We start from the raw sequence: 576,716 nt of genomic DNA on the forward strand, positions 1-576,716 counted from the left end.
AGGCCACTTTCATATGTAGAGATTTTTCCAACACAACGGTCAGGTCTCATTCTATCCGACCTTTACGTCATCAAAATGCAATAACATTTAACGTCATCGGGGAGTTAAATTACAAGCCCAGCGTGATTAGGGACGCTGGGCTTGTAATCGGAGGGTCGCCAGTTCAAGTCTCACCCGGGCCAACACTGTGGGCTCTTGAGGAAGTCCGTTAACCCTCAACTTCTCCCCGGGCGCCGCACTGTGTGGCCGCGCACTGCTCCTCAGGGATGGGTCATATGTACCTGTATGTATGACAATAAAGGCTAATTATTTGTTAATTCTGCATCCCAGAAGTAGCAACAGGGGAGGGGGGAAACCCTCGTGGAGGACAGAGTCAAAAGTAGACAGTGAGTTTTTAAAATAATAGATTTATTATTTATTATATTATACATATTATCAGTGCCGCACACACGCTGAGACGAGATGCCTTCATATTTACTTCCGTAAACACACTCAGGACCTCTTTTGTTCATGTGTGTCACTTCAGGGTAGAGTTCCCTTCATACTCAAAACTGATAGAAGACGCATTAAATGTGTATCAAATCAATTCTTCTTCTTTTTTTTTTTAATCCAAAGTGAGCATTAAGACCTGCAGTGTTAACATATCCTATGTTAAATAAAGTGTTAATGCCACCTGGTTTAGTTCTCCTTTCTTTTTGAGGGATTGCTTGGCAAAAATACAAAATAATTCAACTACTAACAAGACAAGAAAACAAAGGAGAAAAGGTTGAATGAACCCCGTTCTCCACCAATCAGGATGAAAGAAGCAAGGTAGAATTATCACAGAAAAGTTCAATCAAATCTAAAAGGGCTTAAATAAGTTAAAACTATTAGTTTAAGTTGTAAATAAGGTGTTACAAGGTCCTTATTTCAATTAAAGGTTATCTAAATTATATAAAGTTGCTATTTCCTCTTCTTTTCTAACAATTCGGATGGAATTTATTTATTTTAAAATGTAATATACCTCCAGCATTATGATCATGACAAAACTAAATGAAAATCTATGTTGTCAACAAAGAAGTAGTTAAATACATTGTTAAAGTGGTTGATCATATTTTCCGCACGTCTTCAGGGTTTTCTAGATTATTCGTCTCATTTATTGTCACTCAGCTCTGTCAATGACTGAAACAGTTAGACAGCCAGCGATGGCATTGTCACCTTCACATAAATCCCTGACAAGGCTGTCTGGATATATTTACAGATGGAAAAGGTCTCAGGGGACAGCAAAGTGCTGAGATAAACCTCGCTCCCCATTTTTATATCTGAACTCGACAAATGTGTTTATTCTTGTCCAGAATATACATTGGTATTTGCCGAATCAGTATGGTTGGGGGATGCATGTCTGGCGACAGGAGAAGTGAAAATAATCCATCATGCTCGGGAACCCTAAACCTCTGAGGACATCCCACAATGTATATTTTGCCTCAGAATTCGGACCTGTCGGAACCTCAAGCAGCTCAAAGACTTCAGGATGAGGAGAGAAGAGAAGAAACGCCCAGTTTGACTCTTCCCTCCACAGGGCTGAGGTTCTTTTTGCCAACTGTATCCATTACAGCCTCCCTCTACTGCCCTTGCATCAATATGGTCTGCAGCAAAGCTGGCATGGCGGCACCTTCCATTGATAAAAGCATGTCTGGGTAGGTCGATAGAGTATTAATATGGGACAATGGTGCCAGCCATGTGTGGCTCGCATCACTAAGCCATATCCAAGTCTCCAGCACGCCCAGAGGGTCTGTGAATAGCCCCGAGCTTTACTGGGCTAGTGGATGCTTCATATTGGTGTGGGAATATGTGCACGTGTGCCAAGACCTTTTTCAACCCACAAGTCCCAATAACTGACAACCAACCAGCAGATAAGGAATGAGAATGAGGATGAGAGAGTAATAATAGAGACAGGTCTACTGCTTGGCCACAAAGAATACAGTGAGAAAGTTGAAGAGGAAAACTGATCCATCAGTTGATTGTTGGTAGATTTGCAGGTAAGTAATGGACATGAATGTGTTTGTTAGATGATAAAGACGTGACGGTTTAGACGTTTAACACTTGATCAAGAATGACTGAACTGAGTCCTGGAGGACTACATCCCTGCTTGAGTTCAAACCCATTCAGTACCAGCTTCCAGAGTCTGAACCAGACCATTAAAATAAAAACAATAAGAGCACTCAGAGTGCAAACTTTTGCAAAATGCCAAATATCTGGATCAATGATACTGATGTTGATCATTTACACTTGGAAGACATTTCTATCCCCATTAACAACGATACAGTAGGTCCAAAGGTTTGGGCACCCCCATTATTTCAAAAAATTGTGAAGAAAAGCTCTTGTAATTGAGTAATTGAAGAACCAACCCAACATAACAGAGTCAAATTCCATAAAGATCCATCAATTACGAACCAAGATATACATTTTGCCAATGATTTTCCAAACTGATCCAGAACCCTTCCTAAATTAGCATAAGGTCTATCTTTAGGTAAAATGTTTGCTCAAAATCTATCTGTAATTCATCAATAAGTAATTTTATGATATAAGTAATCTGGTAACAGACAAAAAAATCCTGCCTCCTTGGCAGAGCTAATAACTTTTTTTTTACTTCCCCTGAAAAAATTGGGATTTAATATTTTAATTAATTTCTGAATGGAAAAGATTTGGCTTCATATTATTCATGTTTGACACATTCAGTGGTGAGAAAACAATATGGTAGCTATGCTGGAACAGGGAAACATAAATACAGTATGTACGATGGTTTGTAGGTTCAGTCATTGTTAATCGCTTTTTTTGGCCTCACATGCTTTTCTGTAAAGTTCATTTTTTATATACTGTTGCTTTTATATCAACTCAATATTTGAAAATAAACCCAGAGGTTTTGGCCTTTGTGCATCTAGGCTTGAAATAAAAAAAAAAAAATGCCTTGATTATGGGCGGGGCTCCTTAAACAGTTCAGACATCTATACTATACAGTAAAATCTCCAAGAACAATATGCTCAGCTAACTACCTATTCAATACACACTAAACCTCTTCATTCACTATTCTTTCAATCCAACCGATTCGCCACGGATTGCACAGGTGATAGTTTTTATAGGAGGGGCGGGGCCAATAGTGGCAGTTTGTGATGTAAGAAGCCACCTAAACATCCCCAACCACCATTCTCAGCCAACAGCAAAAATCCATTGTAATAAGCAGGTTTCAACCCATAAAGGGCAGTCACTCTTACCTATTTACAGCTAAACAATGCTAATTTGAAATGCTTTGACTAAAACATGAAGAGCTGGATAAGCATCATTCTAAGGCTGCACAAGTAATCGATATAAAATCGAAATCAAATTATTTTTTAAGGAGGATTTTTGAAAAGTCAAAATTAGAAAATTGACTTTCCCGTTTAATCATGTGTATACACGGCAACAGTCTCTCCCTTTACAAACTGTTGAAAAAGAATATTCAAACACGTTTAACGAGATAGACCCTGCTACAACCCCTTTTTTTTTTTAAATGTGAATTTTGTGTGAGGTTTTTTAGGCCAGGCTACCGGATTCAAAATGCCACTCACTTTGTTCTTGTTGTTCTTGTTGTGTACAATAGTTAAAATCGCTACTCCTCTGTTATTCATGAAGGGATCGGGCTGAAATTTAGTAGGTATAATCTATGGATGCGTACGCATTGACAATTAAAACCCGATTTTTTGATTTGGAGCCCCCCACAAAAAAGAAAGTTGATTTCTCATGTATTTGTGAGCTAAATATTACGACGGTTGGTGGTACCGAATCATTGGCACATACCACTATATAAATGGCACCCATTACCCCGCCGTACAAGTCACGGGGGCGCCAGGGGCCCTTTTTTTTTTTTTTTATTTAGGGCTTTTCTGTTAATTTCCAAATTTTTGGAAACATAGCCATGTGATATATTGTTTCAACATAGATTATGATTATGCCTCACACAATTTGATTATGGACCTGGGGCTCCACTCACCTTTTTTAGGCAATTTCCATTAAAGTAATTTTCTCATTTATTTTTAAGTCAAATGTTGCGACAGTTGGTCGTATCAAATCACTGACACATACCAATACAGTATATGAATGGGGCCCATTATTACTCCGTATGTGCCACGGGGGCGCCAGGCCATTTTTCAAATGACTGCTCCTCCGTTAATGCTTGTTGAATTGGGCTGTAACCCCTTTTCCGGTAAATTCTAAATTTATCGAAACATAGTCGAGTGATATATCGTTTAAAAGGCAATTCAAAATAGATTATGATTTTATGTTGCACAACTTCATTAGTTTGACTCGGTGGAACCAAGTTATTTTACTGAATTCTCTGGAATGTGGTACGTGCTATTCGGCACGGAGACGTTCCGCGAGCCCGGCCGTAGTTCATCAGAGCTTGTTTTCTCATGCAAGGTTCTCTTTTTAAAAATGCTGAGGGATTCATTTTTGGTTAGGCAGGTTGATAATTTTTTTTAACACATGAGATTTAACATCCTTTGTTAAAGCTTTGCAGTTGCACTTTATTCCCAATACGGAAATTTGTTTTCACTTTTTCAATTAAAAAAAAAATACATGCAATAATTAAATAGTCTTTTTTTTTTTTTTTTTTTTTAAGTAAAAAATCAGAATTTTGTTTTGAGGTAAAATTGTGCAGCCTTACATCAATCAGCAAAACTTCAAACCCAAATACATTTGTCTCCAGGAGAAAAAAAATGGTTTTGGGGTTAAGTTATTATTAAAAAGTTTGGGCAAATTCTGAAAAATCTTGAATCATATTTTGCATATTTAGTATATCTGTTAAAGGCACTTTTCTTTAGGTTAATATTCATGCAAAAACCAAAAAAGGACAATAAACTTAACTCAAAGCCAAAAGCAATGTATAGCAGATATCTTTAAGCACAACTGATTTGCTAAACTATAAACACATGTTCAATCACACATTACATGTCCTGTCTTGTGCATGTTGGAAAACACGAGTGCACAGACACACACACACACACACACACACACAGTCGACCACACATACACACAGACACACACACACAGATTGGTGATTTACTGGTACAGATGAGGCCCTGGGAGTACCTCTGCCTCCACAGCACTCAAATCAAAACTGTCAACGGGGACCCTGGAGGAAGGGAGGAATCAGAAAATATCTCCTTGCTTTTTTTTCCTCCTCACCATGACCTGTGTGTGAAGATGCAATGGTGTGGGTGCATATATCTTTTTTGTGCCCATGTGCAGGTATGAGAAATATTTCAAAAGGGCCCCCCAAACCTATCAGGTGGTAATGTGTGTGTGTGTGTGTGTGTGGGGAGCCTGAGTCTTCTCCTCTCCTCCGCCTGGCCATTATACCTTGGGAAATATACGCCTTTGGATGCACAGTGGCCAGAAGACTGTTTACTTGCGAAACAACCTTGGTAGCTGAGTGGCATTTTCAGTGAGGCGCTGAAGAAGATTGACTGTCTGCCAACGCTGGGTGGGTGTCCGTAGTCACCAATGCTTGCTTTCTTTACTATCTCTGCCACCTTGCTTGCCTCCCATTACACACACCAGCCCAGCACGCACACGCACACACACACACACACACACATTGCCATTTGTGTACTGATCTGAGAGCCTATATACACATATGCAAATACGTACACACACACACCTCATACTCACTGGCTGCTCCACACATGCATGGTATCTATCCCCACCCCTGAATCCAATTTCCATGTTGATGAAACTGAATTTGCAGTTTAAATGCATCTAAACACACTGACGTGCAAAGGTGTCTATTACAATACAACTGATGAGTGATTGGACAGGTTTCGCTGTGCCATTATCATAGTAATCACTGTAATCATTTGGCCCTCTTTTGACTATTTCAGTAAAACGTGCAACCTTCATACCTGGCAGTATCTCGGCGTGAAACGATGCAGGAATGACTTAGGGAACCGTGCAAATTGATTTAGGGAGGCATGGGGGGAGAAATGCCTGCCAGTTTGCTATCAAAGTTCATGTATTGTATTTACCCCGAGCCCGATTACCTTAACAAGGCACATATATCACATAATTAATCCAGAAGATTACCATCAAAAATCCATAAACCAGTAACATGCTTCCCTGCACGCTGCCATTAATTATATTTGCGGCACCGAAAAGAAGAGATTGAAAACACAGACGAGAAAAAAAAAAAAAAAAAAGAAAGAGGGATACACAGGATAGAAACACACACATACACAAACATGTGGTGATTTCATTAAACAGTCACATTACACCCTAATACATCATAATAAAATGATTTTGCCATATTGGTATATTTTATTACATCGCAAGATGGCCATGAGAGGCAATAATACACATGCGTTTATATTATAAGAGGTGACGTGAATAAGATGCCTCACTGGGCTATAAGAATTGTCTAAATTATGGAACAACTGTTTCTGATTACGTCACTACTCATTATTGTTGAATTGAATCAAATTCATATGAACAGATGTAGGTTTCGAGGCACAAGGGTCGATTTCTCAAGCCGATTATTTTCTGACTGATGGATATGAGCAATGTCAGCTAGACATTTCAGCCTTCAGGCGTAGCTGGAGGAAGATACTGGGACCCCGTTGCCTGACTTTGATTCCCCTGCAGCCAACTTGCTCCCTCTGCTAAGATATGCCTCTCACTTTCTACCCCCTTTTTCTTCTGTCCATTGATCGAGTTCATTGCCATTTTTTTTTTTCGCTTTCCAGATGGGAGTACTTGAGTGTAATCATACGTCTTTCATAAAGATCCTGCCAGTGTGTATAACATCTTTATCAGTCTTGGTGTTTGGGATGGTTTTTGCCAGTCTTGCCTCTGGCATGTTTGACAAAAGAGGGAGAGTCCTGTCAAAAGGTCACAGCCTTGAGCGCAAACAAGAATACTCGAAATTTCCAATAGTTCCTTGTAAGTTTTCAGACACTGGATCATTGTCGAGCGTTGAATGATGGGAAATTATTCCCAAATTCCAATTGGAAAATGCTGAAGTCTGCACGTGGCCAACATTGTGTCCCATTGCTCCAAAAGTTCTTTCTTTATTGCCATCTCAATTTTTCTACCATCATTCTTCTGCATCCTGTCTTTTCTCAATGTCTGACTCCTCCCTCCGTCTTTTTTTCCCCCATGATGGTGATGGATGGTTTCTATGGATGATAGGGCTGTGATGAAGGCTGGCCTTGAAGGAAGAGAAAGTGAAATTAAGAATGTGGGTGGGGCTACACGACTGGAAGAGAAAGCAAGATATGCATAAAGGCATGCAAGGAGAATGGAAAACAGTGGGAGATGAGAGATAGAAGCTGGGAGAAGACTGAAGAAGAAGAAGTAGTAGTGAATGCAGATGGGGACTAGGGTAGGCCTGGGGGATTTGCTGTGAAAGGTTGTCGTCAGTTGACCTGCGCTTGTACCTTTGGTTTTACTTTGACAGGAAATCTTATCCTGTACAATGTGACCAGGAGTGTTTAATGAAAGCAATTGATGCCTCACAGAACGACAACATCCTTTCGTCCACTTAACTGTCAGGAGACGCAAGACTGTAGCAAGGCTGGGTTTGTCCACAACGTAAGTGTTTTGATGAAAGTTAACACACTATTTTGAAATTTTAGATTTTCATTTCCACTGTCATATGTTTGTATTACCCAAAACTGTCTGCAACTAATTTGTCATTAATGTTGTTCATATTTCAGTTCACTGAGCAACTGTTTACTTGATGGCGCGATACACCAAAGACAAAATATGCCAAATTGATGACACAATAAGACAGTGATTCCCAAACTGGGGGCGTGCCCACTAGATCAAGGGTTCTCAACTGGTTTCAAGACTGGGGCCCACATTTTGCCACAGTCATTAAATCGCAACCCATATGTTTATTTTTTTTTTAGAATTTTACAAAAATAGATGTTGAAAACACAGATATAATCTTTTTTTTTTTTTTTAAATACAAATCTACATATTTTCCTGTGCAACATGCATTTTGCAGCATGGCAGTCAAAATAAACGTTTCTTTAAAATAAAAGACAAGTCCAACATGTTTCCTCTTGAACTTTTACTGTTTTAATTTTATTTTGACTATTTTAGTGTTTGTTGCTGCTGTCTCTGGTACATACTGGTGTATTTTTGCACAAACATTTCATTGTGGTTTCTTTTCACCGCAAATGGCAAATAAATTGAACTTGAAACAAAGTATTTATTTTAGAGTCTCGACCCACCAGTTGAGAATCGCAGCCCTGGAGGGTTCACCACGTCATGACAAGAGTGGGGGGGTCTGAACATTTTGCCTTGCTTAACATTAAACATAATTCTTTCTTTGCACTGAAAAAAACTATATTATGACTGTCGTAAAATATGTAATTGCACATTTTATCTTGTTTTTATGAGTTTCAAAGATGACAATTTTGTGGGGCCTTGGAATTTTTTATTTCAGAAGGGGGCGCAAAACAGGAAAAGTTTGAGAACCACTGCTATAACTTATGGCAGGGGTTGTCAATTGGTGAGTCGTGACTCAAAATGTGCATCCAGGACCTGTTTTTATTGGGTCGCCAACATTTTGGTGGGCACAATTTTTCAAATGGTTCTTCGCTTTAATATTTTAAGGATGACTTTTTTTTTATTTGAGGGGGCGTCATCAAAGTCAACAGTAATTTAGAACTTTTTACAGGTTGTGTGAAACGACACTTTTTGAATGATTTGTTTGAATGTTTCCAAAGAACAAGACGCATGAGTTAGTTACTTTTAATGGATTCTAATGCTAATGTCCTGTAACACCTGAAGCTTTGGATGCAAAGCTATTCTGACACTAAAAAGGTTTAATCTCGTTTATACTATGCACTTTTAACTGTGAAGAAAACTTCAATATAAAGTGCAGTTCATCTTCATATATCTTTATATCTAACTGCATTCGACAAGTGACAAAGATCTTCATAATTGTAAAAGGCCTACACATTTTTGCTAGCATCATAAAAATGCCACATCCTATGCTGTCAGCAACAAGGCCCATCCATTCGACTTCTTCCTCTTATTATAAGATAGGAAATGAAGGATCCACAAGGGAGCCTGAAGGAGATCCATTTAGAGAGGAGGGGACTGAAGCACTGGGAGATTTTTTGACCCCTTTCACCTTACAGCCTGTAGGGACTTCAGGAGCTCTCATAGATCTGTCACTGACAGGGCCCGGGGGTCCTGACACTTGCACAGATGGGCAATGTGACAACGAGAGACAGAAGAGGCCATGCGCAGGTTCCTGATGACAGATCTCCTCAAGTCCCTCAGAACCAGGACAGGTGAAAGGGGTCAAAAACATGTTAGATGAAGGAAAAAAAAATACAACTGATAGTTTGGAAATTAGCAATATTTTAGAGTATTTGTGTTGTGTGACGTTCAAATAATTATCATTGTGTCCGTTAACTATTCCTGCTTTGACTTTAAGTCCAATAAAATGACAACAATGCAAATATCAACCAATTAAGTGGTAAAAAAAAAAAAAAAAAAAAAGAGGTTTTGATGCTAGCCTCAGTTCTGTGCGTTATGATATTATTATTATGCACAGTGGACAAAGGAACCTGAAGATCTCTGGAATGGTCTTGTATCCATGAGATTGTTCATATTTTTCCACAATTTTGCTTCTTAAGTCCTCAGACAGTTCTCGGCTCTTCTTTCTATTCTCCATGCTTGGTGAGTCACACGTGACACTTTTTTTTTTGAATACATTATAACTGGCTAAAGCCTGTTACTTGCTACAGGTGAGTTTAAACAAGCATCACATGCTTGAAATAAAATAATTTATCCAGTTTTAAAAGAGTGCCAACAAGTTTTTTTAAGTAAGTTTGAGTAAAATTATGTATTTTAGCCTTTTTGCATTTTTTTCAATGAACATAAAGGAAATAAACACATAAAATAATTTGTAACTGCAACTATTTCTGCGAGAAATTGTGTATTTTCTGGAGAAATTGCAAGGGTGGCAATACTTTCATCCATGACATGAAAATAATAGGTTGAATTTCCTTTTTTAGAACGTTGACAATTGATAATCTGAATATAGTGGCTTTGATGTAAGAAAAACAAACCTTCCTGTTACATATACAGCATGTGACTGGTGTAAAACTCTAAAAATAATCCTTATAGAATGGATGATCAGCGTGAAGCCGAGTAAACATCTTGCCTGGCTTGTTATAGTAGAGATTAAATGTTTTTCGCATTGGTAGTCGAAGAATTTATCTAATTACATTTAAATTTACAGGTATTCTTTTGCTTTTTCTTTGTGTTTTTACATTAGTTTTTTTTTTTTTTTACTGGCTAAATGATTTTCTTTTTGTCGTCAGCTTTAGTGCACAAATGTTCAGTTTTCACATTCTCCACCTATCATTTACTAACCACCTCCATTATTCACGGATCACCTCGTCCAGACACATTATAATGGCGTTAGGACAGCTTGATTGTTGCCGTAAGAATAGGGATATAGTTTAATGACTGACAAGATAATCATTATACACAGCTCATTCTGTGGGATTTTATTTTGAGAACTTTGACATAATCTTCAGTAATCTGTGGCGCAAAGCTAAATATTAGACAAAAAGTAGAATAGACACCTTCTGTATAGTTTATAATGTTGGTTGGAAGATTGGATATTTGAACCTGCAGCGATGTATGGGTTTTAGATTGAGAAAAAAAAAAAAAAGAAAAGAAAAATTAATTAGCATTGTGAAGTACATTGAAAGCTTGTTTGCACGTAACCTTGCGAGTCATTTCATGTCTGATTGCACGCTAAACAAAGAAATCAGCTCATTGAATATGCAAAGAGCAGCTGTATAAACAAACAAGAAACTAAGGGTGCAATGAAAAAATTACATGACGAACAACGACCACTGGATGTTAAAAGGAAACACTGAGCCAACCTTAAAAATTCAGAAGTCAGCTTTAAAAAAAAAAAAAAACCTCCAATAAGGCAGTGACGGTGTCGTTTTTATGATGACCAAATTTTGAACTCTTTCCTGAAAACCTTTTCTGACAGGTGATAATTCATAACTAAGCCAATGAATGCAACCATATGTCTTTCCTTGTGCACTCACCAGAAGGGGACATTAGTCAGTCCTTTTGGCTCAGATTCAGCTTGATTTTCCATAATAAACTTCTAAGTATGATAAAAGGCAGGGTGCTCAGAGACTTAACATCAGAACTATGAGTGTGTGTCTTCATTGGGTGAAGCAGGTTGTAAGGCATCGCAGCAAATATACTTTTAACATTTATTTTTGGAAATAATACACTTGTGAAAGTAGTTTTAAAGCTGAAGAACACAACTTTTATACTGCACCCTTGGGCAGTCAGTATTACAGGACTGTAATTTGTAACTACACGAACGAATATTGTAAAGTTGAAACAAGTAAGTGGAAGTTTCTTTTTATCAATTAAAACCAAAAACTTTTGAATTCAATACAATCCAGTTTTTTTTTTTAACCTCCAGCTTCAGTTGGTATTATCACCTCATCTTTGGAAAATCTTTCATCAATTTTCCAGTAACGCAGTTTGCTTTTTATCTATTTTTTTACTTGTTAATTCTCCCAGAAACCTAACATATATTTGAAGTCGCATTAACAACAAGAAAGGACGCCAACATGTAGCATTAAAAAAAAAATTCCACGCGGGACATGAATTTCAAAGTAAATGTGTTTTGATTTGAAGCTATTTTGTGCAATTGCAACACTTCATTCCGAGTTTGGGTTATGGATAGGGAAAGGGGTTATGGTAAAGGTGATAACTGCCATTAAAATGCATTTCATTGCAAACATTTTGCGACGCACGAAAACAAAAAATGTGTCAATGAGCACAATATGATTTTGTGGGATGAAATGGCATGATTATATATATATAAGTACATGTCCAAGAATAGAAAAACATTGGGAGTTTGAATATGGCTTTGATATCAACCTATAGCATTTTTCAGTTAAGAGAGAATCTTTCAATGTTTTTCTTTACTCATTTCTTTTAAGTTAAACAAGATCTTTCAGCCAAAATATCAAATAAAAAACATTGATATAGAACCCAACATAAATCTAACAGCATCTTGTTACGGACAGCACAAAACTTTTGGTTTATCTGCAGTGTCTCCATGTCAACCATGCTACAGCAGACTTTATTCTGCAAAAATTAATTGGTAAAATATAAATACAATACAGCTAGGCCTTCCTGCTCATCCATTAAGAGTAAAAATTAATTTGAAAACTCTTACATTAAAGCTATATAATTGACAGTATTTAAGATACTCATGGGTTCTTGGGACCTTAAAACTGCCAGTTTCTCCTTCTGGTGCCTCCCTATGGAGCACCCCATTCATGATCACCCACCTCTACAGTCAGCCCCCCCCCCCCCCCCCCCCCACCATGTCAAATAGAGTCGTCTGGTTGCAAAACACAAAGCACAAGAATTGCCTCCATTTCCACACATGCAGGGCAACTTTGTACACTGCATAGTCAGATTCATTCTAGAAAGGGACAACATTGGTCTGCATTGGTCTGAGTACATCAGGAGAAGGGAAAAAAAAGGACTTTATTGTACGTGGAAACTTCCTTTCTTTCAAATGTTGGATACACTTCCTTTCGTCGGCAGTGACCATAAGAGTGCAGCTGGACGGCCCGAGGCCATTGGCGGTCCTGTGCTATTACTCTACACTGTCTATGTTTCCATTCACACACACTACTGCATGCCACAGGGAATGGCTACCATTCTTCTAATTACTAGTGGAGAAATAGCAGTCGTCCACCAGGGTCCCATCCTGCCATCTTTACAACACAGCATGTCTCTCATATTGTTAAAATGCTATGTAAAATTTGTATTTTAAAATAAATGTGATTTAAAAAAAACAACAACAAAAAAAAATACCTTTATTATTTTGTTATTTTTTTTGTTTTTTTTACCAAGTGTGTACAGTGTAACAGTACACACAGCAAATTATAGATTAACCACCTTTAACAAGGTCTTGAGTGGCATGCCTCCAAAAACAACTGCTTTAATCCATGAATTTGGGCCAAATCATGCGGTTCAAACATCTGTGGCACAGTGTGCGATTGAAGCATTTTAAATTAGACTTTTTTAAAAAAAAATTATTTACTGTTTCTATTTTTTTTAAATGAATCACTTTGCCAGCTTTAGAAATAAAAAAATATTGGGGAAAAGGCAACCAGCTTAAAGTATAAGGATTTTTTTTTTTAAATTCAAAATAAAAATAATGAACATTGACATTTTTTTTTCACTCAGGATTGGCAAAACATGTGATTCATAATGTATTGCAGATTTGAATTATATCACAATATCTCTGACAGTGGTGATCCACAATGGTTGGCATTTAACTTGTGACATAAAAGGCAGATGTTGAATGGCAGGTCATTAGTAGAGCACCTGTTCTACCATGCAAGGAAAATGTCAGCACTTTAAGAGATCAGATGATGAACATGAATGTACAGATTCCATTTAAATGACGCCCCACTCCTTCGCACAAAGCTCAATCTCGCTTAAAGTTTCTTTGACAGTAAAGCAAATGTTAAAGGAATTTCAGAAAATTATGCTTTTTAATGAAAAAGTCACAACCTTTCTTTGCTGAGGAGAATTAATGGTGGGCTTTCAACACTTTCCACATATTAAGAGAATAAGAACCACAATTATTCTACATTAGGTATGAATGAATAATTGATTTTGATTTGAAATTCAAATCAGCCAGCGTGCTCCCGCTTGGATGCCTTGGTACAACAAAAACCTTGTCAGGGCAAAGATGTATGTTAACTAATATTACAGGGGAGACCAGTACAATCCCAGTGGGGAGCAACAGCACACATTAGCAGCCCAAACTCCTGTACTTTTGTCAGAAACCATTCATGTCAAATGAATAAGACAATTTTTAAAGAGTGTGACGAGCAAAATGTGTATATTATACAGTATATCATATGGGTACAACCAGCACCTTCTCGTAACTTAGTCACATTGTGGCATAAAAATGTCTTTCACACAGTTTTCTGAAGATAAGTCTCATTATAAAGAGTAGAAAACCCTTTAGAACATGAAGATAAATGTTTAGCCCACATGTAACAAAGTGCCTTACAGAAACCATTATTCATTCATATCAGACAAACAGGTGGTAAGCTACGTTGTAGCCACAGCTGCCCAGGGGCATACTGATAGCGTGGCTGCCATTTGGCTGCCCACCACCAACATTCAGTCATACGAAGGCCTTTGCCTCTTTAAGGCACTTGTCAAACTAAATCCGGCCCTTTAGACCATCAAATTCATCCCGCAGGAGAAAGTTAAAAAGACAGAAACAATTACTGTCCAAATACCAAAATTTACTTTTCTAGATAAATCAGCTCATACATCAAAATACACATTCAACGAAACTCAACATTTGTCGGATCTCAATTTTCCCATGCTTTTTTCACATGATTGCAGTCATTTCAAATTTTCAAATTGTTCAAAGAATTCAAGTTTTCTGAAATTATTTCAAATAATTTCCGCAATTTAAACGAAAAATGGTCATAAAATCAATGAAATTTAGACTTTATCTGGCACATTGCTTGGATATTGTTGGCACTTTACATACTTTATGTATGATTCATACGTTGCATAAAGTTTGTGTAAACTTGGGGGCGGTAATGTTGAAATTGTTCATTTTCCTGCCAAAAATCTGCGGCCCACTAACAACCTCCTTTGTATTTGGCCCCTGAACTAAACACCCCTGCTTCAGCATTCACTCCTGAGGTTGTGGTGTAATTGGTTGAGACCTCTGGCCTTATGCAGATCATTATGGATTTCTCAAACTTTGTTTGTTTGTATTATTGTGTATTATTTTGTCTAACTTTCCGGTCCCCCACATCACTATGAATGTTTAAAAAAATGGGTAGAAAATGTTACCTTTGTTGAAAAATGTAGAAAATGTGACTATTCGTCTTCAAAGCTACTTCAAAGTACTACAAATATTCGCTACTATTAATATTTTTCTATTTTTCACACTCAATGTTCAGCAAGGCAGTTCTCTCCATCGCCCCCGAGGTTGTTTTATAATCAAAACAGGCATAACTGATTCTGATTCTGTAAAAGTGAAAATGATTATTCAGAAAGAATAATCTGGCTTCTTCCTCTATGCCATTATCTAGTTTCAGACAAATGAGTCTATTTTTACAAGGACAGTGGTCAGTATGGGACACCCTGATTGGTCTGACTACAAATACGCAACCCTCTGCCAAACATTTGAGCACAATAGTAATGTGCGCTGTTAATGCATTTAAAAGTCTTTGTAACCCACGAGTCTATCGTCATACAGCGCCTTTCATTTGTGGAACACTTTTTTAATAGAAAATCACTTCTATTGCTGAAGAACAACCCGGAAAATGCTCTGAACATGTCATTAAGCCGTCAAAAATATTGCAGTCACTGAAATCCTTCTCCTTCCGTCACACCAACTTATTGACAATTTGTTAACTTGCTTCCTGAGATGGAACGTTCACTAACGAGGAATCATTATTGTCACAGACTTAGCTTGTCACTGATCTGAATCTTGTGCCTGCCAGTTTATACGTTTATATCCCAGTTAGTTGTAACACGTTGTTCAAGGAGTCAAACGTTCGAGCTCAGAGTATTTTACTTTAAAGGTAGGTAAAGGTTTTCTTATCTAAATGTAGAAGCGTAAAATAGTCAGAGGGGTTTTAATTCTTGACTGCACGTTTCTACTTTAAAATGCTTTTCAGGAAATTTGGAGGGTAAAATCAATCACGAACATATCTGTGCGACATAATAGCAAGTAAAAGACGCTTTCTATTTTAGGACCAAATGGTTGCCGCGTTGCACGACGACCTCTTGACAGCGAGCAATCACAGCGGTCAACATTTGAAAGTCATGCTCTGGGCTTAGCTTGCAAACACAGCTGACAAGTTTCACTCGATAAGACGGTAATATGGAGGAAATAACCTTGCTAGGTTACAATTGTACACTATCACTCAACTTTCACAACAGCAAAAAAGAAGAAAAAAAAGGACAAAGACATTGAAAACGGGACATTTTTTCATTTCTTGTGTCCTTTAGATGGAGAAATGGTACTTCTCTTTCTTTGCTGTTCTCAGCGCAACACTTTCCTCCTGCTTTTACAATTTAATAACTCGCTCCATTTCTTATCTGGGGTTTTTGTTAGAGGTTGCTCGTCAGATAAGAGCCAGGGATGTCACCGAACTTCTTTTGTGGGACTCACAAAAAGTGTGTTTACTTTTTCAGTCTTGGCCGCACTCCGTCAGCTCTTTAAAGAGGGGGGGGGGGTTTCTTTGCTCCTCTCGTTTCCCCATTTACTTACTTTAATCCACTTTGACTAGTTAAGTGCTCATTGATATTCTGTTGGTCAACATGACAACCAATAGACCCGTCTCCCGCTGGGATTTGAAAGTGTCTGCTTGCAGATTGTTCCTGACAAGGGCTGATGATAATAAAGTACAGCACTGATGAAACGGCTTACAGCTTCGAATTTCAAACTTCTCTCATATTTTATCATCAGATTGACATTGATCAATAAGTAGAACTCGTGCAAAGACACTAAGCAGTACAAAAGGTTAAAAGTCTCTGAAGGGATACAATATCATTTATGTGCATGCAGAAAAGTTTGTTATGTGCATATGATGAAAGTTTTATGCAAGCGTGTAATTACTAGTTGGTTACAATGATGCCGGTGTTGTTGATGCTTGATGTTGACCAGGTACACATCGACAAGGTGAAAAGTCAGCACCGGCAATCACTGAATGTGATAGGTAGCAGGTTCAGATCAGGAACAAATAAGTTTGGTTGAACACCATCATGACTTCGTTCTAACATGCTCTGTGTGTTTTCATGCTTGTGTAAAACTTAAAGCGTCTGAGAAATCTATGTTTATGTATCATTCTTTTGAAATGTGAAAAAAATACCTCACTGGTCTTTTACTGTGGTCTACTGCCGGTGGTCGTTCATGTACATGAATGTATAGAAGTCCCTCCTTCCTCCTATAGACCACTATACAAATGGAAACGATCACCGTGTGCGCCCGGCCAATAGGCTTCGACTTCCTGTTTTTGAGACTGTCAATCAAAGTGAATGCGAAACTGTGCACCGAAACAAGGCCGCGCGTCACAACAGCAAACAGGTAAACATGATTTTGGCTCTTAACTGACGCATAAACTTATATCAATGTGACCCGATGCGACCTTGTTATGTTCCGTGATACGCGTACAGAAAAGTAGAGGCGTGGCTTCTGGTAGAAGGGAGGAAGTGAGGCTGTTTAGAGTGGGACATCGAAACGTTCTCTCAAACACAGGATAGCAGCTTTAAGCACTCACATGAAATGGTTTACATGCTGACGTAGAGGTTTTACAAGAGCATGGTGTATTTCATTTTCAAAAACTCCTGTCCCTTTAGGCGCTCGGTATAAAAAAAAAAAACATTACCCCATTTTTAATCCAAACCACTCAGAGCGCAAACCTCCGCCTCGCGCCAAGAATCCGTTTTGCTAGATATTGGCAGTTATCTGGATCAGTGTTCCTGATCATGGTACCTTGACCATTCACACTTTAAATGCTTGGACGAAATTTCTGTCCCCATTAATAATGATACAGTATGTCCAAATGTATGGGCACGCCCTTTTTTGTTGTTAAAAAACTGCGATGAAAAGCACAATCCAAATGAACTTCAGTAGGGTACATTAGAAACCAACCCGATATAACTAAGTCAAAACAAGACATGAGTTTTTGAATTTTCACCAATGATGAGAGATGAGGATTTTTGAAACTGAACCATTATATTGATCCGGATCTCCTGTAGAATTTAATGGATTTCTTCATGGTGTAAGGCAGTGGTTCTCAAACTTTTTTGGCTCAAGTACCCCCCTTTCTCTTATTTCTGAATCCATGTACCCCCCTTTGTCAGACTGCAACATTTTGCTTTGAAAACTTAAAAAAAATAAAAAACTATAGAGCGTAAGGATGGAATGAACGAGTGATAACACATTTTAAAAGAATATCATTTTGTAAATAAGTGGAAGGAAAGAAACACTCTTTAGTGCAGTAATTCTGGTGACCCCAAAAACATTTTTTTCTAAAATTAGGTTTTGATCATGTTTAAGCTCAGATATATATATATATATATATATTTTTTTTTTTACTGCATTTCAGCTCAACTAGATCCACAAAGTGAAAGTATAGAATTACAGATGGTGTGTGTGTGTGTGTGTGTATTTTTTTTTTAAGAATAATAATTTTGAAATGTAAAAAATCCCTTCCAATTTTTCAGGCGACCCCACATGGGATCCCAACCCCAAGGTTGAAAAACACTGATTTAGTCATTCCTGAATAAATTAAATTCTATAGTTTTTATCATTTTCGGTCATATCACACCTGTGGTGGGACCAAGACTGACACTTTGTTAATTTTCCACTCTCCCTCTTTCTCAAATACCCCCCGTAGTACCATCGCGTACCCCCATTTGAGAAACACTGGTGTAAGGTATATCTGTGGTTAAAAGTTTGTCAAAATCTGTTTCATACTTTTGAGATAAACTTGCTAGCAGACAAACAATCCAATGCTGGTGAAAATATTATCCCAGAGGTGAATGAGTGCTTTATCATTCCTGATGAAGGGAATTATCAAACTGTTATAAATGACACACGTGTGTGTTTGTATTGGACTGCTCATCCTTTTTAGTAAAGCGAGTATAGACAAATGATGGATGTACCACATGAACCAGCCAACTTTTACCACAAGATCGGCATTGGATACATTTGTGGAAGTTTTATTATTATGAAAGTAACTATGACTAAAAACGTGAATCTTCATTCATCATTGATTATAAAATTCTGCCGATCTTGATCTGCGTTCATTCAAATCCAAAGGTTTCCCCGACTCCCATTTACCAACCCGCTTCCCCATTTGCACACAACTTTTCAAGAGCATAGAAGTCCTGTATTAGATGTTGACCTGACCTGAATTCGAGGAGTTTTGAAACAGCGGCATCTGTGTAGGTAGCCATGAACACTTTGTCCCAGTTTGAAGAACGCTGCAGAAGAGCTACAGAATTGGTAAAAACCAGTGGAAAAAGTCTGTAATATCAGGGCAATCCCCAATGTCCTTACCTCCTCTGTCAATCAATAGGCTTTTTCATTGGCAGGGGTTGAGCCATCATTAATAATAGCTGACATGTTCCTATAGTGGTAATAAACTGGGGGAATTTGGTATGTAATGGTACAGTAATGGCACCTGGGCAGACTGTTACACACTCGACAGCTGCTGATGGATAAACCCTAGGTAAATGGATTTGGGCTCATCCAGGGGAGAGGGGTGCTGCTTTTGAACAGACTCTGTTTTTCAAGAGTTATAGTGGGTGTGGAGGATTGTCTGAATAAAGGTGGTCTGAATAGGGCCGTTGGAAGCAGGGCTATGTCTGAATGCTATAGATCCACATGTAGATTCCACTTTTATCAGACTAGATATTTTTCTGAGAGTTAACTGGGGCAAATTGTAGCAATTGTCATTCCCAATTCCCCTTGTGTGATTTTGTCTTCCAAGTAATAGACAAATATAGACCCAGTGATTGTTAAAGGAAGCAAACTCCTCTCCTTTCACAAGCCTGAAGAACATAAAATTGGAATGATGGATTTTTTTAAGAGATGATGCGCTGTCACTTCTGACGGTGGGAAAAGACGAAAAAGTTTAGCGAGAGATGAGAGGTATTTTCACTCTTCTAACTGACAAGCTTGAAATATGGTCTATTCTGGTTAACCAAAGGGAACACATACATTTCTACATTAGAAAGAATTCCCATTATTTTTCCCTCAGCCATGAAAATCAATTCTAAAATGATTGCTTTCAGTGACGATGGAGAGAGGGGTAGAGAAAATAGTTGATGTGCCTTTGGCTGGTCCAATAGATAGAAATAGACGGACTTTTTCGTCCTATTCTATTTGCCAAGAAGTAGGGATTGCCTCAGTGTTTGATGTTTTCTAATCTTTCAATGGTGTGCTTTAATTTCAAAACACATAGTAACATGAATTATCTATTATTATAAACCAAAGTTTTTCTCTTATCAATGAAATATTTTCATGTGTTTTTTTTTCTCCTCCCACTACCAAAGAAACGCAAAAAATGTAACGTACCAGCTTTACAAAATAAGGTTTTAAAGTTCAATCCTTGATCCAAAGCTTTTTTTCCTGCTTCCTCCTACTATTGTTCACAATATTAAAGTTGAAAAAAGCACCTATACTTGTAGTTACTCTGACCATTAATTAAAAAGGAATTATGGCACTTAATGCTTTACAATATAATTTTTGATGATTTTAAAAGATAACCTATGAGGATCACATCCAACTGTAGCTTCACTTTCCTTTACAAGCACAATACTATTTAGTAAAGTTCACAATAATCACATTTTTCTTCTCATGTCTGCATGTGTTATCTAAGGTTAACACTATAAGAAGTGAAACCTTTTTGCGATATCAAATGTCTTGTTCTTGTAAAAAAAGAAAATAAGTAATATTCTTTTGCTTTTCTGTGAGCATCACCAACCATTCCTTCGGAAAGGTAAACCGGACTTCAGTAGGAGAAAAAACATGAAAAGGGAGGACAGTGTTACATCCGAGTGATGTCGGAAGTACAATGGAAAAGGAGTTTGGTTTATTAAGAATAAGAATAAAGCCAATTTTGGTGCATGGTTGGTTTAAAGTGATGCTGCTAAAAGTGAAAGCGGTGGTATTGTAGTGGTGAGAGTATCAGAAGGAGAACATTCCACTGCTCATCAGGCAGGCAACTACCAAAGGCACCAGGAGGCACAAACCACCCGCCACCCCCAGAAGCTCCACAGAACCCAGGCCACACAGAGGCACCAACCCATCATTCCCAATGCAACTGAGCAGGCTTGCAGAGCCAAGGGCACAGCGCAAACCTCTCACCACGGCGCTCGCCGCCAACGCCCGCCCCTTATCTGCCCTAAAAGTCATAGTTCCAGCGAGATTACTTTTGTCCTCTTTTTGAATCGTATGTTAAGTTGAGGTTTTGTTTAATCAGACAAGGTTTTTCAGGAAATGTTTTATCTCCTGACATGTTTTGACTTTCAACTGCCAGTCTTTTTCAGAGGAGTTCTGCTATTAGCCTTTGATGATTCCTTTGAAGTTTCACTTGACTTCCATGTAATAGTTCCAGCGAGATTCATATGGTCTTATTTTTGACTAGTATGTTAAGTTAAGACAAGCAAACTATTAGTAGGAGTACTAATTATTACTTGCTGGAACAATAAGATGGAAGTTAAGTGAAACTTTAAAGTAACCATCAATAGTGATCAACAGAACTCCTCTGATGAAGACTGGTAATTGACAGTTGAAACATGTCAGGTGATAAAAATTTCCTGAATAAATCTTGTTTGAATAAATAAAACCTCAACTTAACAAGCCCTAAAAGTTATTGTGTTACCGAACCTCCATCCAGTACAGGCGCCATGTCAGCTGAGGTCCCTTTTGTGAAACTTGCTCAAATCCTTAACCTTTTCAAAATGCTAAATGTGTCTATACACACAGTTGTCCTGGTCAAGAGATGGTCACTGATATTCACTTCACATGTCATGAGACAAAATGTTTTGGTTGCCTGTAGCAGAAACCTTGTCAGAAATAGATCAACTTACAATGCAGGAAAGACTTTCACACTTAATCCAATGTTGCGTTTTGACCCTTGTTTTAGCGCTACGATCTCCTACATTGTGTTTAACCGGTACCCTATACAGTTCTCCATGCCAAAAGCTTTTACCCAAGCCTGAATCACTAACCCTGAAAAAAGCAAAGAAGGCCAAAGACGTCAATTCACTTAACTGCATTTTTATTTCATGAGTGCTGGATAGAATTTCATGGCTTGGACCTCCATGTAAAGTGACCCTGCCTTGTGCTGTAGAGGCAAGCCGCATCTAAAATAAGCAATGGTGGAAGTGCCTTCAGAAATCCACAGGGGACTTGACTCCCCTTGGTGATGTTTTCACATTGATAGGAACTCCAGCACAGAGAGCCAAAGGTAAGAGTGAGTTCACTGAGGGAGATGTGCAGAGGGTAATGGATTGGGCGAGTCCGCGTTGACTCTGTATGCGGGATATCATAGAAATCACTTGAACATGAAAGGGTTCTGCAATTTAGATCGAGGTACACTCACAACATTGGAACCACCTGGCCAATTGTGAATACCCCTCTTTGGGTCACAATACATTTGTTCTGTTAATCTGAAAATTATCTCTCTTGGCCAATGCACTCCTTATGTCTACTACCATGTGAATATTTACCAAACCATTGTCTAGTTTTTCACTTATACTGGAATAGTTAAAATGGTCATTCCAGGTAGCTACATGGTTTTTATAGGGTACTTACAGAAGCAATATCCAAGCAAGTATAAAAAGGTGGAACAAGTGTGAAACATGGGTAAAAAAAAATTCCTCAACAGAAAGGCCAGGACTGTACATCTTCTGGCAGTTTGCATGGAGTAATCTGTTGACAGATGACTTTAAGAGAATCTTTCTGTTATCTCCTCAACCTGGCTCTAAACACAATGAACACAGATGATTCATCAGATCTTTCCACTGTGGTAAACTACTGATCCTCATCTTAATTTCTATGTTCATTAAGATCATAACTTCTGTTAATGGGTGTTCTTTCTTGGAATGAACCCCATTCTCGCTAATATTTCAAATTCCGACACAAATTCAAAGAACTTTGCACTTACAACCTAATAAATCTCACACTTTGGCATGACACCATAAGATGTGATCTAGCTAGAGAACTTGACTGATGTTTCACTTTTGTGTCTTTCTCATAAACATCTACTCAATTGCCACAAAAGGTGTAAAGAGTACTGAAATATTCTACTCAAGTAGAAGTAGTGTTACTTGATTGAAATTATACTCAAATACATGAAAGTAATACATAAAATACTCAAGTACAAGTAAAAATTAAATAGTACTCAAAGTAAAAGTTACTCGTTACTTTCACCCCTCACTTTTATTTTTGTTGGTAAATCTTGCATACAGTAAATATCTCATAAATAAACTTAAAAAGGAAGAGACAAAATCTTGCACAATGGAACTTAACTTATTTTTCACAAAAGCATCCGTATAAAATGAAAGATTTGTCAAAATGTATAGATCTTTTTAAAATAAAACACCAATAAATTCAATTCAAAATTTAAAAAAAAATGTCAGGCTTTGAGTATAGCTAACTTTATGAACAGTGTCATGCCAAATGTACCATGTGGGTAGCAACATAATTGGTAGAAACCCCATCTTGATCCTGAATAATCAGCTGATGTAAACAAATAAATTAAAAAAAAATGACAAAAACTAATAATTTACTCAGTAACGGTTGGGTGTAGAAATGTAACAAATTACTTTACTTCTTTTAAAACGTACTCAAGTACCCATAAAAGCAACTCAATTACAGTAATGTTAGTACTTGTAATCCATTACTGTCACATCTGATTGTCGCTATAGTTTTGATACCCCAATTGCCACAAACTACTTATTGAGATCTTTGCTGAACATCCATGCCAATCTGAGAAAAGTGTAAAAGTATTTCATCAGGATGGGAAGAATATTAAGTCTGAAACAATCCATGTAAATGTGAGTGCATTTAAATGATCCTTTACGTCTCTTTTTATCACCTACTTAGGAGTTTATGAAACATAACTTAGTCTTTATGTTCACTTTTCTCAACTGAAATATCCTTTGAGAAAAATGTGAGCATAACATTCACAGGCCAATACTCGGCCAATTCATTGCGAAAATGCCATTGTTTAAAAACTCTTGTTTGCATGCACACTTATGTGCAAGGGGTGATGGAAGATTTGTCAAATGCTAAAGCCACATTTTTTTTCTGTGTGGCCCTGGGTCCTTTGTTCATTTCATATATGCCCATCTATTAAAGTCAGAGCCATGCTAACACCCTTGTGGAGTCATTGCAGTCTCACCAAGGGGTAACTAAATAAAAGAGGCCCTGTCAGAGAGCGAAGAATAAAAGGTTGTAGCCTCCATCAGTGCGCTAATAACCATGTGAAGGAAAGGAGGGTGAATGAAGGAAGGGAGAACTTTCAAACACAGAAGAGCACAACGTTTAGAGATATAAAGACAAATACAAGGTGAGTGATGTGCCCACAAGTATAGGTTTAACTCTTCTGCAGATGGTTCATGCCTTCCCAGTGTTGCCAACTCCTCAGTAAGGAAAGTAGCTATTGGCTGTCCCAGAAGGCACTAGAAGTCACTAAATTACGTCATTGCCTAATTTGCATGATTGGCCATTTGCATGTAACTGTAATGGACGCTGCAGGAGTAGAATAAAAGAGAGACGAAAAGTTTGTAAAAAGCACCCAACATATGTTTAAAACTACAAATGAACATTCTTCTGTTGATTCTTGTTTTTTTTATTTTGCCATTGAAAGAGGCCATTACGTTTCAAAATAACTTCATGAATCAATCAATCTGTTTTTTTTTTGTTTATTTTTCTTAATTTTGATTGACTTTCTAACGTTATGCTCCACAAAGGCGTCTACAATAAGTCACAGTACGCGGAGTGGTGTGGGTCAGGGTCTCCTCTGCTCTGACTGTAGCTGGGAGTACTGCGTGATGCTCTGGAGAGACTGACAGCCTGTGAGTGTTTTGGAACGGGGGAGGGGCTCTTGGAACGGTCCTTGTTAAGGACAGTAACTGCAGAGCGATATGTGCTTTCACGTCACGTCAGAGTCTCATAAACATCAGAAAAGTCTCAAATAACACCGGGAAAAGTAGCGAGATTTCTACCTAGTAGCTTTTGACAAAAACAGTCGCCAAGAATATCTGAAAAGTCGCCAAATTTAGCGAGAAAGTCACCAAGTTGGCAACACTGTGCAGTCTTCTTTTTGTTCATAATATTTCTTTCAGTTTCCAAAGCTTAGTGACCTGCCTAAACTGAACCCAGAGCTTCAGTTTGACTTCTCATCCATGTGAGTATTAAACATAAATGAGATGGGGGCTCAATATCATACTCATGGCTTCTCTGACACTGAGCAACTTCACCACCACGGTTCACTCTTCTGAGCCCCTTCAGCCTTATTCCTTGCCCTGCTCAGGGTTTTTCATTCCTCTCAAAGAATATTCAAGGTTATTACTGTCTCCAAAAGGCCACTTAGAATGCACTATGGGAATATGTTGACGGTCTTCGATTTCTGAAGAGGTATGAGTGTGTTTCTAATTCACTGGTGGGATGGTTCAGTATATATGAAGCTCCAGTGTGGCTTTCTATGAACCTTAGGGGAACACGCACATAAAATGAAACGGGAATCAATGGGAATGGTAGGGAACTATTAACTTTCAGAAGCATTAAAGTGGGGGGGAACACCATATCCTGTACTATATTATACATTAAAAATTGAGATGGGGTGGCTTTGCTCTGTAACTGACCTCTGTCAATAATTGATGCCAGTGAACAGCAACGGGTAAACAATGGAGAGAGAAAGGTGGTGCTTCGAAGGAAAAGGTGAAGGTCAGGACACAAAGTCCAAAGAAAGGCACACTTAGAAAAATGCTTGTGCTACACACTGTCACATGACAGTCAAGCATTTGAGAGATTGGATCAGAGAGCATTTATTTTCAGCAAGTCAAGATAAGGAATCAGTGAAGAGGAATTATTTACGCCAACTCAACAGATGGAAAATTTGAGATTGTTGTTTTTGGTACACATACTTAAATGTTTCAAAATGTGTTTAAAATAATACTTTACTTAACTATAATCAATAAACTTTGTTTTTTTTAATGGAAAAAAGCTGAAAGATCTATTCACTTGTCACACTGTATATAAGCTATATATACAGTACATGGTGGAAAATACTGAGCAAGTATGAAGCACTTGAGCAGTATTTTGGGGTTAAAGAACCTCCAATGGGTCAGGTGACTCAAACAAGGGATACTGACACGATTTGTTCACTATACTAGTATTTCTTTTCCCCTAAAACCTATCCAGACAAGTAATAATAAAGGGGGGCATTTGCATCCAACCACATGAACTATACTGTGATCATGATGTTGGATGTAGAGGCCTCACTATGAAGCAGGTATGGGGCGCCAATTGTAAAGTTGTGCATGCTAAAATAAAAAGCTACTTTTTGTAACATTTAGCAACAAACCACGTTTAAATGTATGTGAATGTTACTTTTCCACAAGTTTTTGAAATTTTTTTCCTCTAGTAAAAATACAATGTCAATGTTAAATGTAAATCTTAAATCTAAATCTAAATGTTAAATATCAAATATAAATGTTAAATCTAAACGTGAAATGTTTATTCTAAAGCTAAATGTTTATTCTAAAGCTAAATGTTTATTCTAAAGCTAAATGTTTATTCTAAATCTAAATGTTAAATCTAAATGCTAAATTGTAATTCTAAATTTAAATGTTAAATCTAAATTTTAAGCGTTAAATCTAAGCATTAAATCTAAATGTCACGGGTGAAACTAAATGTTTAGCGAATATGCAAATTCAGCAGAATGAGCATTTGCATATTAGCTAAATATTTAGTTTTACCTGTGACATTTAGATTCAACATTTAGATTTAACACTTAGCTTTAGATTTTTTATGTAACATTGGATTAATTTTTTTACAAGAAAATAAATATCACAAATTTCACAAATATTGATGTATTATTTAAATCTTTTTAAATGTGGTTTTCAAATGTGGTTTGTCGCTAAATGGTGCAAAAAGCTGCTGTTTATTTTAGCATACACAACTTTACAATCGGTGCCCCATGGGCAGGTGTTCATTTTGTTAAGCACATTGCAAATTTTGGAAGGACTAAGGCCAGAAAATACATCGCAGTCAAAAGATGTCATTGAAATACAAAATACCTGATTGCTAAACTGTCTTCTGGGTTAATGTTGGTGAAAAGTAGCTACACTTCCCATATTTCATGCTTGCAGGTACGCTCAGGGTGTGTCTTTGACTTTGATAATCTGATCAATGTTCATTGTCATTGTTTTCGACGACCATCACACACAAAATTCAGCCTAAGGATATTTAGTCATTGAAAGGAATGAAGTCTCACCAATGGCACATCGCACTTGCATCAATATATGTGACTTAAGATTCTGGGTAGTCCATGGTGAGAAGGGAACTGAGGAATGGAGGAAAAGTTAATCATTTCCGGATAGATTCTCCCATCAACTGGCATTGACGTTAATCAAGTTGTGACCTTGTAAAGGATGCACTTGTCATTTGGGACCCTAATCTCTTTCCTAATGACTAATTAGCCCTTTCACCTGTTTCTCTAAGCTTCCATTACACCCCAACAAAGCTTGGGGATGCTTACATCAACGACATAGGGGGAACAAAGATTTCTGCACCATGCAAAAGAAGAGAAATGGAGCAGACGCGTACCAATCAACATTTTTGAGACTGATTGGAATTAGATAAAGGAATACCATTTTTTCTTCCAGTTGATGTGAAAAAGAACTCATCTTTTCTCTAGAGGACAATCAGGACACACAATACAATTAGCAATAATTAATCGAAAACAGTGCCAAACAATTGTAGAGAATGATTTTTGCACTGCAAGTATTTTGCATTAGTTTGAATCACACACGGAGGTTTTGTAAAACTGATCCTGTAGCTTTGCGTCACCTACCCCTTTGTTTTTGTATCTCGTTCTCTTCATTCTAAAAGACACACATGTGCACCATACTAAATTCATCTGTAATGGGTGGGAAGGGGCTTTTGTTTGTGTCACCAGGCGCCTGTGCAGCTGCACACAAACAGGCGTCTCCCATTCATTAGGCTTTTTTTTTTTTTTTATACATCAGAGATACTTAACTTCTGGAAGCCCAAAGCATCTTCCTTCACATCAGTAAATGAAGAAGTGAGGGGGAGTGCAGTGAGTGAGCAGGGAAACTAGAAAACAGAGAAAACTGATACTTCTACCAGGAAGATAAAAGGCACACAATAGAGCTGGGAAAAATCAGATGAAAACTCATTCCAAAGTGGAGAAGTTTTGCCGTAATTGAGAGAAAACAGAAAAAAAAATGACAATTTGGATGCAGCTATAGCCTAATTTGGATTTTTCTACAATTTTCCTCCTCCCTCATCCTCCACTCACACGAACATCTGGCTCTGAAGAATACTGCAAGACTTGGAATCGGTGTTCATGAGGCTGACGCACATAAACACAAGCCATCCAATGAGGATACTGCAGCAGTCAGCAGCACACGGGGGTTGTGTGCAGCTGCGAGCAATAGTACCACTTTTAACAGAGCCATTACTTTTTTCTTTCTCTTTTTTTTTTTTTTTTTACTGATATCTCCGATGGTGACACACCAACCCATTTCAAAAATACAAGAGAACTATTAAGCTATAAATAAATAAATGCAAAACTTAAACCGCAGTGCTGTGAAAGCTGCCTGTATTACAGAGATTGTGGCCTTGGGTTCTTTTACCTTATAGTGATGAATGAGGCATGTCACACCCCAAATGAAGATACCGCACAGGCCGCCACCACTGCTGTAATGAAGCTTTTCAAAATTATATGACCAACACCAATAGAGGCTGTTTTTAAATTTTATCTGACTGCATTTCATTAAAGTATATCCCAGCAGGTGCAAGGACAGTGGCTGACTGACTTCTTCTTGTTTTTGTTCAGCATGGGTAAATGATGACACCCAGGGGGTAGCTGCAGGTTGTCTCCGAGGGTAAAAATAAATAAAACATCTCTTTTATCTTCATGCATATCATCTCTGACTAGAAGTAACAGGGGGACGCGTGGCAGATGTAGCTGAACCTGTCAGCTCAGGCTGTCCCAGGCTTCCTTCTTGGTAGACTTTGAAAACAATACATTAAAAATATTCTGTAACATTACTTGAAGTTTTATACATACGGCTGACATTACGCTGTCATTATCATGGATAAGGTGTCATTAAGGCTTTCATTAAGCTGTCATTAAGTGTTGTTCACTAAATTACAACACCTTTGGAGCTATGTTGGCATTTTTTGGGTTGTGTGGAGGGATCTAGTTGGGTTAGGTAAATTTAGGGTTAGGTAGGTTTGGAGACTGAGGGTGAAGGCACGAGCAACAGAATATCACCCCCCTGTAGGCCTCTGATTACAAATAGAAATAAGAGAGATATAATTCATAATGCAAAAAAGAGCCATCAGGATATAGAGAACACACACATGGAGATTTAAAACGCCCAGATCTCATCCAACTCAAAACTGTCCAAATGATTTATAAACCAAGTAAAGGTGCACTTCCAAAAGGGTTGCAGATAAGATTTTTAGAGAGAGAAGGGGAATATAATTTAAGAGGAAAACTACATTTCAAGATCCAATATGCTCGAACAACATTGAAAAAGATGAGTATAACAATAGCAGGGATTAAATTATGGAACTGCCTAAAGGATCAAATAAAACAAAGCACCAACAGAAACCAGTTTAAAAAGCTTTTCAAATCATATATCGTTAGTAAGTATAAGAAATATATATATATATATATATATAATATAAAATAGTATAATATTAATATTATGTACATGTCATATACATTCATGTGTATGTATGTATGTATATACAATGTGAATGTTTAAACTGTATATATAAAACTCGTGCAGAAAATATATTGAATGCATATTGTGAAATAGTGATATAAAATAAATAATTTTTGTGTGATATGTAGAAAACCTTGTTTTGCTTTGTAGTGATGGGGTATTTGCTTATAAGCTCTGCTTCAACCTACACCCTTTCAGCTGAAGAATTGGACAATTGAGTGTTTGTTCGTGAAGACCGCCGAAAAAATGATATATATACATATATAAAAATATATAAAAATCAATATATATTAAAAATCAAAATACACATTAAAACCTAACATTGGACTTGTCCTGATAAGGTCTCCCATTCAGGTTTTTGACCTGACTTAGCTCTGTTAGGCATTGGTTGTCCTACAGTTCTTATCATTTTGAGCTGAGAGGGAGTTGTTTGTTGGTGCTAATTTTGCTTTAAAGGTAGGGTAGGTAATTTTCTCCAGATAGACTCTAAGTTTTTGGTTGAAATTTTCTTGCTGTCCTGACAGAATTTAAGATCTTATGTGCTTTGAACAAGGAACAAAGAAAATCCGTCACATGTAGCAGCTGTAAACCTGTAAAACTTCGACCAATGAAAAAAGACGGTTCTTTTTTTTTTTTTTAACCAATCCCTGTCTCCCTGCTTGTTCTTGAGTCCTTGTGTTCACTTACCCACACTCACCGGGGACAAAGTTAAAACTGAGTTTTTAGTCACATTTTTTAACATACATAATGATAAAGTTTAGTGTTTCTTTACCGCTGAATGAGACAACGTAGTTTCTGCACAATACAAGCGATTAGCTGAGGTCCGCTATTGGAAGACCGGTGCTCGTGCATGTGGGTGAGGATAAAAGCGGAGCACTCGGTGGATGCTACTTTAAAAATCATGCTAGTTTTCAAAAAATACCTACCTCGCCTTTAATGTGGGATGGTTAGGGATAGGGATTAGGGTGGAGCTGGACCTTAAGATGGTTAGGGTTAGGAGAAGAAGTTTTGGGTGAGATTAAAAAAAAATAGGATATTATTAAATAATTTCATAAAAGCCCTTATTACTTCACGTTTAAGGGTTGTTAAAATATACACAATAAAACAATAAATAATACTCTTAAAATACCTTAAAAACCTAAAATTGGGGTCAGTGTGATCTAAAACAACTTGCCGCTCCAATGCCAACATAAAACAAGAGTTATGAACAACAACAAAAAATCACCTAAAACCAGAGATTTTAAAATAAGTGCTGACACCTTATTCATGCTAATGAGAGGTGTCATGTCATAATAATGACAGCCTTTATGTATAAAAATTCAAGTAAAGTGTTACCAAATATTCCAAATTCAGAAGAAAGATTTGCGTGAACCTATTATTTTATTTTTACAATTAATTGAAGAAAAAACCTAAATTTTTGACTGTACTTTTGGCCTCAAGGAAATTGAAAAGCTGCAGAAATACAGTAGCACCTAACAGTGGACTGTATTTAAAGATAAATCATTAAAACCCATCATGGATAGAAAATGAGCCTCATCAAAGCTTTAATACACGAGTAATAACATCCACAGTTAACCTTTTCCTAATCTGGACAATACACCTCTGGCCAGGTCAAACAACCGGCTTGAATGACATTTAATGATAACATAAAAAGGAAAGCGAGCAAGGACCAGCGATATGTTGAAAATACTGCAATGGATGGAAAAACCTTAACTGGTTGAACCGAAAGAATTAGGGCTGTTAACAAAAGGGAAGGACTCAATCACTGTAACATAACAAAATGGGCGGAGCTATTAATTGCAACACAGTAAAAGGGGTGGAGCTAATTACTGGAACGTAACAAAAGGGGCGGCGCACATAACTACACCGCAAACAAAATGGGCGGAGCTAATTACTGTAACATATCATAAGGGGCGGGGATAATTAATGTAATGTAACAAAATGAGCGGAGCTAATTACTGTAACATAACAAAAAATGTGGATCTTATAATTGTAACGTAACAAAAGGGGCGGAGCTAATTACTTTAACGTAACAAAAAGGGCGGAGCTATTAATTGTGACGTAACAAAGGGGACTGAGCTGATTTCTGTAATATAACACAATGGGCGGAGCTAATAACTGTACCGTAACACAAGGGGCGGAGCACATAACTGTAACATAACAAAAGGGGCGGAGCTATTGTAACATAACAAAAGGGGCGAGGCTATTAATTGTAAAGTAACAAAAGGGAAAGTGCTGATTTCTGTAACGTAATACAAGGGGCAGTGCTAATTACTGTAATGTAACAAAGGGGAGGAGTCAAGCACTGTAACGTAACAAAGGGGGCAGAGCTAATTACTGTAACGTAACAAAAGGGGCAGAGTACATAACTGTACCACAACAAAAGGGGTGGAGCTAATTACAGTAACATAACAAAAGGGTGGAGCTTATAATTGTAACGTAACAAAAGGGGCAGATCAATTAATTGTAACATAACAAAAGGGGTGGAGCTAATTACTTGAACGTAACAAAAGGGGCGAGGCTATTAATTGTAAAGTAACAAAAGGGACGGAGCTGATTTCTGTAACGTAATACAAGGGGCAGTACTAAATACTGTAATGTAACAAAGGGGAGGAGTCATGCACTGTAACGTAACACAAGGGCGGAGCTAATTACTGTAACATAAAACTCTACAAACTCTTTCTTGCACAATTTGCACACAACTGGGCTTTTGTTTTCCATTCGGTGTATTTGCGGTTACAAAAAATAATGTGACTAACAGAGGAAAAAATAATACACTAAAGAAATGTATGTTAAAGTGACAGTCCTAAAGAGAATACAGATACAGACCATGATGTCAGCAAACAAAATGATTAGACATTTTAGAGCTATTTCCAGGTCCTTTGGTCATAATCATTGTGTCGATAGCCTTACAGTGTGCAGGTGCGCTGAAACAGATGGTTTTATGAAGAGCCATTAAAAATAATTTTGCTTACGGGTGGGCCCAGGAGGGACCAAGCTCGTCAAGTGGGAGAAAAACCCAGATGCCTGCTTAGGTTAGCGCTCCCACACACCCGGTCCTCATGTCACGTGTCAAACACAAGGCCCGCGGGCCAAATATGGCCCTCCAGAGAAATTTGAGAAAGTCATTCAGGGGTTTTGGTTTTTGTTGCCAGAACGCAAATAAAATAAAATAAAAATAAATAAACGTAACATTCGGAGCGTCGTGGCGGTGTATTTTGCTTAAGTGGTGACCATTTTACTTGATGATTTATGAGCTTATCTTTTAAAAGTTTCCACATTTTCTATTTGACAGCTTGGAATGTACACTTTCACAATTTGTGGGAAAAACCTATGAAAAAAAATCACTGAGGACGAATTGGAAGAGTTTTAAGCAGCTTTGATATTACCAGTGAACAGGTCAGTAAAGGTGGAACACACACGTGTAAATAAAACGCTAAATATTGTTGAAAGTATTTTATTACAATTTATTTTTTTTTTTTTTTCTAAACCATGGTGAAAAATAAATGCGGTAAATATACTAAAATTGTGCATACTTGTGTACTTGAAGCCATCTAATCATCAATACATTTCAAGTGCGCCTATGATTAGTTAACTTAAAGCATACTATTTTGGAACAACTAATTTTGTACTATTTAATGTATTTTTACGTGCTAAAATGGAACAACTTAGAGGGTATTTAGTTTAATACTTAATTAGACTAAAATGTAACTTAAATTACGTTCAGACCTAATATCAGAGTATTGATATTAAAATGTGTACTTATGAAATATGCTCTCAGTGAATGATAAAATGACAATTTGAAGCATCAATTTTAAATTATGTAAAAAAATGTGTGTAAAAACGATTTTTAACTAAGTACACTTTAAAAATTTAATTTAAAAATTAATTTAAAAATATATTTATTTTTTATACAGTGTAATAGAGTACAATTGTTTTGACATGTTTTAGTATAGTTTTTATATATTTACAAAAAGTGCAGTTTGTATAAACACATTTTCAATATACTTGTGAAAATTAGAATATACTTAAAATACAATAAAGTCCTTTTTTCACTGGGGTAAAAGTGTTGTAAAAGTAAATATTTTAATAAATGTCAACATCTTCATAATGTAGAAATACTTCTTTGCAGTAAAACCAAGACATGAATTTAGAGTTCTATTAATTTATTCATTTGTTAATTCATTATTTTATGGGTGTGGCCCCACTTTACATCAAATTTTGCTTTATTTGGCCCTGAGGCAAAATTAGTTTCACACCCCTGCCTTATGTGGACTGACGTGTCACCGTGAAAATGTGGAGGAATGGTATAAATGTGCATATTTAAGAAAACAAAAGTAGAAATATGTAAATTTAGGAGTGGGGAAACTTCCCTAGAGAAAGTTGTGCAATAAGTGTGACAGCCATTAGATTAGGATTTCTCAAGGAATGCAAATGTAAAGAAGAAGAAAGAAGAGGAGAAAAAAAAAAAGAAATCAAGGTTTGACTGTCACTGTAGGCTACTACAACAACACAAATACTTTTTTTCTAAAGCTTCAAATCAAGGCGGTGAGTGAGCAAGGGAAGCTTTGGATGTGCACGTCCTTGGTGGCAAACATTTGATGTGTTTTGATTAGACACTAGTGGGGGGGGGGGGGGGAGATTATCAGAGGCTAAGAGAAATCAATGTTTTTTTTAATAAAGAGGACTTGGGTGGGAGGGAGACAGACAGTTCTGTTCATGACGGGGCCGATCGCTGCCTTATCTCTTGCTTCTCAGATCCTCTAGACAGGCAAATATTTTAACTGTAAACACCCGTGGCTCGACAGCCTGCGTGGGCTCTCCTGTCAGGCATTTCCTTACTTCCCACTAACTCACCTAGTCTCTCACAGAACTATGAATGCAGACGCACAAAGACAAATCTACATACAAAAGACTCACACAGGCATCACAAAATGTAAAAAAAAAAAAAAAAAGAAGAAGAAGAAGAAGAAGAAGAAAAAACCCTGCCACAATCATCCCACAGGTTCCTTTTCAAGTTGGAAATGGTGTCACATGTACTAAGTGATACCTCCAGCTGACACTCAAATCCTCTGTCATCCAGATTAGCCTGGACACCGCCAGATGCCTCGTAGCAGCCAAAAAAAAAAAAAAAAAAATGGCTCGACGAGGTGTTGTGATTTGCAGTAATTAATCCCAGATTACATTCTCTGCCTCTCCATCAAGCCAGTTAACTATCCAGCGTGCAGAGGGGGCTGGCTGCTTTGTGAGGAACACAGCGAGGCAAGGCCCACGTCGGCACACTCCAGTAGTCTCGGGGTTATGAGGCGGTGTGCAATGCAAGTAATGATCTGCTAGAGATCCATGTGCTCCAGAATGAAGAGCTGGCTCTTCATTTATTAAAAAAAAAGCTCTTCACAAAAGACAAGGGAGAGATCTGCTTAGTAAATGTGAGGTATTTGAAGGTCAGTGTTGCGTTCGTTTCCGACATGTCTGAAATGTCTTTCAGTGAAGCATGTATACGCACAGACCATCAGTACACACCAGATAACTATGTTCTCTTTTAAATTTCTATCAGCTTAAACTTAGATGGATGGTAACACTTTACGTACACTTTACACTTTGACCGTGCAGCTTTATGCTAAGATAGCAATATGATGTTTTGACAAACACTCAATGCCTCCGCAGTCAACCATTTGCTTGCGATCAATGTATTGGGCACCCCTGCTCTAAACCAATTATTTAGTAATTCTGTACATTTAAAAGCTGTAACCATATGGAAGTGTATTGCATTTACTGTTTACAGTTGTGTTTCAGGCTATTTGCCTTATGTTTTTTTGGACTCATTCTTTTTTCTTCTGATAAGTGATTTTTTCCAGTTTTTTGGATTAATTTGTTTGTTTTTTGTGTTATCTTTTTCCCCCTGTTTTTTGGACTATTTTTTTCTGAGGGCGTTTGAAACAACAGATGCATTCATTTCTTTATTGAGAAAAAAATAGAAACCAAAAAATTCAATATTTCAGAATTTTTTAATGCAATACGCTTCTGTATTTCCCATGATATTTCATTAGAAAAAATGAGAGGTGTCACGATCCGATATCAGCCAGAAAACAAATATTGTTTTTTATCGGACTGTATCTGAAATCACCGATATAAGCTCTCCGATAAAATGTTCCGCTCCAGCACTTCTATGCATAGGTGACTGTGTTTCACACTAACACAGTCACCTACTGTTGCTGACTATTGTTCTCTGTTTGAGTAACATCACTTGATCAAGCCTTTTCTAACATTCCACACTACAAAATAAGTAATAAAAGTATGTATGATTCGTGCTGATATTGTATCGGATCAATATTGTATCAGGCTGCAATATCGGCATCATATCGAAAGTGAAAAAGTTGTATTGGGACATCTCAAAAAAAAAAAAAATCATAAAGCATGCCTCACAGATCAATGAATCAAACATTATTTACTCAAAAAAGAAAGGAAGAGGGTCCAAATTGCCACTTGAATGTTTGTTTTCATTTCCACCGTCTGTAAACACTGACATTTTTGTGCATTGCATTGTGGGATGTGGAGTCCCATAATGCAAATGCATAAAAGTCTTTTTACTTCATTCTTGTATTTCTTTGCTAGCAGGCCAGGGATGTGTTTGACACCATTTTTGATGTTCTTCGTTTCTGGAAGTCCCCATGATATTGTAATAAAGTAAAAAAAAAAAAAAAAAAAAAAAACTTCTTTTCACACGTTTCCACAACTCCACATCCCACAATGCAATGCGCAAAAAGATTTACAAACGGTAGCAATGGAAACAAACCTCCGAGTGGCAATTTCTACCTTTTTCCCTTTTTGTTGAAGTAAATGATGTTTGATTTGGTGATCAATGAGGTAACTAGGGTGATTTTCAAAATTAATGTAAATTTCCCATATTGCCTTTTGCCTTGTTCCAATTGACGTTGTAAATATCTGTACCAAAATTGAGTCAATTGCTGCACATTTAGGGGAGGCACACTTTTTCACAATGTTGATGTTTTTTCTATAATCGGGAATAGTGTTTGAACTAATATAAATACAGGGGAGATAATATTAATTATAATACCCTTTACTGACGTTATATTGGCTCAATTTTTGGCATAGATGTCAATAGGAACAAGGCAAAATTCAAGTTGGCAAAATTTGGAAAACTTGTTTTATGTGATGAAAAATAATCATGGTTGCTGTTTCAACTGTTTGGTCATACTAAATGGTTGTGTTACTTTTAGCTGCATATTTTTTTTTTTTTAATTTTTTGGCTTCTAAAGCTAATTGGATACATGGAGTTCATCATAAGAAAAAATCTTTTTTTTTTTAAATAAATAAAAAAAAAATCTGATTTTTGAGTCCTCTCCTTGGAACAGTGATATGGTTGTCTTAAAAAAAAAAAAAAAAAAAACACACAAAATGTATCATTTTGTGTGATGCTGTATAACACTTCTTTGTCACAAATTGTTCTAACCTATGTGTATTTTCTTTGAGTAGAAAGAACCTTGAAGGCGTCGGTATAGCACACAATCCCCACCCACTTCAAAGACAAGCCAAGAGCCCTTGAGTTAAGTCAGTCATTTAGTCGTGACAAATTAATTAAAAGAATAATTAAATAATTTCTATATTAAATGTGGCAATTAGAAATCATGTCCTACATGAATGAATTTGAGCGATTTTAATGGGTAAGTAAATGGATCAATGGGGTGTGCCAAAAATAACATCTTTACGCCTTTTTATCACAACAGGCAATTTGGAATAACTCTCCAGAAGACATGGTTGACTAATGGTTCTGCAAATGTTTGAGGAAAATTTAACAAAGTGGGCTTGACTGATCTCTATGAGGGTTTGAACAGGAGACAATGCAAGATAACTGATGGTATATGATATGAAAATGAAGGATATTGCTTTGATATTAACCAGGAAAGCCACAACTGGCCTGGATTTGGCTGCTGTCCCTCCCCATCCTTGTTGCCTAGTAACTGTGGCTTTGCCTTAAGGAGGCAGCATGGGGGGAAAAATGGGGTCAGGAGGCCCGCAAGTAAAAAAAAAAAAAAAAAAAAAAAGGTTTCTCAACTCAAACTGCCTCCTGGCTTATGAAGCTCCACAGGAAAGATGGCTCGGCCAGAGCCGTGACCCTGATAGCAAGCTAAGTCCTAAGCAATGTTGTGGGGCTAGTTAATTCCACGCTGTAATCCCTTCCATATATCCCCTGTCAACAGACATGATCTGTAAGTTTCCTGCATGCGTGCTGATGGGAACACATTTTACTTACATCGCAATATAATGTTAGACATGAGGGTGGAGTTTAAATGTTGAAATCAGATGAATAGGGCCTTGTTTTCCTCACGGCAAACTCCATTTTCAAACATTTAATAAACTGTTGACTTTAATTAAGGGTCCATGACGTGACACCTAAATATTCTGTCCAACAGCATTTCTTTTAGTTAAAGGTTTAAATGTATAAAAATATACTGAAATATGTAGTAACTTAGTATATGCACACTTTGATTATTTTATTTTACTTAATAAATTACCTTTAAACAGTTGACTCTTCCCCACCCCTTCCATTGTCCTACCCGGACTCCCTCTTCCCTGTTCCCTTCCCCCTCACCGAGATGTAACACTGCCCTTTCTTTTTAAATTTTCCCTTTAATAAAGTGTTTCTTACCTTTCCTTATGAAGGGCTGGTGATGGTCACAATTATGCAATAAAATAAATTAATGTATTTAATTGCAATGATAAAACATGCATTGCTGTCGTGAAAAGATTTCACTACGTGTAGTGTTTACCTTCGACAGCATGTGCAGACAAGGCATTTTTTTTTTATTTACTTCTGTAATTCATCCTATTATTCAAAGTGTCAAAATATGTGACTGCCATTTTGAAAAAGACTTAAAAATTACCCTAAATCTATTGAAAAAAGCAATTATGCCTTATTTTAGTTATATATATAAAGTCCTGTATGAGATTACACATTATATTGTAATATTTATGCAAACCTTGCCCGATGATACCCATTTTATAAAATATCATGCGGTGAAATTCTTACACAGTACGTGATTTACCCATAAACAGCATTTCATCTCGGAAAAAAATAGCAAAATAACCTATTTTATTGGTACTTTAAAAAATGTAAGCTTGATTGTATACAAATATGGACATTTTGGCTGACTGTGACTTACACATGAATTTTAATGTCATGGCATTCCTAATATATTAGGCGTTAAGACAGGGTTGACCCACCATTTGTAGCTATAACACCTTTGACTCTTTACAGGCTTTCCATAAAACTTAAGAGTGAATTTATGGGGTATTTTCATCATTGCTTGAGAATTTAAGGTCAGGATTGTGCAGGTCATCGATGTATTTTGAAGCATGCTTTCTCAAGCTTGTTTTTGATAGCTAGCATAATGCCACAAGGTAAGAACAGAAAATTATCCAATGTTTTGGTAAGCAAAATTATTGAGAGTTGTGGTTATGAAGATGTCAAAGTGTGTGGTTTCTCATATTTTATCAGCATGTGCATGTGCACTTCCAAACATAAATAAAATCAGATCTAAAAGGAGAAACACTTTTGGTATCAACAGCCACGTTTGTACACCGGGCAGATTTAAGCCTATATTTGAAGATAAAAAATATATAACCTACTTCAAAACTGGAACAACAATGTAGAATTAATGGCAGATTTTTCATCACACCACCACAATTACAAGGCATCATTTTTGGCCCTACACGCCTGAGCTACATCTCCGCTGTGAATGTCTGCCACTGAATAAATGTTGGTGAGTTTTCAAATTCAAAGCCCATCAAACTACACAGACCACGTCCTGTAAAAGAGGGAGATTTTTTTTGTTCAAAGAGGGAGTCCTGATGCTCGCAGGTCATCAACCCCATCAACACACACAAAGAGCTTGTTCACAGATTACCTCTGTAAGTAATCATGATGTTTTTCAGATAAAGAATATAAAAAAAAACATCCCAAAACCAAAAAAAAAACAAACATCTGAAAGCGTAATGCTTTGAACAGTCAAGCAAATCAAAAAGAAACGTGTCCTTTTCTGTTGAGCTTTCATGCAGAACGAACAAGAAAGTTCAAACAGTGTTTCAGTTTAAAGCATTGTTTTACATGCAAAGTTAATTTGTGTTGTTCTCGTCATTTTCGATAAATCCCTGCTACTTTATCTTTAGTCGCAATGCTACAAGCTCGCTGGTGAACTCCATAGAGGCTTGTAGAAGTTGTTCAGACATCTGATTACAGCATGTATTGAGTTTCTTTCATTGGACAATGACAAATGTTGGGAGATCCTCGAGGCCGCCCTCCCACTCACACAAGAGAATTGATATATCTCACCGGGCAAGGGAAGAAAACGCTTAGGGATCCCCTCATGAGAAAATGAACATTCAGCTAAGAGGAAGGACATGTTGACTGTTTTGTTAATGCCTCTCATCACATTTCTACTTGGGCTAAGGTAGTTGTTCTCAACCTTTTCAGTCCACGACCCTAAAAATAAAGGTGTCATAAACCCTCACTGTACCTGAAGGTGGTTGAACACAGACATGAACATTGAAGAACAGTCATGTGGAGACAGGGTCATCTATAAGGGGGAATAAAGGGGAGAGATTTTTAGGGTCCATCCATAAAGTCAGCATAATGATGGTCCTGTGTTCTATGAATCTGTGATAACCACATAATATCCACTGTTATACAGGAAGTGTAATATTATGTGCGCCATAGTATATAGTCATAATGTAAATTATTATTTTATTCAGAAATAAAATTGGTTAAAAGTGACCAAAAATGGTGGAAAAGTTGGCAAAATGGGATTAAAAAAAAAACAAAAAAACACAGAAATTGGTTAAAAGTTGCAAATTAGAGTAGCAAAAAACTGACAAAAAAAGGATTGAAAGTGTCAATATTGACTGAAAAGTGGCAGAAAAAAGGAGGAACAACCAGTTTAAACTGACAAATAATGTGCATGACCAATCGTGAATGTGGGTAAATTGTTGGCAAAAAATTTGCAAGAAATATGGTGAAAAGAGGTTAAAATTGACAATATTGGGTCAAAATATGAAACATTAGGTGGAAAGTGTCGAGAATGTCTTGAAAAAGTGCAGAAAAGGCGTTGAAATTTGATGGAAAAATGGGAGTGATGTAGCAAAAATGCATTAAAAGGAGCAAAAATATGGCGAGAAAAAGTGATGAAAATAGGTTAAAATATGGCAAGTTGCAAAACATTGTTAAAAAAAAAATAATCAAAATTGGGCTCAAATTGGTCAAAAAATATTCCTAGTTCCTTGAAGCCATCTGGCGACCCCAAGGTTGAGAACCCCTAGGCTAAAGGGGAATAAAAGGAACTTAATTCTAACCGGATCCTCTACTATTCAATGACCAAGAATTGTCTACATTTGCCCATTTGCTCTGATGTTTATTTGCGCTGAACTGAGCTGAAATGAAACGTACCTGTTATACTTGACTTTCTATCATTGCTCTAGAACACATCATGGCCTGCTGGGCCCATACATTCACATAGCCACGCTGTGTTTTATCGCTTTTTAATTCACCATTGATAGAATAATGAGTCCAGGGGGAGCACTGGTAGACACATTGCGACACTACGCTGCTGTTTGTGTGTGATGCAGAAAGAGACAGCAGGAGCAACAAATATAGCTGCACAACGTCGAACACTGGCCATTATCACATTAGGTCCATATTGAGCACCAGTGAACATTACTTGAGGTGGTTTTAAAACCACAGGAGCAGCACCAATTGTCTCACGTAACTTGACTTTCATCTATTTAATGTACATTTGGAAACTGTGTACTTGTGTACATTTTCCGGATCCTTAAACTCTGCTTTAGAAGCGAGAATTTAGCATATAACTAAAGGGCAGGAGAATGCAAAAAAGAGAGAACTGTCATTCAAACATGCAGTTTCAGTAAAAACATATTAACATTGCTTAAAGCACATTTCTAGCATGGCCTGTGCTGCCTCAGCCAAAGCCTGAGGTTTTATATTCTGAGGCAAACTGTATCTTTAAACATGGCAATAGTTCCCAAACTTTTTCTGCTGCGCCACTTATGAAGAATTAACTTTTAAAAAAAAAAAAAAAAAAAAAAATAGGTCAAAAAAGTGTCACCTTTTTGAAAAAAAATAGATAAATTGGACTATTTTTGAAAATTCATCAAAATAACATAAAATTTCCAATCACATTTTAGAACAGTAATAAAATTCTTTATTATGACAGCGTATTAGGGCCACTTTAGAATAAAACAAAAAATCTGGGAACTACAGGATTAAAGTCGGAATATACTACGGGATTAAAGTCGAAATATTTTGAAAATAAAGTTGTAGATGTATTCAAATAAAGTCCGATTTTAATAAAATCATAATTTCACAAGGTGTAAGTAATAATCATTTAAGATTAAAGTCTTAATATTTTGAGACTACAGTCGCAATACTTCAAGATTAAAGTCGTAATTTTATAAGAATAAAAAAGAAATACAAACAGGTCACTCGTGCGTTATGGAGAATGGAGCATTGAGTGAGATTATACTTCTCTTTCGGTTTCACACGTGGTGAAATACTGAGCCTTTTGGCCCATCATCCCCACACCGTTACCAGTTACCATGTCGGAAATGAACTGAATAAATAAATAAATAAAAATAAATAAAGCCACTTTGCAGATGTTTGCATTTGTTTCCGACAAAAGAACCAAACTGATTTGGAGTTAATAGCCTCTTTTGTGGAAGAGGAACTGGTTGGAAATGGTCGACTTCAGGGTTATCGGTGTTACGTTACGTTCACTTCAACCGGGAATTCTGAGCGCTATATAATGACAAGTTTTTAAGATACAGCTTTATTCTCATAAAATTCCGACTATTTTCAAAATATGACTTTAATCTCAAAATATTACAACTATTCTCATAAAATTACGACTTTATTCTCGAACTATTTTAACCTCGTAGTGCTCAGATTTCTTTTTATAATTAATTAATGTGGCCCTAATACGCCATCATACTTTAATTAAGTAAAAAAAAAAAAAACATTTTCTACTTTTCATACTCAAGTTTCAGCAAGGCCACCACTCCCCTATAACTCCCTCCCTGCCATGTCGTCGGGGCGTGCCCCCCAGTTGGGGAGCCACTGCATTATGGGATGTAAAACCACCTCGACTGGAGAGGTAAGCAGCATTATTCAGACATCCAGTGAAGAGAATCCCCTAGACAGCAAGGCCACACATTCCACACAGCCCTCAGGGCACTCAATACCATCAACGGTCTATTTGTGTATACATAGAGTATGGGAACGTTCCCTTACATTGATCTCCTGTAGTATAAATATTTTTAGAAAAGCCATTGATTATATTGGCTGACATGTTCTGGGAAGTCTGCATCAGAATAACAATCCCCAACAAAAGACAATCAGAAAGCCAAGTCAGTATAATTTGAAAGGGTCATTTAATCATTGACAATCATGTGAGGTCATTAAAAAGTGTTGCACAAATTACCATGGTTGGGGTAAATTACAATTGTAATCTTGTAATTGATCATCAATTACAACATAAAATCTGTTGCTGTTGTAATCTTAAATAAATTGTAACTGAGTTCCGATAAGTGACTTTGTAATTGTAATTGACATGGATATTCTATACAAGCTGTCAATTACAATTTCAGTTTAACTGTTCTACGGCTTACACATACATAGTTATTAAAATATGTTTCATATCAAGGTTACCGGTCAGTTCTGTTAAGGATCATTTTACCATTTAAAAAATATATTGAAAATTAATCAAAATTATGGTGTAATTATAATTGTAATCTAAAAAATCTGTTGCCGCCGTAATTGTGATTAAATTGTAATTGAGTTTAGATAGTTGACTCTGTAATTGCAATTGCCATAACAATTCTTTAAAAATTGTCAATTATAATTTATGCAAAACTAGGGAACCATGTTACAGTTCTATGTACAGTTCTACACATATGTAGTTAACAATTAATAAAATATGTCCCATATGAAGCTTTTCCACATTTTATCATTTAAAAAAAATGTAAATCTAGGGGTATACTGACACAAAAAAGGCGCCGGCATTAAAAATAAAACCTATATTTTCATTGATTAGGAAGCCTAACAAGGAAACCAACAGATAAAAAAGAAATTAGATGATAGATATTTGTTTTAAGTGTATTTTACAGAATATTTAGGACATGCTATCATTAGCGATGCTATCAGAAAGCTAACACAAGAGGAAGGCTAACTTTTATTAAGTTATTTAATTCAGGCTCAGTAATTGTAATTTAACTTTAGTAATTGAGAACGTATTTGTAATTGACTTTCTGAGGATAAAAAACTATTCTAATTTAATTGTAATTGGAAAAAATACTGGATGATGTCATAGTAATTGAATAGTATTTGAACATGGGTTGAAAATTGAAAACTTTATTGTACCTTAAAAATGTAATTGATCTCAACCCAGCTAACAAGGTCACCAAGAGATGAAAAACCAATGAGATGAAGCCGATTGGTGACATGGGTAAAACCTACCCGTTGTCATGAGAGATGCTAACAGAAAGCTAACACAAGAGGAAGGATACGTTTTATGGGCTTACTTATTAAAGGCTCAGTAATTATGATTAATTGTAATTGAATTGTAGCAATTGAGAACATGATGTCAGGAAATGTGTTAAAGGAGGACGTGCGGTGTTACAGCGGTAAAGTTTATCTGTCATGCCGTGTGTGAAGTAATAAAGGAAGCCGACTCGACACAACTGTCCGTCTTATCTCTCACGGCTTCCACAATGGTGATCCTGATATTTGAATGAGTCTGTCGAGAGCACACAAGCAGGTGTTGTGTAAAATAACCCGAACGTGAAAGTTTCCTACGTTCAACAATGGGCATGCACACCTGGCAAACTGCGCATACACGTCCTTCATGTTGAAAAAAGGTAAGAATTTTTCCTTTCATTTTTAGGGTTGGGGTTCATCATAGTAGGAAATTTAAGGTAGCAAAATATTGTACGTATACATGTAAATATTCGCTACGTTATTTGTGTGCACGCTCCCGAAGGAATCTTGCATGCGTATGATTATTTTACACTCCACCGACGGGGCCACAATGTTCCCCGTTACGGTGAAGTTACCAGAGTTTCACCCGAAGCCCAGTTCCTATGCATGACTGCGGACGACACAAAATATTACCATCATCGCAGTGTTGGATTCATCCTCCACCCGCTGAGTGATGGGATTGCTGCAAGACCCACCGGTGCACATCAAATACACCGCTCTCAAACAGCAGCTCCTTCGTCTGTTCCAGCTGTCCGAAACGGAATGAGCGAATCGCCTGCTGTCACTCAAAGGTTTGGGGGACAGTAAACCCACAGAGGTGATGGAAAATATGCTTGCGCAACTGGGATCAGTTTCATCAATTTCATCCAGAAATTTCTACGCCAGCTCCTGCCGCAAGTGCGCACGGCTCTGGCCATTTCATTTCTGGTGCAGGCTCAGGACTACCGGGGTTTGGCGGAGGAAGCCGATTTGGATTCTGCTGGCATCACGGCCGTACGGAGAGATTGTCGTGTGGTCGGCGCAGCCTCAACACGAGTCAGAGGACGACGCACCCGCTGCCATCATAGCGGTGAGGGAGCGACGCAAGGATGAAAGCCAGCTGTGCTTTTTCCTCCGACGTTTCGGAAAAACAAAGTTAGCTCGCTAACATACCTCTGACGAAGAGGTCGCTACAGACACGGGCATCAGCAGACTCTGCTCCTCTTGACCGCAGTTGTTCTGTTTGCTTTTTACAATTCTCACCTTTGTGAACGACTGTATATAATCTTTTCCTTTTCTCGGTTAAAACGATTGGAGCAGCCGTAAAACTCCACAAAACATGGACATTTTTATTATTTCAGACGGCAGATTCTCAAGCTACTTCACTTCCTGCCCTCCATCTGAATTTTGCGCCCTCGCAATGGTAAATGGACTTGATTTTATATTGATGTATAGTGTGGTACAGTTTTTATCCAATCATAGTTCAGCTAGCTTGTGTTGTTGTCAGGGTCTATGAAATCTAAGGCCTTCAGAATCAACAGAGCAGGCTCAGTGAATGGACACAGTCAGTTGCAATAGCAAAAAAAGTTAGTAGGTAGAGTGGGGTGGGGGGGGGGGGCACAGTAGGTCATCGGGGGGCACAGCCCGCGAATGCCTCCCCCCCCAATGACGCAGACACTGCATGGTTACCTTAAACAGCAGCAAGCCAAATCAAAAAGCCAGCAGTCATCACATCCCAATTTCCACACACTGCAAGGGATGTTGAACACCACCACAACACACAAGGCCTGAAGTTTCAAATAACCCCTTCCCACACTAAACAAATGACGAGAAGCTGGCAAATGTGAGCGCACGCAGAGACAGCAACAGCCTCCAGTTTTTCCTCAGTCGCACAAATGAATGTTTTGAGTCATTGATTGCTCTTTGCATTTAATCAATTGTTGCCTCTTTAATGAAAACTAGAGCAAATTAGTATTCCAAAACATTACAATGGTCTAATAATGGATTCACGTCTGGGAGCTTCCGTAGAGGCAATCCCCAGGTTTAAATTGCACAGATGTAAATGGGTGTACATCTTATGTGTAATGTTTCTTGTTAAAGAAAAAAATGCTGAATGCAGATTTTTGCCAGTGTGCCAAGGTTTATTACACTGGAGGCGGAAATATTTATTTATTTTATTTTTTTACCTATTTTTAAAGTGGTTTGCATTTATTAGCTTTTAAAACATGCAAGTGTAACAGTTATTTTTATTCTACTGTAGATATAGGACTATCTGTGTATGCAGCAACACTCGTGGGCTCAGAGGTAGAAGCAGTAACAATGACAATGCCCCATTTTTTTTTTTTTTTAACTCCATACATTACTGGTGCATATATGCACATACATCCCACAAATTGACTTGGAACTGTAATTAACAACTAAACTAAGGCTTTTTTTTTTGCAGCTACAAGCAATAAAAAGCCATGCAGTATAATGCAACACAGAACAATGGCTTCAGCATATAAATATTGCAAATTTTCTTATCCCTGGCTTTATACCATTTACAATGGCACGCAGCAGCTCATTGTTTGATTGTGCCTCAATGACTGGAAGCCATTTGTGTGGCAAAACGCTATTAATATGCTTATGAAGGGCCAAAAGGGATCAACTTAAATAATACCGCCTAAAACGAATGCATCCTGCATCTTTGAAGTGTGCAAGCTATACAAAGCTGCTTAGATAAGAGTTTTCTCTCTCTCACTCACTCTCTCTCTCTCTCCTGAGTTCAGGATAAACAATTTATAAATGCTGCTTCAGTTGAATTTGGTTCTGGGCTTGGAACTTTACAGTGGGTTGTTTTTATTAGATAATATGATAAATGAGCCTGTGCTATCAGTATGTTATATGCAACACAGGGAAAAACTCCGTTTTTGTAATACCTCAAAAATTAAACATTGGTCCAGATTTTAAGGTATGATGGATAGCGTCAGAAAAGACAGTACATCAAGCTGGATTATGCAAGTATCCACCAAGAAAATTGGACCCTTTAAAGCTCTCCCACTAATGCAAGACAGAGTGATTGAACAAGGGTTCACCAGGGGTCGCTAAAATGAAATGAAACTTTTATTTAACTAATTTCGACTTCTAATGGACATGAGATATTTCAAAGGACCTATATCATCATTTGCATGTGGTGCGTAGGTCAAGGCTAACGTTAGCTTACAGAATTTCCCTGTGTTAGCTTCCAGGTACAGGTAAAATCAGAGACAAAATGTCATTTTTTGTTGTACTTCAGTCAATTTAGATAATAAAACATGAATCTGGAAACCTTTTAAACATCACCTTAGAGTAATATCATACCATACCATATGTGGTGCGTAGGTTAAGGCTAATGTTAGCTTACAGTTAGCTTCCTGATACAGGTAGAATCTGAGATAAAGGCTGTGTTTGAAATGGGATACTCAGTAGATACTTAAATTCAAGTTTGTAGTGCATAGAACAGTCTATATACTATCATCATGGTTAGGATGATGACCGTTCCCAATGAAGTATACTGTCAAGTTTCCCAAGATGCATTTCAAACCTACAACGACAAAAAGCTGAAGCGAAATATCACAGTTGATTTTCCACCTTTGAAAGTTCTGAAAACATTTTAAGCGAGAAAGTGACCAAGTAGAATATCAACGTGTGGTTTTTTTTAATCCATAACACTAACGGAAACACATTTTGGAGATTTTCAGAGACCCGCCATTGTGCCACTGACAAAACTTAGGGTTAAATTCAAAACAAGAGCCCTATTTACAAAAGTGTTAAAAACTAATGAATAAGAGATGCTTTTGTTTTGATTTTAGCTTGAAGCCAGTCCCGGGACAATTTTGCATTCCACTCGTAATGCATCATGGGGCGGTTGAGTATGACTCGTGCACCCAACGTGCATACTTAAAAAATGTCCCAATATAATATACGTCTGGGTATTTCTCACATACTCAATCCTACCATACCATCTAATGTGAACGCACTACATACCAATTTTGTGTATGCAGACTTAGTACTTAATTTAAACAATAAGACATTAATCTGGAATCCTTTTAAAAAATCACCTTAGCTTGATTAAAATGAGGAGGAACTGAAATAAAGACTTTTCCTTTTGCGCAACTTCAATATTATGTGCAGTAGCCTGAAAATCAATTTAAGGGGATATCTGATGGGTCCCCCTCTATATCATCCCCACCCTAGAGGTTCCCCCCTTCTGAAAAATGCATGAAATGTATATACATGTTGACTGTCAAGGCTCAAATCTTAAGGTGAAAGTAGAACGTTAGCCTTAATTTCTATCTGGACAAGCAGCAAGAGGTGCAATTAGATATGCTTGGAAAAAATAATTCAATTATGAACTCTTTAAACCTGAATAAGAGTTTAGACTCTAAAAGCAAAGTTTTAGAGCTAAATCAGTTATTTTTCATCAAAAGATGGAAATGCTCTCCGATTTAAAAGTGATTTATACTCGAAATTTGATGCAGGGCTTTGTAAATGACCACTTTATTTTATTAGTGCCGACCTTTGAGAGAATGAACAGAATCCAGATAGGAGACATTTTCATATTAGCGGTGAGATAACATTTTCCGTGATAGAACTCCGGCTCTAATGATGGAGATATCATTCCAAAACAAGTTTATTTTTAGCCGGGGTGCAAGTGGTCATTGTGTGCCGGTAATCACACTTTCAGGGCAAGGATGAGAATTCTCCCTTGTGTATTTTTATTTGCCTGTAATGAACCCAACTCAAGGGAATGCATGAAGAGGCAAGTTTAAAGCAGAATACTAATGAATTCTACTGTCTGAGCTGCATTAAAAGATACACCCTAAACAGGTCACGCATCCTAATCTAGAGCCGACATCTCAAGTTTTGGATAATTTACTTCACCTAATCTTACATTCAACCGTGCAAAGCTTTGCACATTCATTTGAACAGTCCCACAACCAAATATCAGCTAAAAAACACAGGATTTATGTAAATGTTTAAACACGTATGTCAACATGTACACAATATATATGTGAGGGGAAAAGCATTTCAACATAGTTTCTTGTAATTAATACTGCAATCCAAAATAATTAGATAAAAATGATCTTTCAGGAACATGTCTAACTAACACGTTTTTTACTGTAGTTATCAAACATATCATTTACTGGCACGATCTAATGAGAGGAAATCGAAAAGCCTGATTTAGAGGCAGATATTCATGGAAATGGTTTCAGTCGACTGCTGTAAGTTTGATTCGAGCCATGCACACGCACCCAAGAGATGGCTGTGTACATCTCCTAGCAGACCATCAATGGCTGTAAAACAGTAAAGTCGTAACATTCCCCAGCCTTGGGGGCTTATTAGGAGGTATAAAAACGGCACGCTACCTTCATTCATATTCTCCATAAACACCCTGGCACATTGCAGCTTTCCCCTGCCTTCTTTACTGCTTCTAACTCTGGGCAGTTGGAAAATATAAGCCTCGACGCCACTATTTTGTGCCGCATGATTGATTTGCAAAATAGGACTGTACTGGAAATGTATCTGAATAAGGCCGGGATTTGCCTCTGTGTGTAAGTGCAAATTGCTGTGTCAGATCTCCGCGTGGATGTTGTTTGTCAGGCGTAAACTCAGCATGATGGCAATTTTTATTCCTCTTTTTACACCCATGTCTGTATAATCTGCAAAAATAGTAGCCGTCGTTGATTATAGTTGACGAGAGAGAAAAAGGACTAGGCAAATTGACATTTCCAACTTGGAAAATCTTGTGACCGTAAAAATAAAAGCACAGTGTGTCAGAAATAGTTTTCTGTTATGGGAGCAGAATTATTCATTCCCTTACACTGTGCAAAAGTTCAGTTTGGGAGAAATCCACCACAGCTTAAGTGTAGAAAATGACAGGGGCCAGCGTACTGTTGTGGGAATCTGATTTGAAGAGCATTATCTGGGGCTAAAACTTTGGCCAGCCCACAATGATCACACCTCTTATCTACTGTGAACCTAAACCACACCAAGGGGGCACTCGTCTGCCTTGAACATGCTAAAACCTGGTTATTCTGGTGAGTTTCTTCAAATATTCACAGGCCTGCCTCAGCTCTCTGCTTTCCATCTGCATATACAAGCAACTTATATTGTTTTATGTTGGTTTTTTAACTTTATTTGTGCTGTCAACTCTACGTCAAAGCTGTGAATTCGATCGGAAACGCTCCAGGTTTGGCCAAAACCAATGTTCTAGAACAGGGGTCAGTGTCACCAACACAGTGATAATGCGAGGTGTCCTTTGGAGATCTAGTTACCAATGAGCTCCATCTAAAATCTGATTTACTTTCCGGGATTCAAACTCACAAAGTTATTATGTGAAATGTAGTTCGTACTTAAAGTTCAATACTGCTGATAAAGATATGTATTGAATTATAGAGTAACAATACCCCAAAGTCATTGTCTTTTTCCTGCTGAAAAGAATTGTATTTGGTATTAAGTAGCGCTGTTGATTGATCCTGGTCTCATTCTGAAAATTTTTGTTAAATTATCAATCTGTTGTGAGTACAGGTTGGATTGAGATAATTGTGAATACAGAGGTATATTAAGTAGCTAGTTAGCATAGCTAGCATATATTAATTAGTATAATTAGCAGTAAATAGCAACTAGGGACAAATATTTGTGTGTAGATCTGGTGTATGGTCAGTGATATGTTATATAAATATGTAATATGAAAACACAAGGTGGATTTTTTAGAAAATCTAATGAAAATGAAACAATTGCATAAATTAGGAGAAATAAAGTGTTTCATTCTTAAAACCTCAACATTTCCTACCTTTTTAAGTTACTGCCAGCCTTCCTTATTATCTTACCGAAGTGAAACCATGAAAATGTAGTATTTAAGAAGTGCTATTCTAACTGGTGGCCCTTCGGACTACGCGGGACCTGTGAAGTAGCTCACGGTTTCAGAAAGGTTGGTGACCCCTGCTCGAGAACTTGCTTGCCTGATCCAGTCTAGACTTTATTTATGACAATACACAGGCTCAAACAAAGCAAACTTTCCAGGCAAATAAATCCTAGAGTGGTTAAAACGCTCCAGGATTTGCCGGTGTAAACACGTCCTTAGAACTAAGACGCTTGCTTTGCATGACAAGAAAAAAAAAAGCAAGAAAATCTTCCGAGTGTGTGTGCAGCGAGTTGATAATAGGAACAGGATCCTGGTGGAGTAATGGGGAGGGAAATGAAAAGAGGTAAAAATGACAATACACGAAAAAGTTTTTTGGGCAAAGTTGGGAGAAGAGTTTGCAAAATTCTCGGTTGTGTAGAAAATGAGCCTCTGTGAAGCTACTACGAGTCATTTTGGCGGCCTCTCCTCTTTGTCACTCTTCCTGTGCTGTCACCAACATTCATCCACGGAGCACGGGAACATCCAGCTTTAAAGCAGCCCAATAAAAAGAGCCGCTGGGAGGTGAGGAGTGAAAATGTGTGAGCGTACGTGTGAAGGATAGATGGATAGATAGATAGCGCATCGATGTAGAGATACAGAGGCAGCGGGAAAGACAGTGAGACTGTGTAAGAGAGAGCTCGGGGCTGTCATAACTGCAGAACCGGGCCCCTTCAAAATGACATCCTTCACCAAATCATATTTCACACGTGGCTACAAAGGCCACACCACATTTAGAGCACTGTGTTCCCTGCAGGAGCAGCAACAGCACTCTCTGATCTACCTTTATAAGGAAAATCATATATATTTCGGTATAGCTGTGTGTCTATATTTACAGTGTGCAATAAAAGACAGCAACCGACAGCAGCGTGCTACAGTACACATCAGAGATTGCTGAAATAAAATGCCTTAATTTATTGAATAAAAACACCTCCGCAATCCCACCTGTAGACCCCGGTGTGTACAAATGCAAATACCTGACGCCAAGATGGAGTGTTGTACTCGAGCCACACTGTCACCATTATTACTTACATCGCTGGGCACATTTACATAACTGTTCCTTGGCAACCCAATAAACTGCTCACAGGAAATCAACGTGAAATTAAAACGCATGCAATCAATAGGTTTTCCAACACAACCCGGAGGAAAAAAAAAAGAACTACAAAAAAAGAATGTGCGTGATTAGAATGTATATAGAAAAACACATTAACAGAAAGCTGTGGGAATGTAAAGGCACTCATCAACCACAACCGCTGTGGTAAGGGCTGTTTTAACCAGCGTGTTTTAAAGTAAGGCACTGTTGTAAAAAAATTTTTTACAAAAATGCTTAGCACGAAATCTAATTAAAAAAAATGATCCCAAAAGGTAAAACAGTTTTGGGAACCAAAACAACCATGTAAGAACTTGTTGTAACATGTCACAACTTTTCACATTTTGGGTTCATTATGGGTCAGTGCAATATTTCTATTTCATCAGAATGAGTCAGTGATTTATGGATTAAAGCGCTTATTATTGCTTTAATGTAGAGAGTATCATACACACACACACACACACATATATATATATATATAGAACCTTGACATTTTTGTTAACTTTTTTTTGTGCTTTCATATCAGTCAGAACATTAGAACGTTGATACATTTGTCTGACCTCTACAGTGATGATGTCATCAGTCCTACCTCAACAGTGACTGTTGCTTGCGGAACGTTTGCATGGCTGCTGCTTGGTTCACGGGTGTGCAGCGTAGGATTTGTTTGGACTGCAATGATGCCGTTAACAAATTATCTCTCCATTAAAGCAAGGAAATTCATAAATGCTTTATAAATTCTGTGTGCATCTAAACTGACTGTTGTGGATTAATGACACTAAACGAGTCTGTTCCGGTCTGAGGAGATCTGGATCCTCGTGGACAACAATCTGGAATTGTAATTGATGGGGTTCAACTCCCTACAGTGTCCTTGCTAAAAGCCGAAATATATGAAAACACAATAGTTATCACTCTACACATTTTATAACAAACCTACTTAACCTCCCACTTTTCTATAGCAACACATACTTCCTACGGGCACTGCACTAGTATATATAAATAAAGGCAAAGGTTTTTTTTTTACGTTTTGTTACATTTTTGACCAGTTTTATGAAATTATTGTTTAATTACATTTCGGGCTCAGTACCTTTGTCACATTATTGACCAGTCATTACATTTCGGCCTTTATTACATTTGTTTTTACAATAATTCCGGTCTCGTTACATTCTGGGATCGTTGTTACATATCGGGCTCTAACAGACGTGCCATATTTTTATGGGAAATTTTAAGATTCAAATTACTATGAACGGCTGTTTGCCGACCTAAAAACATCCTTTTTTTATCTAACAGAATGGAAGCACAATCTGTTCCACGCTTTGATTCTTGGCCCTTCAGTGAATCCCAGCACTACTATAGGTCAGCAGGGATAGACGTACAAGAAATTACAGCAAAAGGTGAGAGCCCTCACTGTCTCAGAGGAGAACTCTGCTTTTGTTCTTCTCAGTTGCTACAACTCCAAAATGTGCTGCATCAGCATTCTTAAAAACCATGGGCATGGTGCCAGTGCATATGTAGCTCTCAGATGTAGTGCCGAGACGCTCGGCAGCCGATGTGATTTTTTTTTTTTTTCCTTTCTCCAAGACAATAGCAGATATACTCGCACATGGTGAATATGCAGAGTTTTGTTGGGAGGCAGTCAGGCTGAAATTGTAATGATGTTAGTGTGTGACGGGGGCTGTGCTGCAAACACTGAGTGTGCTCCTATAGCCTCATCCTTTTTCATCCGTGTGTTTTCCCAACCCCGAAAAGCGAGTCAAAAACAAAGTCATTCCTTTGGGGCTTGTGTGGCTTTGAGCAAAGTGCACTTCATCTACAAGAGTATAAGCCGGGGTACCGTATATCACCTCCACACAGTCCTCACAAACACACCGACAGCAGCACATCCTTCTCTCCTCACACACTGCCTTTGAGCCCCACCACATCCTCACGTGTGCGCTCTGTCTTTGTTTGAACAGTGCATGTGATGTCCAGACCCGGGACTCATGCACAGCTAAAAGTCTCTGCTGTCCAGATGATTAACGCAACTCAATACATGTCTGAGATGTGTCCAAAAAAACTCTGGCCTCCTTCAGTCTTACCTTCTGCCTTTAAATCACTCCTGGGCTCTGGGTTAGAATTACATCTCCACTTTAGAGCAGCTCCACCTCCAATGGGACGCCACACCTGAAGATATATGAATTATTGAGTAACAAAAATATTAGATATGTCTTCAAGTTCAAAGCCCTCCACACGTGTGGGATTTAAAGGAACACGTTGTCATAAAGATATCGTAAAGACTGAGAATGTGCATATACAGTGTGGATTAAATCCATATTATAACTCACAGTAGTTTTTAATTTAATATACTTAGTGTCACAAATACAGTCATTACAAGTAGAAGTTGTGTGAGCTTTAAAGTTTAGCCTAGGTTTTCTTGTTATTTTCAATAATTCTATATTTTATTTTATTAATGTTTCCACCGGCATTTATTTGTCTGTTAGTTAATGGATTTTGATGATTTTTTTTTTTTTACATAGACCTTATTTTGGAGGGGATTTGGATCAATGAACTGATTCTAGATGAGTTTCCAAAGTAAAATAAAACAAACCTTATCTCATCATTGGTAAAATTACAAAAATTCATATCTTGGTTCGTAATTTACTGATCTTTATTAAATCTAAAGTTGGTCCCTCATAGAGTTGAATTATCTGGATTGCAGATCTCATCGCAATTTACACCAGGACCAAGTGCAGTGGTTTTTTGGATTGTGTCATAATCCCATTTTTTTTTTTTTTTTTTTTTAAAATCACAAATTTATGGCGACCGCAAATTATTTTTTCTATAATTTACTTGTTGATCATGTTTGTTATAGTGTGTAATAAATAGAACAGAGTTAGTGAACAAAGTGATAAGATGCACTCGCTCAGATATTTTTGTCATTTTTTTAATTTATTTTTTTCCTCTTTCTTCCTTTTTTAATAATGCATTTTATTTGAACTAGATTTATACTTGAGAAAGTAAAAGTATAGAACACAGTTGTTTAAGATTGTGTGTTCTTTAAATTTGGATATATATATATATATTTTTATATATGAAAATAAATGTATTTTCAATCAGTAATACATTTTAACACATTCTCGGTGACCACATTTAAATTTCAGGCTACCCCACATGGGTTCACGACCCCATTGAAAAACTTCTTCTGAATGCTCTTGTTTGTATATTATTCTGCTATATATATATATATATATAGAATAATAAAGTTATGATGTTCTGTAGGAAAAGCAGAATAAACGTATATAGTGGCTATTGTATTATTAAACTCAACTGTTTTGAACTAGTTATTAAAGCATCCATCTAATGATGGTGTTAAATTCAGTTTACATCATTTAATTTTAATATTTTCGGACCCCATTTAACAGTATTAACATCTGTAATTTCTGGCTAGACCAAGTGTCATCCAGTCCAACATAGTAAACATCTCTTCCTGGAGATTTTTTGTTGCTTATCAACAGAAGTGGTATATTCATGAAAAAGTTAAGTCAAATGTTTAGTCCCCCACCCCTTGATTTGTATTCAAGTTTCACATACCCTTAATTTAGAGTTTCCATTGGATTATTACCAATAATGATCAAAACCTCGACATATCTCACTGTAATGAATCCTTTTTGTGTTTCCACTTTCAAACTGAATCACAAAAATAAACAACCTTTTCTGACATTCAAATTGCTTTTAGATGCACCGGAGTTGAATTAAGCTGGCGCAATTACAACATTTTTATGTTCCGTTAGTCAAGTGTAAATGAAGCTGGAATTGTCTGCACTCGTCTCAGAAATATAATGAGGCTGGGGTTTTAATCACAGGCATTTGTCAGCTTGTATAGATCACCGCTTGTATAGTTTGAGCAGAGGTTGCGCACACAGAGCATAACAAAGGTCACGTATCGAACCGTCACCCACCCATGAACGCATGTTAAAGTAATACCGAACTACAAACTACAAGACATGATTCGGATTGGTGCTTTTTAAGCTTCTGATGCTAAAAAAAGAAAAAAAAAAAAAATGTGCCTAAACTGAAAACTGGCTTTTGGATTTTATGAGGTATGTCCAGACTCTTAACATCTGCTCTGTGCAGCTGTTTTTATACTCTTGCAGCTCAATATGAAACACTGCGGGGAAGAACAAATGAGGAGTGTTTGTTCTCAAAAGGTTACATTTGAAGGATCCGCCTCCCGGTTGACAAATTGAGCCTCGAGTGAGCCTCTCCTGAACTTTCGCAAGCATTTTAACATTTGTAGCTTTTATCCGTCTGTGTCTGTTCTTACAAGTCGCTTTAGGAGGGAACTGCATCAGTATTACTGATGTTAACACGTATTTATAACTGCGGGAGATTTTTCCCCATTGACTAAAACATTTAAACTCGCACCTAAACACACGAGGATTGAAAAAAAAAAAAAAACAGGCTCAAAAACTTGTTTTTTAAAAATGTTTTGACAAGAGGGACGTGTACTGAGTGAGTGGGTACTGTCAGATGTTCAATGGGATCTTGGCTCTAGCCAACATTCTATTGAACATCCCAGCGTAAAAAACGTCCAATGTTTGAAGTGTATCACACACATTTGTTATGATGTTAGCCCTGAGCACAAGATACGTTGATATAAATCAAAGCTTTTCCCTTTCTTGCATATTTTGGAATCTTCTATCCAAGTCGTCACAGCACATCACTTGTCACGAAATTAAAACAAATGCGCCACAAATCACCTTTTTTTTTTTTTTTTCCTTTCTCTTCACAAAAGATGATGCTAAACAACTTTGGGAAGGTTTCCAGGATCCTGTTTGCCACATCTGAGATAGGACTGGATGTGAAGTGGTTGCCCGTGGGCAGGGTGCACTGCACACATTAGAAGTGAGCGGAAACACTGTAGCGTGGCACTCTGTAGAAAGGCTGTGGCATGTGTCCAAAGCGTTGACACGATACTGAAGCATTTTCCGACAAGACCCAGTATTTCAAGTGGAGTCCACTGCAATCGAAGGGTGGAAAATAAATGGTTAAAATGACTGTTTGTTTAACAGATTTGAGATTGTTTTGGATTTATCTCTGTAAATAATGGTTTAGCCTTTTTGGAAAGGTTTTAGTGGAGTTATTCCCTGTGCATGTGTGCTTCTGCCACTCCCAGTCTTGCAGGCAGCTTGCATATTAAGCATTCAGGTCAGCCATTCTCTCCACTCAGGTGTTCCACTAACTATCGGCACTATGTAGTAAAGTGTGGCTGCTCGGTTGCTGTTGTTGGTTGGCTACTTTTCTACCCTCATTAGTCTAGGTTTGTTTTGATTTGTTTATTCGTTGAAGGGACAATGCATATTAAAAACTAAAATATGTACCTGTGAATATGCAGGATTGTACCGAAAGCAAATTTCCATTCTCAATCCCTTGCTGGACCAAAATCCTGCCACATTTCGCACACAGTACATTTAATTCAATACATCACTAACATCCAAGCTCACTGTCATATTCTTAAAGGTGCAGTCCGCAACGTTCAGATCCCTTCTTCCCCGCTGCTCTCTTGCCCTGCCTCCAAACTTTCCAAAGTCCCTCCTTCAGAGGAGCTAACAAGCTAACGTTAGTCTGACATCACAGTAATATAACATGCTCTGCTAAAAGCATAGTAGTGCAGCACTTCTCTCTCTCAATGTGCACACAGTACTTTTCTGCTTGAAAGATAATTACTGCTGTTTGATTTACATTATGTTTGATTTGTAATTGTTACACTAGAACTCTGTCGTGAATGTGTTGTTAATGTGCGCGCAGCAGCCTCCGTGTAAGCTGCTGTAAGTGATACTGTGTTGCTGCTGCTGCTAGGTTGGTGTTACCAATTCCATCTTCTACTTCTCCAGACCATACACTGTAAAAAAGATGGCGCTACAGCCCCAAGGAAAGGGGTGGGGCCTGTGAGCAACAGCTGTCAGACAGCCCATCAAACACAGTCCTGACTTTGATTGGTTCTTTTTGCTCGGTCGCGGTGCATTCTGGCAATCTGACCAAGGCAGCAGCAGAGGGGACTCAATGAGCCTGTTTTTTTCACACAAACTACTAGTTTCATGTAAAGCTGTCATTACATTGTGACTGCTTTAGCAAATATGACAAAAAGTCACTTTTAGTAGAGTTGCAGACTGCACTTTTAAGCAATGACATTCAACTTTAAAATGACAAGCAAATGTACTGTATATTCCCTCACACTACCCAACACTGCATACTCACAATATAAAATACATTTATTTACACATCTTTATACGAATTAGGGATGTGAATTGCATCTTACGATACGATTTGTATTCCGATAGATACGATACATCCCGATATTAAAGTATAAGGCGATTATTGCGATTTTAAAAAAAAATATGACTAATCTGTAAAATTGTAAACATTCATGGGAACATTATGTATGAAATATATTTTATTGGCATATTTTACACTCAAAACATTGGCTTTAACATGTCATGTGCAAATAACTTAAAATAAAAAAAAATAACGTACAATCTGCCTGTGGCTTTTCAACCAAAATGCTATGCCTAGAACAACAAATAAATGCATAAAGTTAGTACTTTCTTTTTAGATTTCATTGAATAAACACAAACTGGTCATCATGCCCAGGTTTCAGCGCACTTATTTGTGCAGTTACAATGTCTCCTGCAGTGACTTTCCTGGTTAAATTAGGGTAAAAAAAAAAAAAAAAAATCCATCAATCCGAGAATCGCGAGCCGTAATATCGCGATATATTGCCAAATTGATTTTTTTCCAACACCTTGCAGTTCCTGGCTCCTGTGCAAAAGCGCAGTCACATGTTTGTGCGTGGTTTTGTTGAGTTGTGTGGCTAGTTTTGAGTTGGTTGGAAAATGAGCGAAGAGTTTAGAGCCCCCGTATTGTTGTTGGTCCAAAGCGTTTTTTTTCTTTAGTCTTGGTTGATCATCATCTGTTACCATCTCTAATAAAACAATCATCTGTTCGTGGATACTACTTTGGATATATGCCACTATAACTTAAAAATTGACTGAATTCAGAAAATTTAATTCAAAAACAGAGCCGCAGGAGACACACATGATTGTCTGTCGTTTGTTTGACTGTTGAGTTACTGTTTTCACAACGTTTTACACCCTTTGTATGTCAACAAATTAAATGGCGAAAACACTTTTCGAAAAGAAATACCTTGGTTTTTTGGTGCAACTTCCTCATCAGGACTGAACTGTTCTTCCCATCAGCTGCTCTGTCTGCAGTTGGGAGCCGTGCCACTCTCCAATCACCGCTGATTGTGTCCAGGTGCAGGATTGTCCTTCCAACTCAATCGATACCAATTCAGAAACCAAATTTGCTAGTGGAACGCCAAGCTGTGTTTTATATGGGAACGTGCAGAATTCGTACATACAATGCGCCATTTTGAGCCTATAGTTTAAATCCTGCTGTGTTTCTTCAGAAATAATCATCACTTCCTGTTGTCCTTGCATTGTGTGTTGGAGCTAAATGTGTGTGCTTGGCTATGCTGGTCTTATTCTACGTCTTAGAGCAGCGTTTCTCAAATGGGGGTATGTGTACCCCTCGAGGTACGCCATGACACTACAGGGGGGCACTTGAGAGAGGAAAATTAACAAATGAAAGGATTAAAAATATGGGGGTTTTTTAATGTTAATTTTCACAAAAAACATGATAATCATACTAAATATGACCAGCAACTCACAAAACAACAGCAAAGACACATTAGGTGAGAGAAAAATACACCAGATCACTTCAAAATACACAAAGAATAACATACAAAGCAACATGAGAAAAACAACCAAACAACACGATAAGCACACACACTGAGAGTAATAATTTAAATCATACCAACAACACAAAAATGTCAACAAAAACACACAAAATAAGGAAGAAATATACTGAATAATAAAAAGAACAAACAAACAACAACAAAATAGACAAAATGACACCAAAAACACACACACCGAGTGAAAAATACATAATATTACCAACAACACACAAGACGACAACAAAGACACACTAAATGAGAGAAGAATGCACAAGATCGCTACAAAATAACCCCCCCCCAAAAAAAAAAAAAAAAAAACAGAAAAACAGACAAAATGAATTAAGAAACAACCAAACAACACAAAAACACACACTTAGGGAGAGAATAATTTAAATAAGACACAAAAATGACAACAAAAACACACAAAATAAGAGAAAAATAGAGTGAATGACAAAAAGAACAGACAAACAACAATAAAAATACAGAAAATGACACAAAAACACACAAAATGATGATAGAAAGTATCTTGATTAAAACGTGAACTGAAAATACAAGGGTCAGCTTTGGTCACACACCAGGCGGGAGATGACAGGAAATTATTAAAACTATAAAAATAAATCTATTCAGGAGGCACTAAATACAGTTTCATTCCACTTATTTACAAAGTTACATTCTTTAAAATGTGTGTTATCACTCATTAATTCCATCATTATGCTCTAAAGATATTTTTTCACGGAATTCTGTGCAAAATGTTCTCGTCGGACAAAGGGGGTACTTGGACTCAAAAGTTCAAGAAAGGTGGTACTTGAGCCAAAAAAAAAAGAGTAAGAATAAGAATTCAAAGCCCTCTTTACATACATAATAAATCAAGTTTAACTTAGTATTGCCAAATATATTAGCATCACAGACAGCTATAGCAACAATTTCTTTCTCTTTAGCTGTGCAAACAGGCTCTGCCACTTTTCTTTAAATGAGCGTCAATGAGCTGCGGGGACATCCCGCAAACTTTTGTCCTGCAACTTATTGCCCTGTCTCATTTTAACTAGAAGCAGGCGTGCTTGTACGGAACAATAGCTCTGTCCTTCACACTGTCTGATTTGCTTAGGAAAGGCGCTCACATTTAATACTAATCTGAACGACAGCAGAGGAAAAATCTTGGCTCACTTTCAGAGGCTAGATTGGTCCTGGCCCAATGACCTTCCCAGGGAAAACATAGAAAGTTTGTCATAGGCTGCATGAGCGTAGATAGAGAACGAGAAAAAAGTGATTCATTGAGTTAGATTCATGGCTGTCTTCGGTAAGATGTCAGGAGAAGTGCAGCCCTGTGAATATTACAAACTATATCTTACTGAAGCCCTCTAATTTTGGACCAAGCCAACTTTACTTAACCTTGCCTGCAAGATGGATTCTCCTGGTGTTCACAAACACCAGAATCCATCTTGTGCTGCTCCAGCCCTTACCTTCCGGAAGCAAACCGAAACGGTTCAAACCAATCATGAGGCAGTGTTGTGGTTTAGGGCGGGATATTCGGGTGTGCCAAAGGCAGAATCGTTTAAGCAAAACTGGCGCATGCACAGTTGCGAGGAGAGGAACTAGCTGGGCTACTGCTATTAGCAGAAATCGAAAGATGTTGACGCAGGAGGAGGATGAACATGTGGAAGCTGCTATAAACTCAGTTTTAGAAGAATCTAGCATTTCCTTTTTGAAACAGCAACAGCGAGAGGCGTTTTGTGCATTTTTGGAGACTTGTTGTTGTTGTAGCCATAGCAGCGTCTCTGGCGTGTGATTGGGTAAAACACATCATGGTGGACAAGCACTTTGCCCAATCAACTTCAAGCATTCTGTTCATGTTTTGCAAAAGGATTCACCTGACACGGACCCAGATCAATGTGGAGAACTTGAGTTAGAGGGAGGGCGACACATCAATCTGGCTCTTGCCAAGTTAAACGTTACTGAGAAGAATTGAAAAACCTTTTACAATAACTTCTAATAATGTTCTCATTTTAAAGATCTGGCATCATGTTACGTTCCGTGCCTAATATGTGCCATAAACGGTGATTGAACAAATGGAAAGGCTTTAAATTCCAAGCAATAATCAGATGAGGAAGTTGAAGAACAGTATTTTGAAAAAAGGATTAATTAAATTAGAAACCTTGTCAAAGAATATGACCAAATATGAGAAATAACACTTAATTTGCTCTTAAACTGGGGATTAAGATGTTATATTTTGCCAAAAAGATATTCCAATGGATTTTAATACACTTTGCTCAAATTGTTATTAGTTTTTAAGACAGGGTAGAGCTTTTATTCAATGCTGGACAATAGATCTATCAAGAGATGGCTTTGATACATGTGTCCTGTTCTTTCTCAAGACCTTTCAGGAATGTATGTAATTATATTTAGTCTTTATTGCATTTTATTTGTACTATGTTTATGTCGACTGTATTAATTCAGTTTGTTTCATCATTGTTTAAATGTAAATATGTAGTCACTTCTGTGCAGGTTTAAATGTCTATGAATTAGTTTTCGGAACATTCTGAATGAAGAAAAAATGAAAAAAGATATATCAATGCGTAAAGTATTTTTGGCACATTTTCTTGTGACTATTTGATACATACTCTTATACAATAACACTGTCCAAGTTGCACTTGAACACACTCTAAAGTCCACAAAAAGGATAGTTGGGATAAACACAAATCGTAAATTTAGTTACAATTCCATGAGTTCATTCTAAACCCTTAAACAGTGACAACACTCCCATTGCTGCTTTGGTTTTTCTTGCTTTTAGCTGTTGACAGGGAAGCCAAAGTCTTTAGATGGAGTGTTAATATCACTGAAGGTGAAACTACATTTTGAAGCATCCAACCTATTTTTTTTAATACTGTATTGATCTTCTGCTGCACTTTTCACAGCCTATATATTGTTGAGATTGCACGAACAGTCACTCTGTAGCTTATTCCGAGCGGCTGTGAGATATACTTTAGAGCAAATATTTGATCTATTTTTTTTTTATATATATATATATATATATATATATATATATATGATCGCTGACCTCTGAATAAGCCATGGTGTCCATACTTTCTTCTACTTCTCACATTGGTGGTTTTAACAACCAGAGAGTCTGGGATGGTTACGGAATGTCATTAGCCTAATGGACGAGAGAGCAGGATAGCAAGAATGAATGATTGTATTATGGTACCATTTGCTGCAGACTGTGCATTGACATAAATAGTGCAAACAAACAATAACTGTCCATGTGCCCATTCTGCTGTATTGTGATGCCGAGCTGTGTGATACATGGGTTCAACGTGGGGTCTGAGAGAGAGAGAGGGAGAGATTATCTTATGCGCCCTTGTGTGTGAGAAAGAGTAGGACGGTGGGGGCTAAGTAGCTGGGAACTGGATTTAGACACGACTCCCCGATCCACCAGGGCCACTCTGCAAAAAAAAAAAAGGAAAATACAAGAGGCAGATGGGGGGGTTGGGAAACAGGACTGGACAGACGAAAAGAGGAGAGCACTCAGCTTTTTGGTCTTTCCAAGCCATCATAACAAGAATGCTTGAATGGAGCTATTATGAGACCCGCATCCAACAAGAATGGGACAGTTTAAGTAACACGAATTAATACAAGAGTGGTGGACTCAGCCTTCCTGAAATGGTGGTTCTGGTAAACAGTGGTCAGACATCTTGTGTATGTTGTGAAAACACAGATTTCTTTGATTGTTTGTAGTCCCACGATCCAGAAAACGATCCCGTTCAGTTGATTGGAAGTGCTGAAGTTCCTTGATGAAGCTTTTGGTCACACTTTACCAGAAGTTTAATACATAAGGCTGACATTACGCTGTTATTATTATGAGATGACACCTGTCATTAGCATGAATAAGGTGTCATGAAGGCTGTCATTAAGGCAGGCAAGGCAAGGCAAATTTATTTGTATAGCGCATTTCATACTCAAGGCAACTCAATGTGCTTTACATGATAAAACATTCAATTGTTTAAAATCAATAAGAACATTTAAAATCATCAGTAAAATCAATTAAAATCATCAGTAAAATCAATTAAAATCATCAGTAAAATCAATTAAAATCATCAGTAAAATCATCATGACATCAACAACATGACTAAAAATCTCTCTCTCAATCATATGCAGTAGAGAAAAAAGTGCCTTTAACTTTGATTTAAAAATGTTCACATTAGATGCTGACTTCAGCTCTGCTGGCAGTTTGTTCCACTTTTTTGCAGCATAACAACTAAAAGCAGCATCACCATGTTTACTGTGAACTCTGGGCTCCACTATCTGACCTGTGTCCATAGATCTGAGAGACCTGCTGGGTTCATACCTGACTAACTTGTCACTGATGTATTCTGGACCAAACCCATTCACAGATTTATACACCAGCAGCAGAACTTTAAAGTCTATTCTGAGGCTGACTGGGAGCCAGTGTAAAGACTTTAAAACTGGAGTAATGTGCTCTGACCTCTTTGTTCTGGTTAAGACCCGAGCTGCAGCGTTCTGAACCAGCTGTAGCTGTTTGATGCTCTTTTGGGGGATTCCTGTCAGAAGACCATTACAATAGTCCAGTCTGCTGGAGATAAAAGCATGGACCAGTTTCTCCTGATCTTTCTGAGCCATTAAAACTTTCACTCTGGAGATGTTCTTTAGGTGGTAGAAGGCTGTTTTTGTGATAGATTTGATCTGACTGCTGAATGTAAGATCTGAGTCAATCAGAACACCGAGGTTTTAAGTGTTGTTCGTTACCCTGATCCAAACCCTTCTACACTGATACGCCTTCACAAACTCTTTGAAGAACGGTGTATGGAACAGAGAAACCAAAGTAAATGTGTCAGCCCATGCACTGTCTTTGACTCCCCATATCAAACTGAACGGTTCAGAACCATTCAGGGGGTTTTATCGAGAAAAAAAATGATCAATGCACCTAACTCTAACCCTACTTAACCCCACTAGATCCCTCCACCTAAACCAAAAAATGCCAACATAGCTCCAAAGGTGTCATAAATTAGTGAACGACACTTAATGACAGCTTTCATGACATCTTATTCATGCTAATGACAGATAATGACAGCTTAATGTCAGCATTATGTATAAAACTTAGGGCTGTCACTTTAACGCATTGATTACGATTAATTATTTAGAGGAAAAAATAACGCCGTTAATTGCTTTTTTTTTTTTTAGTGGCTAGCATGGACAGCGAGCACGGACACTCGGACAATGTTAACTGCAACACGCTGTGACTGACAAATGAGCAAAGTCACTGGATAAATATTCTTATCTGAAGGAGAGAGAAAAAGCAACAGGTTCGGTGTCAGAAAATTGTTGTTACTGTTTATGTTATGCTAACTATGTTTTATTTCATTTGTATTTTTTATTGTTTGGAGATTGACAAAAGTACACAGCAATATGACAAGGAATGTAAATGTCTACGCCTGCATCTGATCTAGTCTGTTAAAAACAAACAATAACTTTATAAAGCCACTTCGTTACATATCAATATTTTGATCTGCCACAGTAATGTAATTGAAATTAAAATACCTCAAGTTGAGGGCATTTCTCAGCAATTTTAAGGTGCGATTAAAAAAAGAGATTAATTCATTACAAAGCATGATTAATTAATTGCACAATTGTTTCCATCTCTTGACAGCACTAATAAAACTTCAAGTAAAGAAATCAGGAATCAGAAAATCAGAAATCAGAAAGTGTTTTCAAACTTTCTGACAGTCTGGTGTCCTGCATTTGGTGCTAATTAGAAAAAGCTCCAACCGTTCACCTGTGATAAATGTGAAATCCTCTCCCACAACTGAGGCAGTGCTTATTTTTACACGAGATGATGTGTTTTCGAACATCCAAGGATCTACTAATTACTCAATGGCGCCGTACAACATCTTAAGTCATTTCCTAATGACTTTGCATTGCCTAATGTTGTTAATCCAGTCAGCAACAGACTGCAAACGACCTATTGGATGAAGGAAATGAGCATATTTGATTTGTCACTATTTTGAATGAAGTCATTACGAAGTGTAGTCATGGAAATTATCCTAATTGTTATTGATGCCACTCTATGATTGCCAAATAATTACTGATGATATGATGCTCATATCATCAAATTTACATGCTGCTCTGTACTCCAGCTCGTTAGCGAAAGCGCTAGGATGCCGAGCTTATCAGGAGCCACTTATGGCATCTGCACACTTGGTAGTATTAGAGAAAAGGGACGAAGTATCTGCAGGATGCCACTGGTGCTTTAAACCTGAAGAAGCCCCATTACTGCAATGTCACTTTGACTCCTGAGCCCTCTCTCTTCTTCTCTTCTTTCTCATCCGTTTTCGGTCAGCTGATGGTTGCAGAGGCCTAGCCGTCTGAATCCGGAGAGCTAACGCTCGCTGTCAGCTGACTGTCCCTGCAGTCGCAGAGGGGGATTCATATTTCTCTTGATGTCCCTTCTATGTGTCAGAGGACTCGGCAGTCTCAAAGGCCCTCCGTGCACTAAAATAAGCATGGAAACACTAGAATAGTTAACAGTGATTTGTTGCTGGATGATCAATTGGCGAAGTCATCCAATGCCTGTCTCCAATCTGCTTCCGAATTGTATACTTTTTCAACTTAATCTATACAAATACACACATCATTGCTTTTCTCTAAAAAACTGGGATCTTTTACATTTCCTTTTTTTGTTTTTCTAATTAATACGCTAACGTCTTGGGCACACTCGAGGTAATTAACATTGTTTTTTGCCAGCAACACACAGCAGATGGTGATTGAAAATAGAGGGATGAGTCGCTCAATCAACCACCATTTGTCTGTTGCCATTAATTATCTTGCGAAGAATACATTCGGTCCCCAAAGTTGATGGTTTAGGGGAAAGAAGAATACTGTCCTTCTGTTCCTCATTACTCTTTAACAGCAGAAACTGCTGAAACTAGAACGCCGGATAGGGAGATTGTGGTTTTAATAGCGTTGTCATTATCGCCTCCCATAAGGTGGCATACGATAGAAAGCTGGTAGGGGAAAATTCAGTCTTAACATGGAAAACAATTTGATAAATGAAAGCTGAGCAACATCTTGTGGTTTGTTCTGTTTGGATTCATGAAGGCCACTTTCCGGAATGGGTTTGAACAAAATGAGCAGCTTCATCTATCACGATGGGTCCAGAGTGTGCCGTGGGAAGTGTTTGTTTTCCTGATGATCAAATTAGTACCAATGGGGGTCACGTGATCGCTGCAAAGAATACCACGGGCCATGTGACTTAACCAATTATCCTTGGTTTGTGCATGCTATCTGATTTGAGTAACATCTTTGTGCCAGAAGCTAGTGCAGCCATGATATCATGATGCTTCAGAACGCAGCTCCTTACACTTCTGCCAGTCTTGTTTGTTTTGTATCACTCGGCAACTCCAACAGTGCCTGCCAACAGATGAATATTACTACATATTATGATCATTTGAAATCCTTGAAATATAAAAGACCACAAGAAGGACGGAAATATCGGGGAGAGAGCAAGAGAGAACGGACGTTTGCATTTGCGATGGGGGGCTTGGACGAAGCTTGAAGGGACACTGGAGGCAAAGAACTCCGAAACACAGCAGCAGAGCTTGGCATTTATTTCTTTGATGTCCTTTTTCAAAGCGATTGCCAACAGCTCGCTATAATCCCATGTCTTTGGCACACTTTAATCTTGTCATTATTCTCTCTCAGCCTTTTAGTCAGCTCTAATCAGTGTCAGCTAACTTTAATCATTGCGATAGATATTGTGATTAATGTTGCTTCGATATCTGTTCAAGTTTATTTCAGCAAAATCTGGGCTCTTGCCACAGCTTGTTATAGACTACTTAAGAAAAGGTCAAAACAGTAAATCACCAGTGAGATTGTAGTCAAATCGTATTAAATGAGAATACTCTGAACCTCACATTGACGTCCGGACACGACAACAAGGAAGCTACGTTAAACAAGCCTGCGTATATCAGTGAAACGCAAAGTTTCCTTATTCAACTGCTTTGGTCTCTGTCCATCAAAACCCCGAAATATTCATACATCATTCTATTGTAAGTGCCATTTTCCGGTAGTAGCTCGACAATCTTTTAAATGTTGGAGGCTTGTCATTAAAATTCTACGTTTTACGGTGCAGCATATGCATATATATTTACATTTTCTCTAAAATGAACAAAAACCTAACAGGGATAACCTTTAGCGGCTAATCCTTTAGTGATTATAAAACACTTGAATCTAACTGGAAAGTGTGATGTTTCTTTTGACAATCCACAATAGCTCTGTGATGATCATATTTTTTTCATCCTTGGCAGCTAAACACCAAAACTTGAGGCTGCGTCCGAACAGTCCCTCCTATCTCTTTTCCTATCCACTTTTCCATAACCCCGTGGATGACGCCACAGGGTTAAGGAAAGCTGTTAGGAGAGGAGTTAGGGAAAGGCGTTCACGTTTGTTTTGACAATCAGACGCACTTCAACTAGGTGACGTAATAATCTGACGGCCGCAAAGGTTAGTGACGTCTGCCGTGGTGAAAAAACTACACATTTCCGAAAATGGACTAAAAGCTCATTTATAACACTTTCTGCTGATATAATCTCAAAAATCACAAGGTTTGAATGTAAATCAAAGGAAAAGAGGCTACCAGGCGATGAGGAACAAAAGCGAAAATAAAAGAACGTCACGTTGAGAATGGTTGCTCACGCTCACCTTCCACTCACAAATATGAATTATGTTGAATAAAACATAATGTGGATAAAAATGTCTTTGATTCTTTTTCTTAGCTTAAAGAGAATTCTGACGTTCTTTATCATGGCCACCACTTAAACACCTCACCACACCTAAACGCTAGCTAGCTGTCAATGGCTACGTTTACATGACAGCTTTAATTCCCATTTAATTCAGAATTTAAAAAAATACATCCTCTTTAAAAAGACCTTGTAAACACCTAATTTCGAATGAAAATTGACATTCCGAATTAAACTTAAATCTAAATTAAGTATCTGGTTTATTCTGATTTCAACCCCAAATGGAATAATTCCCCGATTTTAGGGTTAGGGGTCCAAATAACGTGTTTATTGTTTGAACTGCTATTTCCTCATCATGGGGGGCAACTTCCTGTGTGATGAATCTAATGAAAGTACAGAGGCTTTATTCGGTTTAACAGACAGTTGTAGGAAGCCCTCAGGCTCTCAATTATATCTAAAGATCACCTATTTTACAGTTACACGACTGCAAAACAATGAAGAATTTTAAACGAAACAAGCAAAAACTAAACTTTTTTTGATGAAAAAAAACCAAGCAGAAAACAAACTGCTATCACACAGCTGTGACTAATATCTATATTCGTCCCTTGGACTAGGTAGATAGATAGGAGTTTATCTATCTATTAGTCTTTATCTTTCTGGTTGAATATTTACTTAATTTATTTGTTTATGAATGGGACTTTAGAAACAGTTTGGTGATGCAATACTTAATCCTAAAATGAAAAAATGTGTTATTGTGTATTTAAAGTGGCTCAACAACAACACAGTTTAGATAGACGATGAGTAGTCAACATTAAAACAGCTCCACTGGATTTCATCGCATCTGCCGCAGCAGTCTGCCAGATGCCAAAAACAACAACAACAAACAAATGAATTAAGATTAGTCATAAAGTGTTGTAAAACTTTAAGATTTGGTTGTCCCACAACAACCATCACACTCCATTATCTCCAAGGCCTATATACCATTTACTTCCACTTCAGTAAAGATAGCTGCTTCTTATCTCCTGGTAAATAATAATAAAACAGAGACACGTGACAGAGTTTAAAAAGGAGCCATCGTCTGCAGATGGAAGGAGAGATGTGTGAAAAGAAGAACGACATGGAAGCGGAGGCACTTCCAGCGTCAGTTTCATTCTGTGAAAAGGGCAAGCAGAAGGAGACCTCCCACTGTAAAACGGCAGCAGAGCCAAAATGAAAGCTAGCCGCTCTGTTCTCTGCGGCGAAACAGCAGCCTTAATAAAAAACACAATTAGACCCCCAACCTGAAAGTTTAATGCACATTTTTCCCATATTTCTCTTCACTTGGGTAGAAAAAAAAGGACAGAGATGAAGCTCCTGGTGTGATCCCAAATCTTAAGATCTTAAAGAGCGTTTGTGTGTGTGTGGGGTAGTGTATTAAAAAGTTAAAAAAAAAGTGACCTTTAGTTATAACCAGAGGGGTAAGCAGTACTGATAAATCCTGCTCAAGTAGAAGTACTGTTACTTGATTGAAATTACAAGTAAGTCATACATAAACTACTCGAGTACAAGTAAAAAGTAGCTCAATTAAATAGTACTTTAAGTTAAAGTTACTAGTTAGTTTCACCCCCCACAATTATTGTTGGTAATAAATCTTGCCACGGTTCCCTTACATACATACAGTAAACATCTCATGTATAAACTTAAAAAGGAAAAGACAATTGGAAGTTCATTTGTTTTCCACAAAGACATCTGTATAAAATAAAAGGTATGAATAAATTCAATTCAGAATAAAAAAAAAAAAACTCAGGCTGAAGTAGCTGATAAATAATAATATAAATATACAAACAATAATAATGAATAATATATAAAATAATAACTAATAAATGCTCTGAAAAAATAGTCGGTGTCACGTACTGAGTATACCTCCGTACTGAGATTACAACCCTAACCCTAACATACTCCGATGAACAAATAAAACACGTGTTCGTCCACTTTGAAAACAAAAAGAAATTACTTTTTTTTTTTTTAGCAAAAATTCACTTTTCGGTAGTGAGCATGTGCATGCATGCGCATATACAATCTCAGTACTTTGTGAACCCAGTAGGTGACACGTAAAAATTTTTTTACTATGTAACAGTTGGGTGTAGAAATGTAACAAATTATTTTACTTTTTTTTTAAAAATGTACTTAAGTACAAGTAAAATGACTAATTGAGAAATATACTCCAAAAAAGTACAAGTACCCATAAAAGCAACTCAATTACAGTATCGTGTGTACTTGTAATCTGTTACTTTCACCTCTGGTTATAACCCTTGCTGAGTATCAAGCGCCTGAACTTACTGCAATTACCATTCACTTTCAGAACATTGTTCCTCCATAACTTTTTTAATTAACTCGCAAACTTGGTGGTGTTGAGTGAAGTCGTGGACACGCACAGAATGCAGCGTTTTCCTTGCGAAAAACCAGGTGAATTTCAAAGAGAAAATGTAAGAAAACTTCAGAGAGGCAGTTGTTCAGAGGGAGTATAGGCTGGATGGAGTCATCGCTCCTACATCTGTCAGCTTTCATTGAACATTTTGATATGCACACGCGCGCGTGAATAAGAAGGATGATATTTTCACTGGGAATTCACATTAACAGGACGCAGTGTTTTCATAACTTTTTAATCTTCCTTTTTTTTTTTTTTCTTTTAGGAACTTCAAGGATGTCTCCTTGATAGTAATCCGAAAAGAGCACAAATCATAATCATTTGTCAGCGCTGAGTGAAAGTGGTACAACGGGGGACATTTGTCACGAAAGAATGGAAGATAAAAAGCAAGTCATAAAGCTAAAAAAAAGAAGAAGAAAAAAAAAAAGGTAAGGTTTATTTCAAACACAGTTCCCTTTATTGGCATGGTGAGGCTGATGAGAATTGCACATAAACATAAAAGTCACAAGAAAAGTCGTACAATAGGTAGAACCACAAAGGCATTGGTAAGGACTTGGCAAGAAAGGCAACGTGGATAGGACACAAACAGGTAACAACCAAGAACCCATTCTTTAAACCCCTCACACACACACACACACACACTCGCACACAAACATGCACACATATTGTCCTTCAAAAATAAAAAGATAAACATGATTTCCCGACAAAACGTTGAAAGCAGTGGCAAAGTCCTCATTGGGGTCATATTGAAAAATTTGAACCGTTAAGGTGTTATAATATATTGCTACTCTAGGCAATTTACAAAGCAATTCTTTGTTACAATGATTAAAGCCACATCTATATCAAATGGGACACGACACCATTACCCAAATGCTATACAGACAGCAAAAAAAAAAGAAAAAGAGTGAAAGTGTCTGATAAACACAGGTAAAGGTATTCATTTGATTCACTTTCATTTAACAAATTTTCACCTCGCTGCGTTGTAGAAATTTGCAGTTTTTTTTTTTCCAGATACACGAGGAAGTCTGTGATTAGCAAAGATTTTCATTTCAAGCATTTTTTTTCTTTTCTTTTTTTACTCCCACCCTTGATGGAAACTTGTTCTCTCATTACTTGGCTCGCACTGGAAACGGGATATTAATTGAACTAGAAACCGCAAGGTTACCTTTTATGTCATGTTGATGGTGCTGTGATATCCGGGCTTTGAATGGGATGTGTGCGTGTGTGTGTGTGGTGGGAGAAGTGTGTCTGTTGGTGCATGTGTGTGTGTGATAGAAAGTGGTGCTGCATGCGTTAGGCTTAGGCTTTACAGAATGTCATTTAAAAACCTGCCAAGTTAAGACGGCTGAGAGGCAGATATTTAAAAGTGGTGGCACGCTGTACCGACTTGTCATCCTGGATGAGCCATGCACTACACACAACAAACAGGTTTCGAACTCGACACGTTTTTTTCTTTTTTCTTTTTTTTTTTACACACACGGTGGAGGTTAAAGTCGGTCACATTTTTTTTTCTTTTTTTTCTTTTTGCACAGATGTCACAATTTAATGCGTGCATTACAATCACAGAGATTTCAGTTACATCTTTAAAGGGAAGAGCAGGTGGGGTTGGGAGAAACTCAAGTCTTTTTACCGCACAGGTGATGAAAACGCCAAGATTCTGGAATGGAGACATCCTATAGTAGGGGTGTCGAACTCAGTTTAGTTTAAGGGCCAAATACGGACCAGTTTTAGGTGGAAAAACTCACAATTTTAACATTAATGTGCCCAAGTTTGCACTTCCCGTTACAAATTAAATAGTATAGAAGGCATCAACAATATCTTAGCAATAAGTGACAGAAAACAGTAAATTATTTTCAATTTTTTGACAAATTTTAGTTTAATTTGGGGAGATTTTGTGGAATAATTTGAGAAAAATTGCAGAAAAAAATGTGTTTCAATTTACAACTGAATTAATTAGTAATTTACAAAATGATTCATGTTTTTTTCTCTGTCATTTTCACTTTCTCATGCGGGCCGAATCAAATGCTCTGAAGGGCCGGATTTGGCCCCCGGGCCTCGAGTTTGACACTCATCCTATAGAGCAACCAGTGACTGGGTAATGGGTCTAAGTCCAAGAATCACACAATAGGAGCTAAAATACAACTCTGAAAAATAATTTATTGCTTTTTTTTAATATAGTTTTTCCATCCCTTTTTATTTATATTATCATCATTAGAATTATTAATCATCTTGTAATTATTGTGAACAATATTAGTAGTATATATATTTTGTACATCAAATACAAGATCTTTTAAAAAATTCAGGGGAAAGAAAAAAAGGAAATTGTAAACTTTCATTTGGCATTCACATAATCAAAGCGTGAGTGAGTGAAACAGTAGCGTGAGTGGTATACAGTGGTTCAACAAAAAAAACTCCAGCAAAATTCTTCTTTTTATTGCTCCATGTTCAGTGTTTCTACCTAGAAACACAATCCGATGGACACGAAAGGACAAAATGGCTCAAAAGACGAGGGTGTGACGGGATCAGATGAATGTTTTTGATTGTTTCAGAAAGGCATAAAAGGTCACATTAACCCCACTGAACCATCGACTGTACACCCTGTCGAGTGAGTTACAGAAGAAAATAAATAGAAAATGAATTCCTTAATGTGAGCTGAGAAAAAAACTAAACAAAAACAAACAAAAAAAAAAGCTCATAAATATTTGATTCAGAATAAATACATAAATATGTGGTGATTAAAAAGGTGTGAATGCATTTGTCTCTGTTATGGAGGGGGGTAATCAAAAATAACCAAAACAATTAGAAAAGATCAAATCAAATGAGCGTTTATATATATATGTATAATATATCTATCTGTAGAGATAAATATATCCATATTAAATGTGGTGATTTTTGTCAGAAACAATAAAAATGGGTTCACTTCTTACGATCATGAAAAAACACTTTTAAAAATGCACTTTACACCGGTTGTACAAGCGAAAACACTGATTGAGAAAACTTTATAAACAGAGAAATCTATACATGGTTGACTGCTTTCACCCCTACAACCCCCCCCCACCCCCCACCCCCCAACCCGAAAAATAACTTAAAAAAAAGACATTTGTTCACATGCTCCCGCAAAATGAGCACTCACACACATCTTTTTTTCTTCTTTTCTCCTCTTTACAATCATGTCATGTCCTCTACACTTCCTGTAGCTTTACAATATGTTTCACAAGTATTGTAATCACTACAGATAGACATTCTGAATTAAGAAATTTTCTCCCCACATTTTAAAAAAAGGCTGCATTTTACAGTGCATAGCTGTAACAAATAAAGAACCTTAATATGTACAGAAAATAAAAAATATTCCTTTTTTTTCATAGTATTTGTAAATACATTTCTACATTACGCTTAAAAATGTAGACAGTGATGTTACGTTGAGAATTTTATCTTCAAGATAAAATTCCCAATGCTTCTTGTTTGCAATGTAACATCAGATCCTAAAACCAGATTTGATTGAAAAAAAAAAAAAGAAAACAGCCAAGAAAAAATAAAAATAAAAATCTGGCCAACAAGCTGCATGTTTTCACCCCCAAAGAATTGTGGGTCTTGTAGTGCTAGGAGAAAAAAATAAAGTATTTTCTTTTTTCTTCCTTCCACTGATGCTCGCACCACAGCAGTCGTAGTAGTAGTAGTCGAGCACATCAAAACCCGTACACCAGATTCTGAGGATTCACCGGCTTTCCCAGAATGCACTGTCTCTTTCCCAGCTCTTTCAGCAGCTATGTTCATGTAAACTTCATTTTTGATATATTCATTTATATTTGATAGGTCTATAGACTTATTCTTCTTTTACTCTATGACAAGAGTATAGTAAAATGTAGTCTCGTTGTCTCGTCGTCAAAGGGTCGCGAGAAACAACATTGAGGTATCATCAGGAGTCCCTCATTTGTGCCACGTAGCTGGTTACCTTCTCAGGCTGCGCTGGGCCTCCCTCAGCAAGCTGTCAAAATCCATGGAGTCATACTTGCTTTTTGTGGAGGCTGGATCAAAGTCGTCCGAATGCGAGTCTAAGAAAAAATATCAGAAATCAAAAAGTTAATCTTTAGTTTCAACAGTGTCGGGCAAGTTACTCTAAAATTGTAACATTTTATAATACTAGAGATATTTTACACAAATGCACAGAGACAGAGGTTACTTGCTTTATAGATAGATACGTAGATAGATAGATAGATAGGTTTTTCAGGGAATGTTTTATCTCCTGACATTCCTTTGAAGTGTCAATTTCAAAGGAACCATCAAAGGCGATCAGCAGAACTCCTCTGACAAAGACTGGCAGTTGGATAAAAAAAATCCTGAAAAGCCTTGTCTGAATAAACAAAACCTCAGCCTAACATACTATTATAAAAGAAGACAAAATTAATCTCACTGGAACTATCACATGGAAGACAAATGAAACTTCAAAGGAACCATCAAAGGCGATCAGCAGAACTACTCTGACGAAGACCGGCAGTTGACAGTCGAAACATGTCGGGAGATAAAAATTTCCTGAAAACCTTGTCTGAACAAATGAAACCTCAACTTAACATTTTATAATACTAGCTACAGGCATACAAATGTAAAATATTTGTATTACAATTACACTTCTTTAAGTAAAAAGGCGATATACCAAATAAAAGTCTGTAGAACTTAAACAAAAAACTGTCTAAATAATAAAATAACTTGTGATTTGAGCATAGCCAAATTGATATTATATCACAATGACCAGTTTCTTCTTCTACACCACAAAAAGGGGTATAATTTACAGGGGTGTCAACAGTTTTTTGACTCCTTTTTATGTTTTCATAGGAATATCAGTGGAATTCATTAATGTCTCAATGTAACTTGCATTACTGAGATTGCAACGAGTAATATATTGCTGATTTTTGTTTCAGTAATATATTGCAGTAACTAAAGTTGTGTAATGTCTTACTCCCAACACTGAGTTTCAATGCACAAAGAACGCCTCAACCATCAAGTGTAGCTTTCTAGTGTGTGCATCTTAAACCTGTTATGTCATTAACCTTGAGAGTTTACAAATACGCAACTTGCTGAAAGGCAAAGGTCACTACAGTAAGTGCACTGTTGCCACAACAGCACAAGAAAAGTCAGACAATGGAAAAATACTATGAGTTAATGAGCAACCACAAGCATTGGCCAAGTTTAATGTAAAGGTAAAATATTACAAAAGGTTACATAGTAGGTTATTCCCAGAGGTGATGTATCCTACTCAAGTATAAGTACTGTTACTTGATCGAAATTGTACTCAAGTACAAGTAAATCATACATAAAATACTCAAGTACAAGTAAAAAGTAGCTCATTTAAATAGGACTCAAAGTACAAGTTACTACCGGTAGTTTTTTTTGCCTGGGGTTCAAATCCAGCCATTTAGACCATTCAATTTGGCCGGAAAAAACACAAATTATTGTGTACAAATATTTCAGTTTTAGATATATCAGCCTTTTTAAATACACCAATTCAATGAATATCCACAATATTTGGAGGATCACAATTTTCCAATGCTTTTATCACATGACTGCAGTCATTTTAAATCTCAAGTTGTCCAAAAGACTGGTCACTATGAACTTTGCATATTTAACACGTTGACACTTGCACTGTTTACAGTATTTGATTCTGTATTCTATGTTTGCGCATTCATATAACATTTAATTTTTTTGCATTGTGTTATATATATATATATATTTTTTTTTTTTTCTGCATTTATGTGTATTACTAATTTGAGTGTTTGTTGTTGTTGCTGCATGGCCTTGCTGGACAGTCTTTTACATTTCACTGCACATTTGTATGAGCATGTGACAAATCAAAATCTGGAATCTTGAGAAGACTCAATTTTCCTGAAAATATATCTCATAATTTCCCGAAATTAAATAAAAATGAGTCACAATCAATCAATGAAATTTAAAAGAGAAAATCCTGCAGGGACTGATATCTGTAACTTATTGCTTGTATATTGTCGGTGCCTAACTTACTTTATGTATCATTTATACGTGGACGTGCAAATATGGTGAAGTTATTGTTGAAATTGCTCAGAATCTGCGTCCCACTTAAGATCAAACAACTTAATATTTGGCCCCTGAGCTAAAATGAGTTTGACACCCCTGTTGTAATCCGTTACTTTCACCTCTGGTTATTCCACAGCTTTCTGCAAACGTGCCTCACTAGTTTGTGACTCTGTGAGCTAAATGTCAAAGTAGAATTACACAACAACATGACAACTTTTGGTCAGTTATAAGTCTTGAAAGTGTGTCGTTAAACAAATAGACGGTCAAAAGAAGAAAAACTTGAGAAATGTGATTCTTCCGCCCTTCGGACTCAACAATTCTGTCCCTCCAAAGGTGCCTTTCTCTCGATCAGCCTGATAATACAAAAAGAGGATCTTATCTGTGCAGACAGACAGACAGCTTCACAAGTGGGGCACCAAAAAGCCCCGAGCCAGCCCACGCCGTGAGCTTTGAGAAATGGGATTGACCGTGGCAGCGGTTGTGATCTAAAACAGTGGCCGAGGGCTGGATTGTGTCACGCTGCACACCTTGAGAGATGAAAAATACTTGGGTGCTCTGCTTAAAACTAATGGCCAGTGTCTGTGAGAGAAACGAGTCGAGGATGGGAAGAGGTTTGGCTAGAACACTATTTGAAGATTTACCCTTGTTCCCCTCAATCTCTTCTCTTTTTTTCCCCTGTGCCATCAATATATGGACGACCAAAATAGCCTGTTCTTGACAAAGAGGCGGTCGAATGAAGGCATTTCCATTTCAGTAGACTGATTAGTCAAACTCAGTCAATGCTCAAGGCTTTCGGATTAGCAACTCCTTCTCTTGCATCATGTCCTTCCCTCAAAGCACGATGGCTTTAAGTATTCGCTTTGAATTTGTATAGTAACTACTCCATTTGCCGCGAAAGGTGCTCTTTTTCTCCTGACTGACCTCTTGAACCCCACGGAGCAGAGCATTTCACATTTCTGACCACAGTCAATAGCTTTCCTACAATTCTAATAGATGGGATGCTCTTTGTGCATGGCTTATATAATGGAGCCCATCTCACAAAAGTTTCATTGAGGTTTTCTCCAATCATCACCATTGGTTTGACCTCAACACTCATCATCTATTGTTGGGCCAAATAGAGGAATTGTTAAACTTTCCTATTGAAAAGTCGGTGCTTTCTCTTTGAATTCACGACAGCTTTAAAATAATAAGCAGCTTTACAGTGAAAAATAGAGTACAACACTTCAAAATAAAAGCAGGGGAACAGATTACAAGTACTCGAGTTACTGGAATTCAGTTGCTTTTATGGGTTCTTGCAGTTTTTTAAGTATATTTCTAAATCAGTAACTTTACTTGTGCGTTTTAAAAGAAATAAAGTAGCTTGTTATAGTTCTACACCCAACTGTTATTAAGTAAATTATAATTTTTTCTTTTAAAATGAACAACAGACATTGTGAAACTACAAATGACCAGACAACAATCGCAGCCGACCAACCAGAATAAACGTAATGCAGGGCGCCAAAACAGAATTGAATGCTGGTTATTTAAGTTCATAAATGTAGCTATACTTTAAAAAGAATTGTACATTTTGAAAAACCTTTTATTTTATACAGATTATTTTATTTATTTATTTATTCAGTTCATTTCCGACATGGTTGCAATCACAGAAATTCATTTTGACATTCAGAGCAAAATCACATCATTGTTTTTTTTTTTTTTTTGTCCTTTTGTATTTGATGTGTTCTCGTCTGCAGTCATTGTTCCTGTTGTTACACCTCCTCACTGTCCTTTTTTTGCCTTTGTGGAAAATAAATTAAGTTTCAACTGTGCAAGTATTTGTTGAGATATTTATTTATTACCAAAAAATAAATGTGTGTGTGTGTGGGGGGGGTGTGAAATGCATCAAATTTGACTAAAATACAAACTACCGTACATTCCAAGGAATCACTTAAAGAATAACTAAACCTTGAGGTTTTGGCTGATGTGCGTCTCGGCTGGAAATCATGGGCGTGGCTCCTGAAGCAGTTAAGATACACCCAGTCTATTCTATAAAATCTCCAAAGAACAATCTATGCTAATGCTAACTACCTATTCGATACTCACTATACCGTTCTAATCACAATTCTCTCAATCCAATTTTTATAGGAGGGGCGGGGCCAACAGTGGTGGTTCGTGATGTAAAAAGCCACCAAAACATCAAAAACCACAATTCTCAGCCAATAGCTAAATTCCGTTGTAATAGCCAGATTTCAACCCTAGAGGGCACTTAGTCTTACATTTTTACAACAAAATATGCCAAATTGAAATTTTTTGACTAAAATGTCAAGGATTGGACAACAATCTATCTACAACCCTACTTCATACCCAAATACATGTGTCTTCAGCAGAAAAAAAGAGGTTTTGTGTTTTTTTTCGTGACTCTTTAATGCAGACGAATGAAGCAATTCTGTGATCCTTTTTCCTACTTCAGCCCCTGTGCACAAGCATCCCTCCCTACATGTTCATAGATGTCCCATGACACATCAAATCAGGACTCTTTCCTTGTTCCATAGCTTAACAGCTGGCAACAGATGGAAGCGCTGGTGAGGAAAAGGAGAGGTTGCTGGGAGTTAACTTACTCCCCCTTTTCTTTTCTTTTCTCCTTCTGTCATCTCCATCCCTTCTTTTTATTCACGTCTTTTACGGGATTTCACATCTGCGTATGCAGCAGCACATGAAAACGTGCCATGCACACATGCTTTTAAGCTGGGTTGAGGTCAATTATAATTGTAATTGCATCATCGATAATTAATTACAATTATGTCCTAATTGTTGTAAATTGTAATTGAGCTTATATAATTCACTTTGTAATTGTAATTGCCATGAAAATTCTATAAAAAAATAATAATTTAACGCAAAACTATGGAACCATGTTACAGTTCTATGTGCAGTTCTACACACATGTAGTTAACAATTATTAAAATGTGTTTCATATCAAGCTTTCCCATATTTTAACAATTTTATAAAAATTGAAATTGAGAGGTATACTTACAAAAAAAGGCTCAGATGTTCACACCAAAACTATTAAAACTTATATTTTCATTGATTAGGAAGCCTAACAACATAACCGATAGATTGGAAAGAAATTAGATGATAGATATTTGCTTTTAGTGTATTTTACAGCTGAGTTAGGACCTGTTGTCATAAGAGATGCTAACAGAAAGCTAACACAAGACACATGTCATGTTTTATGGGCTCACGTATTAAAGGCTCAGTAATCGTGATTAACTGTAATTGAACTTTAGTAATGGAGAATGTAATCGTAATTGACTTTCTGAGGATGAAAAAAATATTGTAATTTATTTATAATTGGAAAAAATGCTGGTCACGGAATAGGTAATTGAATCGTAGTTTAACATGGGAAATTGAAGACGTAATTGCAACCCTGCTTTTAAGTATATCTTTCCTCACACACGCCATCCTCCTTTTGTTTTATATGTATATATTAACTGTATAACTAATCTGCTTCCGTCCTGTACTTTTTTAAATCATGGTTTTGTGTAAACTTGTATTGTTTGTCTTGCAATAAAAATAAAAATAAGTATATCATTCCTCCTATAATGTTGTTTATTGAAATAGGATCCCCTGGTGAAGACTATTCTTCCTGGGGTCTCACCAAAAATCACAAGAAAATTAACAAAAATCACAAGAAAATTAACAAAAATTACAAGAAAATTAACAAAAACCACAAAAAAATTGAAACAATGTCCTTCATAAAATAAAAAAAGTGAAATATTTCACCTATTAAGCATCAACTAAAACAGAACATCATTCAAACATCCGAACAGCATGTCGTACTAACTGAATAAATAAAAATAAATAAAGATCTGCGTTCATATAAATCCATCTGTTTACAATATGTTTTTAAATCTAAGTGTGGTTTAGCAACTGCAATTGTTGTGCTTTCCACGCCAACAAAGTAGACGCGAATCTCTCGTGTCCCATGTGAGTAATGGAGTCCACTCAGTTATTTTTCTACTTAAGATACCAAAGAAGCGTCTTGCAGGGAGTAAATGGAGCTCTATTCTTGGCTTGTTCACTGATTGACCTCTGAACTCTGCTCACCCTTTTAAGCCCTAAGGACAAACTCCAGGCTAGTGGGATTGTTATCAGCTCAGAGATGGGGAATGGTTTAATCTGGAAGCATCACTCAAGGCTTTTTTGTTGTTGTTGTTGTTGTTGTTGTTTGTTGTTGCCAGCCCTCCTCCTCCTCATCCTCCACTCTTCCTTTTCCCCCTCTTTTCACTGACAGCTACGTAAACATACCGCATGACTGCAGGGGGCTGATGGTAGAGAACAACAAAGCTGCACTTACCCAAGTCTGTGTAATGTGATTTGTAGAACTGCTTTTGTCCACCAAAGCACAGCTCGAACTGGGGCTCGTTTGACCTGCGTAGGGTGTGCCCGTTGTCAAGGGCGGCGAAGGCGTCACAAGTGTAGCGATACGTGATGAAGCCAAAATTGTCCCTGGTCAGGAATAGAAAATGATGCGTCAAAAGCACCGCTGTGAGGCAACAATTACTGAACTGAGGAGGGGGGGGGCTATCTAAGATGATGCTTCTGCTATTTATATGCAAAGGAGAATCAATAAAGGTGTATCTTTGGGGCTTTGGAGGCCTAGACTGGAAGATGAGTCAGGAGACACTTTAGAATTGCAAAAGCTTTGTCTTTGTCATTTAGTTTAACTTAAAGTTTAGTTTTCAAAAGGAGAAGTGATGTGTCCTTTACGTGGGGGAAAACAGGTGGCTAAAGATAAAGAGTAACTGAACCGGTGCTTTCTCTTGATCTGCCACGGGGAGGGAAATTAAAAAAAAATGCATTGATTGTGGGCGGGGCTGCTGGAGCAGTTAAGAAACACCTAGTCTATACTATAAAATCTCCAATGAACAATCTATGCTATGTTAACTAGCTACTCATTACTCAATATACTGTACCTCTATACACTCTTCTCTCAATCCAACCAATAGGTGCTAGTTTTAAGAAAAGGGGTGGGGCTAACAGTGCTCGTTCACGGGCCTGATTCTTTCGGATCCTTTCAACGCATGCGCGTAGACTGTCACTTCCTTCACTCGCAACCTTTATGACAGAGCTCCTGGGACTTGATATTTGAATGTAAACCGACCATTGTTGTTAAATGTTTTAATAATACACATGCAAATATGTGACTGTTTTGTGGTGTTTTTTTAAAAAAAAGACAAAAAGGAAGAACCTCCACAAAACAATATATACAAAAACGGATAAAAACACGACAACACTGAACATCAAAAACCAAACAGAAAATAAAATAAAAACCAAAAATAAATCGGAATTCACTCAAAACATACATTTGTAGTTCTTCAGGCCCACGTCACATGACCTTGTTCTCAGTCAATAGGAAAAAAACTATTGTATTAGCCTGGTTTTAACTCATAGAGGGCAATAACTGACATTGTACAACAAAATATGCCAAATTGAAATACTTTGACTAAAATGTTGAGATCAATAAACATCACTACTTAATACCAAAATACATTTGTATTCAGCAGAAAAAAGTGCTTTTGGGGTTCAGTTACTCTTTAAAGTCCTTGTTCTCATGCATGATTTCTCCACCAGAAGACGGATTCATAAAAAGTTCTGCAGGCCTCACCCGTCATCCTTCAAGTTTACTGCACAATCTTCTATTTCGCCGAAGACCTGAAAGCGGCGCTTCAACTCAGTGCGGGTGCAGTCGGACCTCAGTCGCCCCACATACAGCACCCGTCTCTCCTCCTGATTGTTCAAGTGAAAGACAGAGAGGAGGAAAAGAGATTAAAAAGGGGAATGTGTCCTTTTTTCTTTCCCTTTCACGGCGCTCTAATGAATTGGTCCTGATTACTCCTGTGGATACTGCCTGTGACTTAGGGGCACCCGGTTTTGTCCCTAGCACTCTGTCTGCCTGTTGTGTTCCTCTGTGATTGGTTCGACTCACTTCCTCTTATCTGATTGAAGCGCTGTTTGAAAGTGCCTTCAGTCTGCCTTGCACACAACAATTCCTCTTTCTCTCTGCAACTCATCAGCTTGGAGTGGAGTGATTTTTATCAAATGATGCCATGTCTGAAGTTAGGGGCTCGCTTCTTCTTTTGTGCAGTCTAAAAATAAAGAAGTGGGGGTGACTCAGCCACACGTCAAAACAAGCCTGCTCGTGTCTATGACCAGAGGTCGAAAGTAACGGATTACAAGTACTCACGTTCCTGTATTTGAGTTGCATTTATGGGTACTTATACTGTTTTGAGTATGTGTCCGAATCAGTCATTTTACTTGTACTTAAAGCTGGGGTATGTAGAATCGTGAGGCGCTCCATGTTCCCCCCTCCCCTCCTGAATGAAACTCTTATGTGCACACGCACACAGTGGAACTCTTTGCGACTGTTTTCTCCATAGAGACTAGTAACAAATGTAGGAATTTTTTCTTGTGCTATTTCAGAGTTTCCTGATGTTTTAGAGACATGAAAGCACGTATCACTTGCTGCTGTGAAGACAGTAAGAGGCTCAGAGTCACAGCTGCTCCTCAAACACAAGCAGCTGAGCTGCAGCCGATCTCAGCTTATCAGAGCAGACACAGTCCGTCCACACTGCAGATGAATTGGGTCTGTTCTTTCCACCTTAGATCATTTTTAACAAGCTATTTATTCCGACTGTTCTCACTCTCTCTCTCTCTGACTCAGAGCGGACTGCGCACACCGTTCCTCCTGAACACCTTTGTGCCTTTATTCTGTTGCTTCTCGACCTCGGTTTTCCTTTTTCCTCTTGCTTTGCAGTGTAACCAATGTCCCAAAAGCCGCATTAGAGACTTCAGCTCGAACATAATGGCATGGAACTGTTCCTGCTCTCAGATCCAGAACGCGCATCAACTTTTGACGAGCAGCTCAAGCAGCCAATAGTAATGCTTAAAACAGCTCATGGATCGCCCTGTCGGTAGAAAGATCTCTGATTGGCTGAAGTCCAGTATCCTGTATTTCTAAAGCTCATTTACAGAGCCAGGAAAAGGAGACGAGATAAACAATATACAATACAATATAAAATGATTTTGGATATTTGACCAAATAAAATGAAAAAAAAAAATAACCAAACTTATATACCCCAGCTTTAAGAAAAGTAAAGTAATTTGTTACATTTCTAAACCCAAAAGTTACTGAGTAAATTATAAGTTTTTGTTTTAAAATGATCAGCGGACATTGTGAAACTACAAAAAATGAAACAATCAAATTCAACTAGATTAAACGTAATGTATTGTGCCAAAACAGCATTGAATGCTGATTATTTTCTTAGTTTTAGAGTTCATAAAATTAGCTACTGTATACTTAGAGCCTGAGAATTTTTTTTTTTTTTATTATTTTGAATTGAATTCATTGGTGTTATTATATATATATATATATATATATATATATATATATATATATATATATATATATATATATAAATGTACATTACTACAAACCTTTTATTTTATACAGATGCCTTCGTGGCAAGATTTATTACCAAAAATAAACATGGGGGTGAAAGTAATGAGTAACTTTTATTTTGAGTACTATTTAATTGAGCAACTTTTTACTTTTACTTGAGTATTTTATGTATGACTTAGTTGTACTTGTACTCCAGTACAATTTAAATCAAGCGACAGTACTTCTACTTGAGTAGGATACATCAATACTCTTTACACCTTTGTCTATGAGAAGTCATAATGTACAGAAAACCTGGTGCGATAGTTACCAGTAAATGAAAACTTTGGTAAAAAAGAATTGTATCCAACGGAGAGGCAAGAGTATAAAAGCAGCAGTTGTGAGCCACGGGGCAAAAAAAACAAGACAAACAAAAAAAAAACACGGATTTCCTTGAAACTCAAGAGGACACAAGGGTCACAGTGGAATAATTCAGGACTAAACTCCACTGGGCTGCAATTATAGCTTTAGCGTAGTTTAATTGCATCTGCTAATCATAGAATACGGTTAAAGCCTCGAGCTATAGAGTATCATTGGCATTTATTTATTTATTTATTCATTCATTTACTTTGCCACTACTGGGCCGAGTCTACAGAGGCCTGTTAAAATCCTCAATGCTGTCTTGAGGGTGCTAGTAACACATATGTAAATCAGTTGCTTCCTGCGGAAATAAAAGTTCACCTTTGCCCGGTTGACTTATAGCGAAAAAATACAGATTAACTACAGATGACTGCTTTATGCTCTCCCCTCTTTCCTAACTGCTTACGCTTGGGACAAAGAAAGTTTTGCTGAATGTGGGTTTTAGTTGCTGACAGTTAATAAATAGGTGGTCTTTTCTTGATGGCACCCTGAGGGGTTATGCGTGTACACGTGACTGAGAGGACAGAGGGACAGACAGGCAGATAGACCGGCCACCAAAGCCGTGTTTGACAGTTTGAGCTCCACTGCTCGTAATTGTTTGTCTCTCCATCTTGGAAAATGTATGCGTGCCAAGCCACATCTGCATTACGGCATCATTTAATGTGTGCTTTATCAACGGGTGGTAGCGGCGCCGCTCGGCTGGAGACCAGAGTAATTTCACACTGAGACAGGAAGAGTTGAGATAAGTAGGAAATGTGATCTGTACTGAATCAGATTGAATTTTGAAACTGATAACGGAAACAAGGACAGAATCAGTGACCATTTCAGTTTTTTGAAGCTTCGGCTCCACTTGCCCCCCCCCCCAGTTTGTGGCCCTTTATAACATTTTAGCCCTATGGTGTGATTAATAAGAGTTGACAGTGTTTCCAGACGACAGAGATGTTAAAAATACACAACCCAGAGATAAAGAGGAAGGGCCTGTCGCCTGAATCATTCAGGAACTCACTTTGTATGAATCCTTTCTGAGGAGAGACGCTGTGGCACTTGGCAGTGGGCTAAAGGCAGTCTCATCCCAAGTCTGTGTGTGTGTGTGAGTGCGTCTGTGGGAGGACTGTGCATTGTGCCAAAACAGTGATTGCATGTTTCTTTTTTATCAGCATTGTTGCAGAAAGAAGAAACGTCAAAGATCTCAAAAATAACTTTAATATTAGACAACACAAAGCGACGGAGGAAAAATGACGCAGAGCCGTGACTCACGATTGCTTTTTCTCTTTGTCTCTCTCTTTGCTCGGCCCGCTCAAACTCGCGCTTCTCATAGTCCTGGTGGTACTCCTCCCTCTTCAGCTTCTCGTGTTGATATTCCTCGTAGCTGTCATACCTGAGAAGAACAATCACCCGTTACATCACTCCTTTCTTTACACTTAAAATTTCTTTCAGTGCTAATAATTGGAAAGGAATAGTGTTGTACTCAGGACCACACTATCCGAGACTAAGACTTGCTCGAGACTAGATTGTACCAAGACCAAGGCTTTTGAGAGTCAAGACCGAGTCAAGAGAAAAAAAAAAATTCACAAAAAAGAAAATATGAAATGGTTTAACATTTTAAGATAATTCTCTCTTTATTTTAGTTTTCTTTTTAAATACATTTGACAGTCAAAAACAAGGATTGAAAAACCCTGACAAATCTTTTGTTAACAATGTACTTGAAGTATTATGACATGATACCTGTCATTAGCATGAACAAGGTGTCATGAAGGCTGTCATTAAGTGTTGTTCGTTACCCTAACCCTACCTAACCCCACTAGATTCCTCCACCTAACCCAAAAAAGGCCAACATAGCTCTAAAGGTGTCATAATTTTGCGAGCGACACTTAATGACAGCCTTAATGACACCGTATTCATGCTGATGGCAGATAATGACAGCGTAATGTCAGCATTATGTATTATTTCAACTAAATTCTTCCAAAAAATAAATCCATTGATAAGTGCAGAACTAATTTAAAGAATGAAAAAAATGAAAATAAAGATGTTTATTTCCAATTAGAAATCAGATTGGACTGATGTCTGAGTTTTTGCAGGTATCCGACACACAAGGCACTGGAATAGATTACCAATGTGGCAGAACAATTAGTGGGCTAACGGTTAATGTTATTCTCAAAGAAAAACAAATTAGAGATCAGTGTTGGTCTCGACTGGTCTTGACCGAAAATCCAGAGCCCGGCCAGGCCGAGATCTAGACAGGACAGAGTAAAAATGCCCTTGAATCCGATACAAGACCAATAATGCCAAGTTCTCCAACACTAGAAAGGAGTACCAAAAAGGGATGACGCTAGACATGTTAATAAGATGTATTTTCACTACTGCTAAGATCACAGAGGCTGCAGGAAAAGCCCGTGGGAGCCCTGGTGAGCAGCGTTGTTTGGAAGCTCAGCAGCTGCAACTGTCAGCACTACTTCACATGTCATTACTTTTTGCTTAGTTGGGGCTTCATCAAGAAGAAAGTGCAACTTTCGCCCCCACCCGACACCAGCACAAGACGTATCCGTTAAGTTTTCAACTGATGAGCGTCTCTCCGCCTTGTCGGGTGTCATTAGGCACGTGGGTGCCAAATCTGCTTGGAGTGCTGAGATGGTGTCAGTTGCTCTCTCGTTCTTTCTCTCTCTCTGGCTGCACTCGGCCAGTACTGTTCTGCATATGAAATAGTTCTTTTAGCACTAGCTCACGGAAGACCAAATAATTTTATAAGCATCTTTATTCAGCTGGGAGCGTCTGCTCATGAAAGCACTTTTAATGTGCATCAGTGTGATTGAAAATCGGTTATAAAAATTAAAACATGATTAAATAAACATATCTTCCCAGGATGTTTGTCACAGTGCACATGCACAAAGTGAGTGTCACAACTTGGGCACTGTTTGAGTGCAGGAACTCCTTTAGTCATTGACTAGTCTTCAGAATGCTAGCGAGCAGTGGCTATGATTAAGCATCAGGCCTGCACGCAACGTGCAGGTTGACAAAGGTTAATAACACATAACAAAGTGGAGGTTAACTCATTTGTTTAAAACAATCACCTTGGCCTGCGGCTGAGAGGAGAACGAGACTGAGGGTTGGGGCTCTTGTGAGTCCTGGAACGCAAAGCATTTGATTCTGTGTTGTGACGAGACCTGTGTGGAAGAAGAAAACTGTGCTTAGTATAAAAGAACTAGTATTGTTTATGTACAGACATATTCAAATAAAGAAATAAATAAATCTAACCTGATCTAACCTTTTGCAAGTTAGCAAGAGTGCATGATTTTTCTCCAGACCTTCTTTTTGCACACCTAAGTTAGCATATACATGCACCTACAATCTATTTTGTATGAAGACGTGGTCAATAGTTTAGGCTCCAGTGGCCTGACTGTAGCGCTTGTACCCCTACACTCCTTCAGCTTCTTGTGCTTAATTATTGAAATGCTGCTGAAGAAGGAAGGCCTGAATAATGGAAGGAAAGAAGTTTGGAAAGCTCAGTGAACCAAAAGAAAGACAGTTTGGAAAGATGAAAGATCTTGCATTGCAAAACTTGAAAACGAAAGAAGACTTAGAAATATTTTGCTGAAATTCAGGTGATATATAAGATAAAAAGCTTGTTGGAGAAAGACTTTAATAGCACTGATAGCACAGCTCACTGTAATTTCTAGAGCTCTGTGGGCTAGACTGACTTTTTGTGACTATAGAAGCAAACTTGCTGAGTCACTCTGACACTTCGTGACCAATAACACACAACCCAGATATGTTTCAACCCTCTCGTCATAACCTACGATTTTGCCTCACTTTTGACAAAGGAAAAAAAAACACAACTCCCACTTGAATTCGATCTTAGAGAAGCATGGGAACTGTAGTTCTCACAGTAAGCAAGGATGATAGAGATGGCATTCCCACAGCCTGGATTTGGCTTTCATCACTGGGGATGTATAAGAAGAGCGTTTACCATACTGTAAAAACAACATCTGCTGCCTAAAACAATAGCCCCAGCATCAAACAGAAAATGGCACAGCGCAAAGGAGAGGGTTAGAAGTGGGTGTGCTTCAAAACAACACTCAAATCTCCCTGCAAGGAGATGAAAACTCTTTCTGCTCTAAAGTCCAGTGCCTCTGGCACCTTTCATGTTCTGAGCTTTTTTCTTTTTGCCAATTGTCTGTCATTCATGTTGGATACACCATTTGATCTTTTTCCTCTCGATCGTCAGGTTTTTTTAGTTTGGAGTAATAGTACAATTGAGTATGCTAGTCCCTGTAGGTCTATAATGGCTCTGACCACTAACGAATCCTCCTTTAAATTTGTCTGATGGAACTTAAAGCTTGCAATCTTTGAGAGCAGCGGAAGTTTGAACATAAAAGGTTTGTATTTGAGATAAACACAAAAAGAAAAGCTACATATCTTACCAGGAAGAGCGGCGCCGGTCAGGTGAGCTGGAGAGGGAGCGCCTTCGGTATCTAGAGGAGGAGCTGCGGGAACCAGAATGAGATCGAGAACGAGATCGGGGCCCACTGTTGGTCCAGCAGAATGTTCTGCTGGGTGACTGGAGAAGGGAGGAAGGAGGGGAAACAGAGGCTCGGGAAGGGGAGCAGCTGGATGGTGGGGAAGAAGTGGGAGAGCAGGGGGTGGTGCAGTCAAAGAGTAGGTCCAGAGGGGTGCCCTCCCATGGGTAGAGAAAACGATTCTCACGGCCCTCACCCAGCTCCAGCTCATCATGGAATGGCAGAAACCCAGGGTGAAGGAAGCTGGAACTGGACTTCTGCGGGTAGTGTTCTTCCTTTTCCTTTTCTTGAAACTGAGCGGCTGTAGTTTTGTCTGTTTTGCTGCCCTGGTCTCGCTCTTGGCCACCCTGATTAAAGAAGGCTTGTAATGGGTGGCCAAAGTGTTTGTTGAGTTCTGCTCTAATTTCCTGGTCACACAAAAGCTTCCGGCTGGTGGCAGAATGATGCTGTTGGTCCCTGTCATTTGTGGATTCTTGTGAGGGGATATGAGAGGTTTGTGGTTGCTTCCCTGACTCCTTGATTAAGGGTGCCTTTTTGTCCACAGAGACAAATTCCTTTTTTGCCAAAAGGCCAGGTGATGCACTAGATGAAGAACAAGAGCGGGAGGATGAGGACAGTATCATGGCTGAGTCCTTACATTCGACATGCGTTTTCTCCAATTGGCCTGAAGTAGACAGTGAAGCAGCAGTGGCACCTGAGGTTAATGTCATTTCTGCAACTTCAGTCATGGTAACAGAGACTGTTCCCCCATTCTTCTTACTGTTAGCCAATCCCTGGCAATAGTCATGGTCACTGTAGCCCTGGGGCGTGGCCCGCTTGTTTTTGTCAGCACTGCGATGCTCCTCAAGGCTGCCCTTAACTGCATTTCGAGTGACGGAGTAAGGGAGGGCACTTGACGATTTGCTCAGCTGGGCATAAAGCTCAGTCTGTTCAGGATCCTTCCTGGTGGGGCCCCCGCCTGAGGCACCTGAAGCTGGGGCCAGAGAGCTGGGGCCCAACTCACTCAGCCTGGCTCTTTTGCATGTCAAGGCCGCGGAGGAACATGAAGACAACTTGGATTTGAGAGATGCTTTGAAAGGATTCTCTTGACTGGCTTTGTGCGGGGGCGTGGTTGGTGGTGTCAAACCTGCACAGGGAGAAATAATATCGTATAATAATACATTAAAAAGAGAATCCAAATCATCTTTTTCCTTCTTACTTTGCACGTATAAATGATCAGTTAAGTTTATAGAAAGTGAACTCAGATACATGCCTGTTTAAAATATTCCCATTCACTTTAGCTAATCTTGATTCCTATTTTGTCGCTTTCTTGACAGATTAATGTAATGCTTGATGTAACTTAATATGGCAGTGCTCTAATACGGGTGTCTTGTCTTTCTCTCACTCCTTGTCCTTGAAAAGATCACTTTTCATGTAAGAAACTAAACCAAGATCAGTAATGCATCCGATGAATAAAAAAAAAAAAAAAAAAAAACACTGACTTACAGACAATACGTATTAAAAAACAAAGCCACATTTAAACATTTGCAGAGGCAATACATGCTTTGAGATCACCCCAACATAATAAAAATATTTAGGATATCTAAAGATACTGTACTTAGTTAAGTAAGCACTGGCTAAATGTAAACTACTTATTCAAAAAAGCGTATATCGTACATAAGTGGAAACCTAACCACAAGAGACAATGCCCTGAACACTGATACTCTCTATCCTGTTTTGTTCTCTTCTTTCTGTCCACTAACCCCAACCAGACGAGGCTGATGGCTGCTTTTCTGAGCCTGGTTCTGCTGGAGGTTTCTTCCTATTAAAAGGGAAATGTTCTTCCCTATCGTCACTGATGCTTGTTCATGTGGAATTGTTGCTGTTGTTTTTTTTTCTTAACAATTTCATATTTTGTCACAAGTGCTACGAGATGACTTATTGTTATAATTGGCACTATACTGCATAAATAAAGTTGAATTGAATTAAAGTAGTTTTTGTCAGATGTCATACCTCTATCACTCTAACCCCACCTTCCACCCCCCTCCCCCACATCTCTGCTGTCATTTCTACTGATTTACAGCCAGACAGATGGCAGTTATATGGGTAGACATTGGATGAGCCCACTTTATAGCATTGTTAATGCACACACACAAAGAGCCGCCACCATTACGCGCATTCTCTATTCCTTCTTAGTTCTGTTGTCTCTTCACTTTTGTTTTGTTTACCGTTTTCTTTTCCCATATGCTGAATTCCCTCGATCAATCTCTTACTTTTGACGACTTGTATCTTTTCGTGTCTCTGTGCCCACACACAGGTGTACTCATTGCGAAGAACTTCTCACTAGAGTCAAACTGTGGCATGTTACCACACCTACACATTACCCTCCTCATTGCCCTTTCTTAAATGCACATGATTCATCCCTTGCCAGTGAATTGTAAATCACAATTCTTGGTATCCAATCTCTGTTCTGTTAGAGTTTGCACCAGAATGACAGCTTAAGAAAGAAAGAGCAGAAGTCTGATAAATAAAAAAAAAATGGTAAAGTTAGGGAAATCATGAGCAGTTTTAGGGGATGTCTAATCGATCCCAGCTACTTCTCTTGTTATCTTGATGTGTCATTTTTTATCACATTGTGTCTCGTCTTTCTCAAAGCTTTGAGAGGAATGCAAACATAAATAAATAATGTCTATTACAACTGTTTTAATGAGAGAGGAAGAGGAAGTAAAGGTGATGCTACACAATGCCGGAATTACTTCTGTTTCACAAATGAAGGGCCATCTGTGCCAAGCAGCATGCATAGGGTCATAAACAAGACTTCATTAGCAAGAAGGGTGAAGTAAATCAGAATTAGACAAATTTGTTCCTTTTAGTCGAACATGCAGATGAACGATAATTTGCAGAAGCAATCGTTAATCACACAGACGCCGTAGGGGAAGCAACGGAGTAAGTGAGTGGGACTGAAAGTCAGTTATTCTCCTTTACCAGTGTCCTTAATGTGCATTTATGAGATGGCAGCCAACCAGTTGTAACACTGCATTGCAAAAAAAGGTTCAGACATAGTAGCCCTAGCCACAGCTACTACAACGCTTCATAAATGCATTAATTGGAACTATTTTGGCACCAATTTATGGGAAATTCTCTTAAAATTGGGTGATGGATCCACCTACCAGGGGAATTTTATCTCATTACAAGCACAATCACTATAAACTCTATTGTTTTGAAAGTCACTCAAACCTAATGGGTTGCACCATTGCATCCTGGTACACAAGGCCAAACAACAACTGAGCTCCAATCTTATCGCTCTGTGTGAAAAAGGCTCAGTAACCCAGTACTTTTGAATCAAATGACTTTCTTGCTAATATGTAATCCTAAACGGACCTGCATTGCAGAAGACCGTATAGTCAGATAAAAGTCCATGTTTAACCGTGCTTGTAAAGGGCACTCAGTGAATCAGAACGGACACTGAATGTGGTCACAGGTCGAAAATTCACCCCACGAGCAGTTAAACCGGAGGAATATTAACTATTTCTAATCACTCTAGAGCTTAAGAACCACCAGACTTTAGGTTTCAGCCACCCTCCTTTTCCCCTTGAAGTGTACACACAAGGGTTAACCGCAATACAACACTCATTAGAAGAAATAAAATCTGTGCGTGTAAACATTTCCCTTGTATAAATATTCTACTTTAAAAAGAAAATATTTTCAGTGACAACTGACACTGGAACAATTACAAAGCTAACTTACAGACAACGTCTTGTAGTGCAACTTCAAAAGTACATAATTTTTCCTTTCATTAAAAATGACGTTTAAAGACAATTGTGCTATGAAGACTTGAAGAGACTATGTTTGAAATCCCTTGAGCAAAAACATATTGCACGGTAAAGCTTAATGTAACAACCGTTCAATTTCAATTTTCCTATAACATCTGCGCTAAGTGAGCAGTCAGTCATCTAAGTGTTAAGATCTAGCAGAGAGTTAAAGGCATATTAAGTCCTCAGTGGGGGAAATAGAGCAGGGGGAGTGGTGAATGATGGGAAAACCCTGAGAAGATTGGAAAGCCCTGATCAATACTAGAACACATAAAAGTGGATCTTCCATTTCCTCACCTTGAAGTTTTGAACTGTGAGTGAACAATCAAGCTGTTAACCCATTACTAACAGCATTACTAACAGACAGGTGAGACGTAAAAGCAGGTTTTGGGATTATCAATTACCTTTGAACATCTTAGAGACTGGTCTTACCTGGTGTTCCAGCAATCTCCACGCTTAATGTGCGTTCAATGGTTTTGTTCTCAAAAGGTGATCCCTTGTGGTCACTGAAAGACAAAAACATAACAGCCCATTATTTAACAACTATAAATAAAATGTAAAAAGCTTTAATGAAATAAGAAATGGAAATGAGTCACAAAAATGCCTCAACTCGAATTCAAGTCTAATGTTTGCTCAGTTTTTGTCTTTTTCTCTAGTTTGAAGTTGCTTTTCTTGCCTAGAATATTGGTGAGAAACTTCTTGCACTTACTTTGGAGACTCTGGGGTCAAAGGAAGTGGCAAGGTGGTTGGTTTGGCTGCAGAACACAAAGGAGCATGGGTAATTATTGATCTGGGTATAACACTCAGGGCAGAAGAGAACAGGTCCATATTCTGCAACAGTTAATCTTAAATTGTGTGAAAAGATGCAATTATTTTTACAAAAACACCCATTCCTGGTTAGAAAGTCTCTCTACGGACAGTTTTGTACAAACATTGTTTTTATTTTATTGACCCCATTTTAACAATTTATTCTTTTATGATAGACTGTTCACTCTGTGAGGCAAAATGAAGGGATGGTATATGTTTCACAGACCGATCTTAAGACAACAACAAATACAATGGCAAAAAGACAACGAGAGACGATGCTGCAAACAAGACACATGACAATGGGTGAGTCCCTTCCTGGAAAAAAAGGTCATATTTGCATGCACCAACACCAGAGCAGGGGGGAAACAGAAAGAAGAAAGGAGAGTCAAGGAAGCTTGTGCAGTTGCCCGAGGCTCTGGCCAACTTGTGTTCTAGCTGAGAGAACGGGACTTTAGTAGCACGACGCTTAAGAGCAACACCCAAGCTCTGAGTCAAAAATGTACAGATTCAGCACATTCAGCTTAATCAGCCAAATAGAGTTCAAAGGTCGTCTTTATGAATACAAGATGTGAGGTTGTAAGACAAGGCTCGGCCCCTTTTCCCACCCCTCCATTTTCATTGGAATTCATTATTTTTGAATTTTAAAGAATGCCTCGAGGACCAAAAAGCATTGGCGAGCAGGCTGTTTGCTGTCACTGTGTTTATGCCCTCAGAATGACTGTTAGATTCACATTAGATTCAGGGGTTAGTGAAATCAAACTTGGAATTGGTTAGCGCAGGAAAGGGAGAAGAGAGAGCAGAGATAAGGCCAGTGGGGGGATGCAGTCATGATTACCTAACAATGGGTGGCCCTGGTCATCGGGGTGCTCGCTGAGTGCCTGTCTGTGTGGGGGCCCTTTCCCTTGTATGATGCAGGGAGGAGTGGGCTCTGCAAAGCTAGTGTCTGGGATGAGTGGGCTTGGAAGGCCCTTAAAGAGCCCAGCTGCAGGGCTTCCCATGACATGGTCATCATCATCGTCAACAACACCATCACAAGCATCATCATGGACAAAATCCTCCCCATAGACACCCTGGGGGGGCCACCCTAGCACTAGTCCAAAGCCCAGGTCTAGCCCAGGATCTGAGTGGTGACCCCAATTCCCTAAGTCTAAGGTGAGAGGTGACAACAGGGGCGGTGAATCAAAGATCACATCCTGGTGTCTATGATTAGTGGTCTCTCTGAACTCCTTCTCTTCAACCTTAGAAACAGCCATGGCTGGTGTTTCTGATCTTTTTCTTGCCAAATGAGTGCTATGTGAAGGCTTGGGAGGCAATGGTTTGGCCTTATACTGGCTTGGTTTCTGTTTGGAGGTGAGCAGTTGGCTTAGCAATGGATGCCCTGCCTTCTCATCTCTTTTCTTTATAGTCACTGTGATGTGCCTATGTGGTGTGCGGCTAACATTGCCCCGATTGCTACGGCCCTGTCTGCCAAAGCCCTCACAAGCCTGAGTGGCACCCGCAGCCTCCCGGCAATGCTCACAGCTGTGACTCACCTCTCGGGGAGGGAGGGAATAAGAGTGCATATACCTAATGAACCTAGCGGCAGCCAGGCGGCCCATTTCGCCTGGCAGCCTTCCTTCTTCACTGGGCGACCTGTGCTCCGGTTTGGGGTGGGAATGGCCGCAGGTGGAGGTTCTGTGGCCAACTGGGATAGAGGCACGCTCCGATTCCTCAACCCCGTCATCGTGAGTGCAATGCTGCCACTTCCCAGCCCCAAGACCAGCCATACTACACTCGCCTGCAGCCCTGCCCTCACCTCGCTGGTGATGCTGCTGCTGCGGCGGGTGCTGTTGTTGTTGCTGCTGCTGTTGTTGTTGTTGTTGTTGTGGTGATGACACAGCCGACTTCTTCTTTGTGGTGGTAGAGGACGAGGAAGACGAGTTGGAAGACAAGGAGGAAAACGAGGAAGTGGATGATGAGGATGGTGAAGAGGAGGAAGAAGAGGCACCAAGACCAAGGCCACTCTTGTCCCTGGTACTGGGAACCCCCCAGGTGCTCTTGGCTTCACTGGCTTTGGTGTGGAGCAGGATGTCATCAGTGGCTGTTAGGTATTTCAGCAGCTCAGTGCAAGGCCGCCTCACCAGACGGTTCTGTTGACTGGAACCCCCTCTTGTTTTGCCATTCCAAGGGTTCTCTGCCTGTCCAGGAAAAAAAACAGACTGGTTTAAAGCTTGCTTAGGGTAAGAATTTCCCTTTCTATGTGTTGGGCAGTGCAGCTGATCTAATTTGCAAACTGTCAAGTACAGAATTTTGCACAGAAATAAAAGTACAAAAGAAAGAAAAGCCACAGAGAGGCTAAAAAAAGTGACTTAAACAGCCTGAGCACTGGACTTGCTCAGCTGTCTGGGAGGCGATGGTGGGAGTGCCGTACGCCCATCATCTTAATTGCGTGGCCCCCCGAGCGCAACCGTGCCTCTTTGCAAGCACACCGTGTCCTCTGGGAGTCCTCATTCTCCCTGCTCTAGAAATGGATGACTCAAAGGCACAGTATGAAAATAGATGCAGCGAGTAAGGTTAAGGCACTGCATTGGTTGCGGAGCACATGCGCGTCTGTCTGTGATGCGTTTACCTCACAATCCAATCAGATACAGACGACTTTTTACCTTAAAGTGAAAGTGTTTCCAGAAGAAAAACAAAACAAGTCCTCTATGCGTGCAGCCCTATAATCAAACATTATTTGCAAACAAACTCAATTTACATACAGTATAGTCATAATCAGGGTTGGGGGCAGTTACATTTTTCAGTTACAATTATGTTTTTGATTACCCATCTTCAATTATAATTCAATTACGATTACAGTGAACAGCATTTTTTTAAATTACATTTTTTATCATCGGAAAGTCAATTACAATTACATTTTCAATTACTAAAGCCTGAAATAAATAACCTAATGAAAGTTAACCTTCCTCTTGTGTTAGCTTTCTGTTAGCATCTCTTATGATAACGGGTCCTAAATCAGCTGTGAAATACACTTTTTGTGTCAGCATACCCTTCGATTAAATGGTAAAATGTAAAATTGTTAACTACATACAGTATGTGTAGAACTGTACACAGAACTGTAAGTTTTGCATTAAATTATAATTGACCATTTTTATAGAATTTTCATGGCAAATACAATTACAAAGTAAATTACCTCAACTCAATTACAATTCCATTACAATACGACAGCAACAGATTTTTAAAATTTCAATTACAATCATAAATATACCATTATTGTAATTAATTATCAATTACGAGATTACAATTAAAATTGACCCTAACCCTGGTCATAATCAAACCTCCACTCTTTAAGAAAAAATAAATAAAAACGTTTCTTTTTCCTGACAGATGAAAACTTTAGATCAAAGGTTTTGATCTTGTCTCAAGACATTAATCTCACTACAAGAGAGCCGAACGTATTTTCTTTCCAAAACAGGCTCCATACCATGGCGGATAAGTGGTTGAGCTAATGAGACAACATTCCCTATGCCTCGACTAGAAAGCCCAACAGCAATCAGCCTGTTTTCATTACGGGATAGCCCCCTGGGATAGTGACTGCTTGAGCAGTAGTCTAACGTCTTCTGAAGGCGGCCACCAAAACAAGAAAAATGTGGCAAGGAGGGTGGAAAAACTAGAAACAAGACAGAGGGAGCGAGATAAACAGACGCTCTGGTGTACAGGAGCACAAAACTCAATGTGTGTGTGTGCATGTGTGTGTGTGTATGCGTCTGTGTGTGTCCCTACCTTGACGACGGCAGGTGGTGGTCTGATCCGGTGGTTGCTGCTGGCTGCATGGTTCTGTGCCTTGCCACCTGTGTATTGAATATAGCTGAGGTGGGAGTTTGTGGGCGCCAGCAGGAGTTTCTTCAGCTGCAATTGGACCCAAACAGAGTCGAAAAGGGAAAAGCAAGGAGACATAGGGGAACAATTGTTTTGAATATGAACATTGTTTTTTACACTTGATTATATGCAATGTGTACTAAAATAATAGACCTGCTAAAACCTTTATAGCAATAAATGTGTACCACAATAGCAAAACTTTCTTCAATGCGGTGCCACAAAAATGTTTTTTGATCCACTCATTCAACGTCCATGTCAGCATTTAAAATATTGACCAATGTGAGCATTAATACAGGGAAGAACAATGACAACACAAATTCATTGTCATTCATGTCTTTTTGGTTATTTTGAGTATTTCTCTCTTTGTTTTTATTGTTGCTTTGTCTGTTTTTGAAGTCATAAAGCATATTTACCTCTCATTTCATTTGTTTTTTGTTGTTGCTTAGTGTGTTATGAGCCAATATATGTATTTTTGTGGTCATTTTGTGATTTTGGGGACTTTTTTTGTGTATTCGTTTTTGTGTTTTTGTTGTCAATTGGTATCTAATTTTATGTTTTTTTTGTTTTGTTGACATTTTGTGTGTTTTGGAAGTCATTGTGCATATTTTCCTCTCATTTGTTTGTTTTTTTTGTGTGTTATGAGTCAATTTGTATATTTTGTGGTCATTTTGCAGACTTTTTTTGTGTATTGTTTTTCTGTGTTTTTGTTGTCGTTTGGTAATTGTATCTAATGTTATTTTGTTTTGTTGCCTTTTTGTGTGTTTTTGAAATCATTTCGCATATTTTCCTCTCATTTGGTTTTTTTTTTTTTTGTTGTTGCTGTTGTTTTGTGTGTTGCGAGTCAATTTATCTGTCTGTTTATTTGTCTCCACCTCCCAGTGATGTCGGTGTGTTTGGGTTGTGAGTGATAAGCTGTCTCATGTTTAAAAAAAAGACACGCACTCTTTAGCTGCGTGCTTGGACACAGAATGATTGCGGTTCATTGTTAATGTCAACCTCCTCATGTCCCGCTGCCTTTTGTACCCTGCTCCCTGGTTTTCCTCGGGCCTTTTTGGATTTTTGCTTTTGGCTTTTTTCTTTAAAATGGACTGATTATGAACTTTACACCTGCTTGCTGCCTGATTCTGTCATTTTGTGCATTTCGTGAGAGGGCCACATGTAGACCCCAGGCCGCCAGTTTTCCATGTCTGCTATACACCAGCAACAATACCATTAATATTAACGGGGCCACATGCATCCTTCAAAGTAAATGCACAAAATAATCACAAATACACCCAAAATTACAGAAAAAATGCACAAAGGGAAACCAAAAACACACAAAACTACTCCAAAAAATATGCAAGATCACTGCAACTATCTGCAAAATAACTGAAAAATGAACAAAATGACAACGAAAACACAAAACAACAGCAAAAATACACAAAATGTCTCCAAACACACACAAAATTACAACAAAATAACAAATTGAAAAATATTTCTAACACATCCAAAATGAAAAAAAGACAACAAAAAAAACACACTACTCCAAAGAAATACACAAGATCGCTATACCCAAACCAACAAAAAAATTAAAAAAACACACGAAACAAAAACAAAAACACATTAAATGAGAGTGAAATACACAAAATGACTCCAAACACACACAAAATAAAATAAATACACAAAATTACTACAAAACAACAACAAATATACACCAAACTATTTCAAACACACTCAAAGTGACAATAAAAATGTAAAAAGCTACAACAAAAATACACAATACAAATATAAAATTGCAAAAACAAAAACAAAAATAGCCAAAACAACAACTAAGTTACACAAACCTATGTTAACGCTCAGATTGGTCATGAATCTACATGCTGGCATGAATGTTTACAATGTGGCCCAAACATGCAGGTTTAGTCTGGGATAATGCATCGTCTAGCAGACTACGGTTCCGTTTCCAAGACGCCTGGAGGTCATGCTACAGTACGAGCTTGTGAATTGACTATGATGATGGTTGCAGTAGGGGCAGGAATCACAACAACAATAACAACAAAAGCTAGTGATGTTACCAAGGAAGGCTCCTCGGGCTCTGGGGTGTTTGGTGAGCCGTCAGGAGAAGAGGGACAGCTCTGGTCACTGGCATTGGTCACGTCCCCATCTGCCAGGGCCTCAAACGATGGCAATCCGTCCTCATCCACCGGGATGCTATCCAGGGTCTCTGTAAGCACTGCCAGCAAGTTGGCCTCATTTTCTTCATCTATCTTCTTAGGAGAGGAAAAAAAAAGGGAAGACAGACACAAAAAAAGGGAGGAAAAATAGGATATTTGAGTAAGGAGAAGTTTCAGCTTTTTTTTCAATTTCATGTAAGTAAAGGTGGTGGGTGGCTGTATTGAAGACTCAGATTCTGAATATAGTGGGTACATTTTTTGGAGCAGCAGAGCTCAATCTATTCCGACAGCCAGAGTCAAGCCTGTCACTCATATTTTAAGCAGGCAGCTTACTGGACCAAAATAATATCGCTCCCCAAAAACCCATTACCAGGACTGACAAGAAGCAAGTATTTACGAAAGCCTGGAATGGCATGCAGTGTGTTGGGATGTAGTGGCTGTTTGTGAGTAGGAACAATTGCAATGAAGTGGACTCTAGTCACCTCAAGAATTTATGATTACATTGTTGACAAGATGTTGGAAAGCAACCTCCTCAAGACAAGGAGAACAAACTAATGCAAAAAAAATACTTCATATGCTGGCATTACAGCTGATACCATTAACATTTCATAATGAATATGGCTTGTTCTGGCCCCTCAGCTCCATTTGTGATATATTAGATAAGTTGTGTGCCTACTACAGTTGTATGTGTAATGGCTGAGATTATAACTACAGTGGAGAAATAAAAAGAATGAGAGATTAGTAAACAGATACAGGTTAGAACAAATTAAAGTTTATGGGAATAACTGTACGTGTCAACAAAGGAAAATAATATAGTATCCAAATATATTGTGAAATGAAGTGAACGTTTTGTTTTGGGGTTTTTTTTCCATAAAAGCTCGGTGGATTTTAAGACAACAGAGAGATAAACTGTATTGTCACCCTAGGATGTTTTGCAGTCATATGAACAAATCCCTTTACGCACACAGTGGGATTATCATCAATGTATATCTATTATTAGGCCTGTGTGGACATCAAAGTCAGGGTTTATCATAAAAAATTTTAAAAAAAGTGCCACTTTCTCTAGTTAGCAATTATGCCTCACTGCAAGAAGACATTGGGTTCGAATCCCATGTGTAGCTGGTACTTCTTGGTTTGGAGTTATCCTACGTGCAAAGGTAACTTCTCCCACCAAGTAGGAGTAGAGCAGCGATTTTAAAAGTGAGTTTATTACATTTAGTTTATTACATTAATTTACTAAAACCATAATAAAGCTGTTATTAAGTCAGTGATACTCAACATATGGCTATTTGTCTTAATTTTAATTATTATTCCTACTGAAAACCATAAAAGGGGAAACCCCCCCCCCCCATTTTTTTTTTTACCTTTTTCTTTCGCTAATTTGCAACTTTCTTTCTTCCATTTTTGTCCCTTTTTTAAAAAATGTGACCATTTTTTGTTTTCTCAGATTTTAGCTTCCTTTTGCCATTAAATATAATTTTTTCCTAAATTTTCAATTTTTGCAAGTTCTTTTTGCCACTTATATCAAATTGTTGTTGATTCTTTAATCATTTAGTTTTTTTTGCCACTTTTCATCCAAATAAGCTACCTTTTGCCCAATAAATACCACTTGTTTCATTTTTTTCCCTATATTTTCCTTCTTTTTGTTCCAAATTTTTGCCCTTTTTACTATTGTTTGCTACATGTTGGCCATTTAAGCTACCTTTTGCCATTACGTACCACCCATTTCCTCTTTTTTGTAAATTTTTTTGCCTCTCTTGACTGCTTTTAGCCCATTTTAGTCACTTTGCCAGTTATGGACTTTTTTGGCCACCTGTTACTCATTGTTCGTCACTTTACTTACACTTTACTCATTGCTGTTAACTCTTTGTTTACCTTCTCGGAACGGCGGATTCGTCAATTGGCTTCACCATTCAATCAATCTACCTGCACCAATGCGTTTTCAACAATGAATCCCTCTGTAAAACGTGAGGGGGATGAATTTGTGTTCCTCACGGGTGAGACGCGCCTCCAAACAAAAAATTCAACCCACTAGTCTGATCTGCAAATTTGATTTTCAACAAATGACTGAATTAATGACTCATTGTTTTTGGTGTTTCTGCGGGGAAGCTTTGGAGAACCAATGAGATAGTGTCTATTTTTAAAGCTTTAGTTTATGACACGTATCTTCACGTTGTTAGCTAATAGTGAGGATGAAGGTAATCTGATTGCAAGCTGAATAGATTTTGGTCTACATGAGAACACTTGGTAATTATTATAAATGATAAAGGGAACATATTTCTCAAAGATAACAGTGTAGATTGGGGCCATGCCACACTGGCATGCAAATACCTTGCAGGAAATTGCTTTGTATGAGGTGGGCCTGCTGTTTAATTATGTGTGGGGGGCTTTAAAATCCATTGTGCTGGAACCTGGTGCTGTAGAAATGCTCGCTATGTTATTTCCAGCATTTCATGTTATTACCCAGAGTCCTGAGCAGGTAAGATGATGGCTTCAACCAAACATAGCCTTCATCCCAGCATAGCACACATACAAAGTCAGCAGAGTTTCCAATCATTGCAAATAAGCTTTTAAAGAAAAGAGCTCTACTTAAGGTCCAAAACAAATTAGCTTCTATTCTGAAAGAGACTATTGCGAAATCTCTCTTTGTGATGAGCGAGCTTGAGAGTTGGGATTCACATAATTAATTTTACACACAGGGAGGAGAGCAATGCCTCAGTGACTCCATCCACCTTGGAAAGCCAAAGTGATCAAATATCCAAGCCTGAATGACGACATATCTTGACGTTTCGAAACCAAATGCAATCTGTAGTCAACAACTCTGGTGATTTCACTTGTGTACTTCCAAACAAAAACCCTCATCTGAATTGACGTCAAAACGGTGAAAAAACAGCGAAACCTGGCAACCTATTGATGGCCAAATCCACTTCCACTGATAAATACAGCAAACCGTCGAGGGAAAGAGAGAACCACAGGAACAAAGACAAGAGAAGAAAAACTGTCTCGGCAGGAACACTTTCTTGCCCGTCTCGCTTAATGGACCTCACCGAATTAAAGAGATCTTAACAATCCTGGGCTAATTGTGGGATCACAATATATTAACCCTGCTCCAATTCTAAAGGGTGCCATTTTGCTGCCGTTTTATTCCAAACGCTTCAATTAGCCATAAAACATGCTGGCAAGTGCTCCCCCACTCTTTCACCCAAGCTTCTCCCACACTGGAGAAAAGAAAGCCAACTTCAGTCGTTTGTTATTTGGTGAGGTTCTTTGTTATCAGGCAGACTGTCTTTGCGATTGTCCTTTGCCTTTAACGCTTTTATTGGCTTCTACAGAGTAGCATTGTGTTCCAGGAGATACTATTCATGAGACTGATACAAGGTGAAGGTGGTGCTTTAAAACAAACAGTCACTTGTGAATACGAAGGCCAATAGCCAAATTAAAACTGCTAATTGTTTTTTTGATTTTTGCAAATTTCATGATGTGGGACGTATCAAAAATCAAACGTTAATAACAAGATGTTTTAGAGCAGGTGATCATAGCATTTAAATGTGAAGATGATGGACCGGTTCATTAGATTAGACCAAATTCTTACAACTGAGTAAATCATTGAATTGTTTTATTTATAGCTGCTACCCACAACACTTATTAGATAAAGACTTGGTGTAGGGCTCATATATCAATAAATCAAAGAGGCTTTGCTCTTCGATTCAAGCATTTCTTTATGGCATCAATGTCAAACTCAAGGCCCGGGGTCCAAATGTGGCCCTTATAGAGCATAAAATTTGGCCCACGTGGAGAAAGTAAAAACAACAAAGAAAACAATCATAAATGTGCAAAATACCAAATATAGAAGTTTTTGATTTCTCAACCCATCTAATTTCATTAATGAAACTACACAATATTTGCAGGTGCTCACATATTTCCCGTGCCTATATCACACAAGCAGAGTCATATATAATCGCAAATTGTGGGAAGAACTGACAAATTTTTGGAAATCTTGCAACTTCCTATACAATAATTTGTAACAAAATCACAGTTTGGAAGTGGAGATTCTGCAGGGATCATTTACTGGTTGGATATTGACGGTGCCTTACACTCTTTATATATCATTTATACGCTCAATCTCAACATTAATGTTGAGATTGAGCTTTTTCCCACCTAAAATCTGTGGCCCACTTGAGATAAACTGCTCTGTATTTGGCCCGTGAACGATATTGACTTTGACACCCCTGCTTTATGGGCTGTGGAGGCGCCGAGATGGATGCATAGAAGTATTTTTACTTTTTTCTGATATCACGGAGAATGGCGGGAACAGACTGGAACAAAAATGGTGTCAAGACAAACATTGCTCTCCTTGTCTGACGAAAAACGGTGAAGGTCCGTTCAAACCGAACACAACTTCAGCGACTATAGTTGCCTAAATCACCCGTGATGAGTCCCTTGAACGTAGTCACACATTTTGCTCGTTTAATTGCTTCATCTACCCCGCTACTGGGGAAGTGACGTCAGTTAAAAACACATTGCCAATTGGATTACGCAACACAGCGTCACTGGAAGTCGCTTAAATGGTCCAAATTTTTAACTTTGAGCGACTTCCAGTGACTCAGATAGTGTGATTGAGTCGCTGGAATTGCGATTGTCGCGTCGCTTGAAGGGAGGTTGCTTGACGTTGCGTCATTTACATTGATTTTGAATGCAATCGAGTCGCTGAAGTCGCTTCCAGTGTGAACGCATCTTAAGAATCTGTTTACGTGAGTCCACATCCCACAATGCAATGCGTGAAAATGTCAACAAATGGATTGTTCACGTTTAAGCAGTCATTTCAACCATTTTCCATTTTTTGGGGGGGATGAAATGGTGTTTGATTTATTGATCGATGAGGCATATAGTATGATTTTGTCTCATAAAAGATTATTGTGGATAGCAGCTTTAAATCATCAACCTGTTTCTTCTCCGCTTCCTGCTTTGTCAACATTTCAAAAAGCATCCTCTTGGATGAGCTTAAGTTACGTGCCAGACTTTCTAATCAAAGCCCGATCATAAATTGAGTAGGAGTGTGCTTGTTTGGCGAGTAAACTGCTGCTATCACGTCTCAAGTCGGCGAAGAAAAGCAGGCATGAATTTGATAAACAAATAATGTCATTCTGTGTTATTATCCTCGGCCTCTAGATTTCAGAGGAAATAAATCAAAGTCAGCCTCGCTGCTAAGGCGTTAGTCAGGCCTGACACGTTGGACGGTCACACAGGCGCAGCATATGGCAGCGAGGAAAAGGGGGGTCGAGGAGGGGAAAGGAGGGAGGGAATGTGAGGTATAACGTGATGCACAGCAGAAAGACAAATCATAGCAGCCACCAGAGAGGTCTGGTCATTTAGCATGAGCTCACTGAGATGGAGAGAGGGTGATTATGGCCTATACGCAGCAATGGAACTATACATAACACTGTTAACTTCCTCTGTGTGTAGTCTGTGGATGTGAGGCAAGCGCTTGGCACCACCTGATGTTGTTCCAAGTCATAAAAGTTAGCGGCAAACCTCAACGGTGGTCAGGGGGAGTCAATGGCTCACATGTAACTACAGTTTTCTACCATTTTCCATGTGACTAGGAAGCAAAAAAGTGATTCTTGTTATACCATGAATCATAAATACTGCTTGAGGAAGTATCTGATGCTGAATATCGGAGTCAGTTTTGAAGCTTTGTGAGTTTTAAGTAGTGGGAAAACAATTCAGGCCGTGAATTAGTCATTTTACATCAACCTGCCCATTTTTGAACCAGTTGAAGCAGAAACAAAGTACAAAGATGTGTCTTCACTTTTATACTGACAAGCTTTAATACTGTCAGGTATTTGCTTCTATCTGACAATCAAGCATCGATGTTTGGAAGATGTAGCGGATGAAAGAGATGACTACTGTATGTTATGTTATGAATATTTTACAAAATCGATATCCAAGATCGACTAAACTCCAACAGTGATAACATTCTGCGTGTTGACACAACCCGTTTCAATTAAGATCTGACTTTTCAGGATCCAAACAGATTACCTTTTTGTTCAGTATGAGACACTGGTTTCAAAATGACAGTAATTAGAGTAAAAACTCTGCCAAAATGTCAAACATCTACCCACAATGCTAGTTTGCCAAAAAAGGCTTTAACCTAAAACCTTTGTTGACCATGTAACAAAAAATGTGAACATATTCCCCACTTTGTAATATAAAAGTAACTATGCAATTAGAGAAATTATTTGATTCGTGAAAATAAAATAAACCATTACCTCAGTGGTTCCATACTTTTTTGTATCGTGACCTCTTTTTAATATATAAAAAAAATTATCTAGTAGTTTTTGATCATATTAATAGATTAATATTTTAAAAAATGAAAGTATGGAACAGTATACAACAGTGTTTTTCAACCTCGGGGTCGGGATCTCATGTGTGGTCGCCTGAAATGTCTAGTAATTGCTAAAAAAATAACTGATGACTGATTAAAAATATTTTTTTTTAACATTTTGAATTATTATTCTTTTTCAAATTATAACAACAAAACTTTCCCTTTTTCAAATATACATCTAAAAGAGAGAAAGGAATGAAAGTAAATAAAATGCAGTATAAATCTTGTCACTAATCCTGGCTACTCTGTATTTATTACACATCATAACAAATACAATCAAAAAACGATTTATAGAATAAAAAAAAAAAAAATCTGTGATATTTTGATATTAATTCCGACAAGTTGAAGATGCTTTGATGCTCTCCTTATGAAAGAGCTCGTAGGAATACATCAAAGCAATCACCTCTGAGGAAGACTGGCGATTGACAGCTGAAACATGTCAGATCAAATTTCCTGAAAAACCAAAACCTTGACATATATTTTGACACGAGTGATATCAAAATAGGGTCACTGTGCAAAAAAAGGTTGGAAACCACTGGTATAGAAAGATTGTGTGTGGTTTTAATTTGAAAAATTCCGTTAAATATATCTTTTTCTTTTTTTTTATCATTTACTAAACATTTAAGGTGTCCTCATTTAAATTCCAGGTGACCCTACGTGAGGTCACGACCCCAATGTTAAAAAATGCTGTATTACCTAAATAAACGCCAACAATCTATATACTTAACTCTATCTTTAGCTCCCACACAGTTACAGTGCTCTTTGATTTCAGGCTGTTTTTAGAACATCCTGGAGCATCCTCTTCCCCACCTCTAGGCTTTTCCCAAAGCTGCTGCTGCTGTTTTCCTTCTCCTACCGTCCAACAGATGGTTCGAACCAACCATTTGCTAACATCACCAAATCACACACACCATCATTATGATTGGACACTCACACTTTTTGTTTTGGCAGCTACTTCCCAATCGGCGTTGGCACGAGGCTACACTGATTGCTGTGATTGCTCCTACTGTGCCGTGTACTGACAGTCTCAGTAGGAGGGAGAGGAAAACAAGAGATCTGGAGCCTCAAAATGAAGAATATTCAGCTGGATGCTGAGAGATGGAATGAAGAATGGTGCTTCCTTCTGCTTTTTTTTTTTTTTTTCCTCCTCTCCTAATGGCATGCAAATAGCTATTTGCTTAAGTCTGCAGCTCTGAATGTGCACAACTAAGCAAGGGGCCTTTGAACCTGCTGTTACACTGCTGATAATGTGCTGGAGGAACACAGGGAGTGGGACAGACTGAGTACACAGCTTTTTTTTTTCTCCAACACTGTCCATCTTGCTGCCATATTTCCCAGCTGGAGTGCAAGGTTGACATCTGCAGTCAAGTATTTCTTTCACATAAAACAATTACACTCACAAAGTGGACTGGTCACTTCAGCTTTGACATTTACATAGATTGGTGAGGCGAGGAAAATGGACTAGAATCGGTTGTTTTTCCGCACTGAGATCACTTCTTATTCACACACACACACACACACACACACACACACACACACACACACACACACACACACACACACAGGCGCGCACCTGCACCCGAGCAGCTACCTGACCTTTCAGGCACTGCCAAGCCCATCGAAGGGTTTGTGGCGTTTCATTTGTCATAGTAATGTCATCCTCGGAGTGATGCCAAGGCAAAAGAGGAGCCATTAGAGTGGACAAGATCAAGTGTTCCATAGCACCTCAAACAACAGAGCAGGGGTTCTCAACCTTGGGGTCGGGACCCCATTTTTGCTTATTTTTACCCTTTTTCTGCAACTACGCCAAACTTGCCATATTTTAACCTATTTCCGTCATTTTTTCTTGCCATATTTTTGTTCCTTTAATGCATTTTTGCTACATTACTCCCATTTCTGCCTCTTTTCACCATATTTCATGATTATTTTTTTGCGAATTTAACCACATTCACAATTTGTCATGCCCATTATTTGCCAGTTTAAACTAATTGTTCCTACTATTTGTTCCAATATTGGACACTTTGAACACTTTTTCTCTCTGTTTTTAGCTACTCTAATTTGCAACTTTTAACCTATTTCTGTGGTTTTTAAAATCCCATTTCACCACCTTTTCCACCATTTTTGGTCACTTTTAACTAATTTTAATTCTAATAAAGACAAGGATTTGTACAGTATGTCAAAATGATCAATTAACAATAAATTCATACAGCTGAAGTGGTGCTAAAAAAAAAAAGTGTATCAAACAAGGAAAGCTAACCCCTTTTTATGGTAAGATATAAATCAAAAGTAGTCAAAAACAGCCAGTGACACCCTGGACACCAAGAGGGTTAATCCAATATTAAGTTTGAACCTTTTCTTTTTTACCACTTTTTCGGTTTGTTTTTAATTTGCAACTTTAACCAGTTTCTGTGGTTTTAATAATTTCACCACCTTTTCCACTATTTTTGGTCACTTTTAACCTATTTTGTTTCTGATTAAAACAAAGACTCACATCAATTATATACTATGTTGCAAATAATATTAAACTAGCTCAATAACAGTGGATATTATTCAGATAAATAAATAAATGTGGTTATCACAGAGTCATAGAACAATGGACCATCATTTTTCTGACTTTATAGATGGACCCCAAAAATCTCTCCCCTTTATTCCCCCTAATAGATGGCCTTGTCTCCACATGACTGTTCTTCAATGTTCATGTCTGTGTTCAACCACCTTCAGGTATAATGGGGGTCCCTGGTCTCTTGGGCCTTTATTTTGGGGGTCGCGAGCAGGAAAGGGTGAGAACCACTGCAATAGAGAACCTTTTTTGTATCGTACTAATATTGAACATCTCTCTGCATTCACATTTAGGTAGATATAACTCGTGGGCCAAGAGTAGGGATTTATGATAATTGAAACGGGTAGAATCTTTCTGGAAAATGCAGTCAATTTGATTCTGCTGCTAAAAAGGTCACCCTATTCAATTTGCACTCAGTGGCGTACGCGGTGAGACAGGAAAACACCTGAGAGCAAACGATCCTATCGCGGCCTCACAGGCTTCGCCACTTAGTCGCTGCATAAAAGCTATTTGCTGATTACAAAATAAATGCATTATCTTTTACCTCGATTTTTCTGTGCGTGCATGCCAGTGTGTGTTTGGGAGTTTGCAAACTAGGTAGAGGGCTGGCCCTGCCACTGCAGTGTTGAGTCATGACTTTGTGATCATGCTCTAAAAACTTTTTCTCCCCCAAGAAATAAAGACACAGGACTGCAGAAGTGGCAAAATGTTGCATGAAAAGCAATGTGTTAGAAATTTAAAACACATTAACCCTCTTAACACATTTTACCCTTGGGGTCAATCTGACCACCATCAGGCCAAACTTTGATATTAGAATTAATTTATCTTGAATGGTTCTCATCCAAATCTTCTCAAATTTCCTGACATCATTAATGACCACAAGAGTATGAACCCTATTGGTTGTGATATGACCTTTCCTGTAGCACCACCATCAGAACAAACTTTCAGTTTTAGAGTTAGTGTATCTTGAAAATATTTTATCCAATTCTTTTCTAATTTGGGGTGCAAATTCATGACATGCACAAAGGACCATAATTGATTAATGTTGAGAACCCCCCTTTCCTCTCATAAACATATTTATTTACTTAATTTTATGTTGCATATTTGGAATTGGTAAGTATAAAGTCCTCTATGTCACTTTCGCTGTGAAAGAGCTGTTCCAAAATGAGGTTATTGTCTTCCCCCACATGTCATGTATCAACTAAAAAAGTATTAACTCTGCACCTGCAGGTGTGGGGATGTAAGGTCACACATGGATCACACACAGACAAGTTTTACACAGCTAAAAGAGATTTGGGTCAAACTGACCCCAGAGGAACACCAATATGTGCAATATGTGTTCAGAAATATGAAGCGAAAACAACAAATGTTTTGAATGACAAACACTGAATGACACATGGATACTAGGAGTTAAAAGGTTTGAGCACCAAAGTCGATACAATTCCAACTCATTGAGCATCTAAGTGGAAATTATGAGCAAATACGAGACATGAAAGCCCTACATCTACGTTTGTAGCAGCCCAGCTTAATGTTTAGCCAAGTTTCATCTTAATCTTGGCTTTATTCCCTGTGGAGTGTGGATTACATTTCCTTTTAGCAGTGAATGGGGTTCCCATTACCTTGTTATATTTATTTTAGCATACCCACCCCACCTGCACACACGGACCAACTGTGCAGCATCTGCCAAGTCCAGAATGATCAATGCTTGTTGACCACTCGATGACGTGTCTGATACTCCCCTTCCCTATCTGCCCATCAGGTTATTACACAACAAAGCCCACAGCAATATGAAGGAAAAAAAGGCTTGGCAAGCTGCATCACACTGTGGAAAGAGCTGATCAGCTGGCTGACAGTTTTAGAGCTGTTGAATTCCTGAGATTAAAAGGACTGTCATGGCAGAAGAATCCAGTGTGATGCAACACTTATGCAGTCACAATTGATGAAGAAGAAAAAAAATGTTTTCAAAGTATTTACGCAGGAATATGATATTTACTAACTCTGCATAATTCTGTATTATGAACTTGTGTGAGGATTAGGAATAATAAACTTGTCTATAAATAGAAACAATCCTAAGACGTTCTGTTTTTTGTTTTGCTACAACGCTGAATGTCTAAATGTTTCTCTGCAGTGTGTGTGTATGCTTGTGTGTGTGTGTTTGTGTGTGTGTGTGTGCACTCAGGAGCTACTGATTGGCCATCAAGTGAACTATCCAAGCATCGTTGCCACTCATGCATTTGTGGAGACTGAAAGTGCCTCTTGAACTATTTAAGGCCTCAACAGACTAACATGCTTCGGGAAAAATGCGCTGGAGAAGCAAACAGGTATAGGGTGCCTTATTCTGCTTCACTTTCATCAACTTAGTATTTGTCATCATGATTGTTTTTTTTTTTTTAATTATGGACGAAATAATGATCTAAAAAGATAAATACAACAAATGAACCAAAAGATTAATATATTTTCCTACCCATAAAATTGCCGACACTCCAACGTAATATATTATTAAAAAAAAGTTTTTTAATGCAATCATTTATAGAGATGGGCAATATTATATTATAATAGCCACAAATGTGGTATCGGATGACAAGGGTATATTTTTTCACAGATTTTGAAAAAAATATTTGCTGTTGTTTGAGATATAATATTAAAAGTGAATAATCTACATTTTCCATTACATAAGTTGAATAAGTATTCCTATTTTGCAAAGATGATGTTCTAATGTGGAATACATCCAGTGAAACGTCATTTGTTTTAGTTTTTTTAGCTTATAGGACTAGATAGTACAATCCCTTAGATAATCGGTCTAGAGGTGGGGTTAAATTAAATATATTTAATATAGTAGCCTTAACCTGTTATTAGCATGGAGATACAGTATAAAATGTGACCTCAAAATATGGTCAGAGTGTAAATATCGGTGTGGGTTAATATCAGGAATTTAGTGGTGGACAATATCGGCAAAAAGCAAATATCAAACATCCCTAAAATGTCCATTATTAGCATTGTGAATCTCTGCTGTTCTACTAATATCAGTTTAAATATTTAAGTGCTATTCAAACTTAGGTAATAGTCCCTCCAGACTACAGGACTAAATAACAAATAATAAAGTTAACAGTTGGGTTTTTATAATACAATATATATTCCCCAAAAAATAGAATCAAGCAACAGGTAAACTAAAGCAAAAGTCGGTCTGTCTCTTACAGCTTAGGGAAATTATACTTGCTTCTAGCTCCACTGAAAACTACAGAAACCTGAAATTATTTAAAGTGTAAAACTTCTTTGACATTCATAAGATAGCAATTATTGTGTTTACTGTCCAAGAGTTTGTTGAAGGTCTTGGAGTGATTAAAAGTCTAGAACAAACACCATCAAAGTGAAACTGCTGAAAGCTGCTGCCACCACTGGGCATGGTGTCTTTGAATACACATTACACACACCTAAGATTAATTGGTCTTTGCTGGCAAGGGGAAGCAGTGTATCGTCCAAGATTGACAGGGCTTCACTATGAATCAGGATCCATGCTGACTTAGGACCAGGTTCCATCCGGGTTTTTTTTTTCAATTCTCTCACTGTCTGCTCTCTTTATTCACACCGTTTCCTCACTACTGGGCCTTTGGGTTTTACGCTTGGCACACCTCTTCCTGTCATTCTTTGATCAGTTCATCTCCATGCTTACAGCAGCCTACACATCCTGCACCTTTCCAACACATTAGGCACGGAGTATAAAAGCATTCAAGGAATCGTCCATTTATACCATGCCCTCCAGCTGAAGTGTACACTGATTAATAATAAAGGAAGGGTTGGTCTTATCGCATGGCATGGCTGCAACGTGTTGCTGTGTGTGAGAGAGTATGAGTCGAAGAAGGGAGGGGAGGCTTGGATTATTGGCTTAATGTTTTGTCCAGGTTGAAGAGAAGCAGCGCTGAAAGGCTCTTAGGGGAGATTACCCATGGAGCTAAAAATGCTTATTTCCACCCAATAAACACAATAGAAAAAAGACAGTCTTTTTATATCTATAGACAAAAACAACCATCTGATCTTTGTATAGGATGTCTCAATTATCCGATGACACAAACACACAAATGCAGTAGCAAAAGTCGACACGTTGTGTTGTGATGAGAGAGAAGGCTATCCACCAAAGGCAAGGGATCAGCTGGAGCGGGAACACCGAACCGCCTCAATCAGCAGCCGTGTACCACTGGGAACTTACTCTGTGTGTGCGAGTGCATGCAACACACACAGACACACAAGGGAAGAGAGACAAGCAGCCAAGCAGACACCACTATAAGCCCAAAGTGTTTTCATCCAAACAATCACAGAGGGGACGTTTTCGGAGCCTGTCGACCCACTCTCGTACCTATCTTTTTTTTTCTTTTTTTTAATCAAGTTCCTCTTGCTTTTTTCCTTTTCGTCCACCATTCTATCTGAACTACTGCAGCCTAGAATATTTTAGTTCCTCCCGCTTTTTCTCATCAGCTGGGAACAAATACCTTGCCTTGGAAGAGAGAACAAAGACGGGAGTTTCAGAGTTCTTGGCCTGAACAATCTCGGTCTGCATCCCTATACTCTACATCTGTAATCAATTGTCTACACTTACTTTTCATTTTGTAACTTGTACGTGTATCGCAGCTGGTTGCAAAGCGCAGTTCTCTCTCTGTTGGAACGTGATAGAAGATTTGTACCATTGAAAACATAATAAAAAAACATTCTCTCACCACAGGAAGACTGAAGGTACCTTGAAGTGGAAGAAATATTCTAATAAGACTCACTTGAGATAATGATATTATACAGTGGAATATGATAATTCATACACTGTGCTGAAGCAGTGAACTAGTGCGGGTGGTGTACTCTCAAATGTCAGCATAAATTTGCAAAATAAACGCAAACCGACATTCAGTCGGGAGAAGGAACAGGGACAATAAGGGTACCAGGTGTGTGCATGTGTGTGTGTGTGTATGGAAAAGGGCTGAAGACTCCTCCTTGTTTCTTCCTGTTTCAACTCACAAGCGCTGTGTCTCCGACATGTGCTAGAGCTAATCTATGCTTAGACATGTTTGTGGGAGACAGCAAAGCCGCTCAAGGCACACATTTCATTACAACTTGTTTCATCAAAGCCGTCTAAAGATGACCCAATCGATCTAATCTGTCTTTGCTTCGGAATAAACGCCGGAGCATCTGGCCAATGAAGTACAAACAAGCAAAGCAAAGCACTGTAATGCCTTTTGAGGGGCTGATGCCATCGCACAGAACAGCCTGTTGCGGTGACATAAAAAACTTCTCCTAAGTGGCCCTGCGTGCTTGCGTCTGCTCACACGCGCGTGCCTCCACCATGTGCCTGTGCAATATCAGAATAATGTTTTAAGCCTCGGAATCTTATTTTTACTACCTTCTAAGCTCACAACCTTTTACTTCCAATCCATGGGCTTTGTTTAGTGTTGGCACGAGTCCACACTTCCACTCTTCTATACATTTCTACACATCTGTCCTTTTGCCACTATGTCACGTCATCTGCTGCACTGATCTATTTCCCCTCCTTGTTTTACATCCCTTTCCCCTGGCCCACCTGTCCATCCATCATCTACGATCCTTATGGGGTACATCATGAAAACATGTCAAAGGGTAAACTCAGTGCCAATATTTCTTTCATAATCCTGTAAACTGAGTCGTAGCCCACGGCGGCTACAGAGGCCTTCATCTAAATGTGCCACGGGCCAAACCACATCCCAATGTGTCCAACAACTGGACTCTCACATCGGAATCCAAAAAAGCCAATACCCCACGAGACACCTTTCCATCAATCAAAGGACAGGAACATGACGTGAAACCTGAGCAGGGGGACCTATGGTTAAAAACACACTGGATCACACTTGTATGGTGTTATTTTTGGCAGTACATCGGGAACTTATTGGAGTAGCTGCTCCTTAACAACTGCAGCCTAAAATAGACGGTGGACTTTTGCAGTCGGCCCTTTTTGAAGAGGTGTCAAACACGTTGCGCAGCAAGCCAGCGCTGATGGTGTGTGTGTGTGTTAAAAAGAGGTTGCTGTGTGGTCTGTCATTCTCAACATTTTGTGTCAGGGACAGTTGAGACAGTGGCATGGAATGGAGCTAAAGGCCAACCAGGGGACAGCATGTGATCAAGGACCACATGATTATTACACACATACTGTATATATATATAGAAACCTAATAAACATGCTTGCCGATGTACACCGTTCTATGACAATCTTGGGTGTAATGATCAAATTGAAGTTTTCTGCATATTTAACAGCACTGTAACCAAATAAAGCTCTTAACTAATTTGCATATAAAAGACATTAAAAGCCACATTATTATAATCAGTTTAAAAGATCCAGTGGATGTTTTTGTCTGGACAAAGAGTGGACTTTGATTAATATAAGACCTGATCTTAACTGCCACATCTTTTCCTGCCTCTGTGTACAAAAGAAACATTGCCTTGATGGGTAAGGCAAGAAAAAGGAGGAGGAAAACATGGAAGAAAGCAAGGATAGCCTTTCAGGCTTTAAATATCTACAGCTAATAACACTGTCTCTAATCTTTCGCTTTTGATTGGATGTTTCTCTGTGCTGAATAGAGGCCAATCAGGGGGCGCAGAAAGTACAGCTCCAGCCTGAGTTTTTCTGATCCTTCCCGAGAAGCAAACTTTCCTCTGTCAGATTAAGAAGGATTAACCGGGTCCTGCTGTATGATGAGCTGAGTTTTTCATATGTTGACTTGAAACTTTCCAAAGAAGGTAAAAGAAAATGTCAGGGAAATGCTTTCGTTGCAGTAACACGCCACTTCGCACTGCCTAATTAGAAGCCTTTCCATAACCTTAGCGTATTACAATAGCTACTGGCTCGGAGAGTGGGTGAAGACATCATCCACTTGCTGTGTGGAACATTAGTGCATCATACACTTGCACCTAAAAGTTTAGACACATATTGGGACTGATACGTCCTGGTTTTGAGCCAGTTCCCCCAATTCGGATTGTTAGCGTTTGCTACGTTCCATTGTGATTTAAAATGACACGCGTGCAAAGGAACATGCAAACACTCTGATCTGTATTTTTATCCATCCCTGGAGCAACTCAGTGGCTGCAAGCCATATCACTCTCAGACGACAGAGGAGCCACGGTCACACCAGCTTGTACTTAACCCAGCCCCTCCTCCCCCATCTCCACCCCCCACTGCGTGTGAGTGTGTGTTCCTCTGGACCACGGAGGTACAATGTCCATGATATAAAGCCACTCTGAAAAGTGGTGATGGTAGTTAGAAGGTCAAACATGGAAAGAATTTAGTCTGTTATCAATAGTTGCCCGCAAGACTGCAGAGTATGCACACACACACACACACACGACACACGACACACAACAGAAGCCCTGGCGTTGTGAGCGCATGACTGGTCTATATGCTCACACATGGAGCGTCTCCTCACACAGGGTTTTTCTCTCTTGAGGGCGAGGATAAAGCATCCAATCTCAGTCTTTCTTGTCTATCTCACTGGTGCTGATAAAGGCTTATAATGAACAGGGGACTGGTTCTCAGTCCCAAGAGCCAAGACCGATGGCTTTATGGCCCTGGCCAGATCATCAACCTCTGGTGGACTTCGTTTGTCAGCGGGTGAGAACAGAAAGAGAAAAAGTCAGGTGGGGAAAGAACCGATTAGGATGTATAGAGAGCCAGGACTCTAGGAAAAGGGCAAAGATTACATTCTTGCACTCCAACCTTTGAGAAGAATTTTGCAACCGTGCTACTTTGCTGGCATTGTTCTACAGATCAGTTCTTTTTGATGTGTGTTGCGTTGATGACTGGGAGGTGGAATAAACTCTGAAAGTTTTGATAAGACAACACTACTGTCGGAATCCAAAAAGGGGGACAAAAGTCCACCTGGGCTTATCATTCCTAACCTTATCTGTGCTTTTGAACTTCGGAGCAGCGTAAAACACCCGTTTGCAAACTGCATGGTATTAGTTGCACATTTTGTTTGGCTTCCATCCAGACCTCGAACACGCTGTTTTATTATCTTAAGCCTGTTTTTATGAGATCCCTACACTGACACTTTGGAAAGCGGATTAAAGAAAAAATTTTTGCACCTACAAGATCGTTGTAAGCATACATTTTCACTGGGTTTTGTTAAATGGGTGTAAACTTACCTCAAAAAGATTGGACGCTTCGTTTCCATATTGAGAGGATATGATTTCTGATTGGTCACTGTACCATTTGAGACCACCCAGGAAGCTGTCTGCATCTAAGTCACTAACATCCAGCTCTGATAGGTCAAGTTCGGGGAGGTCTGGGCAGAGGGGCTGGTCTTCACCAACCAAGGCAGCACACTGGGAGAAATGGGAACAAAAAAGATTCATGATTAGACAGAAATCACATCTTTTTTATATGCTTATCGCACATTTAAATACAGTCAAGCAGAAAAACAATGGAGGAAGTCTTTGAAACTGAACAAAGGAAATGTTATACAAAACTCTTCGAAAAAGTTACTAAATAACTTTCAGACATCCTAATTAGTCCATTACGAACAGTTTTTTACCCCCACTTTTATGTGCGGCACAGCCCTGTCCATGATTTATTTATCACTTGTTTCACTATCACTCCATGGATTATTAACAGACCAAGCTTTAGAACGGGCTGCAGGTCAGATCATTTTACACAACAATGTGCAAAGCTGCAACCTGTTTCCACTGAGCTTGTGTCCAATCCCTGGTACACTCTGTTCACCGACAGCAAATGCTCCTTGTTGACATTCTGTCATTCAACTGCAACTTTTTGTGTGACACTGACAATGTGCTGCAAGCAGCTGCTGTTCCTGCTTCCTGAGTGGAACCAGAAAAAAAGAAGGTGGCCGTGGCAGCAAAGAGGAGGCAACACGTCTACGGTTTTATGGGTTCATTTGGTTTTGCAGCTTGCACCCCTCCACGGACAGGAAAACAACAGGTGAAATGTGCAAAAAAAAAAAAAAAAAAAAAAAAAAAGGGGGGAATGGGGTTGGGGGGTTGGGGGTTACAGAAACACCACGTTTCCTCTTGACAATGAAGCCAAACTTTGAGCTTCATTTTCATTGATTTTTAAAAGGCACCAAACACCCCATACTTTCAGCACACAGTGGGTGGGCACATCCAAGCCTTTAAAAAAAGTGTTTTGCGGAAGGAAAAACTCTCCTGATTTAAGTATAGGCAAAGGCTTCAGTTGTTGTATATGCACAACACGGGGTATGCCTTAAGACAGATACACACCCCCTTGGGGTGCAGCCATGAGGTGATTTGCCTGGAGAAAAAAAAAAAAAAAAAAACATGGGGTGAGAGTGGAGTTCGGCCCAGGGCATGAGCTGGGGGGACAGATGCTGTGCCAAGTAGAAAAAACCGCCTCGACACCGGTGTCACAGTTCATCACACAAACACGAATGCACACCGACTTGGACTGTGATGAGACAAATACGTTCTGTTTGCAGCAGCAGCAGAGGAGCGCACAGGAAAGGGATCCACTGCGTCTCTCCCTGAGATGATTCAGGCAGACAATTCACGTCATGCACGGAAGAAAGGGGGGGAAAGGAAAACTACCACAAAGATGCGTGCCTGCCTATCCCTCCTGTGTATACTCAATTATCGTATACACTTCCTAGTGAACTAATGAAATAGCGCCGCCAGACAGAACCCCGGGGCGCACCGGTGATTTACGCACGCAGCGCACATAAAACACCTGCAAGGTAGATTATTAGGGGTAGGACTGGGTGTGCATATAAAAAGCAAGGAATGCATATGATAGATTTATAGATGGAAAACACGTTTATAGAACACAATCAAAGAGCAAATACGCAGAACCCTCCTATGGGTTGCGAGGGTGAAAATATCTTCCAAATCAGCAGGAAAGGAAGAATATTTCAATAAATGTGCGGTTCTTTCGCAACACGATCAAGACTGCAGGCATATCATGCACTGTAGTACAGTGTGAAACCCCGTGTTTAGGTCTCACTAATTCACCCAAAAAGCTATAAATATGCATGACAAACTGAGGAAGATTAGGGGAATACAATTGACGAATAAGTATCCTTTTGATGTGCATATAGTTAAAGTGGCTAGTTTCCACATATATGACAGTTATTTGCATTGGTTGCGTGAAGGTAAATCGCATTTCACCAACTCTGGCTGGGAGGCGAGGGCATCAGTCCAGCCGGTGCCGGGATGTTGGCACGCACAGCGGCGGCCGGTCCCGTTTATATGGCGATGCTGCTGCTGCGCAACGCTCGCCATAACAAGCACTATCCCTACACAGCACATCAAAGGGATTATTATCGTCAGTGGATGTCGTGCATCAGCCAAATACCTGACTTTGAGACATTTCAGTCATTTCGCCTTAAGAGAGAGAGAGAGGAAAAAAAAAAAAACCGTCTCCCGGAGCGCGTACAGTCCGCGTTTGGAAAGATATCCACCGAATAGTGATCCTATGAGGAGAGCAATAATGGTCCTCAGCCTGGATACAACTACATCTTTAACTGTGATCAAACGAGAGAGTCCGCACATTCCCTCCAATAGTCATACATCCCCCGTGTGGTACAATCCCTCGCATCCTCAACTGCGTCCAGACGCACACTGCGCCGGTGTGCCACGGACGGCACCGGTAGAGGAGGAAGAAGAGGAGGAGGAGGAAGAGGAGGAGGAGGAGGAAGAAGAAGAAGAAGAGGAAGAAGAGGAGGAGAGCGTAGACTTGTGTGGAGGAAATCACTGCCTCGGGTTGTCAGTGCTGTCCATCATTCCACGGTGGGGAAAAATAAATAAAACAAAGTCCAGAGGATTTTACAGGAAATATAGATTTTTTTTTTTTTCTCTCTCTCTCTTTTTTAAGACGCGCTCACCTCAAATTCTCTCCACACCGAGTCCTGGTTACACCTGTCCCACGCCATCCAGCCACTGAATGACGGTCCACACCAAAATTTAGAAACAAAAATCAAAATAAATCAAGCAAAAAAAAAAAGAAGAAAAAAAAAAGAAAAAAAAGAAAAAGAAAGAAAAGAAAAGGAAGAAATCCACACACGCTCCCCACTCGCTCTCGCACAGGCAACTGCTGCCCCTCGCCGAGAATGAACCGAGGGCACCTGTCTTACAACTGCTTTCCATCACATGACAAAGCTATTAAAAGTAGGCAGGGGAGTGACTCCGCGTCCACACACTACTCGCCAATGACGCGCAGAGAGCGGGCGGGGCCTGACTGCGCACATGGTGTAGAATCATCTGCGCGCACTGCAAAAAAAAAAAAAAAAAAAAAAGAAAAACATCTACACAGCACGCGCTCACAAATTATTCCATCCACACACGTGATAGATTTAATACATTAAAGGAAACCAATGGGTTCATCCTTATTTCTGAGATTGAGACTCATAACTTATACAAAAAGTAAATAAAAGTAAAATTACCTAACTATCCTGTTACTTTATAAAATAAAATAAATCAGGATCTTTTTTTTTTCCTGTTTTGCTGTATTTTTTATTTTTTAAATGTAATTATGTTTGGCTTGTGTCCAATACATTTTCCCCAATAAAATATTTATTAAATAATTTAAATTCCTTTTTTTGTTAAAATTATGTGATGGTGGACTACAGGGGGTTCAGCCAACTTAAATAAAAAATATATAAACTATCTGCTTAAAAAGTGTAGGAACGACTTGTTCATGTAAGCTTGAACTCTTATTGTGAAAGACCAGAAACAAGACATGGGCTGTGTACGAAATGGCACACAATATACAGTAGTGTTTCTCAGACGGGAGTACGTGAACCCCTAGGAGTACGCGATGGCACTACAGGGGGTACTTGAGAGAGAGAGAGAGCAAAATTAACAAATGACAGCATTAATAATATGGAGTTAAGAATTGTTTAATTTTAGTTCAAAATGATAATGGACATGATCTTGTTTAGAACATGAACTGAACAGTCTTAGCTAAATATCACAGGTGATTCTCCACCTTTGAAGGTTCTGAAAGCATTATAAGTGAGAAAGTGACCAAGTAGAATATCAGCATATGGTCATTTGATCCATAAAACCCACAAAAACATTTCATGGTGATCTTTCGGAGATTTTCGGAGACCCGCCATTGTGCTACTGACGAAACTGGTTAACTTCAAAACAACAGCGCTAATTACAAAAGTGTTAAAAAAAAACTAATGCTAAGACAAAAAGAGATGCTTTTGTTTTGAAAAGAGGGTGTTTGATTGTATATCCACCGTGCATACTTAAAAATGTCCCGATATAGTATACATCCGGGTATTTCTTTCATACTCAATCTTTTCACACTATCTAATGTGAACGCACTACATACTAACTTTGACATCAGAGTAGGTACGAGTACATACGTTAGTATGCCATTTCAAACAGCCATTGTCTCTGTATTCAGCAGTAATAAGTAATGAATATCAATCGTATAATTACAAAGGAAGTTGCACCCATAAGTAGGAGGTTTTGGACCGTGGAATAAATATAATTTGTTACTCATAAAAGAAACCTTTGGTGTTTTCAAGAATCTTTTTTTTTCTTTTTAAAGTATCTTTAAAAGTCATGATACAATAGATACAATAATGAAATAGTGTTACATTTTGGCTTGGAGCGTGGACTAATGTCACTTGTGTGCAGTAGATCGCAGTTGTAAAGGAAGTGGTCAAAAATTCATACGAGTAGAGAAGAAAATGTAGCGTGATTCGCTCGACTGGTTTTTTGCTCTAGTTTTCTCTCAGTATTCCCAGTGATATAGACACGAAGTTAAAACCCTTTCACGTGTCCGTCTCTGTGACTCCACATCCCACAATGCAATGGTCCACAAATGGAGAGTTTAGGGTTTAGATAAAGAGTGGAAAATTTCACCCATTATCCTTTCTTTTTGGAGCAAATGATGTTTGATTAATTTAACTATGAGTCATACACTGATTTTATCTAATAATAAAATAATAAAAATATCATGGGTAGGGAATTTAATTAGACTGTCTTTGTGTACGATAAAGTATAAACCACTCCATAGACAAGTAGTGTTTATCATGTACTTCCCAATGTGATAATGATTATGATTTCCATTGTTCTTACATTTCTTACTGGTTCACCTTTGCTATTGGTAACCCAAACTACCCATGTTTGGCATTTTGAATATCAAAGCAGGCTTTTGGAAAGCATTTATTAGTCTATACAGAGGCAATGAAAGAGGCAGGTGGCAGTATCAACCATGTATACAGTGTCAACAGGACATGTATATGCAACACTATCTCTGTAAAATAAAAACAACTCCTCTGTGGACATTTCAAACAGTGTCGTAGAGACAGGCCTGCTGCAGGAGAACTTCTCTTTCAGACCCCAATGCTATTGTCTCCTTTTTTTTCCAACACATCACACTGTGCTTCTATCCTCGTAGGCCCTTTGTGTTGTGATTTAACGGCAGCAAAACACCTGAACTCTGGAACCTGTAGATCTTGCATGGACATTATTTTAAAGAAAAGAAAAAAAAAAAACAGTTAATATCCAACAATACGATTCAATAATGAGAAACTCACTCTAGATAAAACACACAAAGACACTCGTGAACCCTCGAAACCTGTTTCTATATACCATGAGTTCCCCTTAGTTTTAGTTATGTGTATAGGTGGACAATATTATAAGCTCACTGTTATTATCAGCCAAGATTTATGTTGTTTTTGGAGTTGTATTGTATACTTTTCCAGTTATTTTACGTGTTTTTGTTGTTTCTCAGTATTTTTCAGCTATTTTTGTTGTCATTTTGTTTTGTGTGTTTTTGTTGTTTTATGGGTTTTTACGAGTGACTTTTGTGCATTTCTGTTGTCTTTCTTTTGTAATTTTTTCTATTTTCTTCCTGTTTTTGTTGTTTAATGGGTTTATGGAGATACTTTTTTGTATTTAAGTTGCCTTTTTGTTGACATTTTGTTGTTGTTTTTTCTTTTTTTCCAGTTTTTGTTGTTTTATGAGTTTTGGAGAGACTTTTGTGTATTTCTGTTGTCTTTTTACTGTCATTTTGTCTCTTTTTCTTCAGTTTTGTGAGTTTTTGTTGTTCAATGGGTTTTTGGAGTATTTCCGTTGTCTTTTTGCATATTTTGTATTCAATTTTTTTGACTTCTAAGCTCTTTAAGTCCACCTGAGCTTGCAAGGCCATTGTCTTTCTAAATGAGTAAATCACACACACACAATAAGTCTCATTAAAACCAAAATCATACAGAAACCCATAAAAAGGTTCTGGGCTGGAAATGTAAATTGTGCCGATTGTGTGAACCACACAACATCCTTGTAGGTGCAATTGTGTATAATGAGAGTTTTTCTTTTACCATGACTATGAGTATTTAGGGGAATTGTATGACTCAATCTGTAAATCTATACATCTGCCACAACGCGGTGCCCGGAAATTCTTTGCTGAAGCCAAGGCGAATCCAGATCGGAGCAGGTGGCGTGTGCAGTGACCTCACAGAGCCCAGATGGACCAGCACCAAGCCGGGACTATAATACAGTGGTAACATGTAAAAATGACACGGTGGCTCAGAGACTGGACAAAACTTCAGAGCAGACATCAACCAAAAACTGTACAACATCTTCACACAATGACAACATCAACAACAACCATAGATACAGGAGCTGCCAGTTAGATAGAGATATATCATATAGAGGAGAACAACAACCTGCCAAATAAGGATGCCATCTTGGCAAAGTACACACACTAGTAAATGTTAATTTTTCTCCTCCTGGAGCGGCATGTGAGTCACTGCGTAAGGCCTATCTGATTGTACTCTTCATGCCAATTAGGAAACAGAAACCAAAAATAGATAAAAATTTTATGGTTTCTTTTCTAGAACATGCTTCAAGTCTTTTTCTCTTTTTGCAAACAGTTACTTGCTTGAGGCTGGATAGTTATGATTGTTGATATGAGGAAGAATGGGGGGGGGGGGGTTAAAGTGTTCTGCTTTGTCATGTTTACATGGAAATAGTAATTCCGAATTGAGGTTTATATGGAAAACCAATTTATTTGGCTTTATTCAACTCCTCTTTAGGTCTGGGGGTTGGGAAGGGTTCTGATTGGACAGGGGGAGAATCTGACGCATCACGTCTATCGAGAAAAAACACAGAACAAACCTTTTATTGTGGGCAACAACATAGAAGACCACATGAGGACTGTTTTCACTTTTATTTTGATTGTAGTTTTGAAGCATCAGCTCGACAACAACACACGGTTTCACTTTGGTCCGCGGAGCAGGGGAAGGAGATCGGAACTAATCGCAGGTAAATAAAGCCCAGCAAAACTCCAGAAAACAATGACCAAGAATAAATATTAGCTCGCTGCTAAATATAGTAGCTTTAACAACTGGTCTAATGATAAACTTGGTGATATTACAGCCTGTGCATGTAGTACATGGACCCCATTTTGGATTATGTCATCGTCGCACGTCATCAAAACTTGCCGAGCATGCGCAGAATGACCGGAATTAAATTAAAGCAGAATTAAACATTGACAAGATCGAATAATTATTTAATTTGGAATAACCTAGCCTTCTACTTCGCCTTAAGTTTAATTTGGAATTACATTTTCATTCGGAATCAAGTGTTTACAAAGTCCGTTTAAAGAGGATTTAGAGAAATTCAAGCTCCCATGTAAACGTGGACAGCCAATAATGAATGGATAAGCGGAGGTCGACTTATCAAAAAACTGATACCTGGTGAGAAATGGGCATTGTTTTATGGTTTATGCTCGGAAATGATAGCCACAACCAAAAGCACCGCAAGCCAGAGGAGCAACATCAGTGCATCTTCAATCATTCTGCTCCCAAAAGAATGGCCTTGGGTCCTGCTTTCACACTGCCCGTGCATTTATCCACTCTTATAGATATCACCTCTCAAAAGAGCCGAATCTATAGGATAGAGTGTGAAAAGTTGTTCACACATATTTGATGCGTAACATGTTGACATGTGATGGACTAGGCTTCTGCTAAAGAAGACAGGTCGTTTGCAACAACAAAAAAAACAAAAAAAGGGGAATCCTTTTTATTTTTTATTTGACTTAACATTAATCTTAGAAACTTCTGAGTCAAAACACACATTTGAAAACCCTTGCAAAGTCCTTCTGGGGTTTGAATAAAAACTTAAATTATAATGTCAATGCCGTTTGACAACCCGAGGGTCGATTAATGACTAAGCTCTCGCACTAAGGAGTCAGTTGACAAGTCGAGTTCTCAAAGCTGAAACAAGGCTAATCCACAGATAATTATCTTTGTTTGAATATTGGTCTGACTCATGGTCCACAGCCTCCCATTTGCAGCCTGAAACCGAATCTGGCAGAGTTCATCTACTTATCCATCATTTGATATATGCTTTACTTCTTTAGGGCCAGAAGCCACCTTCTGGTAGAATTTGTTTCTATTTATTTTATTTTTTTTTTTACGACGGTTAAATGGTACATAAAAGGTTCTGTGTGTTAAACTGGTTTCATCTTTTTTACTCAGTTTTGACAGTCCATCGATATAAAGTATTTGCGTCTTGTTTTGCTTTCTCTAAATTGTGTCACCAGCCCTTAGAGAGTGTGCTGCAGCACCATGTGTTTGGTGCGTGGGGGGATGATTCATATCACTTTGTTGCATGTCATTGCTCCCAACAGAATCCATCCTAGCATCTGGCCATTCTAATACACGGAGGCTGGATCATACAAATTAATTGAGGGCAGGGGTAACACTGAGTGATACATCTATTTTGCCCAGGACTGTAATAAGACAGATTATTGTCCGTTTGCCAAATTTTCTCATTTGATGTGCTTTCAGATCTTTGGTGCATGGGTCATTTGTTAACTTGATATTTTATATTGGTTTTGTTTTTCTTCAGTTTGATAAAAAAACGAGGAAGTGGTCACATCTAATCTAAATAATCAGACACACTCCTTTAACATATATTGCCACACAGAACTGGTTACTGAAAAATAAATGGATGTTTATATAAGGTATGGCTTTCTGACATTCCAGAATCTGTCGTTGGGTTTGGTTTTGGTAGTACGGTAGTAAATCTATTATTACACAGAGAAAAAAAGAACCTTTAGCCAATTTTTGTGTGATTTTTATGATTGTTTTAATAATAACAGGCCTTGATGAGTTTCATTGCTTTTCTTTTGCAAAATAATGAAATCTTACAAGGAGAGCTCTCTAACTCTTCTCTCTGAGTTAAAGCTACGGTAGGCAATTTTCTCCAGATACACTTTTTAAGTTTTTGGTTGAAATTTTCTTTATGTCCTGACAGAAATGAAGATCTTATGTGCTCCGAAAAAAGGAACGAAGAAAATCTGTCATCTGTAGCAGCTGTAAACCCGTAATAACTGTTTTTTTTTATATATAAACCTATCACGTCTCCCTGTCTCCCTGCTCGTTCTCGATCCCTCGCATGCACGAGCTCACGCTGAAACAAACACAAGAAATCACAGTATAAATGAAGTAAAAACACTTTTATGCGTCAGCGTACGGGACTCCACATACCACAATGCAATGCACAAAACTTGTCTGACAATGTTTATGTGTTTACAGTGGAGATTAAAAAACTTTCAAGTGGCAATTTCAAGCTTTTACATTGAGCGAATGGTCTTTGATTTATTGATCTATGAGGGCTACACCATGGATTTATATGACGAAAATAGTTATCTCAAGCAACTTTAAGAACAAGAGAAGTTATAAGAGCTTTGTACCACACACAGTCGCAAAGCACTCTATGCTGATAGTCGCATTCACCCATTCACAAACACATTCATACACCAGTGGCGACGGAGCAGCCATAAACGGTGTTCACCCTCCATTGGCAGCAACTTTTGGTTCAGTTTAATTCAATTCAACTTTATTTATATTGTGCAAATTACAACAATAGTCATCTCGAAGCGTTTTCAAAATATGAAAGGGTCAAGGATGCTTAGCCACACGTACAGCTTGGGACAGTCTGGGATTAAACTGATAACCGTTCGATTAGAAGGCAGGCCGCTCTAACATCATAGCCACTGCCTCCACACATTTGAGAAATAAAAAGTCATCTGTCTTGTTAGAAAAGTTGAGGGTGTCCATCTACTTCTTGTATGTCTGTGTAATCTTCAATCCTCAACATTTCAATAAAGACTAATTACTTTCCCAGCAGAACTATTTGCTCTTAGGCCACAGGCTTACAAGAAATCTCTAAAATGTCCCAAACTGTAATGCAAACCAGAGCTTTTAGATTGTCAAAGTAAGTCAAGTATTAGATTTTTTATAATTGTACTCTCTTTAGTACTTTAAACATTAGACCTAAAATTGTGTAATTTAATTTGATGATTCTCTGCAATTTTTTTTCTTGTCATGCTGCTCAAGGTCTCGACAGGAAGGATATGTTTTTGGGATCTCAACTCTAATCTGATGGTCTTTAAGCTATTTTTCTTTTTTGATTAACTCCTTCCTAGTCAAAGATGGCCACCATTACTGAGTCTTTTTTTTTTGGGTGAGAAAAAAAAAAACAAACAAGCATGTGACTACAAGTGCCTTCTCATGTGGGATTGTTTGTGTTTCTTACTGGTTATAGCTATTCTAAAATCTATCTTGTGAAGTGCTATGGGATATATGTTTTTTTTTTTTTTTTTTTTTTTTTTTTTTTGCTAATAGATTGAAAATAGTCCATAAATGTCTATATATTAGGTGTTTCTCTCTTGGGAATTAAGGGGACAGTTAACCTGCTAAAAACGGCCCTGTATTGTTTAAATTTCCTTGCTTGTCTCTGGTTTTATGGAGAATACTTTGGCTTCCTCCACTGGACAGGTCATGGCTAAAAAAATGTATGATTGTGGTTGGCTTTCGCTTCATTAGATTAGTTTGGCAGCATGTGTATAGTGCTCCTTCTGTGCATTTTCAGGCTAGACAAGCTCTACCCCAATGCTGCATTATTTTTTTAAAATTGTGGGTATCGATGATCATTTCACATATAGTAAATCTTCTCACTACACAGTGATCCGATATGTTTATCTTCAATAGACTTCCATCTCATGCAAGATCAACAGTGTGATGCCACAAATTAGGCCCATTGCTCGCCCCTTGACGTACAGTAAACCAGTGCAATATCCCTTTGTGTAGATCTTACATCGCCTCCCCTCATGGAGCCCTGTAGAGACCCATGTTGACTTGCCGCCCTGTGTGCAACCGTGTAATCCTTTCCATCAATAAACTCCACTGTGTCATTTAGCTACTCTCAGGATGAGGGCGACTCTCCCTGCAGACGGTCCGGCCAACATTATTGAGGCAAATGGCATGAGGAGGCGTGGGCCTGTTTGCCACGGCTGAGCAGTGGAATTGGAAATGACATCAATCCATACAGAGACTAGTAAACACTAAAAAGGTGCCTAAGGCGCAACACAACTACGATCACCCCCCACCCCCCCACAAAATACACATCCCCCACATGCTCCATCTGTACCTCAGACCACTGTTGTGAAAACACTGAGACCCCCCCCTTCCCACGTCTCTTTTTTTCACAAACGGAGAATAATACTATTGTCACATGAAAGCACAAGTCGCAGAATCCCGTTGGACGACGGTTCCTGGTCTAGCTTAAAAGTCTTTAGCGGGTCATGCAAGATGCATGTGAAACCTGATAATGGTAACTGAGTGCAGGCCCGGTGTGTAATGCATCTTGGTGGTGAATGCTGCTAAACGAGTGCTCTGAGCTGGGAGGCGCTTTGTGTTTTTCTTGAGAATGGTACACACACGGAATATAAATATTTATGGACCACGAGGGTCCAGGTTGCAAACACAAAAACATAAACAAGGCTGGCACTTTCCCCATGCTCAAAGAGCAACAAACCAAACTTTGAATTTGTTTGATGAATCCAACCACTAATACAAGCTCAGAAGAGTAAGCAGTAGAAATGAGATGCTGGAGAAAAAGAAACAAAAAATCTTGCTCTACTCAGGAAGGCACGTGAAATTGTTGAATGTCCAATAAAGGTAGCATTCTGTTTATTATGTTAACATAAATAATGATACAAGACCTTGAAAACTCCATTCTCCTGTCATAATCAAGGGTTATAAATGGTGATGCACCGAAATTCCTGCCACTGAAGGTTTTCGCCCGAAACACTTTTCTCACCGAAAAAAGCTCAGTCAGAGCATGCGCGGGCCAACTTGTCCGCAGACTCACAGAGCGGCTGTATTTCAATACATATGAGCACTAAAGTGTCTTCTGAGCAGAGTTGACGGCGCACGTAAGTGTGATTTATGTTTCTGTGTCACTTAGACACTGTAGTTACGCGTAGCCCTCCGTTAACACGGACAGCTAGCAGCCGATAGCATCTGGTTTCAGAGTCTGTCAACCCATGCCTCTAAAAGATCCTCTGGACTTCATCAAAACTGTACTTGGTCCGCGGTATGAAGATCATTACTTGGATGGGATTTAATTTAAATCAGCGCGCACAAGCAATGATCCACGCCGCAATCGAAGCACACGCACACGCTCTGTGTGCGTGTCCAAGAACATGCGTGGATAATGAATAAAGCTAAGAAGCTGATTTTCATCACGAACTTCAATGTACTCCTTGTTTTAATGAGAGAACATATTTAATTTGACTATATTCCAACAACCCAGTCAGTTATAGGCCTGTACAACATTATTTAATGTGTGAGTGGGGTTTTTATTTTATATTGTGCATTGTTGGAATGCCAGTGCTAAATCAATATTTAATTTTTTTTAATTGATTTATTTTTTTGCAGCATTAATATGAACTTATCCAATTGCAATGTTTTCATTTTAGTGAGGTGAGTACACATTCAGAGCCATAAATGCTATAGGACTAATCATTTATTTTTTTTATTTTATTTGTTTTGATTTTCAGCCAAGTATTTTCATTTTGGTGCATCCCTAATTATAAATTCTGGTCATTACATAAAAAAAAACCTGAAGTCATTGATCTGCACCTTGTCAACTGTCTTCTCTTCAATCTCACAGGAAGTTGTGCCTACAGTCTTATCCACAGTAGCACCTTCAGGAATATGGTTGATACATTTCAAATGTAAGCCGCTGGATCACAACAGTAGACTATAAATAAACTAATTGATGATTTTACGATTAAAGTAACTGATTCGGCAGAAGCAAAACAAAAACAGAAAGCAAACAAAGCAGCTCTAATCACTGGCCATGAGCAAAATGAGATGCACGAGTCAGAAAAACTCAGCAAAGACCCATGTGCCCAAAGCACAACAGATGTTGCTTGATTTCTAAAATAATAGCGGGGCAGGGATGAACACCTTGACGACTCAGTTCTTGTGTGCTCTTAGCACTGGAAGAGTGCCAGGGAAGAATTAGGTCAGCGAAAGTGCATTGTGCCTTGTGGAACTCCAGGTTAAAACACCATCAGGGGGATAGAGGGAAGGTGGAAGTGGTAAATGTTGGTGACAAAAAGGTAGAAAAACAATTCCAGAGTGGCTCAAAAAGGCTTTTTCCTGTTTTTTCTTTAAATGTGAGCAGAAAAGGTGCATCCCTGAGTCCAAAAAGATGCCTAACTATTGTCAGCAATGAAAAGACGAAAAAAGGGAAATGAAAAATAGGGGAAAATGCATGTGAACTGCAATTCTTTCATACGGGATGTATAACCACAGGCCTGGAAAAAAAAAATCCTTACGGCACAATAAAATTGATTGTATCATCACCTTTTTTTTTCCCCTTACAGAGTGCGTTTCGACTACTCTTCACATCACCTTCTAAAAGCAGCGTGTACTGCTGGTGTATACAGCCATAGAGGAGAAAAAAAAAATGCAGAGCAGGGATGAGAGAAAAGTGACAGCGCAGTCAATACCCATTTTTGCCAAGGCATTTTGAGTAAAAAAAAAAAAAAAAAAAAAAAAAGAGCAAAGAGACAAAAGGAGCAGATGGATGGAGATGGAGCTAATGCTGAAAGAGAGAGTGACAAGAGTAACAAAAGCACGAGCGAGCTGCAGAGAGTGATGGAAAGAGTTGGACAAAGACAGGGCATGAATTAGAGGCAGATTTGGAGGGAAGGAAAAGAGGATGGCGGCGACGTACAGGAAGGATTTATTGGGGGACAGGAAGTGTCAACATTAACAATGGGTTCAAACTACAGGTTTGGTCAATTCCCATTTTTCAGTTCCAATTGTGTTTTCAATCAACCATGTTCAATTACAATTCAATTACGATTACAGTGACCAACGCTTTTTTTTTTCCAAAATTCAATTACAATGATTTTTTTATCCTTAAAAAGTCAATTACAAGTACGTTCTCAATGACTAAAGTTCAATTCAAATTAATCACCATTACCTGAATTGCCTGAAATAAATAACCTAATAAAAGTGAACCTTCCTCTTGTGTTAGCTTTCTGTTAGCATCTCTTATGATAACGGGTCAGCTGTAAAATGCACTAAAAACAAATATCTATTTTTTTCCTTATCTTTTGGTTTCCCTGTTAGGCTTCCTAATCAATAAAAATATAGATTTTAATATTTTTGGTGTGGGCGTCTGAGCCTTTTTATTGTCAGCTTGATTAAAAAAAAAAAAAAAAAAAAAAGGTAAAATGCGGGAAAACTTGATGGGAAACATTATAGCTAGCTACATATTTGTAGAACTGTACATATAAAATTGTAACATGGTTCCCCAGTTTAGCGTTTACTTAAAACTGACAATATTTACTGAATTTTCATGGGAATTATAATTGCAAAGTCAATAATCTGAACTAAATTCGAGTTAAATTACGATGATGACAGCAACACATTTTTAAAAGTACAATTATAACTAGAATATTTGCATTTCCTGCAAGTGAGGATGCAGGTTCTCGCCCACGTCGCACTGCATTAGCTTAGCATTAGCCTGGCATTAATATTAGCATTAGCTTAGCATTAGCCTGGCATTAATATTAGCATTAGCTTAGCATTAGCCTGGCATTAATATTAGCATTAGCTTAGCATTAGCTTAGCATTAGCTTAGCATTAGCTTAGCATTAGCTTAGCATTAGCTTAGCATTAACTTTAACATTAACCTAGCATTAACATTAGCATTAGCCTAGTGTTAGCAATAGCATTAGCAATAGCCTAACAATGGCATTAGCGCTAACCTAGCATTAGCATTAACGAAACATTAGAAATAAGGCTGAAAAAGGTTGAAATGGGTTGAAGGTACCTCCTACATCCTCACTAATTACACATTACCTGTAATTCATTACGAATTGCACAATTACAATTATAATTGAACCCATACCTGTCAAGTCTCCCGTTTTGGCCGGTAAACTCCCATATTTTACCCCTCTTTTCCGCCATCGTCCCATATTAGTATTTTCGCACAAATATTCTGTATTTCAATGTAATAATAATAATATGTTGCTTTTACTTCTCAGAACAACATGTAAAGCTCAGTTAGATGGATTCCAGAGTGATAAGAACATTAAAATCAGCAGGAAAAACATTTCAAATCATCAACAAACACATTATATCAACCACAATGTGACCAAAAATCTCCCTCTCACTCATTAATTGTATTTAGTAAGTGGTTGACAAGTGGCTATTTTAAATTCCCTGTACATGTCTTAAAATATAAGGGTTACTGGAGCTTAGTTGGGGAAAATTACCATATTTTCAAGTCTAAAACTTAACAGGTATGATTGAACCCAACCTTGCTTCCAACTGCCTCACCTGAAGAGAAACCATCTCATGACTAACATCACAAAAGAAACTCCAGTGTCCCCAGTAAATTCCAGTAAGTGCTCAGACACATCCACTATCTTGGTGTTAATCTAATGGTTACCACCTTTCCATCCCCCGCATGTTTTCGGTCACGGTCCTGAAATGTACCTGCGTATGATGGCTATCCGGTTTACGTTGGCCTGTATTCATTTACAGGAAAGTCTAGATTTTCACACACATTCCCATCCAGTGCCAGCATGACCTCATTGGCCCCCCCTTGACTACCACGTTTCAGAAAATAGGATAGAGTTGCAAATGTGCGCTCTCTCTCTCTCTTTCTTCCTTCCCTCGTTAGCACCAACAATAACTGCGAGAGATCATAAAATTTGAAGACGACAGAAAGTGATTGGTTTTGATGTACGTGAAATCGTGATTTTAACTGGACATGATATTCAAATGACTTGGCAGCCATCCATCAGTCGAAAGCGTACGTAAGCATATTGGAGATTGTGCTGAGCAAAAAAAAAAAATGGAAAAATGCTGGCTTTTCCTTGTGAGTCGGCAGCTTCATTGTTTTTGGCAACTGAAGGTTTTTTTTGTGTGTGTGTGTGTGTGTTTGATTTTGTTTGTCCTTTAGTCAGACGTTGTTATGCCTTAAAGCTATTCCCACTGTCTGGAAATAAAATGATTTCCATTGCTTATTCTTAAGATATCTGATGATCAGCATTTGAAATCAAGAGGGAGATTAACTGTCAGACAGCCATTCAATCAGTCCAACCTTTAGCCCTCCCATTTTTTCCTTTCCTTCCAAGTGCCTTTTCTAATCCCTTGTTGTGTGTCTTGTGGTGATCGGTGTCCACTGGGACAGCCATCACAGCCACAATAAACAGGATTAATCAGTGCTGGCATTGGGCACTTTGGTCCAGATGACGCGTGTAATTAAGGAGTAATTGGCATGTCATCTGTACATGAGGAAATATGACATGCACGAGCTAGATAAAGTCATTTTGCCGCCCCTGCAACAAGCGGTGCATACACAACTGTGTCGTCAAAGGCTTTTTTTTTTTTTGAAGAGGAATAACTTCACTCCGTGGGGGATGCGACACCCCCACTTTCATAAAAACAATAATTCATCCCCCTCACTTTTTACAGAGGGATTCATTGTTGAAAATGTATTGGTGCAGGTAGATTGATTGAATGGTGATCAAGCCATTTGGCGAAGCTTCCGTTCCGAGAAGGTAAACAAAGAGTTAACAGTAAAGTGACAAGAAAATAGTAATAGGTGGCAAGAAAAAAGTGAAAAAAGTGACTAAAATGGGCCAAAAACAGTCTCTACTGGCAAAAAAATGGACAAAAAAGAGGAAACAAGTGGTATGTGATTACAAAAGGTAGCTTAAATGAGGAAAATGTGGCAAACAATACAACAAAAAGGCAAAATGTGAGCCAAAAAGAAGCAAAATGTAGGGAAAAGGGAAACAAGTGGTATTTATTGGGCCAAACGTAGCTTATTTGGATGAAAAGTGGCAAAAATTGGATGAAGGTGTCTGAAAAAACATAAAAAAGTGTCAAATGTTTGGAAAAAGGCGCAAAAATGGGACGAAAGAAGTTGCAAAATGGCCAAAGAAAAGGTTATTTTTTTTTTACAAAGTTTTTTGGGGGAATAATAATTAAAATTAATACATAAAGAGCCACATGTTGAGTATCACTGACGTAATAACAGCTTTATCATGGTTTTAGTCAATTAATTTAATAAACTAAATAGGGAGTGGACAGTTGCCCTACCCTTAGAACACCCTGTAGCATCCTATGCAGTGTTGACACTACCCCTTCTTTTTATTCAGCCTGCACAACTTTCCCATAGTAACTCACTTGCTTATTCATTTATTTACATAGTAACACACTCAAACACTAATTTGCCAACTTATTCACTTATTTACATGCTAACCCACTTACCGCTGCTTGCATTCGGCAACTTATTAATTTATCTACATTTGAGATGGCACACTTAGTTTATTGACTATTCATTTATGCACATAGAAAGTCACTTGCATTCTTCTTTGGTTGATTAGAAGGCCACTATTTACCCCCCCGCCCTCATTCAATGAGAGGGTTTTGCGGCTCAATATTTACCAGAATTTCACACAATGGCAAGATGGCCAAGATGCCCTTTCATGTGTAGAGGTCGTGAGGGGTCGTCAGACAATAGGTCTGAACTGGCCTTATCTTTTCTTGTAAACGCCAAAGCCCTGGGTTAAGTCAGAGCCTCACTTCATGACTCATATGGGAGATGTTAGGTTGAACATAACGGAGGGGTGACATTTTTCCCCCCCATTGTGCGAGAGAAAAACATCAGCAAACTTCAGTTTCAGTTTGTTTCAGTCTAACAAAAAATATTCAAACATATATATACACAATGAGACTGAAACAGGCACAAGCAAAAATGCTTACATGCCCAACAAATCATAACATACAAGTTACCTTTCTCGAATAATACACACACAAAAAAAGTACATTTGCCGTTTTCAAATAATGCAAAAAAAAAAAAAAAACACATATACTTTCTTTTATACACAACATTTAACAAAGAACACTTTATACTCTTACAAAACATATTTCTACTGCTTTACATAACTCTAAAATATATTGTGACATTTTCTTTTTGATAAAAAATAGTGTGTCACTCATTTTTCTTTCTTTATCAACAATATTCCACAATTCAACCCCTATAACAGACACATATCTTTGTTTTACTTCAAATCTTGCTTTTTGTATAAATAAACTCTTAGGCTGTATTTGCTGGTGTGTAGTGAAAACGCCTTCTGGAAGAGCTTATATTTTAGCTTTGGACATTATCTGTGTGATTTTATGATAAACCACATCTTTTTCATTTAACAAATAATGGATGTGTATGGTCATAATATCCTGCTTTGTTTATCGTAAGGCCTTTTTTTTTATTTTATTGTTGGTTGATGTTCCATCTCAGAGAGAGAACATTAATTGTAATTATTTTTTGTTTACATAAAACTTGTTTTTAAACTATATTAACATAAAAAGCAACATTGGGTATTCCGGACTCATTGCTTCTGCTGCACAAACTCAGTTACAGCTACATTATGAAACATCCTTATAAAGAATGGATATCATTAATCCTTTATTATGGAGACTGAGTTCTTAAAAAATGGAAAGCCCAGCTTCACTGAATCCAAAGTTGGGGAGTGGTGATGGTTACGGAAGGGTTAGTGCTTGGCAGGGAGGGAGGTCAGTCAAGCATTTGGCTGCTAACCTCAGATAGCTGCTGGCTAATTTGCAGTATGCCCTCAATTGCAACAAAAGGCTGAGAGCCAGGCTGAAGGGAGAGAGGGTGGTCATAACAGCAAAGCAAATGGCTCATAGAGATATCCCAGTTGTTTTTCATCACGACAATTTCACGCCTGTGCAGCCAGTTTTTTTTTCCCCCCAAAATGGGACAATATGGAGACGGGGAGGCGGTGTGGGTGGGGGACGGGGTCGAAAGGGATGGAGGAGATAGACACGAGTAGGAAAACAAACGAGCTGGGAGAAGCAGAAAGCTGGCAATGTTAATCTCTGCGTTGGTTCCTGGTGCGAGTGATTGCTGTCAGAGCTGTCTCATGAACAAACAGCCCCCCCACCACCCTCACCCCCCCCAAAAAAAAACTATTCAACTGGAATCTTTTCTGACATTATTGTGATGCAACACCGAAGGTCTGGTGACAAATTCAATCTCCTCACTCCGCTTATGTTTACATAGACTTTAGACTCATTTAATGAGGACTTGCTTTTTCTGGTACATCCTTAAATTATTCTGTGCAAGGGTGTGTCTGAGTAGTCCCTCCTATCTCCTTTCCTATCTACTTTTCCTTGAACCCCAAAAGTGTTTAAGTGGCAGCCATGATAAGGAGTGTTCTAATTGTTTTAAAGCTAAGGAAAGGAGGCTCAATGCTTCCTTTATAACCAGTAGCCGCTTTTCCATTACTCTTGGAAATGCGCAAAATCTTAATACTGCAATAAAAACTGGTAATCAGTGTTGGGAACGTTACTTTAAAAAAGTAATTAGTTATAATAACTCACTACTTGTTCAAAAAAGTAACTGCGTTAGTAACTGAATGACTCTATAATAAAAGTAACTCATTACCAAGGAAAGTGACTATTTGCATTACTGTTAAAAAAAAAAAAGTTTCTATATGTCAAAAAATTCACATTTTTTAGACGCGTGTGTCGTGAGGTGCTTCATTAAATTTGAGTTGCTTACAACGGATGTCGACAAAGTCTTCACTCCTGGATATAATGAACACTTCACATGTACGTTCTTGCCTTTGACTACAATTAATTTAAAGTAGTGTTTGTATCGTCACCTTAAAAATGACAAGTTTTGCCGTTACATAACGCCGTTATTTTAAACGCCGTTATTCCAAACACTGCTGGTAATGTAAACATCTGAATTTCTAAAAACAACACTCAATCATCGCTTAACAGTTTTTAAGCTTTCATGAGGAGGTATTTCAGACGTTTCGATATTGAAATATGTGCAAACTACAGGCGCTCTATGGAAACAGTGGAAACACTATCAAAGTGGAAACACTATCAAAGTGCAATTATACTTTGTCGACATTTAGATATATCGCTTTTATTTTGCAAAAATCTGTAATGCAAACCCAGCTACTGATGCATCCTTTACCATTGGAGACCAGATAATGCTGACCCACAATTCCTTGTGGTGACAACATTAAAAGGAACACGCTCATCTGAGCGTTCACGGAAACTTACAGAGACTGAAAAGGGATGCATATCATGTAAGTCACCAATGCGATAATATGCCCTGAACAACTGTAAATAATCTAAAACCCATATTGTCAGATTATAACTGACATAAAACACAACGCTGTCATTCAAGAGACATTTTTAGCCACATTATTCAACATAATTCATATATCTGAGTGAAAGGTGAGTGTGAGCAACCTCGTAGGCTCGTTTCCTTCGATTTCAATTCAAACCTTGTGATATTTGAGATTATATCAGTGGTTAGAGGCACAGGGGAAAGTGTTATAAATGTGCTTTTAATAGTCCATTTTCAGAAATGTGTAGTTTTTTTCTCCTTTTGTCTCCCAACACCTTTCCTTAACCCGGCGACGTCATCCACAGGGTTAAGGAAAAGTGGATCGGAAAGGAGATAGGAGGGACTATTGGGACACAGCCACGTTTTTTTTAGCTTCCTGTGCCTGTGGACGCGTATACCAGAAAACATTGTGTTCTGCTCCTAATCGTACATATGAGCAATACCATTGACATCTGTGCGAGTGAAAATTTTACCCTGACGTCATCGTGAATCAGGAAAGCAATAAAAGTCTCCGGCAAGAAAAACAAACCAAACCCCCAAAAAACTTCCACTACTTCCCAACAGAAGAGCAGCTATTACAACCGTCCCAGAGCAAAGGTGTTTGTACAAACTGAACTAGCAAATATTTAACTTGTGAATTACTTTATGGCTTCTTCACCAAACACACTTTATGGATGTTTTTATAATTCTCTTCTTTCCTTCGTCTGAAGCTTAAATACACCAGGTCAAGGGTGTCAAACTCATTTAGTTTAGAGGTCAAATACAGAGCATTTTGACCTCAAGTTGGCCACAGATTTTTGGTCGGAATAAGAACAAATTAATTAATGTCCCCTGTTTAGCACTTCCATGTATAAATGATATATAACTGATAAAGTATGTGAGTATATCAGTCCCTGCAGGAACTTCACTTAAATTTTCCTGATTTTGGGAATTTTGTGCAATAATTTGAGGAGAATTTTCCAGCTTTTGGAAAAAATGAGAGTTCTTTCAACAATTTGAGATCAAAAATGCTCTGCAAATATTGTGGATTTGAATTGAATGTATGTATTTGGAGGTGCTGAGATTAGTTGGTAAAAAAAAACCAAAACAATTTCGATCATTTTTACTTTCTCGAGTCGGTCGAATTTGATGCACCATCCACGATATCTTCAACTGTACGTTTTAAAATGACAAAACAGCACATAATGAAATCAGTTATATATTGATGTATGCACCGGCTAAATATTTCTAAGTTATGTGTGGGTATAAAACCAAAGCCAGATAAAATCTGTTAAAGCTTGATGGAGACCTTGCTTGGCAAGGAAAGAGTCAATAACTCATTGGACAACCCTCCATCTGATATAATTAATGACAGAGCATTTTTAATTACCCCTGTGCGGCAGTAGGCGCTACAGCTTTTGTTTATTGAGCCCCACTGATAGCCATATTAACAAAGTTAGGTTAATGATAGAGGTATTTTACTTAATAGCATTTTTATTACTCCCTCTAAGAATGAAGCAATTAATTAACAATGGGGAAAATTAAGTTCCTCTCCTGTAATGGCGTACCAACACAGGACATCATTACCAATCGTCAAAATAATTCATAAAGCGATGACTCAGGTGGCAGGACGGTGATGGGAAAAATGAATATTCCCTGGCATACGTTTGATTTTTCATTTTAGAACAGAATAAATTATGGATACAATCTGTCACTGGACATTATTGTGGCACTGCATACAGAGTGAGCCTTGGGATCAGAGATGTAGCACGTTAAATCCAAGATGTGACACAGATTTACTGGGGAAGAGAAAACGAATGTACATGTGGAAAATATTAGCAGGTGAGCGTAATGTATTGTTTTATGAAATGCGTGGCAAATGAAAGTAAACATGAGAGAATATGGGATGACAATAAAGTGAGAAAGAACACTGAATGTTCAAGAATCGACATTGAATAATGGACCCCAAAGACATATATGAAAGCACATAATCTTTTAAGCTTGCATTTGAAGGTAATCTCCCATTAAACAACACTAGCTATTTCTTTGTGGAGGAGAAATGCAAAGACAGCAGAACTGATGGGGACTATTGGTGTGACTTTGAATAGAAGAGAAGAAGAAGAATAAAGGCAAAAAAAAAGGTGCATTTTCTCAGCCACTGGACTTATTTGGAAAAAATGTCTTCTTTTCAAAGAAAAATACTAAAACAGTGACTGCTGAGAAATATAATCCCCTACACCCAACTGCCCAAAGCATGCACACGCACACACAAACACACGCTGAGCCCAAGTACACATGCAACAATGAGGGAGAGATTAAAGCATTAATTCAGTGAGAGGGAATGGGATCCTGGCATAAATTTGGAGTGAATGTTTTGGGGTTATCTTCCCTCGCTGACTGCCGTTTCTGCTCTCTGTACTCCATTGCACTCCATATACAAATGTAAATCAGGGTCGCACCCTGTTTCCTGTAACATACGAAGCTGTAAACTCTTGTTTTTCTTTGATAAGCCTTGCATTTGTGTGTGTGTGTGTGTGTGTCTGAGTGTGTGTGTGGAGTGGCAACAGGTGCACTCCTGTGTATGAACGTGGAAAAATACCAAACCGACCATGTGTATGTGTACGAGGAAGGGTGCGCCGGGGAATGTGTGTGTATTTACATCTCACTATGAGCATTTCAAGCTGCACTGCTCATCCGGAAAAACAAAAATAAAATAAATAAAAAAACTGAACCAAACAGACAATCTTGTTTGTTTGCGTGTTGTCGGTGCAGGGTGAGATGTTGCTTTTACCAGAGACACCAGCTCTCTCATGGCTTCACACTGGATACCAGCTGGCAGCCACCGAGGCGCCACTATACACATCCGTGCCAGTGTCACAAAACTGACGGGGAAGTGCGCCTCATCATATAGGAAACTATTCTGGCATCCTCCAGTTCTCATTAAAAATGCACTAACACTGAACGCTTCGATTAATTTAAGCATGCTGTATTTAGCGAGGGTAGCCTCGTGTAGAGTCTATAAAACATGGCAATTAAAGCAGGTACTTTTGGCCTCATCAAGGACCAGCCAAGCGTAATGGGCCAGAAATGAGAAAGGAAAGAAAAAAAAAAAAAAAAATCCTCTAGCATCAGCCAAAGCCTGACGTGAGAAGAGCCTGAACGGGGCCCAAAGCAAAAAAATAAAAGAAAAAAGACAGATATGGAAACAGAAGATGGTATGATTCCATCTTGCTTCTGGCTGATAATAGTAAGAAAAGCTGTTAATGTTCGAGCTGGGGTGTAGATAATAATCTCACTGGTATCAATTCTTATTTGAGGACGTCAGTCATCGTAATACGGGAGAGAAAATGAGGTATAAGCGTATTATGAAGGAAGAAGAACTTTAATGTAATACTGATATGTGAAAGCCTTCCTGTATTCATGCCATTTTAGAACAATGTGGTTTTTATGAGGTTATTTGCATTGGCAACGTGCTTGTAGGCTCAGTAACAGTGTCAACTGTTCATTTTGTGAACTAAAAATATTAGTAATTAGATTATATTAACATGTTACAGGGAAATAAACAAAAATAAATTAATTAATTATAGATATTCTGCCAATATAACAGTGCAGAAAATATATATCATAGTTTTTGCTGAGTACATTTGTTTTAATGACTAATTTTATCAAAACCTGTGAACGAAAACTCAGAATATATTGATATTTTCTTTAACTAATAAGAAGGAAACTATCATTTTGTCACGTGGGACGAAATCCAATCAAGATCTCATGTGACCATGGGATCTTACTCATTGATCACATAAAATCTGTCTGTGTGTATTGACTAATACCATCCCATATTATCGTAGGTTTATCAATGGTAATTGAATCTGTAAAAAAAAAGAAAGCATAAACTCTAATGTTTTATATTCTAGTCGACTATAAATGTTATTTCATTTCCATTTATTTGTTTTTTTTTTTTTGAGCAGGGACAAGAAATCAAAAAAACAAAACAAAAGAAACAAAAAAAACTCTGTACAAGTAAATTCCAACAGAGAGAAACAATCAGAGATGTTCAAAATAATATATACAATCTATGTCTTATAATTGCAATAATATGTTTGCTCAAAACGATGTGGGGAGAAGATAGACTTATCAAATCCCACCCCCTTTTCTTAATCATACAATTTTCACCATATTGCTTCCGTCTGCTTGGACTTCTAGAAATACACAATAAGTACTACACAGAATAGGAAAAGAAGAAGAATACATTGAAAAATACCAACAATGGTAATAAAAGTATATTCAATTCAATCCGCATATAAAGATATTAATGTCATTTAGTTATTTACTTTAGTCATGATGACCTAAATTCGACTAAAACTAAGTTGCATTTTAGTCAAAGGACTCGGACTAAAACTAAATCAAAATTAACACTGCTGAGTAAAAGGCGACAAACATTTCAAACATCTCCTGCCATGACATCATCACGAGTGCTGGACGGACACCATCCTACGTGGTGGTGGGAGGGGTTGAAGGAGAAGTGTGAAGACCCAAACCCATCGGAGCGAACTGTCAACTGCAACCTGAGTAGGTTACTATGTGGTCACATGCAGACGCTTTAAGACTTTGATGATGGCCCAAAGGGACAGACGGAATAGCTCACATCACATCTTATCCCATAGCAACACATTATTTTTCCCCCTGTGGTCTGTACAAACATAAATGCACCTGATCCATTGTCTGCAGACCACATCTGTGACGCACACATGGCTTAATTTGGATTTTTTGAGATGTTGCTTGATCTTAAATGCGAGTCAGACGATTGTAACAGCACGTGGCGGATTCCTGACTGGAGCTTTTAACAATGAAGAGTGCAGTGCACAACTCTATTGTATTGTTTAACTTTTTCTGGGCAGCGGGACAGATCTTGCTCATGCTCTCTGAAAGTAGGAGGAGATTAATTCTGGCTGTGCAGGAGTGTTGCCATAGCAGTGGTCCCATACCAATTACCCTTTCATGCATATGCCAAATCACAAGGAACACTATTAACCATATCCATTCATTAAAAAAGATTAGTTTGTTTGTAAAGTAGCACCGTAATGCAAGGAAGTGAAGGATTAGATGTTCAGGAGAAGCAAATCCCTCCAATAAGTGAGACCCTTCCACGCTGGAACTATTTGTGTATAAAATATGAGTAGGTTAGTGTGTCACCTTGTGTTCATGTGAGTCTATTCACGAGTCTGGCAGGCTTAGTAATTGGAATCCATCTGCTGTTCGATACCCTTATAATAATTACCCTCAATTTAGCCTCTGCCCCACTGGTAGGGGCAACGATTTATGTTTTTGCTTGTGGGTGCTCACTAGAGGTGTGCGGAAAACTGCGGATCAAAATTAAAATATTGATCGTATCGATACCAATGTTGGGATTAGTATTGAATCAGTGCTGCTCAAGTTTCAGTTGTGTAAAAGATTGTAAGAAAACAATGGTAATACTTAGGGCTGTCACTTTAACGCGTTATTTGCGATTAATTAATTACAGGAAAAAAATAACGCGCTAAAAATGTATGCCGTTAATCACTTCTTTTTTTTGCACCCCAAACAGCACATCTTTTCTCATTGCACACGTTCCCGGTATACCCATAAATACTCACGGACCGGCTACAACCCGAGGAGATGTGTTTGTGCGTGTTAATTTTAGTTTATAAAAAAAAAAAAAAAAAAAAACACCTGATGGAAAACTAAAGCTCAGTTGTGTGCAAATTGTGCAAGAAAATTTGTGGATCAGAGGAGCTCTTTCACCTCAATGCTAACTATGTAGCAGCTAGCACGGACAGTGGTCGTTCAAACGCTGCACTTGTCCGAGTGCCCAATCCACACTGAAGATGACAGGGTTCAGAGCCAAAATAAACAAGTCAATGAGTGAAAAAGTCAGTGGATGAATGATTGTAGTGAACAGTCAACCACTCTCGGTTGTAGAGAATGTGGGCGGGGCTACTATTACCACTACTCGATGTTATTACAGGACTTTGTGATGAACAATGTTATTTTTGATGTGCTAATTTACAGCACTGTGATTGATGGGTCTGTTTTATTTATGATATAATATCTGAAAGAGAGAAAAAAACAACAAGTTTGGTCTTCAATATTTGTTTTGATCATAAAAGTGTTCTTACTGTTTTTGATGTGCTAACTTATAGCACTACATATGGACCTGATGTTGTATTTAATTTGTATTTTCTATTATTTGGAGATTGACAAAAGTACACATCAACATTCCCCTGATGGTCTAAACTAAAGGTGTCAGCAGCCCTTGGGACTATTCTGAAATACAGAGGAACGTAAATGGATCAAGTCTGTTAAAAACAATACGTGACTTTATAAAGCCACTTTGTCATACTTCATGGTTTCAACCTGCCACAATAATGTAATTTAAATGAAAATACCTCAAGTTAGGCAGCAATTTTTAGGTGAGATTAAAAAAGAGATTAATTCGATTAATTAATCACAGAGCATAATCAATTAATTGCACAATATTTTAATCTATTGACAGCACTAGTAATACTACAAATGTATAAGCATTAAAAAAAATCATGCTTAACAAAGCCCGAGATACAGAAATGGAGAGAGGAGGAAATTTGTATAATCCAGGTTGATTATTCCAAGTAAAGCTCAAGTAAAAAATAAAATACTTTTACATGCATTTTAAAATCATAAAAACTAGCAACATAAAGTGAATATTGTATATTATTTTCTAAAGTTTTTGGTATTAAAAGGCTTTTAATCACTGTTTTACCAACAACATGTGGCTCTGCATGGATACCATTGTTGTTATGAGACGTCAGACAAATTATTTTTAGAGGAAGTTTTCCAGGTAGCGAATCCCGGTAGATAAACCCAGAGTTCAGAGTTGCGTTGAACGCTAGCGACGATACTGCCTGTGGGCGGGGCTTACGAGTCTTTACGTGGGATGCAAGCCACTGACTGGCTGAAATCCTTTCACTCAAAGCTTTCCTTGGGCTTGTTATTGGATGAATAGCACCTGGGAGGTCCTTCATTAAAATGGGTGGCCATTTTCCAGACAAATGCGCGCGCATCACAACATTCTGATTTGGTCAGCTTTTTTTCGTTAGAAAGTGTTTCAACCGAAAATCAAAAATACACTTTTGGGCCATTTTCGGTGACCGGAATTTCACTGCATCACTAGTGTTCAGCCATCTCCGTGGGTGCTTGGCAATCTCCGTAGGTGCTTGGACCCGAAAGCACCCATGGAATCTGCGCCTATATGCCCACTGGCATTGCTTGTAAACAGGCCTAGAATAAGACCCAGATCCATACACATCAAGTGTTCTACCCAAAGTAAGAAAAATATAAAAACTTTTTCAATTGTTCATAGGGCTGCTTCTCCATAAATTTTATTCAATGTGGATCATAGCCTTGAATATGTTTTGTAAGTTAATAATATGAATTTACTAAATTACAGGCACTGACAAAACCTCACAGCAGAATTGTTTCACAACAAATACTTCCCATGGATAATGAAACCAGGGCGTGATTATGTCCAACAGTAAAGCTGTAATGTCTAACTACTGTAAAATGAATAATAGCAGTGTGATTTTAATGACTGCTCCTGCTGCTGCCATGCACTAATTCAAAAATGATTAGTGGCTTCTTTTCTCTTTCCTGAATAGAAAATATGCAGAGAGGGCACTACAGCGGCTGGTTTTGTGCACTTTGTCCATGATGGTTGTTGATGTTCAAACAGTCTTTGAATTATTATCGAGGGACAGTTAAACATCTTTTGTGGTTTGAACATAAATTGACATTTAGTCTTTCTTTTTGCTTTAAACCTCAGTTAAATTTCCACGTAAGGCTGAAACTTTAAAGTAATTTCCAAATGCAGTCAAAGGATGATCTTGTGATTACTTATCTGTTATATATCGTATTTGTCTTGTTTTGTGAACTGTCTTTGGGTGTCTGTTATTAACTTCACTTTAGGTGCCATTGGGAAAGGGTGATGTGCCACTGAATATAATGAGACGGTATACAGACATAAACTCATAACATAAATTGGCTGGCTTTTTGAACAGCTTTTCCACCAGTGTGCCAGATTTCCCAAATATGAAAACTCATTTCCCACTTTTCTGTTGTTAAAAGTTCAAGGTTTGGGAGTTGAGGTCTGGAAACCTTTGTTATTGTGGAAAAAGACCCCAGTACATCTGTGTTATGTGTTTTTCCAGTTATGTTCCGAGTGCTACGTCTACCTTGGGAGTGCCAAGCCCGAACCACAACGGTTCCCCTACCACTTCCACATTCAGTTGGCCCAGAGCAGGGCAAAGCAATTTGGCTCTCGAGCCATCTATACAGTGCCTTTTTCTGGGAATGGATTTAGTGATTTGGATCTTTTCTTTGTGCCCAAGCTCTTTGTCTCTATTGTGAAGATTCAGTAAGGAAAAGGAGGGGAGGAGGATGGCGGCGGTGGGGGGAGAACAAGTTTGACCGAAGCACAGTCAATTATCTCCCAGGTGTTTGACTGAAGTGATTGTAAGCGATCTCGGCAGTTCCCACGAGCCATGGACTGAGATGGGCTAGAATTAGCCAGGAACAAAACCCAATTCAGCAGAAGTGAAGAAACAGCAGTTTTGAATAAAACCAGACAGAGAATGCAAAAGAAAGGGTTCTGTGCAGAAGATAAAGTCGAAACTGGGCACCTTTTTCCCTTCTTCCTCCATTCCCCTGCTACACACAGCCTATCACATAGCGCAGTCTTTTAAACAAACTGCGGGTCTGGAATAGTGTCTGTCGTGCTTCCAATACCTTATTGTGTGGAGGTTAATTACTGGCAGGCCATGAGAAAATTACATTCTGAAAATACAGTATTATGATTGGCCCTTCTGCTGGCTAGTTTAAATCGTGCGTGGTCTTCCTCCGAGATAGCTGGGAAACCAGATTTTTTTAGACTTGTTCAATATCAAGTAACCTCGTTTCAAGTCCACTATTAATGCCAGTATTTTGACTTGCAAATTACCTCTTCTTTCTCAGGCCCCAAACACCATTTCCTCACGAAGATTAAGTTATAGCCTGTACATGAGTGCACACAGTGTTGTAATAACACAGAACACATTTCCATTGATAGCAGAGAATTTCCCTTTGTCTTCTCACATCTTTTCCTGAGAGAATTCAGTCATGCTGAAGGGCAGCATTTCTGTATGAGGAAGATACAGTGGGGATTGACATTTAGAAATAGAGGGGTAGGGAAAAGGCTGGATACTCAATCACGGTCTACAGTTTTTTTTTTTGAGCCAATGTATCTGGCTCTAGATTAGGCTAGCTTCTGCTGGGACTTGCTACATTCCTCAAGTCAATTCTTAACTGCTCGAGAATGGTTAACAGAGCAAAGAGTTACTCAAGCTCAGAGAATAGTCCAACTAGGCGCTTTGCTCAGGGTATGCATAAATCCCAGGACGGGAGGCTGTGGTTTCCCAAGCAATGATTGTGCATTTTCCTTCCCTGCTCGAATCTTATTTACGCTCGCCTTCCACATGAGATGACCGCGTCAAGCATGGTTTGCATCTGCTGCATTTGCGCTTGGGTGCTCATGCTGCACGCCAGCTCAGACTCATCAGGACTAATAATAATGAAACCTTGGGAAACTGACTTCTTCTGATGCATAAAGGCTGGAAGTATTAGCTGGACTTGCAACCCCGAGTCCAAGACTACATCACGTAGTAGTACAAGTACAAGACTAAAGACAAAACTATGACTCTGCAGGCTGTAAACTAGTGTTGTGCCACATTATCCGAGACCAAGACTTGCCCGAGACCAGAATGCACCGAGACCAGGACAAGACCAAGACTTTTGGGGGTCGAGACAGAGTCAAGACCAAGACCAAAACCAAGACAACCCAAGACCGAGGCCATAAAAATATATTTCAAAAACCATGACGATGTTGAACAGTTAAAGAAGATTCTCCCTTTAGTTTTAATTTCTTTAAAATATATTTGACAAACAAACGAAAAATTGGCAATGCATTTATCAAAAATATTTATAATTTTACCAAGTTCTTCTCTTCATTATCACATTAGTGAAGTTGAAGAAAAGCAATAGTTCGAGCACTCCAAGATCAAAACAAGCCCAAGATGCTTTCAAGTCCGAGACAAGACCAAGACCTTTATAATGTGGTCTCGAGACCGGTCTCGAGTACTACAGCACTACTGAACACTATTGCTATAACAAATCCCATTAATGCATCCATTAACAACCAAAGAAAGCATTCATTGTAATTTCAATAAATAGAAAAGAGACCATAGTGTCCAAATATCCCAGGCAAACACTTTCACACCATAAATGTGGTTTGATAGTGGTTTCTCCCTGAAGCCATGATTGCAATGGACAGGCAACACCTTGAGCTGTTGATGGAGTGTGACATCCTGCAAGAAACCAAGCTCCTTTTTTTTATAATGACCAGCTCATATTTAATCGAGTCTCTTCAATCAAGATTATTTGTTATGTCACCTCCTGCCCTCCCCAAGTATCACCCCATGCCCTCACTTTTCACACATTAGGAAAGAACCTAAATTAATGCTGTGATTTCATTAATGTCTAATGTAATAAACAACGCATACTATTACTAATCATCAGGATTTAGGCAAGTTGGGGAAAATTTAACTGAGAATCATCATAATACAAAAAAGGAATGCACAATTAATTTTTCTACTATTGTGTTGCATGACAACAAATGTTTTGTTCAGTACAAAACAAGACCAGAAGCCTCAGATGCTGCCATACAGGTTTTAAAGCCAGCTTTCCGTGAAGAAAACTATGCTGGCTCAGTGGGAACATACAAACTCCTCGTAAAAAGATGATAGGAGGTATCATGCACATTCCTCTGCCCATGTTTGTGAAAGGTTGCACAAATAATCAGACAGTAGGAGCTTTGTGAATAAGGTGCATAAGAAGTAATGACTTAGAACATGTGTCAAACTCATGGCCCGGGGGCCAAATCCAGCTCTTTGGAACATCCAAATCAGCCCGCAGGAGAAAGTAAAAATGACAGAGAAAACATGAATCATTGTGTAAATGAAACTCAACAATATTTGCAGGTGCTCACAGTTTTCTCTGTGCTTATATCACAACATTTCAGTCATTTTTAATGTGAAACTGTTGAAAAAAACCTCAAAATTCTAACAAAGTCCTTCAATTTCCCTCAAATTATTTCCCTTAATTGAATAGAAATTGGCCACAAAATCAAGGAAATTTAAAGTGAAGATCCTGTTAGGGTTGAAATTTTTCACTCATTGGTTGGATGTTGTCAGTTTCTTACATATTTGGTATTCTATGTACATGTACAAGTGTAAACTAGGGCACAATAATGTTGATATTACTTGTTTTCTTGCATAAAATATGTGGCCCACTAGAGATTAAACTCTGTATTTTGGCCCCTGAACTGAGATTATTTTGACACCACTGACTTCGAAAGATAGGTGACAATGTCTAACTTACTACTGATTTTAAAGCCAATAACTGTGACATAAAACACCACCTATATGGTTTTATACAAAGTAGAAGATAAAGGCAAAATATTTCACCAGGTCTTGCCAAAAAACTTATATATAATGTTTTATTTCCACCACGTACCCAGGGGCCACTTCTGTGAGCCTTATAAAGACACGCTTTGCAGCCACACTGGTGTTAACCCCCTGATGGCAGGGAGAGCCTCTGATCTCACTGCTCACACTCCAGCCCACACCCTGGGAATCAAGGATAAAAGACCTCCTTCTCCTCCACCTCTCCCCCTCTGTCCTTCTCCCATTTAACAACCATCCTCAAGCAACATTTGTTTCAGTCATTCAACTCCTGTTTTTAACTCTACCATCGTCTGCATCCACGGTTGTGTTTCCTCCCCTTTTTTTCCGAGCGGCTTCGTGTCTTTGAGAGCAGCCAAGGCGATTGTGTGCTGAGTGGCTCTTTATTGAGTGTTACGCTGGCCAATAATCTCTGTTTAGTGGTTATCGCCCCTCCACACCAGGCCCATTAATTAGGAGTAATAGTTGAAGAGGCAACTTTTAAGGATGCACTTGTACAGCATGGAGGCAATATGAGCTGCCACTTGTTTGCGTGTGACTCCTGAGTGCCTTCTCATTAATGTTCGGTTCCACCGCGACATTATTATTATTTGTGTGTGAGTCGGCTTGGATAATCAAGGAAAAGACGGTTGTAAGTGACATGTCTGTGGTTTATCTAGCCGATGATGTGGCAGGGGAAACAATGGTTCTAACTGCAATGAATAGGGGAGCAGTGTCAACTGAGATTACAAACATCTTGAAGCAGCAAGAGCCCTTGGGGATGTCAGATCACCATATTTTCGGGCTAATGAGAAGGCAAGACACTGTACACAAAAAGGTGTTGTAGAATTTCTCACTGTGACGGCTCGCTCGCTGTGACATTTCATCAGGGGTCATAATAACGTGACATATAAAGGCATGTTCTTTCACGTTAACGTGACTCCAGGAGATGGTCGGGCAGCATTGTGTTCAGACGCAATCTCATTCGTTGGTTATTCCGTTTTAAAACCAAATCAAAATGACAAATAAAGGCCGTGGTTGTTTTAATTTACTGGCTTAAAACCAAAACAGAAATACAGAAAAATCAAAAACCAGATGAGCAGCGCTTTTCTTTTTAAATAAAAAAGTCCTGTTTATGAGATACTTAGATATTTACGAGGAAATTAGACACTTTTGCAAAAACAAATACATAGCTTTTTTGAGGGCAGTAAATATATTTATTTTGCACGTTATACCACCATAATAGAGTGAGCCACTAACGGCAGCCGTCAACACACAGAAGTTGATCACAAGAAACGAGGAGCACCAGTACATTCATTACACCACCTCTGGTTCCTTTTATCACATATCATATTTATGCATTAATAATGTTTCTATTCACCAGTTCATCAGTAATGTGACTTGTGCGTTGCTCTTTTTTTGTCCAAGCGTTAAAGCCCCATCCAAATAACCACACTGTTCGATTGTTATTTTGATTTGGTTTTAAAATGGAATAACCAAAGAACAAAGGGTACACGGATCTGACGCAAATACAAGAGGTATGTTTAATTTTACTAGATAAAACAATAGCATTGTCAAGTTTAGGGACATCACATCTCTTTTGTTGCTATTTCTAGTCTGTATAATCTAAGCATAAACATGTCAGCATCTCAGCGTACAAATGATTTGTTTTGAACAAATTCACAAGCCTATTAAAAGCCACCGACTCCTTTTTTCTATGAGAAGCGCCAGTGAAATCAACTCCAAATATTTACACATGGCATCAAAAAGGAGCTTACATCATAGACAACACGTCCAAATATTGGCAAAAATGTTTGGGAGGGATTCCGTTAATTGATGTTGTCCTCTTCCCCTTTTAATCACATAAGCCCTGGATGAATCCTAGTTTAATTCGCTGATAGGAATGCCTGTTTTTTGCAGCCTTCCGCCGGCTTGTGCTGAAAGCTAAAAGGATCATGGTCTAATCCGAACCTCTCTCCCCTCCTCAATGTTCTGGGGCTGGTCAAGTCTGGGCAAACTCTGGAGAACAGAGGGTGGAACAGGAGAACTGGCAGGCGGAGGTGGGGGACCATTTGTCGGACCTGGTTATTCCGCTCCGTGGATCCCATCAGGCGAGTCATGACATGTCTCGTCTGAGGCCACGTCCCACCTGAGCTCCATGAAGAAGCTTGGACTCGGCGAAGGGGAAGAATGTCTCATCTGGTCACATTTAGTTTGTATCTTAAGAACAGATTGTTCTGTAAAGTATGGCAGTGGCAAAACATGTTTTTCTGTAAATGGAAGGTTTAACCTAACAACATCAATCAGATGTTTTTTGAATACACGTCAATGTTTAAAACAAAATTGGTTTCTTAAGATGTTTGTAGTTTACAGCAGTGGTTCTGAAACTTTTTTGGCTCAAGTACCCTCTTTCTCTTCTTTCTGAATCCAAGTACCCCTTCAACATTTTGCTTAGAAAACTATTAACAAATCAACTATAGAGCATAATGATGGAATGAATGAGTGATAACACACATTTTAAAGAATGTCATTTTGTAAATAAGTGGAAAGAAATTGTATTTAGTACGCGGGTTCCCAACCTTTATTGGATCGTGACCCCATTTTAATATCAAGAATTTCTGACGACTTCATAGACATTTTTTCTAGAATTAGTGTTTGATCATGTTTGAACACAGATATGTATTCTTTTTTTTTACTGCATTTAGTTGATTTAGATTTATATTTCACTAAGTGAAAGTATGGACACAGTTCTTTAAGATTGTGTGTCGTTTTAATAAAAAAATAAAAAAATCTATTTTCATTTTTCAGGAATTTCAGGCGACCCTTTTTAAACTCCAGGCGACCCCACATGGGTTCCCAACCCCAAGGTTGAAAAACACTGATTTATTGGCTTCTGAATAGATTTCTTTCTATAGTTTTTATCATTTCCGGTCATCTCGCACCTAAGGTGGGACTAACACTGACAACGTATTTGCTGATTTTCCACTCTCTCACTTTTAGTGTCATCGCATACCCCTAGGGGTATACATACCCACATTTGAGAAACACTCAGTCCTACCACTTAAGCTAGGTCGGGTATGAATATGAGTGAGCTGCATTAGCTGCTTCGTGATTAACGCATCCATGATTAAAAAAATCCATCCTCCACCAGCAAGAAACATTTGGCCACCTCAAGCCTGTTGATGGTAGTAGCCACGGTTGGGGTCAATTATAATTGTAATCACGTAAATGCACTAGCTTCTCCTCCAGCTTCGCAGTTGCTAGTTTGTGTCTTTTTTACGTTGTGACGTCATCTTCGAAGGTCTTAAAAGTAACAAGCTCATTTTTAAGATGTAAGGAGTAGAAAGTACAGATATTTAAGAGAGTAAGGAGTAAAAGCAAAGTGTCGCCAAAAAAATGAATACTCATAAATACTGCTTCACTACTTGTCACCTCTGAACTTCAGTAATTGAGAACTTAATTGTAATTGGCTTTCTGAGGATAAAAAAATAATTGTAATTGAATTGTTCTTGGGAAAAAATGCTGGTCGCTGTAATCATAATTGAATTGTATGCTTGTAAGCTCCAAACGGGCGAGTTGGATTTTGCCCACGATGGGAGGCGACGTCACCTAACACGCCTCCTAGAATGTGAGCTCCTCCCTCTCCAACAATTTAACAGCTGAAACAAACACTGCGGTTTAATACATAATATATACTATACTTTATTGCCATATATATAAATACAAACTGCACCACTGGACGCCCAAACTGCACTACTTTTTCTGCTGCCAATCGTGTTGGGACTCACTGCTTGGAACCACGGACCCATTGTTTACACACATCAGCTGTTAGCACTCTGTGCTAATGCTACACCAGCCTATGCAACGAGACCCGACATCGCTTATGAACTGAGGAGGAAACGATGGGGATGTTTACGGATTTGTGGCTCACAGCGCTAACAACGGACTAGGTTGTGGAATTGGACGGCTTCCAACTATTACGCGGTGACGGACGACGGAGAGCGGTAAGTGGAAAGGAGAGAGTATGGCTGTGTTTGTGTGCAGAAAGGAGGAGATCCTGCTGGTTCTGCAGCAATGACACACTTTTCTGACGCAAAATTACTGCACGTTGTTTGATTGCGTCATTGCGTCACACGCTACTATTCGGCCTTGCTTTTAACTCACTAAACCAAAGGCCGAAAGTTGCTTTTTTTACAATAATCAGTTAAATATATTCGGTGGCTGATTATTCGGTGCATCCCTAGTAATTGTATACATAATTGTAATTGAAAAATATAATTAACCCCAACCGTGGAAGTAGCACATGATCTCTGAGGGAAGCTCCATCAAACCTGTACAATAAGTGTACACGCAGCACAACTTTAAAGTATTTATCTCTGTCCAACATACACGTGTTGGCACATGGGCTCTCATTTAAACCGTATTCTTTATGCGCACTTGTCATTTCTGTGACATCCGGACTGTAGCCGGTGTGCAGCTGATTTCAACCACAGCTAAACCTGCATCCTGCCCATAATTCCCAACACTAGGCGGGTTTGCTCCCCCGGGTGTCACATTCTGTGACCCCCCACGTTTGACCTGGCTACAGCTGTCCGCCTCATAAACTATATTCAACAAAAGCTCTCTTGTTCTTGAAGCTGTTGAATGACCTTCCTTTAAGATTGTGGAGAAACTATTTTTAAATTTACTATGAAATATGAAATTACCTCTAATCTTCTGTCGGACAAATGGTGCCTATATGAAAGAAAAATAGAACGTCTCAGCATTTGAAAGAAAAGAAGAAGGTTTGTGTGATAAATTAACAATTACACTATTTCTCTGAAGCTATTCTTGCACTATAATTTGTTTTGCTACTATTACAATAGGCTTTAATACCTTCCAGGTATGCGTTTGAAATGAAACCATTTATGTGATCACAATGAAGGAGAAAAGAGTGATCTTTAAAAAAAAAAAAAAAAAAACAGCTTGATGACAAAAGTAAAACACTATAAAGGTTTGAAATGAAAGCTTGTAACGAGGCTTTTGTTCAAATAACAAAGCTTTCAAAACAAATAGACAGAAGTGCACGATAAAGGTGAGAAAAATGCATTTGGCAGTACATTCTACATGCATATTTCACATTTTATGAGGGTATGAACTGGCAATGATAATGAAGCATTAGCTGTTAAATAATTTTTTCCTCTCAGGCTTTGTTGGAGAACAGAAACAAAGCGATGTGAGAAGGCAGGTGACAATAATGTAAGTTACTACTACATCGTGTCCATCATATTTTTCGCCCCTTGTGATTCCTTTCACATATTTCCCTTGTTTTGATGGGTGCTATATCCTGTGTGATAAATAGATAAAATACAAATCACAAAACAGGCTTAGTTTGGTCACTTTCTGACCCCATAAGACTTTCATTAAAACAGTTGTTAATAACGATAATACACACAAATGTTCTGTATGTTAATAATCATTATAAAATAACTTACATTTGTTTAAAATGAACAACAAATAACTTCATTTATTTATGTCATTAAAAAAATCATTATCGCTTGCTACATCTTCAAACATACAGGAAGTTGGGAACATACATATATTTATAGCTGTGCCTTTAATACTGAGGAAGATACATTGTGATTAGGGATGTACCAATATTAATATTGAGTTAACTGTATTAATAATATTGACTCAGAGAGGTTATACTAACTCCGAGGCATTTGACTGACTTAAAGATATAATTAAAACTCTGAGGGGTTATAACAAAATTTATACTTACTCCGGGGAGTTATACTGACTCCGAGGGGTTCAGTTTATGTGTCACTTACATTTTCTACGAGAAATGCTGTTTGCTTTGTTACCGTTGTAATAACCAATAGTAATTTTTAAAGCATAACATATTTAACATAAGCTATGAATACATGTAAAAGTGAAAATACAAACTGTTTTTTTATTTTTTTATTTTATTTTTTTTTATTCACTAAGTCCGGATACAGATGATCTACAGCAGACATGGGCAACTGGTGGCGGCCCCCAAAGCAAATCCCCAAAAAGTGTAACTCAAGAAGTAGGAAGGAATTATAAAGCCCAACATAAGGATAAAAAAACTCTCAAAACGCACAAATCGACAGCAAAATGCACAAAGTACACAAAAAATGACTCATAAAACAGAAAACAAAGACAGACACAGCAACCACTAACACAAAATTACTACAAAAACATCAACAAATTACAGAATAGCTCCAAAGATGAGCAAACTGTCAACAAAATTACACAAAAATACAAAAAACAACTCCCAAAAATGCAGAAAGCGATGCCAAAAACGGACATATTGACAGCTAAAATGACAGAAAAATACACAAAATGTCAACAAAAACACAAAAAAAATAACACAATGACAAACAACCAAAAAAGACAAATCCCTTTTTTTCCCCCCTTGTTAATGATCTGATTAGTCATTATTCTAATGCTGACATAAATGTTGATAATGAGGCCCTCAGATCAGATACAATTACGTTTGTGGCCCCCCGCTGTGATCAAGATGCCCATCCCTTATCTACAGTATATTCATCGTAATCGTATAAGTAGGAGCTGGTCAGTTAACGTTAAAGTTGCGTATACTCGTGTGTGGCACTACTGGTAATTAGTAGCACTGATGTGTTGTTCACTCAGACTGTGTGCGACCACACGTGTGCATTAGACGCTTTTTTCCAGACATTAAGTGTAAGAGTAGATGTTGCTCTTTACCTTTTCTTTTTGCTGTGTGCATTGTTTGCTAACAGACGTCAATGTCAGGAGACGGGTTTGTATTTGGAGACTTTGATAGTGCTATCGCAAAGTCCATATTTGTGTACCCACATGACTGCAGACAAATTAAAGTAGGCATGTGACTGCCTGTGTCCTATATATAAAGGCTACATCAGAGTTGGTGTGTACGTGTGTGTGAATGTGTGATAGAAGAGAAAGGGTTGAAGTTGACAAACTGCCGACGCCAACACCACAAGGGTGAAAAAGAAAGAGTGGGTGCATGGCAGGGTAAGCAGTGAGGGTAGATGGGAGGAGAAAGTGGTGTTGAAGCAGAGGGAGGGAGGGAGGAAGGGGAGGGAGGGGGGGTTAAATCTGTGAGAAAATGTCTAATCCCTGGATTGCTGAAGCTTCGGAAATCCTGGAAATAGATTAGGAGCTTCGCTGGCCCAGCCGCCTTTAATAAGAGCGCCCGTTTGGCTCCAAAGTCATGGCACAGCACTTGCATATTGTGCAGAGGCGCCACTTCTTGTAATTATCGCTTTCCCTATTTGGAAAATGATTCAATAAACACTGATCCATTGTGTTCCGTGCATACTGACAAGCTTCAGATGGAACACGCAGAAGCCCCGGTCCATGTGCGACACCCGCTGCGGTCCGGCCACTAATCCAAATACAGCAGGGGGATGAGGGCTGCACTAATCGAATGAGAACTGACCGTATCGACGGGAGAATCTGTGCAGTTTCTCCGGCTCTGGGCAGCCACTGAGCCGAGAAGGCCCCAGATACATTTAGAAAGGTTTAGAAAGGTTTGCTATCAGATAAGGGGAAAGTTGCCGCACTGCTCCCCGACTTTATCTGCTTTCACACATCAGCAAACTTTTGTTCTTTTTTTTTTCATCATCTTTTGCAAACTCTTTGCCACCAAGATGTAGGATTTGACATCTCTTTTGATGTTCAGAATGGAGGAGAAAAGGTGTTTTCATTTAGAGTCATTTGTTCTTTTCTTTTGGTTCTACTTAAATGATTGAAAGATCAGTGTGGTGTTAAGATCAAGACGCTAAAGGGCTTTTTTTTTGAAGACAAAATGTGACAAAAACACCAGTGCAACAAAACCAGCGTACTAACAAAGGTAGAAAGAGCAGTGTTTCTCAAATAGGGGTACGTGTACCCCTTGGGGTATGCAAGGGCCCGACAGGGAGTACTTGAGAGAGAGAGAGAGCGAGAGAGAGAGAGTAAAAAATTAACTAATAAAGTGTCCACCTGGGGGTGAGATGACCGGATATAATAAAAACTTTAGCAATAAATCTATTCAGCCACTAAATCAGTGTTTTTCATCCTTGGGGTCGGGACCCCATGTGTGGTCGCCTGAAAATCTTTGAAAAATTGAAATAGATTTCCTTTTGTTTTTTAATTATTATTAAAACAACACATAAAACAACTGTATTTCTATAATTTCACTTTGTGAAATTTAAATGAAAACTAAAATGCAGCAACAAAATAAAAATAAAAATAAAATCTGAGCTCAAAGATGATCAAAAACTAATTCTAGAAAAAAAAATGTCTTTTGGTTTGCCAAAAATTCTTGATATCAAAAATGGAGGATGAAAAAAACTACTCAAGTACTTAGTAACCAGTGAGTAATCTGATTATTTATTTTCTAATCGCAGCGAGAACGTCAAATAGACAAAAATATGAACGAGGATTGTGCAAATTCAGACATTGCCCAATAATATCACTTGAACTAAAACAATAGTAAAAATAAATATAATTAAAATTAAAAAAAAAATTATGGCAAATTCAGCCACAATAAGCGGTGTTAGATTGTAGACTGTAAGGTAATAATGGATTAAATGTGATCCAGGGTTGTTTTGCCTCTTTTGGCTGCGAGTCGCACGCGTTTCTTCCGTTGTTTTCAAAATATTTCACGTAAACGAGTCCCTTTATTTCTGTGTGTAGGTCCGCGGGGATTTTGTGAGCAGTCACGTGACTGCCTGGCTCCGTTTGACTGGTGAAATGAGTCCGACGTCACCGCTCGTGACGACAAAACAGAGTCATGTGATTACGGCCGAGGCAAAAGTCTCCCTGACAAACCAAAACAAATCAGTCGTGCAAGCAATAATAGATGGATAAAAATAAATGTAGTGGTAACTCAATGTAATGGAGTAAAAGTAGAATTTCCTCTTCACAAAAACACTCAAGTAAAAGTAAGAAGCAGGATTGGGGTCAATTATAATTGTAATTGCGTACCTTATAATTAATTACAATTATAGATTAATCATAAATGTAATTTTAAAAATCGGCAGCTGTCATAATTGTAAATGAATTGTAATTGAGTTTAGATAATTGACTTTGGAATTGTAATTGCCATGAAAATTCTAGAACAATTGTCAACTATAATTTAACGCAAAACTGAAGAACCATGTTACACTTTATGTACAGTTCCTCACATATGTTGTTAACAGTTCATAAAATATGTTTCATTTCAAGCTTTCACACATTTTACCATTTAAAAAAAACCTTAAGGGATATGCTGACACACAAAAGGCTCAAACACCCACACGAAAAATATTAAAACCGACATTTACATTGATTAGGAAGCCTGACAAGGTAACCAATACATAGGAAATAAATTAGAAGATAGATGTTTGTTTTTTTTAGTATATTTTCTAGCTGATTTAGGACCCGTTATCATAAGAGATGCTAACAGAAAGCTAACACAAGAGGAGCGTTAACTTTCATTAGGTTAATTATTTCTGGCTCAGCAATTGCGATTAATTATTTGAATTAATTGAACTTTAGTAAGTATGTACTGTAAATGTTATTTCTACAGCACTTTTCACAGTGATTAGTAATTGAGAACGTAATCGTAATCGACTTTCAGCAGGTAAAAAATAATTGTATTTGGAAAAAAATGCTGGTCACTGTTATCTTAATTAAATTGTAATTGAACATGAGTAAATGAAAACATAATTGTAACTGAAAAATGTAATTGACCCCAAACCTGGTAAGAAGTATAGTCCATTAAAACTACTCTGACAAGTAAAATTCAACCAAAAAGTAACTCAACTAAATGTAGCTTGTTACTGTCCACCTCTGGGTACTAATATATATATATATACATACATAGATATAGATATAATAGGAGGTTTTTAAATAGAGATGACTAGGACACCTGGTGAACCTATTCAAATGACATTCTCAACCAGGCTTCAAAGAGTCCCGGGCCAATAAAAACCTTCATCTTTGACGCAATACCATGAGTGATTGTTTGAACTTGTCCAAGGGGCCATAAAAAAAGAACAAATGGCACAATCAGAGAACTGTTTTTAGTTGAAACACATTAGTACACACGCAGACACACAATACCGCATGTACCACACACACACACGCAGTCTTCCTTATTTGAGTGTATACCCATTATAACATGGGCTTACAATCTAAATGTAGATGGTGATTTGTCCCATGCTAGCCGTTCAGAAGTTTCCTATTGCATTAATTTAATCTCATCTATTGGCACATTTGCAGCTCTTTTGGACAAGGCTCCTAGTGTCATCATGAACTTGTCAAAGTGACAACTACATCTCAGTTTCTTTCCCTCAATTAGGAAATGATCTCAAGGAGCAAGTAGCAATGATGAAATCCTTAATCTGGGATCTTCTGAAGAATCAACAGATTTGGTGCCAATGGAACAAACAGCTTTCCAACCTTTTTTTTTTTGTTTTCCTTCTCCTGGCTTGTCTTCCTGTTTTTTGCCAAAATGAGGGTAATGTGCTATGAAAGGTATCCCAGATCTCACACCTTCTGGGGCCCCTTGGAGATGAGGCGACCAGCTGTCCATATCACAGCACCCGTGTTCCTGGCTTTCCCCCGGCCAGAGACGGAGAAGCAGAGTGGAAAGGACAGTAAAAGTGGTGGTGAGCCAGAGAAATAAAGGTGCCAACTAGATTTTACCTAATAGAAATAAAGACTCTTTAAAAGTTTGTGGAGTATGAGCCGTTTCATCATGTGTGTGTGTGTGTGTGTGTGTTGATTTAATGCAAAAATTTACATTTTACCACAAAATTTGAAAACTGAGAAGAGCCGAGCTTGCACAGCAGTGCCAGAAAAAAAAAGTGTGTGACCTCAGCATTTTAGCAAATAGTGTTAAATCTGGCAATATCATGGATCACAAAAAGCCAGTGCCCAGCTTTCACCCGTTCACTGACATTATCCTCTTTCAAAAAATGCCATCTAAAGCGAGATACTGTTTCACTTTCTTTGTGAAACTACCCATAAAGTTCAGCCTTTACCCACGCCTAAACACCAATAGTAAGTGCGCGTGCCCATAAGAAAGTGTGGTGTACGGCTCGAGGGCACAATTTTCCATAGACTTGCTTTATATTGCCATCTGAGGGAGCCGGATCCAAACGGCTTCAGCTAGGGAGCTGGAATATCATTGTAGCAATGATGACAGCAGGGCTTTGGTTTCAGTCCAAAATTGCATTCATATCACATTGTTATATTACTCCAAATACAATCTATTTGTAAAGTTTGTATATCAAAGAATGCCCATTACCAAGGATGAGGAAGGATGTTCTTTCTTCTCTTGTTGTTCTCTTGGCGGATATAATAATTTTAAAAGCGTTTATTTATTCGTCTGTTAGCAGGATTACGTAAAAAGTACTAACTACAAAGAGACCTTGGGCCATGGAAAATGTTGGTAATCCAATATCCTGATTCTGGATCAGTTTGAAAAATCCCTATCGCTCATTATTTGTGAAATCATATCTAGTTTGTAATTGAACAATCTTCTTTTAAATTTGTCTCATTTATGTCTACCATTTATATCCACCAAGTTTCATCCAGATCACATCCGGATTGCACATTTTATCGCAATTAAAAAAAAATAAAAAATTGCGATGCCCATACATTTCAACCCTCTGTATAGTTATTTATCTGGACTATTGATCCAGATAACTATGAATATATGGCAATGGAGAAATTTGGCACTTGGCGGTGGTTTTGCACTCTCGGGGTGCTCTTGTTTATTCAGAAACATTTCTGTTGAGGTGTTTTGTTAAGGTTAGGATGTCGTCGTAGTTAGGTTAGTATGTATTTTTAAGCTTTGAGGTTTTTTTTTTTTTTCCCTACTTTTTCAAATCTCTTGGCACTGATTATTGGTTTGTTTAAGTTTGTATTGTTTGACTTTTTCTTTTACTCCATTTTTCCACGAGCTGTCCGAGTTGCTTTCCGAGTCATAAGCTACTTTTAGCTCTGATATCTGCAACTGAATTACAGCTTCCCCTAAGGACATCCCGATCCGATCGGGCCCGATTTCCGATCACGTGGTTTCAGACTTGATTGGGATCGGACGTTATCTCCCTATCAGGACTCGGATATAAATGTATATTTATTACCATTATATGGGTGCGCGGTATACCGGTTCATACCAAATACCGGTATATAGTTTTGTTATGATATACATTTTTAATATACCGCCGTACCGGTATATTGATTACACAATGTTTGGAACGCTACGCTGCGCCGCGTCAGACCGGAGCCTTTTCAATGTTGCACTGCGAAGGTAAACAGTAGCGCTCTGGTTACCCTGGTTACGGTGTAAATGGATAAGAAAGCTCTGAAGCTGCAGAACTAGTAGAACATGATGACACAGAAGAACTTGTGTCAAAAAGACGAGCCCTGTCTATTGTTTGATCGGCAGAACAAACATTTGTTCTGTTTGGAACAGCCCAAACGTATCGGTAGCCTCTCTGGTAACTAGCCTGATGCTAATGTTTGTGCGCACTGCGCACATGTGTTTGAGGGCGTTTGAGGGTTTGTCTGCTCTGCACAAGTGTTTGTTTGCGCGTACATGCGTGTTTGTGTGCGCGCACTCACGCCAGTGTCTGTGTGTGAGAATAGACCATCTTAAGTCAATCTACTGCAGTATTTCCTATATCAAGCGCCAACAACAGGATGTGCAGGTGTGTTCTAAATCAACCTCTATCTGCAGACCTCACATACTTTATTCAGTAAGCAGCTAATACTTTACATGCTCTGCACCTGCAATGCCAACAAAATTAAGTTGTCATACTTCTCATCAAGAAAAACATACATTTAAAACTGTGAAAGTAAATGAGGACAGTAAGCATTATTAAGAGTGCAGTTCTTAAAAGCACATTACTGGCCTTACTTTACAGCACTGTGGGACTTTTATTTTCTTATTTGTTAACATGCCTGTTGGGTATTTTAAGATGAGGCGCTATTCATTTTATATTATATTTTTATTTAATATTATTTAATCTTGCACCAAAGTCTAACATGATTTTTTTTTTAATGTATTGCTTGAGTGACCAAGCTTTAGGGTGAATGTTAAAATAAGGTTAATAAAAAAAAAAGAAACATCCTGGATCTGTTTTTTTGCTCTTCTTTATCTTTTTAGTGTAGTATAGAAGTATCCGATCTGGACTCGGGATTGGCCAGTTCTCAAAATCAAAGCAAAAAACCTGATTGGGACATCCCTAGTTTCCACCCTTATTACCAGTGTTTGGAATAACGGCGTTTAAAATAACGGCGTTTGTTTTTCAGTAACGGGGTAATCTAACTAATTACTTTTTACGCCGTTACAACGCCGTTATTGTTACTGAACGTTAAATGCGGTGCGTTACATGCATTGATTGAATGAACTGCTATCCAAAAGCAACCCTGGCTTCTTACTCAGCTGTAGTGAGGAGGTGGGATAAAAACAAGGTCAGAGATTATGATTGGCTAAGGCGGCATCATGTTTCATGGTAGCCAATCAGAGCCAGTGTTTTTACACATGTGCCAGCACACGTGCCCCACACACAACACACACACACACACACGCTACAGTTTTGATGAAGCAGCAGAGATGGCGAGCGTGGAGCAGTCTGATGAAAAGTTGTCATTTTTAAGGTGACGATACAAACAGTAATTTAAATGAATTGTAGTCAAAGGCAAGAACGTACATGTGAAGAGTTCATTATATCCAGGAGTGAAGACTTTGTCCACATCCATCGTAAGCAGCTCACGACACACGCATCTAAAAAATCTGAATTCTTTGACAAATAGAAACTTTTTCTTTTTTAACAGTAATGCAAATAGATACTTTACTTGGTAATGAGTTACTTTTATTATAGAGTAATTCAGTTTCTAACTTTTTAGAACAAGTAGTGAGTTACTATAACTAATTACTTTTTTAAAGTAACGTTCCCAACACTGATTATTACCCATCTGACAGACCAGGAAGGATCTAATAAAGCCTAAATTAACATTAAAAAACAAAATCTTCCTAGATAATAGGTTACTTAATCTGAAATAAATTTGATTCTGTTGTGGAGTTGGTTTTAAAACTTTTCATATAGAATATAAAACAGGTATACTTTAGGGATAGATAATTGAAATCCTCTTGTGTTGTTTAGAGATGAATATTAATAAAACAGCAAAAGATCTGCTTTTTGTGAGGTGAACTTATTTAAATAGGGTCACTAAAGGTAGTACCCCTAAAGGTTTTCACCTGAAGGCAGCGAGCCCGTTTATTGATTGAGGAGTGCTCATTGGACTATATCAGTGAATGATTGACTGCACGCTAATCCCGCCCACGAGTGTGGTTCAGGAGCTTCATTTTACCCCTCAATGCTTTTTGCTGGCGATCACTTATGCTTCATTTCTGACAAAACATTTTCTATATGAGAAAATTTGATAAAAAAAATTAAAAAAAAAAAAAACAAAGAGGGAAAAAAACCTATTTTCTCTACTTTAAACCACAAGGATTAAGTGTGTAAGTGAGAGAGTGCGCGGAGTACTATTGCAATCACGAGTGCCAGAAATACAGAGCAAATAAGCCACAGCAATTTATTCCAAAACAAAACAAATCTTGTTCCTTTGTTCAAACGAACACTGTGGTTTTCAATCTGGCGAGAAAGAAATCTATACAACAAACAGTTAGAAGACTGGGAAGCAATGCCAACGTCCCTGATTATATGCAATTCATGTTCTCTCTCGTCACTTTGTTACGAAAACTTGAGTTGATGAAGCCGTTTTTTTTTTTTTTTTTTGTGGATGCCTAATTGTTGAAGGCTACACTGTGTGCTCGCTGCCAATGTGGGAGTAACTCTCAGAAGCCATGGCTCTGTGATGAAGAACAGAAAATCCACACGAGGATTAAAGGAGCCTGGTAAACAGTTAGCATTACTGCCACAGTAGCTCATTAGCACTCGCTCTGTAGCACATGGGTCTCCGCGGTTTCACACACCTGCAGTGCCTCGCCTTTTGTCTTCAACCTGATTGTGAGAGCTATTTTGATTCTCTGTTTGCTCAGGGGCAGACAACCTGCTGCTCATTCTAGTCACACATTCACCCCAAGCCTGATAGACGTGGAAGACATTCTTTTAAAAAGGTGGTCAGTCTCAGTGGAATAAGAAGTTTCCGGTGACTCCGGACATTGTGTTTTTGTTCTCCAAAAACATACACTTTTCAATTGGGAGAACATGTTAAAGTGGCAGTATGATGGGAAAAAAAAGCGCTTTATATAGGTTTTGCTACAGTGATATACATTCCTTTAGCCTCATTCAGATGGCCAAAGTTGAAAAAGTTCAGTTTCCTCCCTCCCTTGTTAGTCCACATTTTGTAAAGAGTTGGATTTTTCCCCACTAATATGTCATAAGGTGGAAACTCCTCCTCCTGACAATCCTGGCCCCTCCTACCCTATAAGAATGTGAGCTCCTCTCTCTCAAACTGCCTCACAGGTAAAACAAACATAGCAAAAGCAGATTAATATTATAGTTATTACCACAGTTAATATCTTCACATTAATTATATAGATAATCCAGTATATAAATAAACCGATCAGCACTCACAATCAGTTTCACTTTTAGTAGCCGTTACACCACCTCGTATCGCCTTTATGGGATGATATGATGTGTTTGTGACCCAATGCAACGCAGCGGTCGGACAAAACAATGGACTATTGTCTTAAATGGACTATTTCTGTGGTCGGAAATGGTGAAGATGACAAGAAAGCAATGTAGCAGCTCATGTGAGTGTTTGAAACAGAGTTTACTTCCCTGCGGCGCAGAGCGAGTGCTCACAATCAGTTCCATTTTTAGTAGCCGTTACACCACCTCGTATTGCCTTTATGGCATGATCTGACGTGTTTGTGACCCAATGCGATGCAGTAGTCGGACAAAACAATGGACTATCATGTAAAATGGAACATTTTGGTGGTCAGAAGGGGTGAGGAGGAGAAGGAAGACTGTTAATAATTTACTGCTGCTGTTGCTGTGATAAATACACTCGCTGCATATGCATGAAGGCCCGAAAAACGGCCCGTTTTTCGGAGCGTTCTGAAAGTGACTTTTCATAGGGCTAAAACTCCAGAAAACAGGCAAGTTTGGGAAAATAAACCTCAAATACAATGTTGAAGGGGTTCTTAGAACAATCGGAGATGGGTGAAAAAAAGAATAATAGTGGACCTTTAAAGTATGTAAATCTGTCTTTTTTTTTTCCAAAATCACCCATGGTATGTCCTCTCCTCCACTTAATCGATTTGTAAATATTAGAAATGTGACTCAGCGTAACACAAGGGGTGTAGTGAGGGGAGACTGCACAATTCCAATGAGAAAGAGTGCATTTGGCCAGTCGTCCTTTGCATTTCAAGATGCCCATTACTGGGATGTATTACCTGTAAATATTAGGTACACTTAATTAATTTAAAACCCAGAAAATGGCTTTTGAGTAATCAGATCTGCCATTATCAGCCCTGACAGTCATGAGTTTTCTTGCATTTTATTTTATATTTAGATTTAAAATATATTTATCAAAACAGAATTATACATTTTTAGTAAGGTGAACAATAATGTTTTTGTGCTGTTTTAGAATGTGACATTTTTAATTGAACTAATGTGGATAGATTTTGTTTTTAGGGTGACTTTTAATAGCAGTCCAGGGACAGCCGATGAAAAATAGCTTCTGGGATAACGTGGCTACATTTACTGTAATTTTGATGAATGTACATTGTCCCTGTTAAATAAACAAAACTATAAAAATAAAATAAACCCACATTAACTGATGTCTATGTGTCTGTCTTGCCATGGTCCTTTAGCCCCTGTTTTTGCTGAAGAATATGTGACATCACAGATAGTTGTGAAGCCACCAAGAGAAGTGTATCTCTGAAGTCGACGTGGCCCTCAGGCTGTCTCAGTGGCCCCCGCCGAGTAATGGGGCAAGGGGGTCCTGGATCTTGACCCAGGACTGCCTGAGTATTTAAGTGGCTTTAAGATGGTAGAAGTGATAGAGGCTAAGCCCTTAATAGCCATTTCTCTGTAATCTTTCCTATGAAAGGCTAAACTATGGGGGTATTGATTTGTTTGAAGGTAGGGTGGGAGAAAAGTACTCCATCAGGACGGGACATCTTGAAATGTGACAAAGCTGTTCAGCGGCCAAGGAGATAAGCTCAGATTGAGCCAATTTTATCCGATGAAGGCTGCCGAGTATTCTCCAAGAAAGCAAAACAAAGGAGAACTCGTCAAATTCAAGTTGACAACACTAGCAAACAGCGGTTCTCTTAACCTCCATACACTAATACTGAGGTCGCCACATCAAAACCTTTTTTTCTTTTCCGTGTTGGCTCCAAGCTGAAGTCAGCAACGACGATTACGGCTCACTCATCGTCATAAAAACTGCATGCAAATCCTCAGAGGACACTGAGAAGTCAATATCCCACTGGTGTATGTGCAGGGAATGTCCAAGTATCACTGGGCTGTTTGTTCCGATGTTATTTAGATTGCTTATGTGGACTACTTTACAAGCAATGCTTTATGTTATATTTCAGTGCACAACACAAGCACACATTCTCCCAAAGATAGAGCCCTGAAGGATATGGTAATTGAGCTATTATTAGATACGGCACCAACTGAATTGTTCTCTTTGTAGTTCCAAAGAAAACATATTTCACCGTTTGATGTTTTAAGGAAAAGACCTTTAGACTTTCTAGCTTGAGTATACAGGATTATAAAGTAATGTACACAGTGTAATCCTGTCATATGCGGCTTGAACATTCTACTACAGAATTTCAACAGCCAAAATTAGTGAAGGCTCCGACAATGGAGACGTTTCCTTGCAGTGTTGGTTCATCTGTTGCCTGAGGGAGGGCAGGTGGTCCTGGCAACAGTGTTGTGAAGCTTTGTGGTGGTGTTGTTGTTCACTTCACCTGGTGCTCCTCCCTTTGATTTGTGTTCTGGAAAAATCCCACTTCACTCTATTTTATGTCTGACCCTGTTATATCCCTGTTATTCCCGTTTCTTTTTGTTTCCAGCGGTCATTAACCCTCTCATGTTGACTGAACTTCCACATACAAGGTTCTTGACCTCTTGACCGGCAAAGGTTACTCAGTACAGCGTGTGAATGTGTTTGTCAGGAAGCAATTGTCTAAGTCAGTGGTTCTCAAACTTTTTTTGGCTCAAGTACCCACTTTTTTCTGATCTAGGGTTTTAGTCAATTTAAATTCAAGACTTTTTAAGACTTTTTATTGCCATTTGAAATTAAATTTAAGACCAACTTCACAGTAAACATAATTAGGGGAATAAAACGCGACAATTACAGAGGGTTAGGGTTTGTTTTTTTTCTAGTGTCTAGTACAGACATGCAACTGGTTTCCCAAAGTAAACGCACAAAATACATACAAAATAATATTAAAAACACTTCAAAAACACAAGATAACTAGTACAAAAATCGCCGGAAATCTGTAAAACAACAAAAAATACAAATAAATAAAATGTATTAAGAAAAAATATTTGTTGGACAGGCAATTTTCATTAAATTTACATTGTCCCATGTTGTTTATACATTTTAAAAAAAAGAAAAGAATGTTAGTGAAATGTGAGACTAATTACACTCATAAAATCACATTTATTATGACTTTAGAAACATTGATTTAAGACATTTTAATGACAATTAAGGCCTTATTTTTAGATTTAAGAATGTAATGCCTTTTAAGACTTTTTAAGGATCTGCGGGAACCCTGTTATTTTTTAATCAAAGTACCCCCTTTGTCTGATTACAACGTTTTACTCATAATTCAGTGATGAATAGAGCATAGTGACGGAATGAATGAGTAATAACACACATTTTAAAGAATCCCATTTAGTAAAAAAGTGGAATGAACCCACCTGGTGTGGGACCAAGACTGATCCTTGGATTTTTAATTCATGTTCTAATTTAAATAATTTCTATAATCTTTTTTGTGTAATTTTGCGTGTTTTTTGTGTTATTTTGTGTATTTTGTCGTTGTTTGTGTGTTATTTTTATTATTCTGTATATTTTTTGGTATTATTTAAATCATTCTGTCTCAGTGTGTTTTTGGGGTCATTTGGTTATTTCTTATGTCGTTTTGTATGTTTCTCTGTTATTTCATAGTGATCTTGTGTGTATTTTTCTCTCATTTATTGTGTCTTTGTTGTCGTTTTGTGTGTTGCTGGTTATACTATGAAGTATTTTTCTCTCTTAGTGTGTGTGTGTTTTTGGTGTCATTTTGTTTACTTTCTTGTTGTTTGTCTGTTTTTTTTATTATTCATATATTTCTCTTTTTTTGTGTGTTTTTGCTGTCGTTTTGTGAGTTGCTGGTAATATTTAGTATTATTATCATTGGTAACTAAAAGTAAACACGATAAAACACCATATTTTTAATGCTTTCATTGATTAATTTTCCTCTCTCTCTCTCAAGTACCCCCTGTAGTGCCATCGCATACCCATAGGGGTACACGCACCCCCATTTGAGAAACCCTGGTCAAAATAAACTCAGACCAGACCAGTTAATGGGTTAAAATGAGCACCAGTGAGAAGCACTGAGGAGCTGATCAGCAATTTGTCATTTATCATTTGCTGCTCATTCACTCGTACCGTGCAAACAAGCTGCACTGAAACGACACCATTACTAATGGAAGGTTTAGAGAATAAAATGGTGTAAAAAATGTGTGCTTAATTTGAGGATTTTGTCGCTATTTAAGGCACCCTACGACTTAAAGGAGCTTAAATATTCATAAGATCAAAAAAAGGCATCACTATTTATTTTTAATAATCCCAATATGTGTCTCTAGTGCAGTCATACCCAAAAGAAAAGAATAAAGGAAAGAAAAAAAAAAACAAGGCCGGAGATTTGGGGAGTTGTTATCCTCATTTATGCATAGTCATGTGTGCGAGCTCCAGGGTGGTCAGAGGGTTGAGTGTCCCACTGGTAAAAGTCCACAATAATCCAGTGTGTGTCGGAGTTATTGGCTAACAGGGCTGTTTGGCATTGTGAACTATCTAACCTCCCACTGACGTCACTGAGCACATGGCTTTAGCAAACGTTGTAGTGGACTGATGAGCACACACACACACACACACACACACAAAGACACACACGTACAGTGGACTCATACCTGGGAAAAGGAGGAATCCCGTGCAATTACACAACACACTAGACGTGAGAAGGAAGAGAATAGGTCTGCCTCACACACACACACACACACACACACACACACACACACACACACACACACACACACACACACACACACACGGGTAGCAGAATGATCAATACTGATCAAAGCTGCCAGCTGTTCTTGGCCATATCGCTTCATTGTGATGCCGAACGTGAGGTGATTCATGACAGGCCACACTTTTCCACTCCCACGCCTCAGAGTACGACTGACAAATTTTTCTTCTTCCTGTAGTCTCTCCATTCCCTTACCCCTTCCTCACCCTCGCTAAGTCTCTATCAGCACTCGCTCTCTCTCTTTCTCACGCAGGGTCCGAGGTGATGAGAATGACACTGCACAGAAAGGGGTCTTTATGCAAATCAGATCAGACCCAACCACACCCCCCTCCCTTTCGCCGCACTGCCACCCGTCCCTTCTCTCATTTGCAAATCCACGCGTCATGGATAAAGCGCAGCGATCGCAAGCCCCAACCACGAGGCTGGTGGGCCGTAAAGACATGCATAAAGCCAGGTGAGAGAGAAAATAGATGATTCTGCACCCACCCCACCCTTTTCTCCACCTCATTCCATGCCTGGTCCATCAAAATCAAGCAATAAGCCATGAGAAGCAATTTCAAATACATTTTACATCCCTCCTTTGTGGCTTACAGCTCCTATAAAAGTAACAAAGAGAATGTAATGACATATTAAAAAAAAAGGGCTTTATCTTTTATTTTTCATTGGTAACATTGGTACAAAAATGAAACGCCACTCTACCAAAACGCAATATAGTTTACCCTTTAAAGGGGCAGTAATATGAAAAAAATCACTTCATAACGGTTTTGCTGATATACAGTACATCCCTTTAGCCTTATTCAGAGGTCCCTCCCTTGCTATTCCACATTTTGTAAACAGTGAGCTCCAAACGGGCGAGTTGGATTTTTCCCCACTAATACGTCATAAGGTGGAAACTCCTGAAAATCCTGGCTCCTCCTACCCTATATAAGAATGTGAGCTCCTTGCTCTCAAACTACCTCAGAGGTAAAACAAACATGGCAAAGGCAGGTTGATATTACATTTAAAATCACAGTTATCTTTACGTTCAGTATATAGAACTGAAGAGCGCTCACAATCAGTTTCACTTTTAGTAACCATTATACAACGTTCTATCGCATTTATGGGATAATCTGATGTGTTTGTGACCCAATGCGACGCAGCGGTCGGACAAAACAATAGACTATTGTCTTAAATGGACTAGTTCTGTGGTCAGTAGAGGTGAGGAGGAGAAAGCAACGTAGCAGCTCATGTGAATGTTTGAAACAGATGATAGTTGAGAGTTTACTTCTCTGCGGAGCTGAGCAAGCGCTCACAATCAGTTCCACTTTTAGTAACCGTTATACCAACTCGTATCGCCTTTATGGGATGATTTGACGTGTTTGTGACCCAATGTGACGCAAGTGTTGTCTTAAATGAACTATTTCTGTGGTCAGAAGAGGTAAAGAGGAGAAGGAAGACTGATTTACTGCTGCTGTTGCTGTGATAAATAAACACACGCTGAAGCCGACTCATTCATATGCAATGAAGGCCCAAAAAACGGCATGTTTTTAGGAGCGCTCTGAAATAAACCTCAAATAGTATGTTTTTAGGGTTCTTAGAACAATTAGAGATGAGGTCCACGCAGATATCCATGACATTCCCAAATTGGAATCATAACTGTGTTTGAACCCTTTGGTGCACATGCACGGGGATGGTCTCTTTTGGAAGATAACATTCTGAAGTTTTTCTCGAAGAATTTTGAACATTGTAGAAATCATCACAACTGGGTTATTATTTGTACATGAAAGTACAAATATTTCATAAACAGTTCAAATTAAGTTATGTGTATTGGCTTGAAAACAGGATGAGAACCCATGTCATTAAAAAATATAATTATTTGAGGACTCTACAGTTGTTTTTAGTTGGGCAATGTGCCATGTGGAGTCTTCTTGGCACGAAAAACCAAAACATTCTGGCCAGTGCATTAATATTTAAATCAAGTGTTATGTGGTCAAAGGTGAGTGTATATTAGATTTTTTTTTTTACAACAGATCTAAACGTGACTGGCTCATCTGATGAAGCTTGGAAGAGACTTGGAAAAAATTCCCTCCCTTTTACCTGTGCTTTTGTTATTGTGCATTAGAATGTCAATGAGCCGATGTCTTGTTACCCATACAAAGCAGCAGCTCTGTAACATAAATACAGGCCCCCGAGGTACGCTGGAGAAAATGTCATGATATGGCAAAAATATCACTTAAGAAGAAAAAGAAGCGAGCATTTGTGTTGCTTGCCAAGAAACCGGCAAATAAACAAGTACGAAATATACACACTACCTAAATCGCCTCAAAATGATCCACACAAACAATAATAACGGTTGTGTTGAGAGTGTTTTTTTTTGTTGTTGTTGCTCGAGTGAGAGACAGACACACATTCGCACACTTGACATTTGGTAATTGTTTGTTTTGGTCGACTTCAGGCAGTTACCCTACCTGTGGCGATGACTCTGTTTTGGGTTCCTGACTTGTCACACTGGGTGAGAGGCATCAGGAGAAAAAGCCTGAGGCAAAAACTGGCCCTGTTTAGCCCTGCAGTATGCCCGTTTGTAATTGGCCAAAACACCAGGCGGCCCGTGGCCATTTGTCACATTGAATAATTGATGGAGGGAACAGCCACGCGACGCGAGCAAACACACGGACTCCTTCAGCTCATATCCACAAGCTTTTTTTTTTTTTTTTTTTTTAGCTCAGTTGTCATGTTCGTGTGCAAATTTCCTAATGGATGTTAGAAATTATTTATACAAGTTTCGTTCCGATTAAAATCTAAAAAAAAAAAAAAAAAAAAACACAGCAGCACGTACCATTAGTCCAACTAATTAATTATGAGATGTGTGGAAATGAGTGAGGATACAAGCAAATGGAGATTAAATTGGGGAGATAGCAAGTTAAATTAACTGCTTCTTGTTAGGGGGGAGGAGGAGGAGATGAGATTCTTGTCGGCTGCTTTCTTGTTACAGTAATACAGGCTTTGTTAATGACATGCTCACTTTTCATACGGTCACTATTTACAGAATTATGAGGTATTTAAAACGTAAATACATAAAGAAACAACTTCCCACTTCAGAGATGGCTAGATAGTTATATTAATATTTATTTGTTTTTGGCTGTCTTCCAACATATACAATACAATGCAGAAGAATAAACATTCATTTTAACAACCAAAAATGGAATGGGTTGAAGCAGTAACTGCTTATCGGAGCCCATCCAACAGAAACAACTCAATAACAGCGGTAATCATCAGCTTATCAATTATATAGATTAGATTATACTTTATTTTATCCCACAAAAAATAAAATAATAGTTATTGGTCAAGATAACAGTACAGAAAAAAAAACATATATAAATAAGCGGTAAGTATTATCTTATGATACAGTAGGAGCAAAATATTTAGCTTTTTAAATCATTTTTGAACATAGACAGTGAATCTCAAGATCATTCCAAACTTTACCACCTTAAACAGAAACGCATATTCTTTTAACATTTGTTTTGCATTAAATTTTTTTCAAAAAATATATCTCTCTTCAATTATAGTTTAAAAAGTGATATAATATCCAAAGAAAGGCTTTTATTTCTTACTTAAAATAAAATCTCTCACACTTTTAACCTTATTATACCCATTAGTTTTATTGTTCTAGATTTTGTATACACTTAATGCTCTTTTGTGTATGTTTGATTAAGGTTTCTACATATGTTTTACATGTATTACCCCAGCTTTCTGATCAATGGGCCAGGTAAGACAATATAAGAAATGAATAAAGCAATTTCAGACAGTTTCTGTTTAATGTACTTTTTGTTCTATGTAGAATACCAATAGTTTGAGATTTTTTTTTCTTCCCCAGCCAAGCTCGTCAATCTGCGATGATGCCCATAAGCGAGTCAAAAGAGCAGAAAGAACGTAATCAGTGAAAAATCTGTATCTCCTTGGCTTTTTGTTCTCTGACATAACCTTTTCACGCTGCATCGTCAAAGGAAGTGATAGCTCTGATGTGTGCCTTTTGTTTTAACCACATTTCCTCCATTTGTGTTTCCCAAACGGCCTAACTAACTGCCTTTTTTGTTTCATTGTGTTTCCTAAATGAGTGCTGTGATTCTCTATCTGTGTTATTTTTTGCCACTAATAAATGAAGGCTGAGCATTGCGCTGCCTTGTAATTAGCTCGAGGAACAATGCAACAAATCCTGGCTCGGATTTGTTTTTGGTGCGGTTCACAGGAGTGGAGGAGGGAGAAAACAGACAGACAGACATAGATAGGAAGACAAAAAAAAAAAAAAAGAGGGAACGTGGAGCCAGGACCCCTGTTGAGAGAACATAAGCTGTGTTGCAGGACTGTACAATATGATGCCTGCTTTCTAATGCCAGATTAGCAATGGCAAACCATTGCATTGCGTGCCATGGCACCAGCATGGGATCAGTGTACATCTATAGAGCATAATGAATCTGTCATTAAGTTTGAGGTGGTTGGTAATGTCCTAGAAATGAAATTATGATCCACAGAGTTGAAGGTCACATCCTTTTTTTTTCACATAAACATGACCCCACGTATTACTGTGTGATTAATTCTTTAATCCGCAAAGCATGATCCAGAAGCTTAACAGTAGACACTGGAAAAAAATACAGCAATAATATACACTGTGCTTTGAAACTGTGTCAGATTCTAGAAGTAATTCAGTTCACATCAGTCAAATTGTTATTCTTGTTATTGGTGGTAGTGTGTTTGTGTGTTTGGTGGACTGAAAACCTGTTTATTAGTCGTTATTATTATTACAGCATGGTAGAATAGATCATATATATTTACATAACAGACATTTTTACTGTATTTTATGTCTGCTCTCAGCACTTTAGTGATGTATACATCTATTAAAATAAAAATCTAAGTGAAAATACACATTACCGAGACCAGCGATTCTCAACTGGTGGGTCGGGACCCAAAAGTGGGTCGCAGACCTGTGTTGGGTGGGTCGTGGACAGCGGGTCAAAAATGAACTAATACTTAAAGTCTCTCATGTTGGACTCGTCTTTTATTTTAAAAGAACCTTTTCTTCTGACAAGCATATGGCTTTATGCTTTAAAACATATTATATACAGTACATGTGGATGTTTTCAACAGCTATTTTCGAAAAAACTAAATTTAATTGGTTGAATTCTAGAAAGAATAAATAAATGGGTCGTGATTTAATGACCGTGGAAAAATGTGGGTCCCAGGGTGAGACCAGATGGGAACCCCTGACCTAGACAACACTACAGCTACCAAATAGCAAAAAATTAAATAATACATTTAAAAAATAATTTAAATGTTTAATGACAAAATGCATGTGGTATTTTGAATTTTTCTTATGTTAACATATCAGGCTCTCTCTCTCTCTCTCTCTCTCTCTCTCTCTCTCTCTCTCTCTCTCTCTCTCTCTCTCTCTCTCTCTCTCTCTCTCTCTCTCTCTCTCTCTCTCTCTCTCTCTCTCTCTCTCTCTAGTGCCCCCTGTTGCCCCATTTGAGAAATACTGAACGGACATATTATTTTACTACAGGACGCAGTCATAAAGAAAGACAACGGACCAGATTTAAACTCATGACTCTTGAGTTTTTTGGAATAATTGTATAATTGTTACCAATCAGCACAAAGTGATTATTAAATCAAAATATTTAAATAACATGATGAATAATGAGCACAAAAGGATACTGTGTAGAACAGGGGTGCCCAATGCGTCGATCGCGATATACCGCAGAGGTATTTTGTGTAGATTGCGCACGAGAATAAAACGAAAGCGTATGGCACAGTCACGTATACGAGAAATGAAACCTAACAATGCAGCTTCAGCCCTCAGTTTGAGGGGAAGCTGGAGCACCAATCTGTTCATTTACAACCTCTGATAATAAGTAGAGGAAGATCCTCCGTCAGCCCAAAGCTGCTCACAGCAGTCCCACCAGGCATATCTAGCAGCAGCGTTGTCAGACAACCTAAGAGTGTGTGGAAGTCATTGAAGTTCTTCTGAAGAACAATGTGAGCTAGGAACACTGAAACGCTCTGTGTGCTACTGACTAGCACCAATGGGCAGCTGTGTTTGGAGCTGCTGTGGAGATGATCTGAGATGCTGCTCGAAACAAACTGCTGACCATCATACTGTCAGAGGTTTGGTTCTGCCATGATGATTTATTTTCAAAATATTTTTTTTCTTTTTTTATATATATATATATATATATATATATATATATATATATATATATATATATATATATATATATACATATTTTAAAGTGTTGCTGCTTCAATATTATTGCGTTTTTGTTTCATACAATATTGAATAGTTATTTTATAATTATAATTGTGTAAATATTCAAATCTAATTATTTATAATTATAACCCCCAACACAGTAGATCGTGGTCGAAGTAGCTTGGGACCTGAAAAAGTGTGGGCACCCCTGCTGTAAACCATACGGTTGTATTAAGAACTCCTGAAAGAGCATGTAATTTGTTTCTGCTGAGTCTCCAATCACATAGGAAGTTATGCCAATAATCATTTCTGGAATCGAGCCTACAAGAAAAACAACTGTGTGTTTGAATAAATGTCAGAAATTTAAAACAACAAACAGCAAAAAATAAATAAATAAATAAACAGCTAGAGGAATACAATCTTTGCTTATTGCTGACTGGACTTTGGAGGAATAATTCTGAAAATCTGCACAAACGGGACATAGGCGGATGCTAATGAAAATGCATTCATTTTCATTTCAGCTTATATAGTTGTTTTGCATCACTTTGTGTTTGTGTGCCTCTCTGTGATTCACGTGCGTCTCAGCATTCCAGTTTGCATTTGCAATTCACAGCAGCCTCCCTGGTGTATTGTCCTATTCTCTGCCTACTTACACTTCTTTTTTTGTGTGTGTGTGTGTGTGTGTGTGTGTGTGTGTGTGTGTGTGTGTGTGTGTGTGTGTGTGTGTGTGTGTGTGTGTGTTTCCCTCTGTGCATTGTTTTGGCCTGCAGCTATTGTATCTGTTTAGATTGACTGGTGGTTCGGTTTTACCCCTTGGCTTCAGGATAAGGAGAGAGAATATGATAACAAAGACAGACGAGGTCCTGATCCACGCACTAATACCTCCCCTTCCCCAAAATATTACCCTCCCCTCCAAAAAAAAAAAAAAAAAAAAATCCCCAAAACACAACAACAACCACAAATACATGTTCATTTCCTTTTCCCTTTATCTTCCCTGTCTCATCCAATCCTCTGCTACTTCTTTGCAAGTGTTTCCTGACACTCAGCCCTCACGTTCCACCTCTTTTTTTAATCTCATTCCATACTCCCAGGTTCTCATTCAATACTCCCAGGTTCTCATTCCATACTCCTTCTGTCTCTCCTCATTCCTCCCTTCTCAGGTTTAGCACAGAGGAGGAGTGCCAGTGATTAGGAGGCGTTAGAAAGAATGGACGTGCTGTTCCCATAAACTGCTTTGTGCTGTCAACACCAGCTTTGGTGGAATGGAATCAGATAAAATAAAAAAAAAAAATAAAAAAGCCTGTGTGTGTGTGTGGGTGCAGTAAGGGGGAGGGGTCAATTAAGAGTGTAGCTTGCCAGCACCAGTAAGACACATGACTCTCTTGCCTGCTACTGTAAAGTCAGTTTGCCCTTCAGCTGAACTTTGCCTCACTTGAGCTCAGCAGAGTGAGGCCAGACAGATACTAGAGTTTGGGGGGGAAAAGTGAGAGAGAGAAAAGAAACACAGCTAAGGGTTGTCTCATAGTGGTCGAGATAATAACCCCGACACACACAAACACACCCTTTCTTGTCAACGCTCGCAAATAAATACTTTGCGACATGCAGACAGAGCGAAGCGACACCATGATATGGCAGAGCCTGGTGAAGAAAAACATAGTTTCGATAGCATCATTAGCTACCAACTGTGATTTCACAACTTGGGAATGATTTGAAATGAGGTCAAATTTATTTACACTCTTGAACTCTTGGCTTTTTTGTTTTATTGTCAAAATACGAGCACGAAGAGAGAACAAACCTCTGTCAAGCGTAAAATATCCTCTTTGAAAGATCTTGGCACTTATCATGGTACCATTCACACTTTAATTACACACTTTAAAAAACATCTATAGAAGTTTTTTTCAATAAGAAATTGATTTGGTTGGTTGTAAATAATGTACAGTATATATTATGTCCATGTCTGTATCTTTTTTTGTCATTGTCTTAAATGTATGAGGACTACGGATGGAAAGTAGCTCATGGCTAAATCTGGCAAATTTACACAAAGTATTGTACTGGTGGTCATTAATGTGCACTGTCCTCTCCAAATGAACAAATAAAGTAAAGTAAGTAATGTAGCAAAACAACTGCAATATGAAATTCAAAGGTGCACAAAAAAAAATCAAGTAAAAAAAGTTTTAAGAACTTGAAAAGGCGCAGTGACATTTGACCCTCTTATAGTGTTTACAAGATGGACAACAATGAGATAGTAGATGCTCCATTGATCATGAGTCAGTTGTGTGTAGTGATGCACTGATAAAAAACAACCCGGCCTAAACAGCAAACAAGCAAACACCGCGGTCAGCGCACGCTTCTCTGGAAACTGACCTAAGTGTCCATTGAGCGACCATGTTTCAACACATCTAAAGCTTGCAACAATTATGCTGCGTTCACACCGGATGCGTCACGAAATGTCCGTACGTCTCGATTACATACAAAGTCAATGGATAGATGCGTCCCAGGTGCAAAATCTTTCCAGTGCGGTGCAATCCGCATGCCAAGTGCGTTGCCCGTGCGAGCGCGCTCTCGATTTTATGCATATCCGCACACCAGCATATTCGCAAGAGTTGAAAATATTTAACTCCCGCGGCTGTTTTGCATGACGAAAGCCAATCAGAGTCTTTGTTGACGATGACGTCAGGCCGTCAACATGGACACCGGTCTGTTCACCCATTCAACCATGGAGTAGAAGCTGTGTGTGACCACCTGGAGGTGTATGACACTGCCTTTATAACCGGGACTAGACAAGGAAGGATTAGACGTGGAGGAGAATCAGCGAGGAGGTGGTAGTAGCAGGTAAAAGTTCTCTCTGTAGCACTGAGCTAGAATAGCATTAGCCTCTAATCACACCGGCTTTTTTCACTGGTGGTTTATGTTTTTGAGAGGAGCTCCTCGCTTCAGCAGGCAGTGAAACTCACCGAGTTGGATGTGTCGCTGATGGGCGGGGCTTCACTGCAGACATGCATATGAAGTGAATGGGGACATTTTTTGATCCTGCGGACCCTGCGGTACGTTTCGTGTGGCAGATGCCTCCGATGCCGCAGAAGACGCATGTGAACGCAGCATCACTCATTCTCACAATTGAAAGCCGGACTCAAAACCCACTTATTCACAACAGCATTTCCTACCTGACCACCCCTGCCCTGTCTCTGTGTTTTAGCTTCACTTTTACTGTTGTTTTACACTGCTTTAGCTTCACTTTTATTGTGGTTTTATAATGTGCACTGCTGTGGTTTTATTATGCACTGTAAAGTGACCTTGGGGGACCTTAAAAGGCACTAATCTTCAAATAAAATGTATTATTATTTTTACCTCCACCAAGTGCAGAGCGAAAAGTTATGTTTTACCCTGTGTTTGTCTGTCTGTCTGTCTTTTAGCAAGATAACTTTATAGGGTTATGAACGGATTTAGATGTTGAAATGTTGATCATGGGACAAGGAACAGGTGATTCAAATTTGGTGATGTTCTGGATTACCGAAAATGAGAAAATACAAAAAATATAGGAAAATAGGAGCTGTGACTGGGTGGCTTATGGGTAATGTGCGGTGGATTATGGGTAATGTAGTAGTGGTAGGAAAGTGCATTGTGCGTATGTCTGTCTCGCCCGGTACATGTGCTGTACTTGGCAGAGGTCTGCGCTCTCCCAGTGCTTTTATAGTTTTTATTATTATTATTAACTCATTCAGTGCCAGCCATTTTCACCCCCCTCAGTTCTAGCCATTTTAGAATTTTTTGACTGATTTTTAAAGACCCACAGAACATTATGTACTATGACACATCGCCAGTTTCAGAGCAAAAAACTGGCTTTATTGAAAACTATAACATCTGAACATTGGTTTCCTTCCAAAAAAGGAAATAACACAGAAAGGCTTTTGATGGCAAAATTATTGTTATTTTCCTATATGGCTCACAGTTGAATGTTTTGCTTACTATATTTTGTATCTGTCCCACCGTCAATCACACAGACGTAACTTTCTCTTCCTCCCGACACACAGAGATGACCCGTTTGGCCTGGTTAGGTGATGGTTGTATCTCACGATCACAACATTATCGATAATCTACTCAGGTCCACACATGTTCTGTGTTAGTATGTGGTGCTGTGAGCTGCTGGATACTTCACAATATCACTCCGTAGCGCCATGATCTTCTTCGTCCCTGCTTCTTCCTCGTTAGCTAATGGTAGCATCAGTGGCTAATCTCACATCTTCAGGGCACCAGTTGGTCACTACATCACACTACAGCATAGATATTGATGAGGGATCTCTGCCAGGGTGTTTTCTAGTAAAACGCAATTGACGAGTTTTCTCGTCAATGGCACTGAGGGTTTGGATTTGAAATGACAAATTATCTCGTCAATGGCACTGAATGAGTGCAGGTGATATCTTATATATCTGAAATTTTTTTGGCATGGCACATTTGTTGATTTTTGATGTACGTTTCTACTTTTAGTGTAGATTTTACTCAATGTTTTATAAATGAGGCCCCTGAGCACTAAATAGTCTTTTACGCAGAGATTGAGACAAGCATGGAGTGAAAACAGTGAAAAGTTGACTCTCGGGTGTGATTTATGTTTCTGTCATGTCGACGTGTAGCCCCGTGTCGACAGACGGATCCCTGCACAACAGCACACGTTTCACAGAGATCCTCTGCACTTCATCAAGACTGTACTTGGTTCGCTAAATTAAAAGACACCATGGAGAAGGCTGAGAGAGTAGCAATAACACAGGTGGCTGGACCTCATATGCTACTTGAAGGTACATAACAGTAACAGCCTACACCCCAGTCCTGGCCCTTAAGGGCCACTATCCAGCATGTTTTAGATGTTTCCCTCTTCCAACACACCTGATTCAAATGATGAACTCATCATCAAGCTCTGCAGAAGCCTGATAACGATCCTGGTCATTTCAATCAGGTGTGTTGGAAGAGGAAAACATCTAAAACATGCTGGATAGTGGCCCTTGAGGACCAGGATTAGGGACCCCTGGCCTACGCTATTGAGAACAATGATTTGGAAATGAAAAGCTATGTACTCCAAACATGAGCGATATTTAAATCACACACATGCCAAAACATTTGTGCAGTGCTGAAGAGGAGTGAATAAATGGAAAGTTTAAAGTATCTTTTATATCGTACCGTGAGTATTTTGTATTGTGAAACCGATATCATATTTCTTATTGTATCGTGAGTTGACTATATTGTTCCACCTCTAACTTTAAAGGCTTTAAGAAGAATCAGGATTTAATGCACAATCTGGATTAGATTTTCCAAACTGATCCATAATCAGTTTATTGATCCAAAAATGTAATGGAACTTTCCAAGGCGTAAGGTCCATCTTTGGTTAAAATTATGTCAATCAGTTAACTAGTTTTAGTGTAATCCTGCTAACAGACAAACAAACAAATAAATAAACGCTGGTTAAAACATTACCTCTGCCAAGGAGGTAAAAAAAAGTGAGGATGATTTAATAACTAAAAACTTCCTTTTAGCGTGAAACAACAAAATAGATCAATAAAACCTTTATTGGTACATCTCGTGACTTTTTAAACTGTTTTGTGTTTTGTATGTTGTTTTTTCTTTTTTTTACATATTCTCATCTGCAGTGCCCGTGCAACATCTGCTCAGCAAAATCAGGATGAACCCTCAGAATATCAAAGAGGATGACATTTACTTGGAACGTTGTCACGTGAACGTCTTTAATGTCTGCTTAATAATAGCGTTTACCACGTCTTTTTATTCTCGGTTTCCTTCTCCCTTCTTTTTTCCTCTGGCACACCAACAGATCCGAGAGCAGAGCACCTATTTGTGGCACATTCTGAACTGCCTGTGCTCGCGTCGGATTCGCTGTGACAGAGAGAGATGGAGGGATTGGAAGAAGGGAAGCGAGAAAAGAGAGAACAAAGAAGGGATGACAGAGAGAGTGAGTGGCTATTCTCTCATGGTGAGTGAGTGAAGTGTCAAAACAGGAGTGAAGTGCAGCAGTGCCATGAAAGATTGAACGCTCAGCAAGACTCCATGTTCCATATAGCATGTAGAGACAGAAGGATAGAGACAGAAAGACAAGGCAGTCACAGGGATAATGTAGTTGGGACAACGGCAAGGAAGCACAAAGGGATAAAATAAAAAAAAGCAACCTCACAGTCAGAATCCAGCAATGGATAATGAAGCAATATAATATAGTTATGGGTCTAACTTTGGCATCTTCAGTAAAAGCTGAGCCATCATGCATTGCTAAGTCATTCCTCGACTCGGCCCTGTTCCCTGTTGCTTTACAGAACTGCCCAATAAAGCAGCAATGGCAGAAAAATTCTCTTAAAAAAAGATCATCAAATAGTTATAGATCCAGGATTCACTGAAATTCTGAAGATACCGTATGCACCACAAATCTAACGCAAACATTTTCAAAAGAAATGCACTTGTTCTTGTGTGGTCAGCCTCTAATTGACACTTATGGGGAAAACCTCCCACATACGACACCTCCATTCCTCTATCGCTCTTTACCTGCTCTCGCATACACACCTAAGAAATGTCTTGACCTCATTTGCAGGGCACAAGGGGCTTACATTAAAGGTTCTCTCACTTCGTCTGTGGCAGAATGTCAAAAAATGCTGGTGGTCAGTATAAGTGAGAATCATGCCCTAGTTTGGCTAGGCTCTGTTGGGAACCAAGTGGTCCTTTGACAAGGCTTTTAATGGATAGGAGTGTTGTGTGCGGATCAGGACCTTTGCATTACTCCAAACCTTTAGCATGGTGGACATTCTCTTACCAGGTTGAGGGAAAAACCCATTATGTCAAGACTGGAATCTTGTGATTTGTGGGAGCACGAAGTATTGAGCCTTTCGAGAATGCTCCACTTCCTTTAATACCTGATCAAACCATCTCCTTGTTCCCTTTGAGGTTTCACTCTTATTATAATGTGTCAATATCAATATTTGACTCATCTCCAGCTTACTATGCACCACCGTTTCTTGAGGAAAAAAATGCAGCAGTTAACATGCATGAAACGACGCCAGAACCCACAAATGCACATACAGATATCCACACACACAAAGAGCACGCAGCCATAAATCATTTAAACTACTAGTCTTCACTGAGAAATGCTTTGGATAAAAACAGCCAACCTGCGTCCAGAAGTACAGATCAATCATATATCCCAAGAAAGTCAAAGGAAGAGTGGGATAACAGAAAAAATGAGCAGTATTGCTAAAAAAAAAAAAAAAAAAAAAAAAAAAAAAAAAAAAAAAAAAAAAAGGCGTTCTTAGTTTTGATGCTTCAACTGGAGTCAGTTTGAGATAGTACATTTATTTATATATACTGTATAAGAGGTCCCCAGCTATCTATGCACACAATACATTATGCATCGGACATTCAACCTCGTATGCAGTTAGCCGCACTTACACGCAACTGGCACATGCACAAAACCCTGTTTGGGCCAGCGTTTAAAGCAGAAGAACTCATCGCCCTCCCCCCACTAGGAATGTTCTGTATTTTTCTTCTTGTCGTCAGAGAGCGGGGGGAATGAGGATAAGATAAGGCCAGGCTATCTGTTTGGGCTGCCCACCATTTGAAAGGGGCAGTGTGGCAGCATGTAGAGCAGCAAAGAACAAAAAAGGAGGCCTATCATAAAACAAAGCCGTTTCAGGCTGCTGAAGGGCAATCACAGACTACAAGCAGTAATCCCTTTCTCAAACCAAGAGGGAATAAAGCTAGAGGACAATGATTTGCATACCTGAACTGACCAAAAGGAAAAAAGATTTCTCAAGTTATGCCTTTTCTGCTTGACTTCCTTTTTATTGAGGCAAACACTTATTAATAACCCCCTCAAAAAAACATCTACACAGTAGTTGTTTAATTAATTGAGGTTTCAAAATACCTGAAGAACGAGCAACTATTTTTGACATTTTAGAATTACAATTACGTCTTCAATTACAACTCAATTGCGATTATGATGACCAGCTTTTTTTTCCAATTCAAATTACAATTAAATCAAATAGAAATCTGTTCTCAGTTACTTGAGTTCTATTACAATTAATCACCATTTATAAATAACATAAAAAGTAACCTTGCTCTTGTGTTAGCTTTCTGTCAGCATCTCTAATAATAACGGATCAGTTTTGACCCATTATCTATCATCAAATTTGTTTTTCATCCCTTGGACCTTGATAGGCTTCCTTATCCATGAAAATATTGGCATTAATGTTTTTTCTGTCAGAATACGCCTAGATTTCAAGTTCTTTATTAAATTGTATAATGATCCTGAAGAGAACTAACAGGTAAACTTGATATGAAACATATCTGAATTACAATTCCAATTATAGTTACATCACAATTGTAATACATTACCAACTACAATTATAATTTGACCCAAACCCTGACTAGACATCACTTTTCCGTCAAATGCCAATGACTAGAGCTTCTCTATCAGCGTTGTCTTTGTTTCTGGCCATACTCAAGTCAGAGTTGTGTTCTTACAAAAAAGACGGTTATTTACTGGATGCAATCAATAAAATTGCTGGCAAGGATCAATTTATACCAAAAGATGGTCCTGGAGTTACTCGTCCCCGAAGTAGCCAGGCAATATGTGACCTTATCCCTGATGGATGTGGAGAGGGCTAGCTTTAATCCTGGACTAACAGGCAGTTCTCTAGCCCGTGATTGCAGCGCAGCAGAGAAAAACAGCCCAAGGGGCCAAATATAGTCTTTCTTTGATTCGATGGGACCATGCTAAGATTTATATTTGTGGGATTTATTACACGTGTTAACATACATGAGATAGAGAAAGGATTGGATTTAGTAGCTGTTTTTATTTGTAGGTATTGGGTTGGTTTTCACGCCGAAATGTGACCATCAATATGAACCCTGCTCAGGTTTAAGGATGTTTGCGCTGAAATTATAAAGGCCAGTACATACATTATAGCAAAATAATTGCCTTTGCTGCTGGAAAACTGTGAATACAAAATGAGATTTTTGAATCCTATTGCAATGATGATTAAAATGTACTCCAGAGTCGACTGTATTTGTTTGTCTTCATTTATTTGTTTCATTAAACCAAATGGGAAAATATGGGTGAGCATTCCTCTCTGATTGAATAATATAAGGGTTGGGGTCAAATATAATTGTAATTGCATAATTGATTGTTAATTACGGTTATTGTGCAATCATAATTGTAATTGTGATTTAAAAAATCCGTTTCTGTCGTGACCGAATTAAATTGTCATGGAGTTCAGATAATTGACTTTGTAATTGTAATGAAACACAAAACTAGGGAACCATGTTACAGTTCTATGTACAGTTCTACACATATGTTAACAACAAAATATGTTTCATATCAAGTTTTCCCACATTTTACCATTTAAAAAAAAAAATCTAGGGGTAACACTGACACAAGAAAGGCTCAGATGCCCTCATTAAAAATATGTGTTTTGGAGAAATATGCAAAGGACATTTGACGTAATATTTGGAATTAATACAAATGCTATATCATAAACACCAATAGAATGTATGTATCAATGTGTGTAGTTTGCAATAATTCTGCGTGATGTCAAAATGCACTAAAATGCTTTCCTCTTCTTTTCTCTTGTAATAATAATTGTATATGGGGTAGGTACATATAAGCTTTCTTGCTTCAGCCAACTCATTTTTGTGTTTTGCAAAAAATATGAATGTGAATTGCTCAAATAAACTAAACTATATTTTAATTGATTAGGAAGCCTAACAAGGCAAAAAAAAAAAGAAATAAACGATAGATATTTGGTTTTAGTGTATATGACTGCTGATTTAGGACCTGTTACCATAAGAGATGCTAACAGAAAGCTAACACAAAAGGAAGGTTAACTTTTATTAGGTTATTTATTTCACGCTAAGTAATTGTGATTAATTGTAATTGAACTTTAGTAAGCGAGAACGTGATTGTAACTGACTTTCTGAGGATAAAAAAATAATTGTAATTTAATTGTAATTGGAAAAAATAATGAAATCAAATTGTAATTAAACATTAAGCGTAATTTTAAATGAAAAATATAATCGACCCAAACCCAGAATAATATCCTGTGTAAAATATTAAAATAAGAATTGCACATTATTGGTTCTGTTATGATTTTGACATCATACTCTCAGGAAAAGTCTTTCAAGCAATTTGAAAGGTTAAAAGGTTGATAAACATAAAATCCTACATAATAACACCTACCTGATAATAACCTATTGCTATTATCAGGTAGCAATAGCTTCCCACTACCTGGGGAGCTATTTATTAATCAATGATATCTGATTGTCTATTGCAAATGACTGTGTCCATTCACTGACAGCGGATGGGAGTCTGCTCCATAGATGTAATATACTGTGGTGTAATTGTTTTACATTTGTGCTACTGAACATACCCATGAGCTGTTGTTAGGATCAACCAATAGAATGTGTATATGTCTATGGCCTGCTCTGTTGATTCACGTGACGTCACTCACATTGCTGCATCGCGAGAAAGCGAGAGCGCAAAATTCCGATTTAGGGCAGGAAGTGAAGCTTGAGAATCTGAATTAATCAAAATGCCCATGTTTTGTGGAGTTTACAGCTGCTCAAATCGTATGTGCGACTTTTGTGCCCCCTGAAGTTTTCTTAATACCCTCCGTTTAATACTGCCTGGCACCGACTCTGGTTTAAAAGTAAAACAAAAAAATGTTAAATATTTAAACAATTTGTCAATTATACAAATAGATATAGTTATATTTAACAAAGAACATCGCCTAAAAAAACTTTGATTGGATTGAGTGAGTGATTTATTTATTTAACCATTTATTTCTGGTTCATTTCGATGTTTCACAGATGACACGCTGGTTTACACTTGGAATGATGTCCTCATACCACTGAGCTGAATACCCATTATAGACACTTATTTGCATCCACTCTTCAGGGTCACAGGTTGAAGGGTTGATTGATGATCAGTGTGCGCTCACACAGCATCAAGTTCAATTTTCACACCATGTTCCCTGAGAGGGAATGCATGTGTAAACCAGCACAGAGACAGGCAGTATAAATCTTCTGCAATAGTGTATTATTGTGCATGGGCCTACACAGTACTCCGCGTCAGAGCCCTCTGTCCCTTAAAATAAGGAATTCCTACATGTGTAGTCTGGTGGTGTGGGGACCTTGAAGCTTGAGTGTGAATATTTATGACCATCCTCAGCTGTTTGGACTGGTGTCCTTCTTGACATGTAGAATGGCAAGCTTCTGTTCGTTTATAAAGACACGAGGTGCAAAAACACACACATGGTCATTAGTTTTGTGGACAGACAACGACAGGTTAGGGTTCTGGATTAGATGTAAGCATCAACTCATGAAAGCTCTCTGAACAAGAGATATTCTCAAAACTTCATTTGGGTTATCCAAATGCAGAGGTGTAAAGAGTACTGATATATCCTACTCAAGTAGAAGTACTGTTAATTTATTGTAATTATACTCAAGTACAAGTACAAGTAACTCATACATAAAATACTAAAGTACAAGTAAAAAGTAGCTAAAATTAATACTTAAAGTAAAAGTTACTAGTTACTTTCAACCCCCACGTTTATTGTTTGTATTAAATCTTGCCACGGGTCCCTTGCATACAGTAAACATCTCATGTATAAAATTAAAAAGGAAGAGACCAAACATTGGACAATTGGAAATTAATTTAGTTTCCAATAAAGGCATCTATATATAATAAAAAGGTTTGTCAAAAACTACAATTGTTTGTTAAATAAAATAACACCAATGAATTCAATTCAAAGTAAAAAAAAAAAAAAAAAAAAATTTCAGGCTCTAAGTATAGCTACAATGATGAACTCTAAAACGGAGAAAAAAAAAACCTCAATCCAATGCTGCTTTGACTCTATGCATTACGTTTAATCTGATTGGTCGGCAATGGTGTGATGCATTTAATCGTTGTCTGGTCATTTAATTTTTTGTAGTTTCACAATGTCGGTTGATCATAATAAAACAAAAAATATATAAGATACTCAGTGGGTGTAGAAATGTGACGAGTTACGTTACTTTCACCAATGAATTCAATTCAAAGTAAAAAAAATATTCTCAGTATAGGTACATTATGAACACTAAAACAGTGCCATGCCAAATGTACCATGTGGGTAACAACATAATAGGTAGAAACCACAACCTGAACATGAAGAAAGTGGCTGGGCATTGATAGAAATGACACGACTAAAAACATATGGATTATGTTCAATGAGAAAAAAATAATCGCAAGAATAATAATTTACTTAGTAACGGTTGGGTGTAGAAATTTAATTAATTACTTCACTTATTTTAAAATGTACTTAAGTTCAAGTAAAATGACTGATTTAGAAATATCCTAAAAAAGATGTTTCGCTTCAAGCTAAATAAGTTGTAGAACCTCAATAGCATGTCCTTACAAGACAATCGCTCATCTCACAAATTCAATGTGTGCCACAGTTTCTGAAGCATTCATTCATATTATCTTGTTTCAAGGGGTCAACACAGCAAGTCAAGCACAACGTTCATTTCTCCTGCTCTCATGGGTGAGTAGGAGAAAAATAAAATGTTTTAATTTGGCTCCTTATGTCCTTGGCCAGGCTAAATGATTGTAAGTTCTACACACACACGGAGTACAGTGTTCCGGATCATCCATCTCGGCTGCCAAGAGAACTACCTTGCCAAAGGGTGCAGCGTCGCACTCCACTGCTTTCCTATGGGGGCCAGGGCCACTGACACTTCCAGTCACCTTTTTCAGTTCTATTTCTACTTTCCTCCCCTCTCTTCTTGCTCTCAAAAACGTACCTCCCACCTTCATGCTTCTGCAAATAAACAGCAAAAAAAAGGGCTTAAGGGGCTCCAAGTGGTTGATTTCTTTTTTTCTCCACGCTCTCTTCCATTTCCTCTCAAGTTATGGTCCCCAAAAATGGGTTTTATTGGGAAACTGAGGACAAGGTAAATGGAGACTTTATCTGGCCATCAGTTTGGCAGTTAGAACTGCTGTCGAATGGGCTTTGAAATCTCCTTAAGGCGACTGTGAGGTGGGGGAGAGGAACAGAGACGGCAAGGTGGGGTCAGAAGGAGAGGCGAACAGGTGAGGGGGAGATAATGGTTGCCCACGGAATGGAGGGAGAATGTTGAGAAGAAGATTGCAAGTGATGGGAGACAAGGATGGCTGAAAACTGCACGAGTCAGTGTGAAAGGCAGAAAGAAAGAAAGAAGGAGAAGGAGATATGATCGGTCAGTGAGGACTAGAGGGGGTCAGAGTTGGATTAACCTGCATAAGGATTAGACAGCACTGTGAAGGGAGCCGCGGGCCTACAGCAGCTGTTGCCTGGGTGCCCCTCAAATTTCAGTGCAAAGTGTTTCAGCATGGTCAGGGTCACAACTTTTTCAACAGAAGAGACATGTTAGCTGTGAGTTGGAGAACACAGCTCCAAACACATCAAGGTTTAACGTTGTTACGCTAATGGCTGTACAACGTCTCATCCTCCGAAGCCAAAGTTCAATCACTTTTATCCACTGTTGCACGCCTTGTAAAAGCCAGACTACTGACATTTTCCTTTAATACTAAGCTATACAAAATTCAATGACCAAAAATATCATCTGTCAGTGCTATCTCCTGGCATACATTTCTCTTGGAGCTGTTTCTCTATACTTCAGTTGTGCAGATATACAGTAAGTAAAGGAAACTGTTACATGGATATCCAGACAAAGGTAGATGATGACCATTTTTTTGTTAGGTGGAGGGATCTAGTGGGGTTAGGTAGGGTTCATGACACCTTATTCAATGACAAGTGTCATGTCATAATAATGACAGCGTAATGTCAGCCTTTATGTATAAAACTTCAAGTAAAGTTTTACCAAAAAACTTTATTTGGCATGTATATGTGCATCTAAATATGATTAACATTCAAAAAGGTTTATTAGGCCGCATTTAAGTATTTGTTCATTCAAGGTGTACAGGGTTAGGGTTAGTGGTACAGTGATTTTCCGTGATTACAGAAAACAGACGGGAATGTTATATGACACGACTACTGAAGCATTGAAAAATACAAATATTTACATGACTTAACTGAAACAATTCCTTTTTAAGTTTTGTTTTTATAGCCTAATGTTTAGTATGGCTGAAATTACATCAAGTAAGGGAATGCCAATATAGTATACGTGGGAAAAGAATTTCAGAAAATTGGAAACTTGATCGAGTATGCCAGAGAAACAGAACTTTTTCTCACACTCCCATATAGGATGACGAAACAAAGTTCCATCAGCTTGTGCTTGTAACCCATTGTTAGTGCCCATGCATGTGTTTTAACACTAACATGTGCACATGCCACACATGTGACTAATCATCACCTCTTCACGTCATCAGGCTCCTTCTGCAGCTGTTTGTTTAACAGACTGCAGTTGTTCACCTAAACACAATCCTATATCCCTATATACTATCTATCATATATATTAGAGGTGGGGGAAAAAAATCGATTCACATAAGAATCACGATTCTAATCATCCACAATCGACTGAATCGATTCATAAACTTCAAAAATCATTTTTTTTTTTTAATTTTGTTTTCCCGGTTAAACAATACAAGTAGAAACACAAAACCAAAACAATAACAAAAAAAAAAGCAAAAAAACAGAAAGTACAGAACAATTATTATACAGTTATACAAGTCTTATAATCACTGAGAGTTGAGTTATTTCTTGTACAGTAAGTACATTTTTATTTGTTTAGCATGAGGAAATATAACCTTTTGTCTTAAGTTTGCCTTTGTGTGATTACATTATTGGAATCAGTTTATTCAAAAATGATCTTATACGAACTGTATTGTTTTGACGACATGATTTGCCTTAAAACACGATGCATTGTATCAATTTTTGAATCGAGAACCATTTGAATCAAGAATTGATTTTGATTCAAATCGTGACCCTAAGAATCGGAATCGAATCATGACACACCCAAAGATTCACATCCCTAACACATATATATCCTCTCGCCTTCTTGGGATGGTATGTTCCTAAACATGGTCCTCTAATAAAGGCCAAGGAGTTTGAGGGTTCTTCAGTATTTTTGCTGTTCCTATACTGCACACTTCTAGACTGAGGCTTCAGATGTTTCTGGAATGTGTTAGAGCCACTCTCCCAGTTTGGGGTTCACTGCCCTGAATGCTCCTACTACTATGGGGACAGTGGGCTTTGACCTTTAACATCTGCTTCAATTGTTCTTTAAGCCCTTGGTACATTTCTGCTTACTCATGGTCAGGAATGGCCTTACTCGCTGTAGGTACTAGGTTGTGGTTGACTTTCTTAGGGCCTCCATGTCATTTGCATTATTAGCCTGTGGGGCCAAGGTACTTGTAGCTGTTCTATTTATCTCCCTATGTTTCCCTCTAGTAGGCCAACTCCCTCAGTCCAGATCACCTTGCCTCTCTTGAATAGCATCTGGCCACAGTCTTGCTCATTCTTAGCATATTATTTATTATATTATTAGTCTTTAACACACAATTCATTCCTGTTACTAACAAGGTAACGTCTAACGTTATTTGTATTTTTGGACCAATCTAGGAATAAAATAGGCATGAATGCCAAATTGTACTTACACGGGAAAACTAGAACTACTAAAACTTGGGGGCAGGATGACGTGAAGAAGTAGCTGATGAAAAAGATATACACAATTTTAACCACTGTCTCAACTCATCCAATTACATAAACAGAGTTTATGTAATGTGGCTAGGGGAGTGATCTTGTAGGGTTAGGTAGGGTTCGGGTAAGGTTTAGGGGTTAGGGTAACAAATGGTTAAAGTTATGGTAACAAACGACACTTAATGACAGCCTTCATGACACCTTATTCATGCTAATGACAGGTGTCATGTCATAATAATGACAGCGTAATGTCAGTCTTTATGTGTAAAACTTCAAGTGTTACCAAAGACCATTACCACTTCCTAATATTAAGCTACAACTACATCAACCCAGATACTGTAAAAACTATCAAATCAGGAGCAGCACCACAAAGAATACGCTTCATCCCATATCGAACAAGTAACTTCACCCTAATGTAAAGTCAGCCTTAAGTAACTCTGTAAACATCTTACCAAGTGTCAACGTTTACACAAGTTTCATCAGAACCCTCCACCATCCATGGAGCTGCCCATTTCTCTTTCGCTCTTATCATTTTTACCTGCAGAGGGGCTCTGGGCTTTGTCATCTATGTCTGTAAACACACACACACACAGACACAGACACACCACGATCTTTCCTCCCTCACAGTAGGAGACAGTGGGCTTGGCTACAGCTCTGATCTCCCCATGCAGCCTCCAAGTCTCTGAGATAGGGTCAACCTCAGCGTATGATGGCCTTCCAATCTGTGTCTGATACAAACAATACACACACACACACACACACACTCACACAAAGCTCTAAACATACACAGTCTCAGAATCAGTTTTGGAAAACTCACACACCACACACAGCACGGGTCAATAACTAGGGTATACCAACAGCAATCACAGGGCTGCTGGACATGAGGGGGGCTGTGTATTTGCGTGACATTCGATCGAAAAGGAGTCGCCTTGTTCTCTGCCTATAGTGTCCCGAGGGGAGAAGACGAGAGAGGGGAAGCGATCTGTGACATTCTTTCAGGGAGGATTTTCTCTTCTGATTCTCTGATGATGGTATAGCTTTGTCTCATGATGGTTACACAGCAGGTTTCTCACTGAAACAATTGCTCCTCCATGGACTCCTGGTTTTCTCTGGTTACCCAGGAGGGCTCATGAAATCAGTGGTTTTTGTTGCGTCTAGGCACGTGGGGAGATGTAAAGTCAGTATGTCATCAATGGGTGTATCTTTAGGTAATGTGTTAAGAAAAAGGAGAGAGAGGGGGAGAGCGCGGGTGAGTGAGCTTTTATCTGTATTGTCAGGGGATAATCACGCAGCACAGCCTTGAATATCCCGTGTGATAGAATCTGATGTGACACAGTGGGATAACAGGGATGATTGAACTTTTGTCTTGAAGAAATCAAGCAAATCCACCATCGCTCTGCTTGAAATGGATACAATCCAACAAGGTGGAATGACTGGGAGTGTTGGGGCAATCAGGGGAAAGTTGCAAAGGCAGGCCAACAAGGCTTTACCTCACAAACATGAGACTATGCTTACACTGGGGAGGATTTATCTCTTCAATTCTTGAGTGAATTGGATCTCAAAGACAAATAATGCTATTGCTTTATCTCTCTCCCTCCTGGTGCAATCTGGGATCAAACAAATAAAATGCACCAAAGGCATCAAACTAGCTAAAAAAAAAAAAAAAGTAATTCAATGAGGAAAACAACTTTCTAAACTTCAAAGAATCTTTTGCACCGGTTTAATATTTGTACATTTAAAAAAAAAAAAAACATTTCAAGATACTGAGCATTAAAAAAGATGTTCACAATAATGAGATGAAATGCTTGTTTACTTGGAAATTTGTGTTTTCCCTGAATACGCGTTGACAAATGTGCTGCTTTGTAATCATTCAAGCTTTAGGAGCAAAGGAGTCAATAAGTAAAGCAAACATATCAGGCTGAATTGGAGTTTTGTTCCTTCCACACACTCTTTAAAATTAGCTTTAGCGAGCAACAAACCTATTGATTATAGAGCCAAAGTTAAGTGACATGAAGGCCAGAACATACAGTAGCCTACCATTAAAAAGCTAAAAACTTAAAACATAAAATTCTGCTTGCTTTCATTGAAATTCATAAGATTTTTCTGCGTATACATAAAACCAACAAGTTTTCATTCTGACACCACAGTCGAAAGCAAAAATGGATCTATGAGCATAGAAAAGGAACCACAAAGCAAAGTGAGAGAGTTATCCTCGAGTAGTTAATCGACGAAAGTCCAAACTATTCATCAAGAAGAAAACCCAACTCCAAAACTATAAGATTAAATAGATATTCTGCATATTCTTAGGTATCTATTGATATTGCAATTTGCACTTATTTGGAAAAGCACATGGATCTAAACAGCAGTATTTGATTATATGATTGATTTAGATTTACTACTTGCTTCTAAAGCTATCTATGAATTGAAATCAATTAGGAAACCAACAATAAACCCAGATGTAAGATCATATAAAACCAATACTACGGACATAACTCTTTGCATTGATACTGAGGAATCTATGAAAAGAAACAACCGTTATCTTACTGAAGGAAACAGGTAAGCTACAGTAACGAATGGCAACCCCAGCGGCCATTAGCATGCAATCTGTAGGGCATAGAGATGTGAAAGAAGCCGAGCTTATAACATCTCAGAGTGAAATTCTCCACGCTTGACCTTACGAATAATACTTCCGCTAGATTTTGGAGTGCTTAATAAGTAATACTCTCCTAAAGGCCAGCAGGTATTTGGAGCAGAGAATCATTATTGAATGAGTCTCAGACCAGGTTTATAGTCCCAATTATGCTCGGCTATAAAAGTCTTGTACCAGCCGAGCAAAAAGTTTCACTGAGTTATCAAGTTGCTGAGGGGAAACTCCAGATGAGTAATTCATTTCAGAATTATAACGTATAATGATCATGAAATGAAGGAAGAAGTTGCATCATACTCGCTGCAGCTTTTATCTCTGGTCATATCAAGGCTAATAACTGTTTGAAAATGCAGTTTTTTAGCACTGAAAGGCACTGGAATGAGAACATGATGGCACGATTCTTACAGAAATCTGTGTAGACTTTACACTTTAAAGGTAATCCCCTGAACAGGCCTGAGTAGTATCTCTATATAGATGTGTGGGATTACATTCCACTCAGTGTGTACAGAGGAGATGAGCTGTGAATATTTTATTCAAAAGCTAAAAATGTGGTTATAATATTGATGAAGGGATTATTGTAAAATGGATATAAGTTGAAGGTTCATCACTAACACACAACACCTTGACAAAGTTCATTCTTCCTCCGTCTGACTATATAATATCACCTTTTCCCTTCATTTCCTCCACTATCATCTCTATTCCTCTCCGTTGGCCCCGAACCCACGAACCCACACTTGCACCTTCCCTCATTTCTCTTTCCCTTTCATAGCCTCATTTGTCTGTCTGCCAGTCTGTCATGCTTTCACCTGCCCCTCATCTCTCCATTCCCCCACCACCTCCATCCCTGGAAACAGAGTCAGGTAAGCCAATTTCATCTTGGTCATGCCTCTTGTTTGCAACAGTCAATTCAACTTCTTGGGAAAATGGCCTTCTCTCTTCATCGAGGGCCTTTTCATTTGGACAACTTGGCCTTTTTTTTTTTGCCCTAACCCTGAAATTACTTTTGGAAGGTTGTGAGAGCGGTGATGCCTTGGTGTGATACGGTTCTGTCTCTTCTACCCAAACTGATCTCACTGACCATCGGCAAAGATTTTTCTTTCATTCTTAGGGTAAAAGTGTAACACCACAAGAATGATTATTAAATCACAATGTACGGAGACCCAAACATGAAGACCTAATTTTGACATGGGAACCAAACACTTTAGCAGTGTGTAAAACATCACTGTAAACTTGAAAAGTGACATTTGATTTAAGGACAATATAAAACGTAATTAGTATACACACTCCTTACATTATCTTTGGCCCCTCCATGTGCCATTACACTTCTTTGCTGGCAATATTAATGACAGATGTGTTTTTTTATGCATACGTTCAATAGGAACACATTCAAAAACAATGGCACATTTAAAATGAATGTACATTTTACCCGTTTAGTTGTTTTCATAGATCAACACTTCAAAATTGGACAATTTTTTAATTGTATTTTGTGTATTTCAAATTGTCTACATGCGAAAGACTGTGGGTTGTTGATAAATTTGACATACTTTAATACTTAATATTATTATTTAGTTAATGCAGTTTGGATTTTTTGAGTTGGAGCATTTTTCATTAACTTAATAAGAATTGCTGATTGGACATTTATCATCAGCAAAACATATGTTACGATGCACATTGCTTTTTGTCAGATAATAACCTTAAGTTTAGGCTGTTATACAAATCAAACTTTGGGTTTTGGGTTCAAAATTTCTAATATGAGTGTATCAAATGATAAACCTAAATGTCTGTCACTAAACATGAGTAGTTTCCTAATTTGGACAATTTTGAATAGGTTTGCCACTACTACTGTCTAAATTAGATGTTCTGCTCAGTGATTCTGGTGTGCACAATACCCAAATGCTGTTTTTATTAAATGGAAATCACTACAAAAAAATTTGCTTTGTCAAAGCTTACGAACCACAAACAAATTACATCCGCTTTTTTTATTTTTTCTATCATTTGTAAACAAAACTAGGGTCTTGACAAACTGACACTCACCATAACAGAAAACAAAGTGAGATTAGATAATATCCCATTGACACAATGCTTTAAAATGAGTATAATGTTATCAGCAGATCTGATGCTTTGTTACTATCTTTCTGTGATGAGAAATAAATTTGGCAACCCTTCTTAGAAATACACTTTCACCTGTTTGTAGGACTTGACAATTTCATAATGAGGCAGTCAAGTATCACATAAGGCAGACATGGGCAAATAGTGGCCCTCAATCTAATTTTTTGCGGCCCCAAAAGCAAATCCCCAAAAATTGAAATTCAAGAAGTTGGAAGGAATATAAATCCCAACATAATACACAAAAACAGCAAAATGCATTAAGTACACAAAAAATGCCCAAAAAAACACAAAATGACTCACAAAACACAAAATTACAACAAAGACAGACATCACAACCACGTAAAAAAACTAAATTACTACAAAAACACACAAAAAATCATCACCACAAGGCAGGTAAATACAGAAAATGCTTGCTTTGAAACAACAATAAAAATACAAAAAGTGACCCCAAAAACACACAAATCAACAACAAAAATGCAGAAAATTAGACAAAGTTACAACAGCAACAACAAAAAAATAACAAAAACCACACATAATGAGTGAAAACTGACGAAACCACAGACAAAGACAAAAAAAAAACATCCCTTTATTCCGCCAGTTATAATGCTCTGATTGGTCATTATTCTAAATGGTGACATGAATGTTGATAATGTGGCCCTTGAATCAGACAATCCCATTTTTGTGGCCCCCGCTGAGAGAGAGTTGCTTATTTAGCTGCTTTGCTTTTGCTCTTTTTCAAATCTTCCCTCTACAAGATCACTCTCCATCTACATGCACCGGCCCTTAGCTAATAATTCCTCCTGATCATGAGTCGTTTACTTCACTCACTCGAGCACCGCCGCGCTCATCTGACGGTAATGACCTGGGTATGTGTGCAAGTTTTAAGAAACTTTTTGGAGTGCGTGCACCCGCGTGCATATCTTTAAACATCACCCTGTTACCTGAGCCGCCTTCACGTGTCATTGGCTGTGGGAAATGAGAAGCCTTAACGTCTCCGACTCCCATGGAATAGATGTGCGAATGGTGCACGGCTCTGACCGCGGGCAATCAGAGTTAGCTTTAACGGTTGGAGCTAATGAGAGAGGGCGATCGCTGTGGCTGTGTAAAGTGGGTGCGGAGCCACGGCTAAAGCAAACATGCTCAGTTAATTTTGACGCATTGCACACACACACACACACACACACACACACACAAGCTGGGAACAGATGAGCTATTTGGATTGTATTGGCATTTAGGTGAAGAAACAGTGATGGGGGAACATAAAGTGTTCCATAAAATACTCAAGTACCCTTAACGACAACTCAAATACTTAAACAGTTCTCTTTTTATGGTGACATATCTTCCAAATGCTAATAATTGTGACTGCTGGCCACACCCTGACACACTCATCTGTTTAGAATGCAGCAGACGAACCACCCATTCTCCCCTTTAATATTTCTGCATACACATAGGCATGTCCATTACAATTGTACACTCAAGGGAAATCAGGCCATTCCAAGGATTGCATATGTCATACGGTGACATTATATTATTATCATTATTTGATGCACAGGAGCAAAATTAATGCAATTACCTCTGAACATTAGATGCGGGCTTTAGGAAATGTTAGATAAAACAAACGTTTACAAATTGGAATGATGATAACAACATGGGCCAGGCAGAGGATGAGAACATCCAAACACTCCACCACTCTCAGCCCCAAGATAGGATCACAGTCAGATAACATACACACATGCACACACCTATACGTTTGTCCACTCTGCCTCGTCCAATCCTTTTCTGAGAGGAATGAGACAGAGTGGAAGAGGAGAGGGGATGGGGGTGGGTGGGGGGGGAGGAATAGCAATATGTTTATCGGTGTGCATAATTGAATGTTGGAGCGTTTTTCTCCAAGCCTTTGTTGTCCAATCAATACAGCGCTTCCCCTGGGAGCTAATCTGTATTAGCAGAATTAGCCTACGAGCTAACTCAGATGTCTCAACAGAAAAAACCAGCCTGATGGTAAGATACAGGGTCATGCACAGCGTCTAAATAGCAAAAAGACATACACATATCTGATCATGTAAGTCAAAGTTTAGGTTCATATAGGGTGAACGTACGTCCAGTTTTACACATTCATCTCTTCTTTTCACGTCTGCCCGGATTTTACAAACACATCAAAATATCTGGGTTTCCCAGGGACCATGAACGCATCTCGGGGGGAACACGTTATTTTAAATGACCGTAACTCTGCTAATATTTGCTCTATCGGAGAAAGCAGCAGTTTCTGAAAGGTAAGGAGATGCTCTTTACAAAAGGTAAGTAATGAATTAAAAGGACTGACGTTACTGTAATAGTGTTGGTTTCATGGGTGCTTGTACTTTTTTGAGTATATTTTTAAATCAGTGATTTTACTTGTACATAAGTAAGTTTTAGAAGAGGTCAAGTAATTCATTACATTTCTACACCCAACATTTTCTGAGTAAATTAATATATATATATATATATAGATATTTTTTTTTTTTTTTTTGATTATCAACATACACTGTGAAACTACAAAAAATGAAATTACCATGCTACAATAAAATGCATCACATCATAGCCGACCTATCAGATTAAACGCTGGTTATTTTCTCAGTTTTAGAGTTCATAAATATAGCTATACTTATATATATTTTGAATTGAGTTCATTGGTGTTATTTTATCTAAAAAATAATTGTACATTTTGACAAACCTTTTATTTTATACAGATGCCTTTGTGCAAAATAAATTAAGTTCTAATTGTGGTAGATTTGGTCTCTTCCTTTTTAAGTTTCTACATGAGATGTTTACTGTATGCAAGGGAACCGTGGCGACGATTTATTACCAACAATAAACAAAAGTAACTCGTAACTTTTACTTTGAGTACTACTGTACACCAAATACTGGTGTATTAATTAAAACATTACCAGCAGGAAGAACATAGTGAGAGTGATTTGAGCCACTGGGGGGAATTTAAGGTAAAGTTTCTATCATCTGGTCTACAGCTCATCACATCATCACTTCCCCATCTCCACAGACAACGCTTAGTCAGCATGGGACCATGGGATGTAAACTTTCATAGTTATTTGTTGAAGTGTATATTTAATGATTATTTACTGTTCTGTATGCCTTGAGTATTTTTTTTTTGTTTGTTTTGTTGTTTTCGAGGAGGAGATGATTCTCATTGTTTCAATCATTGAGAGCTGTTAAGAAGGTATACATAATATTTTTCAAGGACAGATTGTATATAATGCCTAATACATGTGATTGTCATTTTTCAAAGTCTTTGTTATAAAGACAGAAATTAATATTTAAATCATACCTACAATAACCACTTATTTATCTACTATATTGTATTTTGCCATTACAAGGTAGATAAATAAAAAAAAAAAATAAAAAGTTGAGCAATTTGAGTAAGAGGTCAGCCCAAATATCCTCTTTTTTGGAAACCAAAATATGGTCACCCAAGTTCATATCATGTGTCTAAATTTGCTAACTACAAACAAAATTGGACAAAAAAATGTAAAGGTATTTTGGACGACGTTATTTTGACTTCAACTTCCGGGTGGATCATCTTAACTAATGGTCCTCCTAATTGTCAATCATTCTGCTCGTGCTCGGTGCGCATCGGGTCCTTTGAAAATTGATTTTCACTTGAGTCTGACATAGTGCAAACCTTTTTTTGGAAGGTAACCCTGTATGACCGATGCCGACTCCAACTTGTAAACAGAGCTGTGCACGAGGAAACCTAGGCTCGTGCACGCTCTCTCGCACACATAGGCGTTCCCTCTGGAGCAGGTCGAGTTTTACACAAGTGCAAAATTTCGGGATACCTTTAAGTCTCTCAGATAAACACAATTAATATTACAACTATTAGATTATCACGACCATGCAATTATAGAATATTTTTGATTACCTTACAATTTTACAAGAACAGCCTGAAATGGTATAATATTGACCAGTTGTCACCCTCAGCTGTTGAGCCTCAACGATTTATGAGATTAAAGTACAAACAATGTGCACTACACTGCTGTATTTCATCATTTTGCTGAAGTGAAACATCGGCCAGTGATAATTAACACCATCAATCATGCAAAGTGCTGACCCGTTAGAGGTAAAATGCTTTAAATTTGATAGAAATTGATGAAAATGAGTGGTGCAAAGTAGCCTCACGTGCGTTTACCGGAAGAACTTTCCACGCGAGGTAAGCTACTCACTGAAGCACTGCGATTACGAAGCTCAACAAGCTCATCGTTTATTTCACCGTGTTCCACTCGAGTTCAAACGTGTGCTTCTCTTCATATTTGTGTCTGTAGTTGAGCATGTGTGTAAGCATTGAGGGTTAGCGGCCAGCTAGTACTAATGAGAGGTGAAGGGAGACAATAATTGAAACCCTGGGGAGAGAGAGAGGAATAGTGTGTGTGTGTGTGTGTGTGTGCGCACGCACGTGTGTGTGAATACAAATGGGGAAAAAAAAAAAAACACACTTCTTTGTACACACCTATATTTTCACACTCATCATGGGAAGCAGGTTTTCCCAAGTGACACAGCAGGAAGGAAGAGTGCTTCCCTCTCCTCTCTCTCCTTTCACAAGTTTTGTGCTGTGCAGCTTCGCAGCAAAACACATTGTCAGAAAAAGCTCAGAATGATGAGCATAAAACTTTATTAGTAACTTTGTGTTGTTCCAAATTTCCCAGTTGGGAGCAAACACTTGACAAAGCAGGGTCCATTTCAGCATTGGAAATGTTAAGTAAAATCCATTGTTCTCTAAATAATAGTGCAATATTTCCGAGTATGTAAAATGAAAAAATAGTTGCTTTGTTCATTTGTTTTGATCCATGAACATAGCAAAATATCCACAGTTTTTCCATTGTTAACAACAACCCTATACAAACACAGTTTGATTGATTTCTTAGAACCGCCATTTTTAAGAGTGCAGTTCTTGAACAAGACCAAGCTCCTCTGTTTTAACAAATGTGGCCTAAATCCTCATTAGAAGATCTATGCCTAACAAAACACATTATTTTCCACCGAATTCGTTTTGTTAACTTTTAAAAATAAGACTACCTTACTGTTTTAAAACCTGTATTCCACTATCTGGAAATCACCATAAATAGTGCACGGCTGATGCTCTGGTGGCTGAAGTTAGCGAGTAAATCACGGACTGTTGAAGACGCACAAACCCTGAGAATAGAATTCCTTTAGGGTCCGGGATAACTCCCTAACTTCAGCCATCAAAGCATCACTGTTTAAGGGAGAGCAAAGGTCCCTTAGGAGAGCTCTTCTTCTCTGCTTCATTGTCTACTACCAAATCGCAGAGTTGGAACTGTCGCCTCCTGCGGTCATAGATAGATTATTTTTCGGGTGACAACTGTTTTTATCCTATTTCCGTAAACACAAGAGGTTTACATCGGCATCTTTAACTTTTCCTGATTATTTAGAGCAACCAAATGCAGCACAAATTGGTATTTTCACTGAAAAAGCTGCTAATGGACCTAAAAAGCAGGCTGAATGTTTCACACCAATAAAAAAAACAATACGATGTTTACAGGCAAATGGGGCTGTGTGACGTCTTCAATAACGTGATTTCAAGATGGAGGAACAAAGGCTCTAAAACAGTAAAGTAGTCCCATTTTTAAATGTTAATAAAACAAATATGATGGAAAACAACACGTTTTGTTAGGCATAAATCTTCTAATACGGACATTTAAAAGGTTTAAGGCCACATTTGCAAAAACAGTGGAGGATCCCTTTTCATGACTGGGGTTTGAATCCACTAGTTTCAATCTGTCTTTGAAGGGTTGAATATTTTGACCTTGTACTGGTTACTTTTTTATAACTGATAAAATAAACATCTTGCATATCTTTACGATCACCTCTTTTACGGTTCAAGGGTTGACGATTGACCAGAAAGGAACCCAGTATGAGTCGATTAGACGTTGTCACTTTCAACAGATGATCTATATTGAATGCAATTGAGGAACAATCTGCAAAACTGGTTTCAATTTTAGCTTGAACTGAACAGGAGCAATCCATTTTCCAACATGTTTTAAATGTATTAGTTGCTCCATTAACACCTCAGCAGTAGTTGTTCAGTTAACTAGCAATGCTATTTAGCAGGTAGCACAAGCAAATCCTCAGAGGTTTGACATTCTTGATATTCTAATCGCGTGCTAATTGATATTTTATTGACACATTTAACTGGGCTTGTAGAAATCCCATGTTGAGTGTGTACTCTAGGGGCACCAAGCATTTATTTGCTACCCCCCTCACACCAGTTCTCAATCCAATATGCACAGCATGTCCTGGCCTATGGAACAAATTGTGTCTATGTACTATTTCAACTTGGCTGTGATAAGCCACAGCATGGGTTTATTTGACCCTGGCCATATCAGGACACTGTGCTGCCTTCTACAGGGGGCCGAGGTGCTGTAACTTTGTCACCATGTAATAACTCATGGTCTTGCACGATGACATCCAAGTTGCTTCACACACTCACACATAGGACTACCTCGGCACGGCCTTGGAAAGCACATGAGATTACTATGCAGTCCTTTTGAACTGCTAATTATATTCCTTTTTTTTTTGTGTAACTGAATGTTACATACTTGGAACTGATAAAATGTAGCCCATGTAGGAAAAAGTTTAAAAGAAAACGAGTGAGGTCTTTAATCAACCAACCGTCCGACACAGTGGAGAGGCAGAGACACAGTGTGTATGCATTAGCACAACCAGGCACGCACACACACACACACACACACCTGGAACTCTTCCCGGGAAGCTCCAGTTGATACTATCCCCTCTGGCCTAATAGCCTACAAAAACACCCCTGGTCTCTCAGACACAGAAAAACACCAACAAACAGACAAAGTACATTCACCTCGGCGGCAGAAAGTGATGTGAAATAATAGTGAGAGATGATAACAATGGTAATTCTTTTTTTCTGTATACAGCACAAATTCCAAACTGTTGTAGCCAACTTTAAATGACTTTTTAAAATGGCCGCCTTTATTGTAAGCTACTATTTCTATAAAAATGCTTTATCTTGAAATTTCAATGCTTGCGACTGGTCAACCTAGTTTTTAAATAGAAAGAAGTATTTAAGGGGGAAAAAGTAAAAATAAAAATGACCGTGCCGAGTAATGGTACAGAGCCAGCGTAAAAAAAAACTAAAATGGTATTTATTGTTGGAATTGTTTATAATGTGTAAAATATCGTGCATTTTATCATGGTACACTCAAGGTTAATGATAAAACACGTTATATGTGCCTAGCTCATATGATGGCGTGCCTCAACAAAGTTTCCTGGATGTCATCCAGAAAACTGCTATTGAAACCAGGGACATTGCAGATTGCATGCATCATGTGAGTGTCGTAAATCAGATGCTGGTTAGAGACTGACACCAACATGAAACCATCACAGCACACGAGGAATGTTACAAAATGGGTCTGCATGTCCAACTGGAATAATGGTAATGCTCTTGTCACAACATTGTACATCTTAGAACAGAACTTGTAATGTCCCTGAGTAGTGTAAAGTGTGAACAAACCCACCATGTCCACATGAGGGCAAAGTGACAAGGTAAAATACGACATGTCATCAGTAACAAGACCTTTTGTTTCAGCTACGTTAGCCAAGGACATTGCCTGACTTGTCATCTAGACTTTTGCTGGCAACTGCACACCAACTGCCACGTTCTATGAAAAGAGACTCATAAAATGCTGACACAGCAATCAAAGTAGAGGTGTGACAACACATCAAGGGTCTTATGTTCAGAGGACACATCAAGAGTCATAATTCTCAAATTATTTTAGGGCAATTGGGTGGTAGGCCAAGTTATTTTGTTGCACGTGATGTCCTACTTTAGATCACAAGCTCTTATACAAGCTAACTTGTATTTCACCACAAGAACATGTAAACAGTGGTTTCTAAACTTTCATCTTGCACGCCATGGCAATTGGGATAGGTCGATGTACAAAGTTCACGAGACGCTGGGCTCAACATTACGATATAAGACGATTTTGGAGAGGGAATAAAGACCAAAAATAATGCTGTAAATGACCCTGCTTTTATTGGACTAACTCTGGGCAGACTAACATACCTATCTTAATCTGGGTATAACCAGTGGAAGTACATGTTTGTCAGCCAGCTCGCTTCCTGATTGGCTTCATTCCGTTTCACATCACAAATCTCAGGGACATGAGTTGTTTGACATTGACAGTTGAGGTAGACATTTACGATTGTCGGCCCCGATCCTTTTGGCGAGCCGATTATCGAGACAAATCCACTCTGAACACACCTCAGACCTCAGGATTGGATAATGTGTTAAAATAAAATAATCTGGTACTTTCTGTCCTTGGTTGGGAAGTGGGAAAATCGGGACACTGCCTTAGTGACAATGTATGAACACTCCAGCTGATGACTATCATGTATCTTTCCACAAAAACATGTTTTTTTAAATTAAAAGACTCACAAAGATGGTTGTAAGCTTGTGGATAAATGTTATAAGGACAGTGAATAGATATGCGCACCTCCTCCTGGTCTTCTCTTCCGCTCTCCATCCTTTCACACCTCCGAAGAATGGATGAAAGGCTTAATCCTTGGTGCTACCTCATCAGTCCAATAATCTAATTAGGGGGAAAGGGAGGGTGTCGGGATGGATTCATATGTTGGGCTACACCACGCCTCTTTACCTGCCCCTGCTGCCATTGCTGAGCACATTAATCACTGTGGGAACCTCCTCTTCTTCTCTTCGTGAGAGGGATGGCGAAGAAGAGGTGAAAGGGTAGGTATGAAAAGGACACACTTTCCAAAACGCCTGACTTACATATTTCATGGTACATTATGGATGCCTTGCCTCATCTCCACAGACAACTCATTAGGACCTTTATGAAGGCGGGAGCTGAGAAAGGAAAGGGAAAAGGGGAGGGCAAATGTATATATGTCTTTCTTTCACGTCTTTATTTCAAAGTTCTCAAGTTAAAATGAATTACTCAGGCGTGGTTTTAAGTGTAAGTTCTTCCAGAGTTTAGGTTGTCCCAAAGGCCAGTGCCTTTACAGTTAAAGTTACTGTAGCTTTTAGAGGAAATCTGTGCCTACAGAGTTCAAGGTGGTGAAAGAACTATATTCCCTTGATAAACCTAACCAACATTAAAACAAACACCTTTCTCTGTTTGTTCAACTGTTACATTTGCTGTTTTGCCAACACTTCAATTATTTCTTTCTTCAACTAAAGCATTGTTTTGCTGCAGCAGAATAAATATGTCTCCCAAGACATAATCGGTACAAAACTTTTGGAAGTTGTGGCATAACATGACATGAAAAACACCGCTGTTCTTATCTTATCCTTCACTATAAAAGATGTGTTAAAGCTTCTTCCCACGATAATTATTTATTAGATAAAATTATAGTGTATGCCTCATAGATCAATGAATCAAACATCATTTAATCCAAAAATGAAAGGAAAAACATGCAGCTCTGTTTTGATCTCCAGTGCACACACTCTCTTGTTGACATTTTCGGAAAAGATTCGCGCATTGCAGACGAGGTCGACAGTTATACGTTTGACACCCTCTTTGTTCTCGGTATTCCTTGCGATATCACCTCATCATGCAAGTCATTCAATTTCGGCCAGATTAAGGAACTTTCCGCGTAAAGCCAAAAAGAAACATCTGCCATTGATCTTTCAGTCCATGAAAACACGAGAAATGTGTTGGGAAGTCACATTGGCAGAATTTTAGGGTCAATGACAAGAAATCACAGTAAGAATAGTAAAAAACACTTCTATGCATCCATCACAAGAACTCCACATCCCACTATGCAATGCTCAGAGGTGCCCTCAGGTGTATTAACCAATGAGCTTTGTCTAAAGTCTGGTTTACTTGCCTTAGTAGAGAGTTACTGTATATAATACTTGCCTTGATAAGTTTTTGTATTAAATTAACCATCTTTAAATGTATATTTTCACTGAAACATTGAGAAAAATATCAGTGTTGCAAATAGAATTTTATTTAAGAAGCTGCAGATTTTTACAAGACGTTTAAAAAAAAAATGCAAAGTGGATTTTTGCAAAACATTACAAAATTGTACAATTGTTTAATGAGTTAAAAAGTTGTTAGTAGCTATTAAATAGGGACAACGATTTCCTATGAAATAAACAATTTCTTGAATTAAGAACAAAAAGTGTTGTGCATGTTGAAATATTCCCTCCCTTTTTAAGTTACTACTAGTATTCCTTATTATCTAAACTTTAAGTAAAGAAAAACCGTGAAAATTTTGTATTTACAAAATGTATATCAAACCGATGGTTCTTCAGATAATCCAGTACGTTTGAGGTATCTCGCGGTTTCAGAAAGGTTAGCGACCCCTGCTCTAATAATAAAAAATAAAAAAAACTGTGGGTAGCAGCAAATACAAACACAAACAGTTTAGTTGAAGATGGAAATCTATTTGCACAAGTATTACTACACATGGATCTTCGCCCCCAGGGGTGTACATCATCTAAACTTACAGGGCTACAGGTCTGCAGTCCAAATAATGGAAGAGGTCGGTGATGCACAAAGAGAGGGAGAGACAGAACCCCAGCTGATGGTTTGTTGGTGGCCTGATTGCTCCGGCCTAGCAGCCCACTGAGCAGTGATTGCCACAGCTGGGGCCTCCGGGACAGATTCCTGCACTACTCCCATAGCTCAAAGCTGACACCTTCCACTAAGCACTGTCTGCCCACACCAACCTCTCACCATGCCATTTGTCCTGACAGATGGAAAGACAGAGGTTTCAAACTAACCTATATCTTCTTCCACTGATACGTCCTTTTTTGCCTTCCTTGACTCACCCATCAATCATTTTCGCCCACACACGTTCACTTTTCTATCTCCTTTGTCTTGACGTATACCATCCTTTCTTCACTTTGTTTTCATCCACCTTTACCACAGTGCACATCTACCTCTCCGACACCCTTTTTTCAACTTGTCTTCCAACCATTTTCCTCCTTTGCATTCATTCGTTTGGATTTTTATCCACCTCAGAGGGAATAATCTGCTCACTAGTCCATTCATACTGATGACATCATCAAATCCCCTTGTTGCCGACGGCTGGATTAATCCTGTTCATTGTCTTCCACTGACTGAGTTTATTATGACAGAAATCTAGTCTGTTTAAATGGAGGAAAGGGTTGAGGCTTCCACTGAAGATACTTCAGGGGAAGTTAGTGACTTAGATAGTGAGGAAGAAATAAAAAAAAAAAAGGAGAAAAGCACTGTTACTTGAGGCCATGGTCAAAGCAGTGTTAAACAAAAACAATGGATTTTTTTTCTTCTTTTTAACTCGACTTGCACAAGGCTGATGCTATTCCAGTCATAAACTATATCGCTTTAAAGCAGATTGCAAGGACAGGGTGTGAAGTGACACATTTATGAGTCTGGAAGCGCTGCATAAAAGCACAACATAACTTTTACCCTTTTAAATAAGGAACCGTTGCCAAGTATTCATTTAGCTACACATTAGTAAAAAATCTATTTGAGGTGATTTGAAAACAAGACCACACTGAATTTAAATACAGCTTTATCTTCAATCCAGGGTTTCTTATGATCCAGACTACAACAAAGACAAGTAGATGCGCCAAAGCAGGGGTTCTTAACTGGTCTCGCCCAGGGACCCACATTTTGCCGTAGTCATTAAATCCCTTTTTTTTTTTTTTTAGAATTCAACCAACCAAATTTAGTTTTATTTTTTAAATAGTTGTTGAAAACACACATACTGTATGTAATGTTTTTTAAAACATACATACATCTGTATATTTTTCAGTGCAACATGCATTTCACAGCCTGCCTGTCTAAAGAAAAAAATGTCTTTCAAAATAAAAGTCAAGTCGAACATGAGAAACATTAAGCACTTATTGATTTTTGACCAACTGTCCGCGACCCACCAGTTGAGAATCTTTTCTTCTTCACAGAGACGTACCATATTTTTCGGACTATAAGGCACACTTAAAATCCTTTAATTTTCTCAAAAATCGACAGTGCGCCTTATAATCAGGTGCGCCTTATGTATGAAATTAATATGTCAAAATGTTTTAGTACAACTTTGGTAAACTATGAAGCTGCACCTCTTGATTAATTTTTGGCACTTCAGGGCTACTGTAGTCAGACACCTCGTGGAGTGATATGTACCAGTACTGTGCTTCAACATACTGAATGGAAAAAGTGAGTGTAATGTTCTATATTTTATGTGTTAAACCTGAACAATGTTGAGAGTTATTGTTAATGAGTTGAATAAAGTTTGACTTATCTGACTATTTTGTTTTGCTTAATGAGCCATAATAATAATAATAATAATAATAATAATAATAATAATAATAATAATAACAAAACTGTGCGCCTTATAGTCCTTATGTATGAAAATAGACCCAGTCAGACCCATTCATTGATAGTGCGCCTTATAATCTGGTGCGCCTTATAGTCCGAAAAATACTGTAATTATAACTTAATATATTATAAACAATTGACCGTGTTACATAGTGTCAATTTTGACAGGAACCTTAGATTTCAGTCTTATTTGACAATACTGAAATGTATTGACTAATTTCTTGGTTCAATCTTCATATTTATTAGTTTTAGCAGACAGCAGTTTCAGTCAAATGAATTTGTCTCCATTCTAGTTAACTAAAACAAGAACACAAAAACAGAAAAATTAAGTTAAATATCAAACTACCTTCTTGAATTGATATCAATAGATTTTAACGAATGGGCCAGAGGTTTGCAAGTACTTCAGAGGTGGAAAATTAGCGACACTACAGACACTTTATGATCTAAACAGGTATAATGTGTATAAGTACTTTTTCAGGGGGGTAAAAAAAAATGTAATTGCTGATAATTAAGAGGAAATACAACAACAAACAAGGAGAGGTGGCTCAGTATGCCAGGAGGGCAGCGGTGTGATTGGGGTCTTTGACCCCTTTGCTCTTTCCTGACATAACTGATAGTATTGCTTTGACTAACAGCCATTTAATTGCTAGTGTGACCCAGTGGCAGATCAGGAGGTTAAAGATGAGACTGAGCCGGTCGGCCACGCCGCAGCCAATAACGGGATAAATAAGCTCTGACATTTCACATAAGCATTATGCAGAAGTGTCTGTGTGCATTTACATAGCGTGTGCACTTTGGGATGTGCGTGCAAACACTCACTGATTGGGTTGTAATGTTGTATTTATGCAACATAAAAGTTCCCACGGTGAAAATATATGTGTAATTTGAAAGGAAGAATAGGAACTTTGTCAATAGTTGACTTGTGGCTTTGATGGGAAGACGATTTATTGATTCTGATGAATAACTGTATGAAAATAGGCACAAAATTCTACGCTTAAAAAAAAAAAAAAAAAATGAAATGGTGTGTAGTCATCCACTTAGTCATCAGGAGAAGAAGGTTATGTGGTACATTTTGAAAGGTTTATGCAATTCAAACATTGTACAAAGTTCACTAGCTTGTTTTTCAAGTGTAATCGTTTGTTTAGCTTTTTTTTTTTTAAATTGATTTCATTATATCAATCAAGAGAGAATTTTAAAATGTGAAAAAATTGAGTCAAGATATTTGTTTTTTACTTGAATTGACTGGTCTGTAAGAACGGCCTTGCTTGACATTAAGCACGAAGAATAGAATAGAATAGAATATAGTTTATTGCCATATGTACAGGTTCAAAAGAACAGGTACAATGGAATTCTTGTGCATGTCAATATAGAAAAATGTATATTTTATTTTATTTATATTTTGTATAATGAGACTTTTCTGGTTAAATAGAGGTGAAAATACATATATACAGTATGTGTGTGTGTGATTGCACATTTGTTGTTTTATGGGTCTGAAGACGAATAGTCACAATTTTTACGATTTTCGAGGTTACATTTTGTTGAAATTTGTTGCAACCTAAAAATGCTGTATTCTTCACATGAGGGCCCTGGACACACCCACTCACTCTTGTCTATAAACCAATAAACTTTAATAATAATATTTAATCAAGTGCGTTTTTGATGATCTTGTACTTTTTTTTTCGTGCGTTTTGTTTTAATTAATTTGTGGGTTGTTGTAGAAGTGATACGTTCCTGAGTTTTTGTCAATCACTATAATCAATCAACCTCACGTAATTAGTTTTCTTCAGCACAACTAACTAGCCAAAAATACATCGACGAAACGTCATTAACGCTCCCTCTGAATATTGCTGATTTCACAAATACGAGGAGACATTTTGACTGGCCAGTTGTAAACGATGGGAGTGGATGATCATCCCCGTCGTCTGCTCTCTCTCTCTCTTTCTTTCTTTCTTTCTCTCTCTTTCTTTCCAGATGACACACTTTGTGGCTGATCTGTCAGTGCCCTGGCATCATCAGAGCAGGACATGCATGATGTGTCAGAGATAGAATGTCACGCTAGGGGCTTCTCGGTGGAGAGAGAGGGATGAAGAAGGGGAAGAGATGACAGATGAAGCGAGATCAACAAAAAGGGAGTGGTGCACAAAAGGAGGATGGAGGGAAAACAGGTGGATTGAAGGTGTTAGGAAGAAAGGGAGACATGGATGGGAAGGTGGGATCAAGTGAAGGAGGGAGGGAGGGGGGTAAGCGCATGAAGACAGATTGAAAGGGATTGTGTTTGAATGCCAATGCCACACGAGCAGCACAAGGTGGCTGTAATACACACAGGCAGGCGCGTCTCACCCGAGGGGATTCATTGTTGAAAAAGTATTGGTCCAGGTAGATTGATCGAATGGTGATCAAGCCAATCACAGCCAGCCGTTTGACGAAGCCGCCGTTCCGTTCCGCAACGAGTAAAGTGTAGTTAAAGTGACAAAAAAATTAGTAACAGGTGGCCAAAAATGGTTCGAAAGTGGCAAACATTTTGCAAGAAAGGAGCAAAAAGTGACTGAAATCGCCCAAAAGCAGCCAAGAGTGGCAAAAAAATGACAAAAAAGAGGAAACAGGTGGCTTGTAATGGCAAAAGTAGCTTGAATTAACAAAATGTGACAAACAATACTGAAAAGGGGCAAAAATGTGGAACAAAAAAATGCAAAATGTTAGGAAAAAAAGGAAACAAGTGTTATTTATTGGGCCAAAGGTAGCTTATTTGGATGAAAAGTGGCAAAAAATGGTTAACGAATTGACAAAAATTCAGAAAAAGGCTCGTTTATTGGAAAAAGGAAGCTGAAATCTGAAAAATAACTAAAAAGTGTCACATTTGTAGGAAAAGGGTCAAAAATGGGACAAAGGAAGTTGCAAAATGGTCAAAGAAAAAGGTAAAAAGGGGTTAAAAAGTTTCTACCTTTTAAGGTTTTCTGGGGGAATAATAATTAAAAATAAGACCTAAAGAGCCACATGTTGAGTATCACTGACTTAATAACAGCTTTATCATGATTATAGTGAATTAATTTAATAAACTAGATTGGAAGTCGACACCCTCACTTTTAAATTCGCTGCTCCACCGCTGCACACACACGAGACATGTTATCAAAAAGCCTTTATGGGTACATATTAAAATTAAAATTTAAAAAAAAACAGTAGACATCATATCCTAACACTTGGGTAGGGAATAAGAGGAGAGCTGCAGCTCTGCATCACACAGGGTAGTGGGATTAGTATCAGAACAGAACAGCAGTAATTTATGGCCAGTCTGTGTCTGTGTGTGTGTGCCTGTGTGTGTGTGTGGGCTGGTGTGTGTCCAGCTAATGTGTGTTAGCAGAAGAAGTGTGTTAAAGCAAGACAGAGAGAGAATGTGCGTGTGGTTTGGTTTGTGTGTGTTCCGGAAGTTTTATGTGTGCTAGCGAGGTTTTAATGGGATTTCCAGTTCAGCAGAATACACCGGCCCGACTCACACACCTCAAGTTGTTCTGGCAAAACACACACATGCACGCACACACGCTTCTCTTATTGATCCGACCGCCAGCCGCAGGGTCATTCATCAGATGGCTGGACACACCCAGGTGTGTTTTACTGTTGGCTAATGCTCAGCAGCGCAATCAAAGAGCAGACAACCGACATCAGAAACACCCTAGAGGAGAGAGAAAGAAACACAAAGAGGTGCAGAAAGGAGGAGAAATTCTACAACTACAATAAAAGAATAGGAAATAAAAAAGGCTCAGTTTCAACGATCAACAATTTAACAATCACGGGTTGTTTTTACAGAGAAAGACAAGCCATAACAGCTTGATGAGCTTGTGTCGGTTACATCAGGGGTTCTCAACCTTGGGGTCGGGACCCCATTTGCTTATTTTTACCCTTTTTCAGCGACTACAAACCTTGCCATATTTTAACCTATTTTCATCACTTTTTCTCGCCATATTTTTGTTCCTTTTAATACATTTTTGCAACATTACTCCCATTTCTGCCACTTGTCTATCAAATTTAAATGCCTTTTCTGCACTTTTTTTTCCACTTTCAAGACATTTTTGGCACTTATAAACCCTTTCCACCTAATGCCGCATATGTTGACGCATTATTGTCACTTTTCACCTTTTTTCTTCATATTTCATGCTTATTTATTTTTTCCAACCACATTCCCGACATTAGCCAACAGTTTAAACTATTTGTTCCTACTTTTTTCTGCCACTTTTAAGCCACCCTTTTCTGTTTTTTTTTTAATTTTTTTTTTTACACTTTTTCTGTCTGTTTTTGGCTACTCTAATTTGCAACTTTTAACCAATTTCTGTGGTTTTCAAAATCCCATTTAACCAACTTTTCCACCACTTTTAACCCATTTCATTTCTGATTAAAACAACGATTTACATTTTTAAGATGACTATATATTATGGCACTAATAATAATAATAATAATAATAATAATAAACTTCCTGGATAACAGTGGATATTATTCAGATAAATAAATAAATGTGGTTATCACAGATTCATAAAACAATGGACCATCATTTCGCTGACTTTATGGATGGACCCAAAAAATCTCTCCCCTTTATTCCCCCTAATAGATGACCCTGTCTCCACATGACTGTTATTCAATGTTCATGTCTGTGTTCAACCACCTTCAGGTACAGTGGGGGTCCCCTCTGGTACCTTTATTTTGGGGGTCGTGGGCTGAAAAGGTTGAGAACCACTAAGTTACATGATGCGACACTTGTTAGAATGAGGGCATCTTGGTCGTGTTATGTAAGATCAAGTCTTGGGATCCGGTCAACGCTTTTCTCATCTAAGTTGGGAAACTTAATTGTCCCATGCAGAGTTAAGGTGAGCCACACCATCAGAAAACAGACATGTTTCCTTTTTTTCTCTTTGCATTCACCCTCCAAATCACTTCATCTTTAAATCACTCAGAACGCTTGTGGCAAGCCTTTAAGGAATTACTGTGTGGCAGTTGAGATATACTAATTTAACGAGAATGGGACAGAAAACAGATGAACAAGCCATAAACATGATACAGCCTGCAACTACACCCTGACAGAAGCTATAGTCTTTTTTTCTTCTTTTATCACCTTTCCCTCTATTACTTCAATTTGAATTACAAACGGCAGAAAGATAAAAAATGAATGTGCATTCTCCTCACGCTACTCCATCATCCCTGATGTTTTACATTTCATGCAAGCTTTCTGCAAGTTTGTGTCAGCCATCATTCAAATTTACTCCACCCAACTGTCAAGGCCAAGAATTGCCCAACAAGCCGCTTGAAAGTGATGAGGACGACTGTAAACAACAGAACCTGAGGCCCAGCAGTCATAACCTCCACTCTGAAAGCTGAGTAACAGTTGCCCTCAGTGCCATGGCAACAATGCTGCGGCCATGTGATCACTGTACCTCTAATTTAATTACCTTGACCTTGGCAGGTGCCTAGGCCGCGCTCCCAGTTTTGCGCTTGTAGCCAAAGAGGGGTAATTGAAATGTAGTGCAACATTAATTTCCTTAATAATCAGTGCAGGTGACTGGCCACTAACTGTAGGAGAGGGTGACCTCAATGACTTTTATTTATTTTTCCCAACTTTCCCCTGATTGGAGAAGTGCCACAAGACACATGATAAACTAAGTAACCTATCTGAATGTGGATATCTATGTTTAGCATCTTAATGTTTGTATGTTGGCCTTTGGGAGAAGTCATTAACAACTTTTAACATCCAACTGCCATTTCATGAAGACAAACCGTAAGCCAACTAAATGTATTTTGAACTCGTATGATATATGATAATGAAAACCACACCAAGACATGCAAACACCTCAAATGCACTTTTGTCCTGATGTATGAGCCCATCTGTCTTTGAACTCTGTAACATTCTTACATTACAAACTACTCACGCTCATGCTTGGTATTTTATTGCTGTGTATTAATAGTATCCATGGTCAAAATATTATCTATCAGTGTTAGGTTTTAAATAGCTGTTTTATTCTGATCTGTTATTGTGGCCACACCAGCCCGATCTCGTTAGATCTCGGAAGCTAAGCAGGTCTGGGCCTGGGAGACCACTGAGAATTCCAGGTGCCACAGTGGGGTGACAGTCACCCCAGTGGTATCTGTCATTGTGCCCTTGGGCAAGGCACTTCACCTACATTGCCTTGTATTAATGTAGTGTGTGAGTGAGTGTTGGTGGTGGTCGGAGGGGCCGATGACGCACTATGGCAGCCTCGCTTCCGTCAGTCTGCCCCAGGGCAGCTGTGGCTACAATAGTAGTTTACCACCACTAAGTGTGGAGTGAAAGAATAATGCCTTAATTCTGTAAAGCGACTTTGAGTGTCTATGATAAAGCGCTATATAAAACTGATGCATTATTATTATTATTATTATTGTTTCACCACATAAAACCAAATAATTTGTAAAAAAAAAAAAAACAATAATAACAAAATGTCCCCCAACCTTCTGAAAAAGATATAAATCATCCATCCATCCATCCATCCATCTTCTTCCGCTTTTATCCGGGGCCGGGTCGTGGAGGCAGCAGTCTCAGCAGAGATGCCCAGACCTCCCGATCCACGCACACCTCCTCCAGCTGTTCTGGGGGGACCCCGAGGCGACACCAGGCCAGCTCAGAGACATAGTCCCTCCAGCATGTCCCGGGCCTTCCACAAGGCCTCTTCCCAATAGGACATGCCTGAAACACCTCCCGAGGGAGGCGACCAGGAGGCATCCGAAACAGATGCCCGAGCCACCTCAGCTGGCTCCTTTCGACGCGAAGGAGCAGCAACTCTCCTCCGAGCTCCACCCGAGTGACTGAGCTTCTCACCCTATCTCGAAGGGTGCGCCCAGCCACCCTGCGAAAGAAAACTCATTTCGACCACCTGTATCCGCGATCTTGTCCTTTCGGTCATTACCCAAATCTCATGACCATAGGTGAGGGTAGGAACGTAGATTGATATTTTTCGTATGGCAACACAATTTCCTCCTATTTTATGTGCTGCGTGACACTTTTTTTTTTTTTACTCGTGCTGTGTGTCACAAAATGTTGGAGCATTTCCTGGTGGGAACTGCAAAGCAGTGCTTTTTAATAGGAGTTATCATCTGAACCCTTACCCTGAATGAAGTAATAAGATGCAATTTGAACTAAATAACACGTTGAGCTTAAAAGTCATATCGCACAACATGAAAAAGATGCAGCACGCACAAAAAGTGAAACTATTATTTTCGTGACAGAGAGACGTTTCCGTTTGGGATTGTGTTGAAACATCAGAATGTTGTTTGTTTTTATTTTTTTTTATATTTCTATTGAGTGGATTAGGTCATACCTAGGGTAAGTATGTCCAGAGGTAAAGTAAAATAAAATCATGTTTTTTTTTCCACCAGCAATTTCTTTTGTCTTCTTTGATTTACAAATACATTTGTATCATTATTTAGTACTGTACAATGAACTAAGTGTATTGTCCCACCCCTAGAGGATAGTACTTCAAGCTAATATGTTTGAACCTTGAACCTTCAAGAACTGTCTACTCCAAATACGGAAATGTTGTATAGACTTTTTTGGATCAACACTGACAAAGACATGCCTTTAAAAAAGCATGCCTTATGCCTTTTTCTTCAAGCGCCAGAATCAAGTGTTTCTCACTTGTTGACAATAAAATGTCTGTGAAAACTTTGCCTTGAGCCAAACTTATTTCTCTGCACTTTTGAGATGCAACAATGCTTCACTTTAAATGTGTGCATCCGATTGCCTAACGCTCCTCATCTGTCAAAACATGATAAGATAGGGTTCTGCTGTGACACGAACAAGCAGCATCCTCTCCAATCTCCTTAAGCAAATACCAGGCAAATAAATGAATTTTTAGCAGCCACTGCTGCTCTTATCACAGGCCCGGTATCTGCTTTATGTCGTTCCAGCACCTTCACACAGTCTTCTGGAGGATTCAGCAACTAGTTCTCTACCAATACATCTCTACGCGCTCTTTTGTCGCGTCTACCAATTAAACTCAACTTCCTTGTTTAATCACAGAGTCTATTAAAAAGGCAATTAAACATCATGCAGGTAATATTTATAATCCACTGAACAAATACTGGATCAAGTATGCAAATAGCTATAAAGGAATGTTGATTAGTGTGCCATTTTGCCTGCACTATTGATTCAGTTAAAGCTTGTGCCTTGTGTATTCAAGTGGCATGTTGCCTGGTTTTTACATTCTGGTGAAAAGTGCACATTATTTGCCTTTGTGCTTCATTTATGCAAAGAATAAATTGAAGGGAATTCCCTATTTTTTGCTCAAAGGCTCTTGGGGACTGTGTTTGCACATTTGGCAAGGACAGGAGTTTTTCTAAGTGCAAAGAGTCAGCAGGAAGTCTTGTAGTATTTAGCCCCCTAAGGCAAAAGTCCCCTAAGCTACATGAACACACAGGCACACGACATTTTAAGGAAATTGTGCAGCAGCGGAGTGAAAGAAAGAAAGAAAAAAAAAAAAAAAGGAAAATCTGCAGTGGGAGATTTAGGGACATTGGGAAGTTATCGTCTAGTTCTGTCTGCAGGGTGTGCAGAACACCTGTTTTTTTTTGCGAGTCAACTCTTTTTAAAGAAACCAACACATTCCCCGTGCATTTGTGTTTGTTCATACAAAATTATTGTCTTGCTGCAATTCACCATCTAAGCTTATTTCCTCTGTAGATACAGTAATTAAAGTTGTATCCACATGATTTATACTTGGTTTAACGTGCCATTTTCACGCTCCTATTTAAAAGCGAGAAACAAAACACTGTTCACCGTCATAAAAGGAAAAATCGGGAACTGAAGTGCAATCAAAGTAAGAATCACACAAGATGGCATTTAGAAAGAATGCGCATGTGATGAAGTTGCGGCAGAAAAAGATCAACAAGTTACACGAGATGCTTGAAATGTGGAAATAATTGCATCTTCCTAACCTGTGAGCTTTATCACTTTCTCAATTTGATGTTGTTTCTCTTAGACAGCTTTGGTGCTTTGTTTTGTGAGATTAAAAGTGGAGGAGTAGAAGCCGGAGGGAACTAACGTGTATAGCGGTGGAGGGGAGGTGCAGCTGTTTGGCGACAGAGGATGGAAGGAGGGACGGGAGGACAGTGGTGTTTGCGTTATTGATGTGCAGCACTGGCTCAGATAAAGGATTGTTGGGAGCCTACCAGCTCCTATCTAGCTTTACCAGCCAAAGGCCTGTTTGCTTTCTACGAGGTGCCGTTGTGCAAAGTTTGCGTGTGTGCATGCACAAGTGTGTATGTGTGTGTGTCGGAACGCTGGAGAATGAAAAGAAAGATAGCTGGGAGGGGTGTGCTTGTAGATGCTTTTTTGGAATTAGATTCAGCTTCTCTAACAGCACAATTAAGGTCGGACTGAGGAGAGATTGGAAGGGGGAGAGAGAGAGAGAAATCCTGTGGCCTAAGCAAGCATAGCATACAGTAATGGACCAAGCACAGTGTCACAGATGGAATATGATTACCATAGATCCATTTCTGTCATGCTTTTTCTTTTTTTTTTTAAACAAAGAAAAAAAAATTGAAACGTACATGTGGCTGAAAATAATCTCAGGACGAATCAATATGGTTAGTAACGGAGCGTCAAAAGACCTTGATGAAGAGGCAGCTTCATCAAAAAGATATGTTTCATAGATGGGGCTCCTGATTTATATGGACAGGGAGCATATGATGCAATGTGAATTACTGGCTGCTTAGAATACAGGATGGAAAATGGGAGGATAAATGAAGCAATGGAATGGGGGGATGGGCTAAAACGAAAGGATGTCTTCGCTCTATCAACATTTCAGTGTCATCACGAAGAGAGCTGAACATGTTGAGCCACATTTGATTGGAAAAAAAAGAAAAAAACAGAAATGCAATGAAACATCTGAAGTGCAAAGAATGTGTCACAGAGATCTCATTAATGTCTAAAGGAGGAGTAATCTTAAATTGAATTGCTTAACATTAACCACAGAAATGCTCAAAGTGGTTCATCAGAGATACGTACTTTTTCGTTCTGTGTTTTGCAGCAGACAACAAGCAACGCTGCCACACTCAAGTTGGAGACCCAATGCGAGTTTTAACCTACCAGCAGAATCACAAACAGAAATCTGACCCCTCACATTTTTGTTTTCCCAGTTGTGTGTGATTAACAAAACATTGTATCAAGATAAACGAATAGGCCTTGAATGCTTGATCAAAGAAATCACAGGTAACAGCTGATCAGATGTCATCTGAGGGTCAGTAAAACTCATCATGGCGGAAGGTTTTAAGTATTCTAAACATTCTCAGGGCTATGTTTTTAGATGAATTTAGCCCCTGGTAGGGTCACTCAAGGCAAATTGGTGAAGAAAAAGACAAAGAATGTTTCAAAGACCATGATGACAGAAAACATGGAAAGCTTGTGTATCTGGCCCAGAGGGTTACTAGGGAACTTTTGCCTATGGGATCCGGCCAGGCCCAGCCCAAACCGGTGATATGGACTGATCCCCCCATGGACTCACAACCATAAAGGGGGAGTCAAAAAGGTCTGTGTCTATGTAGTTTGGGCAGGCAACAGCAGGGATCGATGTGGCCTCATCCCTGGACAATAAAAATGGCATTTCTGTGTGGGGAAGGAGCAAGAACTGGTTGAGGAGGTTGTGGTTTACCGAGTCAGGCTACCAGTCAGCCTCACTTCCGCAAACATCGACCTTGATTATTTGTCAGGAGAGGGTGGATTGAGAACTCCAGGTCACGGGAAAGTTCTGAACCCAAATGGAGGAGTTCCAGTATCTCAGGATCTTGTTCTTATGAGTTTATTAAGGGGCAAGGTATCGACAACAGATTGGGTTGGTGTAGTAAGAAGAAGTTGAGCCAGAAGGCAAAGCACTATGTTTACTGGTTGATCTAGACATTAATCCTTAAATATGGTCATGGACTTTGAATAATGACCGAAAGAATAATACTACCAGTATATTTGGAGTCTCAGGGTTCCCACAGTCATGAAATTCCTGGAAAAGTTATGGAATTAAAAAAAACAATTTTCCAGTCTTGGAAAGTCATAGAATTAATTCAACTGTTTTGGAAAAGTTTTGGAGATATAGCCTACTGTTTTAATGTTGAGAATATATTAAACCCCAAAAATGTGAAGCGATGCTATTCTATAGATAAATGATAAACACAACTTGCATTCCCTGTGCCACATTTTAGCTACTAACCGTGGCACACTCCCAGACCTCTGTTACACTAGTACACTAGAAAAGCGCGCTCATTTTTGGTAGAATAGAACTTAACGGTTCAGAACTAAGTCATTATATTTGGTAAAGTATTTTGGAAAAGTGTGGGAACCCTGGAGTCTTCTCTGCAGGGTGGCCAGGCTCAGCCTTAAAAATAGGGTGAGAAGCTTGTAAATCTAGAGGAACTCAAGAGTTGAGCTACTTTCTTCTCCATGTTGCGATAGTTTGACTATGCGGAGACCCTGCAGCTGACCCAGGACAAGTTGGAGGGATTATATCTCTTGGAATACCTTGGGATCCCCCCAAGGAGTTGGTGGAAGTGGGTGTTGAAAGGACTGTTTTGGCTGTGTTGCTGAGGATGGCGGCGCCCACGCGATCCGGATAAGTGGAGCACAACACAACCTAGTCTTAAATGTCTGCTCTGATGTTATTACTCTACGTTGTCTTAATAGGCTCCATTATGCTAATTTTAACTCACACAAAGAAAATGTGTTGGTATCCATAATGGAGTCACTTAAACAACATACACGCAATATCTTTTACGTATTCAGAGTTATAGATTACTGGAGAATGAACAATATTTTCACATTCATTCAAGTATAATAATAAATCCTCTCTATGTTAGCCCTCTAATAGACTACTGAATTGCCCAGTCTGTACTACACCCAAGAGAGAAAACAAAAAGGTTCCAACACCCAAGAAACGTGATCAGGATAAGTGAATAAGGAAGACAGACGCGTGGATAAACACATCTTTAAAATTACAATGCAACTTAAGATGAAAAATGAACTTGAAGAAAACTTTACACAACTACTTTTTCACCCTAATGGATTTTATCACACCTACTGAATTAACAAAGATTACTTTAAGCACCCTAATAAATAAGTGGTGAAGGTGGCACATCATAAAAAGCAGATATTTTTTGGTGCCTGGGATATTAGGATTAATCTAGATGTTTTTATCAGAGATGTTTTGCAGAATTAATCTTTGCTTCTGCCCTAGGGAGATCATTTATTTACTGGCTAGATGGCAATTTAAGAATTACAGCTGAAGATAAATAACATTTCTACATTTGCACCTACAATTTCAAGTGCAATATATAAACAGACAACACAATTATTACTTGACTAAGCTCCATATTGTAAGTATATCGAGCTGCTGCTGATTATTATTGCTAAGTAATTCACATTACTCTTTGGGGATGGCTGTTTTGGTTTAATGGAAGATATTGCTTGTCTGATAAAATAATGTTTATGAATGAGGATTGTGCTGTGATGGGAGAACATTGTATTAGATAAAAGGAGGCGCCTTTTCCATCTAAGTCACACAATCATACAAGCACAGGTAGCTCTGACAACTAGAACTGGATCCGTCTTACATCTCAGCACCTAAAATAAATGATCACATCAAAAAAGAAAGTTTGACATGCCAAGTAAATCCATCACATGGCAAAAGGTATCAGTCTTATACCTTAATTGAAATAAAAAGGGCCCTGACATAATTTAATGTTAATTTATGTTGCTGTACGCTACTAAACAGACACAAACATTTAACACAGCTGAGGCTCTGAGACACACTTCTTTCAAAGAAAAGGTTGTGAAGTAAAGTGCCAGTGATGAACCAAAAACACACATATGTACATACAGTACATTTCACAAGGCCATGTAGCTAATAATATAGGCAAGAAGAATATCTATTTCCTTAACTGAGCAAAGTTTTACATTATTTATAGACTTTCAACACATTTGGAATAACTAATCCTAATGCTTTTGTGTCATTGTGTTTCACATTTAGTTGTTTATGCATATAGTTGTCAGAATAGTCGGTAATACTTTACTTGAAGTTTTATACATAAAGGTTGATATTACGCTGTCATTAATATGACCCGGCACCTGTCATTAGCATGAATAAGGTCATGAAGGCTGTCATTAAATGCTGTACGTTACCCGAACCCTAAATTACCCTCACCGCACTAGATCCCTCCACCTAACCCAAAAAATGCCAACATAGCTCCACAGGTGTCATTATTTAGCAAAAGGAGTCATAATTTAGCGAACAACATTTAATAACAGCGTAATGTCAGCCTTCATAAAACTTCAAGTAAAATGTTACCGAATAATCAAACGGTGAAGAACTCCAGGGTGCCCAAGCTAGGCCTTTGGGGTCCTGCATGTTTTTTTAATCCTCCAATCTCCAACACAACTGGTTGCAAAAAGAGGTTTGGTAGAATGCTTGAAACAAAGCAGCGTGATGCCAACTTTGTCAGATCCATGTATGTTGTAGCAGGAAGACATCTAAAACCTTCAAGACCCTCCAGGCCCAAACTTGGTCACCATTGATAAACATATTAAATTAATTTGGTAATAGAAAAAACGAAAGTTTGCCAATGGCCTAAAAGACTGTAAAGGGTGTTGTTTGCATCTCTGTAGACAGTCATCAGCGTATAAAGAAGCTGTGTAAAGATTTAAAGATTTTTCATACATATTGCAATACAAACTTTGCAAAAGAACTGCGATGATGTTTCAACGATATAGGCTCTATATTGGACTTGTAACTTGTCCGTGATGTGACCTGCTGTATTGCCTTGACTATTAAGCTGGATTAGGATGAGTTTGTGCATCGTAGTATGAAATGCTTGACTGAGGTCAAGGCTGTAGTTTTTCTCACTGTCAAGCGGAAGATTTTGTATTGCACCACACAATAATAATTAACTACTGTGAATCAGTGTGTAACAGGCAGGGGAAATTTTTTTCCTTTTTATGAATTACACTTTACATACAGAGGAACAGCTGTAACAAGAACTATGACGAATGAGTAGTTAGAACAGTGGTTCCCAAACTGGCGTCATGACAGTCATGACACCCCCACCCCCCGCATGGGGGAGGGGTGGGGGGATTGCGTACACTGAATTAATAAAGAGCTTTACTAATGTTCTTGAACATGTCATTGAAAATGTTATGTTATTCTTACGAGATCTGAAGAACAATAGTCCAAATTTTATTTTGTTTTCAAAAAAAAAGTCATGCTTTTTTGAGAGTTTTTCATTCATCGAAGGGGGCTCGGCACAAAAAGTTTGGCAACCACTGAGTTAGAATAAGTTGAGACAGAGATATATTTATTAAAAAAAATTATGTGAACCCCAAGAAGATATTAAATCAAATACTATGAAGTGAATATCTCATTATTTCCATTAACTCTACACTAACAGCCTTGGTTTACAAATATTCAACATCCAGTCACTTTATGATAAAATGTGTGAATAACTTGAGTTTCGGAAACAAAACAAAAAAAAGATACCTCTTCTCTCCACCTTTTCCTGCTTACTTTATAATAAGTGATGTAGTCCCTGTGCTAGCCTCCATTTGTTTGACCCTGCAGGAGGGGAACTGATGTGCTGATCCATCAGAACCGAACGACTCCATTTACAGGATGGACCCCTGCCTCCAAAGCAGCTCCTCCAGCCGGCACCAACAGCTGCCCGCCTGTCTTAAACACAAGTCCACCAAGGGCAAGGGCAAATCCCTAATGCTAACAATAAAGCTTTCTCAGCTCCTACACTGTTGACTTCTGCAGCCTTTTGGAAGCTCTCTGTCAAAAACAATGGAGAGCAACACATCTCACAACACATCTCAATGTCAATCACAGGAACATACCCCAACACGTTAGCTTTCCTTCCTATTGAGCTTTGGTTTGACACTAACTCATGGGCACTTTAAACCATGCAATCAATCACAGAGCTGTCAAAAAAACATGCAGTGTCAAAAGTTTGTGCTGAATCCTGCGTTAAAAATTAAGATAGGAGAACCTTTATTGATCCCCAAGGGAGAAATTCTGGAGATACAGCAGCCAAGGCAGAATAAATGTAATATATGATTGAATATATATATATATATATATATATATATATATATATATATATATATATATATATATATACACACAATGGTGGAGATACATTAATGGTGTACCCTTTCCGTGGAAAAAAAATCAAGAACTTTTTATGTTTCCTTTCACTTAGATCAGAGATGGGCAATTTCTATGAGAGCGGGACCCACAAAAATGTGATTGTCTGATCCAAGAGCCACATTGTCAACATTTATGTTAGCATTTTGAATAAAGACCAATCGGAAAAAAAAAACAAAGGGTTTGGTCTGTGTAGTCTTTTGTGTGGGTTTTCTTGGTGTTTTGAGTTTTTAGACATTTCGTGTTTTTTAGGAATTCATTTTGTCTATTTTCTTGACACTATGGCCAAATTTTGTTGCCTTTTTGTGTGTTTTTCGAGTCATTATGTGTGTTTTTGTTTTTGATGTCTTTGTACATTTTGCTGTCATTTTCTGTGTTTCTGAAGTTTGTGTGTTATGTTGAGCTTCCAATTTCTTGAATTACAATTTTGATTTGGGGGCCGCACAAAATTTGACCAATGGCCGATTGTGGCCCCCGGGCTGTCAGTTACCAATGCCTGACTTAGATACTTGATCTTAGCAACACAAAAAGCCCCATCGAGCTTCCTTTTTTCTGAATACGTCACACTTGTGAGGAGGCCCCACTTTTCCAGCCCATTCACGGTCTCGCTTTGCAGGGGCAAAGTAGGACATAACATTAGAAAGCAGACGGGGGGTTGGCGTGTGCCCCCAATATGTGTGTGAGTGAAAAACAAGAGGCGTCTGGTGTGTCTACACGCACAGCAGAGCGAGAAATGATCCCCGTGCACAAAGGCAAATGCACCAGTGAGGGCAGCTGAGAGAGAGAGAGACTCAACCGGTGTTAGCTGCCTTTCCAATTTCGCTCTGGCAGCTAAGTCATAGGACTGAAACTCCATCCGCTCAGTGGAAACACACGAGTGAACAGTCTGTTTCAGAAGGGGCTTCTGAAAGGAGAAAGGAATCCAAGCCTTAGCCAAGTGCTAACGCAGCACAATAACTTATGTATTTGAAAGGAATCATCATGGAAGTGAAAAGTTATGTCAGTCAGCCTTTGAATAGGTGTAAAAACCAAATTAAATAACTATAGAAGTAACTGCTTCTGTTCTCTTTAAAGGCTTTTTTTTTTTTCCGCTTTGCAGAAAAAGTGTGGCGGGTGCTATAAGATACGTAGCAACGTTCACCGTTTGTGTACAAGACAACATAATTGATTTCCCTGAAGTAATGGCCCTGGTAACAGTTTTAACACTCAGCAGCTTTTAGTGTTGAACATTAACAGCTCTTTTACACTGAGTAATTCATCCACAGATACTTTAGACCCAAGTGTCCCCATTTTCCACTCACATTATGCATTATTACCAAAGGTAGACGGAGAATGGGTCACTTTCCCAGGCTCACCAGCCCCATGGCAACCCCTGAGCCCCTATCCAGCAGACTGTAACTGGAGCTTCAACTTGAGGAGTGTAGTCTCTTTCATGTTCCTGTCTTACTCCAACATAGTCTAATCTAACTTATACCCCCAACTGCTTGAGGTTTGACATGGAATACCTCAGGTCACGGCTGTGGCAACCTAATGTAGGACGGTGGGTGCTGTCAGATGGTAGGTTTCCATGGCGGCATAGATACGCAATTGATTATTGTTTTTAGAAGGCTTACATCCACAGCGCCCCCCCCCCCTCCTCTCTGCTTCGATATTACTCCCTGTGTCCACATTTGGCTCTCTTGCAGACTGTGTCACGAGTTGCACTAGCAGCAGTTACAGTTTGGCCCACAGAGAGCACTCGTCATGGGCAGAGGATTGGGTAAGAATCTTCCATTGAGGTTAGTCATGCAGTAAGCACAGTAGCACATAATTTAAAGAACATGACATAACAAACAGAGGTGAAAGTAACATACTACAAGTACTTTTTAACTTCATCTGCACTCTGTTTATATTATTAATACTGTAATTTATCTATATTCTACCTCATAGTAATTTATCCACATTCTACCTCATTGTTGTTCGTTATTTGTTATTTGTTGTCCGTATGTCTTTAGTTAAGTTATTTGTTGTATAGTATTGTTAGTTGTTTTTTTGTGTGTTTGTTGTGTGTTTTTGTGTTTTAAGTGCTCTTTTTATGCACTGCAGGTTTGCACTGGGGGTTGGGGGGGATTGCAATTTCATCTGTGCTGTATGTTTAACATGGGGCATATTTGACAATAAAGAACCTTGAATCCTTGAATCCTTGAATCCTTGAATCAAGTTACTGTAATTGATTTGCTTTTACGGGTACATGTGCTTTTTTTGAGTATATTTCTAAATCAGTAAATGTACTTGTACTTAAGTACTTTTTAAAAGAAGTAAAGTAATTTGTTACTTCAGCATTTACATTGTGAAGAACAATTGCACAACAGAAGAAGAACCAACCTAAATTCTCAAAAGTTTGGGACCATTTCACTGGAAACGTATCCCGATATATTTTTTTTAAATATATATTTTGTACAGTCACTGTGTTTTATGGCACTTAAAATAGTTGTACAATATGCACATTTTATTTAGAATTGTATGCAATGCTACACCACGTGTATAAACTGTAGTGCCATCACGCACCCCCATTTGAGAAAAACTGCTTTAAACAAATGTAAAATTTTATCCAGCATGGCTGAAAAAAAATAACAGCGGTGAAAGTAATGGGTTGCAAGTACTCACGTTACTGTAATTGATTTGCTTTTACAGGTACAGAAGAACCAACCTAAAGTCTCAAAAGTTAGGCACCAACAATCAAATGCATCACATCATCCGACCAACCAAATTAAATGTAATGCACCGTGCCATAACAGCATTGAAAGCCTGTTATTTTCACAGAGCATCTCCAGAAGATTCTACAAGCACAGCAATGTGACCCGTAATGGGAAAGCCTCTGTTATTGGTGTTGTTTCATTTTTTTTTTTTATTTGTACATTTTGAAAAACCTTTCAGTTTAATACAGATGCCTTTGTGGAAAATAAATTCAGTTCCAATTTTGCTTCGATTTGGTGTCTTCCCTTTTAAGTTTATACATGAGATGTTTACTGTATGCAAGTGAACCGTGGCAAGATTTATTACCAACAATAAATGTGGGGAGTTAAAGTAATTAGAATTCTTTACTACGAGTACTATTTAATTGAGCTACTTTTAACTTGTACTTGAGTATTTTATGTATGACTTTATTGAGTACAATTTCAAAAAAGTTAGCAGTACATCTACTTGAGAATATTCAGTATCAGTACTCTTTACACCTCTGTTAACAAGACACAACTGTAAATGAAAAACACACAAATTTTCTATACTTAAAATTGCAACTTTGATGAGGGGAAAAAGCAAATCCATCCTGCTGGAAATTATATAATATATAATATTAATAATATATAATATTAATATCTATTTAACACTGCAGCAGGTCAGAATGACGTCCAGAAACATGCAGACACCACACTGACGAAACAGTCTTCCTGCTGTTGGTCTGTCATAGAGGTGTCAGCTGTCAGTGATGTGGAGCTAAAAGGCTCGCGGTGGAATTTTGAGCTATTGCTAGCCGTGATGTCATCCTCTGGCTCATTTCGTTAACTAAGCAAGTCTCCTGGGGACTGTCTGCATAACGAGCTAGGAAGCCAACATTTATTGTAACAATAGTCCATGAATCTACGTCTGAAAACCACACCTCATTTAGAGCCCCTGTCAGTTATTACAATATTACACAGTTATCAAACGCTGTAACCATGTTCAATCTGCATTTCTGTCGTTTCACATGAAACAGACTCCATAAACTGTGGTGTATAAAACAAACACCCAATTTCATTTCATCCACTTGATTCCTCCCTCTACTTCCCATCACTCTTCAAAGGCGAAGGTTGACTCTCACAGCTCCGGGGTGTGCTTGTTCTTCTCCGCGTCTATATCCCTTGCCTCGTTACTGAGCTTCACAGACGGTATAATTTCAGACTGACATTGCCTTGAATGCGCCGCCGCCAAAGCCAGAGCACGGCAGTGTGAGCTGAGGGATGCAAGCTCAAAAAATGTCACTTTCATTCTCAACAAGATCAGAGGGAGAGGGAGGAAAAGAAAAAAGAGCAAAGGAAGTGGTTTCAGATGGTTGGATGGGTGGCTGGAACAGGCCTTGGAACAAATGTTTAAATCATGACAGGAAAATGACCAGAGCAACAAGATGTTGGAGTTTATTTGTTTATTTGTTTAGTTTTGTTGAGTTAGTTTGAGTGGAGAGAGGGAAAGCTTTTGTGAGTGTTTTTGGAGTGGGTTTTTTACTATTTTCATTATTGAATTATGATTATGAAAAGTTTGACAGTACCTCTAATTCCCTGTTTGCAAGATAAATACATACGTAAATAAAATACAATTATTATGTTGCATAATTGCGACCATCACCGGCCCTTCCTTAAGGAAGGATGAGACCAGACATAGGCAAATAGGCAATGTACCCCTTAGTCTAATTTTCCCAAAACAAATACCCAAAAATTATATTTCAAGAAGTTGGAAGGAATATAAAGTCCAACATAACACAGGAAATAACTCCCAAAATACACAATCGACAGCAAATTGCACACAATGACAACTTAAACAAAATGACTACAAAAACTCAAAATACAGCACCACATTACAGAATAGCTCCAAAGACACATAAACTGTCATCAAAAATACACAAAATGACAGGAAAATACAGAAAACTACAAAAATACAGAAAATGACACGGAAAACGCACAAATCGACAACATAAATGCAGAAAATGACAGAATAATACACAAAATTAAAACAAGAACACAAAAAATAACAAAAACACTCAATAACTCCAAAAACACACAAAACGACTAAAAACTGACAAAAACAACAAATCCACAGACAAAGACAAAAAAAAGACACGAAGTCAAAAGGCAGCCCAATGCAGACCAGCCAGGCTGGACAACACAAGCCACGACCCTGAACAGCCACTCAGTGCAAAAACAATGCCCCACTACACCATGCCCTTCTGCCCCAACGCCGCTCCAGCACATACAGTATTGGTAGCACAGCAGCATGCAAATCCCCCAGCACCAACCTGTATGACTACCAAAGGCGCCCAGGCAGGCAACCAAGAGGCCTCAGAGGGCGCACCCAAGCCCACATTGGGACCCAACCCACTACACTGGGATGCAAAAAGGAAGTCAGTCTTCCTGTTCGCATGTTTTCATTGAAAATTAGTAACAGGACGATCCAACACTTTTGACCTCTTCAGGTCATTAATCCCAAAAAAGATGTCTTTGAGCTCCCATCCTTTGCTTATGAACAGTAACTTCTGTAAAAAATCTTCAGGGATTCTCCTGAAAATTTTAATTTAAATGAAATTACTGCGCACACAACGAAAAACCCTTCGATAAACTCTTTAAGGTCCTCCACTCTGACAGGTTGTATAGCGTGTGGTCGACATCCGTCTATTGATGAGCGTTTGACGGTAGAGAATAAATATACTGTTAGTTTAATAGACTGTGGGGCGTCGCCATATTAGAAACACAGAATCTCACTGTAACACGAGACTCTCAAAGCATCTCACATGATCTCTCCTGCCTGCTCTCTGATCTCAACATAGCCACTTTGTTGTTAACATGAGCTCCATCCCAAAGCCTTGTCAAACAAACGACTCCTGGCGACTTTCTCCTGGGCATGTGTCATGGCTGCTGCCGGGCAGATCTGGGCTTGTCGAGCCCTAGTTCCTGGCACTATCAGAGGCACAGCAAAGCATTAACGGAAGGCCCCTCTGTCCCCATTTACATTCATAAAAATGGTAGCTTTGGGCTTTCCCAGAGCTTTGGGAGGTAACGCCAGGCCTGCTGCAGCCGATAAACTGGGCCTCACTGCCCACTTGCTTTGCTCTCTTCTGAATTTCCTCCGTTTTTTTACACTCCGTCTGTAATGGCGCCCAATAGCACACCTCTGCAAGCACAGGGCTCTGGTTCCTTGGCAGGATGTATTTATCAGTTTTGGTCTTGGCTCATTTTCTCTTTGTTGTTGGTCGAGTTATAATAGAGCTCTGTTGTCACTGTTCCAAGTCATAAAGGGAATTATCTGAAAATGTATTTATACTCCTTTCTTGTGTATTTTAGCCATTGCGTAAGAGTTCAAAAAAGCACTCACAAAACGCAGTATGTATATTTTTTACTGTTAATTTCAAAAACACGGTATTTGTAGGAAATAAGCCTTACAATGTGAAGGGAAGTAATGGAATTGAGGAAGAATACTTTGTAATTGATTCAGACTTACAGCTTTAATTATTGCCCAACACATTTTATCTTGTGGTCTTGAAAACCTTGCATGCCATTAATTTTTACAGCTCTTCTTGATTGTAAGTTTAATCATGTGGCATACTTGATTAGCATTTTCTTTCATGTTTATGACTTAATAACCTGTTGTGTTGTTGTTGAATTGTTTCACTGATGCATGTTAATGTCTATACATCCCTTAAATTTAAAGCAAGGTCTTTTTGGCATCACCTTTTGTCTGCTTTTCTTTAAAACAATGATCAATACGGAGTCAAGTGTCTGAACCCTTTCTTCCTGTGTGGTATCATGTTTGGCTTGAAACAAGACAATAAGATACCCAAGCAACTGGTTGTTTCAGCTCTTTAAAAAAAAAAATCTCCTTGTGTTAGATATTTTATACCTGCTATGTTTAGAGGCATTATGCAAACGTCATTGCATTTGGGAACAACGGTTAGCCTACATTGTTAAAATGGTTAAATTACTCAATCAAACACAAAATGAACCTGAATTATTAAAGGGCAGATACTGTTGGTAGAGGATGCGAAAAACGGAAAAAGAACACTTAAAAAGTTTTCTCCATTACCGATTGGCCAAAGTACGTGACCTGGAAATGACGCGTTACACATTCGAGATATCTTTAGGTTCTGTGCCCAACACCAGCTAAAGCGAAAAGGACACGTTTCAGATGCACAGTTGGAAGCAGCGATCTTGTCATGCCGATCTGCCGTTAGCGTCGGATGAGAGTACACTTCCGGGTCACGTACTTTGACCAATCGGTGAATTTGAAAAACAAGGTGTTTTTTTCATTTTGGTTTTGGAAACAAATTTTTTTTTTAGGTTTTTCATGTTTTTGTTACATAATGAAAAACAAATGAATGAATGATACACAGCTTGATAAAGTAGCCCAATGCTGTTTCTGTGGAAAATCGTAGTAAAAAATATTAGCAGCACATCAGCAGTTAGCGTGGCAAGTAGCAGCACCTGAAGCAACGACACTAATGCAGGAGAACCTGCCTCCAATAGACAGGACACAGGAGGAGAACTATCCAGGCACATGAAGAGGACTCAGGGACAGAGAGAAGAGAAGGAGAAAGTTCTGATATGAACATTAAGACCTGGAAAGTTTGGACAAAGGCTCAGTTTAAAGCCAAGATGAGCTGCTACTCTTGGCTTATGAAAGACAAGGCCGGCATTGTCTGTGAAATATATGTAAAACAAAAAAGGTTGTGAGGATACAAAGAGCTTCTTGGCTATTTTTTAATTGTTTTGGACAAATAAAAGGTAAGCACACATGTTATATTTTCAGTTATGGGTGTAAAAGTTTGTAAATATTTTGCATTTGTGGGTTTTTGTGTTCTGAAAGTTTAGTGACCTTTGTGGCTAAATTAGTGGTGATTGCGCGCTGTCCTTGGTGCTGAAACATGGCAGATTTGACAGCTGTCACTCAGAGAGAGAGTGAGAGACTGATGTGCTAACAGTTGATTGCCTGTGCTTTTTTAAAGCCGATTCATCATTATTTTATAAAACATTTAATTAGTGAATTGGTTGTGTTCACATGATATTATTAGCCAAATTTAGTAAGCAAAAGGCGCTTTAAAAAAAGGTATTTGTCTCTCTCGTAGTGCCGGAAACAACGGCCAGCATTTGTTCCAGGACCTGATGATATACAAATTAAGCACTGTAGTCATGGTATATTTTTTGGTTTTGTACGTTAATGTTCCCGCATCACATGAATTGCTAATATACTATAATGTTGATACTGGCATTCCAGGAATAACACAACATTTAAAAATAATCTCTGCAATAATGGCAATGAAACTTAAAATGTGTAAACTGATTTGTTTTTAGGATTTAAAATAGAATATAAAAATGAAACATAAATTCCCATTGGAGTAGCACTGCTCTAGGGTACAACCGCAATTGGGAAGTGAGTCCATGTGTTTGACTCATGCTGTTGTACCAAATGATGGCTTCCCTGTCAGTGTGTGTGTGTGTGTGTGTCTGTGTGTGTGTGTGTGTGATGGATAAATGCATTTGCAGAGGGCATGGTGAGTTGAGGTAAACATCAGGAAGTGAGGAATTCATTTGTGAATGTTGGCTGAGGGAGAGACAGCAGGCAGAGCTGACGGAATGGCTAACCAGAGAGATGAGGGAGGCAAGTGTTAATTACAAACAGCAAGCAGAAATAAGAAGAGGGAATTAGGTCAACCATGGAGCGTCAAATTAGAGGAAGCAAAGGAATAAAATAGACGACTTTAATTAGCTTTGTTGGACAGTTTTGTGTTTTTTGCTAACCCCAAAGAGCTAAAGCTAGTTTCCATTAGCATTCTGATAACGAGTGCTCAGAACAACCAGGCCACGTTGTTAGCAATTACTCTGGCCTGGCTAGTGTTTACATGCTGGGACACTAAACATAAAGATAGTCACTTGTGCTGCAGGGGACGAAAGAGGCCAAGGGAGTGAGTGATTGAAGAAAAGCGACTGGATATTCACTCCAACCAGCCGTAGCATGTCATTAACTTCCTTCCCATCTTTGCATTCTGACCCCCCCTCCGACTGGACTTTATGAGCTTATCACATAAAGCAAAAGGGAATAATTACCCAAATACTATCCACCGCAGCCATCTTTAATCAGAAGAGTGTGTAATTACTGCCACACAAATGACTTTAGTTCATTATGAGGCTGTCGTAACATGTCCGACGATGGATTGTTGATCATTCCGGAGTGTATTATTTACCAACGCCACAGTGAACCAGGGACAAATAAATACACAGTTGTCATTAGCGTGAAAAGGAAAAATTAATGTGGTGGTCAGACGAACATTTTTCAAAGATGTGCATTAAAAGCCTAAAGTGGTGAGAGACATTAGAGGGCAAGTAAGACAAAAGCGTATGCCAGGCCGAGTGATGGCGTGTTTTACAAGCAACTTCCACTTGATTAACTTCCTGTTCCTGCAGAGATCTAATTTCTGAATATTTACATTTACATTAGCATTCATTTTCCGACATAGGCTAATTTGGTTATGACAGGGATTTTTTCCCTACTACCAACACACTTGGTAGGGAAAGCATTCATTTTTTTTTTTAGGTGGCTTTTTGTTTTTACGATCCTTTCAGTACACGTGATGTGCATTTTCCCGTGGTCCAGCAGTGCACTAATCTTCTAAAGCCAGATGTGCTGGTGAAAGGCAAGCCTCAAAGCCTCCACCACTAGAAGTCTCTGCATTGCTCCTGGCCAGATATGATGCTGCATCCCTGGGGGCATTAGCTGAGAGCTTTGCTCGGATCCAAATAGAACTGTGCTCTTGCTCTGGAGACGGAAGCATAATGGAACAGTCGAAGGGATGAGAAACAGTCAAACTTGAGGTTTGTTGTGAGGAAACCACTCAAACAGCACTTTTAAAAGAGCTGAACATGTGTTATGAGATGATGACAGATGAAATGTTAAGTGTAGCAACTTCAAATAAAGATTTAATGTGTCACAGTAACTCAAATTGCATTACCTAATTACTATTTATTTAGTTGAATTTATACTGTAGTTTGTTTTCCTTAAAAAAAAACATCTGGTAATCTGGAGGATAGATGGTCGGATGGATAGTCGGACAGACGGGTGGATCTGCTTCAATATGTGACAAGACATTTAAAGCTTTCCAATCCAAATACGTTGCTTGAAAAAGCAATCCAGCAACAACATTGGCGACTGCGGTATTTCCATCCCAACTGAGTGGCAGTAATTGTTAAGTTGTCAAGCACAGTTTTTTGTGAATGCACAAATTACTGAGAAAAAGAACAATCAGTTTCTCCTCTGTTGCCTGAAAAGAAAAGAGATGCCCAACAACAGGAGGATCCAAGCCGTGATGAAACCCTCCCAAACCATGACTGCTAACCTCACGGTTTCTGTCTAGAGCGGGAAACGTGAACAAAAAAAAACAACCTGAAAATCAACTTCAGCCACCATTGCTCAGTCTTCAAACATCTGACAACAAATCATTATCCCGTCACTACAGTCACCCGGTAATTGATATCAACAAAGAATGGGTTGTTTTTATTTCAGGGTCCCTGCACAAATAGATATCCTTTTGCCATTAAAACATTTTACTTTTCCTGTTTGGTAATCGTTGTCTTAGAGATGAGAAATAATCCAAATTATCCACTATTGTGGGAAAATGGAATAAAACCTATATTACTGTTCAAACAAATTCACCTTTAACAACCAAGACACATTTTGTTCAATTATTTAAGGCAGTGGCTATTCGTACGGATGCCGTGTCAATAAACCGACATTCTATTTGTACGCAGCACCCCTATTTGGCCAATTTAGGTCACGTGATAGGTTAGTCATTGGCCTGTTTAGATCGCGTGACTAAGACTAAACCTTACCCTAAACCTAACTAACCCTAACACTAACCCAAAACCTAACCCTAAGATGCTACGTACGTGTACTTCGGTAACCGTACCAATAGCACCGGTGGTTGTAGACACTTCATTCTTTAACTAACCACTGATTTAAACAACACCAAAAATCAAGGCTGCTTGGGGACGATAATTACAATTTCTTAAAATGGACGTGTATGTCATCCAAAAGTTCTTCTCATACACTGCTGATGCCAATTTTGAGTTTTCTCCCCAGAAAAAATGCCAAAATGAGATTGCTTGTGTTTTTATTTTGTGAAAACAATGACTAAACAATGGCAAATGTTGATAATTTGGCTTTCCACAAACTCAAAATGAACTGAAATCGGACTGACGTGTCGTCAAGGGGGAAAACCATGAAAAAGAAATTGCGTCAAGTGAATCACTGTCTCGTCTTGTGACGAATGAAGTAAAAACACTCCTTAAAGAAGCTTTTCTGCTTTGATGCCATCTTTGCATTTTTCTACAAGGCTCCAAATCCCACAATGCAATGCGGAAAACCTTTCCTTAGTTCCTAGTCACATGACTATTTGTCAACAAACCAATAGTTCATGATAGGTCAACACCAATCTTTTGAGTGGAAATCTATTTCAACTTCTATGAGGAAATGAGTTTTAAGGAAGAAACACTTTACCTATGAACACTGTCTCTATCGATGTTATTAAAAATATATAAATGATCGTCCCTATTTCTTTCTTCAATATGTTTATTCATTTTCATTCTCAATGGAATAGATGAACATTATAATACTTTAAAAGTTTTACTTCCAAATCATTTGCAATTTCTTTTTTTTTTTTTTTTTTGCATACTCCACAATTATATGAGCAGGTCAGCTTGGAATGACATAGGGCTAAAGAGAATGTTCCTCTAATAGGAACTGGGTGAGTGGGTGGGTGAGTGAGTATCTTAATCAACACCAATTGCTTTTATCAGATCAATATTAAACAACCTTTTCATTACTTGCCATCACTCTACCAATTCCCAGATTATGCGGACAGAAAAACAGCAAAGAAAGGTTTGAATGTCCATCTTTTGTTCAGTCCCCATCATCCCTCCCAGGGCTATAGTATGGAAACTATCCACTGTGGTGAGCAGAATGGAGTCCACCACAGGGGCTCCACAAATAACACTAGCTCTTACATATGAGGTTGTTTTCTTCCACAAGCAGATAACAGTTTGAGTTGAGTAAAAAGTGAGGAAAAAAAAAAAAGGTATTGCAAATAAATATTCATGGGTTCCCACATTGTGTGGCTATTTTGTTAGCTTGCGTGCACAATGGAAACAACATTGACTACTACTCTTATATGTCTTTAGTGACTTATTTTTGATTCAGAATTTCTAAAACGCTCTGATACAATAGAAGTCAAGGCAGTTGCAATGATCATGCTTAAGGGCTTAAAGTTCATTCATGTTTTACAGAAGCCGTGTATCCTCTATTCCAGTGGTTCCCAAACAGGGGTATGTGTACCCCAAGGGGTACAGGAGCACATTGCGGGGGCACTCGGAAAGATTTAACGATTCATTGAAAAAAATAATTTGGAAATGTTCCTAGTTCCTTATTAATAATTAGTAATTTCTTTGGGACAAATTCACCACAAACTAACAGTATTATTTAATTCAATTCAACTTTATTTATATAGCGCAAATTACAACAGTCATCTCAAAGCACTATTACTTAATAAAACACTATATTTTCTTGTAATTTATTAAAACAGGATTGTTTTATGCTGTAGAGGCCATTTTATCACACTTCTGACAATAGGAGACAATAATTAGCTACATTTTTAAATAAATTCCACTTTAAATTCCACCCATTGTTTTGAAGTTGTAGATTAAACTTTAGGGAACCAATGTTCGAGAGACAGTTTGGGGTTTGGGAGAGCCCTCTGTTCCACATGTGAAAAAGCATATGACATTATAGAGAGGGTACTTATGATTTGAAGAGAAGGTACACATGATTTGACAATAATAATAAGAATAACACACACAATTAAAAACATGAACAATTAAAAGCCTTCTTAAAAAAGTATGTTTTCAATGTAGCTTTAAAAGAATCCAGGTTTTTTAATTCTCTCAGCTCCATGGGGAGGCTGTTCCAAAGCTCTAAGACTGGATGGGCGCTTCGTGGTATAGGAACATGAAGGTGAAGGCTACTGGATGACCTGAGGGTGCAGGTGGAGGGTTGCCGTGATATGAGTTCCTGCAGGTATAATGGAGCGTGACCAGTGATGCATTTGTGAGTGAGTAGCAGGATTTTGTACTCAATCCTAGCAGAAACCGGAAGCCAGTGCAGTGAAAACAGAATGGGTGTGATGTGCTGCAAAGGGTGTACACAGGACAAAGAAAAAGATTGAGAACCACTGCTCTATTCTTCAAAAAAGAGACGTATTAGGACAACATTCACATGGCAAACCAAGACTGAAGAAAAACAAAGGCTCAATGGAAACATCTGGAGTATTCAATGGCACCTCTCCACATAACTGGCTACTTAACCAATAGCCGAACAACCATCAGCTGTTCCACACATCTCCCAACCCGTCACTGTCATTGTCCAATCCCATCATCTCCCTGATGGACACTCAAGCCAAGCAGTAACCCCACAGCCCCCAATAAAGTCGTCCGTTGCTAGGGAACAAAGTGACTTGAAATCCCTGTGTGTTTGTCATCAAGCTTGTTCCTTGGGATAGGAATCGCCTCTCGAGGTAGTAACATCAAAGGGCACAGGCATTCAGCTGGGATCTGAGGCAAAAAGGAAACATCAGTTTCCTTCAGTGCGCTGATAGTGGAATGAGATGAATAGAGTAAGAGAGACAGATATAGACAGAGAGAGAACACAAAGACGCTTTGGGCCATGTCTTAGCCCGGCTTATTGGGTGCAAATATATGCCTTTTCACAAAATGCAGTGAAGAATGAAAGTCCTTTGATGTGTATATTTTATTTAGGCTGGCAGGTTTTTTTTTTTTTTTTTTTTTGTCTTTTGCTGAATTTGAGAAGTGGATCTGTGTGTTTAAGCTAACACCAGACAGACACATACACATAACCAGAGCTAGGGCACAATCCCTTTGCCTGTGTGTTACATCAAGTGTAAAATGTGGTGTTCATTGGGAGCAACATGTCAAAAGGGTTTAAAGCCAATATCTGGCTTCTTTTCTATAGCTGGTGCTGAAAAATCAATACCTCTGCATCCCCCTTTGAGAGGGTTTGGAGCAAAGCACATTCATATCCACACACAATACCTTTGCTCTCACACAGTCGTTCCAGGACAAGGCCTTGCCCCAGGGCAAAACTATACCTGTCCAACTGTAGCTATAAGCTTACAAATATGTTTGATTACGAGTGACAGGGTCGTCACCTTTGTTTTTAGTGTAAGTAAACTGGAACCGTTTTATGTGGCATAGCTGGTGATCTCCCATTGCACAGTATAGTGTGTACTAGAAAACACTGCTGTAGCACAAATATATGGGCTTAGGTCTTTTTTTGTTATTTATTTATTTTTAATTTTACCTTTGGACAGTAGTTTTTTTAGATGATTTGTACTGTACTTGAGTTGTTTGTTTTTTTTTTTTTTACTGCCTTGTTACCGATTATAAAATAAAATATGAAAATAATTCATCTGGAATGGGCATGTCTGAGAGCACAAAAAGAACAACTTCCGGTTCGCGGACAGCTCTTATTTTCATTGTCCGAACCATATGACCAGATTTTAAAAACTCATCAAAATGGTTTCCCAGGGACCCTGAACGCATCTAGGTTACACGTTAATTTAAAAGAGCGTAACTCCGCTAGGGGTTGAATGACTTCATAATTTTAAAGTTCGACTTTATGTGCACCCTAGTCGACGACGTCACCAAGCCGGGCAGAGTGGCAGCCGAGTGCTGGTGTCGTGCCAAAATCTGTGACCCAAAAAAATCTGTGATCGCAGGTGGCGACAGTTCCAACCGCCGCGGCTTCTCGGCGGACATTTACTCCCCCTTAAACACGTCTGTAATTCTTATCCAGTCTGCATTTACATCACTGATGACTGCTGCAATGTTTGTAGGTATTGTTTTCTTTATTTTTGGAATTCCAAAACAAATATTTATCCAGTTCAGTAGTTGTTGTCAATGGTGTTGAATTGATGTTGACTTCTTATGACCAAAGTCTAAAAAATTTGACAAATACAGTAGGTATATGGAACCATTAATGCTGCAGTTAAAGATTAAAAACTCTAATGACTTTCTTTCAAAACAAAATGTATCCCCTCGCCAAAAACCTCCAGATTCTAGAAAGTGTTTGACTTTGCCAACAGAGAAAAACAGTCTTTACACTTCGTCTTCAGCCACTCTCCTGTTTCAAAAGGTTAGTGCAATTTTACTCCATCAACCAAAAGCTTCATCACATCCAACAAAAAAAACAAACAAGTGCTGTGCGGTCATCCTACTGTAAGTGCTTCTAATTACCTCTTTAAAATTCTGCCAACAAGCTATTAAATCTGCACTCAAATCTCAATTTTTTTTTTTTCCCCTCATTCTCTTCAATGCTGCCTCATATCTTAAAACACTGCAAGCAATTAGTCCGAGTGACTTTATTCATTAGGGGATCCATCCTAATGATTATTAAACTGCACACAACCTCGGGGCTGCGTGGCAGGAGGGAGGCGAGGGGAAAGATGGGAACGAGCGGCGCGGGGAGGAGAAGGGCTGTGGGAGGTGGAGGGAGAAAAAAGAAAGGGGAAGACAAAAGGAGAAAGTGTCAAAGTAAGGATGGGAATTAGATGAAAAATGAAGCAGAGTTGAAAGTTTGTTACCGCCGTGACTTTCTAAAGCAGAGATGGGCAGCTTCTATCTGAGCGGCGCCCACAAAAATGCGATTGTCTGATCCGAGGGTCACATGATCAACATTCATGTTTTAGAATAATAACCAATCTGAGCATTAATACAGGAAAGGACAAAGGGTTTTGTCTCTGTAGTCCCTTTGCGTGGGTTTTCTTGGTGCTTTTTTGTTTTTAGATCTTTCGTGTATTTTTGAATTCATTTTTTAATGTTATTGTTGTCTTTTTGTGTATTTTTCTGTTATTTTGTGCATTTTGCACAATTGTGTTGGCATTCCGTGTGTCTTTGAAGTCCTTTTGTGTTTAAATGGTTGTTTAGAGTTTCTTTGTTATTATTTTGTGTCCTTTTGTTGACATGTTGTGCATTTTGCTGTCGTTTCCTGTGTTTCTGGACTTGGGCTTAATATAACTTCCAATTTCCTAAATTACAATTTTGTTTTGGGGGTCGCACATGCGGCCCCCGAGCTGCCAGTTGCTTATGTTCTGTTTGTCTGTTCTATCCCTGATAGCACACATACATCTCGCCGACACTGGCGAGACGTGTTATGGAGAGCGTTTGCTCATTGGGCAGACGTTGTGGAGACATCGGCGTTTGGACGATGGATTAAAGATGCTCAGTGTGGCTTTATTTAGCTCGGATCATTCAATTAATATAAATATCTCCAAATCCATAGTCGAGTATTTACTTAAATCTGATAGGAATATGACAATATCACAATATCACAACAACAACAAACAAACACAATACTACCATTAAATAGCACAGCAGCATAGCCAAAAGAGCCCCTGCACAAAAACAGCTTCATGCATGTGACATTTTCCAGTTCTACAATTGTATAAGTAATATTACCAATTTTGGGGGGAAAAACACACAAAATGACGTATTAGGAGTAGAATGCCGACACACGATCTGAGGCCGACATCGACGAGACGTGTGTGTGCAGTTCAGCCCAAGATGTCAACTCAGACTCTGGAATTCTGGCAAGTAAATAATCACCCTTTAAAACTAATCCCATAAATTCCTACAAAGCCAGCAGACATATGCATGATGTAGAAAATTAAAAAAAACCAAACAACAGACAACAGATGCACCATAGCAGCAAAAAAAAGCATATGTTAAATATTCCCAAGTGCTTAGCAAATGTGTACAGACACAGAGAGACCTGTGCCCGCAGTGCAAACACGCATATAGACTTTATTAGGTCCCTGCTGCTCTCCAGCTCTCGTCAATCCACACCTGATGTTATCTATAAGAAAGATTTATGCACTCACTGAAGTGAATTTATGACAGACGGCCCCTTCAGTCAGAGAGACGCCAGCTAAGAAATTGCTTTGTTGGATAAAAAAAAAAGAAGAAAAAAAAAAAGAAAAAGCAAATTTGGAAGATTTATTTCCATCCACACCAAAGAGTGCATGATATATTCAATCCGTTCATTTAAGTGAAACAATCATTTGAGGGAGGGAAGCCAACGAGACATGATAAGGCTGGATTGTGTTTAGTATAGGGCCAGCCCTCCCATCTTCGGCTTAAGAAATGGCAAGAATGCATTTTCTCAAATCCATTTGGCTGTCATTGTTTTTTGTTTCGCTGCAACCGTAGGGAGGCAGCAGCAGCATCATTTTCTGCCTTTTGTTTGTTTCGCTTTTTATTGATAGATTCATTGTTACCTTGGACATGAGTGTTGTGATGGAGGATCTTAGGTTTGTAGGTGGGGGGGGAATCCACAAATGGCAGCGCTCAACCAGTCAGACTGGTGAGCTCATAAAACATGATCAATATTGCCCCTTCCCCCTCTATTCATTTATCTATTCATGTCTTTCACTCTGTCTCTATAGATCTGGCTAAAAAAAAGATAATAATAATCCTCCTGTCAAGAACACAAAAGCGGTTCTCATACCTCATAAACTTCAAATGTAACTGAAAGCTATTTTTTATATTTTGGTTCATTACTGAGCATTTGTCATTCCCCCAAAAAAGAAAAAACAACAACTGCCATTATCCACTAAAAATGGATAACTATGGTGAAACGCTATATTGTTCCACCTCGAGAAAAAACTCATGCACTTGATGATCTTGACGTTGCATGTCAGAGGAAATAAAAAGGTCAGCCTTTGATTGAGTAGCCAGCTGCTGTTTAAACAAAGTCTCAGAGGATGCAGAGGACAGGCAGGAGTTGGCATTGCAGCTCTTTTGGGTTGCTGAGCGTTTCTTGCCACTTCTATCGCTATAGTGATGAATAATTAAAGACAGAGTACAAGGCAACGGGGCACTTAGACCTTTCTCTACTGATTTACTGATTTCCACTTATGTTTTAAAAAGAAAACAACCAAATGATCGTAAGATCACAATAAAGTCTGCTGGAGCCTTTAACAGCTGGTCAACACAGAGACAGTGGACCCAAATCACACCCATTCACTCCTACAGCTTATCCGCACCGCCCGCCCCAAGCTGCTGCCTCTATTTTCAGAAGCGAACCCAACCCAACCCAACGGCGTCACGCTTTACGTCCAACGTGTGTAGAGAAAAAAGTTAATGTGGTGCACGATGCATTCACGGACAGCCGTAAAATAGCAGATACATATACTTTCAGTTCAAAAAATTACCCGCCCCTACCTGAACCGAGATTAATTGATAATTTCTTTACTCGCAGGTAGCCCGCTGACCTGCGCAACACTAGTGAGCATGTATATATGTACGCGCATCACTAGTGTGCTAGTGACAGGTATATATGTACGAGCATCACTATGTGCATGTATATATGTAGGCGCATCACTAGTGTGCATGTATATATGTACGGGCATCACATAGTGTGCATGTATATATGTACGCGCATCACTAGTGTGATGTATATATGTACGCGCATCACTAGTGTGCATGTATATATGTACGAGCATCACTAGTGTGCATGTATATATGTACGCGCATCACTAGTGTGCATGTATATATGTACGCGCATCACTAGTGTGCATGTATATATGTACGCGCATCACTAGTGTGCATGTATATATGTACGCGCATCACTAGTGTGCATGTATATGTTACTCGCATCACAGTGTGCATGTATATATGTACGCGCATCACTAGTGTGCATGTATATATGTACGCGCATCACTAGTGTGCATGTATATATGTACGAGCATCACTAGTGTGCATGTATATATGTACGAGCATCACTAGTGTGCATGTATATATGTAGGCGCATCACTAGTGTGCATGCATATATGTACGCGCATCACTAGTGTGCATGCATATATGTACGCGCATCACTAGTGAGCATGTATATATGTACAAGCATCACTAGTGTGCAATTTTTTTTCCCTCAAAATTGCAATTGCCGTAACCGTTACCGTGGCCCAAAAACCGTGATGCATATCGAACCGTGGGAAAACTATCGTTGCATCCCTAATACTGCACTATCTATACCTCTCTATTCACAATTCTCCCAGAGTCGATAGGTGCTAATTTTTTTTAGGAGGGGCGGGGCTAACAGTGGTTGTTCATGATGTAAAAAGCCACCAAATTGTCAAAAACAGCGACATTTGATCATGATAGCCAAGTTTCAACACATAGAGGTCAGTCACCATTACATTTTTACTACAAAACATGACACATTTGAATACTCTAACTAGGCTAAAATAAGTTGGACAAGAATAAATCAACAAAACTACTTCACACTCGAAAACATTTGTTTTCAGCAGACAAAAAATTGGCTTTGTGCTTTAGTTATCAAAACGGGATCCAAACAAATGTTTCCCAAATCCAAGCAGTTCACAATAGTACCATATGGAGTAAAAACATATTGCTTTGTTCCAGAGAAAATAACAATAATAATACAGTATCTCTTCTAATGTTAAAATTCATCATTTTTTATTTATGGCTTTAAAAAAAAAAGGATGTGGACTGGTGCCATTATACTGTATTACCAGAAATTCACTTGAGAAATTCAAATTCAATTCAACTTTATTCATGTAGCGCAAATTACGACAAAGTCATCTCAAAGCGCTGAACAAAAAAAAATAGTCCATAGTAAGAAAGAAAGAACCCAACAAGAAATAAACACTCTCCTGTGTTCAGGTAAATTCTTCACACAATTATCTTAATGGCACTAAATACCACAGATTTTGAGATTTAGGTTTAATATATCAGGATCAACAGTGCAAGTTCATCTCATTGTTTCTAAGCGCTAGCTTTATTATGTGACTATATAACATTAGAATAGAAACCAGCATAAAGCCTTTAATACCCACGGGAATAAAGCAAAGTGTAAACTTGTGTGTGTGTGTGTTGGGCTGTTTGTGTGACAGATGCCTCTGGTGTCTATCTAAAGTACTGAGGCACAAATTGTCCCTTGTAGAAAGAGAATACTGGTCTCTTCTGCCATCTAGGACCAGGTTTGTGGACCTATGGCAGTAAAAACTTGGTCCTGGAGGAAAGGGTCTTGCCTTTATTAGATGTCTCCATCCTTCTAAAGACTAAATATATCATAGTTAGATCTTTAGATATCCTGATAGTTAGCGTGAAAGGAAATCCCTGCTTGGTTCGTTCATTTAATCAAATTCTAATTCTCAGAAAGGTTGTGGATGCTGAAACAAACTGCTGCTGTTAATTGCTCCCTGTAAGGTGTATAACACTCATTTATGTGTTACTTTTGTAGCCTCAGTTCTCATCTAAATAACATTCTCGCACAAAAAATTATGACAGCATTTATTCCTAGTTTGGGTACTTGGTAAATAAATATTCCTCACTAAAAGAGGCATTCAAATTAAAACCTAATTTTAACCTATAGACCAGACATTGGCAACTGCCGGCCCAGGGGCTACATGCGGTCCTCGCTCGAATTTTGTGCGCCCCCCAAAAGTACACTCCCATATAGACTTACTGTAAAAAACAAAACAAAATGACAGAAAAATACCCAATATTTATGCCGAAAAAAATCACACAAAATAAGAAAAACTCATACAAAAAACGGCAACAAAAGTGAACAGAATAACAGTGTTTATTCAGTGTTTAATAGCAGTCTTTTTCTGTTCTTCGCACCAACTGCCAAGTTAAATTCCTTGTGCTCTTTTTAAACTGTACTTGACGAATAAAAAAAACCTTTCTGATGCTGATTCTGATTCAGAAAATTATACAAAACGACGACAAATGACATAAAATGACTCCAAAAACACAAAACAACAACAAAAATACACAAATTAACTCACAAAACACACAACACAAGAACATAACACACAATATCAAATATACACAAATACAAGACTCAAAATCATCAAACAACTAAAATACACAAAAAGACTCCAAAAACACACAAACCCTGAGTCTTTTCTAGTATTAATGTTCATATTAGTCATTATTAAATGCTGACATGAATGTTCAGAACTTGGCCGTGATCTGACAGTCACATATTTGTGGCATCGCTGTGATATAAACTTGCCCATCTCTGCTACACACTTGTAAAAACTGTCATTTAACATATTTAGCTTTGTTTTTGACACTGTATCTTTAAGATTAAGTTAGTTGAGCTTCTTGGTAACAGATAAAACCCATCTAAGCAATTTAGCTCATGAAAACCCCGTGAATAACAATGCGTATATGCTTCCGCAGGTCAATGCAAATTGTTCTCACATTAAAGTTGCATTAAGATCTTGACAGGTTGCTTTAAATGAATAGACATCACTTTCTATGCATCACTTCGTAGCAATCAAATGACTTGCTTTAGTCCACGTAAAAATCCTAGGTGAGCAGTATTCCCTTCCTGCTCCATGTTCTTTCCACTAATCTCCTGGTCGGGTCAGCACGAGAACAATTAAATGAGGAGAGCCAAGCGGCAGTTCTGGGACCCCAGGGCCCTGTCGCATGGCTGGTAGGTGAGCTTAAACTCACTGGTGGAAAAGGGTGCATCATTAATGGATCAGGAAGTAGAGACTAAGCTTCTCGACACCCCAGTAAACTCTATTAGACCACACCCCATTGGCTTTCACTAATGAATAATGTATGACGCCCTGCTGGCTCCAGGTGTGCCTTGACACAGCAGTTAAAAAAGGTGTATGAATATTCAGTGGTGGGTGGTAATGAAATCAAAACGTTCAGTATGGGAGTCGCTTTTAAGATTGAGAGAATCTCTGTGTGGAACTGGTAGAGTGTGCTGATGGAGAGAAATGAGAAGCTTTATATGCAGTGACAGGACTGAAATTTTGCCCTGCTCTTTTAATGGTTTGTCTGACAGCAGATGGAGATGTCACTGTGCTTGCAATGATGGAGGCCATTTTGTTGTGCCAAAGCAACTGTGATCGGTTTGTCTGGGAGATTAGCGGGAGCGTGGAGAAATGACCAAGTAGTGAAAAACAACACAGGCTCATTAGGATGCTGTTTTTCAGGGTCTCAACGTTGCCATTATGAAAAAAAAAATGTAGTTTTCTGGCCATGCAGATCTTTCTGTATGTAAAATGTACGGTGGCCCTAAAGGCTCACAACACAACGCAGGATGCCACAACGCAACATAAAAAGAAAGTCCATACATTTGCAAACCCCACAACACCATACGAAAGTGAAAATCGTGGATTTTTGCCAGGCTGCTTTAGTGTTGCGTTGTGGACTTTTGTGTTGTGTTGTGAGCTTTCGTGTTATGAACTTTTGTGTTGTGTGCTGTTGTGTTGTTTTGTATGTGTGTGCGTTGTGTTGTGGTGTTCTTCAATTTGTGTTGTGTTGTGAGGGTCTTCATGTTGTGTTGTGAGGGTCTTCATGTTGTGTTGTGAGGTTCTTCATGTTGTGTTGTGTTGTGAGGTTATTCATGTTGTGTTGTGTTGTGTTGTTCTTCATGTTGCGTTGTGTTGTGGGGTTCTTCATGTTGCGTTGTGTTGTGTTGTTCTTCATGTTGCGTTGTGTTGTGGGGTTCTTCATGTTGCGTTGTGTTGTGAGGTTCTTCATGTTGCGTTGTGTTGTGAGGTTCTTCATGTTGTGTTGTGGGGTTCTTCATTTCGTGTTTGTTGTGTTGTGAGGTTCTTCATTTCGTGTTTGTTGTGTTGTGAGGTTCTTCATGTTGTGTTGTGTTGTGGGGTTCTTCATGTTTCGTTGTGTTGTGAGGTTCTTCATGTTGTGTTGTGGGGTTCTTCATTTCGTGTTTGTTGTGTTGTGAGGTTCTTCATGTTGTGTTGTGGGGTTCTTCATGTTGCGTTGTGTTGTGGGGTTCTTCATGTTGCATTGTGATGTGAGGTTCTTCATGTTGTGTTTTTTTTTTTTTACCTATTTCATAAAATGTTCTTAGCAAATGGGATTTGAAGAAAACTATTTTAATAATTTAAAATCAAATTCTGTCAAAACACTCCAAAATGTTCTTCACTGCTTTCTTCTGAAGGCCAGCCACTCCCATTCCAGATAACCGGGCAGCTGTGCCGTTTACCAGCACCATCCAACTGCAGAGATACAGGGGGTAACTCAGTGAATAAGAGGCAAACATCTCGTCATAGACAAATGAGCAAGCCTCAGAAGGTTAATGCCCACCATGTGTGAAACAGGGGGCCACAGAGGACTGTGGGAGGCCAACGTGTTTGAAAAAAGCAAGTCTCCCAAAAAACCCCGGCAGGCGCAAGGGGCTCTAGCTGTTGATTAATGCCATACTTTGGCTAATTACCTCCTCAGCGGACGTTAGCTTTAATGACACGAGTCATCAGAATACGTCAGTGTGGATGGATGGCCAGGGAGGGAGGGGGTCGTTGAATATCAGTGCAGCAGAGCACCCGAGAAAGCCATCGACTGCGCCTTCCCACCCCATTAGGTCGATACCACCGTGCTCGCCATGGTGCCGTCCATATCTGAATAATAACTCTCACTTAGTTTCAAACCTACCGCCCCACTGCCCTTCCCTCAGTCCACCAGACCAGTATAAACTTGGTCCATTTGGTATCCTGTGATGCTTTCAGACACACTCTGATGATCTTCTAAAAAATAAAGGGCTTTCATTATAACCTGGACTTAGATGCACCAAGATTAAATCCCCATTTCCCCAACACTTGAGCAAGAAATAAACAACAGTTTCAGGTGCTGATCTACCGAGATGATGAGTTTCAAGTAGCTGATTGACCCGGTGTGCCATGTTAAAGTGTGGTCATTTAAGCCCCCAGTGAAACGAGCAAATTCTGATGGCAAAGCTAATTTGGATATTCCCTCAACCATGAAATATGGAAAAGAGTTTGCAGATGAGCAATTAATCCCACCGAGATATGTACCTGCAGAAACTTGGACAGAAGAAGCAAAAAGAGTAGAGAAGGGAAAGTGCCCTTTTAAGTGTAGAAAGATATCAAAGATTCAAGGGAGTTTGATTGATTTTCTATTGTATATTAAGCATTTTAGGACTCAGGTAGAATGTGTTAAGGTACACCAGTTTTTGTCTTTAGAATACTCCTGATCATTGGCTTTGTGGTACTTAGGATCTTATGCTGCGTTCACACCGAATGCGTTACAAAATGTCCGTACGTCCAGATTACATACAAAGTCAATGAATAGATGCGTCCCAGATCGAAATCTGTACGGCGGTGCGGTCCGATCCGCAAGTCAAGAGCGTTGGCCGTGCGAGCGCACTCCCGATTTTACGCAAATTCGCAAGAGTTGAAAATACTGAAATCCTGCGACTGTTTTGCATGACGAAAGCCAATTAAAGTCTTTGTTGATGATGATGTCAGGCCGTCAACATGGACTTTGGTCTGTTCACCCATTCAACCGTGAAGTAGAAGCTGTGTGTGACCACCTGGAGCTGTATGACACGGCCTTTATAACCGGGACCAGACTAGGAAGGATAAGCGTGGAGGAGGATCAGCGAGGAGGTGGTAGTAGCAGGTAAAAGTTCTCTCTGTAGCACTGAGCTAGGATAGCATTAGCCGCTAATCACACTGGCTTTTTTCACTGGTGGTTTATGTTTATGAGAGGAGAAAAAGGAGCACAGCTCCTCACTTCAACAGGGAGTGAAACTCACCGAGTTGGATGTGTCGCTGGTGGGCGGTGCTTTATTTCAAATGCGCATATGAAGCGAATGGGGACATTTTTTGATCCTGCGGACCCTGCGGCACGTTTCATGCAGCAGATGCGTCCGGTGCTGCAGAAGATGCATTCGGTGTGAACGCAGCATCTCAATCTCTAAGAAGATAATTCTGAGGGAATGTCAAGATGTTTTTATCAGTCTGTTAAATACAGCTGATACCGCTGTCAGAAAAAATAGAAAATGCCACTATAGAGGCAACTCCATGGACAAGAAAAGCAAAGAGGGACCTTGAGTTGAAGCCAAGAAGTGGTCTTAAGTGCAACACTGATGCTGATTCGTGGCTGAAAGAAGGCGACGAAAAGAGGATGAAATGAAAAGGGGGTGGCCCTTGTCATCTTGATCTCTTTACGATGCCAGAGGATAAGGTTCATCCCTGGGCTGCCAACAGCAAGCACAAGGCTTAAGTATCTGCTCTACTGACATGTCGCTGAAGAAATGGGTTTACATCCCTTGTCTTGTGTCTCTTTCAGGGAGACGGATACAAGTGCCTGGGTGGTGTCCAATCCTCCCTTTCTCTGACAAAGCATTGGTCTGAAGGTAAATGTTAAGCACTTTTACTTTGCAATTATGCTTTAAGACGGTACTGACAGGACACACATACTGTATACACACACACACAATAATTCTGTATTCACTCCCAGCTAATGCATTCCATTTTTGTCCTTGGAGTTAAGTTAGACTGATATTAAAACTATTTCAATAACAATTTGCACAAGACTGCCTCTGTCTTTTTTATTCAAACGGAAAGCCTCCGGATAATCTCTCTCATCCCCCATGCATGTGTGTGCTTGTGTGCGTGAAATCCTCAGCCACAAATATACACTCACTCACACACTAATAACTAACAATCATGATAATCTATAACTGCACTCCAGCCGTGTCCCCGGACAGGCATTACAGTCACGTTGCGGGCCAATAAATAACGGCACAAATAAAGCGCCTGTCCGTTCTCGCACCCCGTGTGTATGCAAAATAGGTCAAAAACACTATCCTGGAGGTCATTGCCAGACCGTTCCGCTCCTTTATCGACTGTACTGCAATTCCAAAGGAATTAGGCTATGTCACAATTCATCGTGGCTGCAGCCTCTGGGTCTTTGACAAAAAGGGAGCCTTCTGTGGGGATGACAAAACCCATTTGTCTTACAAGGTTGCGCGTTTCTTTTTTGGCTTTGCCTTTAGTGACCTGAATCAAAATAGAAAAGGGGAATTTTCAGTGTCTTTTTTTCTGCATTTTTGCAGGTATATTTCTCTATGTGTATCACATCACAGCTGCCTTCCATGTCGCCCACTTTGCAGCTTACTTTATTTGAGGTAAACACCGTATTTGATCCTAACCTCATAACTTCCGCCGCTTCGTAGGTAAACCCCACATTCAATTGGTTTACTCAGTTCCTCACGTGAAATATTTGAAAATCGGATCCTATCAAGTTCCTCCACCTGCCAGGAGACAGAACTATTTCCAGGACTCATTGTCCACTCGCACATGCGTCACACCTTTCCCTTTGTTGCAGATTTTTGAGATGCCCTTGCCCAAACATCTCCTGGACATTGTAATCTCACTGATCGTCTCAGAGCAGCATGATAAAAAGGACAAACCTATGAATGCATTCCGAAGTTTTGCATCGTCATTGACAGCTCTCTTTAGAGGGAAAGGTTGAAACGCTTGGCTGAATGCCCAGTTTAATAACATGTCCTAGCTCTTTTTAGCCTCTGACATTACTAATCAGGAGTGATGGAAAGATTGAGAGATCAACCAAGACAACTGACAGCGTCTATTACATTGTGAAGCACAATTGTTGTCTGAAGTTAATATTCTCACGCCAATTTCAGTCTTTGTGGTAATATTTTCCATCAAATTAAAAGTATGGGATAGAAGCAGGGTTGGGGGTCAATTACAATTACATTTTCAATTACCCATGTTCAATTACAATTCAATTGCGATTACAGTAACCAGCAATTTTCCCAATTACAATTAAATTACAATTATTTTTAATCCTCAGCAAGTCAATTATTACACTCTCAATTACTAAAATTGAATTACAATTAATCACACATACTGAAATAAATAACCTAATAAAAGGTAACCTTCCTTTTCTGTTAGCTTTCTGTTAGCATCTCTTATGACAACGAGTCCTAAATCAGCTGTAAAATACACTAAAAACATTTCATTTCTTTCCTATCTATTGGTTACCTTGTTAGGCCTCCTAATCAATGAAAATACAGGTTTTATTAGGTCAGTATACCCCTAGATTTGTTTTTTTTTTAAACGGTAAAATGTGGGAAAGTTTGATATGAAACTTATTTTAATAATTAATAACATATGCGTAGAACTGTACATAGAACTGTAACATGGTTCCCCAGTTTTGCGTTAAATTATAATTATATATTATTATTATATAATAACAATTTGTATACTATTTTCATGGCAGTAACAATGACAAATTATCTAATTATCTAAACTCAATTCAAATTCCAATTACTATTACGACTGCAACAGATTTTTAAAATTACAATTACACAATAACTGTAATTATTTCTCAATTACACAATTACAATTATAATTGACCCCAACCCTGGATAGAAGACGTTTAGATCACTTTTACACTGAATATCATTCTTGCTTATTATTGGTGAAGGATAAGCACACCCTGTTCAAGTTGGTAATCAATCAACAAAGACTGACATACATAGACTCCCATAGAACATGTAGGAATTGAAATGAAACCAACTATCTTTTAGGGGAAAAACACCATACTAAACCTATGCATGAAGAAGAACAACCTCAACTTTAAATTTCCTAGATTCTGTGACAAATTTCTATTTAATCAAGGAAAATGCTATTTTTGTATACATTTATTTCACACTCCAAATAAACCATACAAACATACACAGAAACACAAATTGTGTAATAATTTGAGGACATTTGAAGGATTGTGTAAGAATTTTGAGTTTTTTCAACAATTTAACTCTAAAAATGACTGCAATCGTGCGATATAAGCACCGGGAAACTGTGAGCACCAGCAAATACACAATGGCTCATGTTTTCTGTCATTTTTACTTTCTCCTGCGGGTTGAACTGGATGCTCCGAAGGACTGGGGCCATGAGTTTGACACGTGTTGTAGATTGTACAGGAGGATGTAGATCTTCTAAAGAAGAACGTTTCTTGTTCCGCCTTTAGAGGTTTTGCAAAGTTGGCTGTTTATGTATTAAGTTAAGCAATGCTCAGCTCTTGTATAGGTCCCTTACTGTGGATCAGTGGTTCCCAAACCTCGTACCCCTTCACACCTTTAACTTGAATCCATGTACCCCCTGCTCCTGCACACTTAAAAAACATAATAATGTAATGCAGATTTTTTCAACCTCGGGATGGAGACCCCATGTGGGGTCACCTGGAATTCAAATGCGGTCCCCTGAAATGTCTAGTAATTAATAATTAAAAAAAAATACTGATTAAAAATGTGTTTTTCAAATTACAACATCACACACAAATAAATCTTAAAAAACTGCATTTTATAGTTTCTTAAATATAAATGTAGTTTAAAAAAAAAATATTATGTCACTTTGGCACTAATCCTGGTAAAAACAAACTTTATCAAAAGCTAATTCTAGAAAGAAAGAAAAAAAGTCTCGAGAGACGACACAAATTTGTGACAATAAAATTGGGTCACGACCCAAAAAAAGGTTGGGAATCACTGATGTAATGTCACATACAATGGAGCCCTCAGTTACATTTGTATCCTGTTGAGGAATAATGTATAATAATTAAAATAATAATAAGAAGAAGACAGTCATCAGCATCCCCCGCCAAAAAAAAAACAAAAACAAAAACAAGGGCAATAACGCTGGAAAAGATAATTGTGCACTTCTCATTTTCGAACTCCATCACAGTATTAAGACCCTGAAGCCACATATCAAATTTGGTTATCCTATCTTAAACAGTTTCTGAGAAAAGCTGTCCAATTTAACTCGGACGGACGGACACAGGGACAGAGCTCAAACCTATCCCCCTTCCACACTTTGTGGCGGGGGAAAATAATCTGTAAGGAATGGAAATCGGTAAAGCAATGTAGCTCTCGTCATATTTGCGCTTTTGTGATGATAGCTTTATCTCTGTAACCATGGGTAGTCTCACATCGGCTTAGGTGTAATTTGTGGCAGTGCATGGAGGCTCCTGATTGAGGTTTGATTTATATTCCATCCATCCATCCATTTTCTTACCCGCTTATTCCCGTTTAACAGGGTCGCGGGGGTCTGCCGGTGCCAATATCCGGCTCTCATAGGGCGCTGGGCGGGGGTACACCCTGGACAGGGCGCCAATCCATCACAGGGCAACACAGACACAGACAACCATTCACTCTCTCATTCACTCCTATGGGCAATTTAGAGACTCCAATCAACCAGTCATGTTTTTGGATTGTGGGAGGAAGCCGGAGGATCCGGAGGAAACCCACGCAGCACGGGGAGAACATGCAAACTCCACACAGAAAGGACCCACATCCACCCCAGGGCTTGAACCCAGGACCTTCTTGCTGTGAGGCGGACGTGCTAACCACTAATCCACCGTGCGCCCTTTGATTTATATTCTAGTTTCCAATTTTTATTTTGTATTTATATACCCTATCAGACTTTATATACTGCTGTTAGCTGATGGTGTCACCAGTGAGCGAGTGGTGAACCCCTTTAACAAAAACTAATAGACAGACTGTTGAGGAGTGTCTGGTGGGTTTTGATAGTGTCACAAGACATCTCTCCATTCCTCTTTTTTTTTTTGCAATTCTTCTTTGTCCATTGCTTTGCTCACTCCTCTCCCAGTCACATCATGATGGCCTGAGAATGAAGGAGCCATCTGTCACTCCGTGCTCATTTCTGAAAGCGTCCTGAGATCCCGCCACTCGCCTCTCAGCCGCCTGGGCTGTCATGTCTGCTGGGCTGACGGTAAAAGTGACGAGCGTCGACAAACATCCCCAGCTTGACTGTCAGGAACCCCACGTCTTGTTGTCCCACCCCCATCTCTGCACACTTTACATGCACCCCCCCCCCAGTCTGCACACGCACAATCGTGAACAGACTTCTGACCATATCTATTCTTGAAAAATATGCTTAATGTATCTATAGAGACAGCGTTCAGAGAGCTCACGTTCAATTGATTTTCTCCATTTTCCAATGGCATCACATCCTGACAGGGGAGACGATGAACACGGAGGAGATGGAAGGAGACAGCCAGAGCAGGGTTGGGGTCAATTACAATTCTAATTGAGTAATTGATCATTTTTTACAATTATGGAGTAATTATAATTGGAAAATTATGTTGCTGTTGTGATTGAATTGTAATTGAGTTCAGATAATTGACTTTTTCATTGTAATTGGCATGAAAATTATCTAAAAACTGTCATTTATTTTTTTATTCGATATTGATTTGATGGCGATTCAATTTTACGAAATGCGATACGATGCAAGTTTGTGCAATACAATGCGATGCGATTCAACATGATGCAAAGACATTATACCAAAAATGTAAATAGTAAATAAGTAGCTGCTATTCAGTGGTACTCGAGGCAGATGATTAATTGTATTCCCTATAAGCAGCAAATTTAACAAAAAAAAAAGTGCACATTTTGCTTATAATCTCTACTACTACTATTCATCACTTTATGCAACTTCTTTTTGGCCTCTTAAAAAAACACAACAACAAAAAAGGCCTTTCCACAAGTAGCGTTGAGATTTGGAACCAGATTCAACATTCTTTACAAACTATATGTGTCTTGTCAACTTTACCATCTTTCTACGCCTCTTTAGTTTTTAGGTGCGTTATCAATCCCATCTATAGCTACTGCTGCTGTTGCCCTCACCGACCTCCGCGTTGTTGTTGCGGTAGAAATGTGCTGCTTCCCGGCTTCAGTCCATGTTCAAAACAAAACGCGAAGCAGGAATGGTGCATTCAATGTGCATCGGAAACACAGGATACAATGAACTTCAACAAGCGGGTCAGAAAATGAATGGATGGATGGAAAAAAACGATGCAACCGTGGATTTTACCGATGCAAGCACGCATTGACTGAAGCGTCACGATTTCACCCGTAAACTGTACCGCTGCACACTGAATGAATTGATACACTCACATCGATACCGATTCGTATCGATTAATCTCCACATCTTAAACATAGATAGAAATGGCAAATTGGTTAAAAAAAAAAAAAAAAAGAGTCGTAGTCAGAGGAGAAGAAAAACTCTGCATAGATAATGATAGGCTGGGAACGAGGAAGAGTATAAAGAATAATGAGGCGAGACAGAATGAAAAGCGGGGAAAGAGTCCTTCTTTTACAACCTTCCATTGATCGGGTACGGTGAGGTTGGCTGTGCTGGCTTTACTTTCTCCCTGCAATCTATAGGCCCCCAATAACACCTCCAGACTGTTGAGCCCCCCCCCCCCCCGTAGGGTCCAAAGTGATAGAACCTAGTGATAGCGTTTGATTGTCAGCTGAAGTGGCAGCCATGAATTTACTCCAGCTGAATTTACAGTGACGGTTTTGGCGTATTGAGCCAGTTGGGTTCATTGAAGAACGTGATAGAGAGGTTCATCTAGGGAGGGGCATCTGCTCTGATCTCTTGCTCCCATCATACTTTGCTAGTTTATTGGGGCCACCAACAGACAGAGAAAAGCCGCCGACACATAAAACCATCAGAAACCAACAAATGGATGCTTTCTCAATGTGGGCATTGCTTGGTTTCTAGGTGGCTCAAAAAGGAAGGGGCTTTCCACAGGGGGAAAGAAATGACCTCTGCTTCACGTGTTTTATTGGAGCATCTGTCATTGTTTACAATCCGTTTTTTGATATTTGGAAGCAGGGGGCTTCTGCTGTGCAGCCATTTCACGGTATTCCTCCAGCAATCAACACCACAACCCCTTCCCACCCCCCCACCCGCTATTCCTGTTAGATTATTCCTTCAATTTCTTAAAAGCCGAAGCCTCCATCATAGAATGGTCCAATCGCAGAAGAGGGATGAAGCCGGGAAAAGAGTGTTGGAGTGGGGGGAAAGGGAGCAGTTGGCATTTACAAATGCTGTGGGCGCAGTGAAATATGGCAGCCATATTTCAACATGCGTGAAACTGTATGATGCGCACACACACACACGCACGCACACATGCATGTCGACACCTCCGCACACAATCCAGGAGGCACATGTTGTCATCGTCTGCTGGAGTCAGGTACATATAAGTGTGTTTGTCTGAGGGTTTTTATTTTATTTTTTATTTTTTTGTGCACGTGGGTTGATGGCTGCTGGTTGGGTGGTTGGGGGGGGGTGCTTGCATGGGTGGGTTTGTGCACACCTTTGACACTGGCTTGACAGTCACTTAATTGCATCCGGGGCTCCATGATGCCACTTTGTTTTCGCAGATAGTGACACAATACACGTTGGCCAACACACACTTACACCCAATGCAGCATGTAGCCAAAACATGAATTTTCTCTACAAAAAGACCTGATAATGAATTCAACCCTTCCTGTAACACCTACTGGCCTCAGTAAAAATAACACCTTTTTCATTCACAAGTTATGCAATTTTGGATGAAACCTCAGAATCTTAGCAGACGTTTGCGATTATATCTATAATACAATCAGCAGAAGCACACAAACAGGAAGATAGGATGCTACATGCTAGTCTAGACACATCAACAACTAAAGGCACAAGGTCTGTGTTTTAGGTGAGTGGGTGTCAGATTGGAAAGTTCTATTTTTGTTGTTACCGGGTTCACCGGGTAAACTTGTTCCCCTGCTGTGTTCCCTTGTTATCAAGTCTTTCCCTTCTTAAGAAAAATCGCGTTTTATCTTCTTTCCATACTCGGAGCTTGTGAAAATTTGCATCACGTTGCATTTTTGGGTGAGGCTATTAAAATCATTTGATCTCTAGAGATAAGTTTAGAAGCTCCAAACTTGGTTAGATCTCTTACAGGGAATGTGATGACCTATTTTGTTATTTCCTTGTCGCAAGTTTGGTCAGAAATTTGTGTTTATTCCAGGTTTGAGTCCATGTTTCTTTAATGACCTGCAATGTAAGCAACTACCTGGTCTCAAACACACCCAGCATTCAGTTTTTTTGCATATTCAAGCGAGAAAATGGGGGAAAAACACAAAGACACACATTCTGGAATAGCTCTTTCTGTCAGAAGTCATTGTATGTAGAAGTGCAAACAGAGAAAGGCATCCTGGCAGAGAAACTGAGGTGCAGGACAGGTGCAGCCACTGCAGATAGATAACACAATGTAATTACAGTAGGCGACAGTTTTAGTACGTAAGCCAGTCATACGCATTCATACTTGCTTCGATTCACTCACCTGTAACTGACACAGGCGCGGCTGTTCGCATTTACGCCAGATGAAATTCAGACAAAAGCTTTTTCTTTTTTTTTTTTTCTTGTCTTTCATGTGGAGCAGAATATACACCAGAATACACATCACATTAGCACTGTTGGTGTAATAGTGTGTGGGTCACCAAATACAAGAAAAAATGGATTTTAAATCAATCAAATGCAAATGTGAATCCCCACCACCCACCCACCAATAGGGGAAGCATGTTCTGATCAGCATCCAAACCCTATCTATTCTATTCTATTGTTCCCTATTGCACCTTTTTAAGCGCCTGTAAGCCAAAGCAAATTCCTAGTTGTGAATTCTGTTCAACAACGGCAATAAAACATTCTGATTCTTAAATGTTTTCTTTGCTGTTAATAACCAACAACCTCGTGTTAAAATATTCCAGGGATATATTTACGAGTTGCTGAAATGAAAATGTCATTGTGATTCTGCAGTGACTTAGTAATAAACGTTTAACTAAACCCAGAAGATTATGACGCCCAGTCTATAATATAAAATCTGCAAAAATCTATGCTATGCTAACTACCTACTCAATACTCAATATACCTCTCTATTCGCGATTCTCTAAATCCAACCTACTCACCACAGATTACAGAGTTCACAGGTGCTAGTTTTTAATATAGAAGGGGAGGGGCTAACAGTGGTGGTTCATGATGTAAGTAGGGACCAAAAACCACTAACTACCATTTTTAGCCAATAGCAAGATTTGGTTGTAATAACAAGGTTTCAACCTATAGAGCAGTGGTTCCCAAACAGGGGTACATTTACACGTAGGGGCACATGAGCACATTGCAGGGGGTAATTCATTTAACAATTGATTTAAAAATAATCTGGAAATGTTCTTAATACTAGCACCCTGTCCAGGATGTACCAACACTTAACACCCAATGATAGGCACCAACACACCCAACCACCCTAAAAAAAAAGGAACAAGTGAGTCAGGAAATGGAAAGATGGATGTTCCTAGTTCCTTTTTAGGCTATTTTTTGGATAAAATCACCACAAACTAACAGTACCTTTGCTCAATAAAACACTATTTTCTTGTAATTTAATGAAACAGGATTATTTTGTGCTGTAGAGGCCATTTTATCACACTTCTGACAATAGGAGACAATAATTAGCTACATTTTACGAAAGAGACCATATTTAAATAATATTGAAGTAATCCCATAAAAGCTGCATGGTGTTTTTTGAATAAATTACACTTTAAATTCAACTCATTGTTTTGAATTTGTAGATAAAGAACCAATGTTGGAGGCACAGTTAGGGGTTTAGGAGAGCTTGCTGTTTCAAAAATGGAAAAAAAAGCATATGAAATTATGGAGGGGGTACATATGATTTGACAAAAACACAAAGAGGTTACAGGGATAAAAAAATATATTGGGAAGGACGGTCTACATACACTTACATTTTTATAACAAAATATGACAAACTGCCAGAATTAAAAGGTCAAGTTTTGGACAGGAATCAATCAACAACACTACTTTATAGCCAAATACAAATGCTTTCAGCAGGAAAACAATCATTTTAGCGTTTAGTTACTCTTTAAAATTTAGGAGAGCTACACATTTATTCTTTTAGTCAGTAAACATTTTGTCTGATATACACTTCATTTGTAGCAGACCAAAGATAATGTTAAAGACCAAACAGAGGGGTAACACAAATACCACACACTTTGACAACACGTCTAGCCTTTTTAAGACTACTGTGCTAACATTGGGCTTCTCTGATAACACCCATTTTATGGCCGTGAAGACTGAGGCTGCAGCATGGTGGGGAATTTGTCAAATCTGCTGACAAAAAAAAAAAAAAGAGCTGTCAAATGTCATTAGGCACACTATTCATTGGTTTAATGATGTTAGCTTCAAACACTGAATGTCAGCGTAGAAATAATAGAGTGGAGTTGTGTGGCAGGTTGTTTTAAAGGTGACCGGGTCCTTTGGACAAACAGAGAGAGCTACAGAGGACACACTACGTACAAAAGACTCCCAGTCCAACAGTCAAGGGGAATATTTAAACAGTGGGTGACATCCAGACTATGTTAGCTAAAATGTACCAAAGATAAAAACCAAGTTGGCAATTTGCGTGTTATTAATCACCCAGCATCTTCAAAACTACTGAGAAAACTAAAGGCCAGCTATAGGCGAACTCTAACACGGCCTCAATTTAACCTTCTTTAGTCCATTCACCATATAAAAGAACACTTCAACCCTGCAGCGACTTTGTCTTTTCTATTATTTTTATATTTCCAGTGCTGGACCTTTGTGACGAAAAACTTGATGGGGGTTAGGGTGTTATAGATCTATAACTTTGGTGGGTATCCAACTTTTTGATGTATTACAGTCATCTTGTAAACCCTGGACCATTGCCCAGATGTCCCACAGGACTGTAGAATATCCAGACATGGCCATAATCTCTGTGGAATAAATCCACATCACCACAAATCATTTGGCATACCCATTTTAATGAAACAGAAATATTGCTTTTTTATTTAACTCATTTTACAGTAAGCAGTGCAAAAAAAATACGACAACAAGAATATTGGTAAGCTTAATCTAATAGATTGTGGAAAACTCTTTTGGGATTGCAGTTGGTTATATTTGCAGCCGTTAGAGGTCTAAGTCCAAGCTTGTTGTATAAATTTCAAATAAGAGACTCCCATGGCAGGACTTACTGGGAAGAGAGTTACAAGTTACAACAGGTGAATTCAAGGCCAAAAACACTTTAAAATGCATCAAACTGCACCCAAAACACCACCACTTTAGGGTTGTAAAGGTAAGGATAAATACCAATTTTGCAACAGTGATTGCGGCAACGCCAAACTGGATCAAGTTTAACACTGAGAAAGCAATGCTTTGGTAATCATCTGATTACGTTGGTGCTATAAGCATCAAAGCAACCTTCTTCATCTTTCACAGCAGGGATATTGTCTTCCTCAAAAAGCTGGTGTACGCTTAACAAAAAAAAAAAAAAAAAGATGTGAGCTGATTATTAAGGAGCCTCATGGAGTGACAATGTTAATTTCAGGGAGCGCCAATGGTTTACTTAATTTTTCTTATTGAAACGTCAGCTCATCATCAATTGGACCACATTTCACGAGAGTCACGATACAACTTCGTCATCTCCGATACGATACCGGTATTGTTGATCTGATATCGGCACAAATCGTACATTTATTACTTATATTGTAGTGTAAAAATGTTAGAAAAGGCTTGATCAAGTGATGCTACTCAGAAAGAGAACAATTGTAAGCAACAGTAGGTTTGGAAAGACTGACCTGTTTATTATTAAACAACGAGTCACATTCATTTTAACCTTAAACACATGGACATTCTACAATTGAATAAAATACATTTAGAAAACCCTGAAAAATAACTTCCATAAATCTACTAAAATGGATCTATATTATTCCGGTAATTTTAGAAGCAGGGATTTTTTTTTTTTTTTTTTTTGCTGATGTTAGAATATCTGATATATATCCGACCCCGACTCCCTCTTCCCTGTTCCCTTCCCCCTCACCTAGGTGTAACACTGCCCTCTCTTTTTATATTCTCCCTTTAATAAAGTGTTTCTTACCCTTCCTTAGAGAGTGCTGGTGATGGTCAGAAAATAACAAAACATGCATTGCACTTCATGTAGTGTTGACCTTCGACAGCATGTGCAGACAAGGAAAAAAAAGAAAAAATATCACTTTTGAATTGGTACACCCTAACCTTTTTTTTATCAAAGTCTAGGTTTGTCCTGAAAATCAGGTGATTGAAAATTCCTGTAGTTATTAGATACTATGTTCAGAGAGACTTTTTTTTTTCTTTTTTTTAAACAATTTAGTTCATTGTCTTTACCTCGACTATAATCTCCAAATTACTTTCTGCTTTATCTCCTCTGACAGCCCTATTCTTTGGATCTTTTGTCTGTGTTCAATGTGGTGCAGGCCATTATAATTAACAGCAGTATAATCCTCTATTTAGCTCGGGAAAATGACAAGACCGAAGACACTTGTGATACAAGACAGAAATCTGCTTATAATATCACAACAATCCACATGTTAACTAGTTCTTCAAAAGGATCGGAAAGATTATAAGAACTATTTTAATCAATATAGTAACATTTCTTTATTTTTTTACTTTAGAGGCAAAAAATACAAGCAGCAATAACTGGAGCTTTTTTCCCCCCCATCTCCGCTGTGTTTTGTGTGAACATTTACTGCAGCGGATCTGTGTGTGTGTGTTTGTTTCCTGTGCTCAAACAATCACCGCAAACAGTTCCAAGTTTGATGAATTGCATTGCGCCCAATGCATTAATTTATTTGCATGTCCTTCCATTTTTTGCTCCCCTTGTGAGCTCGGCCAATTATACATATTCTTTAGAGGGAACGTGCTAAATGGATTGAGGGCGCACTGCGACATGCAGTAGCCGCGCACTCCCGATGGGAACACACCCCCCCCTAAACCTTTAGTGAACAAATGATAACTACTTTTTTATTGTTCCTCACACTTAACAAGGTTGTTTAGAGTACTTTGGAACGGCACCAAGTACCAGCCAAAAAAAATTAAAAAAACATATTGCATCAAAACATTTTTCGGATACAGTTTCATTATTTTTGTTTTCTTATTAGTGAAACTAAAAACTGCAGAAGGACTCATCTTTTTTTTTTTTTTTTTCCTCCTCACCAACTAGGTGCTTAAAAGCTGCATCGGTGGTGCACTCTGTTTTAAAAGCATTGTTCAATGAGTAATAAAGTAAAACATTTAAAGTTCCAGTCGGAACTATTTTGTATCGCAACTGATGGAACATGCTCAGATCCCTAAGTCAGTGGTTCTCAACCTTTTCAGCCCGCGAACCCCAAAATAAAGGTGCCAGTGAGCAGAGACCCCCACTGTACCTGTAGGTGGTTGAACACAGACATGAACATTGAAGAACAGTCATGTGGAGACATCTGTAAGGTGGAATAAAGGGTAGAGCTTTTTGGGGCCCACCATAAATATAGCCCATTGTTCTATGAATCTGTGATAACCACATTTATTTATTTATCCGAATAATATCCAATAAGCAATTTCCCCCTGGGATTAAAAAAGGAATTCTGATTCTGATTCTGTTATCCAGGAAGTTTATTATTATTTGTGCCATATAGTGTATTGTCATCTTAAAGATGTAAATCCTTGTTTTAATCAGAAGTAAAATGGATTAAAAGTGACCAAAAATGGTGGAAAAGTTGGTGAAATGTGATTTTAAAAACAACATAATTTGGTTAAAAGTTGCAAATTAGAGTGGCCAAAAACAGACAGAAACAGTGGTTAAAAGGGTTCAAAGTGTCAATATTGGCTTAAAAGTTGCAGGAAAAAAGTATAAACAATTAGTTTAAACTGGTAAATAATGGGCATGACAGGACATGAATGTGGTTAAATTGTCAAAAATAAGTATGAAATATGGTGAAAAGAGGTTAAAAGTGAGAATAATGGATCAACATATGCGACATTAGGTTGGAAAAAATGTGCATTGAAATTTGATGACAAAGTGGCAGAAATAGGAGTAATGCAGCAAAAAATGCATTAAAAGAAACAAATATAAGAAGAAAAAGTGATGAAAATGTGTTCAAATACAAGTTTGGTGTGGTTGCAGAAAAGGGCTAAAAATAAGCTCAAATTGTTTAAAAAAATATAAATATAATATTTCTTATGGTGTCCTGACACAAAGATTGAGAACCTCTGCCCTAAGTAACAATTAGAATTAAACGTTAGATGCATTGTCTTTGCAGAGTGTATTTTTTGTCCACTGTGTGTTTGTACGAGGCAGAGGACAGGAGCGATGGTGATGTCTGCTGGAGGGGAAACACTTTATTTATTATGGATTCAGGCAGTGGCGCCGTACGGACCTGCCCACTGTGGGCCTCTAAGACCTCATTGTAATTTCATTAGCTACTGCAGTGACAATGAGCGTGGCGTCCAAACCTTTAAGCCAGCGCACGAGTATACGCAAAAGAGTGGCATCTGTCTGCGTGTGTGCGTAAAAGGAATTCTCAATAACATTTGAATCGTTCGGTATGGCATCCACGGTTCAATACTTACTGTGTTTTTTACGGTTTGGCGTATAGGCGACGCGCATTGTATGTCTCTAATTGGCTTTGCCTGTGGTGCCTGTTTATTATTACTTTATTTTTGAATTAATATTTCCCTAGTTCGCATATGGGCTGCCAGGGTTAAGCACTTGTCGTTTGGAAGTGTTAATTTATAAGTATTTTATAAAGTTTTGTTTGAAGCAAAACAAACATGGATTATTCTATGATATAAAGTAAAATAAAAAATATTTAAAACGCAAAAAAAAAGTAGCTCTCTTTCTAATCCCTTGCTGTTCTTTAAAATTTACTTAAAACACTTAATACTGGAAACACTTTAACGGCCCGGGCCATCAGAACCGAATCATGTCCAAAAACCCGAGGTAGGTATTCAGGGGTGGACTGGCCCATAACGGGCATCGTGATATGGTAACAGGTGGCCAAAAATGGTTCAAAAGTGGCAAAAACGTGGCAAAAAAAAAGTAAAGTGACTAAAATGTGCCAAAAGCAGTCAAGAGTGGCCAAAAAATGGGCAAAAAATAGGAACCAGGTGGTATCTAATGGCAAAGGGTAGATTAAATGAAGAAAATGTGGCAAACAATAGTGAAAATGTGCAAAATGTGGCAAGCAATAATTAAAAAGGGCAAAAATGTAGGGATTTATTGGGCAAACATTCAAAAGTAGCCAAAAATATTTAAAGAGAGGACAAAAGTTGGATAAAAGTGTCAAAAAAAGTGAATGACAGGGCTGAATTTTTATCCCAGCCCTCCCCTGTACGTATAGAACCGTGGAGCTATTGTTGCATCCCTAGTGCGTAAACAAATACATGTGCTCTCTCACGTTTCACACCATCGCTTACGGAGTCGTACACATGCCTTCACCCATTTCTTCACTCTTCTCCCACTTGTAGGTCTCTGGTGGGCAGAGGAACTAGCTTTCTTCTGGGGCTTCCCCCTTTCCCTTCAGCTTTAGAAAAAGCTGAGAAGGAGGACATGGTGAAGGGAGACGAGCGGAGACGAGCGGCTCGGCTTTGATATATGGAACCGGCTTTGATGGTCTCTCTCTTCTTCTCACTATAAATAGTAAAGCTACAGCTTTGGGGCGTGGAGACTCAAATGCCAGGAGGAGAAGGGGGAGGAACGGCGAATGAAGGAAGAAAAGATCCCTGGAGGTTTGGTACGTTCACAGGTACACATACATTTACAACAAGCTGACATGTAAGAACAAAAAGTTGGGAATATCAGTCTGAAAGGAAGACAAAAAGATGTTTATGTTCTCAGAGAATGGCAGGATTTGGCATGGAAACATTTATATATATGCACACATTCACACAAACACTCAGGGGAGATGGGTTTGAAGCCTGGGGCTGTTTCTTAGTAAAGAGGTCTGGTTCCTTATGGTGGTATAGGAAGTACAAGAGTGCAAATGGAAGGCAAAGTGAGAAACAGCACCACGTCATTCAACACGTAAAGAGCTTTTAAAAATGGACTGCGTGCGATGGTACACACGATGGACTATAGCGGGTCACTTTCCAAATGCAAAACTATGCCTACGTGAGCTAGAGTAACAACAGAAAGCCTAGCCATTGCTCTCAAGTGAGTGTGCAATGAATGCCAAAATGAAACATCAAAGCAACTCCGAGCAGAAATGTTAATGTTTGCGTTTTTTTAAACAGCAGGAAGTGTACAGTTTTCATACTGTTGGTGTTTAGCTCTGTGAAACTTGCTGTAGCAACAATATTCTAAGTTCGGACATCTCAGTCAAAGCAAAACGTCACAATAATAGTAAATAGCTTGCGATTCTTGAGTCATGGTCACCGACTGGTACAGTATGTATATTCCTCCCTCAATCAGAAGCTTGTGTCTACCGCAGCGTGTTGTGAATGTTGCTGATGCAATGTGAGGAGAAACCAACATGTCATTCAAAACATGAACTCATTACTGGAAGACCGCAGCGACCGAGCTGTGGCTGCCTTAATGAAGGCGTGTGGTGTTTACCTCACCACTGGCAGTTGTATTGCAACCCAGACATGGATTTCAAGATATTTAAAAAAAAAAAAAAAAAAGAGGAGTACACATGTTAATCCATTCGGACAAACAAGAAACAAGGAGGAAGACAAACTAGACCATATGTGTCAAACTCATGGCCCAGGGGCCAAATCCGGCCCTTTGGAGCATCCAATTCGGCTCACAAGAGAAAGTTTTCACCCATGATTGCAGTCATTTTAAAAGTTAAACAGACTCCTCTTGAATATTGTCAGTTTCTTACATATTTTTGTATTTTCCATATGTAGAAGTGCAAACTAGGGCCTGATAATGTTGAAATTACTCATTTTCCTGCATAAAATCTTTGGCCCACTTGAGATTAAACTGCTCCGTCTTTAGCCCCTGAACTAGACTAAAGAAAAGTGAAACAAGTTGAAGGCCAAGTTGGACAGAGTTTGGTTGTATTCAAGGAAGTTTTTGTTTCTTTACAACCGTTGCTATTGCATGTTGAATGACAGACAAAGTAGTGGCGTTTTTTACTCTTCTTTCTGCATTGACGTTTTGTTAGGAAGCATGTTACATTTAGAATTATCCATAATGGTTTATATTCAAAGTAAATATCTTTGAAAATGTGGCTTTCTTTGACATCAGGATGTGTCTTCTTGATAGTGCTTGAACTGAAAACGAATCAACCTAAATTTGACTGAAAAACCACGTGCTGCAAACAAACTTTTTGAGACATTTGAACATTGAGGCCAGAGAAGTTTTGGAGTTTAAAGCTAAGATGAGCTGCCACTCTTGGCTTATGAAAGACAAGGCAGGCCTCGGCTGTGAAATACGTTAAAAAGTTGCTCCATGCCATTTTCTGCTGTGCTGCTGATTCATTAGTTATGGCCTTATGGGTGTAAAATGTAAAGATTATGTATTTGTGGGTTTTTGTGTTCTGAAAGTTTACCGACCCTTGTGATGAGAGTGGCTAAATTAGAGGTGATCTTGCGCTGTCCTTGGTGCTGAAACATGGCAGATTTGACAGAGACAGATGCGCTCCGTAACGGGCAATTGTCTTTGCTTCTTTAAGGGCTGATTCATCATTCTTTTATTAAACATTTAGATTAATTGGTTGTTTGTGTTCATGTGATATTATTAGCTCATTTAGTTTGCAAAATGTTTTTTATTCCATGACATTTTTGTCTCTCTCTTACGGCCTGTGTTCCGGGACCTGATGTATTACAAATGAAGCACTGGTGATAACACACGTTTCAAAGAATCCAACTTTGTAAATAAGTGGAACAAAACAGTATTTAGTGCCTCCTGAATAGATTTATTTCCACCCTTTTTATAATTTCAGGTCAACAAGACTCACACTTGTATTTTCAGTACATGTACTAATCAAGATCATTTTCATAATCATTATTGTGATGATCATTTTAACCAAAATACACATTTTAATTCATTTGGTCAGTCTGCCTTCATTTACAAAAGTGCTAAGCTGTGGAACCCACTACCAACTGAACTCAAGACCATATCGGATTTTAAAATGTTGACCAGAAGGTCTAAGTCCTGGCAGAAAAAAAACCCATTTGTAAATAGCTGTGCATATGTGAATGTTTTATAATCTTTGTATTGTGGGTGGGTGCGTATTTCTCTGTAGCGTAGAAAGGCACAAACAGGGAGAGGACTTGTAAATTAGCACTAGCTACAGTATGTACTCTTCTGTGCATCACATCAGCTGCAAACTTGTTTTGTATTTATGTTGAAATACATTTACCATGTCAAATAAATACATAAATAAACTAAAAGCAATAATTTGAAAACTTTTATTTGTTCATTTCCCACTCACTCTCTCAAGTACACCCCTGTAGTGCAATCGTGTACCCCTAGGGGTAAGGCTGAAAATTTGATTACAATTTCGATAAAACAATTAGTTTTTTGTTTTTTTTAATTATACATATGTTTTATTTGCTAAATAAAAGAAACTTCCACGATTTAGGATATCTACAAAGAATAAAGCGTGGGACACACGACATAAAACGATTAATAATACTAACTGAGTTGTTTGATGCCCGTGCATGCATACTCCTCTGCCCTGCCCCACTCAAAGCTAAAGCTAAAGCTAAAGCTAGCCTGCAGGCCAACACGGGGAAAGTTATTGCTAACGGACAGCAGGAGAAACGTAAACATGAAAGGCAAGTCAAATGTTCTTATATGGAAACACTTTGAGTTGTATGATGACCTCGAGCAAAGACATCACGTGCAAGAAGTGTTTTGTTTTGTGCAAAAGTGAACATACTGGATTTTAGTTTCAACAATCGTGATTTCAATTATGACTAAAATAATGGTGATTATAATCGAGCAGCCCGAGTACGCGTACCCCCGTTTGAGAAAAACTGCTTCAAACAAACATTGAATTTTATCCAGCGTGGCTGAAAAACTACCCAGCATTCAACATCCATCCTTTCTCACTGTAGTTTTACAACAACCTGAACAATGTCGACGGCGGCGGCAGCAAAGTGATTCAATTTAAGACCTGCTCTACCTCACTTCCATCGCAGCGAGACTTCACCTCCGTCTCCTCACTTTCTCTCCAACGCCCGGCGACGCGCATGCACACAAATCAAATGTAAACATTGCCGACTGCGTGTCTCCATCAGCCATGGGGGACAGGTGGTGGTGGTGGTGGGGGTGGCTTTGCTACGCACCGCCTCATTTTTACCTCTTGGAAACAAATGACCAGTCCTTTCATTTCCCCGCCCCGCCACAACACTGTCCCACCTAATCACTTGTCGTCGGCGAACATGACAGAGCTTCGCCTCAGGTTATGATCCAGGATGATGACACACTTAGAGGCTGGCGAGGAGGGAAGTTAGCAGCCAGATAGATTGATACATTTGTAGTCGACGAGTCTCAACCCCCCCCCCCCCCCCCCCCTTCTCACTTCCACCACCAATAAATGACAAATGAGTTTAACTGCCAGCGTTAAAGGCATTTATAATATTGATCTGGCGAGAGTCAATAGCCGAGCTCTATGCTCAGGCACTCATATTATTACTTTGAGAAGCACGCGTGCATAAATACATACAGAGGGCTGCATGCATACATTCTCTTACAGTCTCTGAAAAACAAAGGGTGAAAAATCAATGGACATCGGCGCTGCGAGAGGAAAGACTAATGTCCTTAACTAATGAAAATAAACACATTAGGAATGTACGGCGTTCACCGACCTTTATGTTGACCTCACTCCATCTTGACACAATTAATCCCTCATTAAGAGGGTAATTGTTTGCCACTGCTCATATTTATTGTTGATCATAGTGGCGAAGGTGCCCGCTGTGTCTCAGGTCACGCACACACACACACACACACAGGTGTTACAACATATGCGTTGAAAATAGCGCTGGTGGTCCTGAGGAGCCTGTGCCCTACGTTGCCAGGGGCAGCGATCGATAAGGAGACGGAGAAAGCTGGCGGAGCCTCTAATTGAAATAAATTTGTCGTCAGATAGATAAACGATTGGACATGTACGGGGAGCGTGAGGATGAAACGATAGTGTTGGTTGGAGGGGAGGAAAAGAGACGGGGTTTGTTTTTGTTTTTTTCTCCTCACCTTTTTGCTAATGACTCGGGAGTCCTGGAATTAAAAATACATTTACTTTATCATTGGCAGCAACCCGTAGGATGTTCAGGGCTTAATCAATCACCTTGGCCTTTATTATGGAGAGTGATCAAAGCAATATTTCAACGTAGTTTGTATCTCCCAAACAGAACTTACGCTACACTTTTACATTGTCTGTTATTTTGACTGACGGGGTCCTAAATATCCCATCATAATATAATTAGTGAGGAAGCAGGAGGTGTTTGACCATTAAGATACCAAAACGTGTCAAAGAATTCAGCACATTTTTGCTTGCACTTTTGTGATTTGTAACTTTTGTCAAAAAAAAAATGTGTATTATTCATTTAAATTTGGAAAGCCCCGTTTTTTTTTTACTTTTTTCCCCTCAGCTTTGAACGTCAGCTGTTCGGCCATTCTTCAACCGATTTCAACCATTCCACTTTTAGAATATTCAGTAGTTTATTGTCTTTCAAGCGCTATCTTCAACTTTAGTGACTTTTCAGCTCAGATCCCATTTTTAAAGTGGAATGGATGGATGGATCTTCTGAATTCCCTCATACAGCACACTGCGACGCGGGGCAGCAGCTACTTCCTCACTTGCATTTACTTCAGGAAATGCAAATATTCAATTATTATTAATTCATATTCAGTTCGTACAAGCTGAACAGAAAATCCATGTACATAGTCAGTACAGCGAATTAAAGTCCCTATGCCACGATTTGACATCTTGTGTTTTTAACATCTTATTTCATGAAAACAATCATTCTGATATCTGGTAATAAAAGTGCCAAACAATGCTCAGTTTGTCCATAATCTATAATTAGGTATTATGACTTTTTTTGTGGCCGTCAAAATGTTGGCCCCCTGTAAATAAGGAAACTTAATTCTCAGAAGTCTTCTAATAGTTAGCTGCTACACAGTGTCAAGGCATCTTTGAGAGTAGTAATGATAATAATGATGATGCTATCTAAAATTAAATTTTGCAATTTCTCAAAAAAATTGCTCTAAATTACACAAAAATGAAGTTACTGCAGAGACTGACACCTATCACTCAATTCTTGTATATCTTCGTCGCTTTACACATTTCACATATGTAAAGTATATGTAATGTTAAAAATGCTTCTTTTTTTGGGCCTAAAATCTGCGGGCCACTTATGATCAAAGTGGTCCTTATTTGGGCCCCTGAACTAAAATGAGTTTGACACCCATGGATTAACACAACTGCTGCTCCAGTCCGATTGGTTCCTCCAGCTCAGCTTCTTGCATGACCCATAAGAAGGCAAGAAATGATGTTTTTGCCATTCTGTTTTCTTTTAACCATCATGATTATTTAAAATCCCCAATGGCAGCATCAAACAGAATGCCCCGCGTACAGTCAGATGACTGACAGCTCAGCCTTCTGTGAGGATAACCGGCGTGTTGTTTGAGGTCAGCCACATCGCTGTATGCTTTTGTTTCCTCTATGGAGTCTGGCACTGGGGTTCACCCCTGACAAACAAGTGATCTTAACCTCCCTGACAGAGGGAATGTCCCTGCATGTCTGTGTGCAGAGGAATCAATGTGCACAACGCCGCTCCTCTGACTTCATGCAGAGGCGAGGGGGGCAGTGCAAGGAAGGAGGAGGAGCAAGGCAGTGCAGAGGTAAAGGAAGCAGACAAGGTGAGTGGGTACACAGCAGGTGTCCAGCGCTGTTTTTGTCAGTTAGACAGATGGGTCATCAACCTGAGGAGGGGGGGGGTGAAATCGACGGTCCACGTCCTGCAACTCTCCTCATCAAATACAAAAAGCGGAAACACTGCATATACGCTGCAAAAAGGAAATGCATACCGATGATAAATAGGGAATCTAATAATGCATCTGCTAGCATTTACTCACCTTGTTTGGCTATTTGCTTACTTTGTGTATTGGAGGATGGTGATTTCAAGGAGGTCAAATGTTAAGAGAGGGTAATGACGAGGAACAATACGCTCCTCACTGCATTTGCAATTGCGCAACACACCTCATTGTGTAGACCACAAAGTGTGAAGAGGGTAAAAAACAAGTGCCTCATTGGGTTTCACAACATAAAACTTGCAGTTAACAGACAATTAACAGTGAATGGTGTGAAAAAAATAAGAAAAATAGAACAGGTAAAGCATTTTGTTTAAGCAACACAATTCTACCAAGAGCTGGGCAATATATCGAGATTCAAGATATGAGTTTTCTATTTTGGCGATATAGGAAATTACAATATCACCTATATTGATACATATATATTGTATTGTATAGCTTATATTGTATTAAAATATTCATTTGAGGAGCCGCTGCTATTGCTACTTCTCAGAACAAAATGAAAATTGTATTTTTGTTATCCCCTTGTGCATTTTTTTTCCTCTTTTTGTGTCCTTTTGTGTATTTTTGTTGTTTTTGTTTTTTTCTACTTTTGTATATTTGGTTGTCCTATTAAGTATTTGTGTTATTCTTTTGTGTATTTCTCTGTTAATTAGTGTTTTTGTAGTATTTTTGCTGTCATTTTGTGCATCTACTTTTGGGGCCATGTTTGTGATACACACACAAGTTATGTTGTTTATCTTAAAGCATCGTGATATTATTTTAGCTTGAGTTGCATTTCGCATCAGCCAATTTAACCCTGATTTGTCCGCCAGGTAAGACTTTATTTGATTTAAAATTATCGAGATTTATATCGTCTATCGCCATTTTGAGAAAAAATATTGAAATATGGATTTTGGTCCAAATTGCCCAGGCCTAATTCTACCACCTTCTTTTGAAAATAGGAAAATTAGTTACTCTTACCTAATAATGGACGGAAAAGTCCAGTCAAGAGATCCAATAAACATCAGGAACAGCATGAAAAAGAAGCAAAAAACAGAAGAACGACTCAGTGACAATAAGAATGATACAAAAGTGAGTGCAAACAGAAATTCTCCAACAGAAATACATTTCAGGTGCATAACCACAATGAGCTTAGGGAAAAGGTCTGCAACCGATGTGGCTCTTTCATTTCTCTGCTGTGGTGCCATGTGAAAAAATAAAAAAATAAATCAGGCAGGTGTGTATTTATTCATCAAGGAGGATTCAGAGTATATGTAGTCTATATCTATATCTGGCAGGACTTGAACATATAACCTAAACCTCACTGAATCACCTTTTGGGGATTACCCTGCGGCCATACCTCATGAAGGAGCTTTGACTACATTTTTTATACTCAACCTAAAGTATGTCATAAAACGTTGAAGAAAAGTCCCTGTAAATTATAAATGGACTTGATTTATATGGCGCTTTATGCCTACACTTAAGTAGTCTTAAAATATCAGCTCATTCACCCATTCACACACCAATGGAACAGAGCTGCCATGCAAGGTGATGGTCAACTACTGGGAGCAACTTTGGGTTCAGTGTCTTGCCCAAGGACACTTCAACACATAGACAGGTGTAGACTGGGATCAAACCCCCAACCTCTCAATCTGAAGACGACCCGTCTAGCTCCTGAGTCATGAGTTACAACAGCAGAAATAGACCATTGATATGATCCACAAACACTAAAGCTTATTTCATCCCACCCCTTTAATCACTACCGATTTTTCATTTTTAAGTACAACTAATAATACAATTAATTACCCATATATCGTTAAACAAAAATAATCCATAGCTAATTATCAAAACAGAAAAAAAACAACAATAAACAACTGGTGACTCGTGATCAGATTCATTCCTGTACCTATTTATACCTGTTATCAAAGTGAATTATGTGTATACATTGTTTTAGCTCCACGCTCATCCTGTTCCATAATTTTAATCCACAAGTTGACATACAAAAACTTTTCAAAGTTGTGTTTAAACAACTTTGAAATGTTTTCTGGCAGTAGATTATTTGTGGTTTTCTATAAAATATGTGAAGTTCTGAATTCCACAAGGTCACCAAATTTTAAAGTTTTAGACTGTAGGAATAAGGAATGTGTGTGTTCTCAAAAACCAACATTATGAATTAATCTGATGGCTCTTCTCTGCATTGTTACTAGTGGATGTATTGAACTTGTGTTTCCCCAAACCCCTGAACAATATAATAATAATATTAATATTTAGCTTTAAATATCACTATTTCCCTTTTTTGCTGGAGGAATTACTGCATTTATTCAAATAATTTTTTCCTTATTCTTATGCCAAAAAAATCGAACTGTCCATTAAATCAGTAAGTCAATCAACTGCCCGTGTTGACAGCTGTGTTTGACTGGTCACAGGCCCTGACTGACCCGTACCACCATGTCTACACCACGGTGGGTACGGCTGAGAGGATGACCACTTTATTCAGGGGCAGCTATAATTAAAACATGCTGTGCTTTAAGTCCACTGCAAAACGAAGCAAATCAACCGTCATAAAATGAATTACCATGAAGGTCCAATGAGAGGGATGATGGATGACAGCTGTCCGCCACTCCTGACAGTCTTTTTTTTTTTTTTTTTACATTTGACTTTCTAATTAACGTGGGGATTTAATGTGTTTGTTAATTCTGTCAATAGCAATTATGTCTCTTTTTTTGGCCATAGCTTCTCTCCACATGCGTGTGCTTGACGTTATGCTAATGTGCTGTTTTGTATGTTGTCGCAGTCATGGCTGCCAAATGAGCCCAGCCAGCCAATGGGCTTTTTGGCTCGCCTCAGAGAAAGTACGATGCTGAATATACATGGAGCAGCATATACAGTATAAACTCCTGGAAGGATCTGTGCCAGTGTGTACTTGAGGAAATTGGCAAGTGACTCGGGGGGGGGAGGGTGTGGTGGGGGTGGAGTGCAGTGAAAATTGTCTTTAGGATGAACTTTTGAAAATGAATTACATTTACAGAACAACTGTGAATATCTGACAGAGATATCAAATAGGAAAACAGAGACGGATGCAGCAGCATTGTCCTATATTACCAAAGGCAGACTTTGGCTCACGCAATTTTTTAAAGCTAAGGGAAAAAGGCAAGGATAGATTAGACTAATCTGCATTTTCATTTTGAATTTCCTTGATGGTATTTCAGAGTAAAGTCTAAATAATAAAAAAAAAAAAAAAGAAAAACTAAGTTTCTTATGAATGCCAAGACCTTGAGCAAACTTTTGTAATAAGGTTGCAGTCTTTGTACTTTCAGGAAGAGGGGACAGAGACAAACCGTGCTGAGTCAGCACTCCCTGCCCAAGGACAGAGGGACTGTGGTTCCTAGAAGTGAGGGAGATAGATTTAACTCGCTGCAGGACAAGTTCCCAGCTGCCGCCCAACACTCTTATACTCTTTCACCTGTCCCGCCTCATCTCTGGTACAATATCAATCCTTTGTATGCCCTCTGCCTTTCATTCATTCATTCCGATACCTGCCTTGCCCACACACATCTTCACTCTATCCACACATAAACATGGACATGACATCAATCACACAGCTGCTCTTACTTTTGGTGATGGGTTTAAAGCGTGGCTACTGGTTTCAAAGGGCAGCAACTTCCCTTAGAAGATGTTGTCAATCATTCAGCATCATGTATCTAATAATGGTTTAATTCAACTTTTTCGGGGTCTGCTGGTGCCTATCTCCAGCTCTAAATGGGTGTTAGGCAGGGGTACACCACAGACAGGGCGCCAGTCCATCGCAGAGTAAGACAGACACACAACCACTCACATTTACTCCTACGGTCCAATCAACCTAACAATCATATCTTTTGATTGTGGGAGGAAGCCGGAGTACACAGAGGAAACCAATGCAGCACAGGGAGAACATGCAAACTCCACACAGAAAACACCAAAGTGTCCAATCCAGGGCTTGAAACCAGGACCTTCTTGCTGTAAGGCTGAAATGTTAACTTCTAGGCCACCATGCTTTAAAAAATCATTCTTGTACGCTTTGTGGTGGAATGGCAACCCATCAATAGTGTATCATGCTGTTGACGCTGTCACTTGTAGTGTTAACAACATTATCTGAGCCAATATGAAAGCCATTTTTTTAAAGATACTGTAGCTACACACTTAGTCACCAGATAACATTATCACTATTTGGTAAATACCAAAAGTAGAAAATGGCACGAAAGTTTATTTGTATCTCCACTGTAATCACTGTTTGTTGACAATGTCAGAAAAGTTTTCAACATTGCATTATGGGTTGTGGAGTGATGCATAGAAGTGTTTTTATATCTTGTGTTTGCTCTAAAAACACTGCCAAAGTGACTTCCTGACACATTTCTGGCGTTTCACGGACTGAAAGTTGCAGCAAAACAATAGTTTTTTTTTTTTTGGGTTTACATGGAAACATCAGAATCTGGCCGAAATTAAAAGTTGCATGAATGGTGTCAAACAAATCACTGTCACTTCATATCCAGCAAAGAAACACAAGAAATCATAGTAAAAACCCTTCTGTATTTCCCAGACTCTACATCCCACAAAGCAATGCATGATGGGTTGCTATGGGTTTATCTGATGTAAAAATATTGTCTTCAGCAGCTTTGAAGGAGACAAAAAACATTTAAATGGTGAGGAAAAGAAAAGTGCATTTTGGATTTCTACATATGTCTCTTTCAAACTGTTTTTTTGGCATTTCCAACTTCTGTTCCTATTTATTGTCAGAGTTTGTGCAAAACTATTTTTTAAATCAACTTGAATCATCAAAGACAACATGTCAACAAACTATTGACCTTTTATTATGATAAATGGTTTGTACCTCAAATCAAGCTACTTAATGAAGTATTTTATTCATTATCATGTGAACTGGGTTTCCAAGGGGATTGTTTTTGCTAGTGCTGTTTTTAACTTAAAGATGTCCCAGTTTGGCTTGAGAAATTTGCTTTTTTTTTTTCCTCCACGAAGAAGCGGAAAAGTTAGCCGTACCTTTGCAGACACAGTACACTACTTTTTCATCGGGACATGCCGTCCCCTAAGCCTTGGTCTGTGGGGGTGTGCCTATTGAATCACAAAGAAGGGAGAGCACTGAGTAACTCATATGTGTCGCTACGCCCCAAAGATGCAGACAAACACCACCGACAGACCCAAACAGAGGAAGCGCATACTCTACAAAAAACCAAATCAAGCTGGATGCACAAATTGGGGATCGAAATTTGCCACTATGAGGTTTTTCATCATGTCAAAAGGAACTAATGTAAGATCAATAAACCTAAATGAGAAAGGAACAAGTTGGCCCAAACAATGACGCAAGTGTTGTATGGTGGATACAACCAAACGATCTGCACTGTATGGTAATATTTGCAACTCAAAACTTAATGTCCTTGACAAAGTTACCAGTGTTACTGCTTACGTACTCTTTATTACATATCGGGCTTCTCTGATGAGTCCCATAGAGCCTCCCCCCTATGTGTGACATCATCGTATAGCTGTTTAAATCTGCAATAATAACCTCATAGTCCTGGTATGATTATAGGAGGTAATTTGTTGTAGATATTTTTTCTGGTTTCCTATAGCCTGGAGAAATGCTTTCAGGCTAGATATGAGAATGTCCATTATTTCTACTTAAGAGACTGGAGGAAAGGAGCTCGGAGGAGAGCAGGGAAGCAGAGAAGAAGTCAATCAAGACAGGAAGGATGTTCATTCTCTCTCTCTTCATCCTTAGTGGGCCATAAAAGCTAACGGGCCCAGAACAGCGCTCACCTCGGAATCGCCCAATTGCTTTTTTTTTTTCTCTCTTCCCGTCTCCCTCCTGCCTTCCTTCCTTCTCTCAGCCCCTCAGACAAATTGGCATCCCGAGCCGAGGTGAGGGTCGTAAATAAGGAAAAGGGTAGTCATTGTCCCGTGAGCATGTTTGCATTTACGCATACTCGCAGTCTCATATGCGTGCATTCCTCTTGGCACTTTTTTCCCCTCCTTCCTCGCTGTATTCAGGCGGACAACTTGGCACAGCATGTGTCAGCAGAGGACCTCCCCACAAATGGCCATCATTCTATTTCCATACCCCCTTTGCTCCGCCTTGTCGTGTAACCACAGGTGGATGGAGAACAAAACTTCTAAAAATACAGTCCTGCCGAGCCGTTGGTACCACCACAGAGGTTAAACAATCCAAGAGCTGCAGGCAATCATTCAATTTAAAATGCCCCAGGAGCCCTTGGGGCGCAAAGGGAGCAGGACGCATAAAGAAATTTAACAACTCAATGTTTTACGGCCCACGAAAATGAGATCCTGGTACAGAAGCCGGTTGGTAGGAGTGTAGTGGGGAGGGGTTGTCCATCTCTTACTGTGTGCACTCAACACACATGGGCAGAAAATTGCCGGACAAAAAAATAAAACCGATCGGTTCGTTGAGTGTTGAGTTGAGCTCATGAGCCCTTCCACAGAACCAGGGTTCGCTGCCACCACGGTATGGGAAGAAGAGGGGACACAAATCAAGTAAAGTAGCCTAGCCTTTGTTCCCCATACTATCTGTTTGCTCCATACACTTCTGTTTGATCTCTTATAAAGTCCCTCACTTTGACTACAATCTCTCACTTTGCAGAAAGTTATTAGGTAACACTTTGCGTGAAGCTTTATACATAAAGCTGACATTACGCTGTCATTAATATGAGGTGTCATGAAGGCTGTCATTAAGCTGCCATTAACGGTGATATCCGGAGATTATAATAGTATATAAGTCCCGCCTTCCTCCTATAAACCCCTATACAAATGCAAGACAGCACGGACTTCGCCCAGCCAATAGGTTTCGGCTTCCTGGAGCGGGCCACTGTCAATCAAAGTGAATGGCGTGCACTGTCACAACAGCAAACAGGTATCACTGAGTAGCATAGCGTCACGAAGGAGCGCTCCGAAAGTCCAGTTACCCATTCCACGACTACCAACGTATAAAGCTTCTAGCTATAAATAAAGCTTCGTTTTGCAATGTGCGTGCACAAACTTAGAGGTGTAGCTTCTGGTAGATTGGCAGAGGAAGGGGAGGAAGTAGAGCTGTTGAGGGCGGGACATCGAGACATTCTCTTAGAAACTCCGGATATCAGCTTTAAGTGTTGTTCGCTAAATTATGACACCTTTGGAGCTGTGTTGACATTTTTTGGGTTATGTGGAGGGATCTAGTGGGGTTAGGGTTAGGTTAACGAACACTTAATGACAGCCTTCATGCCACCTTATTCATGCTAATGACAGGTGTCATGTCTCATAGTGATAGCTTTTATTTATAAAACTTCAAGTAATGTGTTACCAGTTATTCTTTCCTTTCTTGACAATGTATTTATTCACGTGTGTTGTAGATATGCGTCTGCTATAGCTGAATAAAACATTGGCACTTTTTACCTCAAACAGCAAAAAAAGCAATACTGATGGGAATTGGTCTTTGATTCAACCTCAAACAAATCAAGAGAAAAAAGAACAATCAGAAAAGTGAAAGGAATGAGACAAGACAGCCAGTGACAGACAATCAAAACAGGCATCCAGGAGGTAGAAAATAAGCACAGACAGGCTGATAAAGGCAACGCGCGAGGAAAAACGACAATGATACATACAGACAGGTGAGACTCAGACAGGCGGACGGACAGACAGGCGGCTGGGAAGGCAGACGGTTTTGTTGAGTCTTGGAGGACAGTGCAGCAAAGCAGCAGGAGGGCGACACAGGAGTGTGTCAGATGCGATGAAGGCAAGTGCACAGGACGGACTGTATTTTTAAAGACTTGGGGCTATGGCAGGTAGGTTGGGGGCTGGCATTAGTTCAGGGTGAAGGAAACAGAACGCCCAAGTGAGCTGAAGGTACATACAAAAAATGTCAATTAAATTTTTACTGTTACTTTGTTCAGCCAGTTTGAATTCTAAGTCTGCGTTTCCACTTATTTAACCAAATGCAGTTCAATCTTGAAAAAAGGAAGATAACTGTCATTAGAAAACAATGATGTGCATCATTTCAGTAACCAAACACTTTTAACATAAAAGTTTTATCCTCACTTTCTCACAGCATACCGTTCATCTTGGCTTCAGCAGACTTACTAATCTTAAAGGACCCAGAGCCGTTTCTGGCTATTTGCATACAATGGCTCATGCATAGGTCTGCATGAGTCTCTCGGGAAAAGAGGGCCACATGCGGAAGCAAAATGTCAACAAAAGTACACAAAATCATAACAGAGTGCTAACGAAATTGCCCAAAATCCAAAATGACAGAAAAATACAGAAAAATAACACACAAAACAAAAGCACACTCGAAAAAACTTAACAAAAAGGTAACAAAAACTTGCCATATTGACAAGATAATAGTCTAAATAAATTCAAAAACACACAAAATATCTAAAAACTCCAAAAAACACCAAGAAAACCCACACAAAAACACTACTAAGTCAAAACCTTTTGTTCTTTCCTGTATTAATGCGCAGATTGGTCGCTATTCTAAATGCTAACATGAATGTCGATAATGTGGCCATCACATGTTTGCTGTGTTGGAGTTGCCCATTCCTGCACTAGGGGATCCAGAAGCTCAGTGTTTGGTCTCAACTCTCCCCAAAAATAAATTGAAAAACTGAAAAACACTAAATATTTGTTTTAATGTAAATACATATAATTGTTGTTTTAATTGTATTTAATCACTTATTTTGCTCATATTTGATACTTTATTATAAGTGAGGTTGTACAACTAGTTTGTTTAGCTGGTAACGGTGTAGCAGATTCTAGCATTTTTTGGACCATTTAATGGATAAGAACTCTAATTCATTTATTTATTTTGTATTAATATACTCGTTCTGCTGCATTCACTACTTCTCAGAACAGCATTAAAAGCACATTTAGATGGATTTCTGAATGTGTTCTAACCCAGATCTTCCCCTAAACATGGACACTACAGAACTCACTCACACATGCTGTCACTTTTAGTAGTTTTGGTCTGTTAAGGGAAGAGTTGTGCAAACTTGTCTACGAGCACGAAATTTGACATATTTGCAGTTTTTGACCTGCTGAATTCAAACCTGGCGGGAGCCGGAGCCAATTTTCAATGGGGTTGCCCAATTAAAAATGGCGGCCAATCAAAAAACTGATTTATTTTTACTAGCCAATCAAAATCAAAAACACATTTCTAAAGTTCTGGACCTCAGGGATGCTAAATGTCTATGATACCTATTTGACATTAAACTTGACGGGCATTGCCATATTGGAAAATCCAATATGGCCACCTGTAAATATTTAACATCAAAGATATACAACCAAAAATGTCTTTTACAACATAGAAGCGTGACATCCCAGATCAAGGTATCCTTCATTTATCAACCAAATCGTAAATGTATGTGTGGCATTTTGAATCAGCAAATTTAAACCTGAATTGTCTTTCTGGTCAGACTTCATTTGAATTAAGATTTTTGAGATTTTTATTGTATATCGCCATTTTGACAAGATATATGCGTTTTGGTCCATATCGCCCAGCCCTAGCATAGGGCTCCCACATATCTAGAAGGCAGTGGCTATTCATACAGTTGCCTTATCAATATACCAATATTCTATCCGTACGCAGCGCCCCTATTTGGTCAGTTTAGGTCACGTGATAGGTCAGTCATTGGTCACGTGACTAAACGTTACCCTAACCCTAAAAATTGTTGTGATATTGGGTTATAACCTAGCTCAAACCCTAAACCCTAAGATGCTACATATGCGTACCAATAGCACAGGAGCTTCTCCGTACGGCAACAGTACAAATAGATACTTTCTATCTAGAAACGGCTCTGCAGCAATCAAACACCAATTTAAAATAGTTTTTACTCTCCCGTCAGGTTTTTCAGCCATTCTTCATCTTTCCCTTTACATTCACAACCAACTCTAGCACCAACTCAATCCTCACTCATTGTACGCTTACAGTACCCTACAGTCATTCCTTTAAAAATACTTCCATCCACTTTCTTCCTCTTTATTACCGTTGCTCGCCACCATATTACACACACAACTCTCTCAACTTTCTCCCCTGTCTGTATTCCATTCTCTACTTCTCCTTTTCTTCATCCTCCCCTCTGGCTGGATCTCCCTGGCACGAGGCCTTAGCGTGGCCCAGTTTCCTCAGCAGGCAGCCGACCGCTGCTTGCCCGCATTGTTAACATGGAAATGTGCTCCATTGTGTCGACACAGCGTTCACCCCTCCATGTGGAAGTGGTCTAAATGCAGGCTTGTTAACTAATCAATGGTGCAGACGTGTCTAAAATGTGGTGCTTGAAACTTCTCTGCTTTGGGTCCATGCATGACAAATAAAAAATACTTCCTGTGCATGACTGTCTAAATGTGTCCATGTTGTGTGTTTTAGTGTTTTACTTAATTTTGTTGTAATCCCACTCAACTAAAAGCCCTATCGGACCAATAGAACATTAAAAAAAGAATCACATAGGCAAGGTTTTCTCATGAATGAATTATCCTTTTATAAAGAAAAGAAAAACATCACTGGAAAAATGGATTCTATCCTTGGCTGCATTGCGATTATAAAGAGCTACAGGTGCACAGGGAATTGATTCATCCCCAAACAGATGAATGGCTTTAAAAGTAATGTAATAGAGTTCTCTGATTAGTACATCAGGTAAGTTATCCCTTGTAAGCCGTTACAGGATGTCTGCTTCATTCTAATTCATTCCTGACCCGCGTGTCAAAAGTGAGCGGAAGACCATTTTAATGTTAATCACAATAGTCTTCATTTGAGGTAATTCAACTCATGGCGTAGCACATTCTAAAAGTGCAGCGTTCGTCATCCTGCTGGAACCCAGCCACTTGGCTGATGTTTCTACGTCTACACATTACCAAAATAAAATCCCTCATACAATTAAATGATTACGGCGAGACTTTAGAGTGCAGTACTTAAGACATTTTATCTAAAAACACATGGTCGCTTTAAAACAGAAACGTTTGTTGCCATTAAGTTAAGATAAACTTGTTGAAAGTCAAAAGTATCAATAGAAAATTGTATTTCCTTTCTAATTAGCATTTTGGCTTTACATCAAATAGGCTCAGGGTTCAACCGCCCCAATGGACCTGTTACTTTTGTATTTTTTTTTTTTTTTTTTTTAATTTGCATGCTGGTTCTCTCTTCAGGGAAAAAAATAAAAGTCTTCTCTGGCCCAAAAATAGGGTTTAACTAAGGTCTTCGGGTTTTATGCAAGCAGGTGTGTGAATGTGATTGTTTTTATGTCATATTTGTAGTGGCATTCACCCTGACATGTAAAAAGTGTCTCGTTAGCAAACCTTGTTGTAGTTTTCCGTATTGTTTTTGGGAAAACTACCAATAAAAGCAGAAAATAAAAGGCAAAAAAACTTTGTTAATTTTGCAAGGTTAGTCTAAAAGGACAAGATGCAAAAAAAGTGTTTGTTATTCAAATAATACAGCCTTTGATACACCAATTTAAACACAACAAAAATAACTTTGACTAAAAATAGATTTGTAAAAGTAATACAAACTGTAAGCAAAGCCTAAACATAGAAGGATTTTCACAAGAGCAAAAAAAAAAGGCATTCCATTTACCAAATAGGAGTAGATTATAACGAAACAGTAATAATAAAAATAACTTAACCTATGCATACACTGTTTTCTGCTAGCTTAAACAGCGTTTGCATCTTAAAATTTACAAAACAGAACATTGTTTTGCGTTCTTTTCCAGACAAAACATGGCAATTGTGGGCCAGTGGGGATCCATGACAAAATCCGAAAGCATCAAATGCCAAACACCCAACTCTAACCATACCCCCAACCTTTACTCCCAACTCTAACTCCAACCATAACCCTAATTGTGATAAAATATTTGTAATAAAAACGTGTCAATATTGTAGATTTACTTACACAGTACATGAGACTCTGATTGTCTCTTTTCTGACAAGGGGTTGGGAATTTGAAAAATAATGCATTTCAGAAACAAGGTTTTCTGTTGGCCAAATAGCAAAGCTAAACACATTTTTATCATTTCTGTTAAGACATGAAGCCATGAATAACTATCAGATGTCTTTCAAATCAAGCATATTTGCTGATAACCACAACATAATGACATTTTATAGAATATAGTGCATTTGATGTCCTTTGAATACAAACTAAAAGTGATACCACTTTTGCTACAAATGCTGACTCGTGTAATGGAAAGTAAATAAAGGAGTGGGTTTTTCCGACTTAAAAAGAGCGAAACAATCATCAGATATAGATCAAGCACAAAAAGGGAAGCATCAAAGAAAGAAGTGATATCAGTGGTGTGAAATCCCAATGACAGACTTAAAAGTGTTTCAGTGCCAGTGTCCGATTTACTCCCCGGCATCAAATCAATCCAATCACTCTCCAAGACGTCTAGACAAACTCTAATCACTTACAATTCACTGCAATCACTTTCATCCTGCGATGCATTTCGTCGTGATAGGACCGGTTTCTTTCAGGGGTGACAGTGTCATGATAATCCAGGCGGCAATTACGGTGGCACAACAGCTCTGAAGAGCGTGACAGTGATTTCCCGATCATTTGACAGAGAGAAGCCTTACGCTGCCAATAATTGGAGTATTTTAGTTATGTCACATGCTGAATGCGTCAATCAGGCGGCATCAGTATAATTAAGCTGACACATATGTATCCTGAACAAAGCAGGCAACTGGAAGAACTTTGGAGTAAATTGCAGACATTTGTGCTGGAGATGAAGAAGTTGAAAGCATTAGAGACCATTAAGGGAGGGATTTTCCGTTGGCAAAGTTTTACCGTGGACTAAGTGCTGACAGCTTGAGTCTCCCATCAACAAGTAAACCCTGAAAACGAAAGCGTGGGGGAAAGCATGCAAAAAAAGACAAACGGCGGTGAGAAATATTCAAGTCGGAGAAAACAACAGATTTACACTATATCCTCTGTGGTCTCATGCGTTACCTGTTCACCTTTAATCCTTCTGCGTATTTTGTGGAGAAAAAAACACTCCTCATATCTGTTTACAACAAGATTTTGCTTCCAACTGTGAGACAATGGCTCCCAGGGCTCGGCATTTGTCAAAACTCCCAAGCAGGCCTCAGCCGCAGACCCGAAATATCCTTTTTTTTTAGTCAAACAGCCAGTATTTTTCATTCTGCTGTTGTTGTGTCTCTGTATCACCTAAGGCCATTAAACACACAAAAGAATAAATTACATTAATTGCCATTCTCGATGAGAGCAGCTGGGCTGAGGTGCACAAAAACAACGATAAAACTAATTACAAACGAATAATCCGCGGGTAAGAGAAGCAGATTTCCTCAACTTCAAAGGCCGGGGGTCGTTTTTTCAAGCAAAATGGCTACTAAGTGATACACTGGAGAACAGGGTTTGTTTCGGACTTGAGTAAGGACATGACAGGAAACTTATTTGTCTCTTTAACTGTGTACTAAATTTGTGTCACGCTAATTAAGGCCAAGTGCATATTCAAAAGGGGGCATGAGAATGAGCGGTGGAACCAAACTTTAATACAGTTGATAGAAAAGACGTATTTAAAGGTGTATCATTGGGTTTATTATCTTGAGAGAAGCTTATTTCTATCTCCAGTTTAGAACTCTTGCAGAATGTGTTGATTTAAAGTCCCTAAAAACTTTCTAATGATGTGTGCCGCCGAATTAGTTTAAAACTCATCAGAAAAGACCTTTAAAACTTACTTTAGAATGATTGCATTAGCCGAGTCGAGGAACTGAAGTTGCTTAAAGTTTGCCTGAAGACGTTTCATATGAAGGTAAATATATTGAGAGCTTGTAGAATGTGATGTGATAAGTGTATGAATAATCCACACACGTGACAAGAATTTCATGTCCCAAATGACGGGGGAAGAATGTGATCCATGTGTTGCAAAACTCAAGTAGTGCAGATACAAGAGAAAAAAGTTTGTGCATCTGTAGCGGCAGATTGGAGAAGTTGCAACCGCACAGTTGTGGTTGTAAATGATAATAGGCATGAGTAATAACATGTAAAAAAAACATGTGAGTAAATGTTGGATGTCATTTTATTTGTGTAACTATCAGTCTACATATCTTTCTGTAATTTCACACTCACACCACACATATGTGAATACTTTCTATGGATTTAATTTTAACTCTAAAGATTCACATTTCTCCTATAATTTGTGACATTTCTGGTCAAACGGGTGCGTATGTTTTATTCAAGTAAAAAATGTTACATGCAAGTTCACATTTTTTTCCTTTAAGTTTTCACATTACATTCTACATACTCTCCCATTTTGCAACATATTTACTGTACCTTCACAGTTTCACCTCCCAGGCATCTTCAGTTCTGTTCTCAACAACTAAGACCTGGATGACTGCGATTCTTTAGATATGTTACATCAGAATTACATTTTCAAGTGGGTTGACATGACCACGACGAGAAAACATGACGCGGTACGTGTAAACAGAAGAGGAGACTGGGACATTTCTTGGCATTATACTTTAAAATGATTACTGCCACATTGGACGTGAAACAATAAAGGAATACAGAGTGTTACACGGAGGTTTGGAGCGTCCATCATCCCGCAGCGAAATCTCGCGGGATGAGATTTCACAGGAGTTAGAAGGCTCCTGCCCAAAACAACCTTGAATGGAAACACGTTCAAAGCTTAATTATACATTTCCACGTTTCCATTGGAGGTATCGGCTCCACACTCCTCGCTTTTGGGTCGCAATACTGTTTTTCTGGAGCATTTCCATTGAGCACCAACCTGACACGCCAAAATGCCAGACTCCACGGATTGCACTTTTTTGCTGCCATCCTCTCATAAGATTGCCAACAAAAATCAATGGTGGCCAAATGCCTCTTTTCTGTGCGTGAGTTGATGACTAGAGTTGAGCCGGATACTCCGGTACGGATAAACTTTTGCTGAGTACAAGTATTATACCAGTAAATATCTGTGTTCGGATTGAATAAAAATCCTCATTGGCTAGGTGTCTGAGTCTGCGTTATGTGATAGGCTAGTCACAGAGCCCCTCCCCTACACGCATACAGATGTGTTGCTGTCAATGACTGCACCTGCTCTCCCTCAGTCAATCAGGTTTGCGGGTCTTTTCCATTCACGTTTAGGGTTTTTTCAGCCTCAGGTTTGTTTTTACTTCAGTTTGTACTTATGTACGTGGGTTCGTTCAGACATGGTGCGACTCCAGTTGCCTGTCGGAGATTTTTTTTTCTTTTTCTCTCCCTCACCTTGCCGGTCGTCAAAGTTTTTGATATTTTTAAACACGCACTAGCCATTTCTCTTTCGCTTTTATCTTTTTTACCTGCAGAGGGGCTCTAGACTATGTCATCTTGTCTCTACACATGCACACGCGCACACAAAAGTTAAAAAAAAGTATAAAAAAAAAGTGACTTTGTTTGCTATCGTGATCAAAACCATTGATCTGAAGCTCAATGCTGATGCTGTTCTGTAAAAGTTTTCTAATCAGCAATAAATATAACAATTTCTGATCCACCCATATCAATTGCATGCTTACAATAACATACTGGGTAAAGCCCCGCCCATTTCAAGACAACCCCCGACCTACTTACGGATTAAATCCCGCCCACTTTCGGGTTAGGCCCCGTCCACTCCGAGTACAGATGCAGATAATTTATATGGTTAACAGACACATATAATGCTGTGCTCACTCATCGCTATTGATAACTCTATGCTGTGATGATTCTCAGACCCAATCAGTGTCTGTTTTGTGCCTACATCACATTTTCAGGGCAATGCTGTGTTTTCTTGGAACCTCAACAAAGAAGGCACTAAAATAAGCAGCACCAGGTACCACAGAGGAGGTACTTTTTCCCAGTGGAAATTTGTCGCCATTTACAAATATTGCTTTTATTTTGCAAAAATCTGTAATGGAAACCCAGCTAGTGAGATTTTTACCTTACTTGAAATAAACGTATCTTAGCGAGAAAAGTCGTGTCCGGTCAGTCCTCTTAGGTGGCATCTGAACGCATCACCTGTTTCTGTCCTTTTATCCGTTTTGTTCTGCCTGAACACCACTCTGTCTTTTCCATTTCCATCAGACTCCAGTTTGCCCCCTATCCAACATCTCATCTTCATCCCTACCTGTGCTTCCTGGATCATTTGTACCTTGTGCGGCGGCTGCCCCGAGCCCGTGGCTTAGACGTACCTTGGAAAGGAGCTCGTTAGAAGGAGTGAGCTTAACCCCTGATTGATTTCTGAGCATGACATGGTGAGCGAGCTGAGTAGTCACGAGCACAGGCACTTCTTCACATGACTGTGCGTATCAGAGGTAGAGAGAAAAGATAATAGTTGATGGTTTGGGGGATCAAGTGTAGGAGAGTTAAAAGATAAAAGGTAAGGTTGGCAAGACAGAAACCGACAAAGCTTTCTCTTTCTTTTTTCTACATTTATATATTTGTTGTTGTTTGTGCCTGTTCAGAGCTGTGCAATGAACTGAAAATTGGCTAACTTGCTTCAATTTGTCAAGAGGCTCTCTAACTGTTGTTTCGTCGGGGGGGGGGTTAGGAGTGCTCAGCGGCTGATGCCAGCCGTCCAATAGCAGAGTGATTACTGAGCACTGGGCCGTGCTGAGCCGGGCTGGGGCGTCAAAACATGCCACTGCACTTCACTAGACACCGCTGTATGAAGACATGAGCACAGGCCCATGTACTCTGATGCCGCTGCATGGGTAGAGTAATTACACACTTGTGTTTTTTTCTATATGAAAAATGTGTGTGATCTGTGAACATTGAAATGGCTCTAAAATATCTTCTTGTACATTTTATCACATTGTTTAAATCTAGTATTTTCATAAAAAAGTAGAGCGGACAAGGAAAAAAATTGGCAAAGGAAACGAACTTGATTTACATTTTGATCGCTGGTAGTGTAATTCACAGTTCAATACGTACTGTCCTGCTACACACAATGGTGTAAAGTACCACAGAAGTGGATAAACATGCACGGTGCAATATGAAAACAGGAAATGATCTGCCATTTGGACAATCACGAAGGTAAAAATTGTCCTTGGTGGAATTTATATAGGCTAATGCTGTTTGCCATTGCTCTGAATTTGCATACGAGGTGAACAGTGTGGCCAGTACCCGAAAATGTTGTCTCACTGTGGATAGAAAGCGAAAATGATTAAGTCAATAAGCAAACGTTTTAAAGCTAAACCCCAAAACTATAACTTTTTATCTGTTCAAAACAAATGTATTTGGGTATGTAGGGTTTTTTAAATACATGAGTCACTGCTTTCACTACTTCTCTGAACAGCATTAGTGGTAGAGTGGGTTGTCCAGTAACCAAATGGTTGGGGGTTCAAATCCCACTCTAACCGAGTCATTGTCGTCATGTCCTTGGGCAAGGCACTTTACCCACATTGCCTTGTATGAGTGAGTATGAATTGCGCATGAATGTTGGTGGTGGTCAGAGGGGCCATAGGTGCGAAATGGCAGCCACGCCTCTGTCAGTCTGCCCGAGGGCAGCGGTGGCTACATTGTAGCTTACCACCACCGGTATGTCTGTAACACACTTTGAGTCTCCTCAAAGAAAGCGCTATATAAATCCAAGCCATTATTATTATTATTATTATTTTTATTATTATTATTATTAATTAGATGGACTAACCTAGACCTTCCCCTAAACGAGCCACACTACAGAACTCACTCACACATGCTGTCCCTTAAAAGAAAAAAAGCCAAAAGTGGCACATATTGTGGAGCTGTTTCTTAATAAATGTCTTTGTGTGACATTTTGCATCAGCAAAATTAATCTTGAATTGTCTTTCTGGTCACACTTTGAGTCAAATCAAATGAATATTTTGATTTATATCGTATATTGCCATTTTGAGAAAAAATATTGAGATATGAGTTTTGGTCCATATCGCTCAGCCCTAGTATGAAGTAGTGTTGTTGAATGATTCTTGTCCAACTCTTGACATTTCAGTCAATTTGGAATAGTTTGTAAAAATGTATGTGTGACTGCCCTCTATTGGTTCAAACCAGGATACCATAATAAAATCTTGCTATGGGCTGAGGACGGTGATTTGTGACGTACTGGTGGCATCTGATGTCACTGTTGGCCGCACCCCTTTTATAAAAACTAGTACCTGCGGACTCTGAAATCTGTGGTAAATCGGTAGGATTGAGGGAATTGTGAATAAAGTGGTATAGTGAGTATTCAGTAGGTAGTGAGTATAGCATAGATTGTTCTATTGAGATTTCATAGTGTATACTAGGAGTGTTGACTGCTCCAGGAGCCCCGCTCATAATTAAGGCATTTTTTGAATTTCCCCCCTAAAGGCAGGTTAGAAAAAACCTAAGGGTTCAGTTACAGTTTAAGAGTTGAAAGGAATTTATTGCAATGATGTCAATGATATGCGGTAATCCCTTTTTTTTTTTAATTCTGCTGCATCATTGGGATGTACTTACTTCTAACAGTACTAAAACTTTCCAAACTTGAACGGAAGGCAAAAGCAAATGTTTTATTTCTATTTGTTTAAAAAACTGCACAGGAAACTAACAGCAACTACCACAAAAACATGGAATTCCAGGATGACACCAATTTGACTGACAATTTATATTCCAAACAGTTTTACTAATGTAATAGGTTTTACATTAATAGAGTGTTGGCCTTTTCAGCCAAACCTCAACAAAAAACCAATTTTCTAACTTGTGAAAGACAACATTCTTTTCCATAGTGGAGACGACACTACGCCCATGCATCATGAACCTGACAAGTTACACTACATGCATCTTGCTTCATGTACTTCAACTAATGAAAAATAGAGCAACATCAATTACAGCCTGAAAAACAACCTTGCTGTGTCTTTGTAAAGCTGAATTAAAGCAAGTGACGATACACATTTTATGTAAACACAAAAAATATGTTTTCTTGCATCTTCTGGTTTGTTAGCAGCTCTGTTTTCTGGTCTCTATGAGCACTTAGAGCACCATGTAAACAACACCGTGCATTACAATTCCCTGTAGTAATTCTTGGCCTTGGTATCCCATGTCTGCAAATGATTATTGCTTCTATGGAGAAAGGACGTTCAATAGCATCAAGGCATTTAGATTAGCATTTATATTCCTGCAGTGCTGGTCTTCTTCTAAGGTAATGAAACCTCCCTCACTTTTCCAAGCTTTGATCAGATTGTCGTCATTTATTACAATTTCCTTATTGAGTCTCAGCACCTTTTATGAATTGGCCCTTTTAAGTACAAGAATTACAGCTATCTGTTGTGTTAGTATGAGACACAAGTGAAGAAGGGATGTGACTAAAGCGGCACACAGTGTGAGATTCTCGGGGAGAAAATTAGACAAAAAGGCAGCGAGAAAAGAAAGAGGGAAGGAAATGAAAATGAGAAGTAAGACGGTGTTAATGAGCGTGTGAGACAGTGAGACCACTGTGTGGGCAGACCTCTGGAAATGTCTCTTATGCTAAATTCCACAGGGAGCAGTTGAGGAATGGTTCTTATCATTTTATAATGATGATTACTCAGGGTCGATGGAACGAGCACCCACTTAGGGGCCATTCAAAAAAAAAAAAAGTGCCAACTCAAGAAAACAGGGCAGGAAGTAAAGTGCATGCTGAAGAAAAATTACAAGACATTCAATTGCAGATATTATGTGTTTGAAGAACAGTGTGTTAGACGAACTGAAAAAAAAAAACCTCATGCATTTAAATATGCCTCTTAGCCTGTATGTTTCCCTAGTCTCGGTTACGATGCGACTCCAGCAAGTGGCGGCACCCAAACAATACTTCTATCTCGGGTACTGTTTGTTTGCTTTACATATGAATAGCCCACTTTATTTCTGGAAGTACACCAATCACTTTTGGTCCATTAAATTCTAATTAGTACAGATAGACCCTGAAGCATTGCAAAGAGATAATATTGTAGAGGAGAGAGCTGCAAAAAGGAAGGAGTCCCAACAATGGCACATAATGAAGAAGGCCTCTGAGCTAGTTTGGGAACATTAACCCTCTCAATTCTTCAGCCTCATTAACTCGCACCTCCTAATATTTGCACCAAAATGCCGGAATTTGTTTGAGTTTCTTCCAACTTGCGTCTTATTTACACATTTTTACCCAAGACTCAAAAATAGTAAAGATAACTACAGTATATACTCACTGACACCGTGTATTGTTGTATTTTGGAGTTGAAATTCAACTTATATAGATAGATCGATATGAAATGGGACATTCCTGGTTATCAGAACAGTCAGACACACACCAAACAAGCTGTGTTCTCTTTATTAGCACAAGATTCACTTTATAGTTCAGTCACCGTGTTGAAGTTTCTCAGGAGTAGACTTTGCTTCCACACTCTAGACTGAGATAGCTACAATGATTGATTGATAGATACCGACAAAGAAACATCATAAACTCGCGTACAAGAGTGATGAATGTCCAAGCTCTGTCAACGCTTTAGGACATGAATGAGGCAGAACCGGATGTTTGAGAGATCAATGACTCATCATTTTTACCAGAAGACATCTACAGCTTCGGGGGATTTACAATAACTTGGAAAACTTTTACAGCAAAAAGACACTTCCTGATTAAATGAGCAACCTATCTTCAAATATATTACAGTGTCTACTATAAGTACTGACGGTAAGGGTTTGTGTTTCCAGCCCATTTTTTTGATCTCTCTATTTTGACAAGGATTTTTGAAGAGGTCTGCCGGATGCAAGATGTAAATAACTAGATACGCTTGCATGTAAAGCATGTTATTATTCTTGATGAAATGGTACTGTATAAACAAAATTGTCACAGTTTTGTGAGGTTTACCCATAAGTAATCAGAATGTTGATGTGTGAACAGGGCGCACATTGATCTGATGCAGTCCATAAAGCAGCCTCTGACTTCAGTAGCCTGGGCTTCTGGGAGTTGGAACTGTTAGCGCCAAACAGCGGGCCTGATTAATGCACCGATAATCTGGTCCATAAATAGACACGCCAGTCTCTGTTTTGTATTTTATGTATCTGCCTTTACTGCAGCAATAACTGTTGGAGGGCTGTATCTCATGGCTGTTCAGGCGCCAAACTTCTCTTCCCTTACGCTACGGCTCTCTTTCTCATTCACTTACTCTCTCGCTCTCTCTCTGGCCCAACTCCACTTTGATGAAGAGTGAAAGATTGTTGTCTAAAACTTCCTGGGAAGTGGTGAGAATACGAAAAAAAAGACTGAGAGGAAGAGGCAGCTTTCACAATGTATCAAGCTCTTCGACAACACCTAGAGTGCGCCGATACCTATGGGTCTTTCTCATCATGATCCACTGATAAACAGAAACGGCAGCTGGATTAGGGGAGACAGCTAAAGGGAAGCCCACCCTCGTTGCGTGAGAGGAAAGCTTGCCAACCAATAACATGGGTCGTCGGTTCCAGGGCCAAATTGTTTAGCGATTGAGCACTGGGATGCCAGGAATCAGCTGAGAGCGAAGGTGACAATGGAGGAAAAAGCTCTTACCACGTCACCACCAAAGACATTAGTTACTCACTCCAAAGTAATGGCAAGCAAGGACTACCATACCTCCTTTGAGTGGAAGATTAGTGCCTGCTCCTTCAGACCTCGTGTGAAGGCAAGGCAGATTTATTTGTATAGCGCTTTTTTATACACAAGGCAACTCAATGTGCTTTATATGATCAAAATGTGCAACAGACAACAGCCTAAAATCAATAACAACATTAAAGTCGGCAACTAAACATTTAAAATCATCAGTAAAAACATTTAAAATCATCAACAAACAACAACAACATGACCAAAATATTCCCTCTCAATCCTACGCAGTAGAGAAAAAGAGTTCCTTTAACTTTGATTCAAAAATCTTTACATTGGATGCTGACTTCAGCTCTGAACCACATCCGTCTCCTGTAATAGCATTCTACTGTGAACGAGAATATTTGCATTTCCTAAAGAAAATGCAAGTAAGGAGGCAGGTGCAGGCCCACGGCTCACTGCATTAGCTTAACATTAAATTACCATTAGCATTAGCTTGCATGAATATTAGCATTAACTAGCAAAGGCATTTACATTAGCTAACATTAGCATTTACTAGCATTAGCATATCATTAACATAAGCCTAGCATATCATTAGCTAGCATTAGCAATACCTAGCATTAGCATAAACAGAGCATTAACATTAGGCTAGCATTAGCATTAACCTAACATTAGCACTAACCTAGCATTAGCTAAACATTAACCTAGCAATAGCTGAACATTAGCAATAAAGTTGAAAAAGGTTGAAAATAGTAAGTCAAATAGTTTAAAAGTTACAAATGACTTTCTGAATGTTTTGATAGCTTATTTGTCAAAATGGGACAAACTGTGTAGGAGGAGTTGACAACAGAAAAAAAAAAAAAAAAAAAAACGCACAACAAAACACTGATAATTGCAACACTGTATGGCATGCCTAATAGGGAGATGATGTGGGTTGCCAGGTCACAAAATACCCAACCCTGAAAATGTCCATGTCCAATGAAAACACAAATGCTGTAAAACAACCTAAAATGTTATTAGCTAAGAATGAAAGAGAGATCAAGGGTGAAAGCTGGCATATTTTAATCGGCACACAATTTAAATAGTTATCATATACTGTTTTCATCGTTCAAAGCTTCCCACTTAATGCCAACAATAAACAATGCCCTTTATCCTTCTTTTAAAAAGAACAGTTTTCCTTGCTTATGAATATTTTATTCTAAAGCTTGAAAACATCCTTTTGGAGGCCCTCGGCAGTCCATCCATGATTGTTTTCAAACTAAAAAACACACCCACAACAGCGGCAACCTCTGCATGATCTCCCAACTTGACCGCTGTTTTAATTACAAAACTATAATTATGGCTAGTGGGATAAATGTCACTACTGGGTATAAAACTAAGAGAAAAAAAAAAAAAGGAGTTTTAGCAATTACAGTTTTATTTTGGAAGGCCGGAGGAAAGAGTTGGAAATAGAACCCTGAAGCAAAAGTTAATTTACTGTATCCAGAGATATTGCCTTAATTTATTGATACTAGTGTGTTTTCACTTCGGAGAGTGTGTCGCTGAAAGAGTGGGTCGTTTCAATTATGTCCTGAGAAAAAAAAAACAAAAAAATGGGCAGCAACAGAAGCCTCTCACTGCACAAAGCTGCCCTGTGACTTGATGAATGGCCAGCCTTTAATGTTATGGGGGATTAAAGATAACTTCTGAACGATCAGTAGGCCAAGGTATAGGCAGCTCCTCTTTCACCAGCATAATGAGTTCTCAGCTGCCACTGGTTTAATTACCTGCTTTTAAAACTCAATCCACGTAAAAAAAAAAAAAAAATGGCAGCAGGATTAGGTTGGGTGGGGGGGGGGGGGGGGGGGCAGAGGGGTCAGGTATTCCATTGATTACAAGGTACCATTAAAGATCAAGCGAGGAGGCACTTAGAGGCATCCATCAGGCTAAGATTGAAGCAGCCGTAATGATCTTCCCGTACACCATAAATAAAACTGATGTGTTGCTTCCATCTCGGCCACATGGCTCACTTTGGGTTTGTTATGGAACAGCTCAGCCCTCCCACATACAGGCAAGGCCCTAGGGAGCACCCGTTTGAAGCCTCCCCCTCCAACGTTACGCCACCCACCTGTGCCGCTGAGCAACTTTGCAAGAAATCCATCAGGACTGCAGTGGGATGAACAGATCATGTTAGCTGCCCCCCAGGGAAGGAGGTCACAGGAGCTATGAGTCACGGCTGTCGTGTGAAAAACATTGTGGGGGCGTGTTTAGACTGCGAGATGAGCATTGAAGATGCCCATTTATACAACTGCCAGGTGTAGCATACAGCACACTGGGCACGTTTGCAATATGGGAAACCTGTCCAAACTATTAGAGTAAAACTAACCTGACTCATAACAATCTGATCCAGAGGTGGGAAACTTTTGTCAGGGCGTGGGCCACATAAATGTGTTTGTTTGATCAAGGGGCCACATTATCATTCATGTCAGCATTCAGAATAATGACCAATCCAAGCGTTAAAGGTACAGTCCGCAACTCTCAGATCCCTCCCTCCCCCTCCCTTCCCGCTGCTCTCTTGCCCTGCCTCCAAACTTTCCAAAGTCCCTCCCTCAGAGGAGCCAACAAGCTAATGTTAGTCTGACAGCAACATCACAGTAAAATAACATGCTCTGTTAAAAGCACATTACTGCAGCGCTTCTCTCTCTCAATGTGCACACACCTCAGCAGCAGCAGCAACACAGTGTCACTTACAGCAGTCCACATGGAGGCAGCTGCGCACACATGAACAACACATGCCCTACAGAGTTCTAGTGTAACAATCACAAATCAAACATAATGGAAATCAAGCAGCAGTAATTACCTTTCAAGCAGAAAAGTTGCTAATTCCATCTTCTACTCCTCCAGACCATACACTGTAAAAAAGACGGCGCTCTAGCTCCGGGAAAGGGGCGGGGACTGCGAGCAACACCTGTCAGACAGTCCATCAAACACAATCCTGGCTCTGATTGGTTCTTTTTGCTCGGTCGCGGTGCATTCTGGCAATCTGCCAAAGGCTGCAGTAGCAGCAGAGAGGACTCAATGAGCCTGTTTTTTTTTTTCACACATACTACTAGTTTCATGTTAAGCTGTCATTACATAGTGACCGCTTTAGCAAATATGACAAAAAGTCACTTTTATAAGAGTTGTAGACTGCACCTTTAATACAGAAAAGAACAAAGGGGTTTTAGAGTCATTTTGTGTGGTTTTTTCATCATTGTGTGTATGTGGATGTATGTGAATTTCTGTTGTCCTTTAGTGTATTTTTCAAGTAAAATGTTTGTCTTTTGGAGTCATATTGAGTGTTTGTGTTGCGATTTGGCATTATTTTGGAGTGATTTTCGTGTATTCGGGTTGTCGTTTTGTTTGTTTGTAGTACTGTGGGTCCTTTTGTCTTTTTGTGTACATTTGTTGTAATTTTCTGTACTTTTGTATGTTTTTTCGAGTCATTTTGTGTATGTACAGTATGTTGTGGTTTTGTTCAATTTCACAGTAGTTTTGTGTGTTTCTGGAGTATTTTCTGTGTTTTTCCTTTTTTGTAAACGTTAGTGTATTCTTGCTGTTGTTTTGTGTATTTTTCTGTCAATTTGTGCATTTATTTGTGGGGCTGCACAAAATTAGACCGAGGGCCACATGCGGCCCCCTGGGCCACCATTTGCCCATGCCTGGTCGACTCCCAGCTCACGTTCCACAGGGATCACAGTTAGGTGTGCAATATATTTTAACTCGAGCTAATAGTTCCAGTCATTTACAGAAATAAAAGTGAGTCTGCATCAATGGTTTGAAGCTATTCTATACAGTAATGGTCTTACAACTAATGAATATATTCACAAAGTTTCTCAAGCTACCTGCGTAAAATGCAGTAGCCACAGCAAATTACCTTTCCCTCTCTTCTCTTCTGAGAAGAAGCACGTTACAAGTTCATTAAAATGTGTTTGCTGGGGAGCCAGCGCATTAATCCTGGAAGCGACTCAATCCTTCTGGTATCAACATGAAAGATGACCGACAGTAAGTAATATGAACAATTCATCTATCCTGGATCCCTTGCTCTCACTACTACTGAAACCTAAGCCTCGTCGCCTGCAGCCTGAATGTTCACAGTTACAGTATGTCACAACAACTGTTAAGCTTAGCTTGTCAAGAACTGACCTAAACAAAGAAGGTCTGCGCTAATAAAAATGCTAAATGTAATTTAGCATAATTTTCTTTTCAGTGGATGAAATTGTTCCTTTTTTATTAACAGTGTAAATATTAGGGCTCCTCAAACAAAGACATACTCAGGTGATGGTTTTTTTCAAGCACCAGTATTATTGGTTAGTTATTTACCAGTCAATCTACATTAAAACCAATTAATAAAATGCACTTTTACGTTGAATTGAAAGGCAGATTATATACAGTAGTTGTGCATGAGTTGGCCAACATCATTAGAGGAACCCTGTTAATGTCCACTCTGTATCCCTCTCGTCTTCACTGAGTTTGTCTTTTTTTCTAAAATGTTTTCTTTTTTTTTTTATAAGACCTACATTGCAGTTTCAGATTTCCATTGGCTGCCTATGAACCATGGCCGAATACATAAAGGTTTTACAGTCCATGAGAGGAAGAGAAAAGAGAAGAAACACTGTTTGAGGCCAATTTTAGGCTGCTTGAACCTCAACATTGTACTGATTTTTTTATTCTATACAATTAAGTCTAATCAGCTTAATTACAAATTGTATGTACGCATAAATATAATAAATATGTGTTCTGGATTTGTACCATTCCCTGGGCAGTCGATCACATCTACTGAACAGCACCCAGGGAGTATTTGGCAGATAAGAGGACGACAGGCGATCATACTATTATCTTCATTATAAACACCAGTTCCCTATTCTCACTTTCCTTGTTGATTCAAAGACATTAAAGGGGAATATATAGAGAATTTCGTTCATATTCGGGTCATTCTCATTTTGCACTCCCCCAGAGGTCCACATATGTCCTATAACAACTGTATGGCTAATGCTGCGTTCAACACAACTCGGAAATTGGCTTTTCCAAGTGAAAATGACAATCTTCGTCTTTAAGAGCGTTCCAGACGCACACATCGAAATACCTTCAAAACATGGCTGACCAAGAAAATATTTACAATAAAAACATTAATGTATGTGAGATTTGTTGCCTTCCAATGCACTTTTTTAGGTAGGAGGATGAAAATTCCAGAGTTCCGAGTTGCCTTGAACACAGCATCACTGCTCTTCGAGGTATTGACTTGTTTTCACACATTTTCACTCACCACCTGTTACACGCCCCCAGTCTATATAGCAAAGTTTTATGTCTCAAAAATCTAATAATTCAAAGCAATACTCGGGCTGCATGAATATGGCCAAAATAATAATCATCATTATTTGGATGAATATTGTAATCACAATTATCTATCACGTTAGGGAAAAAATATGTATTTATTTTGCACTACTAAAAATATGAACATTTTACAGTGCTAAATGAAGCTTTAAATAAAAAAAAACATACTGAAATAAGACATTAACCCAATAATTTAAAATATACCAAGGGTTAATTGAATAAATACACAAGTGCAGAGTGCTATCACAAAATGCACCTCATTGGAAACAATTACTGCTGACAGCTCTCATCAATCCACCATATGACTCAAAACTGCCGCTGACTAATGGTTGAGAAAGTCCCTGATTTGATATGCAGCAGTGCCCACATTTTCAATGTAAATATTGCCGACAATCAGGTTAATTTAAATCTGGCAACCAAAATCGTCATCATGATTAAAATTCGATTAATTGTGCAGCCCTAAGTCATAAACACTTCCCTTTCCGTTTGTTCAGCATAACTGTACATCCTTGTCTTTAGTGATGCAACAGTAATCAGTGATGAGGTGAATATTTTTATACGTGCCACCTGGCCTAATGCTGCGTTCACACCAAATGTGTCTTCTGCGGCACCAGACAAATCTGCCACACGAAATGGCCGCAGGATAAAAAAATGTCCCCATTCGCTTCGTATGCGCGTCTGAAGCGAAGCACCACCCTGCATCTTCATAGAGATTGAGATGCTGCGTTCACATGCGTCTTCTGCAGCACCGGACGCATATGCATCACAAAATGTACCGCAGGGTCCGCAGGGTCCGCAGGATCAAAAAATGTTCCCATTCGTTCATATGCGCGTCTGAAGTGAAGCACCGCCCACCAGCGACACATCCAACCCGGTGAGTTCCACTGCCTGCTGAAGCGAGGAGCTGCGCTCCTTTTTCTCCTCTCATAAACATAAAGCACCGGTGAAAAAAGTCGGTGTGATTAGCGGCTAATGCTATCCAAGCTCAGGGCCGACTTTCAAAGATGAAAACTACAGAGAGAACTTTTACCTGCTACTACCACCTCCTCGCTGATTCTCCTCCACGCCAAATCCTTCCTAGTCCTGTCCCGGTTATAAAGGCCGTGTCATACAGCTCCAGGTGGTCACACACAGCTTCTACTCCATGGTTGAATGGGTGAACAGACCAGTGTCCGTGTTGACGGCCTGACATCATCATCAACAAAGACTCTGATTGGCTTTCATCTTGCGAAACAGTCGCTGGAGTTCAATGTTTTCAACTCCTGCGAATATGACAAAAAATCGGTAGTGTGCTCACACGGTCAACGCTCTTGACGCACGGATTGGATTGCACCTCCACACAGGAAAGATTTTGCATCTGAGACGCAACTTTGTGTGTAATCTGGACGCACAAACATTTTGTGACTCATCCGGTGTGAACGCAGCATAAAACATCAGTAGCAAGTAAAAAATAAGATTACTTGTTTTAACAGATGTTTTAAGCGCCAAGATAAAAGCTATGTGCCTTTTACTTCCAGATCCCCCTCCTGCAAACATCATTAGGCTGAAGGCAAAACGCCTGATTTCATACCCAACAAAGACTCACTTAGGAAGGAGTAAAAAAGACTTGCCAGTAAGCATGTACGCAGGCTAGCTTGGTGGCTGCTGAGGACTGGTTCTGGCATAAAGCATGTCACACATACAGTACTTCAGAGACCAATACAGCACAATGACTAATATCTGCCTAATACCCCTAGAAGCCAAAGCCAGGATGTACACAACACCATTGTCAGCGACAGCCAGGCATTGAGTGTGGGAACAGGCAAGATGGAGGAGAGAGCAATCGAGCCAAACAGAAAATGGCATGAAGAAAGAGAAAAAGAAAAGCCTTTCGGAAAACAGAAGGAGGAAGTGGAGGAGGTAAAACCCAAAATGATGGCTTTGGCAAAGGTGCAGCTGACACAATAGAAGGACCGAAAGCTCTGTCTAGAGCGTTAAGACAGAAGAAAAGGGATAGATATGCAGTAGATAAAAGGATGATAGAGAATCACAAAGGAGCAAAGAAAAAGAAAAACCCTCCTGCAAGGGATAATATATAACCCTTGGCTGAATAGGGTTCCATTAGATGAGCGGAAACTGTTATTACATTGACAGGACTGTATTGTGGGTTGAGCGACTAATCCAAATCTAATAATTCAGAAATGGAAACATGGGTTCCTAAAATGAGTATGGAGTTCAAGCAAAGTTATTAAAAAGGACAAAGGCAGTAAAGCAACACCTATCCTTTCTTAACTAGACTTCAAACATTGCTAAAGACAAAATTCTATGTTTTTTTTTTTGTTTTTTTTCTCGCATAATTATTGATATATAGCACTCAGAACTAAACATGTAACCGAACCACGGTTTTGGCCATTCAAACGTGTTCTCACACAGAACAGCCTGCATTGCCCAGTGTAGAACTGAAATGATACATTATTAGGTTTTGGTTTGTTTGTTAACATGCTCATATTTCAGCAAATTCCTTAGTATGTTCGTCAAGTGTTGTCATTTTCTCCTCTCCACCTTTTCCACTTTTTTTGTATGCCTGTCGACCCTATAGAGCAGGGTTGTCAAACTTATTTTAGCTAAGGGGTCAAATATAAAGTACTTAGATCTTAAGCAGGACGCAGATTTTAGGCAGGAAAACAAGCAATTTCAACAATAATTTTGCCAAGTTTGCACTTCCACGTATAAATTATACATGAAATACGTACGCTGCCAACAATATCCAAGCAATAAGTGACAGATATCATTCCCCGCAGGATTTTCTCTTTTAAATTTCATTGATTTTTTTGACAAATTTTTATTTCATTTCGGGAAATTATGAAAAATGATTTCCGGGAAATTGAGTCCTTTGAACAATTTGAGTTTTAAAATGACTGCATTCATGTGATAAAAGTATGTAAATTGTGAAGTTTCATTAAATTAGTGTATTTAGAATGGCTGAGATATCTACTGCTGAATTATTTGGTAATTTACACAATAATTGATGTTTATTCTGTTTTTTTTTTATTTTCTGCTGCGGGCCGGATTTGGCCCCTGGCAGGGGTGGACTGGGACTTCAATTCAACCCTGGCATTTTCTGTCCAGACCAGCCCACTATGTTATCAACGACACTATGTAGAAGCTGTTAAATCAGTTATGCTCAGCATGCGGCTCTTTATGTCTTAATTTTAATTATTCACACAGAAAACCTTAAAAATAGAAAACTTTTTAATCTCTTTTTCCCTATAATCTTCGGCCATTTTGCAACCTCCTTTTTCCCATCTTCAAAAGGTTCTGACACTTTTTTTTAGATTGTAGTGACCTTTTGCAAATAAATGTCTTTTTGACACTGAAATTTTTGTCCTTTCGATATTTTTTTGTCCACTTTTCATCCAAATAAGCTATAAACACCAATAAATACTACTTGCCTTTTTTGTTCCAGATTTTTGCCCTTTTTCGCTATTGTTTGCCACATTTTGCCCATTTAAGCTACCTGGTTCCGTTTTAGTCATTTTATACTTTTTTCTTGCCACTATTGGACCATTTTTGGCCACCTGTTACCATGTCTCCTCTACTCGCTCACCCAAAAAAAAATAAACATAGCGGACCAGACGGGCCCACTTTGGGTTGAAGAACCTTCATAAGAAAAGAAAATTCAAGCTTTGTCAACAGATCTATCAAACTTCTCAACCTGCTTAAACTGTTTGGGGTCACAGGTGCTGAAGCCCTGAGTAAAATTTAGAGTTCATTTGCTTTAAAACTTAAATATCTAACAGTTTTTTACTTTCCCAACTGTTGGTATCTGTCTGCATGCATTTATAGTGTTGTTCTTGGTATTGTTGCTGTGATTAGACTGTTTTAGGAATTGAAGTGGTCTCAGGCGGATCCAGGCAAACCAATGGTGACATCCTAAGCACAGCTAACATGGTTAGGGCTGCGGGGACAAGGACGCATAGCCTTCCCAAGGCACTCGGCACTAGGCATGGCAGCATACCACCAAAGACGGGGGCCAAATACGACAGTGGCGAGAGCCTAATTTAATTAGGCATGAAGAAATAATACAAAAAGAGGAAAGAGGGAAAGAAAGGAAGGAAAGAGTTGGGTTTCAGGATGGGTACACAGACAGCCGAGGGAAGAAGAAGGGAGAGGAAAGGAGGGAGGCACTAAGCAGGTGACAGGAATATAGTGAGTGTTAACCTGCCAGGCAGAGTGTGAGACAGAGCATAAAAGGGAGAATGAGGCAGCACAGGGAAAAAAAAGACTTTGCATGCACATGTGTTGGGAAGTAAACTGAATTGTTTGTGTACCCCCCCTCCTTCCCCCTCCCTGTTGGTAAATGGGAAACAACAGCTCTCATACCCCGCCTCCTGCGACTGCTCAGAGCAACTCGTGCACCCTTTTTTTCAGCCAGAACAATACAATAGCATGCTGATGGACCCGGGGCTAACATGCCCTTTGAGCTGAGTAAAGGTAGAATACATGGAGAGCCCTTAATGATATCAGCCCAGCAGGCACACAAGCAACCTTTTGCTGACTCCCTCTCTCATCTGTCTTACATTTATTACAGGTATAAATATGGTTAAATAAAACCACTCCAAATACAACTCAAAAAACTGACATCAAAATCACTTTTTTGTGCAAAACATGTCAATAATTTCGAGCCATTTTATTCCAAAAATGAAATTCCTCTTAGAGATAGTGTAGTCCTGCTGATAAGAAGATCTGATGAAGAGATTAGATTAAAAAGGCAATAGTTTTGGACGCTTGATGTCCTTCAATTCCTCTGTTCATGTTCAGACACATGTGGTGGATGCTGAGGCTAATATAAACTTTAGCTCGAGCCGCTACCTCAAGGATGAAAACAAACGATACTCCAATCTCCAAGGTTTCCTGAAATATTAAAGATGCAAAAACAGACTGAGGTATGCTGTTTGGGGGTGTTTTTCTTTTTGTGTGGTGACACGTATGCGCTTGAGAGAAGACCCAAGAGTAGATAATTGAATATGTGTGATCAAGAAAGGTCACCACAAATGAGTGTGTGGATGGTAGAACACCAGGTCTGTTCTCATGGTTATATTTTGCCTCTGAACCTTGATTAGATCCCACTTCCAATTAAAGTTAAGGCTTTGTTAAGGAGGGTGTTCAGACAAAGACATATGGAATTGGGCTAAGTTGAGCATTTTAGTGCTTTTGCTAAACACTAATTTTCCACATTTTCCAAACTTCCTGTTTTCAGGCCACGCTGAGTCTGTATTCAAGTCACTCTAGGGTTCGACTGGAACTGCTCCGAGACCGGCAGAAACAAATGCTCTAGAATTCACCTGTTTATCTACTCTAAACTCTGGCGAGAAATACCCAGATGTAAACTATATTGGGACATTTTTGAAATATGCACTGCGGGCACAGCTAGTCGTAATCAACTGGAATGTAAAATTGTCCTGGGACTGGCTTCAAGTTAACAGTCAAACATCCCCTTTTTAAAACAAAACCTAAAACAGACAAAATATTTTGGCTTGCCATCTCAAATGAAGATGTACAGAAAAATCAAAGTATTGCATCCAAAATATAAATAAGCTAGCCAAAATAAAGCACTTGGACCAATTGGACGACCGTGGCTCAGGTGGTAAAGGGGACATCTTCTGATCGAGAGGTTGGGAGTTGATCCAAGTCGATACCTGTCTATGCTTCAAAGTGTCCTTGGGCAAGACACTGAACCCTAAGTTGCTCCCAGTGGTTGAGCTCAGTCCATCTGGTGTGTGAATGGGTGAATGAGTTGATATTGTAAAGTGCTTTGGGACTACTTTAGTGTAGGCATAAAACCGCATTTACCATTTACCAAAATAAAGTAGCCAAAGCAAAAGAGTTACTTTAGATCCCAACTCTGTTAAACTGTCCATTATCTCGTCTAACCTTTACTGTTCTTTGGAAATATCCTAGCCTTTAGGTCAACGGTCAAACACATGAATAGTCACTGTCCAATTACACATGCCAAAAACTACAGAGAAAGGAAAACCGCTATCATACTACAGAGTATGTAAAAGTAATTAACTCGCCTGTTTTGGTTTAAATGTAAATCTCTGGCAGAATGGCTCCTTAGTACTGAAAGCCAACGGTATCATTGAACAACACCAATGTTTGGTCAATTGTTGCACCAACACGGATAAACAGAAAACTAAAATTATGAACCTAAAAATCAGCCTTCTTTACTTCAATCAGGGGTGTCTACAAAGCCAGCTGCATAAACACAGAGCGTTTCAAGTGTGCATCAATCAGCATCAGCACAAAGACAAATTAGATGAACAGTTTCCTCAGCACCGGCTCATTTTTGCCAAAAACATTGTTGACTCCCATTATTCAAGATTGTACTGTTTTCATCAAGTCAATCAAGTCATCAAATCAACCACTAAGCTGTTTAAAGTCTGACAAACGTAATTTACCAGAGAAGATCAGCATGTGGGCTACATAAGCAGGCCCTCCAAAGCCTTTTGAGGGTTTGAGTGATTACATTTTCATTCCACTTAAGTTTCCCCGTTCCATTTTTGGCACCATCTGCATTTTTAACACTTTTAACAATGTGGGATAAAGTGATGCTAATAAAAGGACTGAAATGTTTTGTTTCCTCCTGGTTTCATCAGGACAAAGCTATCAGCTTAGCTTAAGGGTTGGTTCTATCACCCTTAGATTCAAGTGCTTTTTATCATGTTCCTTTAAGTCATCCCGGTTTGATTACTTCTGTGGAGATGTTTCCTCTATCACAGCAGAATAAACCAGTGCTCTCCAGTTGAACCTTTTTCAGAGCTTTGCCAACGCTGACAGTGGTGCACGTAGAGCAGACTGTAGAACGAAACACCGGTGAAATCTTTCTTGCCAGTTTTAGTTCGTCTTAACTTTGGCATTCATTGAGTCTGAATCATTGGCAGTGAGTCCAGGGAACTCATCAAGTACTTATTGTATGCTGCTTAAAAAAATGAAAATGAGTCATTAAGGAAGTGAAATCACTGGATAATCCCAAATCCACATGAAATCAATAAATCAAGCCACAACATTATAACGCCATAATTATCTAAAACAGTGTTTCTCAAATGGGGGTATGTGTACCTCGAGGGGTACGTGATGGCACTACAGGGGTTACTTGAGAGAGAAAAAAAATATGAACAAATAAAGTGTCTTGGTCCCACCCCAGGTGTGAAATGACCTGAAATTATAAAAAAAACAAAAAAACTATAGAAATAAATCTATTCAGGAGCCATTAATCATTGTTTTTCAACTTTAGAGTCAGGACCCTATGTGGGGCCACCTGAAATTTCTGAAAAATGTAAATAGGAATTATTATTTTTTTCTTGCTTTCTTTTTTAAATTAAAACAGCACATAATCTTAAACAACTGTATTTCTATACTTTGTTAAATATATACCTAGTGCAACTAAAATGCAGTAAAAAAAAAAAAATCTCAGTTCAAACATGATCAAAAACTAATTCTGGGACTAATTCGGGGTCGCCAGAAATTCTTGATATCAAAATGAGGTCACGATCCAAAAAAACACTACACTAAATACTGTTTCTTTCCACTTATTTACAAACCACTGCTCTAAAACGCCCAAATAATAGAATTGTCTTTGATATTGCTCAAAGCAGGTAAAATGAATAAATATGAATCCTTTCCTACATCATTGGTAACCAAATTCTTCCATGGTCCATCAAAGATATTTTGCACGTAGAAAGTTTGTTCCTTTAGAATAGCTATTGCATTTATTAGTTTGTGGAAATTCTAGCAATCTGTAGATTAGTGAGGGGCGAGCCCCATCAAAAGAACATCAGCCATTAAAATGACATAAAAACAAAACCCGCAAATCACTTTAAACCCAAATGTAGTCAACCTCTGATGTATAATTCCATTTTCTAATCCAGAATATATACAGTGTGTTGGCTCCTTTAACACCTCACATTGACATCTATCACCTGTTTTTATTCTCATTGGATTTTCCCTCTCGTATCTGTCTGACCTACATTTATCAGATAAAAAAAAAAACACATCTCTTGACAGACATAAGGTGAAAACAGCAATCTGGACATCTCTTGGCATATTTAGCTGAATTTGTTAAGAAGCTCCAACTGTAGAAAGTCAGATTGTGAGTAATAAGTAGTTTCTTTAATGTCAGCAATCAATGCAATTTAAGAATAATTACTTTCCTTGTGTGTGGCTTGCATTAAAATATTTGCATTTAGAAATCATTCATTGTATGAGAAAATAGTGAGAGAATGACGGTAATGTGGGTTATCATGAAGGCTAGCCACGCTGTACATGAGCCAAAACAGTAAGACAGTTAAAGGCAAAGGCAAGCTGAGAGGTTTGCTGGATTCAATTGCAGAATTGTCCCTTTTCATTGGGGAAAACTAAGTGTGTGTGTGTGTGTGTGTGTGTGTGTGTGTGTGTGTGTGTGTGTGTGTGTGTGTGTTGAGCATAGGTAAAGGACATTGTACTTTATTTTCAAGCTGATTGCGTGCTGCCCAGAAGTGCGGCCGGCTGCCAGGCTACTCAGTGAAAAGCACCCGCTCACTTCCTTTCTTTTTTTCTGTGGCAAATAAATAAAGCCAGGGGAAGAAAAAAAAAATCTGATTACTATCAGGAGATATACATGTGGATGGGTTTAAAGAAAAATCACCACTAAGGGGGCTTTGAAGCAAAAGCCCAAGAGCAGCAAGACTACAGAGAACTTTGCCTAGATGTTACATTTTTATTAGGCAGTAAACAGCCGTGAAAGTGTTTGTTGAGCATTTGTCTAAATTCACATATAAAACTATGTTTGTCTACTAAATATCAGTGTAAAACTGCTAGCAGGTTGCTGCTCAATGCTTTTAACGGAAAACAAAATGCAATCGAGGCACAAACGTGATGCATTCACAAAAACTTTGGAAAGACCAATGTTTGAGTAAATGAAGCATTCCTTTATAAAACTTGGTTATTCTTTACAGGTTCACAGGGGATTCAATAACCTCCCTTACATGACTCAGTACACCATCTGAAGACAGGTGACCTATAAAATACCTAAAAGTACCCAGTTGAAACTAAACTACAGAATTATCTGTCATTAGCATGAATAGGGTGTCATGAAGGCTGTCATTAAGCTGTCCTTCTCTAAACTCTGACAACTTCAGCTAAATTATGACATCTTTGGCACTATGTTGGCATTTTTTGGGTTAGTTGGAGGGATCTAGTGGGGTTATAAGGGTTCGGGTTAGGTGGGGTTGGGTGCATTGGTTATTTTTTTCTCGATGAACCCCCTGAACGGTTCTGGAACGTTCAGTTTGGAATAGGGAGTCAAAGGCAGGGCACGGGCTGACCCAAGTTAATCGGGTTTCTCTGAACCATACACTGTTTATCAACGAGTTTTTGAAGGTGTATCAGTGTCGGAGTGTTAGAGTTAAGGTTAGGGTAACAAAGGGTTAAGTTGGGGTAACAAATCACACTTAATGACAGCCTTTACAACACCTCATTCATGCCATAATAATGAGAACGTAATGCCAGCCTAATGTATAAAACTTGAGTGTTACCCAGAATTTTAAATGATAAGAAAGTGACACACCCACATTGGGAAAAACACCAAAGTAAACCCATGCATGCTCATTAAAAATGTGTAAACTCTTTATATAGATCTCCAAGGCCACTGTATTAAACCTACAATCAACTCGCTCTGAGGCAGCAGTATTACTTAAACTACTATTTATCTTAATAGGTACTCAATACATATTAAATCTAGTGTTGGGTACTGAAATGCGGTGCCAATATTGCACCATTTCCAAACAAACATTTGGGTGCCTGGCTATATCCAAGCCTAAAAATAAAAGGTATTGTTTGTGCAGCTATTTAAAGCACCGGAACCGTTTAAAAAATACAGATTAGGCACCGGTATCGGATAAAACCCAACCGATACCCAACCCTAATTAGATCCGTGTTTCTCAAATGGGGACACATGTACCCGTTGGGGTACACGATGGCGCTACAGGGGGTACTCGAGAGAGAAAAATTGGAAAATTAACAAATAAAGTGTCAGCCTTGGTCCCACCCCATGCATAAGATGACGATAAAAAACTGTAGAAATAAATCTATTCAGGAGGCACTAAACCAGTGTTTTTCAACTTTGGGGTCGGGACCCCATGTGAGGTTGCCTGAAAGTTATGAAAATTTAAAGTGACTTTTGAATTTTTTTAAATTATTAACACACAATCTTAAACAACTGTATTTTTATACTTTCACTTTATGAAACATATATCTAGTTCAGCTAAAATATATCTATATATAATTCTAGAAAAAAAGTGTCTTTGGGGTCGCCAGAAATTGTCATCAAAATGGGGTCGTGATCCAAAAAAGACTGGGAACCACTGCACTAAATCCTGTTTCTTTCCACTTATTTACAGAATTAGATTCTTTAAAGTGTATTATCACTCGTTCATTCCATCATTACGCTCTATAGTTGTATTAAAATAGTTTTCTAAGCAAAACGTAGTCAGACAAAGGGCGTATTTGGATTCAGAAATAAAAAAGGAGGAACTTTAGCCAAAAAAGTTCGAGAACCACTGTATTAGATACAAGGTGGGAACCCAGAGATGATTAACACAGACTGTGATTGTAGAAGTGAACTCTTTGAACCAATCACTCTTTAAAAGTAAAATTTGTCCTTTGAAATAATAGCACAAGTAGACTTGGAGATCTCTTCTTTGGCACCATTCTATCTACATGTCCCAAAGGGCTTTTGAGTAATGCATTTCTATCATTGTACAGTGTGTAGTGTCACATTGCTAGTTTTATTAGGAAGCAGTTGTAAGGTGACACTGGTGTGGGATGGAAAGGTTATTTTGTTGGGTTGGATGACATTAATCTCTGTCACTTGTTCTTCCCGATTTATTCTCCTCCCCAATAAGCAAGTCTACAGCCACTGCTTCAAATGCTAGTTTGTGCTAGTGCTCCATGTTCAGCCTTCGTCCACGTGGCAGCGTGACATTGAAGGCTTGTTCTCCAAACCAGTGGAAGGTAAAACGCATGGTAACAAATTAAATTTCCCACACCAGTAACAAAAAAGACAAGATAATAGGAGCCTGGAGCTCCCTCCACCTTCAAATAAAGAAAGCCATTCTCCTCTAAGTCTATTACGCCTGGTGCAGCCGCTGCTTGACGACTTTGATCAAGCGCAATTAATCTTTTACCACGAGTGTGAGGCATAGTAAGAGACCGAGCTTAGAAGTAGTCAAAACTTAACATTTAGAAAAGACAGGTTTGAATGGATGAAACGGGAGAGATCAATCAGAGGAAGTCTGATTAATGGACACCAAGGTTTTAGCTGCAGGCTGTCTGAGCTAAGGAATCCAAGAGCAAAAAAAAAAAAAGTCCTCCAATCATCTCCTTTGTCATTCATTACCAGACCACCAGGACGGGCAACCATGCCACCTGCCTACTCATCCACCCCCCTCCCACCCACCCTCTGCCGTGGTCCATTTTTTTCCTAAAGTGTTTAATTACAGATGATTTATCACCAAACTGCCATTTGCTAACTGGGCCCTTCCGTTCTCTCTCCCCATGCCGCACTCCTGCTGTGTTGAGGGAACCTTCGCATCATTATGGTCGAGCTCATTTATATTAAAATGAGTATTACCAGTTAATTCGCTCCATACATTTTGGACACAGCGTGTGTCATGCATGGGCTTCAGATCACACCTGGTTCACGGCAGCGTTGGCATACATCAAGTGCTTTATTGCACCAGAGTTAATGCACATTTGATCTTGCTGTGGTTTCCTATAAAGATTATAGGTAACGTAGCACGTGTAGCGCATAGATCATGATTCCACACTGTCCTTGCAAACATTTTAAGTCCAAGAAGACACGAAGCATTTATTCACCCACTTAAGCAAAGAAGACTGAAGAGCCATTTATTCTGAATCTCCTTTTCTCAGTTAATGTCTGGTCAACACCCTCACTCATCCTTACAAACTTCAAGGACAAATAAGATATTTCTCACTCGGAGCAGATTTCCTTTTGTTTTTTTTTTTAAATAGCACATAACAGCAGTTGAACTACACTCACTCTTCTAAAGGTATTCACAGTGGAGGGGACTGAATCGACAAGATTTACAAACATACAATCCTAAAGGAATCCAAAACAAAACTCAGAAAAAGTATGCACTCGACATGCACTGATACACACACTTAAGCTTTAATGTAAATGAGGAACAATCACAGATGGCAACAAAAATGATTCAAGTTGGGACAGGAATAGCTTCCTCCCAGTACTGAGAGGGGAAATAGTAATGAGGGTATTAAATACAGCCAGCAGAAAAAAAATAATAACATATTGATTGTGCATGTAGCGCTTTCAAAGGACCATAATAGCCTGATTCCTGGTATTGATCCGCAGAGGGGTTGGAGGAGAAGTTGCAATGCGCCCTGTAGGACCCCCTGTGAGAGTGAAATTGGTGAAGCCATCTGAGATTCAGTTTCTCGTTAAACTTCGTACATTCTTTATTTACAATAACTGTTGGGGTTTTTTCCACTCCAGAGTGGATGTGAAATAAACGAAGCCGAAATGGTCGGAGAGAATACTTCCTAGGCAGCGTTTGCATTTTTCCCCAATAACAAGACTGGAAAAAATCACACAAAAAACATGAATAAATGGCATTTAGCAGTGGTTCTGGTCTGGTCTGCATCTTAGATTAAATGGAATATTACATTACAGTTGGAAAACGTGAATAATTTAAGTAAGTATTTACTGCATGTAAACACATGAGTTAATGTGTGGTTTGGTTTATTGTGGTTTAGTGTGATGATGGCTCTGGGGGAAATGGTAAACAAGATGGATGACTAAGTACATAATGCAATAATGGGACTTACCATCTAAAAAATAACGGTTAAAACTTAACAACCAACTTTTGTTTCAAGCCTGAACCAACAGGAATAAATAAATTCACTTATTTGTAGAGATGTTCGATATTAGCTTTTTGCCGAAATCCAACATACCGATATTGTCCAGTACTAAATTTCAGATATTAACTATACCGATATATACATACACCCCCTGGCCCCAACCAAATTTTAGTTTACATGATTTATCTCCCTATGACAATAACAGGGTAAGCCTACTTTTAACGTGATGCCCCACTGGACGTGTTCCAAAAATAATAATCATCTATGCAAAATAGGAAAACTTATGGTTGAATATGGTTGAGGGCCTTGCTCAAGGAACCTTCTGGCTATAACTTGGCTTCTTTAACCAAAAACATTTTCTGTTGATATCATTTGATCTCATATGATATAAGAAAAGATCAAATTTTCTTAAGTTTTTTTTACTTCATTAATGGTTGTTAGCCAAAGAAAACAGGTCTGTGACCTACTACTCCCAATCAACAAGTTGAGAATCCATAGTTAAGAAAACACAGTGAAGATTGTACTGGTTAACATGTCTGTTGGCATTCCAGCTAATTTAGATCATTTTTAGTTCATAGTAGGAATGTGAATATGCCGTACTAAACCTAGGGCCAAATGTGAACTGATAGAGGCCGGTACAGGATAAAGTGAGTTCACAAGATGTATGAATGAGTTAACTAAAGAGACAAGACAATAAATAGTGTCATATGGATGTGCCAATTGCACTATCGGTGATTTATGCAGTGTATCGGGAGTACAGTATGCATGCTTGTTGGTAAAAAAAAAAAAAAAAATGGACAAAATTCAATCTCGTTTTAACACATATAAGCCCTAAACCGCCTCTCACAAACTCTTCAAGTGATCTTATTTCTAGCTCAAAGAGACAGAAAAATCTATATCGCAATTTGGTACACTTCAACTCCACTCAAAAAGAGCCCCGAGAGAAAAGTGAATTAAACTGAGACAAGCTGATTCAAGACCCTGAAAAAAACAATTTTAAGAAGTTGTTTTTAAAATATGTATTTTGGCTTCAATACAACCGAAAAACGTGATGGACTTCAGAACAGCCTTTTCTTTTCCTGGAGAAAGGTGCGTTTCCTACACTAAAAAATGTACATGCAGGGGGAATACATTAATCATAATATGGTGACAAGCGGTCTGACAGACAAGCAAAGGCACGGGAAAAGATTTGACTGTGCTTTGTATTCCTCGGTATGTTCCAAAAGGCAGAAAATGCACAGGGCAATTAAAGGAGCGTCGATAGCCGTGTCAGCTGGATTAGGGGCTGGGCGTGAAGTTGTCACAGTGTGTGTAAAGGGGTTCTCTGTTAACAACCCAGCCTGGTTTTCCCTCATAGCGGAGGGGGCCTCGAGTGGAACGTGACACTAGGTAGAAATGCCTTTGAGTCTGTGCAAGGCCGGATTAGATTAGCACACACTGGAACAGGTGGTCTTTTATTGGCTGCGTGATACTATCAAGGATGCTCGGAAACTGGATGCAACACATGGCACACGTGCGTTTTAACAGCCATTAGGTGCAAGAACACAAAGAGGGGGACAGCAGATTGTGTATCCTTCATTCTTTGGTTATTCCGTTTTAAAACCAAATCAAAATAACAAATAAACAGTGAGGTTATTTTGTATTACTGACTTAAAACCAAAACAGAAAAATCAAAAACCAGACAAGTAGCGTTTTTATATTTACGGGGAAACTAGGATGAGAGCTTTATGTTTTAAGCTGACCACACAGACCCACAGATGGAGGTGGACTTTTCCTCTGCTGCGTTTGATAAAAATGGTCTTGAAGCATTTTGTCCACCTCACACTGATGGCAAAGAGGTGTGTGTCGATAACGTTTCGTTTCGATGCTGAAGTCTGAAACAAAACGTTATCGACGTTATTGGACCGTAACAGTGTTACGGTCCAAATAGCATCCAAATAAACTGGTGACTGAGTATTGACTGTGAGGCTGGTGTGAGGAACAATAGATGGTAGAACTTCTACCACTTGAGACTTTTGCAAAAGCAATTACAGCTATTTTGAGGGCAATAAAAAACAATATATTTTTGCACGTTATAATACCGTGAGCCACTAACGGCAGCATCAACACAGACGGAAGTTGATCACAAGAAACAAGGAGCACCAGTAGATTCATTGCACCACCTCTGGTTCCTTTAATCAGATATCATGTGCATGTATCATGTAACTAAAACAGAAAAATACTGCTCGTCTGGTGTTTGATTTTTCTGTATTTCTGTTTTGATTTAAAGTCAGTAAATCAAAATAACCACACTGTTTGTTACTTTGATTTGGTTTTGAAACAGAACCAAAGAACGAAGGGTACACGGAAAAGTAATATGACAAAGAAGGGCATGTAGCGTAGTTTGATGCAGTGATGATCACTGGGAGAATGAAAGTGCTACGGGCAAAAAAAAAACAAAAACCTCACTCAGGCATCTGTTGAGTGACAGAAAGTCTAGAGATTGTCCAGCTGTCGACCAGGCATAAAATAACACAATCTAACGAGCGAGGGAGAGGGACGAGGCTGTTTGCCAAACCATTCCTCAAATCTACCGTATATTTACTGTCATTTACGAGGAACATATTAGCAATGAATAATACATGCGGTGATGTATGACACAAGTTTGCTTCGGATAAATAATATAGTAGGAATGAACAAAATCGTGAGTCATATACTCATATGGACAGCAGGCCATAAAAAGCACAGGGAGACACCTCTGCCAAACTGACAGTGGGTAATAGACAGGCTCTTTGAAATCTGTGCTGGAGTAAATTAGGATGAATGCAGTCGAAAACAGGGAAACCCGAAGCCATCCTGGCAGACCAAACAATGTATTCGACATATGGGGTTATTTTGGAGCAGGTGAGAGGCAGATTGGAAAACATGTTTGCGATTGTTTGCAAATTTCTCACAAAAATATTAATGAAAATCAGCAGTCATCCTGGGACTGCCAGAATAGGAAATAGCAGACAGACAGACAGTCGTCTCCGGTGGGGAGTTCTTTCAGAGAAGAATTGTTGAGCAGTGTTGATGTGATGTGTGTAGAGTTTGATGAGGGGGTCTATTGAAACTAGGTCATGAGGGGAGCCATTTTTTTTTTTTTTTTTTTTTTCCAAAAGGCTGAGTGAAAAGCATTGAAAGAAACATGAAGCACATCTCTAGTCAAGGAAAAGAAACACTTTCCACTTGTATGACAACACAGTGTTTCTAAATCCATGGCTAGAAAGCACAGTAATGAAGGTTTAAACATTTTTAGAAAAGCTAAGGCTTGGAGAATAGGCGATCAAACGTGTTTTTGGTGTACTCGAGCAGAAGAAGTTGACCATGTGTGCAATTTTATTTCCTCCGGTGCAAAATTGCTCCACTTACATCAAGTAGGCTTTCTGAGATTTTGTGTACTTTCACATCCATCACTTATCAAACTTCATAGTGCTACTCAGAGTTCACAAAGTCATCCAATAGCCTTTTTTTTTTTTCTTTTCTAATCAAATTTCAAAATACCATTTGTGGTTTCTTATTTGAACCTTGACTTTGCTAAACTCTTTACTTGTGGATAGAGGTCTTTAAATAAAATTTAAATTGAAAAAAGTAAAGTCTTGGATACAATCTAACTCATCACACAGACAGAATGACATTTCCCAAAATGTTCCGTTCTAAAGCTTCAAAGATTGCAGGACACACAAATGCATCAGGGTTCTCGTCAGCACTGTTGAGCGTAGGGGCCCCCTACGGTGCAATTTTGATCCCCTACGGTGTGATGTCGCCCCCTATGGTGTGTTTTTCTGTATTTTTTTCCTTTTTTAATTGGTATCGTCGTAATAATTGTTGCACACTTGACTTCCATCTGTGCCCTTGTTGTTTAATCAGGCGCACCGTAAATTTATTACATTTACTTAGATGCTCCTGTCTTTACCTGAGGACCCCTGCACCCACTTCGCTGCCACTGATGCTGCCTGTGTGTATCCTCAGCTTGGTAACCGTAATCAATATAAAATAGAACATACTTTATTATCATATACAGTATGTAAAGAGACATTGGCATTATTGGGGTCGGACGGGTTCGGGCCGGGCTCAGGCCGGGTCAGGTCTTCTTTTTGGACCCGATTAAAGCTCTACTTTGTGCATCCTCCGCTTTGTAACCCATAATCACATACATGATCAAGCTCCTGTATATCTTAAAAACCTGTTAGTGCCCTATCGTCTGGGTTGAACACCCCGCTCTCAGTTTGCCGGTCTTCTGGAAGTTCCTAAAGTGTCCAAAAGTAGAACAGGAGGCAGAGCGTTCAGCTACCAGGCTCCTTGCCTTTGGAACCAGCTGCCAGTCTTAGTCTGAGAGGCTGCTACTGTCTCCACCTTTAAAGCTACAGTTGAAGCAGACGGCTGCCACCTCTGAACCTGGTTCTGCTGGAGATTTCTACCTATAATAATAAAAAAAAGAGGGAGTTTTTTCTTCCCACTGTTGCTAAATGCTTGCTCACCAGGATCTTGTTGGGTTCTTTCTTTCTGACGGACGTTATATTTTGTCAAGTTCACTGAGATGACTTTGTTGTAATATGCGCTATATACTGTATATATAAAGTTGAATTGAATAATCACTGTCCAACATAAATTTGGGCTTCATAATCTCAAAATTAATGAGATGGGGGGGCGTCTTCGAATCAGTCTTTTGAACAAAATGTTATTTCTTGTATTAACAGTGTCTGTGAGTATCTATTAGTGGAGGACCTATAGCAAGCATGAGTAACGATCCTTTACCAATTCAACAAATATGTTTTTTGGTTTTGAAGTAAGGCAATAACAACGATTAAAAAAAAACTTGTATTAAGAAGAAAAAAAACAAAAAACTTTTGTTTTATTTCACAAAATTTGTTTGTCAGAGGATTATACATTTCTAAATTTTCTAGGGGCCTCGGACCCCCTACAACACTCACACGGATGGACACTGCAGATAGATATCCATGCCAATGCCTTTTCAAGAAAACAAATGAAATTCCAGAAAACAGATACATTGATTAAAATTTTCTAATCATTAGTAAGACAGTGAAAAAATAAAATATGGCTTAATATTCAGGCCAGGACCAACATGACAAACAGTCATTGGGAAACGTTAGATAGCAGCAATCGGAAATAGTTCATACCTTATTGCAAAGAAAGTAAAAAGCCTGAACTGAAGGATACCTATTGGTTTGAATGATTACACTTCTGTTTCAGGTCATTTCTTTAAAAGTCTAAACTCATTATCTGCCTTTTATGAGTTATTATCATTATTTCCACCTTAAGTTAAATCAATTTCCTCCAAAATATACACCAACCGGCTTAGTTGTTTTTTTTGTTTTTTTTTTATATCCTTCAGGTTCTCTTGACTATTCTTCACCAACTATCCATTAATTCTTTTACCCCCAATACATTGCGGCTGCCTGTTTGAGTTGACGATTAATAGCTGCAATTTACAGTAAATGGGCTTTTACACAATATGTTTAGCGAGCCTAGATAAAATGGGTCCCTGGCCACTGATCTGGAGACAGATTAGGTTTTTAGTCTACCATGATTAAGGTATGAATAGGGAATGTGAGATCAGACTTTGGACCTGCAGAGCTTAATGCTGCCCACCTGTTATAAATGAGCAGTTAAATGAGTCAAGAATTGGTGGTCCCAGGCCAATTCAAGGGCATACTCACCTGTGCCACACACACACACACACACACACACACACACACACACCCCTAGTTTTTTTTTACCCCCACCATCGCACCACTTTTAAATTTGTCTCCGCAAGTGTGTGTAAAGCAGGTTACTGGGCCAATAATTTCAAATAAGAATCCAAACAGAAATACTCGGCTGCAGATGGAAGCCTCCATTCATTAGTAGTGTGTAGAAATATATATATATATATATATATATATTTTTTTTTACCTCCCCTTAATTTGTTCCCACTTGAGATCATTTGTGTAGTTACCAGACACAATATTCTAATAACAACAGAACACTGTACACTTCACTGTTATATACATATATAAAAAAATTCTACACAAACAAAGGAAATCCTGGGCTTGTAACTGGGTCAACAGTCTGTCACTGCCTTTTTTTCATCCTTCAGGAGCCACTACTCATACCTGCAGGCAAAAAGTACTTAACAAATCTCTAGGAAGTTAGACTTTCATACATCCTGCTCAAATCTTAAAATACTTGCTTTGTAAATGAGGGTTTAGCCACCAAGCTTTTTTTGTTTTTTTTTCTTTCCTAAATGGGCTTATTGCATAACGGCCCTTGGAGGACAACATAACCTAAGTGGTACAACACGCAAGAGGTGTTGCACAAAGAACGGGGCTATCCGTAAAGGGGCTACTGTGGTAACATTGGCTAAAAGGTTAAAGCAGCAGGGGGAATTAATATGTCTTAATGACGTTATAATGAATGGGAAAATATGGGACATCATTTATTAAACAGAGTCAAGTGTGTCAAGGAAGTGCGAGGACTCACAAGCGCGTTAATTATCTCGCCATCTCTTTTCATAGACGGAGGACGAAGGCATTGGAAGGAAGGTAATGACAGGCCCAGGACGGACATCATAAATTACCACAGGGGGCCTTCCAGACGACAAGGTCTCATCTCAGTCCTGCACTCACGCAGCAAGATGTCTTTTCATGTGTCCAAACCGTCACTGGGGTTTTGAACGGGAAAATCAGAGTTGCCTTTCCTAACTCTCAGTCACTTACAGGGAAGAAAGGAGAGAATTGCCCTTTTTTTTCCTCTAAAGACTTGATAACATTGTGGTAAGACATGACTTGTTATTCATCATACCTGTCACTCTTAGAAAAAAAGAGATGCTGGAAAAGGTCTGGAGTCCATACTTTAGTGTCTTGGGACCAAAGATGGAGGGAAGGGAGTTTTGCTTCGGGAACAGTCATCTATATTCCATTGTAACGTTTGGGCATGATCGGATTCAAATGTTCGCTTTCTGCTGCGTTTTCTCTGAAGTGAAGTAGGAAAATGTTTGTATGAAAGCTTTTAAACAAAGGGCATCCAAAGGGTAATTATATTGCCAAGAAAGAAGTAAAGACAGCTTTTCTGTCTTCGTAACCATACGCGTAACTAATCTATCTCATTAAAAACCCTCTAAATGGCCTCAAAATTTAAATTCTACACTAGTAAGGTTGCTAACTTCATGTTTCATAAACCTGCAATCCTATACAGGTCTGAATCTTGTTTCGACTAATTTGTATTCTCATAAAAATCCTCCCCAACTCTCCTGACGTAACACTTCGAAACACTCCATCTTGTTCTCTCTATCATGTTCGAGTAATAGGTATAAATCCTCCCAGAATCCAAACAAAGATTGAGGTACGTTCGCCCATAAAAAAAAAAAAATAAATTTAAAAAAAACGCTCCGTGTTGCAGCGGCACACACCAGAGTGTTGCATTCCAGCACTGAGCACCTGTTCAAATCTCTCCATCCTGATACATCACTGCAAACAACTGAGCACCAGCCTGATTCCCCAGCTTTACAAATTGGTTAATTCTTCACACGATAAACCTGCCAATGTAATTTGAGGAAATATCATCCAACCAAATGCACATCACATCTCAGTGAGTCTGCAGCTTGGTGGCCATATGTTGTGGCAATAGTTGTTACCCACGAAACAAAGCATCTAGCAGAGAGAATCGCTTTTTTCTCTCCCTCTTACTTTGTTTGGTAGCTTTGTGTTAATGATCTGTTTTTGATTTTCATCAAATCGTAATCTAGGGATAGGGAGCATGACATTGATGTGCGAGAGCCAACCTTTGTGTAATTCTTGTCCATGTTAAATTACTTTTAGATGTCTAAACCAAAGTCTCGCATATCAGTAGAATTAACATAAATTCTGCTTCAGTCTCTTAGTTATTCGATGGAATTCCACCCAGCTTGTGTATGTAGGCATATTTTGAATGGAACATCTCAGTACTCAACATATACGTCCAAAGACTAAGGGTCTAAAAATTTGTTCTTGGTTATCTATAGTTAAGGTTGTCTTGTAAGCAAATAACTTCCTGATATACTGCTCAAGAAAAAGTAAATGACAATGAAAATCACAGCAATTATTGCCAAGTGAAGTTCCGCACATAGGCCCCAGGAGAATGAGAAGAGAAATACAAACCCCACCTTCAAAGGCAATTAGTCTTCATACCGTAGTGTGTCCATTCAGCGAGTATTTTAACCACTCGTGGGACTTCACATGTGGACATGGCTAATAGTCTCTGTTAATGAGCAATCGTTCATTATCAATCTTCTGGGAGGCACAGTGTGAGCATGGCTTCCTGTTGACACATTTAGAGGAAACCGCCTCTGCGTGGCATCCCCTACGTATGCACAGCACCGCAGTGCAACTGTGGCTGAAGGCTGCAAGGGAGCAGATTGATTCCGTGTGTCCTTGTGGAGACAGCTAAATTAGACAGATTTGCATACGGACATGCGTGCAAACACTTGCACGTGTAAGCAGTTTGTGCCTGAGCCTATTCTGGAGGGGAATGCCCTTTGTGTCCCTGGCCACCTGGTCAGAACACGAGCAGCTGACTTGTTGCTATGCCGAGCTATGGTGAGAAATGTACCACAGACCTCAAACCTATACCCTTCATCACCAACCGGCACTGAAATCTTTAATGCACAGCCAGGGGTGGACTGGGAGAAAAATTCCACCCTGGCATTTTCTGTCCAGACCAGCCCACTACAGTATCAGCGACACCATGTAGTTATTAAGTCAGTGATTCTCAACATGTGGCTCTTTATGTCTTAATTTGAATTATTATTCCCCGAGAAAACCTTAAAAAGGAAAAACTTTTTTAACCCTTTTTTTAGCGATTTCCTTTGGCCGTTTTGTGAATTCTGACCCTTTTTTCAGACTTTAGCTACCTTTTGCCAATAAATATCCCTTTATTCCTATTTTTGTACATATTTGCAAGTTCTTTTTGACACAACAAATGTTTTTTTTAGCAATATTCATCCAAATAAGCCAACTTTTGCCCAATAAATTTTACTTGTTTACGTTTTTCCCTTACATTTTGCATCTTTTTGTTCCACATTTTTGCCCTTCTATTGTTTGCCACACTTTGCCATTTGTCATTACATACCACCTTGTTCCTCTTTATTTGACACACCGGACACACCTTTCTAACCCGACAGTTAGCCAAACCAAATGACATATTTTTCTGATTCATATTTAAATAATGACGTGAGTCCATTATTTTCTTTTCACATCCTGATAACTGTAGTCATTTATACCTAAAACCCACAGTAATCTGAGCTCTTAAAAGTCCTACACATTCCACTGTTGCCTGTTCTGTTTTCTTCAGCGACTCCACAGACTCCAATTTTTGCTGTAATTTCACAATTTACATCGACCTTACAAATCCTGACGAAGGGCATTGGGCCTCTGGCGCCACTTTGTTTCCTCGATGTTTAATTAAAAGGAGAGGAAAGTCTTCTGTCTTGTGATGATGGCTCAATGCACGATTTCTTTGCTGCCAACACTGCCGTCACCATTAACCCCCCCCCCCCCCAAACGCCACCAACACACACACACACAAAGAAAAAAGTTTGGCGTCAGGATTTCCCATACACACATCCATTTACTTCAGGCTGTGATCTTGTAGAAAAAAAGTTCTTCTTGACCTTCGTGCCATCACCCGTGAAACTCCATCTTTCAGTTACCTCGTAATATCCGTAACTGCACTGGATCAGATAATGCAAGCAGGCTTTTTTTTTTTTTTTTTTTTACCTCCCTCATTCTGTTTACTGACAAAATATCTTTCATGTTGAGCTGGGGAAGGAAGCAATCATCACAGTCTGTAACATAGGTCGCTTTGTCAAAGGCTGTTTGTAATACATCCTCGCTGCAGAAGCAGCGAGAGAGCTTCTACTTCATACGTCTGTGGCAATTAACGTTGATGTGACACACTGAAAAAGGTCCCCTGGGATTGATAAAGCCAATAAATTGACTTACTATTTGAGCATGGAGATGTGGGAGGAGAGAGGAGGGAGAGAGAAAAAAAAACAAGCAAGAAGCTTCATCTTGTCATAATGACTGGAATCTATCCCTGTAGGTGTGCAGTTTATTTCCTGTTTATGCCATAAAGTACAACTGTGCTTACAGGGACACTGTGTAGCCTTTTGACAAGATGTGGTGGGTGGGGGCTGATGGGGTGGGGGGGGGGGGGTCGCCCTGAAGTAATGAATTTATCGCATATAGTTGAGGTCTCGTACTCAAAAACAACAACCAGTCTTTTAAATGCCTACCCGGGCCTTGGAGCAATGCAGGGACAAAGACAGATGTTTCATTTAATGTTGTGTGTTTTCAAAACAACACACACACACACACGCACGCACACACACACACACAAAGTTTACTAACCACTGCTCAATTCAAAATGATAAATGTGCCTCAATTCATTTGGAATGGCCCCCCAACTGAGGGAGTAGGCACTTGGTGTCCATAAAGGTTCAACCAGTGATTTGGGTTTCATTGGGGCCACTCAAAATGACAGGAGTCGTTGGATGGCCAATTTGTTTTGGGGGGGGGGATGGGTTTGTTTGTGGCATTCGGCTTTCCTCAAGGAAGCCAGAGCAATCAGCAGCAGCTTGTCATGGACTATGAGTGTCAGTGACCTCTGACCCCCGGCTGTGGAAGTCACTGGGGGTTATCAAACCAGGGCAACCATTGACCCCAGAGGACAACCTGACATCCAACTACATGTGCAGACAGAAACAAAAACTAACTGGTAATGTAAAGAAAACCTGAATACAAACACATCACTGCCCTTAAAGATAGCTGCTGTTTATGAATCATTCAAGGATCTAACAACAGCGTTTCTTAGCACTTTCTGATGAAAAACTATCAACAAATGAACCAACTGACACATTATAACATTAGTGGGCTATCTACTGCCACCTCCACACATAAAAAAGGGTTTTAATTGCGCTGCCAGCCAATCTTAAAAACAATTGTTGCTGATTTGCAGTAGCCCTGGGTAATATATCGAGATACAAGATATATCGAGATTTCTTTCAATATCGCCTATATCAATATATTTTATTGTGTTTTAAAGCATTGGTTTCAGGAGTCACTAGCTGGGTTTCCATTACAGATTTTTGCAAAAGAAAAGCGGTTTCTAAGAGTCGACAAAGTATAATTGCGCTTTGAACGCGTTTCCATTGAAGGCTGTTTCGGGCAGGCAGCCTCATAACGCCTGTAAAATCTCATCCCGCTAGACTTTGCCACAATAAAACGAACGCTCCAACTCTCCTTATAACACTCTGCATTCCTTTGTTGTTTCACACCTAATGTGGCAGTAATCATTTTTTAAGTATAAAGGTAAGAAATGTCCCAGTCTCCTCTTCTGTCTACATGTACCGCGTCATGTTTACTCGGAGAGAAGTGGTCATGTGACCAGGTACGTCACGTCCTGTGACGTGTGTATATGCGGGAAAAGTGTTTCCATAGCACTTTAGCGACACATTTCAATATCGAAACATCTAAAATCCCTCCTCGTGAAGGCGTAAAAACTTTTCTTTTTCTGTTTTTTTTTTTTCGAAAATTCAGATGTTTCTATCACCAGTTTTTATTGCTCTATTTAGATTTTGCGTATTTCGAAGGGTAATGGAAACACAGCTAGTGCTATTAGACCCAGACCTAACTATAAACAAGCCACACTACAGAACTCACTCACATGTGTTGCACATATTGTGCAAATGTTTGCTAATAAATTTGCCTGTGTGGCATTTTGCATCAGCATATTTAACCCAGAATTGGCTTTCTGATAAGACTTTAAGTTAAAAAAAAAAAAAAAAAAAAAAAAAAAAAAAAAAAAAATCAAGATTCATGTCGTATATTGCCATTTTGAGAATAAATAGATATGAGTTTTGGTCCATATTTTTCTGCCCTAATTTACAATTTAACTTGGTTAAAACATGTTTTTGTACAGCTCATAATGGCAAATTCACCAATCAAAGACATGATTAATAGTAAATGTGTCCCAGCTAAAAAAATTTTTAAAAATCTTATTAAAGTCTTAAATTTACAATCTGAAGACAAAATCAAGACTTGGAACATTGCAGGTTGTGTTAAGACTCTTTGAAATGTTGTTGTCCACTCACTAAACATGCATTTTTGTTTCGATTTAGTAAACGTGGTTTTATTTTGTATGGAAAATGCAAAAAAGAAAAACAGATCAATCAAAAAAAACATATTGCACACAAAAATGCTGGTAACACTTTACTTTTTTGTTTTATACATAAGGCTGACATTATCTGTGATTAGCATGAATATGGTGTCATGAAGGCTGTTCGACACCTTTTGCTAAAGTATGACACCTTTGGAGCTATCTTGGCATTTTTTGGGTTAGGTGGAGGGATTTAGTGGGGTTAGGGTTAAGGTTATGATTAGTGTAACAAAAGGGTAGGGTTAGGGTTACGAACAACACATAATGACAGCCTTCATGACACCGTATCCATGCTAATGACAGATAATGACAACGTGAAACAGTTTTTTGTACTGACTTCATATTATTGGCAAACTCGCCCATCAACGTGTTCGACACTGTTCCTAAATGTTCCCCTTGATTAAAAGTAAATGTGTTCCAAATGGGAAAAATGGGTTAACAATTTTGAATCTGAAGATGAAATCAAGACTTGGAACGTTGCAGATTGCGTTTAACACTTGTCGCGCACTGCAGAAAACGATGTGGAGCAAAGAAATCGTGCATTTTGTACGGGAAATGCAAAGAAGAACAAAACAAAAACAAAATCCATGTTGCACACCAAAATGTTTTACTTGATGAAATCCATGTTAACTATTGGGGAACAGTTTCATAGTTCAAGCATGAAATCAAAAATATATGTCGTTATATGTATCATCAATACCGGACCTAGCAAAAAATAATACTTTTGAACTGTAAGTGAATGGTGGTTTAAAGCTTTAATTATCAGTTCAAGGTCCTTTAATAAACATACAATAATTCAATGGAAAACCTTTGACACACACACAGACACACACAAACACTCAGAGTCAATAAAGAGCTACTGTGAGGATTCTTTACACATGCGATGTTGGTCCACAACAGCTCTCGGTGCACCCAGTGGGGGGGATGTGATGTGTTAGGTGCTTTGCAGTTGGGCAGATGTCTTATTTGGGTGACCATGCATACAGGCCAGGCTCAAGGGACCTCTACCCACTGTGCGTCAAGAGCAATTAAAGTTCACCGTTGGAAACGGGTCATAAATAAGGACGGGCACACATAGGCAACCTTAAAGGACAGGATGAGGGAAAAAGTGCTGCGCGTTGGGCCAAAGTGGAAACCAATGACGTCAGGACATAAAAATAAACCAACAATATGGCAAACACCTACAGAATCAGCATAAGGCTCTGACTAATCTGCAGGAAAAATACATGCATAGCTGCTCTTTTCATAGTTCTACAGCTGCTTACCTGTCTGACCTAAAAATGTCTCTAAGAGCTATCCAACCATTTCACATGCAACCACCTACACATGGAGTGCTTTCAGGAAAACAGCAGCCATTGCAAAGCCTTTAAATATGGTAAACGGTAAAATAGCTACACAATAAAAGGTCTTCCCCTCTTTTTATCTTTTTTTTATCAGCCTTTAGGCATTATCAACAAGAGTGGACAACTAGGGGCAGCTTTCAGTGCACATTTAGTCAGAAAATGCAAATCGCTTTGTCATCAAATGCAGCGTACATGGTACTTCAGGTACTGCAGTCAGGTCTAGGTCAGAGTTTAATACAAGATACAAGTAAAATTACTCAAATTATTTGGAATAATAAAATGTGTGAACTACTCACTTTAAAGCATCTAATTCGGCCCGAAGGAGAAAGTAAAAATCACAAAAAAAACATATCATTGTGTAAATTACAAAATAATTCAGCTGTAGCTATCACAACCCCTCCAAATATACATGGATATAAATCTACAAAGTTCCCATGTCTATATCACAAGATTACAGTATTTGTTTTAATACCAAATTGATGAAAAAAACATTTTTTTTAAAAAAAATCCTGCAAATTTTCTCAAATTATTCTACTAAATTCAATAATTGTTCATAATATCAAATAAATATAAGTGAATTTAAGTTTAAGGTCACTTAACGCTTGAATATTGTCAGTCTCTGATACTTTGTGTAATTTAATACCTGGAAGAGCAAACTAGAGCACATTAATAGTGAAATTGCTCTTTTTTTTTTTAAATAACTCAAATTATTTGTAATAAAATGTGTGAACTACTAATGGCACGTGTCAAAATCCGTCACTTTAAAGCATCTAATTTGACCCGCAAGAGAAAGTAAAAATGACAGAAAAAAACATGTATCAGTGTGTAAATTACAAAATACTTCAGTTGTAGCTATCTCAACCCCTCCAAATATACATAGATATAAATCTACAAAGTTTCCACATCTATATCACATGATTACAGTCATTTTTTAATCTCAAATTGATGAAAAAAAAATCAAAATCCTGCAAATTTTCTCAAATTATTGTACTAATATAAATAATTGTTCATGATATCAAATAAATATAAGTGAATAAATATAAGTTTAAGGTCACTTAATGCTTAGATATTGTCGGCCTCTTATATACCTCATGTGTATGTTAATACCTGAAAGTGCAAACTAGAGCACATTAATGTTGAAATTGCTCTTTTTTTAAAAAACCTCAAATCATTATTATATATATTATAATTGTGTCAAACTCAAGGCCCGGGGGCGAAATTCGGCCGTTTAGAGCATCTAATTCGGCCCGCGAGAGAAAGTAAACATGACAGCTACAACTGAAGTATTTTGTAATTTACACAATGATACACGTTTTTTCTATGTCAACCCCTCCAAATATACATGGATATGAATCTACAAAGTTTGAATGTATATATAACGTGATTACAGTCATTTTTAATCTCAAATTGATGAAAAAACAAACAAAAAAAATATACAAAATCCTGCAAATTTTCAATTTAAGTTAAATAATTGTTCATAATATCAAATAAATATAAGTGAATTTAAGTTCAAGGTCACTTAATGCTTGGATATTGTCAATCTCATATTCTTTGTGTAATTTAATACCTGGAAGTGCAAACTAGGGCACATTAATGTTTAAATTACTCTTTTTCCCGCATAAAATCTGTGGCCCACTTGAGATCAAACTGGTCTGTTTTTGGCCAACTGAACTAAAATAAGTTTGACACCACTGACTTAATACTTAAAACCTCAAAACTTTAATCTCAAAACTTAACTTAAACTCTTAAGACTTTATACATGTTTTTCTTTAAACATCAAACAAATGAAACACACATAGTTTTGTAAAAAGGTGGATATTGGGTAGAAAAAGACCAACTCTGCAGCTAAATCAACATCAGACACTCTGCTGGCCCTTTGGGGGGAACCGCGCGCTGCTTCACCGTTACCGAGTCGAAGCAATGCACTTTGCTTCCAGGCCCTGGTGGAATGTCTCCTAATGTACCGGCATCTTCATCTTCTTGGATTTACTCAGATGTCATATTAGAAGAAAAAAAAAAACAGCAGCAAGACCTCGAGTTTAACTTTAAAAAAGTAAACGTTTGAGAGGAAGAGGGGATAAAAAAACAAAGAGTGGGAGACCAACAGTGGAAAGCGGTGTAAGCTGTTAATGCAAAGTTAATCCCCGGCTAAAACAGCTGAAGGAAATGCAGACAGCAAACAGAAATGGTGGGTGAGAAAGAAGAATTGAGGGAAAAAAAGGATTAAACCTTTTTTTTTTTTTTTTTCAATCAGCTGATTGGAATTTTCTGGTATCATTAGAAAATTATGCCAATGTGTTAAAGTAAAGTGTCAAGGTATTTATATTAATACAATCCCACATACCTTTAGAAAAACCCCCCCCCTGAAAATTCTTAATTCCAAATTTCCTTGTTGAGTAATTAATTGTCATTAAATGGCTAATTTTGTAATTACAGAGTAAATTGTCTTTGTAACACCAAGCACCAGGAAAACCCTAATATCATTTATAAAAAAGAAAAAGTAAAAAAGTGTTTAATGGAGGTGGAATGATACACTCAGTTCACAATTTCAATAAATTGCGGTTAAAAAATAACTATGCCTTATCGCAATATTTTGTTCGACAATATCGTCCCACCTTTAGCGCTGAATGAGTTATTCAATCGTTGTTCTCAGCTCTAACTCAAATTGTGCGACTCAATTGCAGAGTCTGAATGTTCGCAGCTCACGATTCACGTTCTCACACTATACACACCTGACTGCTCACATTGTACGTCTATACACCACACGTCAGGGTCTTGTTTCCGGAAATGCAAAGTCAAAATTAGACGAAGAAGAACTCCAACATTAAAACAGACGCAGAAGAAGAACCCAGAAGTGGAAAGACACAAAAGTGACTCAAATTTGGTCAAAATTTGCACAATGTATGCCCGTTTCTTTATCTGCTTCAAACGCTCATTCTTAAAGCAGAACTAAGTAACTTTTTCACCTTAATACTGTAAATCATTGTTATAGTCCCTGTGAGGGTGATACAAGTGTTTATGGGGTGATTTACGGCAGCCCAATACAAACTCATGCTAAATTAGGACCAGCCCAGTGGCTGCGCACGGTTATCTACAAATTCACTTTTGTCAAACTTATATCATGGCGGAGCCAGCAAAAAAAAGGCAGAGAAGACTTTTGTCCGAGAAATTAAGCAACTCCATGCAGTGACAGCTCAGCAGCAACACACAGCACACACACTCGCAAACCCAGCGCTCCATCAGGCAGCACACACACACAAAGATCCATCTATCCATCCATTTTCAGAGCCGCTTTGTCAGCACACAAACAAACACATCACACACATTTTCACACTCCCTTCCGATTACTCCCTATCATTCATTTATTTTACTCGTCTCTCTTCCTCATACTGTTCACATGGTCACATGGGACTATATGTGTGAAAGCACCCTTAGCGTCACTGTTGTATTAGCGCATGTAGCTGGGGGGTGGGGCAGGCGGTGGGGGATGCGGAGTGTTTACGACAGTGACATAACCAAAAGGCACCTTTAGGGGGAGCGCTAAGTGCAAGTTACTTAGTTCTGCTATAAGGGGGAAAAGCATGCATGTATGACGTAAGCTAGAAACCCTGCAGGGCTAATCAAGCAACATTAATGAATATAAAAATGTAAAATTAGTGACACGAGTTGATTTAAAGACACAACAAGCCTTTGTTGTGTGAAAATCTGACCTGTATAGGAGTAAAAAGTAAGACAGGTCTGCGCATCAGTACTCATTCTTTTTACAGGCTTTTATTTTAAAGAATGTTGGCATTTTACCAAAAATATCAGGCGTAAATGTAAATAATAAACATGCAGCGTACCTCTAACCGAAAGGTTCCTCCAACGAAAAAGAAAATAGCTGTACTAATGTCAGTTTGTGTATGACTGTATTTCGGTGTAATACAAAGCTCATAAAATAATAGTATATAATATTGGTGATATTAAAATGAATCCTCATTTTTATATGTTAATGCTGAAGCTAAATCTTAAATGTTGGGGATTTATTTTAATTACAAAAGGCAATAAAACAATATGTCATTATAATATTAGTTCTATTGTCAATTTAAAACCTGAAGTTTGGTATTCTGTAACGTTTTATGTGGATATTAAGCAGTATAATGACAGTTCACATGGCTGCTTCTTGAATTTTAAAAGCATTATTAAGGCACCGTCATTAAATAAAAATCACTAAAAAACTTTGAAGTGTGACAGAAGTTATTGAAACAAAAGATTTAAGGTTTTTAAGGGCTCTACTAAAACTGCACTTTGGCAGGGAATTAATGGTAATGAATGCAAACATGAAATCATTGGTAATTAGTTTGCTATTTGACAGCTAGTTTGATGGAAGCCGAGCAGCTAAAACGTTAACAATAAGTGTCATTTTTTTAAATGTAGCCAATAGAAACGAAAAAAAAAAAAAAAGGCAAACGAGAGACGGAAATTACAAGTTTAACACCATAACAATTCTAACTCCCAGTCAAACAAACAGATCTGAAACAATGCATCCACACTGGTAGAATAAAAAAGAGAACAAACACAGTGTGTGTGTGTTTTTTTTTTTTTTTTTTTATGAGTACATACAGAAATAATCATGAATATTCATGGGCGCCACAACCAACTGTGAAAATGGCTTTGTTAGTGAAACCAAATCCCAGGCTTGTGCTCCTGAAAAAGACTAGGCTCTCTGGAGGGGGCTTGGATACCCGCCTGTTAGATGGTTGCCACCAGTGGTGGCGTCAAAGAAAAACAGTATGGCTGAAATGTTGTTTACCTCGTTGGCAAACGCTGACGCAAGCCCCATGCGCGGGCACTAGCAGGGGTTGTGGTAGAAGCCACCATGTTTGGCAGTCATTAATTGAAGCAGTGAAGTGAGAAATTTAATGTCCCCAAGTGTGAATGTAATGTCCTTAAGTGTGAGGAAAACAGAAAAGGAGACCAAGAGTTATAAATCTCTGTTTAAGCATCTGAATAATGAATTGTAACAAGTGGGTGAACATCTGATTGGACGACAACAGCGAATGATTTAAGATTTATATCTTTAATCAATCATTTATTGACAAATGTTCTCTGTGAATGAAGCTAGCAAATGTTTCCATTATGCCAGAGGGGGGCCATACATATGTCAATGTGTTTTGAGTCATTTTGTATATTTTTTTACTCGTTTTATGTTTTTAGTTTTTTTTTTTTTCAGTTTGCCGTTTGTTTTGATGGATGTTTTGTGCATTCTTCGGCGATTTTGTTTGTTTTTCGAGGCATTTTGTGCATTTGCGCTGTCGTTTTGTGTATTTGGATATTTTTGGAGTTGTTTTGTGTATTCTCGTGGGGATGTTTGTTTGCAGAATATCTCAAAAAGTTCTGAACGGGTTTAAATGCAATTTGGTGAGCTGATATGAAGTGTAAAAAAGGAAGAACGGGTTTGATTTTGGAGACGATCTGGAAAGTACCGCAGTTACAGTATCGAGAAGAACTTTTTGAGCAAGGATAATTCAAAAAGTTATGATTATCGATTTAAATGAAATTTGGTGAGCTGATCTAAACTGGGTTGGTGATGTTTTTTGTATATTTTGGATATCATTTTGTAAATTATCCAGTTTTTGTGTGTTTTTCTAGTCATTTTGTGCGTCCGGGGTTGAAATTCTGTGCATTATTGCCATTTTGTACATTTAAAGTGGGAGGGGGGAGTTCGCATGATTGTGTACAATAGCATTTGAATCAAATTGAATTATTATTAACATAAAATATCTCCAACAGTAGAAAACAAGTAAAGAAGAGGTTAGTTTTAGAGTTGTTAGTCAAATGACATACTGTTGCTGCTAATGCATGTGCTTATGAGTGGTTACAGTTTGTAGATGTAAATGGTTACTCTTCCATCTCATTGTAAAGTTTGCATTTAATTCATGTTGTTAAAGATCAGTGTTTGTATTCTCTCCGACTGTCAAATAAAGTCAATTGTTTCTCTGGGTGGGATTTGTGCAGTCCATCCTTATGGATTATTATCTGGCCAGGGTGCACTGTGCCTGGTTACCTCCATGAAGCAAAAAACATCCAATAATCCATAACTATTCTTGTAAAACTGTAATAATTTGAAGGCGTGTGAGTTTCCGTGCTAGAGCTAGCAGCCTGTGTTTACTAGGTGTTGTATTGAGATGCAAGGTGCGTAAACTCAGCGCACACACTATATCGAGTCACAATACAGGCAGGGGTGGGATCATATTTTGATTGGCTCACCATGCAGCCACTCACATGCAAGAAACAAAAGTGTTTAAGTAAGAGAGCGGTCACCCGTTGTTGTGCAGAACTACAGCGCGCGAAAAAGGAAGAAAAAGCAGAATCTGGCTGCATTTCAGTGGCATTGAAATAAATAAAGCTCAGTAAATAATCCATCGTATGAAATTATTCATCCAAAAGATTAAAAAGATTAAACAAAGTGGGGGTAAAATTACCTCTACATTTCTGAAATCCTCATTCACTCTTTTTTTTTTCGTTTTCTTCAGACTTTGTTTATCTTATAGTAGAGAAGTACAAAAGATAAGTGTGACAATGACAAAAGAATCTGAAAAGCAGATTAGTCTCGGAGGAATTGATTTGTTAAGCCTCTCTTCTTTTTTTCTCGGCTGCAGAAGTCGAACAGGATTTGAGAACGTGCCCCTGGGATGCACATCTGCTCGCAGCCAGTCCCCTTCAGGACACAAGGGACCCTCTCCAACCCATGCTTCACTGGTTGTCTTTGGAGCCAGATGCCCACCATCATCACCAGTTCCCTGTGTGGTAACCTGGTTCGTGTGCACAGCCTTGTGCTAATATGTATATGCAGGGTTGGGAAGATTACTTTAAAAAAAGAAATCTGGTACAATTACAAGTTACACACAAAAAAAATACAAAAGTATAGAATACGTGTAACCTGCTCACTGTATTATTTTTGACAAACATAAAATCACCATTTACAGCACGACTACATTAAAAGGAAATGCTGCTTTAGTTTAACACACTGTAATTTAAAAGAGGGTATTTATGATATAAAGAGGGGGTACGCATGAGATGGAATGAAAAAGATTGGGAACCACTGACCTAGACAATAGACCACATATAAGAATTGTTACTGTTACAGTTTTGTACTTTATGTAAAACAAAAAAGCACCACCTGAAAGTGGTATGTCAGGTTTTTAAGAAGTTCTATAGTTATATTTCCACGTTGGAAATACAATTAATAAATAAAAATCTAATGTATCAACAATAAATGTTGTCCCCTTCAGGAAATGTTTTAAAAGCTACTTTTGCTTGTTAACTTGTTGTGTTAAACTGCCGTGAAGTTTCGCAATGTGTGCGCACGCACTGTGTGTCTGCTGCACTGATGTACATTCTGCTTGTTTTTAAAAAGTAATCCCACTATATAGTGTTTTTTTAATATAATGTAACAAATTACAGTAAAAAGCCTGTGTATATGGTACCAATTAAATTGCATTAGCACTATTAAATCTGTGTACCGCTCGTTCTTTATTTGTTATTTTGATTTGGTTTTCAAACTGAATAACTAAACAGTGTGATTATTTTGTTTTACCCACTTAAAACCTGAACCAAAAAAACTGTTTTTCTGTTTTAAAATTATATCTTCTGTTTGTGTGATATTTGGATATTTACAAGAAAACTATGATGAGAGCTTCATGTTTTATTCTCACCAAACAAACATCTGCCCCCGTCTGTGGGTCCACTCTGTGTAGTGAGCTTAAAACATGAAGCTCTTGTCCACAGCTTCTCTTAAATATCCAAATATCACACAAACAGAAGACTTAATTTTCAAACAGAAAAACGCTGCTTGTCTGGTTTTTGATTTTTACTGCATTTCTGTTTTGGTAAATAACCAAAGCACAAAGGGGACATGGATTCTATCAAAACTTTGCATTAAAAGTTATTATCATTTGGATTGATGACTGTGTTTTAGTGTGTGTATACATGTACCATCTATATGCCAGCTGTCCAGTACTGCCCTCAGGAAGAATGTGTAATGGGGATAAGCTTCTTCTCCTGGCTTCCAGGGGCTTTACTGCAGATCTGTCCCAGGTGTGTGTGTGTGTGTATACGTGTGTGTGCATTTGTGTGTGTTTAACTCGAAAACAATCGTGGTAGAACCAAGCTTCCAGCTAGCTACCCGGTAGCTAACAACATCTCTGTCAGGGCCAAACAACAGCAATAAGCTGGCACTGACATAATTGTGTCATACTGAGCCATTTCAAGTTGTCAAAGCCCTCCTGCTGTTTAGTCCTTCACAGATAAGAAAATGTGGCTGTGCGCCATCTTTATGACGAAATGTTAGAAAAACTGTCACTTCTTTCAGCCTCCATCGCCATCATGTTCAATCTTTCAGGAAATACAACTTAGAAAAATAACACAACTTTGCTTTGGAACTGTTTTAATCATTACCCAAGCCAATAAATCAAGCAAGCAAGATATAGAACTGGTATTGGAGTGAATCTGTTTTTTATGAACGCTCGCTGTGATGTTGTGCCAGAGGTAATAGGAGAAAGGAGGATTATGTGCAAGGATGTTAAAGAGCTGATGAAGCAAAGTGGGGGAAGACATGGAGGAGGGTGGGCTTGAAAGGGGTTGGTATGATACCAGAGTTTCTGACCTTGATGCACTCCCCACCTTCCACACAATCTCTGCATGGGTACATGGTGAACGCCCCCCAATGTCCACGTTCATATAGCACCCACTCAGCCCTGGAGCTCTCCACCCAATGAGCCAATGAGAGAGAGGGACACAACATAGTGGAGCAGGAAGAAAGAGGATGTGGCACTTGCAGGGGGGCTGTTTACTTGCATTGTTAATTTCATTAGCCCTCCGGACACTGCTTCAATATTTACCATTCTGGATTCAACCCTATACTCTCCCTTCTGCCCCAACCCTGCTTGTTTTGTTTTTCCTTTTAACAGGTTTGCCACCAAAGTCCAACAATTAAACAGAGTGGCCAGAGGTAATCTATCAGCACTCTGGTCTTACCACTTAATATAGTGGCACTCGATTTGCACTCAACTGAAGGAGACCAAACCTTGTAAAAGGCACAATCCTTTTAAATGGGCAATCAATTTGGCAATGTGACTTTGCAGCCTTACGTTCCTCGGCCACGCTTGTATAAACCAGTGATGTAAAGTCATATTGAGCATGTGCAGCCACATGCCGAAAACCACAACCGATATAAAACCATGCATGAAACTTAATCCATCAACAAGCAACAACACTAATGCTAAAAATGGCAACTAATTACAGATTGAGAAATTATTGTGTGCCATTGCATTTGGACGTAAAGTTTGGCCACAGGCCAGATATGTCCCTCGTGTATATGCCAAAAGAAAGGTTATCCAATACCAAATCAAGAACATATTGATATATTTCTCAATATGTAATATGTAAAGCTATACTGGTTTAAGTGATGATACCCCTTAAATTGTCATACCGCAAACTCAAAAATCACGCAAAATTTCTCTCGGTGTTTTCTGATTTTCCCTGAAGATTAACAGAAATCAATCTAGTGGAAAGAATAGAATCTGAGCTTTCATTTGGTACCAGTTTGGTGTCAATATTCCCATTCTGAGGGTAACTATGGCATTTTGAAGTATGTTAATGTCGAGACTTGAAAATACTTTTAAGTGCTAGCAAGCATCTTCTGTTATGTCCATTGAGTGTACAGAATTTATTATGTATAGAATACACGATGTATTGTGTATTCTGAGTTGATATCATTGACATTTTACGAACTTCGCAATCGAAAGTTTCTGTTTTTTAGGGTGGGTCAACAAAAGGGTCCATTTTATATAGCGCATCCCAAGATTTTTACTGGTACCAGTTCATTTTGTATTCGAGAGATTCTCGGCGTTCCAGTGTCACCAATTTTGTAGAGCTGTGGCGGGGGGTGCAAAAGAGGCATCTCTGGCCTGCGGCCTATGGGTCAATGCCACGGTGTTGAGGATTATCTCGTCATGAATTTGATCCGTAGTCATTGTATTAGCATTAGAAGTGGCGTGCATAGAGTGATACAGAGTGCTAATGGTTCTGTCACAAAGGGACTGGAGTCTTGATCTCAAGAAGCGTGTCACCCTACCAGCTCAGTCGTGTCCCCTGACATTCAAACGGTGACATCACAAGCCTACGGTATTAGAAAATCGAACTGCATCTAACACTATAGTGGTGCATAGCACACTCCCAACATTTGGACTGCTGTCCACTCACCAGGCCTCGGTGAGTAATAACCTAGCCTTTCCTCCAATCCCCAACCCTCTGTGCAGGACTTCATTGTTTGAGTCTCTCATACCAATGAGCACCACCTGACGTATGAGCTCAATTCTAGTTGCTGATTTATTAAACTATTCACACATATAAAGTTCATTTGGAGGCATGCTGGCAAGGCAAAGCGCTAAAATATTGCAACAATAGCTCCAAAGACCTTTTCATTATCCATTCAAAACAAATCAAACTGCAGCAGGCGGATAATAAATCCAGACTTGTAAGTAAATACATGTAATTGAAGCAGTGGACTGTTGAAAATGCATCAGGAGCAGCCTTTTTTCTGTTATGGGGGATATTTATCTTCCTTCCGAAACAAAAAGGCCAGGGGAGAAGGCGAGCGAGCGAGCAGGCGCGCAGGAGATGTGTTTGTTTTCTTACAGAACACAACTCTGTGCAAGCTCAGCTGTGCACCCGTGTGCACGCTTGTGAGTGTAATTGCTGCCTGTTATCATTAGGCAAAGCTGGAGCGATCGGAGGATGCACAACAACCTATGAAGGGCAAACCTGGGGATATTGTGCGTGACATTGGACGTCTGTGGGTAAGTAATGATCAGAGCGCTGTGCACGTGACACCCCAGCCATAGCGGCGACAATGGCACATTGTTCGCTGAGCTGCACTTTGCGTGTCCAGCCTTTACCCACTGGGTACGAGTGGCCCCCATCATCACCCCTACTGCCGTATAGTGGCAATAAAGCCTCCTTATGATGCTTCTCCTCCACACTAACAGTCATGAAATCCGAACAGGGTGTTTTCACACTTGATGCAATATTTTTAATGTAGAGTGGTTGAAATCGAGGGATTTGTTCTCCAACTCTCTGGGGTCATTCACTTATCCTCTGGCAGTCAGGAAGGTTCAAACAAGGGCCAAATCACCTCGAGTGTGAGGCGAAATAACCTTTAATTGAGGCATAATCCCCGAGAATTGGATCGGGGAGTGGTAGATAATGAGCCATTGTCTTTTAACAACATGAGACAATTTACTTAGAGCTGAGACACCAAGATGACAGAGGCAAATGTAGAAGAGCGGAAACGGATTAATAAAACTGAATGCTACTGCGTATGAATCACTGGACTGTGGTGGAGCAAGAAGACGTGTGTTTATTCATCTTTAAAGATGAGTGGCTGTTTCGTGCGGAATGTTCAGTTTGAACAGAATATAATTTAACTCTCTGCCATGCTGAGCTCATTCATTCCCCATCCCAATATAAACGCTAATATGAGCTCAGGGTAATGCTGTGCGCTTGTAAAATTCGGCTGATTTCTGAATCATTTTGTCATGAAAATTGTTCACCTAACTTTTGACCAACTTCACTCATTTGCAGCCTCTAAGCTAGCTAATAAACTTCTATTATCCTCTGAAATAGCCACCTTACAGTTACATAAATTCAGTCATTTCAACAACGGTAATTGTTGAATACGAAAAGCAATTTCTGCCTTTTTTTTTTTTTTTTTAATCAAAAATTTCACCTCACATGCTCAAACAATGTGCACTATATCCTAGGTTCCCAAAGTTGGGTATGCAAATTGTCATAGTGGTAAAAATACAAAATTGGAAACAGTAATTTAAATAAAGGAGCAGTCAGGTGCCTCCATGCATTGTCACAAATTACACATTGGCCTCCGTAACACTGCTCTCTCGTGTGGTGATAGAGAAACAATATCATCAAAAAAGCGCAAATACAACGAGAGCTAAATTTCTTTGTGCTAGCCAAATGTGATGTCAAGACCTTGATACAGTACTTTGATTTTTTCCCACAGAAAATGCCAGTCGGCAAGTTGAATAAATCCAGTGATAATTCTAAATAAGATGTTTTCTTGTGGGCTTAGATTAATGTTCTTTTTTCTTTTTTTTTTTAATCATATATTATTCCTCAACAGGATAGGTAAAATTCAGAGATAAATTTCACTGTAGGGCAATGACATTACATTATGTAGGAAAAGGGGGTACACGGCTTCAGGTTCAAGGTCTGAAGAGGTACGGGACTGTGAAAAGTTTGGGAACCACTGCTTTAAATAATCAGGAGAAGTTAAACATGCAGATGTAACCCTTTTCTTTACCGAAATAAAATAAAGGATTCTTTGGAGAACTCTTCTTCTCTGCTTCATTGTCTACTATCAAATCACAGAGTTGGAACTGTCGCCCCCTGCGGTCACAGTTTTGTTTCGTCGTCACAACTGTTTTTTTTTTATTCTTCTTCGGTAAACAAAAGAGGTTTACATCGACATCTTTAACTTTTCCTGATTATTTAGAGCAGTGTTTCTCAAATAGGGGTACGCAATGGCACTATAGGGGGTACATGAGAAAAAGTGGAAAATAAACAAATGAAAGTTTTATAATGTTTATTTTTAGTTAAAAAATTATAATCAAGAATGATAATGAAATGATCTTGATGAGAAAATGAAATAAAAATACAAGGGTCGGTTTTGGTCACACATCAGGTGGGGAATGACCAGAAATGTTAAAAAGTGTAGAAATAAATCTGTTCAGGAGGCACTAAATACCGTTTAATTCCACTTATTTACAAAAAAGATTTTCTAAAATGTTGTAGTCAGACAAAAAGGGGTACTTGGGACAAAAAAACTTTGAGAACCACTGCAGCATAATATACTATATTTCCATTGGTTTTTGTGACTGTTGACATACATCAAATTACAATGAAACAAATCCCACCAGCCATCATAATATTTGAACACAAATGTAATTTAAATAAACATTGTCGCAGAAATACAACATTATCTTTTCATTTGATGTATTTATACCTGAATGTAAACATTACCTGAACTATATATAGTGGTAACATTTGAGATATCCAATGTTAATAGGTGAGGAGAACAGAACCCTTTGTAATCCTAACAGTACTGTGTGTGACACAGCAACAAATGTCACTCAAGAGCCGCTTTAGTAGAATTTTGTTTGGAATAAATAAACCTTTATTACCTAAACTGATTCCGTTCCCCTTGGAATCCTTTCAGCTTGACGCACGCTTTGATGAAACAATGCTCCACTTAATAATGCTGTTAATTCATATCCAGTGGGTATCGCACTGAAAGGGGAAGACGGACGACGATTGCAAAGGCTCGATTGCAGCAGTATAGCTCCAGGTTCTATTGTGAATTGCCAAAAGAAAAGGAAAAAAAATGGCCAGGCAACAACAATCCTTGATTTTGCTGTCACAAATAGATTATAAGAACCAATAGAATAAACCATTTTTCCCCATTAATAGCCACTAAAAGTTTCTGAGAAAGTTCTCAAACTGCAGTAAATTCAGTAATTATTAGCCCTTTTTTTTTGTTATTCTTGTTTGGTTATGACGAGAAATCCACAATGAGCAATATTCCATGGATTTATAGGCATCCAGAGAACTCCGGTTGTGAGCTGATAAAGGAGCAAGCTGAGCTGGTTTTGGCGTCCTTAGGCTTTAGACTGGTTTTTAACTGTAATAGCAAGTATTTATAAGAACTGAAAGTCTGGCTTTGTGTCTGTTATTAGAAAAGTTAACGGAAACAATAGAAACGTCTCGTTTGGTTAGTAATTGCAGTGTCAAAACCCATATACAGTGGTATCAAGCACCCTACAGCTGCTGGAAAATAAACTGCTGCATTCATGCAGAAATTTGGCCAATAATTTTTTTTTTTCAATTGAAATAAACATACATGAGAATTATAGTCCTTCCTTCTTTTAAATAAGAGGCTCCCTAGTGCATGGTATTAACCAAATAAATGCACCATGTGACCAAGATATGCATGAGAATTAATGCGAGCATGAACTTAGCGTGACTTCACTATCTGAGCAGCAAAAGTGGGGTTTGCAGCGCTATCGGAAGCAAGGGATTTTGTACACTAACCCCTGCATCGATCCAAATCAAGCACTGGCAGAAAGCAGTGGGCGTTGTGAGATGAGCCCCTTTGATCAAACAGTGGTCATGACTTCTTGAAGAAGCAGCGATCTCCCATTGAAGTCTGGGAACAGTGAGGAAGTCCCATTAGGGATTATGCCCCGAGTAAGTCAATTATATAGTATGTATGCAGAGTACTCAGGGAAAGGATCTGCCAATCTGTGCTGCTTTCTGATCCCACCTTGGCTCATAATGGAAGATTGTGTTGTATATTTGCCTAACAACTAAACACTTGCAGGCTACCAGTGATACACTGAGTTTTAGTGTTTCTGTCATCAGTCCAACCCCTTGGCTCTAAATCTAACTGATGATACATAACAAAACGCAGACCAGCCAATTGGATGGAAATCATTTAATCATTTTTGCACGTCCACAAAACACACTGAATATGAAAATACAGGACGAAAAAAATGGTTACTTTTAGTACTACCCTTTTTGTCTTATAAAGGAGTCTTTGTCAAATGGGGGTACGTGTTCCTCTAGGGGTACACGATCGCACTACAGGGGTACTTGAGAGAAAGAGAGTAGAAAATAAAATCTAAAAAAATAACAATAGAACTAAATCTATTCACGAGCCACTAAATGTGTATTTCGACCTTGGGGTTGGGACCCCATGTGGGGTCGCATGCAGTTTAAATGGGGACGCCTGAAATTTTTAAAATTGTTATTCTTTTTTTTATTAAAACGTACAATCATAAACAACTGTACTTCTATACTTTCACTTTGTGAAATATAAATGGATTTGTTGGGTTTTTTCTTACGAGCGTTGTATTTTGATCACGCTTTGTGATGACCATTGTTATAATTTGCACAACATAAATAAATTTCAAAAGAATTTGAATAAATCCAGTTCAACTAAAATGCAATATAAAAATATTTGAGCTCAAACATGATGAAAAACGAATTCTAGAAAAAGATGTATTTGGGGTCGCCAGACCTCTTTATTGAAAGAAGAGTGAAGATTGGTTTTAATCTCCCGCCTGAGGCTAAACTTTGACTCTAAAATATCAGCAAGTACAATACTTTGTATCGCTGCAGTACAGTATGGAAACAGTCGTCTTGGTAAATTTAGAGCAAACCCATTCCAAATATCTTTTTACCACACTTCGCTTCATATTGGTTTGTAATTAATCCTATTAAAATATCTTATTGATACCTGAAGCAGCTCTGGAACAACAACATTCCTGAAATGTGTCAAGTCACTTTCCATTTGGTGCTGATGCAAAAATGAAATGGTGATTGATTTATTTCATTTTTTTTTTTTAAATCTTCCTGCTCTTCCCGAGTAAACACACTAATCCGCACACTTTGCTGCCTCGTTACTTGGGCTCTTAATTAAAATGCAAGCACTTCTCCTTCAGGCTGTTACCAATACTTGATGCGCTGGATTACCGGCGGTTAAGTCGGACATAATTTGTTTTTAATAAAACATCGGAGGGATTAACTCGATGGAGTTTCCTGAGATTTGGCTCCGAGGAACTGAATGTCTTGTAAATTAAAGATGCCAACAAAGGCTTTGGCATCTTTAATAGGCATTTAATTGCCTTTAATATAGTACAAATGATTGTAATAACAGGGATTCCTTTACAACAACAAAAAAATGCAGCTTCTATAGAAAGACAATAGGCGCGTGCTAATCGGAGACTTACCTGTATATTTGCATATGTTTACCTTAATTTAGGGTGGAATAGCTGGATCTAATGTTGGGAAGGAGTGGTATTAATTTGTAGCCTTAATTAGGAGTTTTATGGGTTGCCCCAGCAGAGAGCATGCACATAAAACGACAGCGTCATCACTAATTCAACATGGCAAGCCTGCAGAACACCATCTGCTACCCAAGAAACTGTTAATAAAGTCACAATTATCTTTTTTTGTAAGCACTTTATTGAGAATAAAATTTGCAAATTAATAAGCTGCAGGTCAAGTCTGCTGGTGTAAGGGGAGAAGGAGGAGAAAAAAACCAAATCACTGAAGGGAAATCCAACGCTACAGCTTTCAAGACGAGTTGTGCAACCAAACACACCCGTGGCGCTAATGATAATTTTAGGTTTCAATGCTGATGATTCGAAACAAAGGCTTTGTTTCACTTTTTAATTGCATTTCACATCCATTTACACGCATTTTGTAATGAGGCTACACATTTAACCGTAGCCTCGCTCTCCTCATCACAGCAAACAGCAGTGGAAAACAGAAAGAAGACAGCGTCGTAGCAGCCAGTAATTGCACAGTGTGTTAACAGCTGGCTATCAAAACCCAGCCGGAAAAATACAATTCAGCTAGGGAAAGTTGAGCATCAAGCCCTGTTACGTGATCAATACTGCTGGGCAAAGAAAGCACTTATCTGCTGTGTTTACATTGTTGTTAGTTTCTCATCAAGAAACGCTTCCCTCATTACCGCCCTTTCCTCGCTTGTCCTCAACCTGCCACTGCTTTTTTTTTTTTTTTTTTTTTGAAGCTTTTGTCAACACCAGCGACTAACTGGCCAGAATAGAGGCCAGATAATTTTGTTAATCCCCTTTGCCTAAGACCTTGAGGAGTTTAATTCATGGTGATTGTTCCGACTCCCCTTGCTGACGATCAATATAGCCCATTTCAGCATTTTTTTTTTTTTTTTTTTTGTTGCCCGACTCAGAAGCAGAAAGCCCTTGTCGCTCCACTCCTCTTTATGAAGAGCACTCAGACAAACACGGTATCCTTCAAAGTCATCAAACATGTGGACAGGCAACACACACACACACACACACACACACACATATATATATATATATATATACAGCACAAGTCACGTTCCACTGTGTGTGCCTGAGAGCCTCTGAGCTCGTAACATGCATGTCTTCACATTCTCTTTTTTTTTCCTTCTTGTAATTGGCTGGTGTTGGAACACAGTAACACAAGTAATGTGCCAGAGGATGGAGCGGAGCAGTTACTCCTCCCATCCACGCCTCTGAATCGCTTATCAGTGACCCCCAGCTACTCAATGACCTCTACCCCTGTCATCAGCACACACATGACCCCTTCATTTTCACCAACTGAAAGCCGATATGAGCAAATATCTCGTCGAGGATAGAGGAAAGGGAAACGCACACATACAGTGCAGGCGTCGTGCGATAGCCACTATGAGGAAATAAGAATAAAAAGATGGGCAGCTGAAGTGTTGAGATATAATGTAGAATGGAAAAGTGGTTATAGTGAAAGCAATAAATTTGCCATTGTGCTACTTTTTATTCTCGTCTGAGGAAAAACGAAGATAGTGTAACGCGAGGCAGCGTCGTTTCCTCCAACATATACTGTACGCATTCATGTTTATATACAACATAGGCATGGAACAAGTTGGATAATATATGTCAAACTGAATTCGGCCCACGGAAGAAAGTGAAAATGACAAACAAAAACAAATTGTTGTGTAAATTACCAAAAAATCCAGTTGCAGAAATCTCAAATTCAGCAATTTAATGAAACTCAACAATATTTTTAGGGGCTTATGTTTTTCCTTTGTTTATATCACATGAATGCAGTCAATTTTAAGTGCAAAATTGTGGAAAGAACTCAATATTTCCACAAATCTTGCCATTTCTCACAATGAATGCACAAAATGACTAAACTACACAAATATCGCAAAGAAAATATTAATAATTTTTCAAGTGAATTCAACTTATATAAATATAATATAAATATAATATAATTTTATATATGATATAAAAAAAACTAGGGCACATTGATGTTAAATTTGTTCTTCCCTAACCCTAACCCCCCCCACCTAAAATCTGCAGCCCACTTGGGATTCGTATTTGGCCCCTTAACTTAAATTTTATTTATTGATGAAGATGCTCACATGTACTTGACACGTAATAACGTTTTACAAAGCGTGCCAACCAAGTACTTGCCAGGAAGTAAATGCAAAAAGAAGAAGAATTTCCAGCTTATTGATTGGCTAAAAAACCCTAAATCCACGGTTCGGCTTTTTAAGTCATTTGAGATGCATTGAATCAAGAGCAGGAGTGAAGAACAAAACAAAAATAAAATGTATACAATTTTAAAAAATATATTTTTTCTTTGTGGCCCGATACCGAATGTTCCGAGGACTGGCACCAGTCTGTATCCCAGTGGTTGGTGACTCCTGCTTTAGATGTTAGGTATGAACATTTATGTCAACTTTTAGCCTTCAAACATGTGATATCAATTAAAATGGTGGGCATTAACATTTTGGAGATTTCAGACAAACAATATTTGCATATCATGCTGTCGTCACATCATCGGGACTGCTGAGTCTATTAAGAGATATCATTTCAATCCAACATTTTAGCTCTTTGTTACATTTCATCAAGTTCCTTGGATGCTATGACGTTATAGAAACATATGAAAATATTAGTGGACGCAGCTTTTTAGATGCCTTACAGCAGATCCACTCATGCCTTCAGCTGAGCAAGGAAGACACCTTATAGAGGGTAAGCCTATGCTACGCTACGCTAACCTCATAAAGCTCGTTGAACTTACACGAATGGTACTCTGAGTAATCACTATCTCTCAATTTGTCAAACACGTGGACCTCCACAAGCGTGTGTTTAAAGTGTAAATCGCGCCTCATTCCTACAGGTGATGTTGACATATAACAGCATTTCAGTTGAGCAGTCTTTGTCCTTTGTGTTGAGTATCCCTTTAATCGTTTCTCTTTTTTTGTTTGCTACGGTTTATTATCCAAAAATACTCCACTCAACTGTCAAATGTTTTGTTTCACCAGAAAAGAATGGAAAGGAATCTTCTTTATTCAAGGCTTCAGAATGCTTAATTACCTGGGCTGAGCTGGCTGTATTCGTATTGATGTGAAAACACAGGGGCAATCACTCCAAGTCTCCAGTGTTTTTGTAATGGAACGTGAATGGCTGCCTGCGCGTAACCAGATTTTGCAGTAAGCAAGTGCACAAATTAAGAATCGCTCAGACTGTGGTATCTGCTAAGTGGCATTTGGAAAATTACCTCGTACATATGATTTGCGGGGCGTGCTTTGTTCACAGAGTGATAATTGACAGCGGCATAATGAAATTTCAACTGGAATCGCTGAATGCGTTTTTTAAAGTCAATAACACCAAATGCAATGCCCAGCTGAGCCAGAGTTTGGGAATACAATTATGATCAATTTGAGTGCTGAGGGCGGCCATTTTGAATCAGCCTCATACAGAGACAATGGCTGCCTCTCGCTTGGCAAAGCTCGTAAAACAACCTCATCTGTATTTGTGCTGATGGGGAGATTGAGTTCAGACAGAACAGATTGCACACGCTGTGTAACAGTTTAACCTCTTGGCAGTTTTAAAACCATCCCAGTCTCTGGATGGAGCTAAACAAACCTCCCTCGTCTTTGATTGGAGGCAAGTACCAGACAAATTAAACAGCTCTTAAGGCCTCTGTAAACAACAATTCCTCACCCTCAGTAAATGTTTGCTTAGGAAAACATTTTAATTCTGCAACACTCCATTCTTGCTCAAGCGTCCTTTTCGCCATCTGGCACATGTTCAGTCGTCCCTCGACTTATCTGCACCCTGAGGTGGCAAAAGTACTCGTCTACAGTACTCGAGTAAAAGTATAGATGCGTGAATAAAAAAACGACTCTGGTAAAAGTAAATGTATTGAAGGTGCTCCCCCCTTACTTGAGTAAAAGTAACAAAACAAATGACCCTTCAATAATAAAGCAGGGTTTTTAAACCAACAAATTCTGTATATTTTATTTTATTTTTTAAGAAGTTGTCGAAAACTGGTAGATGGAAACACGTTACCTTTGAACACCTGGAGAATTTAGCAATCATAAGAAGTGAAATTTGTAAATAAAATGTGTCGGGGTAAAGAAAAAGAGTGCAAATGCTCAATTAAACCCAGAGCAGCTTTGAGGTTAACATTTTTAAGAACTTGAAAATGTTCACCATAAAACTATGGGACCTGTCGAACAGAAAAAAAGCTCCAACTACCAATTTTTTTTTTTACGTCGTGGCGTCGTCTTCGAAGGCCTTAAAAGTAACAAGCTCATTTTTAAAAATGTAAGGAACAGAAAGTACAGATATTTGTTTAATAAAGTAAGAAGTAAAAGTAAAAAGTTGCCAAAAATAATACTCAAGTAAAATACCAAAGGTGGCAAAATACTGGTCTTCAGTACTCAAGTAAAAGTATAGATACTTGAATAAAAAATGACTTTGGTAAAAGTAAAAGTATTGAAGTTGCTCCCTTACTTGAGTAAAAGTAAAAATGTACATGCTACTAAATGTACTTAAAAGTACCAAACCGTAACCAAAGAACTACCAAGATTTTGTGTCTTTTTACGTCGTGGCGTCATCTTCAAAGGTCTCAAAAGTAACAAACTCATTTTTTTAAATGTAAGGAGTAGAAAGCAGGTTTGGGGTCAATTATATTTTTCAGTTACAATTATTTTTTTCAATTACCCATGTTCAATTACAATTACAGTGACCTGCATTTTTTCCAATTAAAATTAAATTACAATATTTTTTTATCCTCAAAGTCAACTACAATTACATGCTCAATTACTAAAGTTCAATTACAATTAATCACAATTACTGTGTGTGAAATAAATCACCTAATAAAAGTTAACCTTCCTCTTGTGTTAGCTTTCTGTTAGCATCTCTTATAACAGGTCCTAAATCAGCTGTAAAATACACTAAAAACTAAATCTTTTTTTTTTTTTTTAAAGGTAAAATGTGAGAAATCTTGATATGATACATTTTAATAATTAACTACATATGTGTAGAATTGTACATGGAACTGTAACATGGTTCCCCAGTTTTGCCCTAAATTATAATTGACAATTTTTATAGAATTCTTATGGCAATTACAATTACAAAAACAAATATCTAAACACAATTACAATTTAATTATGATTACGACAGATTTTTAAAATTACATTATAATTATGCCAAAATTGTAATTACTTTTCAATTACGCGATTACAATTTTAATTACGATTAAGTAAAAAGTCGGAAAAAAAAAATACTCAAGTCACATGTAACAAAGTACAGTTACAAAGTATTTGTACTCAGTTACTTGTCACCTCTGGCCTGCGAGTGTTTCAGGCCACATTGGTGAGACTTTGTGGTGTGGAGGACTAAACCCCCTCAGCTGTGTCTCACTTCATGGTTCTGGCCCTGAGTTCTAGCTGAGGGGGTTTGTGGGACAGGTTGTGTTGTGCCGTTTTATTTTTTTTCGCCTCCTTCCTTTGCTCACCAGCTGCTTTGATGACATGTCTGATTTATTGACTATAAGGGGGGGAAACAAGTTGGGCTGGGCTGTGATCTGATTCAGGGGTATGATTATAATGGGAACCTTGAGGAAAAAGGGGATTGATAGGGATTATGAGTTTTGACGCCTCTGTTTATCAAGTGGACGTGTGAACATCATCACAGGGAATAGGAAAGCACAAGGCTGATCTTCAGAGTCAGAATCCCTCTGTCGGCATTGCTCACTCGCACACGGTCCAATCAACAATCCCCTTTTTAAAACCACCATATTGCTGGTGTATGCACTGAAGCTGGCTGGATACAGTATGTTTGATAGCAGTCCATACATATTGATAATGTGAATTTTTATTCATGGTTTCTTTTTGGACATACTATAAATATACTGTATGTCCTTAAAATAATCCTTATACTAAAATAAATTCTCAGGTCAACTTTTTCTCGAGGCCTACTTTCAGGAGCAAGAACAAAGAGTTTAAAACATCTGATTTGAACTAAATCTGAATCAAACAACAACACAAGCTGTACGTAAGTGACGAGACTATCAGATATAACAACTGGGACAGTCATATTATCACTAAAAGACAAAATAAAAAGTCTGCCTTCTTTTAGAAATATTAAATGAATGACACATTAATCATATACTGTACATATACCAAATAAATCAAATAAGCAGACACATTAAACTCCTTAATGATAAAATCAATCAATATTCTTGTACGTAATTTGTGTATTCGATGAGTGCCGGTTTTCTTATTGACTTGATATTCTTGTTGATTCATTTCATTTCATTTAAAACCTGTTAATAAACAATTGATTGATTCAGCAAAGCATAACCTCTGACACTGTCTCAATGAATGTTTCTCAGGTTTGAACACCAGAGTAACTTCACTCTATTCTAATGCTGCGTTCACACCCGCGCGAAAGCTTCCACAGGATCGAAAAAGGTGCCAACCAGACTCCATTTTTTTTCACCATCAACTATGGAGGATCCCAGTCAAATCGATGCTCTTTACCTTCTGTGGAAGCTGAAGAGCCGTCAAAACGCTGGATGCTGGCGCTCCTGGATTCACCAGGTTAACCAGCGACACATCCAACTTGGTGAGTTTCACTTTTCTTTAAGAACTGCACCAAATCATTGATGGTCCGGTCCCAGTGAAAAAAACTGGCCGTGTCGTTGAGCTCCGGGTGGTCACGCTCCTTCATGCTGAAATGGGTGAAATGACCGGTGTCCGTGTTGATGGCTTGACGTCATTGTCAACAAGGACTCTGTTTGGCTTTTGCGCGTCACTCAAAACATTTGCTGGAGTTCAATAATCAATAATTCAAGCGAATGACAAATCGTGCCGCCAAACAGGAGAAGAGTTTGCCTCTTACCAGCGTCTATCCCATTGACTTTGTGCCGCGCAAACTTTTCTTGACGCATTTGGTGTGAACGCAGCATAACAATATATATTGTTAGCCCTGATTTTGATTCTCATTTTGATGTTATTTTTGGAGTGCCCATTTTTTGACACAGTTCCATACATCACTTTTAAAGACAGGTGTTACTAATCATTTGAATTGTTAATATCTAGAGGCAGTGACAAACATGATAGAAAAATGCATCTTTCCAGACTGTAAGCTGCTATCTGATAACAGTGTGCAGTGACTCGTGTAAGGAGACCATCAGTATCTAACTGGTCGGACAACATGATCAGATTGCACGCTCGCTGGACAGCTTGGGAAATGAGTGAATGGAGACAGCACCATCTTGTTTTTTTTATCATTCTATGCTATCAAGTAGTATCAGCTGACAGGACAGGACGGCTCCGTAAGCTCCAGACTGGGCTTCCCATGGGTCCCTGGGCTGAACTCTATGACCTGGTTGCTATGGTTACCAGAGCTTTGGTTATCAGGTGGCTCCGTGTTTTGTAAACGCTTATCACACATAGTAATCTATGGCAGGACTACGAGACAACAGGGATGGCAATATACTTCTATCAACATACTGGCATCCATGGACTGGGTATGATTCTTAAATCCTTTGCAGGAGGTTTGTTTTGACCACAGGGCAAAAAGATCTTTACCACGTGGCTAAAATTGTTTGATCAGAAAAGATTTTTTTTTTTTTTTTAGAAATGCTTGAAAAAGTTTTCTCGTGAAGCCCCCCCCAGGAAAAACTTTGTAGGAGTTTAAATAAATGTTCCACTATGATCTACTGCTGTTTTTGCCTGAAAATATTAAAGTGCTGTTGTCTACTGTCTCAGTAGAATAAGACACGGCCGTAAATCTATTTCACGGTTGTTTTGAGACTGTTAGCCATCTTCCAAACATAGCATTCTGGTCAGTAATAGCATCAGTATTTCAAAAAAGTGGACCACATAGATGTGAGGGAGTTGAATCTCCAAAAAGCCACCTGTAAGGCAAGCACAAGAATATGCCCTAAGTCCTTTCTAAATTCCTCCAAAGCGCAAATAAACACCTGTGAATAATTCCCAGATCCCAGTTGACTTTTCCCTTGATACTACAGCTTTGCAGTGGGCCTGACAGGAAAGCATTTACAGCTCAGCTACATTAATCCAAGACACTTACTGACAGTAAGATTGGATTGACATTAGTAGATATTGCTGTTGTGGCCATGTCAATAACCTTTGAGCCTGCCAGAGGTAGGCACAGGAACCTTTCTTTTTGCCGGTATAATTAGCTGCCGACTACGCGAGCTCAACTGCGAGCATGGAGCCAGAAGGTGGGCTGCCATCTTAACATTGCACATTGATTACAGCTGATCCCTCTGGACTTTGCTACAGAATCGGCCAATGTTATGAACTCCTGAGGCATCCACATGTATATCCAAAATAAGTGTAAATGCTAAATGTGTGCAATAGAATGTGTGGGAGAAGAGCAGATCACAGTTTACCCTCAGCACAGGCCACCAGATCTAGGGCTGGGCGATATATATATATTGAGATTCAAGATTTATTGAGTTGTCTATTTTGGCGATATAGAAAATGACAATATACAATATGGCCTATTTTGTGATAAAATACTTTTCTCTACTTCTCAGGAGAGCATGAAAAGCTCAGTTAGATGATCACAGAGTGTGTCCTAACTCAGACCTTCATCTAAACAACACATTAAAGAACTCTGCTGTCCCTTAGAGAAGAAAAAGACTAAAGTGGCACATGTTGTGTAGCTTTTTGTGAATAAAGTCCCAGTCACATTGTGTATTTTTTTTTTATTTTTTTTTTTTTTTACTGATTTTCTGTATTTTGTTGTCCTATGAATTTGTTTTGTTCGTTTGTGTATTTTTCCAGTAAATTTTGGATGTCTTTCTGAGTAATTTTGTGTATTTTTTGGTATGCATGTTGTTCTTGAATATTTGTTGTTCCATTGTGTATTTTTTTCTCCATTTGTGTCTTTTGTTGTGCTTCTGTTGTCCTATTGTGCATTTTTTTTTCTCTTTTTGTGTCCTTTTGTGTATTTTTGTTGTTCTTTTGCGTATTTCTCCATTTGTAAGTTTTTCTTTGTGCATTTTTGTTGTTCTTTTATGTATTTTTGTTGTCCTGTTGTGCATTTTTTTTCTCCTTTTATGTATTTTGTTGTCCTATTAAGTATTTGTGTTGTTGTTCTGTGTATTTCTCTGTTAATTTGTGTATTTCTACTGTCATTTTGTGCATTTACTTTTGGGATGCCAGTTACCCATTTTTTGTGATACCTGCCTGTGTGGCATTATGCATCAGAAAATTTAACGCAGAATTGTCTTTTTGGTCAGACTTTATTTGAATAAAAAAGATCAAGATTTATATCATACATCGCCATTTTGAGAAAAAAAAAAAAAAACATTTCGAGAACACGTGCTGATCAGTTTTGGTGAATTCATGGGGAAGGATATCACATCTGATTGGCAACACAGTGGAGCCGGCCTTTGGACGAAGATGTTAAAGACCTGAGTCTGCAGCGGCGCTCTCGCAGAAGAAGCCGATTCTGCTCTGAAGTAGACTCAGGGTGAGCTGCCAACATGAGCTAACATAATTCTGGCATCATTTATTCCAGTTTTAATCATTCTCCAACCTAAAGCCAGTCTTTGATAAACTTTTGCAAACACCATTTCTCAGTCCTTCGTGTCAGCAGTTAATGAGTGGTTAACGCACACAGACTGCCCTCTCACAAATGAGAGCACATCAAAAGGGGCAGTTGGAGAAAATGGCTACTTGAGGATTTTTTTTTGTAACTTGTTTAGCCCCTCTCAGCATTATGCTGTTAAACTTAAAACTGCACAGAATGCTGCGTGCCACCTCTTAGTCTTTATACTCTGAACCAGTAGTCCACTGCTTTGGAATCTCTAACCAACTGCTGCCCCCCTGAGGACCGAGTACACGTCCCTCTCTCTCACTCATTTTGTATATTCCTGTTGTTGTTTTGAAAATGTATATTATGTTGTGTATTTTTGGAGTCATTTTGCTTGTCTTTCTGCTTTGTATATGTTTCATTCATTTTGTGTATTTTGGAGTCCCTTTGTCCATATTTTGTTGTATTGCCTATTTTTCTCATTAAGTGCGTTTTTGTTGCAGTTTGTGTGTTTTTGGAGTCATTTTGCATCGTTCTTTTTCTGTCGTTGTGTTTTTGTATATTTTTCTGTCATTTTGTTTACTTCTTATGTCGTTTTGTGTATTTCTGCAGTCATTTTGCATTGTTTTTTTTTTTTGCTTTGTATATTTTTCTGTCATTTTTGTTTACTTTTTACATTGTTTTTTGTGTTTGTCATTTTGTGTATTTTTGTTGTTTTGCTTATTTTGGAGTCCCATAGTCTATATTTTGTTGTTTTGCTCATTTTTCTTATTTAGTGTCCTTTTGTTGTGTATTGTTGTTGTTTTGCGTGTGTTTTTGGAGTCATTTTGTCCATATTTTGTTGTATTGCCTATTTTTCTCATTAAGTGCATTTTTGTTGCAGTTTGTGTGTTTTTGGAGTCATTTTGCATATTACTGTTGTTTTGAACATTTATGTTATTTTTTGTTGTCTTGTGTGTTTTTGGCGTCATTTTGCATCGTTCTTTTTCTGTCGTTGTGTTTTTGTATATTTTTCTGTCATTTTGTTTACTTCTTATGTCGTTTTGTGTATTTCTGCAGTCATTTTGCATAGTTTTTTTTTTTGCTTTGTATATTTTTCTGTCATTTTTGTTTACTTTTTACATTGTTTTTTGTGTTTGTCATTTTGTGTATTTTTGTTGTTTTGCTTATTTTGGAGTCCCATAGTCTATATTTTATTGTTTTGCTCATTTTTCTTATTTAGTGCGCTTTTGTTGTGTTTTTGGAATCATGTTGTGTATTGTTGTTGTTTTGCGTGTGTTTTTGGAGTCATTTTGCAAGTTTATTTGCTTTGTGTATTTTTCTTTTTTGTGTCATTTTGTGTGTCTTTGATTTTGTCAGATGTGTTTTGCGAGTATTTTAGTGCACATTTGTTGTCATAACATTTTTGTTGTAGTTTTGTGTATTTTTATTGTCGGTTTTTTGTGTTTTAAGAGTCATTTTGGCCATACCAGCCTGTCATTGGCCGATCTCGTTAGATCTCGGAAGCTAAGCAGGTCTGGGCCTGGTTAGTAGTTTGATGGGAGACCACTGAGAATTCCAGGTGCCACAGTGGGAGACAGATGCTCCAATGGTATCTGTCATTGTGTCATTGGGCAAGGCACTTCACCCACATTGCCTTGTATGAATGTAGTGTGTGAGTGAGCGGTGGTCGGAGGGGCCGATGACGCACTACGGCAGCCTCGCTTCTGTCAGTCTGCCCCAGGGCAGTTGTGGCTACAATAGTTTCTTACCACCACTGAGCGTGGAGAGTGACAGAATAATGCCTTAAATCTGTAAAGTGCTTTGAGTGTCTATGATAAAGTGCTATATAAAATCCAATGCATTATTATTATTTTTTATTTTTTTTAGTTTACTTTGGAGGCCTGACGAAATGGGATTGTGGACCGCCTGCTGTCCATGTCTGATCTAGGACTTGGTTCAGCGCCATAATACGCTTCAGAGGTGGATGGATCTGTTTTGTTTCATCGCTCAGCAAAAATGTCACCTACTTTGGCAGGAAAATAATACCTTTCCATAGTTGAGGAGGGTAAATGAACAGTCACCTCAACAAAAACAATGGTTCTTTTATGCTGTGAAGTGTTTGCTGGTCAGCTACTGTACGAGTGAATAGGAGTGTAGTTTAGTTGTGGCGTCAAAGTGCAGGTTAAGTGTGATAAGTGAAATGAGCATATGCCAGGGGGAAGATAATGACTAAAAATGACTTTCCATCTCCCTTACACAAAGAGAGACAGGTACAGGGGGCACAGCTGCCACGGAAGATTAATGGTGCTGCCAGATGTAGGGACTCTGGAGAGGGTGACCAGCCCATGGTGCTCTTCACCAAGCTGAAAAAGGACAAAGCAGCCATCGGAGAAACACGGAACAAGAACAAACGGAGGTGTGCGTGACCAAATGACAGCAAGGAGTAAAAAGTTCCAAGGAGTGAGAGGACGTCTCGTGCTGCTCTTTTTTGTTTGAGGTGATACCTTAAAAAAGGCAAGACATACATCTCGTCAATACACATCAGGGTTGGGGTCAATTGTAAGTGGTTAATTAAATTAAATTAAATTAACTTTGAGGAAAACTGCTGTTAAAGATTGAATCCTGAAGCCCCAGCCACAATGTATAGCTTAAAATGTTGCTAGAATCTTTTTCTTTCTTAGAATTATACTTTTAGGTCAGAGCCTGCTTCTACCATCCTTTGAGCAATCATCATGAGGAACCTGGTTTGAATCTTGCCCTGCACAATGTCTGTAACTCTGACTTTAAATACTGTAAGTGTGTTAAATCCTAAATGACTTAACGTAATGCTGTTAATTCCCTGTGAGTACTGCCTACAAATATCTAAGCTTTTGGTAATGTCCACACATTTTTGTTCATCGACAATAAACACGTACAGCCAAAGAAGTTTGCAATCCTTTTTCGCATTGCGACTTGCCACCAAATCACGTTCCAGTTCTATGCTTACACATACGGAGTTAACAATTATTAAAATGCGTTTCATATCATAATTTCCCTCTACCTGTCAGTTCTCTTCAGGATCATTTTACCATTTAAAAAAAAAGAAAAATCAACAAATCTTGGGGTATACTGACAGAAAAAAAACTCAGACGCCCACGGACAAAATATTAATCGCAATATTGTCATCAATAAGGAAGCCTAACAAGGTAAGGCTGTGCAATCAATTGAAATGTCATTACGATTTTATTTGCTTGGTAAAACAAACTTCCACAATTTCGGATACCTCCAAAGAATAAAGCTTGGCACACATGATATTATCATTATTATCATTAACGATTATCAATACTAACTTTGAGCTGTTTAATGGACGCGCATGCAAGCTCTGGTTGATAAATAATCGTTTGAATAATCATGATTTCAATTATGACAAAAATAATAGTGATTATTATTTTTTCTATAACTGAGCAGCCCTATAACAAGGTCACCATTTTTGGTTAAGGTTGATGAAAGCGACATTGCCCAGTCGGAATCTGAGAAAATACATTTTCACAGCTTGCTTTGGTGCAAGTGGAATCATTAGAGGCCAAAATAGAAAGCAAATTTTTCAACAAAAAAAAAAAAGAGAAAATAGACAATGAAGCCTACCTGCCTCGTTACGGTCACCTCTGACTCACCTAAGTGCGACCTGAGAAAATGACATGCTATCAGCAGTGTCGATGCTGCAATTTGTTTCCCCATTTTGTCCCTTATCAAGGTTAAATGGATGAGATCAATCAATCATCTTGAAAGCCACAAAATGGTTTGGAAGGTGCTTTTTAATGTCCAAAAATAAAGCTTGGAAATAAAATGGCAAGAGAAATGAAATGCTTATGATTCAAATGTCTAAAAAAGCAATTAACTGGAGAAGCAGCGAAACCTGAAACAAACGCCTTCTGAAAGCCCTTCTGCCAGATCTCAAATGTGAGGACATTGTTGCTTCTTTTTTTCTCAACACAGAGTTTCAATTACATGCAGTTTGCCCTTGGTTTCGCTATTTCAATATTTTATGTTGATACATTACCTCCGCAACACGCCTTCATTCATTTTCATTCAGAGGAAAGAGCTTTGAGCAAAAATCGACTCTTTATCAAGCCGTGCTCGGTGTTATATTATCGTGTCTGTCTCGATAGAAAATAGATCATAGAGAAGACGGACTGCCTCCTACTTAAATGAGAAATGCACAATTACTTTTCACATGGATCCTTGCAGAGCCAAGAGTGGCATTGAGATTGCTCTTGCATTGCTTGTGCAATATCAGCAACATGCCTTGTGAATGTTGGCATGGAACAGGTTCAACCACATGTACTCAATGATACATTAAGAATTTTGCAAAATACATAACTAGTGATGCAATGCATTTGTTCATAAAACTATAGAATAATAGCTGTATACAGCACAGTTAGGACCTTTTTTCAAAAACGTGACACCGAAGTGTCACAAGGAGGTTACAACACACCTGTACAACAAACAACGTGTTCTAACTGTGCACTTAGACATTTTCATTAAGTAGGGCCTCCAATGAAATTCACAGAATTCCCTTCCTGAAACAGAAATGGCAATCTGACGCCAACATACCCCAACATGCATGTTTTGGGACGCTGTGTATTTCTTTTAAATGGGTGGTTGAATTCATCGTAAAAAGATGGAATTGTGAAATCTCACAACGTAATCTCGCTATCTAACGGAACATTACCTCCTGAATTGCAATGAGCTAAATAACAACCCTCACCTACATGTTTTGGTACAATATCACGCATTCCCACACAGTCCAAACAGTTTTGTCCGTACGAAGGGTAGCTATCCAGTAGGTGTAGCAAATGGACAGATGCCCAAATCTTCTACACAATCTTGCGTGATTTCAGCGCGATGTTTCGTTCTGTACATTTGAACCATAAGAATAGAAGAGAAATACTAATAGTTAACTGAATTGGCCCTATCAAGCATGTTTGGCATGAGTTTGGGGAAGTTTAATAGCCAGAAATGATGGAAAAGCCGATGAAATAGACACAAAATAGAATAGGGTTAAATGAAAGGGAAATGAAAAACATAATCAAAGGGTTTAAATAAGCACTATATGTATACGATTAGACACTGTTAAACCTTTTGGTATCCCATGAATGATTCCATTGTTTATTAAATACTGCACATAGTTTCATCAACTACATTTTTTCAAAGTGACAATAAGACTATGACTAGTTCAAAACTGCATCAAAGCATGTATATATTTGTTAACTAATAAAAACTAAATTATAATGTTGACATGGAACGAAATCCAATCAAAACTACTTTTGTTGAGTAGAAGGCGGGACAAGCAACTAACTGGTCCATTAGGAAGTAAACAGATTGTGTTTGTGGACGTAACACGTTTCATGTGGTCGTACGCCTCGATCACATCAAAACCGACCGTCTCAGGCTGGTCACTGAATCTTTATGAAATGCATAAACTCTGTACTGCTTTATATATTAGTCGACTGCATCTGTAACAAATTTAGTCGACAAAAATATTCTCGTCAACCAGAATGACTTAAGTGATTACACCCCACAACACAATACGCACAACTGCAGCATCACACTGCACTCCTAAAATAGTTGACTCTTCCATGTTCTACCCTGACTCCCTCTTCCATGTTCCCTTCCCCCTTTCTAAGGTGTAACACTGCCCTCTCTTTTTATAATCTCTCTTTAATTTTAGTTTTTTTTCACCCTTCCATAGGAATAAATGTATTTATTTAATTGCAATAATAAAACATGCATAGCTGTCGCGAAAAGATTGCACTACATAACTGAAATAGACCTTATAACTACATTTTGACTAAAACTAAGTTGCAACTAAATCAAAATGTGCTGTCAACATTAACACTGGTTAACAGAAGGCTGGATGCTTGTGCTGTTTGTTTATATTGAGCGGTGATGGACCAGGTGCTGCAGAACATAAGCATCAAGTTTTAGGTCTGGTTTATAGCACAGCTGTTTCTGCAGAGCTAATGCTATGCACATCATCACTATAAAGACTACACCAGGCATTAAGAGCTGCCACAATGCAACAACAAAAAGACGTTCTTGCAGCTCTGAATGCAAAGGGTAGACACCAAGACCACTCAGATGAAGTTTATGCATATGATGCAAGCTCAGGAGCCTCGAATTCTCAAGAGTTTGTAACTAATAACAAAGATGGGCTCATCAAAGGCAAGGCCCACCCACTTTTTGAGCCAACACCTTGCTTAGGAGCCATGTGTCTTCTAGAAACATTATTGCTTTGTGTGGCAGGTTCTCTGGAGTACCACTCTAATCATTGTAATGTATCTCTGTTCTTTTAATTAAGGGATAATGTCTAATTTCGTGACGTTTATGAGGTTATAACATCCATTAGCCTGCAACAGATGCTGTGGCTGAATAGCTAACTAGCCTTAAGCTCAGCCACAGACTAGTGAACCACCCTGTCCATCTCTTAATGGTAAAAGACTTGGTGCTTCTCTGAACCTCTTCTCCACTTTTTTTTGGATTCCAATTTTTCCATTATCACAAAATAATTTAGTCCACTTTTGTGTCCAATCCTTCCTCCAGCCTCCGAGCAGAAATTGAAAAGAGATTTAAAGAGTATAGCTATTGAACTTTAAACAGCTTATATCCATGGAACATAAAACTGGCATTTAAAATTTGTGATTGCAATTAAACGCAAGTTATTCGCACTGAGAATGTCAAAAGCAGTTCTAATCATTTTTATTGTGCCGTTTAATTATTGCATTGCACTTTTTGTTCACCCCAGCCTAATTCTTTCTGGGCGCATAATTTCAACCTTTCACTCCTCTTCTCGCGCTTATGCCAACAGCGAGATGAGCAGTCTGTCTGCTAGCTTCTCATTTTCCAACAAAGTAAGTGTGCCTGAACCACTCAAACACTCAAACCTCCCATTTTCTTTGGGACAAGAGCCAGTTTCCTCTCACTGGAAATCTCAATTTCTTTATAAATACCTTTCAAACTAAGTGAGAGTTGAAGGACAGACACCACTCAGAGCATCAATTTGTTCTGAAGTGAATTGTATCAAAATACAATTTTCAGACCATATCTACCTATTGTGTGAATATAAAAGTAGTGATAAACTAAAACGATTGCAAATGCAATAGACATGTTTGCACAAACTGATGTAAAGTTATTTTAGTTAGCTAAGCTAACCTGATTTGGGGTCAATTACAATTGTAATCGCGTAAGTGATTAATTACAATTATGACATAATTATAACTATGATTGCAATTGGAAAATATCTGTTGCTGTTGTAATCATAATTGACATGGAAATTGTATAAAATTGTATAAAAACAGTCAATTACTATTTTTAGAATTATTTTTTCTCTCTGTTAATTACAATTTAATGAAACACAAACCTGTGGAATCATGTTACAGTTCTATGCCTCACACAGGGCCGACCCGTTATTATAGGCAATATAGGCAAATGCTAAGGGCGCCATACAGCCAGGGTGTGCCTAATTGGTTAAGTTAAAAAACAAAAAAAAAACAACAAAAGCACTGATATCATTAGCATACTAAACTTGATAGTATTATTATTAATTCGTATTAATGACAAAAGAAAAGTTTCTACTCCCGTCTTCAAGTCTTAAAGCTGCAGCTATTCTATTTAAGTTCAATCATTGTTTAGTTTCTTAGGTTTTTTTGTGCAACGCCTTACTCTAATATTAATCATTTGTATTTTGAACCTGTTACTAAGATGCATAATTAAATTGGCTTCTATTTACTTGTTTGTGTTATTTTGTGTGTGTAAGTGAAACCCTTTCATCAAAACAAAGAAAAATGTCAGAAAAAAAAAAGTAATTTTACTCATGTTTTTTCCTTATGGAAGGCATCTCTGTGGGTATGGTGAAGACCAATATGCAAGTGTTTATTCTGATAATAATAATAATATAATAACAATGATGTAAAAATCAATGACTTGGTATAAAACGCCATACAAGGGGGCTTACACATACGTAGTTAACAATAAATAAAATATGTTTCATATTAACTTTTCCCGGTACCTGTCAGTGAAAGTTGGGGATCATTTTACCAAAATAATACAAAAAAACATTACTATTACTAAAAAATATATATAAATCTAGGGCTATACTGACACAATAAAAAGGCTCAAGACACCCACAACACAAATATTAATGTCAATATTTTAATTGATTAGGAAGCCTAACAAGGTAACCAAGAGATGACAAACAAATTTAATGATAAATATGTTTTAGTGTATTTTACAGCTGATTTAAGACATGGGTCAAAACTGACCCATTATAAGAGATGCTAACAGAAAGCTAACACAAGAGGACGGTTAGATTGTTATTTATTCCAGGCTCAGTAATTGTGATGAATTGTAATTTAACTTTAGTAACTGAGAATGTAATTGTAATGGACTTGTAACTGCAATTGTAATTGGAGAAAAACAATGTTGGTCAATTGTAATGGAGTTCTAATTGAAAAGGGATAATTGAAGACGTAATAGGAATTGAAAAATGTAATTGACCCCAACCCTGAAGCTAACTAAGGTAACCGAATGACACAACTTGGAACTTCGCTTCGTGGACACTACTCTACTATGCTGTTATTGTTAGTTGTATTCATAGCATTTGCTGTTTGTTTGCTGAAAAGTCTGAAAGTGACAACTGGACCAAGTCTCACTAGTGAGCTTGGAGGACGATGGAGGGTAGAGAGAGTCGACTGGTTGTCCCCAGGGCAGGGTGAGGGTCTGCTGGGCAGCTGTCCGGTAATTAGTACCCTCCCCTGTGCTTGGCCCCTGGCATCTGTCAGAGCAGCGGCTAGCAGTGCATGTGGCCCTCATTGAGCTCTCAGGACGCGGTTCACTTAAGACCATTAGGCTTTATTTAATCACTAACTCTTGCAGTTAAAGGCACACCTGGTCAAGTTACGTGATTGATTTCTGTCGATCTGTTTCTGCTTTAACCATGTCTGTTGAAACAAGTCACGTACGACTCTCAAACAGCTGCTTCTGCTGTAGTTGCCCAATTCTTTCACTACGAGATGAAGAAAACAGTGCTGTACGCATAGGAAAAACAACAATTTAATCGCAAAAGTCTTCTGAAACGAAACTGTTGCCATATGTCATCAACTCAATGCGAGTATTCTGTGAAGAACAAAAATGCTTTATGACAACAAAGGATGTTGGCTTTTACCGCACTGGTGGCCCTGCCTCTGGCTTTCATAAAGCGGTTGCTGTTTACCACACGTGGCAGAGTAATAACCCTGTCATAGAACAAACAATACCATACCCTCAAGATATAGCTCCTAAAAACCAAGTGCTGGTCAAATCCCAAAAAACCCTCTCTCATCTCACACTTTCCTGCCCTCCACATTTCCCTCTCTGTGTTCACCCTCCATTTCTCTAACACTCTTTATGCCTTTTTGGTCAGAGTTGCATGGTCTGTTATCCTCTACTTGAAGCCGTCTTTATCCACTTGTGTGCTCATCCTTTTTATCTAATGCTTCACTTCAGATCCACACATAAATCCTTATTCACTACCTTGAGTTCTTATCTTGAACTCTTTAGTGTTGTCTAAGGTTTAGGAAATGAGACCGTCCATTTAATGAACATTAAGTAGTGGCAGATTAATCATTCTGTCTATTTTCTTTTGGATTGTGCTCCCATCTGTCAACCGTGCTCCACCTCTCCTTTCTTCTTCTTCTTCGTCTCTCTTCTCACCCCTTTGCTGTGTCATCTTCAACGGCAAGTCAGTCGGCCTCAGTAACACTTGGAGTGAGAACCAACGTGTCCTTGGTTGAAGGGGGTTCTCAAGGAGCTAATGGTTAGCGCGGTATGACTAATAGGGGAAAAGCGTGACAAAATAAGACAAATGGTTTGGACCAACTTCATTACCTATGTGACAGCTTGACGGCCCTTCTGTATAATATGGTATTTTTCATCTGTGACTCATTTGGCAGAGGAAAATGACAGCGGGAGCAGGGACTAACTTTTTTTTTTTTTTACGACATCAAAGCGCTGATGATTACATACCTGCCTGAGCAGCAGAAGTAGTTTGGGAAAAGTTTGGAAATTTTTCCAAGATACTGTGTGCTTTGAAATACAAGCCGGATGCAGAGTGATTTTTTTGGATTCGCTGAAGAGATGCAGCGTTTTGATGCACTGGAGAGCATCTTGGTGATCCAACATCAAACCAGCAAGTGGAATGGTACCCACCGGCTAGCACTGTTTACTCGCCAACTGCTGCCTTTTTTTCCTATCATACGTCTGTGGAAGAACCTTCTGGGTGAAGAAAGCAGAAAGGAAAGTGCATCTTTGTTCAAAGAAAAAAGGTTGTGCTTGCTATAATCCATAAAAATGTATAAGGTTTGAATAATTAAGTTTCAGGGGGAAAAAAAACAGTTTTTTCCTGATTCAACAGTGTATGCGGTTAATGTCTCGCTCCTCATTGGCTGTTGACGCATCAGCTCTATATCAGACCGGTAAATTTTTCATGAAAGGAAAGGTCATATCAACCACTGTAATCTTCGTTCCCAACCCCTGTGCATCAGCCACTCACTGTCTAATGCTCCAACATACATTATTTAACAAATACTAGGGATTTCTTGAAGAGGAACACAGCGCTGTTCTGTGCTGTTAATCTTTGAATTACACAAATTCCACTACACTATTGAAAAAGGTAGCCTAAATTATTCAAAACAATCCTTTTTTTTTTTTTACAGACGACAGAAACTGCTTGGATGAGTTGCCAAGCGGGTTGAAAGGCAAGGGAAAATAAACAGATTTAGATTGTTTCAAAGTCTAATTTTATTTCAGAATATTTGCATGAAACCAAGGGATTTGTTTCCATTCTTTTGAAGCGGGAGTATTAGATTAGTGGATTTTTTTTATTTTTTATTTTTTTTATTATGTAATAAAAACTTGTGCTGTTTTCCTCAAAAAATTGTAATACAAGGGCAGCTACAGTTCATAACCAAGACAAGTTATAGGTTACATCTACCAAAACTAAATCCAACTAATAGTGGTCAGTTTATTAGCATTTATTAGACATTTCAGATAAGTTGGGAGATTCCATATCATCTATGCCGTCTGATAGTGATACACCATATAACCACCGGTTTACTTGCAGACTCCTGTGTAAATGCTGCTGGGCCAGAGCCTACTGCATGCTGTGCTAAAGACAAGGAGCCATTGCCTCAACAAAGGGGTAGAATGCATCAAAACTAACAGAGAAAACTAGATAAAGCAGATTTGATGCAGAAGAAAATGATGCAAAATGTGGTAAAGTTTCAAGTTTTGATCTTTGATTTATCTCCCTGACGATATACTGGATATCAGACGACATTTAATTTTTCAGCAACAAACACTACAAGACTTTCTGGCAAAAGACCAGTGATTTAGAAATTATTTTATGAGAGAAATGTAATGTACATGTAATATATAAACCCTAGAGCAATGTATCTGGAAATGTTCCTGCTATTTTACTTTACCATTGGTTTAACACTTTGAAAGAGGCAAAATGATTGGCCTCTTTTCATAGTTCAAAAAATAGATGATCCACATTACCTTTTCCCATGAAATACATTTGAATAATCTTTCTCATTTATTACAAATAAATAAAAAGTCATTGGTTGAAGCGCTGTTCTTCATCTTTCAATCAAGTTCTTACTTGTTTTCTTCCTTTTCTTTCTGATTTAATGGACATTGTAAAGGGTGTTTTTCTTTCTGTGTGCCGGCTGTGCAGTGAATGATTTACCACTCTAAATGAGGTTTACATCTATTTCTCTTCATAGGCTATATACCGACAGACAGTTCTTGGCACTTATAGTGCTAAGTATAGTCCGGGCCCAAAATATGAACCATTTCCTGCTCATGTCTGCATTCTGATCGTGATCTGAAGTCCCTTAAAGGGGCAGTATTATGAAAAAAAAAAATCACTTTATAATGATTTTGCTAGAGTGCTATACATCCCTTTAGCCTCATTCAGAGGGCCAAAGTTGAAAACATTCTGTTTCCTCTCTCCCATGCAATTCCACATTTTGTAAAAAGTCAAAATACTGGACCTTTAAAAGTTACTGTGTATATGGAAGCCGTGGCGTAGGAAACAGCATTGGGAGAAACACGCCATCAAAGCATTTTTAAAAATTTATATACTGTATATTTAACCTTTATTGAACCAGGTAAGTCATTGAGAACAAGTTCATTTGGAATGGCAACCTGGAAGCAGTTATGGTTAATGGACTTGCTCAATGTCCCAAAGTTTTGGCCCACAGTAGATTCGAACCAATGACCTTCCATTTACAAGCATTGCAGATGGATTAGGAAGTTTCAGTTCACATTACTGTACACAACAGATGAGAATATAATTGAATGAATGCCAGACTGATGGAATAAATAAAAAAGTTTCGATTGGTACAGTCACCGAAGTACAAAAAAGTAGCACCTTAGGGTTAAGGTTAGGTTTAGGGTGCGAGTTAGTCTTAGTCACGAGACCTAAACTGGCCAATGACTGACCTATCACGTGACCTAAACTGGCCAAATAGGGGCCCTGCGTACAAATAGAATGTCGGTATACTGATAGGGCAACCATATGAATAGCCACTGCCAATGAATAATTGACTGAATGAATGAATGGATATTTCGCGGTTGACTTTGAATATTGTCTCAGAAAAAACTACAACCGTAAAAATGAGCAAGTTTGACAAGCAGCTGTTTCAAATAGTACAGATACCTTAAGCGCAATAAAGAAATAATGAATTGCTGATTGACAATAGCAGGTTGCTTCATAAAATCAGACGTCGGCTCTGTAAAGCCCACCTTCCTTAAAGCCCCGGGCCATTTGAAAAGTTATCCCTTCTTTAAATAGTAGCTATCGCGGTACTGATAAAACAACCTGGGATTACATCGGTACATGCACAGTTCTGAGGAAGGATCTGGTACAGGCAGTTGTGACACTTAGTTTTACTGCAAACGGCAACTTTACCTTTTCTTAAAGAAATGGTCAAAGAATATTTTAAATCTACAGCTTTCAGAGATAATTCAGAAGCAAGCCCTTGACACTTTTTAGTGTCATTACTACTCTATCAAAGTGGCCCAAGAGTCCTTTCAGCTATAACTAACAAAGAAGAGTAGGAAATCAAAATAAAGGTGGAGGTACCACTTGAAAATGTGAAAAATGACTTATTCTGAGGTTGTGTCTTAGTCCTGTGACCAGACAGAGTGGACGGTTCCAGCAGATGTCCAGGCTGCTTTCGTCAACATCTCAGAAAGTTATTTTCTCCTTCCCTTGTTTGCTTCCCCCTTTTTTATTGTCTGATCTACAGGCCGTGACATATCCGTAAGATTTATGAATCAAAGCTTGATGTTAGCGTCCCACTGTCCGACTCAGGGCCTATCCTTCTGTTAGCCTCCCTGTGGCTCTGGCTGAGTGAAGTTCTGACTTTTTCTAGTCCTCCGACAAGAAGTGTGGTCACTGCCACAACACCTATTATAACCAGAACTTCTCTAATCATGTCCTTACGAAGGAACAGCATGAAGGGCTGTGTACAAAGTAGTAAGGTAGAACAATCCTGTCACTTTCAAGACTAAGGCACTTATTTGGAACAATGATGGAGGCTGCATATTTTATTCTACGTGATAAATACTTGGAGTGCAGAAAAAAAGTCAACACATGCTACACAATACATTGTGAACATGTGATGCGCTCACACGGGGCTTCCAAAACGTCTGAAACAAAAATGAAAGAGCAGTCAAGACGTAGAAGAGAGGGAGTGACGAGAAAGCGGTTGTTTCATCTCAGCTTCCTGCAGGGAAATCAGGCAGAAATTGCTTTGATGAAATGAAGCAGCACATCAACAAAATTCTAGTAACTTCATGTAATACATCTCCGACTGCCAGTTTTTCTGAACGCAGTGTACTCTAATTTCAATGAGAACAACGAAGAATAATTGGCCGTCACGAGCAGCATCTTTGATGGTTTTAAAATCCTCCACTTGTTTCAGAAAACAGAGTAGTTCTTGTGAGAATGGTTTGAAGTTGGCACCTCTATAATCTCATATGAGGAGATGGGGGAGGGGGGGGGGGGGGGGGGGTGCTCGCCACATTGATTCCTACATTTATGACTCTGCTCTGCATGAGAACCACCAACCATTATCGCTTTCCTGACCTGCCCCGCATTGGATCCTTTTTACAGATAGTACAAAGTCCCTTATTCTGCATATTTCACTACGGCCCTTTCTTCCGTGTGGCAAATCAGACCCAGAGTTCCCCCATGTAAACACAGTAGATAGCACTATTATATGAGGGGATGACAGGTCGCTACCGTCGCACTACGTGGGAGTCATAATATCAAGATGAAAACAAAGGTTTTAATGCAGCACTACATCATTATTGTTTAATGTGGTACAGAGTAATCCTTTGCTGTCTGAGGACACAGTCAGTGGTTAGTGTAGCGGTTCTCGATGACACACAGGGAGGGGGTCGCCGGATGCCTTCAAGAAACAAATTGCCTTTTTTTTTTTACCCTTTTTCTGCCATTACACCAAATTTGCCAAATTTTAACCCATTTCCATCACTTTTTCTTGCCATTATTTTGCTTCTTTTATTGCTTTTTTGGTACATTACTCCTATTTCTGCTACTTCGCCATTAAATTTCAATGCCTTTTCTGTACATTTTTTCCACTTTCAAGACATGTTAGGCACATATAAACCTTTTCTATCACTTTTACCACCGAATGCTGTATATGTTGACCCATTATTGTCACCTTTAACTTCTTTTCTATGCTTATTTTTTGCCAATTTAACCACATTCAAGATTTGTCATGCTCATTATTTTCCAGTTTTAACTAATTGTTTCAACATTGACACTTTCACTCTCCCCTTTATTCCCCCCGTCTCCACATGTCTGTTCTTGAATGTTCATGTCTGTGTTCAACCACCTGCAGGTATAGTGTGTTCCCTGGTCTCTGGTACCTTTATTTGGGGGGGTCGCGGTCAGAAAAGGTTGAGAATAGGGCTGGGCGACATTTCAATATTTTTTCTCAAAATGGCGATATATGACATAAATCTCAATAATTTTAAATAAAAAAAAGTATTTCCAGGAAGACAATTCAGGGTAAATTTGCTGATGCAAAATGGGCAACTCGCGGGCACAAAAGTACATAATACAAAAACACAAATTAACAGAGAAATACACAAAGAACAACACACATACTTAATAGGACAACAAAAGGAGAAATAAAATGCACAATGGGACAACAAAAATACACACAAAAAAACTTATAAATAAATGGAGGGATACACAAAAGGACACAAAAAGAGAAAAAAATGCACAATGGGAATACAATTGTCATGCTGTTCTGAGAAGTAGCAGTGACTCCTAAAACGTTTTTGAATACAATATAAGCTATAAAATAAAAATTAATTGAATATAGGCGATATTGGAATTTTCTATATTGCCAAAATAGAAAACTCAATATATCTTGAATTTCAATATATCGCCTAGCCCTAGCTGAGAACCACTAGGTTAGTGCATGAAAGAGCAGATATCCCCAACCTACGGCTAACATCATTTCTGCAAGAAAATGTACAAAAGTTGGCATTTATAAGAAAAGTAACAAAAGGCCATTCGAGAATATTTAACTGTTTCTTTAAATCTATGGATAGATGTTGATTTTTATACTATATTCATACATTTAGCTTCACAACATAAATGGTACCAGGCCATAAAAGGACCAAAAAGCATTCCATTTAACTGCTTAAGAGTCAGACATTTATGCCTGTAACAAATGACTGAATAAACTAAGCTGAAGGGAAAGTGAATAACAAAATGAGATTTAGGTGGCCAGCAGGGAGACTTGAAATGAATACCAAAAACCTGCTCCATGTGTAAACAAGACACTGTTTGCTGTGAAGAAATGACTTGTGATTACTTTGGTTTTTTGATTAATCAGCCAGTTGTTTATGATTCAACTATTTGGCTTTGTTCACAAAACACCCCAAATTAAAATGATTTGTACTCTCGTGTCAACAAGCCCATTTTCAAAAGTCTTCATTTAGCTGATAAACAAACGGTTAAAACCAGTAGAATCATCTTCAACACAATGTCCCTACCATGTTTGTAGATCGCTTCTATGTCCTCTGAGGCCTGGAAGCCATTAAAGACCCATGACTGTATGAATTAAGTTGGCGTTGGACTGATAATGTAGTGAGAAACTCAAATTGTTTCATAGCTGACTGACTGAATATGAAAGCTGATCAGCTGTTCCCAGTGAGCTTTCATACTGTATGATGCAGAGGTCTTCATTCCTGGTGTTGGAAACCCACTGTCCTGCATATTCACAAAGAATGCGTAACTATCCATCTTTATGGAAGGCAGATTAAAGCCAGTTTAACATTTTCAAAAAGCCCACATTTCCACATAATGACAACATTTATTTTATGTATACTATTTAGCAGCGATTCTCAACTGGTGGGTCGGGAGCAGGGTTAGGGTCAATTAAAAAATATTCAGTTACAATTACGTTTTCGAATTACAATTCAGTCACGATTACAGCATTTTTTCCCAAATACATTACATTGTGATTATTTTTTATCGCCTGAAAGTCAATTATAATTACATTCTCAATTACTAAAGTTCAATTACAATTAATCACAAATACTGAGTATGAAATCAATAAAACTCCTCTTGTGTAAGCTTTCTGTTAGCATCTCTTATGATAACGGCTCAATTTTGACCCATGCCTTCAATCAAAATCAAAAATACACCAAAAAAAAACATGATCCATCATCTAATTTGTTTTTCATCCCAAGTTTTGTGTTAAATTCAATCATACTTGACAGATTTTATAGAATTTTTATGCCAATTACAATCACAAAGTGAATTATATAAACTCAGTGACATGTCAATTATGATTACAACAGCAACGCATTTTAAAATTACAACTACAGTTATAATTATGCCATAATTGTAATTAATTATCAAATACACGATTACAATTATAATTAATCTCAACCCTGGTCGGGACCCAAAAGCGGGTCGCGGACAGCTGGTTAAAAATAAATAAATACTTAATGTCTCATGTTGGACTTGCATTTTACAGCATGAAAAGTTTCTTTCAAAATAAAAGACATGTTGCACAGGAAAATATACAGATTTATGTTTGAAAAAGATTATATATGCGTTTTCAACAGCTGGTTTTGAAAAAACTAAATTTAGTTGGTTGAACTCTGAAAAAAAAAAAAAAAAAAAAACAATTTTTAAATCTAGCGTCCCATCTCTTAAAGATATATGTTAGTGTTAGGGATTAAACGCTCAGTGAGTGTAATCTGTTGAGCAGCGAGGTAAATTTAGGACAATAAACATTTCCATCATTGCACGTCAGGAGTGCATTACGAATGTAGGCCGTAAATCGTCTTTCCTTTATCTTTGTTTTTGTGCCTTCACAATTAACAGCAAGCCTTTAATAGAGAACTTGGCACGAAACGAAAGCTATCAACATCAATAATTAAGAAGCCAGAAACAAAGGCGTAGTATCACTGAGACAAAAATATAAAAGAATCTACCCAGAAATCTTTAGACTATGTTTTTTTTTTTTTTATCCTTTAGTTGGTTAAGGAGGTGCTCAAGGCAGGCTAACCTCATCTAAAGTGTGTGCTTCTGCATTGAAGTGCTTTTAATCACTGGCCCCCAATGAAGGAGCCAAGCGTGCTTCCATGACCCTGATATCATGTTAGAACCGAGGGGGCCGAAACAAGCGCACTCTCAATGGCAAATTAAAGATACTATACACATACAATTAATCATCCTCTTCTTTACAGAAAAGCGAGAGCCGAACCCTGTGATTCCTCTCCTGTTCTGTATATTTTGCAGTCACTTAGATCCTGCTCAGCACACAAAAACAAACACAGACACATTTCATAGCCAGGGAATACAAATTAACCTGAGATGCCATCAGCAATTAGGTTTAATTTCAATAACGTGAAACATTTCATATCCGCGTGTGCTTTCCCATTAGCGTAATCAAGCAACAACAAATGTTTCCCTGCATGATAATGGCGAAGCTGCCTCCTCCGAGTGTGGATAAATTGAGGAAAACATACAAGTACTGATTAAATTTGACCCGCCATGAGAGAACGCAGGGGGAAGATTGCTACACACCTCCGAGATGGAAACTGCTCCATTACTTATTTAATAAAAGGCCAATGAGAAATGCCGAAACGTGCATATTTAGCTAACCTTGAACCTAGCCAAACCCCAGGATCAATCACTATTCAGAAAGCTCCCGCTCCTAATGATGTTATTTCACTGATGAAGTAACATAACAGTTAGGAGTCGCTTGGTATTGTTATTCACTACTACCTCTTGGTAGCATCAAGCAAAGCAGATGTAATTAGAGGTGATGGGCTCCTTGAGCATTAATATTGTAGCGCATCAGCAGTGTCGGCCTTTTGCTGAAACCTCTAAAACTTTCAATTCACTGCTGGGATTTCTTTGACTGCACTGTTATTTTTTTATTTTTTTAGATAAATTAAAAGGAGGAGCATGAAAAAAAAAAGAAGCTGCAGCACTCACATTTTGGGAAGGACATCAAGCAATGGTCATTCAACACATGATTATAGGGTTAATGCAGCTGCTTGAAATGATGAGTTGACAAAACAAGAGGCCATTCTCCAAAGCACTCTGCTAATAAATGCCCATGTAAACACAAATCAAACATGAGATATGAAGACTAAAATAGCTTCCCTGATAGTTGCTGACGGGGGATTTATCCACAACACCAGTATGGGTATGGATGTCAATAACCAAGTCTTCCATTAGCTCTGGAGTATTTTGAGATGAGTCAATTTTGGTCATGTCAAGCAGTTCGTGTCACTTTGAGGAATGACCCTGGGAAGCTGGCTGGGTCCTGGCTCCAGCAGAAGGGTAATGGGCCTAATGCATGCTACAATAAACATGTTCCTTCATAAACCAGCCGGAACCTTTTACAGTGTTAGCGGCCTCTCAAATGACACACACTCGACATTAAGCCTAGCCCATAAGAGTGTGCAGCATTATATGATTACATTAGCAATGTGTTATACCCACTGCAGTGTGGCTCAATGAGGTGCTACTGGGGTGGTAATTGCCACCATTTTGCTTGGTGCTTGTGTTGTACAACGACGGGGGAAAACAGCTGGTTCTCAGGTCACCTCTCCGCTCATAGCGAGGTTCCTTATCCAAATAAGGGTGCACCATTTAATCCAGTGGTTCTCAACCTTTTCAGCCCTCGACCCCCCAAAATAAAGATTCCAGAAACCGGGGACCCCACTGGTACCTGAAGGTGGTTGAACACAGACATCATGAACATTGAAGAACAGTCATGTGGCGACAGGGCCATCTATGAAGGTGCGCGACTGAAGCAACTAGATTACATTGAAACTCAAGGTAAATGGCGCGACCTCAAGCGACAAGACTTGCGCGATTCTGGTGACTAGGTCCCACGCAACCTAGTCGCTCAAAGTTTCAAAATTAGAACTTTTCGAGCGACTTCAAGCAACAACTTTCCCGTCCTTCACTGTCTGTCGAGCCGAAGCAGCAGCCCCTCCTTCCCGCTACAGTGAGAAAGCTGCAGCGGGGGGGCTGTACACATCCTCAACTTACCAGGGCAAAATTAAAGCAGTTAACTCCTTGAATAAGGATACATTCTGAGTGAACTCATCCTTTAGTAACACAGTAAGTTGATCATTTAAACCGTAAAAGCGGCACCGTCTATGATAAATACTGTAAACGTATGGCTGGAGAAGAACTGATCAGCCCTCTCTCTCCCCTGTCGCGGACACACACTGTTCCCTGGTCATCACGTCACTGGTGCGATTAAGTGATGGAGCGATCAAAAAGCACCACAATGTTCAAACAACTCACAGGTAATTGAAGCAACTGCAGTGGCTTCAGTCGCGTTCGGTGTGAACGCACCCTAAGAGGGACTAAAGTCAACAAAATGATGGTTTATTGTTCGGTGAATCTGTGATAACCACATTTATTTATTTATCTGAATAATATCCACTGTTATCCAAGAACTTTATTATTATTTGCACCCTAGTATAAAGTCATCTTAAAGATGTGAATCCTTGTTTTAATGAGAAATAAAATGAGTTAAAAGTGACCAAAAATGGTGGAAAAGGTGGTGAAATGGGATTTTAAAAAAATGCAAAATAGAGTGGCCAAAATGGACAGAAAAAGTGGTAAAAGGGGTTCAAATTGTCAATATTGGCTTAAATGTGGCAGAAAAAAGTAGGAAAAATTAGTTTGAACTGGTGAATAATGAGTATGACAAATTGTAAATGTGGTTAAATTGGCAAAAATAAGCTTGAAATATGGTTAAATGTGACAATAATGGGTCAACATATGTGACATTAAGTGGGAAAAGTGGTGGACAGAATTTATAACTGCCAAAAATGTTGTGAAAGTGGAAGACGTAAAAGGCATTGAAATTTGATGGAAAAGTGGCAGAAATGGGAGTAATGTAGCAAAAAAAAAAGCATTAAAAGGAGCAAAAATATGGCAAGAAAAAAGTTATGAAAATAGGTTAAAATATGCCAAGTTTGGTGTGGTTGCAGAAAAAGGGTAAAAATTAGCCAAAATGGGCTGTTCAGAAAATATTCTTAGTTTCTTGAAGGCATCTGGCGACTCCCTCCCAGCGTCTCCTGACCCCAAGGTTGAGAATCGCTGCTATAATCAAAAGCAGCACATTCCCAGTTTGGCATGACAGCACCTGGAGAATCTTCACACAAATATATTCCACAATCTGCTTTTAGCCACACAGCTGAGATAAAAACAAAGCATTGACCTATCTTTCGTGGCATGATATATTGACCCATATTGTCAGCCAGGTGCACACAGGGAAGCTGATACAGTATCACGAAGCATTTCGACCATCGTAATCGAGCCTTCTTGTGCAAATCGGTGTTATCATGTGGTATGTAATATTCACTTCAAATCACGGTGTAAAGTTCCACACATGGTGTTTAGCAGGTGAACGGAGCAAGGCGAAAACACGGGACGATTGCTTTTGAAGGACATAACGCCTGCTGGCGTTGGGGGTGTGGCAGCAGTCGGTGAGTATAAGTGTGGGTGTGCATTACTGGGTGGATGAGTGGGTTGGATACATGCGTGTGTAAATGAAGAGCTAATCTCAGGAGTGAATGCTTGGCAAGGAGCTAAGAGATGACCTCTCCAAGGAGGAAATCCAGGAGAAGAGGGAAGGGCCTATAAAAACGTGATCATGCTCCAACAGAGGGGAAGGTGGGGAGGGGGGGAGGGAAAGGTAAAAGCTATCAAGAAAAAAGGAGGTCAAGAAGACAACAGAACACAGAGCGGAGGGTGGGGTGGGATGGTCTAGTGAATGGAACAGACCAGCTCACAGTTATGATTAGAGACTTAAATCTGCAACAACCCAAACCCGTAATCTAACATCCTGTCGCCTAAAGCACAGCTAAAGAAAAATGTGACCCTGCTGCAAACTTCAGAAATAGTTGTGTCAAAGAGGTATAAGGATTTCACAGTATTTCATAAAAAGGGCACTATCTGGCAAGGTTTCCATGGATATTATGAGGGAAATAAATACACCTTATACAGTACTATAGTGCAACTAAAATAGGGCAAGAAATACAATTGAACAAATGTGTCCAAATGTCCATTATTGTTCATTAAATAAGCTCCAACCTAAACTTCTCAAACACCACGTCAAACTCCACCTTAACGCCGTCTCAAACTCCTCAACTCCGCCTTAAACTCTGCCTCGAAGATGACCTTAAACTCAAAGTCCCTTATCTTAACCATCAAGTCCACCACTAACCTCTAATCTCCACCTCAAGCAACGCCTCAGACTCTGCCTCCAATGCCTCAGACTCCGCCTCCAACGCGTCAGACGTTTCATCGTGTTTGTAACAGAAAACTGGACTTATTCATTCATCAGTCAGATCTTCAAAATAAACACTTAGTTTCACTCTACGAAGAAATTAATGAATAAATACATTTGAATAGATTTAGAGTAATTTTAAAGATTTTTTCAATACAGCAGTCATGGCCAAACAGTTGCACTTGATATTTTGACACTTTAAAAAACAGAGTAAATTACAGCATTTAGTATTTCTTTAAAATAAATAAATAAATAAATCAAAGTGAGCGCATATATACTAAGTTACTACATATTTGTTATCTTTTATGCATTTAAACCATTATTTAATAAAAACATAAGTAGTTGGACAAAATATTTAGGTGTCACGTCATTGACAATGTTATACCTGAATAATTTGTTAAAACGTAATCCACACAAGCATCAGTGAAACGTAATAGTGGAACAACTGATCAAAAAAGGTCCATAATCATAATGTTACTACTTTTTTAAGGACAACTACTTCGTATCCCATATCCGGCAGTAAACTTGTCTGTCTTTTAAAGGTCCCATATTATGAAAAACACGTTTTTTCCCGATCTGATCTATACTGATGTTCTCCCTGACCCTGCCAACTCTCAGAATGAGGAAAATAAATGATTCCTGCAATGGTCTCTGCAGCCCACCCACTGGTAAAACGGTGCTCACACAGGCTGTTCAGAATTAGCTCCTGTCGTGACGTAAACAAAGGAGTCATTTTCATAGGCACACCTCCTCTGAGCGGTGATAGGAGATAGGTGATAGACTCCACCCCCAACCTGATGAAAACTTTTGTGAAAGTCCGCCATTGTTTTTCTTGCGAGCGATGGCTACCGGTAAAACTAAATACAGAACTTCCCTGCTGCCGGTGCCACGCCTCCACAGTGAACATACACTGTAGCGTAAGCACTGTTTGTTCATGCGGAGGGGTACTCCACTCTTGTGGTTTCCAGTGCATCTTGTGGTTCAGCGCAGTGACATGTGTTCAGGCACTTCTGTGTAACCTGCCATTCCAGTAAAAAGAAATATATTGTACTTTATCATATATGTAAAGCTCCATACACGGCATTTAACCCATCCCTGAGACGAGCAGTGAGCAGCCACATTTATAGTACCTGTTATATCGCCTTGTATCGCTGATCTGACGTGTTCGTGACGCAATGCGACGCAGCGGTTGGAGAAAACAAATGATTATCAACTTAAATGCACCATTCTTGTTGTTAGAAGAGCAGAGGATGAAGTGAATTATCAGCTTAACACGCCGGTGAGAGTTTGACTGACTGCTGCTGCTGCTGAGATAAACGCGGACCCTAAAGCGCTGAGACCGACTCACAATAACAATAGCCGCTTAAATATCCATGTGTTTTACTGTAACGTGCAGTTTTTTGGCTGAAAACAATAAACAACAGTTTGGGGATAGCAAAATATCACTGATCTCCCTCGTAAAAGAGCGAGGCATGCAGGCTCAACAGCATCTATAGACACGCCCACTCATGAATTTGCATAAGTAGGACCCCTAAACAGCCCAATTTCAGAACTGCTCAGGAAGTCACTTTCCTAAAAGTCTGGAAAACAGGTGAGTTTGGGAAAATAAACCTCAAATCCTATGTTGTTGGGGTTCTTAAAACAAATGGAGAAGGGTGAAAAATAGCATAATATGGGGCCTTTAAGGGAGCTAGCGTTAAAATGATCTGTGCGAGTTATGAGTGAGGTTAATGCTAAGGTACTCAATTTAGCATTAGGGAATAAAAACTGAGTAGAGTTGGAGCACTTTGCCTCAGTCAGGTTTTAGTGCAATCAAACTTGTGGGTTGGAAACACATTTTAGTGGAAATTTACATAGCAGATCATCATTAAGGATTGGCTTTTAAAATGACTCAATGAATCTAGGTTCACTAAAATTTGGCCAACATTTAGAGGCAACGGTGCCCCTTTGTGCCCCACATAAACGCAGTAATAGTAAAAACGATGATAACCAGCACTGGAAAAAGAAGACATGCAAAGCCATGCAATATGTATTATCTCCTATGGTTTGCATCAGGAATAAAATTGTGCAGCGTTGTGCATAATTGGGGATGCACAGCGGCATGCATAAACAGGTTTTTCTTTTTCATTTAATCGGCCTGCTGTGACCCGGTTAGTGCACTCAATTTCACAAAAACACAAAAAACCCTGCACTCTGACATATTCCAAAATATTTGTGGTGGCCAAGGGGAGGCACACAACAGACTCCCAACGTGTCTCAGCGGGGGAAAAAATGCATGTCCGCATGCTGCCTGCTTCGCTAACTGAATTCCAATGCTGCTGCAAGGGCCATTTGTCGGAAAAGGACTACTGTACACAACCTCATGCATTTAACATTTTCCACATCCGACTAGGTGAGCCGCGGTGAAGCGACAACCACTATGAAAAGATGACTGCGAACATGGTACGCCTGGCCAACACACAGCATAATCATCCACTGAAAATACAGCTATGTAGACTTATGCATGCAGGAGAAGAAACGGGAAGATGGATGATCTATACACAATATTAATCAGGTATTTTAAACAGAGGTGAAAGTAATGGATTACAAGTACTCACGTTACTGTAATTGAGTTTGAGTTTTTTTGAGTATATTTTCAAAATAGTAATTTTACTTGTACTTCAGTGCGTTTTAAATGAATTACCGGTTAAGTAATTCATTACATTTCTACACCCAACCATTACAAAGTAAATGATTATCTTTGCGATATTTTTTTTTTATTACCATTAAATGGTCTCTGTGGTTTCTACCTATTATGTTGTTGAGTTCATAAATATATCTTTACATAATTTAAAAAAAAAAAAAAAAAGTTTTATTGAATTTATTGATTTTATTTAAAAAAAAAATGTATTTAATACAGATGCCTTTGTGGAAAAATACGTTTCAATTGAGCAAAATTTTATTTCTTCCTTTTTAAATTTATACACGAGATGTTTACTGTATGCAAGGGATCCGTGGCAAGATTTATTACCAAAAAATAAACTTGGGGGGTGAAAGTAACTAATAATAATAAATAATAAATCAATTTTATATAGTGCTTTTTGGGACTCAAAGCCTCTTTACATAAGACAAACAAATAAAGAAAAATAAAAAAAATAATGCAATATTACAAATAAAAGCAGTGATGAAATCTGAGTTGCTTTTATTGGTAGTTGAACTTTTTTGAGTATATTTCTAAATCCGTAATTTTACTTGTACTTAAGTATGTTTTCTCAAAGCATTTATTAGTGGTTATTTTATATATTAATTTTAAATATTGATTTATTTAAATTGATATATTATTATTTATCAGGTTTTTTTTTTTCATATGGAATTGAATTTATTTGTGTTATTTTATTTTTAAAAAGAATTGTGCATTTTGACAAACCTTTTATTTTATACAGATGCCTTTGTGGAAAATAAATTAAATTCTAACTGTGCAAGATTTAGTCTCTTCCTTTTTAAGTTTATACATGAGATGTTTACTGTATGCAAGGAAACCGTGGCAAGATTTATTACCAACAATAAACATGGGGGGGGTGAAAGTAACTTGTAACTTCCACTTTGAGTATTAATTGAGCTATTTTTTTACTTGCACTTGAACTCAGGGTTCCTACAGCTTCAATCAAATGAAATTCAAGACTTTTTAATGCCATTTGAAATTACATTTAAGACCAACTCCACAGTACAAACAATTGGGGGAAGAAACGCTACATTAATTACATAGGGTTAGGGGACTTTTTTCCAGTGTCTAGTGCAGACGTGCAACTGGCGGACCCGAAAGTAAAAAAAAACACAAAAGTACACAAAATGACAGTGAAAAACACAAAAAAAAACAGACTAAAATAAACAAAATCACTACAAAAACACATAAGATGACTACAAAAATAGCCAGAAATATATAAAACAATAACAAAAATACAAAAAAATAAAAACCATGAAGAAAAGTCTTCGTTGGACAGGCATTTTTTGTTAAATTCACGTTTACCCATGTTGTTGAAAGTTGCTACAAGTATGACGCGCATCTGCACAGAGTCCCTCTGCAACTACGTCACTGGTTTGTACAGTTGGTTCCGCTGTCATGATTGGGTGAAATCGATTATTAAAAATTAGTCAATTATAAAAAAAAAACATTAAAAACAAATGTTAAAGTTTATTTTGAAATGTGAGACTAATTACAATCATTAAATCATACTTATGTGTTAGACTTTTGAAACATTGATTTAACACATTTTAATGGCAATTAAGGCCTCATTTATGGATTCATGAATTCAATGCCTTTTAAGACTTCTTAAGGATTCATGGGAACCCTGTGTACTTGAGTACAATTTCAATCAAGTAACAGTACTTCCACTTCAGTAGGATACATCAGTACTCTTTACACCTCGAATTTGAAACCATTCATAGACAAAGATGAACCAATGCAAGAAAAGTGAAGACAACTAAGACGATGGAGGGGGATCTCCAAAATTTAGAAAGAGCCTAAAGCATTCTCTGCATTCACGCTTTGCTTCTTCCACCATCCTCTTCCTCCTCCTCGTTCCTAACCTGAATCTGAATGCATTAGGCAAAAAGAATCCAGAGAGAAGATTATGAATAAGAAAGTACCGCTGTTGATTATGCATTTTTTGGCGTACGAATACAATTTACAGCTATCAGGTTCTGTGATGATTGAATGCTGCCTGTTGCCCCCTGGTAGTTGAATGGGAAAGGAAATGAAGAGTGGCATGCAGGCAGGGAAAGGCGGCACTTTCAGAGGAGGAGAGAGGGCTGTACGCCAGACTATCATTTCTGCTCCTGTTTACCTTCCAACATGATCCATCAGTCAAGCAACTGACGAATCCCCTCGTGAGTAGATTACACAGGGGGCCCGGGCTTTGAATGTGTAATATTTATAGTACCATTAGGTTCTGTGCGTTAGATTATGTGCAGTGGTTGCGCAGAGGGAGTCGCGTCTTGTGTATCACTTGATTATCATGAAACGAGGACGAGGCCTCGAATATTGAACAAAGTCTAATTTGGAAAAAGTCGTGAGGAAAGACAGCAGATGAACTTTCCATTTCAAAGGATCTGACTGAGGCGTGCTGGAGCAACATAAACACAGCGCAACACGTGATACCTGGGCAATATATTGAGATTCAAAATATATTGAGTTTTCTATTTTGGCGATATAGAAAATTACAATATAGCCTATATTGATATTTTTTTTTATTTTACAGCTTATTTTGGATTAAAATACTCATTTTAGGAGTCGCTGCATATGCTTTAACTACTTCTTAGAACATGAAAAGCAAAATTAGATGGATTCACGAGTGCGTCCTAACTCGGACCTTCCCCTAAACAAGCCACACTACTCACTCACATGTGCTGTCCCTTATAGGAGAAAAAGCCAAACGTGGCACATATTGTGCAGCTATTTCTTAATGAATGTCCCAGTCCCATTGTGTATTTTTTTTCTCTTTCTGTGCTTTTTTGTGTATTTTTTGGTAATTTTGGATATGTTTATGAGTTGTTTTGTGTCTTTTTTGGATATGTACGTTGTACGATTTTTGTTGTCCCATTGTGTATTTTCTCTCCTTTTCTGTCTTTTGTTGTCTTTTTGTTTCTTTTTATTTGTATGTATTTCTATTGTCCCATTGTGAATATTTTTGTGTCCTTTTATGTATTATTTTTGTTCTTTTGTGTATTTCTCTGTTTATTTGTACATTTTTGTAGTTTTTTGTGTTCTTTTATGTATATTTGTGTTCTTCTTTCATGCATTTTTCGGTTAATTTGTGTTTTTGTAGTAATTTTGTGTATTTTTTTGCTGTCATTTTGTGTATTTACTTCTGGGGCCGCCAGTTACCTACGTTTGTGATACACTCACAAGTTATTTATTTTTCTTATACCAATCTTAAAGCACCGTGATGTTATTTTAGCCTGTGTGGCATTTTGCATCAACACATTTAACCTGGAATTGTCTTTCTGGTAAGACTTTATTTAACTTAAAACCATAATGAGAAAAATATTGAGATATGATTTTTGGTCCATATCGCCCAGCCCATCTGATTATATCTAATGGTGTTGATGTGAGAGACTTAGCTCCCTCTGATCATTTCTGTGTCATATTTATGTCGAGGCTGCAACATCTGTTCGACCTACCTATGTGTGTCTTAGGGAAAGGTACATAAATGACAACACCTGTGCACGGTTTATTAAAGCCATAGCCATGACACCGACTTTAAGTGTGGAGACGGCTGTTAAACTGTTGGATGAGTTTAATACAAAAGAATGTAAAGCTAAATCAAAAATAAGAGAAATTCAAGACGACAGAAAATACGACAGAAGAGTTTGTGAAGATTGTGGCTGAGCGTAAATGGAGAGAAACAAAACTCCAAATTTAATCAGTCCTGCACAATACGAGTCTGCGTAAATTCAACGACAGATTTTAAAGAGTGAGCTGAGGCAGCTATACTTTTCTTAAATTATTGCTAAAAACATCAACGACTCTAAATTACCTTCAAGTGAAAAATGCGATGAAATTCCTTAGTATTTCAATAAAAAAAACGACAGACAATAAGGTCAAATATCTGCAAAACTAGCAAATAACAAAAACCTTAAACAGCTTCAACCACTGAGGGATAAGTCAGCTAACAAAAGACTTTATTAATCAATGACTTGTCATTCCACAAATAAACATTGTACAAAATAAGAATGCTTATTCAACTTCAGTTATAAACAAAGTGCCATATTTAATTTTAACATTAAACAACACATATTGGTTTTTCAATATTGATTGGAAAACCGATACCGGCGTAGACCAATAATACATTTTATGGATAATATCAACCAATGATATTGGTGGGCTGTTAATATCGCCCATCTCTATTTAATTTGACTTTTTCATTAAATGTGCATATAGTTTGATTATTAACATTTGATATTGTATACATGACGACTACAGATACCTTTTAAAAGGCAGGTACATGTGAAAGTTTGTTCACATACGTGTTCAAAACAGTTGCATCTAAAAATATAATTGAAAAAAGTGGAGTTTTGGTGACTGTGCTGCAGCCCTTCAACACAATGACAGGACGTGGCAGCAGAAAATGTTATTGTGCAAGGCCTTCTTCTACAGCCCTACACCGTTGAGGAGTTCACAATTGCTGGCTCCAAGAGTGTGACAATATAATGTTTGTTGAGAATTGCTACAAGTGTCTCCAGTAATAAGTTTGCATGCAGCAAAGAGAGAGAGAGAGAGAGAGAGAGAGAGAGAGCAATGCCGCAAAGTCTTTTTCTGATGAAATACCAAACACAAGAAGCTAGATCCTCTATTTGACGAAAAGCACTTTTTGGATTACTTGAATTCGACACAAGATTTTCAACATGTTGGCTCTGTTCAGTACTCACGTCAAACTGTCCCAGTGATGTTGTTCATGTGTTTGGCCACGTCAAAATGAATCTTTAAAGGTTATAGAACATTGCACTTCATTAAAAATTAGGGCCCTATTTTGATACCAGAAGGTACATTAATCAAAGCAAGAGACGAGGACATGAACTGTTTTTGGGTTATCTAACATGTATCAAAAACCATTGGTGTAACAAGCACTTTACTCTAACCAAGCTCTACTGTTATAGCTGGTTGATTCATATTTCAGATAGATTATATGGAAAAAAGACTTGGGTGTCAAATACGAACCAGTTTGATCTCAAGTGGTCCGCAGATTATAGTACTTTGCATTTCCACATTTAAGTAAGTAAAGCACCGACAGTATCCAAGCAATAAGTGACTGATATCAGTTCATGCAGGATTTTCACCTGAATTTAGTTGATTTTGAGATAGATTTTTATATAATTTGGGGAAATCTTGTGGAATAAGTTGATGAAAATTGCAGGATTTTGGAGTTCTTTCAACAATTTAGCTTTTAAAAAAAGATTGCCATCATGTGATATACACATGGGAAAACTATGAACGCTGGAGATACTATAAAGTGTAATTACTGCGATATTTATAACCCTTAGTTGGTCATTTACACATTTTTTTTTAATTTTCTCATGCAGGCCACATAGGATGTTCTAAAGCAGGAATGCTCAACTGGTGGGTCGGGACCCAAAAGTGGGTCGCAGACCTGTACTGGGTGGGTCGCAGATAGCTCGTCAAAAAATAACTACTTAACGTCTCTCAGTTAACTTGTTTTTTTATTTTGAAATAAACTTTTCTTTTGACAGGCATGCTGTGACATGCTAGTTGCACATTAAAATATATAGAGTTGTGTTTTAACAGCTATTTTAAAAAAAATGAAAAATTGTTTGGTTGAAGTCCCTCCCCTAAAGGGCCAGAACTCGCCCCCAGGCCTTGAGTTGTGATCTAAGGGGTGAAACAACAAATACGAGGGGTTTTTGATTGTTGTGATGTTTGTGTTTTTGAACATTCGATCTTGGAGTCAGAGGGCTATGGCGTTTCAGAAAAAAAAAAGATGAATTTATGATTATAGCCTCAAAATACCTCCTGGCAGAACTGAAATGCAATTGCTTAACACCCACTCAGGCTGATGTCAAACTAGCCCACAGCCCAAGAAAAATGTCTGATTATACCTCCTTTTTAGGCCACGTCAATATGGTCACAAAAGGAGTTGTGGAGTTTGACAGTGTGTGCATGATATGAAGTCAGAGTCCAATGTAAATGGGACCAGCATTGGGTTTATATCTTGCACTTCACAGGAGTTTACATTGTTAAAAAAAAAAAAATGGGCCAAGACCCAGTAATGGTCAAAAAAAAGAAATCCCCTTCAAATGACTTACATTAAACTAGTTATGAACACAAGTCAGTATTTGGAATGTGAAAAATTACCACAACTGACTGACATTTAATTAATTTTTCTAAACTCAGAGCTGCATCACATCAGTAAACAGCTTTTCTTTTCAGTGAGAAAATAAGCATTTTCGCTAAAGGGAAATGAAACTATCTGCTAATTGTACTACTGTGTTTACCACAATTACTGATGTGAGAAGCAATCCAACAACAACTCATCATTTTCATGCTTTTTTTTTTTTTTTTTCTTGCACTGTTTGTGCAACAACAACAACAACAATCATTTTATTAGAGGTATACGAAATGTGGTGTTAAGATAGGAACATTTAAATTACCTCCATGTGTGGCAGAAGATACTGCATAATGTTTAACAGTGTTGTGTAAATGTAAAAATATTTTTTTTATAGCAGCTGATCAACTGTTCCCTGTGATCAAATTTTAAAAGATTATTTTAAATTATACAATTGAAAGTTTTAAAATGTTGATTACTTAGATCAGCGTTTCTCAAATGGGGGTACGTGTTCCACTCTCTCATTGGGTATTTGAGAAAAATGAACAAATGAAAGCATTAAAAATTATGAGTATTTATAATGTTTATTTTTAGTTTAAAAATGACACTAAATATTACCAGCAATTCACAGAACAACAACAAAAACACACAAAAGAAAATATACGGAATAAGAAAAAGGACAAAACAAATAAACAAAATACACAAAATTACACCAAAAACACACACAGAAAAATACTCTTATAGATCACTACAAAATACACACAAAAAAAAAAACAGAGAAATGTACAAAATGACAAACAGTTAAACGACACACACACACATGGGGAGAGAATAATTTGACACCTAAAAAACACACAAAAATGATGATAGAAATTATCTTGATTCGAACATAAACTGAAAACGCAAGGTTCCACATCAGGAGGGAGATCACCGTGAATGATAAAAACTATAGAAATATCTATAATCTATTCAGGAGGCACTAAATACTGTTTCATTCCATTTATTTACAAATTGATTCTTTAAAATGTGTGTTATCATCACTCATTCATTCTATCATTATGCTCTAAAGTTGTTTTTTTCATAGAATTCCTCTAGTAATCAGACATAAGGGCGTACTTGCATTCAAAAGTAAGAGAAAAGGGGTACTTGAGCCAAAAAGGGGAAGATTGTCATGAGACACTAACAATAACACTAACAATAACATAACTATTGTCAGGATTTCCCTGTGCTCCTTCACCGAACCAGTGTGCACCCTAAAATCTGCCTGTACTGGTTCAACAATGTGTCCATCGTCTGTCAGTTTGATACTTGTGTGTGAACCTATTACTATTTACTTACAAATCAACCAATAACAACTAAAACATATGTGTTCACTGCTGCCCGAGATAAGATGTCACGCTAGGTCAAGGCTGGCCGATTGCGTTCAACTTTCATTAAGTTGACAAACGCTCACAATCAAGCTATTCTGACCCGATATTTAAGCTAACCATGCAGTGACTTTCAAACCTGGACTCAAACTAGCATGTGACAGGAGAGGTTAGTGTTCCCGTAGCATTTCACAGCATCGTGATTGAAATCAAATTACCTGCGCTCCTACACGCTTACGCTTACACTGCATGTTTAGCATTTAATCAATATTTGGTGTTGTGGCACAATAACTTGGCGGAATGCAATTAGCTTCATGCAACATGGAGGGATATGTATGTAAAGTGTTTCGGCATGAAAATACTTCGTTCAGGTTGTCCAGTACAATTACCCATAGAGAGGAAGTGGTAATTTGAACCATGCACACACCCAGAGCACTGTTATGATTACCTATATAGTCTCTATTGATTTTCTGAGGACAATAGGAGTTAAAAGAAGGTTAGCTAATTCATCATTTGCATTGGAGTATGGTCTTCCTCTCCCATTCATCCTGTTACCCTCCCCCATGATGCACGCAAGCACAAACAGATGGGAATTTCCAAGAAATTAGAAATTGCCATTTTTGGCTTGAGTTCAAAAACCTTTTTCTCCCCCAATTTACCCCCCCTCCCAGAAAGCTTCTGGCATAAAAAAAAAAAAAAAAAAATGGACAATTCGTGACCGCAAAAGCTGAGTGAGCACGCACTATTGCAAGAATTTACCCTTAGCAATTATTCTAACAAGATGAGAGGTGTTTTTATGGTGTCGTGTGAGACGTGAACAGATATGAATGTTCCCATTTTAGGCCCAGACAAGTGTTCTGTAATATCCCCCTGGACTAAATACTCAAGCATGACCATCGTCTAGATATTAGAGTTGTGGTAAGTGATGGTTGAAGAGGGGAAAAGGGCATTCCCTACACCGACAGGGTAATGGTATTTATGGTACCACTTTTCTAAAACAACTCCCTTATCTCGTGTTTAATAGACATTCTTTTTCATTGCATACAAGATACAAAGAGGACTTGGGTAATAACCTCCATCTCTCCCGCCTTTTCTTATAATCAAAGTCACTCACCACTGCCAGTGTTGCACTTGCAGTGCGATTCGCCTCTCGATAGCCCCCCCATCCCTCTGGCAATTACAGTTCTGACAGCTCCACTAAGACACGCTTACTTGCTATAATTACCCGTGGCGTATTTATCCAGAATGGCTATGTAAGTGTGTGCGTACAAATGTGGCAGGGCGAGAGACTCCGGACTTGTAGTAATGATCACTGAAAGAACCCGATCGTCTAGCAGGGTGGCATGTTTTTTACTAAGTAGGACGAGACATCCTCTTTTATGTCGCCTTCACTCGGGCAACGAGTCTGAATAAGATCTACTAAGCATTCATTAATGCTATTAAAAATAACAGTGGAGGATGTTTTTTTTCTCCCTCTGTCATCTTTTATTCACCATCTGAAGGGTTTTCCATGATATCACAGCAGCCTGTGGAGTGGAAGAAGACGGAGAAAGTGGCATTGCCGAGGGTCAAGCTCTCGTTACAGCCCATGAAATAAAATTCCTAAAGGCTGCCTTTTGTGATTGAAATATATGATGAGATAAAGAAGACAAATTGCTTCTGGGTAAATAGGTGAAGTCCTTCTGCCGTTCCTTGGCTGCGACCCCGTCTGATGAGATCACATAGTGGGGGCTGATGATTTCAACCAACCGTCTTTGTGAAGGAAAAGTGACTGGTCCAAAATCGAGTCCAATCATTACCTCTCAACGTGTTTACAGTCTGTGTTTCATGGTTATCTGCTTTGATAATTAGCATGCCAATCATGTAATACAGTCACGTGTAAAAGTCATTAAGTAGGTTATTTGAATGTAATAGAGCCGTGTCTCGCGGGGGGCCCCGTTGTAATGTTAGTATTCGACAAATTGTGATTTGTCTCAATGTGTTGATTTGTAGTCACACACAAAAAAACCAAACACTGATCTTACATTGTTTATATATTGTTTGTCAAAAGAAATTTATTTAAATAACACTTTACGTGAAGCTTTATATACATAAAGGCTGACATTACGCTGTCATTATTATGACATGACACCCGTCATTAGCATGAATAAGGTGTCACGAAGGCCGTCATTAAGTGTCGTTCATTACCCTAAACCTAACCCCACTAGATCCCTCCACCTCAGTGTTTCTCAAATGGGGGCACGTGTACCCCTATGGGTACACGATGGCACTACATGGGGTACTTGAGAGCGAGAGTGTGAAAAATTAGCAATCCAAAAGGATAAAAACTATAGAAATAAATCTAATCAGGAGCCACTAAATGTTTTTCAATCTTGGGATTGGTACCCCATGTGGGGTCGCCTGGACTTTAAATGGGGTCGCTTGAAATTAATGAAAAATGTAAATAGTTTTATTTATTTTCATTATTATTCTTTTTTTTTATTATTAAAACAATGTATAATCTAAACAACTGTATTTCTATACTTTCACTTTGAAATATAAATGTAGTTCAACAAAAATATATATCTGAGCTCGAACATTATCGCCAGAAATTCTGGATATCCAAATGGGCTCACGATCCAAAAACGGTTGGGAACCACTGCACAAAATACTGTTTCTTTCCACTTATTTACACAATGAGATTCTTTAAAATGTGCGTCATCACTGGTTCATTCCATCATTATGCTCTATAGTTGTTTTTAAATGGTTTTCTATGGCAGTTGGATTCAGAAATAAGATAAAGGTGGTACTTGAGCCAAAAAAGTCAACCAACCCAAAAAATGTATGTATAAAACTTCAATTAAAGTGTTACTGTTCTTTACTAAGAGTTTATGAAACTCCAATAGTGCAAATCCACCATAACAAAGAACCTATCATCCAGTTCAACACTTTTTTTTTTGAAGTTTTCATTAATTAATAAGCTTTGACACACTAAACACGTCACATATTGGCGCTGTTCTAAAAAGGGACCCTCAGAGGCCACGCGACGAATGATTCCTATTTTCATTTTCCAAGCTTGGAAGTATAAGTCCTAAGCGCTGACAGAAAGCTGACAACTCCAGAGAAGCAAAATAATAATGTTAGAGACTTGGACTTTGCCATATTTGTGCTTCTATTTTAGTCGCCGATGTTTGCGCCATTCCAACAAATGATGGTGGAGGAGTTGTGTGTTTGTTGAAGTGCTGGGGCAAGGGCTGAGGGCTTTGCTTTTTCTCTCGTGACATGCTGTCACTGGGGGTTCAAACTCACGCCATGGCCTCATCTTATTTAAACCTCCATTAGACACACGGCCCTAAAATCCATGTGAACACAGCTTGTTTTGACCCCTTCGCTGACTTCGTATGCTAGTGAGATGAGAGAGGGGGGGGGGGGGGAAATTATTCTGCAGCTTCTGCACGATTGACAAGGTAATTTCAGATGCTCTGCTGAGAGACTTTCTGCGGTATTTCCACACAGAAGATAAATATGTGCACATACATCTATTGGAGATTTTTCTAATCCCCACAATTTCCGTCTCAGAGCTCAATCCTACAGACTGACTCTAATGCAGCGTTTCAGTCTCAATTACATTTAATGGATGGATTAGGAATTAAGTCTATTCAGTTGGCGTGTTGTGCAGCTGATCATGTGAACTTGGTAGGAGCTGCAGGGAAGCGCTTGCTTGTTTTATTTGGACCAGCGGCTCAGGTAAACCAGGTCCGGCTGCCAAAACAGAGTGTGTTTGTCTCCATCACAATTCCCCAAAGTAAGGCTCGTAACAAGTTGGGTGGAAAGAAAAAAAGCACAACGGCTCAAGACATGTCATACTGCTTTTTCCACTGCTCCTTCTTCAGGTAAATTATACAATAAAGCCATGCTGCCGAGGGTCACTAGAGAGAGTGGTGTTTAGTGCTGAAGGATAAAAAAGGGGCAATTCTTTTAACATTTTTTAATTATTAAGCAAATAATCTCAATTTGATTTGCCATCTTCCTGTTACACAATTTACAGTATCTGCAAGTTATACTACAAGAGATGTAAAGTGTTAAAATGTCAAAACTATAGTTCTTTATGTAGTTTTGAACAGACTTGGAAAGGCAATTTCAAATCCAAAACATGGCCAAATCGATCCTTTTGTCAGTTTTTGGAAACTTGTGGATTTTTACTTCAAACTTAGTTTTGAAACTAATAAGTCAGTGTTTTTCAACCTTGGGGTCCTGACCCCATGTTAAGTCACCTGAAATTGCAATGTGGTCACCTGAAATGTTGATTATTTGATTAAAAAAAAAATAAAAAAAATTATAATTATTACAGATTAAAAATATATTTTTGAATTTTTTTTACTATCATCTTTTTAAACTAAAACCCACAATCTTAAACAACAATATTCTATTCAAATATAATGTAGTTCAATAAAATGCAGTATAAAGAAAAGAGGAAATAGAAAAATACAGTATGAAAACAAACGATATCATAAAAAAAAAAAAAAATATTATAAAAAAAAAAATTGTGATGTCAAAATGAGGTGCCAGTCCAAAAAAAGGTTGAAAACCACTGCACTAAGTCCTAATAAACTATTATTATCCATCCAGCCATTGTCTGACCTGCTTGTTACTGTTTTCAGGGTTGCTGGTTAAACTACTATTAGTTCGTATCAATAGTAAAACACTAGGTTTCAATGAGCATGCATTACAGACATTCAAAAACCTGAATGTAGCCCACCTTAGCCCATGTATTAGTGTCGTTAAGGCCATTGTGTTGTTTATGTGATCAAAATGTACAAACAGACAATGTCTCACTCTGTCTTTAAATACAAATACCTTTATTATCTACCATCAAATGAAAAACACCGTAGTACTGTCCATTATCATCAAAGACACTCCAGTTTCTCATAATAAATGACAGTTTTTCGCCAATTCTGTGCATGCGACGAGCTGTGTGTCACTGTAATCCCTGAGTCATCAGCCCTAAAGCCATATACTGTAACTAGCTCCATGTGACGTCTTCACAGAGACGGTAAACCTACACAGACAAACCATTGTTTGCATTGTTGGCCGACAAAGAAAACTCACGTCTCCAACTCTCCCAACAACAACGAGGCAAACAACTGACGTGTAGCTTTGGATTTTGAAACAGCTTCTGTGCTAACTAATAACACTAGGTGCTCTACTGTTAGCTATTGCATTTGAACCTCTCGCCTTTGTGCTAAAAGCAGACCCCCTTAAAACTGGGATAACCAGATGTGCTAGTGAGCTTTATGCAGAGGATTTAATACATACTATAGTTTTCATTATTTCATTATTATTTTTGTATCCGTTGCCGTGACTCTCAGAACTCTTACTTTCTTCGGCCACATTTCAGAATACTAACGTAACTTCTAATTCAAAACAACTCCATCTGGCTTTATATATCTCTATATATCTCTATTGGAAGGAAGGAAGAATGGACAGATGTTCTAACTACATTTTACACCTTTTTGGGCTCAGCCGTAAGATGTTTTTGGACAGTGGACACTGTTGCCCCTTTATTTCTGCAGCTTAAGTCAAATCAGCTAAAATGAACACGCTCCCAAAACTCTCATATCTATTCCATTGTATGCCGATTTTTTTATTCCATAACTTTTCTTTTGTAAATTATACAGTTTGGTCAATGAGTTCATCTGGAAGAAGAAACTTTCCTGCTATCGTGGGAAACTATTACAGCGGTTATAGACATTAGGTCAGTGTTTCCCAACCTTTTTTGGATTGTGACCCCATTTTAATATCAAGAATTTCTGGCAAACCTAAAGATTTTTTTTTTCTAGATTTTTTTTTTTAATCATGTTTGTGACACTGTATTACAAATACAGAGTAGCCAGGATTAGTAGCTCAGATGAACTGCATTTTTTATTATTATTATTATTATTATTATTATTATTATTATTATTATTAACTAGACTTATATTTGACAGAGTAAAGGTATAGAACAGTTGTTTAAGATTGTCTGTTTTAATTTGAAAAAGGAATAATCATCAAAAAAAAAAATGTATCTTGAATCAGTATTCTTTTATTTTTCTTATTTATCAATTACTAGATATTTCAGGCGACCCCATTTAAACTCTAGGTCAGTGATTCTCAACTGGTGGGTCGGGACCCAAAAGTGAGTCGTGGTCAAAATTAAAAATAAATGCTTATTGTCTCTCATGTTGTATTTTATTTTGAAAGAAACTTTTCTTTTGACAGGCATTCTGTGAAATGCATGTTACACAGGAAAATATATAGATTTATGTTTGAAAAAATATTGCATATATATATAGCTATTTTTGAAAAACAAAATTTTGTTGGTTGAATTAAAAAAAAAAGAAAAAAAAAGTGGGTCGCGATTTAATGTCCGTGGTAAAATGTGGGAATCAGGGTGGGACTAGTTGAGAACGACTGCTCTAGGTGACCTGACACGGGCTCCCGACCCCAAAGTAGAAAAACACTGCTGTAGGTTTGTCCTTGTCTAAGCTTTATTATTAAGCTATTCATTTTTATAATACTCAATTTTTTGAGCCAATGTGAAAGGCTACCAGTCTCTTTTTAACGTGGCTTTACATGGAATCTGCTTTTGTTTAGTTTATCTTTGTCAAAGTGATCTTAAAATGTTTTGATTAAGTCTACCTTGAGAATTTGGAGGCAATTTTGTGTCAATTTTGATTTTCAAATTTCTTCATTTTTAGCCCAGATATCAGCTTTCCACCTTCTCTGTGTCTTTCTGCCTTCGGTCAGACCTTGGTATTAAGTCATTTAGGGAAATATTACATCCATAAAGCTTTTGGATTCTGCCAGCGATTGGCTACAAAGTTTCCCGTAACTCAGCAGTACTTTTTTCTCAAATATATGCCAGTACGCAGCTTTGTCCACAGTGTCAGTGGCTGCTTTCCGGAACTCCCTGAGACCTCATTGATTGATTCCATGTAAATTCCACCTCCATCCTAAAAAAAATATCTCATATCTATATCTATAATCTAATATGCTCGCAACACCCAACGCCCTTGGATAAAAAAAAAGACTGGGAAAACGACATCAGGGTTGGCGTTCTCAGAAGATTCTCGGAACTCAATCCTGCGCAGATACAATGCAGATACTTGCATCGGGTACATTTCAAAGTCTGACTGTAAAACTGGCAGCAAGCTTCAGCAAACCTTCCATATATTGTGATCCTGCCCTTCGATACAGGCCTATTGGTTACAAATGTTCAGCTGAAACCCAATTTGCACCAAGACCCAGTTTGAACCGACAACCCTCGCTGTAGTTTTTGGGGCCTCGGCCAATTCTCTAACACTTCCAAAGTAAGGCTGACTTTGTAGCTGTGGTTACCCTTGTATTTTGCTCAGGGGGAAAAATCACCTCCCACCCCCTCTCACTGTTCTTGGGTCAAAGACATCGAAAAATTAGGTGGAAAATACACTCACTAGATTAAATAATACGTTCCTTTCTTTACATAGAACAGAATAAAATAGACCTTTAAATTGACACGTTGCAGCAGCACAATAGAAGAGCAGACACGGGAAAATAGTGCAAATATAAGACAGTGGGATGGACATAAATTAGAAAAAGACTAAAATAAAATAAAGAAAAAATTTAAAACATAAACAGCAACGCCATAAAAACACAACAATGTGCACAACAACATACTCAAAAAGTTTGGCGTTTTGTACTCTTCTACACTGACTGCTGTTCTCATCTATTTATTTCATTTGTTTTCTAAAAAAGTTTGTTCTAGTTGTATAATTAATATCAGATTACCCAATTGTTAGTTGGAATATTTTGTCATTTCATGTTTGTTAAGGAATGTATTAAATCTAACATTACACTAATTGTGAATCTTCTATTCTCCGTTTGCACAGTATATGCTACAAAACGATCACGACTTTCTGAAGAAAGATGCATAAAACATGCTACAAGACACACTAAAAGGTCTTCTATTTGCACGCCGACTAAAGCACACATGACTCACTCTCCATCTTTACTAATCAGTGTTTCTCTGTTGCTGATTCATCAGCCATTCCTCGGCCACAAAGGAACAGATGCCACATTGCTTCATGTTCCATCCATCCATTTTCATACCCGCTTATTCCCGTTTATCAGGGTCGCGGGGGTCTGCCGGTGCCAATCTCCGGCTCTCATAGGGCGCTGGACGGGGGTACACCCTGGACAGGGCGCCAGTCCATCACAGGGAAACACAGACAGACAACCACTCACTCACTCATTCACTCCTATGGGCAATTTAGAGACTCCAATCAACCTTACAGTCATGTTTTTGGATTGTGGGAGGAAGCCGGAGGACCCGGAGGAAACCCACGCAGCACGGGGAGAACATGCAAACTCCACACAGAAAGGACCCAAGTGTCCACCCCAGGGCTTGAACCCAGGACCTTCTTGCTGTGAGGCGGACGTGCTAACCACTAATCCACCGTGCGCCCTTGCTTCATGTTGCCACATTAAAAAAAAAAAAGTTACAATCGCCACAGAGGCAGATATGAAACAACGAGCTGAGGCAAACCATGTGGAAAGAGAAAAAAAAAACAAAAAAAAAAAAAAACTGGCGACTTTTAGTGTAACCCTTTTAATGTGTTTCACTCTGGGGTAGGAGGGAAGGTTGTTACCATTCCACATCGGGTAATTAAAACATCACTCTGCATGTGCCAAAAAAAATGCTGTTTTTCCTCTTTTTTTATTTTCTTTCACCGCTGCATAGGGTCTCCAAAGCATCAGCACATTACAAACCAATTTCCCTATATCAGCTTATATTCACATTTGATTCTGTCGCAGTGCTGATGGGAGTTGGAACACGGGTCTCTGTACACAGGAATCTAAATAACGCTATGAAGCCTGGCACAGACCTCATTTATAATCTAATGCCTTGGTTGAATTCCATTATGGATTTTCCATTTCTTTATTTGTGGGGGTAAAAAAAAAAAAAAAAATCAGGAAAAAAACCAAGATTATAAAAATGGCATCAGCATACAGTTGGTGTTTGGAAATGGTGGCTCTGATATAAAAGCAAAAAAAAAGAAAAGAAAAAAGGTAGCCAAGGACAAGGTTTTTATAAATGATCCTCCCTTTGGGGACAGCAACAATATATCAGCTTTGCTTGCTGAACTTTTATCATAAGCTATTGATACTTGCTGCCCACAGGTCCTATTTTCAACTCAGGTCCAGCAGCGTCATGTGAGTCGAAGGGGTGATGAAAAAAAAAACCCTGAAATGACATCTTTCTCCAACCAAGCAGACTGAGGAGGCTAACAACTCAAATTAATCTCAAACCAAACATGTCACCAAAGGCAGCTGTCTTTATCGCATGCGCCGCCAAACACCTGCCAGCCAAATCAACATCTGGAGCAAAACTGATAAAGTATTTTTCTGACGCAGAAAGCTACTAGCGGTAAACCTGCTATTTAACCCCCCCCCCCTCCAAAAAAAAGTTGTTGCAAAAGAACGCAGGTGTCAACAAATGCAATGTCAGGATGTTGATGTGGAGACGGGAGGGCTGGTCCACCCCCCTGCAGCATCATGGAAACCTTGGAACATCTGGAAGCCCGTCCCTGGTGAGCGGCTGGCAGCCGGGCTGGGGGAAGGTGTCAGACCTGAGTGACACACAGATGTGTGGCCTCTTGCCCGTCCAAACCTGCGATGTTTGGATAGCTCATTAATCAGACGGATACTGCCAAACAGAGGGTCGCCAACGCCGCCAAGTGTTTCCCTCCATCCTACCACCACAGCTCGCAAAAATAAACATGTGAAATTCCTGTCATCTGCACTGTTTAAAGGGGCAGGATTATGAAAAATTCACTTTATAATGGTTTCGCTATAGTGATATACATTCCTTTGGCCTCATTTGGAGGGCAAAAGTTGAAAAAGTTCAGTTTCCTCCCTCCCTTGTAATTCTACATTTTTTAAAAAGTCAGCTCCAAATGGGCGAGTTGGATTTTTCTGGTGTGACGTCACGACGCGGAAACTCCTCTTTACTTTCAGTATATAGAATATCCAATATAAAGATAAACCGATCAGTTCCACTTTTAGTAGCCGTTACACCACCTTGTATCGCCTTCATGGGATGATCTGACATGTTTGTGACCCAAGGCGACGGAGCGGTCGGACAAAACAACGGACTATGGTCTTAAATGGACTATTCCTGTGACCTGAAAAGGTGGGGATGAAAAGTAAGCGTCGTAGCGGCTCATGGGAGTTTTTGAAACAGCTGACTCAGCTGATAGGTGAGAGTTTACTTCCCTGCGGCGCAGCGTGAGCGGTCATAATCAGTTAGATTTTTATTATCCGTTAGACTGCCTCGTATCGTATCGTAGGGGATGATCTGATGTGTTTGTGACCTAATGCAACGCAGCGGTCGGACAAAATAATCGTCTTAAATGGACTTGTCCTGTGGTCAGAAGAGGTGAGGATGAGAAGGAAGACTGTTAATGATTTACTCCTGCTGCTGCTGGAGCAGCGCCTGAAGCAGCGTGTGTGTTTACGCCGACTCATGCATATGCATGAAGGCCCAAAAAACCGCCAGTTTTTAGGTGCGCTCTGAAAGTGACTTTTCAGAGGGCTAAAACTCCAGAAAACAGGCGAGTTTGGGAGAAAAAAACCTCAAATACTATGTTGTTGGGGTTCTTGGAACAAATGGAGATGGATAAAATAGCATAATACTGGACCTTTAAGAGTGAGCACGCTTCCTGTCATTCGTTGCACCCACAAACTCTTTGATAATTGGCAACAATGACCACCACATCTGACAAATGCTAATGCAATTCCTCGGCTGCAACCACAAGAAAACGATCCATTCCCGGGAAACATCTGACACAAAACAACTCGCTTTTGGATTGTATATCATCATTACAGAGCGACTAGACACAGGGGAAATGACAAAGAGTTACCTGTCACCTTGTCTTGGGTAAAGGCTATTTAATTACTTATCAAATAGTCTTCAATGTCAACAGACTAAATCAGTTTCATAAATGTGCATGTAACAATTTTTGACTTTTTCCACTTCCCAAGGGGAGGAAAATCAATTTTAATCTAAAGTCCTCAAGCCATTCCATATGTATGTCCCAGCGCTGCGTACTGTACATCATCGGCTGCTATAAATGGCTGTGTGACAGAGGAGTAGAGGGTAGGGGGAGGGGGGGAGGCATAATTGAAGTTGTTGTTTGCATTGCTTAGTGAGGCACTTTTTGCTGAATGGCGCCAGAGTCGTGTTTTATCGTATTGTCAACATTCCTAATGAGACGCTTTTATAATTCAGAAGCCGGGGCAGTTGATTGAAGACGGGAAAGAAAAGAAAAAAAATGTGCAAAATTTTAAAAAAAAAATGTATAAAAAACCTCAACACTACTGTAGATTTGCTGGATGATTACAGTGAACAGGCCGTCGTCGCTTTGAAACCACCCACTCGCTCTGATGCACATCTGCACACGTTAGTCACTCCTAAAGCTCTACATAATACTTGATTTATATATAGGCATGTTATGCAAAAAGGACAATGCTGGAAGTCTTTTTTTAAAGAGACAATCCATGTACTATTCCGTTTTAAAAGCAAATAAAAAGAAACAAACTGTGTGGTTATTTTGTTGTACCGACTTAAAGGCAAGGCAAGGCAAATTTATTTATATAGCGCATTTCATACTCAAGGCAACTCAATGTGCTTTACATGATAAAACATTCAATTGTTTAAAATCAATAAGAACATTTAAATCAATAAGAACATTTAAAATCATCAGTAAAATCAATTAAAATCATCAGTAAAATCATCATTACATCAACAACATGATAAAAAATCTCTCTCTCAATCATATGCAGTAGAGAAAAAAAGTGCCTTTAACTTTGATTTAAAAATGTTCACATTGGATGCTGACTTCAGCTCCGCTGGCAGTTTGTTCCACTTCTTTGCAGCATAACAACTAAAAGCAGCATCACCATGTTTACTGTGAACTCTGGGCTCCACTATCTGATCTGTGTCCATAGATCTGAGAGACCTGCTGGGTTCATACCTGACTAACATGTCACTGATGTATTCTGGACCAAACCCATTCACAGATTTATACACCAGCAGCAGAACTTTAAAGTCTATTCTGAGGCTGACTGGGAGCCAGTGTAAAGACTTAAAGCCAAAACAGAAATACAGAAAAGTCAAAAACCAGATAAGCAGCGTTTTTTTTGTTTGAAGTTTAAAATAATAATGGTGAAATCTTGTTTCGTTTGTGAGATATTTGAATATTTACGGGCAAATTAGACCGAGACCTTAAGCACGTCACATTCTGGACCAAAACTGAAGTCCGCTGTACGTTGTTTCCCTCCACCGGTCCTGGACCAGGTCTGAACCAACAATAGGACCGTTAAGGATTTATCTCAGTAGTTTTCTGGTTCTGCTCCTGTTTTCATGCAGTCTGTGCATGTTTCAGTGAAAAGCTGCTCATGTTTTAAGTTTTGTTTAATGGTGTTAAGGTCCAAATACTAACCAAATAAACAGGTGACTGGCTATCGATTCGGTGGCTGGTATGAGGAACAACGGTGTTAGAACTTCTACGATTTGACACTTTTGCACAGGTATTGTCTTTGCATGTTTTAATACTGTGAGCCACTAACACCGACTAAAGTTGATCAAAGGAAACGAGGAGGACCAGTGGATTCGTTACACCACCTCTGGTTCATTTAATCACATATCATGTGCATGCTTTTCGTAACATCCATTTTTTTTTTCTTTTTTATAGTAAAATGTATTAATAACATTTCAATTCACCAGTTATCAGTGATGCGACTTATTCGTTGCTCCTTTTTTATCCAGGAGAAAAAACAAAAAATGTAATTTTAAAACACGAAAGAGCTGCTTGTCGAGTTTTTGATTTTTCCCTATCTATGTATTGGTTTTAAGTCAGTAAAACTAAATAACCACACTGTTTGTTATTTGGATTTGGTTTTAAAAGGAATAACCAAAGAACGAAGGGTATACAGATTTATGAAAGTGGGGTTGCTTTTCTTAATTTATTCAGATTGCATATTTCAAACCCTTCATCCTTGACAAAGGCCTTGAGAGGGCGTATTTCACATCCAGTTTAAAATACATATATAGATATATATTAAAAAGGAGTAAACAGTTGTTTATTTCCGTCTCAACGCTAAAGGCGCTGAATCCTTTCATAGCCACATGGACTCTTGGCAGGCAAAAATCTCAACACATTAGCTGGAAATGACAACCCAGCCTTAAGCATTGGAGGAAGCTTGTTTCAGGCCACCATCGAGGGACTAATCTATTTATCACACTTGGCATTAAGTTGACCGAACAGCTCAGACCAACGCATCAAAACATTTGCTGGTTGTTATGAATTGAATCACTACATTACACAAAGCTTTTTTCTCTCTCGTTTTCTTTCCTCCAGTGATATAAAGTCAGGCATGTTTATACATGAAATGCCCAGAATATTTGCTCTGAAGGGTTTCTTCTGTGAATCACAATAGCCTTCTTAGGGAGGAGGGGGAAAGAGGGAGAGAGTGAGGGGAGAAGATGGACAAATCTGCTTACTTTAGAGCTTATTGAGCAGAATGAGTCATGCACGGAGAGGAAACGTGACCGCAAAGCAAAAGGTATGAGGAAGGAAAGCCTGACGACGACGAGAGGAGCCCAGAGATGAGATGCAGTTCGAGGGGTGTGTAGACAAGTGGCGTAAACGTGGGTGATATTTGAGGGAGGAGACCTTTGGGATAGCATGAGTCAAAGAAGGGAGGGACGGCGGCATTAAAGGCCAGATGAAATTAGCTCCATCAAGCCCACTCTGATGGTTCTTTTTATAGCGTGACCTGCCACCAGCGGAGCCGAAGCCTTTCTAGGAGTGTCCCAGGCATGGGTTGCTGACACACAGCACTTTCAATATCACTGACTGAATTGTTCAAGGTGTCACTATTGATAGTGACACAGCTTACTGAAAAGGAGCCAGCCTTCATATTTCGTTTTTTGCTCCCTCCATCTTTGCCGCCGCCTGCTTTCCCCCTCCCACTCTTTCTACCCAGGCCCATGTAATTGTTTTCGCTCAGTTTTTAAAAATAACTGTAAAGTCAAGCAGCAGGAAGAGGTCCATCTGAGCAGAATGAAGAGGTAGGGGGTCGGGATGGACAATATATCGTGATTCAAAATATTTCGAGTTTTCTATTTTGCCAATATAGAAAATGACAATAACGCCTATGTAGAGATAGATCTACATTTTTTTAACTACTTTTTATTCATACTTATATATATATATATATATATATATATATATTATGTATTAAGTGCTGTCAAACAGTATCCTATATTGTATGTAGAGTTTCATAGCTTATTTTCTATTAAAATACTAGTTTTAGGATTATCTGCTTTTGTTCCTTCTCAACAATCCATCTAACTGTGCTTTTCATGCTGATCTGAGTGCGTTTTGACCCAGACCTTCCCCTAAACAAGCCACACCACAGAACTCACTCATACGTGCTGTCCCATAGAGTAGAAAAAGGCAAAAGTGGCTCACATTGTACAGCCGTTAGTTAATAAATGTGCCTTGGTGGCATTTTTCATGAGAAAATTTGATCTAAAATAGTAATTCTGGTAAGACTTTATTTGAGTTGAAAATATTGAGATTAATATCGTATGTCACCATTTCGAGAAAAATTATCTAGATATGATTTTGGTCCATATCGCCCAGCCCGAGGGGGGATTCCTCTTGTCACCTTTTTTTTTTTTTTTTTTAAAACCAAGTGGTGTTATTACCTTCCTCGCCAACCATCCCTGTCAATGTCATGACCCGAGCGTGGCCAACCTCAAGCACGCATTGGATACCCTCTCATTCAGAAGGAACAATGCTTAAGGGGTTTCCAGGCTACTTGAACATTAATGACTCAAGGGCCTTTCATTTTCAATGGGGACCAAGTCACAGGCACAATAGACCAGGAACAGAGAGCTCTTTTAATGCTATTGATTATTTATCCTGACCTTCAGCCATTAAAAGAGGGGAAAGGCAACACAGATAGAAGATGTTTCCTGAGCAACCCAAAACCTCCGTCTCACTGTTTTCCCATCTCTTATCCACATGCTCCAGCCCCCCCCCCCCCCATCCCTCTGATTTATCCTATCCTTAAGCCCAGCCTTCCCTCCCCTTCCACTGTAGTTTTTAAAGCTCGTCCAAATAATAACCCCATTACTAAGGCAGGTAGAAAAAAATAAATTGTCCAATTCTAACAGGAAGAGATAGCCAAAACATTGGCTTGATAGCAAACTACGGTTCTTTCTTCAGGACCCTAACATAGGAATATAATGCAAAATGAACATCACTTACTGAATCCTGCTTTACACCAAGAAAAAGAATACAACTGTCAGGCGTCCATTGTGTTTAAACACAGCTTTGTATGAGCAAATCAATGGGTATTAAAAAATAATGGAAAAGAAAATTCGCTAACACTAAACGTCTTATACGTAAGGCTGACAATACACTGTCATTAGCATGAATAAGGTGTCATGAAGGCTGTCATTGAGTGTCGCTTATTACCCTAACCCATTGTTTCTCAAATGGAGGTATGTGTACCCCTTAGGGTACGCAATGTCCCTACAGGGGGTACTTGCGAGAGAGGAAATTAACAAATGAAAGCATTAAAAATATGAGGTTTTATAATGAATATTTTAGTTAAAAATGATAATCATACTAAATATTACCAGCAACTCAATACGACAACAAAAACAGACAGAATAAGAAAAAAATACGCGATTACGATCAGGATTTTTGGGCCAATCACCAATCAGTGAATTTAAAAAAAAACATGTTTTTTTTTAAGGTACCGACCGAATTCCTTCGACACTACCTGATACAGATTCAAGGAAAATCAAACGGTATCATGTTTCGGGACCTAAACGCAGCATTGTGACTGTGAGAGCGTGGAAGAGTTGAACAATTTCCATGCAGGACCTGAACATAACATTTGTTGTCAGAGTGTGTGTGTGTGTGTGTGTGTGTGTGTGTGTGTGTGTGTGTGTGTGTGTGTGTGGGTACGTGGACCTTTAACTGCAAATGAATGTGCTGGTTGCTCGACCATGTGTGTGGAGTGAGGGAGCGTGTGAGACCAGATCGGAGGTGGGGCGCGCACACACGCACACGCTTCTGAGTCCACCATCACCCTGAAACGGACAGAAGTCTCTGGTATGAAAGCAAAACTAAATGCGAAAATAAACAAAACAGGCGCGCACAAATAAAAAACACACACACAGACACTAACAGCAGACGCTGCCACCGCTTTCAGAGCCGGTAGACTGGGGAAGACGTCCAACGCTCAGCCACTTCCCTCCAACCGATCGACATTTTCGCCGTTTGTGCACAGGTTTTCACCTTTGTGCGCAAATGTGAAAGAATGCAGTGTCACGTAAAGCAAACAACTCTTTGACGGATAAAACACTGCAAACCGAGCATCTACAGAAAGTTTCATCACGACAATAACATCATTGATCGGATCGGCGAATTAAGACATTACAGCCGATCACATTAATTGCATAAAATGCAAAATATCGGCCAGTCCGATAAAGTCGATCAGATCGGTATAAAGCCTAAAGACTACTACAAAATACACAAAACTAACAAACGTAGAAAATGACATAAAAACCAACCAAACGACATCAAAACACACACAGAGAGAATAATTTAAATACCAACAACGCACAAAAAGGACAACAAAAACACACACAGAGAATAATAAAAAGAACAGACAAACAACAACAAAATATACAAAATGACACAAAGAACACACAAAATGACACAAAAACACACAAAATGATGATAGAAATAAGTGTGAGAACCACTGCCCTAACCCTGACCTTCGTTACCCTAACCCCAAACCCTAACTCTTAACTTTAACCCTATCTAATCCTAACCCCTTATCCCAACTCCACCTCACCTAACAAATGACAATATAGCTCTAAAGGTGTCATAATTTAGTCAACACAATGACAGCCTTCATGACACCTTATTCATGCTAATGACAGCGTGATGTCAGCCTTACGTATAAAACTTCAAGTGTTACCGAAAATGTTTCACTGGCTGGGATCTAACTGACCACGGTACTCATTTGTTAAGAAAAATGGAAAACCACCAACCATCAAAGGAATTACAAAAGGGAGAGAGGCAAGTTTCAAAGCATGCAGTTAAGCTTGTTGACACATTTTAATCTAGGAAAGCCAGACGCGCGCCTCCCAACCCATGACTTTGTGGGAGATGTAAAGGCTGGAGTGTGCTTGAAACAGATGTCAGGTTCTTTTTTTTTTTCTCCCCCTGTTCCACCAAGTGTGATATGGATGCCATCAACATCACGGGCTGCATTCATAACAGCATTATTGTTCCTGGGCTTGGCTCAATTGGGATTCAGTGCCACGTCATGCTGTTAAGGCCCTATCTTAAAACATCCATCTGGCTATGTATGGGAAATAAGCTTGTTACCTAGTGGAGGGACGTGAAGAACCCTGTTGGCTTGTTACAAACTCACCTTGAGGGCCAAACAGCATTTTTTTTTTTTTTTTTTTCGGAAACGAGTTATATTTTCTGAAAAACAAGTGGTATGCTATTGATCTTGAATTTGCATAATCCATTCTCAATTACATGGCTAATTTTCACCTCAGGTGTTTTTTTTTGCAACTTTGATAGAAAACATCAGCGCAACAATATTGATCATATTGAAAGATATTCACTCATTTTAAACATTACTAAAAGGAACAAGGCACATCAGCCCAGCTTGTTTTTCTTATCATCTAATCAAAGAATTCCTTCTTGGCTAGATAAAAAAAAATAAAAATAAATAACGTAAAATCTCAAAAACAACAGAAATAGCCCCAGCACACTGACAAAAAAAAAAATATCAGTACATCAAATAACAGTGGTGTATAATTGTAATACAACATGAAATTCAATCAAACTGTGCGATCTTTCTTCCCCTTGGATTACTTTCTCATGACTGCTGGAAAGCAACCTCATACCAACAACCAAATTAGCATCCTGTCAATTACCAGCGCTGTGATCAAAGGTGATTTTTGTAACGGTCTACATGGGCACGGGCAGGACAGCTCTGTCTAATTGCCACAGCGGTTGCTGAGACTTCCCTCTTATGTAAGAACAGTAATGACTAATACTGTGACATTAGTATGAGGGGGAAAAAGGAGGGGTGAAGAAAAACTAGGGAAGCAAACAGCAGGGAGGGTATTCTTGAGGATGCACATGTAACAAATAATCCAAAAGAAAAATAAATACAACCAAGATTAGAGTGTATAATGCAAAACCATAGCATGTTTGATAGGGGATTTAAACTATTTCTGAAGTCCGAGAGCAGACGTAGGCAACTGCCGGCCCGGGGGCTATACATGCAAAATGACAAAAACTAATGCCAAAAACAGTCAGAAAAAAAAAACCACACAAAAGGACAGAAAATGAATTGATGAAACATGCACAAAACGACTGCAAAATTATTCAGAAACACACAAAATAACTTGTAACATAATAAACAACAAAACTGGACAAAATGTCAAAACAATGCAAAACGACAACAAAAATGCGCAAAATGACTCCAAAAACACAAAAAACAGACAAAAACAATAACCATACATTAAACGACGACAAAAATATACAAAAATGACAGAAAAGCGCACAAAAACAACAACAAATACACACAAAACAACAAAATAATTACAGAAAAGCACACAAAACAACAACAAATACACACAAAACAAAAAATGACAGAAAAGCACACAAAACAACAACAAATACACACAAAACAACAAAATAATTACAGAAAAGCACACAAAACAACAACAAATACACACAAAACATCAAAAAAATGACAGAAAAGCACACAAAACAACAATACATACACACTAAACAACAAAAAAATAGAGAAAAGCACACAAAACAACAACAGAAATGCACAAAACAACAACAAAGACACTCAAATCCTAAACAATGACATGAATGTTGATGATTTGGCCCTCGAATTGGAAAAATCACATTTTTGTGGCCCTCGCTGTGATGAAAGTTGCTCATCTCTGTTCTAGAATGATTTCAAATATGAGGATGTTCGTCCATTTGCATGTCAGTGATGTCATCAGGTAGCAGTGGGAGAAGTTATTAATTTGATAATCATTAATAGCTATAGGTTTTTTCAACAATATACTTTACCGCAAAGTATCCCAGATCCCAGAAAACAGATGGAAAAAATCAGAATCTGACACAGAAAAAGCAGTCTGACCTGGTTTTTTTGTTTTTTTACCACTCTCTATTTAAAATCAGGCCCGAACATGACACGGAAATGCCTCATATGAATGTTTGGGGACAATATCACATTTTTACATGCTATTTTCACCAGAAATGAGTGACTGAATGTATAGAAAGTTTGACAAAAGGACAAACATGTTTCAAGCAAACAATGAAGGCGATTCACCGGTTGGTGGTAATTAGAGGATTCCCAAATAATGTTTTGGGACCATATCACACATTTCAAATGTATTTTTCCCATTAACAGGTGGCTGAGGGTCAAGCAGTGGTTCTAACGTCGCTCTTGCGACACATTCACGCAATTTCAGCATAACCATCCCGATTTATGCAAGTCATCTGAACCATAAAATGGAAAAGCTACAACAGTAGTTAACTATTAACCCTATTTAGCATGTTTTTTTACGATTTCATGAAATGTAATAGAATGTAAAGTCATTAAACAGGGCAAGATGAAGAAACGGAAACTAAACACCAAAGTGAAACATGACATGGAAATTGTAAACCCTTTAATGGAATTTGGGAACATTTTGAAATACACTTTGCCCAAACAAATCTACGTTAAGCACTTTAATGCAACAAGAAGACACAGACTTGCTGGTAAAGGTGAACAGAGAGATAGAAAATCTTTCTGAGAAAGTTGTAATGCCAAAATTATACAATTCGGAAACATTCCAAATACATTTGGAGGAAAACAAATCATTCAGAAGACCAACAAGACAAGCTTCAAATCAAAGAACAGAAAACATGTTTTTCCATTCATAGAAGCACAGTTAGAGATTATTGTAATAATTTCATTGCATTACATGGGAAAATCAAACTTGCCTCCAAGCTTCTAATTGCACATATAAATTTTATGACCTCATGGCCAATCCCTGTGACAAAGCAGTAAAAAGCCAAAAATGTCCACAACTGTTGACGATAAAAATGTAGAAGTGACTTGCCAAATACTAGAACGTACTGTACGTATTCTAACATCGTCTATTTGATGCTTGGATCTGATTTTCACCAGATTTTTAAATTATAAGTCCTTAACTATAATAAGCAGTCTTTATAATCAGGTGAAAGATGCTTTGTCCTTGCCATAGATATTAATTAAGTAATACAAGAAGTACTGCGATGCTTATTGGTATGGGTATTGGGGTGGTTCACAAAAATTATTGCCAGATTGCTTTTTGCCTGGTTTACATTGACATTGAAAAAACGGAGTCAATCATTGCACATTTAGGGGTGGCACGCTTTTTCACAATCTTGACGGTTATTCAGGTGTCAGGAATAGTATTGGAACTGTTTTTACTCATTTAGTATAAATACAAGGAGAAACTACTAATGACCATACTTTCTGATATCTATGAAATTTGTGCATGCTTTGGTTGAGCAATAAAAATTGTGAAAAAGTGTGCCACGGTTTGACAATTTTTGGTACAGATGTTTAAAATATCAGTAGGATCAAAGCAAAATGGCGAAATTTGGGAAAACTTCTCTTGTTACCATTATATTGTGAACCACCCTCATGGGTATTTTACACAAAGACTGCTTTGCATTTAACGACACATCTATCACATCGATATCAACTGTGATTAGTGGTCATCTGAAAAATTTTAGGGAACGAAAACGGTTGCTTAACTCAGCTTGTGGCTTAAACCACCCTACTTCTCAACTGAAGGACTCTCAATTATGAGATATCCACAGCCACTATTAATAATGACCATTAGTTTAAACTCAGGATCATAATCAAGAACAGGTGCTCAAAGTCAGCGTTCAAACCGAGGCCTCCGTGGAAGATGGTAGAGCTCGACTCTAGTGATACTTTAACATCACAGCCATACCATCAGATAAGCCAAAAGGGAAACTGTGGAGGTTGATTGTCCATTCATCTTCACCTTCCCCTCTTTTCCCTCCCACTAGCCTTTCATACTAATGATAAGATTTAGCTTAATCCCACACAAAGCTGCAATATTACATATCTGTACAATTAATCTACTTCATGTTTATAGAATAACTCCCCACCCTGCTTGGCAGGAGTCATACCCCGACATGGTAACACGGACTTATGCAAATATAGCCAGCTAACCTGGAGCGTTGGTATGTGAGACTACGTGTGTAATGGGAATCCATGGGCACGGCGGGAGGGCGAGGAATCCCGGTGGAGGTTTAACTCCCAGCAGGACGGGTTAAAAGAGTAACAAAGCTTGAAGGTCAATTATTCTAACTCATTTGTTTGTTTAGGGCGACTGCTTTATCAAGGCTAGCCTTGACATGTGGGGTTATTTGCCTTCTTTACAGTTTGCGTGCAGCTGTTTTCTCTCAACAATTGATTAAGCACACATCTGTGCTTGCCGAGTAAATGCTGATCAATCCGAAACAGTTGGCATGTCTTCATAGCAAGGCCCTGTGTAGATAATTAATCAAGGCTTCATTGTCTTTCACACATAAAGAGATGATTGTCCAGTTTGAACCAGCAGTGGTTGGGGTCTACCCATTAATGGCAGGGTGTTCCAGTTAGAGGTGATGGAGAGGAAGGTCTTGACCCCCATAAACCTTGTCAGTTGAGAGCTGTCAATCAGAGGACGGCAAAGAGGAGGACCCATCACTGGCAGTTACTAGCATGATGGACCAAACCTGGTCCGCTGTGATGAGCTTGACATTGACCTGTATGCTTATCTCCAATCAAACATCTGCTGCTGAAACAGAGAGAGGAGGGAGGTGTCGGGGCGGGGCCGGAATGAAACCTGCGGCAGTTATGACCGTAGAACATGACAGCTGAGTCCAATGAATGGCTGCTCCATCGGAGGTCACCCGAACACTTTCCATTGTCATGTACATGCAAGATTTAATTTCTTGATTGCCCAAGAGTGTCCTTTTACCTTGGAGGAATGCCATTGTGCAGCTTAGTTATGGTACGGTCATTGCAATACAAGAATATCCATCCATCCTACAGACGCACCGCCTACCAAGGCGCTCATCAACGAGGAAGACAAGAATAGAAGGTAAACGTACGTTTTGCCTGATTTAGCTGGGAGTTCACAACCTTCTCTCTCAAAATCTGTCTACTTAACTTAACACTAGGAGAGCGCAAACCCTTGCCAAACACCAAATATTCTCTTTGATACAGATAACTGCAAATATCTGGCAGAGATCCTGACCATGGTACCACAATCATTCTCACTTTAAATATATAGTAGGTCCAAATGTATGGGCAAAAATCACAAGGAAATACACAATCTGGATCTAATCCAGATTAATCCATCCCTCTATCCATTTTCTGACTTGTTCCTATTTTCAGGGTCATAGGGGTCTGCTGGTGCCTATCTCCAACTCTCATTGGGCATTAGGCGGTTGTACACCCTGGACAGGGTGCCAGTCCATCGCAAGGCAACCAGTCAAGTCAAATTTCATAAAGAACGGTTAATTACCAACAGAGATATGCATTTTTGAAGTTTTGCCAATAAATAGATTTTTTTTGATTTTTCAAACTGATCCAGAATCAATATATTGATCCAGATCCCCTGTGAAATTCTACGCATAACGTCTATTTTTTGTAAAAAAAAAAAAAAATTAAAAGTCAAAATCTGTTAAGTATTTTTACATGATTCTGCTAACAAACAAACAAATGCCAACAAAAATGTGACCTCCTTGGCTGAGGTAATGAAAAACTGACCTGTAATAACGTCTATATAATGGGGGGCAACTTCCTTCACAAATCTTTTCTTAGCCATTTACAATAAGATGCTTCATACATACATCAACTTTTATCTCGAGCCTTTCTAAACAAGAGTCCTGGATACAGACACTTGTGATTAAAATTAGAACTGTTCAACACCACTGTTTAACACAAAAACTCACCAAAATGACACCCCCCCCAAACAAATTCCTTCATTTGTCATTTGCACATTAGTTGTGTTTTTTCGGCTGTTTTCTTATTCTTTCTTCATTTTATTCATTTATTTAATTATTATTTTTTTTCTAATTTATGCTTGTCCAACTGTTATCCTATGTTGGTATCTATTTTTGTTATTTGTGCTATTCTATTCTGCAATGTGTGGATTTCCCCTCTGGGATCAATAAAGATCTATTCTATTCGATGAAACGAAATGCAAAAAAATCAAATAGCTTTTTTTTTTTTTTTTTTTTTTTTTTTAAATCACCTTATTGGGAACTTATTGTTTTTGATACATTGGAAAATTGTATCTAAGATGAAGGTGGATAATCTCTTATGTATTTGTACATGCACTTTATTTAATATGTATTACCATTTCCCTTATATTTGCCACTATAGTCCTTGTTTGAGTAATAATTTACCGCTTGCAAAAAAAAAAAAAAATAACCAATTCCAAACATTGCTGAGCTATGGGATAAATTGTAGAGCTGTACCCTTGTTTGTACCAGCTGGAAGTGTAGCAGTGTCCTAATAATACTTAGATGTGTCAGTGCAACAGCAGAAATCTTGCTGCCCTCTAGTCCTTGTTATTTGTCTCGTTTCTCTAGTCGGTGTTTGGCTGTGTTGCATTTAGACTTTAAGTAGATCATATCAGAGTCTGTTTAGGCGAAAAACCAATAACAGCAGTTTCACACTGCCAACACTCCTGCAAATAGTGCACATTATAATCTTATTTATTTGTTTGATGCAAAGTAAATCAGACAAGGGGGAGCACAGCCACAAAAGATGTTGAATTTCTTTCACACACACTCGCTTTGGGATGAAGGTTTTTGCGTCCGTCTGCAATGAGTTATTTTGAGTTTTTTTTTCCAAAACCACAGCTATAAAATGCATGAGTAACAGCAACAAACAACAAATCTAAATGGAGATGATTTCTGTGCTTTAACATGTTTTGACAGCAATCAGGTGATTTCACTAGTGTCACACTTAATGCTTTTGCTGTGTGATTAAGTTGCTTCTTATTCAGAGAGTCTGAAAAAATATGAAGTTTTCAGCCACAGAAAAAGTCTGAAAAATATAAAAAGGCTCAGAAATATGACAACGACAGTGAAAAGCCTACTTACACTGCCTAAGGGATCAGGGTTTTGATTTCCATATGTTGAAATGTAACTTAAGTTATGACAGCTAAAAGAGCCTCTGAAGGATTGATGGAGACACACTGCACTGTATGAGTCCTTGAGCCAGTTTCATCTCTTATTAACTTCACATTTTACGCATATCGCTTTAAAACTGCTATGAAATAAGGTGAAGCCGTCATTCTACTTTGAATAATGTAACGGTAAACAAACGAATGAGAAACATGTACAGTCACCACGTTTTGTTAAAATTCATAGAGACCAAAAAAAGACGTTTCTGATTTGTAATTCAATGCTGTTTTTTTCAAATCTATCTAATTTGAGATAAAAGCAACAAAAAAAAAAAAGCTTTCAAAGCCCAGCATCTTGTGTGGTGAATCTAGTCAGAGAATCGAAACTTCTCAAAACAACCATTTCCAAGACAGCCCTCAGTATAATCTTTCATCTCGTGCCAGGCGAAAAGCATATAAACGAAACTAGGGCTGCAGTAAACACAGACGCTGGTGCAACACCGTCACAGAAGAACAGTGCCAGTGCAGCAAAGGCACCTCCGGCTCTCCCTGCCCACTAACCTGCATCTCCCAGCATTCCCCTATGCACAGATTCTGCAGCAAACGCCTGTTTGAAGATGGTCATAAAAAGTGTGGGCGGGTTAAAAAACATTTCACAGGAAACAGTCATTTTAGTAAAATCATCAACATAAATGCCTTTGTTTGAAGAATCTGAGAATCAGATTTTTATTTCATAATAGTGTAAAAGTGTTGCTGTTGAAAATAAGACAGTGATTATTTAAAGGTCCCATGTCACCCACCTCTCAATTTGTTCTAAGAACCCCAAAAACATAGTTTTTAAGGTTTACTTTCCCAAACGCGGCTGTTTTCCAGAGTTTTAGCCTCTGAAAAGTCACTTTCTGAGCAACTCTACACAAACTACTTATGCATATTCATGAGTGGGCGTGTCTATAGACGGGGACACTGACTTCCTCCTCCCCACACGGTGACGTAGGGCCAGAGGACGGCCCGAGACAGAGCGTGGGGGCGGGGCGTTCACCGGTACATACATAGACTGTAGAAAATACATACGTAGCACTGCGCGGACGCGTCATCAAATTGGAGCGAGGTGTTTGGGCTCGCCCTGCAGTAAGAAAGGAGCAAATCACCCTCTAACTATTGATTGAGGGAATCAATGAAAAAAGCACTTTATGATGTTTAAAGTACAGAAAAGTCCATTTGGCGTAACATGGGCCCTTTAAGAATGAACAAAGTACACATACACAAGAAATGAAAGAGAACAGTCTGCTGCAAAGGAAGCAGAGAACTCGAGCTACAGCTACACATGTATCAGGGTTACTCATTATTTATTATGTTAATAAATCCACTCGTCTGTGTGAGGTGATGAAATAAAGAAATTGACCAATGCTTATGTCATTTGAAACACCAGCATTAAAACATCCATGTTGACAAAAAAATTGTCCATTTATGTCAATAAGATAAGATGGACCTTTATTTGTTCTACAGTGTGAAACGTGGACAGTTAACACCTAAAACCTTTCAGCTCATGTCCCACTAGGCCTGGGCGATATGGACCAGAACTCATACAGTATCTCAATATTTTTATCTCAGTCTTACCAGAAAGACAATTCAGGGTTAAATTTGATGATACAAAATGCTACACAGGCACATTTATTAAACAGCTGCACAATATGAGCCACTTTTGGCTTTTTCTCCTAGAAGGGACAGCACGTGCGAGTGAGTTCTGTAGTCGAGCTTGTTTAGGGGAAGATCTGGGTTAAGACGCGTCCAGCAATACATCCAACTGAGCTTTTCATGCTGTTGTGAGAAGAAGCAAAAGCAACACCTTCAAAAACGAGTATTTGTGCGATATTTTAATTTTCTATCTCACCAAAATATATCTTGAATCTTGATATATCGCACAGGTCTACTTCCCACACCACTCAACTTTGGGGTCCTACGATTTGGATTTAAAGAAAATAAAAATACAAGCCACTTCTTAGGAAAGGAGATTATTTTAATCTTATTTCTTAACTGGTGTGGCTAAAAAAAATCGGGCCGTTTATTTTTTCAATAGCTCTGCGGAGCAAAGCACCAACTGTATTTACAATTTGTCCAAAGCCTTCAGAAAATAATCAACAAGAAAACATCAAAAATCAAAAACATATTGGGGGTTGGGTCAGAGTATGGCGATATATTGACAAATCAATATTTTTCCACCTCAACGACAGATGGAAACAAAGGAGATTCACACCGATAGGCGAAATGCTCAAATAATTTTTCATATTTTGCATATTTTATAAAAGCAATAGCGTAGCAATTTTTTTTTTGAAAGATCACATGGAGTTTTTGACACATTTATATCATATCCTGACAGTATAACGGATACAAATGCAATAGATTACGTCACACTTTCAAATAAATATTTCTTATTTTAACCACAATGTTCACAAAAAAAAAAAAAAAAACAAAAACTGATTTCTGCACATACGTGATAGTTTCACTCTTCACATTTACATAAAAACGGTCCAGTTTATAAAGTCAGGAAGGCATATAAAATAAAGAAACCAATGGTCTCCCTTGTGTTTAGTCTAACTGGTTACACAGAATGATATCAGACTTTTTGGAGGTCTTGGATGCAATGATTACCATCCCACCTGATCGCGATATTAGTCTCTACAACTATGCAAAATATCCTCCTTATATTCTCTGCTTTACACAGACAGAGGTTCCTTGACACCGACTAACATGCATGACAACCTGTTAGAGCGGGGAGGTAGTGTGTGTGTGTGTGTGTAGACCAATAAGAATGTGTTTGATGGAAAGTTGATTGAGTGGACAGAGCATGGCCAAAGACACTGTGTATCTAACAGCAGCTTGTTTGTTTCTTTTTTTTTTTTTTATATTCTTTTGTGGATTTTAACTCTACCCGTCGTCCTCTCCCTGCTCTGCTTTCTTCTTCTCCTCCTCCTCCCTGTGTCCCAAAGCCCAGCACAATACATCAACGGGTGTCCGGACCACCGCTCTGTAATAACTCTGCGATCTCTGGAGGAAATACTCTGTCACAATGCATGAGACAACATTATTTTTTAATCAATTGAGTGAAACAAACAATGCGCGCTGACAAACGTTGCAGACAAACACCAAAAATACCCAGAATGAAGGGCAGAATCAGAAATCACAGCCACTGTTATTCCGAGTGCAAATGTTGTTTTTGGGTCAGAGTGAAAGGAAAGGATGGCACGAGAACACATTCAACAAATATGTACCAAAGGGAAAGAGAATTGGAAGTCTAGGCGTCACCAATTGGATAATTTACAATAATTTATTTTAATTTCTAGCAAACAATCCCACAAAATTCTTCTTAACCATATAAGAGAAATCACACATTTTGCAGTCTTTTCCCTTTCAACAAGAACACGCAAAAAAATACACAAAAGGTAATAGGAGACACAAAGGAATGTCACACCAAAGAGTGATTCATCCTACAGTGTTACTAAAACACACTTTAAACATGTGCATTGACCAGTTTGAGAGCAAAAAAGATCATATCTTTACAACAAAGTTTATCAAGCTAAAATCTTCATTTTTTTTTAAAATCTTTTTTGACATACTTACTGTTGCAGAGGTGTAAAGAGTACTGACATGTCGTTAAAATTGTACTCAAGTACAAGTAAGTCATACATAAAATCCTCAAGTGCAAGTAAAAAGTAGCTCAATTAAATATTAAAAGTAAAAGTTACTAGTTACTTTCACCCCCAAGTTTATTTTTGCTAATAAACCGTTGCCATGGTTCCCTTGCATACAGTAAACATCTCACGTATATTAACTTAAAAAGCAAGAAACCAAATCTTGCACAATTGGAACTTCATTTATTTTTCCACAAAGACATCTGTATAAAATAAAAGGTTTGTCAAAATGTACAATTCTTCTATTAAATAAAATAACACCAATGAATTCAAGTCAAAATAAATAAAAAAAAACCATAAAAAATCTCTCCCAGTATAGATACATTTATTAACAGTGTCAGGCCAAATATCCCATGTGGGTAACAACAATAGGTAAAAACCACAACCTGAACCAAAGAAAGTGGATTATTTGATTGTTTTATTATTTTTTATTTTTTATTTTTTTGTAGTTTCACAACGACTGTTGATCATTTTAAAACAACAAATAATTATTTACTCAGTAACGATTGGGTGTAGAGATGTAACAAATGACTTTACTTCTTTGAAAACGTACTTAAGTACAAGTAAAATGACTGATTTAGAAAAAAAAACCTCTAAAAAGTGCATAAAATTAACTGAATTACAGTAACGTGAGTACCTGTAATCCATTATAAAGTAACGCAGGGTGTGATTTAAACACCAAGAAATGTGAAAACAAACAAATCAGGAGCAATTGCATCAACTATAAAAAGAACTGGAGTGGTATTCAACCCAAATTTACTGTTACATTAATTTAATCATAAAATGACACTCTTTTCTCTTGCCTTTCTATAGTACAGTCAATATTAAGCAACGCCTTGAAGTTTGGGTTCAAAGAGACAGAAAAGAAAGACCAACAGTCTCCAAAGGAGTGAGTTACAATATATGGAGAGAAAATGACTTACTGTATTTAGCTTTAAAGAAAAAGAAAACTATCCTTACAGCCAAATAGTCAGAAACAAGGGGATGAGGATGGAATCACAGGTAAAAAGATACTGTATGTGAAGAGCTGGGGGTATCAAATCATTAGCACAGTCGCTCGAATTAATTATCAGCTGTGATATTTCTCACAAAGAGATGATTTAGTGGAAGGAAGTAAGAGGTGAAAAGTGATGCGTGGGAAGTGGTGATAATATTTAATGTCAAATGGAACTAAAAAGGAAACGCAGGCTGCACTTTTAGACGTCTTGGCAAAACATTTGATCAATAATGTCAATCATTGAGGTTGAAACATCCCGCGAGAACAAGCAGTAGTGTTTTTTAAAAACAAACAAAAAAAAAAGCACACGTTATGTGATTGTAGCTCAGGTATCATACCCTAAGAAGCTTTAGTACTGTCAACTTTACAGTATTTCTACTACTACTGGCAATATTTAGATTAATTACAATTTTTTTTCTTCTTGTTTTTGTGTATAGAATAAACCCAGGATTCGTTTAAACTGTTTTTCATACTTGCCGTGAGCATTGTTGCATTCAATCCACGGCGTTTAAAATAATCTCAATCAAACTATTACAAGATGACAACTCTGCGAGAAAATTTAAAAAAAAAAAAGTCTCTGAAGCAGGTTAATGAGTTCATTTTAATCAGCTGGTTGGAAATGTGTAGAAAGCCTCTTGATTTTATGCTTCGCAGCTACTCTAAATTAAAATGAAAGAAAACATCTTCAAATATAAAAGCGTCACACAAGCATTTATGGGGGATTAGCCTACAACAAGTTTACAACGGCATCTCCACTACGCGTTAAACTTTCAACATAAACAAGCTTTCTGCATCTCAGGAACAAAACTCCGCAGAGGAAATGTTTATTTTTTTTTTTTTCCACTGAAAAGTGAAATCGATACAAAGCATGCCAAGGACCCGGGGAGCTGCTGATGAGTGCCTGTCACCTTTAACTGACCTTTAAGCAGCTTTAATTTGTCACTTCTATCAAGAAGCGGGATTTGCAACAGGATGCATCAAACGGCTAAAGAGGAAGTAATGATTGCAGAGGTCTAAGCCTGTATTGGTCACAACTAAAACCCACATAAATATGGCAATCCTTTCATGTGACGGTAAAAGATATGACTATAGGCCTTTGAGAGGAGCTGGTGATGTTGGCTTCTTACATTTCCCAAAATCTCAAAAAAAAAAAAAAAAAAACAACTTGGTTCTTAGAAACCATGCATAAGCATTAAACCTTAGGATCTGTTAACGTGGTAACACTTGACTGTTTTTTACACCGATATAAGATCAAACGCTCTTTGTAATGACTCTAATATCAATGCCCTACACTTAAAGAGGCATCAAGCCTCTAAAATGTCAACAGCAGCTTTTTATGTGCTCAAGCCACATGGGTGCAGTGGGGTGGTAAAAAGCTTTTCCTCTTGCGCTCAAATGCTAATATCTCAGAACACTCTGGTCCGCTTCATTTTCAGTTCCCCGTTACGCTAGATTAGCAGCTGACGTCTTAGAGCGAGCAGGCCAGCTTGCCTTAACACAGAGGAAGTGGTTCGTGGGTGGCCATTCTGACTCAACCCCAACAGATTGTTGTGCTGCGCAAATTGAGTACATCCAGTGCTCCGCCTGGGCCCATTTCAGTTAGATTACTGCTCCATAGCAGAGTGGAGAAGCCGTGCCCGACCTGTGCAGCATGTTCCGCTGAAGGTGGAGTTATGTAACCGTCTTTTATTGAAAGTACCAATTTAGAACAGGGATGGGGAGATGCAAGGTAGCGCCCAGGAAGTGTCAGGGGCATGGTCCAACTCAAAGCTAAGATTAGCTTTATTTGAGCATCTTGAAACATTTTTTGTTTCTGGATTTTAGATCAGGGTTCCTACAGGGTTCCTACAGGGTTCCTGCAGCTTCAGTCAAATTAAATTCAAGACTTTTTAAGACTTTCTTAAGATTAAGATTTCACAGTGAACACAATTGGGGGAAAAAACACCACATCACTTACCGGTACATAGGGTTAGGGTCATTTTTTTTTTCCACTGTCTAGTGCAGACGTGCAACTGAATGCCCCCAAAGTAAAATGCACAAAAATACACAAAATGTCAGTAATAAAAAAAAATAAAAAAAAAACACACAAGATGACTGCAAAAATAGCCAAAAATCTATGAAACAACAAAAATACAAAAAATAAAACCCAATAAGAAAAATCTTCGTTTACATTCCCCCATGTCATTGAAAGTTGCCAAAAGCATGACGCGCATCTGCATAGTATCCCGCAGCAAAATTAAAAACGAATTACTAATTACCATTTATTTTGTAATTTGAGACTAATTATAATCATAAAAACATACTTGTGTTAAACTTTAAGACTTTTAAAAAAAATGATTTAAAGCATTTAAGGACCTATTTTTAGATTCATGAATTTAATGCTTTTTAAGACTTTTCAATGATCCGCAGGAACCCTGTAGATATTAGCATAATGTAGCCCAGTGGCTCTCAACCTTTTCAGCCTGTGACCCCCAAAATAAAGGTGCCAGAGACCAGGGACCCCCACTGTACCTGAAGGTGGTTAAACACAGATGAAAATTCAAGAAAAGTAATCTGGTGGAAAAGCTGGTGAAATGGGATTTTAAAAACCACAGAAATTGGTTAAAAGTAGCAAATTACAGTGGCCAAAAACTGACAGAAAAGGTGGTAAAAAGGGTTCAAAATGTCAATATTGGTTTAAGAGTGGCAGAAAAAAATCGGAACAATCAGTTTAAACTGGCAAATAATGGCCATGACAAATCGTGAATGTGGTGAAATTGGCAAAAATAAGGCTGAAATATGAAAAGAGGTTAAAAGTGACAATAATGGCTATACTGACTGGTTCACAGGTTTGCTGCTGGAGGGGGTGTGAGAAAGATTCTGCTGGTCATGTTCATATTTTCTGGTCCTGCCCACACCTGGAAACCTTCTCGAGAGAAGTTGAACAGCTGATCACAGAGATCTTGGACATCAAGCTGGTTTTTTGCCTCACCTCCATGTAGCTTGGAAGAACTTTCGAAGGACTTGGTGGAAAAGATGCCTACCTCCTGAAAATATTCAGAATCGCAAGCTAAAAAGCTATAACTAAATGCTGGCTCCAGAGGAAACCCCCCAACCTTAAGACTTTACATAAACGTCATAAACTTGATCTGTAGCATGGAGAAAATGAAAATGACTTTCACACTGAGGCTTCAAAAGAAGACAGGAGACGAATACTGGAAAAAATGGGATTGTCACAAAGACAATGAACAATACCTGCCTAACCTTTGAGATTATTTTATCTTTGTATCTATTCTTGTGCCTTTTTTGTACAACCCAGTCCCCTGTTTGTTTCATATTTTGTTCCATATTACAAAATAAAAAATAAAAACATTCTTAAAAAAGTGACAATAATGGGTCAACATATGTGACATTAGGTGGGAAAAGTGGTGGAAAGGGTTCGTGTGCCGAAAATGTCTTGAAAGTGGAAAGAAAGCGCAGAGAAGTGGCAGAAATGGGAGTAATGGAGCAAAAATATAAAATTAAAATAGGTTAAAATGTGATAAGTTTGGTGTAGTTTCTTAAAGGCATCTGGCGACCCCAAGGTTGAGAACCCCGGCTGTAGCCGACTGCCAAAATATATTTTGTACATGAATATATAAAGTGAACTTGATAAAATTCTCTGGGTCACTCTTTTTTATAGTCGGTCTTCCATTTGTTTCAACTAAATGTGAAATCTAAAGTAGATAGGTTTTGTGACGTGGTCCGATGCCTTTGCTCTTGGATATACGGACTGTCTTTTTGTTCCTCATCACACTTTATAACCCAACTGACTGCCACGACTCGTTTTTGTCACTCATCTCCCACACAAAGGCCGTCCTTGCCTTTTTGCCCCGTCAACTGCCTCACTCTATATCTTTCTGCAGAGATGGGAGGGAATAGCACTCAGGCTTTCCTCCTAGAATGATTTCGAAAATTAGGTAGATAACCTCTGAAGCGCTGACTCCTTCTGCCGTGGCTCGCGCATGTGTCGCGACCCGCAGGTGTGCCAACGTCTTCCCATTTCCCCTCCACCTCCGCCCGTACCCCCCCATTTGGCCCTGCGATGTGACAGGAACAGAGCACACGCTGGTTCCTGTGCAAATTGCAGAATGTGAAAAACGCTGAGGCCCGGGGAACGGCTGTGTTTATCTGCTCTGAGATCTGCAGATGAGCTGACTGATCTAAAGCGAGCAGGGCCCGGGGCAAAATGAGATTTCTAATCCTAAACAAATTCTGGAGCAATGCGGAACAGAAGAGGAAAAAAAAGCTCCCTTATTTACATAGTTTGGTATTGCAAACACAAAGCGACAGGGAAGCAGTCGGGCAGGCAAAATGTCAGAGTTGTTTGAGTGACCTCATAACGCAGATTAACATTAACATAACCTGCCATTTAGACAGGATCAGGTAATCCTGCAGGTTAAGATTATTTGAATACCAATAGCTTGTAGACCAATTCTGTGATTCATTAGGATGACCAACCTTCTAAAGGAGTGAGAATTCATTTTGTCATGCCTGAAAGCTGTGCTAAAATGTCAGTTGGGCTGTCACTGAGGTTTGATCAGTTTGAGGATGGCAGCGTGCTGACATACAAAGCTCTGGGTGAATAAATTCCTCCTGCTGTGGTTGAATAAAAAGACAGATATTATGCACATTATGCATTTAAATGTCAATATTAAATGCCTTAACAAGGTCTTTCTTACCCTGGCCTTTGTAGTGTGTTTTTGCCTTTCTTTCGTCTCTTTTTTGTCCTTTGCTACGGGTATCTCAGGCTATAAAGGAAATGATTCACATTGTGTCTCGCAAAATATTGACGATGTATCACCTTATGGTTCTCAGGTTTATTTTCCATCAATTTCAACTAGTCAAAGCATAAATTAGAATTTGTTTTGTTTTTATCTGGATTAACATTCAAGTTAATTTTGTCTTCATTTTTTAAATATATGTTAAGGTTTTGTTTATTCAGACAAGGTTTTACAGGAGATTTCAGTTTCAACAAAGCATCACCTCTGAGGAAGACTGACAGTTGACAGTCGTAACATGTCAGGAGATAAAATTCTCTGAAAAATCTTGTCTGAATAAATGAAACCTTAACATATACTGTATTGGGTTTCAATTGTTGGGTTGTTACTTTGTCATGGGACAGTTTCATTTAGCACCAGATTTAAGAATAAAAAAAAACCCAACAAATGATGCCGTTGGGTGGAGTCAAATCAATCAAAATCAGTTTTAAAACACAAAGATGATTGAAATCATGTCATGTAACCACTTTAATCTGATTCTGTTAAGCTAATCTGTTTGAAATGAACCTCTGATCTTTGTATTTATAATAATAATTATTATTATTTATTCACACCAGTCATTCGCATCAGTCATACTGGTGGTGGTAAGCTACATTATAGCTGGGGCATACCACCACCAACATTCATGCACAAATCATACCCATTCATACGAGGCAATGTGGGTAAAATGCCTTGCCCAAGGACACAACAACAATGCATTAGACAGAGCAGGATTCGAACCCCCAACCCTTTGGTTATTGGATGACCGACGTACCACTGGGCCGCGGTCGCCTTTATGTCTATAGAATTAATTTTGTCTATTTTATTGTAAAAAAATTTAAAAAAAATAAAATAAAACAGCCCATGGTGATCATTTCAAAATCCAATTCTGTAAAAAAAAAACAGAAATATTTTAGGTGCTGCAGTAAAAACAGAAATCTGGATAATTTTCTTTCGGAAACCTGGAGGGAACATCAAAATGTTGTTTTTGTAGAAAACCAACTGTTCCTCACAGGGCACTCTTTATTATGCCTGAATACACATCAATGATATTCATATTTTCTCTGATGAGGAGAATGAAAAGAAATCATTTAAATTAGTCCAATAAAAAAAATTGATCAAGCTCACAATCGTTACCAAAATTATTTCTAGTACAAAATAAAAAACGAGACCCATTACATCATTTTAAGAGAAAGGCTACAACAATTTGAAAAGTTTTTTATTAATGCTGTAGTTTCTGGACCTTTTTGCAAACAGATTGCCCTTTTATTTGATTATTTATTCTACATATTCCAATGAATGCAAAGATGGCACCCACATGTTCACTCACTACACTCAAGCTATCCAAACAAACACTGTATAACTTTGGAGCACAGCTTATCTTGGGTGCACACCATCCACTGTTCCACAGATCGTTTGTTAACGTCTTTCAAGCATATCCATCATCTGTGTGCTGGCCACACAATAAATTGTTTTCCAGTCGAAAGCGTACACTTTGCATCCTGAGTCAGCGCCCCCATACACCTGTAGCAGATAAGCAGGTGTAAAATAGACGACACAGGAATCTGATTTATACCCAATTCTTTCGGTAGGATTGAATAAACGTAATGAAGGCAGAGGCAGCAACTGTGTAAACAAAGTTGGTCCTAAATCATTAGTTGTTCAACTGCACCCCCCAAGGCAGTTGCTTGGGGGGTGCAGTTGCTTAAAGACCATTTATTGGTCATTGCTTGAAGTCGGCTACTGGTGCAGAAGCCAGATAGCAGTTCTCAGGTCTGTTTGAAATGATGAACTCACAGGACCCAGCAGAAACAACAAGATAAAATGGCTCCAGTTCAGTTTGTGCAAAACTGAATAACTGGAGCAAATACAAAAACGCCAAGTATCCAACATAAAAGAAAGAGACGACAAGTGAAGAGGAGATAACACACACACAAAGTAGAAGATGATTTTTAGTGTACTGGACATTATATGTCAACCTTGGTTTCTGCTACAGTAAAGTTATAGATATTATGTAAATGTGAAGGAGAACCTTAAAATGTCAATAGTAACAGTAAATTCTCATCTGATGCAGTGAAGGAAGATTGATGATTGAATCTGGATTTTTGCAGCAATACGTTAAAGAAAAAAGTTTCAACCATCGCAAGGCAACAGCCTCGACTGACTTTGGAATCTCTCTGTGAGTACTTCAGCAATGGACTGAGTTGAGGACCACAAGCAGAAGGAGATTCTTGCCATTGGGGGCAGCAAGAAAGAAAAAATCAAAAATAAAGACAGAGAGAGAGAGAGAGACAAAATGTCTCAAGTTTCGCTTCACAAATAAGGAATGAAAACAACTAACTGTTTTATTATTATTATTTATTTTTTTTTTTTTTCATTTCTGTAACATAAGTTTCTAAAGCTGTATGATGGACCTGCCAAAATAAAACACAGCTTGAAATGTTCAGCCCCCACTGAAACTTAAAGGAGAGAGTAAAGTTGCTCAAATTAAGCAGTGTTATTATTTATTATGTTCTAAATGATATATCACACAGCACTCGACACATGTGCTTTAATCTGGGAGATACACTAAAACATGGAAGGATAGATTTGCTGTCAGTTGTAAATCACTAAGTTAAACAACAAGTCGGGAAGAATAATAGGATCCATATGGATTAAAAACATTTAAAAGTCCAACAATGTAGATCATGGCATTAAAAGTCTCGAACAACGTTACTCCGCATTTCGCATTAACTGATTGTCTATGTGCTCCCGCGGCTGGTGGACGCCGATTTTGTCGCGGGGTAGGCGGGTGAGTAGATTATCACAACACCGCTCAATATCTAGACACTGAGGGTTTGCTCGTTCTCTGTTTCAGCCACTTGTTTCCTCAGTGCATCACTACAAACAACAGACTCATGAGTCTATGGAGCACCCGCGGTGTCCTCCATGTTGTAAACAAAGCACTCAGCTGCTACGGGAAGCAGGAGGGTCAAATGTCATCGGCTGCAGGTCCTTCAAAACTTTTTTTACTTGGTTTTATTTTGTGATCCTTTTAATTTTATATCGCCGTTTTTATTATTTCCTAGTCACTGTGTTTTTTTTGCACTTAAAATAATTGTATATTGTGTAAGTGACATTAAAAATTGGGAAAACTAATGCAAACTTTTGACCACTGGGGGGACAATGCCCCCTTTGTCCCCCCGCAAACTCTCCGTATGAGCCTCACATATCATATCTGCAATAAGACGTCATAAACCCGATGTCACATTTCAATACTCCATGTTTACTATGTAACAACTATGAAACATTCGGTGTGGGTTAGTCAAGTAAACTTCAAACATACTGCATGTTGTATTTTTCTAGCCATGGATTTATGATGTGTTGCTCATACAAAGATATTTCAACCCCGCTCTTCACCAACTATTGAACCGATTATTGTTATTCTTTTTATCGCGACTCTTTATTCTATGCAACAGGGAACAGTCCCTCCTAATCCCTTTAAAGTGTGTCTCATCCTAAATGTGCTGCACTGTCACTACAACAGTTAAAGAACTCCACCACTTCTAGGAGCACCGACTTGAGCAAAAGTCTAACACTAACCGGAATATGAACATTTTCCAGCTCATGAGCCCTTGAGCGGCGCCCTTAATCCTACATGCTTCCCGGGCCCTGCACGGTAGCTTCCCACTGCTCGGTTGAATAACAGAAAATGGAAACCAAGACAAGTCAACTTCAGCTGACTCGACCTTGTGACCCTGCCACTATCCCCACTTTTCATTTACATAAAAGATATTTAGCTGGCAAAATTTCCACGCCATGAAACCTTGGCACGAGCAAAGTGGACACTCATGCTCCTGTTGGTTCTGGCATGACACTTTCCCCTCTCCAAAACCTTCGTAGAGGTCCGGCAGTGACGCAACACCGGTTATTCCTGGATAAAACGTGTGGGTTTCCAGAGAGCACAACACAATTCCTTCCTATTCCGGCGGAGAAGTTATTTTAGGCTTTACCTTGCGTCAGACACAGCAGTGAGGAATAACCGCACACTATGAAGAAATCAGTGTGTGACACATCTGACACTGTATGAGGTCCTGCTGCCAGCAATAGGTGCTAAGATGACTATATCCTACATATAGTCACTGCTAGATTTTTGGCATAGGGACAAGTCTATATCTGTGTGCGTTTCTAAAAAAGATCTGCCTCGCAGCTCTTGCTGTGTCAAAGACTTAGGAATACATCCCTCGTAGTGAGGTTGTACTACAAGCTTCTAATGTGATTATAAGGTGTCGGCTATTCATTCCTGTCTAATTTATACAAATGAGTAAGATTATACCTGTGGTTTGGTGGATAAATTACATTTCCTCCGCACAGATGAAATACAAGGCGCAGGAATCGATGTGAACATAACAAATAGCAGATTCCTTCAGCACATAAAGCAGGATACTTTTTCTCCATCTTCTAATTTGTATCTTCTCTTGCAGAGAGACTCATTAACTTCATCGGCTTCCTGGGCCCAGTGCCATGTCCTAGATTTACACCTCGCACACTTCTCTCACATGTGGAGGAAACATGAGAGGAGAGGTTGGGGGGGGGGGATTAGATCATTGCTATAAAATTCTCCAAAAAAAAAAAAAAAAAAAAAACTATTTCATGTGAGAGTCACGAGCGACCAGTTTCCGGGGGTTTCCTGTTGCAGCCATTTGTGCCGACCTTGCATTTTCTCAGTTCCTGGGTTTCGTGTAAAGCGATCCTGGCACGCCACTGTTCCGGACAGTCTCGAGTGATCCATTACTCAGCCATGCCAACGGCACCCTTTTTAGATCTTCCAGTTTCGGCAGCTTTTGTAGAACAGACGCACAATCAGAAATTTCATCCACGTGTTTCCACTGCATATCAGCGCTATGCTTCCAGCGCGCTTGATCCACAACCGTAAAACGCTGACTTAGGGGCTAAAGTTTAAGCCTCAGATGTCAAATATTTGGGCAAACTTCTCAAGGCTAAAATGAGTAGCAATCTGTATCTCTCCTAATAATCACCTACAAGCCAAACAGGTTATTTCATATTGTGAATTTATTCACATATTTTTGGGCTTTTTTTAGCACCAAGCCAATGGGGAATCTTATTGTGTTCAGACAAGGACAAATGGGCACGGTGCATTCAGTAAAGCTCAAGGAATAATTAGCTCCAGTCAGGCCAAAGAAAGGTACATGGTTGACTGGGTAAAGCATTAAAGTTAATACTTGTAGTATATCCAAATGTGAAACATGATCCAGTCACTTAACAGTCATGCACTTACTAGAGGATCAGATTAGGTCATATGAGTTTATGTGAATTATAGCAGAGGGTATAGTCTACTAACTTTATTTTTTTTCGTTGCGACTGTGGATGTGTGCGGTAAGGCCTGCTCGTTCTCCTAATCGTGCAGAAAGTCAGACTACTTACAGGAGCAATGAGGGGGGGTAATGAGAAAGTAATTTTTACTAATTTCAGCTAGCTCCACAGCCACTCTGTATGATTGTGTGTTCAGTCTGCATCATTATGGGTAACATCTGCAACAACTCGCCATGCGTACGCTACAAAGGGGTGAGGAAGGAAAGAGGAGGGGAGGAGGAGAGGAGAAGCTACAAGCTGGTAAGTTAACTTTGATGTAGCAGGAAGAAAAAAAAAAAAAAAACCCCAGCCTGCCAATCCTCTATGCTCATACTGCCTCCTGTTGTCAGGAACCATACTCATCAAGGTGGTTGTCTTCTGAGACAATGAAACCCACAGTTGAGATGGGTTTTTTTTTTTTTTTTTTAAATCCAGCATGTGAGTATGTCGACGGGCAGCTGCTGCTAATCTCTGTTAGCAGAGCTCCAACTAAACAACTGACTGGAGCCTTTAATCCAGTCGCACTACAATCATTACATCCGAAGCCAGGAGAGGGGGACGGCTAAAACAATTGTTGAGAAGTAAACAAATAGAACCCAATCTTCTGGTTTTCAACAGTGTTGTTTGACAATTTACGGAGGTCCTGCTGACTCCAGCACACCGTTGCTTATGAGTGTGTCCAACTGGATATGCATATACACACACACACACACACACACACACACGGGTCTGGCGCTCAGAAGAGCATATGTTCTTTGGTGGTCCCTTTTTTTCCTGCCATACTTCACAATGGACTCCCATTAGAGCAAAACTCATATTATAATATTTTTTCTCAAAATAGCGATACACGATATAAAGTCTGACCAGAAAGACATTTCAGGGTTACATTTTTCTGCCTCCTTCGTAGACAAAAATAGGGGTGTCCTGATCCGATTTTGATATTGGTCCGATATCAACTAGAAAACAAATATCGAAAATCTCCGATATAAGCTCTCCGATAAGTTTTAGTTGTTTTTGTCCCCGCCCTCAGTTGTTCCCACCATATACTGAGAGTAAAAAAAATCACTGAAGTGAACTTGAATTGTTGATCATTGTTCTCTGTTTGAGTAACATCACTTAATCAATCCTTTTCTATCATTCCACACTACAAAATAAGTAATAAAAGTACGTATGATTGGTGCTGATATCGTATCGGATCGATATCGGTATCAACCAATATTCAAGGATGCAATATCGGTATTGTATCGGAAGTGAAAAAGTTGTATCGGGACATCCCCAAAGACAAAGATAATAGTTTGGTCAGAATAGTGCAAATAATTCAAAATAACCCATAATCACACTTATGCGCGACATTAGCGCAGAGATGACGGCGCTCCGTCTTTCCTCCTGTCATTGCCCGATCACGTTAGATCTCCGAAGCTCAGCAGGTCTGGGCCTGGTTAGTAGTTGGATGGGAGACCACTGAGAATTCCAGGTGCCACAGTGGGGGACAGTCACCCCAGCGGTATCTGTCAGTGTGTCCTTGGGCAAGGCACTTCACCCACATTGCCTGGTATGAATGTAGTGAGTGAGTGAGTGTTAGTGGTTGTCGGAGGGGCCGATGGCGCACTTTGGCAGCCTCGCCAGTCACTCGTCAGTCTGCCCCAGGGCAGCTGTGGCTACAACAGTAGTTTACCACCACTAAGTGTGGAGTGAAAGATTAATCCTTTAATTCTGTAAAGCAACTTAGAGTGTCCAAAAAAGCGCTATATGAGTTTGATGCGTTATTTCCCGTCAGCGTTCACAAGAGTCATTCTGGGTTTACCACAGCAAAGGTGCAGGCTGTGGAACGATGCCCCCAAACTGGGAGAGGGTCTCACACAAGATTTAACGAACAACATCTCAGTCCACAAGTGTGCAGTACTAAGAACAGCTAAGATACTGTGTGTATATACGAACAAGCTTCACTTTGAAGAGAATGAAAATGATTTTTCACAGTTTTATTTATTTATTTTCCCCTTTACTTATGTTATATGATATGAACTTTTGCCTGTGTTTAGTAAAGCTATACAAGTATACTAAACTTCTTCATTCCTGTGGTAATATCCCTAATATTTAAAATAAACAGCGTATCAGCTTTGAGCAGCATAAACTAAAAACATACAGTAACTCAGGGGAACATACTGTAGTTAGCATATGCCTGATGTGTAATTTTCACCATAATTGTTGTGCTGTAGTAAAAACCAAAGTGTACATTTCAATGCTGGTAAAGCATGTCAAGGGTACTTATTTATTTGTTTGTTTATTTGAAGTCAAGTCCAGTTTATTTATATAGCATCATCCAAACATCACAGTAGCGTGAGCACACCACATAAAATTAAAACATGTAAAACAATATCAATCAATCAAACAGGATAATATCAGATTAAATAGTTTGACTGTTTAATTAAAGGCAGTGTCGAATAAAAATGTTTGCATTTTTCAGGGAGTTTGTCCGACAGATGACGAGCATAAAAACTGAACGATGTTTCTCCATGTTTGGTTTTTTGATCTAATAACTGAATTGAACCGATACGGCCTTCAAATCACGGCGCATAATGTGGCGCAAAGCATCAGAAACACCCACCACTCTGCAGTCAGAGTTTATATTGCATGTTTTTTTATATAGTTACTGGTTCTACATTGAAACAAGTGGCAAAAAAAACAAAACAAAAGAGATGGCTGTGTCTTTAGGCGTCTATTATGAATCACAGTTGGAGTTTTAGGACAGAAAGTGAAATAACTGAGGATAAACTGAGTGCTACAGTGGCTCACTCACTCCACCAGCCACTCAAAAGCAGATTTTCTATTTTTATAATGTACCTTTAAGTGCAGTCTTAGTCTGTAGAGGATGGGAGTAAAAAAGAAAAACTTTTGCCCAGTAAAGTACAAGATCATCAATTCTTTCATGGCTCCTGTAGTTTCCATAATGGGGCCCCGAGTTGACGCGCGCTCCTGTATTCTTTATTATTTTCATGCTATGTGTGCACATCAAACTAACGCTGCGCTCGCCACTTTGGATGACAAACATCAGCACAAATGTGTCTGTGTGAAACATTGCTTCACGTGTCAGAAGCAGACAGGCTCGTCACATCGCTCAGCTCCGCAGCGACGCCCGTTTCCCTTTCCTCTTGAATCACAAGTCTCCGGCTCGGCCCCAGTTCCTATATGAAAGCCTGTGATTTGACTACTTCGCCATGAGCACATGAGGGAACAGGTGCCCGTGAAATTAAAGTCAGGGGGTTTCAGAAAAAGTGGAAGGAAATGCAGCGAAGCCCCAGTGCTGCAGACTACAGATTACCTCTACAAGGCGCGAGGGCCACTGGAGTGCTGAGACAGCCCTCTGCGAAGAGGCCACAGGGAATACGTTACCAGCAACTTGACAACGCCATCTAGACATTTTGTTCTTTTGGTGACTCTGAGGGGGAAGAAGGGAAGTTGTTTGGAGATCACAGGGGTTTTAATGCTTGCTGGGTTATCAGGAGATGCCGGCGCTTTGCCAATATTGTGCCCCCGTGCTTATTATAGATTCCATTAAGATGGCAGTTAAATTGGATGTCCCCCCATCAGCTCTGCAGAATGTTTGTTTTAGGATGCTGAGTCACAAAAGTATTATTAAGTCTTTCAAGAAGATAGTGGATGAATTAAAGCAGTCAAGGGAGTGAAAGGGCGTTGGCCTTTTTTTAACTTCATATCAGTGTTATTAAGAAAAAAACATCAAAACATTATTAGGCCCACAGTATGAGGGAGAATAAAAGCAATTAGAGAACCCTCACTTTTTCAACTTTATTGCTAATGTTCAGCTAATGTTAGGTTAATGCTTAGCTAATGCTAGGTTAATTCTAATGCTTGATCAATACTATTGCTAACTGAATGCTAATGCTAGTTTAATTCTAATGCTAGGTTAATACTATTGCTAACCGAATGCTAATGCTAGGTTAATATTATGGCTAGGCTAATGCTAATGTTAGAGTTTGTTAATGCGAACAGTAGGCTAATACTAACATTAGGCTAATGCTAGATAAATTCTCTTGCTAGGTTAATGCTAAATTAATGCTCATGCTAGGGTAATTCTAATGCGAAGTTAATGTTATTGATAAAGTCAACAATAATGCTAGGTTAATATTATGGCTAGGATAATGCTAATGTTAGATTAGTGCTAATGCTAGGCTAATGCTAACGCTAGATAAATGCTCTTGCTAGGTTAATGCTAGGTTAAATCTAATGCTAGGTTAATGCTATTGCTAAGCCAATGCTAATGTATATTAATATAATGTAATATTATGGTTAGGCTAATGCTAGATTAGTGTTAATGTTAATGCTAGGCTAATGTGAACATTAGATAAATGTTCTTGCGAGGTTAATGTTAAATTAATGTTAATGCTAGGTTAATGGTGATATTAATGCTAAGCTAATGCTAAGCTAATCCAGTGCAACGCGGGCCAACACCTGCAACCTCACTTGCATTTTCTTTAGGAAATGCAAATATTCTAGCTCCAATTATTTTTAACTTTTCAAGGAGAGAAATGTTTAAAAGTTTGAAGCTTCACGTTCACTTTGAGTTAGTTATTACAAACTTCTGATACCTTTGCTTGATTTCTTACCACGATGCCATGTCATTTGATGTGCGCAAACCTTTACGTGGTTGGTTCAAAAATGTGTTATTGTAGAATTACTGCAAGCATTCTACTGCACATAGATGGCAATTTGTGCAACTCTCCCACGTCACGAGGTGGCAGTAAGTGCCATTATAGTTTGCACGTGTTTATGGTCAAGTGAACAGTTTGATGCATCATTGCTGGGAAAAAAAAAAAAAAAAATTGTAGTCAAACCAACTATGCTCAAAAAGCATTGTGGCAATATTCAGATAAAACTAAAACAACTTCACGTTCATTGAGATCATAGGAAGTTAAAGAGGGGGAAACCAGCGTTGTCCCGATCTTCACTTCTGATACAATATCGATTTGCAGCCTCAAGTATTTGCCAATACCAATATCAGCATTAGTCATACATACTTTTATTACTTATTTTGTAGTGTGGAATGTAACAAAATATTGATCAGGTGATATTCTCAAACAGAGAACAATAGGCATGAGGAAAACGGATCTATTTGGAATCAGGTCAACCATAGGTAAAAGACGTTAAAAGTTGGATGATTGCACGGAATAAACAAACAAAATGTAACACTAAATATAGACAACATACCTACTGTAAACACTTGTGAAAAATATTTAATAGTAGACTTCACAAAATTAACACAAAAAACTAGCTGCAAAAACGACCACTTAAATGTAATCCTCAACAACTATTGTGCATTTCCTCACTTAAATCCCAACAACATCACCAACAAATCTAAGCTCACAGTACTTTAGTTGAACTCCAGTGTCACCAGTATTCCTCGTTGCGGCCGCTGTGGGGTTTTGGGACATTTTCCTTGCATGACTGAGGAAGGCACACATTGTAAATGAAAGATTAGTGTGATTGTGCCACATTATTGTGAGGTTTCCCTCTCAGCTTAGCCTGATTTGTGAGCCCGTTCAGAGATGTTTCCAGCACACTCCCTTTGTAATGGATGTACTGGGCCTTGAATTGTTGTGCAGTAGAAGCAGTTCAATTAATACAGCACCACCATAAAATAACTATTGAAATGACAAACGGGTAAACGAATAAGCCTTTGCCTCTGCATGCACAGGGAGTGTGTGCGCGTGTGTGCGTGCGTGCGTGCGTGTGTGTGTTGAAATTTATGCCACCAAATCAGGCCCTTTTGGGGATGATGTTGCCGTCAACTAAATATATCCTGCTGTCGCACACAAGAGGGGTTAGGTAAAAGATGGACCCTTTAGCTCTCACACTATTGACTGATAATGGCTCATTTGAATATTTACGGCTGTATCTAAGGTAGGCAGAATGATCACCTATCATTAGCCCTTCAAATCAGCATAAAGACGCATCACAGACGGCAGTAAAAGAAGAGAGAGGGGGAGAGAATAAAGAAAGTTGGCAGCCTTTGTGCTCAGCAGCCTCAACACTCAGCCAGGGACTGAAAAGCCTCAAGGTGCCAGATGCACCGTGCTGACCGCATGCTGGGATGAGCACCTCCTCTCGCTCTTGTCAATAATCATTTCCAGCAGCATTGACCAAACCATGTAAGGATAAATATGCAAGAAGCCCCGAGGGAGAATCCAAACTCCTGGTTTCAAGTCAACGAGCCATACTGTGTTCACTGCATGTTGATTAAACACTGGAGCGCAGGTTGGCTTAGTCGTGTCTGACAACTGTGGGGTTGAATAGGAGTTTTTTTTAATTTACTCTTTGCCACCTCCAAGTGTGCTGTAGTCTGAGTCATGGCTGCTGTTTTTAGTCTCTTTAATTGGATTAGGAAGGTTGTGACTATCCCAAGCTATGTATTCAGTTTCTATGCGTCATTTTTGTGGGTTTTTCGTGTATTATTAGTCGTGGCTGTCTTTTGATGTGTAACAGCTAGAGTTAATTTTGACTCAATGGCAATCCTGTGACTCTGGGAGGAGCGGAATATAAAAATGAGGGGGGGAAAAAGGAAAACTCGCATGGATAGCTCTGGTTCAAGGTGAGTTAATCCTCCCAGAGCTCTAAAAAGTGACATCAAAATTGCATATGCATTTTAATTTCACCGGTGGCTTGCAGGAAAAAACGGATGGTGTCCACGGTGTAGTTCACACGGGTTTCAATTAGAGGCGTCTAAATGAATTAAGAGGTTTAAAGGCATCGCTGTTCTACAGGTGGTATTAACCTGGTGCTTTCTCATTAGCCACCTCTGGGTGATAAAGAGAGAAAAGGGGAGCGGCGGTGCAGACAAGACACCTCTTGCTGACAACGGGTGACAGAGTGGATCAAACCGCCTCATGAATAGTAATGGCCGCCAACATGTCCCACTTTTCCCCCATGTGAGAAGTGACGGATTCCTGTGTCAACAGGGCCTATGGCTAGGGAAAAAGGACTGACAATTGACGGAGATGTTCTGGAGGGAGGACAAATCGAGAGGAAAGCGGAAAGAAATCCCGCTCCTGACATGAAGGCTGCATCATAAGATTGTTTGTCAGTCGGCGCTGCATTCATTGCCTCCTTGAGAGTGAGTAAATACAGTGTTTGCAGGGTAAGGAAGTGAGAGTGGATTGCTACGCGGCGCCTTTGGCGTGCACAGAGAGAAGCTGGCATGTCTCAATAAATCAGTCAGAGGAGCTACTCTTAATGCACTCCCCAAACCTTTGATAAGGAAAAGGAGAGGCCGACACTGCTTTTCTGCAAAGTGATGTCACTGATAACCAGCAGGTACACTTTTACGGGCTGACCAGGGCTCAGTCAATCAATAAAAGCACAATGACTTTCTTGACGAACACGCAGGTTAGAGGAATGTCAAAAAGTACACAGGTACTGCTGCAAAAAAAGGCCCAGTTTTTTTCTTAAAGGGATCATCCACAAATTTGGCCAAAAATCTTTGAAATTGACTCATTAGAACATATATACGCCTTACAAAATGCATTATAATACATCAAATTCATTCAAAAATGGGACTACTTTACAGTTTAAAAGGCTGCATTCGGCCATCTTGAAGTCACGTGATTGATGATGTCTCAATGCTTCACTTCACTGCCAGTTAACAGCCCATTGTTTGCTATTAGATCGAAGCTTTCAGCCTTGTGCTGCTTTTGGTTTCTCTAAAAAAAAAAAATTAAATCAGGAAAAGTTAAAGATGTCGATGTAACCCTCTTTTGTTTATTGAAAGATTTGTGACCCAAAAAGAAATATGTGACAGTTCCAACTCTGAGGTTTCATAATAGACAATGAAGCGGAGGAGAAGAGCTCTCCTAAGGGGCCTTTACTCTCAGTGAGCGGTTGAAGTTGGCGAGTAAATCAAGCGCAGGACACATGAACCTTAAGGATAGAAGGAATCCTACCAAAAAGTCTTTTTGGTTTTTTAGTGCGACCAAAAGCCGCAGAAGTTAGCATTTTGACTGAAAAAGCTGCTAAAAGATCTAAAAAGCAGGCTGCGTGCTTCATTAGAATAGAAAACAATGGGATGTTCACAGGCAGTGGGGCCATGTGACATCATCAATCATGTGGTAAAACACAGGTTCTAAAGCTGTAAAGTAGTCCCATTTTTTAAAGGAAATAAAATGAATATGGTGCATAATAATGGGTTTTGTTAGGCATAGATCTTCTAATCAGCACATTTCAAAGACTTTAGGGCCAATTTGTAAAAACAGTGCAGTTATTAAAAACAAAACAGGTTCTATAGATTTTAGACATTTACAGTAGTTACAAACCACAAAAAGTGATCAGTTAAAATATTTGAAAAAAAAAAACTTCCATCCATCCTTTTGCATATCTGGTGTGTTATTTAATTATTCTTGTGTTATTATTTTATGAACATTTTCATATTGTCTTTGAAACTGTAACTTGCTTTGTGTGCTGCTGTCCATCTTGATCTGGACACTTACTATAAAATAGATTATTAATCTCAATGTGGTTCTCCTGGCAAAATATAGGTTATAAATATATAATAATCTGGTGTAGAGGGATGGACGGACCCTAAACACATTTGTAATAATCCACTGTAGCTTTGAGGCACACAATATTTAATTAGTTTAGAATACAATGACCCAAACCCGGTATTAGACCATTGTAGGAAACCAAAGTAAAGTGATGGTCTGATGAAGCTTCATGAAGCAAAAAAAAAAAGTTTTGCAACAAATTGTGTTAGAAAATTGTTTATTTATTCAGTTTTTAAGTGGACTGCATTATCATACTTTCTGTAGAAATGCATGATGACGCAATCATCAGATCCAGGTGTGTTGGAGCAGAGAGACATCTAAGACATGCAGGATAAGGGCTCTTTAGGACCAGGCATGAGTACTCCTGCTGTAGATGGACTCGCCTAACAAGATACAAGCCTCATTTCGCACATTGCTGAAAGACTTCCTTAAATCATCCAAACACACACTGAAGGACCAGTAGAGTTGTTAAATGACTATTTAAGTGCCTACTGAAAAGGCATGAACGCTAGGGGAGACGATGCAATGAAAAGACCATTGCCACGGTGATGAATGGAACACACAACCTGACTCTGAGGCAGAAGCGATACCAACAACATCAACAAGGATGAAGGTTTTTAGAATGAGGCAGCAAGTAAGGAATAAACTGAGGTGTAAAGAGTACTGATATGTCCTACTCAAGTAGGAGTACTATTACTTGATTGAAATTGTCCACAAGTACAAGTAATTCATAGATAAAACACTCAAGTACAAAAAGTAAAAAGTAGCTCAATTAAATAGTCCTCAAAGCAAAAGTAAAGGCAGGCATACACTGTGCGATTTTTGGCCCATTTTTAGCCGATTTTTGACCCATTTTGTGGGATTGTGTGAGTCTCTGCTAAATCGTGTGTCATGTATCGTGTAGTATACATGGGGTCACGAAAAGCGATGAACACCTCACGACCAGCTCCCGATCAGCAATCGTAGGTCGTAAGGATTTCAAACGTTTGAAATCCAGTTGCTTCTCGTGAGTGTAACGCACAGTTGAAGCAGTGCCACAGACCGGTTTACCGTAAACGCTCACACTGCGCATGCGCGAACACCGTAGGACCGCTGTAAAATTGACAGACTGTACTGCCCACGTATGTCTAGCCAGCTCCTGGTCCATCACGTCGCCGTCTTTTCTTTTTTAAAGCTCTTTTTGCTGAGATTTGCGAGCGTCTCCCCACTTCCGGGTTTTTCTTCTTCGTTTGTTTTAATGGTGACGCTTCAGTGTTCTTCTTCTTCTTCTTCTTCTTCTTCTAATTTGTACGCTGCATTTCCGGAAACAAGACCCCGACGTGTCGTGTATGAACGTACAGTGTGAGCAGTCAGATCCTGTCAGACCGTACAGTGTGATAACATGCATAGTGAGCTGCGCACATTTGGGCTCTGCACACGAGTCGCACAGTTTGAGCTGGAGCTGAGTGCAACGATTGAAAAAAAAAATCGCGCAGTGTATCCGAGCCTTTACTAGTTACTTTCACCTCCATGTTTAGTTTTGCTAATACAGTAAATCTCGCCACGGTTCTTTTGCATACAATAAACATCTCATGTATAAACTGAAATGAAAAAATGATCACAAAAAATAATAATTTACTCAGTAACGATTGGGTGTAGACATAAAACATACTTAAAGCTGCAGTATGTAGTGGATTGTAGTGGCCTCATTTGGTCAAAATACCATAATGACCTTTGAGCATATTGTAAATCAAAGTATGTGTGTATAAATAATATATATATATATATATACATACATACACATAATCTGGTAGGTTAGTGATGTGATGTGATGCATTTGATTCTTGTCTTGTCATTTGTAATTTCACAATGTCTGTTGATCATTTTAGAACAAAAAATTATAATTTACTCATTAACGGTTGGGTGTAGAAATGTAACAAATCACCTTACTTCTTTTAAAATGTACAAGTAAAATCACTGATTTAGAAATATACTCAGTACCCATAAAAACAACTCATTTACAGTAACGTAAGATACTTGTAATCTGTTACTTTCACCTCTGGGAATAAAGCATAATAATGGTGGGTGTTGTAAAGGTAAATTCCTGCAATGTTTTCAAAAAAAACATCAAACAGATAGATGGTTGGATGGATGGTTGGATGAATGACTCCTTCTGGACTCTCCAGGCCCTGGACGTAGTTCAGCCAGAATTGCTACATAAACACCTACAGGTTACAAACACACTCTAATCGAATCTGTCCACAGAGGCCAATTACAGAAAAATCATGTGCAGCGTGCCTCGGCCCTTTTAACACAGCTGAGCATGGTCCACTTGAACGAAACCCTCGCCTCCATCCACAGTCCTGTTTTAGACATAACTGCACCTTCCACCACATCTGCCATGTGTATTTCAAATACCCCAGACATTATCCTCCAGCACTTTCTCTGCCACACAAGAAAACCAACCGTGTCCAAACAATCCAATAAAACAAAAAAACAAAAGAACAGTCCATTCCTACACCAACATGTCCTTCTGTTGCCTGGATTCTACAAACTAAACTTGCCTTGTGGCAAAGTCACTGATTAGCCTTTGTAATGCAAGTCCAGCCACCTTGGTTAAGTCTCTCCTGGCCCACATTTGTCCTCTTTTTACCTTGATACTAAGTCCTTTCTGGTAAACAGCTTTGCACAAATTAGACTTTTTGAACATGTTTGATGGGTTTGTTGTCTTTAAGCAAGAATGAACTTAGGAAAAACAGGTGTTTAGTCAGAATTCTATGCCTTTCAAAAGGCTTTTCTGAAGTCCATTTTGAACCAAATCAACTAAAATCCAACTACATCTTTGCATGGTGGTATCATTTAACGTCTGTGTTCTATTTTAGGACATTTTAGGACTGAGCAGAATTAAAACTTAGATTATGAGCTAAATACAAGGATTGTACAGATTTTTGCAAAACAAAAGCGATGTTTCTAAATGTGGACAAAGTATAACTGCACTTTGAACGTGTTTCCATTGAACGTCGTTTTGGGCAGTAGCCGCGTAACTCCCGTGAAATCTCATCCTGCGAGACTTCGCTATCGGAAGACGGATGCTCCAAACCTCCTTATAACACTCTGTATTCCTTTGTTTCATGTCTAATGTGGCAATTAAGATTTTTAAGTATAATGCTAAGAAATGTCCCAGTGTCCTCTTCTGTATACACGTACTGCACCATGTTTTCTCAGAGAGAAATGGTCATGTGACCTGGTACTTCACGCCATGTGCCCATGTACATCAAGGCCATTCAACTGGCCGCCCGCGGGCCAAAACCAACCCATTCCTCAAAGTCAACCGGCCCGTGGCCCATCTAGCCATAGTTGGTGAATAAATTGTTTAATGTCCGCTAAAAACTTTACACGCGGCTTTGCGACACTTCACGGCACTTTGCGACAGTTGTGACATTTTCCAGCACCACAGCTCACAGCGCATATTATGGGAAAAGCGCCGTCAGTGCCCAATCCTTTTGCTAACCTGATTGTTTTTGGATCCTTTCAACTGAAAACGCTTGCTTTAAATTATCAACAAAGCTTGGCAATCTTCTTCCACACTTGCACGCTGCGGCAGAAGGCAACCCCAGGTTCACACCAAGTAGCATGGATACTCAGGAAAAAGAAAGTCATTTACCGATGTGGAAACGGTGGATGTTTTAGCCACAGACGTTTATAGTTGACTTATTTGTTGCACTTTCTAACCAGCACATGCTGTGATTATTGTTTAATTAAACTTGAAGCTGCATGTATTTTTCATTACTTGTACAAAAAGCCAACTAGTGCCGTTAATAGAATTTAAGGAGTTCAATAAAAAATATTGAAAATGTGATGGTGCTTTGTGTCAGTTCACTACGAGAGCAACTGCACTAGGAATGTCCGGCCCACAAACCATAGCCTTCCGACAATATGGCCCACGGCAAACTGTAGTTGAATAGCCCTGGTGTACATCATACTCTGTGACGCGTATTTGCGGAAAAAGTGTTTGCAACATTTCAATATGAAAATGTCTGAAACACCTCCTCATGAAAGCTTAAAAACTTTTTTGCGATTTGAGTGTTTTTTCGAAATTCAGGACATTTAGATTTTGCGCATTTCCAAGGGAAATGGAAACACAGCTAATGTCAGCCAGATTACCATAAGGTTATATGTCAAAGATATGGTTCAAATGCTGGTATTATTCATCAGTGCTCATTTCTCTCTGCTCACGACACAGGACAGCTCATGTTTTCATCTTTGTAGAAGTCATGTGTCAGAGCCATGAGAGCCTGGGCCAAGCACAGAAATGTTTCGCTCCCAATGAAACCTTCAACAACACCACAGAATTACCCTGGAATGTTCCTCAATCTGAATTTGAGTGCCAGGAACATCCCTACCAGACATTCTCTGTTTCCATTTTTCCAAAAAACAAAAAAAAAAACTACAGAAGTTATTGGATCTTCCTCCCACTAGATTTTCCTTATCACAAGCAAAATGTGTGCGATAAGGAATGAAGCTGACGTGTCATGGTGTTTGTCAGAGAGCCTTCGGATGGATTTTTTTTTCCTTGATCAAACTGAAATGAACTACATTTTCAGGCTATTTGTTGTCACAAGTTCAAACATTCCTCGCATGTGTGATTTGTCTTTTCCAAGCTGTCAGCGACTTAGTATGGGCAGATCTTTCTCGAATGCAAATAAGGTAATAAAAAAAAGTCTTGTAGCCCTTTACATTTAGAAAACTGTAATTCTCTAGTAAGCTTTGTGACAAACTGCTAATGCATGCTCCATTAGACAATCTTTGACTTACTTTGGAATCATATTTATGATTCTTGCCATTTAAGAGAGCGGAGATGAAGAAAATCGTTCCAATGAGTTTTCCAGAGAAATGAAAGAAGGCTAATCTAAAATCTTTAAAACGTCATGAATTGCAGCAGCTTGCCATTAGCTGGGCTGCGTGATTTATCAAATACCATTAATGTTGCTTTTATTCTCATGATTCCATCCACTAGGATACCATTGCTGCAGTGTTTATTAGCCAGTGTTTGGAACAACATGCTGAGTGTGCACACTTGTGGCACTCAAGATGTCTTGGCATCCAGTTCAGGAAACTATCAGTAGTAAAAGTGATGTCCTTTGGCGTGCTGGATGGTGCTCCAAGAAAAGGGTTATGGGTTGGGCTTGGCCTGTTATTACAAGTTCTGAAAAGCTCAGCAGGATTTCAAGCATTAATTATTCACGTGTACAGCCTGGTTTTGTAATCACTCCCCTATTGTCTGCTGAACCCAAATCACCGAACAGGTGACGTGAAAGAGGATCGAATGCAAGCTCAGCACAAAGCAGAAAGATCAGACTTCCTCTGGCCAGAGTTTTTGGTTGCTTCTTTACAAGTTTGACATTGAAAGTTGTTGAATGAGTAGACAAAACGTTGAAAGGACTATATAATTTAAAATTAGGTACACTTTTGATTGATTTATTCCTTCCGATTGGTTTATTTTAACGAGTGCATAATGAGCTAAAAGTTACTTAAAAAAAAAAACAAAAAAAAGGTGTAGCAAAGACTGATTTCATGTGAGGTATAACCTTAATCTATGACAAAAGAAAACGTTTCAAATGCAAAGCAGCGTGGGTGTCAAATGTAAGGCATGGTGTCCAAAAACGGCCCACCAGATGTTATAAATGGGCCCCACATGTTGACTTTACAGTGTAAAAAGTACAGAGAGTTTCTGGGTAAAAAAGAGTCACAAAGGAATACATGCAAACACCACATCACTTTTAGTTTGAGCGTGTGTGTGTGTGTGTGCGTGTGTGCGTGTGCGTGCGTGCGTGCGTGCGTGCGTGCGTGTGTGTGTGTGTGTGTGGTTTGCTTTGCCATTCATCTGCGAAAATAGAAAATCAAAACAAGTAAAGTTTGTACGTGAATATAATATAAAGGTTGAAAAACAAAACAAACTTAACACCACGCTGTTAAAAGAGTAACTAAACCCCAAATCCACATTTTTCTGCTGAATACATATGTATTTGCATATTAAGTAGTGCCGTTAACTGATCCTGGTCCAACTATTCACATTTCAGTCAAAGTGTTTCAATTTGGCGTATTTATAACCTCCAAGGGTTGAAACCTGGCTATTACGACTGCATTTTGCAATTGGTCGAGAAGAAGATTCTGTGACGTCATTGGACCATCGTCCGTCACAAACAAGCACTGTTGGCCCCGCCCCTTTTATGAAAACATCTGTAGAGTCTGCAATATGTGGTGAGTAGGTTGGATTGAGAGATTTGTGAATAGAGAGGTATAGTGAGTGATAAGTAGCTAGTTAGCATAGCATAGATTGTCCTTAGGGGATTTTATCATCTAGACTGGGCGTGTCTTAACTGCTCCAGGAGCCCCGCCCATAATCAAGGCTTGTTTTTTTTTTCAATTTCCCCCTAGTGGCAGGTCAAACTTGGGGTTTAGTTACACTTTAAGTCCTTACTAACTAGATGGAAAAATGTAGGTCTTACGTGAAGATATTGAACACACCCAAAGGACGGACTGACTCCACCCATCAGGTCATGTAGGTAAGGAAAACAGGAAGAAAGCATGGCTGGTTTCTGATTCTGACTCAAAAAGCTGCTAAAGACAAAGGACACACATGTTTGGACTAACAAAACAAAACAGTCTCATTTCAAAACTTTCTACGACCGGACAGTCGAGCAATGACACAAGAGTAATTCTGATGGATTTCATAATCCACCTGATATTTTCCCTCAAAAACCACAAATGTCACCCCCTCTAAAGGTTCAGGGAATATCAAAGTCATTAAAATTCATTACTCAGGCACCATGAATGTCTTAAAAATTTGTAGACGCTGAGATACTTCACTGGGCATGTGTGAAAGACGTGACTGACGAGTCCGACTAAAAGTCAGGAGGTCACCAAAGTCATTAAGATTCTGCTCAGTGGACTCTGACAACACGCCATCTAAAGGTTGTTGAGATATTTTCGTCTCAGCGCTCCTTGAAAAGCCAACAGTGCTGTTTCTGCTCCTGTACCACTGTTGGGAGTTGGTATGCTCTGAGAACTACAGTTTCCTCACTGACAAAATGCTTGGATCATGTTGCACATGATTTAATTTGGGACATTATTGGCAATATCTAGTTGTAAATATAGTATATATTGTTTCCTCGGAGATGCAGTAATCATATTGCCAGAGCCGTTTGCCACATGGACCAGACAAATACTGAGACAGCATTTTAGTAGTTTTATTTAATCCCATTGAATCAATCACCTCTGCGATCATTTTTAATCTCGTTTTGTTGTCACCCACTTGTTTTTTTTTTGTTTTTTTGCCCATTGACAGTCACCAGTTGTGTCATTTATTGTGCGCTTTACAGCATGCACAGAGGTTGACGTTCGTTTCAGGGGGGTTTGCTCTTCGCTGGGAGCTGGACGGCTCCTGGTTAAGGAATCAATTTGAACGGACAGCCTTACAAATTGCATAAAGAGACAAAGTTGTCCTTGGAGTGCGCCACAATTGATTGATGGCTCAACACACTCGCACCATAAATCCTCCCAACAGAGCAGAGACAAATCAGGCGCCCCGCTACTGCTTGCCACCCTCTCCCACTATTTACCTGCCTCCCATATCTCTACCCGCGCTGCCGCTTCCAGCACAAAATACCATTTCATTCAAATTTATTCAAAACAAAGTCAAATTTCCACAGCCTTTATGTTTGACACAAATCGCGCAGAATGCGCTGCCAATACACAAATATGCTTATCAGACACTTTATATGTAAATTTGCAGAGTGAGAATTGAATGACAGCGAGTTTGTCATGAGGCTTTTACAAAATTAAAAAGACATCCAGTGTGGAGATTAGGAAAAGCCAAATCCTGATGTTGTTTTATACTTCTATTTACTTTTCTCATCCTGCTTGACATCTTTGTACAGAAAACTGGAAGAAAAAGAAAAAAACTAAAAATGAAGCCTCGTCGTTGAGCCCCCGAGTTGAAAAACACTCTGGAGATAACTTCTCTCGAGGGTGTGTGGGGAAAATGGCAGTCATCCCTGGGGAGGCCCCCACCACCATTGTTTGTTTCTGCTGGAAAAACACTACAGGCGTCTTTTGTGAAGCACTAATCAGAAGTGACCCTTTCACATGTGAAAACCATTTTCTCCGGGGAGATGTTAGGAGGGGGAGAAAGTGCAAGCTGGTCACACAGAAGGAGGCCAAGCTGGTTTCAACACCCAGATTTACCATTTCACTGCATTCAGAATAAACCGCAGCGTCACTCAAAAACAATCATTAAATGAAGCATAATGATTGAGAAAAAAAATCTAAAATATTCATGGTAAATAATTCCCTACTTTTGTGATACTATACTTAGGACTGTCACTTTAATTACGCTTGTATCACTAAAAATGTAAAAAAAAAAAAAAAAAAAAAAAAAAGTGAATGTAACCATGTCGGAAATAAACTGAATAAATAAATAAATAAATAAAAAAATAAATAAATAATAATAATAATAATAATAATAATGGAAACCAATGGCCCTACAAGAAAGTGCAAGGTGTAATGGTTTGGAATGAGATGCTATACTGTTGCCAGTAAACCTTTGAATGAAACTGTAACCATGTGATCTGCGATTTTTCTGCGGAATCTGATGCATCTTCTACTGATAGTAGGGATGTCCCGATCTGATATTGATATCAGTTCAATATCAGCCAGAAAACAAATATCGGATTTCTCGGACTGCATCTAAAATTCTCCGACATATATTGTATTACATTTATTCAATTGTAGAATACTGTAGATATTATGTTGAAGGTTAAAATTTATGTAACAAATTTCTCATACAGTACCTGCTGTTGCTGACTATTGTTCTCTGTTTGAGTGACATCACTTGATCAAACCTTTTCTAACATTCCACTCTACAAAATATGTATGATTCGTGCTGATATCGTATTGGATCGATATCGGTATCGTATTGAAAGTGAAAAAGTTGTATCGGGACATCCCTAACTGATAGCATAAATTAGCATTTAACAGCAAATTTTAGGTGAAAATACCATCACCTACCAGATGTTGCTGGTCACCCACTTTGGTTTGACTTTAGCTGGTGTGAATGTAGGCTGGTTCCACTAAAAAAAAGCATCAAAATTCACAGACTTTGCACCTGTTCCCCGAACCAGAACCGTGGCAGATTGAAAGCAGCCCCAGAAATATGAAAGGGCGTGAAAAGATGAGATCAGGTGAAGTTTGGGTGCAAAACTTTTCAAAAGCACTCCCAATCTCAAACTTGTGCTGAATTTCACCAAGTCATTAAGATGTAAAAAAAAAAATAAATAAAAATAAAGAAATAAAAATGGCCTGAAGTCAAAACAAAATCAAACCGTTTGAACGAAATCCAGCAGCAGTAGTCAAAAAAAAAAAAAAAAAAAAAGATTAAACTGTTTTTGTGCACACAAGAGGGCAGAGTGGGCAAACACTCTGCCTGCCTAATGAACACACAGCGCCTGAGGCTTGTGTGAGTAAGTGGGTGGGTAAGAGACTAAGCAGAGAAAGTCATGGCGCTTTAATATTGAATACACTTCATAGTAGAATGAGCAGGTAAAACACAAAGTGACGTGTGCGTTCTGGACTCTGTTGGAAGCTTGTAGGGTTAAAACCAACAGTGGGCAAGCTATGAGGGAATATTCGATTCCTTCTGTTGCATGTGTGCTCGTGTCCTCCCGATGTTCACGCTGTAATGGATAGGTATGAATAATTAAGCACCTTGTTGCCCTGAATAGCCGGAGCACACGTGAGGAGAAGGACGAGTAAAATTAACAGCAATCAGCCCTTGCTGGCGGCCTTTTTAAAGCACCACAACATTGTAATAATTAGTCCCTCTCTCTAGGAATCACCAGGAATTTCTTCGACTTGGACACGAGCCTACGACGCTCCCTCTCTGTCTGAGCCGCTTGTAATTAAAGTCCAGCCTTTGCTGCTGCCGCTTCAGTGAAAATGCAGCGTGTGCCGTATTCTCCGTCATTTTAATGAGAGTGATAAATGCAAGACTAGCTTTGGCTATTTATAAATTTTATGGCACAAATTGCAGCATAAAAGGGCACAAGTCAGATGAATGACAGACGAAGGACAGCTGCGGCATCATTCCTCCATTAAACGCTGCAAATGGCCAACTGTGGCCTGAGCAGTTAATTAGCCAGAGAAAGCCTAATCACAGTTTTGGAGCCGTGGCCCTCCCCACGTAACCTGCTAATAGGGAGAAGCTTGTAGAGAAGTGGAAACAAGTGAACTATTGGCTTTAGTTTGGACTGCGTGAGGTACAATGACTCACCTGTAATAACTATAGTTTCATCTTAAGAATATAATTTGTTCAATTTTAACTTTTAAATGAAACATTCTCACCACAAACCGATTTTACCCTTTCGTGGGTGTGTTTTTGGTCTATTCGTAGAAAAGACAAACACCCTCAAAGTAATTTCTGACAAAGGCCAACGCTTCAGGTTAAATGAAAAGTCTGTTTGCAAGAGCTAGCAATGGTTCTCGTCCAATTATTATGTGATTCCTTCAGAAAAAATGGAAGGAAATCACTGAAATAGCAATATGAACCCTCACCGACACATTTTGGGAGAATATCACACATTTTCAACAAATTTTCCCATTAAACTATGGTTAAATGTGTTGCAAGTGTGACAAGACAAACAGATTTATCATTTTAGTGCAAAATCTCGTACAACAAAATGTTGTGAATCCCAACATTTTTTGGATCATGACCCCATTTTTACAGTATATCCCAAATTTCTGGCGACCCCAAAGATTTTTTTGGAGAATTCGTTTTTGATCCTGTTTGTTATTGTTTATACTGCATTTTATTTGATTTACAAATAAGACGAGATTTATATTTGAGAAAGTGAAGGTATGGCATACAGTTGTTTAAGATTGTGGGTTGTGTTTTAAGTTGAAAAGGAATAATGGTTTAATAAATAATAATATTTTAACACATTCCAGACGACCCCAAATGGGGCAACGACACCAAGGTTGAAAAACCCTGGACTAATGGCTTATGCGCAATCCAGCAAGGTTTGGGCTAAGTGTTTTGACTTTTGAAGCAAAGAAAAACTAAATTATTCATAAGATAAAACTTATATAGTCCCTATTAAGCATTGTTTGCTGATCATATTATGGAAGGTATAATTTGGGTTACAAATATTGTAACTCAAGAAGATGAAAGGAATATAAAGCCCAACATACAGTAATACACAAAATAACTCCCAAAACACTCAAAAAGACAAAGACAGACACAGCAACCACTTTAACAAACAAAATTACGACAAAAACATCGACACGTCACAGAATAGCTCAAAAGAGACACAAACTGTCAAACAAAATTAGAAAAATGACAGGAAGTTACAGAAAGTGACCTCAAAAACACACAAATTGACAACAAAAATGCTGAAAATGACAGGAAAAAACACAAAATTACAACAACAATACGACATAAAACAAAATCATACAGAAAGAGTAAAAACTGACAACAACAAAACCACAAAAAAGACCAAAACCCTTTTTCCCCCTGTATTAATGCTCTGATTGGTCATTATTCTGAATGCTGACATAAATGTTGATAATGTCGCCCTTGCATTAGATACATGAGATTCATACGTCACATTTTTTTGGCCCCCGCTCTGATAGAGGTGCCCATGCCTGGGCTTGGCTATCCCTAACCCACATACAACATGTTTCTGTTTATTACAGAACTTATTTGTTGATTACAAAAGCATAAAACTACATCTGTGGTTCTTCTTGTGAAAGGCTAGGGTTGGAAGTTGGTGTTGGGTGCGCAATAGGGATGTAACGATTAATCGTAAGGCAGTTAAAAATCGATTCATAGGTATCAAGGTTCACATCGATGCTGTGAAAATTGAAACGCAGTACTTTTTTTAACCAGCTATCCAGAAGTCTTGGCGGCGGGCGAAATCTTTTAATACTTTCTTTCTGGCCGCCTTCTACTCTTAAACATATTCATAAATGATTCCTTACCCCTTTAGCACCAAAAGAATATCTGTAATATTAAGCAAATATCTGTAAAAGTCACGTTTTTCTATTAACCCTGTCTGCTAGCATAGCATCTCTTCTTCACTGCACTTAGCTGCATGCCAACCGACCACTGGGTTACCATCGCCCTCTGCTGGTTCAAACAAATATCTGACCTAAATACAGTGCAGACTTTTTTTTTTTTTTTTTTTTTTTTTAAGGTCCAATTGTTAAGGCACAAAATACATTTTCAGTTGCACTTTAAAAAAAAAACAAATAACTATTATGCAGTTTTGTATTGTTTACGATGGAACCAGAATTTAAATGAATAGGCTTCTTTATTTGTATTATTCCTTTATTTCATTCAAGATTTATTTTTAGTTAAATTGCATTGTTTGAATAGTTCATCAAGGGATTCTTTTGACAATGAAAAATAAAAGGAAAATAGTACAGTATTTTCTAGTTTTTTTCCCCCAAAAAAATAAAGGACTATTTTTCAGTCATTTAAGTACAGTCCCATTTTGTAAAATGAATCGTGAGAGAATCGTATCTTGAACCCAGTATCGTGAATCGAATCGTATCGGGAGTTGAGTGAATCGTTACATCCCTAGTGCGCAATGGAAACTTTGAAACAATTGGAAGTTAGTTGTGCATGGAACTGTTGTATGACAGGAGCGATGTGATGGGATCAGACCAGCAGAAGAACAGTAAAGGCAGTTGCATGTTAAAGTCGGGAGAGGACAGAAGCGAGCACATGTCCCATGTTGATACAAGCCAAGAGTGGAAGAGTGAGGCGAGCAGTCTGGCAGCAAGGACACGAGAACGCCTTAAGCACCCTGAAGTCAGCCAGAAAAGCTTCTGCTCGCATGTCAAGTAGGTCCCTCAAATTAGAAATCCAGCCAGTTGCATATTCTCCCAAAAAACTGAGCACAAACCCACAAAGAAGGGAACGTTCACTAAAGAGTGTAGGAATCAAAAGCTCTGATGAAAGTCATGCTGTCCGGACTGATGATGTGATGGTGTAAACAGGGAGGACTCTTCCTAACAATTAAAGAGTGGGGGAGTATTGATTTCCAATGGTTGTTCTCCAGTGACTTGCTGGCTGTCACAATGATGCCTGGGGTAAGGTGACCATGTCTCTGCTCAATGTGATAAACCGGGCTGTCATCAGGTATGGAGGACAGCGTGTCCCACCTTCCTATCCAAACCAGTACAGCATTACCTGAGGTGGGATGTGGTATCATGAATGCATTATTAAATAATGATGTCACCCCAAGTGCAAGCAGGGAAATAAAAAGACTTCAGCGCACTAAAAAAAAAAAAGATGATACTTGTCCAGATTGTTGATGTGTGACACTGTTTGGAAGTGGGAGGGTCAACTCCAGGCTTACTATGGGGATAGAAAGCCATAAATCATCGTTCTGGCCATCACTTGCGCGGATCCATCAAAGGTTTGCCCATAAACTCCCACAAACGGACATAAACGCAAGCACTTCAACAAGCGCAAAAAAAAAAAAAAAAAAAGGTTCTCACAGATTGATTGGGTCTTTTAAATGAGTGGCAGCGGGGTTATGTTGATCGATTCCACGGATAATTGACTGAATCAAGTGTTGTTAGAAGTGGTGCATCGAGTATACATCAACAGTGTGATGTGACACAGCCTGTGGGCTTCTTTAACTTATGGACGTGGTTTTAAAAGTAAGGACAGGAGAAGAGCAAACTGAAATTGGTCTTAGTCTTTGATGAGAAAAGGAAAACTGTTTTATGATGTTACTGAAAGTACTTTTTTTAATTTTAGAATTCTACTGAATCATTTGGAGTTAAAATGAAACCCTTTTTTTTCTACTTTTATATTGACATGGTCCTAATGATGTGCTATACTAAACAGTGGATAAAGGCAGAATTTCTCCTACCAGGAGTTATTTTCTTAGAAACCTGGTCAATTGCTGGTTCTTTGACAAACTAAAAAGCCTAGTGTTATTTATGTATATTCATATACTTATTTACATAGCTGCATTCAGTTATATTTCTACATATTAGTGCGGTAGACCAGTCTCAAGACCACATTTTGAAGGTCTGGTCTCAGACATCTTAGAGTAATTTTACTCTCGGACTGGCCGGACTCTGGATTTTCTCTTATTCTTCAACTTCATTAAAGTGATAAGGAAAAGCACTTCCTGACTGAATAGATTTGTAGTTTGGATTATAACTTTTACCATTGGCTAATTGATTGTTCTGTCTCTTTAAAAAATATTTTCAAGTGCCATATGTCAGTAGGAATGGGTACCTTTCACATTTTAACTGATACCTGTGAATCGGTATCGGTACTCAATGGTACCATTTTTTCAGTACTTTTGTGTAGTAATAAATTGTAAATAATAAAATCTCAAAATGTAGATTTTTACGTGAATTGGTACCAGGTCGTACCGAAGGAATTCGGTCGGTACTTAAAGAGTAACCTAACCCCTGCTTTCTGCTGACCTGCCACGAGGAGGGAAATGCAAAAAATGCCTTGATTATGGGCGTTACTGCTGTAGCAGTAAGACACGCCCACTCTGTCAGCCCACCACGCTATGCGCAGAGACAGACGGTAATACACACAATGATGTGCCTGTACACACACACACACCGGGTTCATAAGCTGAAATCACGTGTCACTACAACTACAGACACACAATCATGACGTGAAGCTCACGCACAGCCTTACAGACACCACTCAGGGGCAAACAAGCCTGCTCTCGCGCACATAGCACTAACGAACACACACGTCCGCGCACACGCAAGACAGACGGGAATACACTCATAGCATGATGTGTCTGTAAATACACACAAAGCTTGATGAACCCTCTGATTAGCACATAATCTGCTCTTTATAGAAGCACAGAGTCAAAACATCCCCGCACACGGAACACAGTGGACTTCCTCATTGCCTGTCAATCAATGCTCCCTGAGGGCTGTGATTGGAGGAAACCATCTCCCTTCTCTCAGCTTTTACAGGAGGGGCGGGGCCAAGAGTAAAAGTGATGAGGCAGGGGAATCTTAAAGAATCCGTTTCAGCCAAAAGCAAAATTCACTTGTGATACCGGCATTCAACCCTTAGAGGCCATTTAACAACTAAATATGCAAAATTAAAATACTTCACTAAAATGTGAAGAGTGGGACTAGGATCAATCAACAGCACTACTTAATTCCCAAACACAAACTGTTTATATTCAGCAGAAAAAAGTTGGTTTGGGGTTTAGTTACTCTTGAAAAAAGCCCAGAAGCCCATTTTCTCGTCAGAAATACTTACTTTAGGCCTTATTCACCTGAAAAATAAAAGTATTTGAAATTATTCTGGCCTTATCAGTAGCTTTTAAATACATACGAGGACAATACATTTTGCTGAAAAAATTTGTCAAGAGTTGAGATTTTTTGCACGTTGTGCTTTGACAGAGTTGCGGAGACCTTGTTTTTGGTTGTCAAATGTATTTAAAAGAAAACAATAACTAAAGAGAGAGTGCTCTTTAACTGTTCAACCCTGTCATGGTTTTCAAAATTGACTTTTCATCTCGACTTGGTCTCGAATCCCAAAAATCTGGTCTGGTCTAGGTCTTCATGCAATCTGGTCTTGGGCGAGTCTGAGCTTCAGAACGTGTCATCTTGAGTACAACACTATTACATGTTACAGAACTCTCTCTGCTGGCCAGGACTGGTCAGACTGCCCTCAGCAGGTCAGATAAACAGCGACATCACTCTGACAATGTACACCATGGTCTCTGCGTGGAGACTCCAACATGCTTTGACTACTGCTATCAGCAACACACTTAAGCAGCGAAAGCACCAAACGGCAGCAGATTCACAGTGAATCTCCAGACCAGTTTGTCTAGTACTGCAATCTTTGACATTAAACCCGACGTCTGCATCTGACCAAACAACCCTAAAGCTCGACTCCAATCATACTATATAAAAACTGAAACCACCAAAAAACATAGTTGTGTTTTTTATACATTGCAAATGATAAATCATTGTCCCCCAATTTGATTTATACTGTTTCAGGCTACAGATCCTTTGTTCACATCCACATTTCCTTTCTGTAGTTTCCTATGGTCCTAAGTATGGATCAGACTACCAGTTATACTAATTGAAAAACCATTGAGGAACAAGCTATTCCATATCGGGAAAGTTTCCTGCTGTGTAATGCGGCTGCTTCCAGCTGCTCAGAATGAACAAAGAGAAGCTTGTAAAGTTAGAATTGAAAGGTGAATCAGACAGCTAGACTACAAAGTTCAAGATTATAACTTTTTGATCTGAGATTTATGAGAAGATACAAGGTGGGGGAAATGCCAAACCTCCTTTGAGTATGTGACCTCTCACCTGCGATAAGATCACTCCAGCTTTATTATGGCAAAAAGGTGAAAACAAAATGAAGGAAAGGACAGTGATGCATGGAATGCAAAGCGACTTTTAATTATTCTTGGGGAGAAGTGCAAAAGCCCTTGGTTTGTTTACCGCTTTACCAGAAAACCGCTATGATTGCTTTGTAATTATCGCCTTGATGATGCAAAAATTTCTATCCAACCTCCTTTTCACTGAGTCCACTCCTCTCCGTGGAGCGCCGTATAAAAAATGATCACACATTCATCATTTATCGCAAATGTTTTAACTTTGATTTGGGGGAGGAGAGGGACGGGCTAATAGATTAGGGGTAATGAAGCAGCTCGTGCAGTAACACAAATAGGACTTGTTGTGAAAGTCAAAGGCTGTGGCACGCCTGCACTGCCATAATCACTCTCTCTTTTGTCTTGTGATAAGCCGAGAGCCTAACCTTCACCCAAAGAGCACATCATTTCCCCTCTGCGAGACTTAATGAGACATTAGCCATACTAACAAATGGTGGACGAGAAAGTGAAAGTGACTTTCCAGGTAAAGGCCGTTTGCCTGCCCATAATCAGTCCCCAAGTGCGGCTAAAGGATGGAAACAACTCAGGGCCTCCGCCTCAACAGCTTGCTGTGCCTTTTACAACCAGTCTCTGAGGGCCCATACGATGGCATGTAATGTCTTAATATCCCTCAAATAGAACAGGTAATCTGCTTTTGTTGTCGGCGAGTCGGCTGTGATACAGACAGTGCAGTGAGTCCACTTTAGCTTGTTATGTGTAGAGCGGAAGGTGTAGCCAAGCACTCTCACAACCCCGTCAGACTGGGCTTTTATAGGAAATCATTTTAACTGGTACCATCAGACTCCAACACGCAACAAACAAAAGCCCTGCCATTCTTTACTTGAAATAAATAAATAGAAAAATTAATTACAGTGCCTATAAGCTGGTTTGATATTAACAAATTATCACTTAACATTGCAAAAACTAAACTCATGATTTTTGGAATCAAAAATGAGGGACTTGAATAAAACAAAACTTGGAATAAACAGAGATAAAATTGAGCCTGTTTTTGAGACCAAGTTCTTGAAAGTCATAATTGACTCTAAATCAGACACACAGTAGGCAACTGGTGGTCCGAGGGCCACATTTAATTTTGTGCGGCCCCCAAAAAAAATCCCCAAACAATTTATTTTAAGAAGTTGAAATGAATATACAGTATATATTTATTATTATGCAATATTTGAAAAAATTGTTGTTGAATTCTTGCATTTCTTTTGTGTATATTATTGAAAAAGGTTAAATGTTATGATTTATGTTGGGCATATAAGCATTTTTGCATCTGCCTGTTTCATTCTTGTTATTTATTTTTTTGTTAGACTGAAACAAACAAATTGAAACTATTAACACTGTAATGCATTGAAAATGTATGTTCCATTAATATCAATGCGCGTCTCTCATTAACAACCGTGAGTCATACATTCAAGTGGCCCTTTAGTGCACTACAGAGTGGTTTGGAGACACAGGAAGTGACGAGCCAATGGAAGAAGGAGCCATGTTCCCTCGCCGGGGCCTCCCAGCTCAATTAGCTCGCCTCATTCCGGAATTTCTGCTGATGGGAAAAATCTGCACTGTACCATACAGTCCTGGGAGTCTGGCCTGTGAGTGAGTGAGTGAGTGAACAAAGTGAGTCAGTGTTCAGGACACACGCGTAGATATAGCATACGCGCGCGTGTGTGAGCGATCGTATGCATCTCCGAATGGAGCCCCACAGTGCACTCTGCATCAAACACCTGAACCAATTAGGCTACACGCACTGAAAGATTTCCCTACGGACCCTTCCTGTAATGTCATAAACAGTCGAGGGGGGGGGGGGGGGGGGCTGTCTCTGTGATGAACAGGACCGAAACCAAAAAAGTCATGGATTATCAACACTCCGGCCTGAGACTACAGAGGTTATATTCACCCTAGAACTGGTGGCAATACGGTCATTAACCCTCCTATTATCATTGGGGTCAATTTGACCCCATTTAATGCTCATCGTTCAAGAAAATAAGCACTTTTTCTTGTGCTTCATATTTTATGACTTTTCCTAATTTGATGGGTACAATTTATAGAGCATAAAATCATCATGATGATATTTTTTCAATGAGCTGAATGCATATTGCATGAATTGGTGTTCCTCTGGGGTCACTTTGACAACAAGCTGTTTCAGCTGTGTAAAACTCCCTACACCTGCGGGTGCATAGTTGATACATGACAAGGAACAGCTCTTTCACAGTGAAAGTAATGCAGAGGAGGATGTGTCTGAGACAGAGGACTTTATAGTGAAAAACCCCAAATATGTTACATAAAAATAAGTAAATAAATATGTTGAGAGGAAAGGGTTAGGGTTCCCAACATCTATATACTGTATATATATTTTATGATTGTATAAATATTCATTAAGATTTTCTAGTTTTTTAGACAATAAAAATCTTCACAGGGCAAATAAAGGAGCAGAAGTACCCCATGCAGAACTGCAGCCCTCCAGGATCAAGTTTAGATATAACACTCATTCTGAGCCTCTGGAAGGAGAGTTGAGAAGTAGAAGCCAAGGTCTGAGGGAGGCAGTTCATCGTTACATGCCAGCGTTTGTTGCCAGGGGCTGGGACCTTTTCAGAGACGTGAGTCACATGCGTGACTGGATAAATATGATTTAATAAAGAGCATTCAGTGTCTAAATGAAGAAGAAAGGTGAGTAGAAGTGCTAGGCTAGCACAAGTCAAGGCCAAGATCTTTTGGTAATTAAGTTGAGAAAAATTAGATTTTTTTTTTTTTAATTCCCCAGCACAAAGGCCACCATGACTCCCTCCTTTACCTGAAAACACAGACTCTTTCAAGGCTGCAATTCAAAAAGTCGCGTGTCACCCGTTTTCACCCACTTCCAAAAAAACAGAAAATCAACCCCCTCACTTTTTACAGAGAGATTCATTGTTGAAACCGTATTGGTCCAGTGAGATTGACTGAATGGTGATCAAGCCAATCACAGCCAGCCATTTGATGAATCCGTCGTTAACAGCGATGAGTACAGTGTAAGCAAAGTGACAAAAAATTAGTAACAGGTGGCAAAAAAAGCTCCAAAAGTGGCAGAAATGTGGCAAGAAAAGAGTGAGAAGTGACTAAAATGGGTCAAAAGCAGTCAAGAGCGGCAAAAAAAAAAAGAAACAGATGGTATAAATCTTATGTAAGGTAGCTTAAATGAGCCAAATGTGGCAAACGACAGTAAAAAAGGGCAAACATCTGGAACAAAAAGAAGCAAAATGTAGGGAAAAATGTAAACAAGTGTTATTTAATGGGCAAAAGGTAGCATATTTGCACAAAAAGTAGCAAGAAATGGTTCAAGAATTGATAAAAAAAAATAGGATAAAAGAACTTATTATAATGAGAAAAATTTATATTTATTGGCAATAGGAAACTAAAATCTGAAAAAAAAACAAAAAGTGTGACATGGGACAAAGGAAGTTGCAAAATGGCCAAAAAGAAATGTAAAAAAAGGGGTCAAAAAGATTACCGTTGTAAGATTTTCTGGGAGAATAATAATCAAAATTAAGACAAAGAACCACATGTTGAGCATCACTGACTTAATAACAGCATTATCATGGTTGTAGTAAATTCATTTAATAAACTAAACTGGGAGTTGACGGTTGCCTTAGAACACTTTTAAAATCACTGCTCCACCCCTGTGCCCCCCCCCCCCCCCCCCCCCCCCCCCCCCCACGTGTGTGTCAGTGCGCAGGAGTGACCAACTAAACAAACCAAGTAAATACTCTGATAATGCTGACGATAACGTCTGAGGTGGAATGAAAGGATGAAGGTCAGTAATTGGGAGAAGGGGGCACAGGCACGCCGTGGTTTGTTTTTCCTCCTGGCTTGGGGGTGGGGGGTATGGTGGGATGGGGGGGTTCATCTGGGGCCGTGTCGGAACGCGTCTGTGCAGAGGTTAAGAAAAGCAATTAATCGGCAGCAGAGATAATCAAAGGAACCTCCCCCCCCCCCCTTTAGACACCTTGGTGGGGGATGCACAAGGTGGGGGGGGGGGAGAAAGTGCGATGGAAAGAGACACAGAGTGGTAGATGGGAAAATACTTGTTTACAGCCGGTGATTGTGCGATCAAAAAGCGCAGGGGTTCAGCTCTGCCACTGGGGCCCTCCGTTTTCAGGTTGAATTGATAACACTTCAGATGTACAATTCTATGTTTGTGAAAGTGCTTTTACCTCCTGGTGTGAAGGCGAGGGCTTTTTCACAGTCTGAGCCAACATTTCCTTTCATCTCAGCATTTTAAAAAGGTATCAACAGCTTGTCAGCGCAGAGGAAGACATTTTCCCACACATAATCAAAGGAAGTGATTCTCCTCCGCTGACTCAGACGGCACAGTGTGACAAGGCTGAGGAACGTGATTATTACTGAAAACTAATATAGTCTAATAAATCCATTTTAGCTGTCAAACAGGCACCTCTGAGAGAGCCGAGATTGTGCGTATTGTATCAGGATCCAATCTGATTTTCTATTTTTAAACTCTGAAAACATATGAACAGTAAGTATTCAGACGTGATGAGGTAAATCACTTAATTTTGCAATAGGTAGGCATGCTGGAACTCCACCAGGAATCATGTCTTGTTGCTCCCTCTGGTGGTTCCCATCTCCCTCAGGAGCTAAAATCAAGATGGGTATGTAGATGCTTAATGAGTGAACCCATTTCCATCTGCTTCCTGTACTTTGTGCAGCAAACATTTGGGTAAAGCTTAAAACTGAATGATGCAGAGAAGGGTTGTCACGAATCCACATACCATGGATATGCACAATCACTGATAACGATAAATGTCTTTTTTTGTTCAATATGATCATTTGAATTTAATAATCGGTAATTTTGTTGATTTAGAATGGTGACAATAACAAGACTATGACTAATTAAAGAAAAATATATGTGAATGAAAACTATATTCAAATATTTGTCAACTACAAAGTGAAACTATAACGGGACAAAATCCAATCAGAACTCAGCTTGTTTTTTGGAAAATATCCAATCAAAACAGGCATGTTTTTACGCATTGATCACATTAAATCCATCTGTGTGTATTTACAAACATTAAAACCATCCCATACCAAGTTGATAAATGCAAATTACAGTACATCGTCTTTAAAAAATGCATGAAATCGCATACTTCATATTTTACTTTACTATATCTGTTATAGATTTAGTTGACTAAAACATCGATATTTTTTCTCAAAATGGCGATATAAAATCTTAATAACTTTCTTCGTTTCCGACATGATACCAATATTGCAGGCTTGCGTATCAGCTAGGGATGTAACGATTAATCGTAAGGCAGTTAAAAATCAATTCATAGGTATCACGATTGATATCAATCTGAAAATTGAATCGCAGTACTTTTTTTTAACCAGCAGGGGGCGCTATCCAGAAGTGTAGGCAGCGGCGGAGTCTGCTAATACTTTCTTTCTGGCTGCCTTCTACTCTTAAATATGTTGATAAATGATTCATTACCCCTTTAGCACTGAAAGAATATCTGTAATATTACATGAATATCTGTAAAAGTCACGTTATTCTATTAGTTCTGTCTGCTAGCATAGCTTCTCTTCTTCACTGCTCGATTAGCTGCATGCCAACCGACCACTGGGTTACCAGCGCCCTCTGCTGGTCCAAACAAATATCTGACGTAAATACAGGGAAATGACGTTTTCTTTTTTTTTTTTTTTTAAAAAAGTCCAATTAAGGCACAAAATACATTTTCAGTTGCACTTTTAAAAAGAAAAAGAACTATTATGCAGTTTTGCATTGTTTATTATAGAACCAGAATTTAAATTAATAAGCTTCTTCTTCATTTGTATTATTCCTTTATTTATTTAATTCAAGATTTATTTTTAGTTAAATTGCATTATTTTGAATAGTTTATCAAGGGATTCTTTTGACAATGAAAAATAAAAGGAAAATAGTACAGTATTTTCTAGTTTTTTTCCCCCCCAAAAAATAAAGGAATATTTTTCAATCATCATTTGTCTACAGTCTCATTTTGTAAAATAAATCGTGAGAGAATCGTATCTTGAACCCAGTATCGTGAATCGAATCGTATCGGGAGTTGAGTGAATCGTTACATCCCTAGTATCGGCCCATACCGATATTGATCTGATACCAGCATGAATTATACATACTTTCATTACTTTTTTTTTTTTTTTTTTAAATAATGACTTATTTTGTAATGTGGAATGTTAGAAAAGGTTTGATCAAGTGATGTCACTCAAACAGAGAACAATAGTCAGCAACAGTAGGTATGAGAAAAACTGACCCATTTATTATTAAACAATTGGTTACATACATTTAACCTTCAACATAATATCTACAGTATTCTACAATTGAATAAATTAAATGAAAATTGAATTGCAAAAAAAAAAAATCGGAAATTTGAATCCGATATTTGTTTTCAGGCTGATATTAGACCGATATCCGATATCGGCTCGGGACACCCCTAAATCTTAATCTTTTTTAATTCAAATATATTGTGAGCAAAAAGACAATTCTGGGTTAAATTTTCTGATTTAAAATGCCACACAGACACATTTACTAAACAAACAGCTGCACAATATGAGCCACTTTTGGCTTTTTCTCCTCTAAGGGACAGCACGTGTGAGTGAGTTCTGCAGTGTGGCTTGTGTAGGGCAAGGTCTGGGTTAGAACGCAAAAAAGCTTTAAAATATACAGTATATATATTGTACATTAATGTAGGCATTTAACTTTGCTTTTAAAGCTGTTCTGAGAAGCAGCGACTCCTTAAACAAGTTTTTTAATCCAAAATAAGCTATAAAATATTGTAATTTTCTCTATCGCCAAAATAAAAAAACTTGATTTATTGTGAACCTCGATATATTGCCAGCTCTAACAAAAAACTATAACTGAAATAGCCCAGGTGACCAGGTTGCATTTTAGTCAAAAGACGAAGACTAAAACTGAATCATGTCTGTGCTAAGCTAACCACGAAGCTAACCAAACACACAACTCATCGCTACTATGGAGATATATCACAATCTTAGAGGAAGAAAGTAGATTTGCACTGATCAACATGCAAAACAAGACACGTTGACAAAGAAGCTGTAAAAACGTTGAAAATGCGATGCTGTAAATCGGCAGCGGTGTCATTCTCCAGCTTGTTGGTTAGTGCTGAGCACAAAAACAAAGTGACCAAAACGTGGACTCTCACAGTCCCAGAGGAAGATAACACATTTACCGCCTGCAATGTGTGCAACGCAAAAAACTACCAAGGGGAGAAAGGAGGAAAAAAAAACCCACATCTATTTCTCTATCCGTCATCTGACAAGCCGTCACAAAATGATGGGGTTAGGACGGAATATGAAACAGAAGTTTCACACACTGTCAAAAAAGAGCTGAGAAAAACATGAAGATGATGCATTTTAGAAACGTCATTCATTGCTGTTTTATTCTTTACAGTGTCTCAATGGTTTATTTGGTTAGACATTACTGTATTCTAATTTAACATGGACAGGAACAGATCTATTCTATGTGTCTGTGAGCAAAATGTAGTCAGTGTTTTCCTCATGGGAGGCTCTCGGGAAAACATTTGCAACATGTATTTACATGACATTAATTTGTCATGCACTTTATTTTGTTTGACATTAAGGGGAAAAAAACAAAAAAAAAACTACAACTTAAAGTCAAACTAAAACTGCTTTTTTTAGTTTTTAGATTATAATAGATTACTTTTGAAAGGCAATCTCGCAGTGGTTTGCGCATAAAACACAACATAGCAACAATTAATGTCAAACAAACACTAAAGTGCATGACAAATTAATGTTATGTAAATAATTAGGGATGTAACGATTCACTCAACTCCCGATACGATTCGATTCACGGTACTGGGTTCACGATTCTCTCACGATTTATTTATTTTAAGTTTTATTTTTGGGAAAAAAACTAGAAAATACGGTACTATTTTCCTTTTATTTTTCATTGTCAAAAGAATTCCTTGATAAACTATTCAAAACAATGCAATTTAACTAAAAATAAATCTTGAATTAAATAAATAAAGGAATAATACAAATGAAAATGAAGCCTATTAATTTAAATTCTGGTTCTATAATAAACAATGCAAAACTGCATAATAGTTATTTTTCTTTTTAAAAGTGCAACTGAAAATGTATTTTGTGCCTTAACAATTGGACTTTAAAAAAAAAAAAAACCTGATTACACTGATTTACGTCATATTTGTTTAGACCAGCAGAGGGCACTGGTAACACAGTGGTCGGTTGGCATGCAGAAATTCTTGCAGTGAAGAAGAGAAGCTATGCTAGCAGACAGAGCTAATAGAAAAACGTGACTTTTACAGATATCCAAGTAATATTACAGATATTCTTTCGGTGCTAAAGGGGTAATTAATCATTTATTAACATATTTAAGAGTAGAAGGCGGCCAGAAAGAAAGTATTAGCAGACTCCGCCCGCCGCCTACACTTGTGGATCTGCTGGTTAAAAAAAGTACTGCGATTCAATTTTCAGAAAATCGATATCAACCGTGATACCTATGAATTGATTTTTAACTGCCTTACGATTAATCGTTACATTCCTATAAATAATAGTAAAAGTTCTCCTTTTAGAAAGTTTCCAGTTTGCGATACCATTTCTTAGATGCAGTTATCAATCACAGTGGTTTAAGATTCCAGCTCTCTGGTGAGAACAATCACTTAGACGTGTATTTTACCATTTCCTGTAAGCAATGCGTCGCTGTAAATAAATCCCTTGAATACCAGATTTCGCCAAATGTTGCTATACCACGAGAAAACATCTTGTAGCCGAAGCTGTGGCAGACTGTTAGCATATCAGCAGTCAGTTTCTCCAAGTCTTGATTAGATAATTATCCATCCATAACTTTGCAATATGTTGTGGGAGAACAGCGCGCTTCTCATTACACTGCTGACAGGCTGTGCATCTGTGGCCCGATATCAAAAAGCAAGGTGTTTAGCAGACACACACTTGTTGATTAAAAAAAAAAAAAAAAAAAAAAAAAAAAAAAAGAAAACAGGAAGAAAAGATTGTGTTTGTGTGGGAGTTGTTTAAAAGAAACAATAAGAGAGAGAGAGAAAGTGCATGTTTTCAGTTTTCAGCTGCACTGGTTTAAAAATGACTCGTATCACAGATGTAGAAGCCGTGATCTGCTGATCCACGGTGCAGGGGCTGGAGTTAGACTTTTTAAAGTTTAGACTTTTTCCAAGTGCGTCTTTCTGGTGATGAAAAAATAAATAAATCAATAAAAAAAAAAAATCCTGTCACTTGCTTTCCTGACGCTGCCCCAAGGCATTCAGGTTGTGCACAGTAAGGCACGTCTGACTGACAGCCTGCAGGGTCACAAAATGTTTCCTTAGTTCATACAGTTGTCTTACGGGTTTTTCTGTCACTCAAGATCTACTACGGTTCCGCAAAAATAAAATAAAAACCTCTAAAAATTCAAATTTAGCATTTTTTTTTTGTTTGTTTTTTTGCAAAAAACTGAAAATTCCACTTTCATACATTTTTTTTTAAATACTTTACTTCAGCTGAAGTGAGTCAAATCAAAGTTAAATGGCTTTGACCTCAGAGAGATAAAAGTATCTAAAAATGACAAACCTTGTGTAAAAATTCTTGTTTTTTTTTATATAGATATCTGCCCAAAAACTTAACTACGTATATAACACATTTTATTAATTTAAAAAACCTGGTGTTTTAACATTGCATCAAATTGTATGATGTAAAAAAATAAAGGTAAATATTATAAAACAACCCTCTGAAGCAGGGAGAGCCACTTATTTTCTAGAATAGCTGTTGAAAACACACATACAGAGTCTAGTTTCTTTCAAAATAAAAGACAAGTCGAACATGAGACATTAAGTATTTGTTTATTTTTGACCAGCTGTCCGCGACTCACTTTTGGGTCCCGAACCACCAGTTGAAAAATCACTGTTCTGAAGTGCTTCAAGTATTACAAATCTTAACTTAACTTCACTATATTACTTTTTAACTGTAACCACAAAAATCTAAAACAGTGTTTCTCAAATGGGGGTACGTGTACCTTTAAGTGTACACAATGGCACTACAGGGGGTACTTAAGAAGATTTTAAAATGTGAGTTTTTTGTTTAAAATCATAATAACAATAATAATGAAAATTGTCTCGTTTAAAACATAAACTGAAAATACAAAGGTCAGTCTTGGTCACACACCATGTGGTAGATCAATTCACCAGCACTAAACACTGTTTATTTCCACTCATTTACAAAGATATCATAAATTATTTAAAATGTATGTAAAAACCCTTATTCATTCATTCCATGATTGTGCTCTAGAGTTGTTCTCATAGAATTCACATCAAAACGCTGCAGATGGACAAAGGGGAGACTTGGCTTTAGCATTTTCATCAAATATATTCATTTCAAATATTTGAACCTAAAGTCACTTAAGCCTGGCCGCCATCTTGCAGTCACGTGATCTAAAAGCACTGCGCTGATAGGTTTGGATGGAGAAGTTGGTTTATGCGACGAAGCGTCTCGAGTTTAAATCATTTCTGCCACAAAACAGACATTTTAAACCCAGTTTGACCAACAGGTGTCTGTACATCACCAGAACTGATTTAAGCTTTAAAAACAACGCTTTGCGAAGAGTTGATTACGAACCTGAGCTCATATTTTTCTTGCAAAATGACATGCGTCTGTTTTTGCAAGTAAAATCTCATAGGAAACAGCTGATTAGCTGTCATAGTTGATCATTCAGCCTTACAGACGGAATGGTTGAAGGAGGTGATAATAGCAAGCAGTGCACTATACAGCAGGGGTCCCCAACTACCGGACCGCGGACCAGTAGAGGCCACAAAGAAAGAATGCCAGTAATAAAGCAAAACTGATCACGGATGGAAATCCTACAATGCAAAAACACACAAAATGACGATAAAAATGAATAAAAAATACAGCAGAAATACTCAAAAAAAAAAAAAAAAACACACAAAAAATGTTAAAAACACATAAAATTACTCCAAAAATACACATAATATAACAAACATATACAAAACAACAAAGAAATATGTAAAATGACTGCAAAAGCACACAAAAATACAAAAACTACAGGAAAAACTAAAATAAAAAAGACATATACGTACATATACGTATCTAAAATCTGTCCTGCCTGCCAATAATGAAAATAAAACTCAAAAATAAGTCTCCATCTATTAGGCGTGTAATCTCTCACACTCCTCTTTAAACCCTTTTCTTACTGTAGAGTGGAACTCCATTGACAAGTTATTATACAGGAGAAAAAATAAATAAAAGAAGCAGTAATTTGAGTGGATCAAATAGCGATTAAAAGTACACACACTAAAAAAAAAAAAAAAAAAACCTTTCATTTAAGCAAGTCACTTTGAGAGGAGAAACAAAAGTGGAGCCTGGCTGTGATGAAACACGCTGTAGGCAGGAGCAGACGCTTTTAAAAAAAAGAACACACACACTCACACACATTCTCAGACTGCTTCTGAGAGCATGCTACGCTACCTTTTTTCTCTCTCAACAGTTCTGAATGATAGACTTTGCTCTTCCGAGCTGGACGGACGAGTGCAAAGTGGCACAAAGTGAACACGCTGCCTATGGAGGGCAGGGATCAGATCACTGAACTCTGAATATGTGCACCAGGACACTTTCAGCACCACGGACAGCGCCGTCATCTGCTAATTAAGCTAAGACAGCATCTTTCTTTCCCCACCCTGTGCATTTCCACTGGGGGGGGGGGCTTTCACCTCACACACATTCCTGTAGCTTTCCCCCCCACGCCGTCTCTGTGTCTTAGGCTGAATAATGCAGGGCCTTTACCCAGCGCTCAAGCATGAGTGGATAATCCAGCCACAAGGACAGGCTGTGTCAACATTTCCCTTTAGTTCCTTATTTATTTTCCTCCCTCGCCGCCATAGGAGTCGGAGAGGGTGAGAGCGCAGGGATTTTACAGAGGGGATGGAACTAAGCTTTAAAAAAAAAAAAAAAAAAAAAAAAAAAAAAAAAGCAACACCAAGAGACTTAATGTGCTCAAAAATCAACACAAATCAAGTTTTACTTGGAAAGCGCTTTACAACAACCAGAATTGACCAAAGTGCTGTACATGATGAAAAGCAGCATGATGTAATTAAAAACAGACCATTATCACATTATCACTGCACTGATTATTATCACTAAGTAGAGTCAAGAAGTTGTTTCTCAAAGCAAAAAATATATATATTTATAAAAATTGAGAAACAATGTTTTAAAGAGCTTTTAAATAATGTTGGTGTAAAATTAATGAAAAAATTGGGTTTTCAAATGAATATAATGTAAAAAAAAAAATACAAAATAAAAAAAAAAGCTGTGACAAGATAGATTTTATTAAAACAAGATGATTTTTTTCTCTTTTGCCCCCTTATATATATATATATATATATATATATATATTATATATTATACGGTTAATTGTTTTCTGATCTAAAACACCATCATTTAAACAAAATAATTCACTATTATTATCTTTATCAACTTTTTCACTCTCGATACCAAACCAATATTGCAGCCTTGAGTTTTGACCGATATCGATTTTAATCTAGTACGATATCAGCATTAATTATACATACTTTTATTACTTATTTTGTCGCGTGGAATATTAGAAAAGACTTGATCAAGTGATTTTACTCGCAACAATAGTCAGCAACAGTAGGTATGAGAAAAAAAAATGACCATTTATTATGAACAAATAAGTTACGAAATTTTAACATAAAATTATTCTAGAAATGAATTTAAAAAATTTAAAAAAGTAAATTAGTCTGGAATGCACTGCTTGTGTTGGAGATTTTAGATGCAGGTCGATATAATCAATTAATTAGATTTGTATTTATTTCATCTCTATTTTTGCTGATAGACACACTTAATCTGAATGACAAAACCAAAAATAATATTGCGTACGTGTGATCCAAATGCAATTATACTCAATTTACAACGTAGAATCATCCCTAATCACATCAGAGCATTGCGTCAATTAGTTTTAAACAAAATAATGCACACACAATATATATATGTTTTTAAAAAGGTGTTTCATCCACCAATCTGGCAACCTAAATAAACATTCCACAGCCTATTTTGCTTCCCCCAACCATAGTTTAACAAGCTTCTGCCTATTCTGTGACTCACTAACAACCAGTTGGTAAACCAGTGGTTTTATTGGGTGCATCAGAGCTGATGTGGAGTGTTTGTAGGTGAGCCAAAGCCCATTAGACACAGTAGAAACAGTAGAAACACTGTAAACAGAACTGCCTTGGATCTACCCGCACCACGGTTTCTCATCGCAATTCTCCACGAATCAATTTTGTGTCGTGAACCATCAGGGGATTCATTTAAATTGCCATCCATTATGAATCTAAATCTTCTGAGTCACGTTTTGGGTGAGGAGGGGAGGGTTGGCTTTTTTTTTTTTTGTTTTGCTGCTGCTTAGTAACTCTCTCACAATGTGAATCTCAAGCGCAGCCAATCAGGAGCGTGCGCCGTAAGAGCCCCTAATCCTCTTTAATTTGTGATTACTTGTATAATTCAAAATGGTAGGCCACGACACTGCTGGAGACTGATTGGTTAAACATCTTCCTCCTCCTCCTCCTCCTCCTCCTCCTCCACTGCGTTGAAACCTGGATGCTAGTGTACATCTATCCCTGTGCTCTCACGGTGGCGTTGGAGAAAAAAATAAATAAATCACTGTTACAAAATATTTTGGCATCAATCACTGAGCATAAATCGCTAAATAGCCGGGAGCCCTCTTAGCATTCATAAAGAATGGTTTCATTGGCATTCACGTGGCGGATGACTTCAGCTGCGAGCACATTCCTCCAACAAATGAGAACGGTGAGCATTAGAAGGGATTCCATACAGCACGATAAGTATTTTAAAGGCAGAACTGATTGAGCTGGAGGGGTGGGGGGGGGGGTGGGGGGGGGCAACGCAGGGTTGGGGGGGGGCTGGACTTGGGTAATTACCTTCGAGCAGACACCAGAGCTGCTCCGCTTAGTGCAAACAGGCTGGGATCTAAAGCGTGCTGCATCTTTGCATCTAATTAAGCTTCACCAGATTTCAACACCTACCTACCAACCTGGCAACCCGTGGAGTCCCCCTATAATATATATATATAAAAAAAGGAGGATCTTCTGATCTTCAGAGGGACACTTCAGTGCAACTTCTGACTGAGTTTGTGTGTTCACTTCTAATTTATTGATCAAATTCCTGGCATGATATATATATATATTGTCTACTAGACTAATGTTTTATTGATTTACAGCTTCTGGATGTTGGAACCTGAGCAGGATGTGCTGAGATGTGCGTGTGTGTGGGAGTAAAAACTAGGGTCAAGTTTGCCTACTTTAAACAAACAAACTGACAGGACAGTGGTCCTCAACCTTTTTGGGTCGTGACCCTACTTTGATATTCCCAAAGACTTTTTTTTTCTTTCTAGAATTAGTTTTTGATTATAATAATTCGGTGTTTCCAAAATTTGATTTTAGGCAAAGCGAATTTATTTGTGTAGCGCATTTCATACACAAGGCAATTCAATGGGCTTCACATGATGAAAAAGTGCGACAGAAAACATTCAACAGCTTAAAAGTCAATAAGAACTTTAAAATCAGCAGAAACAAAAAAGAAAAAAATTAAAATGTTGGGGTGGTTAGAGACTAGTTGCTAATATATATATATATATATATATATATATATATATATATATATATACATACATACATACATATACTGCATTTTATTTTAACTAGATTTATATTTGAGAATGTGAACGTATAGAATACTGATTGTGTTTTAATTTAATTTAATTTGAAAAATAATAATAATTTAAAAATTCAGTTGAAATTTTTTTTTTTTTTTTTTTTTTCATTATTATTAATTACTAGACATTTCAGGCGACCCCCACATGGGGTCACGACCCCAAGGTTGAAAACCCTGCTTTGGGATGATATTAGTGTTAAAGTTACATGTTTAAAGTTTGAAGTTGTTGCTTCCTTTCTCCGATCTGGCAACCCAGTGAAGTCTCAGGTGTGTGGTGGTTCCATGTGAAGATGCGGGGTTTTCCTACCTGCTCGTAGCACGTTTCCCAGGTGAGGTTGAGGAGGCAGGAGGAGGAGAACAGCTCATCATCGCTCCTGCTGTATCCGTCCATGCTGGAATGTAGCACCGACACGTTTCTTCTTCTTCTCCTTCTTCTTCTTCCTCACGTCGTCCTGTGATGCAGATGAACACACACACACACACACACACACACACTGTCTCTTCCTCTGTCTGATGCCGCTGCGCGTGTGTGTCCGGTGGAGCCCGTGCGTTCTGTTGTGGGCTGCCACTTCGGTCACGTGATCGTGATCGCCCCCCCCCCCAAAAAAAAAAAAAAAAAAAAAACAGTGAAAGTGAGCGTGTGTCCAAAGTGAGGTGTGCGGACCTGCGGGGTCACCAGGGGACTCCCACGTGGTGGAGCGAGACACTTTGATGTTTTTTAGGACTTTCATCCTCCTCTGCCTCCCTTTGCTTTGATACCATGACGCCACGTGCACACACACACACCTGCAAATAAATAAATAAAAACACTGATTTGTGTCACACACAGCTGCAACAAGTTGCCACCATCCACCATATGCAGAACGAGTGTTTGCACCACAAAAACACTAAACATGTACGATGACAATTATATTGTTCATTTTATCGTCATGGCACTATTTTTCAGGTTTTTTTGGGGGGTGTTTTCTGGGCGTTACCCTATGTTGTCTTGTTTTATTGCACTTTGTCTGATTTGAACACAGGAAAGTCAGTTTAACCTCAGAGGAACCGGTGTCATCATGGTCTGAGTTCACATCGTACTGAAATTGTACACGCACATGCACACTACCGAAAAATGAAAATTTGCTTTAAAAAAAAAAAAAAAAAATCAATCAATTTGTTTATTTTTGTTTTCAAAGTGAATGGACACGTGTTTTATGTGTTTACTGGATTACGTTAGGGTTAGGGTTAAGGTTACAATCTCAGTACGGAGGTAAACTCAGACCGTGACACCGGCATTTTCAAAAAACTAAAAGCGAGAACAAATTTTTAAAAAGTCCATGTATTTCTGTAAAAAAGGTGATCATCTGTGGATCGACTTGAAAGATCAATGAAAACAGTTCGGAAACAGTCAAAGCTTTCAAAGAAGACGTAGAAATCTACTGTAATTCAAAAATATATAAGCTCAGGATGAATACAGTCAGCAACTAATGAAAAGATCAATAACAGATTCAATATGATGACATGATTTCGTTTAAAAGTTAAAAAAAAACATCAAACAAAATGTATATATATACATATATATTGGAATATTGAAATGTATGTTAAAATTCTAAATACATGTGTATTTGCACTTGAAATTGTTTCTTATTAATCTGAAGTATTAACTTCAGCCTAAACCCTTTTGGTTTTGCTGTACATGAAATAATGGAAATGTTTGTTTAATATTTAATGGAATGAAATGACCAAATAAACTACTACTACTACATTTACGCTAATGGCCGTATTGCAGAACCAATAAAGATACTGTAATCTGTGACAGTTATCAATAAAAGTATATGTCCTACAGTATATCAGGGGTTCTCAGCTGGTCTCACCCTGGGACCCACATTTTGCCACAGTCATTAAATCACGACCCACTTTTTTTTTTTTTTAGAATTCAACCAACCAAATGTAGCTTTTCAAAAATAACCATTGAAAACACACACATATATGTTTTTGAAACATACTGTAAATCTATATATTTTCCTGTGCAACATGCATTTCACTGTATGCCTCGTCAAAATAAAAGACCAGTCCAACATTAGAGATATTAAGAACTTTTTTTTTTTATTTTTGACCTGCTGTCCGCGACCCACCCATTACAAGTCTGCGATGCACTTTTGGGTCCCGACCCACCAGTTGAGAATCACTGTCCTATATGGGAAGCTGGATGTTGGGGGACGATGGCTAGCACAGAATGTTCCAGAAGTGACACCCAAAGGTGGATATGGAGTTTTTGTAAAAAAAAATTATTATTATTTTTTTTTTTAACTAAATAAATTCAAAATTAGTCAGGTGCATTTTTTTAATCAATAAAGAAAAAAAACCATGTGCCTTTAAAACATTCTTGATTTGCCCAAGAATAAAGTCGAAATGTCGAGAATCAAAGTTGAAACGTAATGTCGAAATTAAAATCTAAATATTGTGCTATTAAAGTCAAATCTATGGAAGCTGACGAGGGCCAATTCACCATATATGACAAACACCAGACAGTGATCGTCTACAAAATGCTGTGTATCAATGAATGCGTTGGGTTTAAAAACAAAGAGATTCTGTCTTTTTTAGCTCATAAACACGGTGCTTTTCCTCATTTTTTTTCAGTTTTTTGGAAATCATTCAAATGCGAAAATTCATGGATATCAAAAACTTTGATATTTTAGCAATAAAAATACATTTCTTATTCTACGTATTGGCGTGTTACTCATGTTGTTAATTTAGGGCATAAACCTTACTTTGAGTCATGGTCTAATAAATGTGTTAAGCACAAAAACTCTAACCTCGAACTAAAATACAACTTTTAAGTCGGTCGCAACTATTGTAAGTAGGACAGGATGCACCTACTGTATGTTAGTTGTGGGTTTTTTTTCTGTTTAAAACCAATTGACATGTTTCACACAACATGAATTAAAAGTATTTTTCCTACTTTGCACAAGGAATGACGACTGACGATCATTTTCAGCACGTGGAAAAAAGAGTATGCAGAATCATTGTCTAGATGTTCAATTCACTCCAGAAACTAGATCATCTCTGTATTTAGAAAAACACCAGCGCCAATATTGGTTATCGGCCAAATGAGTTGTAAAATATTGGCCAAAAATCCATTATTGTGCAACCCTGGTTCCTAGTTTCCTTTAGAATATTTGATTTTGTAAGACCACAAACAATACTATATGCACGTGTTGTGCTTTTCTCTTTGGTTTTTTGTTTTGTTTATATGAATTGTGTAAATACAGCACAATAAAATGAAGATAGAGGTTCCACCTACTCCTTTTGACTGGCAACTTTGTATTATTTTCCTCCTGTAATTTTTGTTTTATTGATCACAGATGAATTAATTAAATAAAATTATTTGGTAATATGTTGGTATGTGTTTGCTCGGTCGTATGGATGTTCGGATGTCGCTCTGGAAAACACCTCATTCAGTCCCTATTTAAAGATTACAACAAATGTAAATGTAATTCCTTATTTTACTGGAGTGTTTTAAACGCATCTAATGATCGTGGTGCTCTCTCTCTCTCTCTCCCTCGCCTCTGCTACGGCTCATGCACCTGTTAATGTAAGCCAACCTCCATCTTTATCATTCCTCCTATTCGCTCCTAAAAGAACGCTGACGGCACATTCTTCACAGCCAGAGCTCAGTCAGTGAGTTTCAGCCCAGGCGGAGGTCTAATCATTTGGAATAAGTGAGAACAGCAGAATGGCTATACGCTGTGCTTTCACTGAAATAAACAGGCAAATCATCGCCGCCTCTTACGCAAACGCTGAACGCAAACCTGTAATCATTCGTCTCTCTTTGTGATCCCTCCGTATTTACCCGAGTTGACGCGTAGAAAAATACGGACAAATGTTCAATCGCCGCAAACTGTGTAACGGCTCCCAAAGTACAGGCTATTAAAGTTATTTTACTGCCACGGGAAAAAGAAAAGGACATTTTCCAGGGAATATATGATGACTTCATGAACATTCTTTAAAAAGAGTTTGTGGGGATCTGGCAAAATACTTGGACCACTGAGAAAAAAGTGAATAAGACAGATTGTGTCTTTATTATGGCAGGTGTTAATGGACAGAACAGAAATACAGTGAAATGCAGATTAAATAAATACAGTGAAGGCCTCAGCCATCAATAAAACAAGATGTAAAATGTTGAAAATTCCGCTCCAAAGTCTGTTTTGATCTCCACTGCAAGCACTCGGTTCATTGTCAATGTCTGGACACTTTGGTGCATTGCATTGTGGGATATGGAAGATGCATAGAAGTGTTTTTACTTCATTCTTACCAATATTTCTCGTGTTTCAATGATTGTCTAGACACCATTTCTGTTCTAGTTTGTTCCTGGTATTCCCCGTGGTATCACCTCACTCTGCCAGACATTCAATTTTGGTCGGATTTGGATCTTTGCGTGTAAACCCGAAAAAAAAAAAAAAAAAAAATCATCTTCCAAAGTTTTTCCACACCTTTCAGCCCGTGAAAACACAAGAAATGTGTTGGGAAGTCAGTTTGGTAAAGTTCTTAGAGGCAAACACTGGAAATCACAGTAAAGACACTTCTGTGCATCCGTCTAAAGGACTTCACATCCCACAATGCAATGCAGGAAACTTTCCCACCTACGGTGGAGATCAAAACAAACTTTCGGGCGGCAATTTCAATGTTTTACATCTTTTCTTGGAGCAAATGATCTTTGATTTATTGATCTAAAGCTCTACACTATGTGTTTATCTGATGCCAAACTGTGATGTAACCTGGTAAAACCTGAAATTACAGAGATGCCACTGTTATGGCACATTCTGTCTTTACTGGCCTTAATCTCAGTAGTAGATCCCAGTATGTCACTTATAGTAAGACTGGGCCATATATCGAGATTCAAGATATATCAATTTTTCTATTTGGGGATATAGAAAATTAGAATATTGCCTATATTGATGTACTGTATATTTTTGATAGCTGATTGTGTTTTAAATTTATTTATTTTAGTCGTCACTGAAATTCGTTAAAAGCTGCAAATTACAGTGGACAAAAACACACAGAAAAAGTGTTGGAAAAAAAAAAAAAAGGGTTTAAAATTTCAGTATTGGAATAATTAGTTTAAACTGGCAAATAATGTCCATGACAAATGGTGAATGTGGTTAAATAGGCAAAAAAAAGCATGAAATATGGTCAATAATGGGTCAAACTATGTGACATTAAGTGGGAAAAGTGATGGAAAATGGTTTATAACAAAAAAAATGTGCAGAAAAAATAGTGAAAAGTGGCAGAAATTTGAATAATGTAGCAAAAATGCATTAAAAGGAGCAAAAATATGACAAGAAAATGTGATTAAAAAAAGTTAGAAAAAATGGGCTCAAATTGTAAAAAAAAATGTATTAATTTCTTGAAGGCATCTGGCGACCCCCTCCCAGTGTCTCACGAACCCAAGGTTGAGAACCACTGTACTAAACAAGCCACACGCGGAACATATTGATCAGCTGTTTATTATTAAATGGAATTTCACTTCAGCAAAATTATTTTTTATGGTCAGACTTAATTTGAATTAAAAATATCGACATTTATATCGTATATCGCCATTTTGAGAAAAAATATCAATATATGAGTTTTGGTCCATATGGCCCAGCTCTAGCTTATAGGTCTAATGGCTGTAAACCAGTAAAGATACCTATACTGGGTTATATGCCACGTATACTAACTGATATATGGCCACACCCTTCAAGGTTAACCAGAGTCCATCCACCCACTTCTATACACGTTGTCATTATGTTATGGCTGTTCAGTTTTTATCCAAGTGTCTGTCAGATAGGACACACAATCCTTCTTTCCTCTGCTGTAATTCCAATGCAGTTGCTGAGACTTTAAAAATAGTTTATGCACCTATGAAAATCTTTCTGGGTCGGATCACTGCCCCTCATCTCTTACAATGGCTCCCCACGGGCCGATACTCTATATCTATAGTGTGCTGCGGAGGATCAGGGACCGTCTCTGTACCTGCTAAACCATTACATTACAAACGCTTTAAAGCACTGATGGAACTCATGCAGAAAAGGCACAAGTATAGGCCGTTTAACTCAGCAGTTTGGTGACTGGAAAGATAGGTAAGGAGAACAGCTTTTTTGGACAAGTACTGTATATTATTGGGAGCAAAACCAGTCCAATCACCCTGCAGGGGAAGTAAAGGAAATGTGGATGCACATTAGAGTCTTGTTCTTCACCCTTATCGACCACCATCCACCATATTCTGTCCTGGAATAATATACAGTAGATTTGTGCATTGCAGGGATGTGTCGCCAAGCCAGAACAGTACAATGAAATTCCATATCTTTATATTGTATGACAATTTTCAAAGTGTCTTATATGTTTTTTTTGTGTGTGTATTTAATCAAAATCATATAAAGATGAGATAAAATGAATTTATTAACAGCAGCAATGGTTGGAAAACAGGATGCTGATTGATTATTTGTTACTGTAATGTAGGGAAAAGGGGTGGGACTAAGTATGTGTATGCAGTAATTATTGTTTTTTCTGAAAGGAATCCATCTGCATCAAATTATTTTTTTAAATTGTAACATTGTTTCCTCTATCATTGCATTTGTTTGTTGTTCGTTTTTTCAGCACGTACAAAATAAAAAATAAAACAGTATATCATAAATATACTTGGCTTTGTTTTTAAAGGACATCCCTTTACAAACAAGCTCTTGTTCTCATTTGCCTTCGCCAAGGAGGTCGTACAGTATTTACACTGGTGTTTATTTATTGGTTTGCTCTTAGATGGATTATGTCAAAAGTAGAGCTCATGCCATGGAAGATTCCGTTACATTTTGGACGGGATCTGAATTAAATATACTTCTGATTCTGGATCAGTTTAAAAAATATTGGCGACATTTCAAAAATTCACATCTCAGTTTGTAATTTACAGATCTTTACGAAATTTGACTTAGATTGGCCAGGTTTGATAGGATCCAGATTGTTCATTTCATCACAACATTCAAAGCAAAATCAAAAATATGTTACGCACACACATTTGAAGCTACTGTAACGTCATGAATGGGGATAGAAGTTTGTTCCAAGCCTTTAAAGTGTAAATGATGTTCTATCTTAATCAGCAGAGGTGAAAGTAATGGATTACAAGAACTCACGTTACTGTAATCAGATTACTTTTATGGGTACTTGTACTTGTTTGAGTACATTTCTAAATCAGTAATTTTACTCGTACTTAAGTGCGTTTTTCAAAGAAGTAAAGTCATTAGTTACATTTCTGCACCCGACGGTTACTGAGTCAAATATTTTTGGTTTTAAAATGATCAACGGACAAAAAATGTAACGGCCAGACAACAGTCAAACGCATCACATCATAGCAGACCAATGACTTGGATAGAGTGGGATTCGAACCCCCAACCATTCGGTTACTGGACGAACCACTGAGCCACGGTCACTCCGAGATGTTGACTGTATGCAAGGGAACTGTGACAACATTTAATACCACACATACTGTAAACGTTGGGAGGTGAAAGTAACTAGTGACTTTTACTTTGAGTACTATTTAATTGAGCTACTTTTTACTTGTACTTGAGTATTTTATATTGGATTTACTTGTACTTGAGTATTTTATATTGGATTTACTTGTACTTGAGTGCAGTTTCAATCAAGTAACAGAACTGTTTCTAAATGTGGACAAAGTATAATTGTGCTTTGAACACGTTTACACTGAAAGTTGTTATGGGCAGGGTCTCGTATCGCTCGTGAAATCTCATCTCGTAAGACTTCACTGCAGAAAGACGGACGCTCAGAACCGTCTCATAACGCTCTGCATTCCTTCGTTGTTTCCTCTCTAATGTGGCAGTAATACATCTAAAGTATAATGCTAAGAAATGTCTCTGTCTCCTCTTCTGTTCATTTGGACCGCGCCATGTTTGCTCGGAAAGCAGTGGTCATGTGACCAGGTACCGCGTTCCGTGACGTGTGATTGATGAGAAAGTGTTTCCATAGCGCTTTTGCGACACATTTCAGCAATATTTGAGCGCTTTCGCGACACATTTCAGCAAAATTTGAGCGCTTTTGCGACACATTTCAGCAATATTTGAGCGCTTTCGCGACACATTTCAGCAAAATTTGAGCGCTTTTGCGACACATTTCAGCAATATTTGAGCGCTTTCGCGACACATTTCAGCAAAATTTGAGCGCTTTTGCGACACATTTCAGCAATATTTGAGCGCTTTCGCGACACATTTCAGCAATATTTGAGCGCTTTCGCGACACATTTCAGCAAAATTTGAGCGCTTTTGCGACACATTTCAGCAATATTTGAGCGCTTTCGCGACACATTTCAGCAATATTTGAGCGCTTTTGCGACACATTTCAGCAATATTTGAGCGCTTTCGCGACACATTTCAGCAATATTTGAGCGCTTTCGCGACACATTTCAGCAATATTTGAGCGCTTTTGCGACACATTTCAGCAATATTTGAGCGCTTTAGAGACACATTTCAGTGATATTTGAGCGCTTTTGCGACATTTCAGCAATATTTGAGCGCTTTTGCGACATTTCAGCAATATTTGAGCGCTTTTGCGACACATTTCAGCAATATTTGAGCGCTTTTGTGACACATTTCAGCAATATTTGAGCGCTTTTGTGACATTTCAGCAATATTTGAGCGCTTTTGTGACACATTTCAGCAATATTTGAGCGCTTTTGTGACACATTTCAGCAATATTTGAGCGCTTTTGTGACACATTTCAGCAATATTTGAGCGCTTTTGTGACACATTTCAGCAATATTTGAGCGCTTTTTCGAAATTCAACTGTTTCCATTACACTATTTAGATTTTGCGCATTTCCAAGAGTAATGGAAACGCAGCTTCAGTGCTCTTTGCAGCTCTGGCAAAGAGAATATCTGGTTCATGGCGAAGGTTTTGCGCTCTTGTTTTGCAATGCTTTGGTGTATCATCACTCTCTAGTGACACATTAAAGCCTTTCACCCAAATCAAGAGAATTCAGTGTGAATGAAGGAGTTGTGTAAGTGCAATCCCAAATAACAAGAATCCTGTATCATTTACACACACGGTATCTCTTGAAGGCCTGTGGCAAGGAAATCAGAGGAGGTTCAGGACGGCTACGAAAAATAAATGAGGTCACATCAAATATTGTTTCCGGCTCTGCCCACCAGTCAAGTCATGGTTCTACATATTTGTACAGTGGCTTGATTTTACACATTTAGCCCGCATGCAACATCTCCCCAACACAACCAATCTATCAAGCCTAACCCAACGATATACTGTACGTGCATCTACTTCCATATCACAGAAAAGGGCTGGAAACCAACTGTCATCGATGGTATGATTGAATTGTTCCCTTGCACTGTCACCAGAGGGGCTATTACTTCAAATTAGCATACAAATTCAAACCAGCACAGATGGATTTGTCACATTCCAGTCGCCATCTTCCTGGAAGATTGGCTGTGCTTGTGCTGTGCGATGGAGATAAGACACCTGTCTTGATGCCGGTGGAGGTAAAGAGCATTGTGGGATAGGAGGAGGACTGGGTGGGCGGATGGATATCCTGAAACGCTGAGGTGTTCTGCAATAAACTTCCGTACCCACGGTCTCAAATGATGATGAGGCACCATGCAGCACTCTGTGGGTGGTGGGAGATTGAGCTGGAGCGAGGTGGTGATTCACACTGTTTGGAAACACACTGAACAATACCTGTCTGCTGTGTTTCTGTTGGTTGCTACTTTTGTTGAGTTACTGTCAAAAACAAAAAAAAAAAAGAAGCCACATAAGATGTCCCCTATCATCTCCACAGCGTGTCAGAACGGGGGCGGACCAGCTGTGGGAGGAAATTTACACTAACGCTTTTGTGTAGATCAGCACTTTTCTTTTCTTTTTTTTTTTTTTTTATATCTTGCCATCTTACACTTTCCAGTCTTAAAGGACTCGACAAAGGTCACGTCTAAATGTTGATTCATAACGCAAAGAACACCTGAGATATTTGGCTGTAGAGGAAAAAAAGGACTTTTGCACACATCAGACACCAACAAAATACAACTTTAGGGGACATAATGATTTTCATTAGTAATTATAGCCGGGGGTGAATCAATGCATGTATTCAGCATGAAAAACTGTTCTTACCTCAGGGTCAATTTCATATAATTTCCAGATCACTTCAAACTAATGGCTTTTCTATCGGCTTCACTTTGTAGGGAGAGATTAATCTCCTGCACACTTGGTCCCAAACAAAAGGACATCCACTTAAAAACTTGTCTCCCAACAGTCCAAAATATATTGAAACACACATGCTAATTTACCTGCGTTAGCATATTCCACAATCTGCAGGGTTAATATAAAACTCCCTGAACCTCTGCCTATAGCTATACATGCAGACACTACAGAGATTGGGAAAATGCTTACACGCTCATTTCTGCCTCCGAATTTAGTAGAATGTTTTTTTTTTTTAATACTCCTATAAAACGGTGAAGGGAAGATGAGATGCAAACTAGTAAAATGAAGTATTTTAACTGTAAGTCTGAAAAAAAAGCTTCACGTCACGAATGATTATTTTACCTTTGAAACCACATACATCTTCTGATAATGAAAGATACATAATGGGATTATAGACATTAGAGAGATTGTGTCTCAACCAACCTCCTCTGTTTTTACACCTCACGCAAACCATCGAGGTCAGTGCTTCTCAATTGAGGTACGTGCGCCGATAGGGGGTACGCAATAGCACGACAGCAGAGTGCTTAAGAGAAATAATGTAACAAATGAAAAAATTAAAAATATTGGGTTTTATAATGTTAACATTGAGTCAAAAATGATAATGATGATGGAAGTAATGTTTATTAGAACATTGAACTGAAAATAGAAGGGGTGTGGCGGAAGTGACCAGAAATGGTGGAAAAGGTGGTGAAATGGGGTTTTAAAAACTACAGAAATTGGTTGAAAGTAGCAAATTAGAGATAAAGTGGTAAAAAAAAAAAAAAAAAAAAGGGTTCAAAGTGTCAATCTTGGCTTAAAAGTGGCAGAAAAAAGTAGGAACAACTAGTTTGAATTGGCATTTTAATGACAAATCGTGAATTTGGTTTAATTGTCAAAAATAAGCATGAAATATAATGAAAAGAGGTTAAAACTGACAGTAATGGGTCAACTTATGCGACGTTAGGTGCATGGGAAAAATGGTGGAAAGGGGTTGTGCCAAAAATGTCTTGAAAGTGGAACGTTTCAGCTAAAAAGCATTAAAAGGAGCAAAAATATGGCAAGAAAAAGTGATGAAAACAGGTTAAAATATGGCAAGTTTGGTGTAGTTGCAGAAAAAAGGTCAAATTAAGCAAAAATGGACTAGAATTGTTTAAAAAAAATAAATCCTAGTTACTTGAGGGCGTCTGGCGACACCCTCCCTGTGTGTTGAGAACCCCTGATCTAGAGCAGTGGTTCCCAACCGGGGGTACGTGTACCCCTAGGGGTACTTGAACACATTTCAAGGGGTACTTGGAATAATTGATGAATCTATTTCCAACATGCTGAGTCATATTTCAGACACTGTACATGCTCATCCAACATCTTATCCACCCGCTGACAATAAACGGGTTAACAACACGTAAATAAAACAAGAACGGTGACTAAACTGGAGTGACGAAGGGGTTCTCCTAATCTGAAGAGAGGCCTTGGGGGGTACATGAGACAGAAAAGTTTGAAAAACAATAATCTAGAGCAGACATGGGCAACTGGTGGCCCAGGGGCCACATGCGGCCCTTGGTCTAATTTTATGCGGCCCCCAAAGTAAACGTTAAAAACGACGGAAAAATACACAAAGATCAAAAGCAAGAATACATTAAAAACACAGAAAAAATTACATTGCAGAAATACAGTAAAAGACAAGAAAAACACAATACTACAAAAATTTTAAAAATGACAACAGTAATACACAAAATTACTCCAATTAACACAAAACGACAACAAAATTGCAGAAAATTAATCATATAAATGTAAAAAAATTAAAAAAAATACAGAAAATTACAACAAAAGTACACAAAAAAACAAGAAAAACAAAAACAAAAAATGACTTCCGAAGCCCAGAGTACTAACAACAAACAACCAAAATGAGAACATAAACACACAATATGATTCCAAAAAACATACATTTTACAGGGAAAATATACAAATGGGCAACAGAAATGCACAAAACGCAATCACAACAAGCAAGACAACAACAAACATACACAGAATGACAGAAAAACACACAAAATGACTGCAAAAGCTCTTTGTTCTGTCCTGTGTTAACGCTCAGATTGGTCATTATTCTAAATGCTGACATGAATGTTGATCATGTGGCCCTCAGATCAAACAAACACATTTTTGTGGCCCCCCCGCTGTGAAAGGAATTGCCCACCTCTAATCTAGAGGAACCATCCACATCCATCTAACCCAGTGATTCCAAAAGTAATGGGCATGAGGTCATGAATGGGAAATATTTTCACTCTTTAAGGGGACGCAATAGAAAAAAGTTTGAAATCCACTGATCGAACCATTGGAGATGTGAAACATCTTCAAGTCCAGCTGCCTTAACGAAGCAACCAGAACCATGGAAGGACTAAAGACCCAACAGATGATTCTGTCTCTCTATTTCACTGTTTGACGACAGGATTCATGAGATCATTTACAGATTATTCAGATTATTCTCTGGCTGTAAATGAGAATAACAGGAGGACAAATACAATCTATCCTGCTGCAGATTGAATTTGATACCAGTCAGTCCCTAACAGTGGTATTTCATGCATGTTTTTTTACAAACAGTCTTCCTAGCAGCATTATGAGAAGTCAACAACTGTAAATTATTTTCTCCCTCAACTTTGGAGATAACAGGATACCCACCTTGTGTCCTGTTGCTGCTCTTCACCTTGATTAAAAAAAAAAAATAAAAAATCTCTCCATTCCTCCCTCAGTGTGAAACCACCTCCACAGCTGTTTCAGCTAATGACCGTCTCTACCCACATGTGAAACTGATGACCTGTAGCACCTGTTTGAATTCATTGGTTATTCAAACACCCAACTATAATCCTGGTGAATCCCAGCCTGTGTGTGAACGTAGCCATAAGAAATCATGCTAGTTTATGATTTTAGAGCTGGTGCCGTGCTATGGTTGTCAAGATATTGGCAAATATGCACAAAAGGTTTATATTGCTAGTTACTGGGATACAAATGTAATATATTTGTATTACAATATTACTGTTTTTTTTTTTTTTTTGTTTTTTTTTTTAAATGTAACTGAGTTACATTACTTTTACTTTTGGTCCAGAACACTAATTATATCACAAATAACATCGGTCTCAGTTTTGTTTCAAATACTTTCGCTGTTTCAGTTTTCTTTTCTTTTCCTCAAATAATTGCAAACAGTGAGAAAACAAAGAAAATATACACTTAAATGAAATACGCATGTAATATATTACCACTTTTGACTTTTGCAATGAGTTACACTACAGTTACTTCAAAAAATGAATATATTACTGTAATATATTACAAAAATCACTAGTTACTGCCAACACTAATCAGCACTACATACAGAAAGTACTGTATGCTTTCATTTCCCAAATTAAGAAAAAAAGACAAATAACAAAAAATAAAAAATAAAAACCAATATATTGTACAAATTCATGTAAAACTTGGTTAAGGCCAGGGTTCATAATTATTTCAGTTTTGGTCAAATTTTGGTGTATAATTTAATAAGAAAGTCAGTCAAACTTTATAGTTTAGTTTTTTCTTTTGATTTTGGGTGATTTTAGTTTTTGGTGCCTTACTGCTTTCTTAGCCCTGTTTAAGTGTGTGCTTTATATTTGCAGTAGTTTTTAGGGTCGAATGATGGTCCCAACTCAATTTTTTTTTTTTTTGTTGAAATTTTTGGAAAAATATGCCTTACTTTTGATTTTGGGTGATTTTTTGTTTTTTGTCAAGCACCACTGGTATTTCTTCTGCACTAACACAGTAACTAAACCCAAAAATCTATTTTTTTTTTTTCTGCTGAAAACAAATATATTTGAGTTTGAAGTTGTGTTGTTGGTTGATCTCAGTCCAACTGTTGACATCTTAGTTTATTGTTTTTCAACCTTGGGGTCATGACCCCATGTGGGGTCACCTGAAATGTGATAAAAGTCAATCACTGATTGAAATATATTTAAAAAAATTTAAAAATTAATATTTTTCAAATAAAACACCACACACAGTTTCCAACGACTGTATTCTATACTTTCACTTTCTCAAATAAAAATCTAGCTACTGTGTGCACTATTGGCTACCAGTATAACAAACGTGATAAAAAAAACAAGTTAAAGAGTAAAAAAAAAAATGTCTCTGATATGGTGGGAAATTGGCGATATGTGAAAAATGGGGTTACAATCCGCTGAAGTATTTTAATTTTGAATATTTTTTTGTAAAAATGTAAGAGTGACTGCCCCGTATGGGTTAAAACCTGGCTTTTACAATCAACTTTTGCTATTGGCTGAGAAAGGTTTTGGTGGCTTCTTACATCACAAACCACCGCTGTTGCTCTCGCTCTGTCCTATAAAAACTAGCGCATGTGAAATCCACAATCTGTGGCAAGTACGTTGGATTGAGAGAATTGTAAAAAGAGAATTTGATGTACAGCAAGTATTGAGAAGCTACTTATAGCATCGATCAGTTTGATCTCAAGTGGGCTGCAGATTATAGGTGGGGAGAAAAAAAATAAAACAATTTTTATCATTATTGTGCCTTAGTTTTCAATATTGACTCTATTTACCTCAAACATTCTTGATTTTGTCACCAATTTGTGTGTAAATTAGAGGAATTTGGTGCCAATGTGAGAAATTGCGATATTTGTTTACACAATTTGTTTTACGCCATGTGTCTGCAGTCATTTTTAATTTCATCCAAGCCCCTAAAAATACACTGGTTTTATTAAATTGTTAAATTCATTCATCTCCAACTGGATTATTTGGTCATTTACACAATAATTAATGTTGTCGGTGGAATTGGATGCCCTAAAGGAGCGGAATTTAGTTTGACACATGTGGCATAGATTGTTCTTTGGAGATTTATTATCATAGACTGGGTGTGTCTTAACTGATACAGAAGCCCCGCCCATAATCAAGGCATTTCCAGCCTAAACCTTTGGGTTTAGTTACTCTCCAAGTGATCCGTTCAGCACGGCTGTGATCTAGTAACATGTTTCCCTATCTATTACATTTTAGCCAATGATTCACTGGTCAATAATCCAGGCCTGGATGTGTTGCTGGAATGTTTCCTACTGACCCACACATTTGTACAACAATTCAGCCCTAATCTCTTTGGTTCTCTCTGGAAAAAAAATAAAATCAAAAATCAAACTCTAAACAAGTCCACTCGCTGCTATTTGGTTTAACTGAACTTTGAGCAGCAACTTTCAACACCAAAAAAAAAAAAAAAAAAACAGTAGAACGCGAGCATGCTCCAGCACAGCAGGAAGTTCCCAAAGATCTTGTTCCTTGAACCATTTGTATTTAACATCCAGCTCACTCCAACTGTTTCTGAAGCCATCGATATCCAGAAGGATTTAACTTCTCTAAAGAACCGAGGATTTGGCAGGTCAAATACATTTTATTTATTTTTTTAAAGCAGTAAAAACCCTTCTCGCAATTCATTTTTATTAAGTCGAGCCGTTGACAGGAAATTTGATGTAAGTGTGCAACTTATGGCATGTCAATGATAAGAGGATATTACACCAGCATAAAAACATGGTATAAATTACACAGAATCATAACATACAGTGAGTGTTTCAGTAGTCCTAACCCACAGTTATATATTCCCCAGAATGTCTAAATAAGGACTGTTTTCATTGGCTTATCCATACAAAAAAAGAAAAATTGTCATTAGATGCAAAAAAGATTTGTGTCACTCGCTCAGTGCCGAGAGTTCTCCTGGATGGAAAGTTTTGCCAGCATGTTCTCCAACTCTCTCTTTGCTTCGCACCGAGGGAAGTTACTCATCTCGTAGTACTGCGGGGCAATCTTCATCAGCCTAGGAAACACGGCGAGTAAACATTAGTCACAAAAAACTGTCTATAAAGCTTTAAAAAATGAACTGCTCCTGCATATTTACATGGTGTTGTAGGGAGAATGGCACCGCACATTCAATACATGAAAATTTAACTGATAAAGATCTGAAAGAAGACCGTATTTGTGAAACGTCACTGATGTTGAGGACACACTTCATTTTTAAGTGCAAGAAAATCTCTCTCTAAAAAAAAAAAGACAATAGATGTTGGCGTCTAAACTTAGATTTCAAATGACTGTCAAAAATTCAGTTAAGACAAATGTCCAACAATATAGATATTGCATTTACAGCATGAAAACCTTGGTATTTTCTTTTTTAACAATGATTTATTGGCTCCATAGATAAATAAAAACTGATATTTTTGCAATGACTTCAATTGTTTGCAAAAGAGCAAATTTCAAAATGCTGTAAAAAAAAAAAAAAAAAAAAAAAAAAAATCTGTTTATGATTTAAAATTCTGATATTTTCCAAACTTCATCCATCATGACTCAAAGTTTTGTCTTTAAAAAAAAAAAAACATTAAAAATACACAATGCACACCAAGTACACGTGTACAATACTGTTTACAGTCAAACATTTTAATACACTGTAGGCTCAATTTTTGACAAATCAAAAATCTGTGTGGATGGTTTGTGGAAGACGGTCTAAAGATGCGCTGGAGCAAGTTCGGTGTCAATTGAGCAAAGATTGTGGGAAAACAAAACAACAACAGTGTAATGGACTTAATAACTTGCGATAGGTTTAAATGTACAGATGTTTCTTCAGTATTGGGGCTACATTTTGGTGAAAGTTACACATCTGTAGCACATTTGGTTGATTTGTTGTAAATTTTCCAAATTTTAAACGCTTGCCGTAGCACCACCTAAGAAGAAACAAGAAGACAGAAGAAAAAGAACATGCACGATAATAGTTTCCCTGTAGTTTAGGCTGGGGTAAAAAGGTTTTCTATTTACATTTTGACATATTTCATTATTATTATTATTTGTGATTATTATCAATAATTTGTGGATTAATCCAAAATGGCAGATTGATCTCAGTAATAAAAAACCTGTCCTTAAAGCCAATGAAATAATCCGATCATAAACAGAAAGAAAAATGTTGTTATTGAAAAAAAAATATTCTAAAATAGTAAAACATAAACAACGATGATGACATTTACCACTCTGGTTTGACGTCGGTACAGGTACGGATGTAATTCTTGGTGGTGAGGACAAACTCATTGTAGAGCACCCACTCAGGCTTACGGTCCAGCACAGTGGAAGGATGCAACTGGACCACTTGGTTGTCCTTCACAGTCAGGTAATTACCTGTGCGCTCCAGGTGAGCAACCTGTGTGTGCATGAGACAAGAACGGGGTCAGAGCCACAGCCAGTGAGCAATGAAACAAAAACAGATCCATACACCTCTGAAGCTTATTGCAGTGCTGAACAAAGGCCTAGATCAGACATTGACAGCAGACGGCTCACAATCCAAATCTGTCTGGCTCATGACAATAAAAAATACAATAAAAATGTTAAATGACAACAAATATGCACTAAAATACTCAAAGACACACAAAGTGACAAAAATATACAAAATGACAGACACAGATACAAAGCAAAAAAAAAACATGCAAAATGACTCCAAAAATACAGAAAACAAAATACATAAAATAACAGAAACTTACAAAAAATGTAACAAGTAAACAAAATAAAATACGCAAAACAACAATAAAATACACTAAATGACAAAAATATACAAAAAAAAGATGCAAAATGACTCCAAAAATACACAAAACAACAACAAAAATACACAAAATGAGTAACAAGTAACAAGTAAACAAAATCACAGAATTACGCAAAACAACTAGAAATACACTAAATGACAAAAACATACAAAATGACGTAACAAGTAAATAAAATGACAGAAAAATACACAAAAGGACAAAAAACATACAAAGCAAAATAAAAAAGATGCAAAATGACTCCAAAAACACACAAAACAACTGCAGAAATACACAAAGGAGGTATGCTACGAAGCTAGTGTACCTCTTATCGCGCTAACTTCCAGGATTTAATCAGTGTGTGCAGGACTGCGAAGCTCGCTAACGTCTTTCGGAGCTCAATCACCATGGTAACTTAGGCTGAACGACTAACCTGGTCGGGAGCAGGTTTTGCTCTGGCTCGGATCTGAGCGAGTGCTAAAGCCCCGCCTCCTGACCAATCAGTTCTCTTAGAAAATGACCTGCCCATTGTTAGAAGATCCTGGTTGGTGCAGATCTGACATCTGCATTTAGAAAAGAAAGATTATTATGGATAAATGCTATACTTTCCTTTACTGATGACATCCTTTAGGAAAGATATAGATTTATATCTGATGGACTGATCTGTAGTCAGAAGATGAAGCCTGCCTGTCTCTGTATGCACGGATGGGTGAAGTCATTAATGAATTCATTCATATCAGCTGGAACATACTACAGTGAAACAATGTGCTCTCATCCCAGTGTGTGTGTGTGTGATCAATAGAGGTCTACTTGAATAGAAAAACGTGTGTGCTGCAGAGCGCTGTCCGTTTATCATCCAATGGATTAATATCATAAATAATATCACGCTTTTACGCATTAACAGTGTCAGCAGATTCCTGCCTTTTCTGTAACAACAGTGTTGTTTTTGGTCTGAATTATGGATTTTAATTATTCATCATTTTAAACTTAAGTTGAACACCGAACCTGGTCGGGACCAAGTTATGAAGTGGATCAGATCTGAGCGAGTATAAAAGCTCCGCCCCCTGGTGCAGTGTTGCTCTTTGTTGTCATTATGGATTTAAATTAATGATATATGTTTAAATGATAAGCTGTTCCTCCATTGTAAATATTTTCGCTCTTCCAGTTTTTGTCATTGTAATGATTGGTCAGACGCTGCAATCTCCACTCCTTTTATGTGAACGCGCACGTACCGAGGCTGAGATCACTTTTTCCTTAATATAGCGTGTTGTTATCAACCTTCATAGGACATCTTCTGTCTGATAGGGAATGTTTGGTTAGGTGAAGCCCTCTAACGGAGATTAATCCTGAATATAATCATCTAGCTTCGTAGCATAGGTCCAAAATGATGGGAAAAGATTCAAAACGACAACAGGAATATGAAAAAATGACTTCATACAAACACAAAACGACAACAAAAACACACAAAAGGACTCCAAAAGTGCCAACAGCAACAAAAACAAACTAAATGAGAAAAAAATAGACAAAACTAAAAATACACAAAATGACTCCAAAAATACACCAAATAACATAAATATTGAAAACAACAACACAAATATGCAAAATGACTCCCAAACACACATGACAACAAAAATACACAAAATGACAACAAAAATACACAAAATGACTACAAAAATACACAAAATGACATAAATATTGAAAACAACACAAATATGCAAAATGACTCCCAAACACACGACAACAAAAATACACAAAATGACTACAAAAATACACCAAATGAGAAAAATAGACAAAACTAAATATACACAAAAGGACACAAAACAGCAACAAAAACACACAAAATAACATAAATATGGAAAACAACAACACAAATATGCAAAATGACTACCAAACACACATGACAACAAAAATACACAAAATGACAACAAAAATACACAAAATGACTACAAAAATACACAAAATGACATCAATATTGAAAACAACACAAATATGCAAAATGACTCCCAAACACACATGACAACAAAAATACACAAAATGACTACAAAAATACACAAAATGACTACAAAAATACACCAAATGAGAAAAATAGACAAAACTAAATATACACAAAAGGACACAAAACAGCAACAAAAACACACAAAATAACATAAATATGGAAAACAACAACACAAATATGCAAAATGACTACCAAACACACATGACAACAAAAATACACAAAATGACAACAAAAATACACAAAATGACTACAAAAATACACAAAATGACTACAAAAATACACAAAATGACATCAATATTGAAAACAACACAAATATGCAAAATGAATCACAAACACACATGACAACAAAAATACACAAAATGACTACAAAAATACACAAAATGACTACAAAAATACACCAAATGAGAAAAATAGACAAAACTAAATTTACACAAAAGGACACAAAACAGCAACAAAAACACACAAAATAACATAAATATGGAAAACAACAACACAAATATGCAAAATGACTACCAAACACATATGACAACAAAAATACACAAAATGACAACAAAAATACACAAAAACACATCACAAGAGGAAAAATACACATGATGAAATCAAACGCACACAAAAGACAATAATACAAACAAAAACAAAATGTAAACTAAAAAAAAAAAACACACAAACCCTTTGTTCTCTACTGTATTAAGGCTTAATATGACCCTCAGATCAGGGTCACCGCTGTGATAAAGTTATCTGCCCCTGTCCTAGATTAATACATTGTGGTAAAGTACACAGGAATAATATGAAGGCTGCCTGTAAATCCCTCACAGGTCAGTGTGTGACTCTCACTATGCTGTGCTGCAGGGGCAGCCATGATTAAGCAAAGCAATCAGTCTTAATAAAGTCCTTCCCCAACAAAAACATGAACTCACACCCTGTGAACGCTTGAACGCGAGCGGCAAATTTGCCTCCGCGCTAAAGGTTAATGTTGACAAATATCTAAATATTAAAACTATAATTGCACTTGTCAGGTTGCATGTTTCACGTAGCCCCGAAAATTGCTTTTTTTCCTTTTTTTTTTAGCAAATCCGTCGTTTGTTTCCTCGAGTGAAAAACTAATTGAATTATTTTCTTATTGTTTTTAACATTAAACAGAACACTGAGCCTCTGCGGGCGTGTGCTCACCTACATGAAAATGCTGTCACACTGTCTGTGAGCTCAAGAAAAATACAATCAAAGTCAACAAACAAGGATCAAATAAACCGTGTAGTTGGACAGAGATGAAAGATTTTCCCCCCTCCCTCCCTCCCCCCCCTCCAACCCCCAGATCCCTCAAATAACAAAATATAGCCTTTCTTTGCTGTCATTTTGTATCCGATTCTGATGTGGATGTTTAAAAAAACTGGCTGTGGGATTCAAACAGCATTCACACAGAAACATCTAAAACCTGGTCTCATTTCATGTCTCCATGTCCTTCTCTCTGAGGCACTAAGCGTTTAGAACATGTGTGTCCAACTCTAGGTCCTGGGACCAAATACGGCCCATTAGAGCTGTGTTTCTGAAATGGGGGTACGCAATGGCACGACAGGAGGTACAGTACTTGAGAGAGAGAGAGGGAGGAAAATTAACACATTTTTACAATGTCTATTTTTCCATTAAAAATGACAATCACACTAAATATTACCAACAGCTCACAAAACAACAAGAAAAACACAAAATAAAAGAAAAACATACTGAAAAATAAAAAGAACAGACAAACAACAAAATACACAAAATGACACCAAAAACACATGCACTGACAGAATATTTTAAACAATACCAACAACACAAAAAACGACAAAGAAAACACACAGAGAAAAATTATAATGCATTACAAACAAATGACACCAAAAACACACAAAATGATGTTAGAAATTATCTTGATTAGAACATGAAGTGAAAATACAAAAGTGATAAAAACCATAGAAATAAATCTATTCAGGAGGCACTACATACCGTTTCATTCCACACATTTACAAAATGTAAGATGTTAAAATGTGTGTTAACAGTCATTCATTTCATCATTGTGATGTAATTGTCTGATATAAGGGGGTACTTGCACTGAAAAGTAAGAGAAAGGGGGTACTTGAGCCTAAAAAGTTTGAGAACCACTGATTTAGACCATCCAATTCGGCCCGTAGGAAAAATATGCAAATAATTCAGTTGTTAGATCTCCTAGCCCTTCTAAATACACACAATTAATGAAACTCCACAATATTTGGAGCAGTCGTTTGAAATCTTAAATTGCTCCAAGGATTGAATTTTCCTCACAGCATTTCACATAATTACTCCAAACTAAAATCCATCAAATTTTAAAGAGTAAATCCTGCAGAGACTGATATTTGTCACTTATTGCCTGATATTGTGGAGGCCTTACATACTTGTATGTCATTTATACGTCAAAGTGCAAACTTGGGGACATTATTTGTTGAAATTCCTCGTTTTCCTACCTAAAATCTACATCCCACTTAAGATCAAACTACTTTATATTTGGCCCCTGAACCAAAAAAGAGTTTAACGCCCCTGGTTTAGACTGTTGAGGACCTTCTTCCTAACATACCTGCATGAAAAACCCAGTAACGAGTGCTCGGCGGATGTTGACATAGTAGTCTTTGTTGGTAAACTCTGTGCTCTTTCGTGGTAGGTTACAACGGTCCATGATTCTTGACAGCTGTTGCCGCACGTTGTCTGCCGACATCAGCGAGCGGTAGTTGACAAAGTTCTCATAGCACCACTGGGCGGAGTCGCCGTCTGCGCAAATCCAGGCAAGATTTGCGGTATAGTCACACAATAACAATAACTAGAAACATTTGTATGATTAGGACTCACTGTCTTTGAAGGCATGGTAGACGTTCAGCAGCGTGAGGTGGTCACCGTCGATGTGGCAGAAGCGCATCTTAGCCTGGTCGGCCTCCTTCTTGGACTCAATGGGTCGGACGAAGCACTGTGAGACTACACAAGGTTGGTATAGGCCCCAACACAGCCACCCGATAAATTCAGCAAATACAACGGTGAGAAACAAAGGCCTCACCTCAGGAGAGCCACAGAGCATAAAGAGACACACTGCAAGGTATTGGCTACACAGCAAGACTTTCTTCAGAAGTGACAGCAAATCAAAACTCAACAAAGACGTGATGAAGTGAGAATTTCTTATTCTATGAAATCAAAGTGTAGGCCTCGTTGAACAATGAATCAAACATCATTTACTCCCAAAAAGAAAGAAAAAAGGTCCAAATTGCTGCTAGAAAATCTGTTTTCATGTCTACTGTAAACAGACAGTTTGTTAAAGGTTTTATGCATTGCATTGTGGGATGTGGAGTCCCATAAATAAATGCATAGAAGTAGTTTTACTTAATTCCGATATCAGGGGAAATCCAGGTAACAAAAAAGGAAATCACGGTGAGAAAAATGTAAAAACGTTCTAGTTTGGTTGTTGTGAAAGCTTCTATTTAGAATGGGGATGTGTTCGACATGGCACACTCAGTATATACTCTTTGAGTTTGTAGTTTATAATACGGTCTACTAGATACTATAAGTATGATTAGGATGATGAGTGCTCCCACTGAAGTAAACTTTCAAGTTTCCCAAGATACACTAACCTCCAACGACAACAACCTGAATCACACTGAGGCTAAATATCTGTTGATTCTCCATCTTTGAAAGTTGTAAAAACATTTTAAGTGAGAAAGTGACCAAGTAGAATATCAACATGACGTCATTTGATCCATAAAACTCAGAGAAACACATTTCATGCCGACATTTCTGAGATTTTCGGAGACCCGCCATTGTGCAACTGACAACACTTTCGGAAAAAAGTGTTTAAAAACTAATGGAAGACAAGAAGAGATGCTTTTATTTTGAAAGGGGGATGTTTGATTTTTAGTTTGAAGTCGGTCTCGGGACAAATTTACATTCTGCTTGCAATGCATCATTGGTCAGTTGAGCATGACTAGTGTGCCTACCGTGCGCTCTAAATCTTTTCATACTATCTATATGGGAACACACTATATACTAATTTTGGCGTCAGACAGTATGAGTAGTATATTAGTATGACAATTCAAACACAGCCTGACTCGTCTTAAGTGACTCTACATCCCACAATGCAATGCACGAAATTTTTTACAAACGAGCTGTTCACAGTGGATATGAAAAATGATTTTGGAGCTTTTTCCTCCTTCCGGAAGGAGGCCCCGGGGAAGACCCAGGACACGCTGGAGAGACTATGTCTCTCGGCTGGCCTGGGAACGTCTCGGGGTCTCCCCGGAAGAGCTGGAGGAAGTGGCCGGGGAGAGGGAAGTCTGGGCCTCCCTACTGAGGATGCTGTCCCCGCGACCTGGAAACGGCTAAGCAGAAGAAGATGGAAGGATGGATGGATGGATTTTTCCTTAATTTTTGGAGTAAGTGATTTGATTCATTGATTGATGAGACCTACACCAGGGGTTCTCAAACTTGGAGTTAGGACCCCATTTGGGGTCAGGGGACACTGGGAGGAGGTTGCCAGATGCCTTTACGGCACTAAGAATATTTTTTTTATCCCATATTTGCTTATTTTGACCCTTTTTCTGCAACTGCACTAGCCTGGCAAAGCCACACCCACTTCCTTACTAGTTGTAAGAAAGTGGTTGTGGTAATGCCACCGTTTCTGCTCCCTTCCTCGAGCCAGAGTAGATCGAGCCATTAAGAGCCGAACAGGAAAAAACGTCATATCCCCTGCACCAAGCAGTATCAACACAAACAATCCGTTTTATATTGTTGAAACCACAACAAAAATAGACTTTAAAACCTAAAGTCTGTACCGTACTACACGCCGTTTTTGTCTGCTGGCTCCGTTTAAAGAAAAAGAACTAAGCTTGTCACGCTATTGTTGTCAGGTCCGCTCATCGTTTGATTGGTTACTCTGCGCGTGTTTGTCCCGCCCCGCTCAGCCACCCCAACTCAAACGCTTGGTGAGCACTTCCAGACTAATCGCTAGGTGAAAAATACAAGGAGATTAGGATGGACTCCAGGCTACATCTACACTAAACTTGCCATATTTTCATCACTTTTTACTTGCCATATTTTTGCTCCTTTCAATGCATTTTTGCTACATTACTCCCATTTCGACCACTTCTCCATCAAAGCTCATTGCCTTTTCTGCACATTTTTTCCACTTTCAAGACATTTTCGGCACTTGTAAACTCTTTCCACCACTTTTCCCACTTAATGTCACATATGTTGACCCATTATTGTTACTTTTATCCTCTTTTCAACATAATTTATGATTACTGTTGCCAAGTTAAACACATTCACGATTGGTCATGCCTTTTATTTGCAAGTCTAAACTAATTATTCCAATATTGACACTTTGAACCCTTTTTACAGGTTTTTCTCTCTGTTTTTGGCCACTCTAATTTGTAACTTAACTAATTTCTGTGGTGTTTAAAATCCCATTTCACCACCTTTTGCACCATTTTTGGTTACTTTTAACCCATTTTATTTCTGATTAAAACAAGGATTTACATCTTTATGGTACTGTGGTGGTCCCCGGTTTCTGGCACCTTGTATTTTGAGGGTCGTGGGCTGAAAAGGTTGAGAAACATGGGCCTACGCTATGATTTTATCAAATAAGAAAACACTATCGTGGGTAGCAGCAGCAGCTTTAAGTTTCTTCCGTATGACACACACAGAATTTCCTAATGTCAAAGCTGCTTGATTATGCCCCCGATGGATGAAATAAAAAGTTTGTGTTTATCGAGCCTCGCGGTCAAATGCTGTGGTGGCACATTCTGAGGTGTACTTTTGTTGCTTACTCTAATGAACTCAGCAGGAAAAAAAAGAAGAAGAAAAAAAAAAACTGTCATCCTGAACCAGCTGCTTTGAGTGCTCGCCACGTGCAGCGCTTGCTAGTTAAATCCATCTTCCTGTTCTCAAAGACCGCTGCATTCTCTTCAAAGGCATCAGGATTCATCTCAGCGAGCAGCATTCTGCTGCTGCAAGCCTTAAGTGCAATTACTGCTGCTGTCACAGCTACACCTATACATTTTTGTCCAAACCTGTACTTTTCTCTCACTGGCAAATAATAGCTGACATCATAAACTTTATCCTCTGCTTGCCCTGCTCTTTTTTTATTTTGTTTACATCAACAGCTACATTGATTAGCCATTTTAAAAATGACCAGTGACAGTTCCCCTGAATAATGTAGAATATCATTTTATCCTGACATTGGTGGGCTGGATTCAAAAGGCTAACCTTGCCTGCAGGATTGGATTCTCCAGGTGTTCACAAACACCAGAATCCATCTTGTGCTGCTCCCGCCTTTGCCTTTCAAAACCGAACCGAAACGGTTAGAACCAATGATGAGGCGGTGTTGTGGTTTAGGGCGGGATATCCGGGTGTGACGAAGGTAGAAGCGCTGAAGCAAACCTGGCACATGTGCAGTTGCAGGGAGAGGAACAAGCTGGGCTACTGCTATTAGCACAGCTCTGAATCAGAACAGAAAGATGTCAACGCAGGAGGAAGAACGTGTAAAAACTGCAATAAACTCAGTTGGACAGGCGCTTCGCCCAGTCAGCTTCAAGCATTCTGTTCATGTCCCTCCCTGGTTCAGAAAGAATTTGCCAGACACGGACCCAGATCGATGTGGAGAACTGGAGTTAGAGGGAGGGCTACACATCAATCTGGCTCTTGCCAGGTTATCAAAAGGCAGCAAGTGCTCAAAGTTGATGTGTTCCCACACTTTTTTCATAAAACTTTTCCAAAATATTTTATATAACCGCAAAGATCTATTCAAGACCATTACAGTGCAAAAATGAGCGGTACTATTGTAACAGAGGTCTGACAGTGTGCCACGGTTAGCAGCAAATATGTGGCACAGGGAATGGAAGCTGTGTCCATAACTTATCTATCATATAGTATCGTACAATGGCACAATTGAGTAAAACTTTATAATAACTATCCGTTATAAGTAGTTAATAGATAATAAATAAGCTGTAATAAATTTCTTACTGAATATTTGATAACAGTTTCTTAAAGACTGATAACTGTGCCTTACAGATAGCAAATGAATAACTTGCAAGCTGTTAACAGTTTATAAATTACATGTTAACTGTATGTTAATAGGGGAAATAAGTATTTGACAGTTTGCAAAATCGGCAGTTTGACACACTGCCGATTTTGCAAGTTTTCCCACTTCCAAAGACTGGTGAGGTCTGTAGTTTTTATCACAGGTACACTTCAACTATGAGGGACAGAATATTATTTCTAAAAAATCCAAATGAACACATTGTATGATTGAATGGAACTTAATATTTAGTACAGAAACATTTGTTAACACTTACCTGTTGTTCTTGACGAACTTTAACAAACTTTATATACATTAGTAAATAAAGAATGGTTGCAATTTTAGAAGAACGTCCCAATAAAGTATATCAAGTTTTAACTGATACTTGACAAGTAATTAGTAAGTGCTTTACTACTAACTTATTCATCATCTATTGCCGTTATAAATCATTAACATACAGTACATACATTTATAAATCCTTAACAGCTTGTAAGTTATCTATTGGCTATTTATAAGACACAGATATGAATCCTTAAACTGTTCGCAAATATTCAACAAGCAATGTATAACTTATTAACTAACAGTTTGTTAATGATCTATTAACTTCTTATAACAGACAGTTATTATAAAGTGTGCCTTTGACAACCATTTTGCAATTTTTTTTTAAATAACGATGCATCAGTTCTTAAATGTAACATTAAACTACTTCTAACTAAGTGCTCCCTGTTTATGAGATTATAAGATTACTATTTCAATTTGCAAACATTTATTAAAAGCGATGTACAACACGGTGTTAGAGTTAAGGGACTTGCTTCATGTCCCATTGTATAAGCGAAAGCTGGATTTTAAACATTAAAATAAAATAGGCTATATTTAAAAAAAAAAAAATCCAAACCAGTTAAATTATGACTTATCAAGAATGGAAAATCAGTTTCTCAAATTCCATAACTTTTCCAGGAATTTAATAATCATAAAAATGCAAGAATCAAGTCAGACAAGCTTTAGAAATGTGACGGAATGCCTGATCAGAGGTGCAGCACTTGTGGGGTGTTCCCAGTTTCCATTGACCAACAACTATTAAATGTGTTCCAGGAAGGATAAGAGGCTACAGGGTCAGGGACGGCCGAAGGCTTAGTGATGCACTTAGGGATCGAAGGCTGGCCTGTGTGCTCCAAACCAAGCTTAGAATGCTGACAAAGGTAATGCACGTTCTGGTTGAAAGGTGTCAGGTTGCAGAGTTCATCACAGTTCATTGAATCTGCGACGGTTGGTTGGTTTATATATTACAAACAAATTATTTGCTACACTCGACGACTTCCTTTACCAACTAAAGTAAACTTTTTGTGAAACTTCTCTAAAGTGTTGGTGTCAGTCTGTCCAGGGAAATGAAGATGTTGCCCAGTGTTTCTGGGAAACCTCCAGAGTGGGCCTTGCTATTACCTGACAACATCGCAGTGATGGAGAGGACCTCATTGGAGCATTTGTATTTGCAGCTGGAGATGACCATCTTGGCCAGCTGTGGGTCCAGGGGGAACTCCGCCATCATGGAGCCCAGCTCCGTCAGGTCACCGTCATCATCGAGCGCTCCCAGGTAGTTGAGCAGCTCCAGGGCCCGCATCAGGGTCTCTGGGGCTGGGAAAAACAGAGGAGGAGGAGGAATGGAATGGGCCATCAAAATGCTCCAAGCCCATGGGCAAAACACACACACAGATGGCATATACTGACAATTTGCAAAACTGTCATTCTTTTATTGACTTGAGAATGACTATTTGGAGCACTTCTATACACATGTCAGCTTTGATTTATGTGCCACTGTTGCCTGCTGACATTTAGGAGCGAAATGATGCAAAAACGGTGCAACTATTTGGGCAATTTAGACAGCTTTGACAGGTCTAAATGTACATTTTAAAACGTTGTTAGCCATTACCATACACTTTAAGTCAACTGAATAATGACAGTTTCTAAGCACTTAGGTCCAAAGTCTCAGATGAAGAGTTGAAAGTTCACACCCTGGTCTGAGTCCTCAAAAAAAGAAAAGCTTTTGAGATTCACCAAGCACGTAGTCCGACCTCAATTAGCAACTAATCACATTAAGTCTTTCAGAACTATTTCCACTGGTTTGGTTGTGTGTTGTTCAAGCCCCAAAACAAAACCAAAGTGGAATGTTTAGCTCAGTGGTTCTTAAACATTTCATGTTAAGCCCCCCCATTACAGAATGAAACCCCCCCCCCATATGATCTTCCATGAAAATTGTGAATATTCTCCTTCAAAATTCAAAAAATAACATAAAACGTGCAATCACATACTTTAAAATCACTGATAATAAAGTTCTTTGAGTGAAATTTTAAAAATATTTTTCTACTTCTCAAATGTCCCCCCCTGCCACAATCCGTTGCCCCCTTGTCATGACATCACACCCCATCAAGGGGGCACGCCCCCCCTTTTGGAAACCACTGGTTTAGCTGTTAGTTTTGTACTTTTTTTTGGTGCCGATTCTTCACAGATATCGTTGTAATTACGAGAGAGCAAACAAACAGACAGTCTTAATACTTAAGATAAATCAAATTTTCACAAACGCATCATGCATATGGATAGATTAAAACAGATATGAAAGTTGAAGAGAATGGGGGGGAACAACGCTAAAAGAAAGTGTTGCCAACTTTGTTTAAAATGAGCAAACTGGGGTAGTTGTTTAGCTGTAGAGCTCTTTCTTGAAAGAAAACCATGTAACGTCAAAGTTTTCATGTGATTCAATGGCTATTGAGTAGTAGAGCAAAGAAAGCAAACTCCACACACAGACTTACAACGATTTAAACACAAATGCCTGATGTGCAAGTGCAAGATAGACCCCTACGCTAACCTAACAGGAAACTGTCTGTAAGGAGCAGGAAGTGAGAGATGAATGTTAATGAGTAGGTGAGATGTCTGGAGTTGCATTAGACAGCACGTTAGTGGAGAAGTAATCATGGCGGAGCTCATTTTTCATTCCCCTCTCAGCCAGTCTCAACAACTAATGCAATTACAAGGGAACTTTCTTCTTAATGTTTCAACACAAAAGGCCGTCACTGTTTGGTTAAAAGATTTTTCTCCCAGATGCAATTATTGACCTTTGACTCCCGAGAGCCGAGGCCAAATAACCAGTTGCATGTTAACTGAAAATTAGCTTTAAACAATCGTCAGCGGTGCTCGCTCACTTTCATTTCTTCTGAGTACCGCAAAAAAAAAAAAAAATTCAATTCCAAACAGCAGGGAGGCATTTTTTTTATGATTAGTAAATATTGATTTGTGGCATCAAACTACATTTCCCATCCCATACACAGTGAGCGCTGGTTAAATTACTTACCACGCCAATGGCTCGTGAGTGGCTCAACAAAAGGTTAAAATTTGTCTTCCAAGTACTGCTAGCATGATGATCCAGTGTGGAAATTCAATCTACACTAAACCCGGCCCATCCGAAAGTAAGTATTGACTGCCTCAATACACAAGAATCCGATACATTAACCGAGGACCAAATCAATGGAACGAAAGGCTAAAGGTACATTAAACTACATTGGCTTTGAAAAGTACTTCTTTGGAAATGTCACGAGGAAAATAGATCCCACCCAGGCAAGTCCCTGTGAAAATCGCTACTGATTTTTTTTTTTTTTCCATTTGGTTGTCTGGCTCACTCCGCCGCACTTGTGTTTAGTAAGCGGCGACAGGCCGGGAGGGAAATAAACTACATATTTGAGCATTTCACGGTAAAAGGAAGATCAAGGCTCCATTTAACATCGCAGATGAGCACAAACACACAAAAAGCCACCACCAGAGTTTGGAACTGTAAACCACGGTGGGAATACAGGTACATCTCAAAAAATTCGAATATCCTGAATATGTTTTGTCACTCATTTCAGAAAGTCAAACCCATATATAATATAGGCTCATGACACATTGAATTAACTATTTCAAGCCTTTATTTCTTGAAATTTTGACGATTATGGCTTACAGGTAATGAAAACCCAAATTTCAGTGTCTCGAAAAATTTGACTATTACATATGATCAATAAAAAAAAGGATATTTTAAATGAAAATGTAAGGCTTCTGAAAAGGATGTTCATTTCTATGCACTCAATATTTGGTTGGGCCTGAGTAGTTAGTTGAGAAACTAATGTCTGGCGACCCCAAAGGGGGTCCTGACCACAAGGTTAAGAACTGCTGTTGGATTCTATACACACAGGACTTGAGGTGTAACAGAAAAAAAGAAGGCATCTGCTATTGTTTAGTCTGTAGCTGGACTCTCTAGAGACGTCTCTCTGACCCGTCTATTTTCTCTGAGGTAGCTCTTTGACACAGCATATCGAAATTGATCCAGTGTAAAGAGATGTTATAAACCTGTCTAGGAACTCTCTCAGACCTGGAGCAGACTTCATTTGTTGCATCCAACAAGCTTCAGGTTTCAGCTCGCTCAGGAACTACTTAGGAAAAAACCTTTGGCCACGAGCAGATCAAAGAAATCAAAAAAAAAAAAAAAAGGTAATCCTCCTCCTCCTTTTCCTTCACCCCCCACTACTCCCAGTTATACTGGGCAGAAAAAGGCCAACCCGTGTGTTGTTGATGCAACCCAGCTTTTTCTGAGCGATGAGGGGGGGGCGGCGGTGGAGGTCAGTCACGTTTCACTGGAAGAATATAAAAGGGAAGGCAATAGCCAAGGTGATAGCGCTGCTATTGATGTAACCAATTTCATTCTCAAAATGGCGTTTGCCACAGTGGACGAGGAGAGATGGGTTTAATCTCAGAGGTGAGATGAAAACTATATTATGGTGAGAAGAGCGAGGAAGGAGGAGGAGGAAGGTGGGTTAGTCTCTCTCTCTCTCTCTCTCTCTCTCTCTCTCTCTCTCTCTCTCTCCTCTCTCTCTCTCTCTCTCTCTCTCCTCTCTCTCTCTCCTCTCTCTCTCTCTCTCATCTCTCTCTCTCTCTCTCTCTCTCTCTCCTCTCTTCTTCTCTCTCTATCTCTCTCTCTCTCTCTCTCTCTCGTCAAGCTTGACATGGCATTTTGTGTTTGGACAACATGACTCAGACAAACAGTACAGATGAACTATCACAAATCCCCTTTAATGCTGACAACACTTTTCCCCCACTTTGAACAACAAAAACATAAAAAAAAGCAAACTGCCTTGTAGTTGACATTTCCTAACAATCATCATGTTGCTTTTCCTCTCTGCTGAGTTCAGCGTATTGTCTAATTCAAACTCAGCCATTGTTCATTAATTGCTGCATTATTTGTACAGCTTTAGTCTTCAATAGGTGACTTAAATACATGTCAAGGCATTCGATGACTACAACTCTAACATTAGGCACATTAGAGTGGTTCACAAAATTCATTTTCACCAAACTTAGCCAGATTGCTTTTTGCCTTGTTCACATTGTTAGCATCTGTACCAAAAATTGAGTCAATTGCTGTGTAGGGGAACAAAAGAATGATTAATATTCAAAAATATTAATTATTAAATTTTTAATATGTTCGTTGCCAGAGGTGCCATCTAGAATTGAGTTTTAAGTGTCCTAGATCACTTTATTTTAATTAATTGTTACAGTTCCCTGTTTTGTAGTGGGTTCTTGACGTCAGAATAGAGGTTTAATAAAGGTTTAAATGTCAACAAAAACACAGCGTTTACAATATGTACATGTTTATTTTACAGGCTATTACCACGATGATAAATTAGGCAGTTTCACAATCATTCACAGTTATTTTGACTCATTGGTATCACACAAAATGTACATTTTAACACAGCTGTATGGTATCTACACATTTTGAGTGTTTTAGATGTTTGCGTGAGTTTGGGATTTATAGGGATTTCCTAACGCTCTGAGGAAGAGGAAGAAGGAAAATGGAAAGTTAAAGTAATGAAATTAATAAAACTTTACCAAAATGAAAAATATGGACTATGAATCTAGAATTTTCGATTGAGAGAATTTGTTAAGTTATAAACCACCTTTTTGCCAGAATTGTGTGTGCGTGCAGTTTTACCCTCCTTCGAACAGGCGTGATGATGACAGCTCCTTCTGCGTAACCAGCAGTGTGTGGGGAAAAAGCTTTTCCTGCGTTTTTCCGAAGACGTTTTCCGCTCATTCACTGTACGGGCCCGCGGGATACTGTCGGCCTGGCTGGGGTTCTGGTTCTCCTACACGGCACCACTTCTGGACGTCGATGGGTAGTTTAACTAACATGTTCTCAAATCAAAGATGCTAGAGTTCGTTAAAGCTTACTCATGGGAGGCTATAAAATTGATTTGTTCCAAAAATTAAAAAACTGCTTGGTTAATTTCACAAATGGAGATAAAACTTAAAGTTAGTCATTGTGAGAATGGCTGGTAGCCACTCCCTGACTAGAGAGAAGTTCAATCACTATCTCAAAAATTCAGCATTACTAAACTGAATAACATCTAACGGTTAAGTCAGATGCAAAGAGGAGGACAAGAGAGAAGTAAGAGAGGAGCACGAGCGTGGAGCAAGAGCCAAGCAAGAGAGTGTGATGGGGGAAGCGAGGCCTTTTATAAACATGTCAAGAGGTTATCTGATTGGTCACAACACATCTGCAGTGTGGGAATGAGTGAAACCTGATTGGCTGGCAGAAAGAAGCGGGAGGCTTAACTTTCCTGTAAAGAAGACAAAATGGTGTGGCTATCCCCACATGTGCTTCTTAAACAAAGAGTCATAAAACTAGATAGGGTGTTACCATGTTAGGTCTAAAATGGAGCATGGGTGTGTGCCAACTGCATGAACCCTTGAAAAATGACTTTCCATTGATTATCCCTTAAATGACTGATTTGAATGATTTCTAGCTTTAAGCATAACAAAGGAGGACAAATACACTTTTGATCAATGATCATGGAATATGAAGTTATAAACATTTCCCTGAAATGTGATTGCATTAGTGCTTAAACATATCAGATGGAGGCACACGATGAGTCTCTTTCCTGTAGACAAATGGTTAAAATCGAGGTCCCATGTCTGAAATTCGTTTAAATCACAGTTCTGCCTTTAAAGCATCAGATGGTGTATAGGTTTTATTTTTATTTCTTCCTTTTTAATCTTCATGTTGAAGAGGATGTCTCTGGTGTAGGGTGTCAGGTTACATCCCTGTTATCTCTGTGGGGTGTCTGTTCTTTGGGGAGGATGGGTGTCAGCAAAAAGTCTGCAGGCAGAAGGGCTGGGATTTGAAGAAATGTTCCTTGGTCCATTTTTCCATTGTCTGTTTTTGAGTCATAAAAGTGTAATAAAATTCCAAACGTGCGACAGTGTTTTTACCGCCTTTTGACCATCGACCAGGGTTCCTACATTCCCCCCTTTTCCGGGTAACGGCGAAATCCAGCGTCATTTCGGCGTTGTCCGGGAAACTTAGTGGACTCTGGTGATGACAGGTAAAAACAACACAGCACAACAATCTGGCTCTGGGTGGCTTTATGTGTTATTAACTGACTGCGTGTTAAGATTGTAGAATTTTCTGATGTTCCTAGCGTGGTTACGAGATAACGTGGGATTCCACAAAAGAAAGAAAAATACATGATAATAGTGTGTTAACACATTAATCATGTTTTACTACGTTGGATACAATGTCTCAATTGATGATAGTCTGAATTGTTAGGACTCTAAAGGTCTGACATGAGTTTCTAACTGGTTGATAATTTTGAGAACAAAATGATCCTATCGTTTGGGACAAATTACAAGATTGAACTAAATTGACAAGAACTCGAAGAGAGAACTTGTGATGTTCGTCAATAAGTGAGATTTGATCACTTTAAATGAATAACAAAAGCATATGTGTGTATTGTAAATTCGTGCTTCATGGGAAGACTTATAGTGGCGACTGCGTTCAGACGCATATATTATGTAATACCAGTATCTATAGTGCCAATGTTAATGCTGGGATATGTTCTGAATTATTTCTTTCATAATCAGATTTTACTGCTGGAGTATAATTTTGTTGATGCTTTTGTAGCTTTTTAACAGTGGGAACAGATACTATGGTTTAACCCTTATAGTATCGTTGAGTAAAGGTCATGTTGCTATTTAATATGACACAAACATTTTGAAGTGTTAAGTAATTTCTTTTCAGACAGATTTTTGTGTTACCTTATGTTTTGGTCCCGCCCATTGTTTATTGGGGGTTGTGAGGACATGTTGGGTTTAGCTATGGCACCGCTAGCTGTTCATTGATGCGAGCACTGCTTAAACAAAGCACAGGGGTTAGACTTGTATTTGTACAAGAGTTTAAAAGCTGTTTCACTTTTTCACCCCCCTTTGTTTGAATGTGGGCGTCAACGCTGGTGATGCTCTGTTTTAAACTGCTCCTAGTGTTGGTGTTGGCCTGTTACACTACGGATGAGTTAGTAGAACATGCACAGCAAAGAAACATTTTAGGTTTCAAAGTTTGTTGACTTAATGGGATAAACTTGGTTACTTTATCCATTTAAAATTTTAGCTGAATACCAAAGTTCTGAGTTGACAATTTAACGTTTGTTTTTAGAGCAAACTTTGCATGTTTTCACAAATTCTGCCGTGTCGAGGCCCATTTTTGGCCAGTAAGCGATCTTTTGAAGTTCTCGTTTTGTGGATTTTGTGTCTCTATGTTGATCGCTTGTGTTGTGTGCGTTCGCCATAAATTCCCCCCTGTACGAGTAAGGAAGCACAAGCGTGAAGGTAGTGGTTCTGTCATGAGTATGAAGTAGAACGTCATCAACAACACGCAGGTGATCTTTTGCTTCGAAGAGATCTTGAAGATCTGGGTACGAGTTGAATTCATGAGCTGATGGCTCACGGTCTATGAAGCCTGAAAGGAAATCAATCATAAATTGAATTGCTGGATCGTCCTCTTGGAAGAATTTCAAGTCACAAACAGTAAGAGAAGGCTGTGTGGGTGTTTGCTTGTGATGAGAGCTGTAAGACAAATGCTCAATGTCGCTGTACGCATGTACAGACGAAATGGGTGGTGGCTGGGGTCTGAGCGGTGGTATTTCACAGTGAGGCTTTGCGTGTGTTGGGCTGCTGTCAGTCTGGCTGTATTTTATCAGGCTATGTTCCGACTGTTGGTCGGGCTCTGGTCGGGCTATTTTAAACACCGGATAGTTGCCTCTGCTGACATCAGGCTGAAGCTCAAGTGGTTTGGGTGTTTCCCGTTGTGAGTAAAGCTCAAGTCTCTGGAGATCTACAAAGGCGTCAAAGCGTTCCAGTAGGTCCCTTCCTATAACAAATGAGCTGGAATGATCAGGTGAAATGCACACAGGATGAACAACGGCTGTTTGTCCAAAGTTGACGTTCACCAACATTCTTTTTCTCACAGTGACAGGTGTCTGATCATATGACATGATCTCTAGATGACAGTTTTCAACTTTAACATCTGCTGGGTTTGACATGTTGCAGAGAAGATAGAAAAGTTCACGTGGCATGATGGAGACGGTGGCTCCAGAATCGACTAATGCTTCATAATTAACGGCGTTGTTGAGGTAAGTGTCGACATAAAGTCTGTTGTTATTTCCCAAGCTAAGCTCACCTAAAATGCGTTTGAAGGGTGGATTTTCATCACCTGTAGGTGTGATTGGAGTGGGATCCAGCAGCGGTGCCGGATCTATTTGGGCTCTGTGTTGCATATCATCACGTGTGTCACTGCAACTGTCCCTGTCATTCTGGTAGGCGTGTCTGTTGGGATTAGACAGATTTTGGATCATTATTGTGGTATTCCTACCGTGTTCCGCGCATTTCAGACGTGAACGTTTGCGGTGTTCGTGGATCCGTGGTTTTGCATGCTCTCGGGTGCCCTGAAGTTCGTGACCTCCGTGAGGCACGAGCTGCGGATCCTTTTCTGAAAGAACAAAAGGTGAACTTGTTTCGTTATCATTTATCAGGTCATCGTCGGGTGGCCTGGTGTCAAATGCGTACACTTCCTGGTGAACCAATTCCCTGTGAGATTGGTCATTCAGCATGAAAGCACGGGAAGCAAAGGAACGCAGCTCACGGCTGGATAATTTCTTTGGATCCACTGCTGCATGTAAATGTCTGCTGGTGGAACTGTGCAGGTTTTTAAAGAAAAGTTCTTTGAAAAACTGTTCTTCTTCCATCATGGGCTCATTTTTCGGCCCGAAATAAACCTTTAGCAATCTGTTGTAGTATTGCCCTGGTCTTTCATTGGCTGCTTGGGTGATTGAATGTGCAGCAAAGTAGCCGGTTTCGAATTCATTTTTATTACAATATTCTTCGATCAGAATTTTGCATAAGGCTTCGAAATCATCACGAATATCAAGTGGCTGTCTGTCGATGAACAGACTGACTTGCTTGCTTGAAGAGGCTTTTATCACGTAGATTTTGTCACGTGAAGAAGCGTTTGGAAAACGTTCCAAGAAAAATTTCAAGTCATTGAGATAAGCATGAATTTCACCTGGATCGTCGAGATTTGGCTCGAACCTTGAGAGGTTCCGTGCTATTCGATCCAGATCTTTGGGTTTTGGATGAGACGTGTCATCCCACAGCTTTACAGGGTCAGGTGGTTTCGGCTCTTTCGGTTCACCTCCCTGCTGTGAAGAGAAAAGATGCAGTTCCTGCCGTGCTGTTGCTGATTCCATCTCAGCTTGATGCTGAAGCAGTCTAGCATGTCTGCATTCGGTTTCCGCATTCCGTATCTGTCGTTCAAGAGAGTCAATTCGTAATAAATAATTTTCTCTGATATGTGTTAGCATGCTGTTCTCATCTTTAAGAGCTGTCAATTCACGATTGGTGATTGAAAGTGTCTGAACATTTGCCTCATGTTTCAGTGTTTGCTCTTTTAAGAGATTATTTACATCGGTGAAATCTTCCTTGATGTATCTTACCTCGTGTCTGAGTGCATCATTTTCACCTTTCAAAATCTGGTTCTCATGGAGCAGATTTTCACTTTTATCCTGTTCTGAGGATAAAGACTCATCATCGCTGGTCTGTGGGTTGCTTTGAAACCTGTCAGACTTGTTCTGAAGCTTGTTTTGAAGCATCTGGTTCTGCTCCTGGGCCAGTTTCAGCTGTGACGTCATTAAGAGTGCCAACTTACCAAAAGCAAGAGTCAGGTCTGCGTTAGACCTGTTGGAATCAGAGGGAGACATGAGAGTTAAAAGCGAGCTGAGTTCGGTAGACGTTGGTGTACTACTTATCGGCTCTGGGGATGAGCTAGAAGTTTGGAGTGCACCCCTGAGGGCAGCTTCCAGCTGTGAAAGGAGGTTGGTGTCCAGGTTTGGACTGCTGGGAGAAAGGGAATCCATTTTGATTAGTGTTGATGTGTGTAAGCGTGGCACAATATAATGAGTGTGTGCGCCTGTGTGGGTTAAACCTTGGAGTTAAACGCAAACTGGTCGCAAAAGGTCAGTGATTAATAAATTATTCAGGTTAGAGCTGACTGTTTCTGAGAATTTATTAATCTGCGATAACAATCTCTGTGATAGAGGTGTTTAGTTTAGTTAAACTTCGAGAGTTTAAGAGGTGAACACAATCTTGGCTTTTAGTTGTATCCAAAGTGGTTAAGACTTGTATTTGCAAATAGTTTGAGTGACTAAAGTAAATACAGTCTGTTCAACGATGTTGTTCGGTGTTTCAATAGAACAATTTTAATTTTAGAAGCTTTATTTATCAGCTTATCTAGGAAGATTTTTGATTTACACAATTAAAGATTACAATCAGGTTATTTTCTGTGAACCTAATTAAGTTTATCTTTAAAGTTCTGTAGTTGCGTTTTGACAAACACATGCAGTTCACAATGTGACGTACAGGGTTAGTTCACTCATTAGTTTCAAAGAAAAGTTCAGATGGTTAATCTGTCTTTATGTAACTGATCTTATTAAAAGCTATTGAAAAATTCCCATACAAAGTTAAGATTATGTTCTTATACTTCAGATAAGGTTAAAATCTATTCCACTTAGAGGGAGATTAATTTCAAAGCAGTTATTTAAGTTTCTATTTGTGTCAAAGCACAAAGAAAAATTATTAAGGTCTTAATTTATTTTAATTAACAAAGTTAATCCTTAAAATATAGACCAGTAACTGTTCTAGCTGAAATACATTCTTGTTGATTTTATCTGGCTCAGTTAGAATTTTGACCTTAAAAGATTTCAAATAAAAATGATCGAATTTATTCGACTAAGAATAAAGTTTTTATTTGATTCTATTGTAAGTTTTGTCTTTTGCTTCAGTTGGTGTTAAATATTATTTTAATATTTATAACACATGTGTTTTAACTGATAAAATTGACTTAACAATTTAAAATTACCAATGTAAAATTCTGAAAAAATGTTTAAATGATTAAATTTAATTAATCTATTTATTTCAATGGCTTTTATAAGCGAGGAGTAGTGAGAGAATGATCTCTGTGTTAGGGCTTAGGGATTTCTTCTCAGAAAAATGATTTAAAAGCCTTCAGGCTGAAAATTAATCGAATATTGTTCAGTTGTACTTCACTGAGTTACAACAACGTCAATTCGTTTAAAAGTCAGCATGCACATTGAAGCTTGTTAGCAGGGTTAGCTGTAGCTTTGGTGGCTAATGTTAGCATGCACTTAGTCATGAATATCTTTGCGTAAACAAGTTTAATAGTTTCAACACAAGAGCGTCAGTTTACCACAAGTATATTAAATACTTTCAGAGCATTACCGGCGTTTCTAAGTGGTCAAATGTTCTTTAAAAATACTTATCAATGGTCACACCAAATTGCTGCAAAGAAACTTGGTGACCGGAAGTAAACAAAGGAAACAGGAAGTTCTCTTCTTCGTGTGATCTTTACCACTCAGTGAGAGCGCCTCCTTTGGCAAGGCAAGGCTACTCAGTTAAAACTTTGTTTAGAGTTTAAACACAAGTTTTACAATTAATTCTGTTTAGCTTGTGGATGCTAAATTATGGAGAAGTACAACTTGGTTGGAGTGACTGGGTTTTAAAAGGATTTTTTTTTTCAAATCCTCATTTAAAATCACAGTGTTCTCACACAGGGCTGAAATCTTCATGTATTGCTTTTTATGATGCTGTTCTTACACAGGCTTATTCTAGGAGCTCAGCTGAAGCATACACCGCAATGTCAACACTCACAGCAGCTATAAAGGGTTTAAACCTTAAGTTACAAGAATATTCTTTTTGCTCCGTGTTTCAGTCCGTTTAGACTACGTTTAAGCTAAAAAAAATTTTTTTTTCGAAACTGCACCAGTAACATGTTTAAGGAAATGCCTTTTTATCATCATCAGCTTGTGTTTCATAGGATTTTCTTGATCGGAAGTACTTGTTATGCTGCTCGGATCTATTTTTAGATTCAGCTGTGAACTCGTCAGCTCGAAGCGTATTTTCAAAATAAATGTCCGAAAATTGATAACATTATTTTATTTATTAAACTTATTCAACGTCCCATCTGGGGTGCCAATTATTATGTAGGGGAACAAAAGAATGATTAATATTCAAAAATATTAATTATTAAATTTTTAATATGTTCGTTGCCAGAGGTGCCATCTAGAATTGAGTTTTAAGTGTCCTAGATCACTTTATTTTAATTAATTGTTACAGTTCCCTGTTTTGTAGTGGGTTCTTGACGTCAGAATAGAGGTTTAATAAAGGTTTAAATGTCAACAAAAACACAGCGTTTACAATATGTACATGTTTATTTTACAGGCTATTACCACGATGATAAATTAGGCAGTTTCACAATCATTCACAGTTATTTTGACTCATTGGTATCACACAAAATGTACATTTTAACACAGCTGTATGGTATCTACACATTTTGAGTGTTTTAGATGTTTGCGTGAGTTTGGGATTTATAGGGATTTCCTAACGCTCTGAGGAAGAGGAAGAAGGAAAATGGAAAGTTAAAGTAATGAAATTAATAAAACTTTACCAAAATGAAAAATATGGACTATGAATCTAGAATTTTCGATTGAGAGAATTTGTTAAGTTATAAACCACCTTTTTGCCAGAATTGTGTGTGCGTGCAGTTTTACCCTCCTTCGAACAGGCGTGATGATGACAGCTCCTTCTGCGTAACCAGCAGTGTGTGGGGAAAAAGCTTTTCCTGCGTTTTTCCGAAGACGTTTTCCGCTCATTCACTGTACGGGCCCGCGGGATACTGTCGGCCTGGCTGGGGTTCTGGTTCTCCTACACGGCACCACTTCTGGACGTCGATGGGTAGTTTAACTAACATGTTCTCAAATCAAAGATGCTAGAGTTCGTTAAAGCTTACTCATGGGAGGCTATAAAAATTGATTTGTTCCAAAAATTAAAAACTGCTTGGTTAATTTCACAAATGGAGATAAAACTTAAAGTTAGTCATTGTGAGAATGGCTGGTAGCCACTCCCTGACTAGAGAGAAGTTCAATCACTATCTCAAAAATTCAGCATTACTAAACTGAATAGCATCTAACGGTTAAGTCAGATGCAAAGAGGAGGACAAGAGAGAAGTAAGAGAGGAGCACGAGCGTGGAGCAAGAGCCAAGCAAGAGAGTGTGATGGGGGAAGCGAGGCCTTTTATAAACATGTCAAGAGGTTATCTGATTGGTCACAACACATCTGCAGTGTGGGAATGAGTGAAACCTGATTGGCTGGCAGAAAGAAGCGGGAGGCTTAACTTTCCTGTAAAGAAGACAAAATGGTGTGGCTATCCCCACATGTGCTTCTTAAACAAAGAGTCATAAAACTAGATAGGGTGTTACCATGTTAGGTCTAAAATGGAGCATGGGTGTGTGCCAACTGCATGAACCCTTGAAAAATGACTTTCCATTGATTATCCCTTAAATGACTGATTTGAATGATTTCTAGCTTTAAGCATAACAAAGGAGGACAAATACACTTTTGATCAATGATCATGGAATATGAAGTTATAAACATTTCCCTTGAAATGTGATTGCATTAGTGCTTAAACATATCAGATGGAGGCACACGATGAGTCTCTTTCCTGTAGACAAATGGTTAAAATCGAGGTCCCATGTCTGAAATTCGTTTAAATCACAGTTCTGCCTTTAAAGCATCAGATGGTGTATAGGTTTTATTTTTATTTCTTCCTTTTTAATCTTCATGTTGAAGAGGATGTCTCTGGTGTAGGGTGTCAGGTTACATCCCTGTTATCTCTGTGGGGTGTCTGTTCTTTGGGGAGGATGGGTGTCAGCAAAAAGTCTGCAGGCAGAAGGGCTGGGATTTGAAGAAATGTTCCTTGGTCCATTTTTCCATTGTCTGTTTTTGAGTCATAAAAGTGTAATAAAATTCCAAACGTGCGACAGTGTTTTTACCGCCTTTTGACCATCGACCAGGGTTCCTACAGCTGCATATTTAAGGGTGTCACACTTTTCCACACTGTTGAAGTGTTTCAACTGTTCTAATGTTCTTAGTAATTTAGTATAAATACAGGGAGAGACTATTAATGACTATACTTCCCTTGATGTCGTTAAAGCTTCTGATTTCTGTGAAAAGTTACTCATTCTTTAATTGAGAAATGAAAATTATTTGTGCCACTCTTTACAGATGATATATTGGCTCAATTATTTTTATACCATTATATTGTGAACCACCCTAAAGTACATGAAGATCTTATATTGTTGCAATAGCCTGGTTAAAGCCTGTTTATAAATACACAGACAGATTTCATGACATTTTGATATCATTTTCGTTCATATGTTTGTTTTCTAAATAGCCTCTATTATGAGGAACATATAGGAAAACTGCAGAAAAGCACGAGTTGTGTTTTTCATTGTCAACTTTTTGGCCTGCTTCCTTTTAGCAACACAGAACTAAATTCTACATTCTGTATGTAGGGTAACAACCACACTTGTGCTCCAAACTGTCAAAACTTATTCCAAAAACAGACAACTTTCTGCCAAAAGTTCAATATTACACTGTACTTATGGACTTGTCATCTCCTAATACAAAGTCTCAGAAGTGTTTGCGTCACAAACTTAAAACAGTTTGGAGATCAACCAACCTATCCGCACGTACTTGATGAGTTAAACTGAAAAGTACAAGAAAGCTGCTCCGTTTTTTCTTACTAACCTGGAGGGTCCATGAAGTCAAAGTGCACCAGGTCGTCAATTCCCAGTTTCTTCAGCTGCAGCACCACATATCCCAAATTAGACCTGAGCACCTCTGGGTAGGTGTTGTCCTTTGGTAGGGACAGAAGTGGAAAAATAAGCTACATAAATAGTAACAGTGCTAATCATCTACTTAATAAAATGTTAATCCCAACACACACCAACAGTGAAGGACTATTAAACTTTGTTTGAGATGTGTTCTTGTTAACAAGAACAGACATGGGCAACTAGCGGCCCAGGGGCCACATTCATCCCTTGGTCTAATTTTGTGCTGCCCCCAAAGTAAATGTGCAAAATGACAGAAATATACACCAAACGACAACAAAATTCACAAAAATGCAAAAAACAGAAATACACAAAAAAAGATTTTTTTAAAAAAGCTGAAGAATACACAATAGTATGACAAAAATACAAAATAGCACCAGAAACACCCAAAAGCAACTCCATAAACACACAAAACGACAACAAAAATAAACAAAACAACAAAGGAAATACACAAAAATGACTACAAAAATACACACAAGCAATCTTAACATATATTAGCCAGAAAAGTAAACAAAACAACAAAAATACATAGTTAGAGAAGAAAACCTCCCATAAACAAAAAAATACAGAAAAGAACAACAAAAAGACAAGAAACTATAAGATTATTATTAAAAACACACAAAACTATTACAAAAAGAAAAAAAACGAGAATAGAAATACAACAAACTAACAAAAAAACACCAAAGCACCCCAAGAAAAACCCCACTATACATAAAAAAAATACACAAAAAGACAACAGAAATGAAGAAAGTTACTCAGCACACACACACGTATACAGAGTTACAGAAACGTGAACAAAACCACTCTAAAAAAACAACAACAAAACCCATGTTTCTATCCTGTATTAATGCTCAGGTTGGTCAATATTCCAGACACAATGAATGTTGATAATGTGGCCCTCGGATCAGACAATCACGTTTGTGGCCCCAGCTGTGATATTAGTTGGCCATCTCTGTTCTAGAAGGTAACGGGGGTTATGAAGAGTTAACACTTGATTGACATTCTTTGATTTGAAATTCAGCTAAATGACAAATTGAGGAGTTCTAGAGTAGATTTTAAACAACAAGGAGGTTTTCCAGCTCCGAGGCTGCTCGAGGGAACACAAAGGGCTCCCGGCTTTGCAGATAAGCAATCCTGTGTTTACAAATGAGATAAAGTTCATTGAACGTCTTTATCACATACCTGCATTTCTGTTTTATAAGCTTTCTCCGTGTACAGGCGGTAGCATTTTCCAGGGCGTGTTCGCCCTGCGCGTCCGGCCCTCTGCTTGGCCGACGCCTTGCTGATGGGTGTGACCAAAAGGGATTCCACTCGGATACGTGGGTTATACACCTGGGAGGGAAAGTGGAGGAGTTATATCTCAGGTGAACTATGGAAAATATGGATACGAACGCATATTCTTCTAACATTCTCATATGGATTACTGAAAACAACGCGTGTGGACAACCTACAATAGTGCGTGTATAATCTTTTTTTTTTTTTTTTTTTGGTGCCATGTGTATAAGTTGGCTCCAGGCTGCTGAAATGTCAGAGGAATAAATAACAGGCTTTTCCATCTTTTGCCGCTGTCAGGTGTGCACTGCTGTGTTTATCTGGGGATTCTCAGGCAACAGACGCAGATAATCGCAGCAGATAAAGGGTGGTAGAAGAAGATGGGGGGGGGGGTGCGGCCAGAAAAAGGGGGGAGCTAACCTTTTGCTTGGCAAATCCGGGATCAATTACAAACACCACACCGTCGATGGTCAGGGACGTCTCAGCGATGTTTGTTGACACGACGACCTGTGGAAATGAGAACATGTGGCTTTAGGGAAATGATCCACCCGAGCTCATGGGAGGGATAGAGAAGATCTGCGGCTGGTGCTGGACCCCCACCCAACCATGTTGGAGCATTTTAATGTATGGTGGTGGTGGGACAGATTGTGGATGATAAATGCACAGCTTGGGATTCAGCACATGTGAAAACCCCTAACTGGTTGCAAACATGGCCACGATCGTGTAAGAAAACAACACACACACACACACACACACACACATTACACATTTTTGTTATTATAACATACAGTATTTGATAAATTGATTACATTATAAGAAGAATCCCAGTCCAAATATGTAAAAAGTTGTTTGATTTTATTTATATCATAAAGAATTGCGAGTTATTTTACATTATATGATTGTAGCACTGTACCATTTTAATATAGCATATCTCTGCGTATACTGTGCTACAGTGTAAGACCTATGCAATCAGCTTCTACTTGCATTAATCAGTCTTTCATATCATATATACATATATATATATATATATATATATATATATACTAATTCATAGAGGTGGGACGATATATTATGCGACAAGGTATTACGATATCAATTCTCAAGGGCACGAGTGGTAATAGATAAAAAATCTACACAATCTACTATATACAAAGACTATAATATTTTATTTTTATATATCATTATTGAGTTGAAAAGGCCATACATGAACTAAGAATGTCAGTATGTCCAGACTTAAAGTCAAATAAAAGCATGTACTGTATACTCAAATTTTTGGTATTTTTTCCTTATAAAATATTGTATCGTGAGCCTAATATCGTCTATTGTCTTGTCCCACCCCGCAACACTCATAACATTTCTGCGGTTTAAGTTGATCTTTAAAAGCATTTCATTTAAACTTTGGTGCTTTTTACTTGAACAGGCAGACAAACATCTTGTGCTGCGTTCACACCAGAAGTGGCGCAAAATGCTTGCGTGGCCAGATTACATACAAGGTCAATGGGATGTCGCGGTAAGAGGTGAATTCTTCTCCTGTTGGTCGCTGTGGTTTGATTCCGTGACATTGGTCATATGCTTGAGTTGAAAGTATTGAACTCCAGCGAATGTTGCGCATGAGATGCAGGCGCGAAAGCCAATCAGAGTCCTTGTTGTCAATGACGTCAGGCCGTCAACGCGGATGCCGGTCATTTCACCCATTTTAGCATGGAGGAGAAAAATATTGTGGCGGTGTGTGTGACCGATGATTTGGTGCAGCTCCTGAAGAAAACAGTGAAACTCACAGAGTAAGATGCATCGCTGGTTAACCTGGTGAATCCAGGAACGCCAACGTTGAGCGTTTTGACGACTCTCCAGCTTTCACAGAAGGTAAAGAGCATCAATTTTACTGGGGTCCTCCATAGTTGATGGTGAAAAAAAATGAAGTCTGGTTGGCGCCTTTTTTATATTCGCTTCAGACGCGCATATGAAGCGAATACGAGGAAAATGTTTTTCGACACTGCGGAAGCATTCGCGGGGTGCACGCGTCACAAAAATTTGCGCAGTGTCCGGTGTGAACGCAGCATAAAACTTGTTCAATACATCTGTTTATCTATAATCAATTAAAAAGCAAGGCATCTCTGTTTGTGTGTGTGTTCCTCAAATATCTCTATGGATCAAGATCAGACTGACCTGAAATTGTCAACATGGCTGCTGCTTGGTTCAAGGGTGTGCAACATCAGATTTGTTTGGACACCCCACCTCCTGAGTCAATGGACTCAGTCATGATGTCATCAGTCCTAGCTCTACAGTGATGTCATCAGTCCTAGCTCTACAGTGATGTCATCAGTCCTGCCTCAGTGACTGTTGCTTGCGGAACGTTTGCATGGCTGCTGCTTGGTTCAAGGGTGTACAACATCGGATTTGTTTGGACTGCAATGATACCGTTAATAAATTATCTCTATAAAAGCAAGGAATTTCATAAATGCTTTACAAATTCTGTGTGCATCTAAACTGACTGTTGTGGATTAATGACACTAAACGAGTCTGTTCCGGTCTGAGGAGATCTGGATCCGCGTGAACAACAATCTGGAATTGTAATTGATGGGGTTCAACTCCCTACAGTGTCCTTGCTAAAAGCCGAAATATATGAAAACACAATAGTTATCACTCTACACATTATACAACAAACCTAAATGTCCCTGACGTCCCACCTTCAAACACAAACTCATTTGGCCATCCATGAAAAACCTACTTAACCTCCCACTTTTCCATAGCAATACATACTTCCTACGGGCACTGCACTAGTAAAACCTAATGTGAAAGTATTTGAACTATTTCTGCAACTTTGTTCATTGTAAATGGTAAATGGTAAATGGACTTGATTTTATATAGCGCTTTATCACCACACTGAAGCAGTCTCAAAGCGCTTTACATATCAGCTCATTCACCCAATCACTCTCACATTCACACACCAGTGGGACAGGACTGCCATGCAAGGTGCTAGTCGACCACTGGGAGCAACTTAGGGTTCAGTGTCTTGCCCAAGGACACTTCGACACAGTCAGGTACTGGGATCGAACCCCCAACCTCTCGATCAGAAGACGACCCACTACCACCTGAGCCACGGTCTCATGGATGTTTCTAAACCTACACTGCTTTTTTGCTTAAGGTCCAATCTCCCCAAAAAACCAAAACCTTGATAATTCTATCTGAAAATATTATGTATTTAAGTATCCCTAGGCAATATCTTGTAAAGGTAGTTCAGTCAAAAGTAAATTTGGTCTACTTACCTTTAACATTTAGATCTGTTTATTAATGAATACTGAATCAAAGCAAACATTTTTTGTTTGTGGAAATGCTGAACTTAATTTCAGTCTAGGAAAAAAAAAGGGGTCAGGGGTGTTCATTGTTACCCTCACGTGAACCTTGACCGACTCTCGTGTAACTTCTTATGTAACAGAGAAAACTGAATGGCCACCAAAATCCATCGGCTTTTTAATGGCACTTCAGACTGTGGCAGTGGAGTCACAGCCAAGTATCCTGGCAGCTGTCATATTTTCCTATGTTAAGTTGGTTTGCTGGCAAAATGCCTGCCCACACTTTAAAATGTTTTCCTCGCTCACTTGCTCAACATGCACCGCGACAAATAGGAGCTGCAGGCTGACCCCGTGCTGTGGTGTGGTACCGTAGTGGCTGCTTGGCTTCTTGGTAGTCCTGGCAACGAACCGTCAAGCACATAACCAAACAGCTCTCTGTAGTTCTTGCTGATACAAGTCCACAGAACCAATTTTGCTCACTTGACACACTTTCTTTGTAGAGTTGGCTTTTTAGCTGTCTTCAAGCTGTGAGCCTTAGAGACTCTAAAATCCCACCTTTTAAGCAAGGATTTCTGTCGACATGTTTAGTTATTAATGCCAAGGAGAGCTTCTCCCATTCCTCATTCAGCCCCTGACCTAGAGTGGTTCATGTGTTGACTGTTCCTCTTGGTATTCTAGTCACTAAATGAAGTGAGCGTGGTAAGTTCAAAGACTCTGCTCATTAGACTGTGTCGTCTGTAATGGTGTTCATTTTGACGGCAAATTTTTGATATAGATTTGGTCGTTGTCTTTTGATGAAAATTCTACTTCATTTAAGTCGAAAATTAATCATGAGGACTATTTCAGTTATGGTCCTGTTTCTTGACTTTAGGATTTTAGTCGACTAAATCTGTTACAGACGTAGTTGACTAAAATGAGGCATGACAGTATATGCATTAAAAATAACCATTTATCAATCTGATATGGCAGTGGTTCTCAAAGTGGTTCAAAGTACCCCCTTTCTCTAACTTTTGAATCCAAGTACCCTCTTATGTCCGACTAACACATTTTGCCAAGAATTCTATAAAATACAACTATAAAGCATAATAATGAAATTAATGAGTATATTTTTTCTCTTATTTTGTGTGTTTTTGTTGTTTTGTGAGTTGCTAGTAATATTTAGTATGATTATCATTTTTAACTAAAAACAAACATTATAAAAACCCTTATTTTTAATGCTTTCATTTATAATTTCCTACACACTCTCTCTCAAGTACCCCCTGAAGTGCCGTTGCGTGCCCCTAGGGGTACACGTACCCCCATCCCATATTGCAGAAACACTACAATATGGAATTGTATTGACGCTCGTAAATACACGCACAGATTTGATTTGATCAATGCTGATCCTATAAGATCCTATAAGCTGCCTTGCATCCATGAAACCAATCAGCTTACTTCCTATTGGATCACTTACTGGCTTGTCCCACCTTCCACGCAACTAAAGCCGATTTGATTAGTTTTTATGTTACCCAAAAAAAAATCTATTATAACTATTTTCGTTCACATGCATTTTATTTTAACGTGTTTTAGTCTTGTTATTATCACTTTAAAAAATGTAATCGACAAAAACTTTTAGTCAACAAAATTACCACAAAGCTTGGGATGGATATTGGCTTTTCTTGTCTCCTTTTGTTACATTTTTAACGCTAAAAAAATGACAAGAAAACAGAACATTGAGTCGTTTCCCAGAGTAAAAGGACAATCCACTGGCTTGAGTTTTACCGTAATCTCATCACTGGAAAAAAAAACTATACACAGTAGAAGCATGGAATTAAAGTAGCTGGAAAAAGAAAGCTATATCTGGCTATTACCTCATGTCTCATGGCAGACAATACGGTACATGCTAGCAAGCAACTGCACCTAATGCTTCAAAGTCTATAGGAAAAAAAAATGGATTTGTGGAAGTTGCCCCATATGTGGGTGGGGATACGATCGGCAGATGCTGCGCACGACACCCTCTCACATTTCATGATCGTATGGGAGGCCTCATTGACTGCATTGATTCTGAAGGATTATCCAGGCTAGGCCCATTACACCGTACGCGGCCTGGCTCCTTTCAGTCTGTTTCTGCAATGGATAATCCTGGCTTCTTCATCAGTAATATCATTAGAGCATCATCTCTGCATGTTATTTCTGGGTTATTACCTGCAAGAGAGCAAGTGCTAGAGCTAACACAGGCCATCCATTACATTCCCCGCTGGGAAACATAACCCTGTTGACAAATAAAATCTCACAGGGAAAAGACAGAACATGCCTCAAAAAGTCTCTTAAGTCCCTTAAAAAACTACTGCCATGATATCAGGAGCCACGTATTAAAAATAATTTCAACACTAATAGCAGCACGTTTATTAGAAACCAATTCTAAATTGCCGAAAATCAAAGTGAGATTATACCCTTTGTGTGCAATTAGTTAATTTCTGCCATGGATTTAAATCAAAAATAGAAGCTTTGGGGCTTTTTGTGGAGAAATGGAGCAATGATGAGCAAGTGCTTTATGTTAATTGAGGGGTGGCTAATGCAGTCGTTAGCATGCATGGTGGCAGATGTGGGGAACCTTAATTCTTTTTCACTACTTTCTCTTGGGCTGGGTGGAATGACACTTCTGCATTTTTCACTTGATGAGTCGCTCAGTCAGTCGTTGAAGAGAGGCACATTTACTTCGAGCACGGCAACTCCAGAAGTGGCCCCGACTAGTCCAACAAGCTTCTGACAAATTGAACCCACGGACAGAAAAGGACATTAGCGCGGCTGTTCTGGAGATGTAAGTGGGAGCACGCCGATAGAAAGGCGACGATGAACAGAGTGACTTCGATTTGAACATTTTTACAGCGAAAGCTTTTGAGGGGCAGCTGAAAAACATTCATATAAACAACAAGAGATGCTGAGTTGGTTCCTTATCTTTAACAAATCATAAATAGTAATTAAATCACTCATTATAAAGCCTAGCAAAAAAAAAAAAGAACATAAAGACCAGTTTTCTAAACTAGCCAAATCCTCACTGACTATGGGATGAAAGCAGGTCACACCCAGGACAGGTTACCAGTCCACCACACATTTTAGACTGCATAAGGAAACCTGTTCACTCTAGCTCAATCACATTTTATAGAAAAATTCCCAATTGAAAATTGTGGAAATTCTTTGTTTACCCTTCAGCCTCCCTAGACGATGTCAGTTACTCAGTGATAAACCTTCACTCCAAACAGAACCGATGGCTTCTTCTAACACCCATGTAGGCAGACATACATACACAAACAGTTGTTCAGTTTTAATGGATTCTTTAAGGACACTTATTTTCCTGAAATTATTACATAATATTCCCTTAATTAAATAGAAATTGGTCACAAAATCTATAAAATTTAAGGTGAAGATCCTGTTGGGACTGATATACATCACGTATTGCTAGAATGTTGTTGGTTTCTTACATATTTTGTATTTTATGTCCCCGTAGAAGTGCAAACTAGGGCACAATAATGTTGAAATTACTAATTTTCCTGCATAAAATTGAAATCAAACTGCTCCGTATAAGGCCCCTGAACTAAAATGAGTTTGACACCTCTGATTTAAAGTGAGGTGCGGGGTGGAAAGCAATAAAATAAAAAACAAAAAACCATCAAAGCTAATACAAAAACACTAATATTCCCCAAATTTGAATTGAATTCAATAACGCTGAAGCATTTAAATGCATCTGACAGCAAAACATTTCCACTGTTCATGTGTCAGCTTGATCCGCCTCAATTAGAAGGAATGTACCAAGGAGTCATTCATCTCACCCTGTCCGCTCTCTGCTCTGATGCTGGGGGTGAATGTTTGCTCATTCACAAGTAATCATGATATTCTGAACTGTCAGATGGCCAGCCAACAGTGCGATGGGGCAGGTAGTGCTGAAGCGCCGGTGATTGAGCCCGTCTGAAAAAAAAGACTGACGTAGAAGAGCAGGCGAGGCTTCTGCTCCGATATTAATACTGATCACGTGAGAGAACGAGGTCGCAGATGAGTTCCCGTAGTTTCAGGTTTAGGAGGTGGAGCAGCAGGACCTATGCAAATCTAGCAACGAGATTTAATAAATGGCTGGGAATGCATTGCTTCCCTCAGGCTCGGAGGGTGTGAGTAACACCCCGCTTATAATTTAGAGCAGAAAATTGCATGCCCACAAAAGCAGCATATGTTATATGAGTCAGATCTGTGCTAAAGCTGAGAAAGAGGAAAAATGTTTATTCAGCCTTCTTCAGATTCCTTCCAGCTCCTTACTTCATCCACCTTATATCCCCATCTGGTCTTTCTACACCTATCACACTCAATCTCACCTCACTCAACACCCCTCTGTGTTTCTATAGCAATGAGGCAGTCAAACCTTCCGTCCGATGGCACCGTTTGGTTTATTGGGCGGGGGTGGCTCGAAGATGCGCTGCTGCTGCTGTGGAGGCAGCGTGGAGTACAGCGGAATGATTTTGAGATCGCCGACTTCAGGCCCTAGATCCTCAACCTTCCTCTCGATTCGCTTGCAGGCTTCGTCGATTTCCTGAAAGATTAAAGCGTGACAATTACTCCAGATGCTACCTGTGTACGTGAACAATTGGAGCTCAAGACAGTTTAGCACAGGGGTCACCAACATGGTGGCCGCGGGCACCAGGTATTCCGCATGAACCATGTGAGGGGCCCTCAGTAGCTCCAGTCACCAATGTGCTCCATCTAAAATCTGATTTGATTTCCAGGATTCAAACTCACAAAGATAAATACTTATGTAAATTTGCAATGGTAAAACAGGGGACGGGAGCCAGATAAGCAAACTGCTTCTCTCGTCTCCTTTTTCGGCATGTACAAAAAATGTAAACAAAAAAAAAAAAACAAAAAGTGAATGTAACCATGTCGGAAATAAACTGAATAAATAAATAAAATAAATAAAATAAATAAAATAAATAAAATAAATACTGCTGATAAAAAAAATCTTTAAATGTTTATTTTCACTGAAACATTGTGACAAATGTTGAATATCATATATAATATGATATACACAAGATTTTTAAAAACGCCTGGTGGATTTTCGATGAAATTTAATGAAAATGAAACAATTGCATAAATTAGGAGAAATAAAGTGTTTCATGTTGAAACCTCAACATTCCCTACTTTTAATATGTTATGGTTTCATTTATTCAGACAACTGTTTTTTCAGGAAATTTACTTTGATCTTCTTACATGTTTTGACTGTCAACTGCCAGTCTTCTTCAGAGGCGTCTGCTGATTGCTTTGATGTTTCCTTTGAAGTTTCCTTGACTTCCGCGTAATAATTCCAGCAAGATTATTTTTGTCTTTTTTTAGAATAATATGTTCAGGTTTTATTTATTCAGACAACTGTTGCCAAGGAATTCCACTTTGAAATCCTTATATGTTTTGACTGTCAACTGCCTGTCTTCTTCAGAGGCGTCTGCTTAAACCTTTGATGTGAAAAGCTGTTGTCTGAATAAATGAAACCTGAACATATAACTCAAAAAGGAGACAAAAACAACTTGCTGAAATTATTACACGGAAGTCAAGGAAATATCAAAGCAACCAGCAGATACCTCTGAAGAAGACTGGCAATTGACAGTCAAAACATGTCAGGAGGTCAACGTAAATTTCCTGAACAACAGTTGTCTGAATAAAAGAAACTTAAAAAGGTATTCAAAAAGAAAAAAAAAAACTTGCTGGATTTATTATGCGAAAGTCAAATTAACATCAAAGCGATCAGCAGATGCCTCTGAAGAAAACTGGCAGTTGACAGTCAAAACATGTCAGGAGATCAAAGTAAATGTCCGGAACAACAGATTTCTTAAAAAATGAAACCTTAACATTATTCAAAAAGAACTTGATGGAATTATTTCCAACTTTTTTAAGTTACCGCTATCTAACTGCCTCTAATTAAGGTGAAACCGTAAAAATGTCGCATTTAAGAAGTGCTATTCTAACTGGTAGCCCTTCGGACTATTCAGTACCTATGAAGTAGCTCATAGGTTCAGAAAGGTTGGTGATCCTTGGTTTAGAACAACACGTGGTGAATAAACAATCGTGGGGAAACAAGGGGGGAAAAGGGAAACAGAACAGCTGATGTGAAGCCGTGGTTCCCTGCTACAGTACATTTGTTCTAACAATCGCTGCATCTGACAGAGGAAATTAAACTTGGACTGCAGTATGCTTTGCTGAGCTCCCTGTGGCTCTGTTGTCAAATGCAGCAATCATGGCTAACATGAACGTGCACGCTCGGAAAAAAGGCACACAGACGTGTGCACGAAGCCAGACAGACTCGAACGAGGGGTTCATTATTCCACAGTGCAGTATTGTAGAGGGGAATGCGATATGAGACTGCAGCGCTGATGCATAACCAGCGGCAAATCATGGCAGATCAGTTTAGTGGAGCTGAACGTTTGAGAGCCGGTGGGCTGGCAGGCAGACAGACTCAGGCCCTGAGCAACAACAGGCATGAGCAGCACGACAGCGAGTGCCGGGTTAGGCCCAATCCTCCAAAGTCTTATTAGAGCACAATATTACATGTCCTGAATATGTCTACATAATTCACAGGCCAGGAACAAGCTGGAAATTCAATGTTTTTCAGCCATAACACACATTTTCTCCTTTTTATTGTTTGTGATAGACAAGAAAGCTCCACATTTCTGAGGAACCTTTATTTCCTCTTCAATTACAGTCATTTAATGGTCATGAAGCTGCAGTTACTCAATGTGACAGCCTATACTGTTGCACCACCTGCAGGCCAATGGGGGCAATGCAGTGACCTCTCTCACAAAAAAAAAAAAAAAAAAAACACGAATGGGACGGATTTTGATTAAAATTTAAGGGAAAATCCAAAATAGGATAAGGAACAATTGATAGGTTTTGGGGATGAACCAGATCAATATACCAATTATAGATATGTTTGAAAAAATTAAAAATGCATATCTTAGTTTGTAAATGACCAATCTTTATAAAATTTGACTTGGTTATGTCATGTTGGTTCCTCAATTACCCCATGACTTTCACCCCAATCAGATCCGAATTGGGCAATTAATTGCGATTTTTTGAGAAAACACAACATTAAAAGTTGGAATTTTATCTCCTACTTTGTTTTGTCTGTATACTAATGATTATAACACATGAGTTAAATGCATGTAAAACAGGCTGTCTGATTGCCAATGCTTTAGTGAACCACCTGATGTATGCCGACAATCTTGTTGTGTTCAGTTCAAGCAGTGCAGGTCTCCAGGAACTTCTTAAATATTTGTTCATAATATGGTGTGGATTTTGTCATCTACTGTATCTACAAAGCAATGAATCTCTGTCTGTATGTGTGTGTGTGTGTGTGTGTGTGTGTGTGTGTGTGTGTGTGTGTGTGTGTGTGTGTGTGTGTGTGTGTGTGTGTGTGTGTGTGTGTGTGTGTGTGTGTGCATCTGTGACTCAAATATCTCTGTGGTTCAGGGACACACAGAGACTTTCAACATGGCTGCTGCTGCTTGGTTCAATGGATTTGTTTGGAGCTGGGACATGTTTAAAAAAGCAGTGATAAGAGGTGTAGACGGACTCAGTGACAGTCCTAGCTCTCTACAGTGATGATGTCATTCCTATGTTCCAATCTTCAGTGATGATGCTATCTGTTCTAGCTCTACATTGATGATGTCATCAATTAGAACATTGGAACATTGGTCCTACCAGCTCAACTGTGATGATGTCATCAGTTAGAACATTGGTCCTACCTCTACAGTGATGATATCCTACCTTCAAACAACCTGAAAAAGCTACTTACCCACCCACTTTTCTATAGCAATACATACTTCCTACTGGCACTGCACTAGTAAACTATAATGCAACTAAAAGTGCTGTAGTGATCTGTAGGACTCGAGAAGACAAAAATGAAAAGTTTCCTAAGTTTGTATGACGTAGCAACGATTTGAATGTGCCAAGATGAGAAAGTGCAAGTCATCCATTTGTGTCCGCAGGAATCAAAACATTTCAGGCAATCTTGCGTTGTTTGATCCCCAGATTCCCTTGTCACTTTGATGAGAGTAAGAACATTATCATCATGAGCCTGACAAACGTTAAACTCAGTGCTATACGGTACCTGTCTGAACTGTAGAGACATTGGTACAGCTCTTGGTCATAGAAATGACTTCCAAGCCTTCAAAGTGTGAATGACTACAATCACTGATCCTGATAACTGCCAATATCTGGCAAAGAGGATATTTGGTGCTTGGAAGTTGTTGGCCTTCTCCGAGTGCTCACAATTGTTCCTCACACTTACAAGTAAAGCCTTCTTCATAAATCTAAAGTGCATTTGGTTGGTCCTAGGGCTGGGCGATATTAACTAAAACTATCTTGATATTTTTCTCAAAATGGCAATATACAAAAATAAAGTTCAATATTTAACATTTCATCGAATTCCAGACGATTCTGGGTTAGATTTGCTGATGCTGAATGCCACACAGGCACATTTATGAACAAAAAGCTGCGCAAAAGTGTCACTGTTGCTTTTTCCCCTGTAAGGGACAGCACGTGTGAGTAAGTTCTGTCGTGTGGCTTGTTTATGGCACACGTGTCAAACTCAAGGACAGGGGCCAAATCCGTCCCATTAGTGCATTCAATTTGGTCCTGCAGGAGAAAGTAAAAAAAATGACAGAGAAAACATGAATCATTGTGTAATTCTCTAATTGAGTTGTAGATTTCTCAGTCCCTCTGAATACACAAATTCAATGAAACTTCTCAATATTTGGAGGGCTCACAAGTATCACATGATGGCAGTCATTTTTAAACTAAAAATGTTGATAGAACGTTAATTTTTTACAAACACCTGCAAATTTACTGAAATTGTTCAACAAATTTTGCCCTTATTAAATGAAAATCAGTCACAAAATAAATCCTGCATTGACTGACATCTGTAACTTATTACTTGGATATTGTCGGTGCCTTACATACATATTGTTCATGTGGATATTGTTGGGTTCTTTCTTTCTTTCTTACTACGGACTTCATATTTTGTTAAGTGCTCTGAGATGACTGTCGTAATTTGCGCTATGTAAATAAAGTTGAGTTAAATATATGTGGAATTGCAAACTGGGACATATTAATGGTGAAATTTCTCATGTTTCCAGCCTAATCTCAGGCCCATTTGAGATTTAACTGGTTTGCATTTGGTCTCAGAACTAAAATGAGTTTGACACCCCTGGTTTAGGGGAAGGTCTGTGTTTGGATGCACTCATCAATCCATATAACTTTACTTTTCATGCTGTTCTGAGAAGTAGTGAAGTCACCGCGACTCCTAAAAGGAGTATTTCAATACAAAATGAGCTATAAAAAAATAGCTATACATCACCAAAATAGAGATCTCGATACATCTTGAATCTCAATCTACTGCCCAGGCCTGGTTGTTACATGGTTGAACCATGTGAGGTTAAATCTCTGCCATTAGAAAGCAAAGCCCCACAGTAATGCTGTTTCTCTTCTTCTCGACTACAAATGTGCCATTAGCCCCATTTGCCCCCTTGTTCTTGCATTAAGTCAAACCCCGCTGACGACCATGTGCCTCTTAATCAACACGCCGGCATGTGGAAAACAGGAAATATGAATGGATTGGGAAAATTATCCTCAGTATTAATAGCCTATCAAGCTTCTGTGTGCTGCAGCTGCCACGGAGGAGAAAAAAAAACAAAAACGGGCCCTCGTTGCCAAAGTGCTGGAAGAAGCAAGCTGGCTGTCCATCCCTTAGAGACATGAAGGCAGCAGTGTGTGCATCTGTGTGTGTTTGTGTGTGCATGCTGAGGGTAGGTGGCCAGCATTGGGAACCTGTCCACCAGCTCTCCCTGCGACCCCAGCAGCAAGCCGAGCTAATATCTCTCATATTTAGTCGCTTCCTCTCGACTAGCAAACAACAACCCCTCCTCCTCCTCCTTGCCGCCAATTCTTCTGTTTTGATGTCAGCTGCTGAGGGGGAAGCTTAAATATTAGGACTTATCTTTGCTCAACAGCTGTGATCAGTTTTGACGTTGTTGTTTTGGAGTTGCTGCTTCAGATCTACTCGTTTGTGGAAGCAAAACATCCCACAGAAAAGCAAAGGGGAGGAAGAGAGACGAGAGAGAGCAAAGTTCTAAATTAACCGGTCAGATAAAAAAAAAAAAAAAGCTGTGGCTTTCCATGGATCTGCCTCGCGATCATTAGTCTACATCAAAGTTGCTGGGAGACTGAAGAGGTTAAGAAGCGCTCGAGGGGTGTGCTGTTGCACCCCTTTGAAAACCCGTCTTTGCCAGACCTACCGCACATTAACTTCTTTAACCCAATTAGGAGGGGGTAATAATGAACTCTCCACTCCAGCGCTCACACTGATGCTTTTACTTGACACAGCACGCCTGCGTGCGTGTGTGTGTGTGTGTGAGATATACATCAACAAATTACATCTTGCTGAAAAAAAAGCTCCAACAACATTGCCTGCGAATATCCCAAACCCGCTCGCTCATTCTCAGCAGTTAGTATCAATGTTTGTGGCCACTGGTGGAGCCGGGGTTACGCCATGTCTCAAATCAATTGGCCGAGCTCAGAGGAGAGCACTTCAAACACTGTGACCCCCCCCCCCCCCCGCCCCCACCTACCCCACCCGACGACTTCATCCTGTTTGTAACAAGCCGTGTATCGATCCGGCTTTGACAAACGAGAACTGACGGAGATGTTCTACAGCAGTCCAACTTGGCACAGAGTGGCTAATTATTACTAATAATAAACAACTGACTGCAAAAGGGAGACAAGGGAGGGAGGCCACGAAAAAATACAACAAGATCATATGTCAGAGAAAGAATGAGAGGGTATATCTATTGATCCTGAGCAAAGGTGGACTCGTGTCTGCTCCTCCTCATCTTTGGGAATAGATGTGAATACTAAACTATTGGGATTTACATCGCCACGGCGACAATCTCCTCTGCAGCTTTCTGCTGATCCTTAGCCTCCGAACAGCGTTTTTGTCAAAAGCCCTGAGAGAATAATGGTGGGGACGCCGGCACATGCACATCCGACAGGCTTCTCCTGCCCAGCGATCGGGAGATTGAAACGTTTGTTGGCGCTTTTCCTGCGTGTGCGCGCCCACCCAGCTGTGACCAGATTCATCATTTTGAGCATGGACCCTGACCTCCATTACACATCGGTGGACAACATTTGTAGTAATGGTGGTGATAGCGGCGGCAGGCGGCGGTGGTTAAAAATGACTTATTCTTAAAGATTTGTGGGAAGGACCGAATCTAAGTCACACCTTGTTTTTTTTTCTGATGTTTCCTGAACCGTCAGAGAATCCACTGCAATCTCACACTGTTCCATTAGTGTGTATGTTGGCATAGCTCTGTGCATTAGCATGCACAGAGCTAATGTTGGAAATATAGGCTGTGTTCGAAATGCCAGACTACTCACACTAAGTTTGACATCAAAATGAGTTTTTCATGGTACACCAAATACAAGACAAAAATATAGGGTAAGCACCATGCTTTTTAATGCATCTCACATTAAATCAGGAACATTGAACAATCATTCAGAACAGAGTAAGCAGAATGCTTGTTTTAACTGCATCTCATGTTATTCTAGGGAACTGATGAAACACGTGGAAACATTCAAGTTGGGACAAACAGGGCAACGTGGGGAACTGGCCCGAGGAGGCGGGGGCAAGTGGGGATCGGGGAGCTGCAGACCCATACACTCACAGACCTTATATCCTTATTTTTTTGGTTCTGTCTAACAAGTGTGTCTAATTAAAAGAGTATGTGCATAGTGACTCTGGTGTGTTTGTATGTACTGTATGCGTGTAAGAGAGACAAAGAGGAGGGGGAGGTCAGGGAGAAGAAATAAATATATGAATTATTAAATAAGGCAGGTTTTTAAAAAAAAATAAAAATAAGGGGGGAAGATGGGGGAAGGGAAGAAAGAAGGAAAGGGAAATAGAAGGAATGATAAAGATAAAACACGCAGGAAAAAAGGTTTTCTGTTTATCTTTTGCTTAGTATGTTTAAACTTGGACATGATTAATGATGACTGTAACCAAATTATTTTATTTTGTATTTTTATTTTTTCCTTTGTAAGCTGTTATAATTACAATTGGAATTGTGTTCATGGGGTAAGGCATCAATAAGTATTATACAGTACTTAAGCCTGAACCCCTTCAGTCATTATGTAGTAATTTTTTTTTTCTGTGTAAAGCCTTGTTTTAATGACTGAACATAAAATAAACTAAACTAATACTCAACCGCCCCGTGATGCATTGTGAGGGGAAAGTTAGTTTACCTTCGTACTGAGATTATAACCCTAACCCAATCCAATAAACAAATAAAACATGTCCATTCACGTTGAAAACAAAAATAAACAAAGAAAAAGATTGTATGCGCGCATATATGCGCACATACAATCTCAGTACGATGCGCACTCAGTACATGACACCGGCTTTGAAGTTTCATCAGAAGCACAATGATAAGCATAATGATAGGCATGACGCGTTTTCACAAGATCAAATGACCACATGTTAATATTCTACTTGGTCACTTTCTTGCTTAAAATGTTTTCAAAACTTTCAAAGGTAGAGAATCAATGGTGATATTTAGTCTCAGTGTGCTTCAGGTTTTCGTCGTCGTAGAGTCAAAATGCATCTTGGGAAACTTGGAAGTATACTTCAGTGGGAAAGCCCATCAACCTAATCATACTTATAATAGATATATAGTAGACTTTATATACTCATTGAGTTTGCAGTGTGTAGTATGGAGTGTACCATTTCAAACACAGCACCAGTCTAAATAGAAGCTTAGACAACAACCAGCATCAATGCATTATAGGACACACTGACATTGAGACCAAGCGACAAAATGTTGGTTTTTAACCCAACAACCCTTCAAGTATTGTTAAGCAGATTCTCAGTCAAATCATTATTAGTGTAGCTGTTCATAAACTACATTTCTGCATTCTTAGATGCAGAACTGGCAACTCCAGTTGGTCTCACGTCGTCATATACTCCTGAACTCATTAAAACTCTGAACGCATTTTGCTAATTTTCATTGCTGCCAGCAAGATATTGATGTCTATCATTTTGTGCCAAATGATAAACTTTGCTTTGCTTTTTAAACCCATGTTTATTAGAAATCAAAGGCACAACACAACATAAATGAAGCTTAATTTAAGTAATTGAAGAAAAACAACAACACACTTTGGTCTCAAATAATTTTAGACATTTTTACCAATTGTTCTGTGATTATTCATTAAATTTTAGTTTGATCAGATGAATACTTTTTGAGATAAGGACAATTTAGTGAGGGGGGGTATGTGTCGATTTTTGTCGCTCCTTAGTTTCCTTCCATTTTCAGCTTCCAATATCTCAGAAACTAGGAAAATGTAATTTAGCATACTAATACAGCTCCACCTACTCTCTCAGAATCTACAAAATATATGCTATACATCCTATCTCGTGGACATACCAGCCCCTCAAAATTGGAAACAAAATAGACTAAATTGGCCATATCTCAAAAAGTATTCCTCTAATCAAACTAAAAATGTACAGCGTGCCTATTGAATAATAATTGAACAATTGGTAAAAATGTTAGATTCTTTGGAGACGGAAGTGCGCGGGATATCCTGAAAGTTTGTTCAAGTGACACGGAACGACCCAACTTGTACTTCGGGGGTTGACAGTTCTACTGTACCTACCTCTTGTCCAGTGAGGAAGAGCAACACGTCTCCTTCATACTCTTCACACATGTGGATCTGAATGACGGTGCGGATTGCTGCCTCCAGGTAATCCTGCTCCGGTTCAGGGGTGTAAAAGATCTCCACAGAGTGCGGGCGTCCTTTGACGGTTAGCAGTGGGCAGTCGTCAAAGTAGACCTGAAACTTTCCGGCGTCCAGCGTAGCACTCATGACAATGACCTGAGAGGGTATAAGGTAGACAGAGAAGCTTAATGCTATGTTCACGCCAAACGTGTTTTGGGCGTCAAAATCGTGCCTCACGCCCCTAGTTGGACGCTTAGTGCTCATTGAACCAGACGCTTGTCACCAGCGTCGAAGACGCTCTGGACGCGAGTCCAAACAAGTTGGGAAGAGAGTGCGAGTGCATTTTGGGGAGGGGCTTCTCTGTTGCCGGTGATGTTTATACAATGGATGATATCGTGGCAATCAGTTACGTTCATAATTCACCCAGTAACTAGGAAGTGGTGGGGAACATTATTGTGTTGAGAAGGCTGTGTTTCCGGTCAGATGTATTTTGGTGTGATTCAGTGTGTGCACTGTTATGTGAGTGGGCTATAGAGAAGTGTGGTTGAATAGAAAATAACGTCTGAACACGCCACCTCTGACCTCCGTTTATCGGCTCTACATTATAGAGAGAGTGGCTTGGCTTTATTTGCGCCTTGGGACCGTTTCTGGATTCACCAGAGCTGCGCTCGGACGAGAGTCGCTTTCAGCGCTACTTCCATCTGTCTCGTGCCAAGTTTGACAACCTGCATCGGCACTCGCATCCCCTACCAGGACACTAGGCGCTCTATTCCAGCAGAAGAGCGACTGTCCATCTGTCTCCGGTTAGTGATTTTTCATTCATTATTCTGAATTCGTCACGATTGGGAAAAACTCCTGATTGGTCGACGTGCCGCGATGTGTCCCAAAAGTTCAACAATCTCAATTCTAGCGTTGGAGGCGCCGGACGCACGTCAAAAGTTTGAAATCTCAGCGTCCGGCGCATGTAAAGCTTCAAAACAGGCCGCACAGGACGCGCAGTGGGACCTCTTGACCCTCCTAGAAGCGTGTCCACTATATATTGTCTATGTAAACCTGACGCTGTCAGGATGCGTTTGGTGTGAACGTACCATTAGACTTCTAAACACTAGTATGAGCATAGGCGTCAGTTTAGGGGGTCAAATGGTTCAGTCTACTTGCCTACAGGCTGCAAAGCAGTAACTTTTCACAGACTGTGAGTGGAGGTGTAGATGGCAGAATGCTTCAAAAGTCAGGGTGTACAGAAAGAGGAGAGTAAAAGTTCAGACATGGGTCGACTGTGTCATCCAGGTCTTCTATTGCCAAAGGGGGGTCTATTAGTGGTTCATGTGATGGAAAGTTCAGGAACATTAGCCTGTAGTCTAATGCTAAGTTTGTCCATATTTTCTAAGCTTGCTCACTTTTCTCCCCATAGTAGCTCATATTACTGAAGAAAACTGGATTTTCACTGTTGTTTTAAATAATTAATGCAGGCAAACGCTTAAAAAGCTCTGCTTACATTCACTCAGTCAGGAGTAGCAGCCCTGAGGAATTAGGTGAGCAGCTCTGATAAATTAATCAATTATTAGGGAGTAAAAAACATTAACAAAGAAAAATTGTTCTGAAATTAGAAAAAAAAAATAGCTGGTAGTCTATTTATTTTAGAACAATTTCAACCCCTAAAGCCTGAAAAGAAAACAAAAAATATAGCTAGAAAATTTTCCTTTTTTTGGTAACTGAAATTTTTTACTTTCTACTGAAATCCCCAAAATTAAATTAATATTAAAAATTAAAAAAAATTGACAAACATAAGTATTTTTTTAAAAACAGAGATTATTTTGAAATATAGAGCTAATAATTCAATCGAAATGATTTTAATTGTATTTTCAGTGCTTCCCTTACCAATTAATGAAAGTGCATATCATTAAACCAATCATTAAAATGCATAGTTTTAAGTAAAACAGTTTTAAATTTCCCACCGACCTGGGACCCAGTAAGATTTCTTTTCATGGGGCCAAAATCCCTGGCAACAATTACAATTATACATGGATCTTATCTATTAATTTGAACATCTCTGATTGTTTTTCTCTGATGGAGTTTCCTTGTACACAAACAGTTTTTTTTTCCTTTTGTTTTTTGTTTTCTTGTCCCTGCTCGAATAAAAAAACAAATACATGAAATGAAGGAATGAAAAAACATGAAATACGTGCGGCACATGCCTCTTATAGTGGCCTTACCTGAAGTAAAACCAAAGATAGTCCATAAATGTCAGACCAGGAGAGCAAACCTTATATCGAACTTTGAAATTAAAGCTCACAGCAACCATAATGTAAAACCAGCCATTTACCATCCAAGTCAATGACCTGTGCAGAGATTAGACACTTCCTGTTCCTCATGCTGGTTACACAATGTTCTCTCCTGTGCCATTACATCAACGGCATTAGAATTCCAATGGAAACCACATCTCCCGTTTTCAATCTCAAAACATTTTCAGGGGCCAGTGTCCCCGCATTTCGCATTACGCTCTGCGACACATCATAATTGCTCTTAATCAAGGCAAATTAAACTTTCAAATTTGGGAGGCGATAGGGATGAAGGAGATAGGGGGCATGGGTGGGTGATCGTTCCCAATCACAATCACAGAGAGCTCATTTAACAGTCGGCGAGCAACAATCTAACCTTTGATTCACACTCTGACAAGCGACTAGTCGTTGCCCCATCTGTTTTTACAACAATTATGTCGGCCACATTCCTGCTTTTGATCCCATCCCACACCAACAGTCGACCCAGGAGAGGAGATCGCTGTATGAACAGTCTCTGCTCTTGCTGCAGTGCAAAATAGATGCTCATTTCAACGAGCTCGCAGCAATATTTCTTCCCTCAACGCGCACACACATGGCTGTCAGGTAGGGGTACACACAGGCGGGAAAACATGACAGGAGAGCAACATAAACACTGGCTGTCACTGCATTTATCCAAGGGGAAAGACATATTTAGGGCTGTAGCAGCCATTACAAACATTCATCGGAACATTTGAAGGATTGTGTATGTTGTGTGTGTGTGTGGAGCAGGACAGAAACAAAACAGAGCAACTTTTAAAAGCTTTCTATAACAAGACGAAACGTAGAGACGTGTGGAAAACTACATACATCTACATCTCCCTCTCTCATTAACAGCCTAATACACAATATTTTCTGCCAAGGGGGGGTCATAGTTTCACCGGCATTTGTCTGTTTGCAGGATTACACCAAAATATTTAACTCAATCTTAACCTAGGATAGACCTCCCACCATGGAAGATTCCATTACATTTTAGAGGGAATCCAGATAAATATAAGGATTCTGGCTCAGATTAAAAAATAAAGACAATCGCTATCTCTAATCATTGGCAAAATTTTAAAAAATTCCTATCTCGGTTCGTAAGAGGCCGATCTTCATGAAATTTGACTTGTGTCATGTTTGTTTCTTATTTCAATCCACTAAGTTTCACCTGGATCGGATCCGGATTGCGCATTTTATCGTGATTCTTCCAAAAGAAAAATTGGAGTTCCCATACATTTGGACCTACTGTATTGTTATTAGGCTTTTGTCTCTTTTGTCTTTGTCTGTGGTTTTGATGGTTTGTCAGTTTTGAGTCAATTTGTGTTCTTTGTTTAACTGTGTTTATTTTTCAGTCATTTTCTGCATTTTTGTTATCCTTTTGTGTATTTTCAGAGTAATTTAGTGTGTTTTTGGAGTCATTTTGTGTGTTGTTATTTTTTGTTATTTTCTGCTTTTTTGTTGTCGATTTGTGTGTTTTTGGGGGTCACTTTTTGTATTTTTGTGTATTTTTTGAATTTTTTGGGTGTTTTGTGTACTTTGTGTATTATGCTTGGGCTTATAATTCTTCCAACTTCTTGAATTACATTTTTTGGGAACTTGGGCCACCAGTGGCCAATGTCTGCTTTAGAACCCTAAAAAAGGTAGTAATCTGAGCTTACCTTGAGATCAGGCCTTTGGTGAAGCACTTCTTTCAGAACCCCCATCAGGATGTCTGTGGATAACGTGCGTTCATGGGCCTCGTCCAGGAGGATGACTCCATAACGCTCGAACATGGGGTCGCTCACGGCCTCCCGCAGTAACATCCCGTCGGTCATGTACCTGGGCGAGCAGTGAGAGCAAACGACTGTTGTAATGAGAAGAGGATTAGCATGTGCCCAAACAATCAAGCTTTCCTTTGAAACCACTACTAAATAACTGAACATGAAGGCGTCTCACTAACTTGAGAACGGTCTTGGCAGAGCTGCAGTCGTCAAACCTGACGGAGTAGCCCACCTCCTGGCCCAACTTGACATCCATCTCGTCTGCAACCCTTTGAGCGACGTTAACGGCCGCCACTCTCCTGGGTTGGGTGCACGCAACAGCCCGCCGCGGCCCCGGCAGTGAGCGCACCGCCTCAACACACCACTGAGGGATCTGAACGGTGACAGAACAGCTCGGATCGTAACTTCTTCTGATTACACAGCTTTTTGACCAGGAGTGTCAAACTCATTTTAGTTCAGGGGCCAAATACAGACCATTTTGATCTCAAGTGGGCCACGGATTTTAGGGAGGAAAAAGAGCAATTTCATTATTAATATGCCCAAGTTTTCACTTCCAGGTATAAATTACAAAAAAGTATATGAAACCAACAATATCCAAGCATTAAGTGACCTTAAACTTTTGTAAATATTCAATTTGGTCGAATAATTTGAGGACATTTGCAGGTTTTTTCTCATCAATTTGAGATTGAAAAATGACTGCCATCGTGTGATATAAGCATGGGAAATTTGTGAATTTGTATCCACATGTATTTGGAGGGGCTGAGATATCTACAACTGAAATATTTCATAATTTGCACAATGATACACATTGTTTTCTTCTTCCATTTTTACTTTGTCCTGTGCTGCGGGCCGAAATTGATGCTGTAAAGAGCCAGATTTGGCCCCTGGGCCTTGAGTTTGACACATGCGTTCTTGACGAACATGCGCTGGCTCTAGAGCAAACAGCTCATCTGTCACTGCCGTGGAAATTAATGTGTTAAATGTTTGCCAACTAAGCCATTGCAGAGAGAACACTTCACGACTGCTCACTCTGACTGGATTGATATATTGCTTGGTACTTAATACTAATACATATGCCTCTTTATATGTATTGTGTGTCTGCTATTTGTAATTTCTCTTTTTTTTCCTGCTGTATTTATTATTCATCAAATGTGGTGAGATTGTTTAAGATTTTTCCTTTTACTGTCATTTTCATAAATCGTACTCTAGGAACGACTACTTCTTGATATCCTCTGAATTACTGTATTGTCTTGCATTAGTAAATATACTTATCATAATATTTCTAAATCTATTCAATTCAACTTTATTTGTATAGCGCAATATACAACAAAGTCATCTCAATGTGCTTATCAAAATACTAAAATTCATAACAAGAAAGAGAAAACCAAACAAGATCCACATGAACAATCTGATCATATTGAGATACTGATTATACATCCACATGCATTGGAAGAGTTTCTTGCAACAAACAGCAATGGTGAAGTGTCTGGTCACATCACATTTGAATCAAGAAGCAGGAAGTGAACAGCCGTCATAGGGATATCAAAAAGACGCTTTCGGAACTGAAGTAAAGATGCTGAACCTTTCAATACCTGTCGAACACAAAAAAGCTAAAAAATTCATTAAAAATACGACGAAATCCTCAGTAAACGCACAAGCAATCTATAGCCAAACCTAAACAGAAGCAAACCAGACTGCAAGTTGGCACGACTGCAGCCAAATATAATAATATTGAAGATTTTTCATTTTTATGTGCAAAATGTACCATATCTAGAGCTGCGCGATTATGACCAAAATTATAACCATGATTATGTTGATCAATATTGTCATCACGATGATTTATCATATTTGGTAATAAAAAATTTTTTAAAAAAATGAATACACTGAATGAATACACTATTAGAGTGCAGAGCCCTTATTATAAATGTAAGTATTGCAGACGATCAGGTTTATTTAATCATGGAAAACAAAATCGTGATCACGATTACAATTAATTTAATTGTGCAGCTCTACCGTATCTTGAGCATTTTAAAATCTTTTTTTGTTTCTTTCTTTTTTGTATCTACATGTAATAATGTCAGGTGTTGTTTGAGAATTGTCGATGTGTCTTTTATTGTGAAAAAATAGAAGAAAATATTCCGAAAAAAGTGGCTGAACGATTAATTGCATTTGCGATATTATCGCGATATATTTTATATTTATAGATTTTTTTTTTCTTTCTTGTCCTCTCTTGTTAAGTTCAGACAGTGTTTAAGAAGTGCAGTCCACATGTTTACATGTTTCATGAAATGTAAAGTTAATTAGATATGTTGAAGAGGTAAAGCCACAGATTTATTTGCTTTATTTGTTGTAATCTGGGCTTTAAAATTTATATTTAATTAAAGTTTAAATAAATCTGAAATTGTTTATTATGAAACAGATTGATTTATTGCTTGTGTTCATTAAAAAATACATGACGAGTATTTTGAAAAAATAATTGCATATTAAATCGCAATATTGAGGACAAAAAAAAAAACGCAATTCGATGATTGTTTTATAAAATCGTTCAGCCCTACGTGATAGTGAACAGCTGTGATTAACAAGGTAAAGCACTACGTTAGCTGAAGATAACTCAATTATGTAAAGGGCGGAATGTTCCTCTCACCTGGGTGGTCTTCCCAGATCCAGTCTCCCCCACCAGCACAAAACACTGACTACCCTTAAGGATGTCGGCGAATCTCTCCCTGTACTCCCACACAGGCAGCTGCAGCCGCTTCTTAAGGATGTCGTGGTAGCGTGGTGTGTAGGGCTGGTTCGTGTAGGGGTTGATCTGTAGTAGAGTGGAAGCTGGATTCTGGAAACCCTGGCTGCCCACAGCTGGAGCAGGAACTCTGGACGACTTCTTTACATGTCTGTCGCTGCCAACGACCGTTTTGTTCAGCGATCGCTCAGTGGGGCGTCTGTCTCTGCCACGACTGAAAGAGGAACGTCTTTGAGTCTAGTGGCAATCTCTGCCAACAAGAACCCATGCTTTTTACTAAATACTATACATTATTAGAGTGACCAATACTGGTCAAACATGTTATTCAAGTTAGACCTGGGCAATATATCGAGATTCAAAATATATCGAGTTTTATGCAAGAGAATGACTCATTTTCCTGCATAAAATATGTGGCCCACTAGAGATCAAGCTGCTCCGTATCTGGCCCCTGAACTAAAATTAGATTTACACCCCCGACTGAGTTAGATGGATTTCTGAGTGTGTCCCAACACACTACTCACTCACACATGCTGTCCCTTATAGGAGAAAAAGTCAAAAGTGGCACAAATTGACACAGTTATTAAGTGTCTGTGTGGCATTTTGCATCAGCAAATTTAACCCAGAATTGTTTTTCTGGTCAGACTTTATCGAGTTAAAAACCGAGATTTATATCGTATATCGCCATTTTAAGGAAAAATATCGAGAGACGAGTTTTGTATACCGTTTGATTTGATAGGGGGTTTTGAATCAAACGGTTCTGTCACTCACTGATGACAAACTTCCGGTTGTTTGCGTTATTCACTTTCAGATTTTCAAAATAGTGGTTAGTTTTGTATTTATAGCTGATGGTGAAGAATGACACATAATCATAGTTACCACTAGAAAAAAATATAAGAAACAATCTTAAGTCGGGCACAAGTTAACAACAAACCCAATTAAAACCAATACATTGATCATTAAATCCCGTTAGTTTTATGGAAGCAACCTTCAGAGTAAGGTGCAAAATAATCAGTTTTTCACACCATGTAAACATTTGTTTTATGTTTGTTTGCAAAAGCAGAAAACTAACAGCGGTATTTAAAATCATTGTTAAATTAAACACGTCCTCAATCTTGATGGTTTAGTTAATTCGGCATCCTGAATCTAAACGAAGCGGACATTTTTGTGGCAAATGGCCAACAATGCAGACACCATGCAAACACTGGCACCTCTCGACAAAACATTAAAAACTGACCAAATAAAGCTCTTACCTGGTCATGTTTAACCTTTGTTAAAACACAAATCTTCAGTAGAACCAGGTGGTAGAGGAGTCGATGGACAACCAACCATGAACGTATGGACGCTCTCACTTCCGCAGTGGCTGGTGTTGTTGTTGTGTGTTGCCAGATACATCTGATAATCCCGCGCCCCAAAACTTCAAATATTTACAATCACAGGACACAAAATCGTTTCTTCTTATTACCACTATACTTATATATAATTATTATTTCTTCACTATAATTTGGGTAAGTATGCAAAACCAAGTTTTTAGTCCCTCGAATAGCGGTAAACTCACCAATCTGGCAACAGTGCCCGGTGCCAAGTGAGAAATGTGAGGATCATGAGCCTGCGACACGCGCACGCCTTTCAAAATAAACTTCCAGCAAACCTTAAATGTTAAACTAATGTGTCCCAAATACTAAGATCTGTTTAAAAAATTAAAATAAAATAAAAATCTTACAGGAATGAAAATGTATTAAATATATATAATGACAATGTATTGTGCTCTTTTACCAAGATTTAAAAACATTGGTTTAAAATGAAATAAAGAAAGAGTACTAGAAGAGTACTAGAAAGTAAAATACTGTTAATTATATTAGGATTAAATGCAAGTGCACACATTACAGTAAAAACAAAATAAAATAAGATCAATCAATAATAATAATAATAATATAAAAATGTACAAATATATAATAGATATACACCAGAATAAAATTTGACATTATTCACAGAGACATCTGCAGCTCGAAAGAAGTAAAACTGGGCTTTCATAAGTTACACTGAAGCTTCTTCTTTTGATGCTCGTAACAGAATAACTATAAGAACAGTATAAATGCTTTACTGTATGAAGCCATGCTGAGTGGACGTGTACATTTCTCTGCTAATCTTATTGCGAGAGCTCAGAATTCCCCCTGGAGGCTCCATCAATGTGAAGTGATGAATCATCTGTCACTGAAGACAATCATTGCAGTTGATACAGGTAATTATGCAGCCTGGACATTGCTAACAAGCTGCATCATGATAAATGGTTCACTGTTTGTTGCTGAGAGACTGATGATGATGATGATGATGACGTGTGTTTATACAATAGCTTAATATTACCAACAAGAAAAGAAAAAAAAACTTCACAATTATTTTCCAGCTCAAGATTAAATCTGTTTTTCATATTATTATTTTTTTTTTTTAAATAACAGCTCAACTAGTAGTTATTGCAAGTGGGCTGTAAAGGTAATTTGCAATTAGTACATAAAAGCTTTATTCCTCTGTAAGATCTCAAAATGTAGATATTATTTATAGGCTTTAAACATTAATAAGGTCATTGACCGTCTGCATAGACATAAAAAGCCATATGTATTATTAATAATGATAAGTGTGAGGGCCTTAATAATGCTTTTTAAGCATTAAAGTGCTACGTTATGTACTTATTACTAGTTATAAGCATTAATAAGGCTTTCTTACTAGTAATAAAACTTAAAAACGCCTTAAAATCAATATGCATTTTTACATTTTAATAAAGCCTTATTACTCATAAATAAGCAATAAAAAGCTTTATTAATGTTAATCAGCACAAATAAGGCATTACTAATACTATAATCATTAATAAGACTATGAGGAAACCTCCTTAACTTATAGTTACTGCTTGTTAAAAAACAGCTTCAGTGGGTTAATACATGAATAACTACATTAATGAAGGTTTCTATTACCACTTAATAAGCCTTATCAATGTTATTATAAGACCTTTTAATGTAAATGAGCAATAAGGCCACATTACTAGAAATAAGCATTTTTAAGGCCTTATTACTAGTAATAATAAATAAGGCATGATTTAATAGTTATCTGTATTGTTATTAAGCCGAAATTTTTCCTTATACTTATTGAGGTTTTTGTAGTTATTTCTTTATTTAAAGTTGTATTTACTATTATGAAAAAACCAAGGATGTAATATAATATACACATCAGAAGTGGCTCCACTTCATATTATGAAGCTGTGATTGTGAGCCCAAGTCCAGTGCATTTGTGGTAAGCATAACGGTGGGCGGCCACCATGTCTCCCAGACGACCAGGTGTTTTCTACTCCTGGCTGATCTACAAGGACTTTTATAGAAAGTAAGCTGACTAAAAGTATCTCGTATCACATGATGTTGTGATCAAGCTTGCAGTTACCCTTTAATGCATTTCACTCAAGAGGCTTCTGTTTCTGCCTTGCCCCTTCCTCCGTTACTCACTCTGGCCAGATGGCCGACTCTCAAAGCAGTCATATTTGGTTCTAAAGTTCCTGTGGTTCACAGTTATCAAGGTCGCTTTGCTTTTGGGAACACTCAAACCTTAGAAAAATGATATTTTTTTTTTATTATTATTATTATAGTTTGTGAGTGCGTTGTCTCAAAAGACCAAAACAACTTTCTCAGATTCCATGTTTGTTTCGTCTTCTGGTGGACAGAATGAACTGTAAGTCCCAGATATGCACAGGTCGCTTGTAAAACACTAACGCCATCAATTCACAGAGGTGTAAAGAGTGCTGATATATCAGACTCAATAGGGGTACTGTTTATTGATTGAAATTGGACTCAAGTAAGTCATACATCGAATACTTACGAATAAGTACAGGTAAAAAGTAGCTCAATTAATAAGTAGTCAAAGTACAAATTACGAGTTACTATCACCCTCCATGTAGATTGTTGGTAATAAATCTTTCCACGGTTCCCTTGCATCGCATGTATAAACTTTAAAAAAAAAAAAAACAGAATCTTGCACAATTAGAACTTAATTTAGTTTACAAAAAGGCATCTATATAAAATATAAGGTTTGTCCAAATGTACAATTCTTAAACTAATAAAAAAAAAAAAAAAAAAAAAAAAAAAAAAAAACACCAATGAATTTAGTTCAAAATAAAACAATTTTCAAGCTCTAAGCATAGCTGAATTTATTCACTCTAAAAGTGAGAAAATAACCAGCATTCAATGCTGTTCAATGCATTACGTTTAATCTGATTGGTCGGCTATGACGTGATGCATTTCATTGTTGTCTGGTTATTTCATTTTTTTGTAGTTTCGCAATGTCCGTTGATTGTTTTAAAACAAAAAATAAATAATTTACTCAGGAACGGTTGGGTGTAGAAATGTAACAGGTTACTTTAGTTCTTCTTTTAAAACATACTTAAGTACAAATAAAATGACTGATTTAGAAATATACTCAAAAAAATGTACAAGTACCCATAAAATCAACTGAATTACAGTAAATTGAGTACTTGTAATCCATTACTTTCACCTCTGTCAATTTAGTTTATAGATCTATCTAATGGTATATGAACTATAGCTGGAGGCAATAATCAAAGTTATATCAATTCAAAAACAAGTCAATATTGTCAAACAAAGTGGAATTTCCTGATAAATGAATCCTGGAGCAGTGAACACTCTCGATGCACAAAGATTATAAAATATGAATCAGCAAAATTAGGGACATCTGAGCTCACAGAGCAAGTTCAACTAAGTCCTGATTAGCCAACCCAGGAGGGACAGCAGCTTCTACAGCTAGCGTCCCAACACTGATATCACATCACTCGCTTCTGTCAACTCTTATCACACTGGTCCACTATCTCCTATCTTAATAGAGATCCGACTGTACGGGCGTGGGTACGTGCTGACCCACAGCGCGGCCTTTCTGCTTATCGGCTGTCCGCAAGCTCAGCGCATCTCCAACGTCCTGCAAGTTCGACTGCCTGGCTTACCAGCGGGTCCTTGGGAGCCAGTTGTTGCCACCGTCATGTTCAGTTTTACCACCAAGTCTCGGCAAATAACTGCCAATCCCGTTTTGTGGCACTCAGCTGTGAAGCATATCGCAGCTCATGGCACAGAGATACAGTTCATCACATGGTCCATTATTGAGAGAAATAGTCAGAAAGTCTTGTGTTGATTTAGGGACTTCAAGTGTTGATTATGTTTAAAAAGTCATGTACGATGGAAAGAATATGCAAACTCTGTAACACAAAAAGAAAAAACATTTATTATTTACCCCAACCCTGTGTATAAGTAATCTATATAATTAGAATCGCATAATTAATAATTAATTACAATTATGGCTTAAATACAATTTTAAAAATCTGTTGCTGTCATAATTGTAATTAAGTTTGGATAATTGACTTTGTAATTGGCATGAAAATGCTATAAAAAAATATAAATTATAATTTAATGCGAAACTGGGTAACCATGTTACAGTTCTATGAACATACAGTATGTAATTAACAATTATTAAAATATGTTTCATATCAAGCTTTCCCACATTTTACCATTTAAAAAAGATTGAGGGGTATATTGACACAAAAAAAGGCTCAGATGCCCACACCAGAAATATTAAAACCTATATCTTCATTGATTATGAAGCCTAACAAGGAAACAAATAGATAGAAAAGAAATTAGATGATAGATATTTGTTTTTAGTGTATTTTACAGCTGATTTAGGACCTGGTATTATTAGAGATGCTAACAGAAAGCTAACACAAAAGGAGGGAGAACTTTTATTAGGTTATTTATTTTAGGCTCAGTAAGTGTGATTAATTGTAATCTAACTTTATTAATTGAGAATGTTATTGTAATTGGCTTTCTGAGGATACAAAAATATTGTAATTTACTTGTAATTGGAAAAAATGCTGCTCACTGTAATCATAACTGAATCGTAATCAGCGATGGAGTGGCCATCTGGCACATTGGGCCCGTAGAGGTAGACATGACATAACAAATGGCCAAAAATGGTTCAAAAGTGGCAAAAACATGGCATGAAAAGATTGAAAATGACTAAAATGGGCCAAAAGTAGTCTAGAGTGGCAAAAAATGGGCAAATGAAGAAAAAACAGGTGGTATGTAATGGCAATGGTATGGGGTACCTTTAATTGGTAAAATGTGGTAAACAGTCGTGAAAAAGGGCAAAAATGTGGAACATAGAGGCTAAATGTAGAGAAAAAAGGAAACAAGTTGTATTTATTGAACAAAAGTTAGCTTATTTGGATGAAAAGTGGCCAAACACTTTGAAGAAAGGACAAAAATTGGATAAAAGTGTCAAAAAGAACCTGCAAAAATGGACAAAAAATAGGAAAAAGGGGATATTTATTGAAAAAAGGTGCCAGAACTTTTGAAAAGGGGCTAAAATGGGACAAAGGAAATAGGGGAAAAAAAGGGGGTTAAAAAGTTTCCCCCTTTTAATATTTTCCTGGTGGAATAATAATTAAAAATAAAACATAAAGAGCCACATGTTGAGTATCACTAAATAACGTCTTCTAAATGGTGTCCACTGATAATGTAGTGGGCTGGTCGGCGCAGAAAATACCAGGGCTGAATTTTTGTCCCAGTCCACCCGATTGTAATTGAACATGGGTAATTGAAAACGTAATTGTCACCGAAAAATGTAATTGACCCCAACTCTGCTTATACATGTAGTGTATATACAGTATATCTTTCCAGAATTGAGTAAACGTGCCAATGGGGCAGTTGGTTGTGTGCATTCTTGAGTGCATTAGCATTAGTCTCACATGAGACTATTTAAAAGACGATGACTGACATGTTTTTTTTTCCCTTTTCCGTCTCCTCAGATAATAACAGCCTTGTCAGCAACAGTGCAGTCACTTGCTTTCCTTGAAGCGCGGCACCCTAGGGTGCCAGCCTGCACGGCTCTGCCGACTCGCTCTTCTCAGATCAACTACACGATATAAAACTCAGGTAAGCGTAAAAAAAAAAAAAAAAAGAGAGAACGCAAGGTGAGTGAACGGCACATGGATCATAAGAGCACTGAGCAGCACAGGTGGGGTGAGCTCGTGGTCGGTGGGAGTAATAGTAATTAACCCTTCTGAGTGGTTGGCCTGGAAACCGCCTGCACCAAATGGCCTCTTTTACTGAGTCTCTTTAAGCAGATATCGTAGTATGGCGAAGTCTCCAACCTGCAGCATCCCCTGGCTTTTTTCTCTCTCTATACTTATTCCATTATGTCTCCCACTTTTCATGCTCCAGTATGGGATAAATGGAGGGCTCCTGGGAAACGGAACAAAAGTGTGCTTGTACAGAGATAAGACTTGTGGCAAATTTCAGCACGATACGGCTTTCCTCGACATCTGAGACATGAAAGGGATGCAGGTATAAGTACAAAGCAACAAACATCACAGGACAGCTGTACACAGGTGGAAACCATTCATCCCTTGAAGTCTCTATCAAACGTAAATACACAAATGAACATGAGCGCACACACACACACACACACACACACGAGGTTCCTGAGGGCCTGCTGCCACTTTGCTGTGCGCATTTTTCACCTGCCCTCTAGTGGGCGATGTTGTTGTCACAGATAAGCTTTTAACGCTGGCGCTATCGCTCTTTTTTTTATCTGCAGTCGTGATGATTGGGTGCAGCTACTCTCAGGAGATTTCTCTCCTTCTATTTAAAGGATGGTTCAGTGTAAACACCATCATCTTTCAGCAGCTACAAGACAAACAGGAGAAATGTGATCATAGTGTGTAACAGATACTGGAAAGGGTAACGTAAACCCTGCATACGTACAGAAATACCACACCAGTTGTCTTTCTAAAGTAAACATGAAATCAACCATATAGACACTGAATAGAGCAGACATAGGCAACTTTTATCACAGTGGGGGGCCTCAAAAATCTGATCCAAGGGCCACATTATCAACAGCAATGCCAGCATTTAGAATAATGATCAGTCTGAGAATGAATGGGTTTTGTTGTTTTGTGTATTTTTGGAGTAATTTGTGTATATTATTTCCCATTTTGTGTGTTTGTTGTTATTTTGTGCATTTCTGCAGTAATTTTAATTTTAATAATTTGTGTACATTTGTTGTAGTTTTGGGTAATATTTCTCATTTTGTGTGTTATTGAAGTGAATTTTATTTTTGTTGCTGTTTGCATTTAAAAAAAAAATAATTTTGTGTATTTCTGTCCTCAGTTTGCGTGTTTTTGTTGTAGTTTTGTATTTTATTTTTGTTGTTTTTGTAGCCATCTTGTGAGTTTTTGGATTAAATTGCTTTTTAGTTATCTTTTGCATATTTTTGTCGTTATTTTGTGTTTTTGTTTTTTTTTTGCATCAATACAGGAAATGCTTTGTTTTGTATATTTCTTATTTTAGTGAGTGTTAGTTGTTGTAGTTTTTTTCTTTCAATTTTTGGAGTCTTTTTGTATATTTTAGTTGACATTTTGCATAACTTATTTTTATGTATTTCTGTTCTCATTTTGTCTATTTTTTTGGTTTTGTTTTGTATATTTCTCAGTTTTTCGTGAATTTTTTTTGGAGATTAGTCTGATTTCTTTATTTGGTTTTTTTGTGTATATCTCTATAATTTTGTATGTTTTTGTAGACAACTTTGTACCTTGTCTTTTGGGGGCCGCGCAAAATTATTTTAGGGGCTCCATGTGACCCCCTGGCCGCCAGTTGCCCACATCTGGTATAGAGTTTATAAACTTCCTTCTTTGACCCCTGAAGCAAAATAAAACTAAAACTCAGACACACAACAGTTAATTTTTTTGTGAATGTATTACTTTTTGTTTAAACCAAATTTTCTAAAAAAAAAAAAAAAAAAAAAAAAAAACAAATATTTGAGTTCACAGTAAATGATAAATAAATTGTACGTACCAGTCAACAGAAATGGTCTGTTTGAGTCAATCTTTTCATCGCGTTCCAAGCGCGTTTGTTAATTCCAACCACAGCGATACCTGTTAGAGGCAAACTACAGTATGACAGAATGTGGCTCTTTAACCATCATCCCACAGAACTATAGGATGATGCAGATATTGATCCACCAACCTCTGAGCTTGTGACCTGCTCTTAATCATCGCCTTCAGACACCCCGCTGCACGGAGGATAATAGTGTCCATCTGCATCGTCTCTCCAGCAAACAAATTGATTTGCACTCATTCACGTAGCTCTCTACAGAGTTGGGTTAACCAGGGCGAGATCTACTTTAACAAATAATCCATAACACAATACCTTTTCTAGTGTTTCAGTGAACATTTACAGTGAACAGTGGTTAATATAAAAATAATGTGGTTTTAGAATGGGTCGGTCCAAATGATTTTTGATGAGGGGCCAAATAGGGACAAATTTGATCTCAAGTAAACAGCAGATTTTAGGCGGGAAAACAAACAATTTCAACAATATTGTGTAAATGGCATTCAATTTATGTAAAGCACTGACAACAGCCAAGCAATATGCGACCGATATCAGTCCCTGCAGGATCTTCACTTTAAATTTCCTTGATTTTGTAACCAATTGTTATTTAATTTGAGGAACTATTGTGGAAGAATTGAGTATAATTGTTATTTCAACAATTTTCAGATTAAACATTTCCTGTCATTTTAACTTTCTCCTGCGGGCTGAAATAGATTATCTAAAGCAGTAATTTTCAACCTTTTCAGCTCAGGACCCCCAAAATAAAGGTGCCAGAGACCGGGGACCCCCACTGTACCTGAAGGTGGTTGAAAAGTCATGTGGAGACAGGGTCATCTATAAGGGGGAATAAAGGGGAGAGATTTTTGGGGCTCTTCCATAATATCATCAAAATGATGGTCCATTGTTCTATGAATCTGTGATAACCACATTTATTTATTTATCTGAATAATATCCACTGTTATCCAGGAAGTTTATCATTATTTGCACCATAGTATATAGTCATCTTAAAGATGTAAATCCTTGTTTTAATCAGAAATAAAATGGGTTAAGAGTGACAACAACAACAACAAAAAATGGTGGAAAAGGTGGTGAAATGAGGTATTAAAAACCACAGAAATGAGTTAAAAGTTACAAATTAGTGACCAAAACCAGACAGAAAAAGTGGTAAAAAAGGGTTCAAAGGAACAATTAGTTTAAACTGGCAAAAATTTGGGGCATGACAAAGCGTGAATGTGGCTAAAAAAGGGAAAAAATAATCGTGAAATATGGTGAAATGAGGTTAAAAGTGACAATAATGGCTCAACATATTCGGTGGGAAAAGTGGTGCTAAAAATGTATTGAAAGTGGAAATAAATGTAAATTTAAATTTGTGGCAGAAATTGGAGTAATGTTGCAAAAATGCATTAAAAGGAGCAAAAAATATGGCAAGAAAAAGTGATGAAAATAGGTTAAAATGTGGCAGGTTTGGTGTAGTTGTAGAAAAAGGGTAACAATAAGCAAAAATTGCCTCAAATTGTTAAAAAAAAAAAAAAATTATTCGTTTCTTGAAGGCATCTAGTGACCTCCTCCCGGTGTCTTGCGACCCTAAATGGAGTCCTGACCGCAAGGTTCAGAACCCCTGCTCTATAAGTCCCGATTGGGCCCCTGGGCCTTAAGTTTAACACACGTTTTGGAAGCTTTTGGTCGCACACAGTGCAGATTAAGTCTGTGATTTGGGTCTACAGCGTGTTTTGAAATAGCTATATATTCAACAATATGCAGTAGTTTTGTATTCGGGAACTAAAAATGCACTGATTATGAAAACATGGGTTTCTCAGTAGTGCAGTCGGCAGCCTTTATGCACGAGGGGAAAAACTAGTTTGTGATTTAATGTAATTCCTAACAATAAACTGAAATCCTTTTTTGCCAATTCCCAAGATCTCTTCCCATCTGGTTTATGAAGTTATAGACTTCACATAACAAAAGCTTGTGTGTTTGCAGTGTGCCAATTGGTACACTGGATTTCTGTCTTGTTTTGTTTCAGAAATTAAAAATAGCAAGGGGCCTTCTGCAGAATTAACAGTTCATGGATTCTGGCTATGACGCTGCGTTTGCCTGGAGAGGCCAGCTGTCACCTGCATGGGGGGGAGGCAGAGAGGAAAGAGGAGGAAAACACACTGGGCTCTGGCACCAAGACAAAAAAAAAAAACAGTCTGTCTGCATCATTTGAACACAGCTGGAACATATCTGCTGCTAACTATACCTTTCTTTGTTCAGATATAACATACTTTACAATACTTGAGCATAACTTTCTGCAGTAAGAGAGTGCTTACAAGCAGGGTTGGAGTCACTTGTAATTGTAATTGATAATTAATCACAATTATGGCATAATTAGTGAGGAGGATACAGGAGGCACTATTGTTATCCGTTCTTGTCTTCCGTCACAGAATTTTGGTATTCATTTCAAGATTTGTTTTAAAATTTTAGCGGCTTTAAATTTGAACTTCAGCTGTTCAGTCATTCATCAACAGATTTCAACTATTCAAAATATTTAGCTGCCTGATGGCTAATGCTAGGCTAATGGTGTCTATTGCTATTGTTAGGTTAATGCTAGGCTAATGTTAATGCTAACTAATGTTAATTCTAGGCTAATGTTAAGGCTAGGCTAAAGCTATTTTTAGGTTAATGCTAGGCTAATGATAGCTAATGCTATTTTTAGGTTAATGCTAGGCTAATGACAACTAATGCTATTTTTAGGTTAATGCTAGGTTAATGTTAATGCTAACTAATATTAATGCTAGGCTAATGTTAAGGCTAGGCTAATGCTATTTTTAGGTTAATGCTAGGCTAATGATAGCTAATGCTATTTTTAGGTTAATGCTAGGCTAATGTTAATGCTAACTAATGCTCGCTGATACTAATGTTAATGTTCGGCTAATAACAGCTTGAGCTATTGTTAGGTTAATGCTAGCTAATGCTAATGTTAATGCTAGGATAATGATGGTAAATGCTATTGTTAGGTTAATGCTAGGCTAATGATAGCTAATGCTATTTTTAAGTTAATGCTAGGCTAATGTTAATGCTAACTAATGCTCGCTGATACTAATGTTAATGTTCAGCTAATAACAGCTTGAGCTATTGTTAGGTTAATGCTAGCTAATGCTAGGCTAATGATGGTGAATGCTATTGTTAGGTTAATGCGAGGCTAATGATAGCTAATGCTATTGTTAGGTTAATGCTAGGCTTATGTTAATGCTAGGCTAATGTTAAGGCTAGGCTATTGCTATTTTTAGGTTAATGCTAGGCTAATGGTAATGCTAAATAACGCTAATGCTAAATAATGCTAATGTTAATGCTAGGCTAATGATGGAAAATGCTATTGTTAGGTCAATGCTAGGCTAATGATAGCTAATGCTATTGTTAGGTTAATGTTTGGGTAATGCTAATGCTAGCTAATGCTACTGTGACAGCTAAGCTAATATAAATGCTAGGTTAATGCTAATGCAGTGTTCAATGACGCAGGCCAGCACCTGGATCCTCACTTGCATTTTCTTCAGGAAATGCAAATATTCCAGTTAGAATTGTAATTGTAATTTGAAAAATCGGTTGCTACCGATATTGTAATGAAATAGTAATTGAGTTTAGATAATGGACATTGTAATTGTAACTGCCATGAAAATACTATAAAAATTGACAATTGTAATGTAACGCAAAACTGGGGAACCATGTTACAGTTCTATGTACAGTTCTACACAAATGTATTTAACAATTATTAAAATATGTTCCATATCAAGCTTTCCCACATTTTACTACTTTATAAAAAATTGAGGGGTATATTGACACAAAATACGCTCAGACGCCCACACCTAAATATTAAAACCTATATTTTCCTTGATTAAGAAGCCAAACAAGGTAACCAAAAGATAGGAAACAAATTAGATGATAGATATTTGTTTTTAGTGTACTTTACAGCTGATTTAGGATCTGTTCTCGTAAGAGATAGTTAACTTTTATTTGGTTATTGATTTCAGGCCCAGTAATTGTGATTGTAAATAACTTTAGTAATTGAGAGTGTAATTATAATTGACTGAGGATAAAAAATTATTTTCTTTTTTTTATTTGAAATTCGAAAAAATACTGGTCACTGTAATCATAATTGAATTGTATTTGAACATGGGTAACTGAAAATGTAATTGTAACAGAAAAATGTAACTGACCCCCACCCTGCTTATAAGTATACAGTATCCTCGACAACATATTGACTCTTTATGAAGACAAAAGAAGTTAAGCTCCACAAAACTGTCAGTCAATCACTGAAAGATTGGAGCGGCTGGAATATTGACACAGCAGCCTTGTGACGACTGGGATTAAATTATAATACACCATGCAGAACATTAGGATCAAACAAACCTAAGGTGTGTGTGTAAAAGCTCAAACAACTATTACAGCAAGTTGACAAAGTCAGTCTTTGTCGGCTCAAGTTTGGATCAGATAAAGTTTATGCCTGTGTGGCTTCAGGCTTAGGAGCTCATGCAAATATCTAACTTTTAATCTCTCCCACACAAAAAGTCAATTTAACTATAGCACTTCTTTGATGGTTTGTTTTTAGATTTCAGATACTTCATTTAATTAACAATCCATTATTTTATGTTGGTCATTTTTTTGTATTCATAAGCAACAATTTCCCGAGGAACAAGAATTTAATTTATTCACTCTTTTCTTGACTTTATGGTTTTCCAAAGCTAGTTTGATCTCTTACTCGTACTATTTTTAAAGTAGTTTTTAAACCTATAGTTTAGTGCATAGTAATTCTTTGGGCAACTTTTATTATAGCAGGGGCCACAAAAATATGACTGTCTGATCCAAGGGTCACATTATCAACATTCATTCAGCATGAATACAGCTAACAATGGGTTTTATTGTTGTTTTGTATATTGTGGGGCAATTCTCTGTATTTTGTATATTATTTTCCATTTTGTGTATATTTGTTGTTGTTTTATGTATTTCTGGAGTAATTTTGTGTATTTTTGTACAATACTTCTCATTTCGTGTATGGTTGTTGCAGTTTTATGTGTTTTTCTGAGTCATTTTGTGTGTGTTTTAAAGGAATTGTGTGTACATTTGTTGTTTTTTGTGTTAAGTCAGTTTGTGTATGTTTGATGCTGTGTCTAACTTTTTTCTTCTTAATTTTCTGTATTTCTGTTGTTGTTTTGTATTTTATTTGTGTTATTTTTGTAGCCATTTTGTGAGTTTTAGAGTGATTTTAATATTTTTTTTAGTTGTCTTGGATACTTTTGTTGTCTTTGTGTGAATGTTTTGAGTTATTTTGTGCATTTATTTTGGGGGCAGCACAAAGTCGGTACGAGTGCCCTGAATGTGGCCCCTGGGCCGCCAGTTCCCCACGGCAACTATGGACAGTAAAACCCTGCAATAGAGTGTTCTTCCTGTTGCACAGCCTGCTCTAATCAATTCTGGATCCAATGTTGTGTTTTTGTGAATTTGGTACACAGGATACATCAGTCCATTAAGAAACGTAATTGTATTTCTTTTTATGTGAGTGTTGACGTGTTATGTACCAGATCAGATTTAACCAAAGACCATACCTGACTACATCATGGTTTTGTGTCAGAAAGTCTTTGCTGGGATGAGTCCAACTTCAAAACACAATGTACATTTATACGATTATTTTTGTTAGAATGAGAAAAATCAGCAAACAAGGTTGCAGGTTTGTTTCTTTTTGTATTTTTAAATATCCAACATTTTTTCCATATAAAGGCACAAGTAGTTAACAGTGAAAAAATATCATACAGATTGTAAATCACTAATACATTCATTTCCATTAAGGTTATTCGTTCAGTTATAGTACAACACTATACTCAGTTGGATTTGCTCTGGGAGTCATCGCCAAATGCAGCTTCTGTTTATTGGAGTCCCTTGGGAAGAAGAAGAAGAAAGCAAACAATTGTGTTTATCTTTTTGCAGCGGAAAAGAAGAAGGGAAAGTGGGGCACAGGAGTTGATGCTGCCAGATTTGTTATTTTGCAAGCTAATTTCTTCCTTCGGGGCATGAAGTTTACAACTCCAACAAGCTGGTAATGTGTACCGTGGGCGGTCAGTGGAAGCTGAAATTTTGTGTTTTGCTGTTGGAAACGGCAAAAGAACCGTGAGACGGGAGCTGTGTATTGATTACGTCAACATGGAATACATATGGCACTTTTCAACAACTAAAATTGCTTTAAATATGAGTAGATCATGCCAAGTTGACATCATGACAGATTTCACTCTCTGCAACTCGACAGTGAATGTCCCACTCGCCTGCACCGAGCTCCTCTGTGGTCTGGTTCTCTGCCATTGACACCAGAGCTTCTTCATGCTTGGTTACTTCATTAAACTCATTATTCACCGACTCACAAGATAGACTCAGTCCCTCTGAGTGAAGAGCAGCAGCTTGTTTAATGGATTGCCATTGAAGTTCTGATTCAGTCGGAGGAGCATCCAGCGCCAAAGCCGCTTCTTCGCCTTCTTCCACCATGGAACCAAGTTCATCATCTTCAGCCTCTTCTATCTCACATCCCGCCTCCTCCACTGGACTCCGGCCATCCTCAAGCTCGATGGTGTCTGAATCCTCCAACGGTGTCACTATTTCTCCCACTAACCCGTCAATCCCGTTGGTCTCCATTTGCTCACTAGGCTCGATACGCAGTGCAGGTGAGTCTTCCCTGCTGGAGCCAGTTGTGTGGCAATCCCAAGATAATTCATGAGAACTTGTGTAGTTCGACCGACCTGGGAGGTGGAAGATGAGATATTGGTCATTTTTAATTGTTTGGTTGGTGTTGAAGATAAATAACATCAGAAAAGAACAATCAGAGAGCGCAAACCTCCGACGAGTGCCAAATATCCTTTTGCCAGATATTGCCAGCTATCTGGATCACTGATCCTAATCATGGTACCATGATCATTCAAGATTGAAAGGTGCAATCACACTGAAGAATCCTAGAGTGATTAAAATGCTCCAGGATTCTTTAATCCGGATATTCTGCCTTGTTTGGGCAGTGTGAACATGGAAACAAAGTCTAGAGCGGATCGGGTAGGCGAATTCTAGAGCGATTGTTTTTGCAATTGAAGTCAAGAGCGATTCAGGTACACTATGAACGTTATGAACGCTAAGACCAAACATAGGGCGTGTCCACGATGATGTAGAACACATGGTATTGTTGGTGGGCAGGAGAACTGTCTATGGCATGAAACAAAACATCAAAACCACCAACAGCACAACAATTTGTTGCTGCTCAGTTGTTGAATGCAGAATTGCAGAATTTTCTTGGCGTTCTTACGTGCTCACTTTGACCAATAAAAAAATACTTTTCTTCTCATTTCTGCACGTCTTACCTGAGAAGTCTCTACTGTAGTAACGACGCTACTAAAGGCGGGCAGGCGATTTTTGCCTCATTTTGAGCAGACAGTTCCCTCGTGCGTCTTTTTTTGGGATTGGGGCGAGTCTCGGCTAAATCGTGTGTCACGAGAAGCGTTCAAACCACCTCACAGCCAGCTCCCGATCAGCAATCGTATGGTCGCAAAAAAAAATCAATCACTGTTGAAGCAATGCCACGAACCAGCCTACCTCAAACTCTCACGCTGCGCATGCGCGAACATCGTAGGACCACTGTAGAATTAACAAATCGTACTTCCCACGTCTGTCCGGTCAATTCCTGGTCCATTACATCGCTGCCTTTTCTTTTTTGAAGCTGTTTTTGCTTAGCATCACGAATGTATATGCACTTCTGGGTTCTTCTTTTTCTGTTTTAATGGCAAAGCTTCAGAGTTCTTCTTCATCTAATTTGTACGTTGCATTTCTGGAAACAAGACCCCGACGTGTTGTGAATGGACGTACGGTGTGAGCCGTCAGATCGTGTCAGAGTGTCGATCTGAATGTGTGCAGCTCATGATTCATGTTCTCACACTATACGGACTCTGAAAAAAAAAATAAAAATAAAAATCACACAGTGTCTGCCCGTCTTAAGCGACCAGCTCGTGCAACTGCATCAGAGGCTGTTTGGAGCAAATCAAAAAGTGTGCTGTGAACACGTACCAGATCGCCTCGAAAATTGTTGGTGTAAATATGACCGCCTTGACGGAGGTAATAAGAATTTCTTGACATTCTGCTTTGCCAGGTTTGTGATCCAGACTTTTATAGTGTGAAACTAACATGAACTCACACTTACTCCTTAACAAACTCAACAATGTGTTGTTCATCCTGGAGGAAAAACTTTTCCATTTCAGGCCTAACCCAGTGTCAAAGAAAGCACAAAGTTATTTCAATTACTTATGTGACTGAAGTGCTTCCATGGTAACAAGCTAAATATAGCACAGGGCCTCTCAGACAAGACAAGTGTGACATCTACTGTCTCGGCAGAAGCAACAGCTTAGTTCAGCTTCTTTGCCAAAATGTGCTCTCGCTTGGGGGATTAGTGACCCATACATGTGGCTGTGCAGAAGAAAAGGTTAAAAACTGTGTGCACACACACACACAAAAAAAAAAAATCACAACTCAGACACAGACACGCCCACACAGACAAAAACATGCAAGAGGGAAGCAGAGCGACTTGAAGTAGCATCCATATTTATAGTCCCCACTCCTCCTCCTTTCAAAGGGAACACAGCAGAAGTTTTCTGAATGTCAGTGGGCAAGAATTTGCCTCACATTTCCAAAATGCCATGGCATTTGGGCAGCTTGCACCAATGAGGAGCAGAGAGGAGTGGAGGGCGGGAAAGGGAAGGGAAGGGAAGGGAAATCGCTCGGGTTAAACACAGTTGACGACAGGCCGGCAGTGGCTAATTGCAGCGTTTATACCATTAACTGTAGGCGCTACGATCAATGAGTGGAACACAAGCTATAGCCACAGATGATTACACACTCACCTTTAGGTGGCTGCACACTGGGGGGCGTGCTTAGCTGAGACGTGGCTCGTGTCGGACGGAGCTCTGGTTGGAGGTTTAGCGTGTTGCTGTCTCTCGTCCCTGTAAGAATCCAATAGAAACCCTGTTCATAGTGGCATCCAAGTACTCACGTTATTATTTCATTTATTTATTTGTGACAAGGAACAATGCACATTAATTGACATGAACATGTAATTGAGATGCTTTTATGGGTACTTTTTGGAGCATATTTCTAAATCAGTCATTTTACTTGTTCTTAAGTATGTTTTAAAAGTAGTAAAGTCATTTGTTACATTTCTACATCCAACCGTTATTGAGTAAATTATTCTTTTTTTGCTTTAAAATGATCAACTAACATTGTGAAACTACAAAAAATGAAATGACCAGACAACAATCAAATGCATCACATCATAGCCGACCAATCAGATTAAACGCAAATGCACCGCGCCAAAACAGCATTGAATGGAGGTTATTTTCTCAGGTTTAGAGTTGACACAATAAATGTCGCTTAGAACCTGACATTTTTTTATTTTCAATTAAATTCAATGGTGTTATTATACTTATAAAATTATTTTTCACATTTTGACAAACCTTTTATTTTATACAGATGCAGGGGTGGACTGGGACAAACATTCAGCCTTGACATTTTCTGTCCAGACCAGCCCACTACATTATCAGCAACACTGCGTAAAAGCTGTTATTAAGTCAGTGATGCTCTTTATGTCTTCATTTTAATGATTATTCCCCAGAAAATCTTAAAAGGGAGACACTTTTTAAGCCCTTTTTACCTATTTCCTTTGGTCATTTTGCAACTTCCTTTGTCCAATTTTTGCCCCTTTTCAAAAAGTTCTGAACACTTTTTTCAGATTTTGGCTACCTTTTGCCAATAAATTTCCCTTTTCCCCCCTATTTTTTGTTTATTTTTGCAAATTCTTTTTGACACTTTAATCAATTTTTTGTCTTTTCTTTAATTTTTTGGGGTCACTTTTCATCCAAATAAGCTAAATTTTGCCCAATAAATACAACTTGTTTCTTTTTTCCCCACATTTGGCCTCTTTCTGTATCACATTTTTGTCCTTTTTCACTATTGTTTGCCACATTTTGCCTATTTAAGATACCTCTTTGCCATTACATACCACTTAGTTCCCATTTTTGGCCACTCTTGACTGCTTTTGGCCCATTTTAGTCATTTTTCACTCTTTTTTTGCCACGTTTTTGCCACTTTTGGACCTTTTTTGGTCATGTTACCATGTCTGCCTCCATTTTGCTCATCAAAAGCAGATGGCCAGTCCACCCCTGTACAGATACCTTTGTGGAAAATAAATTAAATTCCAAGTGTGCAAGATTTGGTCTCTTCCTTTTTAAGTTTACTGTAAGCAAGGGAACCGTGGTAAGATTTATTACCAAAAATAAACATTGGTTACTTTGAGTACTATTTAATTAATCTACTTTTTACTAATACTTGAGTATTTTATGTATGACTTACTTGTACTTGAGTACAATTTCAATCAAGTATCAGTACTTCTATTTGAGTAGGATATATCAGTACTCGACACCTCTGCAAATGATAATCAACAAAAAAAAAGTGAGTGACTCCAGAAGAGTTTTTCCAGAGTCTCGGACTGAATGGCAACTCTACAGAGCTGTCATGCAGCATGGGAAACACACGCACGTATGCACTGCAGCACTCGCAGGAAGAGGAATTTGGCTCCCTGTCATCTGTCTTCATTAGTAATGGCTGCGCGACTCTTACGCCGACACCATATGCTCCTCGTAGGAGACTGTGTACTATAAACCAGACATCACAAGTTTACACACAAAACTATACGCACGCAGACAGCAAAAGTCGTACGCATTGTGGTATTTGTCTTCACTAAAAAGGCTGAATGGGGGGGGGGGGGGAGGCAGGCAGCCTGTTACTCTGATCGTTCAAGTGTGCAGCACCAAAAAACAAACAGATATGAGAAAATGGATGATTGGGTGACACAATGTATGAGAATCATGAATGGAGAACGAAAGACAGATTGTTATAAATGCATTCCATATTGTTGGAGATGCTGGAAAATGTACACCAAGGACGGGGGAAATGAGTGACTTTCCAAACGCACAAAAGATGGAGGACAACAATAGTAATGCAAATGAGTGAAGAACTGAATCTTGAACAGTTAGATAATAAAACCCTGTGTCAACAACCCATGTCTATCCTGTTTCTATATGAACTATTGCATCAACGTGACACATCATTCTTCAGGCATCTACAAAAGTGATATTTTTGGGGATTTAACTTCATTTTAGTGGTGGACCACTTGACCGTCACTGCATTTTACACGACAGTAATGCTAAATACAACTACATTCATTGCTAACCTGAATTGCCATTTCACAAACTTGTTGACTCTATTTACAGCTACATTAGATATTAGACTAAAAAGGAGTTTCCAACTGTCCAAAATATAAATAAAGGTTATGTATTTGTGAGAAACATCATAAAAAAAACCTAGAAACTTCCTGTATTAGTGCTAATTTAGTGTACACGACATCATTAAAAAATACCAGGGGTGTCTCGATACAACTTTTTACGATATTGGCCGACTCTGATATTAATCCGAGAAGATATATGCACCATTCCTACATATGTTTATTACTTATTTTGTAGTGTGGAAGGTTAGAAAATGCTTGATCAAGTGATATCAATCAAGCAGAGAATAATAGTCAACAACAAATACTGACCCACTAATTATTAACTAATGGGTTATTTATATACAGTACATTTAGAATATTCTACAACTGAATCAAAAACAGAAGATGTGAGAAATAACCTCAAGAAATCCAATAAAATCAATATTATATCTGATGTAATGTACACACATGGACAAAATTGTTGGTACCCTTCAGCTGAAGAAAGAAAAACACACAGTGGTCAATGAAATAACTTGAAAATGACAAAAGTAATAATAAATAAAAATATACTGAAAAAAAACTTTTGAAAAATCAGATATTGCTTTTGAATTGTGGTCCAACTGAATTATTTTGAAGCTTGGATTCAGTTTCTCTGTCCAGGCTCGTTTCATCATTTTGTTTTTATAAGATCAATGTAAAAGTTTAAAAAACGTGTAAAAGCAAATTGTTAAACTAATACTAGAGCCAGGACAAAAGCTAAGCATTGAAAGCATGTTGGGTCAGACCAATACATTTTTTTATGTTTTTGTAAAGGAAAAAGCACAAATTCAAACGAAATCCTGAATGTAACACAATTGGTCAAAATTCCTTGAACTAATTTTCTGGAAATTTGCAACACAATTTGCCAGAATTATGATGGATAATTTGCAAGAATTTTCCAGGTTTCTCTAAAATAATTGCCCATTTATTATTACTGTAAATAATCTAAATATGAGTCTTGAGTTTGACATATGTGTATTAGAGTTATCTTTAAGGCTTGTACAGAACATTTGTAAGTTAAAAATACAAAAATAGATTGAAAACCAACCTTGTACTGAGTCCTTTTGGACCAAAACAAAAATGAGAAAATAAGTCAAAACTTCAGACTGTGACTTTCTTCAGCCCACCCAGGAAATCATTGCCTCATCTCCATGTGCTCATGCACACATCCAGCAGCAATAATTGCCTAGTTTGCATATTTTTCAAACCCCAAAGACTGGATCCTAAACATGGCACTCCAAATAAGAGTAAAATGAAGAGAAGAGTACAAATCTGTCACACACTCTCAAACCTGCACATGAATCTGATGCTGTTTTGTTGCTGGAGGGTGACAGGAAATGCCTTCCTCTCAGCTGGAAAAAGCCTGTCAGCAGACCAAAAAACTAAAAACACAGCTTTACTGTGCATTTTGTACCCATCTATGCATTATCACTGGCTGATGCACAGTGACAGGCTTTCTCCTGCTATACCACATCTAAGCCTGCACACATTCAGCGTCAGGGTTGAGGTGAACCTGGGAGATCCATCCATCAATCACCACTCACACTAAAATCTCTCACTGCGTGGACGTCATTGTTATTGTTTTGGGCTCGATCTCCTTCTTACACAATGTAGACACCTCCACTTTTCTATGGGTTCTAGGTAAGCAGGCCAAGGCCCCTCTGTCCCATCCCATTTGCCTTCCACATCCATCAGCACAACATCATATCCCATCAAGGCCACAGATGCTCTCATCTCTCTCTGTATCTCCGTCTCACTGCGTGGTGGACAGAGTGCTGGTCCGGCTCTTTAGGCCCTTGCCTACAAATTCCCTAATAACGCCACATTCCCCTAAATGTGTTTGTAATGTGGGCAATCATTTTCAGTAATGGATGCCTGTCACTTTTATGGCGGGGAGAATCACGGTCTCGTGGCAAGGCACCTCCATCCAGCTGCACCCTCTCCACCTTTCACTGGCAGCGCAACATCTCCCTCCAGTGGACAAGAAGGGGAACTTACACTTACAAGTACAACTGATTGAACTTTTTAGGATTAAGTCTATAATAAAAATCAGGCATCTTTGATGAATACTACTTAAACGGTCTGTGTGAAAGCAGTGGGTGTAAAAATAGCTAAAAATGTATTTCTTTTCGGGTTTTAGTGAATAAATATATAAGCTGAAGACCTTTGCACTGTCAAATTATTTAAATTAATTGGTTTTACTAAAGTCCACGACTACATTGTTAATCAACCAACATTTAAAGAAGAAGTTTGTTGCTTTAGCACAGCAATAGCAAAATGTCTGAGACAAGGATAAGCATCAAGTCTATGGCTGAAATTATTATTAATAATAATAATAATAATAATAATAATACAGAGATGAAAGTAACACGTTACTGTAATTGAGTTGCTTTTATGGATACTTGTACTTTTTTTTGAGTACATTTCTAAATGAGTAATTTTATTTGTACTTAAGTATTTTTAAAAAGATGTAAAGTAATTTGTTACATTTGTAAACCAAACCTTTACTGAGTAAATTATTATTTTCTGTGATTATTTTCCCTAATTTCCATTTCATGGTCTCTTCATAAGGTACATGCGTTGTTACTATGGAATATTTGGCATGGCACTGTGTTAGAGTTCATCAATGTAGCTATACTTAGAGCCTGAGAATTTTTAAATTTTGAACTGAATTATTAGTGTTATTTTATTTTTTTAAATAATTGCACATTTTGACAAACCTTTAATATTAAACAGATGCCTTTGTGGAAAATAAATTAAGTTCCAACTGTGCAAGATTTGGTCTCTTCCTTTTTAGGTTTATACATGAGATGTTCACTGTACTTTGTGTCAGATAATTACACTTTTATACTGATTAAGTTTCGTACTGATGAACTTTTATGATGCTTGTTTCTGTTTGGCTTGAATCTTTGAAGTGTAGTTGAATGTTATTGGGAAAAGCATGTGAAATGTCAACAAACAAAAGGATTCTGTTCTATTCTAAATATTTCAAGTATGGAATGGTGAGGCGTACAGGAGAACACTACCTGTATTACTCAATGTAAGAGAGTTGCCAATTGTCAAGAACGGGCATTAAATCTGTATTGCTTTCGATTAGTTCGATCGTTTCAAAAAAGTTATGTTCTTCTTTGAAGCTTTAAAGTCAACATAACCCCCCCCCCGTTCAGTGAAAGGTATCATGAACAGACAAATGAGTGGGTAACCAGAGGAGATGACACATTGTAAACAGTGGGCGTGAGGTGACATGTTTTCTGGGCGTCTGCCCAAATTTATCCTGGCAAGAGACAGTGGAGGGCATGGATGGGTTAAGTGGGGCAGAAGGAATACATACTCCCAATTCCCACAGATACGTGGTAGGTCAAGCCTGAGACGCAGCCGGAAAGGAGAGAGAGACACAGGAACAGTAAGTGCAGAAAACTCATTAGAAGTTTAGTGTTAAAAAAAAAGAAATGGGGAAAATACCTTTTAACTGATATTAAATAGCGATTTTTTGCATATTTCAAATTTCAAAGGCACTGATAGTTTCTCAAATATTTACAAGACGCACATATAGGTGGCTAGCAAACAGTGGTGTATGCTAAAGGAGTGGTATAGATTAACAGTTGTACAAGGTAATCCGGTCATTTGAGGAGTGGAAAGTTGAGTCAGACAAGAATCTATGTAGAGACATTTAAAGGGACGAATATTTACGCGTTATTGAGTTTACAACAGCTCACATCTCAGAAACATTTACCCCTAGACCAGGGGTGTCAAACTCATTTTAGTTCAGGGGCCAAAAATGGACCAGTTTGACCTCAATTTGAGGTGGGGGAAAAAAAATAACATCTTTAACCATATTGTACTCTAGTCTTCAATATAAGTTAAAAATATACTTTAACATTCTTGATTTATTCATTCTTTTTACCAATCTGTGTAATTTAGAGGATTTTTGTGGAATTGTTTGTGAGAAATTGCAAGTATTGTGGGAAAATGTAGAGTTCTTTCCACAATGTGCAATTAAAAATGACTGCATTCATGTAATATGAACAAAGGAAAAATGCAAGCCCCAAAAAATATTGTAGAGTTAGTGAATTTCAGATAGATACAACTGGATTATTAGGTGATTTACACAATAATTCATGTTTTTTCTGTCATTTTTTAATTTTCTTAATGAATTGAATGATTTAAAGGGCCGGATTTGGCCCCCAGGCCTTGAGTTTAACACATGTGCCCTCGACTGTGTTTCAAATTAACATAACTTATTTCCCTTGTGTTAAAAATCAACTGTTAAAAATGTGTGAATATAATAGGACGCACCTGGAAGACTCCATAAACCAGAAACCTCCAAAGTCTTCAGCTTTCTTTCCAGATCTGAGACTCTATTTCCCAGAATCCTTCAGTGCAAAATAAAAAAAAAAGAAAAAAAAAAAAAAAAAATGAAACAAAGGGATCAGTGCAAAGTAAACACATGGTAAGTGTGTGTGTGTGTGTGTGTGTGTGTGTGTGGGCTCAAGTGTAAGAACATAGGAGTTTGTCTTTGAGGAGGAGGACTCATAAAGCTGCTGGGTAAACATGACTAAAGTTGGAATATTAGATGCAGTATTTGACTCTACGCTTTGATACAATAAACCAGGCATGGACAACAGGCAGCCCAAGGGCCACAAGTGGTCCTCGGTCTAATTATGCGTGGCCCCCCGGAAGTAAACAAAGAAAATGACTCAAAGAAATACATAAAATTACAGAAATATACAAAGGCATTAAAAAATAACAGAACTCTAGCAGAAGTACATAATAAGACAAAAAATTACAACAGAAATGCGCAAAGTTAACCAAAAACACTTCAAAAAAGGAACAAAAATAAAAGAAGAATTTTACAAAATTTTACAAAATAATAAAAAAGTATATAAAATGACAACAAAATATAACAAAAATACACAAAAGTAACCATAAAACACAACTAAAAATACACAAAAACAAAAGAGAATTTGAAAAATACATAGTAGTATATAAAATGACAACAAAATATTAAAAAGATGCAGTAACCAAAAACAAAAAAACACAACATACAACATACAAAAATAAAAGAGAATTAAAAAAAAAAAAAAAACTAAAAATACACAAAAAATAAGATAATTTTACAGATAACAGAAAAGTATAAAAAATGACAACATAAAACAAAAATGCACAAAATTAATCAAAAAACACAAAAGAAAATACACAAAAATAAAACAGAATTTTACAAAACAGAAAAGTATGTAAAATGACAACAAAATATGACAGAAATGCAGAAAACTTAACACAAAAATACCCCACACAACTAAAAATACACAAAAATAAAAGAGAATTTTACAAAAAACAACAAATGACTCAAAATGTATACAAAATTACAGAAAAATATGTAAAAACGACAAAAGAAGTACACAACATGAACCAAAAACTGTTTAAGATAACTAAAAATACACATAACGATAAATAACAGAAAAATTAACAAAATGACGAAAAAAATACACAAAATTATTCCAAAAACACAAAACACTGCTCCAAAAAAACCCAGAAAAGTATATAAAACCACAAGAAAAACAAAGCCAAACCCTTTGTTCTTTCCTGTATTCATGCTCTCATTGGTCGTTATTCATGAATATTGATAATGTGGCTCTCGGTTCAGCCCCTGCTGTGATAAAAGTCGAGCATGCCTGCATGTTTATTTTATTTTTTGGTGCTTTTAATACCTGTTTGTGTGTCTCTGATGCTGAATGACCAGATTCTTCTCATGGATGGTCTCCAGCAGTGCAGTGGCCAGGGACTTGAGGTCAGAGATGGACTGAGGTGTTGCCGGCAGGCTGCAGCCCTGCTCCTCCAGGAGCATCTCTTGCACTGATAAAAAAAAAAAAAAGAAAAGAAAAGAGGGCAGGAAGTAGAAAAATAGTTTGAAGTTTAAAAGAGGATCAGAAAGAAAAAAAGAGAAGAAGAGAGGATATAATGAGCATTAGACGGTGAGTTAGAAGCAGCTGTCTGTGAGGTGATACACTCCAAAATGCAACTCAACGGCCTACTGTGCTGCTCCTGCCAGCTACTGTCACTCATCATGGCAGGCTCATTTCCCTGCCAGTGGTGCTCTCTACCACTCCCAATACAATTAGTAACCCAGCTGGTATCTGAGTGCAGGCTGAAGGATTGGCCTCCAAAAAAAGGGAAGCTGTTCAATAATGCAGAGAGACACAGCGAAAGAATCAGATTTGTTGTGGAGGCGGTGGGCCAACAGTTGTGTACGTTTGGCTGATAACTGTCACCGGCTTTCACAAGTTTTCAGATTATTTGTTATCATCAGTTTAAATCTGGGCTGTCAAACTCAATTTAGTTCAGGGGACAAACAAGGAGCCGTTTGATCTCAAGAGGGCCACAGATAATATGCGGGAAAACGAGCATCATGGCAGCCATTGTTTATGTTAAACTGTTGAGAAAAACTCCAGATTTTTACAAAATCTTTTAATTTTCCTCAAACTATTACATAACAGCTCCCTTAATAAAATAGAAATTGCTCACAAAATCTTGTAAATTTAAAGTGAAGACCCTGTTGGGACTCATTTTATTCAGGCGCCAAATATGGAGCAGTTTGATCTCATGTGGGCCACAGATTTTATGCTGGAAAACGAGTAATTTCAACATTATTGTGCCCTGGTTTGCACTTGTACATAAAACATAAAATATGTAAGAAACCGACCTTATCCAAAAAATAAGTGACATATCTGTCCCAACAAGATCTTCACCAGGTGCGTCTCACCCGTGGGGGATGTGACACCCCCACTTTCATGAAAACAAAATTAACCCCCCTCACTTTTTACAGAGAGATTCATTGTTGAAAATGTATTGGTCCAGTTTGATTGATTGATTGATTGAATGGTGATCAAGCCAATCACAGCCAGCCATTTGACGAATCCGCCGTTCCGAGAAAGTAAACAAAGAGTTAACAGTGATGAGTAATGTGACAAAGAGTGAAAAGTGACTAAAATGGGCCAAAACCAGTCAAGAGTGGAAAAAAAATTGACAAAAATGACAAAACAGGTGGAATGTAATGGCAAAAGGTGGCTTAAATAAGGAAAATGTCATAAACAATAGTGAAAAAATGTGGGACAAAAAGAGGCAAAATGCAGGGAAAAAAGTGTTATTTATTGGGCAAAGGTAGCTTATTTGGATGAAAAGTGGCAAAAAATGGTTAAAGAATTGACAAAAATTGGATGAAAGTATCAAAAAAAATTGGAAAAAAGGGATATTTATTGGCAAAAGGAAGCCAAAGTCTGAAAAAACTAAAAAGTGTAAAAGTTTTGGGAAAAGGGGCAAAAATGGGAGAAAGGAAGTTGCAAAATAATAATTTAAATTTAGACATAAAGAGCCACATGTTGAGAATCACTGACTTAATAACAGCTTTATCATGGTTTTAGTAAATTGATTTAATAAACTAAATTGGAAGTCGGCGGTTGCCCTACCCTTAGAACACCCTCACTTTTAAAATCGCTGCTCTCCCCATAGTCTTCACTTTAAATTTACTAGATTTGTGCCAAATTTCTATTTAACTGAGGAAAATGTGTAATAATTTGAGAGAAATTTAAAGATTTATGAGGTTTTTATCAACAGTTAAACATTAAAAATGCACCAGGAACACCATGAGTCCCTGCAAATAAAGTTGAGTTTCATTTACACAATGATTCATGTTTGTCATTTTTACTTTCTCTTGCGGGGCCGAATTGGGTGCTCCAAATGGCCGGATTTGGCCCCCGGGGCCTCGAGTTTGACACGTGGTTTAAATTGACACCAAAATTGAGCCGAGCAGTTTCACCTTGTTTGGCTGAGAGGACTCCAGTGAGGGGACTGGTACTGGATTTCCCATATGTGTTGGAGTTTTTCTTTCGTTCCAGGGCTGACTGAAAGGACACGGCTCAGCTCAAACACTCATTCAGTGAATTTTCACATACAAATAAAAAAAAAAAATAAAAAATCTTACCTTATATTTCATTATGTTGGATTTCAACAGGTTCACCTCCTCCTGCAGCTGGGTGAAACGGTCATGCAAATACCTGAAAATAAACTCAATTAGGAGACCTTATAATAATGGGCGAAACTTCCTGCTTTAATGTTACTATTATTACATTAACACAGTGTTTTGCAACCATGGGGTCGGGACCCCATGTGGGATCACCAGGAATTAAAATTAGGTCGTCTGAAATGTCTAGTAATTGGTAAAAAAAAAAAAAAAAAACTGATTCAATTTTATTTTTAAAAAGTTTTGAATTATTATATCAAAATGATTACATCACACACACTATATACAGTATATATCAAATGAATGTATCCTAAACTTAAACTTTCTCAAGTATATATCGAGTTCAAATAACATGCAGTATAAAAATATCTGAGGTGGTGCATCTTGTCACTTTGTGCACTAATCCTGGCAACTCTGTGTTTGTAACACTTAAATAAACATGATCAAAAACTAATTCTAGGAAGAAAAAAAATAACTCTAGAGTCGCCGGACATTTGTGATCTCAAAATGGGGCCACGACCCGAAAAAGGTTGGAAACCTCTGCATTAATATATTCTCTATATATATATAATTTAATGCTAAAAAACAGCGAAAATAAATAAAAATAACAGTAATCGCGACCTGAATAATAACAGGAAGAACTGATGAAAGGACTGATTGGCCATTTGCAAAATGCTAGTTATTTATAATATCTACAGTAGCACCACCAGGAATAAGATGGACATTAAGGAACATTTTGTTTGCAAAAGTTTGAAAAATGTATATAAAGTCATTTTAGTTCAGAATATGGACCAGTTTAATCTCAAGTGGGCCACAGATTTTATGTGGGGAGGGGAAAAAAAGAATAATTAACATTATTGTGCCCTAATTTTCAATAACAGTTCAATTCACTTCTGAAAATCTTGATTTTGTCACCAATTTTTTGAGTCATTTAGAGGAATTTTGTGGAATTGTTTGTGAGAAATTGAAAGAATTGTGGAAAAATTGAGAGTTCTTTCACCAATTTGCAATTCAAAATGACTGCATTCATGTGATATTGTGGAGTTTCATTAAATTGGTAGATTTTAGATATATCTACAACTGGATTATTTTGTAATGCTCTAAAGATTTTGACACGTGATGTAAAAAAATCATTATATTTTAATGACATGGTAAATGTAAAAAAACAACTTCAATCTAACATTTTTTAGATCTGACATAAGTGGGTTTTATTTTTTAATTTTTTACCTATTTTCCATGCAAAGAGCGTCAACATCAATGATCCGCGCCTCACGGTTCCCCAACACGTGGTTGAGCTCCACGTTGAGCCGCTCGGCCTTCTCCCTGAACACGCTGCGCTCGGCCTTCACGTCCTGCAGCTCGTCTGTCAGCGCCTTCATGTTGTGCTCCATCTCCTCCATCTAGAAGAGAAAGGATCCGTGCCAAAAGTACAGCAGCTGAAGACATTTTTTCTTCGTAAAAAAACGGAGTAATGCGCAAAACCTGCATGTCAAAATGTTTTTTTTTTCCTTTAGAAGCTACACTCAGCACAGACAGATTCTGTTTCTATTTTAAACTATTTAGTACAGCATTACAGGTCCATTGTAAAGGCATATCACACATTCAAATTATGTATTTTGTATCTATTTAAGTCAAGGTCAAGGATTTAGGGGGATCTATGAACCATTGTTGGGGTCAATTACATTTTTCAACTGCAATTCCGGTTATGACCAGCATTTTTTTCTGATTAAACTTAAAATTACAATTATTATTTCCCCATAAACGTCAATAACATTTACCTTCTCAATTGCTAAAGTTCAATTACATTTAATAACAATTATTGACCCTTTTATAAATAATCCCATAAAAGTGTGTAATTGATAATTAATTACAATTACGACATAATTATAATTGTAACTGTGATTTTAAAAATCTGTTGCTGTCGTAATGGTAATCAAATTATAATTGAGTTTCGATAATTGACTGTGTAATTGCAATTGTCATGAAAATTCTATAAAAAATGTCATGTTACTGTTCAATGTACAGATATGTATTTAAGAAATATGAAATTTAGGGGTACATTGACACAAAAATGACTCAGACTCCCACACCAAAAATATCAATACCAATATTTTCATTGATTACGCCTAATATAGAAACTAATAGATAGGAATTAAATTAGATGATAGATATTATAATAAGAGATGCTAACAGAAAGCTAACACAAGAGGAAGGTTAACTTTTATTAGATTATCTATTTCAGAATCAGTAATTGTGAGGAAATGTAATTGAATTAGTAATTGAGAACGTAATTGTTATCGACTTTCTGAGGATATAAAATAACTGTAATTTAATTGTAATTGTGAAAAAAAAAGCTGGCAACTGTAATTGTAATTGACAAATGTAATTGACCCCAGCCCTGATTACGGTAACAAATGTAAAAACCTGTAGCCCCGCCCTCTCCAGCTGGCAGACCAGGTCTTCTCTTTCATGTGCGGGGAAGTGACGCACTCCGACCTCTTCGTCACCCAGCCTCTGTCGTGTAATGGTCATCCTCAGGAGCTGCAGAGGAGAAACTCAGTTACATTCATGCGTTTCATATCGGGAGTGCCAGCCATAAAGACGTGTTTGCAATGGTACCTTGTTATCTCCCTGGGCCTCTGTCAGCCTCTGTGTGAGCTCCTTCACCTCCTCTGTGAGCTTCTTCACTCGTTCTCTTGAGTCTCTCAACAACTGAGCCAGGTTCACCTTGGCAACGACAAATACAAGCCAAAAAACATCCCCAGTCAGAAAAGACGGATGAAAACTTCCTCTTACACATATAAATACATCCGTACACAAAATTAAACTTGCAAAAAACATCCAGGGGTGGGCTGACCATCTGGCATACCGGGCATCATCCCGGTGGGCCATTGATCCTAAGTGGGCCGGTCCGGTCCGCTACGTGTTGTATTTTTTTATTTTTTGTTCTTTTTTAATAAGCGAGTGGAGGCAGACATTGTAACAGGTGGCCAAAAATGGTACAAAAATGGCAAAAACAAGGCAAAAAAAAAGAGTGAAAAGTTACTAAAATGGGTCAAAAACAGTCAAGAGTGGCAAAATAATTGACAACTAAAGAGGAACCAGGTGAGAGAGAGATAGTACCCACATTCACTCAAACTTTTGACAGGTGTGACGTCACGCCCTTTGTCCCGCCCCCAAACCGGAAGTGATCTCTGCTGAGGGGTATTGTCTTTCTGCTTCTTATAACTAGCGCGGTAGAACCAACGGGCTGTGCCTGATGTTTTTGTCAACCAAATACTCACAAATGGTTCTTTTAGCTCACATAAATCGGTGGATGTGGGAAAAGGATTCAGCTTTTGCTTTTTTGTAGTATCAGAAGCAGCTTCTTCTTCTTCATTATTTTTGATGTTTCTAGGGTTAGCTAGTTTTAATACACCCCAGTCATTTGACGACAAATCAGCCGCAGACATTTGTGTGGTTTCACAAACATTCTTCTGATACAGACAGAGTTCACCCGTCTCATACTTGAATACGTACCCCCAGCTCCCGCGTTCATCATAACTTTCAAGTGACCACTCTTGATGCAAAGGAAATGGAGGTGGTGTCTGAATTCTTTTCAAAAACACCAAAGACTTTTCATGCTGACCGGCAATACGTTTTGATTCTTGTAGAATTGTAATAACAGTTTCACTAATGATACCTGTAGACATGGTGAAGCCAGTGTGTGTGTGTGCGTAAGTCCAAAGGTTGTATGTTCAAAGCACTCTAATCTGCATAGAGACGACCAAAGTAGGTCAGGTTTTTTTTTTTTTTTTCTTCATTTTGGCGGGTGCTATAAGGCGGGACTTCCGGTTTGGGAAGGCGGGACTTCCGGTTTGGGGGCGGGACAAAGGGCGTGACGTCACACCTGTCAAAAGTTTGAGTGAATGTGGGTACTATCTCTCTCTCAGGTGGTACGTAATGGCAAAGGGGTAGCTTTAATTGGCAAAATATGGCAAACAACAGTGAAAAAGGGCAAAAATGCGGAACAAAAAGAGGCGAAATGTAAAGAAACAAAGGAAGCAAGTGGTATTTTTTGGGCAAAAGGTAGCTTAGCGGGATGAAAAGTGGCCCAAAAAATTAAAAATAGGACAAAAATTGGATGAAAGGGTCAAAAAGAAGTAAAAATATGAAAAAAAAAAAAAAAAGGATATTCATTGAGCAAACGGTATAGTAAAGTCTGGAAAAGGTGTTGGAAAGCGGTAAAAATGTGACAAAGGAAGTTCCAAAACGGCCAAAGGTAAAAAGGGGTTAAAATGTCCCCTCTTTAAGGTTTTCTGGGAGAATAATAATTACAATCAAGACATAAAGACCCCTGCCAACATACTTTTATATCATATTAAGATTAAGGCAATGACATTAGAAACTAATGCAACAGGACAGTCCTCACATTGGCAACAACTTACTTGATTGCGTTTTTCTGGTGGCAAAGAGGGGTCACCATCCTGGAACATAAAAACAAAAACCCCATCGGTTACTTTTGCTTTTGGATTATTATTATTTTTTTTTTTAAAAAAGAACAAAAATAATGATGTGACTACCCAGTTATGAAGTTGTGATCAAAGTTTTAATATACAGAAAGCTGTTCGAGGTTACATTTCATATCAGTGGTCAGTGTTGGGGGTCAAGAATCAAGTACATCTACTCCAAAAATACAGCACTTAGTAGAGCTTGATATCACTGATCAAATGTATGCTCATACAGCTTTCCATTTTAATGTGCAAATCTTTCATATCGTCCAAAAGGTGACACACTCACAATGAGTTCTCTGTACTTCTTTTTCAGTCCCTGGTGGCGCTCCCGCAGCTGGTTGGCCATCAGCTTGTACTGGTCCCGTTCCTGCTGACAGGTATCCAGCTCTTTGGACAGGATGAGAAGAGCCTCCTTCTTGCTCTCCAGTTTCCTCTTACACACCAGGAACTACAATTCAGAGGAGTGACGATAATGTGTGATAACAATCAATTTTTTTATACACACTGCGTGACCAAACTTTTCAGGTTAGTGGACTCTGTGCAAAATGTCGCGATGGTGAGAAAGAATGATTTAAAAAAAACAGGGCAAGCATGTCCAGGATAGGAGGAAGTTGCGTGTGTGGAGAACGGCGGGGGGAGAGACTTGGAGGAATGCCAAAATACAGTAGGAAATCCATACAACTCTGACCCAGATTGCAATATAATAATAATTTTGCTATGAAAAGCCCGGTCTCAGTGTTGTTTTTGTAGTTTTATAGAAGGAAACTAATGTTGAGGTGTCACTAAAGCAAAAAAAATTGCTTCAATGTCACTAATTGATTTTTCTCAGCTTTTTTGTCACAAACTGACGATTTGTGTGAAATTTGTCTCTATTCAACTGCGGATTACAGAAGAACGAAACAAGCTGGAAACATAATTATCTCTTTCTGATTAAATGAGAGACTTTAATCTTTCAGAACCTGGTGTTAGAATTCAGTGTCACCGTACAAAATTTTAAAAAAAAATCAGTCAAAATGCTCAAAAACGGCTGACACTGAGGGGGTAGAAATTTTGAAAATGGGTTAACAATTAGATTCATATATATATATATACATATATATATATATATATGTTTTATCACTGTGTTTATTGAGTTTTCATTTGATTTTCATACAGATATAGAAAAAGGTCTGTACAGAACTTTCAACGCAAACCACATTACCCATAAACCCCCACCCTCCCTCCCTCTATCCCCCACAGACAGTACACTACATTATAATAGTAATATTAGTGGTATTGTTAAGTATCGTATTCAGTATTGCATTCACTCAAGGAAAACACAAATGTGAAAAAATTAAAGAAAAATAATAAAATAAAAATAATAACAGTTAAAATATATATAATAATAACAATTAAAATATAAAGAGAGAAAATAAATATGTAATTTAAGTTAGCAAAATATAATAGTTGTAAAACCAGGCAATATACATGCTATGTGCATGTGCTATGAAATTGATCTCAATTAGGCTGCGGTGCATCAGTGGCTCAGGTAGAGCAGGATTAAAATGGAATGGGGTAGCTTTATATATTTTCTGGACACTTTGAAACTTTATTCTTGTATCACGCCATATTTTAGCCATATGTTTTATTTTTGGGTTAGTTACCTCTTTCAGACTATGGTAAAAGGGAATAAACAGAATACTTGACATCACTTCAATAGCATGGGATTGATCAATTTGTTTCCATGCTGGAGGATGTTCAGAGTTTTTGACCCAAGACCAGATAGCTTTGGATTGGGCAGCCATATAGTATAACTGAAAATCAGATAGGCTAAGTCCTTCCTGATCAGTGGGACAACAGAGGGTTTTAAGCTTGACTCTTGCAGCCTTCCCGTTCCACAGAAATCTAGAAATCTGGCTGTCCAATTTTTTAAAAAAGGCTTTTGGTATTGGTGTTGGAAGTGCTTGAAATAGATAAATATGGGTAGGACATTCATTTTTATGCTGTTTACTCGCCCACTTAGGGATAGAAGTAGGGGCTTCCACCTTTTCAGGTGCACTTCTACTTTTTAAGAAGGGGGTGATAATTGAGAGGGAAAACATGGTCTAACTGATTGAGTATCTGCACTCCCAAATAACAAATCTAATAGGGTTCCCAATGAAATAGGATGTTAACTCTTGGTAGTTGTTGGGCTACCTTAATGAGGGGCAATATACTTTTATTTAAGTTTATTTTATAGCCAGAGACACGGCCAAATTCTTCTAATACAATACTAAGGGTGGGAAGTGATGATGCTGCATCGGTCAGGTACAGCAAGATATCGTCTGCGTAAAGAGAGATGACATGATTTTCCTGCTCAACCACAAAGCCCTCTATAGTAGAATGTGCTCTTATAGCAATTGCGAGGGGCTCAATAGCCAGAGAAAAAAGCAGTGGGGACATGGGACAGCCCTGACGTGTACCCCATGACAAGGGAAAAAGAGACGATATACAGTATAAGCATTTGTATGAATCATCGCTGATGGATTGAGATAGAGTATCTGAATCATTTGTAGAAAAATTTGGACCAAAGTTCAATTTTTCCAAGACTGCAAAGAAGAATGCCCACTCAAGGCGTTCGAATGCCTTTTCAGTATCTGATGAAAGAGCAACTACAGGGGTGTTGGTGTCTTTAGCACAAGAAATAATATTTAGAAATCTACGTATGTTAGGATTAGGGTATGTTAGGGTTTTAATGAAACCAGTCTGGTCCTTATTTATAAGATTAGGCAATACATCTAGAGGCTATAACCTTGGTAAATATCTTATTTTCAGATGGCAGGAGAGAAATAGGTCTATAGGAACTGCACAGTTTTGGATCCTTGCCTGGCTTCGGCAAGACTATGATCAGGGCCTGTTCTAATGTTTTGGGCAGCTGGTTAATCTCAATTGCATGTCTGAACATGCCTGTTAGCGGTGTAATGAGATCAGATGCAAAAGCTTTGTAGATGTCCATGGGGAAACCATCTGGTCCTGGTGATTTCCCGTCCGAAAGCTTTTCTATTGCATTCAGAACTTCCTGATTAGTGATCTCCATCTCCAGATTGTCCCGTGTCCCCTCAGCCACTCCCGGCATCGTAATTCCCTCCAAAAAATTATCAACTTTACAACTATTCACGCCCTGAGGGTAGTCTAACTCCACAAAGAAGTCCCTAAAGGCCTCATTAGTTAATTTAGGTTAATAAACTACAGTGGCACCTGCCTTGGTCTTAATTGAAGGGATACATCTTGAATGTCCTCTTTCCGGATCTGCCAGGCTAACAATTTTCCACATTTGTCCCCATGTTCATAGTTTTCAACCATGCGTGGAGTTAGCATGTCATATTCGATCTTTTTGTTATTTAAAGTGTTGAAGGTCTCCTCATTTCAATTTTGAAAATTGCCAATATGATACTTGATACGTTTGACATAGTCTGCGTCATTGAGTAGGTGTGTGGGAAAAATTGCCACAGTCTTAAACCCCTTGAGATATTCTGATGAGCCATATGGATCATAAGATCTGAGTTAGTCATAGCTAGGTATTCGCAGGAACCTACAAGGTGGATTTTTTCACCATGAATAAGAAAAACATCGATTCTGGAATAACTAATATGAGCATGTGAGTAGAATAGGGATGTAACGATTAATCGTAAGGCAGTTAAAAATCGATTCATAGGTATCACGGTTGAAATCGATTTTCTGAAAATTGAATCGCTGTACTTTTTTTAACCAGCAGAGAGCGCTATCCCCAAGTGTAGGCGGCGGGCGGAGTCTGCTAATAGTTTCTTTCTGGTCGCCTTCTACTCTTAATTATGTTAATAAATGATTCATTACCCCTTTAGCACCGAAAGAATATCTATAATATTACTTGAATATCTGTAAAAGTCACGTTTTTCTATTAGCTCTGTCTGCTAGCATAGCTTCTCTTCTTCACTGCAAGATATTTGCATGCCAACCGACCATTGTGTTACCAGCGCCCTCTGCTGGTCCAAACAAATATGATGTAAATCAGTGTAATCAAGTCCAATTGTTAAGGCACAAAATACATTTTCAGTTGCACTTCAAAAAAAAAAAGAACTATTATGCAGTTTTGCATTGTTTATTATAGAACCAGAATTTAAATTAATAGGCTTCATTTTCATTTGTATTATTCCTTTATTTATTTCATTCAAGATTTATTTTTAGTTAAATTGCATTGTTTTGAATTGTTTATCAAGGAATTCTTTTGACAATGAAAAATAAAAGTTAAATAGTACAGTATTTTCTAGTTTTTTTCCCAAAAAAAAATTTGTCTACAGTCCCATTTTGTAAAATAAATCGTGAGAGAATCGTATCGTGAACCCAGTATCGTGAATCGAATCGTATCGGGAGTTGAGTGAATCGTTACATCCCTAGAGTAGAATGAGTAGTGTTTTATGCAATTCCCTCCAAATGTCTACCAGTTAGAGGTCGGCCATTTCTCTATTAAGTGTCTTGGCTGTTTGGGTTGGAGTGTTGGGATTAGAGGATGATCGGTCCTTTTCGGGGTCCAGAACTAGATTCAGATCCCCACCTATGACAAGCTCATTTGAGGTACATGTAAGCATGAGAAACAATTTTAGAAAGAATTGAGGGCAATCACAATTGGGGCCATAAGCATTAATCAGTGTGTAAATGTAACATTTACATTTAATATTAACATTTACATTTAGATTTAACATTTAGTTTTAACATTGACAAGTATTGTTGTAAATCTGGTCAAAGGTAATGTTAAAAAAAAAAAAAAAAAAAATCACTCGCGCTTTTTAAACGTGGTTTGTTGATAAAGGTTGCTGCTTATTTTAGCATGTGCAACTTTACAATCGAGCAACTCTATCACAGCGGGCGCCACAAAATGGTGATTGTATCTGATCTGTGTATCTGATCCGGTGGCCACATGATCAACATTCATGTCAGCATTTAGAATAATCACCAATCTGAAAATTAACACAGGAGGAAAAAGAGTTTTATCTTTTTTTGTTTTTGTGGTTATGATGTTTTGTCAGTTTTTAGTTATTTTGTGCATTTTTAAAGTCATGTGTTTTTGTTATTTTATTATGTTCTTGTTGTAATTTTCTGCAATTTTGTTGTAATGTTGTGCCTTTTCGGGGTCACTTTCTGTATTTTCGTTGTTTTTTTCTGTATTTTCATATCATTTTGTGTCAGTTTGTGTGTCTTTGAAGCTTTTCTGTGTTGTTTTGCGTTGCTGAAGTCATTTTGTTTGTTTAAGTGTTTGTTGTGTCTGTCTTTGTTGTCATTTCATGTTTTATGAGTCATTTTGTGTATTTTTTGTGTGTTTTTGTGTACTTTGTGCATTTTGCTGTCAATTTGTGTGTTTTGGGAGTTGTTTTTATGTTTTATGTTGGGCTTTATATTCCTTCCAACTTCTAGAAATACAATTTTGGGGGATTTGCTTTGGGGCCACAAAAAATTAGACTGAGAGCCAGGGTTGGGGTAATTTATAATTGTAATTGTGTAATTGATACTTAAGGAGTAATTATAATTGTAATTTAAAAAAATATCTGTTAATCGTATTTTAATTGTAATTGAGTTTAGATAATTGTTTTTGTAATTGCCATGAACGTTCTATAAGAATTGTCAATTACAGTATTATTTAATGCAAAACTGGGGAAAAGTGCATCAGATCTATGTACAGTTCAGCAAAAATGTTGTTAATTATTAAAATATATTTCAGATCAAGCTTTCCCACATTTTACCATTTAAAAAAAAATTGAAATCAAGGGGTATACTGACACAAAAGAGGCTGAGACGCCATCACCAAAAATATTAAAACCTATATTTTCATTGATTAGGAAGCCAAACAATAAAACCAATAGATAGGAAAATAATTAGATGATAGATATTAGTTTTTAGTGTATTTTACAGCTGATTTAAGACCTGTTATCATAAGCTGACACAAGAGGAAAGTTAAGTTTTATTAGGTTATTTATTTATTTCAGGCTCAGTAATTGTGATTAATTGTAATCTTTAGTAATTGATAGCGCTGGGCGATTTTGCCTAAAAAAAAATCTCCGACTTTTTAAAGAAAAATTTCATTTTAGATTATCGATTTTTGATTTATTCATTATTTCAATGCACTTAAAAATGACATCATATATATTATCAAAAGTACAACTTTATTGCTGTGATTGTCCTCAAGAGTTAAAATGCATAGAACAATCCCAAAATAAACAGTAAATGAGGCTCTGTCATTCAACAATTTCAAGCTTTAACCCAGGTTTAAGCAAAAGTGCAACATCACCTTCACAGTAGCTTCAATTTTCTGATTAAAAAAATCAGATAACTACATATTTTATAACATTACAATTTAAAAAATAATATACTCTTCCATTAGCATCTCAGCATAGTGTGAATAAAACATTAAACGTGCCTGTGGCACACATATAGCCTACTCAAAGGGTAAAATACTTAAAAATGTATTTCTTTTTAACTCGAATTTGCTAAATAAAATTTGTTTTTATCTACAAATTCGACTAATCAATTAAATCGATTTTATTTTTTCCCAGCCCTAGTAATTGAGAACGTAATTGTAATTGGACTTTGAGGTCAAAAAGTAATTGTAATTGGGGAAACTCGTCATTATAATTGTAATTGAACAATGATATAGGACAACACTCACAGAACAAATAACAGACACCAGGATGTAGCAGAGCAAAGTGAACTCATATCCTGGTCACAGGTAAACTACACGTAGGGCCACAGGTGGATTTAAAGTCAACGTATCCCTGAAGAAGGAGGTTAGCAGCTTGGGCTAATTAGCTCGATACCTACTAATAGTATTTTTAAAAAATAATAATAATAATATTAATAATAATAATAAGCTCGGGTAGTCGTAATCAAGGGAGAGCAGCTACAGCTGAGCTGACACGTCCCTCCATGAAGGCGGAAAGGACCACAGCCAACCGCTGCCATATGGAGCACCGGGAGCTCCTCTCATATCAGTCCGCCGCTACAGCGCCTGTCCGCGGACTCACCTCGCTGACCAGCCCCTGCCAGTCGCTGTCGCTCCTCCTGGAAGACTGCATCCTCCGAGGTGTTGCAAAGCGACACGGACACAGAGACAGACCGCTGTCCGTGACCCAGTGAAGTCCTCTGTCCTGCTCCGAGTCCGTTTGTTTATCTATCGACGTCACGTTTTCCCTCCTCCGTCGAGTCGTGCGTAAAAATGTTACAAAAAATAACAGGTTCCGCTTTGTGGTTAAACATTATTTTAAAAAAGAAAGAAAGAAAAAGAAACACTTTGGATTAAAGTTTAAATGTAAAAAAAAAAAAAAAAATTCAAATTTTATCATTCTTGTTGGAAAATAGTTCAGAGTAGAGAATAGTTGTCCCACTACATATGTATGTATGTGTGTGTATGTATATATATATATATATATATATATATATATACATACAGGTATTTGTGTACATGTACTGTATGTATTTATATATGTATGTACTTGTACAACCGCGGACGCATGTGTGTGTACATTGATATATGTAAACATCTCTACATAACCTTTTCCCCTTTTGTAACATTAATATCCTAATTGTAAATTTAGTCCTACATATATATTGTGAAAACCTGTTTTGTTATTCTATTTTAATCTTATTGTTTTGCACAAATGTAGCTATTTTATAACATTTCATCTTTTTGTGTGTACATGGTTCTCACACTTGCTTTGGCAATGTAAAGCTGTTTTCTCATGCCAATAAAGCTGTTTTCATTTGAATTGAAATAGGAACATTTTGAGAGCTCACTGAAATTGACCAAAATGCTGTATTAAAGCTTTTTTAGGTTTTCTTGTTTTCTTAAGAAAAAAAAATAATAATTTTTTTTGTTTTTCTTTATTATTTCTTTATTTTTTACCTTGGCTTTCATGTTGCGTGCAGAAGAACACATCAAAATGTAATGTAAGACATCACAGTAAGGGGTTTGTAATTTAAAACTTTATTTCAAACAAACACATGATATGGGCGTCCCAGTGGCCTTACTTGGACTATTCCTTGCTAAAATGATGTAGTGTGTAGCTCTATCTATCTGAGGGGAATTGCATGTTCTCATTGAGTGTGTTTCACTTTACACACTCTGATCCATGAATTCCCTCATGGCAAGATTAATAAAGCAAATTGAGAAGCTATCTTCAACTACCAATACATTCTACTGAAAAGAGAGAATGAGGAAGAAGTTTTCAATCACACCCAATCTTTACTTTTGCATTTGTACACATTTGCATCACATTATTAATATTAATTTTTTTTACACATTTTTCCCTAAATGTGGTGGGAAATAGATTTGTGTGATTGACTGAAAGCAATATAAACATAAAGCGTTAAAAAAAAACTTATTCATTTGTCACATTTGAATTTTAAGATCAAAATATACAGGAAAATTCACAAAAACACCACCTCACACTTTTTCAAAATACATCAAAATGTTTTGTAATTTTGGGATTAATAGTTGTAATCTCACACAAACAAATAGGGATGTAACGATTTATCGTAAGGCAGTTAAAAATCGATTCATAGGTATCACGGTTGATATCAATTTTTTGAAAATTGAATCGCAATACTTTTTTAACCAGCAGAGGGCGCTATCCACAAGTGTAGGCGGCGGGCGGAGTCTGCTAATACTTTCTTTCTGGCTGCCTTCTACTCTTAAATATGTTAATAAATGATTCATTACCCCTTTAGCACCGAAAGAATATCTGTAATATTACTTGAATATCTGTAAAAGTCACGTTTTTCTATTAGCTCTGTCTGCTAGCATAGCTTCTCTTCTTCACCGCAAGATATCTGCATGCCAACCGACCACTGGGTTATCAGCGCCATCTGCTGGTCCAAATAAATATGACGTAAATCAGTGCAATCACGGTTTTTTTTTTTTTTTTAAGTCCAATTGTTAAGGCACAAAATACATTTTCAGTTGCACTTTTAAAAGAAAAAGAACTATTATGCAGTTTTGCATTGTTTATTATAGAACCAGAATTTAAATTAATAGGCTTCATTTTAATTTCTATTATTCCTTTATTTATTTCATTCAAGATTTATTTTTAGTTAAATTACATTGTTTTGAATAGTTCATCAAGGGATTCTTTTGACAATGAAATACAAAAGGAAAATAATACAGTATTTTCTACATTGTCTAAATTGTCTACAGTCCCATTTTGTAAAATAAATCGTGAGAGAATCGTATCGTGAACCCAGTATCGTGAATCGAATCGTATCGGGAGTTGAGTGAATCGTTACATCCCTACAAACAAATGTTTTAGGCAGTTTGTACCTTATATATGTATTTTCAAAATGAACTGAAAGTTCAGCACACTTCATTTACTCTCAAGAATAACTCTGGAAACGTAGCGAGTCAGAAGTAACTCACTGTGTAACTTAGCCCCTCCACCTTTGCCACCACACGTTTTCTCTATAAAAGATTCCACACAAACAAACTTCCATACTTCAGTACATCTTGTTTTTTACAGTTTTTAAATATTTTCGGTAGATTTTTTTTAAATCTACCTTTACCTCAAATTCCAGAGATTGGAAACTGTTAAAAACTGTGAAGGCAGTCAGCAAAAGAAGAGGCTCCTTCTTCAAAACATCTCCTTTAAAGGGGTTTCAGAATTCCACCCTCTGGACTTGGCAAACTTGTAAACAAATCCAAAGAGATTTGGAAACAATGCCAACAGATCAATGCGGGTGGCTTTCTTTGCACTGCAAAGACATTTTGACACATTAAAAGAGGACAAACTTATGGAATTTGTCTATTAAACTAGGCTCATTGATGGTTTCACTGTGGTTTTACTTACTAGTGCTCTTTAAGGTTTCGAATGAAACGAAGTAGTCCAAGTACATTTTCAGGGTAGGGGGTTTTAGTGTAGGCATCCATTTCCTGGACCAAATCATGTGGAAACTGCAAGATCATAAGACATGAAGTTAATTACTGACGAATAGATAAAGTTAAGTTGGTCTTTTCAAGTCACCTCTTTTTTCCACTCTTTGTAGGAATCTTCGTAAGAATCTCCGTAGGAAGCTTTAGTGAATTCCTCCAATGAATGGATTAGTTCAGGAGTCGGATTTCGACAACGTTTTGCGTCCTCTGTGTTACCAATCTTCCTCAAATACTCCACTCGCCTTGAAACATTTTTGTTGCAATAAACAATTTCACAGGATGTCAAGCACATGGTCTCACAACAATCCACTTTTTTTGAGCACCCCACATTGAGTTCATTAGTGACGTGTAACAGCACTAGTGTATGTGAACATTTACGTGTGTCCTTCCTACTTTTCACTGTCCCAGAAGAAGGGATGCCTCAAGCACTGGTTGACTTTCGGTCGTTCTCGTGGTTCTTTGTTGATCATACACTCAATGAGATCTTTTGCCACCAAGTCTTGAACGTGGTCTAAGTTGTAGTCCCCTTTGTGAATGTTGGAATCCACTGCATACAATTCGTCTCCAAATGGGTGGTGTCCTCCAGACAGGACGTAGTAGGTCAGCATACCCGCCACCTAACAAATGATCACACTTTAGTCTTTCAGTCAGTTATTCCATAGTATTACAATATTAGATCACATTATGAGGCAAGAAAAACGACCTGTATGTCAGTCCTTGATGTGTACACAGTGTCAGATTCTGCTGACAGAGTCTCTCTGGCTATCCAGCCTTTTGTTCCAGCGCTTGATGTGTGCAGGCTTGTTTGGTCTTTTGGTAACTGTCTGCTTATACTAAAATCAGCTAATCTGGCCTTGCCATTAACATCTGCAGGAAGAAAAAAAACATGTTTAATAATCTCATGAAAAGATGTGACAATAAATCTAATTTTTATTTGCTCAAGCAATAACAAAGAACACTTCATCCTTGCCTTACCAATCAAAACATTCTGTGGTTTGAGATCTCGGTGGATAATCACAGGATCGTGAGAGTGAAGCACCTTCAGACTTTTAAAAATTTCCATGATGAGATTTTTTGGCATCTGTGAAGCCAAGTCAATGTTTTTGACATGTTCTTCCAAGGTGTACTCACAAAGTTGAAGACACAAATAACCAAAATGTTCATCTTCTGCACTGTCAATGTATCGCACAATAGATGGATGATCAAGCTCAGGAAGTCGCAGGATTCCCTCCTCATTCTTCAGTTCCTGAAAGTTGCTTTTTAACATTCTTTTAATTGCAATCTCTGTGCCATCATCTCTGAGGCCTAAGAAGATTTCAGTGCCACCACCTCCCTTCCCTATGCAGAATTCTGCCTGGTTTACAAACATGATGCTCTTAATCCTTGTAACTTTGTCTTCATCTGAGCGAACAAGCTTCTCAAGTTCACTTTTCCATCTCTTGCTCACTGATAGCCATGGTTGTGTCCCTGATGGTTTGGTGATCTTGGACTTGGGCGTAGTGACATTTGCGGATGGTTTTCGAAATGGCGTGTTGGAAAAATAGTTTGAGTTAAAATGACTTGCTAAACATCTAAGCCCTTCTTTGAGCTTGTCATCCATTTCAACATCTGCAGACATCTGTATGTCCTGGGGTACTGAAGTAACCCCCATTTCCTTCAAGATTCTTGCTGACAGTTTAACTTGGAGCAAGTTTGCAAATATGCCAAAAGTTGTGACCCTGATTTCAGTGGAGTGTTTGCCATCAACAAAAAGGACCAAGGACTTGCATAATGTTGACAGAAACTTGTAGTCCCAACCACTTTGGTCTTGTATATGCAGAGTTATCGCATAGATAGCTTGCAAAACATTAACCCTTATGTCTAGTCCTGGGATTATTATATCTCGGCTGGAGACATGTTTGAGTAAAAGGGGAATTAAAGCCAGAGCATGCTCACGATGCATGTTATCAATCGCACAAAAGACCCCATGTACACAATCAATCAAAATCCTTAAGTGGTGCGGATTAGGAACATTGGGTATGCGTGCAACTACACCAGAAAGATAGGCATCAATGTTTTTAGTTTCCTTTAGCCATTTAACGCAACCCTGTTTATACTTTTCTCCCCCTGGGCCAGCAATAGTATAGAGCATTTCTAGCACTGTCAGATGAATCTTTGGTTCTTCATTGAGCATGGCACTTGAAAGATTTTCAAGCACTTTTTCAGGCGGTCCTTCTCTAACAGCTATTTCCATCTTTATGAAACAGGTCATTTTAGAGCAGAATGTATCACCTTTGGATGCAAGGTTTTTAAAGATTCTAAGCATTTTTTCTAAACAGTCAAAGTGTTCTGGGTGCGTTCTAGGTAGAAATGTTACAAACGCACCAGCAGAGAGGAGCAATTTCACAACATCTTCTCTGTCTTCAAGAGTTGCAGTTTGCAGTGGCGAGGGCCGTAAATCACTAAGATTCCAACTGTTGGGGTTAGCGTTGGCTTTAAGCAATTGCTCCACAAAAACAGATGGTGCTTTGGAAAGGGAGGCATAGTGCAAAGGAGTCAAGCCCTTTTTGGAGGGATGATCTGGGTTAGAACCTTGACACAAAAGATAACTGGAAATATCCATGTTATGACTCACAACTGCTGCAATCAGTGGTGTGATGTAATCATTACACTCTCTGCAAGGGTATTTCATTTTAATGTTGTGCTCCTTCAGGAGTTTTTTCAAGTTCTTTAGGTCATTGTTCATAATGCACTGTATGAGCATGTGCGTTTCTGTCACTTGAGGAAATGGCGTCGGTTCAGCCAGGAGGTTCTTCATTAATTCTTCTAAAAAGCTGCAGGGAGACAAAGCAAAATATTATAGCTTGAGAAACAAGTGACACTTTGTATTACAAAGCTATATTTGGATGTTAAAATGGATACCCTTGTAATCTTCTTATAAATAGCTATTTTTGAGGATATTGTTGCCTTCTGTTCTCTACTTGTAAACAGTAACCCTGTGTAACTGTGTACCATTTGTTCTTTTAAAGAACCATTTTAAAACCAAATCTAAATAACAAATAAACGGTGTGGTTATTTTGTTTTACTGACTTAAAACCAAAACAAAATTATAGAAAAATCAAAAATCAGATAAGCAGCGTTTTTCTGTTTTGAAATTAAATCTTGTTCTGTTTGTGTGATATTTGGATATTTACGGGGAAGTTAGAGAAGAAGTCCGCTGCACCTGGTTTACCTCCACAGGTGCTGTACCCAGTCTCCACACACAATACGAATTTTAGGATTTATTTCAGCAGTTTTCTGGTCCTGCTCCTGTTTTCATGCAGTCTGTGGATGTTTCAGTATAAAGCTGCTCACGTTTATGTTTTGTTTTATGATGTTGCGGTCCAAATAGTATCCAAATAAACAGGTGACTGACTATCGCCTGTTAGGCTGTTGCAATTTGACACTTTTACAAAAACATCTACACAGCTGCTTAGAGGGCAGTAAAAATATTTATTTTGCATGTTATAATACCACGAGCGGCAGCCGTCAGCACGCATGGAAGTTGATCACAACAAACGTGGAGCACAAGTATTCAGTACACCACTTTTAGTCACATATCATGTGCATGCTTTTTGTAACAGCAATGTGGGTCCTCTGTGTGGTGAGATTAAAACATGAAGCTCTCGTCCTAGTTTCCCTTATCCCAGATATCCAAATATCGTACACAAACAGAACAAGATTTAATTGTAAAACAGAAAATCGATGCAATTTTTTTTATTTTTCTGTCTTTCTCTTTTTGTTTTAAGTCAGTGAAACAAAATAACCACACTGTTTATTTGTTATTGTGATTTGGTTTTAAAACAGAATAACCAAAGAAAGAAGGGTACACAAATTACTGTGCTCATTTTTACCAAATATTGCAAAAAAAATAAATAAATAAATAAATTATTCCTTGCTCGAACCATCCCCTTGTATGACCAAATATTTTTAAGCTTGTATAGACTTTCATTGGATGAGTGGCAGGTAAAGAATTATTTATCATTAATCATGACAAAACCCTGTCTTTTGTAACTATCCAAACCACTTAGAAGTGGTTTAAATTCTTTGAAATATCGAGGAGATAAGATAAACTGAGCCATGGTCAATGACCTCTCTTAATGTGGCACCCCACCCACTGCACCTGTCTGATAATGGTAGGAAATTATTAAATCTATTTAAAATATAGGTGTCTGTTACATCCTCTTTTGTCTATTATGAAGTTTTAACAAAGGGAGCAATGACAAACTTAAAGAGTCACCTGCAAAGAGGGAGTTTACCAAAGGGAGCAATCTCAAAATGTACAGATAACAATCAAAACAGAACCTTTTTCACAACACAGCTGAATCCTACTAAGCCTTCTAATCTAATCTAATCTAGTCTAGTCTAGTCTAGTCTAGTCTAATTATTATCGAAAGAGGCAAGTCACATGAACACTCGAAGTGGGGCAACCTGCTAGTCAGATTCCCCCTGAGCAAATGTTCCAGAGATCCTTTTAACTGTGGAGACTGATGAGGAATGATTGTTGGTTGGCTCCAAGTGCAGATGGAGGAAGAAGAAGACCAACCCTGAAGAAGGAGCAGCACAGGAGAATTTGCATAGGATAAGAGGAAGCCACCAATCGCAGACGAGTGCTGTCAGTCCTTTTTGCATTTCCTCCCAACGCAGGGGCTGGGCCAACAGCAGGGTTGTAACAGTGTCCCAATACAACCTTCTCACTTTGAATACAATAACGAATCAACAATATTTGATTCTTTGGGTGTTGGACGACGAAGCTATTTATCCCGTACGATAGAAGCAAGAATCATACATACTTTTATTACTTATTTTACAGTCTGGAATATTAGAATAGGCTTGAACAAGTCATATTACTCAAACAGAGAAAAACAGACCCACTCAATATTAACCAACGGGTTTGGGTATTTAAAGTATAAACTTGGACGAGTCTGAATTAGGAGTGTATGTTAAAATGAGCTATTCATAAATAATGTTCAAGACAAGACGGCATGCTGTCTTCTATTTATATTCTGCCTTATTTTCTGTTCAACTATTTAAAAAAAAAATATTTTTAATGTCCCCGATTGTTTTGGGGGATTTATGCACACTGACTAAATCAAATCCAACTTATTTTTGTAGCACTTAAACACAGTAAAAAGTATTATTTTAAAAAGTCAGAAAAAAAACTGAATACTCACTTCATTGTGTCTGTTGTCACCGAATGAACCACAACCTCTTTCTTCGCACTCGTCCTGCAGTGTGTGGCTGCCTTTTATGGCGTCGGTTTATTTGCACAGGTTGCTACGGCTACACCCATTACCCTTCAAAGTAAAAGTGGCACAGCAGGTTTTTTTTCTCAAAAAAAATCAGATCAAAGTTTAGGATCAAGTGTAGAGCAAGTTCAAGTTGGTATGTTTTGAAAAAACCCACTAAAATATGCACTACACACACAAAACTAACAGGTTCAAACCAACAAAGTACAAATGAAATACAATGAAATCTACCAATGGGTTGGGGTGGATATGACAAAAGGACACCAGGCCACACGATTCGTGATGTAACAGGGCTTGAGCTACAAAGACTGAAATCGATGAAACATTATTTACATCCTTAATACACTGAGAAAGAATTAGAGAACTGAATAAAACACATGATAGAGGCAAATAAAATGTCAAAACATACACAGAAACAAACAAACAAAAAAATTAGATATATCTGAATCCAAACAAATAAACACTTCAAAAATACAAAACTAAGCCCAAACAAACTGCACAGACTAGATGGATTTCTGGTATCCTTCATAAACATACTGGTATATTACAAATTATTTTCTGGGTGAACAAAGTTTTCTTTCTACATAAAAACCAGCAACTTGTTACTTCATAACAAATACAAAATACTTTTTTGCTACAATATTACTAAATATGTGAGTTTATATATCATTATTTCCAGTAAAAACTAAGAGATAAATAAGAGGAATGATTTTTTTTTTGTTTTGTTAAGAAATGTATGAATAAAAAAAATTATTAAAAAAAAATATATATATATATACTGTATATATATATATAAGAATGCAACCAGTATTGATTTCCCACACAAAGCTTGAATAAAAACCTATGAACCTTTGTGCGTGAATCCCATTATTATTGTAATGTACATCAAAAATTGCTTAAATCAAAGTACTTGATCGGTTATTAATCACCTTTTGCACATATTATTCGTTGACATTCTAGCCTCATGATTAACGTCATGAAGTAAAGTATTGTAGAAAAGAATGTACTTTAGCGAGAACTGGTTCTTACCTTACTTTAAGCTTTAGGTAAAGTATGCAGCACTCC

General features: G+C 38.4%; 4 protein-coding genes and 1 pseudogene across 17 annotated transcripts; 1 reads left to right on the plus strand and 4 right to left on the minus strand.

Moving 5' to 3' along the window:
- Positions 1-73,025: 73,025 nt before the first annotated feature.
- On the minus strand, positions 73,026-460,033 carry ppargc1a (peroxisome proliferator-activated receptor gamma, coactivator 1 alpha). 8 transcript variants are annotated; one of them, XM_028474263.1, is made up of 13 exons: positions 459,935-460,033; positions 117,179-117,358; positions 99,987-100,178; positions 97,837-97,962; positions 95,870-96,251; positions 93,977-94,022; positions 93,700-93,773; positions 89,381-90,602; positions 88,031-88,123; positions 86,220-86,340; positions 82,773-82,894; positions 81,462-81,613; positions 73,026-75,135 (listed from the first exon to the last, which is right to left on the minus strand). In XM_028474263.1, the coding sequence occupies exons 1-13, from the start codon at positions 460,016-460,018 to the stop codon at positions 75,032-75,034; spliced, it is 2,898 nt and encodes a 965-aa protein (XP_028330064.1). In that variant the 5' UTR covers positions 460,019-460,033; the 3' UTR covers positions 73,026-75,031. The 8 variants fall into 8 exon arrangements, with proteins under 8 accessions (XP_028330064.1, XP_028330059.1, XP_028330063.1 ...); XM_028474258.1 differs by having other exon boundaries at positions 94,910-96,251; XM_028474262.1 differs by having other exon boundaries at positions 99,987-100,181.
- LOC114480912 (uncharacterized) lies at positions 350,097-350,214 on the plus strand (annotated as a pseudogene).
- A 15,197-nt stretch (positions 460,034-475,230) lies between the features above and the next one.
- Positions 475,231-529,069, minus strand: dhx15 (DEAH (Asp-Glu-Ala-His) box helicase 15). 3 transcript variants are annotated; one of them, XM_028474111.1, is made up of 14 exons: positions 528,941-529,069; positions 527,595-527,904; positions 525,130-525,323; positions 524,849-525,008; positions 520,831-521,049; positions 511,505-511,672; positions 504,242-504,328; positions 503,732-503,881; positions 502,467-502,575; positions 487,899-488,090; positions 482,249-482,371; positions 481,980-482,170; positions 476,857-477,026; positions 475,231-475,661 (listed from the first exon to the last, which is right to left on the minus strand). In XM_028474111.1, exons 1-14 carry the CDS (start codon positions 528,946-528,948, stop codon positions 475,544-475,546), a joined length of 2,199 nt encoding a protein of 732 aa, XP_028329912.1. In that variant the 5' UTR covers positions 528,949-529,069; the 3' UTR covers positions 475,231-475,543. The 3 variants fall into 3 exon arrangements, with proteins under 3 accessions (XP_028329912.1, XP_028329913.1, XP_028329914.1); XM_028474112.1 differs by lacking the exon at positions 527,595-527,904 and having other exon boundaries at positions 524,849-525,033; positions 528,941-529,039; XM_028474113.1 differs by lacking the exon at positions 528,941-529,069 and having other exon boundaries at positions 524,849-525,033; positions 527,595-527,727.
- A 13,284-nt stretch (positions 529,070-542,353) lies between these two features.
- Positions 542,354-567,655, minus strand: ccdc149a (coiled-coil domain containing 149a). 3 transcript variants are annotated; one of them, XR_003676159.1, is made up of 14 exons: positions 567,488-567,655; positions 560,764-560,925; positions 560,412-560,450; positions 558,604-558,711; positions 558,409-558,525; positions 557,212-557,384; positions 555,946-556,018; positions 555,781-555,865; positions 553,676-553,820; positions 552,264-552,340; positions 551,299-551,331; positions 545,512-545,610; positions 544,278-544,874; positions 543,238-543,375 (listed from the first exon to the last, which is right to left on the minus strand). XR_003676159.1 is itself a non-coding variant. In XM_028475122.1 (13 exons), the coding sequence occupies exons 1-13, from the start codon at positions 567,536-567,538 to the stop codon at positions 542,843-542,845; spliced, it is 1,695 nt and encodes a 564-aa protein (XP_028330923.1). In that variant the 5' UTR covers positions 567,539-567,655; the 3' UTR covers positions 542,354-542,842. The 3 variants fall into 3 exon arrangements, 2 of the variants coding, with proteins under 2 accessions (XP_028330923.1, XP_028330924.1); XM_028475122.1 differs by lacking the exon at positions 544,278-544,874 and having other exon boundaries at positions 542,354-543,375; XM_028475123.1 differs by lacking the exons at positions 544,278-544,874; positions 551,299-551,331 and having other exon boundaries at positions 542,354-543,375.
- A 2,032-nt stretch (positions 567,656-569,687) lies between these two features.
- On the minus strand, positions 569,688-575,636 carry LOC114480500 (2-5A-dependent ribonuclease-like). Of its 3 annotated transcripts, none has more exons than XR_003676120.1 (8): positions 575,577-575,636; positions 571,360-573,197; positions 571,088-571,251; positions 570,778-571,001; positions 570,476-570,626; positions 570,302-570,405; positions 570,018-570,206; positions 569,688-569,916 (listed from the first exon to the last, which is right to left on the minus strand). XR_003676120.1 is itself a non-coding variant. In XM_028474706.1 (8 exons), the coding sequence occupies exons 1-8, from the start codon at positions 575,579-575,581 to the stop codon at positions 570,086-570,088; spliced, it is 2,553 nt and encodes an 850-aa protein (XP_028330507.1). In that variant the 5' UTR covers positions 575,582-575,636; the 3' UTR covers positions 569,688-570,085. The 3 variants fall into 3 exon arrangements, 2 of the variants coding, with proteins under 2 accessions (XP_028330507.1, XP_028330506.1); XM_028474706.1 differs by having other exon boundaries at positions 569,688-570,206; positions 571,360-571,876; positions 571,931-573,197; XM_028474705.1 differs by having other exon boundaries at positions 569,688-570,206.
- Positions 575,637-576,716: the final 1,080 nt, after the last annotated feature.

The sequence above is a fragment of the Gouania willdenowi genome, chromosome 18 (assembly GCF_900634775.1).
Source record: "Gouania willdenowi chromosome 18, fGouWil2.1, whole genome shotgun sequence".
NCBI lineage: Eukaryota > Metazoa > Chordata > Actinopteri > Blenniiformes > Gobiesocidae > Gouania > Gouania willdenowi.

Bases quoted from the DNA above. Each gene is read 5' to 3' on its own strand.
- ppargc1a (XM_028474257.1), bottom strand. From the start codon at position 460,018: ATGGACGGATACAGCAGGAGCGATGATGAGCTGTTCTCCTCCTCCTGC. The intron at 100,182-117,178 runs GTAAGTTTACAC...TCCTCTCCTAAG, and splicing joins AAGCGTCCAATCTTTTTGAG to AAGATAGATGAAGAAAATGA. The intron at 96,252-97,836 runs GTAGGGACACAC...TTTCCTGGACAG, and splicing joins CACCACCTGCCGTCGTCAAG to GCAGAGAACCCTTGGAATGG.
- dhx15 (XM_028474111.1), bottom strand. The intron at 525,324-527,594 runs GTGAGAGGAACA...GTCACCGTTCAG, and splicing joins GATCTGGGAAGACCACCCAG to ATCCCTCAGTGGTGTGTTGA. The intron at 488,091-502,466 runs GTTAGTAAGAAA...TGTTTTTCCCAG, and splicing joins TGACTTCATGGACCCTCCAG to CCCCAGAGACCCTGATGCGG.
- ccdc149a (XM_028475122.1), bottom strand. From the start codon at position 567,538: ATGCAGTCTTCCAGGAGGAGCGACAGCGACTGGCAGGGGCTGGTCAGC. The intron at 560,926-567,487 runs GTGAGTCCGCGG...TCTGAATTGTAG, and splicing joins GGCAGGGGCTGGTCAGCGAG to TTCCTGGTGTGTAAGAGGAA. The intron at 551,332-552,263 runs GTGCGTCCTATT...GCTGCGTCTCAG, and splicing joins TGGTTTATGGAGTCTTCCAG to GCTTGACCTACCACGTATCT.
- LOC114480500 (XM_028474705.1), bottom strand. The intron at 571,252-571,359 runs GTAAGGCAAGGA...TTCTTCCTGCAG, and splicing joins ACCACAGAATGTTTTGATTG to ATGTTAATGGCAAGGCCAGA. The intron at 570,406-570,475 runs GTGACTTGAAAA...ATGATCTTGCAG, and splicing joins ACAAAGAGTGGAAAAAAGAG to TTTCCACATGATTTGGTCCA.